Genomic DNA, 468,082 nt, shown 5'->3' with positions numbered 1-468,082 from the left:
ATGAAGAAGGTCTCTTGAATGAAATCTCCCCCAACCCATTCCTTCAAGATTCTCAGCCATCTACCTTGCTGGAAAATTGCATCTCATCCACCTCATTCTGAATGTCCTTCTCCTGTTTAGTTCCTTGTAACTCTGAATTTGAGTGAGTGCAATTAAGTGCATCAGAAACTTTTTTTCTCTTCCAACAGCTGATAAAGGTTTTTAGGATTTATCTGGTGTCTCCTGTAGGCTACAGGTATTCCAGGAACAGCAAGCTGAGTGATGCCATGATATGTCACTTCAAGAGTCGCTGGTAAGTGAGCTAAGTATAGACTGCTCGAGCATTATCATTTCCTTGATTGGATGCAGTCTCTATTCTTTGGTGATATGCAATTGGTTTAGGTCTGTCCACAAGCACAAATGGGCAGAAATACATTCTTCTTTGGAACAGAGAGGATCAGCAGCAGATACAGAAATTCCAGATGAAGGAGGACAATTTCTTGAAGCTGTGGGAGGAGGTATATTGGTCTTCCAGTGCTAGACAACAATGCTGAGAACTCCAGTACCCACCTGGAAGTAGTTTATGATTAGGCTTGGAAGCTGATATATTTTAGCTCTTATTGATCTGTTGCAAAGCAGTTTTGAGATTAGTGGGTAAACTCAGCTGGTGGTGATTTATCCAACAATGAATGCTCTGGTGCAAATATGCCATATTTACTCAAATATAAGACAACCATGATTACAAGATGACCCCCCAATAATTAGATTCTATATATGAAAAATGTATAATGTTGATATAACTTTCCAGATACAGAATCTAATTATTGGAGGTTTATCTTTAGGATTTATCATCTAGTTCATTGAGCTGGGCTCCAGCAGAGTGAACAGCATTTCAAATCATGGTAACTCCACAACTCTGCATCTCAAGTATGTATGTGTACTTGAGATGCACCTCCTTCTCCTCCCCAAAGGATCCGTGTGGTAATTAGCCTCCCACTCATGACTAGAACCAAGTGTTCTAGGATCCTCCAAAAATTTATATGCAGATAAGGCATATGGCAACCTAGTTCAGCTTCACCTTGGGCAGGGCAGGGCCACATTAATCATATGTGACAAGCTGAGAGAGGAGTTAACAGAGGGATTGTGGGTAAGCTGTTTGAGGCCCCGTTTGGTGATGTTTTTCAGACATTTAAGGCTAGTGAAGAACAGAAATCATTGGAAATGGGAAAGAAAGGTGTAGCTAGCTGTGGAAATGAAGAGGAAGTAAAAAAGTACACCATATAGTGGCTCACCTTGACTTTGAAAAAAACTCAGTGCTGAGGAGGACTGCACTTAATGGGCATATGTCTTATTCAGATGGGCTGCATTAACCTATCCTTATGGTAGGTTCCCATCAGCATGTTTGCTCAATAAGGGTCATGTACTTTATAGTCATGCTTAGTGTTGGCTCATTTCATCAACTTCATAATTGTTTTTCATTACTAAGAACATGCAGCTTTTAGCAGCAGTTCAAAGACAGACAATGTATTTAATGTGGTTTCCTTGTATGCAAATGTGAAACAAGGGCCTTTTTCCTCGTGATGATTGTGGGGGGCGGGGAACTTGTTCTGTATTTGAGTAAATATGGTATGCTGTGATGTGGCAACTGTTCCAACAATTAGACTCTGTTAGAGCCATATATAGACCTATGATTGACCTTCATGGGGCACAAAAGAGAAAAATCGTGTCCAGGTCTTAATGGGCCAGAACGGAAGTTTTATGGATATACATATTAGAAATACTGTTCAAGTATGATACTAGGTGTTTAGGAATTCTGAATTATTTGACAGAGGGTTAATGGAATTCTTTTTCCAGATAATAGAGGGGTCTGCATTCCCATTGTTATTCATGGGAGCCCCACTTACAGGTTGTTGCTTTAAGTCTTGAATACTCTGTCTAAAAGCAGAAACCTGGTGTTAGAGTTGGGAATGTTAATATCTAATGATACTGTATGACTCTTTTCCTCTCTTCCTCTCGAGCTGTCACTTTTGCCCCCATGAACTAGGGCATGCAGAAAGCAGTTTAATTACCAGTGTAGATGAAACCTGAACCATTGGAGATACTAATAATTCTTTCTGAAATGGATCTGAAAATGGACCTGTCCTGTTGAGGCTCTATATTACACTATTTTAGTACCAGTGCAAAGAAAAGTATTGCTAATAATTTGTCAAACCGTGTCAAATTCCCAGTGTAGAAAGTACATTAGGACCTGACTCTTACACCATCACTCCCAAGACAGCAAAAGAGTTTCTCTGATTTTCCTCTGAGATTCAGATAATGATATTGGTGGAGATGTCTTTAAAAAAAAATCTGATGTAAATAAAGAGTAATTAAATATTTATGGAAATGACCTGTTGCAAATATTCTTAAGGGGGTTAGGTAAGGTGATATTGTCACCTTTCCTCTGACTTAGAGACAATATGCAGTTAGTCTTTCACACTAGATGTACTATACTAAGGGCTGCTCTTGAAAGATACCCAAAGGTTTCAGCTGATGCAGAATGCAGCTGCCCCTCTTCTACATTGAGTAGGTTGCTATGAGCACATAAAAATCAGTGCACAGATCTCTGCTCTGGCTTCCTATATACTTAAGGATGTAATTCAATATGTTGATTATCTTCTGAGCCATGAATGGCCTTTTGTTTAGTGTTTTGCCAATCATTTAAACTTTGTTGTAAGTTTATTTTGTTACATTTGAGATTTTGTTCTGGTTCTGGTTGTTAATTTAGGTGGACTTAAATGTTTATTAAAAGTGTAGTAGTTAGTTTAGTTTAGTTTGGTAGTTTATTAAAAGTAGGCAGGTAGCACTTACTGTGGTAGTTCAGCTAAAAAAAAGAAAAGAAACTGAATTAAATCCCTAGCATGATGACATGCACTAGAGCATAAATACAATTTATGGATGTATGCCATAAAATATATTATTCCACAAATTAATGACTGTATTATGAAATATTATATACATGTGTATTTCTATCAATATGCATTTCAAGTACCTGGCCCTTTTAAGTAGCTGTCAGTTTGAGAATTAAGCCTTTTGTTTCTCCAGCAAAGATGTTACAAAAATATTAAAATAAAAATGCAGTTACTAATACAAAAAAATTGAAAAAATGTATATTGTTTACATGGTAGATTCTACCATAAGACCCATGTGGTTCATGTGTGCTTGTGAGAATGACTGCAGAACGCTCTGCTTGTGTGGGTGCATATGCATATCTGCCTATGCTTACAGTAGGCTGCAGTAGTTTTCACAGAGTCATCTATCAGGTATAACATGAATTAGAGAGAGTCCCCCAAATTCATATAATTCAACGGTGACTATTGCTATAGCAATGAGGTACTTTAATCATATTTTTAAGATATACAATCAAATCATTCATACTGTATTGTAGTAGTTCAGAACTACCCCTTTTTTTAAATAGAGGTTGAACCTGTTCTACCCAGTTCTACACTGGTTCTCCTTCATACTTGCCTGCCACGCCTTTGATGTTAAGAAGAAAATAATGAAAAGAGAAAATGAACATTGGGAGGTGTGGTCTTCTGTCCCTCTCCAAACCAGGTAGTGGCTTTTAGCCTCTTTACAGGACTCCTCTTCCCCTAGACCCTGTGCATACCACTCCACAGATGGTTATTGATGAAATACTTATCCATCTTTCTCCCTGGTGCATCTACACACTCCAGAGGTATCTCTAGTTACTCTTAACTGATCACACAGATATTAATCCCAGATCTAGCTTGGGTCAAACTTCACAATCTCCCAGGCTCATACCCCAGTGTCCGGTGAGTCAATGTTTAGCCTTCAAGCTCAACAGTCCTATTCCTGTGCAGGATCTTTACCATGCCTCCTTTCTGTACCCTCCACCAGTCAAGAGTCTTTGTTTCTTAACTCTCTTTTAACAAAGTCTATTCTGATCCACTGCTGCGGGGAACTTTGCCCAATCTACAAAAATCCCTTGACCCTGTTCCCTGTCCACCCAACATTGACAGGAGCCGCCTAAGCAGGATTGCCCATGCTAATGCTTACACACTTCTCCCTTCTCTGCAGATAATTGGCCATCAGCTGCCACACTCACTAGGATGCCATGTTCCCTCCATGTTCAGAGCTCCCACCCAGTCTACTCAAGGTAACTTTCTGTTTCTTCCTTCCTCTATTAGATCCAGCTAACTTCCCCTACCTGGGAACCGGGTAAGTTGCCGTACCTCTGTGCGACTTGCATGAACCTAAGCTCCTTTGTGCATCCTCTCTCCCAGGCAATGACCCTTTGGACCCATGTGGGTTTTGACCTCTGGTTCACAGGCTTGCAGGTCGGGGGTGGATGGGACAACTACATATGTTACACTAGGAAAAGGACTCTTTTGGTAATATAAACTGCATCTTCACTAGCTGTGCTGGCAAACCCTTTGTAGAGTAGACAAAGCCTTAGTAAAAAGGCACAAACATGTTTCTCGCTCTCTTTTTTTTTTTTTAATTTAATAAATAATGGATGACATTTATTCTATTATAAAAGTATAAACAACTGTGAAGACGTTTGACAGGAATAAAATGGTCCTTTAGGCCTACAAGGCCTAAAGCAGCCTTGACATAAGTAAGCTAAGAGTGCATTCATGGAGTTATGCTATTATATGACCTGCTCCCTACAGAGAAAAGAGCCGGATGCAGCTTGTTTTTCTGCAAGAGTCTGATGATAAAAACATTTGGTATGAATAAAGGGTTTGTTATGGCGCATTCCACCCATATCTGAAGCAAAAAAATAGGTATAAAACTGGTTTGGAAAGCCTGAAAGAAGATCTCTCTTTTAGGATAGGGTAAAAAGCTTTGAATGATGGCAAGGAAAGGGATACATTTTAGAGTTCATGTTGTATTGAGAGGCTTTCCAGGATGATTACATGTGGAGTTATAGAAAATAGATGCTGAGGTACTTATTTTAAAGTATGTAGGTCAGCTTAGGTTCCTCACAGCTCATTCAAACATTTACCATTTACCTGGTACCAAGAAAAAGAGAAAAACAATGATAAAGTGAAGACAAACTCCAAGTTGTTGATAAAACCCTGAAAACTGGCCTAATTGATAGCTATGTGACTAGAGGACTATAAATATTACGCCCCACTTTTCTCTTCCTTTCTCTCTCTTTCTGCCCTTTTACTTCCCATCCCTTCCACTCCTTCCCCTCAGTTTTATACCTATTTTTTCAGAAGTGAAAAATCAGTGCTAAAGTTTGCTGCTACTCCTGTTTTTAGAAGGTTTTAAACATTGCTGTTTAAAATCACGTTGGGATGAAACAGAAAATACAGATTATTTGTGATGATGCCAAAAACTACCTGTATTAATTGTATGCATTCATTAGTTTTAAAACACCCCAAAATGTGTCCTAGTTTCAAAGAATAGAGTTTCATAAGTGCAAATGGCAGTATGCACTGGGGGTGTTTCCTGGTGAAGCTATCCATTGTAACTAGTCCTGGTTACAAACAGAGCAAACCTCCAGTACAGTGGTGGATTAAGATTTATTGGGGCCCTGGACAACGAAAAAATTGGAGGCTCCCACAGCCCAGTGGGGACTCCAGAAGGGAGTGGGACCCCTTCCCCTCCTGGTGCTATCACTGCCAAGGGTGGGGTGGGCCTCCGTGCTCTGTAGAGGAGGCTGGGTGGACCCAGCTGGGCTGGGGGAGGGGTGGCACATGACTGCCTCACCTCCCTGCTCCTCCCCACCTCCCCCCCGCATGGCTGGAATGGTGTGGAGCCGAGCAGGGTGAGGGTGGATGTGGCCTGTCTGCTGCCAGCTCTGGGTCTCCACCTTGCTGCCTTTTCCCTAGAGGCCCTGTGCTGGCCATGCACCCCCTGCCCCCTCAGCAGCAGGAGGCACAACTCACCAGCCCCACTGCTGCTGGATGGGCAGGGGAGTACAGCTGGCACGGAGCGCCCCCAAGGCAAAGGCAGCAGAGCAGAGAGTTGTGAGTCCACAGCGAGCAGCCCACATCCACCCTCTGCATAAATTTGGGAGGGACATGCCACCCATGCCTCCCCTGGGGTGTGCACACTGCAGCCAAGAGATGCCCCCCCCCTCTACCCCCTGGACAAGCTACCTGTGGTTCCATCCTGCTCCCAGCCTTGGCCCCAGGTCCCACACACCACCCTGGCTGGGCAGCATCCTCAACCCCAGCCCCACTCCTTCCCTCACCATGGGGCCTAGGGGCCTCAATCTGCCCCTCCCCATGCCCGTTCTTTCCCCTGCCCCCCCACCCCTCCATAACCTTACCTGCAGGGAGCTGTTCTCCTTGCTGCCTGGCTACATTTCTGGGTGCACATATGCATGTGATGCCCCCTGCGTCCCACTTCCAGCAGCCCCAAGCAAGACCCCTTGCAGCTGGGAATGCTGCCTACCTGCAAGGAGAAACCTGCTGTTATCTGAGGGAACCCAGACGTCTGGGAACCCTAACTGGCAGGGGTCCCTAGGCATGGGCCCCACGAGCCCATGCATTGATCTGCCCATGCTCCAGTAGGGAAAAGGCTTTCATTCCTATTGCAACCACTTCATATGTGTGATTTTGAGAAACTACAGTAAAACATCCTTTAACGTTGTTGAGCATAATACCATTTTTTCATCAAAGGCATTAAGACATCTAAAGCAGTCTCATTCAATCTTTTGAACCCATAGCCCAGATGAGAGGCACGTGGCCTGTCCATGGGTCAGATTGGACCCTGCATGCCAGGGTCAGGCCCTTGCATCTGGGTTGGGCCCTGCACACTGGGATTGAGCATTGTGCAGCCTCTCTCTGGCCTTGTGTGCTGGGATCAGGGCCTTGTGTAGCTTCCATCTGGTCCCCTGCACTGGAATTGGGCTCTGTGCTACATGATCTAGAAGAGTACAGGGCTATGGCCCATGGAGCTCCACGACATGGCACTAGGGGTTGATCTGGCCTGCAGGCTAGGATAGAGCACTTGGGATCTACAGCAATACACATACACAAGATCAGTCACATACCATGAAAAATCCCATATATGCTCTGGAAATCTACTTTGTGGAGGGACCATCATGTGTACCTGATGGTTTTATCCTAGTAGGATAGAAGTGACTAAGAACAAAACCATGTTTAAAACACTGCATTACTGAGTTTGATAGGTTGTAAACAGTATCTTAGTGCCAAATGGGGTAGTTTAAAGTAAATCAATATCTAACGTTCTTAAACTCTTTGAAAAGTGTTCATGTAATAGTGTAACACCACTGAAACTAAATCAAGTCGCACATTAATTCAGTTGTCTGTGTAATTTCCATGTAAAAACCAAATCTTAAATTTTGTAGAAGATTCTTTTTGCAAATTTTCCACATCCTTAGCTAAATATAAGCGTTTCCATTACTGTGTGGTATATATGACATCACTTACAAACATACTTTAAAATAAATCCCTCAAAGTTGGGGAAAACCTTTTCAGATTCAGGAGAAATGGAATGAAATATTCTGAAAAACTAACTTTCCTCCCTTTGCTTATGGCATACTTATTCATAGAAACATAGAATCATAGAAGTAGGGTTGGAAGGGACCTTGTAGATCTTCAGATCCGACCCCCTGCCTGGGCAGGAAGAAAACTGGGCTCAAATGACCCCAGTCAGGTAGGCATCAAGCCGCTTCTTAAAGACCCCCAGGGTAGGAGCCAGCACCACTTCCCTTGGAAGTCGGTTCCAGATCCTAGCCGCCCTGACTGTGAAGTAGTTCCTACGGATGTCTAATCTAAACCTACTCTCCAACAACTTGTGGCCGTTATTCCTTGTTATCCCGGGGGGTGCTTGGGGAAACAAGGTCTCCCCCAAACCCTTCTGGTCCCCCCTAGTGAGTTTATAGACAGACACCAGGTCCCCCCCCAGCCTTCTCTTGTGAAGGCTAAACAGGTTCAGGTCCCGTAGCCTCTCATTGTAGGGTCTGCCCTGTTGTCCCCAGATCATGCGAGTGGCCCTTCTCTGGACCCTCTCAATGTTGTCCACATCCCTCTTGAAGTGGGGTGCCCAGAACTGGACACTACTCCAGCTGTGGCCTGACCAGTGTCGCGTAGAGGGGGAGGATCACCTCCTTGGACCTACTTGAGATGCACCTGTGGATACACGATAAGATCCGGTTAGCCCTGCCAACTGTGACCTCGCATTGTCGGCCCACGTTCATCTTGGAGTCAATGATGACTCCAAGATCCCTTTCTGCCTCCGTGCTCTCAAGAAGGGAGTTTCCCATCTTAAAAGTGTGCTGCTGGTTACTACTGCCCAAGTGCAGCACCCTGCACTTGTCAGTATTGAAACGCATCCTGTTTTTGTTAGCCCACCCCTGCAACCTATCCAGGTCTTTCTGCAGTCTTTCGCTCCCTGCCAACGTGCCCACCTCACCCCAAATTTTGGTATCATCAGCAAATTTGAACAGGTTGCTTTTTACCCCATCATCCAAATCGCTGATAAAGAAATTGAACAGCGCAGGTCCAAGGACTGAGCCCTGGGGGACTCTGCTGTCCACTTCCCCCCAGGTCGAATATGACCCATCCACCACCACCCTCTGAGTATGACCCTTCAGCCAATTCGCAATCCATCTGACCATGTAGGCATCAATGCCACAGTCACCTAGTTTTTTAATGAGGATGGGGTGGTCGACAGTGTCAAAGGCCTTGCTGACATTATTTGAATTACCATGATGCCAAGAGACTCCCAGGTCAGATCAGGGTTTAATTCTGCTTAGTGCTGTACACCAAAGAGAAAATAGGCTGAGGGGTGGGTAAAAATATTTTATCCATGTTTTAAAGATGGGAAATAGAGGCAGAAAAAGTTTAAATGCTTTGCCCCCAGTACCATAAAAAATTGTGGCAGTTGAGAAATTAACTTAGATCTCCTGAGAGCCAGTCCACAATGCCGTACTTAGAAGACCCTAAGGAGTGACTGACTTTTGGTTTTTATTCTTTATCATTTATTTTATTATCCAGTTGCCTGGTAGAAAATGTGGTTCGGTTTAGCTAATTTTTTTATCGTACTATGCGTTGAGTGATTAGATCTACTTTAGGCAGTGGGTAAGATGAGGGTGTATGTCAATTATATAATTTATATACAGACTTTTGCTAGCAAGTCCCTTCAAGAAGGGTATCAGTTGCAGTAGGAGAAACATGTAATTCTGTACTGTGCCATTGTACCTACATAACATGCACAGGGTCTACAGAATTCACGGAGTTCAGTCTCAGTCCTACCTGATTACAAAATTCAGTGAAGCCAAGAATGAAATGCCTCTTGCCTTAAATGATGTCTAGATCAATGGTAGGCAGGGGCAGGTACAGTGGCATGGATGCATCCTTTTCCCCTCTTCCCCTTTCCTCTTCCCCCCAGCCCTCCCCCCTGCCCCCCAACTTTCTGATCACACTGTGGAAGCAGCAGCCAGGTATGTTTTTTTCTATTCATATATTTAATAGATTTCATAGACATTAGGGGCTGGAAGGGACCTCATGAGATCGAGTCCAACCCCCTCCCCCCCCCCCCCCAGGCAGGAAGACAGCTGGGATCAAGTGATCCCAGCAAGAAAAAATATCTAGACATTTTTTGAAAGAGTTCAGAGTAGGTGCTTGCACCACCTCTGGGGGGAGTCTGTTCCAGACTCTGGACACATGCACCATAAAGAACTTTTCCCTTATGTCTAGTCTAAATCAGCCTTCCTGGAGTTTGTGGCCATTAGACCTTGTTATCCCTTGGGGAGCTCTGGTGAACAGGCGTTCTCCCAGGTCCTGATGTACCCCTCTTATATAATTGTAGGCTGCTATCAAGTCACCCCTGAACCTTTTCTTTTCCAAACTGAAGTGTCTCAAATCCCTCAGCCTCTCCTCCTATGGCCTGCCCTCCAGGCATTGGATCATACGAGTGGCTCTCCTCTGGACTCTCTCATGCTTTTCCACATCCCTCCTGAAGTGGGGGGCCCAAAACTGGATGCAGTACTCCAGCTGTGGCCTCACTAAGGCTGAGTAAAGTGGGAGGATGACATCTCTGGTTTTGCTTGAGATGGATCGGTAGATGCACACCAGAGTTTGGCTTGCTTTGCCAGCCACAGCATCGCATTGGTAATTAATATTCATACTGTGGTCAATCAGGACACCCAAGTCTCTTTTGGTTGTGGTGCTATCAAGTGTAGCACTGCCAAGCTTGTGTGTTGATGGTTCTTCCTACTGAGGTGGAGCACCTTACACTTCTCTACATTGAAGACCATCATGTTTTGGTCAGCCCACCTTGACAGCAGGTCCAAGTTGGCCTGTATCCCCAGCCTGTCCTGCGGTGTGACTGCCCGCCCCCATAATTTGGTGTAATTTGCAAATTTGGCCAGCTCACATCCGACTCCCAAATCCAGATCGTTAATGAAGATGTTAAAGAGTACTGGCCCAAGTACCGAGCCCTGAGGGACTCCACTGCTCACCCTGTGCCACATTGATTTGGTTCCATCAACTAGTACTCTTTGGGTCTGATCTTGTAGCCAGTTACCTAGCCATCAGACTGTAAGATGATCAAGGCCACAGTTCCTCAGCTTAGCCATGAGGACACTGTGGGAAACTAGGCTTTCTTGAAATCCAGATATACGACATCTACGTCATCCCCCTTGTCCAGGCTTTGTGTCACCTGGTCACAGAAGGAGATGAGGTTGGTCAGGAAAGACCTGCCAGTCACAAAGCCATGTTGGCTGGCCTTCAGAAGCTTGCCTTCTGTTAGTTTGGTGTTGATGGATCTCTTGACAATTTTATCTAGGATTTTTCCTGGGGTGGATGTCAGACTGATTGGTCTATAATTCCCCGGGTCATCCCTCCTCCCGTTCTTGAAGATAGGAACCACATTGGCCCTTTTCCAGTCTTCTGGGACCTCGCCCGAGCACCATGACTTTTCAAATATCTTTGAGAAGGTGGGGTGTAATGATGTCTTCTGGCTCCTTCGAGGCTCTTGGGTGCATTCTGTCAGGGCCCACGGCCTTGTGAATGTCCAGATTCTCAAAGTGTTCCTTCACCTGATCCACATCAGTTTTGGGCCCGCCACCCGCTCCCAGGCTGGTTAGTGTCCTTTCTGACAATATGATCCCCTTGAGAGGGTGAAAAACCAGTGCAAAAAAATTGTTTAGGAGATTGGCCTTTTCTTGGGCATCGAATGTCAGCTGCCCCGTTTGATCCCACAGGGGCCCAATGCTACTTTTAGTCTTTTTTCAACTTCCCACATATCTGAAGAAGGACTTTTTGTGGTCCTTGATCCCTGAAGCTAGCCTGAGTTCAGTTTGTGCCTTGGCTTTTCTGGACCACTCCCTACAGGTATGGGCGAGTGCTGAGTAGTCCTCTTTGGTGATGCTTCCCATTTTCCAACTGGAGTAGGCTTCCCTTTTGAGTCTAATGAGATCCAGACCCTCCCTTCCCTTCCATCCTAGTGTGTCCCCTCTTCTTCCACCCCCCCCCCCCACACACACACACTGCTGCTGCCACTGTCCCCACTGATGCTGCTGTCCCTTGCTCACTTCAGCCAGGAAGAGGAGTGACAATAGGTAGATTCCTCCGCTCTGCTCCTCTCTGTCTGGTTCCCTCTGCTCCTGCTGTCCCTTGCTCAGCCTGGTTCCAGTGGCTCTGAAGTCCCACTCAACCTGCAACCCTCCCAATTCATTTCACAAGGGAGAGAACTGGACACTCTCACCACCACCACCCAAGATAAGCCAGAGACAGTATCAGCAGTGGGCAGGGGAGGGGGAAAATAAATTGGATCAGACATGCTGCTGAGGATGGAGGGGGACGGGAGAAAGTGCTGAGAGCAGGGTCGGGGACAGGCTTTTTACTAGTTTTGGGGACTTAAAAAAGTCCCTACTCTGCTTGCCTCAGTGCAAGGAGGGAGCTGGGAACAAAAGTGCTGTCATCCCTCCAGTGCCAGTTGCTGTTCCTACACCCCTGTTCACAAAATCCTGGATCCCCCCCACGAGGGTAGACAAGCACTAAGGTTTGCCCATGACCACCACTTGTTCTCTTGGCAGCATGGGGAGAGCATCCACAGCCAGTTTGTTCTATAGTCATGGGCTAAATTCAAGCTGCAGGCCACAGGATGCCAATCTTTAGTCTACATCAGTTATCAAGTGTGTCCATACCTCAGTTGGAAATCTGGTCCGACACCTCTCAAATAAGATGTAAACAAAAGGTCCTGACCATCGCTGGTCATTAAAGAACAAAATAGCATGTCAGAGAGGTGGCAAGGCATTTCACATAAGATTTTATAGATCAAAATCAATACCTTGACCATGGAGTAAATAATTATCTGGAACATTAGAAGTATTCAAGGCTTGTACACCTTGAGTTATTTAGGCATAGCTTTATTTTAATAACTTTGTGAGATACCCTTACTCCTTACATCCTACCCTTACTCTGTGGAGTAAGGATTCCTGTTCCTATGTAGGTTAGCCCAAAGAGCATTTAGAATTAAGCTAAACAGAAGCAAATTATCATTATCCCAGAAAAAGTGTCAGCAACAAATTTAAAAAAATGCATGTGCATGAATAACTTACAAGCCGTGGGAAGCAGTACAAAATAAACAGGTACCTGCCTTCTGCTTTCCCTGAAGCTTCTGGATGCTCTTCACAGCCAAATACCTACATGTAGAGAGCTAAGGGAAAAAGATATGCCTGGGTAACTACAAGATTGTCTTCACTACAGTGTTAATATGAGAGCGAATTCAACATTTAGCCTTGCCTGACTCTCCTATGCACATACATACATCTTGAGTTTGAGTTAAATAGTGCTTTAAACTGCAGCTGGCTTGCATGTCAGGACAAGCTGTTGATGCTGAGGCTGGAGCTAATAATACAGTGGGGACTAGGCTACTCTGGTGCTAATCCACTCACTCTGTACTGCTCCCCTGTTAGTACTCTCACTCCATCTAGGCTAATGAGAGAAGTTAACTCAAGCACACATTAAAGCTGCAGTGACAATGAGCTTTTGTGGTGGTGCTACGAACTTCCATTTTTTTGATCCCAAGATACAGGTACCGCGAAAGCTAGGTACTGTAGCCTCACTATGAAGGAACTTCTTCCTGACAGGAATATGTAGGGTTGATCTCATCAATTTTTACTGTGTGGTAAAGAAAAAATGTTTAGACTTTACTACAGTCTTACCTTGGGATCACTCATGCTTGTGGTTACCTCCAGGTACAAAATCACACCTTTTTAGCAGGGAAGTCAAGCGTTAAGTCTCTCAGGGCTCTGTCACCTGTGGGTGCAATCCAGGCCTCAGTGAAGGGAAAAATCACTCCAAAATTTCAGTGGGGACATGTGGACACTATCCTTCACTGTGGGCTAGGTGCACGTTTTTTTAAGCTATTAGCTAATGTATACCACAAAAAGGGGGGTTACATCAGTAGCACTTCTCACTGTTGTAACCCTTTTGCTCTCCTACTCTACTCCCCTCCCCACCCCCCCTTTTTTTTGCTGCTGGTTCTTCCTGTATTAGGTTAGAAACAACCTCTGGGTGCCCCTGAGGACAAGCCCCTTACAGCTACACGCACCAGCTCTGTAAACTCAAAGTCACTTCATCAGAGGCCATGAAGAGACAGGGTCAAGCCATGTCCACTTCATATCGCGTGCTCTGTTGTCCTTTCATGGCCTCTGAACTGAGGTGTAGTTCACCAGAGCTACTCTCTCTCTCTCTCTCTCTCTCTAATCTGCTTCAGTCAGTCAGTAAGTTGTGCATCCCCACTGCCTTCTGCCTCAGGTGGCAAACTCTGTTCCTGCCTGTGAGGAGCAGTTGGGCTGAGCAGCTCCTCTGAGATGTGTGCCCATGGCCAGGACTCCGACTGTAGTGGTCTCTGGCACAGGACTTACCCGCTATCTGCAGCACCCACATGCACCAGGGATCGTCTACCCCAGGACTGTTCAGTGGAGTCTACATATGATGTATGTGTGTGTTCATGCACGCACAGCTGTGCACACCTGTGTGGGTGCACGTTGCGCAAGCTGCATGTGTGCTTACACACATGTACATGTGCATGTGTGCAGTTGTACACACGTTTGCCTCCAACTTGCACATGTGCACACCTGCATATGCACAGCTTTGCACTTGTGTATGTGTACATGTATACATTGTGTGCATCTATATATTTGCGTGTAGCTGTGCACACCTGTGCATGTGTGTACATGTGCACAAACACTGTGCAAAGCCACGTGGGTGCATTCACAAAAAGAAATACTGCAACCAGCCCATAGTTGGTAAGTTTTATTAATAAAAGAGTTGTCATCTCAATACCAGAGAGAGAGAACGGTAAGCTATTTTCAAAACACTGCTAAATATGAATTGGGAAGATGGTATTAGTCAAGGTGTGCACGTCTGTGTGCATAGTTATGAGTGAGTGGGTGGTGTGCACACGTGCTGTGCACATCTGTGTATGTGCGCAACCTGTGTGTGTGTGCGCCACTGTGTGCCTGTGCATGCTGTGCACCCCTGGGTGTGTATGCGTGCTTGCCCGCGCTGTGCACACCTGTGTGCCTGCGCAGGGGCAAGGACAACTCCAGAGTGCGGGCCCAGGGCTGCCTCCCGCACGCTCTATCCCCGGCCGGCTGCGCGCGCAGCGCTCTTCCCCCCCCCCCCCCCCAACTCCCCCCCCCTCCCGCCCGCGCCGCTCCCCCTCCCCCCGCGCTCTCGCGGTGGCTGCCGGGATCGCTGGCCGCTTTGGTTAATGTCCGCCATGTTGGCCATGGCGCAGGGAGCGGAGCGGGCGAGCCCGGCGCGGATCTAGGGCTGCGGGGCGCGCGCTGGGAGCGGCGGGCGGCTCTGCGGGAGCTGGTCCGGGGCGGCGGGGCCCCCCATGGTGCGGCGGGCCGGGCGCGGGAGCCGGCAGGCGGCGGCGCGGCCGCACTGAGCCCCCCGCCCGCCGCCGCGGGCTGTTATTGTGAGGGGGAGACAATGAGCAAACTCTCCTTCCGCGCCCGGGCGCTAGACGCCGCCAAACCGCTGCCCATCTACCGCGGCAAGGACATGCCCGACCTCAACGACTGCGTCTCCATCAACCGGGCGGTGCCGCAGATGCCCACGGGCATGGAGAAGGAGGAGGAATCGGTAAGGGAGCCGCGCAGGGGGGGCACCATTGTTTATCAGCCGCCCCCCCTCCCCTCACGGGAAATAGGCCATTGGCATTCACCAAGCGCACTACGCACGCTCCCCGCCGCAGCGCCCCGCGCTCCTGACGGGGCCCTGCGCAAACAGCGCAGCGTCAAGCCCGCTCCGGCGCCGTAAGCGGGCCCTGCTCCGCCATCTTCTTTGCGTCCGGACTCGCGAGTGTTTTGATGAGCGGCAGGGGGAGGCCCTTACGCTAGCGTAGAGCGGGAGAGAGGCGCAAGACGCGTCTCTGAATGGCGAGGTGTGCGCGTCGGCCGCAGTTGGCGTAGCGGCCTGGGGCTGCTGCTGCTGGTTTCCCCGCGCTTGCGGCGTCCGGGCCGACGGCGGCGGCAGGTCTCGGGCGGGCACGGCGGGGTTGCAGCTGTCACGGGCTGGGGTCCCACTCGGGCAGACGAGAGGAGGCATGGCCTGTTCCGCAGCTGAAGAGACCTCACCTGGCCTATCATGCCAGGTCCGTCACCTCGGCCTCCGCAGCTTGGGGTGCGGGATGCAGCAGCTCCTGCCATCCCAGCCCGCAGGAATCTCCTTCACTTGTCATAGCAAGCACCGCTTTGCGCACTTCGCCCTAGGGGTACCTGGATCCCAGCTGCTGTCTTGCAAGCGGTCGCATTGAAGTGCCCGGTTGCTCCTGTGAGAAGTGGCTACTTGCTCTTTGAGGAATGGCAGTAGGTGTTGTGGGCCACATGGCGCATGTTGAATGAGGGCCGGCTGTGGCTGCAGAGCTGCAGCTGGGTCCTGACTGCCCTGTGCGTTATAGTGTTTAGTGTGGCCAGTCATGAACTTGTGCTGCATGTGAAATGTTTGCTGTGCCTTGCTGTAGCGCTGCAGGTGGAGGTGGTGTCTGTGTCTTTGCACGAGGGTAAGGTCTTGTGGGAGTTAGGACAGTACTGCCACAAAGCTGATTGCTGTCCATAATTGCAGTGCTGCTTCGGTGAGCTTGCTGTTGCTGTCCGTAAAGGCTGACTTCGGCATTCATTTGGTTGGTGTCTTGCTCACACCAGCGGTCCCTTATATGGTTGTACTTGCACTCAGAATTGATAGTAAATGAACCCTCAAGAATTTCTTCAATGAATCTCTGCTGCCGCCTGGTAGTCAACCCGCTGTGGATGTGGATTGGCTTTTCAGAGGTGGTAGCTGTCAAAAGGAAGGTTCTGCGTTTCTGATTGGCTTCCCTATTTGACTGCTAATATTGAAAAAGATCTTTTGTATCTTCCATTGGTTACTTATAGTTATGACCTCATTGTATTTTTCATGGTATTACAATGTTTATAATGTATCGGTTTCACTGCTTCTTGATCCTCTAAGTGTGTTTTGATCTTGTTAGAGAATGAAATTGTCCTACCATCCATGAGTGTATTTAGAACAGAGAGAACATTCCTAGTACCAGCTTGGGGAAGGATACGCCTCTTTCACTTTCAGGAAGATCTAACTATCTTTTTACTTTTAAAGAAGATACATTAATAGCCATTTAATTTCTGTGTTGATAGTTTATTATATTTTTGTGAAGCATGGGAGGTATGTTTATAAATACAGGTATATATTAAAAAACCAGGAGTTTCTAAATTTTAAAATCAAACGTCTCAGATATTTAGGCTTAAGAATAACTTCACTGAAGGGTGAATGATGCATGCATATGCACATGTGTACACAGCAGTGTACACACTTGTTAAAAAAAATCTCTTGTAATAACAGAATCCATACACATTAAAAAATAAATAAAATCTGCTTGTCTTAGAATGGAGGTTTGCCGTTGTACCATTCAGTTAATCTAATTGCAGCAATGTTATACAAATATTCTAATGCCAGACTGCAATACTGTCACATTGACTGCTTCACAATGTACAAGTATTTCCATTGAATTCTTTGGGACTGCTGGTGGTGTCAGGTAATTTTCAGTGTAGGGTACTGCAACCTGACCCTGAATATTACAGTCTTCCCAATTCAGATTCACAGGTTATTTTCAAAATACCTACCTTCTCTATATCTTATCTTTGGGGCAAAAGTTTTATTAATAAAACTTACAGACTATGTTCGCATTGCTATATTTCTTTTTGTTTATGACCCCCATCAGAGTTCTGGAGTCGGGATGTCTAGTACATTTCGGTGCGCTAGCACCCATAACTTTAAGATTAAGAGTTGAGTCAAATTCTGTCACTTATTTGCATAAATCTAAACTAATTAGCATTTGAATTTAATCTGGATTTATATCATAACTGACAATAGAATTTGGCTCTATTTTGTTTAGTTTTAGAATTTGGGAGAGAGTCAGTGGTTCAAATTCTTCAGCTACTGTGCTGGAAATGTACTTTATCATATTAGCAAACATTGCTGTCATAAAGGGAATTTATTTTAGTACTGCAACACTTAATGTAGGTCTTAGTTTATAACTACCCAGTCTGATCTGAATGCATATTTTTGAAGTCTGTTGTGTTTCTACATTTTTAGGTAAAAACTCATGTTTAATAATAAGGCAAGACGACTTCACTAGTGAGTGAAGGTATTAAGAAGTGGATTTGACTTTCTTTATGTAGTTTCAAGCACAAAAGTATCACAGTAATAATTGATAGCTTTGGGCACTTTAGGTGCTATTGTAGAAGTAACTCAGAATTTTAGGTTTCAGCATTCATTCATTTGTAACTAGGTTAGGCACTTAAGTATGAACTTAGAGATTAAGCAGAGCAGAAACCCAAGTTAAGGATATATTTAAAAATGCAGAAAGGAGTAAGAATGCAAAAAAAAAAAATCTTATTTACTTGGTTTAAGGTATTTTATCATTATTCATAATTACATGATTGCTTACATGAGAGTTTTGAAAGGAAGGGAGAGGGTTAAATTAAACTTAAATTTTGTCCCCTAGTTTGCCTTTGTGTCCATTTTTAAATTTCATTACAGTGTTTTGAACACTTGGCTTCTGATAGGTTTTTTTACTATATTACCTGCTTGGAACTAGTAGTATTTCCAAAGCAGCGTACTTGTTCTTTTAATTGAGGCTCTTATGTCGGAGTGCTTTCATCTTTAAAAAATCATACTTGTAATGACAACAAAAACATTTAGAAAAAGTAACACTGAAAGTTACTATAACAGAAAGAAACGAAGGAAATCTGTATGATCATTTCTTTATCTTTTGCATTTGGCAGCATTCTATTTTTAGTTTTAATGCTTTCTTGCTTTATTCATATAGTTAGGTACCAGTCCTATGATTAAATTATTTCAGGTAGATCCTTATATCTGAAGAGATTTTAAGTGAAATCATGGGGCCCTCCATAAATCTGGTTGCAAGATCAGACCCAGTACTCATTCCTCCCTCCTGCTCTTAGTGTGTGTGTTGTGGGGAGGGAAGTTACAATGTCTCTATGACCATTAACTTACTAACACTGGCAGAGGAGGCTCAGAAGTAGCCTTAAACAGCTTGCCAAATCGGCTGTTGTATTGACCGGGTTGCTAGTTGACCAAGGTACTTTTGTAAATGTCATTGACAGTCGCCGATTCCTCTTGAACATTTTCCTCAAACTTTTGTTAGTTTAGTCCCTCTTCAGGAAAATTGAAATCGGTCATCCCTTGCTTTGACCTCTCTCATCTATTGATAAAATCCTTGTTAATGTGATAATCTCTAAATCACACACGTTCTTCAGAGTTCTTCTCCCATCTTTGGGAAATGATAACATAGATCTTCATAATCTGATACTTCTTTCTTGCATATTGTGAGCAGTGAAATAGTTAATAGTGTTGATGCATGTAAAATTATCTAGCTCTTCCAGACTTTATCAGGTGGATAACTATGCTGTCATCTCCAATCAAAAAATACTGGACTAATTGGTAATTACCACTGATTTTCAGCAGGGGTGTTCCTTCTCCCCCTTGTTTTATGTTGCTCTGCAGCAGACCTCTGCTACAGAAACTTGAATTCTGTGGATAGATCATATGTTTGAAGATCTTGAGTTTGCTGCTGATATTTTTCTTTGAAAACATCAATAAATAAAAGGTAGCCATAGGCTGATAACCTAGCCAAGATTGCTAAATAAACAAAAACAAGAGTTATGGAAGTCTTTTTGACCTTGGATGATTCCATCATTCCCAGAGGAGTGGCTTTGAACTGTTGATAAGTTCACTCACCTAGACACAGTGCTTTTTCAGAACTGTGGTGATTGAATCCATGATATAAGAGCTTCATTGTAGGTAACGCCACCACTGCTTTTCAGAAGATCACTCATATATGGAGGTCTGACAGCACTAGCACAAAGCTGCAAATCTTCAGTAATAATGGACTAAGCAAGCTTCTATACGGGTCAGCTCATAAAGGGACATGTCTGTCTCTCTTTCTCTGTGGTCTTGCAGGCTTCCAGGGCCTAGAATGGCCTTAACTACAGCCTTCCATCTCCTCCTGTCTTATGCTGTCTCCTTCCACCTTGTCACATCTTTACCAGATCATTTTCTCATTGCCTTGGTCTTTCTTGAGATCTGATATCCTCCTCAGCTTCCAAAATCTGCCTCGTGTACTGTCAGTTCTTGTGATATGCCCTGCCCATTTGATTATCTGTGCTCTTATCTTGCTTGAGCCATCAGGTCCCCTGTAAAAGTTCACAAGCTCTTTATTATGTTCAGTGAAAATTGGACAGCTTTCAGAGTGGAGGCCTGCTCTGCGTATTCTACCTAACCACTTTCCTCTGAACAGAAATGTCAAAAACCTGTTTTTTGACTGGTGGGGGGGGAATAATACAGCAATTCTCCTGTTCTAGAGAATATAGAAAGACTGCAACTGGTCCAAGAGTTTGGAACAGTAGGGATTCCTATTTGAAATCTTTGGGTTTACCTTGTGAATCATGTTTGTACTCTTAACTATGTTATGTTGTATAGTACCTCACAGCACCCTTGGAAGGATCTCAAGGCACCCTAGTTGGGAATTACTGATCTACAGGCTTTCTGCTTACTTCATTGGTCAGTGTTTTTAGAGTATCTACCAGTTACTTTAAGAATGCATAGATTTCAAATCATAGAAACTTTGTATTTTGATTTAAAAGTTTTGGTAGCTGACACTAGGATACTACTCAGCCACTGACTTCTGTGATTGAAAGCAAGTCATTTGCTGTGTCTTTGTCTATTACACATACTTAACAGGTTTTCCTTAAGGATAAAATGATGTTTGGGAACACTGGTTCAACATTACTAAATGTATAAAAATATTAAATATATTTATTAAACAAAATGATAACTCAGGATTGTTTCTTGTATACCACAGTTCTTTAATCATACTCTAAGATCGTGTGAGCCTGTCTTTTCTCATTAGACTATGATCTATCTATATATAAAATCTGTGTTTCTCACCCCGTAGTACTGAGTGGACAGAAGCCTTCAAAGGTTTTTGGTTTTATATTGGCTCTTGTTTACAGTTTGTTTATACTTCTGATTTTCAAAATTTGATGTTGAACCTTTTCTCAAGGTGACAAGCAAGTGTTTTAGTCATTCCTCACTGAATGATCTGTGCTGTGGTGCAGCACTACAAGGTTGTTGTTTTTTTTTAATGTTTTGTTATTGTAAGCCTGTATCCCTCTTAGCAAAAGCTGTGTGTATGTAGTAAACAGACCTATTTTATCTGTTTGTGGATAGTCATTATTAAACAAAAGTATTTTTTTAAAAGATACATTATTAGTTTAAGGTAGGTATTGATGATCCCCAATTGCTGGTGTCCAAAGTTCAAATTAACATTAAACAAATGATTCCACTTTTATTTTTGATCAGGTTCATGGATATATGGTAACTGTTTGAAAAGATAATGCACTAATAAGTTGGAAAATTTGAGTTTACTTGAAATTTCCTAGCTTTTATAACTGTAGTTTCAAAAGCTAGGAATTGGAATAAATATATTCTATTCTAATACCACTTGTAAGATATTAATTGTTGAAAGCATTTATGAGGGAATATCTAGTCTGTTCTTCCATGCAAAACTGTTATACATATTAATTTTGGAGTATTGTTGGTAGAGTAATTAAATTATACTCTGTCTTCAAAACAGTAAGAGCACTCCCTTTCATTTCCTGTACAGACCTAATGTTCCAGGACCTATTCTAAATTTTGGGGATACATTAATGACATGATGTTTACCTTCTCCCTCTTGACATGTCCCCTGCCCACCCTTTATGAAAGAAGCAGAGGACGCAAATGGTTAACGCGGGTATTATGAAGTCTCTGGGATAATGGGTTCAAGCTACAGAAAAGTTTTATAGGCTAAAAATAAAACCTAGGAATGAGTGATTATGGTAATATCTAGGTATAGAATCTCTAGAGATTTTGCTTCTGTGCAAAGTTTCCTAAGTGTAATCAAGACTAGAAGTTTCCTTTACAGGAGAAATAGGCCAGATTTGATTAGAGTAAGTTCTCCTAGCAATTGATAACATATCTACACACAAGTTTCTTTTCATTAGCCTACTTTACAGCTATTGTTTTATTTACTTGCACATGAGATTTTTGGAGATATGCCTTGCAAATCCAGCAAACACTACTTTGTAAATCTCTATAAATCTTTTTGCTAATGAGACATTATTTTTAGAATTTGTAACTCCCTATAAGAACTTTTCTCCCTCTTTACTCATACCCCACTCATTCATATAAGGAGGAAGGTTTCATTTCATTGTCTTTTTTCCCCCTTCCTCACCAGCATTCTTTACTTATGTCCTTTTTCTACCTATTGGTCAGTGCTGTTAGTAGCAGTTGTTCTCTACCCTTCCTGTGGCTTAAGTCTTCCACTACCAGATCAGCCTTAAAAGTGGAGGAATATGACCTTTCAGTCTACTCATGCATTGTTACTTTCTGTTGATGTTGATGCTGCACTGTTAAAACTTAATAGGATCACACAAACATAGCTACTGTTGTTGACAGGGAGGTGCTTCACTGGTTCCATGTGGTAAGTGTAAATCGCTGTCTCAGCACTGGAACCTTACAGATTTTTGTAGTACATCTAATTTTCCTTTTATTGAAAGAAACCTTAGAAGGAGATTTCTTAAGCATGTCGACTCATTTGTATTTAGAACGCTCGTGTGTCAGATCTTGCATCTCTTCAATTTTACAAAAATTTACAACTGCATCCACTGGATGCAGTTTCAAAGTAGATTTTTTTTAAGGTGATTTACTTTACTTATTTTAATAAAAACTTAGACAACTGGAAACCTTATTTTAATAAATCAATTTAAATTTTGTTTTGTGTTTGTACTTTATGGTTATTTTTTAAAAAGTTCATTTTCACAGTTCCCTAGCCCCTGAAATGTCTTGCCTTGCAACTACTTTTGTCTTAACCAAGAGGTAGTGTAGTACATCTGTATACATTTATATAAGCCATTATACACTTGTTCAGATTTTTAATTTAAAAAATGGAGAGTGACAGATTTCCTTTTTGTTAGATGGTTAAATATTTTATTCATTTGTATATCTCAAGCTTTATTTGAATGGAAATTGGAATTTAATGCATATAGCATTTTCAGTCTTTTTTTATTTAACTAAAATTAAGATTATGAATATATAAAGAATGAAATGTAATGTTGCTAAACTGATATTAAAAAGGTGTATTAAACACAGTTAGTAAATTGATCTATGTGTTTGTCACCATATCCTTTGAGATTTTTAGAACTAGTATAACTCGTATCCAATTTCTATTCATAGAAGAGAACAAGCTTTTTCCGTTTTCAACTCCTAATTGGTTTAGTCGGTTTGAATTAGCTGATGTAGCTGAATTAAACAAAAAACATTTTCTCTGCCCCTGTAAAAGTTAAGAGTTGCCTAGAGTTGGCTTAGCATTTTAAGAGGGTCTGATTCCAGGTGCTAGCCAATAATATCCACAAATGCCATTGGCTTGTCTTTAAAACTTCAGCAGCAAATATGTACTGGTTCAGTATTGGTATTTACCTTAAATTATTTTAATAGCATGAATTCATATCTTAATCTAAGCATTCAGTTTTATATCTAAAATATATCTATTGATAATTTATATGAGAGAGAGAGAGTTGTTTGAACATTGCTTTTTACCACCAGGAAAATTTTAGCTATTTGACATGTAATAACAATAATAATTTGTTGCTGAGAAATGCAGTAAAAAATAGCATACATATCTTCACAAGCATTAGTACAAAATCAGCAATGCTTCAAAGTCAGCAATTCCATGAAAAAAATCCCTGAGTTAAGTTTATCCCTCACTTATGCAGCTACAAGTACTGTTAAGTATACTGTTGCTTATGTAATTTATGTATTTGCACTGACCAAATGCCCAAATGCTTGACCATTCAAATAAAATGTAACATAAATTATATCTAGCTAAAGGAGATCTAGCAAAAAGAGAAAGAGATAAACAGATGATGATTGCTAGTAGTGAAAGAGTTTTAGTCATCATAATTCCCTGTTTAAAAAAAAGGGGGGGGAGGGGAGGAACCCCAGAACACTTTAAAAGTCAGCTGGTGTCAGAATGACGTGCTCAGAAAGGAGTCTAAGAGCTGAAGGAATAGACAACTATCTTTCCTAATTGATACAAGTTATAGCTCTCTAATGACAGAACTGGGTTACCCTGTGTCTTAAGGGATTTTTCTTTTAGCTTGAATAAGTACACTGAAACTGTTATCTAATCCATCTCTCTCTTACTGTAGGATTTTCCTTAATAGTGTATTTGCTAGTGTTTTATCTTGTTGCTATAAAATTGCAAGCATTCAGACTTATAACTTCCTTGTGATATGTTATTCTCTATTGTGCTTGGTGCAGTTGTTGAAAGGTTTTTGTGCCTCCCTCCATGCTGATTAGTACATTGTTGTATCCCTTGTACCCCTTATTCTCAAGGTGAGTACTGTGGCAATCCTGGGGTGCTGTGAGATCCTTTTAAGGGTGCCACACATTATTGGCATGGTTAGGGATAAACCCAGAGATTTTAATTAGTGTCAGAAACATTTTGACCTTGTATGGTCTCTCTCAGTTCTTTGCACTGGAAGATATTACACTTATTTTTCTGTAATCAGAAAAAAACATGTGAAAGCTAAGAGCTGGCACATTCCAGGGGGTGCCTTGAGTCTAAAAAAGTTGAGAACTACTGCTTTGTACTATCCCAAAGAACTGTTTCATACGGTCTGGTATTACTGTGTTACTCCCCTGATCTGGTATTGCTGTGTTACTTACTTCTGCCCCTGGCAGTTTTTGACAATGTTGTACATACTACTTTTACGATTTTCTTTTCCCTTTAATTTACTTTCTCCAGTTTCATAGAAGTTTTGCCGTTAGAGCAGCTGGAGGGAATTCTTTCTGATCGTATGGGTCCTAGAATTCAACAGGCTATTCCAGGTGTGGCTGTACCAATGCCAGAAGGGAAAGGAATCTTAGTTTCTGATTTGCAGTGACTCTAGATGATGAATTGACTATCAAATCATATTGTAGGTTCATAACAGATTTGGCATCTGCATTTTTTGTTGTTCTCAGAATTTTTACTAAAGATACTTTTTCTCTTCGATTTGGTATGTGTATTGTGCATAGTTATTTCCCAAGGACAGATCCTGAGATGCTCTTACTCTGTCATAGCTCCATCAGGGTCCAGAGGAGGGCCACTCATATGGTTAAGGGCCTGCACGTAAGATCCTACGAGGAGAGATTGAGGGACCTGAATCTCTTCAGTGTCAGCAAAAGAAGGCTGAGAGGGGGTTATGTAGCCATCTGTAAAGTTCATTGGGGAGGGGGCAGCAAGGAATAGGGGACACTCTGTTTACCAGGACATCTCTTGGAGTTACTAGGAACAATGGCCATAACCTGACAGAGAGCAGATTTAGATTAGACATTAGGAAAAAATTATTTAAGGTGAGGGTTGCCAAAATCTGGAATGTGCTTCCAAGGGAGGTGGTGCTCTCCCCTACCTTGGAGGTCTTGAAGAGGATACTAGACAAGCACCTGGCTGGGGTCATCTTACCCCAGGACTCTTTCCTACCCGGGGCAGGGGGTCAGACTTGATTGACTAAGGTCCCTTCTGACTCTTAATTTTTTTTTTTTTTTTAAATCAAGTCGGTAATATGATGTAACTTTTTAACAGCTGAATATCTAACAATTTATTTTGATTTTAATTTTATAGAATTTGAGTTGATCCTTTCTTTTCTTTAAGTAAATAAAGGCTGCCTTGAGGTTTTTTCTGATTAATTTTTAATTGTGAATGTTTAGCTATATTTATTTCCAGATTAGTATAGTTGTTTGTTTATATACTACCATCCCCAAAAGAAGTATAAAATAGTTATACAGAGGCATAAATATTAGACACATATATACATATATGTATTATACAAATAATACAAAGTTATAGAATCATAAATAATAAAATTAACCAGGAGTACAAATATGAATATTTTAGTGCACAAATACAGTATCAGCCATCTTCAGTGGTAACTCAGCCAGATCACTTTTGCCCAGAACACAAATGCCTTCCAAGTTTTTGTCTTTATATAGGTGAAATTCTGTTACCTCTTGTATGGATAAAAGGCAATTTTCCTGCTGCATACGTGGCCTTTTTGGCACTTATGCACAAGTTGTAACTTCTATTAAAATCTATTACTGATGCAGAATAGATCTCCTGGCTTGGCAGATATATACATACACTGCATGTGCATAAGTAGAGGCATAAGTCACAAAATTGTAGCCTAACAGAATGATTAACTGTGGGCCTTAGGGGAATGTGGAGGAAGAGGAGGACCCTCCTATCTTTTAGCTGCAATAGCTCAGTGGTAAGGGTGCTAACCAAAGAAGTGGGAGACCTGGGTTCCAAGTCCCTCTTGCCCAACTCTTTTGAACTTCCCAGTACAGTGTTGGAACCACTGTTCCACAGGGTAGGTATTACCTGGATCCTTCCCCTACCCCACTCCCTTTTTTTGCAACTGGCCCCATGTGCAGCCAAGAGAGGGAGATATGTGGAGCCAGAAAAGAGAGAGCAAGCTGCTCTACACATGTTATGTGTGATGGCTGCTGCTCTGGAAGTGAGAAGCCTTTGGATTCTAGCCTGGACCCTTGTTCCCAGTAGACTGTAACTTCCCAGCTGCTCTCCTTCTATTTTATCCAGTGACTATTAAATGCAAGGGGCAGTGGCCCAGCTTCAGGAGGGGGGGGAATGGATTGAATAGTGCTGAACCTTTAGCTTGGTGGTTAACAGATCACTGTGCTGGAAAGCTGGAAACCCCAACTCAAACCTCTGTGTAAGGAGGGCTGAGAATCTGGGTTGCGCGCTTCCTGGGTAAATGCCCTAATCACTCATGATGCCCCTTATTTCCTTGTGTTTTTTATTTGTTTTGGTTAGAGATAGGGTTATTATGTATGTAGCCATATACTTGCTCAGCTAATATGTAGCTAGCCAAACATACACAGTAGCTGCCTGGACATTTGTGTGTCCACATAGGTAATAGAATTGTGAACCTGTGCCCAAATACCCATGGCTGGGTTTGTGCCATTTAGATGTATACAGAGGGAATTGTTAATCTTTTAAAATTGGCTTTTTAATTTTTGTTTAAAATTAGGCTCCTAAGTTGCATTTACTTCAGTTGGATTTGCTGGGTGCTTTACATTTTGGAAAATAGGGTTGCTTATTTAGATGCCTAACTGTTAAACATAAAGGCTTGACTTCTGTGCTAAGTACAGAGAGTCAAAAAGCCCAGGACTGAATAGATTCAATCTTTGCTGCACAGATCAAACTGATAAGCAAGTGAACAGACCTTCACTTTTGATTCTGGAAATGCACCCACCTGCCTGCAGTGGCCCAGGCAAGAAGCCAGGGGGTGCTAGAGCCTGCCTTCTTGCTTAGCTTGAGCAGACAGCTTGGGCCAAGGCTAGCCCACCCACTCTGCAAGTAGGAGAGGTTTTCAGAGAAGGTGCAAAGCATCATGGGATGCTGAGGGACTGTGAGTTAACTTAAATCTGGAGGTGACCTGGAACAGAAGTTCAAGACTGATATTACATCCATCCAGGTTTATCTAAAACAGTTTTGCCCTATTGAAAGTGGTTTATGTGCACTGAACTTTTGCTGTGTTTATAGATCTGTACTATTTTCTGATTGCTTATACCACTTTATGTGCGATTTCTGTCCTTAGCCCTGGTGCAAAACAAAGTTGATCAAGGTGGATATTTTCTACCAGTTTGAGAAGGCTCTTGTGTTTCTATGAGTACATAAACTATATTCCATTTCAATTCAAATTGTATTATTAGATATCTCTTATTTAACTTTGAGAAATAACTATATGCATAGTATTCAGCAGTTAATTTTAGCTTAGTTATTGAGAGGGCATGTGGCATATGTGACGTTTTCTCAACTGTAGCACTTTTTAGTTGTCCTGTAGAATATGAGAATTGACATTTCAGATTTGATTGGTATTTCATGTAGTAATATTTGTTATAGTATATAGAATTTAAAAGCATCTTGGTCTCAATTTTGTTTGGATTGAATTTTTCTCTTTAGAAACACATTTTCTTAATGCTTGTGTATTGGCATTTTCCATTTTCCAGATGTTGTACACAAATAGAGTTGAATCATTTAATTGGGCTTCAGGAAAACCTTAGCTTGTATATTCTTTTTCTCCATATAAGTAAAGCCAATGGGGATTTTTAGATGAAGACACATTCTTTAGCCCTCCTCTCTTGTGACAACTTGCTATATATTCACATGATTATCTGTTTTGAAGTCAGTGGAACTACTTACCTGATTGAGGGCTTGTAAAATAAAGACCTTGTTTTGCTACCTACAAAAATAATTGCTGTTTACATAGCATTTCTTTGCAGTGCTTTGCTTTGCTTTGCTTGTGTTTAAACCAGGGTATAAGCAAATATTAGATGTTTTAACAATTAACCTCTGCCCCTTCCCCCCCCCCCCACCAATCTCAAGTAACCAAAGATATGTCGGTGAGGAGAAATGCATAGTTATTACATAAACAAGGGAACATGATAAAATATCTTCTTCCCTGTGTTAATTATATCAACTTGTATTACTTATAAATTAGGGGGGGAGTTTAATCTCTCCCCACTTATTTGAGTTTAACCTTTCATTTTTGAAGCTGACTGAATTAAAAAAAAAAAGCAGCTTGTTTTCTTGTTTGCATGATGACTTCCTGGTTTTGAGTAGTAAGAAGGTTCAGTACTTGGGTGTTTACTACATGAGACATTAATTTTGTTAATATTAGTATTTGTGCCTAGGTTTGTTCATTGTTACTGTCACATGCCACAGTCACAATCATCTGGACGCAACCTTGAAGTGTTTGTTAAAGGAAGGATGAAAGTACTTTAGAAGTCTGTCCTTCTATGGTATTGTTACTCAGAACCACCCCTCACACAGCTGCTTTCTCTTGAGTTTCCTTCTGACTAGGTACACTGGCTGTAGTCATTGAAGAAAATTTTCAGGAAAATAAAAATAAATTGCTCAGGTGTATTATCTTGTAAGGATCTTTTATTTATTGGTGGGAGGAAATCCTGGTTGCAGAGTAGCATTGAGGCTATTTCAGTGGGAGTACTTGTTTTCAGCGTGGTAGGTGAAGTAAATCTATTGAATGGGTCTAGGCAAACATTTTGTGCTCTCTGACTATCTGTTGATTTGTTTTAATGAAGGTATAACAATTTAATTTGAGTCTCCTAGATTTATTTATCTTTATTGCTTCATATTGTACTTAAAGATGCTGAAAATTGTACATTTAAGTTTGAATAATTTTAGTTTATTTTGTAATGATAGTTTTTGCTGGCAATGAGTTACACACATACAGTTGTTGTCTGTGCTCCATTTTAAACCATCTCTGAACAGGGGATCATAACTTTCAGACAAAAGAACATTTTTTAGAATCTTTTCATGTTTTCAGGTTTTGCCTGAGAATGGAATTCCTAATAACTATATTTTAATTTTGAGATGAAGTTCATTTCAGTGCATTTTTAATCTGGCAGGATAGAAACTTAAGACATTCCACATAAATAGTTTGTTTGTTTTTTAAAGTAGTCTTTCATAACTAAGTTTAAATCTCAGGTAAAATGGATGGAACTTTTTAAAGCAGTGGATAATAATTTGTGTAGATATTGGAGATGGCTAATGTGATAAAATGATATGTCTTGTTCTGTCAAATAGGACTTCAGGAATCAAAGTTCTTTACCATCTGTCTTTAAATTACGAAGGCAAAGAAAATTTCACTGTGGGCGGGGGGGGCGGGTTTAATGCCAATTTTATAATTTGGCCTGTAGACAAAATTTGGTTCTTTTTAAAATTTTGAACTTTGATTTCTAGAAAGAAAGCTTGTTAACCTTTGTATATTGTAAAAATACGTCATTCAAAACAGAAGTCTAATCTTTCTAGCCAAGATAATGAAGCTATGGGGTCACAATTTGGAGTTTCCACTATCAAAAGTACTAGGTAGTGTGTCAAGTGATCATTATGAAGCTAAATCATTTTCTCTTGTAGTTGAAATCATCTCATAACCCTTTATTATGAGCTTTTGGATTATGCTAAACAATTATTCCTCTTCATTATCTAAACCACTATCACAAGTGAACAGTTACTTACTAGTTGCATTCAGTTTGATATGAATTACCATAGTATTTTATCTGTCAGTCCTCTTTTTGCAGTGTTTTACAATGAAAGTTAATCATTGTATCCAGGAAAATATACATCTTTTCTTCAGTCCCTGGTCTAAATTCTAGGCATGATATGGCTGATATTTCTTGTCCAGCAATCTTGTAGTTTGGAATATAGTATGGTACATGAACTAGACTACTGTAGCACCAAAAGTTTTCCGAAGTCCTTACATCATTATTGTGCTCTTTGCCAGCTCCTGTGGTGAATAGCTTAATTGTTGCATGCTTTGCTACTGCAGTGACTGGAGACACCTGATGGGATTCAACATCTGATAATGACCTGGCTCTCCTCTCACTCTCCATTCTGCCTTTATAAATCTTTGTCTTTTGCCATCTGGCCCAACACTTTAGTGAAGTGCAGGGGAGGAAAAATTATTTGGCATGTACCCAGCGCAGATGAAACCTTTACTGTGTTTTAGTTTAGTTTTAGTTTAGTAGACAGACCTTAATCCTAGAGGTTCCAGAGAGGGTCTTTACCGTTTCCTTGTGCACAACCCCCCGCACCTTCCCCCTCTCCCCCTTTACCCATCCTGGATCAGGTGTGCTTATGATTGGATGCCCCCTGTGCTGGACTGATCGCTTTGGGGTAAACTCATTTAAATAAAAGCAATTAAAATTGCCAAGTGGAAAGTTTCAGTTTACATTTAATAAACTTTTCCATTTTGTACATCAGTTACTTTCCAAGGAAAAGTGGATTCTTATTGGTTGATATAACCCAGTAGTTCTCAACCTTTTTACATCACGGCACTCCGTGGAAAATGTCAGCTGTTAGCTTTCACTCTATTTTTTTTACTACAGAATAATAATGGAGCAGTTCTGCTGCTGTAGAGAGGTCTGAAGGACCACACTGGGTCAGAATGTTTCTGACACTTGGATTCCTATGGGAAATCTCAGGATTCTTTTATGAATCACGTTTGTGCACCTAACAATGCTAACTTTGGGTGATAACTCTGTGTTACCCATGAAAGGATCTCAGGTTACCCCAGGGTACTGTGGTACCCTGGTTGAGAATCACTGCTGAGTTACAGCTAAGTACAACCTTAACACTAGATCTTTTTTCTGTCTATGAATGTTCATTATATTAAGTAGTTATATAGTTTAATATTTTCAGATTTGATGCCTTCGAGATAATTATGCTCCTGTAGAGCAGTCATTAGTAGGCCTTTTCTGAAGGCCTTCTGAAATGGAATAATCTCAATAGTAGGGGGGTTGTCAAAAGTGAAGTTTATTCTTTGTGTCTTGTCTGGTACTTTCAGCCACCTAGATAAGCTGTAGTTATGATGGCACTCCAGAAAAATATTGGTCATGTTTCACACGCTCTTTCATTGTATTAATCCCTCTAAATAAATGTGTAGCTTTAATATAAGAAGAAGCTCTAAAATGAGAGCAGTTGGATTTTTTTTTTTTTTTGAGCTAGTTCTGTTTTTGAGGCAGATAGTTTCTAAATTCTCTAGTCCAAGAGAGATTCCTAGAACTGTTTCCTTTTGTGTGTCTTTATTTCTCTACTCAAAAGCTTTTTGAGTATATGGGCATCTGGTTTATCTTGTCTCTTAAGTGGTATTAAAGCCTTCTTTATGTTCTCTGTCAGAGTTCCAAGGGAGGCCAAGACTTTTGGGGTGGAGAATTGTTTGAGTCTGTGCCACAGCTTACTAGGATTCTGATTAAAATTCTATATATCTCTGGGTAGGGAGAGTAACCACATCTAATCTATGAAAGAAGAGAAGAGATTTCTAGGCCAGGGATGAAGAGGTGAGAATGATGCAACTGTAAAAGGAAGTATGTTCCTTTTAGAAATGATAAAGTTTCTGCATGGGTGACTGGTGCCTCCTGAGTCTGGCGGGGGGCACCCAGAGAAGCCGGTAGTGGCATTGGCGGTGGGAACGGGGCTGGTGAGCACCCACAGGCACCACCAGTGGCATTGGCGGTGGGGACGGGGCTGGCGAGCATCTTCAGACACCGCTGGCCATGTCAACAGCGGGGATGGCCCTGTCGGGGGCCCTTCTACCAGTCACCTGCGGGTTTCTGTATGACTCATTGTGGCAGCACAAAACATGTTTGCTAAAAGAAACTGTTTCCTTTAGGGCAGGGGTAGGCAAAGTACGGCTGCCAGCCGGATCTGGCCTGCCAGGCCATTCTATCCGGCCCACGGGGACCCTAAAAAATTTAGAAAATTATATTTATCTACCCCTGGTTCCTAAGACCCAGGGGAAGCCCTGGCAGGCTCCTGCAACAGAGGCAGGGGAGGAACGTGGAGATTGTCCCAGTCCTTGGGGCCAGGCAAGCTCCTGCTGAGCCCCATGGTCCAGCCATGCAGTCAGGAGCCAGTGGGTGGGCGGGAAGGCAGGGGTAGGGTGGAGTGGAAGCAAGTGGGAGTATGGGGCCTATGCCGGTGTCCCGGGCCCAGAGCAGGGCAGTAGGAGCGTGGGGCACAGGCTGGCAGGGCTCTGTGGATCTAGGCTGGGCTGCACCACCAGGGAGAGGTGGGAGCTGGCCCTGCTCCACAGAGCTGCTGCTGGCATTAGTGGTGTTTCTGTTTAATCACAGAAAAATGTGGATTTTGGGTTATTTTTTTAAAACCAAAAATTGGGAATTTTGTTTAAATTGGAGAAAACCAGGATCCCTGCTATTCAGGGCATTTATAGGATGGACGGATTAACCAAAGGAGAAAAATTAGAGGTGGCATTGTTTTTATTTGAAAATCAGAATTATGGTTGTATAGCTGTCTATTCCGTGATTACAAGATGGACTCATGTCTTTGAAATTTATGAGTAAACAGGTTGGTTTATCTCAATTATTTATGTATTTATTAGGTTTATAGCCTTTCTTATCTGAAAGGCTCATAGCAGTTTACAACAAATAAACAAACCATCAGCCCATGGACAAAATGCCATGCTCAGTGCTATAGTAATGAGTTCATTTCTTTTAAACATAAAAATCCTAATGATTCTTTCTAAATTGCTGCAATATGCAATATTGGTGAATGCTGTTTTAAATGTATTTGACTCTTAAGGTGTATGTTTGTAGGGTAACAGGAGTAACACAAGCCATTTACTGTGTTAAACCTCAAAACTTTTTTAATTTTCCAGTAACCAGAAGTGATTTTGATTTTTGTCAAAACACTGAGTTGATAGTTCTTAGCCTCAACTAAATGCATCTAAGATAAATCTTCCATTTACATTTTAACAGGGTTTTAAGCAAAGAATGTTTCCTTTCCTGAATCCTACCCTTGCCTGAATTTTCCATTTTCTTTTTTGTTTTTCTTTTTCAGCAAAGATCAAATTAAACTTTTTTGTGTGTTGCACCCTAGCAATCAGTGCCATCTAACTTTGTTTAAATCAGTGGTTTTCAACCATTTTGAACTCAAGGCACCCCTGGCTGGACTCCAGGTCCATAACTCTTGTGAGCTGAGTGGCACCCAACTTCAAAAACAAATTTAGATAGTATGGTACTTACCTCTTTGCAGAGGAGCTGGGAAATGAGGGTGGGGACTTTAGCTTGCTTTATCTGTTGAATTCCTCCTACCTCACTTATCTTCTCACACCTCTTTGCACCCTTCAAAGGATCTAGCAGCACATCAGGTATCTCTGGGCCCTGGTTGAGAATCACTGGTTTAAATTGTAGTTTGTTTTGTATATGTTGTGTTGTCTTAATGTGTATCAGGTATATTTTGTATATTATGCATGCATGATAGTAAGTGTCGGCAGTGACTATTACAATGTTTCAGGAGTCAGGGACACCACAGCCAGCTGCAGTTGTCAAGTGGAAAATAATTATTTATGGAAGAAAGAAAGATAAATGCTAGCATTGGACAGGGTAGCCAACAAACTTTATTCCCAGTTAGGAAGACTGGGAAGAGAGAGCCAAATCAAAGCCCCTTTTTCCAGGACTAACTTTGGGTTTTATGACAAAAAGCATCACACCAGTCTTGTGTAGAAGTGTTCCCTGGAACTTTCTCTGCGTTGGCTGTGGTTGAGATTTTCAGGGGTGACAGGGAAATTTGCTATAGAGCTCACTAACATTGCATGTCTGTTGTTTGTCATCCCTTCCAGTTGGGGTTGAAAATCTTTTCAATAGCTACAGTATTAGACATTGGGCACTCAGTGTTAATGGGTTTTCTCCTTCCCTTTCCTTTCATTTTGTTTTGGATTGCAGGTGGGGCAGAGAGAGATTTAGCTTTTGGGAGCATGTGGAAGGGTTTTCATTTGATTTGGATGAATTTGTTCAGGAATTCCCTTTTTTTATTTACTCTCAGACTTCCTTAAAATGTGGAGAAGTACTGTGTACATGTAACTGTCTGTCTTGATGACAACTAAGTTACAGATAAGATTTTGTTACCTGCTGACTATTTTCTGTGACTTAGCAATAATAATGAAAATATCACCCCTTAGTTAAAATTTTGCAGAAACGATTTGTTACTAATCCAAATTCTATTGTTGGGAGCTCACTTGCAAAAATACTAATTTTGAAATTCTGTCTTTCAGAAGTATCAAAATAATTTGTTAAGTGTTTACAGATAAGTTCTACCTCATAGAGCTGATCTGAAAATTAGAAAAATTTTGTATGGTGTGTTTAGAAGCACTTTGAAGCTTGTAGTAATAAAAATGTATTTTTACAACAGAAAAAGGTGAAGTGTGTGATGGACCAACTTTTGTTTAAAATATTTTTTTCCAGTGTTGAACTATTCCATCTTCGACCAAACTGACTCTCAGAAGTTTAACTAACAAATAAATAATTTGGCTTGACCTGCAATTCCCAGGCCAGCTGTATCCCATTATGGTACCACTAATTGCAGTTTCATAGTTAGCATGGACATCAGTCTTGAACTAGAAGGGAGAGTGAACTGTTGTCTTATGTAGGAAAAATAATACGTGACCTCTCTCAAAATTAATCTGTAAGAATGTTGAGAGAAACCATGTGGGGGAGAGATGGGCCAGAGCATCTGGGTACAGGAAGAAATCAACTGATCTCTGGCTGATCTAAAACAGATGGAATATAATGGTGAATCTGACCCGGAATGTTAATTACTATATATTTTCATATTGTCAGAAATCATCAGGTAACATTCTCTTGGGTTTCTTCTTTACTGTTAACATTTTTATGAATAAAAAACTTCCCCAAGAAAAACCTTAGATGTAAGTTATGTAAGATAGAACCTAAGTTATATACTACCTTTTTAAAAAAAAAAAAAAAAAGACATAATTTGCCAGGGAATAAGATGCACATAGGGCAGAACGTTTAAAAAAAAAAAAAAAAAAAAAAAAGTTCAAAGCTTATGGCCAACCGTGATGCAAAATAAAGTTCTCCTGGAAACCTAAAATGTCCAGGAAATGCAGCATCCCAGGAGAGAGTCTGGGTGAGGCAGCAGGAACTTCCTGGTGTGCCAGTACAGCACCAAGACTAGGCCTCACATAAGGGGTAGGCAGTTATTTTGGCTGCAGGGCCACTTTAGGAATTTTAGTGAGCTGCTGTAGGCTGGAGGCCTCATTTTGCCCATACCTGCCCTAGACCCTTGCAAAGGCAGTAGCAAGATTGTTAATTCTTTAATGTAAATAGTTCTTTATATAAGGTCCCGTAACTAATCAAGTCTTTCCACGCTACAACCTTCTCAAGAAATTGTAAACTGCATACAGTAGCTAATTCCCTTGCACAGCTCAGTTGTTGCTTCAGGTATAAGCTACAATGCTCAGCCAGTTGCTACTGCAAATTTCTCAGAGGCTGTAAGATGATTAGCAGTGGACTCTGCCACTGCTGCTTGGTGGCTAGAAAGAAGTGGCAGCCATTAAAGCAGTGTCTCCATGCTTCTATTCCAATGAATTAAAAATAGTTTCCCTGCTTAAGATATGTATTCTAGTTTCAGAAGGCTGATTTTTATTTGTTTGTTTTTGTTTTTGTATTTTTGGTTTTTTGGGTGGGAGGGGAGTGCATATGGTATGCAAGTGAATATACTATCAGTGATTCAGTGGTTTAAAAAAAGGGGGGGGCATTATGTCCTTACCTAAAAGCAGAGTTTTTATACACTTAGAAAATGTGAAGTTCAGGTTAAAAGAAATACAAACAAGTTCAATCAGATTAAACGTGTTCGTATTTCTTCTGAATTTATATGGAACTGTAATTTTTTTGACATCTAAAGTTTTTATTTTGGCGAAATAATGTGTATACACACACACACCCTTAAATCACTGGTATTTATTCAGTCTTAATTCCAGTTTAATCTATTTATTATCTGGAAACTACTTATGGAAAACCATATGCATATTTAACCTGTATTTACTTTTTGATATAAAGTAGATCTTAATCATCTTTTGTCTGTCAAGATTTATATTAAATTAGACCACCTGTCTAATTCCATGGTCATTTAAAAATGGTATTTATATTTTATTCTTAGGACAAGAAAGTATATGAAGAAGAAAAATCTGTCTTAAGTTGCACATGCAGTTCTCTTAAGGCAGTAGTGCTCACTCCAACCTTTTGGCCCCTGTGTGCCAGATGACTGGGGTGGAGCCAGTCTGTAGGCCAGATCACGCCCTAAGTGCAAGGTTTGGGCCCTGGGGCCCAGAATCGCCCCCTCCCTGCCCTGAGCACTGGGAGCAGACCCTTGGGCCTGGCACTGCCCCCTCCTCCTGGGATTGGTTCCTGGGGGGTTCCTGCCCCCCTTTTTGCCACCACACAGAGATTGGTCCCTGGGGGCTGTGCATTGCCTGCTCCCACCCCAGCAATTTGGGATTGAGTCTTGAGGGTCTGGTGCTGCCCCTCCCCATGGGATTGGGCCCTGGGGGCATGGCACCATCCCCTCCTATCCCAGCTTGCCAGGATTAAGTCCTGGGGGCCTGGCACTGCCCCCATCCAGCCCTGTACACTGGGGTTAGGTGCCCGATTCAGTATGCAGGGCCTTGATGCTCCACTACTGTCAAATTTCTAGGCTATGGGGAAACCTGTGGGCTAGCTGACAAGGCTTTGGGCCAGATCAGGCCCGCGAACCAGGGGTTTGAGCACATCTCTAAGGAGTTCTGCTCTGAAGGGAGAAGGCAGCACTTACTGCTAGAAGATATATCTGTAAGTAGAAACAAGGACAAGGACCTTTGATTCTGTGGATGCCCACAGGCAATCTGTGAGTAAATGTCAGAAACAGTCCCAGATGGTCATGCAAACTGGGGATAAAGTTCTAATCATCCATTAAGATATCTACCCTGTTCTTTCTCTGGGGCTAGAAACTTTCATCCCATCAAATGGTGCTAACGTCAAGCTTTGTGGGAATATGGGGTTGTATTTTTGAAGGTAATAGTATGTGGACTAGTCGGTAGGCTGACTGTATATTGCTTGTCTTGGGGTGCTTGTCTTTATCAGTTGAATGCAGATACTTGCTCTAATTGACTGGCTTGTCTAGAAGAGCTTGGTGCCTGTGTGCGCGTGCATGGTCTCTCTCCCCTTTCTCTACAAATTGTATCCTACTATCATGATAGATTTTCTTGCAGGAGACTGCTGTTGTATTGGTGGTAGGCAAACTTCTTGCTGCAGTGGGCTGGAATAACCTGGCTAAGGTCGGAGGAAAGCCAGCACTAGGACTGGGTAGCAGTATTCACTCCCTGGGTGTTGACACTTCAACTGCAACAGCTGTGGCAGATAGGGGTTGAGTGGCTGCAACATTAACATCTTAGCTGCTGGCCCTGACATAACAGGTGTGATGAGAACCCTCATGGGATGGGTCATCCAGCCTGCTAGAAACCCACAGTTCAGATCCACTGTTCAGTGCAGCATAAGCAAAACTCCTTCCACTGAAGCCCCCCTGTGGTACAGTGTTAGCAAAACCTACCAGCTCCATAGCCTGGATCCTGTGGTTCTGTGGCTGAATCTGGACTATGACTGTGGTTGTCAACTCCTGATTTTATATTGTCAGTAGCAGCAGACAAGGAGAGCTTCCCCTTGCAATCTAAGAGAGGTACATGAAAAGATAAAAAAAGAAAAATGCTGTAACTATTAAGTAAATGATTTTTGGAGGCACCCTTCATTTCTCCAGTTGAAGTTGTGCTAGTTAATAGTAAGCCTGTCGAATATCTGGCCCATGGAGGTGGGAGATCCAGCTTGCGGGGGGGTTCATCGTGACTGCCAGCAATATTAACCTGCTACTGCTATACCCTGACCCCGGAACTGCCTGAAGCAAGTGTCAGCATGGCCAGCACCCAGGGGGTGAACAGCACCACCATGAAATGTAGTGTTTTCTCAATTGCTGCCAGTGGCGAAAAGCAGCAGCAGTGTTCACCCCCTGGGTGCTGGCCATGCTGACACTTGCTTCAGCATCTGTGGCAGATAAGGGCTGAGTGGCAGCAACGTTAACATCTTGGCTGCTGGTATACTGACACAGCAGCATTGGCAGCTGTGGTGAGAAGCCCTATAGGCAGGATTCAGGGGTGGATCATTTAGCTTGCTTGGAGCCCACAATCTGGATCCAGCCCACCAAATTATTTGGAAGTGTGTGTGCATGTTTGTTTGTATAATCAAATGCTCAAGTAGCAGTTAGTATTTGTCACTTGCTAGTTGTCATTTGGACATTCAGTTTTTATTAGCATTTAAATGGGGCTGTCCAACTGGTATCCTCCAAGGGGTTAACATGTGGTCCCAGGTGCTCCTCTTCCCATCCTGGGATCTCCAGGCTCCCACTCCTTCCTCCAGCTTCTGCTTCCTGCTGCTGTCCTGCCCTTGGGGGCAGGGCAAGGTATCCAAGCCTACAGCACAGGGGCACTCATGCAGTGGATGCATGAGGGAGAAGTTGGACAGCTTTGGCATTAAGGGAATATGTCAGCTTGCATTCCCATTTTGTTTTATGTTTTTGTATAGCACCACTAAAAAGTGGAGGGAATTTTAGACATTGGAGTGGAGAATGTCTGCTCACTTCTTTTAGTTAATTTGACAGCACTATTTTCAGTTTTACTCTTTCCTCTTCATACAGATTCAGATGTTTGGGCATTTTGTTGAGCAAGAGGGGAGATGAATACTTTAAAAAAATAAGATACCCATATTGTGTAACCAAAAAAATGGCAGAGATGTAGGTAATATACATCACTGAATAGTCTTAAAACTATTTTAAATGCATTTTAAAGAGCTGATTATGTTTGAAGTTTACTGTCTTTTTAATTAGATTTTTACGCTCTTGCAGGAACTGAAATTTAACATACACTTTTTTTTGTTTTCTGTATTAAAGCTCTTTAAAGTGCTTCAAATTGAAAAATATTGATACAGTTTTTCTTGTATAAAATTGTTGGCTAATCTGTCAAGAATTTTTCAGAAATTCATAATACCCTCTGATTCTAAAGGTTTTTTTTTAAACTTGATATATCTTAATTTTCATTATGGGATATGCCATAAAGTTCTAAGAACAGGGAAATAATCGCATCCATTTTGTAGTATTGCATATACTTTTTGAGAGAATTTGAATTTTTCATTGCATTATTTAATAACATGTAGAACATTGTGTAGGGTGAAAGAGGCATCTGAAATTTCAATTACTGTATCTCCCCTTTCAAACAGTTTACATTTCTGTATCCCTTCTTCATTCAGTGCAGTTATTCTTTAGATCTATATGAATCGAGTTTCCTTATCTTATTAGAAAATATCTCTAAAAGTGGTTCAGTTTATGACATGTCACTTTCAAGGTGTCTTCAGGATTTGCCTTCAGTAATTTTCATAGCCCTTTTTCTGTTCTATCATTCTTCTAAAAGACGAATGGTTGAATGTCTTACATCTTCATCTTGCACAGATTAAGCAAATATTCGTTTCCTTGGAATATAAGTACTAGAGGAAAAAGGTGAAAGGGAATATATGTAAATATATTGGAATACAGTCTCTCAAATAAACTTGCTAATTATAGTTATTAGTATGGCCTCAAAGTATCAAATGTAAGTTTAGTAAGTTAAATGAAAGACAGGAAAACTGGGGGCTTGGGAATGCAACTAGAAATCCTGTTACTGTTTTTACTCATCCCCCCCTCCTCTCTTCCCTTCCCCCCCCCCCCCCCAAAAAAAACCAAAAACCTGGGAAAAATTGCATACTAGTGCTGCTTCACCACTGCTGAAGGAATAACACCCCTTTCCCCTCCCCCTCCACTGGGCTGCATCCAGTGGCTTTGTAGGCCACATTAACTGACCCCTGCTTTGAAAGATATGATGTACATTCAAAGGGATCTGGATAAATTGTGGAACTTAACTATAAACGAAAAATTGAAATTTAACAAAGATCAATACAAAGTGTTACACATAAGGAAGAAAACTTCTAAAGCAGCAGTTAGAAAGGGATGTTGTTATAGTGCAACTAGCTAATAACGTGATATGAAAGAATTGACTTTCAGGTAGGTTCTATAAGTAGTCTAGTAACAGCTTTTGTCAGCAGCTGCAAAAATTGGGTATGTGGAATAAGCTGCGCTCCTCCTCAGGCAGTGTCTTCAGGCCCTTGCTTTTGGGGTTTATTGCTTGCCTATTTTGTATTGCTAGAAGGTCAGATCTGGTTAATAGGTGTCATAGGAGTTCATGTCTTGTTAACATGATTGCACAAGCAACAGCTGTGAATCCAAGTAAGCTGCAAATACATTTGTTTTCTAGCAGCTTTCTTTATTGCACGGATGGTAATACAAACATTTTATAAAACCCAGCTCTGATTTACAATCCCAATTCTCCTATGCTACTTCACATGTTTAGCCAGATTTGCACCAAATTTACTAACAACATGCAGAATTTAAAAGATTTTGAAAGTATATGCAACATCCAACAAATTGACCATATAGTTTTGTGGTTTGGATATGACTGATCCTGCCTCCAGCAGAGGATTGGACTAGATGACCTCTGAAGGTCCCTTCTAGCCCTTCTCTATGATTTTATAATTTTGTCTCTAGTATGGTAAGATTCCAAAGTAAAACAGAGCACAATTATGTTGCATATTTAAGGAATCAAAGTTTTGTAAATGTTTTCTCTTCTATGAAGGAAAGTATGTCTCTTGCTCTCAACTAACCTAGGTTACCGAAGAAATGGATGTAGGTAACTAACATCTTTCTAAAGGCTTAAAAAAATTCATTAAATGAAAACTTAAAATCAGGAGTTCTATAATTAACCTAAATTAATTAGGTTAATTATAGATCTTGAACCAAACAGTACGGAATGAATATGTATTTGTTTGTGTTTCTGATCTTTATGAAGGTAATGCCTTTCTTTTAAGATTTTGTTGCATGGTGCTTTTAAGTATCTGTTGAGCTTAGAACCTGTTTAGCTTAGAACATTTAACCCTTTTATTAAAAATGGAAGCTCTTTGCTATGTTTATATAATATTTTAGGATATGGTTTTTTTTTCTCAGTCTACAGTTTCTCCCCTCTTATCCCTTTAAAAGAGGCTTAAGATTTTGTTTACACCCACTTCTTGCCCCCCCAAAAAACTTACCCAGCATTTCATTTTACCCAATGATAGCAGTGGGAAAATAGACTGATCTTATATTCTTATTTATGATGCATATATTTCAAATGTTATTTTTTTCTCTTCTAGGAACACCATTTGCAACGAGCTATATCAGCACAGCAAGTTTTTAGGGAAAAGAAAGAGAGCATGGTTATTCCAGTTCCTGAAGCAGAGAGCAATGTTAATTATTATAATCGTCTGTACAAAGGAGAGTTTAAACAACCAAAGCAGTTCATTCACATTCAGCGTAAGTTCATGGACATGTTCTTCTATTTCCCTTAAGTTAATTTGAGGAAGCTTTTAACAACTGCAGAGGCCAAGTTACTATAATATTAAAGGGCGATGGGGGGAGAACCCAGAAAATGTGAGGGTTAATGTATATAAATTTCAGTTTCTCATTTGAAATACTAAGCAGAAATTGAGGAATGGGATACAGGGAGGAATATCCCAAAGGGCTAGTTTTGTGGAGTCCATGGATATGTTAAGAATCATGTTATAACAACTAGTAGGTTTTCCCTTTTAGCTACTTATTATTTGTTATGTTGATCAAACCATTGGAGAATTAATTGCATTTCTTAACTTAAACCCCAAACCCTGTAGCTAATAATTGTCTAGGTCAGTATTTTTTTTTTTTTTATTTTTTTTTTGTGATTCATTATTGACCCTATAGTCTCCGAATACCCTTTTCCTCTGTGTACAGCCCAACTGGTTATTAAAAAAACCCCAAAAAACCCCCAAAAACCCAGTATAACAGAAGAATACCTATAATAGTCTCAGGTGAACTGATTTTGAAAACTTTTTATGTTGAGACTACTAGAAGTAAAGAGTAGGTCCTTCATTGTAGGGTGTATGGAAGTCCTAGTCAGTAGAAGTACTCTGGGTTACAGGCAGTTTAATGAATCTTTTGTAGGTTTTGCTAAAATACAGAGGGGTTCATTTCATGCTGCACAGAATTTTCAACTTTGTGAGTAAAATAGCTCCGATTTGGATGGGATTGGCTACCTGTGTAGTAATAGGTCTGTGTTGGGAGAAAACAAGTATAAAGTTTTATTTTTGTTTCATTTTTTAATAGCTTTGTTTACGGAGGTGTTTAGGCATGCATCCTGTAGCTTAGGCCCCGATCTGATTATTATGGGCTGTTTAGGCATAAACCATCTTTATTCTGTATTTATATAATATTTATAGCTGTAAGGATCCTAGTCTATAACTCGGGTTCTTTTTAGCTGTTACCACAGTAAACTTGTGGTAAGGCCTTGGGTTTCCTTATTGCTGGAATATTTGTCAGTGCCTGCATGGGATGGTTAAGCACCAGCACTTACATGGGCTTGGGCCACTGCTTGATCTGACACATGTAGTTGGGCTAGTGCGTGGGATCACTCTGCAGCCAGATCCAGTACACAGGTCTAAGCTAGCACATGGGGTCATTTATCTAGGGCTAAAAAGTTGAAAGAGAAATCTTCTTATCACTGACCTCCATTTATCACCACAACATGCACATTTTTCATAATCTTTGGGAAAGATTGTTGATAAAGTTATTTTGAAGCAATTTGAGCAGCACTGAAGTCCTCTGATCCTGACTTCTTTGTTAGGCTTGGTTACACTACACTGAAACTTCCTCTTGTCCCAGAAACAGATAATCTATTGATTCTCCGTGTTCTTTCCTTGTAGGTGTTTCAACAGCCTTGATATGTTTACAAGGTACTTCTAAGCAATCTGTAGACTTGGGCAGAGATAGAAGTGTTTTGTCTCTGTGTTGTTTTCACAGGGAGAATTCAGATAATTTTTTTTGAGTTGTAATCCATGTGGGTGATAGCTATTTCTATGTTTTTCCATTGCATTCTGAATAATATAGACTTTTTAAAGTTAGTGGTTGTATGAAAGTAAGTTGGTCTGGGTTCTCTAAGAATAAAACAGAAATGATGCTGGTGCAAAGAAGTGACCAGAGGAAATAGTGGATTTGAATATTTCTCATTTTAATAGAAGGGCTATTATACCTGTTACTTTGTGCAGGGAAGGAAGGCAGTGGTTTCTGACTGTGTCTGAACAAGGAAAGTATTGACGAGACAAACTACTAAGTAGTAAATATTGCTATGTGGATATACTAGCATATTCTAAAAAGATGGTCTTTATCTCTGAGAGACTGTTACTGTTGTATAAAAGCATTTTTGCAAGAACAGATTAAAAGGCAAGGATTTTTTTATACAGAAGGGTATCAGTAATTAGTCGATAAGGTTTATAGGTAGATGTCATCCACCATCTATTAGCATATTTCACAAATAAAAGTAACTTCCATTTTTTTTCAGATTCTCTAAGAAAAAATTCAATATAATGATATGGTAATATTTTTTGCTCCAGCAGCCCCAATTTATTTTTTATGTTAAGTTTTTGTTTTTTGTTTTGTTTTTTACAACTGAAGTAAATTCTCCCTTAACCTACAAAATATTTAATTAATAACAAGTATTCTTAAAGTATTCCACCTACCCATGCCCCCCTTGGAAAATCTAGGCCATGTAATTTGCAGCAAAAGATGAGCAGGAAGATGCTCTGGCTACTTCTGTTCCAGAAAATAAGCACTCTGAGGCTGTGCGCTTAACATAATTGGGCCACTTTGAGCAAAGAGTATGGCATTCTAGCTCAGAGCATTTATATGATTACTATCCTGTTAGGACGTAGTATTAACTGGATTATTCAAAGCTGTGAATCCAGGAGATCCTAGAAGCACACCATCTGACGTGCTATCATGAGGGTGAAGGCATACTATTTAGGGTTGTTAAGATGGGGTAGAGAGGTGGTGATAAAAGAAGAGTAGTAAATGGGGAAAGGAGAAGCTCAGTAGGCACCAGATGTGGAAGTAAAAGGTTTGCTTGCACACAAAAGCTGTGTTAGTGTAACTTAAATCATCCATTTAAGTTTACTTAGTATAAGATTGGGTGTGGCCACAATTTTTTTTTTTTTTTAAACAAGTCAGTTTATAATGACAAAACCCAAACTAAGTTCAATTGAAATAATACGCTTAGAGTCCAGACCAGAGACTCTCAACCAGGGTTCTGGGGCAAATCTTATTTGAACATTTGAAATACTGAGTTACTTTTGGTACTGTTAGGGTCCTTCTGGGTCATGTCATCAGGACAGTATGGAGAAAGACTATACTGCTTCTCTACAGATTTTAATATGCTGTTCTTATTCCAGGGACTAATAGTGGTTTGAGTCTGCTGATCTTAACCTAGAACTTTTACAAATGAGATGCAGAAAAAAAATCTTCTATGTATTTTAAGTATCCAATTTATCTGAAATAAAGTGATTGATTTTTAAGATTATATTGGAAATCCCATTTTCATCTGCCTCGTCTGAGAATTTGTAACTTCAGTTTTAATATTTTAGAATCTTACCATATAGGAGTGTAAGGACTGTTTCAGCTGTCATTTTATGCCTTTTCCTTTGTGAGAAATGTTAAAAGTTGGCATGATCCCATGGATACATTTTTTTTTTTTTTTTTTTTTAAAACCCTTATTACTGTTCACTGACCTGATAAGTTATTCATCATCATAGTTGAGCATCTCATTTACTGTAACTTGACTCTGATGCTTTCTTCTTTATAAAGTGCTACTTAAGAAAAATACCTTTTATATAAAATCTTAAAAATTATGAAAATTATATATTTTTTTTGTTAACATAGATAATGATAAACTTAAACTAAAAAAAAAGGTAGAGTAAAGAACAGGTAGTTTGAAGTCTGCTAATTTGCTGTAACAAATTATTTTTTGTTTCCTGATACATTTTTAGCAGCTATTTATTTTGGAGTTATTAGTGTGTGATTTAGTAACTCCATAGCTTGGTTCTGATCTAAATAATGCTTTTGTATTTACTTATGTTTTAGCCTTTAATCTGGACAATGAACAACCAGATTATGATATGGATTCTGAAGATGAGACCTTATTAAATAGACTTAACCGGAAGATGGAAATTAAACCGTTGCAGTTTGAAATTATGATCGATAGGCTTGAAAAAGCCAGTTCTAATCAGGTATGGTACTCCAAAGAAATAAACCTCTCTTGTTTTATCAATAATTAATTTTAAGAGGTTTCAGTTCTGTTTAATTTTTTTTTTCATAAGCCCTTGAAAATCTTTGTTTTGCATCCTGCTGTTTATACCTGGTAAAATGCAAGTTTGGAGTCTATAGACATAAAACCATGGAATTGCCTATCTTATTGGACAGCCAGAAAGTTGATGTTGAAAGTTAATTTGTATTGTAAGAAAAAAAGAAAAAAACAAACAACCCAGGGTTAGACTTATCTTAAGAAGCTTTAATTTGCTTTCTCATTTATTATTGATCTCCCAAATTGCTGACCTTTTTTGAACACCTGTTATGGATACAATGGGACAGTTGGAGCTGAATGCTTGCCTGCTTGGAAGAAGACTTGCCTCTGACAGAAGCAGCCTGGTTTGGGTTCTAGACTGAGTTATGCCTTTCACAGATTCCTCTGACTTATAATTTTTACAGAATTTTAAGAAGTCCTATCTTGCATATTGTAGAAAATAGCTTCTCAGTTTGTGTTGGTATTGTCTGGTGTACAGAAATATTAGCTGAGAGAGGAAAAGTCCCACAAGCAGACACTTTGACTCTTTCCTCAGGGCTTGTTTTATATAATGAAAATTAAATAAATAAAACTGGGAATTAGTTCAGTCATCTCTTTAAATGCTGGGTGTTAAATAACTGTGAATTTGTGTGACCTTTATTGCTTTGGCCAACTGGGAGGAGAGAGGATATACCATTTCCCCATAACTGCTTCCTTTTGCACCAGCTTCCGTTCTTTTTAATCCTGCATAGATGAGCTATATGATAGGTAGGGCCCAGTAAACACTTTCATATCAGAATCCATTATATCTTGTAACGTGGAACTCATGCATCCTGGAAACTGGGTTTTGCCTTGCCTCCCCTCTATTTTTGTCCATAATCACATAGTTCCATAAAGCACTTTAAGAAGATTTTAGCTCCTTTTTCTCTTCATTTGGCGTTTTGCCTTCATTAATCAGTCTCTTTTCTACGTTTGACAGGGATAAGATGCTTCAATCAAGTTCTTAGATGGTTAAGGATGGAGTTTCAGAAGAGATGACTTAGGAGTTGCTCCCTGTGTGGAGTTGACCCTTGGTACCTTTTCTGTGGCCTGGACCCCCTTCCATCCTGGAAGCTGGGTGGTCTGCAGAGGTTGCATTCCCTTCCCCCGAGGGCAGGCACTGCATAGGAACCCTAGCTGCTAGATATTGCTGGGAAACTAAGGCCAACTGCAGCAAGAAACTTGGTGAGGGAAAGAACTGATGATCCAAATGTGGACCTGAATGTTATGCAGTTCATTAGAACTCTTATTCATACAGTGGCTCTCTTTAACGCTGCTTTAAAGCCATCTTCCATTCTGAGAAGAGAGAGAAAATGAGGAAGCCCCAGAAGAAAGTTTCCATAAGTCAAACAAATCTTGATAATAATTATTTTAATTATAGAACTGGAGTGCTTTCTGGAGGACAGAAAACACTCCAGTTCTCCAAACTGCCTTCCTTGTTCAGTGGGTTTAATTAGGAGAATGTCTTTGCTTCCATTCTTGTCAAGATGGTTAGAAAACCCCTCCCTCTTTTTGGGTACTTCTAGAGAATATTACTGAAAATCTTTTTGCTGCAGGAGTTCCAGTATACAGTTATCAACAGCAGTGCCAGTCTCTTGAATTAGGAATATAACCAAGAAATATACAAACAACGAAGTCACACATCAATACCTGAGTTCAGCATAATGACTTTAGCCTTAGTAATGTTTTAGAAGGTAGTCTGCAAGCTAGTTGTACTTCATTTCAGTAAATGGGGATCTCTCTTTTTACGTTCTGTACCATAGACCCCTATCTACAAATCATGTTTACGTTGCAATTAGTATGTTAATCACAGCATAAATGGGCATGGTGCTACACATGAACCCAATTTAAAGCACTATAAAATGGGAAGCAAGCCATAAAAATTTTCCACAAATAATGTAGAACATATTAATGGCTGATTCCTGTGACACCTTAGAAATGACACCCACGGGTAGGTAGTAGCAACAGTCAGCTGAGTGTCAGTTTTGGGGCTAGGACCAAAAAGTAATCTGTAACCAGTTGACTGCTGATCCCAGCTGGAGGAAGGGGGAAGCTGAAGGGATTACCTGCTAGAAACTTTTAAACTCAGAGATTTAAAGTCCCCAGCAGGGAAGCCTTTTGGGTCTCCCTGCCAGAAACCTCTAATTCCCTGCACCCATCAGCCTGACCGGAGCTGCTGGGTGCTCCGTTTTAACAGTGAGCTTGTCATCAGTCCTATCCCAGATGATCACAGGCCTTGAAAGTGAGGCCGTCCAGCCTGCAATCAGCAATCAGTTGATTGTCTGGCAGACAGCCCCAGTGAATCAGACTTAGGGCATTTTCTAATATCAGAGAAAAAATGGCAGTTGGGGCTCTTTAACTAAACCTTGTTGAACCAACTTTAGTTAAAGCGCCCCTGCCGCTGTTTTTCAGCGGGGGAACATTGATGCACATAATGCTGGAGTTTGCTGGAGTGTGGTAATTATCATGCTCCCAACAGACTGCAATTAAAATGCGTCAGAGCAGCCTCTCTGCATGTGTATAGACACCCCTGAATTTTGTACCTTTGTTTTGGAACTCGGTTAACATAACTGTTCTAATAATAGTTTTCAAGATGGGCTTGCAGCTCTTGTGCTGGTTCCTTTTTCTGATTTTTTGTTTCACAGAATTAAAGTGATGCTTCTTTTGGTGCTGAACATTCATCCTGAGATGAATTCTCAGTTTCTTCAAAACATGGACATATTCTCCTTCCATTTAGGCTTTAACTGTCCACTGATAAAAAGTTTGATGCTTCCTAGATATTATGGGACTGAAGAGTTGAAGAATTTGCCATTTCATACTCTCATTTTCTTTCATTCTGGTTCAAGATAGTATAACTCCATTTTTTGTTTTGGTCCTTGCTTAATAGGTTTAAGCATGTAGTATAGGAAGCATACATGACAGGACTTTGTGTGTCCCATGGGGACATTAGGAATTGCTTCTTATAGTGTGGCTGCTTCTTGCACAGTGGTAGAGAAAATCTGCCAAGCAATTCTTTGACACTTTCTACACAACCGTGTATGGATGTTTGAACTTCTTCTGATACCTTTTTAAGTAGATTTCGGGAATCATCCAACTGACTTAGATCAAATTTCACCTGATTTTGATATCAGAAAATGCTAGACGAAAAACTTCTAATTGTTGGAGCCCTAAAAGAGAGAAATTTGGTCCCACCATTAAATTTGACTCTTCCTGTACTTTGGAATCCTTCTTTGGTATCCTATCCTGTATACAGGGTATTGGAAGCTTAGGCTTTTTAGTGAGAGTCGCGTGGTAGCTGTGAAGAAGAAAACACCAAAGGAAGCTCAGTTTCTAGATTGCTAGAGAGATCCTTTTGTTAAAGTAATTAGCAGGTAGGGTCAGAATTATAACCCAATTCTCAGTGCAGAGCAGCTATTATAAAACTGTTGATGGCTAAGGAAGAAAAAAACCAAATGAACTACCTGATCATTTCTAAAATTATATTTGCAATAATGGGGAGAGTAGATATGGGTTTTTTGAAGTTAACTATATTTAATATATATGGATAAAATGCATTTGTGGTTGTAGATGTGGTATAGGTATAAACATCCCCATGTACCTACTCAGGCTAGCATTCATTCAAGGCAGTGTGGCACAGTATTGCTATATTGGGGTTATGTAATCTGAAAAACATGACAAGCATTTCTGGCTTCCCTTTTTGCTATTGTTATCCTCACAGTACTATAGTTTCCATAATGAATATACAGTAGCTTTGTGTCTTCTTTCTAGAATGAGTCCTAACCTAGTCTAGTGGTAATGGCAGGAACTTTAATATAGATGTATTTAAAATGTACTGAAACCCCCCCAAAGGCTTACTTTTTTTTAGCTTTTTTGTATTTTTTTTATTTGTATTTGTATTTTATTTCTGTTTATTCATATTGGAATGTCATAGACAATGTTTCTCAGTTTAAAAAATATTTTCCTCTGTTAATGTTTGCTATGTCTGCGTTACTTTTAGAAGATTTTAAAATAGGCCTCTTAAAATTATGACCAATTTCATTAAGATGTAAATCGACTAATATGTTAAAATCCTTTCAATCAAAATAATATTCAAGCACTGTTTGCTGCTAAAGATGCAAAGAATATTGAACTGAGGTAAGTCGGTTATTAATCATCTGGACTCAAGTTTGCTGAAGTATTAAGATTTTAATATCTGTAGCCTCATCTGTAAATACAGAGAAGATACTTTCTTTTTTGTCAGCTAGCTTAGCTTTTAGCAGCTAGTTCATTCAAAGGTAATTAAACCAACTGGGATCTGAGAAAATGAAGGAGTGTTTTTCCCTCCCCCCTTCCAATCTATACACAAAAACTTGCTGTAGTAGACTGAGAAGTATCGCATCTAAAATCTTGAAGGACATATGGGTCAGAAACAAGCAGTTATTTCATTAAGTATAAATAATACATTTAGCATTTTAAGTTGATGTGTTAAACAAAACAAATCAGCTTTCTACTTACAGATCCAGCACATTTAATTTGCTTTTTTAACTTGCAGTAAACTAAATTTCTACTAGGCTTCTGCATTTAGCTTAATTATAATTTCCATGTAAAGACAGTCTGACACAAAATGAGAGTAAAGCTAATAATGATGTGGTCTGAGATTATTAAAAGTATTTAATACCTATTTAAGCAATCAACTCCTGCTGAAATAAAAAAGTTAGGCACTTAAATACCTTTGTGGATCTGTACTTTAGTAAATGGGAAGAATCATTCATTATTTTCTAATATAATGTTAGAATTAAGAATATGAATAAACTATATTATCATTTATTTAGTGTGTAGATAGTGCATTTTCCTGGGTACCAAATTTAGAATCAAAGTTATATCAGTTATAAATCAACATGACCTAATGCATACTAACCAGCAAGAATCAACCTTTCTTGAAGATGTACTTTAAAATTGCAATACAAAACAAGATTAAAATAGTTGATCGGAATCAATTGTTCTTGTTTGTTTTTGTTTTGTTTTTTTTTAAATGATGATTCCAATTGGTAGTTTAAATAACTTTACTTTAAATCAATCTACCCTTTTCCCTATTCTGGGAAATTGCTAGGTTTATATAGAAGCTTTAAAAGATGTGAATAAAAATGTTGGCTTGTTAATGGGTTTCTTATTCCTATTCTTACTGAACTACATTTTTGTATTTTCTTTCAGCTTGTAACACTTCAGGAAGCTAAATTGCTGCTAAATGAGGATGATTACCTTATTAAAGCTGTCTATGACTACTGGGTGAGAAAACGTAAGAACTGTAGGGGACCGTCACTCATCCCTCAGATCAAACAAGAAAAAAGAGATGGCTCCACCAACAATGATCCCTATGTTGCCTTTCGGAGGAGAACAGAGAAAATGCAGACCAGAAAGGTAATTTGTGAATATTAGACTGTAGCATGCAAACCACTTGGATTTTAATTAGAGATGCTCCAGTCCATACCATATCAGCACTGATAAAAGGAAAATCGACATTATTGGCAATTGGCTTTTTTTGGCTGATATGTCCAGTAATGTCACCGATAAATCCTGCATGCACGCGCACAGCTGCAGTATGTACGTGGCCAGGAATGTAGCCCAGCAGCTTGGAGAGCAGCATCTGGCTAGTAAGTCTGTGCTGGGGAAGGTGTGGGGAAGCCTGATTGAGTGAGGGTGGGGCAAGGGCAGGCACTGCCCAGCCACAACGTGGGATAGAGCCGCGGGTGGTTCATCTGGGGGGCGTAAGGAGGGGGTTGACTCCTGCTGCTGCATGCACCTGGGGGAGGCATGTTCCCCACCCCCAGATGTGTGCACGGGGTGAGGGTGGGGCTGCCTGCTGTAGGCTGGGGGCTGCACTGGACTCTTCCTGGCGGAGGGGGCGCTGGGGCTGCGCTCAGAGTGGGTGGGGCACTAGGAGGGAGTCTACAGTGAATTTTGGGGTCTCTACAGCCCACCCCATAGTTGCCCCCCCGCCCCTCCCCGTCCCAGCACTGCTGCCACCTGCCCCTGCCCTGACCTGGCCCAGCCCAGCCCCGCCTCCCCCTCCCCCCCCAGGAAGAGGCTAACGCAGCCCCGGAGCCCACAGTGGGCAGCCTGCCCTCGCTCTGTGCACAAATCCGGGGGGGCACATGCCTCTCATGCCTCCTCTGGGTTGTGTGCAGTGGTGGGAGCCGCCCCCCCATGCCCCCTCAGATAAGCTGCCCATGGCTCCATCCCCTACCCTTCCTGGGCAGTGCCTGCCCCAGCCCCATTCCCTCCGTCATCATGGGGGACTTGGTTCCCACCCCCCGGTTGCTTCACTCCAACAGACTTACCAGCAGGTTGTTGCTTTCCAAGCTGCTGGGTTGCATATGGGCAGTCGGATTGGTATTGGCCAATACGGCTGGTTAATAATCGGACACCAGTCTCGGACAAAAAAATCTTCATCTGTGTACCCCTGATTTTTAATACACCAGGGCACAGTACTCCACAACCTCCAGCCTCAGCCCCATAACATGTCAAAGATGTTATCTGTTGACTAGTCTTTTGTACTCCACTCATAGCTGTTGTATCTAACTAATTATCTGAATAAAACTCTTGTGTTTTAGTGGATACAATCAGTTAGTAATCTAATCCAGTGATACTCATACTTTTGGCCCTGCAGGTCACATAAATGGTCTGGATTTCACATAAATGCACATGTCTATAAGCTGGATTGGGCCCCACACCACCTCTGCATGACCAGACCCCAGTCCTGCCTAGGCAGGGGCTACACGGGATCCTGGAGTCCTATTTCCAGTGCATGCGGGCTGGGTGGAGGCAGCCCTGTGCCACTTCTGCCCATCTGGGATTGGGCTCTGGGGGCCAGCCTGCACAGCTGATCTAGTCCACAGGGCCACAGCCTATGGGATTCCCTACAAGATCCATGAAGAGCCCCGCAGACCAGATGACATGGCTTCAAGGGCCAGATTTAGCCTGTGGACTGGGCGTTGAGCCACCCTCATCTGGTCTCTTCTCTAAAAGTAAAAGTAGTTCTTTTACCCTTGAGTTTACCAGCCATGTTAGGCAGTTTTAGAGTGAACTTCTGATTTAGAAACTTGCATCTAACATGTATATACATTGGTACTGATTGTAGTAGCTAGTCTTGTTAACAAGGTTGTGATTGGCTGCATAAACATTCACATAATATGGGAGAATTCTCCTGGGTTTGTTCTCTTTGTAGAAAAACTTACCCAGAGGGTCCTGAGCAGGTATTCAAATGCCTAGCCCCTGAGGAGCAGAAAGCTTGCAGTAGTGATGCTGCACAGCTAGGGTGCCCTTATGCACAAATCTCAGCATGTTCTGCATGCTTTCTGTCTGCCTGGAGATGGAATGGCAACAATGCACAGGGCAGCTCTGATTGGCTGACCAAGACTCCTCAGGGTTAGCTTGCATCTTCCTGCAGCAGAATATGCAGATTGTGCATACTTCTGTTAGGCCAGATTAAACTAATTAACTGCTGTAGGATAGTACTGCTGAACACAAGTACTATCCTACTGTTGAGTTATTTATTCTGTCACAATGTATGTTTAGACAGTGACCAGGGCTGTCTGGGGCACAGTGGTGCTAAGGGTGAGGGGGCTGGTTGCCAGCCAATGCCTCTGCAGCATGTTGAGCTGGGTTGGAGAAGCTCTGGGTTGGTAGGTTGACTCCCTGGGCCCCCTGCCAGCCAGGCTGCACCACCCTAGATCAGTGCGCTGTGGTCCTGGGTGCATGTGTAAACACTGCACCTGTGAGTGATGAACACTGGCGCAAAGTGCCCTGGAGTTTTTTGCATTGTATTAATATCACATATAGAAATGCCCTCTGTCTCCATGAGAGGGTTGGGAGCACAGCGCCCTGGTCTTTGAAGACTGTGTTGTCGCTTTTCTCAGTCATTCATTGACCGAGGAGAAACTCTCCCAGGAGCGATTTAACTCTGGTTGTTTCTAGTTTATTTTTCCTCCCAGAGCCATTTTTGCTCTGGAAAAAAATCTTGAACTTCTGTGCTTTCATGGTTTCTCCTGGGAGAAGAGCAACTCTCCAAGGAGAAACTAAGTATCTGGCCTCAGTTGGTAAGTATGATAGAGAGCTGGTGACTGAATCGCCTTGCCATAACCACAAATGGGGGAAGAGTTCCTGTTAACTTTTTTGGTTTCATATCCTAAATAGTACCCCCATTAGTGCTTGGATACCAAAGCTTCTGTATATCTGTCTCAAATTTCCATTGTCTTGCCAATAATCTAGTTATTTCAGCAATATAGTTACCTGCTTTTGATGGAAAATATTGTGACACTGAAGATTGAGGCAGAATAAAATGAATATTAAAAAATTTACTCAAAGCAATGATCAACTTAAATTGGTATACCTCAGACACCCAAGTACCTTGACATTAGATTTTATATTGTAGTTGCTCTTGAGAATGTGCAACATTGGCAAAAAATTCATAATGATCTGTGTATCCACCAATCTGAATATTTAAGATATTTTTCTAATTTTTGCCCCTCAGATATGGAAGACTAGATATTGTATGTGTAGTGAATTGAAACTGGTCAGGGACACACACTGCCCCAATATAATTATTTCTGAGTAGGTAATGAAAGCATGTATTCTTTGAGATAAGCCATATGCTTTCTTAGCTTGGAAGTGTCAAATACTCCTTAATCATTAACATTTTTAAGAAAAAAGATTTCTGGTTAACTTTCAGGGATTCTAAAAAAACACTACTGATGTGCAAGGTTTTGACCTCCATTATCCCCATGGAGAAGTGAGGTGCATTGTGAATTTGATCCATGTTTTCCTTTTTTTATATTAACCTTGAGCAAATGTAAGTAATGAATGCCACTGAATTACAAGTGAACAAAATATTTTTGGTCAAGTGCTGAGCTTTTATTCAGGCAGACTTGGAGTGCCTTGATAAGGGAGCTTGACTGAGTGGAGAGTAAGAGAAACGTTCAGGTTTACTCTACAGAAATATTGCTGGGAGGTTTTTTTGTAATTATATATTTGGTTTGTTGTGTTGGGTATCTTTAGGGGTAAAATCCTTCACAATTATAAATAGGACTCTGAGAAAATTGCAAATTTTTTGTCAAATTTGTGGCATGTGCGCTAGTAAAGTGTAATTTTTCACGGAGCAATCATTGATACTGGAAAATGGGTCCTGATAGTTCTGTGAATATTCCATGAAAAATAATACTTTACCCACGCATGTACAGCAGAGCAGGCAGGCACACAGCCATAGGCAGTGGAAAGCTGGGGCTAATGGGGCTTAAGCCCCCTCAAACACGGGGCATTGCAGAGGGCTGCAGGGCAGCCCAGACGTGGGCTCTGGGCAGCTGCAGCAGGGCGGTGGGGCGTGCACAGACAGACATGGAGCCTGCAGGTGGCTGGGATTGCAGGCAGACGGCACTGCCCACCAGTGGGCAGGTAAGTCAGGGAAACGGAAAGGCTGTGGCGGGGGGCAGATTTGAGCCCCCCACAGTGAGAATGGGAGTGGACAGGGGCTGAGGGGTGGGTCATGGGATGCTTAGAGCCCAAGTGACTCATCCAGAGGTGCGGGGGGGGCTCTGGCCACTGCACACACCTTAAGAGAGGCCTAGGGGGCATGCGCCCCCCAGATGCCATGTGCCAGCTGCCACTGGCTCCTGGGGCAGTGGCAGCAGCACGCAGAGCCCAGCAGGCAGCCTGTCTCTGCCCTGTACACAAATCTGAGGGGCATGTGCCCGCTAGGCCTCTTGCGGTGCACACAGCGGCAGGAACCCCCCCATACCTTTGGATGAGTCACCCGGGCTCTGATTGTCCCACGACCCACCATGGGGTTCTGTTCATCCTAGCCCCTGCCCCACTCCCTTCCTCACTGTTGGAGGCTCAATCTGTCTCCCCACAGCCCTTTCCCTCCCCTTCGCTGACCTACCTGCTGTGGTGGGCAGTGCTCCTTACGTTGTCTGGCTACAATCCTGGCTCCGTGTCTGTCTGTGCATGTCCCTCCCCTCCCAACTGCAGCCGCCTGGAGCCTGCTCCCTGACTGTCCTGCAACCCTCTGCACTGCTCTGTGTTTGTGGGGGCTAAGCCCTGATAGTCCCAGCCTTCTGCCACCTATGCTCACGACCCTTAAAAATCGCGGTATGAGGCGAATTTCGCCGTTTCCACGCAGTCCACAAAATCCCAATTTTCTAAGGGCCCTAATTATAAATATTCAAATGGTCAAGTTTTACATTTAGTATTAGCTTATCAAAATATTGTACACTGCTAACAAGCTTGTGTTCCAGAATATGGTTTTGATCTATGTTAATATTGTATTCAATTTCAACAGAATCGAAAGAATGATGAAGCCTCTTATGAGAAGATGTTGAAACTGAGAAGAGAGTTTAGCAGAGCCATAACAATTTTGGAGATGATTAAGAGAAGAGAGAAAACAAAACGCGAGTTGTTGCATTTAACGTTAGAAGTTGTGGAAAAAAGGTAAAATTGCTACACAACTTTATTTATGAGTGTTTCTCTTTAAATATGTATAAAATATTTAATTAAACAAAGGGTTTCATTCTTATCTGTGATGCTTAGTGAGTTACCTCACAACATTTACCTAGTTGAAGGCTTAAATCCCATTTTTAGCCTCATAGAAGATGAAAATGGTATTTGTTGGACAGCTTTATTTTTGAAAATGCATTCCTAATATAATATAATAATATTGCACTTCTACAATTTTTCAAGGTACCATTTGGGTGACTACGGGGGTGAAATACTTAATGAAGTCAAGCTTAATAGACCTGACAAGGAGATGAGCACAACTCCAGCAACACTTCATAATGGAAACCACCACAAAGTTCAAGAATGTAAAGTTAAGGTAAACTTAACTTCTGCAGTGTTGCCTTTTCTTTTGATAAGCTCATCTAGTGAAGTTGCCAACACAACAAATATTCTCAGTAGGTACTTTTATTGGGGAAACAGAGCAAGAGTCAATCTCTAATGAGAGGAGCTTACAGTTTAAAGCAGGGGCCAGCAACCTTTTCAAGCTGTGGGTTGGAACAATCAAGCTCCAGTTCCATATGGGCTGCCTGGCTTGGTTGGTACATCACCAGCAGCCAGGGGCCAGACCAGTGGGTGCTACATCTACACTGCTGCTGCTTCTCCCCAGTCCCCTGTTCCCTGGCTGCAGCACACGTGCAGCTTCCAGCCTGCACTGCTACCTTCCTCCCCACCCTTTCCCTCGCCAGCTGTAGTGCATGTGCAGCCGGAAGCTGTGGGTATAGCTGCCAGGTGCCAAGCCTGAACACAGCTCCTTTGCAGAGACAAGGCCTTCTGGCTCCACAGGCCAGATTCAATGGTTCTACAGGCCACATGTTGTTGGCCCCAGGCTTTAAAATATGTTATGTCTAGATTTTGAAAATACTGAATGACTTCATCCTTTTTTAACAAATAATAAGGCTATATTCTTCATATCCTGAAAACCGTAGGGGAGTGTAGTGAAAAATGTTTACACACAAGAACCTCTAAAAATAGAGAACAGTGGCTTACACTATACAGTGCAATGTTTCTGTTGTCTTCATTTGTAGAATAGAACCTTGAATTTTTTTCTGTAGTACAGTCACAGGATGCTGATGGCTGTTGGCAGAATTGACTCTCAGCACAGATTATGTTCCTTTAGAAATTAAGGGTATCAATCACAGCTAATGAAGAAGGTACAGATGTTGGAAATGCAGCCAACTGTTTATGCATCAGAAATCCTAGAGTATTTAAACCAGGGATGGCCAGGTTGTGGCATGTGGCAGACCAGAGAGTGGGTGGACTGGGACCACAGCAGCAGATAATGCAGGGAGCAGAAAACAGCAGCAAGTCAGGCATGGAGTAGAAAGTAGTGAAACAGACAGGAGATGGGGCACAGGGCATGGGACAGAAAACAAAGCAGCTGATTGAGCAGGGGAAGGATGGGAGTGCTACTGAGGATGTATGGCTAATTTGTGGCACACTTGCTAAAAAAGATTAGCTGTCATTGATTTAAACTAATGATATTTTCAGGTAGAATACCAGTATTGCTCTGCATTTTGCATCATGTTAGGTGTTGGGAAAAACTGGAAAAAGCTGTGACCTATTGTTGGAGGATATTTTGGACTTTATGGGCGTGTCCAGACAAGCACGGTTATGCAGTATGTGGTGCTGCAAACATGTTTGCAGTGCCACAAACCACACAGTCCAGAGGTCTCCGCGCTGCAGGGCATGCTGCCCAAGTATGCCCTGCTCTGTTGGTTTCCACTTATTTTGGACCCCTGGATATCCAGGGGTCAAATAAAAGGTAGGAAAAAACCCTGAAGCAGCGCATACTTGGGCAGCATGCACTGCTAAAAAGTGGAGCCAGGCCTTTTGCAGCTGCACTTTTGCAGCGGTTGCCAGCTAGGTTCTGCCTGGCAGGATTGCTGTGGTTGCAGCTCCGGGAGGCCCCCAGGACTCCAGGTAAGGTTGCTGGGGCCAGCACAGTGCTGGCCCCAGCCTCCCCTACACTACCCGGGACAACTTGCCACAAGCCAAAGCGTGTGTGACACGGGCGTTTGCCAGGGACAAGATATGGCGGTGCAAGGTGCGCCACTCACTGCTCCTTGTTCCTGGGGAACCAAATGTCCTTACACGTCTGGATGTACCCTATGTGGGTAGCCTTGATATTACTGAGGGCTGTGCAGTATCAAAGCAGCTGTCAAGTGTGTTGGGGGCTTTTTTTTAAATTTCTTTCCTATGACCACTTGAGAGAATCATACTGTAGACTGCACATAGAAATAAAGCAGGCAACACAAGCACTTTTTATTTTTTTTTATATAGAGTCATCACGGTACGGAGACAGGGCCTAAGAAGACATGTATGCACCGATGTTTGTTAGTTACTTTGACAGCTTGGACTAGTTAAACTCCACACAAAATAGAAATAAAATGATAAGGAGAGAAGGACCTAACGCAAACAATCCTTGTTGAATCCTGTTTGATTGTTGCTGGACACTTGTCACCCAGATGCATTTTCCAGAAAATGAATGATTTTTGTTTCCCCACTGGCTACAGTTCATTCTCCTAAGAGTATGTAGGTTGCCTGCAGTAGGTTTTGAAGACCTGTGCAGTCTAGTTTTAAGCTGTTGGGAGTTTCTTCCACAACATAATAGATCTTATTTAGTAATTGTTTTACATTCTTGATAATTTTTATTCCTCCTTGGTGCCTATGCCCCTCAACTACCTATGTATTGCATTTCCACCTCTTCATTCTGAGTCTTGGTTATTGCTCAGCCAAACCATAATATGTCAGGCTTCTTCTAAGTGTGCTTCATATGAAGGCTGCCTGTCCTTAAGTAGTTTAACAGATCATATTATTAGGACCTTCAGTTCCCAAATACTTCCTAAGGACTATTGTTTAATTGACACTGAATTGAATCCAGTATAAAGATCAACTTAAAGAAGGAGAAGAGTGAATCCTTTTCTGCATACCCAATATGAAATGGTCTGGGAGAGGTCAGTGGGTCTTCTTATCTCCATGTTTCTGAAACTGAAATTGGCCCCCTTTAATGAGGCTCAGTCTGTTGGGAAAGATGGAAAAAGATGGAAGCAGACAGGACAAAGTACTTCCATTTAGGACAAAGTAAAAGCAGAATTGTATGTTAAGTTCCTTATCTAGTTCTCCATTTACTGAACTCTAGGAGGAAATGGCCCAGCACAAAAGAGGAAAATTAAATATCAGTACAGCATCACCACATATTTAACATATAATAGATTGCAGCATATTACATATTGTTTTATATAAACAAGGGTACACATTTAATTTTAAGGAAGATAATCTTTTTTCCTTCCCTTTCTTTACATGAGGAAGAAATACGGCAGTTTGAAAGCCCTGCTTCTATAAAAGTTGTGGATACTTACTGATACAATAATGAAACGACATTTTAAAAATAAAATTGACAAAAAGTAGGATTTTGTCAATTCTGGTTTTTTTTTTAAATTACATTCTTCATAGTTTTGTGTTATTGCTTCTTGGTATCAAGTGACTTTTTTTCCTTTTGTTTCCAGTATTTTTGAGAATACTGGAAGTTTCTTTTCTTGACCTGCTGTTTCTGGGTGACTTAATTTTAATATTGTAGTAGTTTTAGTTAAATACATTGAACATCAGATTCCATTTTTAGTAATCATTTTAAATATAGGTTTTCTCAAGTATTTTATAGCATTTAAGATTAACCATGCAAGTCCTTGCAGGTTTTATTTAACGTTTCTGACACCTAGTGGTCAGTTAGTTAGTTACAGGCAGTTATGTTTATACTGTTATAGGCACACATGCTTTGTATCGTGTGTTTTGGTTTCTGAACTGACTTCTGTTGCTTGCATTAGCTTCATTCCAGCAGTGTTCACAAGTACATTTTTGGAAAAACTCTGGTTCCTTAGTATACAAACTTTGTTTTTCTTGCAATTGAGCATAAGTTATAAAGGGTCTGAAAGTTCAAAATGTTTAACTTAATACAAATAACATTGACCTTGAGTGAAAAAAAACCAAAAACCAAGGCAGTAATTGTAGATTATTTCAACAGCTTTAATCTGCTAAAATGAGATCATGAAATTAGTATAACAGAAATCTAAATTAAATGTAACTGATAACATAAGAAATAGAGTAAGTCAAATGAGATTGTTTCTGCATTATACAGCCCAGGAAATTTTACAGTAGTTAGACCTGTAGGTCTCTTGCTCTTGAAAGCTAAATTTTGGGGAAAAAAAACCACAGTGGAATTTCAAAGTCCAGTATACTGAATTGACTGACAGACAGCACCATAAAACACATAACTACATAGCTATATAATCTAAAAAAATATTTGTTTGGTATAAATCATATTCCAGTGGTCTTTTATTTATTTATAAAGTTCTAGATCAACTTTATTTCTCAGTATTCTGTTCAAGAATAGAATTAATGTTGCTCTAGGCTGAGATTGGTAATGATTTATTTAAATGTATATTTCATGAAAACAGAAGAACAGTTTTAATTTAACAAATATTTTGTTTTCTTTCTCTTATCCAAAAACTCTTGTACAAACAGCATTCTCACCATTCATCTCTGAAGGAAGACATGTCAGATGTTGTTCGACAAAAGAAAAAGTATCCAAAGAAGCCTAAAACGGAGTGTGTGATAACTCCACAGCAACCCATGACTGAGCCTCTGCCTGTTATCAATAAGAGTGATATTAAACAGTATGACTTCCACAGTTCAGATGAAGATGAATTCCCGCAGGTAATACTTTGTTACTAAAGTGAAATTCAAGTGTATTCTAAGACTTGGAAAAAATTGAAGTCATCTTTGGTTTGGGTAATCTGATTTCAAAAGAGGATGCTTGGTTTTGGACAAGCACAGAGCATGCTCACATGATATTTGAGATTTTTTTTATCATATTGGAGGATAAGTGACTTAGCTGGTAGAAAAGGGGATCGGGAAGTAGACAGACATTAGTTGTACTCCTGATGTTTGTCCTGGATATAAAATCTTTCTTCTTCTATATTTTCCAAGCACCTCTTGTATTGTTTTCTTTACAGTAGATGGGTAAGGATGGTAATTTGGGCAGTTGTCCTAGGGAACTTGGCACAGAACTAGAAATTGCGTGCTCAGGTTTCTGTTTCGGATACTGTCACTGATTTATGATGTGACCTTGCAGATGTGTGTTTAATCTTTCAGTGCTTTGTCCTGCTTATTTTAAAAAGTGATAGTTTTACCCACATTATTTGATTCGGGTTCATGCATAAAGAAGTTAGATAAATGCACAGTATCATTACTACATGTGTAATCAAAAGTTAATTGCTCATAACCTGTGTTTTAATTAAAACTGGTCTGTGAAATATCTTTCTAATAAGTAGATAGTGCAATTTTAGTGAGAGAATTTACTTGTGCCGTAGGTACCCTCACCAGTGTCAGAACCAGAAGAAGAGAATGATCCTGATGGACCTTGTGCTTTCAGAAGAAGAGCAGGATGCCAGTATTACGCTGTAAGCATTTTTTTTTTTTGTATGTTACATTGGTAACAGGCTAACGGATGACTCTCTCCTCTCTCCAAGCAAAAAAATAGGTTATCTGGTCAGTCCAAAAAAAATCAGTTTTGATTTTTCATAACAGCTTTTCATTTTGTGCTTACCTTTATTCTGGTTTTAAATTAAAGCTTCCCTATTTTCTTAGCTACAGCTCTAAGAGTTGCTTCAAGATAATCTAAGGCACTTATAGCTAATCAGTTCAACCATTGTTTCTAGAAAACAGGAAGAATTGCATTTCCAGTTTTCCCAGTTCCTCCCACAGGTCCTCTTAGGCATTGGAGTGGAGATTCCACAGGCTTCATCTCTGCGTGTTTTTTTTTTTTTTGTAGGCAAATCTGCACCTCCTTTTGTCCCTTGGGTGCCTTGACCATACTAGCATATATTGTATAGCATGTCCTTTGGGTCCCTCATATATAGCACACCTTTCATGCATTCAGTGTATTGCAGTCTCTCACCTCTTACAGGTTCTGCTTTGAAATGTATATGTAGTCCTCTGCTTTCTTTGGTCACCCCAGCCCAAGTAGTCCCCTGCTCCCTTAGCTCTGTCTCCAACATACACGTTTGATGATTGTGCCAGGTCTTTGCCAACAAGGTAACTTACTTTGGGGATGGTAAGGGGGAAAATAAAATGCCCACCTAAGAAAGATACCTTTTCACTTTTTAAGTGCTCTTTTAAAATGCATTTTATTTTGTATTTGCTTCTGTTGCATCAAAATATTAGCTGTTTTAGCCAGTGTAGGAGTAAATTCTTTGAAGATACAGCATAACTTTCTGTACATATGTTGTGCTTCAGCCTTCCAACTTCCAAGTAATTTAAGATATTAGAGGGATTGTCGTATAATTGCAGTGGTTGTCTAGGATCGTGAGGAAGAAATCAAGTACAATTAAAACTGAAAATATTGTCAACACAAACTACACTCTACTGCTAAATAATTTTTATTTCTCAGCTCATGTATTGCTCTTTTCAGAGGGCTCTGATAATTCAGTTGTTTGTAGTATACTTCGTTACTGTTGTTTAAAGATTGCCTGATTATGGTGTCGGGATTTTTATAGGGACATACAGGCAAAATATTAGTATTTTGTTTCCCCTTCACTTCTCTGCTATAACAAGAGGAAGGTGGGGGAGGGTGGAGTGGTGCCCTAACATATGAAAATATTTCTTTTAGATACAGGTAAGTTCTTTTCAGCTCTAGATGCTTTTGTCTAAGTTTATGAAAGAAGCCTTTGTTTCTCAGATGCTTTGCTCTTACTTGCTGCTTCCTGTACAGATTTTCTGCATCACAGAAAAGAAAATGTGAGGATTCTTTGATTTGTATACTGACTAAAATCAATCATCAACTTTGGAGATATTTCCTGCAGAATTGTCAGTTGATGGCTATATGGAGAATGTAGGTGCCAGGGAATTATTTAGTTCTGTTAATATGGCTTTATTTTCAAATCCTGTTTGAAATCTTTGGGAGCCATGCACTAAAAATCAGACCATGATTACATGGATGGGCAGAAGATTGAGATTAGCAGAGGAACCCTATAAATCTTTCTAATCTACTGCTGTTTAGGTAACTTGTATTGGGTGACTACTATTAACAGATCCATACAAAGAAACCCTGAAACAAGCTGACACCGTATCACATCAGAATCAATTCACATTGCTTGTCTCACTGAGAGATCATGAGGCTGAGAAGCAACATTCTTTTTTATTTAAACAATATTAAACTAAGAAGTGTCTTTAAGGCAGCAGTTCCCAACCTAGGGTCATGACCCAAATCAGGGCTGTGGGGGGGCCTCAGGAGGGTTGCAAGTGTTCAAGAAGAACACTTCTTTCTGGGTTCGCTGCCGGCACTTCCATGCACAACGTTTCTGGATTTGCTGCTGAATGTGGTGCAGGCGTGTGGGGGACCCCCTCCTCCAAAAAGGTTGGGAACTACTGCTTTGAGGTTTGTTGCATTAAATGCAAAATTATAACCATACTGTAATGAATTAAGTGGATTGGTTTGGAGATAATTGCCAGAATATCCAATGTGAACCCTTTAGAAGTTCCACTGGAGGCTTAGTGTGGAGTAGTGTGGATGTACAGTCTCTTCCACATGTACTGTATGTCTGGGCTATTCCCAAGCAATTTGTTTGCATCTTTGTCAGAGCTGCTGGTCTTCAGGCTGTCTGAAATTATTGTCATTCTTGTACTCTTCTGCTAGCCAACTGCTTACTATGACTCGTTCTGTATGTTAGAGAAGTGTGTATGTGAAACCACCTCTAGTTTCATACAGTTCAGTTGTCTCTCTTGTTCTCCAATTTTGCTGAGTTGTCTGATACTAGCTCCAAAGGCTCCTTCTTATTGACTGCTAACATAGTCATTATGTATTCAGCATCAGAGATGTAGCTGGAACTTTCTCCTTAACTTTTTAAATAACTACCTGAACTAGTTTTGACATTGATTGTTTCTCAAACAGTCAAGGAACTATTGCATACATTTTGGAATATGATTCCTCTCTTCCACTTATCGTTTGCATATTCTTTTCGGAAAATGCTGTATATTTTACTCGTAATTTAATTTATTGGTTTAGGGGAGTTTCATGCCCCTTTACTGCTATATATAACAGTGTACTATAGCATCATGGCTAACAAGTAGCTTTATATAGCCATAGTTTAATAGATTGTAAGTGTAACTTTACATTTATGCAAAATTTAATTGTCTACTCCTGCAGCCTCATTTGGACCAAACTAATTATTCATGTGAGAATTCAGAATTGGCAGAATTGGACAAGCTGAGGTACAGGCATTGCCTTACAACCCTTACAGTTCCAAGAAGATGTATAGGATTTGCAAGAAGGCGACTTGGCAGGGGTGGAAGGTACAGTGTCATTGCTTTGATTCTTTTGACCCTTTTTAAAAGAAGTGTGGGTCAAATGGAGATACTGCTTAACTAATGGTACTTTCATTTTTTGCTTCCTTTTAAATCAGGATCATAATGGACCGATTATCTACAGAACATGATCCTGTCCTGAAACAGATCGACCCTGAAATGCTGAATAGTTTTTCAAGCTCTTCCCAAACTGTAAACTTTTCTTCTAATTTCTCACGGACAAATGCTTCCAATAAACATTGTGAAAACAGACTGTCTCTTTCTGAAATACTAAGCAATATCAGATCATGTCGACTACAGTGTTTCCAGCCAAGGCTACTAAATTTACCGGACAGTGATAGTGAAGAATGTACCTCAAGGAAATCAGGGCAGACTGTGAATAATAAAAGAGTTTCTGCAGCATCTGTAGCTTTATTGAACACCAGCAAGAATGGCATATCAGGTAGGTAAGGATTTAAATTGTTGTGAAATTTGAAACATAGCCCTTGGGAATGGATGGATGACTTCATTGGTGGGAATATGTTGCCAAACAAGTCCAGGTAAAATCAAAATGTTTGAAGAGCTTAGAATATGCGGAGCTTTTCCATCTCAGTAGAAATGTGCATGTGGGGCTGGAAACTGTTGAGTAACAGCACATTTAGGAATCAGAAGGTCAGGGTATACCTGTACTTCAGTATTGCTCTGCCACCCCCCAAAAGAGGCTGAGATTCAGCATCTCAAAACATATATATGAGTCTCAATCTATTGCCTCAATCCATTTAAGGAGAGAAAAGTACTATTTATAAATAGAAAAAAATGGAAAAACATTTATATTAAAAGTTATTCATTCTGTGTTCTTATCCAGCAGATATACAGATATACTTGCTTTTTTTAAAAAACATCTGTTTAAATAGTATCGCCATAACTCTGTGCGCGCACGTGTGTGTGTGGACATCTGACAATGTAGGGTATTATCTACAAAAGCTTATGGTTTTCTGAACCATTTAGGCAGATATAAGGACAGGATGGTACCTGAGTGATTACACCAGTTCTGTTTGCATGTATTGCTCTACATCAGTGGTTCCCAATGTTTTTTTTTCCATGCCCCACTTCTGGGAGCAGTGTGGTGCCAACGGCCCAGGGGTGGGGAAGCTTCTGGCACACAGTACGGCTCATCTTTTCTGTGCGGTGCCACTGGCATTGCCCCCCGGGGCCCCCCATTTGGGTCACAACGCGCAGTTGGGATCTGCTGCTCTACATATACATGTTGCTCATAAGCTACTGAAGAGTTGTAAGTCTAGTTTCCAGGTAGTTGCAGGTCACAGTCACGAGTAGCAGGTACCATTTTGTTTTTGCCCAAAAAGGTAAATATTGATGGCTTTTTGAGAAGGTCATTGGTTTTGTATATTTTAACTTATTCTGGGCTGAAGTTTTCACTTTTATGAAGCAGTCTGAGACCACAGTGTTTGGTGTTTGATTATGTTTGAAAACTATTTGATTTAGAGTTTTACTTCTGTGCTGTTTTTCTACCTGCTTTGTATTTGTATAAATGTGATTCAGAAGTTAGCTGTTCCTTTTTTATCCATTGTGGAGTATCTGTCAGTTTAGATCTTACTGTAGATGAGCATGTGCCATTCATGGAAGAGCAGTCTTTTGAATATCAGTGCCTCTTAAGGCTATACAGATTGACTGTGCCTCCTTGTGCATAGATGCCACTCACAGTTACCCTTCTCTCCCTGTCTCCCCCCATCTCCCCTGCCCTTTTGTTGTATCAGCCTGTGGACAAAAATGGTATACAGCTGGTTCTTATCTGTTGATTAATTCTTTTCATAATTTTGACCCTCTGCTTCCCATAAAGCAGGAACACGAATATATGAAAAAAAAACAAACAACAAAAATTTTTTTCAGTGATCTACAAGCACTTTGAATGAGACCCACCTATCTGGACTAAATATTGATGAGATGGGACTTTACCTGTACAGGCATCCTTGTAGTAAAGAGGTATTTATTGTGACTACCTCTCAGTGGAGCTGAGTCCATATACTGAATTAAGATTTGATCTGCCTTATTCTATGTAGGAATACATAGATTTTAAGCAGTCTTTAGATGCTGAGGAGATGAGAACAATGATCTAGAACTGTTCAGATGCTTGATTTTTGAGCTTTAGCTTTCAAAATTAAAAGCAACTTTTGTTTAGGTTGACCAGAAATCAGGGGGTTTTATTTTTCTAAGTGAGAGGGAGTACATTTTTCAGTTGCTTATATCAAATGAAAAATAACCTACAACATTTTAACGTGCAACATTTAAAATTTGAGAACTTTTAATAGCCATGAAAATTTTAGCCTACTGGTTTGGTAACCTGGCCAAGATGCAGGTTTACTTTCTTCCTCCTTTAAAGCACTGAACCTTTTTGTGTAAACAGTGTGTTATTGCAGCATAGGCTATAACCCAGGTAGATGTCCCTCTCCCAAAATGTGTTCAACTGTCATTTTTCCCCTTTTTCATTCAGTAAGCATTTAAAAACAATGCAAAATGAACAGAATCATCAAAAATATTGAGTATGCCCTAACTCAGAATGATACAAGGCTGGGAAGGGTTTTAGGATATCCTCCTAGCAGATGAGGAGATCTGGATTCAGTCTACTAATGAAGAAGTGGGAATCTGGCCCAGGTCTCTTGCACCCTGAATAAGTTCTTGAAGCATTTACTTAGTGTGGTAACAGGTTGCTTCCACCATCCTTTTCCCTGGCCATTGTTTTCTACCTGGAACAGTTTGGCAAATTCAACTGAAATTCTGAAGAGTTATGGGGGCAAATTTACTATTTAGAATTTAAAAATATCCTGGCCCTATCAGATTCTTAGCAGGGGAAAAATAAAAAAATAAAAACACCAGCTGCAAGACAAATGAGGTGGTCTGTTTAGCCAAAAAGACCTGACATGAAACTGTCAGCACCTTCTGCATCCAAGTAGCATACATGATGCGACAGACATAGTTGGTATCAAAGCCTGTGCCAAGACTTGTTACTGAATCCCAAGACTACATAGGAGAGAGAATTCCAGCCACTGAGACAAAGGCTTCAGGTATATCTCAGTGTGAGACCTGGTGATAAGTAGACTTGCCTACAACCTTGAAGGTTCCCAAACAGCAACCCTGCCTCTTGTAATGATTCAGACCATCACCTGTGATCATCAGTACAGATCTTACTGGTGCAGTAAGAGTACGCCCCAGTCAGTACAGCTGGAACTATTTTAATAACTGCCATGCTGAAGATGTTGGCTCCATCTGTAAAGGAAGCCTGTCCCTCTCCATCACCATGGTATATGTTTTTACTACCTCAAGAAGAGTCTTTTCTCCTTGGAGATCTGTGATTGGCACTGCTGATAAGTCTGCCACTAAAATCCCAATAAGAAAAGTACTTGACAAGTTTCCATAATCTCCACAAAGACCTTCATTCATCAGCATTGGCAATATGATTTTTTTCAGCCCACACCATCCAGACCAGCTCCAAAATGGAAGTTTCAGACAGCTGATTGGCAGAAATACCAAAGGCTGATCAACCAGAGTGCAAACCAGTAGACGATCCATCAGAAACTAACCCTTACCAAAGCTACAATACATTTACAAACTGCCTAATTGAAATAGCCAAACTCTATGTACCTAGAGGCTTTAAACCATTATGTGCCATGCTGGGGCGAGCAGTGCAAGCAGCTCGTTAACCTCATCAAGCAATGCAATGACCCTGCTTTGTAAAAAGAACTACAGAACTACATCTATTTGGGTCTTCAGTTAGCAGTTGATTGTTGTCATCTCTTGCCTCTATTGCAAGAGATGACAACAATCAGCTGCTAACTGAAAACCCAAATAGATGGAGGCTTAAGAGGCTTAAAAATTGTAAACCATTTGTACATGAAACCCACAAGCTCCTGGTAGAGATTGGGGTTGCTGAACCAAACCTAAGGGCAGCAACGGAATGGGCTGACCCATTCCTACAGTGTTTTTATACTGGCACCAAATGAGTCCCCCATTGGGCATGACCTTCACAGAAAAGTGTGGGTCAAGCTAAACAGACTGAGATCTGGCTATAGATGTTTCAAAACAACACTTTTACGAGATGAACATCTTGGACAGTCCTCCATGAGAATGTGGCGTTCAGCAAACAGCACAGCACTTAACTGAAAGCTGCAATCTTTACAAATGTCCAGACAATGCAGATGGAATCCACACATTGAACAGTAATACCAGACAGTGGCTCATAGATTTGAAAGTTGGTATCTGACGCCATACGAAAGAGAGGAAGTTCTAACAGGAGACCCAAGTGGCCCCTGAAACGTTATCTCCTTGTTCTCCCAGCTGTGGCCCCTTGTGATCTGCAAGGGATTGTATATGCCACTGCAGGGGATGGATTTCATGGAGCCTTGACCAACTTTTAGGCAACAAAAGCTTTCTTACAGAGAACAGAGTCTGGTCTCTTCTCCAAAAGTGCAATACAGCATAATTTGGACCTAGTTGAAGCTTCAGAATCAAAGATGCTCAACTATATACTATACTTGAGATGGGCTGGATTGCCTCCCATCCATATTGGCATGTCGTGTTATAGTAAAGTCACACTTGGTCGTCTTTTATCTGACAGTATCCAGACTCCTTGAAGGCCTCCTACAAAGTTACCTACTTGTTTTTCTGCGAAGAATCTTGACAAGACTTTCTTGAAATCCGTAGATCCTCTATTCAAGCTGTTATAAGGGAATACATCAAACAAGATGGCCTTTCTTGTATCTGTCACCTTCGCTTGTAGTCAGTCAGCTCCAAACATGTGGCTGAACCTTGTTGTATGTAATTTCAGAGGCAAGCCAGGGTTTTGAAACAACAGCTGATGCTTCTTATTCACAGCATTCAGAGAAGATGCTGCTTGTTGGTTACCTACAATGCATACTTGAACAAAGTGTCTGGTTTCCCTACAGGAACCAGTTCTTCAGTACGTTGTGTATTCCAAACCTGTTCTCATCCCCATTGTTAAAATCCTCAGTAATACAAGCTTTGAATTGTGAGGAAAATGATGTGGAGGCATAACTATCCCACCTTTTGTATGGAAGCAGTCACAGGATGGATGCCTTAACCCCAATGTACAGTGCTGTTTAGATTACTGTTTTGCATGTATGAGGCACATGCACATCCTATAGTGGGGCTCCTACTGACTGGAACATTTTGAATTGCAGCCTCTGTAGAGTGAGTAACTGCTTATTAATATTAAAGTTTTTGGTGTAATGTTTATACACAAGACCTCTGCATATGTAACAGTAGCTAAGTAAGATAAGGCTACTACCCAATGGAATTACTTACGATAGAAGTCTTGGCAGTATTAAGGGTCTTTGTTTCAAATTTTGCCGACTACAAATATAGGGTTTTTGCAGATGTGGGTAATTAGTTATAGGTAAAATAGATAACTGTGGATTAGGAGTGAGGCCAGTTTCTTTAAATTATTGTTTTGAAAGTGTTCTGCAAATTTTTGCTGCAAATAAACAGCCTATGAAGGTTCAGCATCATGTACAGACTATCTCCAATTAAGATATTTCAGACCTATTTTGTGTAAAACTCATCACTTTACATTTTGAGTTTAAAATAGTTGGGCTGAAATGTCCTTTATGCATAGATATAAAGAGCTTTTATCACGTTCAGGTTGGTAATTATTTCTAAATCTTTATGGACCATTTTAGACTATTTTTGGCTATTTTGAAATGCCAAAGTTGCTTTTTACTACTAAAGCCAAGAAATTACAGTAAAGCTTCCTTCAGCTGTCCTGCTGCTGCTTGCTTGGACATTACATTCATTAGAAAATAAGAAACCTTAATGTGTATACGTGCGTGCGTGCGTGCGTGTGCGCACACATTTAGATGCACAATTCTTCAAATACTAAGTAATTATAGGATAGTGAAGAGCTTTATTACCAAGCACAGAAAAGAATGTAAATGTTTTCCTACTTTTTTTTTGCATTTCTATAACTTATTGTAGAACAGATATAATTAGATAATATAACTACTTAGACCTCTATCCTACAATTAACTCTGCATGGGTTTGCAAGGTTCTGCCTATTTAAAATCAAAGACAAGACTAGGGGTTTCATCTAAAAAGTTCTCTTTACAACAACTATAACTGAAAGTTTTCTTTATTTTACTAGGTGTCTTATGAAACAAATTATTTTTTTCATTGGAAAAAATCGTTTTTGCCAGCTTGCAGTTTTTAAAAGATTTATCATTTATTAAATATTCTGAATTTAATGTTTAACATTTAATGGACACAAACTGTGAAACTTTGCTTTTGCTTCCTTTTGCTGCATGAAGAGAAGATCCTAATGTGCAATGCAACCTAAAGTTGCTGTAGCAACCTTAATTTTTGTATTTTTTTAACTCTGAAAAATATAACATTGCAGCTTTCACATTGTACTAATGGATGTTTGCATACAATGTGAGTGAGTAAAAGACAGAATGGAAAAAAGGAGGATAGAAATTTGCAACCTCACTAGAAAGAGGCTGTGATTGGAGATCCCTTATTTAGAAGAATTGACAGACCTATCACCAGAACAGATCCACAAAGTTAGAACAGATCATTTGCAGTGACTAAAAGGGATATGGAAGTTAAAAGGGATCCATTTTGAAATGGAAATGAATCTACTGACTTTCTTAGTCCTTCACGTTGGGAAAAAATTACACACCAGGATTCTACTTGGAACTATTAAAATAACTGCCATGCTGAAGCTGTTGAAAAAGTAGAAAGAAGCTCAAGTAATGTTTAACAATTCTTCCAGTCTTTAGAAAAGGGGAAAAAGATAATATGATGAAGATTAATAGATGGCTCAGGGATTGATTTTTAGACATTGAACTATTGTGAGGCTTTTATGGAGGTGTAGTACTTTTCTTGATGGGGCCCCACCTAGGTACCTGAGGAAATAGTATTCTGGGATCAAGGCTGTCCTGCCTGATAAGAGCTATAAATAAGAAATGAGGGGAGACGTTTTGTAGAGATTTAAAGTATTTCCATGTCAGGTTTTAATATAAAGGAAAATGAGATAAATGAGCATATGGCAATGGGTAAAGAAGTATTAATGCATAAAAGTATATATGGACAGCAAGGAGCAACAAAATACTGATACTGATGAGAAGAGCACTTAGATGATTCAGTTAGTAGAAAAACTGCAACTGCTACTAAACTTGAGCGTGGTTGATAAGAAACTACTGAAATGTTTTCATGGACATTAGACACAGACGTTAGGGCTGGAAGGAACCTCGGAAGATCTTCGAGTCCAGCCCTGTCTTCTGCTAATACCAAGAATCTGGTCAACAAAATGGAAGAACTTGAATTACTGATCATGGTTACAGGGATAAGAGAAACATGCTGAAATATCAGTCATGACTAAAACACGTATTAAAGGGATATGCACTGTTCAGGAAAGATAGAAGTAAAGGTGAAGGTGCTAGGACAATATTCTACATTAATAGATGTGATAGATTGTTTAAAGGCGAGGAGATATAGAATTGCATTGATAAAACAGAATGTTTGGGTTTAAAACACTTTAGGGGACATTAGTAAAAGAAGGTTTACTAGGATAGTGCCAAGGGTCTGCTGTTAACCTGTAGAGAGTATGACTTGGGTGAGGGTAAACATCTCTATAATGCTGTTGGAGAGAGAACTACAGTAAAACCCCTGTTGTCCGGCATTCTGCAAGCTGGAATACTCTTATTAACTCGACGCAGGGGGAGGAAGCTCGCATGCGGTGGCTATCACCACTGTTGTGCGCACAGGGCGTACAGTGTCAATTAAAAATGAGCAGGAATCTTATCAGAGGATAAGGCACAACACTGCATTAATCGGAACATAAAACATAAGAATAAAAAATAGTAAGGCTATTGGCTTCACTCATTCCCATGCATATTCATTCATTCATACAAAAGAAACAAGCACACACACATACAGCCTTGCAACGGTTAAGGTGTTACCAAGTTGTAAAGTTGCTCAGCCGGACTGACCACGAGGGATGGAATCGGGTCTTGTTGGATGCGCCTGAAATTCCTTGCAGGTGGAAAAGACCCAAAGGCTTGTCTTTGTGTTCTTTATAGTCATAACTGTCCATACAAGACTATGGATTCATAGTTTCATAGTAGCTAGGGTCAGGAGGGACCTGAACAGATCATCTAGCCTGACCCCCCTGCCACAGGCAGGAATGAATGCTGGGTTCACAAGACACCAGACAGGTGATCATCCAACCTCCTCTTGAATATGCCCAAGGTAGGGGCAAGGACTACTTCCCTGAGAAGTTGGTTCCAGATTTTGGCCACCCTAACTGTAAAATATTGCCTTCTCATCTCCAACCTAAACCTGTTCTCCATCCACTTATGACCATTGTTCCTCGTCACCCCAGGTGGTGTTGGGGAGAAAAGAGTTCTGCCCATTTGCTGTTGATCCCCCTTGATGAGCTTGTAGGCAGCCACCAGGTCCCCCCTCAGCCTCCTCTTACGGAGGCTGAACAGGTTCAGGTCCTTCAGTCTCTCCTCGTAGGGCCTGTCCTGCTGCCCTCTCACCAAGCAGGTGGCCCTCCCCTGAACCCTCTCCAGGCTGGCCACATCCCTTTTGAAGTGTGGTGCCCAGTACTGGACGCAGTACTCCAACTGCGGCCTGACCAAAGTCGCATAGACGGGGAGTATCACCTCTCTGGACCGGCTTGAGATGCACCTTTGGATGCATAACAAGGTATGGCTGGCCTTGCTGGGTGTGGTCTGGCATTGGCGGCTCATGTTCATCTTGGAGTCAATAATGACTCCGAGATCCCTTTCCGCCTCTGTGCTTTCAAGAGGGGAACTCCCCAGCCTGTATGTATGCTGTGGATTCCTTCTCCCAAGGTGCAGCACCTTGCATTTGTCTACGTTGAACCCCATCCTATTCTCGTCTGCCTACTTTTGTAGTCTGTCTAAATCTAGTTGCAGCCTCTCTCCCTTCAAGTGTGTCCACCTCGCCCCACATCTTAGTGTCATCAGCAAACTTGGACAGCGTGCTTTCCGCCCCCTCGTCCAAGTCGCTGATGAAGATGTTAAACAATGCGGGCCTGAGGACCGAGCCCTGGGGTACCCCACTGCTCACATCTCGCTAGGTTGAGTACAACCTGTCCACCACTACTCTCTGGGTGCGCCCCATCAGCCAATTTTTTACCCATCCAACTGTGCAGGCATCAATGCTGCATCCACTTAATTTATTGATGAGGATGGGGTGAGAGACAGATTCCACTGAGTCAGATGTGAAGGTCCTCCTCCTTGTCCTGTTGGCAGGCTGGGATTGGTAGGACATGATCTTCTGGCTTTGTGGCCTGTGATCTTCAGGGGGGTCGTTGCTTGCAGTCTTCAGCTATTGGGGTGAAGCATGATCTAGTATTTGGTAATCCTTAACTGCTGACTCAACGTCACTGCAACCTTTAACAGTTAAACTACAGAAGGCTGTTTTCACTATGCCACCACCTACCACCCTGTGCTGCTGCTGCTCCGCGTGCGACTGTTGCCACCCCCTCTTCCAGCTTCCCATTATCTGCCTCAGATAACCGGAATTTTTATATAACCAGAACCTAGCATTCCCCACTCATGCTGGATAACAGGGACTTTACTGTACCATCAGAGCTTTAACTTCCTAGGTATTGATTAAGGGAGAAAAGGGTACTAATGTTAGTAGGGCCCAGATATTCTGGACCATCTGAGCTTTCTTTGTCAAATAATCACTGAGCCAACAGAAGGCAATGCCATTTTAGATTTGGTTTTAAAATACTGAGGATGTTTTGGATCATGTTTGAGGTGATTTAAATTAAATGTAAGGATAAATAAAAGTATACCCGTGGGAAATCTTAAGGTTAGAAGGAGGAAATTAGTGGGTCAATTTCCTAGTCTTCTTGGATGCTCATTTCTAATTAAAGAAATGTGGGGAATAAGCTGGAAGCAGTAGTATGCGCACAAAATTATGATCTAATTGAGATAACTGAGACATGTTCAGATAATTTAGATGACTGGGATATTGATATCAATGCTTTTTTACTTACCTTTTCACAAAAGGTTATTTGTCAGATAATGAATGTAATTAGTATTAAGGATAATGGGGAAGGAGAGGGTAGGCACTGTGCCAAGAGCAAGGGAAAAAAACAAGTTGAAGATATCTTAGATAAGATGCATGTTTTTAAAGCAGCTGCCTGGTGAGATTCATTCTCAGATACTCAAGGAATTAGTTGACGTAATTGTAGAGCCATTAGTTATTATCTTTGGTAACTCCTGAAGTTCAGGTAAGGTCACAGAAGGCTGGAAAAGGACAAATGTAGTATACATCCTAAAAAAGGGTGGGAGGGGGGCAGAGAGTTAGACACTATTCAGTACAACTTTGGCACATTGAAAGATCCTGGAGCATATTGTAAAACAATTCCTTTATAAGTACCTAGAGGATAACAAGTTGATAAGCAACATAGATTTGTCAAGGCACATAATTTCTAACCAGCCTAATTTACTTTCCGTGACAGGGTAACAGGCCTTGTGGATAGGGGGAGCAGTGGATGTGCTATACCTCAACTTTACTAAGGCTTTTGATATTATCTGCCACGATCTTCTAATATGTAAGCTAAGGAAATATGCTCTAGATGAAACTACTATAAGGTGGGTGCATAAATGGTTGAATTAAGCGTGTTCCAAAGAGTAGAATTCTATCAGCAGCTCAGTATCAAAGCAAGAGGTGGCATCAAGTGGGTACTTGCAAGAACCTGTTTTTAGGTCCATTACTATTTTTTTTTTATCTTCATTCAGTTGTTTGAAATAAGTACTGCTCCTAAGGAACAATTAAATGCACAAATATAAAATGGAAAATGACTGTGGCATTATAAAAATAGATTTGGGGTTATAATGGATCTCAAGCTGCATGTGACTCAACAATGTAAAATTGTTGCTAAAATATTATTTATGAGGATGTATAGGAAAGGTAAGAAGAGTTTGGATTCTTTAACCTAGAAAAGAAAAGCTGAGGGCTGGGATCAGAAAGCATACGTAAAACATCAAAAGCGTTGTTCAAATTGCTCGTCAATTTATTCTTTGTGTTCACAGAGGACAGGACAAGAAATAATGGGCTTATTTTGCAACAAGAAAGATTTGGGGTAGATATTACAAAAAAAAATTCTATTCTGAAGGCAGTTGAGCATTGGAACGGATCATCAAGAAGCTATGGAATTACATTGTATACAATTACAGGTTAGACAAACTTTTGTCTAGGGTGGTTTAGACAGATGTTCCTTTCCTGGGCAACAGATTTGGACTACATAACTTCTCAGTATCTGTTTTTGATAAAAGAATCCTGATATCAAAAAGGTAAACTCCTGATAAACTGGAAATTAGTTATTGAAATTAGCTGCAGTGAGGAGCTTAGAGATATATAAATGTGGAGACTGGACTTCCTTCAGTTTAAAATAAAGATGCTTACATTGTGGAATCTAGTCAAAGCAAGAGGGTAAAAACTTCAGTGAAATAAGTGGGGAGGGGGACACAGCCAAACTGCATGAATAAGTGCCTGGAGCAAGTTATTAAGAATAGTCAGAGAGCCTAAAACAGGGGCAGGCAAAATACAGCCCACTGGCCAAATCTGGCCCACCAAGCACTGTCATCCAGGCTGCGGCACCCACCAACTAATTGTAACCCTCCCCAGCCCTTCTGCCCACAAGGGTGGGAGTGAAGCACCCACATATATACACCCCCTGCCAACATACCCTGTTGTGTTTCACTCCCACCCTTGGAGGTGGAAGAGCCCGCCTCGGCCAACAGCAGCTTCTGGGCGGGGCTGCAGCCACCAGGGGACCTGCTCGGCTTCCTCGGTGTCCTGCTTGCTAAGGGCAGCGGGTGAGGGGGGAGGAGTTGGGGCTGGCGGCAATGCAGAGCCTACACCCAGGGGAGCAGTGGCAGCACAGAGCTTGGGTGGGCAAGTTATAAATGTGAAGGATGGTGTGGGAACCCTCCAAATACTCGCCCCTCCCTGCCATGGCGCACAGCCCTGCCAGTGGCAGTGCAGCAGCAGCAGGCTATGATGCTTGGGGCACTCATGCCTGGTGGAGGCTCTGCCACCCAGCAGCACATGGCTCTGGCCAGTGCTGCACATTGTGATGATGAGCACAGCCCCGCTGGGCCACCTCTATTGCCAGGGCTCCATACCACGCATGCACAGCTTCCTCACTTACACACCACTGGGGGGAAGGTCCATGCAGTAGGGCTCTCCTCCACTTCTGGTGGAGTCCCGGGACCTGTGCAACAGGGAGCAGTGCAGGCAGCCAGCTCCAACACGTGGAACTTCTCCCCGGTTGCACGCGAATGTGGAAGCCACATGCATAGCGTGGAGCCCTGGGGATAGGTCGCCCGGGAGGCTGTGCTCCTTGCCACGAAGTGCAATGCTGGGCAGCTCCAGGTGCCTCTACCTGTTGCTGCTGCCACCACCACCTGTAGGGCCATGTGCCATGGGGAAAGAGTGCGGGGGGTCCCCCACATCCCCGCACCCTCCTTCACTGCCCACAAACAGCACACCCTACCCCCACATATATGCCCCCGAACACATAGCCACATAACCCCACACCCCACCATACACACACAAACCCCCCACACCTCACCATACACACCTCCTTCACATTCCACCACACACACACACACCCACCCACCCACCCACACACACCCCCAACCACACCCTCCCCACACAATATACAAGACTAAGAATTTATTTTTGAGTTATTATGCAATCATCTTTATATACACTATGCAAACACAAATCATGACAAAATTATTTTTTGTAATAAGATTAAAATTTGTTATAGTAGATGTTTGACTTTTAGTGTGTGATTTGTTTTTTTCTGGTTCTAAGATGGCAACCCCCCCCCCTGCGCGGAGTATTTCCAGAAGGCAAGGAGCAGGGACTTTCGATGGCAAAGGTCAGGGGTTAGGGGCAGGATTTTTGGTCCTAAGATGGCGACCAGGGGCAGGGTTACCCATGCTGCCATCAAAAGCTCACCAGATCACATTAAGTGGCCACGTAGCTGAAATAATTGCCTGCCCTGGCCTAAAAAGAACGAAAAAAAGATTAGTCAGCAAAAAAATATGTATGCCTTTGGATATCAAAGAGGGAATAATAGGCTGAACATGTTCATAGATTGTAAGGGACTGGAACAGACATTGCAAGATCATCAGGTCCAGCCCCCCTGCACTAGGCAGGAAAGACATCGGGTCAGGTGACCCCAGCAAGGTGACTGTCCAGTCTCCTTCTTGAAGATTCCCAGGGTAGGTGATTGCACCACCTCTGGAGGGAGTCTGTTCCTCAGTCTGGACACCCTAACTGTGAAGTAGTTCTTTTTTTCTAGGGTTAAGCCTGAAACAGTCTTCCAGGAGCTTGTGGCCATTACTCCAGGTTTTCCCCAACGGTGCCCTGGTTTGCCAAGCCCTTGATGTACTCCGCTAGTGTAGCAGTAAGCTGCTACCAGGTCCTGTCTCCGTTTTCTCTTTTTTAGGCTGAAGAAGCCCAAGTCCCTCAGCCTTTCCTCGTATGGCTTGACCTGCAAGTTTCTGGTCATATGGGTGGCCCTTCTCTGGACTCAAGCTTTTCCATGTCCTTGTTGAAGTGCGGCGCCCAGAACTGGACGCAGTACTCCAGCTGCGGTCTTGCTAATGCTGAGAAAACCAAGGAAGTGATTCTTCTGTTTTAGCTTGAGATGCATCGGTTGATGCTTGCCAGGGTATTGTTTGCCCTGCTGGCTACAGCATCACACTGACGGCTAATGTTCATACTATGGTCTATTACCTGTAGGTCCCTTTCAGTCGTAGTGCTAGTCAGGTTGGTGCCACCAAGCCTGTATGTTGGTGGTTGTTCATCCCCAGATGGAGCACTTTACACTTCTCAATGTTGAACTTCATCTGGTTCCAATCTGCCCAACTTGCCAGTCTGTCTAGGTCCGCCTGTATCTGCAGCCTATCTTCAAGTGTGACCACACTTCCTCATAACTTGGTGTCATCCATGGATTGGCCAGTGAGCTTCCCCTACTGTTGCCCTGAGCCTGTTGAAATTTGCATTTTTGAAGTCCAGAGTTTCAGCCCTGCTAGCTGACTTTCCTGCCTTGCAACGGATAGTGAACACTATGGTTTCATGCTCACTGTTGGCCAGGCTGACCTCTAATCAAGTCGCTCACCAGATCTTCTCCTTTGGCCAAGTCTAGGAGAGCGTTACCTCTGGTTGGCATGTGCACTTCCTGAGTTGGGTAGAGCTCTTCAATACAGGTCAGGAAGCAATGTGACCGATCCGACTTAGATGAGTGTTCCTCCCAAGAGATGTCTGGGTAATTGAAGTCACCCATGATGACCATGTCCCGTGTGCATGCAGCCTCTGCCAGTTCTTCAGAGTACTCTAGATCAAGCTCCTCCCCCTGGTTTGGTGGTCTGTAGTATACACCTACAGTTACAATGTTGCATTGAGACTTTTCTGAGTAAATTAAAAAAAATGATTTAAATGTCTACAGAAAAACAAGTGACGAAGTGGTGAGGCTGCTGTGTAGTTAGAGTGGCGTAGAAACTAAAGGGTATAGGTGTGGACCAAAAATCAAATGAATATTTTTTTTACATCAGTTTTCAGTAAGGATTCTGATGTTGGTTGTGGGGGGACAGGCAGGGCAGATGCAGTGTTTAGGGTACTGGAATGGAGATTACTACAGCTGAAGTGGAGGCAAAACTTAGTGTGTAATGCACACAAATTGGGGAATGAACTGCTGCCTGATATCACAGCCTCAGTAGCAAGTGTTTTTAATAAGTTGGATGTGGTACAATGTGCTTGGAGAATAGATCATTTTTTAAGAGGGGGAAAATGATTTAGGTAGATACATGACAATTACTTTGACTTCAGTAGTTTGCAATTTAGAAGAGATTTTTGAAGGAAAGAATAATTGGACGTAAAGGTAAACCAAAAATAAATTAAATTGCACCATGGATTTACCAAGCACTGATTGTACCAGAGTGACTTGATGGCTTTCTTTAGTATGATCTTTATTTTTTCCTTTCCTAAGCAGTAGAAAAGCTATAGTTCTAATCACCTGGACCTTGGGTAAGGGATGTGATATAAAGTCACAAAGGGAAATCATTAGTGATGATGAGTAGCAGTAGAGGAATTGTAAGATGGCTAAAAAACTGGGGGCCTAAAGAACAATGTCAGTCTGTAGTGTTGAATAGAGAAGTATCAAGCTAGAGGAAGTTTAATAGGTAGAGTTTCTCAGTGATCAGTTTTGGGACCAGTTGTGATTAATGACCTTGGCACAAAAAGCAGGCGTGTGCTGATGTAATTTGCTGCTGACACGAAGTTAGGCATCATAATATAAGGGAGGACTGGGATATCGAAGAGAAAAAATTAGATGACCTTGAGGATTGGAGTAATAGAAAAGGGATAAAATCTAATAGTACAAAGTGCAGGGTCATGCATTTGGGAGCTAATAACAAAAATCTCTGCTATATGCTGGGAGTTTCTCAGTTGGAAACAGTTGATGAGAAGGACCCAAATTGAGTAGCAATCTTAGGATGTATCAGTTGAGATTTTCTATAGCAAGATAGAAATTTTGATGCCATTGTACAAGGTGCTCTGATAGTACCTAATTTGCTTTAACTGCTTGCAGTTTTGGCCTGCCATATTCAAGAAAGATGTATTCAAACTGGATTTGAGAGAGGTTGCTAGGATGCTCAGGAAAAGGGAGAAATCTACCATAAGACAGGATACTAAAGGAACTTGGCTTGTTTAGCTTGATAAAGGCCAAAAGAGGATATGGTTATCTATAAATACAAAGGTGATAAACATGAGGGATGAAGCAGAGCTTGTTAAACTAAAAGGTAGTGTTGACACAAAAAACAGTGTATGGAAAAAGGCTATGAACGTTTTTGACTGAAAATTCGACGAGTATTCCTGACTATTTGAGCAGTGAGGTTTTGAATACCTTCAAGACTGGTAATGGCAGCACCTCCCAATTTCTGAGCTAAACTGAGTTTTATGAAAGAAAATGGATACCATATTTATTCACATACCTAACATGCCTTTCCCTCCAAAAATTAGTCATCCAAAACTGGGGTGCACATATTAAACAAGAAAACTGACTGCCATACAGCATAGGCTGCGCTCAGAGCTAACGCAGGTTTAACCCTCTCAGCCACTGCTGAACTGGTGTTAGCAGCAGGAGGAGAGGAAGTGATGCTGACTCCACCCCTGCTCTATGCAGTCCCAGTTAATTTTTAATATGTAGAAATGTTTTATGTAGCACTGGTTTCATTTGTGTAGGGATGGTTGCTGAATTTAAAATGAGAATGAGCTGTTGTCTCTAGTCTTTAAAAAGAAAATTGTTTTTCATTGGGTAGCATGTAAAGTATAGAAACCAGTGTTTGTTTGTTTGTTTGTTTGTTTGTTTGTTTGTTTGTTTGTTTCTTTCTTTTATAAATCTAAAAACAAACATCAACATGGCATTTAAGAAATAAATCAGCATAATTATTAATACTGCGTACAAGGGATGTGTATTTGCTGGAGTGACTCTACTTGAGAATTAATTGTCAGCCAAGTCATTTGAGTTTGATGTGAGTTTGATTTGCAAACAAGTCACCAGAAAGCTGCCTCTAAAAAGCATAGTAGAACAATCTGTGAAGTTCCTGCAGAGAGCCATTTTTGGAAGAAAGATTCCATTAACTGAAAATTAACTTTTAAGGTTGCATGCTACAGTCTTCAGTGCACAAGAAACATTTTAAATGACCCCTGCTTCATTTTCTCACCAACATAATAATAATAATGCATATAAAGCAACAGTTACTTCATGGTAGTGCTTCAGATATTTTGGGTACACTACACACAGGAGGGAGTATCTGTCACAAGAAATTTGATTATAAATGAATAAATGTCCGAGTCTAGTGCTCGTGGAAGAGTATATCAGATCAATATGTGAATAAAGAGGAGCTGGTTCAAATTGCATTGCTTTCTTGACCATATTATACTAACTGAAAATGGGAGTCATTTTGAAGAATCAGAAAAGACATTTTTAATGAACCCATCTGCCATTTTGATCTAAGGGCCAACTTTCATGGTCTTTTTTGGCTTCTCTCTACGCCCAGCTAATCAAGCTGATTTGCTGGCAAAAAAATCTCTGGTTTGCTGAGAAACTTTGCTATTCTCTGCCATTTCTATCATCATTGTTATTACATTAGCATCAGGCTTAAGGTTTTATTCTGCAAGGTGCTGTACCGGCCCATTTTGAAAGACTTTTTTTGACCTAAAGAGGTGTCGGTCCAATTCAAGACCTCCATCCTTGGAGGTTTTTAAGACCTGGCTAGACAAAGCCTTGACTGGGATGATGTAGTTGGGGATGGTCCTGCTTTAAGCAGGGAATTGGTCTAGATCAGTGTTTCTCAAATTTTTAAGTAGCAAGTACCCCCTAACTTCTGAAAAATTAAATAAGTACCCCAACACTCAATTTTCCAGGGGATTTTATATTTTTGAGGCTACTGTTTGCCATATATTGGAATAAGGGCTGTGTATATAAAGACATGATATGACAGATGTCTGATCTGGTGTGGGTAGGGTTGCCACCTTTTACACCAGGGGTGCACAACTCAAGTATGTACCTGGGCTAGAGGTGATGTTGGCTGAAGTTAGGAGGGCTGAACCCAGTGCTATGCAAAGCGTGGCATTACCGGGGAATTTAAAGCATGGTGCAATGCGCAGCGCACCAAATTTTTTGCCATAATTTTGAGAAGTGGAAGGGGCAAGAGAGAAGAAGAGGGTGAGAGTGTTGGGGTACCCATGTACCCCCTGCCTGTGTCTTGCATACCCCCAAGGGTACACATACCACAGGTTGAGAAACTATGGTCTAGATGACCTCTTGAGGTCTCTTCCAACCCTAATTTCCTGTGATTCTATACACCATGTAACAGACAATTGCAGTAAATGATTGAAATAGGAAGACAGCAACAAGGTTAGGTCTGTGTGTTTTGATGGACTAATGCACACTGCAACAGCTAGTCAATACCTTAATTTCTAGGCTGGGCTACTGCAAGTCTCTTACCATGGGACTGAAGATACAAGCAATGTAAGGTTTTATACTTACTACAGAATCCCACCTGATCAACAGGTCAGGCCACAGTAAGCAAAGTGCCTGTGGTTTCCTCTCCACTTCTGTTGGCAGATCGGGATATGGGCCTACTTTTTAAGATCCTCAGTGGATTAGGGTTCTGCTCTCAACAGTTTCCCATACTTTGTGATTGTGATAATCTTGCTCTCCATGGCCCACCAAGATAGATGTTTTCCTTTCAGGATAGTGCTTCTAATTAAATGTATGGGAGTCAGGGTCCCTCTAGACATTCAGGTAAACGCATGATAGGATCTGATGCACAATTCACACAGTTGCACCTCCTGCCATGCCACAAGTGCATGGCGGGAGGTGTGATTGTGAGATCTAATATCAGATCCTATCCTTAATGCAAGTGGAGCCCTTGACCGCAATCCCAGACTCCCTCTGCTCTGGCACATGACTCCTGCATGTGATGAGACTCCCAGCCATAGCAGTGCCCCACAAGGGGCCCCCATGGGGCGCTGCCATTGCTGGGAGTTGTCAGCTGATGGGACTCCCTGCTACAGCAGCACATGGTGCACCCCTGTAGCTGGCAGTCCTGTCAGTTCAAATTAAAGCTGGATAGAAACCAGCTATAGAGTTATTACACATTTTCCAGCTCTTAACTTTATAGCTGGTTGGACCTTTTTATGGCATGATAATTTAATTTCTAAATTAATTGCACAGATAACCAGGTAACTGTAATGCATGTAATGTGTAGAAGGGGTCTTAGAGAGGAGCATTCTTAGATAAGGGATAACCCTGTAGAGACATTTAAACTAATGAAAATCCTGCTGACTTTCAAGGCACTTTTAAGAGTAATTATAATAAAGAGGATGGTGATAAACTACTCCCTGTGGTCACAGGGGACAGGACAAGGTACAATGGTCTTTAATTGCAACAAGGGACACTTAGGTTGATTATTAGGAAAAACATTCTTGTTAAGAGGGTGGGTAGGTTTTGGAACTAGTTACCAAGTGGAAATTTTTAAGAGCAGGATAAATAAACATATTTTTGACTGATTAGGCATGGATAAACCCATCTTGAGGAAGAATTAGACTAAATGAACTTTTGAGGTCCCTTTCAGCCCTGTTTTTCTGTGATTATAAGGTTACTGTTGAAAAAAGAAAAAGGGCAAAAAATGCCATTGATTTCACTATGAACCCTGCTATAATCATGTTATTTATATTTGCACTTAAATACTGCAGTAGTAGGAGATGTAGCAAATCCTGAAATAGAGAAGCACTAAAGAATAAAATCCCCAATTAATAAAACCTTTACAGCATAAAGTATAAACTGAAAAAGTTGCATTTTCTTTTTATAAAATTTCAATCCTGATCTGCAAAGACTAGTTCTACCTTATGATAAGAATTTTAATGTCTTCCAAGGTTGTTCAATTTGAGCTACACTGAGGCTAACAAAGGCACATACTCTTGTGATGACTTGTGAGATAAGTGTGTCTGTTTTACAGATCAGACTGAGAATATGAAATAACTTCAGATTTAAACACTGGCCATGTCCCCATGAGTGGGAACATGTAGTTTGTGGCGCCTCAGAGCCTTTTGAGGTGCTGCAAAATACACGTGACAATATTTGCAGCATGGTGGCAAAATTAGATACTGGGAAATCCTGGTATCTTAAAACCCACCCAAAAAACTCAGCAGAAAAAAGGGAGACGGCACACATGGATGCAGTGTGCACTGCCAGAAACCAGAGCCTGGCCAGTCAGAGCCACACCGGCCAGGCCCTGCATGTCTGGATTGCCACTGCTGCTGCCTCGGAAGGCCCCCAGGACCTCGGGCAAGGCAGCCTCAGCCTCCCCTACTGCACCTGGGGCGCACAATTATTTCATGTTTCTAATAATGTGCAATAGAAAAGAGTTCTTTCCAGAATTAATATTTAGGCCAGCACTTTGAACCAGACTGTGACCTGTGGCTCTGGAATTGTTCTTAATAGCATAGCTGTATAGTGCCTAGCACAATTGCTGCTCTTATTCTACGTTGTTTTCCCCCCTGGTATTTATTCCATTCTAAATGGAAATAAAGTTATGGTTAAATAGGTATTACCAATTTCTGTGTGCTAGTTAAGTTTGTTTAAAAATGTATTGAACATACCAAAAAAAGAAGCATAAAACAATAGTTTTCTCTTCCAAGTTGCTTTAATTCTGTGCTTTGTTGTTCTTCATATTGGTGTTAATTCCAGAAGATTGTTGTCAGATGACTTATTAATATTTAGGCTTTTTTGACTGAAACTCTTTTGATTTTTTTTTCAATAGTAATTGAGTAAGCTTAAGCATTTCAAGAGGAATAAACTGTGTACAAATAAAAATGTGATGTTCCAAGTAAAACACCAAAAAGCTAATTGCAGTGGTGTACAACCACAAATATATTATTTGACTGCATTTATTTGAGTCTTACATATATGTATGTTGGTAAAAACTAATAGGGGGATTTTGGAGATCAAAAAATAAATAGTATATTTGAATTGGCTATGGCAGTCTTGAAGAAAATGGCTCTAAAAATGCATGCTTAGATCAACAATTGAATTTGTTTTAGGTGCACACTTAAATGTAGAAGATACAGCACACACTTTGAAAAGTGTTTTGCCATTAAATGGAGAAAATATTTTTTTTCAGCAAATTTAATACAGTTTTAATTATTTAACATAAATTGTGTCATTCTGGTTTTACTACTATGACATATGCATGTAAAAAATGGTGAAAAATCTGCTGGTCTTATGATCCAAAATTGTTTTTTTGAGATTAGGGTAATGAGAAGAACCAGTCAGACTTGAATGATTCCACTCCTGTTTCAGCTGTTTCCTGAAGTACCCCCACTAAATTATGGTGGAGAAATAAAGGATCGCTCTTGTCACTAGTATCTAAGTGGAAAAGTCACCTGGCATGTTGGAAGCCTGCTTAATAACACAGCAGTATGAGAAGATATTTGGAAACTGGTTTCTGCATATGCTTTCACTTGACTAATTACTAGAGTCCTCCTTCCAGTGCTTGCTCAAAATGGAATTTCTTTACAACGGGGAGTATAGTAAGTAGCAGATGAGCGAGTACAAATACTGAGAACACAGAATGGTCAATATTTTATTGTTAGTATGGTGTTTCCTCATGCAGAAGATGTTATTCCTACAGATTCTAGGTATTTTGGACGACAATACCATTTGACAAAATCAAATTCTGCAAGGTAGTGAAATCTTTGTGAAAATAATCCTTTCTTCATCAGCTCCTAGAAGAACTTATTTTACTGCCTACTGACTGAATAAAATTTAGATTTAGCTTTAAACTGCTGACAGTACTTTAATCCATTGAAGGAATAAAGCTTCTAGCTAGGTTACTTAATGATGGATTGTGGATAACATGCACTGGAGGCAGTTTATTTGTGATGGTTATGAATTGACCAAGCATTAGCATAATCTTGCATCAATGTGGTTTCTTGTTAAGGTATGGGTGCCTACTGTCCACATGGCCTCATGCACAACTCCACGTTATCAGTTGCAGTCTTAATTCTGACCTCTTGCTGCTGCTTGTGTTTGATTTGTAAATGTGTGTGGCATGGGAAGGAAAAAGTCAGGGAACAGTTCATTCTGCTTTAATATTTCTCCTTTTCCTGCCCACATTTATACTTTTTTCATTTTTACCTTAAGCATCAGATGATGAGTCCCACATACTGTTAGCTTTGATAGGCTTTTTTTTTCCAGGTTAGTAAACCCAGTGCATTTCTATTTGAAGAAAAGTGTCTTGACTTGGTCAGATGTTTAACATTACTTTTCAATTCAGAACAGATTATATTGCAGTTGCCTCCTTTAGAGAATAAAGTAGAAAATATTTGTTGGTATAGGTTCATATATAACACAGGTGGCCAGCCTGCACGCGTGTGGCATGCATCAGATCTGGTAGGCAACAGTAAGACCAGCAGCAGATAGGGTAAGGAGGAAAGAGCTGAGCAATGGAATGGGCAGATGGGAGAGAGCAGAGCAACAGATAAGGTAGGGAGAACAGTGACAGATAGCCCAAGGAGGAGAGAGCAGAGCAATGGATCTGGTAGGGGGAGAGGGAAAAAAGGATTGGAGTGGCACTCGGAGAGGGAGCAGGCCTTACTTTGGTACACCTGCCAAAAGGTTGACCTCCACTGATATATGGTCATTGACTATGAAAGAGACTTAGTTCATGCCTCTACAGGTACTAGGTGGGCCTTTTTAGTGAAAAGTGTGTATAATGTTAAGACTTGGTCTTTGTTATGGTATGTTCTGGTTTATTATCCTTATGGTAGGCTACAAGAAATCTGGTTTCTCTCAAGTGCATTAATAATTTTTCATTGCATCTTGTTTTGAGTCATTATAATACAGTAGAACTTTTTCAGTCTGTTCCTCCCTAAATGCATCTTGTGCTATAATTTGACTTTCAGGATTGGAATTGATTAAAATGGAAGTTAGGAATTTTTTAATGTGCTAAGCCTTGGCCAGTGAAAGTGTTGTCTGTGTCTACCTCCTCTTTGAAGACTTGTGAGAGAGCGTTTCTTCCCACCGTGGGAACGGTATAGGGAAACACCATCTTTATTTGCTTCTGTGGCTGAAGAGTTCACAGGTAACAGCTCTCAGAACAGCCACGGGGCACAAGCAAGTCTGAAGGTAGAGTCCTTTAGAACAGCTGTTGTCTCCCTATATGAAACTGCATTAATCTTAATTGGTATCCTGCCTCAGGAGCGGTCATTGTTTGCCCTGTGTCATTTCTCAACTCCATGTGGGGAGTTTTATATTGTTGGGAATAAAAAACATGCTGGATGTAAGACAAAAATAATAATTGCTCCTTTTTCTTTTCTTTTTTTCTTTTCTTTTTAGCATTGATAGATCTGCAACTATTTCTACAAAGGAAAATAAACCTCAGTATCCATGTTTTTATATGGATGCCTCGCATATCTGTGTGTAATATATATTGCTTTCCTCCTCGTCCAGTCTTGTGGGAATCCGATAAGCCTTTACACTTGCCTATGCCTGGTTCTCATGAGTCAGCAAACTCATTAAACCACCTTGACAGTCTCCCACTCCATTCAAAATGCTGTACCGTAATATGATCTAGCTGAAGAAAATGCTGTGCGGAGCAAACTTCAATGTTATCTTTAAATAAATAATAGGCATGAATGAAAAAAACAGGCAAGATTGGAAAGCTACAGGACTGAAGTTGTTAAATAAGCATAAGCAATGACAGCGAGCCTTCATTTTAAAAAGCGTAAACATATGCTAGGTTTTAGACCTATAAACCCAGCTTTTTGTCATCCTTCTCTAGTTCCCTGGTCTTCAAACTTAGTATGCGGTTTGCTGCTTGAGTACATTATGTGATGCTCCTTTTACTTCTTAAAAATCTATCTGTAGAGTGGAGCACTGATCACGTAACAGAAGTACTAGTAGTATTGTAACTACCTGATACACTTCAATTCTTCATAATGTGAATCCCAGTATCATAAAAAGAAGGAAGGTAGAAATGTAGCCCATATATAAGGAAGTGAATTGGGTGTACCTATCTCTCACCATGATCTGGAAACTCTTCTGATTTCCTGCAAGCCAGGAATAGGGATTCTTTATCCTTCATCAGTGTAGAAGACAAAATTTATCTTCTGTCTCCTGTTAGACAGAAGTTTGACTTCAGCCTACCAAGAGTGACAGCCATAGCTGCTGAGAAGAAAGACATTGACAGCAGCTTTCAATGCTAGTTAGAAGCTGTTCTCGTTGATATTGTGTTGAAAAAGGAATTGGACTCCAGTATCTATTTCAGCTGAATTTCACTTTCACAAGGCTTAAAAATCTCTTAAGGTCTATGCAGATATCCAGAGCCTTTATTTTATGCATCTTGTTTTCATATTTTTTTTTATTATTCCCCATCACACTGCTATGTATTTCAAGTTTGTTTAAGAAACATTTGCTTTCTTCAGTTACCTTTAACACTGGCATAATTTTTCTCTTCCACAGTTACAGGGGGTATCACAGAGGAACAGTTTCAGACACATCAACAGCAATTAGTTCAAATGCAAAGGCAGCAACTTGCTCAGCTTCAGCAGAAACAGCAATCTCAGCATTCCTCACAACAAACGCATCCAAAAGCACAGGTATTCCTCCTTTAAAATTGGTTTTACGTGCTGATAACTCTCTTCCATAGTTTGTCCCTTCTTGTGCTTGCTTATTTGTTAGCTTTTTGTCATAAGATAAAGATAACAGTTGATGTGTTTATTTTGTGAAATGTAGTTAAATAGTTTAGATGAAGTTCTCTTTAAATTTCTCAGCATGGCTTTGACAAATCTCTGGTTGCTATCTAATTTTATTTATTTATTAGATTTATATGCCACTTTGGGGTGGTGGGGAGCTGGGCTTCTATTTTTCCTGCAAATGTATAAGCTTCAAAAGGGTATTGATGCTGTAGTCGCATTTATAATATGCTTCATAAATTCACACCCTCAACATACTGTGCACTAACTCCCCTTGCAGATAATTTTTTTCATTGAAATCAGGAAGGCAGCTTTTGGAGTCAGTATTGCTTAGTATAAATAAGTATGCAGAATTTAGAATCATAGAACAGAAGGACCGGAAGGGACCTGTAAGATCTTCAAGTCCAGTCGCCTGCCATGGGGAGAAAGAAAATAAGTTCAAACAAGCTCAGCGAGGTGCTTGTCCAGCCTCCTCTTGAATACCCCATGGGATGGCGATTGCACTACCTCTGCTGGGAGTGTGTTCCAGATTCTAGATACCCTTATAGAGAATACTTTTTTCCTTATGTCTAGCCTAAATTTTTCCTCAACTAGCTTGTGCCCATTGGTCCTTGTCCTCTCAAGGAGTGTCTTTCTGAAGAGTTGCTCTCCTAGATCTTGGTGTTTGCCCTGACATACTTGTAGTCAGCTATCGAGTCACCTCCCAGTCTTCTCTTTACTCAGACTGAACAAACTCAGTTCCTGGAGACTCTAATCATAGGGCCTATCCTCCAGGCCCCTAATCATATGAGTGGCCCTTCTGTACCCTTTCGAGCTTACCCACATCCTTCTTGAAGTGCAGTGCCCAGAACTGGACGCAGTACTCAAGCTGTGGCCTCACCAATGCCAGAGAGGTGTTCCTCCCCCTCTATTTGGATCTATTGGCAGCACATTGGCTGATGCATGCCAGAGTTCTGTTTGCCCCGCTAGTGACTTCATTGACTCATATTCATCCTCTGGTTGATTGTCACCCCCACGTCCCTTTCAGATGTGGTGTCAGACGGTGGCCCACCACCCATCATAAAGTTATGGTGAAGGTTCTTCCTAACCAGATGAAGGACCTGGCACTTGTCCCTGTTGAATCTCATCTGATTGCATTCAGCCCATAGGACCAATCTGTCAAGGTCATCCAGGATCCTTACCCTGTCCTCAGATGTGCCCAAATTTCTCCACAGCTTGGTGTCATCTGCAGACTTAATCATTGCACTTTCCACTCCTTCATCCAAGTCATTGTTAAAGAGGATGGGTCCAAGCACTGATCCTTGGGGACACCACTGGAAACAGCCCTCCAGGTTGAGGCCATCCCATTGAATACAGCACTCTGGGATCGGCCTCTAAGCCAGTTGCCAACGTACCTCACTGTAGACTCATCTAGACCAGTACCCTCCAACTTAATTGAGAGAATCTCATGGGAAACGGTATCAAAGGCCTTGGTAGTCTAGGTAGATGATGTCAACCTCACATCCCATGTCTAGCTGATAAGTTACCTGGTCATAAAAGGACACCAAGTTTGTTAGACAGGACCTCCCCTTGACAAAGCTGGGCTGGTTGTTTCTTAATACCCTGCCAGGTACAAGCTTGTGATTGATGGCCTTCTTGACAGTTTTTTTTAAAGATTTTTCCGAGGACTGAAGTCAGACTGCCTGGTCTAGTTTGCAGGGTCATCCCTCTTCCCTTTCTTAAGGATGGGTACCACGTTAGCTTTCTTCCAGTCATTCGGGACCACTCCTGAGTTCCATGACTCTTCGAACAACCTTACCAGAGACACCGCTGTGAGTTCAGCCAGTTCTTTCAGGACTCTTGGATGCTGGTAATCTGAACCAGCAGACTTGAAAACATCCAAATATTCTAAGAGTACCCACACCTGTTCAGGACTGATTTCATGTGGACTACTGTCTTCCCTGTATTCTCTGGGCCTCTGGACACGTGATGAGTTCCCGTCTCATTTCAAGAATACTGTTATGGAATAAATACTTTAAAGCTGCATCTTTTCGAGGGGATCAACTGTGGGCTTCTCCCTCCTCCCCCTCCATATTCAGTAGGGACCCACTGCATGGGGATGGCCTCTTTTCAAAATTCAGACTTTCAAATGCCTCTTGAATCTCCTGTTTTACCTCCTTAAGGGAGGAGAATTGCCTTCTTAAGGAAGCACCACCATTCCTGAACTCCCAAATCATCTAGTTGCTGGTTGCAAAGGGCCTTTGTAACTAGATTCCTGAGTTTAGTAAAGCCTGCCCTTCTGAAGTCTAGGATTTCTGTTCTGCTGACAGAATCCCCAGCCTTTTGATGGATGGTGAATCTAATCAGATCATGATCACTGTCGCCCAGAGTCTTCGAGAGCTGTTGAGGGGGGAAATACCTTGTAAATGTGTTCAGCTTTCTTTTTGCAAGGAATCATATTTTCCCATTGTAATATCCATTGAGGGCAGAGCATGTGCTTACTGTCAAGCTTACTTTATTTGGTGATTTTGTCACTCAAGAAAAGACATGCAAGCAAATCAGAAGCGCTGTTAAACGTTACTAGGCAAACTTCTACTTACTATGTCCAGTATCACTGTGAGCAGTTTTACCTGAGTCAGTTGTCTCTACCCTCCCCTGGAACAATTTCTGTTTTAATTAGGCCTTGGACCTGCATTACAGTTGTGGTGTCATATGCATCCTTATGCCACAAAAACAGAATATGCAGACATTCATATCATCTCTGGCACCACAAAATAGTAGATCTACAAAAATGTTCTGGTTTCAAACAAGAACTTCTTTGTAGTGTTACATTTTGTAGTACCAAATGTACTAAGTGGACAGTTACTTAGTCATAAGCCTGCTATAGAAATTTCAGATTGAAAACTTAATTTGATATGCTTTAGGTAAAAACATGATTGTAAAACAGGAGATTCAAGTGGCATATGAAAGTCTAAATTTTGAAAAGCTAGCAGGCAAGTCATTTTTCCAGCTATTGAGTACTGAATATGTACCCATACACAAATGAAATAGCAATGAATTTTTGAAAGATGGATGACGGATGCTAAAAATTGCATGTTACTATTTACTGTGGTTTAAAGTGGTTTAGTAGAAGAATTATCCTTCCAGACCTCAGTAGGCAAACTGAAAGGTAAACTGATATGTGCACATTCCAGAAGCAAAGGTGTTTGATAAATAAAATGCAAAAGACCCTTTAGCATCTCAGCAAGGATCCTGACAAGGTAGATATAGAAGTGAGTGGGTAAAAGTTATGTCCAAGATGCTATGAAATGAAAAAAAACCTTATTAAATGCACAACTGAACTTGATGTACTATTCTAAGAGGAACCACTACAGTTAAAGGTGAAGAAGGCTCAGTTTTGCAGCATGTCAGTCTTCTGCCTGTCTAGCTAGGGCCAGTGTTGGGAGGAATGCAGAGAACTGCAATCATGACCTTTTAAATGTTTAATGTTACCAATATACTGTTTCAGATGATGCATCCCCCTATTTCACTGATACTTGTGCATTGTCATTGTCATCAAAGTCTTCCTTCAGCTAGTATTTGGAAGATAATGAAAATAATTTTGGTGTTCTCATAGGGCTCAAGCACCTCTGACTGTATGTCCAAAACACTTGACTCCGCCAGCGCCCACTTTGCTGCATCTGCAGTGGTCAGTGCACCTGCTCCCAGTCGCAGTGAGGTAACAAAAGAACAGAACACCAGCCACAACAATATCAATGGTGTTGTCCAGCCTTCAGGTAATTAATTCTTAATAGTAGCGGTCTAACACAGAACTCAAAATTGGACAGATAATTTCTGCTTTCTAAAAAATACATTGTGGTTAGTAATAAATGGCAACAGCGGTGATAAATTTAAATACTACTCCTTGAGTTAGACAGATTTTTGTTCAGTGACATGATCTTGTCTAATTTTCACACAGTAATAAGATAACAGAGTTATATTTGGATTGTGCTGTGGCTCTAACAGAGTTATCAGGAAAGACTTTTGTAAAGGTGCACCAATACATGGGTCCAATGTTGGATTGGCACCGATATAAAGAAAATTGACTATATCGGAAGTTAGCCTGATGTGGTTGATAATTTAGCTGATAAATACCCGTATGTGCTCGCTGCTGCAGCACAGCATGCAGGCAGCGAGGAGCACAGCCCGGCAGCATGGAGAGCTGCATGCAACTGGTAAGTCTGTTGTGGTTAAAGGGGTGGGGAAGGTAAGAGGGGTGGGGGGCCAAATCAATGCCCCCTGTGTTAAGGAAGGGTGTGGGGCTGGGGTAGGTGCTGCCCAGCCCCAGGGTAGGCATGGGGCAGAGCTGTGGCTTGTTTGGGGGCGCTAGGGGTGCAGGGCTTCTGCCACTGCACACTGCTCATCTGGGAAAGCACGGGGGGGGCATGTGCCCCCAGATCTGCATGGGGCAAGTTACAGCTGCAGGCTGGGGCCGGGGGCCGCATTGCATTGTGCTAGGGGCAGGTGGCCGCAGTGCTAGGAGGCGGCTGTGGGTGGGGGCTACAGTGAAACTTGGGGTGGCTGCAAACCCCCCCCCCCCACAAAGCCTTCTCCCAGCACTGTCGCCATCCACCCCAAGCACAGCCCTGCAGCCTGCGCTGCCCACCCAGTGCAGATATGGGGGTGCACGCCCCCACCCACCCTCCTGGACAAGCAGCAGGAGCTGTGTTGTCTCCGCCGCACCTGCCGCGTGTGCCAGCCCCCCCACCTCCCCTGTGCAGATGAGCCATGGCTCCGTCCCGTGCCTGCCCCCTCCCTCACTTTGTGGAGGGGGGTGTTGATATGCTCCCCTTTCTCCACAACAGACTTACCAGTTGTACACAGCTGTATTGGAAATCGGATCGGTATTGGCCGATCACAAATAAAAATAGGCTATCGGTATCAGCCCCCAAAATCTCTATCAGTACACCCCTAGACTTTTGATATTTAAGTATTGGTTCATAATTTGTTGTATAGGAACTGTGGTCCAGCCCCTTGTGATAAAAGTATCCACAAGATCCAGAGATACTAAACAGCGTTTTTAAAAGTCTTGTCAATACCTACTTACAAACGTAATGAATCCATACTTTTCAAAGATTCTTCTATTCAAGAAATTTGAAAAAAAAGTGGAGAAGATACTATTTATTGTTTATGATCTAAAACTTGGAAATTGCCCAAGACCCTATACATGTAGGTTTTAAGCATATCCAACATTTTTGCAGGATAACAAAATCCTTTTCTGTCCAGGTGCCTTGCTACAGATAACTATAACTTGGCACTTATGTTTTGAGGCTAAATAATTGGTTGAATTGCCTAATGTTTATTGATATACTTCTGTTTCTCACAGGAACTTCTAGAACTCTGTACTCCACCAACATGGCTTTATCTTCCAGCCCAGGGATTTCAACTGTACAGCTAGTAAGGACAGTTGGCCACACCACCACAAACCACTTAATTCCAGCATTGTGTACAAGCAGCCCTCAAACGCTTCCCATAAACAATTCTTGCCTGACTAATGCAGTGCACCTCAACAATGTCAGTGTTGTTTCTCCAGTCAATGTGCATATCAATACAAGGACTTCAGCACCATCGCCAACAGCCTTAAAACTTGCCACAGTTGCTGCCAGTATGGACAGGGTGCCAAAGGTGACTCCTAGCAGTGCCATCAGCAGCATAGCAAGGTGTGTGTGTATGTGTAGTTAAATTGGAACAAAATATCTTGAATTGCATTATTCCTGTTAGAATCGTTCTATAAATTTACCTGGCTCATCAGAGCATTAAGTCAGACAGAAATATTTTTTCCAAGATCTCTGTGTAGCCTTACCATACAAAGAGAGAGGCCTGTAGAGAGTCTTACTGTCTTGTAGGACCCAGAAGAGTTGTTGGAGTTCTTTTGAGGAGATTCCAGGATTGGGGTCTAAATAATATAGTTATGTTCTATATTGAACATATTGGATATGTCTTTATTATAGTATTATTTTTACTATAAATGTTAAATGTTTAAAATAAGTTCAGGTAACCATTTTGATTTGACTCATTCTCCCAGTTTCTGCTGGCTTTCATCAAAGAACTGTACAGATTCTGTCTCCCACACTCCATTTGCATCTGGCACTGATCCACGATGAAACTCCCTTCAAATATGATTTGGTTTCCTATGTCTCTGTGTAGAATTGCTGTTTTAGCATACAGATTACATAGCCATGGAAAAAGGTGTTGAGCAGATTATCTAAAAATAATACTCTGATCCTGTTTTAGAAGTCATCTTAAGTTTTTGGGGTTTTTTTATATGAGACAGTTATGCTAAGTGTCATGTATTTTGAATAATAAAATACATTATTTTATATAGAATAGAAATACTGCCTGGGTTCTGAGGGGTGAAATTCGCTGTGATTTCTTTGTAGTTATAGGGGGCCAGGGACAAATGAGGAGGAAGTAAGAATGCTCATGGAAAATGTTTTTTTACATGGTATGCCTAAATTAGAAAAAGTCTCTTAGCATAATTATCTAACATGATTTGAAACATTCTGGGTGTATCTATGAGTGCAGTATACTGCGCAGTTGTTACCTGGCAGTCATTTAGTACTTGCTTAAGCAGACGTTACTGCGCAGTCCTGATACCACACTGCCATTTTCAGCAACTACTGCGCAGTAGCTCATTGCACAGTAGTATCGGCATTACGTTTTGTGCCCAGTGATACTACATTGTCATTGCAATAAGCTACAGCGACTTAGTGTCTTACGTAGATCCCGCCCTCCTTTTGCCATTAGGTGTTCAGGTGTGTGCGCTCTGGATGCAAAGAGTATTTAAAACTCAGTTTGTAAAAATACCTTTTTTTTACCTAGCCGAACAGAGTAAGTTTCTGATCGGTAAAAAAGATAGACGTACACAACTCAAACTCCTCATATTAGTGCTTCAAAACACCTAACTAAACTGAGCTTTAAAAAAAAAAAAAAGTAATGTTATTAAAAGTGGTAATTTGTCCATTAACATAGAGAATGATTGTTGTTTGATTAATGAGCAGTTGTGGCAAATCGTGTATCACTTGATACATGTTATTTCAAAGGACTTTTGTATTTTACTCTGTATTTTACTACCAATAGGCTATCAACTTAGAATGCAGAAGATTTGGTTACTAGTATTTTCTTCATGAAAGAATACATAAAGAGGCTGAAAGTCGATTGTAGATTAAGAGCAGTTTAAACATCAATATACAGTTTTCTAGTACAAGTATGTGCTATCCAGGTTCCTCTTTCTTTATTGCAAGCAGGGTATTTGACTACACCGGGGTGGGCAAAATGCGGCCCGTGGGTCATATGCAGCCTGCCAGCCCATTGTATCCAGCCCGTGGGGCCCATGAAAAATTTAGAAAATTAATAATGATCTGCCCCTGGCTACTTGTCATGTGGCCCTTGATGGCTTGCCAAAAATCAGTATGCGTATGCCCTCTGCCTGAAATAATTGCCCGCCCCTGGACTACACCCTAAATAGAATATTGATTTTCATTTTTTTTAATTAAGTTTATTAAAATACTGTGCAATTGTATCTGGAAGTATTACCATTCCTCTTTGTAAATATTACACTTTTCTTTTATTGCAGAGAGAACCACGAACCAGAACGACTGGGTTTAAATGGCATAGCAGAGACGACAGTAGCAATGGAAGTGACATAACCTCCCACCAGTTGATCAACTTGTACTGATGGCGTAGTCATTTATATTCCAACTGAATGCAAAATACAATGCTCTGTGGATCACAGAGAACTAAAATGGACCTAAATGGACTATCACTATATCGTATATTAAGTCGATATATAATGTACATTTTGTAAAATTGGGAAAATCACTACCTTGTAATATAGTTTATTTGTATCATCAATATTATTTCTGTTACTTGAATAGTAGATATTCATCATCATGCTTTTGCACTTGAATTTGCAACTGAATGGATTTAAAAAAATAATTCTTTAATGGGATCATGAGCATGAAATGGGATCCTGCATCACTTGTTTTAACTATTTATTTTGCCATGTTTACATTTTGTATCTTGTACAAATAAATCCAACTTTGTGTCTAAAAAAGTTAAAGATTCATAGCTAGGAAACAAAATTCTTGTAATTTTTTTCTAAAGGAAATGTAAAGTTTTCACTTGGTTCATTTTGTTTCACAATTTGACTAGATGGACTTTTTTGGTAAATACTTTAGTGGCATTTCACTGTCAAATATGAAGTTCAAGGCAAAATAGTATTTTCTATTACTGTGCAGGGGAAAGGGATGGATCGATACATGCAAATTTAATGTAGTAACTCACTTTTTCATATATTTTGAATGTATATTTCTATTTATAATACCAGTTTATAAAAAATAATTACACAGAAAAAACAGACTAGGAAAAAATTATGCATCTAGCACACATTAAACTGTGCAGATATGAAAAATTTTCAACTGATTACATTTTACCTAAAGACTGCATATTTTAACTGGCTTTAAAACTGTAACACACCACATAAAGGATATTTTACCAGGTATGTATTGCATTATATATCATTGCAATAATTATTGGATGTCTAGATATCGAGCCATCCCAAGTGGGGGCGGGGGGAGGGTTGTGGCAAGATTGTCTTTTCAATTTTGGAGAGTTTTCCTGTGGCTACAAGGCAAGTAACGGGTTGGAAAAAGTCTGACTGTAAGCGTTGGACACCTTCGTAGTGTAGTGTTTTAGTGACTTTTTTTATACGGTTCTTGTAAATTAGATACGTGTAGTGGTGTTTCAGAATGTTTGTTTATGCACTAGTTCAGACAACTTTCCCTGTTACTTGTTCTTGATAAGTGAAAACTGCAGGGAAATAAAAATACATATCAAAATATAGACATGTTGCATAAGTGTTTATTTCACAATGTGCAAACAATTTTGAATGTAAATTTAAAATGGCATTAGTCTTTGAGGGTTTTTAATTCAAGTGTGTACTGCAATTTTAATGAGTGTGATCATTTTCTGCCTTTAATGTCTTTGTGATATAAAAAAGAAAGGAACACTAGTCAGGTGGCTAGGACCAGAGGCTTAGTAGATCCATGTTCAGTTTCCTTCTTCACTGTGAACTTGCAGTGCTACCCTGGACAAGTTGCATTATTTTTCTGTACTTCATTTCTACACCTTCTCCCCTGCCAGGGTGGTTATGTAGAGAGAGAGAGCCACTATCACACAGAGGTACAGTAGAACCCAGGTCATTTGTATATGGGTATTTTGCAATCTGCTTAATTTCCAGTTGGTGGCCAAATAAAGGATCAGCCTCAGAGCTGCTTGCTTTTTGTTATTGCTTGAAACGATGTTGCTTCTCCTATCAGATAGAGCTCATCAGTAGTCCTATGCAGCTGATGAGAGATAAGCCACCAGCCTTTGAAATTATAAACTGCAGCAAGCAGCTGGAGCACCTGAGCACACCTGTGCAGCTGTTTGCTATGGATGTATATACTCCTGGTAAGTTGGTAAATCCTCATCTTCACAGAGGGGTAAGGAATCTAAATCTGTGAAATATCTGGATTCTAATGTATCATGATAATCTATGGATTCTAATGTATCATGATAATCTAAGGATCAAGGTGTTCAAATACTCAGCAATGGTAACCATGTGTAAGTATGAAGGAAGGTCTACACCTTCAGATCTTCCACTACAGTACTCACATTGGTGCATGCCATGTGCCAGAAGGATGTCATGAAGCCACCTGTGGTGGTGCACCAGTAAGACCCCAAGACAGAGAATGTATTGGTTTTATGCCCAATACTGTACTAAGGGTGGCTATATTTGCATATTATTTTTGGGATGCAGGCATATAGAAAAGGTATTCCAGGCTTCACTGTGGCACTTCCCAGGCAGCCCTTTGACAGGTATACATGTATAGATATCCTTAGATTTCTGGACAGGTGAGCACCTTGGGAATTTTTTTTGTGTAATTCCTATGTAATTGGTTGCCAGATAGGTTGCATATGAAGTATATCTGTGTAGAACTTGTAATAGAAACTTTACTCAATCAGGTGAGTGAGTGGAAAGTGTGCACCCATTAAGCTTTACTAACAGTCTGGTTCATTCTAAGTTGATGTCAGCTTTTTTTGTAAGTTGAAGTGAGTTCAAGTGCTAGTGCACAGAGCAGCAGGAGAGATGCGAATGTGGTCATCTGCCTTGTTCTGAGAGTTGGTTGTGGTTTTTTTTTTCAGTTGGCTATTTATATTGCAGGTTTTGCATTGGAGCACATAACAAAGAGTAAACTACATTTGTCTTCCACAAGGTCTAGGTGTTTCTCTTTTTTTTTTTTTCTGTGCCACATCATCTATTTGTGCCTTATTTGGCTGTTTACATAAAGGTATCTTAATTACATGCAACAACTCTTATGCTTTTACTAGGAAATCTTTCATGGGTAGTTCTGGATATAGCATTCTAAAGTATTTTCTAGCTCTTGCAATACTGGAGAGCTCTTCAAGTTTAAGAGATCCTGAAGGAAGACTATGCTAGAAGCTCTTCCTAGTATGTCTTGATAACTAATGGCACTTTTTCTCTTTAGAAAAGGAAGAGGGGTGAGGGATTTTAGAAGTCTTTCCTGCACAGATACTGGGTACCCTAGGACACATTGAACTAGGCAGGGGATGATGGATTTGCATAGGTCATGCCGTATGTATGCCCCTTCAGCGTGGAGTTCAGATCTGTTGCTGTTTCTTACATGACTTTGTTTTCATTTTGGGTTTTATGCAGAACCAGAATTACTCCTTTATTTGGGCATACGATTTGTGTGATCTAAGGAATGCTAAGTTTGTCAGTTGTGAGTTACATAAGAGAGTAAATAATAGACATTTGCTGTCCTCTTTCTACATGCTAAGGGTTCTTTGTACTTAATCTTTGTGCTTAATCTAGACAGCCTGAGAGGCCCTTTGTAGTTAAAATAAATTAAATTAGGACATTAAGCACCATATAGTATTTACTGAAGATTTGAAAGTTTTGTATTATACCAAATTATAGCTAATCTCTTCAATTTAAAGTATTTTCACTATTACTTTAGGTTATTTTCATGGAAAATTGGGCCAAGAAGGTCTTGGTTATATAGCAGAAGTCTCCCTCCTCTTTTCCCACCTCTTGTATTCAAATCGCTCACTACCCTTTATACACCACTCTATGATGTCCTTTCACAGCCTAATGAAGAGAACTTGAGTTCATGAAAACGTGCTCCAATCTCAGTTAGTCTGTAAAGTGCACATCTACCTTGCCTTCTGCCTGACTTTAACATGGCTATCCCTGGTTATGTAGCAGTCAGTCACTCTTTTTGAAGCTTTCTAAGTGAGGGCTAGTAGCTATTTGAGAAACTTCTTTAACTCAAATATATCATGGCAAAAGATGATATGAAGAAGAGGATTTTTGTTTATAAGTAAGCTTCAAAAGCTGTCTGGTAAGCATGTCTAGAAAATGTGTGTTTGAGGATTATCAGTGATGTAATATAATACTTTTAACAGAGAGATGAGCGGAGCCTTATTACTATTCTCAGAAGTTTGCAGTGATTTTTATTGATTCTGCTGCCAAAAAGTGACAATAATGAAGTCCAACCTAAATTGAACAAAAATCAGAATTCTAATCCAAAGCTATTACTTGCTCCTAATGGCTAAATGTAGCAAAGGTTACTCGCTAGTGGGTTCCTTTGTGTGTATAAAGGACGCAGTGTCTGCATTATCTGTGTATCTCCATGGTAAATATAAGATGCATTTTGTCATAATTGGAGTGCTGTTCCATGTTGTGATAGTGGTCATTAAGGAACTTTCAATTTGGAACTAAAAATAGTCTAATGTACTTGTAACCGACATTGTCTTTGGGTTTTGAGCGTATTGTAGCCATCCGTACACTAAAGAGTCAAGTGCTGCAGGTTTTGCATGATTTCTTATTAAACAGGTTTGAGAAACTTAATATTATCATAGCCTACAAACGACATTCAGCTTTATCTCTTCTAGACAAAATTGCATTCTGAAGAATTGCACTAGGTAATGAGTTTTGGAAACTGTTTTAGGCTGATCAGAGAGTGACCCTGCAAACAGAGCTGAAAGATTGCTCCAGCTGAATCTAACAATAGGGCAAGTAATTTTTATTTTAAATAACTTGTACTGAATCCATTTTTTCTCATTTATTATTCTGACATGTAGAGGTAAAGGGGAGGAACAGTCGGAGAGCATACAAGCAGAAACCATGTGAGAACAGTTCAGATATCAGCTTACCATAATGATCTAAACCAGTGGTTCTCAACTTGTTTTTTTTCTTAACTAGGACCCATTTATAAACGTTGATGGCCAGTCCCAATCTAGTAAATAGTTTAAGTAGAAAACAGTCTGCTGGCCGCACCAGTGCTCCTCACTCCCGTCCCATTGCCCGCAAACCCCAGCTCCCCCTTATGTGGGGGGATTGGTGTGTGGGGTAGGGTGGGGTGTGTGTGAGAATCCATTTTTTAAGTTTATTTGTGACCCTTTCCTATATTCTTGCAACCCACTTCTGGGTCGTGACCCACAGATTGAGAAATGCTGGTCTAAGTTCCTCAGTTTCATTAGAACTGTATTGGTGATTCTGAAAGGAAGCATTTGGCCTATTGTGAAGCTTTGGAGGTTTTATTTCACCCCTCCAGCTTATTTCTTGAGAATGTATCAAAATCTTGAAGGTAGTTTGCCACAGAAGGTAACAATCAAAATGTGCAAAGGATCCTATACTACTTCTGTCTGAAGTTCATATAAGGCAGAGGTGAATAAAGAACCTCTCTGAAACATGATATGAGATAATTTGGTCACTGGGATTTCCTCCTGATCTTCAAACTCACATTACAGAAATATCCCTACAGAGAAATGCATCTTAGAATAGATTTTTCATACTGTTTTGAGAACAAAGTTCATTTTTTCCAACTATTCAACAGTAAAAGATTAACCTAGAAATTTATTTGCTGGCTAGATGTTGCATTTTCTTTTATATACCACACCCCCAAATATCACATACAGATGCACTATTTTTGCAAGGCCTCAAGAAATATGGGTAGAATATGGGTAAGTAGCAGAGGTCCGAGGTCTTTGGGGTGAGGGGGGCTGCACAGCAGGGCCCAATCTGGCACACCAGCTCTGGGGTCACATGGCCTGGTAAAATGCAGTCTAGCCCACTGACTCCAACTGCATGCCAAGTCTGACCCCTTCACTAGCTCTGAAGCCACATGCTAGATTCAGGACCTCAGGGCCATGTGCAAGGCTGAACCCAGCATTCTTGTTGTCAGCCAACCTTGCATGCTGTCCCAAGGTTAGGGAGGGGAGGGGCTCCCCATGGGTCAAGAAATTTGCAGCAGGAGATGGAGAAAGGGAAGGGAAGAGGCAGTGGCAGTGCTAATTGCTGTGGCTCCCATAACAGCAGCAGTACTGCCACTGCTCCACTCCAATCCCCAAGGTTCAAGACCTGCAGAGGGCCTTTTTCTTCACATATAAGCTAAATGCAGTCATTCAAAAACCCAAGGAAGAATCAATCCAATCTATGCAGGTTTCCTTGAGCTGCATAGATTGGATTGAGAGCCAGCAGAACATACTGTCACCCTTTGGTGTGGGGGTGGGCGCACAGATGTCTACACTAACTAAGGACAGAAGGCAGGGGGCACTCCTGCACGCCTTCCAGCATGCTGGAAGTTGCTGAGAGCAGCTGAGCGAGGGCCATCCCTGATTAGTTGTCAGGCACAAACCCCTCATCAGGGTAGAACATGGAGGCAGCATGGGGGGAGGAGCGCTTCACAGACAGGAGGATCAGGCCCCTCGGAGTAATGGTTGAGGGAGCAGTAACGTAGATTCCCTTCTGCCCAGCAGCAGTTCCGGGTTCAGGCAGCCCAAGGGCGGGGGGGATCAAACGGATGTATGGCTCAGCTGGGGGAAGCTCTCATCATGTACTCCCCCTCTCCAGCTGTGCAGACCCCAGCTCAGGGTGGGGGCCAGGCCTGGGGGCTCCATCCTTCCCTTCCTGTTGCTGAGCGGCAGCAGGTCCCAGGGGGGGTGAAGCTGTGGAGAACAGCCTTGCTGGCTGGGCAGCTGGTAGGGGCAGCAGGGATAGGGGGAAGCCCCTGCTGTGTAGGCCCTCCCAAACTATGCAGACCCCTCTTGCCTCCCCCCTCCCCCCCCTAATCCTTGAGGCAGCAAATCACAGGAGAGCAGGGCTGTGGGGACTGGCCCTGCTGGCCAGCCAAGCCAGGCAGGAGCAGCGGGAGGGAAAGCGCCTGCCACCTGGACCCTCCTCAGCTGCAAATACCTCAGCTTGTAGGGGATGGGACAGTGGGGGGGGTGTCTATGTTCCCCTGCTTTCCCTCCCCCTTACTACCCCATGTGGCTGCCAGGCACATGCAAGGATGCAGGATTGGGGAGCAGAAGCTTTGCTGCTTCAGCTCTGCAACAGCCCTGGGGGCAGGACTCAGCTGGCACCTGGCCAGAGCGCATGAGCATGGGCCAAGGTTAGACTGGCCGCCCTGCAAGGGGAGCGGGGTTTAGTGGGGCCTGGAAAGGCTAGAATGCCAGAGACAGCGACCTAAGCAGAGTCCGGAGGCGATCTGGTGGAAAAGTTCAATAGATTCATCTAACCTAAACCAATTACATCTGATACTACATCAATCCAGGTCTATTTTAGACCAGGTTCTGCCATTTTTAAATCAGTCTATGTGCACTGAACTTCTGTTCTGTTACAGGTTTAGAGCAGTTTCTGATCACTTATATCTGTTTGTGTGTAACGTCTGTCCCTAGCTTTAATGCACACCCCAATTTTCTCCAGCTGGTTTTAGGGGGAAAGGCACTGGTATATACCAGAAAATACAGTATTTATTTTCAGCTGTTGCAGGATGTTGCAAAACCAGCAAAAGCACTGCATGTTCTTCTGTTTTCTCCTGAGGAGCCATTGTGGATCAAGTAAATTGTAGTAACCAGTCTTTCTAACTTATCCCTGGCTTTGCCAGCCTGATTTTCCTGCCTCCCCTGAGGCCCATTTTCTCAGCCTGATTATTAACTTCTTATGGAGCAGTTAAGTGAGACCACTGGAAGAGGCTCCATGTGTCCTGCCCCAGTTTGGTTCAGCTGTGCATTGGGCAGCCAGGTTGCACAGTGTATTCTTGCAGTTGCCAGTGGGAGTGCAACCAGATTGGAAAGATGAATGCACCATACTCCCAAGCCCAGCTGTTTAGAAAGGCCAGGACTTCAGTCAAGGACAGTGTCCTTGTTGGATACACTAATTTCTAGATTAAATAATTAAAAGCTATCCTACCTCTGTCTTACATGCACATTCACTTTAGTTCCATTGGCAGACAAGAAGATCCCTTTTTTCTTCCTTTTGCAAGGACTGTTTGAACTATTGCTACTTTGGCTGTAAGGGCCAGACTGTGTCTGTTATTAGAATGGGTAGGTTTGTTTTGACCCATTTAATTTCAAACCTGTACAAACTTTGCGGGTTAAAAAATAATACTGTGTGTGTGTGTGTGTGTGTGTATATATATATATATATATATGCATAAAATATACTATTACAATTTGAATAAAAATAGTTAAAATTGGAGGAGAGGAATGGAGCAGAGAGAAGTTGGTTACAGATTAATAGAATCTAGAAGATAGTAAAATAAATGCTGGCCTAAATCCAGTTCTCGGATAAGAGCAGCTATTCATTGAAATAGTAAGCAATGGCAGAATTTGACGCTATCATTAGACTGTGGAATAGGCTACCTCAGGAACTTGTGATGGCTCTTGAAAATTTAAGAGCAGGTTAGACAAACACTTAAATGGTTTTAGCAGGGATGATCCTGCCCTGAGTGGGGGGTTGGATTAGATGACCTCTTGAAGTCCCTTCTAGCTCTATTTTGCTATGATTTTATATGCCAGAATCCAGCATAGTTATCTATGGAAAGGTATGATTCTAATATCTTGTTAACTGTTTAGACTCTTGCACCAACTGACAGCAAGAATAAATGGCCATCAGTGGACAAAAGCCAAACAAACATTAACAAAATTGGAATTTACTGAGAACTACCCTTAAGAAATGTCAAAAAAAGAACCCTGAAGAACTGTCCCATTATTATTTTAATTGAAACAAATAAATAGTAACTCCTCAAATGGAGGTAGGCAGCCCTGCTTTGGTAAATCATAACCTAATCCCAGATCCTGACATCGTTGCCCTGACAGCCTTGTAGTAGCTCATCTGTAAACGTCTGGCAAGATAGTGCTTGATTTGCACCATTGCTTTCAATGCTTCAATGACTATTTCCTAATTAATGTCATTTTCACTGAATCTTGCCCTCAGTGAAGCGTGCCTTCTGAGTTATCATCATCCCCATCTGGATGACAAGGACATGTTTAGGCCAGGCAGTTCCTAAATCAACAGCTTTGTAAATGACACCAGAAGGTGGCATCATCTGCCTTCAGTGACATTTAACTCTTTCTAGGTATTGTTCCAGAAAGGTTTTATTTGCGTGTCCCAAAACAGTTAAGGTATTATTTATTCTATTCAGTAAACCCCAGGAATTTTGGATAACTGCTCATAATTTGACTCCATTTTCTTTCTAATCTTCTTATGCACTGACCAGTAGTTGCAAACATTTCCATCCGTGCTGCTTATGAAAGCATATTTTAGTATTAATTAAATTTGTATTTTATCCAAAATAATAGTAGTAAAATTAGCTAAAGCCTTTAATATGCACAGTCACATTTGCAGATGTAATGTAACCAAGACCCTGCTTCAGCAAAATGCATAGAACCATGCTTAATTGTTAAACACATGACTCATCCTATTAAAGGTAATGGCATTTATAAACAAACTATGTGCTTTGTTGAATGGACATGGATTATTCACATGCTTAACCTGCAGCACTTTTTCAAGTGTTTTATCAAATTAGGATAAAGTGGTTCCTAAATGGCTTCCTGATAGCAAGGGACAATCACATTCTAATAGAAAACAGTCTATTTTTAAGGGTATTATTGGGAAATTTATTCTGTCAAGATCTAAAATTTCTTTGGAAATTACATTTTAGGAAAAAAAAAGGTCTTTTTACTCATCCAGAATCTGACTTTATTTGGAACAGATCATTATGAGGCATTTTTAAATGCTTTTAAGTTTCTAAATGTATTAACAAATAATTTTGCAAAATGTGTTTCATAAGGAACATTAAAATCTGGGGGTTTCATTCCAGAGCAGATTTTGGAATCCCAGAATTTTCCAAGAAATTCTGGCTGCCACACAGCTCTACTCCTTGCACAGAAACACCCTTTCAGCTGCAACTAAGATATTCCCTATTGGCAAAATATATATACTCTTTGATTCAACCCTAACCTAGCACCCTAGTTTCTGTGAACAAGATACTGAACAAAATGGGCAGGAATTGGGGTTTAGCAAGACATTTGCCTTATAGGCAGGTTATTCCATAATTACTTACTGCAGTGTCAATCACAGTTTCGTGATCTAAGACAAGACTCATCACACTACATAAATATTGTAGATCATATTCTATGGCAACTGTTAGAGATGGCCTCTGCTAGCAGGCAATCAATGATGGTAGCCAAGCACAATGGAGAAAGTTCAGGATAGATTTTCTGCTTTGTGGGGCTGGGTGTCTTCCAAATATCCATTCGTTATTTATGTGATGAACATTTAGGTGCAGAAAATATGCTAATGAATAATTTAAAAAAATACAACACTGTTGAACCAGCAAACCTTGCCCTAATAATTTGAATTAGTGACTATTCCGCCATCTTGGGAAATGCTGAGCATATTCGAGGCTCACTGAAATAAATAAGTTACAAAGGGAGTTGCTAGCATTTATCAGCCCATCAAACAAAATAACAGCCTCTCTCCTTAGTTCAAGCTCTTCTTAAACAACTTTTTCCAAGGAAGAAATGAAAGGACATTGTCAGCTACCTGATGATTAGCTTCAGAAAGTCCTAAGCCAACACTGTCCTATCTGCCTTTGTCCCATCTTCTACAGCACAGACCATTGCCAGCATGTGGTATGCTAGCTAATGCTGAGAGATGTCTGTGTAAGGCAGAGGGGAGGGGGGAATTCCTGCTTGAGCAGGAAGTGGTGAGGGGGATGGAAGGAGCAGGAGGAAGCCAGGCAGATGCTGCTGTACCTGCAGCCTTTGCTGGAGCTGCAGCCAGGGAGCAGAAGGGAGGGGTCTGCCCTGTTGGGCTGGAGCAGAGCCCTGCCCAGAGTTGCAAGTATCTGGGATGATGGAGAAATCTGATTTAACTTAAACCAGGAAGGGGTCTGGGACAGACATTGCATAAACCGGTTTGACCAAAATCAGTTAAGATTGATACTACATTCAACCAGGTTTATCTCAAACCAGCTTCAGCTATTTTCAAACTGGTTTATGTGTACAGAACATCTGTTCTGTTACAGGTTTTAACCAGTTTCTGATGACTTAAACTGGTTTATGTATAATGTCTGTACCTAGCCTAAGTGTTTGTAAGTTCAAGACCTATATTAGCTTGTCAGGCTTGTAGATGCTACAGGGCAATTATAAAAATACATGGTTCTTAAGCAAGCAACCTATACTATAAGTTTAAAAGATTTAGCAATGTAAAATTTATGTAAGTTAAGGCATATGAAAGAGATTTTTTTTAAATTTAGGCCTATGAAATATGTATTTGTTATTGCATCTTTTGATTACATTTGCATGTGAAAGTGTTTTAAAATATTAATAAAAATAGCTTTTCATATTCATGCACACAGCAGAAACTCCCTTGCAGACTCATCCTCTGGTCTCTCAGCCACTGCAAGGTGTCTTCTCCTACCTTTACAAATGCAATCTTGTCCTACTTGTACTCACCCTCCAAGGACCATTGCCTTGTCCTGTTGCTTTGACCTTCCTTTCCCTTTCCCTTCCTTCCATGTGGAAGGCTCTTTATAGTCTATCTTTCATCATAGTATACCTATTCTATGCCATTCACTATTGAAGGGTACCTCTAATGGGTTCATGTTGTCCGGCTTCATTACCCGTTACCCAGTTATCTAAGTTTAAGTATGCTCTTATCTTTGGCCATGCTGCGTCTCACATTGGGAGGAGCTCTGTAAACAGGCATGCAGTTACCTGAGGGTATAGATGCACATACATTTTGGACTGTTTTAAAAGGGCAGCAGCTGTCACATTCTAATTGTTGTGTGTGAACAAGCTGTTAATGTTACAAATGTAGTAAAATCAGTCATAATTTAACACTGAATGAAGCATGCATACATGTGTCCATACCCTCATTATCTCACTCCAACCTGTCCTTACAACTCTTGTTTTTTTTTTAACTTGACAACAGATTGGCCTCTGCACTGTTACCTGAAAGGAGAATATCAGGAGGATGGAAATGGCCTTTTCTCTATGGCTGTAGGAGACAGGACTAGAAGCAATGGTCTCAAACTACAGCAGAGGAAATTTAGGTTGGAAATTAGGAAGAAGTTTCTGACTATGACGATGGTTGACCATTGGAACAGTCTACCTAGAGAAGCTGTGGAATTTCAATCCCTGGAAACTGTCAAGAGCAAGTTAGACACTTGTCTACGATGGTTTATTTGGGGATAATCATAGCTTAAGTGCAGGCCTCGACTAGATGACCTTGTGCGATCCCTTCCAGCCCTACTAAGGACTTTAAGGTTCAGAGCACTGTCCTGTGTTTTGTGACTTGGACACACATGTGACCAAGCCAGGGTTCTGAGACCATTATTTTTCATAACTGAAATTATTTTTATTGGGTCTCTACATGAGACGCTGTCACCATAGCAATGAGCTATTATAGCTCATCGCTACAATAACGTAGTGTCTAAAAATAACCATGCACCTCCCAGACTGCACAGTACTGGTGAGTACTGTGCAGTCAAATGACCGCGGAGTACCAAATGCACAGTTCTGGGCACATGTAGAGACTCCCACTGTATTCCCTGGATTACAGGGCCCAAGGTTCCATTAAGGGCTTTTCTCTAAAACATTTTGGTTATATTAAAATCTGCCAGTGCTGCCTTTGAACATCTCTGAAATCAATGTTGTTGATTATCATGACATCAGGACCCAAATAAAACTTCTTATTTACCAGGCTGTTTTCATTCCTACCCTGCTATATGGGTGTGAGACTTGGGAAACATATTGGAAACCCCTGAAAACATTGTAGTATTACCATCGGCAAAGTCTTTGGAAAAACTTCCATATCAGTTGGAAAGACAGAAGAATGAATGCCTACATTTTGGCTCGAGCATACTCTATTAGCATTGAAGCCGTGTTTATACAACACTGTTAGACCCTGACTCCATGCAGTGCCCAATGACTAGGGAGATGATAATCCAATTGCTCATGGGTCCTGTTAATCATTAGCCAGAGCAAGCAGGGAGCAAACAGCAGCACACACTGCTCGCAACAGCTTTATTCAGAATGGAGACAGCTTTGGGTCAAGTCCCAAAAAAACTAACAAACCAGGGACCTGCACTGAACATTAGTTTTTTTTCACATTTTATACACCTTGGTTTATACTCATTAACATTTATTCCACCCTCTCTCCTCCTCTGTTTTGCCCATATCTCCTCCTATCTCAAGCTCCACCTCCGTTTACTGTTTACTTCATTAGCATGGAATTGCCTATGCATTTTATTTGTTTACATGAGCGCATTCATTTATTTCATTTGTTTTTGCTATGAGCACATGTTTAAGACCTTCACTCCACTTCTTCAGTCACTGGACAGACTTTGACCAAAACCTGGAAGCTTCTTCACCAATCACTTTTTTGCTTATGGTCATCTCGGATTCTGTTACCAGTTACATGTTGTCTTTCACATTCCGGTCTGTTTTTCAGTCCCGTGTTGTACCATCTTCCACATTCTTAAGACTTCACCTCATTCACAGCACGCAGACCCACACAGACTCACTTGAGCATGGTTGACACAGTTAAGATGGTTACTTAGCATAAGCAAATGGATGGCTTAGCATAAGCATTCATAAGTAAAATCTTATATATAAGCTATATATTTTACAACACTACTATCTTGTTAAGAGAATGCTTGCTTAAGCGTTCTGCAATACACTTTTACCATATCATTCTGCCCTGTGGTTAGCAGCTCCGCTAGGCCAAGGGTCACGGCCCTTTATTCAGCTGCAAATCCAGTGCTCCCCAAGATCCAAATATAGTTACCCTAACAAACACCAGCTCTGTTGGACAGGACACATCATAAAGATACTTGACAACCAGTTTCCAAAACTGATCCTGTATTTCCAACTCACTGATGGTAACTGCTCTAGAGGTGGGCAGAAGAAGAGATTCAAGATCACCTTGAAGGCCAATCTGAAAAATTAACATCAATACTTGGGAGACTCGAGCACTAAATCATCCTCAACAACTCTGTGATGTACGACAAGGTATCAGTCACTTCGAGCAAATTTGTCTCATGATGGGTGCAGGTAGATGAGAGAGACAAAGGGAAAGAGCTGTGACCCAGTGTTACCAAGACCACCACCTTTCCTTCCTTCTGGAACTATTTGCCATGTCTACAGTCAAACTCAGATTGGGCTCATCACTCGCTGATGAGTCCCGGTACTTACTGAAAGACTGCCTCAGGGGACTGCTGCTGATAACGACGTAGGAAAATGAGGCATTACTTGCTCCCCTCCATATCCAATGTGCGAGAAAAAAATGATCAACACCTTTCTGTGAAAATGAAACCAGACAAGTATATTATTAATTTTCATATGCCCACCTAAGGGACCAAGGGTTTGTATTAAGATTTTAACTTTAAGTTTAGTCACTGTAATATGCTAGGACTAGTAAGGTGGAGGAGAGGAGTGAATATAAAAACAAACAGAAATGATTGATGCTCAGGTTTTGTACCTTTTTGGATCCTTGTTCCAGCTTGAGACCATTCACAGATGGAGGGCTCAGTTCATGTGGACAATTTTTTAGCATGAGGGAAATGAGTATGGTTTTTACAGAAAAGACATTGGAAGTGGTATCCTTATTTAAATATGTTGGAATTTGTTTTAATAGAAATATGAGCTGAAAAAAATGCATTGAAAATGTAAGCATTAAAGCAAAATAGTCCTTTTCCATTAAGACTGATTGGAGGATGGTACTGGCAGCAATAAAGGTCTATAGATCTAAGACAAAGTCTGTTTATTGTACCAGGTGAAACTCTGGGGTTCTGACCTTATGGTTCATTCAAGAATAGAAAATATTTTGAATAATCTTCCAAGGTGACCTTTATCTCTACCAAATTCTATGGTGAGGGGACTTACACAATCTGACACTGCGCTGCTTAATGTGAGCATTTGAGCTCAATTAAGAACTCTAAATTCCTGGATAAAAAGTAGAACTTTTACCCCTATCAGATATTTTAAGAAGTGTATTTTAGAAGCCTCTGCTCTTCCAGGTAAACCCTTATTTGGATGGTTAAATAACAATCATTCTTCTCCAGACAAATGGCCCAAGAAATGTGCTGGCCATCATGGATTCAGTATTCCCCCTTATATTTAAAAGAAGACATACACTTAAGAATAAAAGGGTGCTTATACATTTGGTCCAGGGTAGGGAGGGGGGCATTTTAATTACAGTGGCTCCTGAGAGTGTATTCAGCAATTTAATTACAGTGTCTTGTGTATTCAGCACCCCACATTTTAAAATGGTGGCTAGGGTGCTTTAACTGAAGCTGGTTTGATGAACTTTAGTTTAATTACCCCGCCGCCATTTTGGAATAGGGGACACTGAATACACGAGATGCTGCGGCACACTGGATCATTCTGATTAAAACACTTCGTGAGACTCGATTAATCAAAACCTACCTATCTGAATTACAAAACCACAAACAACAAGATGCTATAACTAGACTGCGATTCACTCAAAGGAGATGTGTGGTCATTATAGGCAGGTGGTATTGAACCCCATATACAGACAGGATTTGTTCTTAAGGGAAAAATTAAGTATATCAGGTATGTTCAACCCCCTGCCTATGGGCCAAGTGTGGCCCATGGAGTCATTGCATCTAGCCCATGGGACTGTCCATGGGCTGGAAAATTTGGTGTTGGGGAGCATTGACAGTTAATAAAGCCACCCTTCCCTGTTCCAAATTCCCAAACCATAATCCTTGCATAGCAGGTTGGAGCCAGGCTGTGTCCTCTTCTCCCTGTGGGGCTAAGCTGTGCTCCCTCCCTGCCTGTAGCTGAATTGTGGCTGGGCCTTGCCCCTTCTCCCCACAGCTGGACTGGTGTTGGGCTATGCCACCTCTCTCCCTGTGGGGCCAGATTGGTGCTGGGTTGCCTCCTTGCCCCCATCTGCACAACTGAATGGGGCCTAACATGCCTGCCCTGAGCAAGGATTGGGACTGCCAGCTAAAAAGGTTGAACACTGATGACATAGATGATTTAAGCCTCTATTTGTGGTCTTTCTCATTCTTTGAAGAAATAAGAGGAATATGGAACCCTTCATTAGTTGAAAAATTTAAATGCTGGGCTAATGTAATGAAAGAAGGCTAATGTGGTACCCATCTTCAAGAAAGGGAGAAAAATAGATCTGGGGAACTACAGGTCAATCAGATTGACCTCAATCCCTGGAAAGATTTTGGAAAAAATTATCAAAGAGCTCTTTCTTGACAAACTGGTTGATGGCAACATCCTGAGAGAGAGCCAGCATGGGTTTGTTGTGGGTAGGTCTTTCCTGACCAGTCTCATTTATGATTTCTATGACCAGGTGACATACCACCTGGACAGGGGAGAAGAGATTGATGTCATATATCTGGACTTTAAAAAAGCCTTTGATCTGGTGTCCCATGATCTCCTCATGCTAAAATGGGCCACCTGTGGCCTCGGCTACATCACAGTCTGATGGCTGGGGAATTGGCTCTGAGGTTGGACCCAGAGCATAATAGTTGATGGAACTGAATCAGCATGGCATTCTGTGACCAGTGGTGTCCCCCAAGGCTCCTTCTTTGGACCTATATTCTTTAACACTTTTATTAACAATGTGGACATTGGTGTCAGAAGTGGACTGGCCAAGTTCACCGATGACACCAAACTTTGGAGTAGAGTGTCCGCACCCAAGACTAGGCTAGTGATCCAGGCTGACATTGATAGGCTTGGAAAGTGGGCGGGTAAAATCCTAATGACATTCAATACAGATAAATGCAAGGTACTCCACCTCGGGGTGGGAGGTGGGGACGGGACCCGCATCACGCTTATAGGCTTGCTATGCTCGCTAGCACCACGGCCAAAAGGGACTTGGGGGTCATGATTGACCGTAAGATGAACATGAGCCACCAACGCAATGTCACAGCTGGTAAAGTGAACAAAACTCTGTCTTGCATCCGTAGATGTTTCTCAAGCAAATCTTAGGATGTCATCCTCCCTCTGTACTCGGCCTTGGTGAGGCCACAGCTGGAGTACTGCATCCAGTTCTGGGCTCCACAATTCAACAAGGATGTGGAGAAGCTTGAGAGGGTCCAGAAGAGAGCCACACACATGAGAACAGGCTTATGAAGAGAGGCTGAGAGCCATGGGACTCTTCAGCCTGGAAAAGTGCAGGCTCGGGGGTGACCTGGTAGCAGCCTATAAGTATATAAGGGATGTACATCAGGATCTGGGGGAACACCTGTTCACTAGAGTGCCCCAAGGGATGACAAGGTCCAATGGTGACAAACTCCTCCAAGACCATTTCAGGCTGGACATATTGAAAAACCTTTATGGTCTGAGCCCCCAAGGCCTGGAATAGACCAGCACCTATTCTGGACTCTTAAGAAATGTTTGGACGCTTATCTTGCTGGGATCCTTTGACCATTGCTGACTTCCTGGCCCTGGGGCAGGGGGCTGGACTTGATGATCCTCTGGGGTCCCTTCCAGTCCGAATGTCTATGAAATCTATGAAATCTAATAAGGAAAAAATATTTTGGCTCCTTTCTAATAACTAAGAGCCTGTCTTATACTCCTGGAATGTATATGTACTACTTACACAAAGAATAAAGGCCACACTTAAATAAAATTTCCATGTTTTTATTCTTTTACTATAGCATATTGTTTCAATTTATCTATTTTTGTATCATCATATATGTTTTAAATTGTGTTTACATTGGTAAAATGTATAATCTTATTGTATGCTTTTACCAATAACTATACATTATATAATGTTATATATAGTTCTGTTGTCAATTTTACATTATAGTGTTAGTGAAAGCCCTAACTGGTACTATTAGTAGTAGTCCTTTGGTAATTAAGAACATGGGGATTCAGAAATTAGTCAGGACATGATGACTCAGAATCCAAGTCATGATTTATAAATGAAAATCATGTGTGAGGAAGAGAGTGTTAATTACTTGATAATCTGTAGAAATAAATCACAGTGGACAGGACATTTTTATCACACAGTGCACATTATGGCTAGCTACCTTTGATGCAGTTGCTTTTTAGAAGAGCATGAGATCCCATAATAACTAGCTTGCTCTGTTGCCATCAGCATTGTATAATGATGGCTAGCACAGTGGGAAGACAGCAAATAGAAAGAGTCTCTTTGGAAATGCCACAGAACTGGCTATTCTGTATCCCTGTTTGTATGAGTCATACTAATTTAATGTGATGGGAAATCTGTTCTTTCATGAAAACTGATTGCACAGGTTGATTGGAGATGCCTAAGCTTAGGGAACGTCTCCTACTTGCCAGCTGCCGAAAATGATTATTGCTCACATCTTTCAGCCCTTGAGACCAGCTCCTTTTCAGGGTCTGCGAATAATAATACATTTGCTTAGCTTAGTTCCGCCTTGTAATTTTTGTAATGCTTGTTTGCTTTTCAACGATTGAAAGTGGCAGAAACTGCAGTGCCACCGACCATTACCGTACAGAGGTTCTGTTGAGTGGAGATTTTCTTTCTAGCTTTTGAGTACCTTCTTGTCAAATTTGTTTAAGCATCTAATGATCAGGTTTATTGATCTCCTTTCTCTCAAGCACAGGCACAAAACATGTTAGCATGGCTACCCGCTGCATACATCTTCTTTAGCCAAATATTGGTCTTTTAAAGTAAATGCAGCTTCTACACATGTACACTTGTATCTGACAGAATTGACTCCAGGATTTTAGATCTTTTTTTAGTCAGTTCTTCCATTTTTATTTAGTGACAAATTACACATCCTGATGATGTTTACCAGGCCAGGGTTAGATGCATGTTAATCACCACCAATTCATGAAGAGAATAATATGGTGTTTTGTCTACATTTTACACCACTACACACACAGGACTCCTTTATGAAATTAACAGCATGGTAAAGTTTACTTTGTATTAAATCTCTCCAAAGCTTATTTTGGAATACATGCTTGTACGTTTTGACTTTTGTGTTAGCACCATTTTATGTAATTGTATTGACAGATTGAATAGTTCTAATACCCTTATATTGATTGTAGGCAATCACAGCTATATACTGCGGGCCAGATCCTAATTTACCAATAGGCACTTACATGAATTTAGGTGCCCAAATATGATCCTATTCCATATTGCTTGAGTATCTGAAAAAACATGAACACATCTACTTTTGTAACACACCATTTTTAGCCCTAAGACCAAATCAGAAAAATCACTGAACACAAAGAAGGCTCATCCAATGTTTGTGTTAACTGTTTTGTAGGGATTAGGACTACATAGAATAGAATTACATCTAGGTACCTAATTCATGGAATATTATCTGGCCATATAGTTAATACTCTATTAAATATACAGTGACTGGCCATGAGAGTGATGGCCCACCCTCTGAAAGCATTTGTGTTCATTTCTCAATTCTCTCCATGCTGGTCTTAAATGTGTAATACTGCTGCAAAATCTTCATATAGATATAGATAGTGTGGCAGGGCACTGTTGGTGCCTGCCACTTTAAGGGCTGAGCCACACAGCCAGCAGGTGCTTGATTATGGCAGCCACTTTAGAACTCTGGCCGCCTATATAAACAGAGCAGTTCACAGCTGGCAGACAGGCAGGCACGTTGCTTGACTGAAAGGCTGTACAAAACATCTTAGAGGTAAGGGCAGGATCTTAGGGGGATGATTTGGAGGCTCCTGGTCCTGGGCATTACCTAAAACTGCACTCTGCTGGGAGTGGGTATCCTGGTGGGGCTTCCAGTGGCACAGGAGCCTCCAGGAAAATACCAGACCAGTTACCACCCCAGTGGAAGGTGGGTCAGGGTGCCTCAATAACTCCTAGCCCCCACATCACTATGGGTACCAGTTGGGGCTGGGCATGGCTATGGCCACCTGAGCCCCCACCAGGGAGGGAAGCCCCATAGCCCCAGTGATGGGGTAGAAGGTGTGGAGCCCCAGTAAGGGTAGGCCCCAGTGAGGGGGCAGAGATGTAGAGCCCCATTGAGGGGGAAACCAGAGGGCTGGGAGCCCGGTGTGAGTTTGTATAGAGTATGTGTGTGAGTTTGTATAGAGTTGCCCCAGGAGGGGCCAAGGCAAGCTTGGCTTCAGTTGAGTAATTGGCTGGCCACTACCCCAGTGAGGATTGTGGGAGAGGCCCAAAAGATGGTATGTCTGCCACCCAAGGTATGCACTAGATAAAGCCTATGGCCAAAGGGGCCTGCTCCAAGAGGGAGCAAGGCGGTATAAGTTGCTGCATGAAAGGGACCCTGTGAGAGGGGGTGGAATGTGAGAGGCCCTAGTAAGAGGAGGGTGGTATGAACGTGTGTGTATGAGGCCTGACAATGAGGGCTAAGCTTGGTCCGGCTGTAGGCCGGGAGCATTATATCACCTGAATGCCATCCGCAAGGCTTAGGTTGTGGTGTAGGGGTGGAACGGGGCCGCAGATACCGCCACCTGGCATTGGGGCAAGAATGGGCAGCCTTCCTCCTTATTCAAACCAATTAAGAGACAACAAAGCAAGGCATGGCAGGAAAGGAGGTAGGCAGTTGGCCCAGAAACAGGTGGGCAGGCCAATGGCAAACTGGCCTGAGAAAGCCCCCTGTTACAGATAACTATTGATAGATAGATATCGATCATAGTATCATAGTGCTTAGGGTTGGAAGGAACCTAAACAGATCATCAGGTCCAACCCCCTGCCCCGGGCAGGAACAGGTGTCAGGGTCATATCACCCCAGCCAAATATCTCTCCAGCCTCCTCTTGAAGACCCCCAAGGTAGGAGAAGGCACCACCTTACTTGAGAGCCCATTCCAGAGCCTGGCAGCCCTAACTGTAAAGTAATGTCTTCTGATGTCCAGCCTGAACCTTCCCTCTAACAATTTGCGGCTGTTATTCCCAGTAATCCCGGGTGGTGCCCGGGGAAACAGAACCTCCCCCAATTCCTGCTGGTCCTCCCGGGTGAGTTTGTAAATGGCCACCAGATCCCCTCTCAGCCTTCTCTTGTGCAGGCTGAATCAATTCAGGCCCTTTAGCCTCTCTTCATTGGGCCTGCCCCGTTGCCCCTTGACCATGTGAGTGGCCCTCCTCTGGACCCTCTCAATGCTAGCCACATCTCTCTTGAAGTGCAGTGCTCAGAACTGGACACAGTACTCCAAATATGGCCTGACCAACGCCGCATATAGGGGAAGGATCACCTCCCTGGACCTGCTTGTGATGCACCTGTAGATGCATGACAAGGTGCAGTTAGCCTTACTGACCACTTCCTCACATTGGCAGCTCATGTTCATCTTGGAGTCAGCAATAACTCCAAGATCCCTTTCTGCTACCATGTTGACAAGAAGGGTATTCCCCAGCCTGTAGGTGTGTTGCCTGTAGGTTCCTTTTCCCTAGATGCAGCACCTTGCACTTGTCTGTGTTGAATTCCATCCTATTCTCATCTGCCCACCTCTGTAATTTGTCTAGATCTAGCTGGATTTTGTCCCTCCCCTCCAGCATGCCCACCTCGCCGCACAACTTGGTGTCATCAGCCAATTTGGACAGCATGCATTCCACACCCACGTCCAGATCGCTGATAAAGATGTTGAACAGTACAAGCCCCAGGCCTGAGCCCTGGGGGACTCCACTGCTCACATCCCTCCAGGTTGAAAATGACTCGTCCACCACCACTCTCTGGGTGTGAACATTTAGCCAATTCGCCACCCATCTGACTGTGTAGGCATCAATGCTGCAGTCACCTGTTTTGTTTTTAAGATAATGTGGTGGGAAACCGTGTCAAAGGCCTTCTTAAAGTCCAGGAAGACAACAACCACCCTGGCACCCTCGTCCAGGGACTTTGTGACCTGACAATAAAAAAGAAACCAGGTTAGTCAGGCAGGACCTGCCCTCAATGAACCCATGTTGGTTGCTCCTGAGCATTACCTCCCCTTCTGGGCCCTTGCAGATGTGCTCCTTGATAATTTTCTCAAAGGTCTTCCCAAGGACCAAGGTAAGAATGGCTGGCCTATAATTGCCAGGGTCCTCCTTTCTCCCCTTCTTGTAAATAGGGACCACATTGACCCTTTTCCAATCCTCTGGTACCTGGCCAGTGCCCCACAAGCGCTCATAAAGTTATGCCAGGGGCCCTGCTATGACCCTCACCAATTCCCTCAGCACCCTCAGGTGAAGAGCACCTGGACCCACCGATTTAAACACGTCCAGCCCCTCCAAGAGTTCCCTAACTAGGTTGTTCCTGACCCTAGGCATGGTGGTGCCTCCCCTGGGTCTGTCTGCAATTCTACTGGGGGAAATGTTCCAGTCCCTGTTCAGGTATATGGAGGCAAAGAATTCGTTAAAGTGGTCAGCTTTTTCATTTGCCGCAATCACCAGATTGCCAAGCCTATCCTGTAAGGGCCCCACGTTACCCGGTGCCGCCTTCTTACTTCCTATGTACTTGAAAAAGGACTTTTTATTATTCTTAATTCTGGTTGCTAGTCCTAGCTCTATCTCTGCCTTGGCCATTCCATAGATAAATATATGCAAGCTAATACTGGATTGGACTCAACCTGCGTGCATTTTGTATTTGAAGACTCTTATCTTTGTCTGACTAGCTTGCAAGTTCCTTAACCTAGAGATGAAGCCTTGTATGTTTGAACAGTAGTACATATGTGCTTGTGGCACTTAACAAACAATTGCTGGGATTAGTAAACCTGCACACTTATCCACCTGACAGGGATGGCAAGAAGCTTTATTAATGTTGATGCAGTACTTTAAAGGAAGAACAAGGGCTGCAAAAATTGCTGCATCATACTGGCTGGTATGTACTTGGCTTTGGATGGCTTGGATAGTAGGAAAGTTATGTCATCCTGCAGAGAACAAACAGCAGGTAAAATAGCAAGATGATGCTAATGTAAGGATTTTTATGGTTGATATTTTTGGCCTGATGAACAATACTTTGCCTAACTTTATCCCAACCATGCAATTGGTTCAATAAAAGATATCACCTGCAAAAATCTTTGCCTCTGATATCACTCCTATGCTACCAAAAGATGAAGCTTTTGACCTGGCGATGACTGGCCAAGAAAATATGAATGGAAGTAAAGGAAAACAATGGACAATCATCTTTCCATATTGCTAAGAAAGAGGTTCCCAACTCTTTTCCTACTGTGACATAGGGTATGGAAAACCATTTGTGCCCACTGATGAGAAGCTAAAAGAATCAACCAACTCCAAGAAAAAAACTCCATACCCAATCTATTGTCCCATGGACAAATTCTGGGCTGAAAGACTGCTAGTCTTCTGTAGTCATTGACAAGTTTCCCAATGACTTCAACAGTGCCAAGACTTCAAGGGCAACTAGAAACACATTTGCTTTATTTCATATTTTTACAAAATGAGAGATGGTGGCAACTGAGTAAAAATGTTACAACTGGAGGCAAACCCATCTTTTAACAGGTTCTTGCAGTACTGGGTAGTCAAATGTGTTCTATTTTCCATGTGCAAAGAAGGCATTCCCAGCATGGGCTCTACCTTTATTCCTTCTCACCTTGTTTTCTTTCAGCATAAAACAATGTCTGCAGGAGACAGCACAGAGTGCACACCTCTTCCAGCACAGGACCAACTGCAGTTAAAGTTAGGGTTCACAAACCATCTCTAACAGAAACAAGCTGCTTATTCTTTAGGATCCGTTCCCAATTCTTTACCCATTTCGTGTCAAGTGTAACTAGGGTTAAAATGATCGCATCCTTGACTGTTTCCTGGACTGATTTTCTTGAGCAAATCAGTCAAGAAATTAGAACCTAAGAACCATGGTTGGAGGTTGTGTGACAAATGAAGCTACAATGGTTTGGACACATCAGGAGAAGGCTGGACACCCTTGCCAACACCATAACACAGGGTGCTGTTGAGAGAAAGAAAGAAAGAGGCAGACCCAAGAAGTGCTGGGGAACCAATATCAAGGAATGGATGGGGTTTCAACTGATAAAGTGCACAAAGCTAGCCAAACGGGGTGGCATGGAGGAGATGGTTGTAGCATCTAAGGTGTCTCAATAGTTACAGCAGCCTTGGAGCTGACCTGGCTTGACTTCGTCAAATCCTGACTGGAAAAAGAGAACTTTTCAAACACCAATTCTCATTCTGCATGGAGGGTGTGGATATTTTTGATGGGATGTAGGGAGAAGAGGGTGTAAGGTCTGGAGGGCTCATCACCCCCCTGGGACTCTGGCAGAGGAGGCTGCACTGTTTGTGTCATGCACTGAAAAAGATGGTGATATTTCAGCTGCTTCTGCACCAGAGTCCAAGGCCTAATGAAGAGTGGGGCTGGACCTAGGGTGACCATCATGGAGGACATTCTGGTTTTCTGCTACTCTGTTCTCTATTGATACGAAACTGGAGGCCTTTTATGCATGGGTGACTGGTGCCACCTTGGCCACAGGGGGCACATCCCCCCCTCCCAGACTAATCTTGCAGACTTCATCCAGTGCTCCCACTCACCGGCTTGTGCTTGCAAAGGGAGCACTGCTGCTCTCTCTGCCCCCGGCCATCGCCTAAGGGGGGAGTGCAGCCTGTCAGGGGGCGCACCAGCACTCACAGGGGGCATGCGTACCCCTCTGCGTTGCCACTGCCTCCATGTCCTCTTCAAGAAAAAAACAGAAGATGTACAGGTGTCCGGCTTCGTCTCAATAAAGGCTGGAGGCCAAGCGGACTGTCCCTTAGGATGGCCACCCTACCTGTGCCCCCAGTCCCTGGGCCTGGCACTGTGGCACAGAGCCGCACACTACTTGAGGCTGCCTGTCCAGTGCAAGGTGGTCAAGGTCCAATAAACAACAGGGCAAGTGCGGCACGGAGACCCCAGACGACTCGAAGAGACGGGGCAGGACCGGACCCGGACCCGGACCCGGACCCGCTCAAAACCCGTTGGCTGCCCTTCCCTCCCGCCCCCGCCGTGCTGGGGAGCGCGGGCCAGCCCCCGGCCCCCGCGCCGGGACTACAGCTCCCGCCATGCTTTGCCGGCGCTCCCCTCGGCCGGGCTGCGGGAGGTTGATGTAATGCGGTGAAGTCACAAAGCCCCGCGGCTGCGGGAGGCGGCGGCTGCGGCGCTCGGCATGGCAGGGCGGGCGGCGGCGGCGGCGTGAGGAGCCGAGCCGAGCCGAGCGGAGCGCAGCGCAGCGCAGCGGAGCCCCAGCCCGAGCCCCTGCCCCAGGGATGCTGCGCTGACGGCTCGGCCCGCGCCCGCCGGCCCGTGCGCTGCGGAGGGCGGCCGGGGCCGGTCCCGGCGGCGGCAGCCCCACGCCCCCGCCCGCCATGGCGGACCCGGCCGAGTGCAGCATCAAGGTGATGTGCCGCTTCCGGCCCCTCAACGAGGCGGAGATCCTGCGCGGGGACAAATTCATCCCCAAGTTCAAGGGCGACGAGACCGTGGTGGTCGGGGTGAGTCCGAGCCGCGCCCCCGGGCACCGTCGCTGCGGCGCGGACCCCGCGCTCACCTGGGGCCGGGGCCGGGGCCGGGGCCGGGGCTGGCGGTGGGCAGGTGCCAGCCCCGCTGCCCCCGCGGGGCTCGGCTCTGCAGCGCTGCGGCTGTGCGGGGGAGGCTGCCCCGCGTGCGCCCCGTCGGGCCGGGCCGGGCCGGGCCGCCCGCAGCGCAGCGCCGCGCCGCGCGGCTCCGTCCCGCCGCTGGCCCCGCTCCTCGCGCCGGCCCGGGGCTGCCCGCGGGGCCGAGCCGGGCCACCGCCGCGGGCTGGGTGGCACCCGGGCCCGGCCGCCTTGCCGGGACGCGCAGCTCGGCTGCTGGAGCGGTGTCCCCCGGAGCCGCCGGGCTCGCTGGACGTGGAGGACGGGCTTTGTTTTAGGTGCGGGCTCCAGCCCTCGGCAGCCATATTTGTGCTACCCATGAAGCGGCTGCATCTGTCCTCCTCCTTGCACGAGTGCTGGCAGGAGTAGCCCCCCGCTCCTCGGGCAGCCCAGTGATGTATCATCCCACCACGGGGCAAGCCAACGAAATAGAGAGTTTTATGTCAGAGGTTTGGTGCCCTGGTTCATTGGGAGAGCAAGTACTTCCCTTGTAAAGGGCAGCTAGTTGGCTGGGGAGAGACTGAATAAAACTTTGAGGTGATTTTACACCTAGATGATGGAGGCTTCTTCACGTCTCTTCCCTTATTTGAGGCGCTACGTGAAAAACCAAACAAACCCAACAACAACGAAATGAGATTTGTTTTGTGAGCAGGTAAAATTCGTATTCCTCACTTGAAAGAGTCATCCTAATTGCCACGGCTGGTTAATCTCCTTTCAGAAACAAAGGAGGATGACTTCAGGCTGCGAACGTTTGGAACGAAGAAATAAAACTAACAGTGAAACAGTTACTTTCATTGAAACGTTAGAAGGTTAAAAAGGCAGCAGCACGTGTATTAAATGATTGGTGGAATCGTTTTGCACGTGAGCCGGTTCTGCTGATAAACGCATCCTTTGATAGAAAAATTCAGTTTCCCGTCTGTGCGTTACTTTGCTAAGACTTGCGTATAGCAATTCTAGTCATAGTGCATCTCCGCAATGTAGCCTTTCTTTGAAAAACACTGAATCCGGTATAAGATGACATCTTTGAAGAAAATGCTCAGGCTTGACTGTGAAACATTATCTACTGACTTGAAAGATGAGAAGAAAAAGCAGATACTTTTAAGTACCTGCTGGAGGTAGTATCCCATCATTCAGGGCTCTCAAACAAGTAGCCTGTGGGCTCCTGCCTGGGCTCCGCTCCCCCCCTCCACTGTCTCGGTTGCTGCCACTACTGGGGTGACTGGGCACTCCTCCCTCTTTCTGCTCCTTCCATTGGGGATGGGGTGGGGCAGGCCAGGTTGCTTCATAAGCCTTTGACATGCAGACATGGCCTGGAGCCTCTCTGCAGTGGGTGGGGATGCTTATGCAGTATGGTTCACCAGGGAGGGATGCTGGTGGCATGGTACATGTAGTTTGTGGCCCGTGGTTTGGGGGACACGTGGCCCCTGACCGCTGTGAAATTAGACAGCCATGCCCAAATTCATTTATGACTTGCTATTGTATTTTGGAGAGAAATGGAAATAACAGATAAGAGGGTATGTTTACCCTTCTGTATATTTTCACTTTAGCAGGATAACTAGTTGGCATCTTTAGCTGAATGTCTTAATCATTTGGTTTTTTTTTTTTTTTACTCTTCTTGGCTTCTCATTATGTGGCCAGTTGAGGTCTGGGAAGAAGGAGGACTGACGATGTCTAACAAGACCTTATCTCCATGACAGAGTTCTGCTGACATAACTGCATCAATTAGGGATGGTGAAAAGATCATGTAGCCAGTGCCGTTATGCTGGCAAAACAACTCTATTGGCAGAAGTAGGCTGGCAACGTTTCTGCTTTTTGTCGGGTGGAGGTGGGAAGCGAATGAAACTGGTGACAGATTCTTTCTGTTGGCAGAGCTGCTTCTACACCAGGGGGCTCTGCTGCTGTAGCTCTTCTTCCACAGTTAAAGTAACTGTAGTCCTGTAGTATAGTGGATTAAGCTTCACAGGCTTCCATGCAAGTCTTTGTTATACTAAACAGTGAAAATTCTCTCTTGTGTTGGGTTTGCTGGTTGTAATGACACCCATGAGAAATTGGACCATTACTGGTGTAGCCATAGTTGGTTGCAAGTTCTTAGCCCAAAGGGACTTTACCATAACTTGATCTACAATAGGTAGTATTGCAATGTACTAATCATAGAACATGGTATTGATTGTTCTTATTCAGTGGGTCAGATTTAATGCTCAGATCTGACCACTAGTAATATTTAACTTGGCGGAAAGAGGGAAGAATCATCTTTCTGATGAAAAATATTCCCAGGGTAAACTTTCTAGAAGAGCACTACTTTCTTTTAAGAGTCATGAAGTCCTTAAAAAATTGAACTGTAAAGTAAAATAAACAGAACTTACTTTTGTTTGCTTCAGAATACAGATCACAAAGTGTATTTTTGTTCTATTTTTAAAAAAAAATGCACTGTTTTGACTAAATCATAAATATCAGGAGTTCTTTTTCTTCTCTGAGACAAAAACTAATGGAATTTTGTTATTGCAAATGCATAGACATGAAGGGCAAGGTTATACTTAATTCAATCTTCTGAACCGCCTTCTGGAAAAATAGTCTATTTTATTCAAGATCTTTACAAACATGTGGAGAAAATGCTTTGTGCACCCTCCATCATTATCTGCTACTAACATTTTCTAGGCTTGCAGTATGTCTGACAGAAAGCAGGACTTGGCATGATTGTTATTTTTGAAAAACAAGCAACATGATTTTTCCAGTTTCTTTAGACATAAATAAAGGTGTGTATTTACAGTGTCCATGTCTGTGAGTTTCAGGATTTGTTCATGCAAATTGTAGATTGAAATTCTAGTTCCACTGTAGGCAAAGGAAAAGCTCCAGTGGCCTCACTAGGAATGGGATTTCATCCATTGCCTTTCTCCCCTCAGCTGGGCACTGGTAGGAACCTCTAGAGATCTGTCTCTATATACAGACAATGCAGTGGTATAGGGCAAGCTATGAGATCTGGTTTAAATGAATAAGTTATGATTGCTTTTAATTATTTGACTTTTGATCATGCTTTTACATGGCCAAACATATTCAGACACAATGTTCTATGACTCTTTTTCTCCTTTATGTGATTCTTGTGTGTTTGCCATGTTCTAACCCATCCTTAGCTATAATAGTAAAAGACAAATGTTGTAAATAAATAGATCTGTTGCCTCTCTTTGCTCGAATGCAACCTGATGGTGATCATCTGTTGACTATCTATTTGACTGATGTATTTCCAAATGTTTTTTTCTAAGTAGCTTATTTCTTGTATTTGGTGAGTGTGCTAACTTGCCAGCTATGAATTTTATCTTATAAGCACTTTTGAGTGAAGTTCATCAGTGACTGGAAGGAATGTATAAGGTCTGTTCATTGGATGGTTAACTGCCTGTGATAGGAAATGGTATTTCCCAGTTAGATTTTCCAGTGTGCCCATGATACTTTTCCCCTCTAAATAAATTAAAAACAAAACAAAAAAACCTGAAGTATGCTGAGGAACACATTTTTCTTTTGTTTGTCTGGTAGATCTATACCGGGCACTCCCCGGGTAATTTAGCAAAAGAAGTTTGAAAACTGATGTAATTGTGATGTTTAATACTGGGGATTTCTAGAACTGACATTTTGGTCTGCCCAAGAGATGGATGTCAGTGTTTGCTGTTGGCAGGAAGGAGACAAAAATCTCTTGGTTTTTCATTGCTCACCCCCTTTTGAACTGAAATGTAAGGGCAAAAAGTTAAAAAAAAAAAAAAAAAAAAAAAAAAAAAAAAAAAAAGCTTTTTAGCCATCTCTGGAAACAGAATATGCTGGGATTTGCCCTTCTGCCCTGCAACGAGTGTGGTGGCAGGGGGGAGAAAGGAGAATACTGTTCAACAGGATGCTGTCCACCAAGTGTTGACCTGGTGGGTTGTTAAGGAAGTCCTTGCAGATGATGGCTATGATGCAGGACCTAATGTGTGTCTTCTGAACAAGTGAGGAAAAATGGAGTGAGCTTTTTCTGCTAAGATATATCTTACAGGCTGTTAGTTGCAGTCATAAATGCTTTAAGAGTTTGGGTTTCTAACAAAACATCCTGAAAACAAGTGAACATTAGAGCAGTGAATACAAGGCAATATAATAGTCTCAACAGTTCTTGCCAATCATCCCAATGTTTCTTGTAATGTTGCATGGTACATTGCTCTTCTAATGAAAGCAGACAAATATTTCCACCTTTTAAATGCATTCAAGTGTAAACCATTTTATTTTGAAGTGGGAGGGATCTGCATGCCTTTATAGAAATGTCTAACGTAGAGTTAAATTCTTATAGGTTGATTTGCTCTAGGATATGAGATTGGGGATGCCAGTACTGGTGGTGAAGCTGACAGTTTTATAGTTAGGTAAAATCAGCTTGTCAGCTTGTTCAAATGATCTTTCTTTAAAAGAGAATTGGGTATAGTTTTCCATCATTTTGTGGGATTGTTCTGTTTTCTGGTATGAAAGGATATGCAGGATATTTTGCTATGAATTTCTTTTTAGTTGAAAACATAACCTGGAATCTTTTTGCATCATTAGTCTGTTTCCTTTTTCTCCCCTAACTCCTCTGTTCCTATGAAGACTTAGCATTTTTCTATAAAAGAACTGGTCTGAGAAACTTGTAATGTGGTACCAATAGCTCACACAGATAAGCATGTAATCTGTTTGAAGACTATGACCTCCAAAGGCAGGCACCAAGAGATGACAGGAATCTGGGATGGATTCTTTTCTATTAGTAAATGTTATTAATTCTCTTTATGTCATCAAATTTTTCTTTACTATGGCATGAATTGCAAAGCAAATTTTTGACCTGATGCCTTCTACTTTCCGCTTTAAGACAAGTTTTGCTATGCTCTGCTAATCTTCCTAAAATGCTGGAGTGCACTGTTTCCATGCCTGACTGTTCTGCAGCATATAGGGAGGTCACTGTATACTCGAACAAAATGTAGTAAATGTGCCACATGTCTCCCATTCACCTTGAACTAATTCATGGATTAGGTTAACGGGGGAATCGGCAGAAAAAGCCAACAGTGGACTTGTCAACACTGTGCTGCCATTTCTCTAGAAACAAATGTTTCATTAACTTAATGACTGTAATAGTAGCCATTGAAGGAACCATTAATGCCCTTGGCTTCTAAAAAGAACAATAATTTGTATTAGGCTTAGCCTTCCCAAACAAGCTCCCAGCAATGATTTTCCAGTGAGTCATCAATATGGCCAGAATTGGTTGGACAGTATATGGTTCTGTTATTACAGTGTTAGTAGATTTCAGAGGCCTTGATCTCTTTTACTAAGACATTTCTGCACATTCATCTTTTAAAAACAGATGTCCTGAGTTAATTTAAACAGTAATATGCAGCCTGCTCTTTTGTAATCTAGGGCAGCATAAGTCTATGGGGAAATAGCTGTAATGACAAGGACTTCTTGCCAACTTTTCTGTATTTGTCCGAATCTAGACTTGCCTGCTCTGCCACCACATCAGCTCAGACAGTCATATTTCACAAGCTAGGATGGGTTAGTGCATAGCCGGGGAGCACATAGCCTTTGTCTATCCCATACCTTCAGGAATATTCCACCTGTGCTGTGCCTTTGGAAACTCCTGTATAGAGTGGCTGCTAGGAGTGTTTTGAGCCATGTACAGATTCACAGAAATTAAGGATTGGAAGGGACCTCATGAGATCATTGGGTCTAGTCCCCCCCTGCTCTGGGTAGAAAATACTGCTGGGGTCAAATAACCCCAGCCAGGTGTGCGTCCAGTCTCTTTTTGAAGATCTCCAGGGTAGGTGCCTGCACCACCACCGCTAAGAGCCTATTCCAGAGTGGTCACACAAACTGTAACAAAGTTTTTCCTTATATCCAGTCTAAAACTATGAACATGGGCAGGTGAGGTGATGGTACAAAAGCTGGGGACTAGTCTGTACCAGGGCTGCCACTGTTGTTAAGCACTGGTTGTGCTTTATTGTTGGTAGTGCAGTGGTGGGTGCTTTCTCAAAGATATACACTTCATTGTTTCAGGATGTGCTGTAGGTGATTCAAATACTGATACCCTGTGAGTGCATCTACACATGCAAATTCTGTGGGATGGGTCTACTCCAGAGTAAATTACTCTGGAGTAAACCTACCCTGGGCAGGTGTCTTCACATGCATGATTTGCTCCCCCCTCACAGCTCTGCCCCCTTGCAGGAGTCAGGGGGAGCTCTAGGCTCCCCCTGGTGGCTAGTCCAGGGACTGGCAGAGAGCGTGGGTTCAGGAGACGGCTGTCTTCTGGTATGGGCTGAGAGATTGTTCTCTGCCCTCGGGAGCTGCCTGCTGCCAGGGCGGGCTTCGGTGGTGGAGCTCAGGTGGGGACAATGTCCCCCTGTCCTGGCAGCAAGCAGCTCTTGGGGACTGGGAGTAATCTCCGACCCCCCCTGCTGCCCGGCTGACTTGAGAATAAATTTGCCTTGCTGTTCAGTAATTACTCAGCAGTTAATTTGCTACTTGCACTTGCAAGTATTTGCAGTTCAGTAATGGATGGAATGATCCCTGGTTTCTGTATCTTGCTTATACTGTAGACTCTATAGTGCAGTCATTAAACTGAAGGAGAAATGAACAATGACTACCATTATTTTTGGTTACAGGAAGCACAATTATGTATTCAAAACACAAACAAATCCCCCTTTAGCTTTCCTTATATCCTTTAGCTGGAAACAAAAAGTACTTGAAATAAATATTGGTGCCTGGTGAGCTTCCTTACTTTTTTCTAGAACAAGCCAAAAATCTTGGACCAGAAAATAGCAATTTGAGTGTTCCTAAAGCTTTCACCTTGTCAAAGGAACGAATGCTGAACAAGGGCAGATGTGATGCTAATGTACCTAAGAAAGTCCATGAAGAGAGTTAAACTATTTCCTGTAGCCTCTTGGAAATGGGAGCTGTGCAAGGTGCTGAAAACTTAGCCCGTAGTAAACTTCGGTTCTTTATTATCTTTGACATATAATGACCTGAAGTATCCAGCAATTAACCTTATTCCAATTAAGATAAGTCAGATATTCTCTTCTAAACCAAAGCAAAACTATCTGCAGCTTCAATACAGTCCTGCTGGGCCAGTGATTCTTTCTAGGGATTTTAAGAATTTAGATATTATCTGTGGGGAGGAGCTAATTCTTCTTGTTTGACTGCAAAGAGAGAGCTACTATTTGTGCAGATAGAGTAATTGAGAATATGGGATAGTAGTATATGCTGTGGAGACAATAGCTTCTCTCCCTGTACAGTAAAATGTTGTTGATTCTATTGTTTGACCATTTCTGTCTAGGTATATTGGCTGTAGGTTCCAAATTGGTTCCAATTTTTTATTCCATTTGAAAGCACTACACACTTTAATTCTTGAGCCAAATAGATAACACAGACTTTACCAGTCTTCTCACTGTATTACATTTAAGTACAGCTATATTTTTAGACAAGGCCATACGCACATTTTGGGGAGCTGCCCCAAAAATTTACAGCAAACTTTACAATATGGCAGGTGGGATATTCTACTATTTCATATAAACTGACCACAGTTTTTATTGAATTAAACTAAATATTATTCAGCATATTTTACTGTTTTCAATTTTCAGTTTGCTGTATGGTTAAACTTTTTGGGAGATATTTAAGGGGAAGCTGCTGGGTTTGGCATCCAACAAGCTGTGGGGAGAGTTTTGGGATAAATAGATTAGATGATGTTTCTTTTGAAAGAATCAGCACTGACATAATTTAAAAATACTGACATTTTAGGCCCTGATCCAGAAAGCTTATTTGTATGAATGGAAAATACTAGCTCTGCCCTAGCAAAACTTTGTTGAAATCAGTAGGGCTCTGCGTGGGCATAAGGGTCTTCCTGCGTTGGATTAGCTTGTCTTTAGGTTTCCTTGCAACTTTCCCAATGAATAAGGCTCCTTCATATTTCCCCTTACAGAATTGTTCCCAGCTCTCTGAAGAGCAGGGAAGGTTGTGTTGGTTTATTCTCATTTCAGATTTGAAATGAGATCTTCACAGCCATAGGGGTTAGAAATGTGTAATTTTAAAAAATAGATTCTTGAGGGAAGGTCTTTGGAGTGAATTCTGTATTAAATTCTTTGGCTATAGGATCTTGGTTTTAGCAGAGGAAGTTTTCCAAGACAATAAATGATTCAGGGTCTTGTCATGGGTGGCTTTCTTGCTCCTGGTATATTTTTCTCCTCTTGATAAGGCAGAGGAGTGCAATCTAGTACCTTTGTCTTGAGTTTCAGTCTCTTTTCTGTCAAAGACACTATCATACTCTCTTTAACTCTCCCTATAAATGGAAAATTGATTCACTTTCTTTTTTAAAGGAACTTTGAGGCATTCTGAAGGGAGACCTAATAAAATGAAAATATCACTAACAATTGATTTTTTTTTTTTAAGTGAATTGACTTGATAACACAGGTGTCTTGTAAAGTGTATCAAGTAGTTCAACTAATTACATTGTATCTGGCTAATGCATTAGCTAAGAATACATGCTTAATTCAAAATAGACCTGTTTTTTGTTTTGTTTCTTTGTGAAACACTTCAGGTGTTTTCCATATTTAATAACATATTCATGCTATCCTGTAGTCACAAAACACTACTATTTTCAGCTTCTCTTAGTGAAGGGATGAAGGTCATTCATTGTTTAATGATTTTACTGATGTTGAAATTTCACAAATATGACGTCCAACTGGATTTTCCAAGAATGTTTCCCCACTAAGTATTGTGCTGTGTGGCAAGAGCAATGGTAGATGTAAACACCGAGCTTTGGCGCACAGATGGAATTAGTAATGGGTGCAGTGTGGTCAGGAGCTATACTTGCTTGTGTCTTTCTAGCTGGGCCGCAGACTGCATTGTCTTCCCCTGAGATGTAGCAGTGTCACAGTCAGTGGAAGAGCTGGCATTGATTTCTGAGTGTCCTTGTTGAGTTTGGCACAGCTAGATACTCCAGTATTCTCTGAAATCTGTGCACATATCTTTTTGTATAGTCAGAGGAGAGCTGGTATGAAGTTCCCTACTCCCAACTGAAAAGCAAGTTGGGCAGAAATAGCTGTTTGGTAAGAAAATGGTTTGATATTCGTATATAAGAAAAATGCAGAGATGGTTTATACTGTGCTTAACAGTGCACTAGCAGGTTATCAGTGACTCACAACTGCAAAAGATAAAAAGGAAATAGAAAGGCCAGCTGGAACTTTCAACATAAATGTGTTCATTTTATACCTTGTAGGTTTTGCAGGAATATCTCCTTCCACTTTCCTAAGTTAAATTTTAATTTATGAGGAATAATAATTTCCTGTAATAGTTTTTAATTCCCTAGTGCCCCCTTCTTTCCTGTCTACCACCAACAGCCATCAAAATGAGCCTGTTAAAGATTTCCTGTTTCCTCCATTATAGCTCATTGTACCCAACATACTCACAGACCTTCCCAGGCTTACAATCAGACAGCCTGCAAAAGAGTGTTCAGAATTGTGCAGCTGGGAAAGGGAGCCACTTCACCATGGAATGATTTTCTTTTTTTCTCCAAGTGTGAAAATATCTTCCATTTACATTTGTAACTGTTTTCACTTGTAAGTAGATGGCTGATGTCTGTCTGTTTTTCTTGTTAGAAAACAGATGTGTATAAATTGAGCCATGTGTATTTGGCTGCAACACTGTATTACATGAACAAAAATGTGAATCACAGATGAGTGCAGAAGAGGAAACAGCTTTTCTGAAGAAAGATGGATTGGATGGTCTGTTTTGCTTTGTGCAGAGAGATGTGTTCATAATTTGAAGTGGCTTTTTTGTCTAGGAACATTTTGGTTAAGGTTATTATCTTCCTTTAGTTTGCGAATTGTTGTTGCTTTAAATAAACACAGAAATTCAACAGTGATTATTATTATTATTTTTTGCATTGAACAAGAATTTTAAGTGAAAGGATCTGTGTTGGTGGGGGTTAGTTTCTTTAAATAAAGAGAACAGAGTGTGTGCAAATGCAGTGTGTGTTAATTTTGTTAAATTTCTCCTCTAAACCTGTAGCTCTGTAATCTTAATGCAATCAAACATGGATTTACCTCAGGCAACTTCTTATAGACCCTTAGTTTTCTCCTCATTCATTTCTGCCCTGCTACAGCTTTTCAGACCTCAATGGTTTCAGCTAGATGATAGATATTCTCCCAAAATTGAGGTCTCAAGTCCATTCCTACTTTTTGAAGAAATTTTTGAATGTGGAGTTAAATTTAGGTATAGAATACATACTCTGCTTAGACTACTGTAGTCTGAAGCAGGAAAGCAGAAGCTCTGCAGAATACTGTAAGGACCCTAAGTGCAAGTTATCTGAGACAGTAGCTTGTGTGAGCAATGGATGGTTGACCCTGCTTGTGCTGACGCTGCATGCATGGAAGCAAAAAATGATATAGAAGATACTCAGTAATTGCCAAGCTATTTTTCTGACTGATTTCTGTGCACCTAGTGCTTTCCTTAACATCATCCCTCCTGCCCCCACCTCCCTCCCCCTGCTTCTGCAAGTTGGAATAATTGTGGCTTTCCCACGGGAATGCTTTTAAATATAGAAAGCTGGAGGGAACACTTTTCAAATGATTGGATTAGAATATGAGAGAGCTGTGTATTTCAAATGCATTTAAAAATACAAGCCCACCCAAACCACATCAAGCTCATAGTTTTCTTTAAATATTGTTGAAGAGCTGTAGCTCAGAGATGTTCTGACTTTACCATTGGGACTCTCTCTTTCCTATTTTTTGGAGAAATCCAAATGTCTCTCAAATAATTGTGGGCATCCATTTTCCATCCATTAAGACAGGCTTCCTGAAATGTAAACCCATTGGCTTTGTCTAGAACCATATAGCAGTAGAGGCAGCTGCAAATCCTGTCTCTCCATGTGGCATTATGAGGAAGAGCCTTCAGGCAGTTACTGCTACATTCCTGCTGTTTGGTTGACTTTTGATTCTTTTTTAATTCCATGAGAACCTCTAAAACTTCATCTTTTCAGATTCTGGGGTTAAGGATAATTGAAAACCCAGCCATTTTTTAAATATATATTGTGACTGGATAAATTATTCGCGAGATAAAGACTTAAAGGCCTTGATATGCTTGCAAATTGTCTATTTTTTTCTGTGGCCATCTGTTTTCTGAACGTGATTACATTTCCTTAAACATTGAAACGCAAGTCGATTTTGATACTGGGTTATATAAAAGACCATCTTCAAAGCTATGAAGAGTAAGATTTTTAAGAAATTGCATTCCCCTCCCCCCCCCCCCCAAACTAGGTATAGTTATGTCAGTGAAGCTGGTAGAGCTAGAAAAAATATGTCAACAGAAGATAACTTTCATGATCACAAATCTTTGAACTAACCAAGGCAGTTTCAGAAGTCAACAGATGTTTCTGAATTTGGCACAATAACTTCTGCTGCTACATTCCTCACCAAAATGCATCTTCTTTTATTGATTTTTAGATGTGGTTTTCTTTTACATAGTACCTTAGAATCTTCTTTATTGTAGCCGTTCTTCCAACAGCCTGTGTGGTGGCTTCAGGAAGAGAGTGACTTGCTGGATGCCAGGAGATGGATTTGAAGCTGCGGTCACCTGCATCCCAGACTAACCTGTAACCCCTCTAACCACTGTGTTATCTTTTCTCCGGGTGCCTGTATATGTAGGCACAGGCCAAGTATCTTAACCGAGCATGTGTTTTTCTCAGTGCTGCCAAGTAAACACTTTTTTATTTTTCCCCCTGAAGTTGTAATCTGGTAATTTGATGACATGCCTGGATTTAGACCAGCTGTAAGGTGTGGATAATAATGTTTATCCAACTTTGTAAAGTGCTTTGAAGTTTTACATTGTCCCTTTTCACTGGTAGAATAAATCTTTATTAGCTACATTTTTCAACTGGGTTGCCTACAGTGAAGAGAAGCTGAGTGACTGCGCTGGGAGGCACCATATTCCACTGAGCTGTGTGTTATTACTTAATATATAATACACTTTCTCTTATTTTGCTGGTGTTAAAGGTGAACTGGACTCAATGTGTTTGGGCCTAATTTAGCTTCCATTTGTAGTGAATGTGTAGACCTTTTCAAATGCACATTGAATGAGGAAGGGCTTTGCAGGGTTGATTGTTAGGCCTGGTGCTTTGTGCTCTTATGAGAGAGGTGACTTCTGTTCACAGCCAGGTGGCATCCAGATCTTTATCCCGGTGTTTCCACAGCATTTCTAAGATCTGATCTTAATGTCTGTTCCAATATCTCCAAAGCTGAGATCATCCCTTTCAAGCCATACAAAATGCAGTGACTAAGTTTGTTTTCTGGCCTCTTAATTTGAAAATGTTACCATTTTCTTTGTATCTGTCCATTAGCTTCTCTTTTTTTTTTAATGTGCTTACCCCTGTTCGCTTCATAACAAAGCATATCTACTTCCCTGGTTACTTATCTGGTGTAGTCTTGCCAGTTTTATAAATACTTTGTCAAACAATATTTATCAATGTATTTTAAAGTGACATTCTCCACTTACAGCTATCCCCTTAAATGAAAATATTTTAATGCTAAATTAAGGTGACAAAATTGAATACATAAAGCAATAATCAATGGCCAGACTTAAGGTGGTTGTGGTGAAATATTCATTTCTTTATATATGAAAATGTTTGTGCTTATGTGGATGATGTAGAATTGATACTGGTTTTCATCTTGCTGTTACGTGCTACTTGAATTTTGTAAACGTTGTCACATAGCAACCTCAACTGCTTCTTATAAACAGACTTGTTAGAATAAAAATGTCATACTACTATCCCATAGAGCATTCCAGCAGCAAAGGATTTCAAAGCAAATGCAAACATTAATTAAGCCTCTCTTCCCAGTTGTGAGGTAGGTATTATACATAGTTAAGAGATGAAGTGAGAATGAGGAGGTAAGAAGAACTTGCCTCAGGACAAGCCGCAAGGCAGTGCGAGAGCTAGAACTGGGCTTGGAAGCAGAGCTCTCTGCCTGTCACTTCCTGGCTCAGAGCATTAGACTAGGATCTTTCTCTGCCTTTCATTACTTGTGTTGCTATGCTATAGCCTTGTAAAGGATGTATTGTTCTGTGTATGGCCTGGAAGCAGTAACGCGGACTGATGTCCTGTTTATCTAAAATCACATTTATCACCATCTCACTGATGCGTTCAGAGCATCCACCAGGCTGCATGCAGTGACTTTCTAAATTTGTCACACTAGGACAACACTCATTTGAGTCATAGCTGCCCTCTTCCTTTAATCAAAACATGTTTAAAGAGCTGCTTAGTCAGTTTGGTTTAAAAAACTGGAAGTGCTGCAAGCTCCAAGTTGGCTGGCTCATTCACTGCTGTGTTCAGTAGACCTCGGGGCTGTTAATCATTGTGACAGAGTGCTATGCGCTGCCTGATGGGAAAGTCTCCCCCACATGCTGTGCGCGGTGGTTTTGCAGGCATGCTGTGTGCAGGGCTTCTGGAAAGGTTTATTGCTCTGCATGTTTTCCAATTCTAGCCAGAGCTGGTTATTTGTCCTGTTGATTTCTTTCCATTGGAATGGGTGAAAGTTACACCATACAGTAGTGGACTTGTTTAATTTTTAATGTATCACTCTGTTAATATGATAGCTGCATGTGGCATTTCCATAAACTTGATGTATGAATACAGAATTTTTACCTGAATTGCTGCATTTGCTATTCTGGCTCATCATCTGCCCCTCATAATCTGTTTATGTTAACTTGACTCCTACAGCGGGATAGTCTGATGTTGGACTGAATTTATCCTATCTGGGTTTAGTCCCTTTATGACTGGGGGGGGGGGGGGCACTTAATCTGCCTGTACCTTAGTTTTTAATATTATCCTCTCCTCTTTTCAGATTGCAGATTCTTCTGAACAGGGATTATTAGCTGCTGGTTTTTGTTTTGTTTTGTTTTTAAATATAAACTTGCATGGTCTTCCTTGGGCACAATGAACAGAAGACCAGCCATTCTAGAAAGAGAGGCAACTTCAGTATCTGGGACCAGCCTAAAGTGCTGAATGGATGGTTTCCTGTAGCTAACTGTGCTGTTTAGGCTAAGAATGCAAACGTAGGCTTGTCTTGGTGCTCCACCATGCTGTAGTACCATGGCTCATCAAGCAGTAGAGGTACTTCCGTTCCTTGGCTCTGGTACCACGTGGTTGCCATTCTACTCTGCCAACATACTCTTTGCAAGACCTCAGACCACCTACTCCTACAACCTACCCTCCTAGGACATGTACTCAGCACTCTGCAGATAAGGTGATAGGAAGGCAAAGCAGATTGTATTTTGCCCCTCGTGGTAAGAATACACATCCTTTGTCTTTAAAGATTGGGAATTTCCCTCTCCTAAAAGCGTACCTGTTTCATGATTTTTTTTTACCTTTTTACCTCTCTGTAAAGCTCCTTCACTCACTAGCTGATCACATTTTGCATGGTCTGGTGGATATATAACATGCATACTTGGCTTGTAAGCTTTTCCCATGGCCAGAACTTGCTAAAAAATGAAAAACCCATGAAATTGTTTCCATTTTAAAGACTTTCAGACTGACCTGTTTTTGTTTTGTATGCTGTCACCTTCTCATCCCATTTTAAGAACAATAATACAAACGTAAACATGGCTATAAGGTTGGGGAAACACTACATCATAGGACACTGGATATCTAAATGAGAGTCACTAATGAGAAAAAAAATCAAAGGAGGATCCTAGGGAGTAGGAGTTTAAGTACAGTTTATTTCTTGGAGACTGTGATGAAGAGCTTAAGAGTAAATGAGATGTTGTGTACTGGTGATATGGAAAGAAACTACTGAATCAAAATGCTGTAAACAGCCTATGAAAATGGCTTGTAACAGTAAAATGTGTAGCTCTTATGATCCTGCAGTGAAAAGAGCTGAGTGACTGCTTTTTTTTTTCCTCAGGAAACTACTGCCAGCCAGAATGATTTACGGAGGGATTTATGTTGAATGCCTTGATGGAATGAACAGGATTGATAAATTCACTGGTACCAATTGCGCACAGATACTGAAACATCAGCTGTACAAATTATTGGTCCTTCCTGTTCTGGGAAGAATTACCATGGTGGCGTTGAATACCTGATGTACTGGCTATCTGCATTTTGAGTGGTCTGGATGTTCTAACTGAGTAACCATGTTGTGAAGCCCAGCTTTTCTGTGTGTGCTGTGCTCTTGCTTTGGCTGTTTTTCCACTTTCCCAGAAAGTCAGTGTTAAGTGTTGGAGATCCATCCTCACTATGGTTTATTAAAGAAGCAAATATGGGTTTTCTGCTCTAGAATTTGAATTGTCAGCTTTCTCCACTTGAGAATCTGATGTTCTTGGCAAGAAAAGTTGATTGACCAGCTGCTGCTTGTATTGTTTATCCATCTTCATTGTTAATGGTTTTGTAGTCCTTTTCCTCTCTTGTCATCTTGCAAATTGCTTCTCTTTGGTGAATGCACGCAAAGAGAATTGCTTTGGGGTGACAGCTGTGGTGACAATACTTGATCTTCCTCATCACTCCTATCACTAAAACGTCTTGGCTGCCTATTGGGAGCTTGTTCCTTTTTCCTCATCTGTTTCTTTGAGTCATAGTGAGAAATAATACTCTTTCACTTGATTCTGAAACAAATGTTCTAGGGGCTGTGTTCATGACATCTACCTGAACCTCAGAGCCTTGTGCCCCCAAGGCTCTCACTTCTGGGAACTGATTTAATAAAAAAAACCCTGCAGTAGGTGAGGAGGCAGTGGCAGTCTATGTCCTGTTTTGAAGGTTTGGGATCATAAGAGTAATGTACTAATTATAATGTCATATAATTATATCCAATGTGCTCAGTTTCTTAATAATTTAACAGGAAAAAGGAGCTGAGATAATGGCCAGTATGCATCATGTCAGCCTTATTGCTACACATTAACAGAGGAGTCAAAAAAGAAACCTATTATGTGCAAGCCTAACTGTATTTTTCAGTTTTAACAGTTGCAGGAAAAGATTGTAAGCCAAAAGATCCATTTCGATACTTTTGTTAACAAAGACGTGAAAAGGAGTGTCTAAAAAAGAAAAGAAAGTGAAGTCCCAATGAGAAAAAAAATCTTTCTTTGAAAATATTAGGTTGTGGAACTATCTAAAATATATGAAGTGAATGTCTATGAGTGTGGCAGTAAAATTGTTATTGGGTTGTATTGAAACAGGGCATAATGATTTCTGCTGAGGCCAAGGCCCAATTCTATAAGATCCAGGAGAACATTGCCCTTCCTACATAGAAAAATATATGACAGGTTGACACAGACATCCACTTTATACCTTGCTACAATGGCCATTCAGTATCAATGCAATCAGATTTGTTGAGTTCTTGGTTTTTTGGCTTTTCTTGTTGCATTAATACTTTTCTTTTGGAAGGGGTTTCTACAGTAAATAATATACATTATTATTATGTTTAACTGGTTTGAGGAACATTTAAAAGTTTAATATTTCAGCCCTGCAAGCTTTCTTTCAGAAATTAGGAGTGGGGGGTGTGTATCTAATTTTTAAGGGACTTTAGTATTCTTGATAGTTTCATAGTAGGTAGGGTCGGAAGGGACCTGAGCAGATCATCAAGTCCGACCCCCTGCCATGGCAGGAAAAAGTACTGGGGTCAAACGACCCCAGCGAGGTGTTCGTCTAACCTCCTCTTCAAGACCCCCAGGGTAGGAGCCAGCACCACTTCTCTTGGAAGTTGGTTCCAGATCCTAGCCGCCCTGACTGTGAAGTAGCACCTCCTGATGTCTAGTCTGAATCTACCCTCTGCCAGCTTGTGACCGTTATTTCTAGTCACTCCTGGTAGTGCTCGGGGGAACAGGAACTCCCCCAGTGCCTGCTGGTCCCCTCTGACTAGTTTGTAAACGGCCACTAAATCCCCCCTCAGCCTTCTCTTGTGGAGGCTGAACAAGTTCAGGTCCCTCAGCCTCTCCTTAACCATTTTCCCCTGTTCACTTTAGTGTGCTTGTGAGGAGTAGGCTGATATTCACAGAAAAGCCAACCCCCAAGCATTAAAAAATCAGGAGCTAGGTCCCACAAAAGCATGACATTTACAAATAAAGTTGGGCTCTTATTTGCCTTCTAGTTTTTGAACCTTTAGGGTTCATATTCTCAAGCTTTGTTTCTCTATTACTGAAAAAATGGTATTTCAAAGAAAATGCTAAGGATTGTGGGACTTGTAATAAAATCAAGAACTAGAAATTGTAATTACTTATTCATAAAGCTAGAGCAATCTGTTTTCTTTCTCCAAATAATCAAATAAATATTTTCTTGGTGACTTCAAGTTGAACAGTGGAAGCTCATGGATCTTGGTCATGAGTAGGGCTTGATATTCTTTTCTCTACGGGACAGGAGCCTTAATAATTGTCACTCTCTTGTTTATAACTGAAGTTTTCAGTGACCAGGTTCTCTTACTTATCAGGTGCTTACTGTGCTTTGCCATTTGGCTGAAAGGCTGCTCCCTTCATTAAATTAGATTGACTGCTTCCCCCCTCCTCCCTACCTAAGAGACCACTGGCCCTCAGTGAAGAAAGAAATAGCAGGAGGGGAGAGCGGAGGCAAGCAGGCTAAATGAGAACAGAATGAAGGGGATGACAAAAGAAATCAATATGGCGTTGCAAAGTGACAAGAGATTAGACAGGCTGAAGTGGGAACAGATGTCAAACAGCATGTGGAATGCTACATCAGGAAAGATGGAAAACACATATTAGATCCTGTGCATTTCTCACTGCAAGTTATTTGTCTTTCTCTTGTATAATTTTCTAGGTGCAAGATTCATTTATCCATCAGGTACGAAGCAGCAACCAACTACCCCAGTAAAGCTAGTGGAGATAATTTAAACCTGGAGTGTTAAAGATAGAGTCCATGAGCTGGATCTAGCCTGCAGAGCCCTACCACCTGGCCCAGAGTCCTCCCTGTGGGTCTTGGACTCAGCCCTGGCATGTTGTATGTGATGCACAGAGCCCTTCTGGTGTGGGCTACACACAGCGCAGGGGCTGGAGCCTGCACACGCTCAACATAGCCTGCAGGGCCAGTATGGGATGCTTGCTCCATGTGGCACCTGTGCTGGGCTGGCCCTGAATGCTAGAGCTGTGGCATTGGGCCAGCAGATCCACCCCATATGGTAGAGCCAGCATGCAGGACTGGTCTGGTGTGGGTGTCATATGCAGTATGCCTGCTGGACTGGTCATATGCTGCAATGGGCTGGGGCTGGTGTGTGTTGTGGAGCAGGTATTGTCCAAGGCACGTGCTGCCTGTGGTTCCCTTACCAGCCAGCTCTGTGTGCTAGATCTGGGGTCATTCTAGCATGGGTGCCACATGCAGTGTGTGTTCCATAATGGCCCAGCACACCTTTTGTAGCGCACATCCTGGACTGGTCCCATGTGCTATGTGCTGCATGGGGGTAAGTGCATGTTGCATCTAGTGTGTGGGGCTGGAGCTGGTGCACACGTTGCAAGCAACACAGAGGGCCAGCATGGGGTACATGCTGCATGTGGGGCTTGCACCAGACTCGCCTTTTATACTGGATTTGGCATATGGGGCTGGCCTGTGGACCTACTCCGGCCCCCAGACTGGTCCCATGTCTCTTATTTGGCCCATGGGGCTGGATCAGTTTGACACCCCGATCTAAACTACTGCCACAACAAAGAGAGAGCCTGCATGCCATAGAATCTAAGTGGCTACACATGCAGAGTTGTAATGGAATATTTTTCCTTTTTGCTCCATTGAGGAACAACCTGTCTGCGTCATATATAGGAATCTACCTAAATTGTGCTGGAAATATGCTGCACAGTGGCTCCTTTAATCTTGTTCTCCCCCCCCCCCGCCACCGATTGGTTGAGGGATCCCATCACTTGCTCCTGATCAGCCGGGAGACCAAAAACTGCAGTTTTAAATAGGCTGGGGCTTTAAATAGGCTTTAAATCACTGTGGCTGTGATTTTTGCCTCCTGTTGCTGATTGGCCAAAGGGGCCCATCAGCTCCACTGCTCGCTACTAATTGGGTGAAAGGGAAAATCCATGGCATATTTAAAACTGTGATTTTTGCTTCCTAGCTGATAAGAAGCAAGCACTGAGCAGCAGAGACACTGGGGTCCATCGGCAAATCAGCAGCTGTGGGGGCACGTGGTGAAGAGAGCAAGATTAGAGGAGCCTCTGTGCAGCACACTTCCAGAGCGGTTTAGGTAGATCCCTAGTCATATGTGGAGACAGGGTGACAGATATGCCTGCCTTCATGATGAAGTGTAGGATTTAAGAAGGGTTTTATAATGAGGCTTTAGCCATTGGTGTAGCAGTGGGTGTTTACACATGCCAATTGAAAATTGATTGTACAGCTGCACCTAAAATCCTAAAACAGGCAAGACTAGGCCAGTTCTGCACTGCTTACTGACTTTTATGTACATGTTTTCTGCTTATAATTTATATTAGTGATGCACATTCTAGAGAAAAAGGAAAGGAATTATATGACTGGTTGTGCCATAATATACCTACAGTAATAGAACTAATGGGTGTACATTGTTTTAATCAAAGCATGCCTTTTTAATTATGTCGTGTGCAAAAAAGCTGGAACAAGCTCCTGTTAATAACATTCAGCATTTATATGACACTCTAAAGCTGGGGTGTCAAAGATAAGGCCCCCAGTGCTGGCTCTGCTGTGGATCCAGTGCCTGCTTGGACTGGTCTAGGATTTCACTGCGGACAATACCCGCTTCAGCCAGTCTGGGACCTACGCTACATAGCATCTGCCCCAGCCTGGCTGGAGTGAGTGCTGTGTTTGTTTGCCCCCCAGTCTGATTTGGAGGAGGGAGAGGGAGGCGGGTGTCCATGGGCCTGATCTAGCCTGTAGGGCAACCCCATACTTTTCATCTGGCCCGGGGAGCAGAACTTACTACAAACTTCCCTAGTTACATATTTTTCCCATTAGTCTTATACACTGTGGTATCTCTCCTGTGACCTGGTTTTTGCTTTCAGAAAGTTCAGCTTTTCTCATGTTGGATGGGAGAAAATATATATCAGCTGTAGTTTTTTCCTGGTTACACAACTTATAATTTGACTTTGCAAACTAAGAATGATGTGCTTAACCTCCACACAACTACTGTACAACATTCAGAACTTAGTTTCCAGTATCCATACATAATCCATTTATTTGGAGTTTACAGTATAGGTGTAGGTTCCAACACCATGGAACCTAAACCAGGTGGCTATGTATAAGACCAGCAACCATGAATGAATATGTGGACTTTTATTTTAATGTAATTACATTTTTTAATATGGCATTTGGTGTGCTTGTGAGATGCAGTGGCTCAAGTGTGCTACCCACAGAACAAGCAGTGTTCAGCACAGACTATGAAGGTGCAAACTGCCTCATGTTTTCTTGCTATGTAGACCCCACCAATAAGCCCATTTCCACCAGGAAGCAAGTAGTTTATCCTCTGCATTCCCTTTCAGTCTGAGGTCCCAGGTAGGATCCAGTACAATATGTGGACCAAGATTACCATTTCACTTTGCACTGAGCCACACTAACATGGGCTGCATTTGAATACAGAGGCCCTAGAATGATCTATATTCCATAACTAAGCCCTTCCCACTAGTTTCCAATAAAGTCATGTCTTGGTCCAGGAGAAGTGCTGAGGTGGGGTTACAGTGAAGTGGAGGCTCAAACTAATTCTCTGTGAATGTTGCACATATATCTCTTCTATATGTAGAACTGAGTTAGTAGCTCACCTAGGATTTCTGCTTTTCCACCTCAATATCTTCATGTTTTGAAAAATCTGCCTAGTTTTTTGGCTTTTGTGAATAGTGTTCTGAAACACTGCTGTTAAATGGCTATTTTGCTCTTTTTTTTGTTTATCCAAACACGTTGGTTCCCTGCGATTTTGAGATGTGTTGTCTGATGCTTGTCACTACTATTTTGATCTGACTGAAAATATCTTTTAAAAATAAATCCTATTTTGGTGAATATAATTATGAAAAGGTTTTCTTTAATTGCTTGTAATTTAAAATAGGGCCTAGAGAAAGAATACTTTGTTTTTTTTAATGCTTCTTCAGTACAGGGTTTTTTTTCCTGTGTTGTAAAAATGGGAGTATCATTTTAAAACGTAGTTTCGGTGCCATTTAGGAATGCAAAGAAGAACAAAGATTTCCTCTTTCCTCATATAGTTAAAGGGTTTCACTGGTATGCAAATGTTAATTCCTGACTCCTAATAGGGCATTTAAAATAGTAACCCTTATCCTTCTGTAAGCCTAAGTTTTGGCTGTCTCAAATTATTAATTTTACAAAGATGTGGTTGTGTGTGTAAAAAAGCCCAGACTTGAACCCTGGTTTCTAATTTTCACAACCTGTTGGTACAAGAAAGCAGTCTTTCCATCCTTACTTTTTGCCTTTGAACCTGAAAAAAACAAGAAGCGTACTGGGAAAGCATGAGCCTGTCCATTTAAAAATGTGTTTTGCCTAATGCTGACAAGCAGCTTCTCTTTCAGCAGGTCTTGGAATGCCTCCATTTGAAGGAGGAAAGGATTGAATGTGTGCTTGGGGGAAAAAAGAAGCCTAGACATTTAGGCTGCTTACAGATATGCTCCCCGCCCCCCCCGCTTTACTTTAACCTCCATGCACCAGGCCCGGCACATATCTAGAAGAGGCATTGCATTAGTTGGACCCAGCTCTGTATAGATCGGATGCTTTAGTAGGGCATTTATGGCGCTTGTATCTAATAGCTGATTGAATCGACTACATATTAGATAAAAATGCCAAAAAGCCCCTCTGAAGCACCCAACCTATATAAATGTTGCAGAGCTGGGTCAAACTAACATGCTGGTGCTCCCAGTAAAGTGCGTTATTTTATTTGATTTTATTTTTTTCTTTCATGTCTGTCAGCAGCCTTAATTGTGGCCTGCAATAATATATGCCCAGCGTTCTTGCATGGTTTCCATTTCCCTCAGGATTCCTGAACGTGACTGAAAGCCTTGATCTGAAGGACAGCTGGACAATAGAATTTTAAAATGGGTGGGTTAGATTGGCTCATGCTGTGCTTGGTTGAAGTAAAATGAGTTGGATTGTGAATGTGTGCTGAATGGAACTGAAAAGATATACTATATCAATAAGAGCATTTAAAACTAAAATAATATTGACAGTTTCCACATAATGCAGTAACACCAAGCTAGTGGAAAACAGGCATATCAGAATGACCCCTATAGAACTATTACAGCAGCATAAATCAATGCCTTTGATCCTCCATTATCTACATATGGAGAGTTAATGCAGCAGTCTTTGATTTAAGAATAAATGTACAATTTATTTTTCATATCTAATAGAGTATTTCTTATTCTGCTTAAAATAATTTAGTGGGAAAGGGTGGAGGAAGCCCTTAGTCCTATGAAAGAAATCAAGTTGAAAATACATAATCTATTCCATAGCATGCTGCAAATGACCCAAAGAGTAAAGGCATGGATGTGCATTTTAAACCAATGATATACAGGAGTCTACATTAAATTCTTTTCCCAATTCATCATTAACATGGTTTATTTTCTGCCAAGATAAAAGATGAAGCTTAAATTAAACTGTAGAAAGATAATGCTGCTGTTCAAATATCTTTTGCTGTTTCTGTATTTATCCAGATTCAAGGTGACTGAATTTAAGACAACCCCCAGTAACTTGATTTTGTATGTGGAAAACTATACACTGCTGCCTGTCTTCTTTCTGCTAGTCCCTGGTGCCTGCCCTCTCCCCTCCCTGCCTGCCTCCAAGCTGCCTTCCCCCTGTGCGCCTGGCCCCCCAACCCTCTTAGATCTACCTTGCCATAGTTAGATCAATCCAAATGTAATGTTTGTATGTACCCTTAGATTGTAGTCTTAAGGTAAACCTTCTACATTTATCCCTAGGCTTTAGATCGGCTTCATAAACAGAAAGTAACAGTGGCCACGTCTACTTGAGACATTGACTATGCAGTCGTTACTGCACAGTTATTTAGTGCCAGTATAAGTACTAAATGACTGTGCAGTAACCAGAGTAATCAGAGGTCTAGTTACTGCGCAGTAGTGCTGACAATAGTCTTCTTTGGCTCAGTAGCCTAATTCAACTGCACAATAGCATTACGTCACAGTTCTTGCGATGCAATGCTATTGAGCGGTAGTATCAGGCTACTGTACAGTCAGCATCTCTTGTAGATGCTGCCAGTGTGATTTAAAACCATTTGTACGCATTTAGTGTTTAATATCAGGGGTCTCTGGTGCATCAGGTACATCTGCTTAAACATATACCCTGTGGTAAATCCTTTTTCTTTCTTCAAACAGAATTTAGGAAACCCAGCAGGTACCTAGACAGGCTGTGGAATTTCCATCCTTGGAAATGGTTAAGAGTAGGTTAAACAAAAATGTAAATGGGATGGTTTAGTTAGAACTTATCCCGCTATGAGCAGGGAGTTGTACCCACTATATGACCTCCTGAGGTCCCTTCCAGCCCTACTTTTTTGTGATTTATTAAACTGATCTTAATCTACAACTAGGCCTAGATCCAGATGCTCCTTGACTTTGGGGTGTTCAAAATTGACAACTTTTATGGGTTGGGCTTATTTGTAATTTAAATATGCGTAATTGTAACAAGTAATAAAATAGTAAGATCTGAACAGTGATTAGAATGTAGACAGTATAGGAGACACTTAAATGCATGAAGCTGTAAGCCCAAAAGGTAGCTATACGGGGAATCCTAAAAAATGTCACTCATTCTTTTCCTCAGGGAAGCCCTGAGATTTCTCTCTTTCCTTTCAGACCATTTCTGTTTGCCACTACTGCAAGCAGTCTCAGAGGTCTAGCACTGTAGTGACAATTCCCCCTGGCTAATTAGAACTGTATGTTTCTCCTTCTAGAGCCTACCAGTGGCATTATGTCTGCAAGAAGAAATTGCTAAGAAAAATGTGAAGCTTCTTTCAGCTTTTTTATCTTTCAGTGGTTCCTGTTTTTTTGCTATCACCCATTAGTGAAATAGCTGAACACCTTCCCTGTAAAATCAGTACATAGTGACATCCTAAATAGATTTCCTATCCCTTCCTTCTATGGGTAAAAATCTCTGCTTGGACTTTGGCAATGTTTTTTGTTGTCTTTTGTTTTGTTTTTATGTTTCTTAACATATTTTACTTGTTTCCAGGGTTTTTCCTTTTATGTTGCTGAGAGTATTTCGATAGATGCAAACTTTCTGTAGTACAAGTTTGAAATGCTGAGACTGAAAAGCAATTTTTTGCCCTAATTGCAGGGGATATGATGGTCTCCAAACATAAAACACAAAGGGTAAAGAATGTAACTTGGAATGTAGCATAACCAGGTAAAAAGTATTTTTTATTTGAATACATAAAAAAACAACCCTGTATGAACCCGTATAGCCCCCTCCCCTCCCTTTTGGGGGAAAGGTATATATCCAATAGATAAATAAGATCTATATAAAATGTGCAAATGTTATTTTGTGTCAAAGTCCAAATTCTGGGTGGCCAATACTCTGCTATAAGAGATGAGCTCTCTCACAAGGAATCGGGTGCAGACACTCTGACATTTCTTTACACCTTATCACAGCTGAATCATGCATCTGGGGCAGCCTTCAGCATAAGCCCAGAGCATGGCTTGAACTTGTTCTAATGCATGTGTAGTGGGAGACACCTTATCCACTCTGCCATCAATCACCCCCGTATGAATCTATGAATTAGGAGTAAGTGGATGAAATTAAACAAGGAGAACATTTAGGTTGAACAGGTTCCCAGTGTAGAGATCTTGTGCTGTGGCAGAAGCGCTCCAAGGAAGGTTTGGAAAACTAATTGTTTGGAACAGTTTAAATTGGGCAAAACACTAGAGCTTGAACTATAAAGGAACAATCCTGCTAAGGGAGGGGATTAGAGGGCTGAATACATGTTATCCCTCTTTACCCCCCAACATTGGACACTGGGTTACACCACTGAAATTGGTGAATAATAGGCGTCTGTGTATTTAAGGGTTGCTGTGTCCAATAGGCTTATGGAAGGGGCTGATACTTGAAAAAATACATTCTTCATCAGTTAGCTATTTAAAATGGCTTTATTTTATTATGAAGATCTTTTCTTATTTTTACCATAATATTCTGAATGGTTTTCAAAGAGACTAGTTTCCAGGTTTCTTAAGCCCTTTCTACACATTACAGGTGTTGCACAATTAACTGGTTAATTCATAATTACCTTAAGCCCAGCCATGTGCTCAAAGTAGCTATCACACAATAAAAAACTTCAACTAGCTATAAAGTTAGACCTCAGAAACATATATTAACTTTCTAGCTGGTTGCCATTGAGTTTTAATTTGCACATGTTGCAAGGCCTCCCCTGCGGCTGGGAACCTTGTCAGTTGATGGGGCTACCAGCTACAGGAGTGCACCATGCCCAGTATGAAACCCTTGAGCCCAGGGGATTGTGGCAGCCATGATCCCCAAGGTGCGGGGGGAGGGGTGCGTGAAAGCCCGGGGAACACACATGCCGCTGGGACTGAGACTCCCACCCCTGCCACTACACTGCGTTCAGCTTGGGCAGCCTTAGCAAAGGGGGAATCAGCTTCTTGCTGATGCAGGACTTGGCTCCCCTACCCTGGCAGTAAGGTTCTGTTGGATCTAATGCATGATCCCGCAATTGCACCTCCTGCCATGCGCACGTGGCTCAATCATTAAGTCTACTCTGCTAAGGTAATGTGCTATTCTGTCAGAGGGCTATCTCATGGCTCGCAATGTTTGTTCATACATGAGTGCTTGGTTTAATGTATTTTTCAACTGAGGATCAGGAATATTATCAGAATTTAATAGCTTCTATTGGAAATGCTTTTGACCTACATTGAATTTGTTGTGGTATTCTAGCAAGATTGTCTGAGTAATTAATTTAGTCACCCTTTAAATCTTTTTTCTATATGACTTTAAATCTATTTCACTATTCCACAGTTAACATATTCCACGCTGAATATGTTCTGTTCATTTTTAAAAGAGATCTTATGGTCAGAAAATGGACATGATTAAAAAAAAAAAAAAAAGCCAAAAAAACTTTCATGCAATACACCTGCTACCTTTTTCTTTGCTTACAAATGCAATTTTATCTTTGCCTAAATCATTCTGGCACTAGAGCCAAAACAGCTATAACAGAATGAGATGGATGTTGATTCTTGTGCATTATCTTAAATATCTTATCATAAATAAGTTCAGTTACAGAATTTGTATTATTTTTCAAGGAAGAAATCAGTTGGACTTTTAGAGTCCAGGCTGAATTTGCAGGGTTAGCTATTGTCTCTTTATTATATGTGTGAATGGAACAAATGTGATGCAGCAGTCATGATGCAGTGACCCTGGTACCTGCACTTGGTTTTCAGATGGCATAAATAATTAATATTTTGACACTCCTACATGCTACAAAGGTGACAGAACAATATTTTTTCTCGTCTAAGGCATGATGTCAGTTCTACATGAGGTGACTGTGTGAAAGATGAAGTGCCTCTGGAAATGCGTTGCTCTCTGTACTTTGAAAGAAACCTCTGCCTGTTAGGCTCGTGACTAATAATTTTATTTATAAAACACCCCTCATCAAAGCATTCATGGTGTCAAACAACAATCATAAAACTATTTTTCATTAATTAATTCAGCTAGGATGCAAATAATGAATTCATGTGATCAATTGTTTGTACTTTATGTACTGGCAAATGTAACTTGCATGATATATTAAACCTAATTATAAATAATTCATTTTAGCAGCATCAGTGGAAGTCTCTGCCCTGAATTAGCAATGATGCAGAATAATGATGACAAAGTTTCAGCCCAGTCATAGCTTGCTGAATGATTCATCTGATAAAGACCAAGCCATGTGATCTGAAATAGTGTTGTATTGTTATACCCTGAAGGGATCAAAAGCATTTGGCGCTACTATATCGTTGGGTGAGAGCTACACCATTAAAGTCCAATTTAGAATGCAACTCCCATAATCTGAGAGTGAAGCTACATGTTACGCTTAGACCAGGGGTGGGCAAAACACAGCTTGTGGGCCAGATCTGGCCCGCCAAGCACTTTCGTCTGGCCTCTGGTGCCGGCGAACAAATTGTGCCCCACCTAGCCCTTCTGCCCATGAGGGTGCGAGTGAGGCACCCACATGTATCCCTCCCCAACATACCCTATTGCGCCTCGCTCCCACCCTCGTGGGCGGAAGGGTGCGGCCCAGCCAGCACACAGCTTCTGGGCAGGGTGGCTGCTGCCGCTGCTACAGCCTCTGGGGACCTGCTCTGCTTGCCCAGTCTCCTGCTGGCTCTGGGCAGCAGGTAGGGAAGCGGGGGGCAGGGTGGAGCTACAGCTGGGCGGAAGCACAGGGCATGGGCCTGGGGCTGGCAGCAGTACAGAGTCCATGCTCAGAGGGGCAGCAGCAACACAGAGCTCAGGTGAGGAGCTTGTGGGTGTGAGGGAGGGTTGGGGCATGTGGGGGCCCTCCATGGGCTCCCTCCATGGTGTGCAGCCCCGGTAGATCGTGGCAGTGGTAGCAGCAGCAGATGGGGATGTTCAGGGCACTCATGCCCGGTGCAGGTGCCTGGCAGGGCATGGCTCTGTTCAGCACTGCACATCTCAGTGAAGGGCGCAGCCTCTGCCCAGCTGTCTGTATTGCCAGTACTCTGTGCTGTGCATGCGCATCCCCTGCGCTCATGTGGCACGGGAGGGAAGGCCCAGGCACTGGAGTCGGCTGCATTCCCCACTGGGGCTGCCCCTGGTGCTTTCCCCTGGAGGGTAGGGAAGGCAGGCTTCAGCACCTGGGGCTTCTCTCCTGTGCTCGGCAAGTGCAGGGGATGTGTGTGCACAAGCGCCCTGAGCGTGCCCACCTGCCTCTGCTGTACCATGAAGGGAGTGCAAGCGGGGGTCCCCATACCCCCCACACCCTCTCACACCTTGCCTCCACAACCCTCTACATATACATGGCCCCCCACAACCCCCCACACCCCCTTAATATTCCCCCACACTCCACCACACACACACACACTATACAAGACTAAGAATTTTTTTGTTATGTAATCACCTCTATATACACTACGTAAACACAAATCATGACAAAAATATTTTTGTAATAAAATATGTTATAATAGGTGTTTGACTTCTAATGTATGATTTTGTTTTTTTCTGGTTTTAAGATTTCAACCCCCATCTCAAAAGGAGTATTTTTGCTGGGCAAGAGGGGGGACTTCTGGTGGCAAAGGTCAGGGGTTAGGGAGCGGGACTTCCAGTCTCAAGATGGTGACCAGGAGGGCGTGGCAACTGTCAAGGGGCAGGGCTAGCCATGTGGTCCTCAACAGCTCACTAAAACTTGTCAAGTGGCCCTCCACCCAAAATAATTGCCCACCCCTGTCTTAGATCATACTAAATCTGTGGAAAGTTAAGCAGTGTTAAAACCTGCTGTGAGCCACATTAAGGATTTATACTGTTTCTTGCCTGCACAGCTCTGACTCGCCACTAGAGGGCTGGTGCACATTGGTGTGACTAAAAGCCAGGACACCAGGGCTCTCCCTATTCTCTATCCCTTAGTTGGGGGAAAGGGCTGTGAATGGTGCTTCCTTCATCTCCGTGAAGCAGACTGAAGTTACCCTCACACAAGCTAGTCCAGAGTTAGCCCTCACCTGAAGTGATGTAACTTGAGGTGCTTGGAGGGTACTGAACACAAGTTAACAAGCTTTAACGTGTGGATGCTCATGTTTTAAGTTCTGTTAGTATGGTCTAAGTGTAATGTGTAACTTCACTATTAAAGACAGAGAGTGCCTTTGTATGAACTGGTAGGAGCTAGGGAAGGAGCAGTGGCTATTTTAAGGGTTTTACCTTAGGAGATGGAAGGAATTAGGTCACCAGGAAGGCATCACCTCTGTGAGTGAGCTGTTGGCCCCCATGTATTTGTGGTGGGTTCATGTAAGCCCTCTTCCTCCATCCCGAGTCTCTTCTTTGCACAGATTCATGTCTCAACCCTATAGGAGCTCTTTTCTCTTTTAATAGTCGTGGTGGGAACTGCTGGTTCTTTAAGTCAATCAAGTGTCGGTTCAGTGTTATTTGAGAACTGGTGTGGAGAGTCAGTGAGGAGCCAATGTTCCAGACCGCTAGCTGTGCTCATAGTTTGTCTTAGTAAAAAGCAAATCAGACCCTTTATTGACAGTCAGGCACATACTGATGCTATGGAAGAACTTATTCAACTCTATTTGAGAAAATAGATGGACTCTTCATCTTCATCCCTCTTTCATCTGCATCTCATTGTTGTAGGGGGGGCAGTTTAGGACTTATTCAGGGCTGATAAAGGGATTGAATTTATCATCTGGACAAAAAGATTTAGAGCAGATTCAGGACCTGAAATGCTTGTTTGAATAAACTAGAGTGAATAGTGGACTGGGGGAAGAAGCTGGGGTTTTTATATACAGGGGGCACAGCTCCCTTTCCCCAGCTCCCTAGACTTCATATGAACAGAAGGGATCTCATCAGTGGGCTGAGGACCAGGTGGGGTCTTAACCGCAAATCTCTGCTAGGTGGAAATGGCTGAGGCAGGAATTTTGAGCTGGGTTATTTGTGTCAAAATTGCTGCATATTTCCCAGCTGAGTCAATAAAGTTGCAGCTTAATTAAATGACATCCTGTCTTTTCACCTGTCCAGAACAAAGCATTTCTCTGCTGTCCTCATTTTTATTTATCATACTCTTAGGTGATATGCTGCTCTGTAGTCAGTCCCTAGCCTGGTACATTTTAGGGACAAAGATATCTTAGTGAAAGATATTCTTTAGAACACTGTTTCCCTTTATTGCACGTTGTATACTTGGCTCCAGTTAGATACATGAGTGTTTCACAACTTCTACTTCTCTTTATAACACTCCTGTGAGGCTTGGAGGTTCGGGCGCTCTCCTAGGGTGGAACCTGTCTTCTGATCTTCATTACAAGATTGCTTATGTATTTTACTAATAACTATTTAATGTAAAAATGCAGGGACAGTTTTGGGGTCAGCGGCTGGAATTCAGGTCTCCTTAGCCTAATGGTTAGGGTACTCATCTTGGATATGTAGTCTTGCTCTCTTTGGGTCAATGAATTTGTCTTCTTTTTTGTACAGCTTCAGGTGTCAGTATAAGAGTGTTTCTTCCTTGGAATAGCTTGAAGTCTGGTGGTTAGGGCACTCTCATAGGAGGTAGGAGGAGGTGGGTTGAATTCCCTTAGGCAGAGAAGGGAATTTTCCTTTAGGCTATTGTACACAAGGAAGGAATTTAGTTATCTTCTGGCTAATGCTTAAAATAAATGAGCAGCTGTTTTTTTACGGAAGTGGTTAAATGCTGAACTCCAGGAGAGGCTTCTGCCATAGGTGGCTCTCTGCAGCCCAGACTTAGGCACCTCTCAGAACTGGAGAGGGGCAGGATTCAGGCATGCTTCTCTTGCTTCTTTTTGTTTCCAGGCTTGTCATTTGAAGGCTTGTGAATTTCCCCTGAAAATGTGGTATATTTCATCCAGTGCACCGAATCGAAAAAATGTAGGTGAACCCAGGCAAAAACCACATACCAGAATGAATGATCACATGAAAAAGATTAAGGACAGAGATACATAACTGGGTGCAAGAGAATGCTTTTCACAAAACAACCAATCACTTTCTTATTTCACTACCCTTTTCCTCAAGGGAGATTTACAAGAAACCTTTAAAAGGCAAGTCTGGGGACAAAAATTCATAAACTGGCTGGACACTAAGAACAGATGTGTACTTCATGGTTCACTATAAGTTACCTGATTGTTGCTAATCTGTCTTCACACCACAGGCGATAATGATCCTCTTTCCTTTTGAAATGTTTTGACCTTAATCTTGCTATCCTTTCTTCTGTGATTTTTCTGGTCTGTTAGTCATTCCTGAGAATTTCTCTCTTCTCTAATTTCACAGCCCTGCAGACTGTTTTTTGTCCTTGCCGTGTCTGCTTTTTCTTCAGATCTGAAGAATGCTCTGCATTTGAAAGCTTCCCTATGTCTATCCCAACCATGCAGTATGTCTAATAAAAATCCTTGCTGCAGTGCTTTGAATACTATCTGAGGCACTTAACTCTACCCTTTTACTATACACCTCACTCAGGGTGGAGGGTTCCACTCTGGGGGCCCAGTGCCTAAATGTTAGACATTGCAGTGCATCGCAAAGCACAACCTCTTTGTTGATCTAGCTGCGAGTGCCTTAACCCAGGTCATATAGGAAGTCTGGCTCGGGAGGAGCTAGAACCTAGGTCTCTCAAGCCTTAGGCTAGAGCCCTAACCACTGGATCAACTTGCCTCTCCTGCCTATTTATATAATGTTGAGTGGATGGCTTGAGAACAAGAGGTGAATTTTTTTTAAAGGGGATTGTTTTTGACTCCCCTTTAGCTTACATGTCAACTTGTAGTAATATTTATGTCTATGTTTACTATCTGTATATCTGTCAGAGGTGGCAAGTACATTTTATAAATATCCTGATCTTGTGACCTCCTCCATAGCATAACACCTGATGCTGCTTGCATTTATGCCTAAAACGCTGTTCATGCTTGTAAAATTTTCTTCAACTCCAAGATGTCTTTTTTTCTTTCTTTTTTTGAATGCCAGTGCTTTAAATTCAAGGGGAAGCTTCAAAAGTCAAACTAGTGAAATAATATTCTGCAACTTGAATTTAGTTAACAACACTGTTGACTCCTGACCAAGAAAAACATCCATTTCATTCTCAATATGACTTCTGCAGGAATTGTGTGAGAATAGCTGAGGACATATTTTGACCATTATGAAGTAGAACTATAATGTAGTGGAACAGTTTTTAAACCAGTTCATAGGAAATAACACGAATGGGAAAAGGTGATTTATATGTGATCAGTGGTATATATCTGTATAAAGAGCACCTTCTAGATAAGGCTGATAGTACTTACCTAGTACTACCATTCAGTTAACTAGGGCACGTCTCAGCCAAACTGGGTAAATCAGCCTGTACAAGCTGATCCCCTTCTGTGTTTCAAACTCAGCACGTCCCAAGGACACAATCCTCCATGCCCAAAGGGAGGTAATCCCAACAAGGATCAAAGGGGACAAGAGGGCGCAAAAACCCCCATGGTTCACCAAAAGCATATGGGAAGTCTCCTAGTTAAAAGGGAGGTGTACACCCAATGGAAGGGAGGGGTCGTCACCAGGGAGGAGTATACCTCGGTTGCTTGGGGCTGCAGGGGGGCGGTCAGGAAGGCCAAGGCGGAGATGGAACTGGGACTAGCTACCCAGATCAAGGACAACACGAAGTCCTTTTTTAATTACATAGGGGGCAAAAAGAAGGTACTGGGTAACGTGGGGCCTCTGCGAGACACGCAAGACATGCTAGGAAATCTGGTTGTCGCACCAGACGACAAGGCTAACCTATTTAATGATTTCTTTGCCTTCATTTTCCTGAACAGGGACTAGATCAGCCCGTCTGCCGGGAGCCCCTCAGGCCTCGGGGGAGGCGCACCCAGGCCTAGGGTCAGTGAGGAACTAGTCAGGGAACTTCTGGTGGGATTGGATGTATTTAAATCAGCTGGTTCTGACAATCTCCACCCCAGAGTGCTGAGGGAATTAGCAGAGGTCATTGCAGGACCCCTGGCATGGCTTTATGAGCGCTTGTGGTGCTCTGGTGTGGTGCCAGAGGACTGGAAAAGGGCCAGTGTGGTTCCCATTTTCATAAAAAGGGAGGAAGGAGGACCCAGGAAACTATAGGCCAGTTAGTCTTACCTCGATCCTGGGTAAGCTTTTTGAGAGAATTATCCTGGCCCATGACCATGAGGGGCCAGCAGGGGAGGTTATGCTTCGGGGCAACCAGCATGGGTTCATTAGAGGCAGGTCCTGTCAGACCAACCTGGTGGCCTTATATGTCCAGGTCACAAAATCCTTAGACGCAGGGGTAGTAGTGGGCGTAGTCTTTCTGGACTTCAGGAAGACCTTCGACATTGTCTCTCACCCCCCCCTTGCCACCGATAGCTCTGGTGGCATCTGCAGTTGGTCACCGACCGATGGTCTGTGCTTGCCACCCCCCTCTCCTGCTGCCGATAACACCGTGGCCACCTGTGGAAACCCCTTGCTTGCCACCACCATACTCCTGCTGCCAACAATGTCGCCGCCACCTGCAGGAGCTCACTGTGCCCCTCCAGCCTCCGGGGGCATGTGGCGTTCATGCAACTTGGTAAAAAGCTTAATCATTCAGGTCTAAATCTTCCATGCTGTGTGTCTAGATCAGACTGTATTATTTTGAAAATTAACAGCCAAAATGATTCAGCCATTTCCAAGAACAACATAGGCAAAACACTTTTTTGCCCATGTTAAAAAGGATGTTGATTTTCTTTTTGAATAGCTTTTGTATCCCCATATTATAGAGCAGGGACTTTGAATTTCTAAGGGGCATCTTTTGCATTGGAGATGTGCTTTTAGATGTCTCTGAGAAAATCTGCCCAAATTTGAGGAAGTCTTAAGCATTTGAAAAACCAGTTTGTTTATACATGGAAGATACTTTTTTATTTTAACAACTAAAGATTCCTGGGCATGTCCCAGGCCAGGGCTGAGCAGAACTTTCCCTCTAATTGCCATTCTTGGTTGCTTTGGACTATACTAGGTCCATGAAACAGAAGGGAGAACAAGGATCCTACCTCTCCTGACTATCAATGCACCCTTGCTGGCCCAAGCTACATAGATGATAATGTTGTCTGAATCAAATGCAAAATGGACAAACTGGCTTTCTGGAGCATGGAATAAAAACTATCCATTGTGATAAGAATTGAGGTTTGGCAACTAGAAGTGAAGGATTTGCTGTTGGGGAAAGGTTTGGATTGACTTGGTAAAGAGCCTGGGAACTGGAGTTGGAGACTAGGACTAGGGCCAGAGGAGCAGAAGCCAAACTGGCCAGAAAAGCCCACTAGGACATAGTCATCTTCAGGAAATGAAACCTAAGAGTTGGATGTTGCCATCTCTCTGCTATCAACAATTAGATATGAAACCTACTGACAGAATGCATCTCATCTCTCAGTTGTGCTGGTCCACAGCAATAATAAACTGTAATCCTTTATCCATTCATCTGTGATCACTTGCAGGAGTAGTAAATCATTGAAATGCTGTGATATTGAAATTAGTACTTTACATAATCATCCCCTGACCTCGCAATGCCACAATAGTACTCAACACATGCTAAACTATTCAAACATGCATTTGCTCACATTTTAACTGCACTTAGTTTTAAGTTGAACTTGTGACATGACCCTATTGGAACATTATGAGCTTGCTGATGGCACCACAGGCCAGAATGTCTGTTTTTTTACTTTGCTTTTTTAAGAAATCTAGAAAGGGATGCACAAGCACGCTCTCGCACATGCTCGCTCTCTCTCTCTCTCTCTCTCTCTCTCTCTCTCTCTCTCTCTGTTATACCTATGTGCCCCATTATAAGAGATTATTAAAATTGCCACATCATAAATTCCAAAGTGGAGAAATGTCTAAATTTATTTGAACCCTTTGAGTGTATGTGGGATGATACTGTCTAATTACATGATTACATTCTGCATTTTTTTTTTTTTTTTTTGGCCATTTCCTCACTCTTGTCTCCTCCATTGTGCAGGAGGGACAGTGTTGGCTTAAGAAGCAGCTGTTTAATTTTTTTTTCTTTTCATTGTTCACAAATAACTGCTGACAGTTCAAAACCTACTCCGAAGACAGAATAATTTCTTTCTTCATTGTTTTTTCTGCAGTGATCTTCACCACAGGATGTGTGCGCTCCAGCAATGTTAATGAATTAATTTTTCAAACACTCTTGAGCAGAACAGATGGAATTATTATACTTATTTTACATATGGAAACAAGGACATAGAGACATTGTGTTGAAAAAGAGCCCCTAGTGTGAGTGCCCAAGTTGAGATACCAATACTTGGCTTTTCAGGGTACTCAATCTTATACAGTATTGTATACGTTCAAAACATAGCTCCTCTTATTTCAGTAGCAGATGTGGGTGCACATCCTGCAAAGCAGGCCCAAGATTTTTTGGGTGCTCCTGTTGAGTACCCAGAAAAGGAAGAACACAGAGTGAGCATCCAAGCGTGACTTGCGTAACATCACACATCTTAGGCAAAGACGGAGTAGAATCCAGTTCCCCATGACAGTTCACAACTTATCTTAACTACTAGGGTCTCTCTCCCAGCCACCCCTATCTAATTTCATTATTTTTCTTCCAGCTTCTGTGACAAATGAGGCAGAGATTTTGCACCCATCAGCTTCCTTCAGTAGGCAACTCTGAGTCATCCCCAGAGCAGATCCATCAGGGGCACAGAACAAAGGGAGAGAAATAGCATGTGGTGATGCAGGTGAACTGTGCTGCTGTGCATACACAAATGGGGGTTTCATTAGCCCCTTATAACTCTGTCATTTCACAGCTTTGAGAACTTGAAGTTGCAACTTTTAATGAATAGGGGTACACTGATAAAGTTTTTCTTGACTGATACTGATAGCTGATTATTAACCATCCATATTGGCTGATACTGATCTAATAGCTGATTTACAGGAATGCAGCCCTGCAGCTTGGAGAGCAGCGTCCTGCTGGTAACTTAGTGGCGGGGGGAAGGGACTTGGGGGGTGCAGATTGAGGCCTCCACGGTGAGGGGGGGAGGGGCTGGGGCAGGTGCTGCCCAGCCAGGGCAGTGAATGCAATCCCAGGGCCAGGGCCAGGAGTGGGACGGAGCCAAGGGTGGCTTGTCCAGGCAGTGTGAGGGGTGTGTGAGAAGGAGGGATGGCTCCCCATTGCTGTGCCACCCCCAGGGGAGGCATGGGGAAGCATGTGCCCCCCTGGATTTGTGCGCAGGGTGAGGGCAGACTGCCTGATGTGGACTTGGGGCCGGGGCTGCCCCAGCCTAGGGGGACCTGGACCAGGGCTGAGCTCAGAGCAGACAGAGGCAAGGCAGGTGGTGGCACTGGGAGAGGTGGCTATGGGGGCGGGCCATAGCCCCCCAAACTGCCCCCCAGTGCTGCCCCTGCTTGGGCCACTCTGCTCTGCTATCTTTCCTTTGGGAGCCCCCTTGTGGAATGGGTAGCTCAGGGCTCCTGAGGGAAAAGTCCCCACCATGCCCCTTCTTCCCCCCCCCCCCCCCCCCAGACTTACCAGCAGGACACTGCTCTCCAAGCTACTGGGCTGCATTCCTGGCTGTGTGCATACTGCAGCTGCGCACATGCATGTGGCATTTATTGGTTACACTGGCCAAAAATGCTCATGGCTGATAATGTTAATTTCCTTTTATTGGTGCCAATCCTATATGTGACTGATATATTGGTGCACCTCTATTAATAACCTCTTAATGTATGAGGATGTTTCAGGAAGTAATGGCAGTTTTGAAATAAAACCATTTTGTGCTTTATTGGACAAGCTACACAGCAGCAGGGAACACTGATGGTAACATTGTCAAACGTACCCATCGTTTATGACTATGTAGCGCAGCAATGTGGTCATTGCACACGTGATTTTATTTTGAAATTGCCATTACTTTCTGAAACACTCTTGTAGTTTCTTAACATAAATTTTGAAGCATTTGTGATGCAAATGACTCATGACTCCATGTATATGACTCATATTGTAATTATGAGTTGTTATGAGCGCTCTGTGGTCCATTTGATGAAGCTTATGGTATTTACATATCCTAAGGTAGTATTTATGTCAGGGCCATCCAATTTCTTAATGGCTGGGAGCTGCATTAGTAGTGACTGTGCTATGGAGTGTTGCACCAGTGGAGCCATAGTACCCACACCTCTGCATGTGCAAACCTGCTTGGCACCATGTAAGTGGGTGCTTCTTCCCCCCATGCTGCTGTACTGTTTGGGTGGGTGGGCAGGTCACCCCTCCACCCTCACCTCCTCAGCTGCAGAGCCTTCTCCTGCATCATAGCACAGGCTCCCTCAGAACTGCAGGTTGTGCTGAGCCCCGTTGCCCTGTCCTTCCGTACCTCCTTTAGGCAGAGGGGGCAGGAAGTGAAAGCCAGAAAAGGGACGGGGACTCAGGAGATCTTAGCTTCAGCAGCAGCCAGAGCAATGAGCAGTGATGGGCCAACAAGGGCAGCAGACTGCAGTCCCAGCAGCCAGGGGGAGCCTTGGGGTTGCAGATTAACTCCTTATGGGTCACAATGGGCCCACAGACCACCAGTTGGACAGTCCTGATAGCTTTGTTGCATACATGACAGAAATAAAGGAAAAGTATGGAAAGTGTCAATATACAATACTTTACATGTTCCAAAAGGTAGTGCACGCAACACTGTTCAAAATATGCCTAAAAAACTAAGAGGAGTGGGAGGAATCTCATAATGAAGGATGGATGGTAGTCTAAAGAAGGTGTTAGGGGAGAATTGTGTTGGAGAATCCCACTCACCTTAAGGGTTGGGTCACTTAATTCTTATCCAATCCAGCAAGTTGTAAAAGAGGGAGCATTGTGCACTAGGGTGGGGAGACATTTTAAAATAAATACAGATTTTAATTGTGGTAGTTCTAGATGACCCTAGACCAGGAGAAGGCAAAATGTGGCTTGTGGGCTGTATCTGGCTCGTGGAACGACTTTTTCTGGCCTGCGGTGGATTTCTCAGTCCCGCCTGACCCAGGCACCCTCTGGGCTGTGGTACATCGCACCACCCTCGGGCACGCAGTGGGGCGGGGGCAGCTCAGCAGCTGGACTGTATTTCAGGCAACCCAGGTGGCAGTTCCTTCCAGCTGCCACCACTGCTGGCCCCAGCCCCACGGTACTGGTGGGGATCTGCGCACACAGTTGTTCCTGCGACCCACCCCATGCCTGCTCTGGACTCACCCTGGCCAGAGTGGATCAGCTCTGGACCAGCCAGAATGCATGTGCATAGTCCGATCCTGGCCTACCCTGTGCCTGTTCCAGACTGCCCACCTATGCTGAGCAACTGTTATTGTAGCTTGTCACATTTATCTTTAATTGTACCTGCTTGAGTGGGGAATTACAGTATTGTTTGAACTTTTCTTTTATATGCAGCCTTATTGAAGCTTAAGTTTTTGTATAGCCTTATTATTATTTGAACTTTTCATTTTGCTTGTGTCTGCATTATCAGTTAGCCTTGAGCTCGCTTTCACAGGCAGCTTATGTTCCAGTATTATCAACATGTTCGTGTCAACTGTAGGGCTTTGTTACCAGCTCAAATTAACAGAACTTGGCACTAACCAACTGAACTGGAGGGATGAAATGATTGGATATGTTAATGAAAGGTGATAAAAGGGTGCCAGTGGGGCAATGCCCAGAGTAAGACACCAGTAAAAGACCAAATTAGGAGGTGTGCATGTGATGGGCTGTTGGAACAAAGGAATATGCTGACAGAATGAAATATGAACAGTATGATGCTCGTAGGGAAACCAATCAACAGTATGCAGAAACAAAGTGTCATCGGAGGAGTAAAGTTAAAGAAAAGCATAAAAGGGGGCAACAAGAAAGTGTGTTGTCATCTCTCCAGCAAACAACATCTGTCTGGATTGTGCCAGCCATAAAGATTACTCATGGATGACCACCCTCTACTTTCAGAATTACTGACTGGCCACCAGACCCTTTGGTAGAGTAACGTCTGGGATTGGGTGGGATCATTGGACTAAGTGTTTTTAGGTGCTACTAAGATAACTTTTGATGTATTAATAAAGTCAGATTTTAGTTAAGTGTGTGTGATGTATTTCATGTTCACACTGGGTTAATGATGCTTTAGCAATCCCTTAGTGCCATCTGGTGGACAGTGGCAATAACATAATGGCAGCAGCAGCGGCAACTGGGCAAAAGCTGCTACTGCTGGGTTCAGGGGAAAATTGGTTGCTGCCCCCTCACTGTTTCTAGGCCTTTCTTGCTGCAGCCACCCAGAGTGCATGCCCAAGCTACCCTGCAGCTCTTCTCAGCCACCATCACTGATACCTCTGGGCTGCCCAGCAGGGCAGCAGTAGCAGTGGAGAGGAGCCGCAAGGCAGCCCAGGTGCGGGCTCCAGGCGGCTGCAGCAAGAAAGGCCCAGCAGTGGGAAGGGGCAGGTGGCCACATTTCCCCTGCACCCAGCAGCAGCTTCTGCCTAGCTGCTGTTGCTCAGCATGGGTGGGTGGTCTGGAGCAGGCATTGGATGGGCCAGAGTTGGGGCTTTGCGCATGGGTTCTGACTGCTCCATTCTGGCCAGAGTGGGCATGGGGTGGGCCAGGGTTGAGGATGGGGCTGTGTGCTCAGCTGTTGCCGGTGGCAGTGGTGGGGAGCAGTCACAAGGCATTCAGGCTCTGAGCTGTTATGGGGTGGGAGGGGGGTAGAGTGATGACTGGTCTGCAACAGCTCCCCAGAACTGTCTGTGTGGCTCATGGGCCCAAATAATTGCCTGCCCCTGTCCTAGACCAAAACCCAAGAGCTAATTACCTCCTCATTCTGGTGCCAGGTACAGACACTACACTTTTTATCTGTACAAGTGATGGTAAACCGGTCTATACCCATAACTGAACAGAAGTTTGGCGCACACAGTTAAAAAATGGTAGAACCTGGTCTAAGATTTGTTTCCCCACCAAAGGGTCAATGTGTGTTCTGTTTGCTACCAATCTAAGCTACAGTGCTTACAGAAAACTTTGTAACTTAGGTCAATTCTGCCTCAGGCTTTTTGAATGTCTGTACCTAGCCTGGGAGTTAAAATGTTTGTCCAGACTTAGCTTAGAGTTTTTGTCTAATTCCAATGCACATAGTAGCAGTGATGGCTCACAAGAACAGAAGTTTGTATCTGGGCTGTAGAGAGCTGTGATAAATGTTGCAGTCTAACCTGCCTTATTTACTTGTTGTGGTTAGTGTATCTTTCCATGAAGCTCTGTTTTCAAAAGTGCAGGTGGTCATCAGCATTGAAAATGAATGTGCTGAGATGACTAGCAGTAATATAAAAGAGTGAACTAGCACTTTTAAAAAAAGAACAGGAAGGAGAAACTTGACCTACATGGCACACTTTTAACTATTTCCTCAGACCCTTAACTTTTCAGTTCAGGAAATATATAACACTTGCAGCTAGTGCCCATGATAACATTTACCCTTTCAGGTGTGTATGGCATAAATAGGATGGATTGTTCACTGAAATCTCAAAGGGCAGCTGACAGTTCTCTTGTGGAGAGCTGAATTTGAGTGCACTCTTTACATAGTTACAGTATGGCAGGGGTTGGGGCAGGCTCTCCCATGTTGATTGGCCACCACATTTCAATCCAGACTTGGGGGGCAGGTCTTTCCTGGGTGAGAGGTGGTTCAGGCTCTGTTGTCACTTAGTTCTTTGAGGCTTTCTGATTAGGGCTTATCTATGTAGAGAGACCTCACTGAAAGTTGTTGCATGCATTAAGCCAACCTGGAAAAAGCAGTTCCAGACAAAAAACAACTGCATGGGAGTTATTCCAGAATTACTATAACATTTCAAATTCACACCCTGCCTTATTCTGGAAATACTCCCCCATGTGTAAAAATCTTTAAAGCTGTCAAAAATATATTGACAGTGCTTGTAGTATGTTACAGAAACCTACCAACAAGGACTTGGGTGAAGAAAACTCATTTTATATAGGCCACTAGAGATCCATGCTTTTAAGTATATAGTGTCTATACTTTATTGTAAAAGGTCAGCAAATAATTGTGCCTGCTCCCAGATTTTTCAAAATGGTTTGAAAGGCATGTTTTTCATAGATTCTAGGGTCGGAAGGGACCTCAGTGGGCCATCTAGTCTGACCCCCTGTCCCTGGCAGGCAAGAAAAGGGTCACCAAACCTGGGATCATGTGAACCCAGCCAGGTGCCTGTCCAGTCTCTTCTTGAAGACCCCCAAGGATGGGGTGAGCACCATCTCCCTTGGAAGCCCATTCCAGATCCTGGCAACCTTGACCATGAAGAACTTTTTTCTAACATCCAGTCTAAACCTGCTCTCCAGTAGCTTATGGCCATTGTTCCTTGTTGTTCCAGGGGGTGCCCTTGTAAACAGATGGTCATCTACTTCATGTTGCTCTCTTCTTATGAATTTGTATGCTGCCACAAGGTTCCCTCTCAGCCTTCTCTTGGAGAGACTGAAGAGGTTAAGGTCCCTTAGCCTTTCCTCGTAGAGCCTTCCCTGCAGGTCTCTAATCAGATGAGTGGCCCTTCTTTGGACCCTCTCCAGGTTGTCCGCATCCCGCTTGAACTGCGGCATCCAGAACTGGACACAAGTACTCCAGCTGCAGCCTGACCAGTGCTGCGTAAGGAGGGAGGGGGGAGCAGGCAGCCTTGGACTGGCTGCTGCCCTGTCTCTGCATGCCTCCAGTGTGGGAGCTCTACTATGGAGCCCCTATGCTGAGGCACACTATGTCCTAGCCAGCCTCAGAGTAGCTGGCTGGAGTGCAGTGTGCCTCAAGACGGGGGAGCAGGCTGCTGCTCCACGCCTGGCTGGGGTACAGTGTGTTTCAGCACAGGGGCTCTGCAGTGGAGCCTCTGCACTGAGGCACATGGAGACTGGGGAACAGCCAGCCTAGCGCTGCTTGCTCCCCTGTCTTGATACATGCTGCACCCCAGCATCAGGGGTTTGCAGCTCGTGGAGATGGGCAATCAGGCAGCCCTGGGCTGCCTGCTCCCTTCTCAACATGTTGGTCCTCGGTTGGCCGTAACACAGGGTGCCTCAGCACAGGGGATGGCTAGCCCCTGCTAAGGCACCCTGTGGCCTGGCCAGCGCCCCCAGCATGTGGAGCAGTAGGACAGTAAATCTCACTGCAGAGCACACAGGCAGGGGCATACACTGCAGCAGAAAATAGCAGCACAAATTTTGCTGCTACTGTTTCTGCTGATGCAAAGGCACTCCCCTACTGGTTTGGGCCCAGCCAGAAAGATGAAATAGGAATATGTAGTGTTAAAAACATTCTGACCTTTTGAGGCCTTTTTTAGGTCTTTACAACAGAAAAATTGCTCTATTATTTTACCATACTAAAAACCCCCCAAAAAGTGAAAGCTAGGGCTGATACTGATAGCTGATTTTTAAGAAGGCATATTGGCCAATACCGATCCAATTTTTGATACCAGCCCAGCAGCTTGGAGAGCTGCGTGCATCTGGTAAGTGTATTGTGGTGGAAAGGGAGGGGGGAGGGAAGGGGCGTGGAGGGCAGATCAAGGCCCCCATGGTGAGGGAGCAGTGGGACTGGGGTAAGCTTTTCTCAGCTGGGGTGGCATGGGGGGAGGGCGCAGGATGAAGCCGCGGCTAGTCTGGGGGCCATGGGGAGGTGGGGGGGGTGGCTTTTGCCACTGCGTGCTGCTTGTCCGGTGCTTCTCTGGTGGCTGCTGCTGCTTGTCGAGGAGGGCATGTGGGGGTGGGGGTGTATGCATTTTAAGTTGATCCTGAGCTGGTAAAACAGCTATTCAAGCATTCAAAATTTACAAAATTCTGAATTCCAGTGATCTGTCTTCTGATCCCTACCACTACAAGTTTCTGAAGCACCAAATTGATAAAATTACTTTCCAAATGTTGATTAGTTTAGATTTATGAATCTTATCTGAAATTCTGCAAGAGTAGGGTGGGGAAAGAAACTCAATTTCAAGCAGTCATATTTCAACATATGCTTTCTTACCGCTTTCTTCCACTTCAGCATGTTGAAATTCGATAAGTACATAGGAAATATGGCGTTTTATATTTGCTAACTGCCACGAAAACAGTTTCAGAGATTGTGAGATGTATCCCTTATCTTTTTTCTATGGAACTGTCAATTTCATTTACTGTAATACATAATTATTTCTGTTGCAATGAACATTATCATTCAGAACAACCTTAAAGTGAGTCTTAGGGTAACCTATTAAGTCGCTTCTTCTTTACTGCTTTTATTATTACTGTATATCATCTTAAAGTGTATTGTTTGTTTATTTCAGCAGGGAAAGCCTTATGTCTTCGATAGAGTGTTACCTCCAAACACAAGCCAGGAACAAGTTTATAATGCCTGTGCCAAGCAGATTGTTAAAGGTAAGTGAGGTTCTCATTCATCTCTAAACAGCAAATGTAAATATTTGATTTTAAGGCTGCCTGAAGCTAGGTAAACATATATTGCCCTTTCTGTGCTTGAGTTTAGGCCCTAGTAGACCTCATCTTTTGAATAAGAAGTTTGTGGTGGGGTATATAAAGTACCCCTTCCCCCACTCAGGGTTTATCCTGGACGCCAGTCAGTTTGTTACACTACTGCCCCACACTGATCAAAAAGAAGGTAATAGCTTCTGGTGCCTACTCAGCTGTGCCCTGCTATTCCTGCCATATGTAGTTTGCTTGGGGAAGTATAATAGAACCGAGCTTAGTTGGTGGCTATCTTGGAGGAAGAACAGACTTTCAGTTTTCACTCTGTTGTAACTAGGAATGGATTAGAGACTGCTAGTGCTCTAGGAAGGTAGGCCTGTTTTAGACTTGCCTCTGGATGTCAAGTTAGACAGTTGTACGTGATACCTCACCAGAGACTCCAGTGGTTTGTGATGAGCTCAGGAGTGACATAGGCAGAGCTGTGAAAATAATTTTGGTAACAGGCTAAGCATGATTTGGCTTGCTGTGGGACCATTTTAAAACTGCAATAACAAATAATCCCTTTGCTGATGGTAAAACAGTGCCTAGAACAGGAAACAATATACAAAGTAGACTAGTATAATTGTTTTAACATGGCTTTTGCCTGCTCTGTCCTGACTAGAGGTATTCTGTTTTAAATCTCTGCTAATTGCAACTGATTTTTAGATAGTCAGTAGAGATCTATTTTTAAAAATGTCTTCTAACTGCAGGGGTAGAATTGCATGAGGAGGCCTGAGATCACCCAGCTAGCTGAAAACAGTGCTGAACTTCAAGGAAGAAAGGAACCTTCAGTTTCACTACCAGAATTCAGATTGGCTGGTGGTGATGCAGTGATATGAGCACTAGAATAATTTCTAGTAGCAAAGGCACTTCTCATTAAAGGCTTATCTGCATGGGAAAGGCATTTAAAAGTAAGCTGAATTTTAAGAGGCAATAGCTATTTCTGCTGGCTCCCTGTATTAGCATTCCTTACACCATTCTTATTGTGGCTCAGCTCTGCCCACAAAACACTAAAAAGGTACTCACAGTGTGGAATAAATGTGTCAATGGGCAGCTATTTCCTTGTGTAGATGAGCCCTAAGAAGAGCATAGTTATTTCATGTACAGAAAGCTCCTTTTTAAATGAGAGGTAAGCACACTGTGGCTGCTGGATTGCACTCTGAATGCTACAAAAATATCATAAATCATTTCAGTGTTATGACTGAACTCATTAACCTTGAAATGCTTAGTTACATTTTAACGTCCACCATTGATTTTTCACAAAAGACATTTAGGAAAGGCCTGACCCTGAGCACTAGTTAGTGTCCTGTTAATTGTTCAGCACCTCACACAATCAACCCTGAGTTTCCCAGATCAGTTTCTTCATAATGACGTGGGCTGATTACCTCACTTTTTGAATGTGGAAGTCCCTTGATGACCTTGTTTTTATTTTTTTAACATTACTTTTGGGGTGTGACCAATACCAGGTCATTGTTGAATGCGGGGGTGCTCAAACTCCCAGCCTGTAGATCCGATCCAGTCCCTGGTACTATGTGGTCTGGCCGCAGGGCTCCCTATGGATTTGTGGGCAGCCCCACTGGGCATGGCCCTCCATGCTAGATCGGGTGTGCAGGGAGGCATGGGGCCTGATCCTGGTGCGCGAGGGCCAGGTTGGGGCAATGTGGGGCTGTTGGAGCCTGCTCCCAAGTGGGTGAGGGCAGTGCAGGGCACTGCCACTTTCATCTGGCTGGTATCATGCCTTGGGGCCCTGAACCACCTCCACCCAGCTCCTGCATGCTGAGATTGGGCCCTGGAGATCTATGCCACCCCCACCCAGCTGACTTTCGGCTCCAGTAGGGTGGAGGTGGTGCAGGGCCCCATGGTGCAATCCTGGTTTGCATGGTGATGCAGCACCCTATCCCACAGACCAGCCTCGTGCCATTCCTCTCGCCTGTAGGGCCAGAAGTGTGGGCACTGCGAGTTTAGTGCAGTGTTTTCCGAAGTCTGGGGAAGCTCCTCTGGGCGCGTGAAGGAGGAGACAAATTTCCCAGTTTTCCAAGTTCTCGATTTGCCCCTCTGCCCCAAATTGAAGGGAAAATTTTCATTGGAAATATTGGAAAGGAAATCTTCAAAATGTGATGGAGTATAATAGATGTATTATCACTTCCCAGTGTTTCCTGAGAACCTAAACAGCAGCTGTGAAGTACAAGCTGCCTTTTCTGTTTCAGCTTAGGTGTCAGTGATGATAGTTTAAATGTCGTTGTTGTTAAAAAAAATTTGCATTTCAGAATGTGTGCATTGGGGAAAGCAATATCAGCTCATCTGTGCAGCTTGTTTTCCAAGGGGACACTTTCAGGAGAGATGCTAGAAATTAAGATGCTACCCATCTTAATTTAACAAAACCCACAGGGATTTGAGTTGGAGGTGGAAACAGTGATTAGTTTTAGTTTTAGTTTTTGAAAGTGCAATTCTGCTTTCAGATGTTTGGAAAATGCTGTTTAATGCATCCCATAGAGGGTAAATGATAAGGTTGTCTCTTTGGCATCATGAGTGCCAGAATACACATTTCACTGTGTAAGTGGGTCACTTATCCTGCTGCCTTAAGACAGGTGAGTCAGCTGTGTTCTGAGTTTCTCAGGCCAGTTTTATAATTCACAAAATAACCTTGAATCCATGACAAACCAAAACAAATCAAACCCTTTGTCTTTTCTGAATGTTAGGAGATGGTTGATTTTAATCTAGGCTTATCACCAGTACTGCAGCCTTTCCTCCTTTCCAGAATTTGCCTTCTGGAATTTTTCATCTTTTTTGTGGCTCCCTGCTTATTAGCTGGTCCCTGCTTCCAGCTTGCCCCAAGCCTCCCAGCCCAGCAGATTAATATCCACTGACCACCTGCAACTGAGTTCCAAGCCCTTGAGGAGTCCAGGACCTACTTAATCACTGTCGCTGCCATTCTGTCATTCCTACCTTTCACAACACTCTTACAGAATATGTTCTTGGTTGCATGATGCTGGTTATTAAGTGCAAAACTGCACTCACTCTGTATGGACCAGTTGTAAATGGTTGCTGGGGGATGGAAGAAATAATACATTACATTGTTGTACTCTCAAAGTCTTATTTGAAGAAACTGTTGAAATCTTCTGTCACCAGACATTTTAGTGCATGTATAGACTTGTAGATTCTTTTGAAAAGAAATTTAATCTTTTGGTTAAAGCATTGACATGGGGTTCTGGAAATTTGGGTTCTCAGAAATACTCATAGACTGCCTGTGTGACCTTGGATCAATTAATCTCTTAGTTTCCTTAGTTCCTCATCTGGAAAATGTAGATTAAAATACTTCTCGTCTGTTGGGTCAGTTATTTTGATTGTAAGGTGCTCTTTCTCAAATGACATTTATGTAGAGTAGTTAGCTTAATTGGACTCCAGTCTTGGTTAGCACTACTAGAAATCTACTGTCATACAAATATCAACATGGCTTTCTAGATATTATAATTTATCATTTCTCATTATTAAGCCCCCAAATAAAAATCTTAATGCAATGATGATTACACCTGTAAACTGTGTAAATATATATAATGAAATGTTTTTGTAATAGTTTAGAATATTACTGATAGACCATCAAGGATACTTGTATAACTTAATTTATTACATTAAAATATCCATTGAATATTAGATCATTATTTTCAAAGGTTTATTGGTATTTTTAAATAGTCTCATGATAGTTACCTTTAGCCATCTTTATTCATAATACACCCACACTGTTCCATATTGTTTCATTATGATTAATGTCATTACAGAAAATGCCAGTTGGCATAATGAATGACCACTGAATACTAAAACGATGGTTACAAAAACTACATTGACAACAGAATTTTCTAATTTAAGATTTTTAACAAAAGCTGAACATAGCTGTCTATTTAAATAAACAGCTCAGTATCTGAACCACACTATTTTTATATCCCATGTATAAGAAACGTGCAAACCATGTCCTTTGGTCTATATAATTAAATAGTCTAGGATTTAGAGACATTTGTTTAATAACTTGAGCTCTTTTCAAATATCTTTCTGAAGGATTATCATTTACAGCGGTGAATCTGTCAGTCATTCTCCTTTTTGTTGCACTGCATCCTACTCTGATCTGGCCTTTTGTCATCAGAAAATGCTTTTGCTTTTTAGTCTAAATAAAAAGATTATTATATTTTGGGGGTCTTTGTCTTTTCTATACTGTCATAGGAAGAATGGTTGGAAGGAATTAAACACTGCTGGTTGGAAGGAATTAAACACCATGGTTACTAGACATTGTTGTTGAAATACATGTTAAATATGTCATGGCCAGTGCAAGCTGTTTTCTGGGCTTTTGTTTTTCAGCTGTGTAGCAATTTGTGTGTGCTTTTCAGCCCAATGCTTGGAAGAAAAGAAAATGAATTGTTTTAATGATTTTTTGTGGTAGTTCTTTATAAAAATTCTGGATAGTCATCACTGAATAGCTTATTAGCTGTCTATTCTGATTATTTATAAACTTGACTCAACTGAATATTTAATGACAGAATTGTAGAAGTTAGAAGTGGAAAAGACGTATTGGATTATTCTGCTCACCTATAGAATAATTGATTCTGGAATGTTTTAAAACAGTCCTTTTTTTCGATAGAAAACCTCTTGGGATCTTGTTGTAGAGGATCTGAATACTGGCTGTTTGTTCAACATAATGAAACTTTTACTTTAAAGTTTGCCCTGTTCACAAATTCCAGAGGGAAAGCCTAGAAATTTTTTATTCCTCTCAGAAAACAGGAGTATTGAAGGGTTGAAATTCTGCACCTCCCCCCCCCCCCCCCCCCCCCCCTTAAAACACACCTGCAAGAGAACTTCTCTTATGCTGTGTCTGCAAACAGATGCTAGTACAGGAGGAGTCTGTTCTCAAGTTACAGTGTATCTTAATATTATTAAAGAGTGGCCTGTAAAATAAGAAAGGAGAGAGGCTTTAGGAAAGAGTTTCCTGTATAAGCAGATGAGAGTTTAGCAGCAAGCATAGGGGAATGGTAAAAGAGGAAGAAGAGAGAGAGAAAAGTTGTATCAGAAAAGTTGGGTTCCATATACTGTAACCACCAGTGGTCATCAGTCAGAAAGTCAGCTTATGCATAATGTAAGTTGGATGGTGGAGCTTACCATGCTGAGAGAGAGAAGAATGGGAATTGCAAGGCAGATCAGGAATAGTTTAGTTTGGCTTTTGGTGGGTTTGAAGAAGAGAAATACAACATGACATTTAAAAATGTTAAGAGAAGATTGAGGTAGGAATGAAGAAGGGTGTATGTGTGTGTGCGTGCACATGTGCAAAAAGGTATGTCCTTTTACTTGCATGTATTTTTCTTTCAACTTTTCGTTTTCTTCTCTTTTAGCTTGTGAGCCGTTGTGATAGAGACCATTTTCCTTTGTATTTGGACAGACCCTAGAACACTTTGGGGTTACTGTTATATATAAACAAATGGGGTATTCAACAGTGGAAAGTCTACAGAAAATAACCCTTATTCCTCTGAGACTTCAATGCTGGCCTTTGTCAGTTGTATTATCTTTGTTCACTCAAGGTGTTGTAAAGGGCAATGAAGTGAAAGGTGACTTTTGAGAGAGAATAGACATAGTGGTTTTTAAGGCTTTTGAGCTGAGAACTGACAGCTTGAAGAACATGCAGTACTGGGTCCAGTGAGGGTTGCATAGTAATTAATTTGAAATGTTATATTTTTGTAATGGTCATACGATATTTGTGTATTGTAACTGATATTTACAGCTTTTACTTAAGCTTAGTAATGGGTTGTATGTAATAATATCCATATATCTTTCTAAAATGGGAACAAGAATAAATGATTCCAGTGGAGAAGTGGGTAAAATGAGGCAGGTGTCCAGAGTAGGTTGGTTTAATTTATTCATTTTAATCTTGATTTGCATTACCATTTATTTTCGAAGAGATACTCATTCTTATTGGTGGGTATAACCATTAAAGCATGTTGAATTTCAGCAAAATGTAGCCTTAACACTAGTTACTTTTTAATAATTAGCAAGACACACTATCCATACATATTTATTAGGCAGTTACATATTTTAATAAATATTGAGTCAGATTGCTAACTCCTGCTTGTTTGCATTAGGAAATATGAACAATACATTTTTTTATTTCTTAGATTTTCTTTTGTACATGAGGTTTGTGTCAGTCATTGTGGGACTCAGTTAAAAATGGACAAAAAGAGTCTTTCAAAATTTATTCTGTTACTTAAAGTTATCTGCTAGATTAAAGAAGAGATCATTGGGCTCATTGTTGCAACATATTTTAATTTATTTAGTTTAGACCTTAGTAAGTTGTGAATTTCAAATTTATCTCTAAGCAGGTTTGCTTTTAAAAAGGAACCAACATTAATTTTGATCTGCACTAAAGCTACTTTAGGTTCCACTTCCAGTTTCTACTGCCTCAACTATCATCCAGATCTGCTACTCTCAGCAGTCTTCCCTACCCACTCACAGCTGCCTGTTTAGGCTTCTCTGGGCATCTCACCAACAGGCATAGACTCAGATGCTGAGCTTCATAAGCTATTTTAAAGTTCTCTCTCTTTCTTTCTTTCTCTTCTTCCCCCCCATCACTTTCCTTTTCCCTCCTTTTTTAAAAACTTGTACATCTTACAAACACTTTCTGATTAGCATTAAGCTTTCAAGAAAATTAGTATTAAAATCACAGCCATGAAACTTCAATTGGTTTATTTTTACCAAATGTAGGTATAAGGGTGATCAAAATCAGGGCTTATAAATAATGGAAGGCAAGCTTCAATCATACCTCTGGGGAAGCCGCTATCTGTTTAATATTCAAGCTATTACTGCTGTAAGCAGGTCTTCCAGCTCAAGCTCATACTTCATTGAACTGCAAATCGATAAGATGCTGCTTTTAAACAGGAAATGTGAATGAATGTTTTGAAATCCTAAGGAAGTGAAACTCAGACCTGTTTAGAAGCCCCTTGATAAACATAACTGGGTGAGCTGAAGGTATGGACTAGTTTATTTATGCCACATCAGAGACTAAACTGCTCTTAAATTGTGCTGTCAATGTGTGAATTTTTAACAGGCCTTCTCTCACTAGAGAATGAATAAGCCATGTTTTATTTCTGTAGATGAGGTGACCATGTATTTTAATCACCTTGGTGTAGACTCTCTGGTGCCCTGTAACATTTGATTACTTGATTTCAGGGTTTGGAAAATGTACCCAAAACTATTAGTCTCACATTCATAGTTTCATAGTGCTTAGGGTCAGAAGGGACCTAAATAGATCATCAGGTCTGACCCCCTTCCCCGGGCAGGAACAGGTGCCGCAGTCATATCACCCCAGCCAAATCATATCACCCCAGCCAAATATCTGTCCAGCCTCCTCTTAAAGACTCCCAAGGTAGGAGAGAGTACTATCTCACTTGGGAGCCCATTCCAGAGCCTGGCAGCCCTAACTGTACAGTAATGTCTCCTGATGTCCAGCTTGAACCTTCTCTCTAACAATTTGTGGCTTTTATTCCTAGTAACCCCTGGGTGGTGCCTGGGGGAACAGAGCCTCCCCTAATTCTCACTGGTGCCCCCTAATGAGTTTGTAAATGGCCACCAGATCCCCTCTCAGCCTGTTCTTGTGGAGGCTGAATAGGTTCAGGCTCCTTAGCCTCTCTTCGTAGGGCCTGCCCTGCTGCCCCCTGATCATGTGAGTGGCCCTCCTCTGGACCCTCTCAGTGCTAGCCACATCCCTCTTGAAGTGCAGCACCCAGAACTGGACACAGTACTCCAACTGCGGCCTGACCAACACCGCATATAGGGGAAGGATCACCTCCCTGGACCTGCTTGTGATGCATCTGTAGATACACGACAAGGTATGGTTAGCCTTACTGACCGCTTCCTCGCATTGGAGGCTCATGTTCATCCTGGAGTCAACAATGACTCCAAGATCCCTTTCTGCTACCATGTTGACAAGAAGGGTGTTCCCCAGCCTATAGGTGTGTTGCTGCTTCCTTCTCCCTAGATGCAGTTACTTGTACAGGCAGTCCTCAACTTACGAAGTTTTGAGTTACAACGTTTCACAGTTACAACATTTATAAATTGACACCCTGTTTCAACTTTATGACGTCAGTTTTGACTTACAATGCTTGATCCAATGCGATGCCACACCAGCGAACAAGTTCGCTGCGGCACCCATCTCCCTGGAGAACATCTGTCCAAACTTCCTTGGACACTTTCTTTAAGAAAGCAGACAAGACTCCAGAAAAAACTGCAACCAAGGCTCCTGAAAAGACTCCAGCCAAGAACCCTTAGAAAGTCCAACCAAGAGCTTTTCAAAAAGTCCAGCAAAGTCACCTCAAAGAAGTCCTTCTAAATCAATATGATTGCTATTAACAATATAAATGCATTAATGTAGCTATATTACTCATCTATAATTGATCAAGTACAAAATTCTGGGGTATTTTTGATGAAAATAGGGTATCAGGCTTTGGTTCAGGAACCGATCCCACATTTATAACATTGTTTCTTATGAGAAAATTGGTTCCGAGTTGCAACATTTCGACTTAAGACACAGTTTTCAGGAGCCAATTGTGTCATAAGTCCAAGGACTGCCTGTACTTGTCTCTTGTTGAATTCCACCCTATTCTCATGCACCCACCTCTGCAATCTGTCAAGATCAAGCTGGATTCTGTCCTTCCCCTCCAGTGTGCCCACCTTGCCCCACAGCTTGGTGTTATCAGCAAATTTGGACAGCATGCTTTCCACACCCACATCCAGATCGCTGATAAGATGTTGAACAGTACAGGCCCCAGGACCAAGCCCTGGGAGACTCCACTGTCCACATTCCTCCAGGTCAAAAATGACCCGTCCACCACCACTCTCCGGGTGCGACCATCTAGCCAATTTGTTACCCATCTGATTTGTGTAGGCATCAGTGCTGCAATCACCTAGTTTTTTTTTCCCGCCCATGCGGGATGATGATGAAGATGGCATCCTTGAGACGGGGAGGGTGGAGAGGCAGGGCAGGGACCCACGGGGGGCTCCCCCAGCTGGGCCTGCCAACTCTCACCGGTGTCTCTCAGCATGGTCAGACCTCTGGGAGGGCTCCCAGGGCAGCTTGGTCTTGCTTGGCACGGGTTCAGCCAAACCTCCTCCTCTGGGGGGAGGGGGAAGAGCCTCGTCTCCAACGGAGGAGGTCACGTGGGTAGGGGAGGTAGCCATTTTGTCTGAACACTGGTGGGGGGGACTGCCAGCCCTCTAAGGGCCCTCCCCAATGTGACTGCAGTTGCCACATTGATTGGTAGAGAAGAAAAGAGAAGAAGGGTGGGGGAGGTAACCACCTTGCCTGAACACTGGCAGGGGGACTGCTGGCCTGCAAAGAGCTCTCCCCCAAAGAGGGTTTGCCACATCAATCGAAGAAAGGAGTGCAGGAGTGGCGTCCTGAGCACGGCTCGGGCCCGCAGGAGCCATAGCCCAGGGGGTTTGGGCCAGGCGTGACAACCAGACTCGGACCGGGAGCTCACACGCCGAAGTGTCTGCCATCCCTCTCTTGGCAGTGGGGCACAAAACTTGGGTTTGGCCCTTGGGTGCAGCACGGTTCTGCCCTGGAAGTTTCTCTGACTGCCCTTCTGGAACCAAAGATAGGCATTTAGGGTCCTGAAAAACGTGTTCCTGAAAATCTCCGCGAACGTTTCCTTAGAGTTTTGAGAATGTAGCACCTGGCCCTTCCACCGGGGTGAGACACCAAAAGTGTCCGCCCGCCTGGATCAAATGGTCAGGCAATGTGCTCACAGCGACCCCTAACAGACTTCTGGGCCATGCCAGGGGGCCCATGCCAACTGTTTGCAACACGGGAGAGCGGGCTGGGCGAAATTTTTTTAAGTCCCATGGTGGACACCAGGTCAACCTGGTTCTCCCGCAGGAGAACCCCGCCACTCCGAAGGTAACACCCTGCTGATTTAAATATGTTCAGCCCCTCCAAGAGTTCCCTAACTAGGTCATCCCTGACTCTAGGCATGGCAGTGCTGCCCCTGTGTCCATCCACAATTCTGGTGGGGGAAATTTTTCGGTCTCTGTTCAGGAATATGGAGGCAAAGAGTTCATTAAAGAGGTCAGCTTTTTTGTTTGCTGCAATCACCAGATTGCCAAGCCTATCCTGTAGGGGCCTCATGTTACTTGGTGCCTTCTTCTTATCCCCTGTGTATTTGAAAAAGGACTTCTTGTTATCCTTAATTCTGGTTGCCAGCCCTAGCTCCATCTCAGCCTTGGCCTTCCTAACCACCTCCCTGCAGTCCTGAGCAACAGAGGTGTAATCCTCCTTGGTGATATCTTCTTGCTTCCACTGTTTGTACACCTCCTTTTTTGCCCTTAGGCATTCCTGGATGCCTTTGCCAAGTCATGGGGGCTTCTTAGCACTTCTGCCCACCTTGGTGCACATTGGGACTGATTCCCTTTGAGCTCAGAGGATCGTCTCCTTGAGGAACAGCCACCCTTCTTGGACCCCCATCTCATTGAGGCTCTGAGACCCCAATGCCTCTCCTACCAACCTTCTTAGCTTACCGAAGTCGGCCCTCCTGAAGTTGAGGACCTCTGCCTTGCTGCTTGGTTTCACCACCCTGTGCTGGATTGTAAATTCAAGCAGGCGATGATCACTGTCACCCAGGTGGTCGAATACCTGCAGACCCCTCACCAGGTCAACACCTGTGGCAAGGGCCAACTCTAGCAAGGCATTTCCCCTGGTGGGACTGTGCACCTCCTGGGTTAGGTGGAGGTCCTGTATCTCGGCTAGGAACCTATGTGATTGGTTGGATCTGGCTGACTGCTCCTCCCAGCAGATGTCTGGGTAGTTTAGGTCACCCATGACAACCACATCCCTTGACATCACAGTCTCTGTGAGCTGACCTGAAAATTCCAGGTCCAGGTCATCCCCGTGGTGAGGCGGTCTGTAGTAGCCGCCCACTAACAAGTCCCTTTCCCCATGACCCCCTTGCATTCTTACCCAGAGTGCCTCATTTTGCCCCTCCCCCAACCTCAACCTGATCATTGAGGACATGTATTGCTCTTTGACATACAGTGCTACCCCCCTGCCTCTTTTCCCTGCTCTGTCCCTCCTGTACAGCTTGTAGCCCTTGATGTCCACTGCCCAGTCGTGGGTAGAATCCCACCAGGTCACCTCCAGAGCCCGGGCTAATCATGCTGTCTCAGTGGCACGGTTCAGAAGCATCTGTCAGTACATTACCTCTGCCACTTCAAAGCCACTCCCCAGTAATATAAATTGGCAAAGAGTATCTAGTTATGATATTGTACTAGTCAACTTTCTTTTTAACATTTGAAAAATAGACTCTACTTTTTTCTTTTTCAGTCCCACTGTTTGAGAAGTCATTGTATACTTTTGCCTAATTGGTCTTCAGTCTCTGCCTCCTCTGTTTCCTTTCTCACTCTTTCCATCTGGTTATATTTTCAACCACATCTCTGTATGGTTCATCTCTCCTTTCTTTTCCTAGTAGCCCCTTCCTTATCTCTTTCCTTTTTTTGATGTAACTCCTCTTTCCTTTTCTTTTTGCCATCTGTGCAAAACCTCCTTATACCCATCCCCCTACATAAATGTACATAACTTGTCTAAACAAAGATTTGCACCTTATAGACTAACCGAATCAGAACGTATAAGATTTCATGAGCAGGAGCTCACAACACAGCTAGCTATTTCCCACTAAACAAAGATTTGTTAGACAAGATAGATAGCTTGTGTTTAAAGGACAATGAGGAGGTGAGGATTCGTTTCCCCACAAACTGGAAATAGCAAGGGAAGGGTGGGCTGCTGAGAATCCTAACAGGTTATTGTATTGTTTTTGGATTCTGTTTGAGGATTCACTTAATGTTTAAATTAGCCTTGAAGCCTCAACTCGGCTCCTGCATGCTAGAAGGCAGGAGAACATTTTTTTTCTCTATACCACCAATTTTTTTCTTCCTACAGCTTCCTGGCTGCTATAGTAGCAGATAGCACAATTCTGGGACTTCACAGTTCCCCTTAAGCTCCTAGCAGGAAGTGTGAGTGATAGAACCACCCTGTAGCCTTTCCACTGTTGAATATACCCCATATGGTATTCCTGCAACTGTCTTCTTGCTCTGGTACATGCCTCCACTAGAGTAAGGTTCCTGTGGTAAAAAAGCACTGGATTGGTTACACTTTGTTCATATTCGAAGGATATTTGTTGACTTGTTTATTAGCAACTAGAGGGGTAGAAATTTAAGCAGCATACCTTATTTTTAAAGACATAAGTCTGTGGGGCTTGCCCAAGAAAATGTCCTATTCTCTTCTGGGCAAGTAAATCTTCAAGCAAATGACCTACCTGATCATTTGTCTTTATCCTTGAAAGGTGAGTATGCTGGGCAGTGTAGTATTTTTGCTCTTTTGTGTTCTTCACAAAAGACTAGATTCAATTTGGTTTTGGAATCACCTGGATGTAGGGGTCCTGCAATGTAAACTCTGCACCTTGGCTCAGGAGTGTGATCCAGTTTGACCATATTTAGGCCCCAAGGATCTCTGTACAGTCAATCAGGAGACCTAGCCACTCCTCAAGAGTGATTCAGTTAGACCAAGTGCAGGCACCTGTGTGCTCTTTGTGTGCTCTTTGCAGAGTAGAGCGAGAAGCATGCATCTCTAAAGCAACGGTTCTCAACCTTTTTTGTACCAGGACCCATTTGTAAACATTGATGGCCAGTCCTGACCTGCTGCCCTGGCCCCCAGGCCCTGACCCCCCAGCGTGTGGGGCAGGGGATGGGTGTGTGGGGCAAGGGGGGTATATGTTGGGTAGGGGCAGGGAACTCTGCCATCCTGCAAGGGAAAAGCCATGTGTTCCCCATGTTTTTCTCCTTTAAAAGAGAATCCATTTTTAAAGTTTGTTCATGACCCTTTCATATATTCTTGCGACACATGGGGCAAGAAATGCTGCTCTAAAGGACAATTTGGAGAATCCAAAGGCAGCCAGTAGGAAATGCTGAGCAGAGGGTAAGCATGAACTTCCATCCCTCTCCAGAGCTTAGGTGTCTAACTTAAGCCACACTCTAGACACCTCTGTTCATCTGTGATGCAGTATTCCCTGTCCCATTTCTGAGGTAGGAGCTTAATGTGGTGGGGCTGAGAGTGTTAACTTTTTGGCCTAGTAGGCTTATTAGAGCACTTGGTCAGAAAGTGGGAAACCTGGACTGTAGCCCCTACTCACCCTACATCTCCTGCTTTCCCCAGAGAGTATCTTAAACATAAATTAGGTGGGTGATGGCACTTTTGGCCCTCTTCTTGGGCCACGAGTTCAAGAGTCATGTTCCAAGAGAGAAGACAAGCAGGAAAGAGCATGCCTTTACAGTCTAGTCACTAGTGGCTAGAGCACTGCCTTGGGAGAGGGAGTCTATGTGGCCAGGCTTATTTCTGTTTTTTGGTTTATTTGTTTTTTTTAAATCAGTGACTATTACAGTGGTTCTCAACCTTTTTAGCCTCAAGGGCCCCCCCCCCCCCCCCCCCAATAACTTTCTGAATTGCTGAGAATCACTGAACTGGAATCTACATTCAGAAAAGATGGGGAGGTGTCTTGAAGTAAGAAGAGTTAAGAGCCTCTGATCTAGCTCATGCCAGGTAAGGGCTGCAGGGGCAGGACTCTGAGCATGCCATGCCTGTTCTTTCCCCTGTCTGTCCCTTCCCCACCCCCAGTCTGTATCTGGGGGGACAAGGATGACCCCCCGCTGCCAGGGGTGCTCCTGTATGGTCTCACACAGCAGAGCTGCCCTTGTGGCTCCTCTCACTGGCCCCAGGAGCACTGAAGGATCAGAGGGGATGAGTCAGGCTGCAAAGCATGCCCCCACACCATAGTAGTGTGTGCTGCTGGGAGTGTGGGGCAGCTAGCACACGGGTTGGATGGAGAGCGATGGCAATGCCAGTTCTTAGAGGAGCAGCTGTAGGCACCGCTAAGGTCTCTGGTTTGGATGCAGGGCACTGGATGATGGGAGGAGAGCACTTACCTCCTCATGTAGAGGATGGGAACAGCAGCTTACAGAGATCTTGTGGTTGAGAATCACCGGTCTAAGATAAAATGCAGAGTCTGGGCAGCAAATGAGAAGGAGCACATCTCTGTAGTCTGATTATTATTGCATTGCCTTGGGAGACGCAAGTTCTGGGGTCCAGTCCCTCCTTTTGAGTGTACCTGGGAAACTTAGTTATCCAGAAGAGAGGCACATCCCAAGCTAAGGTTCTTACTGAGTTTTTATGGCTTATGTAACATGAGGCAGGGGAGTTATGCACCTTTATAGATTAACTAAATAAGATATGTGTAGCACAAGCTTTTGTGAACCCAAGTTCACTTCATCAGATGCTGTGATGAAATGAACTTGGGTTTACAAAAGCTTTTGCTCTATATACGTCTCCTATTCAGTTAGTCTGTAAAAGTGCATATCTGCCCTGCCCTTATGTCTGACTTCAGACTAACATAGTTAATAACCTCTTTCTGCTTATGTAGCATGGCCAAAATGGAATTTAGTAGCTTAAATTCTACTTACCAAACTGGATCCATCAAATTGTTCTCATCTTTTAAACAATAATAACTCAATTTTTACAACTCTTCATGGTACTGTACTATATTTTATTTCTTCCTAGATTTCTGTAAGCCTTGGTAGGCAGCCACCCACTTCTGTAAGCACCTCTTCCAAACTAAATTGCATAATCTTAATACAACATGCTTCACAGGATTGCTTATCCCACCCTGTCAGATACATACTTGCCTGCGAGTATGATCAGAATAAAATGAGCCATAAGACTCCAACTCCAAGGCCAGGCACAGAAATTACACTTTTACTGGTATAAATGATCAGAAACTGGTCTATACCTGTAACAGAGCAGAAGTTTGGCACAAACAGACCAGTTTAAAAATGACAGAACTCAGTCTAAGATTTGCCACCCCACCAAAGGGCAAATGTGTTTTGTTTGCTACCAATCTAAACTATGCTGCTTACAGAAATCTGTGCAACTTAGATTGTTTTTGCCTGGGGCTTTTTTAAATGTCTGTACCTAGCCCAGAGGTTCCCCACACTGAAGGAAAGCCCTCTATGCCCAGATTGGGACAAAGGAAATAGGAATGCAGAAACATACTCGCACCTGGACGGATGGGTGTAGACTGGATCCCAGGAACTCTGAGGTCTTGTTTTGTTCTTCTAGCAGCTTGGGTCCATGATTCCCCACTTCCCCCCAGGTTTACAATCATCCATATGCAATCGTTAATGATGTGCATCTCTTTACAACCTGACTAGGTATATATTAATGAAAGGGGTTGATAATGAAGACCCCCTTCTCAGCAAAGTGAAGAATTTATGACAAATACTTAACAACTGCTTATCTAGGATGGCCTCAGAAGTTATCGGTTAGGTTTCCATTCTTAACAACAAGTGCTGTTCCTGATGGTAATGGGTTTTAGTTGCTTTGTTTATGTGATTTTAGGTAGGGATCTCTGTAAATTGTGCTGGAATTACCCCCTGTAGTGGCTTCTTTAATGTTTTTCATTTCACCAGTTGCCCTCCTCCCTCCTGATTGGTAGAGGGGACCCCCTGGTTGGGCCATTGCCACTGATCGACAAGGAAATGAAAACCACAGCATATTTAAAACTGCGGTTTTCACGTCCCGGTGATCTGCAGCAAATGGGCCAGCTGGTGGGTTCCCTCCACCGATCAGGGGGGCGGGGGGCAAGCAGCGAAATGAAAAACATTAAAGGAGCCATTGCGGGTGGTAATTCTGGAGTAATTTTTGGAGAATCCCCAACTACAGGCAATCATCTAAATCAGTGTTTTCCTGTTTACATTAGGAAAAACATGAAATCTGGTCTTTCAAGCCTGTTTCTCTATAAGGTTATCCAAAGTTCATTCCAACATTTATATAATTGAGGATGTATCTGAGATGGAGGTATTTATGCCAAGGCCTCTGTGTTCCTTACACCCACCAGAGGTAATCTGGGAAATCAGTTAAATTTGAAATATTGTCAATTCAGTTGTTGTGAGAAATAGTAGATATTGGACATAAATATAAATTAAACTTTCTTCTGTGCTTTAAAATTCAGATAAACTTAATTTTCTCCATTCCATTTCCAGTAAATATATTGTATGGGACCTAACATCTAGGATTTTTCCTCAGGAAAGTAATAAAGGCACAAATTATTTTCTAATTATCTAAATTACATCTTATTGAAAGAAATTCTATTTTTACATGAACAAAGAAACTCAGTGCAGCCATCTGCTCTTTCTTCATTCCCCAAACCCTTTATTTTCTCATTGAACTTTAAATGGTTTAAATGGTGAGTTGTTCAATACTATTTTCGTGATCTTTCAGTTGTTAAGACAATGATGTGCATTTTTGAAATTTTTCCTCTTTTCTGCAGATGTCCTTGAAGGCTACAATGGGACAATCTTTGCTTATGGACAAACATCTTCTGGAAAAACGCATACAATGGAGGTAAGGAACAACATGTTTTAATATAGTAGCATCTTAAGGATCAGACAGGACCAGCTGCTTCCAAGTCAGACATATACCAGAAGTACAGTTCAGCTTTCTAGACAAGTGGTAAATACATCAGTGACAGTGATGTGTTTTGTTCAGAATACCTCTTAGACTGCGGACATTCCTCAGGAATGCTTTCAAATGTTTTATTGACAAGTTGCTAAAATAAAAAGCAGTGAATTAACAAGTCAACAATAGCTTTTCCAGACTTAATGTATCGAGTTAGGCATGTGTGTATTTTTAAAGTATCTGAGTGGGATTTGTTAATCCCAAAACAAGAGCAATGCTGAGGGTCTGTGTTGCCTTGAATGCGCCATTCTGAAAATTCATGCTTCTATTTCTGTTTCTCATTTGCAATCCTCTCCTGGGAGCCCCACTCACTCATGTTGCAGCATTAATAGCTGAGCTCCTGAGACGTTGCTCTCAAAGAACGCAATGCAGGGCTAACTGCTGAACTCCTAAGTGTATCCTTGTCCCCAGCACATGGAGAAAAGTATAATGTGATCTGGAGCCCAAGGGCATTTTGCCCTAACCCGTGTCAGCCTATAAGTAGATCCAATGAGATGATATCTTAATCTCTTGCTAAAAATCAGCAGATTAAATCAAACATTTAATTATGTGATGGCTTTTATTTACATAGCCTGCTGTCTGAGTACTGGGCTGAGACTGTTTTACAGCAAGAACCGTCTGAAATCAGTTTATGTTGAAAATATGCTGGATAATTTTTTCCAGCATATTTTCAAATTAAGTTGCCAACTATAAATGGAAGGCCTACAACATGTAGTACTAAAGGACATGGAAAAAAAGGAACCATAAAAGGAGAAAGAGGCTTGCTTTAATTAGCTTAGCAGATTTGCTTCATGAATAGCAGAGGTGACCTACCTAACCTAACGGTGAAGGGAGAAAGAGCATGATGTTCTCTTAACCTGACTGGCCATTGTGGAATTGCTGTCCAATTGCCACAGTAACTCCTAAACTGAGGGAGGGATGTTATAACTGATGCCTTGTGTCTAATTAAATCTGCCCTTGCCTTCTTGGAGAGTGAGGGCGGGGGAGTCACTAGCTCAATCTACACAGATGGTGCAATGACTGAGTAATCTACCAGCTCAGAACATAATTAAATCAAAATGCCTGCAGGGCATGAGCTAGTGCTTCCACAGTGTGGGGAAGGATTTCTTAAAGCCAATTCATATTTAGAATTATAGGCTCTGATAAAGAGAAGTACTGTAGAAAAGGAAGGGTTTCTGTAATTTTTTTTTAGAGAGAAATCTGTCACATTAAAATCCTTTTTCGGTTTTAATCCTCCTTTTAGCCCAGCATCCTCTTGTAATGCCATTACAGTACTTTGGGAAAAAATAAGCCATTCTAAAATTGAAGAAATTTTTAAAATCCTTAAGGTAAAGCTGTTATGCAGGCGTTTCTACAAAATGTGAAATGCTGAAAAATATTAGTGTTAAGCCTTCATGGGAAAAGATAGTATAATGGAACTCTGGGAAACCCATGTCTTGCACATGTAACTTTTGCACAGGGAGAGAGATGGGTGTTGTTTGTATGTGGGTAGCTACATTTTTAGTTATGTTCACAAGCTTACACTTCATTGATTCCTTAATTGGCTTTGACTTCACTCTAGACTTTTCAATAGCAGATTCCTCTGTTAGGTTGACATTATTATTTCATCATCCTGAAATAGAAAAAAAACTTTGTTTCAAATGTTACACATCACTAGCCACTGCTTGTCTGCTGTGTTAAAATGTAGGGATTGATGATCTTAGTAAAATAAAAGTTTTTAATGAGTTTTGCATTTGCCATCTTGGGGCTTTGATGAATTGACTAACTGCACTGTCAGCATGGTGATAGAACAATCCTCCAAAGCATTTTTGAGGTTACAGCTGTAATAGAAGAAGTTCAGTAACTGTAACTTTTGTATGAATAGGCCGTGTTGGTTTTTCTTGCTTTCCAACACTGACATGAAACTTTATTGTGGAAATGTAATGGGTCCTGCTTCAATGAACTCAGATTTGAGTGAAATTCCATTTATAGTGAAGTAAAACAATTTCCTCTTGGTTCAGTGCATCTCAGTGTAGCAGTGTAACTGCAGGTTATGCTGCACCTTTTGATTTTCCTTTTTTCCGTAGGCCAGTGAACGTGATCTTGCTTCCACTCACTCCAGCGGTAACAGGGTCTGTCCCTGGAAGATAATTATAAGTGGTATACAATGCCTTTGAATTGTATTTTTTTATTTCTTTTTTTTCTTATTTCCTTTATTTTCTGCATAAGGAGATGATAATAGTGTAAGAGCAGAGCTTATCAAGGAGAAGGGAACATGTATTTTATGTTTTTCTGTTATCATTTATTTGAGAAAAAATAGCAGTTATTGTCAGTGGCATTCTGGTTCTCTGAATAAATATGAAGTGAATGCCCACATTCTAGTTTTGTAATGAACTCCATTACATTGTTAGAGAATGTAGTCTCCAGGCAGTACTAGCAGATAGGCAGTTATGCTAGCAAAGCTGGTTGCAGGCTGATCTAAGGGGCAGGAACAAATGGTATTAAAATTATACTGCAGCTTCAATTCAGTAATAGCATGTCATAATGGTGCAGATGTAGGCAAGGTAATGCAAGGGTATTTTTTTTTTTCATTAGGGATTCTGAAACAGTTAATTTATCACCTCCGTTTTCCTTTTCACTGATGGCTGTAAACCACTCTGCTGTGTAATGTAGGCTTTTCTGAACAGGTGGGTGGGATGTCAGATGTATAGTTAATGGTGATTTTGTATGAACATCAAACATATACACACTTTATAAGTAGAATATTCATGCTGAAATATATTTAAACTCTGTTTTATAGGAGAAGGAATTAACAGTGTAACTGACAGTTTTCCAGTTTTCCCCCAAGATCTGTAATTCAAGGGCAGAAAGCTAGTGACTGCTTTAAATTTAGATGGACAGCTATATATAGAATGTGCTAGTTTTTCATGCTTAATTTTCTTCATCCTGGCTTAATGCTTATAAGCTGGCTACCACTCAGCCAGCCCCAGTACATTTAAATGCAGCCAATGATGTCCACAGGCACTTTATCTGAGAACAGTAATAAAAGCTGACTAATTGCTAGGGCAGTTGTACATAGCACACCAGTAAGAGTCAGAAATACATGCAGTATACACAGAGCTATTAAGTAGACTTTTCTTTCTAACTTGAATTGAGTTATTTTTTCTTTTTAGTATTGCTTTTACAAATTACATGTTTTTACTCCTGACCTTTATTTAGAAAGGTACCCTATGGTCTAAAGTGATATGGACATTACTCAATTTTCACTCCTCTTTATACCCTAACAGGGCAAAATACAGAAACATACTGTTTTCTGGTGTTGCCATGGGATTTTGGGAATTCATAAAATCATCTCAAGTCTATTCAGTTCAATTTATATATACATCTAATAAATAAATAACTACTCCCTAAAATCTTTATATTGCATCATCAGGCCATTTTTTACTAGGGCTGAGAATGACTACAAAAGATATGAAACACCTTTTTCTGTTCTTTTTAAATTCAAATATTTTTTCCAAGCTGTTACCATTCTGCTATATTCATGGAAGGATTCCACCTCAGGTTTTTAAGATAATTTAATTTTTTTTACTATGCAGTTCAGTTTCTTATTTATAAAGCTGACTTCTTTGTAGAGGAGAAAAATGAAGGATGCTGTGCAATCAGGAAAATTGTTTTTTATTTAATATTCAGTGCAGCTGCTTAGCGCGCAGAAAGCTGGCAGCAGGCATTAATACAGAGAATGGTAATGTCTGCAACACAGCATTTCCTGCCACTAGGGTCCAGGAAAATGAAACAGCATCATATTATTGAAATGCAGATCTCCATCCCAAGCATTTCTTTTCTAGCTGTCAACACTATTGAAATGATAAAAGAGTCTGATGAATGGTTTAGGAGTTTTCCTCTCCTACAGGTTTTCAAATGTCTGAATTTAAACAGGAAGAGCATTTTAAGTGCTTTTGTCTTTACTTTGGTATGTTAAATCACAGAGTGATAGTGTGTGTGTCAGCAGGACAACATGATGCACAAAATGCAAGGAGCTGCCAAAACATGTAGGTACTCTGTAGGGGGAAGAATGCTAACATGTTGAGTCATTCTGCCACTTTTTGTGTGCATCTATACAAGGCAAATCTTTGGAGATCAGGGGACAGGTTCATAGGGGTCCACTAAGCAAAGATCTGTTTGTGAGAAGCTTTTTCTACACTTGTGCATGAAATACCATTTCGATGTTACACTTTGTCTTTGTGTCTTTAGGGGAAGCTACATGACTCTCAGCTAATGGGCATCATTCCAAGAATTGCACATGACATCTTTGATCACATCTATTCCATGGATGAAAACCTGGAGTTTCACATAAAGGTAAATGCAGGATAACACCTTATGTAATGATTAAGAAGGAAGAAAACTAAGCTGGATGGTGAACTTCGGTCATGTTATAAAATGGGATGTTTCACCACAGTATTTTTCAGAATCATAGATGATTCAAAGAACTATTAATTTTAATAAGGAGATATATAATGCTGGAATCAGATGCAACAATGCCTGTTTTCATTAGTCTAAGCTGAATATCCCTTTATTTTCTTTGTATATTTGCAGGTATCTTTAATCTTGTAATTCTCCATTTCTTTAATGCTTTCTTAATTCAAAGGGTAGGTCTTAACAAAAAGAAAGAGTACATTTTTAATTTGGGTTGGCCAATGTGAGTCAGGTTAAAATAACAGCACAGACCAGTGCAGCTTGGACTGTGCATTAACTTCCAGTATAGAGTTCCTACTCTGAAGTATACATTGGCTGTTACGATGTAACCATTACCTCTGCATGTTCTTGTAGTTGTGCAAGTGTAGCAAAACTATTGCAACCTTAACACTATTTCAATCCAGGTTAAAGTTACAATGGTTTTGCTACACTTGTACCACAATGAGAGCTCACAGATGCAATGGTAACATCATAATAACTTATTCCCGTATTATTCACTGCCAATAAAACTATTACATCTGTGTACATGCTTTTGTTTAGCTTCAAGCTCAGCTCTAAGTGAAGCTGGTAACCCAATTGAAAACCCAAGTTTCCTTTTCTTCACTACTTTTTAAAGCTGAAGTAGCCAACCTTATTTAAAGCACACTTATTTTCCCTATGATATATGTAGCAACTGCAGCTCAGCCCTTGTTATTGACTTGTATAGGGCATCACTGGTATGGATGGTGCTTTGAGAGAATTTTAGTCTCTGCCTTGAGGAGGTGGTCCATGACCTCCTCTGCATGTTAAATGTGTCACATAATTGCTGGGTTAATCTCACAGTTAATTTAGACTGGCTACACAGTGCAGATTAATTGTTGTGCCTTAAAAAGGTCCAACCAGCTATAAAGTTATTGCTGGAAAATGTGTAACTACTCTGCTGCTGGTTTCTATCCAGCTCTAATTTGCATGTGCAGCACGAACATACCCTGCACAGCCAGGACTGGGAGTCCCACAACTGAGGGGACTCTCCCTCCCAGCAGTGCCCTGCAGCTGTGAGATCCTGGGTCCTGGCACCATGACTCATGGGAGTCTTGGTCCTGGCAGTCAGGGGGTACTGCCACAGCTGTGAATCCTGTTAACTATGGGACTCAGCTGCAGGAGCTTGTTACTTGCAATCCTGTATTCTCCCTCTACTGGCAATGAGGCGTGATAGGACCTGATGCTGGATCCCATAGTCATGCTTCCTGCCATGCATGTGTGACATGGCTGGAGGCACAACTGTGTGGATGATGCATCAGATCCTGTCATGCCTTTGCCTGAATGTCAAAAGAGGCCCCATGTTACATAAGATGTGGTTTGTTGGGAAAAGAAGACTACCTCAGGTGATTGGAGAGGTGGCAGGAGAGAAGGCTTCCAAAAGCTATGTAGTTAGTGGGAACATCTAGGTTGATATTAGTTCAATAAACTTTAGTACAAAAACACTTTTACTTCAGCTTCTGTGACCAGATGGTGCTCTCTATAGAATGTGATTCATCTCTTTTCTAGACTCTCTGTTGCTGGAGGAAATGGTAACTTGTTACTTTGCTTGATTTGATCGAGATTTAAGAGCTTAGTGCATCACATTGGTTGGATTAAATAGAGCACTGTTCTGTATTCATTTGATAATCCACAAACAGGCCTCTGAACCCGTTACTATTGTGTAATTACCTTGGTTATGTAACAGAATAACTTTATTAACCATACACAGTCTTGAGTTACATGTTAGGAGCAAAATGCTGACAGAAGAAATAGCTTTATGGATGTAAAAGGATCAACTAACTATTGAAAAGCCTTTTATTAGAGTAGAGGTGTTTGAGGTTTTAAAAACCTTTGGATATATAATTTTCACCTAACCAGATTTTGCAGGAGATTTCCATTTTGATCATCCACATCAACCATGTGATGTTTATGTGGTTACTGCTAATTTATTGTGCTAGCCAGGCTAGTACCTCATTGTGCTAGGCACTATATAAACTTATTAATGGCCTGCCTTTGCCCTGGCAGAAGCCTTGGATGTGTTACTTAATAATTCACATACTGACATGCCTTAATTCTTTTTTGTAATCTCTCAGTAGTTGACATTTGTTACAGTGTAATGGAAGCAGACCTGATTAAATGGCATTGAATAAATGAATCTGTTAATTATACAAGAGAGCTGTCATTTAGAGAGACAAATTCTGGTATTGGGACAAAGAATCCATCAAACTCTTCTGCATTTTTTGCATAAAATCATTACTTTTCAAGTTTGATCAGTCTGACAGTGGTCTTCTCAGCTGTGATCTCATCACTGGAAACTTTTATGTTTGAATTGTTGTGAAAACATTTCTACTAGGTGTTTTGAAACATGTATTGGCTTTTTTATTATACAAAGCCTCACTTAATAATACCTAGTAGTGCCAGTGACTAAATCTGTAATGGTTTTGTCAAAATGTACTAAAGTGATGGAGTGTCATCTCACTTGCCAGTCTCAAAAGAATGATTAAGGTAGGTAGGTCAATTTCCAAAGTTTGCTCCCGTTTCTGTCACTGATTTGCCATGTTACAGGAGCAAGTTAGTTAAGCTTTTTCACCTCATATTCCCCAGTTCTAATATTCACCTCATGGCAGTGCTGCTGTGAGGATTCATTTATTAGCTTTAATGTCTGTAAAATGCTTTGAGATCCTTTCATTATAGAAATTATACAACTGCAAATAATAGGGATTATTAACATATATATTGAATGTGTGAATTCTTTGGGTCATGAGGCTTCCTTGCCTCTGAAAAGCATGGAGCTGGATTTATCTCTTATACTCAGGCAGAACTCCCATTGATTGCAGACTGGATAATCGGACCCAGACCCAGAGGGACGTAGGTAGCTGTGTTTGTCTGAAGTCAAATGGAAGACAGGGTAGTTTTGCACCTTATAGACTAATTTAATTAGAGATATGTATATTGCATGAGCTTTCGTGAGATGTAAACAGCATTTTACAGCTATGTAAACAGTATTTTTAGCTTGCTTGTAAACCTATTTAAGTAACAGCCTCTTCCTGAACTATGTGTAGATATATGAGAAGCAAGTTTTGTATGTTAATATATTTTATTGGACCAGCTACGTAGTCAGGATTCATGCTAGATTGGCTTTTTTGGCACAAAATGCTCTTCTTCAGGTATGGGAAAGAAACAAATAGAGTTTAAGCTAGATACCAGGTGGGACAGTTGTTTTGCTTAACTCTATTATGTAAATGAAAATAGTCACTTAAAAAGGGAGATGAGAGCAGTATACCTTTGGAGCAAAGTATAGTTAGCAGAAGTAGCTACAGATCAAGAGGCTGAAGCAGATAAAACCTAATTATGTAAAAGAAGAAGATCATTCAGAAGGGGAGATGCTCATTATTACCTGTTGAGTACAAAGAGATTAGCAGAGGGACCAGGTGAATTGTAATGAACCATAAAACCATTATCTGCATTTAGTCTTCAGTATTTAGTGCCCTGTAAAGTTGCATGAGAGGCAAGGATTTTTGTGGTGATATCTTTTATAGGACCAACTGTATTGTTGGGAGAGATGTTAGATAAGTTTTTGTGTGCAAAGTACCCTCAGGTCTGGGAAAGAAGCTGACACAGCTTGTGTTAAATAACAGAACAATGATTTGTGCATAATTCCATATGTAAAGGAAAAACGATCACTGAAAGAAGTAGGAGAAGGCTGTAAAAAGCAAAGTTAGCTGGAGTGGCTTCAGAGCAAGAGAAGTGCGGTAAAATCAATAACCTAATTGTGGGAGGGCAAAACCATTCAGAAGGGAAAAGGGTTGGTATTGCTTGTGCAGTGCAGAGATTAGCAGAAGTAGATAGCAGGTAGATTGTAATGAGCCACAGCACAATTGTCTGCGTTTAGTCCATAATTTTTAGTGTCCAGTAAGGTTATGAATATTTGATCCCAAATAGCTTTTGAAGGTGTTTTATAGATTTCCCTTGAGCATAAGGAATGTGAGGTCAGAAAGTGAATGATTATTCTATGAAAAGTATTCTCCTGCTGCTCTGTCTCTCTCTGTCCTTTACCTTGTTCTAGTCAGAATATTCATTTTGGCTCATAGCCTTGTTTAGTTTTACTCGCATAATTTCTCCCATTATTTGGTGCATTGGAGGAGATTATACTGTATTCTATGATAGATGTGCATAGGAACTGTAGATTCTGATGATTTTATTGTTGGGGATGTTGATTATGGTAGCAGTGGAGGTGTGCTGAGATAAAAACACTAGTAGGAGAACTCTCTTCTTTCCTGGACTTGAAGAAGGGCACTTTATACCTAAAAGCTTGTCTACCATCTCAAAGCTATAGAATTATTCCAATAAAAGATATCTTCAAAAAAATCCTAGCCTCGTATATTTCCTAGACCACAACTACAACACTCTGATGCTATTATAGTAAGTTTATGAATTTTTGCTCCCTGAATAGTCTTTTAAAGATATTGTGTAGGTTTCTCTTGAGTACAAAGACTACGAGGTCAGAGATGGAGTTATTTGTCATTTGGTGATGACACGGTAGTATTTGGATGCAGCGTCGTTAATAAAATGTAGACTTGGAATTTGTCACAGGTATGTTGATAAAGTTCCTAAGAGTGAGTAAGGTGATGAAACTGCACCAGCTAGGAGTGATGGGTCTGAATATTGGTAGTGAAGAGAGTGCACAAATTTCAAAAAGGCATTAGAAAAAGAGAGGTTGGGCAACTTTTTGATGGCCTAGAATGACACTTTCTAATTTCTGTTAATATCAGAGATTTGTTTAATAATGCATGCAGTAGACTCTAAGATATAGGTTGGTTTCATTACATTGTGAGAGTCCTTCAATTAAAATAATCATTTACCCAATAACTAACCTACTGTGATGCCTGAATAGTTGATATTCCAAAAGAGATTTGAATTTAAAAATTAAAGAGATCTACAGTCTCTTTGGTGTGTAGGAAGAGAATACCATGAAGACCAAAGAGCTACAAACTTATTGTCTTTTTGGTTTTTAAAATGAATGGATGGCATAGCGCTTATTCACATAAAAAATGTAATGGAGAAGATATGTACGGTCAGCCTATTTTAGCATATGATTGTAAAGTGAGGCCTTGATGTAAATACTAGAGAAATTTGTCACTCATAAACATGAATCATCAGTAGGGACCACTGCAAATCACCCTGGAAGTTCACTGCACAGCAGCTCCTTTAATCTTGCAGTTTCCCCTGCATACCTCCCCACCACTGGTTGGCAGAGGGGGATTGACACTTGCCCCTGACTGGTGGGAAGGTGAAAACTGCGGCATGTTTAAAACTGTGGTCTTTGCCTCCCGGCCATCAGGAGTAAGTGGTGGATCTGAACGGACCCCTTTGCCAATCAATGGCAGGGCAGTGCATGGGGGGAAACTGCAAGATTAAAGGAGTCACCACACAGTGCACCTCTGGTGCAAATTCCAGTGGTCCCTAATCATCAGCAATGTAATATACATAGCACAGTTCTTCCTTAAAATAAAATGGCTTTTTACCCATACAGTACTAAATACTTACTAGACAAAACAGTCCTGCTGCAAGTACAGGCGATCCTTGCCATTAGTGGGGGATATGTTCCCGTGTACTATTGACACAGTTCCCTTAACTTAAATGGGTTTCTGTTTGTTTTTATTGGGCTGAATAACCCCTTTATATTGATATTTGTTCAATCTCTCCCATCTCTGCCCCCTTTTTTGTTACACAACACAATTTCTGTTCAGTATACTCTTCCTCTTGTGCTTGACTCAGGAAAACACTTAGGTGAGTGCTTAACGTTAAGTTTTGACTTATCTTACATTGACTCATTAAATTCAATATACAAATAACACTAAGCTTGCTAAAGTATAACCAGCACTTAGTGATGGACATAGTGTACCTTTTATAAATATCCAAAAAGTACGTTATTAATAGATCTGTGCGTAATTTCGGCAGCCGTTTCATTTTGGAGATGTTTTGGCACCCGAAACACCGAATCCAAAATTAAATGGAAGGCACTGAAACATCACCAAAATTAAACGAAACCATCCAAAATGTTTTGGAAATGTTATGGATGTTTTGGTGACGCCCTCTGGGAATAGTCCAGCAGAGCCCCACAGTCCTCCTTTTAAAGTGCTGGGGCTGGGTGGGGGATGAGGCTGGGCAGGGCAGCCATGGGGCTTCTCTCACAGCTCCCCCTGCCCAGGCAAAGGCAAGCACAGCTGGAGGACCCATGGGAGAAGCCCTTATGGCTGCCCTGCCTGGCCCCATCCCCCGCCTGGCCCAGTCTCCCGGCACTTAGAAAAAAAATAAATAAAAAGACTGCTGCACTCACTGGGTGCAGCAGCAGCGATCAGGACCTCTGGGGGCTTATGGCAGAGCCTCCCCACGCAGCATGGAGGAGTAGGGGGCAGCAGGGGTCACCCCCCCACCTGGCACCCATGGAGCAGCTGTCGCATCACACGGTCGCAGCATCGCTTGGCAGGGTGCCACACGCTGTCTGGGAGTTGGGGCAGCTCAGTCTGTCAGCTGGAGCCCAACACCGCTCAGTCCCAGCGGCCCCAGCTCCCAGACAGTATGTGGCGCCCTGCCGAGCCACACTGCACCCATGCCATGAGAAAGCTGCGGCGCAGGTGCCAGGTGGGGGGGGGGAAGGGTGATTCCCATTGCCCTGTGATGCATGGGGGGGCTCTGCCACAAGTGCTGAGAGGCCCTGATCACCATTGCTACAGCCGGTGAGCACGGGGCATTTAAAAAAACATTTTTTTTTTAAAGGTTAAAGGAGTTATGGGAGAACCTGCAGCTGCCTGGCGGTGCCTGCCTCTCCCCGGCTGATCCAAATCAGCACCAAAACAGCATCAAAACTCTGAAACAGGTTCTGCCAAATTGAAACGGAACCATGATCTGAAACACCAAAACGAGTCACTGTCCTCCAAAATGGCTGAATCCGAAATGAAACAGCTGTTTTACACAGCCCTACTTATTAGATGTTCCATGGCGTCATTAGAGCTTACTAAGATTCCACAGTTTGCTTTTTTTCACTCTAAATGTCTTGGAAAATTTGCAATAAACAAGAGCAAAGGTAGATTTATTCACTTTGCTGGATTACTGAGAAGTTATCTTTCAGTGAACAGTGGAAAAATCCATGTAATCTGATATGTAAATAAGTTAAAATACAGATAGGTTCGTCTGACCAGCAGTAAGATAAAAAATGGATACGGGAAACTGTTGGCTCTGGATTTAGAATCCAGATACTTTGTTCATGGCAGGGGACCTACCCTCAGACTGACCACAACCTTCCCATTTCATAATAGGCAAATTTACTGATACAATGATAACAGAAACAAAACAATACAAACAATCAAACTGTTCAGACATGTTCAAACAGACCAGACATGTTCTTCGCAACTTTACCCCTCCTGTATACTGGGCAGTTGTCTCAATTGTGCCATTGTAGCATTACTAGTGCTCCTTCATCCTGCAAAAGGCTGGAGAAATGCCAAGGGTTAGGCCTTTCCCAACCCACCTTGGAAACCAGACCTGTTGTCCGCACAGGAAGGACCTGGTCTTCCTCGGGGATCCTATCGTTTTACTCTGTGTTCCTGATCTCTGCAAAAATTCTGTGAATTAATACAACTACATTACTTTACTATTACTACTATACAAGGTAAAATACGTATTTAATACACACAAAGCAAAAAACAAAGAAAGAAAAAAAAAAACAACCCAAAAGGATAACAACAAAACAAACAATCCAGCTGTCTCGATCTTTGGTATGGTTGAGCTCTGTGAGGCCTTGGAGATGCTCTGCATGATGCACCATTTCTTGTAGCTACTCTGCAGGTATTTTATAGCCTATCAAGAAGCTTTGCTTTACATTTCATAGTCTAGCACAGTTGACATGACAGTCACTTATAGCAGTAGCATTTTATGAACACAGCAAAACTCAATCATTACACATAACACAGTCAAGCTCAATTCCTCTCTGTACCCAGCAAACGTCACGATATTCCAGCGTTGATTCCTTCCTGCAAAACACGAAGACAAAAAGGGAGGGGCTCACCCCTCTCAGTTGGTTTACACTTAGCTGGCACACTGTGGCTGGCTTTGCTTGGCCTGCAGCCATGCTAGCGCTCATCCAATTTTTGTGTTGCATTTAGAAAAGCTATAAAATCATTTAAAAATTGTATGTGGGAGCCTGGAATTAATTGGACATCTTGGGTGGTTATAGACATGCTCCAGAACTGGGGGGAGGCGGGGGGGGGGGTGAATTAAAACAACTCCCAGATCCACTCTAATTAATTAAAGCACCCGGAGCATCTCGTCTATCAGCATCCCCTTGCTGAAAAATGGCAGCAGAGCACTTTAACTAAAGCTTGTCAAATGCCCCTGCTGCCATTTTTCAGCACAGGGATGCTGATACAAGAGATGCTGGAGTAATTAGCATGCTTCAGCAGACTCAGTTAATCGAGTGTGCTCTAACACACTGTAATTACAGTGCATCAGAGCAGCCTTGATGCTTGTGTATAGGCGCCCCTTATTTGGGTGCTTTGTCTCCTTCCATTTTCAAAGATTTGAAACTTCAGGTGAAAATGTTTTTGAATTACGAGACTGTAAATCTGAAACGATTCATATTTGTTTTGATCCAGGTTTCCTACTTTGAAATTTACTTGGACAAAATAAGGGACTTGCTTGATGGTAAGTGGCACTCATTTCTTTACCTACTGGCTTGGGGTGATACTGAGGTTGGTGAGATTGTGAGGCTTTAGTTTGCTTGCAGTTGATTCATTGCTGTCATGTTTAAGAGGTTGAATTAAATTTAAGATACATGACTGAATTTTCTGGTTTAGATTTTCTATGCTTTAAAGTTATATGAATGTATGGAATTTTCTTATGGGATTAGGGGAGACATTTAAAGTTATATCAGCCATTAAATTCAGTTAACTGAAGAATGGGAAAGACCCCACTTACTGTTAAATTTTGTAATTGAGTTAGAGTCTGTTCAAATTATTCCAGGGGCATTTGCACAACTGATACGAGCATTTTACTGATAACAATTCTAATGCATGCAATTTCTCTTCTAGTGTCAAAGACAAATCTGGCTGTACATGAAGATAAAAACAGAGTTCCATATGTAAAGGTATAAGGAAAAATGTTGAGAGATTTTGGTTCAGGTCTTCCCCTTACATTCTTAAACCAGCTTCTGCTTTTACAAATATGTATTTCCTTAACTTATATTCAGTGTGTGTGAGGGATTGGATTAGACAAAGTCATGAAGAACAGTCCACTGGGACCTATTAAATAAATATAAACCACTGATGGTTGATGTCAGGGAAGATGTGACTGGTGGTGGACTACTGTAGACATTAGCTCTGTGTGAATAGGGAAGTATTCAATTTGGATTTGGCTGATTCAGAGGACAGTGATTCAAATCAGAGATTTGGATCACTGTCCTGAATAGATTCATTTGAATCAACTTCGAAAGATTTGGCACTGGTTCAGAGAGATTCGGATCGGCTGGAGAGAGGCAGGCACAGCTGGGTGGCTCCTCTGGCTGTGCCTGCCTCTCTCTGGATGGGAGGAGCCATGGGAGAAGCCACCATGGCTCCCCTGCCCGGCCCCATCCCGTGCCCGGCCCCAGCCTAGTCCCAGCACTCACTGGCTGCAGCGGGGGCTGTGGGACCTCCTGGCAGAGCCCCCCCATGTAGGCCCTGCTCCCTGATTGCCCCCCGCCTGGCCCTGCCCTTGATGACCTCCCACTCAGCACCAGCAGTCCAGGAATTAACCTCCCGCCAAAAAACCCTGCACTCACTGGCAATAGCAGCAGCTGTGGGGACTCTGGGGTCATGTGGCAGAGCCCCCCTGCACATCCTCCTCTGCCTGATCTGCCCCCCTGCTCAGCTCCACCCCTGATGGCTGCCCTGTCCAGCCCCAGCCTCCTGGTAATTTAAAAACAATAAAAATAAAAGCCCCGCACTCTCTGGTTCTGGCAACAGGGATCGGGGCCTCTGGGGGCTCATGGCAGAGCCCCCCCCATGCAACGTAGTGCAGTAGGGGGCAGCGAGGATCACCCTGCCTGCCTGGCACCCACGCTGCAGCTGCTTCATGGCATGGGAGCAGTGTGGCTCTGCAGGGCAGTGCACACTGTCTGGTAGCTGGGGCTGCTGGGGCTGAGGAGTGCTGGGCTCTGGCTGATAAGTGGAGCTGCCTCAGCTCCTAGACAGCACTCGGCACCCTGTCGACTCGTGCTGCACCCATGCCATGTGGCAGCTGCCACACGGGTGCCAGGCAGAGGGGGGCAATCCCCACTGCCCACCACTGCTTTGTGCTGTGCAGGGGGGCTCTGCCATGAGTGTCCAGGGGCCCCAATCGCTGCTGCCAGAGCCGGTGAGTGTGGGGCTTTTTTTTTAAAGTGCTGGGAGCCTTGGGCCAGGCTGGGGATGGGGCTGGGCAGGGCATCCGTGGAGCTTCTCCCGTGGCTCCTCCAGCTGTGCCTGCCTCTGCCTCAGCCAAGGGAGCCACAGGGGCTATGCCCTGCTGCTGTTTGCCCAGTCAGTATGGGGGGGAGAGGAGGTGTGCTATGCAGGCACAGCTCGCTCCAGGCAGCAGCAGGGCATAGCCCCTACTGCTGTGCATGCGTGAGCACTGCTGCCGCTTGCCAGCTGACGTGTAGGGGTGTGGGATGCAGGTGCGGCAGTGCTGGGAGTGGGGGCTAGGCCCTGCTTCTGCTTGCTTCCTTCTGCCCAGAGCAAGTTGTGCCGGCATCCTGCGCCCCACCTGCTCCCCTCCAGCCCCGGCCCCAGCCCCAATCCCTCTCTCCCCCACACCTCTTCCCTCCTTCCTCCCCCAACCCCAACAGACTTACCAGCTGGAGGCAACTGTGTCAGCTGCCTGTTTAGCCTATGGCTGAATCTCCGAATTGGCTGAATCTTTCTCTGAAGCTTTTCTGAAATGATTCGGATGCTTCAAATCGATTTGGTGCTTTTACTTGGTCTCCTGATTCAATTTGGATTCGGAGATTTGGGCCCTGAATTGGGCCAAATTTCCTCTGAATTGAATTGGCTACCGAAGCTTTGCACAGCCCTAGTAGACATGCCATGTCCATATACTCCCTTTCTAAGGTGGGGTAGAAAGGACCCTTAGTTTTATCTAGTATGGCATATCTTATGATGTTACGTTCTTATAGAAAGAGAGTTTTACATATTTAGAATATACTTAGAATTTTGTAGATAAGTAGTGCTCAGAGTTTTGGCCCAGTGGGCCAAATGAGTGGTGCAGGGCTGGTCTGTGGGTTGATTTGGACAGTGCACCCCAGGATCAGGCCCATGCTTCTGGATCTATACTACACTGTCCTCATCAGCCCCGTGTTATGGGTTTGGGAACCTGTGCTGCTTCCACCCAGTCCTGCTTGCTGGGATCAGGCTCTGGAGTCTAGTACTGCCTCCACCTGACCCTGCATGCCCAATCTAGCACAGAGGGCTATGCGGGGAGCCCCATGAGCTGGATGACAAGGCACTGGAGGCCAGATTTGGCCAATTAATCAGGGGTTGAGCACTCCTGTTGTAGGCAGCTTTGAGAGAAGAAATATGTGAAGGAATTAGATGAGGCCGTTCTTATGTATTTTGGTAGCCAAGGCAGATTAGGGTTTTGGTTAAGTGGATACAGTTTTTTTTTCATGATAATCCTTGTATTTAAACAGTTCCCTGAAACATTCATGAGCTTGAATCTTTTATTCTCTTTGCTTCACTTTTCCTGCTTTTTAAAAGCTTATAGTTGCAATGAAAGTTAAACACTTATATTAATATTTAATAATGAACACAAAAAAAAATATAATTCCTTATCATTACTATTCAGTGGCATAGATGCTATAATTTATTTGACTTGATAGTTTTTCAACCAAGCTAATGTTGTCATGGGGAATTTGCGTAAATTGTTGCTTTACAGCTTTTTTCTCCTCTATTTAGACTTCATATAAATAAATAGAAATTTCTGATGAAAAGGGGAAAATATTGTATGATTCTTTTCCTCCTCCTCTTTTGAGGTGGGGAGGAGCAGGCAAAATATTTTCATAGACATTACTGTATTAATGTAGAAGGAAGAACAATTTCCTCCTACCTTTTAAGTTGAGAATGAGAAAATAATTATGGCCCTGGGGACTAATACGAGTTAGTGGCTCATATGGATATTGTTTGATTCTGCAGTGTCCTGATTATATGAAATTTCCTTATTATAAGTATTCTGATTATATTGGCCCGTTACTCCTATGGGAGAATAATTTTCTCTAAAGTTATGCCACAAAAATCTCACTGAAGTCAACAGGTATGGAATTCTGCTTCCCTTTGTGCAACTTAATGGCAGTTTTCTAGCAGTCTCGAATGGTTTTTTCCCCTACCTTTATGCTGAGGGTGTGTAAAAATGCACTTATAAACTGATTATGTGTAGAAGAGCTATACATTGTTGGGATATATGGGCACGTCCTGGAAGGGGTGTGGAGAGAAGGGCACTCAAGTTTTAGCCCCCAAATGGTTAATGGTTATGGCACTCACCTAGGAAGCTGGAAACATTGGTTCTAAATCCCCCTTGCCCAGAGTGGGTTTGAACCTTCATTTTTCTGATTTTTCCATTATAGTGCTCAACCACCATGCCACAAGTCAGGTGGTTACATTTAAAAGTCATTGGATAAAATGGATGGAAAACAGTACAGTGAGGAGGTTTCTGCTCCCCTTTGATCTCAAGAGCTAGAGCCCAAGCAAGAACCAAAGGTCATCTCCCTTTAAGGTAGTGGTCACTGCATTGAGCAGCATGCATCCATCAGGTTGTTCATCCACCTGCCCTACAAATCTCCTTCTCATGGCTGTCAAAGGGGACAGCTTGAAAAGAGCTTAAACTGTGGCAGGCATGGTAGGTAGAGCACTGCTGGGAAGCCAAAGGGATGCTCTGGGAGAAGGCAGGACTTAGAACCAAAGTCTCCAGCTTCCTTGGCAAGAGCCCTAGCCGCTCAGCTTTTGGGGCTAGAACACGGTAAGGTTGCCCTCCTCCTCCATTATCTAACACCTGGTCAGACCGCAGTTGGAGTACTGCGTGCAATTCTGGGCGCCACACTTCAAGAAGGATGCGGATAACCTGGAGAGGGTCCAGAGAAGGGCAACTCGTATGGTCAAGGGCCTGCAGACCAAGCCCTACGAGGAGAGACTAGAGAAACTGGACCTTTTCAGCCTCCGCAAGAGAAGGTTGAGAGGCGACCTTGTGGCTGCCTTTAAGTTCATCACGGGGACACAGAAGGGAATTGGTGAGTATTTATTCACCAAGGCGCCCCCGGGGGTTACAAGAAACAATGGCCACAAGCTAGCAGAGAGCAGATTTAGATTGGACATTAGGAAGAACTTCTTCACAGTTTGAGTGGCCAAGGTCTGGAACGGGCTCCCAAGGGAGGTGGTGCTCTCCCCTACCCTGGGGGTCTTCAAGGGGAGGTTAGATGAGTATCTAGCTGGGGTCATCTAGACCCAGCACTCTTTCCTGCTTATGCAGGGGGTCGGACTCGATGATCTATCGAGGTCCCTTCCGACCCTAACATCTATGGATCTATGAACCTGCTTGTTAGGGGTTTCTGGTTGGCTACATTTCTGTGGCATGCAGGCAGTTACATGTCCAGATTTGGGCACACACACATAGCCTGTAGCTGTCCAGCCAGCCCACTGAACATGTTTGATCCATGTGCACAGGCTTATGCATTCACACTGCAGGGGAATTAGAATTGCTACCTGCATGTAAGTGCCAAAACCACCATTTATGTACCTAGAAAGCTGCCATAGACACACAAAAAGAAATAGAATTCTACCCTAGGAGTGCAGAATTTGGCTCATTATCTTTTGGATGATCATATTAGATATTAGTGGGGGAGTTTCTTTTCATCTGTTCTGATGGATATTTTTCTTTGCATCTTTTCAGTGTGTTTTCTCAGCTTCTAAATACTGAATTTGTATGTTTCTAGGGTTGTACAGAGAGGTTTGTCTCTAGTCCTGAAGAAGTCTTGGATGTTATTGATGAAGGAAAAGCCAACCGCCATGTAGCTGTTACAAGTAAGTGATGTCCATCCAGTGGGTTTAAAACAAATTAACAACAACCTAAAAAAGCTAACCCCACCAAAACCAAAAACAACAAAACCCTCAAACTCAATTATTAACTAACACCATCAACAGACAAAAAAAACACCCCCCCCCCCCAAAAAAACCCCCAAAAAACCCCACCCCAAAACCCTGACCCCATATTTGGTTTCTGAAAAGTCAGAAATAAGGTCAGAATTTACCAAACACCAAGCACAGGCTCAAATCTGAGCATGTGGTATAGGTCCATTGACTTAGATATCACACTTGATAAACATTGATTTTCTGATGGTGATCACTGAGGCCTGAGAGATCTTTTTATATTGGCCTAATAAATTATATCTGTAGATAGTTAAAAAGGAGATATAAAAACAAATGCACATGAAAGTACAATTTAGTGCCAAATTTGAATGCTAGAAAACTGCCATTGACTTTGGGGAAACAGATTTGGGCATTATTTCAGTGTACTTACACCAGGAATAGTAGAGTACATACAGACATTTGCTGCACCTCGTCAGTGTCAGGGTGTAGGAAGAATGCAGCCCCAGGACTGGGGCAAGTTGCAGGGCTTTGGGGCTGCTCTCTGAATGTGTTCATATATTTGATAGATTGAGCTAACCAATTTTGGATCTGTGTTTGTTCAACTGCCTAGGTAAACTAAGGTAGATTAGGCCCACTATTTTTGGCCCAATTTAAACTTCTTGAATGTTTTCACAAGATTAGCATTTAGATCAATCTATCCATAGTTAGATCAATCTAAATGTAATGTGTGCACATACCCCTCTACTGCAAATAAACTTGGTCAGATTATGACCATTATTAGCAGTAAGGTGAACTTTGACTTGAAAGATATAAAAAAAAAAAAAAAAAAAAAGAAGTAGTAAAAATGGCTTTTGATATAGTTTTTACAACAATGTGGAGAATATTTTTAAATAATTGATTTAGAACATGCTTAACCTGGAATCCTTGCAATATTTCTTTAAGAAGACAATAGTTAGAGTGAAGTTTTGGGGGGAAAAAAGTCAAGCTAGTGTTTTGTTTTGTTTTTTTTTAAAGCCTCTTGTTAATTGCCTCCTGTATGTGATGCTGCCTATTGCTGTGAAAACAGTTGCTGACCACATCGGTGGTGGTTTCATTTATGATATATATTTGTTTAAGAAAATGAACTGTGTCTGGATTCTGTAAAGTTAAATAGAATAAATATAGCAAGCTTTTGGTCAAATAATAGGACATTACTTAATAAAATGTAACACATTTTTCATGTAAGCCACTCCAAAGATTTATTTAAAAATCCTAGACACTCAGCAGCACAGCTCTGTGCCTGGGGCATCTGTGGGTCCTGCCATGATGATTGTGGAAGAAATGTAAAATTGTTTGTGCCTGGCTACAGTTTTCTGATTTTCACTAAATCTCTGATACCTTGAAAATACCAGTTCATGTATCTGTTGTCCAGTGATTAGAGTACAGAATGCAATTTGGGAAATTCTATTATATGCCACATTCTCTCTTTCTGCTGCACGGCTCTCTGGTTTTGGTTTAGGTAGTATGACCTCTCATGCCTTATCTTGCTAATTTGTAACATGAAGAGAATACTTCCCTGCCTACCTCATGTTATGATTCTTAATGTTTACAAAGTGCTTGAAAATATATAGGGGTGTTAATTGTAGCCTTGGTCTAAGGGCGTAGGCAGACAAGGTTCTTTGGGTAAATCTGATAACTTGGTCTAATAAAAGATATCAGATTTACCCAAAGAACCTTGTCTGCCTTGAGATATGTAGGTGACTAGTGTTATATAACTGTAGATTGTATTGTCGTTATGCTGTTACAGACTGGAATCCTTTTGACAGAATGTGACTGGGTTTTGACTTCATAGCATGCATGGACCTTTACTGGCTATGTTTTATTTTTTAGACCTTTAACGTAACACATGCTTATTTAAAAACGTACATGTTACTTATCCCTGTCTGTTACAATCAAAACTGTAGATGAACTAGATAGTGAAAATAACGTGCCATGACAGCAGGGCATTGCCTTCAAAACTTGCTCTTCTTTTCATCATTCTGTGCCTGCTTATCTCTTGCTTTGTTCTGCTTGCCTCTTGGCCAGGACTAAGTTCTAGTGATTGCAAGACAAACACATCTTTAAAAAAATGATTACCACAGCAAATGCCAAATCTATACCAATTGTTGTCATGGCTTAAAGCATGCTGCACACAGCCCACTAACACCATGGAAGGTGATGGAAGGGCAGGTATCGTTGGCCCAGTTGCCAGCTTATGTTATATGCTGTGTTTGATGTCACCAGAGTTGGACAAAGACAAAGAACTCATCATTTGTGTTTATTTGAAAACTGGTCTCATTGGAATTGCTAATGACAGGCTCCTGGCCAACTCTAGCAGTCCCTTCTTAATCACTGTTCTTTAATTTGCTATGACACATTGGGCAACTTAATTCTCCTCCCAGCTCATTCCTTTTATCATTTTGAAGGCAGTGAGCTGCTTCTGGTTTCCCTTTGCCTCTTTGTCTATAGCATGTATTCTTAATCTACTGCATTCAAATGGGACTTCAAATGAACTTGAATGAAATGAATGAGACTGCAAATGAACTTCTGCCTTTGGTAGACGGTATGGGCAACATGGGGCAGATTTTGGAAATGCTGTAGAGGGCAAGAGTGGAGAAAAACACAAGAACTAAAGCAAACATAGGGTATTTATACACATGCATGCACTGCGACCCATGCAATTGTGCAAGTGGCAAAATGTGCATCAGCACGCAGAAAATGGTGACAGTTCACTTTTGAACTAAAACACATTAAAGGTGTGCATTTTGCCACTTGTACAACTGCAAGCGACACAGCGCAGTGTGCGTCGGCTTGTATGCAGAGCAGACTTGATTAATCGAGTCTGATCTGACACGCCAGATCTCTGGTGCATTGCAGCACAAAAAAGTATGTGTATCAATGCCCCTTAATACTTGAAGCCTAGGGGAGAGGAAAGATAGTACTGAGATCAATGGTGATGGAGAAAGTGTGAGGAAAGGAAATGTCCATACATTTTTCATGCTGTATCTTTTCTTGGATGTTTGAGGATGCAATAGACATGATACATGCAGAAGTTTTGCCTGCAGCTGCCCAGGGCTGTTCAACTTGCAGGCTGCATGCAGCCTGTGAGGGGTTAGTTTGTAGCCCCCTCAGTTCCCACCTGGATGCCAGTTCCCCCATTGCTCTGGCTGCAGCAGGATCTGGTGTCTCCAGCTCCTACCCTCCCCCACCCCGGCTTCCTCTTTCTGCCCCCAGCAAGAGGGTGGGACAGGGTAGCCCAGCCCACAGTGCTGGGACAGACCACAGCTCAGGGTGGCTGCACGATGTCGTGCAGCGGGGGAGCCCAAGGCCAGAGAGCTGCAGGTGAGGCCAGGGCACCCCAATGCACGTTGCAGCAGGGAGTGGTAAGGGGAGGAAGAGGAGGGGCTCAGTGGCTTGCACTGGTGTGGTCTGTGGAGCGTGTAGTCTGCCTTGGTGCAACCCACCAAGCGTGCACCCCCCAAGCCGCTTAGAAGTTAGACAATGCTGGTATAGACATTTGAGCACTTTTATTCCTGGTTTTCTCATTCTGGCATATAAGCAGTAATAATAACTTAAACATTCTTGCACATATCCTCAAGTGCGTGTTTTCAGGATTACGTTTACTGTAAATCAAGTTAAACAACAGCATCCAGAAACACCTCAACTCAGATGTCTTGTCACTCAACCACTCTCAAGACTCAACAGCTCAACAAATTCCTTATTCCAGTATGCTGCTGTTATTTCTTGTTGCATTTTTACTTTTTAGAAATGTATATTCTACCTTTTATGTGTGCAGGTGTACTGTTTGGTTGTTACCCAACAAAGTAGGAGAATGTGTTTTTCAGCTAAAGCTCTTGGGTTTTCATTAACTTTTTTCATGAAGTTATGTTAATTTTTTATTTTATTTTAGCGCCCCAGTTTTTTTATTTTCATAAAATATTTAATGGTGTTAATTATTTAATAGAAAAATTAGGTACTTATTTTTTTCAAGGTCATGTCATTTGTCATGAAGCTGGTTAAATTTCAGGCCAGGTTGGGAGAAAATAAACGGTCACACTATACTTCATAAATGTTGAAACCTACTCTTGTGGAGAGACTATGCTGAGTGCTTCAAGATGGTGTCCGAAATGTATATGGATTATTTTGTGAAGTTTACCTGTTGATCCTAAACTATGACAACATGAGATATGTTGGCACATTTTAAAACTTTCTGAAAAGGATAATATTAAGCAAAATCCTTTAAAAAATATTGTTTCTCCATAGATATGAATGAGCACAGCTCTAGAAGCCACAGCATCTTCCTCATTAATATTAAACAAGAAAACGTAGAAACTGAAAAAAAACTCAGTGGAAAGCTTTATCTGGTGGATTTGGCTGGAAGTGAGAAGGTAATGAACATATTTTTTATCAGTAATTTTTGCCATGCTTAGAAGCATTCTTGGAACTCCTAAATTGAGTGGGTATTGGTGCAACTTAAATTTGTAGACTTGGGAGATAAAACTTCTGTAACTAAATGCAGCCTACCTTTAGCACTATCAAAAACTGTATGCAGATTAAGCATAGGTGATATTTGGATGCTAGGGGGTGGAGAAAAGGAGCAGACCAGAGCTACTAGAATGAAATGCAAAACAAAGCATCCATAAAGGATATTTTAAGTTTGTAGTGGAATGAAATGAGTCATTATCTATTCGTATAACTTCATGCCTTCCGGATCTATATATGGATGTTCATGCTTGTTTTAATGGTGATTACAGAAGGCTGTGTTCATTCTCTGACACATAGGCTCCTGGCAGATGTTCAAACAATGGCATGATTGGGACTGGAGGAATTGCTACATCCCAAGCATAATGTCTCCTGCCATGCCAGATGTTCGTGTCAGGACGTGTGATGTTGGGGTTGTAGCATAAAATCCCAATCAGGCCACCACAGAGCTGCCGCAGTCTTGATCCTGGAGATCCAGACACGAGGATGCCTCCAGTCCCAGACTTGTGTAGGTTCCAGACTTGTGGCTATTACAGTCAGTCTGACCATCAGCTGACTGTTGGTTCACAAACCCAGGCTGTTGGAGTGTGTCTGTCAATCAGATGATTGTCAGACTCAACCTAAGAGTTTGAAACTTGGGGCTGTTGGGGATGAGTTTGACAATTAGCTCATTGTTGGACTCTGCCCTGACAGTCCCTGGTCAGTTAGAGATCCTGGGCTACTGGTGCTGGGTTTGACAAGCAGTTGATTGTCAGCCCAATCCAGGGAAAGTCCAGCTGTACTTGTAGGTTTTAGAATGTCTTGGGGCACTGGGATCCTGGGATTGGGGAGTCTCTCCCCTATCCTTATTTCCTCTGCCCTGGGGTATCCAAAAAGCATTGGTTCAGGCTGGTTTCCGGCAACCCAGCATTTTAAGTACCTTGGCTTGCAGCCCCCCATGGGGACTGCAGAATGAGGCACTAAAGGCTGCTGGCCTCGGGTTGCCAGGCTCCTAGGAGCCAGAGCCCCTCAGCTCCCCACTACCAGGGGACCCACTCTCCTGGCAGTTGATTGTTGGCATTGGGACCAGAGCTGTCCCGGTCCCAATGCTAACCCCTGTCCACATGCCAGTGCTGACAATCAGCTGTTTGTTGGTTGTCAACATCAGCATGAAGATGCTATACAGGTTATGGCACCATACAAACTAGCTAAAAATGTTGCACATTTTTGTGGCATAACTTTGTGGCTGGTTTGCAACTTTATGCCACCATAAATTGACTGCAGTGCTGCAAAATGTGTAGCATTGTTACTGTATATGGTGTGCTTAACACATTAATCCACTGTAACTGTAACGTGTGCCAGTGGCTGTAGAGAAGGCTATTATGGGTGTGAAGACAGGCATTCACCAGTGTTGTTTGTTTGGAAGTTTTATGAGCTTTCTGTAAAGTGTCCACTTAGGCCATTACTGTAATATCTTTTCAGATGTATCCCATTTCTGGTACTTTAGATAATTTAACTTATTAGGTGATGAAACATTAGCAATTAGTTCATTTAGGATCACTGAAGGCTATTAGTATGTTTTCAGGTTCCCTGTATAATTCCTTTCATAACACTGTATAAGCTATTTTTGCTTTTAAGGTACAAAAAAATTAAGTAAAATAAAATATTTATCTTGCTAATCGAAAGAATAATGGGTCAGAACAGAACTGCAATCGAACAAAAACTCTGTTTCTCGCTACGGAATTAACATCAAAGAGAGGATTTTGTTAGCAGATTGCAGAACATTCAAAATGTCTCCTTGTAACTAAAACCATGATTTTATAGAAGTATAGAACACTTCTGATATAGTTTTAGAAGTCTCCTTTACATTTGTCCCTGCTTTTTAAACATATACATTCAATACTAATAAGTATTTGAGAAATAACTGAGTTTAAATAGCATAGGTAGCTCTTCCATGTTAATGGTAGATTTTCATTTTTCCAATTTAGAAAACAACTGAGGAAAGAATTGGGTTACAAATGTATTGTTGTGGCTTGCAGAATAACCTTGATTTCACATTAGTTGATGACCTCAGATTGCTTTTCCGTTATTTCAACCAAAAAAGCTCTTTCATTTACATTAGTTTATGTGTTTATTTAATTTATATTATTAGATTAAAAATGTGTTGATAAGAGTTTGGAAACTGAGCAGCCAATCAGAATTCCATTCTTCTGCCTTAAATTCATAGATTTGCAACTTGTGAATAGGTTTGGGGGAATTCAGTAGAAAACCTGGAATCACACAGTCTTTCAGATGATTGCCCTGTTCATTGCCACAGAGTTATTCTTCCTTTCGTGTGAGATGGCATCCATTTTCCATAGTTCTATAAGGAAACAGGGCTGAAAACATGCTGTATCTTAAAAACCACAATGAAACAACAAATATATAACCTTTTTATACACATCTTGGGCAGAACTCCCATGGTTCCTTTAACCAAGTAAGGGTGCATAAGCTAGCTTGTTTTTGCATTGCGCCAAAATGAAAGAAAAAACAAAGAGAAAAAGATGAAAATGCTATTAAATGTTTTTAATAGATGTTTCTTAACAAACACTTTACTTCGAAGGAAAGACTTATTTTCTTATGAGATTCTATTATTTTTCCCCTGTCCCTTCCTGTATTATAACTTTATTTGCACAAGCTCTTGCTGACAGTTCAGTCTGACTGGTTTCTATCTCTGGTAGGTCAGCAAAACTGGAGCAGAGGGCTCTGTTCTTGATGAAGCTAAAAATATCAATAAGTCTTTGTCTGCTCTGGGCAATGTGATATCAGCCCTGGCAGAGGGAACTGTAAGTAATCCCCCCACACTTTTTTTTTCATTTGACAAATATGATTTTTATTTACCATGCACATAAAGAGTAATAGAAATAAGATGATACTTCCATTTAAAAAGGAGAAAGTATTAGTTTTGGATTGTAAACTGATAACTGTGTTTTTATTTCTGCTAGAACCATAATTTAAAGAATTCACAGTCACTTCCAGTTGAACAGTTAGAATGCACAGTACATGTTGTACACTTAACCAAATACCTATTGCACCAAAATTATCAGGTCTTAAACTTTCTTGTGCATATTAAAAACAAAGGTGTTTGAAAACAATTTTCGATCTTTTTATTTAGAAAACACACGTTCCATACCGAGACAGCAAAATGACTCGAATTCTTCAAGACTCTCTTGGTGGGAACTGCAGAACTACTATTGTTATCTGCTGTTCTCCTTCCATCTTCAATGAAGCTGAAACAAAGTCTACCCTAATGTTTGGACAAAGGTGAGTCTACCCAAGATTGGACTGAAAAGTGACTGACTTGGAATCAAGTGAATATGGTTTTCTAAAAACAGTGGTAAGAGAAATTAGCTTGTACGGAAATTTGATACATAAGGATAAATTCTATCATTGGTCCTTATGGTATTTGAAAAAAAATAATTTAATGTTGGCAGGCAGCTGAACTGGTCCAGAGTTCAGGCATTATTTTTGCAGCTGAAGGTACTTGCATCACAATGTTGTGGGAATGTAACAGTGCTGAATAATATTTTTCCCAGCTGGCTTAGTAGCTGGGTTTTGATTTGGCTTCATCTGAGGTAGCACTGGAGCCTGCTTTTGAAACTTTTACCACTGAGTTGTCCTTTCAGAGGCATTTTGATTGGTATGACCTATATAGGAGTCCACTTAGAAAGGAATACAATATGGATTTGTGTGTAAAGCTGATCATTGTTGTTGCTTACTGGAAATTTTATACATGTACATCTTAACTTGGAAAAGAACTCACAAGAAAAGGCAAGGATGAAGTAAACTTGCTCAGAATGAAAATCTTTGACTGATCCAAAAGAAATGCTCCTGTGGAATTAGTGCAGGCAGTCTGTCGATAGGTGATTCTTAAATTACTTCTTTTATTATAATCAGTGTAAGCTTGGATACTTTTTTGGAAATTGTTTACTTTTATTTAATATATGACTTGATAAAAAAACACATTGTGCTAATAATTTGTGATTGCTCTTTGAAATATAAGTCACCATAACCATTTGTATAGCACTGCAGAATTTTTTCTCTGTCTGAAATTGAGTTGTGCTTCCTGATATGCACAGTTTGTATTGAAACCCATCCTTTGCAAAGAGCAGTTTACATAGAAATGTATAAGATTGCGGCAAGTTTTTACCCAGCAATCCTTTACTCATTAAGGCCCCATTCTAGCCTTAATTAAAGTTTTGCTCTTGGCTTTAGCGAGAGAAGATAGACCATATAATTCTTAATTAGTGTTCTGTCTATAAACAGAAGGGGACATAAAAAAGTGCAATATGGATCTTGTTATAAAAGGAACAAGAAAGGCTCAGAAGGACACAGGCCTCTGTTGGGTTTCAGCTTTTGAGGAATTAATAGCTGGAGCCAAGGTAGGCATAGCTGTTCTGGAGTATTGTCTCCTTGTGGCCCAATTGATGCTTCTAACTTACCTTTCATGTCTGCTAGGATCTGGAGATCTGAACTAAATGCGGCCAAATAGGCAGCAATGGGGAAAGCTCTCTCCTTTGAGTACTGCTGGTTTAGCGCTGCTTCTTCAGTCCCACAAATTGGTCACCCAGAAAAATCTGCCCTAGGAAAGCTTATGTGGGCTCCTCCTATGGTTTTTTGCTGCAAGAAGGGAATACTTGGCCCAAGATTAAAGTTATTACAGGGGGGAGCTGTCATTGACATGATCAGACTAAGTTATGATGGCTTGTGTTTCAATGCAAACACAAATAAACAAGCAAGAAAACCTTCTCTTTCAAAAATGCATTTCTTGGAGGGATGTGCTTAAGAGTCCTTAATGATATAATGATTACCAGGAATCCTGGTTTTCTCTGGTTAAAAAACTGGCAAATTCCTTGATACTCCCTCAAATCTGCAATTAAAATGAAACACCACTAATAAAATAAAAGCTGTACTCTGTCTGTCTGTCTGTCTGTAACACTTTATTTTTGCTCTGATTGGCTGACTGAAACAGCCAATCAGAGTGCGAATACAGTGTTGGGACAGGAGGTGGCGGCATGGCAAAGCACTGCCATTATGGCGGGGACACGGAATGGAGCAGGGGTGGACGCGGCTAGTGGTGCTGGCCTTGCCCCACCCTGCCCTGCTCCCTGCAGGTGGCAATGATGGAGTATGGCGGGGGGGCGAGGCCACCAGAGCTGGCCTCCCTCCTCTGCTTCTTGGAGGTGGCAACAGTGGTGCGAGGGGGGTGGGTGGGAGCAGGGTTGGGACATTGCAGGGGGGGCGAGGCCACAGGCCCTGACTTCGACTTGCCCCTCCCCCTTCCATCATCACCACCCGCAGGGCTGATGTGGGCTGACACAGCAGTGGTGGGGGGAGGAGTGAGCGCAACCTGGGAGGTGGGAGGAGTGGGCATGCCGTGGTGGCAGGGGGGAAAGTCGACCTGGGCTGATGTGGCGGTGGGGGACGGGAGGAGTGGGCCCGGGCCCAACATGGCCCAAGTGGGGGGAGGAGTGGCCCGAGGGGGGGAGGAGTTGGCCTGTCGCAGGGTTGGGGGGGAAGGGAGAAGAGCAGCCGGCCCAGCTTGATGTGATGGCAGCGGAGGGAGGGGAGGAGTGGGCCTTCTTCCCCCTTTGGGCCCAGACCCACTTCTCCCCCCACCTCCTCCCGTGTGTCAGCCCTGAGCATACTCCTCCCATTGTGTTGCCTTGGGCTCAGTGCTTCCCCTCCCCCCTCCTCCCCAACACCACCATGGCGGGCTGGCTTCTCCTCACCCTCAGGCCTGGTTCTCCCCCACACCCCCCACATTGGGCCCAGGCCCACTCCTCCCCTTCCCCCGCTGCTGTGGCCCTGGCCCCCTGGCCCTGTCGGTGCCCCTCACCCCCCCCAGCCCCTTGGGCCCTGTGGGTGGGGTGGGTGCAGGCTGCCTGCTGTAGGCTCTGGCAGGGGGTGGGGCCAGCACCCCACCACTGCATGCATTCCTGGCAGGGCAGGGGCCCGTGCCTCCTAGATCTGTGGGTGGTGGGCTTCCCCTCCCTCCTACCCTCATGCTGGGGCCTCCGCAGCCCAGTGGCCGGGACCCAGCAGGGCAGAGCAGGGCTGGGAAGCCCTTTACCACTACAAGCTCTATGCTGCCCTGGCGATGTGCTCCCTGCCTGCCCTGCAGCAGCGAGGGGCACAATCCTGTGCTGCTGCCCCTGCCTCGCCAGGGTGACGTGGGGCTTGGAGTGGAAAGGAGCTTCCCTGCCAGGTCCCACCCACTGGGCTGCAGAGGCCTGGGGGCGGGGAGGGCAGCACAGGGAGAGCCTGACCCCACAGCGAACAGCCTGCACCCGCCCTGCCCCCACCCCATGCACAGGTCTGGGGGGCATGGTTCCTCCCTGCCTTTCCTTCCCTGCCCCCCCCAGGTGAGTGCACGCAGCAGTGGGGAGCCTGCCTCCCCCCTCGCCCCCAGCTCTCTGGACAAGCCACCCACAACCCCAACACACTCTCCGCCAGGGCCCTGTGGCCACACATTCTGACCCCAGGCTCCAAGCCCCACGCACTGCCTGGCTGGGCAGCAGCCCCAACCCTGCCCAACTCCCTCTCTCTCTATGGGGGCCTCAATCCCCACTCCCCCCTGCCAGACTTACTTGCAGGAGCTGCTCTCCGGGCTGTCTGGTGGCCAGCACATGGCACTCCTTGCCTGACTGCCTTCCTCCTGTGCCCTCCACCCCTTGCAGGCTGGAACTCTGCCAGTCTGCAGAGAGCTCTTTCAGAAGTGCAAAATCTTCATGTTTCTCTGTTAAAATGATAAATCCACATTTTCTCTGTTTTTCTGTGGGAAACGGATAACCAGGTCCCTGATGATTACTCAGTAGTGATGTTAACTGGGGATGTTAGGTTGCAATAATTATAAATAGTTTGTTATGTAATACGTCTGTGTTGGCTTAGACTGGCTTGTACAGTGTTTTTGCTAGAGGGACAAAAAGTTGCTGATAGACATTACGATGGCTTCACAATGCTTCATAATTGTTATTTGAGTTTTTATTTGATAATTTTGTTTAATGTTTGTTTACATTGTCTTATAACAAAATGAATGAATAAAGCAGGAATTGCACATCCCTAGCTTTTTTCCTGGATAAGGTCCCAATTCAGTAAAGCAACTAAATATACAAGCTTAATTTTAATCATGTGAAGTGTGCTTTGCAGATTTTGGCCTGCACGAGGTTACACAGAGCTATTTTTCTAACATCCTATGATCCTATGAACATGCATTGCATCTTTCTAACAATATTGGATGCTTGCACATACATTGAAAGGATATATGTATGCAGGCTGTGCAGAATTCATAATATTCAAGTTTTCATTTCTTGGCTTCATATCTTGTTTTGTAGTAATTAACAAGAATGGACCTTATGTGCGGAAGGCAGATCTGTTTAGAAACTGTTAGACTCAGCTCAACTTGACTAACAAGAGCCATGATTGATGCTGAATAAAGAAAGTAGTGCGGTGAATTAATTTCATTCTATGTCGCCCATAAAACTATAAATAATAAATTATGTTGTAAAAAAATGTAAAATACTTTTCGAAGAAGCAGAGAGCAGTTTTATTTCAGTGCTTTTCTAAAATCATACAACACATTTCTTACTGAGGACAAGGATACCAGCTGAGGGAATTGGGAGTAGAGCTAGACACTCTTTGGCAACTTAAAATAGATCATTCGGGATTATGCCAAACAGGAACGGTGCAGAGCAGTGAACTGTAAAGAATAAAATACAAATGAGAGGTTAGCTGTGGTGCTGAGTTATATTAGATCCATGAAAGAGAGCAACACATACTCTGCATGTGGTACTAGTCTCTAAGGCTTTGTAGAAAAGAATGAATATTGATATCTACAGAAAAAAATTCTCCTTCTGGCCCCCTGCTTGACTAAAGAATACAGATTTGACAGTTGACTTAAAGAAGACACTTTTGGGTGCAAGTCTTTTTACTTCCAACATAGCTATGTGCCACAGGGGCAAGGGAAAGCATTTTAAATATTAAAGGAAAGGTATGGAACATTTGTGGCTTGTGGATCATTATCGTTTTCAGTAGTTCTTCTGCTTCCCCACATTTAAAGCACTTATTTTAAATGACAGCATTTTCCAGGACTGAAAATTATCTCCTGAGAGCCGTTTTACAGCGCTGGGGAGTGTGCAAGTGCTTCACTGGCTTTGACATTACTCTGTATCCCCTACCCTGTTCATGTTGCATTTTTACTAATGTAAAACAGTTTCCACCATGTGCTTCACCAAATATTAGTAACTATTTTAGTGGTTCTTTTTTCTTCCTTCCCTCCCCCTCCCCCCAGTGCAATCAGAGGAATGGACATTTTGAACCAGGCTTTAAAGACTAACAAGAGATGGTGCTCAAAGATGCTAGCATTTGAGTGTTCACATACCCTCTTAAGAAGGGAGTGGGGCTTATATTCTTTGGCAAAAATGCAAAATATAAAACTACTGCATTGCACAGGTAGTAAAACCTGCTGTGAGAACAGTTGGGGCATTTTCTGGGATGTGGAGGAGGAGCAATGCTGTTCCTGATATAATGTGAAATGGCACTTCAGGCCTTTTTGTTATTAGCTGTTTTTGGAAAGTTCTAAAATGACTTAATGGAACCGTGAAGTGTTTTTACAATAATTAAGATAAAGGTTTTTCCAGATGATAATTAGCCTGCATCTCCAGGGCAAGTCATTGAAAATAAGTTATTTCAGGGAAGGTATTTTTGTATTGGCGATTCTGAATATGTTCTCTAGAAACGGTCTTGTAGATATTAGTTTACTGGTGCTGCATATATTTAGTATTCTTTGATTTTAAAGCTCTCAATCTAGTAATATGTCTGTCCTTCCTTCCTTCATTCATGTCAGTGTTTGAGCATTTAAAGGACAGAGACTGTTTACGTTTTCTTAACTCTATTTTTAAAATGTAGATATGGAAAAGCAGATGCCTTGCTAATTGCCTTGCATGTATGTGGTCTGTTGGGTTAAACCAAATTGTCAAAATAAATCAGTTTCATTCAGTTTGTTCATATGTCTAAAAGGGTTTTACTGGTTTCCTTTTCTGTCAGCAGTCGGGTATGTGGTCTTGTGTTTATAAGTGTGTACACGTTGTAAAGCCACAGAGGGCCTTTGAATGTTGTGTATCAATAGTTTAAACATTATTGCTAGCAATGGCCTGCGTCTCTTCTGAGTCACATCAGCCAATGAGCGTGTCAGATTTTATAAGCTCAGCAGTCGTGGACCTGGTCAGTTATGGGATAGGAGATGTCAAAGGAAAAAACAATGTGCTCCATGCAGTTGCACTGGCGTTCTTAGGATGTAGAAGTCTGTCACTTCTGAGACAATACCACATCCTGGGTTTCGAGGCTGGTATGCTGCTGAAGGAACTGTAAAGTTGCTGTTCTCTTTGGAGTAGCTTTGGTCACTTCAGATTCGTTCTCTGGAAAGAACAGGTGCTTCCTTTGGTATCTCAACCACATTGTAATTTGCTTAATTTACATTTTGACCACTTTAAATTCCCTCTGCAAATTCAGATGGAAACAGTGTTGTTATACAATGCAGGATTGCTTTTTACTGTCAAAATGAACTATGAGCTCAGAATAAGATTCTCCTCTTCTAAATGGCCTAGGCAGAATCAGGGCTTGCTTTTTTCCCCCCTTAATTTTATATTATGTTAGTTAAAATTAATGTTTAAGGCAAAATTTTTGTGTTGAATGACCCCCACAGCCTGATCAGAGGTTAAGGTTGGCATATAAATTGATTTAAGTCCAAATTTCAGCTGTTCCAGTCAATGTATTTTAACTAAAACAGTAAGTACAAAGACAGTCTTTCTTCATGATTCGGTATTATTATTATACAACTTCTTTTCATTGACAGAATTTAATTAAAAAAGGTTACAAACCTGGCCAGGACACTGTCTTACATGTTCCAGGCCAGGAGAGCCTGGAAACTGAGGAATGTAGCTGAGGCGCGCTGAATGGCTGCTTAGCTGAGCAGTTCTGTTACTATAGTTTTTGTTTTTAATCAAAAAATGGCACTTTCATGAGCTTCCATCCTAATTATGGCTGTATTTTGTCGTAACGGGTCCCTTTGGGGATTAGTTTTTAGTTTTTCCATATAAAAATTACCTTTCAACTTTCAGGGAGCAATGCTGTATAGTTTTTGAAAGAGGAGTATACATTGTGATTTTGTAATTTATGTTCTAATGTGCAGTGTAGTGTTTTAGGGTTTGCTTTTTAAAAAAATCTGAATCCTTATTGTATTGCATTCAGAGCAATGTTGTAATGAAGTGATTTATGCCTTCCTTTAATTGCACAGAGCCAAGACTATTAAGAACACAGTGTCTGTGAATCTGGAGCTGACTGCTGAGGAGTGGAAGAAAAAATATGAGAAGGAAAAAGACAAAAACAAGGCCCTGAAAAATGTTATCCAGCATCTGGAAATGGAACTGAACAGGTGGAGAAATGGTAAGAAACAAGGAAGTAGAGTGAATTTAGATGTTTCATAACTTAATCACAGAACAAACATTCCTACATGTTTTAATGGCACAAATACAACAATTTCAGCTATAATTTTGAATGGCAAAAAGAAGACTTTTGACTTGATAATACATTTTCTTCATTTCATATCCCTAGATAAGACAAAATCAGATTATTATGGAATATAAGGTGCACTAATACCATTTTGGTATGTACCCTGTGGAAGCCTGGGTTTGAGTCATGGTAACTGAAAATTAGTTGTAGTACTCTAGATCACAGAGTACTGAAGGTTAAATAGCTTGCCATGAAGAGAGTTTTGTTCCAGCGTACCGGTATTGGAAAAGGAAGCAATAAATCCGGTTAAAAAGTGACAGTTGTTTAAGGATGTTAGCGTGGCATCTGTACAGATTGTACTAGTCTCTAAACTGTACTAAAGACTTGCGTAATTTCATGAGCATAGAATTTGCTCTGCTTATCTGTGGAAATGCGTGAAAACTCATGTTTGTGAGTTGGGGGACATAGATGTGAGTAAAAGAGAACAAGGGCTTTAGGTTGTAGCCGTGTTGGTCTAAGGACATAGGCAGACAAGATTCCTTGGGTGAATTTGGTATCTTTTATTAGACTAACCCAAATAGTTGGAGAAAAGTTATTAAGCAGGCTTTCGGGTTCAAAAACCCTTTGTCAGGCTAAGGAAGTTTCAGCAGTTGGTGTGTGCTCTTCCTGGATGGAAAGAGAACAATGCTTTTGTGTTTCTCAGTGTTCTGGTTTATTTTGATCGGTGTTCCCACTCTCTGAACCACTATGCTACAATGGAATAATAATTCCTTTTCAAAAAGCAATTTTAGTTCACAGAATAGATTATTCTAATGGCCTTTTTTGTTTTAAGATCACTCAGTTCTCTTGTACATGCTTGCTGCATGCAGGTGCCTTTTGAACAGCAGCAACAATAGCTTACTCTTATGCCTAGGCCAGTTTTGAAGGTTGCTGTGCTTTGTAAGAGACCAGTCTCCTGATGTGGGAAATGGCATTTTTGGCACAGTGTAGCAGGCAGGGTTATATGAACCACTTAACTGAATTAACTCGCTGAAAATGAAAACAATTTCCGGTAACTTTGCCATGGTGTAAGTGATCAATCATAACTACAATTATGTGGTCTCTTCTCTGTTACTCCATAATGAACAGGAAATTATGTTGTCATTGTTTGCCACTATCAGCCAGATACAGACTTTTACTGGTATAAGTAATCGAAAACCAGTCTACACCCATAACAGAACAGAAGTTAGGTATTACATAGGTTGATTTAAAAATAGTAAAACCCAGTCTAAGATTTGCCCTGCCCACCAAAGGGTGAATGTGTGGTCTGTTCACTACCAATCTAAACTACACTACTTACAGAAAACCACGCAACTTAGATGGAGTCCATCTCAGGCTTTTTGAATGTCTGTACCTAACCTTTGTGTTCAACTGGAATATTACATTCATGCAATTGTGTGTCAGTTATATGGTAAACTGGTATATGGTACAACGTGTGAAATTTGTAGATAAAAAACTAATTATAAGACCATTTTTTCCTTTAAGACTCCTAGTGGAGTTTTCACTGCTGCTTATTACAGTAGTTAAAGGAGCATAGTAACAATTCTTAAAACTATTCTATTACCTTTTTTCCCAGTTAAATTGATATAAATGTAGAAGAATTACATTGAAGTCAGCAAGTTCTCTGGCTTTACATTTGTGTAGCTGAAGGCAGAATTTGATCTCTAAAATTCCCATAAAAGTTGTATTTTTTGACTACATCAGAAACATCTAGAATTAAAAAAATGTGCACAACAAAATTTGGAACTAAATCAGTTTATTGTAGCTAGTTGCATTGAAAGCAGTGTATATTACCTTTCATGAGTACTAAAATCACATGAGGTCTGGGAAAAGGAAAGCAGACAGAATACCCATAAAGTGATTTTTTTTTTATTAACTTATCAGTTTCTGTCATTTAAAAGATCACTCTCTTTCAGCCATGGGTTTTTGCTCTTTAGTGCCTCCAGAATTGCTGCATATTTTCTACGTGTGAGTTTAGCAGGAAAAGAGGCAGTCCATTAGTACTGCCATTAGAAACTGTCGCCTGATCTGAAGATTCACCACCTGCCTGCCCTCCTGTGGCTTTTAGATGGAATTTCTGTGGAGAGCTCCAAATAACCCTGTTCAGAGTACCATAAAGAACAAAATTGCGGCTGTGGCTGTATGGTTTAATTCATGAAACTGGGTAGACAGAGGGGGGTAGGGAAAGAAGGTAACTTGGTAGGTGGCTTTTGTGATGGAAATGTTAATGAGTAGGTGCCAATTTAAAGGCTTTCATCTACTCACAATTTTGACATTGTAATGGATGGTGCTTGTTTTTCATTAAAGAGAAAAAAGTTGAATCAAGTATGTAAAAGAAAGGGAAGTACTAAAGGATTATAGACAAGGGTCATTTAAAAAAAGAAGTGTGTATCATTTGAGTCTAGTGCTAGCATCTAAATGTTAATTATATGCTACATGAGCAAACACTGAACATAGAAGGTAAATAAATGCAAGCCAGTGATTTGGCGTGAGGGATGCGAGTCAAAAGATAGATGTCTTACCCACTTAATAACTCTGGTTTTAAATACACATACAATTTTCAGTGGGCTCATTAAGAGGCAACCCTTTTTGTCTTTAATGAAAGCAGAAAAAATAAAATCTTTATCATTTTCAAATGTTCCTCTTCCCTCCTTCTCTTTAGAGCCGTCTTCCTTATTAGTTACCTAGCGATAGCTTTCTGTGGCCTTCTCTGGAGACTCAGGCCACTTCAGTGCAGGGAATATTTCTCCATTAGTGCTTTGGAATTGCCATGGAGACGGTTTGCCTGATGTTGGTCTTCTGTAGTGCTGGGAATTTATAATCCCCTCATGTGCCTGTATGCTTGATTCTGTGTTTACTAAATGTCACTTTCTAAACGCCTTTTCCATCCTAGAAAGATGGGAGTGTTTTTAGAATAAGGGACATGGATACATTGCTGTTGGCTGAGTAAACACTGTTTGTAACATACTATCCTATTTTTTTCATCTACCAATATGCCCCTTTTTCTGTTTCATTTGTCTTTCCCAGTTACAGTTTATTTGCATTCAAAATATATTATTGATTATTTGATGATTTGAATAGCATTGATTGGTGGAAGGCAGAAACAAAGATGTGATCCCAGTTCCCACTGAAATCATTGGATTAGGCACATACATATCCTGTGTATTAGGATTGAAAGGATATTGTTATAAAACTTCGGACAAAAATTTAGCCTTTTCTTCATATAGCAACCTGAAAGGAAACATTTCTGATATTTTAAAAAAATTGAAACTTCTTTTTGCAAATATATTTCTTGTTGTAGCAAGACACACTGCCTGAGAGGCAACTTCCAGGGCATGCAGGGGCTGATTGCAGGCTTACCTGATAGGAGAGGGCCAGGCTGGAGCTAGATCAGCCCAATGCCTGAGTCCGTGAGCCTGGACAGAGAATTTCTCTGCAGGAGGACTCCTGATTGGCCTAAGGAGGTCGGGGATGTAGAAAGACTCTGCAAACCCAGGAACTAGAGAATATTTCCTGGTACAGAAAAGAAAGGGTTTATGCAGGCAAGGGGCCTTTGTTTTACGTTGATAATGTTTTTTGAGTTGCAAGGCTTGAGCCCCACTGAAGAGAGGGCTCAAAGCCTACCGAGAATTCCCCTAGCTCAGAGAAGAGGCTGAGTGGGGACAGAGAGCAAGGGGATCGTGCCAACCAGCCCAGAGAAGGAAACTGAGCAGGGCACAGAGGGTTCCCCAGCCCAAAGGACAGTCAGAAAAGGGAGCAGAGCTAGAGGAGGGCCAAGTAGGCCCAAAGGGTTCCCCAAACCAGAGAGTGACTGTGGGAGGGACTAGGGGCCTGAGGACCCAGAGATAGAGGGCAGAGAGGGACTCAGAGGGTCTGAGAGTCCTTAAAGGGCTAAGGAAAGCAAACAGCGGACATGAATAATACCTGCAAGGCTTGTGTTGTGGTGTAGGGGAGGGATGGAGCCACACAATTTGCCCTTTACTGCCAGGCTGAGAGGGCCTGTTTCACCAACTGAGACTAGTGAGGTCCATGAGGAACCTGCTGAGGAGTTGATTGGACTCAGGTTCTCTGTGTAAGGCCCATGGGCAGCCTCCCTTAACTTCAATAACGATAAGGTGTGGCAGATGAACAGCCACCAGGTAGGAGTCATACAGCCACCAGGGGCTTCATGGCCTCCTTTGTGGCTCAAATCTGCTATACTTCTGTAGGATTCTCATACATAGTGCGTCAGTTTTGGAAACAAAGGGTACATCTACACATCGCCTTATGTCACTATAGCAATGCAGTACATTGCTATACGACATGCTATGGTGACATAGCGATCGTGAGTCTACATGTGAACAGCAGCTACTTTACCGTAGCAGCATGCTCCCCTGTTTTAGTGTGCCACTGTGGCGAAGTAGCAGCTAAAACTAAACCATGCACCACATGCATGGCACAGTATGGGCAGTTACTGTGCAAAAGGAAGAACTAAAGTACAGTGCAGTAACAATGTCACTGTAGGGTGACGTGTAGACATGCCCAAACATACTGTTCTAGTGCCCAAAAGCTAGGCAGATTCTAATGTTCCTTATTGTTCTGAATGAAATACAAAAGCTAAGCTAGTGACAGAAATGGTGAAAAATGTGTTAGATTTAGTAATATTTTGGGATTAATCATCTCATGGGTCTCAATAAGTTAGACAAAGACTATTTTTAAGATGTTTTATGCCAATAATTTTGAATAGCGAATGTTTCTGTACACAATTGCCAGGAGCAGTTGCTAGTTAACATTTATTTTCTGGAACCAAATATTTTTGTGTTCATATAAATGTGGTTGTTCCCTAGATGGAATTTTAGTTACACCCCAAGCAATATGTATGGCATTTAGCAATGACAGGAGTTTTCCCATCAGGTTTTAATGAATTTAGATTCAGCTTTTAGTGTAAAATACTTCCCTTTCTTTCTTCTCTTGTTTTAAAAAATATTTTGAAGGAAAAAGTATAAGAAGAACATCCTGTCTCCCAAGTACTGGGAGTATACAGCTGATCTCAGTTACTTAATGTTGGTACTCAGAGGTACAATTGAATATTGTTGGTTTTTCTTTATATGCGTCTTTATATCTTCTGAATCAGGAGTGTCAAACTCACCTTGTGGGCCAGATGAGTGGTGTGAGGCCAGTCTGCATGTCCTATCCAACCCATGGACCTCCTCCCGCCTCCCTCTCCCCTAGCATACCTGATCAGGCAGCTGCTCCAGCCCTTCTGGGACCTGTGCTGTGTGTGGTGCAGATCCTGGAGTAGCTGGAGCAAGTGGTGCATGTGGCGCAGTCTGGCTGGAGTGGAAGCCACATTGCATGTGGTGGTCACCCTGACAGCTCCAGGATGGTGTTGCATGTGATGCTCACTCCAAGTAGTTTGGGATCTGTGCTGCCCATGGCACCTGCAGTGGGGGTCCAAGATTGGCTGTAGTGGGCTTTGTGTGCAGTGCATGTCCCAGAGTGGGTGCTGCCTATGGTGTAGTCTGGCTGGTGTGGCCACGTCTGCAGCACTGTTGCTGCTCTGGCTGGACTGTGCTGCATGTGACGCCTCTTATGGCCATTCCAGGATCCACACCACACACAGCAGGGGTCCCAACATGACCGGAGCAACCTGTGGATCAGGTATGCTGGGGGAGTGGGAGGGGAAGGGGCCTGTGGACTGAGTGTGGCCCATGGAATGCCCTGGGCATATGCCATGTCCTGTGTGGGTCTAATCAGACCCAGGTGCAGCACTGGGGACTGGATGGTGGGGCTTCATGAGCTGGATCTAGCCCATTGGCCATGTGTTTGACACCCCTATTCTAAGTCCTATATATCTTGTGTATCTTCCTAATGATGGTGGGAGGGAGAGGACAGTATTTGTCTGTGTGTTACATATATAATGCTTTATGGACTCTAAACTGAGGGTCTGTTTTTCATATTTACCCCGCTGTAAGCCCATGGAGCAATTCTAGTATAAAATGGATATGGGAGAAAGAAAAAAACCAGCAGACCCTTGTAAGTGTAATTTGTGAGATATCGAGGCTGTTCTGTGCTGTTCTGGCGGTATAAAGTAGCACTGAAACCACTTCATTTGGTTGACATGAGAGGGGAATCCATAGAGGATGTGTGTCTGCATGTGAGAGAGAGAGAGAGTGAGAGATTCCATTTTGTGGCATCAGCCACCCTCCCTATTTCTGTTGGCTTAGCAGTATGCTATTCTTATCCCTGAATATAGGAGGTCTAAAAGCCTGAACCTGTTACCTTTAGTCTGCTTTGAGTTGTGCCATTTTCTGGGCCATCCTAGATCAAAACACTGCAAAAGGCACCTATTCCTCTGCACACTAGGTGTTGCTCAGCCACAGCTGATGACCTGGCCTATAGTCCAGCCCTTGTTTTTAAACTGATACTACTTCCTGGGTTCTAATAGTGATGACACTAACCATTTCTTCTGTGGGTTCAAAGGAGAAGCTGTGCCAGAGGATGAACAGATCAGTGCTAAAGACCAGAAGAATCTGGAGCCATGCGATAACACACCTATCATTGATAACATTGCACCTGTTGTTGCTGGCATCTCCACTGAGGAAAAGAGGAAATATGATGAGGAGATTGCCAGTCTCTACAGACAGCTGGATGATAAGGTCAGAAAATTGCTTCTTTGAGTCTGCTCTTTATATGTAAATCCTGAGTGCAGAGTAGAGGCATTTGTTATCAGCGTTTCAGCTGTGGTGTGACTAACTGCATGGCACGGTAATAGTCTTGGACTTTGAGTTTTCTGTTCCTGGTGAGTCATCTTGAAAGCACTGGGCTCATCTGACATTTAAAGTTTCATATTTAATACGCACTAGCAGTCACAAATATTAGCTGGTCAGTTTTTATGTTGGGAGAAGTTTTGCATGAGAATCATGTAGCTGGAATTATTTAAAATGCCTGCTTTGGGTAGTAAGTAGAGTGCTTCTGGTACAGGGTTTATATGCTGGTCACAGATTCTGTGATTTCTGTATTTTTGTCTTTAGTGCCATCACTTTTTCTGTGTGGATGAGGAACCTTTCAGGATTCAAAGTAACACCTCCTCTTACAGATTGGTCTGGTTCCCCTGGCTGCAGCCATTTAACAACTTGCACCTTCTGCTCATAGGTTCATAGATTGTAGAGTTGGAAGGGACCACAATGGATCATCGTGTCCGACCCCCTGCCTCTGGCAGGAAAGAGGACCAAGGTCAGATGACCCCAGCCAGGTGACTATCTAGTCGCCTCTTGAAGACCTCCAAGCTAGGTGATAGCACCATCTCTCTTGGAAGCCCATTCCAGATCCTGTCCATCCTTACTGTGAAAAATTTCTTCTTAATATCTAACCTAAATCCCCTCTCAACTAGTTTACACCCATTATTCCTAGTCACTCCCTGGGGCGCCTTAGTAAACAGTGCTTCTCCTATTCCTCGTTGACCTCCCCTAATAAATTTATAGGCGGCCACAAGATCTCCCCTCAGCCGTCTCTTGTGAAGGCTGAAGAGATTCAGCTCTCTCAACCTCCCCCCGTAGGGTCTATCATGAAGGCCACTAATCATGCGAGTGGCCCTCCTCTGGACCCTCTTGAGATTCCCCGCGTCCCTCTTGAAGTGTGGCGCCCAAAACTGGACACAGTACTCCAACTGCAGCCTGACCAGTGCCGTATAGAGGGGGAGCATCACCTCCTTTGATCTATTAGTCATGCACCTGCTAATGCACACCAAAGTGCAACTGGCTTTGTTGATGGCCTCATTACACTGCCGGCTCATGTTCATCTTGGAGTCAGTTATGACTCCAAGATCCCTCTCTGCCTCTGAGCTGCTGAGAAGGACACTCTCCAACCTATAGGTGTGCTGGGGGTTCCTCCTTCCCAGGTGGAGTACCTTACATTTATCTTTATTAAATTGCATCCTATTTCTCTCTGCCCATTAATCTAACCTGTCCAGGTCAGCCGGAATCTGCTCCCTGCCCTCCGGTGTACTAACTTTGCCCCATAACTTGGTATCATCAGCAGACTTGGAGAGGGTGCTCTCCACACCCTCGTCCAAATCGCTGATCAGGATATTAAATAACATTGGTCCGAGGACCCCACTGCCCACCTTCCTCCATGCCGAGAAGGAACCATCCACCACCACTCTCTGGGTGTGGTCCCTAAGCCAGTTGGCCACCCACCTGACCACGTAGGCATCCACTCCACAATCTGCTAGCTTCCCAACCTCATTTTAAGGTTCAATGCAATTCTCATTGTATGCATCTACATGAGATGCTTACTGCGCAGTCATTTAGTACGTGTGTATAGGGATGCACCAATAAAGATTATTTGGGCCGATACTGATGGCTGATTATTAATGAGCCATGTTAGCCAGTACCAATTCAATTGCCAATATGCAACCTGGCAGCTTGAAGAACAGTGTCAGACTGGTAAGTTTGGTGGGGGGCGGTGCAGACTGAGGCCCCCTCAGTGAGAGAGGGAATGGGATAGGGGCAGGTGCTGCATAGCTGGGGTGGGAGGTAGGATAGAGCCATAAGCGGCTTGTTGGGGGGCTCAGGATGTATCAAGGCATCTCTGTGTGTATAAGCAAGTACTAAATGACTGCGCAGTAACCTGAGTTACTGTGCAGTAGGACTGATGAATGCCTTTTTTGTGACACTACTTAGTGTTGTGTCATGGTTTTTGCCATGTGACGCTACTGTGAAGTAGTATCGGGCTACTGTGCAGTCAGCATCTCATGTAGACGTGACCACTGTAATGGAAAGATTGCCATTAATTTTAGGGGCCTGCTCTAGTCCTTTTATGACTTGGTGAAGAGGTGAGAAATTTAAATCAGTCATCTGCCTTGCCATCTTAATGCAGTAAGGAAGGTTGCTACATGACAGGGTAAGAAACTGAGATGTGATGAATGTTACATTAAAGTTTAATAAATCCAAGATTATCGTTCAAGTTTTCTGGAGCCCTTGTCTTATCTGTGTCACTCTTCTAGAATGCATGCATCTTGGAGGACAGGAGTGTTTTTTATTGAAATTGCCATCACCACCATTATTGTCATTGGTACTTTATTGAGAGATGATAATAAAGTTCACTGAGCACTTTTCAGAATAAACAAATGTATTGGGCTTGGATAACAATAGAAAATGCAGAAGGTATTCAGAAGGATTTGGTGACTATAGTCAGTTTTGTTAGTGATGCCAAAAGATGAGAGGGTGTTTTGATAATTGCTTAAAAATGTTCCTAACCTAAAGATGTACTTTACTGGGGGCTTCTGAGATGCAAGGGAAATCATGTAAAAAATTTGCATTGCCTTGCTATCTGCTGATGGCTAAAAGTTCTTGGGCTCAGAAAAGTATGAATGGTTCTATTGGTCTTGTAGTGAGAGTGAATATTAAAGCTTAAACCTATGCCTTCCACTATGCTCTTGGACAAGGTACGGCCAGATACACAACAGTGTTTTCATCTCAATCTTTTGGTGTATTCACAAAACATCCATTGAACACCTTGATAAATTGCAGCTTTGGATAACTGCATAGTGTTTACATCCTGATAACAAAAGGGTTCAACTATCTTTTCACCTCTTCCCCACATAAGGCTACACAGAACTAATATTAATTATTTAAAGAACTAATTATAGATAGTCTTAGTCAGTTGTACAGTCTGAGACTTATTGCAGGAAGTATGAGAGAACACAATTCAATCAGCTATTCCAATTGTGTAGAATTAGAAGGTCAGCAGTTCTCCTAATATATACAATTTACTTTCATAGTTATGACTCCTGAGAATCTAGACTTTGCATGTACAGTAAATATGAAAGACTATTTTAATGTTGGCGATGAGTTCTGTGTACTGCTCTCTATCCAGCCTAGCCATCAGAATAGAGATGCACCAATATATTGGCAATTGGCTTTTTTGCCCGATGTAGCTGATAATGTCACCAATAAATGCTGCATGCATGTGTGCAGCCGCAGCATGCACACAGCCAGGAATGGAGCCCAGCAGCTTGGAGAGCAGCATCTGGCCAGTAAGTCTGTGGAGGGGAAGGGGTGTGTGGTGGGGAGAGCAGATTGAGGCCTCAACAGTGAGGGATGGGGTGGGGCAGGGGCAGACACTGCCCAGCCAGGGCAGGGCATGGGATGGAGCCACAAGTGGCTCATCTAGGAGGTGGGGGGGGGCATAAGTGGAGGGCAGCTCCTTGCCACAGCGCGCACCCCCGGAGGAGGTATGGGGGGGATGCATAGCCTCCAGATTTGTGTGCCAGGTGAGGGTGGGCTGCCCGCTGTAGGCTTGGGGCCAGGGGCTGCGCAGGCCTTTTCCCAGCAGGGGGCTGGGTTGGGGCTGCGCTTGGGGTGGATGGGAGTGCGGGGGGTGGATGGTGGCAGTGGTGGGGAGGGCTATAGACACCCCAAAATTATCCATAGCCACCCCTTCTGGTGCTGCTGCTGCCCACCCCAAGCACAGCCCTTGCCCAGCCACACTGCCTGGAAGAGGGTAGTGCAGCCCCTGGCCCCGAGCCTGCAGTGGGCAGCCTGCCCTCACCCCACACACAAATCCAGGGGGCACATGCCCCCATGCCTCCCCTGGAGGTGTGCACAGTGGCGGGGAACCCCCCCCTGGACAAGCTGCCTGTGGCTCCATCCTCTGCCCCAGCTGGGCTGCCCCTGTCCCTGTCCGTGCCCCCTTCGTCCCTCAACATGGAAGCCTTGATCTGCACCCCCCACGCCCCTTCTCCCCTACGGACTTATCGGCTGGATGCTGCTTTCCATACTGCTGTGCTGCATATTGGCTATTGGATTGGTATCGACCGATATGGCTGGTTAATAATCTGCCATTGGTATCAGTCAAGAAAATCTTTATTGGTGCACCCCAACATCAGAAGTCAATCAATTGTTTAGGATGCTTGTCAGTAAAACTCAAAGAATTCCAGTTGGCTTTAATGAGACACAAAAACAGCCACTTTGATCTTGAGAGTTGTTTTAGAAATAGATGTATCCTTTCTCCACAAGAATGGAGGAGACTGGCTTCATCAGTTGCCAGGATTGTCATTAATGTTGAATCCATGTGCCCAAAGAATATATACAATGGAATTAGACATCTCTCTTTCTGCTTCTGTGTTCAGCAACAGTTTCTAACCCCAAGGGTGTTGTCTTAACTAAGAACCTGAAATGCCAATAAAATTGGTTGCCTGGAGATGCAGTAGCCAGACATTTGTTTCCTTCAAGGTCTTTGACCGAGAAGGAAAGATGAAAATTTAACAGACAAAATGCCTCCGTTTCCTGTTTTCTTATGACATATTTTTTGTTTGTGGTGTTCACAGCTAGTCCTAATTTTTTTTTTATTTAATAAGTCTATCTTCACTTAGAATAGAGCCTACATTTCTATTTTATATTTCTATAGAATGTGACATCCAATATGTTTACAGCTAATGAAACATTAGAAAATAAAGTTGTTATAATAGGACTGTTGACAGATCCTTCCCTGTAAAATACTTCAAATTTAGGGATCTTTTCTGGTCTCTTTCAATGTGTGAAGAGAAGAGTTGGATATAGATATATATTTAGAAAAACTTTAAAATGGAATCATCAGCTTTAGCACTGAAAGTATTGTGTTCTCCAGTTGTTATAAACTGACAAAAGTTGCAGGTGCAGCTACTTACCATTTCAGTATCATAGTCATGATCTCAGGCAAGCCTGGTTAACTGCATGCTATGATTTTTATTAAAAGACTACTAAACACTTTTGTATTGGTATTACCACATATCTCTGTCTTCTACTTCTTTTCCCCCCTTTCCTACTATTTAAACTTTGACTTGCTTTATTTTCTTTGTTATGGTATTACTGTTATATGGATTCCAAAAAAGAAAGACTAAAGATTTCTAAGCAAAACTACATATAGAAATATTTTCAATTCCATTGCAGGATGATGAAATCAACCAGCAGAGCCAGTTGGCTGAGAAACTAAAACAACAAATGTTGGATCAAGAGGAGGTAAAAAAAAATTATAGTATTAGTTGTACAGCTGCGTGTGTCATATTTACTGGCTAAAATTCATTTGGATGAGAATTGCCTGTGTGACAGATGGAAAGGTTTAAACTTTAAGTTTGTCTGCTAGAGTTGAAGCCCAGGTAGCTCCATAACAGGTATGCCATAGTGCTGTCTGTTAGGTAGAAGACATCAGTGTAGGAGGTTTACCAGCATTTTTCACTGTTTAAAAACGTTTTTCAAAATGTTCGTATCTTGCAAGGTGCCACACCCAGGCAGATATTAGCCTATTGCCTAGTTTCCTTAGGACTATGGACCTTTATAAAATTATGAACACTGGTGAACCTGTATTCAAGCATTACTAAATGAGGCACAATTATTTAGTGCAGTGATTCTCAACCAGGGGTACTGCAGCACCCTGGAGTGCCTTGAGATCCTTTCAAGGGTGTCCCATGGTGCTGCTCAATGTTAGCTCTATTAGGTGAGCTAACATGATTCACAGGATAAACCCAGAGATTTCAAATAGGAATCCACAGTGTTAACAACATTCTGCCCCATTGTTTTCTTTCTGAGTTCTTTGCAACAGAAGAACTACTCTGTTAATTTTCCATAACCAAAAAATGAGTGAAAACTATGAGTTAGCATTTTTCAGGGGGTGTCTCCAGGGCTTCAAATCTAAAAACGTTGAGATCCATTGGCCTAGGGAAAAGTGTGAGATTGAGAATTGGATATTCTTGCGTTTTCATTTTGGAGTTGCCTCTGATTTTGCTCTGAGGCTTTGGAAGGATCAGTTAATCTCTCTTTATATCAATGTTTCTTTTGTAAAGGAATCCTTGCCGTATATAAATGAGAGTGAGGATCCTTACTTCAGTCACAGATATTATATAAATTAATACTGATTTACTAGGGGCAGACAAGTTTCCTTGGGTGAATTTGATATCTTTTATTAGACCAACCCAAATGGTTGGAGAACAGTTATTAAGCAAGCTTTCGGGTTCAAAAACCCTTTGTCAGGCTAAGGAAGTTTCAGCAGTTGGTGTGCGCTCTTCCTGGATGGAATGAAAAGTAAAGAAGCCAGGGGCTGGGCTGGGCGGGGGAGTCAGTTGCCAGGCAGATTGTAATGTATCAAAAATCCAGTGTCTGTGTTTAGTCCCTGATCTCTAGTATCCAGCAGGTTGATGAAATGGAGCTCATAGGCTCGTCTCTGGGAAGTGTTGTGTAAGTTTCCCTTGAGGATCAGGACTGAGAGATTAGAGAGAGAGTGGCCCTCCTGTGAGAAATGTGCCCCCACCAGTAATTGAGTGTTTCTGTCTTTGTTGGATTACCGGTGTGCATTCATTCTGGTGCGCAGTTGTTGTCTGGTCTCTCCTACATATTTCCCATCAGGGCATTTGGTGCATTGGATGAGGTATATCACATTTCTGGAGGTGCAGCTGTAAGATCCTGGGATGCTGATGGCTCTGTTGTGGGGTGTAGTAATAGCGGGGGTGGTGGAGATGTGTTGGCAGGTTTTGCATTTCTTGTCCTGGCACGGTCTGGATCCGTTTGGTGTGTTCTGGGCTTGAGGAAGTTTGCTTCTGGTGATGAGGTTGGCGAGGTTCGGTGCTTGTCTGTAGGCTAGGATGGGTGGCTCTGGGAAGATCTTTTTAAGAATAGGATCTCTTTCTAATATGGGTTGCAATTTTTTGAGGATTTTCCATACAGGTTCAAGGGATGGGTGATAGGTCATAACCAGCGGAGTGCAATTTGTGGGTGTTTTTCTTCTGTACTGCAGCAGTTCTTCACGTGGTATCCAGGTGGCTCTTTCAAACGTGCGCTCTACCTCTCTGGAGGAGTGTCCTTACTGGGTGAAAGCCTTTTTAAGATTGGTGAGGTGGCAATCCCGGGTGTTCTCTTCAGTACAAATACGGTGGTATCTGAGGGCTTGGCTGTATATCACAGCTTTTTTGGTGTGTTTCGGGTGATTGCTGGTTCTGTGCAGATATGTATGTTGGTCTGTGGGTTTCTTGTATACTGTGGTCTGTATTTTACCCTTCTGGATACTGATTATTGTGTCTAAAAAGGGGATGTTGGTGCTGGAGTATTCTAAAGAAAGTCGGATGGAGGGATGGTGACTATTGAATTTCTGATGGAACTCAATCAGAGATTGCAGGTTCTCAGTCCAAATGATGAAGATGTCATCGATGTATCTTAGGTATAGTAAGGGTTTGATGGTGCAGTTCTTGAGGAAGTCTTCTTCCAGGTGGCTCATAAAAAGGTTGGCATACTGTGGGGCCATTTTAGTGCCCATAGCTGTTCCCATCATCTGGAGGAAGTGTTGATTATTAAAAGTGAAATTGTTGTGTGTGAGAATGAAGTGTATAAGCTCAGTAATATCTTTGGGTCTGTATTCTGGGTTGTAATCTTGTTCCTGTAGATATGTAAGGCAGGCTTGGATGCCATCCTGGTGTGGGATGTTGGTATATAGGCTGGTAATGTCCATGGTGGCTAGGAGTGTGTTGCTGGGAAGGTGGTCTATGTTTTTAAGTTTTCTGTAGCAAGTCTGTAGTGTCTTGGACAAAACTTGCTCTGTGGGTGACAAGCGGTTTTAGGATGGATTCAACAAAACCTGATATTTCCTCAGTTAGGGTCCCATGGTTGGATATGATAGGTCTGCCAGGGTTCCCTTGTTTGTGGATTTTAGGGAGCATGTAAAAAGTCCCTGGGTTAGGTAGTGGGGGGGATCAAGGTCTGTAGTTTTTCTTGTAATCTTGATGGAAATGATTTGATGGTATTGTTGAGTTTTTTTGGTGAAAAGGGGAGTAGGATCTTCTTGTAGTTCTTTGTAGTAGGTGGTGTCAGAGAGCCGTCTCTTGGCTTCCTTTATGTAATCCTCATGGTTTAGGATGACTATGGCTCCTCCTTTATCTGCTGGTTTTATTACTATTTGGTGGTTAGATCTTAGAGATTCTATGGCCTTTTTCTCTCGTAGAGAGAGGCTGTGGTGGCAGCGTGCGTTGCTGATTATTTCATTGTTCATTCTTTCCCTGAAGTAGTCAATGTAGTGGTCAAGGTTAGGGTTTCGTCCACTGCGAGGTGTCCAATCTGATGGTTTTTTTGGGCTTTTTGGCATTGATCCTTTCCTGAATGTTGTCAGAGGATGAGTTGTTGTTGGGAGTGGGTTCAGTTTGGTTGTGGAAATATTCTTTGAGGCACAGACGTCGGAAGAATTCTTCTAGTTCTCCACATAGAAGTATTTTATTAGGGTATTTTTCTGGACAGAAATTTAGGCAGGACAGATTTTTCAGTTTTGGTAAGTGTGTGTGTGGAGAGACTGATAATATTTGTGGGTTGGTTGCTGCTTGCAGTTTCATCAAGTCTGAGGTTGGAAGGTCATAAGGTGTTGGTGTTGTTCCTCTGATGGTTGTTTTGTGGCTGGGGAGCTTGTTCTTGGAGTAATTTGTTCCATTTCTTCTTTTTATGTAGGATGAATGGTGTAGAAAGTTTTTCGTAGTCTCTTTGTATCCACTGTATATTGTCAGGGAACATGCATGGATTTCTATCTTTTAAGTTGTTGTAGTGTATGACGATTTCCTTCCTGAGTTGGTCTCTTTTGGAGTAGAGTAGGTGAAGTAGATGATTTCTAATTTTCTCTGAAGTTCTTCTGCATAGCTGGGAAGCATATTTGGAGTTGTGTGCAGTAGTCAGGGGATTGTAGATGTTTAGTCCTCGGGGAATGAAGTTGTGTTTCTTGCAAAGGCTTAGAAAATATATGTCGCTGTTGAGTCTGGCTTCTTTCTTTTTCATGTTGTACAGTTGTACTGATTTACTAGGTGCTTTGAAGATGTTCAATACTTCAATAATAAATGCTGAATTATTTTTATTGAGTTCCCTGAATGTACCTCTCCTACTTAGAGAATTTGGATAAACTGGAAGAGAAATTAAAATGTCTTGTAATCAATTAGTCTTGCCATTTTTGCTGTACTTGCTTTTGCAGTTTACCCAACTTTGCAGGTTTCTCATGGATCAAATTCTTTTACTGTATCGTAACCACAGACTAAATGTAATACCACTGTAGTCTAAGCAGTGCATACTGACAATTTGCACCAGTACAACAAAGCAGATATAGCCTCTGCGTTATCTTTTTCCTTATTTTTGAGAGTATCCTCTAGTTATATCTGTACACAGTTTCTAGCTTTCTTGCTTCACGTATAGAAAACATACCTTGTTTAACTCTGCCCGTAGAAGTATTTTGTGAATGGCTCTTCTTTGGTTTAATCTGTTATTCAGAGTAGTTGATATAGTTTTAGACAGGGTCACATACAATTTGGTGGGTGCGTGAGGTTGGTCAGATCATCATAGGTGATGGGTTCCATGCGTTTGAAGGTTCTCCAGTTTGTTTACACTATTCTTGTCCCTTTTTAAGGCTTGATTGTTAATCACAGTGAGCTTTTTCTCTACAAATTACTCTAAGCATCTTCACTCATCATAAGTTAGTTCAGATGGTGCTGATTACCTTCACTGAGATAGCTCCATTGTGAGCAATTACTAGTGGCCATTTCATAGCAGAATGACCATATTGAATTTTACCTTTCCAGCTGTAGGAAACAATACTCAACAGATGTTTGTCTTCAAATTCTTTACAAAATTTTCTGTAAGTTGGGGAATTTTTTCATGACGGGGAGGGGGCAAGAACAGGAATGAAGGAGGAAAGATCAGAAAAGGCACAGAGTTCTGTAACTGGAATTTGGTTTTCACTTTGTCTTGAGTGCTAATCCCTACACTTTTTGCTAGACTATATGTCTCCAAAAATAAACTTCTTTCCTCTTCCTTTTGTGTAATAGCTGCTAATACAGTTGTAACTATATTCAGAAAATTATCCTCTCCTGGTTGCTAAATAAGGATGTCCAAGCATTTTCCCTAGGTACAGAACTGGCTTGTAGTAGAGGCAGATATTTTCTGTTTTCAAAACCAGTTTTTGCTCTTTGTAGTGATTTTTACCTTTTATTCAGTGGTAATCTATTGGTATTTTATGACTCCAAATGAGATGTTCATTAGAAAAAGTTGATACTGTCTCTTAACTAGAACAGAAAAGGAGTGCAATGATGTTCCATCCATTAGCATTATTTTCTGTTACCCTCCAACCCCCTCGTCCACTCCCCATAAGGATAAGTCATCCTTCCCTTTTGGTCACTTCTTATTGGGTATTTGAATTTTCTTGTCTGAAGCTTAAAAGTAAATACATCACTTCACAATAATCTTCTCCCACTGTTTCAAAACAGGATCCTAGTGCTCTTTGGGTTTGTCGTGGAAACACACAGAGTACTTTTGGGTCAGGTCAGCAGAAGCTTTTATTTAAAAGAAACTACAGCTGTAGGGGGAGTTCCAAAGTGACATGGATTTCCCAAGCACTTGGAAGGGGTCCCCCCCCCCAAGAGCAAAATCAGGAGGCTTATATACTTTTTAACAGTCGCTTACAACTCACGTGATCATATAGTGAAATTAGCATGAAAAGCGGCTATAATATTACTTCATTATTTCTTTCCTGTAATCAGGATGGGAATTTATGGGGGAGGTGAGGTTAGTTCACAAACCTCCTTCTTGCACCTGGAAATCTACTTTGTACATACTTTTTTTCTACCTTCAAGGCCGCGGTGAGCGAAGCAGTTGCAGAAGAGTTACAAAGAACAAACACTTGCCCTTATCTGTTCTACTGTACAGAGCCAGCAATTCTACACAAAGCGGTTATGTCATCTTATAACTAAAATAATCAAAGTTTAAGGCATATATTTTTTCTGATTCCACAGCCCCCCCCTTTGAGACTATTTAGTCTCACTTTAGCCTTAAATTTCCATTCTCATGAGCCCCTCTATTTCATCATGCAGCCTTTCATGTTTTCTTTCAATCTGCTCACACTTTTGTAACACCATTATTCTAGACTCTGCTGTGGGTTTTCTTGCCTTACTAAAGCTTCTCCTGCTGGCTTTCACGCAGCAGAAGATCAGTTGCACTAAGACATAGAACATTATCAGAACTATCAAAACAAACAATATTCCATACAGGATTTTCTTGCCAAGGGCCCCGAAATCTGGGAGCCAGGAGGTTAGCCAAGACCACATTTCTTCTAGACCCCAGTCAGTATTTTCTGAGACCACTTGATGTAAGACCCTTAACTGATTTCGGATTTTGCGAATGTCAGTTTCGATTTGCATGTCCTGATTGACATAGACACAACAGGTGGAGTTTACTAAGGCACATACTCCTCCCTGGGATACCAATAGGTAATCTAGGGCTATGCGGTGTTGTATAGTTACTTGTGAGATCTGGGAGATCTCTTTTTGCAGAGCCTGAATTGCATCCGCAGTGGCATTTCCCATAGCTTCCATTGTGGCTGAAATGTTAATTATGGCTAGTTCCAATTCTCTTACTCCAAGCCACGGTATGAAGGTTCTCACAAATCGATGGAACCCTGTGTTTCTGGTAGCTAAGGGGTTAACCGCCCTTTTCATGTGATGGTTGAAATTTTTTACTTGTTCCAGATATATTGCACTATGCATTTCGAAACCAGGGATAACACGTCCAAGAGTGCATGCCCCCACCCAATTCCAGGGCAAGATTTTATGAGCCCTGTTTCCGCAGAGCCAGTAAAGGCCTGGGGCAGAAAGGGTACTCAAATCTCGGCAGTTGTGCCATATCCGGCACTTTCGATTGATATGCATCATATAGGACGGACCACGTTCAGCTGCTATCCTGCTGGACCGAGATATATTACAAGAAGTAAAACTGGAGTCAATGTAAAATTCCGATCTGTTTGCAATGAGAGCAACATGAGGTTCCTTAGAAAAGTTGTAGACCATGAATCCTGTACAATTGAGAGAGGGTACGTTACCCAACAGGATTCCACTGGTGCTACTAGGGCTATAATCTAGAGTAGTTAGGCAATGAGGGTAGTGTCCTACAGGTGTGGCTTTATTATAAGCTCCGGTGTTGTTGGATCTGTAACAGAAAGGCGCCTCTACTCTTGGGGAGATTATCCAGTTAGCAGGGGCGGCCCTCCATTCTTTAGGAGCGGACCGATGGGTAGCTAACGAGTAGAGTCTAACGAAGCCACCGTTTATTGTTCCCCATTGCTGGAGGGATATTGGTACTCCGATCATTGGGATTCCTTGGTGTAGGTGTGCTGGGCTGTGAGAGCATATCCAGCAGTCACTTTTATTTCCAGCTTGAGCCACCATATGGGAGATCTGCAAATACAAATTTTTCTCCCACCCCCCTTGGGTGATACTGAGATACCCAAGTGTGATATATAAGGATATCAGTGCCATTTTTAGATACAGGAGGGACAAAGAATCTTAACAACAAACATAACCAGCACCAGTAAGAAAAAGAACACTACCAGCCAAACCCACGATGGCAGCCAAAGTCTTTCTTCGTCCTCTGGGCTCAAGTTACCTAAAGGACTGATAATGTCGGCTCTTGGTCTTGATCGAGGTGGTGATCTTCCGAATGGGAGCATTCACTTTCTTCGAGGCCGAAGATGATATCTTCGTTCTTCAACTGATGAATCCAGCTGGGCTGAGGTGTTGGGTGCAGGGGAGAGGTTATTAGCACTTGCACCCTGATGCTCCTCACTTGCCTGAGTGAGGTCCTGAGGGTCTTTGTCCTTGGCCTCAGGGAAAGATCCCAACCTTGGTTGGAATACAGCTGCTTCGGGGTCCAATGGAGGTGATACCTTCTTGCAGTGCAAGGCGTGAGTCCACGTTTGGTGACCTTGGCAACGAACAGCAGAATTAGTGGTCAGAAGTACCTGGAAAGGTCCTTTCCATCTGGGTTGAAGTGCGTTTTTCCGTTGATAGACCTTTACGTAGATCCAATCCCCTGGTTCGAGGTTGTGACAGGGAACATCCGGTGGTTGAGGTAAGGCTTCTTGGACCTGTGAATGAACAGACCTGGCATACTTCATTAATGCCTTGCAATAATTTAGTACAGTTTCATCAGTTAATTGTAGGTCTGTTTGGTGAGGGGCAACAGGTGGTGTAGCTGGCATCCTCATGGGTCGTGCCATGAGTATTTCATAAGGGGTTAGGCCATGTTTTCTGTTAACAGTGTTCCTAATGTGCATAAGAGCAATGGGCAGTGCATCAGGCCATTTGAGGCCTGTTTCAGCACAAATCTTCGACATGCGCGTTTTTAAATCAGAGTTTTTACGTTCTACAGCACCACTTGATTGTGGATGATAACTACAGTGTAGGTGTTGCTGTATGTTGAGTGCTTGGCAGATGTTTTTTACTATCTGTCCTGTGAAATGGGTGCCACGGTCACTATCTATTGTGAGGGGCAATCCAAATCTAGGGATGAATTCTTTGAGCAATTTCTTTGCTACAGTGATGGAATCAGCATGTACGCATGGGTAGGCTTCCACCCATCCAGAGAACACATCAATAATAACAAGAATGTACTCATAAGAACAGCACTTAGGTAGCTGCACAAAATCAATTTGCAGATTTACAAACGGTCCCCATGGAGGGGGATGGGCTGCAGGTGTCGTTTTTACCTGTTGCCCAATGTTGTGAGCTAAGCAGATGGGACAGGAGCTACAGTACTATTGTGCCATGGAAGGAAAATTTGGGGCAAACCAATTTCTTTGTACTGTAGCAATCATTCCTCCTTTGCTCGTATGGGCCACAGAGTGGGTTAAACGAGCAAGATGTGGCAAAAGCTCTCTAGGCGCCACCAGGCGGCCGTCCGGGGAGCGCCAGAGAGAGTCGGGGTGCAGTGAACATCCTGCACGCAGCCAGTCATTTATTTCCTTTTTTGGGGCCTGATTTTGAAGAAGGGCCAGACTTGAAAGGCTAGCCAAAGGAGACTGGTCTGCTGAAAAACAAACAAAAACAGAGATAGGAGCCTGGGGGCCAGAAAGGGCCGCATTTCTGGCAGAACGGTCTGCCAGATCATTTCCTCGTGTGACATCATCAAAGGGTTTCTCATGAGCTTTACATTTAACAATAGCAATAGCAAGAGGCAATTGAACAGCTTCTAAGAGCGCTTTTACATAACAACCATGACTGATTTGGGTCCCTGATGAAGTGAGGAACCCTCTTTGTTTCCAGATTTGTCCAAAATCATGAACAACACCAAAAGCATACTTAGAGTCAGTATAAATGGTTGTGGTTTGATTTTTTGCAAGAATGCAAGCACGTGTTAAAGCAATGAGTTCAGCAACTTGAGCAGAACGAGCTTGGGGTAAAGAATAGGCTTCCAAAACAGCATACTGAGTGCATACTGCATATCCCGCAACTAATTTGCCTGCATCATTTCTAAGACAGGAACCATCAACAAACAAAACAAGGTCAGAGTTCGAGATAGGAATGTCCTTTTAGGTCAGTTCAAGGGGTTAACAATTGAGTTGTGATAGACAGGCAATCATGAGGCTCACCATCAGAGGCAATAGGCAGAAGTGACACAGGATTCAGAATTGAACAGCAATTTAAGGTTACATTTGCAGCTGACAGTAGAAGCTTCTCATATTTAGTAAGACGGGAATTGGAAATGTGCTGAGTTTTGCCCTTGAGCAGAAGGGCCATCACAGCATGTGGAACTGCAACGGTTAAAGAGTGTCCCAAAACTAGAGAATCTGCCTTTTCAACCAACAAGGCAGCAGCTGCAACTGAACAGAGGCAAGGAGGAAGTCCCGCAGCTACGGGATCAAGGGCAGAGCTGTAATATGCAATTGGGCGATACTTTTCACCATGCAGCTGAGTGAGTACTCCTAAAGCGATTCCTTCCCGTTCATGACAAAACAAGGTAAAGGGTTTCTTATAATTAGGAAGTCCAAGAGTGAGGGCTTGCTTAAGGGCCACAAATGCTTGTTCGGCTTCAGGAGTCCAAGGGAGGGGTTCCGGGGTGGTATCATGAGTGAATGCTTGCAAGGGTTTTGCAAAAGCAGCATAACCCAGGATCCACTGTCTACAATAACCCGTTGCACCTAAGAATCCCCTCATCTGTTTTCTAGTCATAGGTTTGGGAATGTTGAGGATAGCTTCAACTCTACTAGGGGAAAGGTGTCGTTCTCCTGCTGAGCTATCATGCCCTAAATAATGTACCTTAGACTTGCAGAGCTGCAATTTAGATTTTGAGGCCTTGTGGCCTTTCTGAGCTAAAGCTGTGAGGAGTGTCAAAGTATCTTGCTCACAGGCCTCTAAAGTGGGTGAGGCTAACAATAGATCATCCACGTACTGAACAAGGGTGGACCCCCCTTTGAACGTGATAGGATCCAAATCTTTTTTTAGGATCTGGGAAAACAGGGTTGGGGACTCTGTATATCCCTGAGGGAGTCTTGTCCAGGTATATTGAAATCCCTGATAAGTAAATGCAAACAGATACTGGCTATCCTTATGAACGGGGATAGAGAAAAAAGCAGAACAGAGATCCACTACTGTGAAATATGTAGCATCTGAAGGGATACAGGAAAGAATAGTGGCAGGGTTAGGGACCACGGGGAAAGAGGGTAAAACAGCGGCATTTACAGCTTGAAGATCTTGCACAAAGCGATACGTATCTTTACCAGGTTTTTTGACAGGTAGGATAGGTGTGTTGCAAGGGGAGCGTATTGGGACAACAATCCCTTGCTCAAGGGGTGAGGAAACGACAGGCTTGATCCCTTCCTCAGCTTCCTTTGAGATGGGGTACTGTGGGACACGAGGAAGTGGCTTGGCAGGGTTCAGGATGATATGCACTGGTTCAGCACTCAGCATGTGCCCCACTTCATTCGCATGGGTGGACCACAGCTGTGGAGGTACTCGTGCCAACAGTTCCTCTTGCAAGTAGGAAGTGTCAGGATCAGAGTACTCCTGGGTTAGCAAAGCCACAAGCTCGGTTTCCCTCTGTTCCGGTACCTCAAGGTAAACACCATCTGGGCTACAATAAATCACGCATCCCAGTTTACACAGCAAATCCTTACCAAGAAGGTTGACAGGTGCGCAGGGGCTAAGAAAGGCATGATTTTCAGACAAAGGGCCAATAGAGATGGAGACAGGTTCAGAGACGGGATGTGGGATAGGTTGTCCACCTATACCGACAGCATTTACAGTTTCAGGAGAATAAGGTAGAAAAGGAAACTCAGCAGCCTTTAGTGTGGAGTGGGATGCTCCGGTGTCGACAAGACAGGAGACAGGTTTACCAGAAATAAGGCATTCAACAAACGGACCAGATTGGTCAGTAGCAAGCAAAGGAGCAATGATGTCACTGTCCCTCAGGCTGTCCTATTCAACACTGGGAAAATTGACAGGAAGTGGAGGTGGGGGCTGGGGTCTGGGATCTTGGCCGGGGCGGTTGGGGCATTCTGATTTCCAATGTGCTTCTTGCTTGCAATAATGACATTGGTTCCCATAGCCTGGGTTTTGTGGGCTCAAGGATCTATCTCTTCCCCTGAATCTACCCGGGCCTCCCCTTCCCCGTCCTCATCCCCTTCCTCTACCTAGACCCTGCAACTGAGAAATCTGTAAGGCCATTAACTTAAACTCGGCACTGTCTTTAGACCGTTCCAATTTGTTATGAAAATGGTTAGCCGCAGCAAGGACTTCGGTCAAATCTTTAGTTTCCCAGCCAATAATTACTGTTTGAATTTTCTCAGCAATTTTAGGGTTAAGTCCCTGGACGAATGCTGCCACTATTGCTTGTTTAGCATTTCCGACTCGGTTATCCATTCCTGAGTATCGTTCAAATGCCTGTTTGAGGCGTTCTAAATAGTCACTGGGGTGTTCATTTTTGTTTTGTTTACAGGTATTTATTTTGGTCCAGTCTGCCTTTTTTGGGCAAATTGTGAGAACTGCCTGAACCAAAGCATTTCTCTTGTCAATAAAGTCTTGGCCAATCCCTGGGTTTTGATCTGGCCAAGTACAGGCAGCGTACAGACGTAGCATAGTTTCCTTGGGCAAAATGGATCGCATGAGCTGATTAATGTCAGCCCATGTTGGATTATAACAATTTATAACAGTCTGCAATTCTTCCTGAAATTTTTCTGGGTCTTCCCTGATTTTTGGGAACTTTTGAGTTAAATTGTAGAGATCACCTGGAGTCCAGGGTGCATGCACAGTTACTATATTTTGTCCATCGGTGCCAATGCCTGGCATTTGTCTTAGGGGGTATACTTGTGCAGTTCGGGATCTCAGATTGATGGGAGATCTTTCCATGCCTATTCCCATTCTTCTAAATACACCTGTGGTGGGTTGTGACCCAGGAGTAAATTGCCACACTGGTGATGATTGAGTGGCAGATATGGTGGATGAGTCCGGACTGTTAAGCTCCGTGGATGGATTTACTGAAGGAGCTTCAGCTAATGGGTCACTAGCCTGGGCTGCAGCCTGATGTTGAACCGGTTGTTGCTGATGTGGGAGTCCCAGGAGAGCAGGGTTCGAACAAAGGTCAAGGATATCCTCTGCTGGCTCCAGTGGTGGGGGCGCCCGGGCAATGCTGGATACATCGGAGCAGTGGCCAGCGTGTAATTTGGGGGAGCAGCCAATTTCTCCCGAACAGCTTTTAACTGCTGTTTTAATTTTTCTTGAGAGTCTTTTAGGCTCCTAGTTTGAGATTCTGTCCGCCTTTTGGACATTTCATCATACCAATAAAAGAACGCGTCCCACTGGTTTTGTGGTGTTTTGGATCCACGGGACTCTAACGCCCCTCTCAAGTGCACTATTTTATCCTGATCAAATGTTCCTTCCTGTGGAAAATGTTTCACAGGATCATCCCTAGTATACCAGTTCCACTTATCCAGGTACTTGCAAGTCTCGGGAGAATAGTGTGTGTACATAAAGTACGCCGGAGTCCCCTTAGGGGGGACAGGAACCTGTTTAGACTGACTTGTTCCCATTTTCAGTCACACAGGGAGACCTAGGAGAGGCTTATTTAGGATGTCCGGGCTGCTCAGTGCCTTACCCCGCAGTTTTTCACTGCCCAGACAAAAGGCTTCTGACCCGACACCGGCTCATAAAATGGAAATGGGGAGGGAAACACTAGAGGGATCCTTTCACTCCTGCTTTCGGCAGAAGCTACTGGGACAAGGGGTTTGGAAAAGACAAAATCACTCAGACGCCCTTTCCACTGGGTCATGAGGTTCCAGTTGGGTCCCCTTGCTTTCAAAACTGCCCTGTCAGGCAGAATTGGGGCGGCTGAACCCAACCGTAGTCTCAGTCCTGGTCAGTGGCTCATATTTCTAAATACACACACACATTCATTCAATAAGCCCTGTCCACTGGGTCACGAGGTTCCAGTTGGGCCCCCTTGCTTTCAAAACTGCCCTGTCAGGCAGAATTGGGGCGGCTGAGCCCAACCGTAGTCTCAGTCCTGGTCAGTGGCTCATATTTCTAAATACACACACATGCACATTTATTCAGTCAGCCAGACCTCCTACCCCACACCGCCTTAATTAATTAACTACAAGCCCGATGTGCTGTTGGATGAAGGTGCCTCAAACAGTTTCTCCCTAAAATGTACGTTACCAGACACAAAATGGGATCCTTTACCAGACAGAAAATTTTAGCCGGCAGTAAGGTTCAGACTGACCTGTTTTAACAAGGTTCAGATCCAGTTACCACAGCCAAGTTGGGAGCCTACAGGCAGTCCTCCTCTGAAACCCCAATAGAGATTTTGAATTAGGTCTCTTACCTCTCAAGTTTGGCGCTTCAGGGTTCGAGGGGGGGTAGCCTGCGGTCCTCCTTCCTCAGCCTGTGTTCTGGATCCGAGTCACGGCACCAGGAATTGTCATGGAAACACACACAGAGTACTTTTGGGTCAGGTCAGCAGAAACTTTTATTTAAAAGAAACTACAGCTGTAGGGGGAGTTCCAAAGTGACATGGATTTCCCAAGCACTTGGAAGGGGTCCCCCCCCCAAGAGCAAAATCAGGAGGCTTATATACTTTTTAACAGTCGCTTACAACTCACGTGATCATATAGTGAAATTAGCATGAAAAGCGGCTATAATATTACTTCATTATTTCTTTGCTGTAATCAGGATGGGAATTTATGGGGGAGGCGAGGTTAGTTCACAAACCTCCTTCTTGCACCTGGAAATCTACTTTGTACATACTTTTTTTCTACCTTCAAGGCCGCGGTGAGCGAAGCAGTTGCAGAAGAGTTACAAAGAACAAACACTTGCCCTTATCTGTTCTACTGTACAGAGCCAGCAATTCTACACAAAGTGGTTATGTCATCTTATAACTAAAATAATCAAAGTTTAAGGCATATATTTTTTCTGATTCCACAGGTTTAATATCTGCAAATTTTAATTTGCATTCCAAACCTGGCTTTTTTCTACTCATTCCCTATTTCTATAGTTTGTATGTTCCTTACTTCTGCTCTCTTTTCTAATCTTTATTTCTTGAGCTATTTGAAACCACCTACTTCTAGAGCTTGCATTATTTGGGAGTTTCCTGTGCTATCATTACTCCTTGTCTCCCTGTGAATCCTTATTTGCTCAAATTTTGTGGGATATTAGCCTATTTTCAGTGGCCTCTGACAATTTTTGGAGTAATCCCAGCCTTGCTGTCTTTATTACTGAAATTCCTGAAGCTAGTGTTGTATCACTTTTAAGCTTTACTAAGTTATCTGATAGGGATGGCCATCTGGAGTCCAATGTATTAATCTTGTAATTTCCTCTTTGAAAGAATCAACCCAAAATGTTTAAGGTTTTGTTTTAGTGCATGTAAACTTCACCTGCTTTTTGCTACAGAAGTGAGCCAGCTGCTCTCTGCTCCTGCTTGTGATTAGCTCATTGAAATATGTGCTGCAGGGTGGCTGTCTAACTGCTGTTCTCCATAATTAGCCAGGGCACTTATTTCTGGCTGATTAAACTAGCAGATTCATTGCTAATATAAACCATGTTACAGATAGGATACCTGCTGTTATAATACCCTTTGTACTCCTTTGCCACTGTTTAACTATTTCTTTCTTGGCGGTTCTGAATCTTGTTAGGGAAACTCTGGTTCTTCTTTATTAGCACATGAGGATAGGACTCTGTGTACTAAGCTAAGCCTGAAGGCTTCATAAATTGTTCTGGTCTGCTTTAATTTTTGAATAAGGAGGTGTTAGTGATTTAACTTTTCACATTGTTCCAAGCATCCTGAGATTGCACCAACTCCTCATTTTTGTATGACTGTATTCACCTCAGATAAATTATGATTTGGACACTGGATTTTGTAAGAAATATGTGATTTCTAATAGACCTTCACCTTCTTTTAAGTACTCTTTCAGTGTCCAGGGATGTCTGTCTGTGGTTTGGATTTGATGTCAGCCTGAACTTTCTCCAGGCTTGAGAATGAGTGGGTAGGTGACAGGGGAAGCCCAGTCAGCACTAGCTACATACTACATCATAGGAAAGAAGAGCTGGAAGGGACCTCATGAGGTCATCTAGTCCAGTCTTCTACTCAAGGGTAGGATCATCCCTGACTAAACCATCCCAGCCAAGTGTCTGCCCAACCTGCGCTTGAAAATTCACAGGGATGGAGAATCCATAACTTCTCTAGGGAACCTGCTCCAGCACTGGACCACCGTCATAGTCAGGGTGACCTTTTTTCTTTTCACTCCAAAGAGTGGCAGTAGAAGGAAGAACCATTTGCACCTATCAGAATCTCCGATTCTTGTTGCTTTGATCCTCTGCTCCTGTAATCAGGTTACCTGTTAAACAAGAATCTATTTCTTGTCCCTAGGCTTTATACAGTGCTGCTTTTTGCCTTATGTTTAAAAAATAAATAAAAATGCACGTTCTGGTTTAAGTGTGTCACTTTCTAAAAGTGTAACTGTCACGGCGCGGGGTCCTGCAGGAGGGCCGTGATCTCCTCAAGGCCCCCTTCCCGTGCCAAGTTGGCCTAAGGGCACCCTCCAATTCTCGCCCGCCACGTCTTTGGTGTTCCAGTATATTAGGGAGGCTGCCTTCACGTATTCTTAGACACGGTTTAGATGGGCTCTGAGCCCCGTGGGCTCCTTGACCCCTTTGTGGGCCCTGTTCTATAGTGGGTGTTTCAGGACACCCTAGCCTTATGGGCTATGCAGGGCTCCAGCCACCCTTGTACCACACCCCAAGCCTCGCAGATGGAATAGACGTTGTTCTGTCCGGGCCCTGTCTAGCTCTGTGCCCTCTCTGGTGCCCAGGCTCTCCGTGGCCATGGTCTCACTCAGCACCCTCTCTGGCGCTTTTCTATGCTGCCCCCTTCTCCTGGGGCTTCTCCACAACCACGCTGGGGCTTCTCAGCAATGCCCCCTTTCTGGGGCTTCTCAACTGCTCCTCTCTGGGGCTGGGGTTAGTGCACCCCGAATGCTGTGCCCTCGCTGGTGCTGGGGTTCCCACACTGCTGTGGGTCCCCTATGAGGCCTCTTCCAACCCCTAATAGCCTCATCCAAACCACCGGTGACAAACAGCAACACAAACGCAAGCCCCTTGGCTATAACATAAACTGAAGCCGCCCGGCTATAACCATGTTCAAGCCTACCGGGGATACTTCATCCTGCTGCAGTGTCAGACACTGCTCCTGCATTCAGGCTTCTCCTTCCTCCTTGGTTGCTGGCAGGGAACTGCTCTGGCTTCAGCCCCTAGGGTTTATAAGGGAGCCAGGCCCTGCCCCTTTCAGTCAGCTGACTGCTGGCAGGTGTGGGTTGCTTGCTAGCTCCAGTTGCCTCTGGTAACCAACAGCTGGGCTCCTTATTCACGGCTAGGGCTCTTTCCCTAGCAGTTTCCCCTCTTTAGGAGCAGGGCACCCAGGTACTCTGCGACAGTAACATTAGAAACAAGTGTTGGGAGATACATTTCAGTTTTTGTTTCTGTTTTATTTTGACACAGTTCTCTTATGGATAATGTAACTTGGAGGTCTTCCTGTGAAGAGTGTATGAAATCTGACTTTTGAAGAATTCTTAATTTTCCTTTATTTTATTGAGATGGGGTACAATGGTGTAGGAGTAAAAGGAAGTCTATAAAATGGACCATGTTGTAAACCTGACTATGTCTCTTAATGGAGAATAAAGTGAATTAAATGCATTTTTGTAGGGAATTTGGGAACTGTCATAAGTCTGTGTCAAATCTGTACTCATTTAGTTAATCAAGTTGTTCTTGTTGTTTTAAATTTATTTCTGCAACAAATATTTTAATAAGATACCTGCCTAAGGTTTCATCTTTCAAATGTCAGATTAAAAGGATCATCACAAGTTTGCTTATTGAAATATTCCCCGTAATAAAATGCCACAAGATGTCCCAAGCTATTTTAGACAGCTTTTTTACACATTTCATTTCAAAGTTTTGACTCTGACATGTCAGTTCTTTGCCCAAGTTGGAGAATTAGATTGAGGGCAGAAAAAAGGCATTTGGAGCTATAAAATTTCTCCAACTAAGCTTCTCTGCTTCAATCTTGGACATAATAGGATTTGATTAAGCTTTCTTTTCTATAAGGTTGGGAGCTTTTTTGCTTGGTTGCTTCAGAGATGCATGTACATTGATATTGATATTATTTCTGGTAGAATGGCAAGATTTATTCTCTCTCCTGCAGTCACCTGCTGCTCTTTGCATTGTTGTAAATCTTTTAAAACTAGTTCTTGGAGAACACCCGTGATCTCTGCCATCTGTTTTCAGCTTTTGGCATCCACTAGGAGAGATTACGAGAAGATCCAAGAGGAACTCACTCGTCTTCAGATTGAGAATGAGGCAGCGAAAGATGAGGTGAAAGAGGTCCTTCAGGCCCTGGAGGAACTAGCTGTCAATTATGATCAGAAATCACAGGAAGTAGAGGACAAGACCCGAGCCAATGAGCAGCTGGCTGATGAACTGACACAAAAAACAGTAGGCATATATATTCCCAATTATTCCTCTTCTTTCACACAGTTTTTTTTATTTGATCAAAAAATAATTCAAGTGGGTAGATGTAAAGGTTTTGGAGGTGTCCCAGATACTTGCTAGCAGCACCGATCTGTAAACTTGTTTTTGAAGGCTGTGGTGAAATGTTTTCCTAGTTTTTGTTAAAAAATTGACTAGAGAAATGAAGATCTGTCTTAATTACAGTTCCCATACTCTGTCACAATTACAACCAATAATAGCTTTTGTTATGGTGACCACACTCCTTGCATAGAACATGTAAAAAAGGAACGGTAAGTTGTAGGATCAAAGCCTGAGTATAATGATATTTTAAGTGACTGAACTTCTCACTCAGTAAGTGTGTGCAGTTTTTTGGAGGGAGAAAATTCTATGCTGCTTGCCACTTCCTCTCTTTGCTGTGTTCGTGTGCTCTGGACTGCAGAGCTACTGTTACTACAGGTTGGTGAAACTCTTCCTTCTCTCCTCCCTCACAGAGTTTGGAATAATCAGAAGTTTGACATTTACCATCTGAATATAACACAAATCTGTCTTTCCCCAAGCTCTCTGTGGGAGTAGAGATAACGTTGGCATTGGGGAATGATTCAAGAGTGCAAATATTATCACAGCCTCACTGTAATCATTCACCTCTAAATTTCTTTCTCTGCAATGCATAGTTAGACTCCTTGGATGTGATCAGAATGAATCACCTCTAGCTTGGCCAGTTTACAACAACTCCAAGTTTAGATTTGTTTTTAGCTGGATAGGTGCTGGAGCAGCTGTAACTCAAGTCAACTTGGGTCATAGTCTCACTCCAATTTTCCTTAATTTATAATCGATAGTATTATATTGATTTTGTGGTACTAACATGTTTAATGTTGGATTAATATTACATTTAATAGATTTACTATTAGATATTCATTGTTTGTTTTTCCATGCTATTTACCGTAAGGTGTATTAACAGTCTGCTGAGTACACAGGGGATACAGAGGGGCAGTTAGATAGAAGGTACTGCTGCACAAATGCAGTGTAAAAATGCAACGAGGGAAGTGTCATCTTAAATATAAAGAGAAACATTTAATAACAGGAAGTCTGTATTTGCTAGTCAGTATTGCTGTGAGTTGTTTGGTAATAGATAAAAGAACAGCTCCTAAAAATCCTTAAAAAAATTAAATACTAAAGATAATTTTCCCATAGTGTAATCTGGATGCATGACAGGCCACACTATATAAATCACACCCATGTAGTTTTCTCTGGATTATGTACTGAAGACCTGAAGGGAGGTGGGGTGGAATGAGACAGTTGAAATAAAGAAATATTTTTGGCTGTTACCAAGACCTTTCTGCCTAAGTAACAGTCCTGAAGAAAAGAATCCTATCTGAAAGGGAGATGAGTAGGCTTATTAGCTCTAGGTATATCCTTATTTGTGAATCCTGTCGGCATAGGGACGTTATTGTTCTCATGTCTGCCTTCATGGTACTTAGCGCAAGGATGAGATTTTTCTCTATCCAATTCAGTACTGCAAAAATATTGTAAGAAAACATTATGGAAAGAACAACCCTGATAATTATATATACGTAATACATAATACTGCCTGTCATGCATATAAATAGATGCACACCTGTCACCCTGATTAATATTCTTGAATATGTATTACACTAACAAGGCTCATTTTAATTAGATTAATGTACTTAAGAAACTTAAAGCAGCCTTGTTAGCAAAGAAGTAAGATCTGTCTTTTAAAAACGGATTATATAAAGGAATTGTATGCTTCAAGACTAAAGGTACGAATCTGTGTAATAATATGAAGTGTGGCTGTCGCACTCTGCATGAGTTCTGGTAAGGTTAAAAGAAATTATCTTGTAATCTGAAAGTCATAATTGAACAGCCTGCACCCAAGGAATGACACTCGAACACTGCTGAAGCAGGGGAAAATGACATGACAGTTATGTTACTGCTTAAGGGGAGACATAAATGTAACAACATAAATGTAACAGTCAAAACCTGTTTTGGCTGTTGAAGTAAGAAAGGTGGCATGGGTAGATGCATTCGACTTTGAGAATCAGTTATCAGTTTTTGGAAATGGTATCTGTTGTTTGGTTTGAAAGGATTTGGAGGACAGGAGGGTAACTTTGTCTCTCAATCTTTTCCAGGCGGCTTTGACAGCCACCCAGAAAGAGCTGGGTCAGTTGCAGGAACTGAGCAATCATCAGAAAAAAAGAGCTACGGAAATCTTGAACTTGCTGCTTAAAGATCTGGGAGAGATTGGGGGAATCATTGGTACTAATGATGTGAAAACAGTAAGCCATCTCTTTTGTAGTACTTTTGGTTTGCAAAAATATAAAGGGTTGTTGTAGAGCATCAAATTCTAAGCCCTTTACCTCTGAAATGGAAACGTTATGCCTGTTTGGAACACCAAATTTTAAAATCTTTTATTTTTTTCTTAGTATACATTTGTCTAAACCATAAAACAACATGTAGCTTGGCACAATCTATTATGAGGAACATTTATATTCATGAAACTTTTGTTTTAACAACTCTCCAGCAGATCAGGACAGAGGCAGGTGAGGGAAAATGCTTGTCTGTACAATGGCTTTTCACAGAAATAATGAAGACCAAATTGATCACTAGCTAATAGGTAATAAGTGACACAGGCTTAAGGCTGTCACCTTCCAGTACTGTTGAATTGTGCCAGTTGCCACATAAATGTCTGCATGACCATTTCATGATCCAGTAGTCAGGGATAGAGACAGATCTGCAGATGATTCCCTCTCCTTTGGAGTACAAACATGAGAATTAACAATTGCCACTGCCCTGGAGAAACCTGGATATAATGTTTCTGGTGATACCTGAAAACTTCAACTAATCAGTGCTTTGGTATTTGCCTGCTGGCTTGCTCTGCTGAATGCAGATAGGGGCCCAGCTTTCCACTTACGCTTTCTTTCCCTGCAGCTGAAGTAAATTCCAACTAGTGGGAAATGCATTTTAATGCTGTTGGCTAAACTGTGCATCAATTAAGTAAACTGTTCATTTTAGTTGATTGCATGGCCTTGCAGCTTCCCCAACAGCATTGATTGCAAAAGTTTTCTGTTTGCCTGTTTGAAATTAAATGTTGGTAGAACATCTTGGTGAGTTTGCTTAAGACTCACTATATCCAAGGAGTTTTGAATATTGTATTTACCCTGTAACGTGCCCTTGCCAATGAATTTTCTCCTTTTTGGCTTCACTTTTGAATATTGGATTTGTCTTACTTTTCTAAACTCTTTCCATGCTTCAAAGATTAAAAAGCACATCCAGCTGAATACCCTGTCTATGATTTGCTCCTGGGACTGGTTCGGGGAGTAGTTGAGCACCATTATCTCCTGCTAAACTCTGTGGAATTTGCAAGCACCCCGCTCCTTTCCATTTGGCAATGTTTTTCTTAGGACACATAATGTCTCTGTATTTCCATGCCTATGAACAGTCTGATGTTCTAAAATGTGAAAGGGAACGAAAGTCCATGCAGGATAAGGGATGCCTTGGTTAACACACAGTGAGAAAACAGGGTTTTTGGAATCCTGCTGTGTATTAGATTCCCCAGGTTCTGAATGTACGTTAGCAATTGCTGTTAACTTCTGTGATAATCCCAGCAACCCACGGGTGCTTTCAGATATGTGCCAGTGTTTTAAAAGGGCAGTATTTTAAATCAACAAACTGCACTCCAGTTGGTGGCTGATACAAGCCACCAATAAGCCTCATATTCAGAGGGTTTATACCAAGACAGAGGGAACTCTGCCCAAGTTAGTGTGATTTCATTTGAATGCTTTTTAATGTGGTATTAGCACAAGAGTGAATCTTTCATTTAGATGTTACAGCAACCCCTGGTGGCCACATTATAGAGGAAGTTTTCCGAGAGAAGTATTTGGAAACAGAAGCCTATTGTTTTGTTCAAGGTTTTATATCAAGTAAGATACTACAGCTTTACACAACAGCTTTCAGGTCAAATAAGGCACAATTGAAGGGATCTTTAAAATGATACAGACTGTAAAGTTCAGCCAGGAGGTAATTAGCAGCTTCTCCAGAATGTGTCTTAATTTCAGAATGAGTTGGATTTTGGAGGCAGGTGACCTCTTTATGCTCTTGTGAGAAGGTATTGGAAGGGCTTAGCCTCTCAGTGGCCATGCTGAGAGGAATGTGAAGCCCTTTGAGGTGCTGTGACCCACATATTTGCCCTTGCATACTCTATATTGCTTGTCAGTGGGTACCTGAAGGGAAATCAGAAAGAGAATCAAGGAAGACATAGAAAAGAATACAACACAGTCTAGAAGTATAGATCCTTGAAGAAAAGGGGTTTATATACTTCTTTTCAAGTGAGACTTATAGGCCAAAGCTGTCACTTGTCAGTGGTCTCAGATGGAGAACGGTTCATAAAGGTGGGTTTTTTCCCCTCCTTAAATGCTATGGATAAGCTCCCTTGCCTTTGGCTTCATTAAAGAGGGGAAGGTTCACTGTTGTTCTAATATCATAATATCATAGGAAAGCTCCTCTAAAACAGGTCATTGCAATTAAATCTGGTGTTCTTAATTATTCCCAGCATTAATGTTGAGCTGGGATCCTGGTTTTCTCTGTTTAAAGTCCCAAATTCCCTTATTAAAACCCCCCAAAATCCACATTTTTCTGCAATTAAAATGAAATGCCACTATATATACAGGGATAAGTTGAACACAATATGTTATTGATATATTTACAATTTTAATCATTTTGGAAGCCTACCAGTGCCTCAGTCATTATAATAAAAGAAATCCTAAATACCTATATATTTTGGCATTTGATTTTGGTTTTTTAATCATGAAAAATCAAAGCTTCCCATGCCTCCTTCATTCACCAGGACACAGGTCCAGCTGTGCCTGTCCTTTCTGCTGCTTTGTGGCACTGAGCAGCCCTGATATGCTGATGCTTCTCACTCCCAAACCACGGCCTCCCCAGCCCTGCTGATGCTCCTCACTCCTGACCCACAGTCCCCTGGCCCTTCTGGTGCCCCTCATTCCTAACCCTCAGCCCCCAGCCCTGCTGAAGGGGGCCCTCAGCTGCCCCCCGCCCCTCTTGGCCTCATGTGGACTCAAAGGACTCCAGTAGGGGATGGAGGCGGGGGGTCCTTCAGGGGTGATGGGGAGCTGCATGGCCAGGCCACTGGGGACCAGTGCCCATGTGCTTAGTGGCAGAGGCAGCCACATGAAGCCAGGAGATGCTCAGGTAAGGGGGGGCCCATGGCCAGGCTGCATAGCACAGCACAGGAGCCACAGCCCAGGGCCATAGGCATCCCCTCCTCCTCCCTCCAGCCTGCGCTGGGGCTGGACTTGCTCTGCCGCCACCTGGGCAAGTAGGAGCTGCCGCAGCTCCGACGGGCTGGACAGAGACCGCCTGGAGCTCTTCCTCCTCGGCCAGCTGTCCACAGCATGTCCCGGGCCAGGGCTTTACACTGCTATGCTTGTCCTCCCCACCATGCCCCAGCTGCAGCTGGTGGCATAGGGCAGTGTGTGGTGTCCCAGCCACTGCCTGTGCCACGAAGCTTCCTGCTGCCCCTGAAAGACCCCCACCCTCCTGCCCCCTTCCTCCGCTGTGGAGCTGGGCTTGCTGGTGGTACTGAGCACTGCCTCAGCCCCCTGCCTGGACTTGTTGCGTGCATGCACCCCCCGCCCCCCTCCAGCCCTAGCCCAACCCTCTTTAAAGGAGATATTCCACGTTTTTCTCCAGCGAATGAAAACCTGGATCCCTGATGTTGAGCCTGAAAATTAATGAGTTGTAACCAGAGTATGAGGCTTAACTGTTGGACACTCCTTTTTGTCAGTCAAGATTCTGAGAACTTGAGTGATTCAGCATCTTAGGATGTGGATATGAAAAACTCCAAACTTAAATCTATCACTTGAGTTCCGGTATGTGTCACTTAACTCTAGACAACTGATTCATCACTCTGGGCCCTTTGCATTGTTTTTTTATTTTATAACCATTTAATAAGCAGTGCTTCCCTTGGTGTTGTTTAGTTAGCAGATGTGAATGGGGTAATTGAGGAGGAGTTCACCATGGCACGGCTCTATATCAGCAAAATGAAGTCTGAGGTTAAATCGCTGGTGAACCGGAGCAAGCAACTGGAGAGTGCCCAAATAGACTCCAACAGGAAGATGAATGCCAGTGAGAGGGAACTTGCAGCCTGCCAGCTCCTCATCTCACAGGTATGTGTCTTTCCTCCTTGTCTCTTAGTTATTGATTTTACATTTTTATTGCTCTCTCTTCTTCTTTGAAATTATTTTTGTTCTCCCCCTAATTCTTCTTTGGCATGCTCCTGCCTGGCTGTAGGCATTGATATAAGTCGTGTTGTACATTAGAGCTGATACTCTTCAAAGCTGTTTCATCAACATGTATTTCTACAATTCTGCATCTTCAGCACTTTCATCAATAGTAACCAGGCTGGGAACATTTAGCACATTAGTATTATGCCAAATAGTAAATACAATAATACATTAAAAACTATGGAAAATAATACCTATACCTTTGAAAGCCAGATGGGAACAGGATTTTCTGGTAGCTGCTTGATCAACAGAAATGGATGCAGGCTACAGCACCCCAGAACAGATAGAATTGTCTGGATGCTCTGGGTCAGATATTTGTGTCCTTAAAGGACATAGTAAGTGCTGAATACCAGATCTCTCCAAGAGCCTTGTTATATGTTAGTTTTAGACAGCCCCTAGAGTTCTTAACCCATGGATTGTCCTCACATTAACACCTAAAATGAGTTTTAAGCATGCTTCAGGTGGCTTAAAGTTATGCCACTTCAGGACAGGGTTATCTCTAATCCAGGTTACCCAGTGCTTGTTCCATTGATGTGTGGCCATTTCCTAAATTACAGTCCTCCAGCATCCCAGGATGCAGTGTCCCCCCCCCAGCCTGTTCTTTATGGACAGACACTGCATGCCCTGAACTCTACGGCCCAGGGAAAAGTTCTGGCATCAAGCCAACTCCCCTTTTCTTCCCTGGGGCTGTGACCTTCCCACCTGGAAGGGTGCACTCCTGTGCGAACAGCCTGCAGAGCACATGCCAATTAGCCAGGTCGCAAGACACTGATGGGTCCAGAAATAAGGGCTAGAGAGGATGTGGGGAAGGAGGTAGGGGGCCAGATCAGGACTCCAAGAGCTGGGGCTTTCTTCCTGGGGCGGGAGCAGTAGCTCTTCCCAGAATACCTTCTCCCACCACTGCCACCTTCCAGCCACTCCAGGAAGCATGATCAGCATCTTCCACACCCCATCCCAAATCCCAGTTTATTAAAACATATCTTCTTTAATTTACTCCCTCTTTATTTTTTTTCAATTTTTTTTAACTTTTATTTTATCCTTCAGTGGCTGACTTCCTTCATTTCATCACCCTTTCTCTACCCTCATTTCCTTCCCACTTCCAATTTCATTACCCACCCCCATTCCATTAACCCTCTCCCCCTAGCTTTATGTTTCTGCCCCCCCTCCCCACAACCTATCTCTTATATTGCCCCCCACCCCACCTAGAGCAGGGATGTCCTAGAGCAGGCCTGTCTGGGCTTACCAGCCCTGTAGTGACAGCTCACAGCTGTAGCTCTTAGTTAGGCCCCTGCTTGCCAGCGCTCCAGTGGCAAGTCACAGCTGTGCAGGTGGGGGACAGACAGAGAGAGTTTTTAGCCTTTAGGTGTGACTACTCCACACCTAAGCTAGCAGTAGCACTGATCAGTATTTGAGCAGTTTCAAGTGCAATGTCTAACAAGGCTTCAAATTCACTTTTGTGTGAAAGGCATCTGTGTTCCCTGGTAATCTTACCTGTATGAGGATGGGGACAGGAATTGTGAGTCAGAAAAAAATGGGTTTTTATCATTAAAATATAAATAGGAATGGGTCCTGTGCTGCAGCTACTGTAACTCTTTATGTCTGGAAAAGCAAAAGCTATGACGTTAGCATCCCAGAGAAGCAGGAGACCAATCTGTGACTGGATATCCTGTGTTCAGGAATGTTAAATGAAGCATGAAATGAATGATTATGGCTGGTTATATCTTCTGTCACTGAAACCATACACTTGACAATTATACTTAAGTCACATGACACTTTACATGCTAAAAGTATTTTGTAAAAATTACCCAGTGTATTCCCTTCAACACTGATGGAAAAAACTGACACAGGCTTTTTTTGCCCAAAGTGGTAAGAGGGAGTGAGAGGTAGCAGAAAAACTTGGGTTGTGCTGAGACTAGTAGGCTACATCTCTCTCTCTCTGTCTCACTTCTACATTATTGTTAGTGTTGTATAGAAACCAAGTAGAATGCATGTATCAAACATGTGATTGCATTTATCTTAGCATTTGGGGAGCCTTGTAAATAGGTTTATGCTGAGGTGCCGCTTGTGCCTAAGCCCAGGGGGAAGCTTAGTAACAGAGGTAAGAAGCTTGTATTGAAAATACTATTAAATAGAGTCCTAGACATTGAATGTCTGCCATACGTGGCTAATTCCTGACTTTGGGGACTGAGCAGTAGCAATCGAGCGTAGAAAGACTGACATTCTTGTAGTTTAGAAATGTGAGAGTCCTACCATGATAGGTATGGAATTCAGACACATTATCCCATCACTCAGCTCTGAGAAACTGAATTCTGTCAGTTCTCACAAAGGTTATCACTAGGGATCCAGGTTTCTCATTTCCCACCCACCCTCTGCCCTACACACCTCCTACCCCCACACTGGGGAGTTGGGGCCTGGGGCCAGGGGGCAGTGGGTCAGGAGTGAGGGGCACTGGCAGCGCCAGGGGGCTGCAGGTCAGGAGTGTGGGGCACCAGCAGGGCTGGGGAGGCTGGGGGCTGTTGGGAGTGAGGGGCAATGGTATGGGCAGGGCATTGGCATATTGGGGCTGCTCAGTGCGATAAAGCAGCAGGGGGGACAGCTGCAGCTGAACCTGCATCCTGGTGAGCAAAGGGACTGGGGAAGCTCTGATTTTCCATGATAAAAAAAACCCCCAAAATAAAATGCCAAACTATATAGGTATTTAGGATTTATTTTATTATAATGATAGAGGCACTGGTAGGCTTCCAAATTGCTTTAAAATTGTATGTAAATCATTAAAACATTGTGTTCAACTGATCGCTATGTATAGTACTGTTTCATTTTAATCATGGAAAAACATGGATTTTGGTTTTTTAAATCAGAATTTCAGATTCCCCCCCTTCCCTCCCCTTTAATCAGAGAATTTGGGATTTTTTTAACAGAGGAAATCAGGATCCACGGTTATCACCTCTTATGATATTTAATAGGGAAATGTAATGTGAACTCTAGACTTCTTGTCTGTGCTGAGGACAGTGTTTTATAAAAATCTGAAGACCTCATCAATAGAAATGCAGTAGCTCCCACTCAGAAACTGGGAATTTGATTTTTAGATTCCAAATGAAATACAGTTTGCCTTTTAAAATGTGAACTACTATTTTTATGTATTAAAATGACCTTTTTGTTGCAGAGATGTTTACAAAAATATGGCCAAATAATTAGGATTGCTGTTGATCTATAAGTGAGATTTTTAGTATAGCTTGCAATGTCTGGGAAGTTACACCAGTGTGTTTTCTGTCCTGACCCAACACCGCCCATTTAGACTATTGCTGTGCCTTGATAACAAGCCAGTGATGTTCTCCATGTGGCATTTGAAAATTTCCCGTGCTGTGATTTCAGTGTAGATCTTGCTTATTAAATATGACCAGTAAGTATTAACATTGCTTTGTGTGTTACCTCTATCTCAGGTCCTCTACTTCATTATCTCTCAGTAGATAGCTCTAGATACATAAAGCTTTCTTGCTTTTCTTAACATGATGAGTCAAGCCCATTTGTTTCTAGATAACAGGCCTAACTAGTTATATCTTATTGCTGCTCACTGGTTTTCTTTTAAAGCATGAAGCAAAGATCAAGTCTCTGACAGACTACATGCAAAATATGGAACAGAAGAGAAGGCAACTGGAGGAGTCACAGGACTCGCTTAATGAAGAACTTGCCAAGTTGCGCGCTCAAGGTATTGTACTTAACACATGCTCATGGATATCGGTGTCTTCTAATCACTGGCTTCTGTCAGCTACACGCTAGAAAATTCAGTACTATACAAGTTAGGCAGTTGTTCTGGAGGTGTCACTTTTTTGTTGCTTTCCTTCTGTAAAAGGATTGCCCCCAGTAAAGCCCCCCTTCTTCCTCCCATTGCCAGAGGTATAACATGGCTAACCCAGATTGGACAAGTAAGATTTTAATTCACTTGTCCAATCATAATCATCACAGAGGGTCTTCATTTAACAAAAATGAACTCTGAAGATGCTGCAGGAATGTAACAGGGATGGGAGATCTGAATACGCACATTTGACAATGAATGGTTTCTCCGCTTATAAAATTTTCCTGATTTCTTAGCAGTCAAACAGTACAACTGTGACTTGGATTAAACGTACACCCTATTTTAGTGATTTGCAGGATGCGCCATGCTCACCTTACAAAACAAAGTTAATCCACAGCTGTCTAATCAATGCCCTGGATTCTGTGGGTTTCCGCATTGAAAGAATGGAAACTATACAGTGGGCCAGACTTTTGAACACTGAAATGTAAGCAGACACTCCCAGTGATTTTAGTCAAGAACCAAGCCTTTGCTTTCATAATCTTCTTCATTATGTTGTAAAGTTCTTGGATTTTTGTCTAATAACCATGGTTGCTATTCCTTAAAACCCTGTAGATCCTTTATTTGATCTCAAGCAGCATATCCCTCTTCCAGCAGCTGCCGAATGACCAGCTAACGCAGGCTTCATTTTACAAAAAGTAAATTAGGTTATTCTGGTAACATGTAGCAATGTATTTAAAAACATTGTTTCTGTTGCCCTTTGGCTGTGATAAGGCCATGTTTTCTACCATGTAATGGGGTGATGTTCAACCAGAATGTCACTCCATATTCCTTTTCAGGTCTTCCTGGACTCTGGGAGCAGCAGGTTGTGACAAAGAAATTGTTCTTTAATGGCTTTCTCAGCCAGCCCTGGGAAGGGTGTGGCACCCAAGAACTTGGATGTCTAGCAAATGGTGGAAGGGGAGGACAGGAATCATGATGGCCAAAGGAGAGTTAGGTAGAGTTACAAGAGGACAAAATTGGCTGGAAATATGTAGGTACACAGAAGTGGTGTGCACTTGTGGGTGGTAGAAAAAGAGATGACTTAGTGTATCCACATGTCACTACACATAGAGCATGGAAAGCCTGGGGCCAGCCCTCTATTATCATTTTCACTAAATCAGTGTTAGTGCATAGATAATATTCCTTTTCATTTTGTTACCATTGAAAGTCTACCCAAGACAGTCACTGTGTGTGCTGAATTCTTAAGAATACTATACTTCTGGAAAAAGAAACTGTTGGAGCGATTTTTCTTTTTTTGGTTTCACATTCAATGCATTGGGGCAGGCATTGGTTAATTCTTTACATTTTCTTTTTAACCATAAACAGAAAAAATGCATGAAGTCAGCTTCAAGGATAAGGAGAAGGAGCATCTGACTTTACTTCAGGATGCAGAAGAAATGAAGGTAATGTTGCCTGTTACAAAGCATATTTCTCACCAAGAAGATCTGTCACGCTTGTGGTTAGATTCTGCCTTCAGTCACATGGTGTGCCCATTCATTTTTGAATAAACATTAGCATCAGTGATAGCCATACATTTCTTATAAGAAAATCTGCCTGTCTTGTAGCCTGCTTACCTTCCCATCTTGATGGGGTAGACCTAGGTAGAGTAGAGCTATGTGAACAAAGGAAGAAGTAAATTACAGACAGAATATCAAAGGTGGCTGTTTTTGAGAATGTGTTGAAAGCAGAGCTAAACTCAAAAATGTGAAGAGGTCTAGTCAGATGAGTTAATTGCACAGATTTAATCAAATGGATTTACATCCATTCTTCTTTCTGAGCACGAATTCAAGGCTTAAATACCACCAGTAATTGGGAACAGTTTCCTTACATATGAATGGAAAACCAAATCCAGTTCACTGCTGCATTTCTCTAGTTTTATACCAGCTAAAACTCTATGATGTCTTATCAGGTAAGTGATGAATGGGATCATATGGGTTAATGTAATTTGCATATTGAAATATAATAAAGACAAGCCAGGTCGAGTTGTAAAGAACTTTGAATACCTCCGTCTAGAAACGAGTAAGTGAAATACAAAGCCAAAACACATTATTCCTTCTTTCTGTTTTACACATAGAATGTGAAGATGAAATATTAGATGATAATGCAGTGTACTGGTGTTTTTTGATGAAGATTACACAGTATGTATAAAGGCAAAAATGCTTTATAGGGATAGTTACTGTTGTACAGCTTAAAGAATTTTGACTTCCAATTGAACTACTTAATGCTTAGGTTACATAATCACGCAGACTTATTCCATGTGCTTGGAGAGAAAAAAATGTCTTGTGTAATATCAAGTCGAGAAGAGATTATAAGGTAGCTTTCTCTATTACTTGACAAAGCTTTAGCTCTAGGAGTTCAGTAATAGGGTTATGGGTAAGCCTTCCTCTGTATAAATAGGTCAAAGATTTTCCTGGTGAACAAATAGGTACCATGATACAGGAGAATGGCAGGAGCAATTGTAAATCATAGACTCTACTTCACTAATGCACTTTGCGGTCTGTATGTATCACTCCTTGCAAGGTGACAGAAATCGGACCTCTTCAATAATAGAAGCCACATGCATGTTTGTGAATTAAGCACTTAGTGATATACACAAAATGGTATTTATACACAAAATGGCATTCATTAGGCTGTCTTGAGCAAAGTTCCGATTTGACCTGTTTTTAAATTGGAAAAAAGCTCAGTTTAGATATAAGTTGCCAAAGGGGAGAAGAATTATAGAAGCATACTTGCTTTCTCTTTTGTTTGGTTTCGGTCTTTGCAAACTACAGAAGACACTGGAGCAGCAGATGGAAACTCATAGGGAAGCCCATCAGAAGCAGCTGTCCAGGCTGCGAGATGAGATTGAAGAGAAGCAGAAAATAATCGATGAAATCAGAGAGTAAGCTCACTTGCTTTCTTCCTTTCACTGTCTTTTCTCTTGTACTTTTCTGATAACACTAGCCATGTCTAGCCTGCAAACTTACTGTGCCAACAGCAGTGCCATATGGTTCTGCACTTATTATCCAGGCGAGTCCATGCATTGCTGAGGGCTGGTGAATTAACATGGATGATATTCAGTGCCAATTAGTCCAACCTTGGTGCTGCATGAAATCCATTAACCTGCTTCTGGTCCAGTCAGGAACACATATAGAGTAATGTGACATGTTTGAGGGCCCTGACGCAAGGCATAATAAATTTGCTGTCTAAACATGGCCTCAGAGATTGTGTATTTACATCAGTATTGATGTATGTCAGGGTTTTAAAATCCAGCAGCACATTTTCCCTGTACGGCTATTTGTATTTATTTGAAGATAAAACTAGGATAGTATATATAGTATCTCATGCATTAAATTGTTCTTTTGCTTTCTGTGTATCTGCTTTAATAAAAAGAATTGCAGAGTGGAGAAGAGAAGGACAGAATATATAACAGGTATCCGATAATAGAAATATACAAGCAAGAAAAATATTACTAGAAGCAAATGAATCGGAAAAATAAAGGCTTTCAGCACCAGTACCAACTGACTGGTCCTGTCACAACCTTTCTAGCACTCCAGTAGCTTTTTATTCCAGGACCTGTAGCATTCCTGCTTGGCACTACATTTTCATTTCATCTTGGTTAATGGAATCCCTCAAACTGTATTTGGGTGTGAATACACACACGCTTGGAGTCCTTTCAAAAGGGGAATGGTTCAGAAGGGCAGCAACTGGCACATTCATATTGTTATTTGTGAAAGAGCTGAAAGATTCAAATGCAGCAAACCTGCTCCAGCTTTAAACCTGGATAAGAGGGAATCACAGCATCATTCTCTGTGGTGAACTCTGCTTTAGTTATCAAAGTTTTGTTATTTATTTGCCCTAAAATGGTCAGTAGCAAGTTGACTGGATTTTTCTCCTTCTCATTTTAGCCTGAATCAGAAGCTGCAACTGGAACAAGAGAAACTGAGTGCAGATTATGATAAATTAAAAATTGAGGATCAGGAAAGAGAAATGAAGCTGGAAAAGCTCATGTAAGTTTGTAGTCTCCTCATTTCACCTCCCTCTTAGCTTAGTCCCTTTACATGATGCTGCAGGTACAAAGCTCTTTTTCCTTTTCTAGTAGAGACAGACTTATTGCCCTTACCCTTGTCAGTGTGGAACCACGTAGTTTCTCCACTCAGAGACTGGTATGCTGTGTGTACCAACTGCCAAGGGGGAAAGAATGATCTTCTTGTCCTACAATTGTGGAGACAAGTGTTCAAATCCCTAGCCACATGTTTTCTCTGTGACTTTGGGCAAGTCACTAGGGCCCAGATTCTCAAAGGTATTTACAAGGTATTTGAAACCAGTGGGAAATGGGTGCCTCAATATTGTTACGATCTGGCCTGTAGTATCTTTATACTGTACTTCATTTGTCTGTTTGTACTGTGGGGATAATAGCAATTTTTTCTCTTATGCAGGAGGTTGCAAGGATAAATAAATTAAAGACTGCAAAGAAGTTAGTTTCTATAGGAAAGGGGAGGGTTTCAAAAAAGAACTTAGGTTGGATAATTTCCCTGCAGGTCTGAATGGGAAGAGATACAGGTTCTCAAAACCATTCAGGAATCTGTGACTATTGATAGAGTGACCAACAGCCACCTTGAGAGTGTTTATATTTAGCTTTGGGAGCCCAGTGTTACATAAGTAATCTCTGGACCTGTCAGTCTTACTTCATTATTTATCAACCCACAGCTGGTTCTTAGGCAGGTTTAGGTCTAGTTTTTTCGCTGTGAGTTCTAGTCTGTCTGTCTTGCTTAATTTTTCCTTTATACTCTCAAGAAATAGTACTTTTAAAACCTGTTTTCCCAGGAAGCTTCTTCAAGTCTTGGCAGGCTTTGATGCGCCTTGATTGAATCAGTTCTATAGGTTGTCCAGGACCAAGTAAACATCATCAGAGCTGGTGGTTCTGGTGTTGTCCTTTAACAGCTCTTAAATGTAAACTGAGAGATGACCAGGTTTCTACCTTACTTACCCCAGGCAGGGCTTTTAGCAAGAGGTAGAGGCATAACTGGCAGGGACTGTGCCCAGGACAGCCTCCCGTTCCCTCTCCCTCTCCCTTTATATCAAGGGCGGGTAATTATTTTGGGTGGAGGGCCACTTACCAAGTTTTGGCAAGCTGTTGAGGGCTGCATGGGTAGCCCTACCCCTTGACAGGTGCCCCACCCCCTGGTCACTATCTTGGGACTGGGAGTCCCATGCCTAACCTTTGCCACCAGAAGTCCCTCCCCTTGCCCCTGGAAGTACTTCCTGGGGGAAGAGGGTTTGCTATCTTAGAATGGGAACCCCCCCCCCAACATATATACTAAAAATCAAACACCCATAATAATATATTTTAATTTAATTTTAAAAATATTTTTGTCCTGATTTGTGCATGTTTGTGTTATATATGTGGAAGTGATTGCATAATAGCTTAAAAATGCAGTCTTACTCTTGTATAGTATGTGGGATGAGCAAAGGGGGGGTATGGGTGGCTGGGTGTAGGGTTTGTGGGGAGCTGTGGGTAGGTGCATATGCAGAGTTTGTGGGGATGTGTGGATGTCTGTGTATGTGGGCATGGTGTTGGGGGGGTGATTGTATGCGGAGGAGGGTGTGGCTGTGGGGTTTGAGGGAAGAGTTTGAGGGTGTGTGGGGTGTGCATGGGAGCCCCCTGAGCTGGTCAGCACCCACCCCTGCCCCACAACAGCCTGGAGCCAGAGTGCCCTGTGGCACACTTTCCCGCTACCACCAACAGCACACAGCCCCAGTGTGCCCGTGTTCGCTCTGCACCGCCCAGCTGTGGTGTCTCCTGCTGCTCCTGAGCATGCAGCAGTTGCAGCAGGCACAAGCGTACATAGTCATGACCCTGTGTACTCTGCACCGGCTCTGGCTTTGGCCATTCAGGCTCAGCAGTGGCAGCAGCAGCAGCTGGTCAGAAACTGCTGCTCGGCGTGGGGGAAAGCGTCCCCTCGCTGGGCAGTTTTTGGTGTGGCTGCCCGGAGCCTGCTTGCAGCTCCATCACCACCACCCATGAGCTGCCCTGTAGCTGCTCCACACTGTGACTGCTGCCATGCTGGGTAGCCCAGAGGCAGCAGTAACGGAGCTAGAGGGCAGCTCAGCATGGTGCGGGCTCTGGGTATCCTCACCAAATACTGCCCATTGGTGGCGAGGTTGAAGGGCCACTTTCCTCCATACCGAGCAGCAGTTTCTGCCCAGCCACTTCTGCTACTTCTGCTGCTGCTGCTCAGCCTGGATTGCCAAGCCTGGAGCTGGCCTTGGGACTCAGGCTCAGCAGTGGTAGTATGGGAGAGAAACTGCTGCTTAGTGTGGGGGGGATAGTGGCCCCTCCCACTGCCGGTGCTTCCTGGTACAGCTGTTTAGAGCCCGTGTGGGACTGCCCTGCGTCTGCTCTGCGCTGCCCTGTGAAGCAACTCAGAGGTGGCGGTGATGTGGTGGACATGCAGGGCAGCCTCACATGGGCTCTGGGCAGCTGTAGCAAGAAGCACTGGGAGGGGAGGAGCCACTTCCCGCCACACTGAGCAGCAGCTTGTCCTGCGCTGCCGCTGCTCAGCCCAGATGGGCGAGCATGGGGCGCATGGGGTTGGGGGTGCATGTGCTCATCCCTACCTGTACTGCAGGGCTGGGCTGGGGGGAGTGGGAGTGAGCAGGTATGTGGGAGCACATAGAAAGCTGGGTGCGAGCGCAGGGCCCACACCAGTGTCATCAGGAGTGAGGGATCCTGGCTGGCAGGGGCTCTATGGAGCCGGGCCAGCTTCCTTCTCTCCTTGCCTCTTCCCTGTGCTCCATCCATCTCGTACTGGCCCCGGGACACTGGTGCAGGCCCTGCACTCCCGCATGCCCGCTCGCTTCCACTCCCTTGCTGCAGCTCTCCTCAGTTTCCTGCCCGCTGACCGGCCACTTCTGCAAGACATGGCTCCCAGTTGCAAAGCCACGATGGCAGGACTCAACAGGAGCCGAGCCAGCCTGGCCCCAAGGACTGGAGTGATTGCCTGCAGTCCTCCCCTGCCTCCCACTGTTCTTATCTCAATTCCCTGCTCTGGTACAGGCAGGCATGAACAGCCCCATGGTCCCAGGCCAGATGCCTCTGCTAGGCAGGGGCTTCTGGTTGCAGGGGGGAGGGGGTGGGACCAGGCAGGCCTTATTGCTGCAGGGTCCTGCTGTGGCTTCCCCTGGGCCCTACTGCCCCTGTCTCCTGTCATCTTTGACAGGCAGCCAGGGACAGATAAAAATTAATTTTCTAATTTTTTTAGGGGCCCTGTGGGCCAAATAGAATGGCCTGGTGGGCTAAATGTGGCCTGCAGGCCATATTTTGCCCACCCCTACTTTATACCTTCTTTGCTGGGTTCTGGTTCAAAAGGCTTTGGCAGCAGGCAGCACACAGGAACAGCAGCTGAAGTTTGTTACTGTTGAGGGAAGATGTCATCTCATTATTTTGCTGCAGACATTCATGTCAAGCTGGCAATAAAACTTGTTTTTGATGGCAAAAAATGGAGTGAGATCTCCCCCAAGGAGCACTGAACTCCAGTTGTTGCTGCTCAACAGAATGATGTTTCTCAGAATGCCCTTTGCTGACTGACACACTCCTCTGCACCACTGTTGCTTGCTGCTGGGGCTGGAGTTGGAAAGTGCAGGAGGAGGGGCAGCATGGGGTGGGTGGCTGAGGCACCCCTTACTCCATTCTGGCATCCCATCCCCACTTCTCCTTAGTCAGCATCCATGCCTCATGCCTCTATGTTACTGGTAAGAAGCAGCACACCTACCAAAATATTCAGACAGAAAACATCATCCCAATAACTGTATCAACTAACAGTATTAGCAAATCCTTGCACAGTACTTCATATAGTTATATCCTGTGCTTTTAATGGCTGTTTTAGAAGTTGCATAAAAGATTTTTATAGCTCCAGTTTTATGACACCTTATGGCAGGTGATAAATCTGGTAAGACATCTTTTTTTACATTAACTTATTGCACTGTAAAATCAAACCATCTACCACAAACAAAAATGCTTACTTGCTTATTTGGGCTTTTCTTGCTTTCCTGAAATCATGGAAGAACAAATTTTCAATGACAGGTACAAGAAATGTCTGCAAATATGGCCAAGACATTACTGCTGAAAAAAGCTACAGATGAAGCAGTCAAAGGCTTTTTAGTATGCAAACAGATGTTCCACTCAGTTTGGAAAGCATTGCTTTGTGCTGTTGTGTTTCATATGATTCTTTTATTTTTATTATTTGTGTGTGCTGTTTGGCTCATATAATTATCTATCTTTCTAGAATGCTCAATGATAAAAGGGAGCAAGCGAGAGAAGATCTTAAAGGGCTGGAAGAAACTGTGGTATGTTTTAATTAAATATCTTCAGGTTTTTCTTTTTTGCAGGGGCTTGGGCAATGATGCATTGCTAGAAACTGTGTGTGTGTCTGTGTGTCTACATTTTCCCCAAAATTTAAATTAAGTAGGATAAAGTAGTACCTCAAAACTATTTTGACCTTTAATTCAGGTGCCAGTAGGGTCCAAACCAACACACTGTTATGTACTTATCAGAGTGGTGGTACAGTTGAAGGGCAGTATTTAGTATTAGGACACGATTATTTTTCAAATATATATTTGATGATATTTTTGTTTGATTGCAGTGAATGGTCTGTGTGTTTATATGCTTATTTTCACCCTTGCAACTCTGAGCTTAGTACAACAATTATTTTACTTTGAATTGTCAGTCATGAGCAAGATTTCAGTTGGTAATAATTATTGACACAAGAAGCAGCATCTTGTAAAGCAGTTTACATGCAGCACGTAATGATCATGGCTTACCCCATCAAACTGAATAAAGAGGTGTAAATCCCAGCAAAGATCATGTACCATCAGGGTTAGTGTGTCAGGTGAGCAGAAGATCAGATCTGTGGGCTTCCATCTGCCTGTCTTGCACAGGAAGACAAGCAGGACTGAGCACTAGTTGTAGTCCTGACTTGTTCTTCTCTCCCCCACCCACAAGTGTGTGTCAATTAGCACAGCTGTGAGAAGGAATCAATAGTAGATTGCTTTTGTCCCTAAGCCAAGCAGGGGATGGGAATTGTAACTCTGACTCCTACTGTGGTAGTTTAGCTACATGCTGCCTTGCTGTCAGGAAAGAGTCAATTCTCAATCTAGCAGCAAATTAAGTTCCTCCTTCTGGGAATAGTGTGTTCCATCTGTGCTTTTGTTTTGAATCACTCTATGGGTCGCGAGTACAAACATATACTGGGATACATGTATAATGTACAATTTCAAATAATTTTGGCCTCTGTGGATAATCTGCAGTGAGCAGTTCTAGCAGCCCTGTTGCAGTAGCATCTCTTTTGCTCTTAATCGTTTTATACTGTTCCCCAGTGAAAAGTAAAGTTAGGAAGTGGCAGATCAAAAAGGTTATAGTGTTATCACCATGGATTTACTAAGTGGTCAATTTAAATTCCAGTGTATGAGGTGATAACGTGGAAGGGCAAAAGTTTCCTTTATTATTCCTTTGGGACATGTCTTTCTTACTAATTCAGCCTGTACAAACTAGAGTATAGGACAGAATACACTATTTAGCCAAATACCTTTTCCTTCCTGCAGCTGGCTTTCTTCCCCCCTTACTCCGCCCCAACCAAAATGGGCAAAGGATTATTTTCTGTGCCATGCCTCACTTTATATGAAGTAGCTTTTTTTGATGATAGGCAAAATGAAGCTGTGTTGAAATCTTGGAAATTTGTCTAAATTGAGCAATTTATAAGGCACCTATCACCTTGATATTTAAATAATTATATATGATGTCACCAGCTTTCGCTTTGGGGGTTGTGTGTTGGGTCCTTGAAAATTTTTCAGTACATAGGTTTGTCCAGCAAAATTTGTGTATAGTGGGTGTGTCTACACCTGTGCTTTACTGTGGAGTCAGTAAAGTATCATCATCTACATGTATGCTGGTATTAGGGCTCAGTAGATTAACTAACTGAGCCCTAAGATAGCATTGTTAGGGACAGTACACTGCTGGTGGAGGGGCTGCCAGCCCCTCCACCATCCAGTGCTGACCCCTGGAGCCCAGGGTTGACCTCCTGAGCCTCCTGCCAGCCCAGGGATGCTCTGCTGTAGCTCAAGCTGCGATGGTCCTGGGCGCAGCATCTGCAGGCGCGCCCTGGACTGCAGCTGTCTGAGCATCTACACATACCATTAAGGTGCTGTAATAAACTCCAGTTCAAACTGTGCTGGAGTTTATCATGTTGTCTTAGTGGCACATGTAGATGCACCCAGTAAAATGAAGCTCAGTTATTTGGGTGCTTATTTAACAGTTGGGTACATAAACCCCACCCAGTGTTCAAGGCTTTATCTTTCTACCTGTTGTTTCCTCCCCCTCCCCCTACAGGTTTGATATGGTTTCAGACACAGCTTTTTTACTGACCAATAGCCACGGTAATGAACTAATGAGGGCAAGAGACTGAGAGGGAGAAAAAGAAAGTGTGTATAAAAATAAGGTTTTGAGTTTTTTGCTGAAGGATGCTGTCATACTTATAGTTGGATAAAGGAGATCTTAATATACTGTGGTGGCTTTATTTTTTGTCTTTTACAGTTAGGTTAATCTCTGGTGATGTGAATAATTATGGACAATAATGGTTGGTGGGTACCATTCTACTTTGCATAATTTTCTCGAAGCCACCAGAGACCAACATGCCAGTTATGTCCTAGTATATAAACCTGGTCAGGAGATCAGCTTTGGTCAGCTCTTCTATAAACTGATACAATTAATTTATTTTCAGGTTATTTAAGCATTAGGTGACATTTGTGTGCATTTAGGCACCTCTGTATATAGACCTTGGAATACACCCTACATGTGAAGAGACATTGAGCAGTACAGAGTTTGTCATATTTTTACTGTGCATTTTAAATTCAATTTCTAGGCAAGAGAACTCCAGACCCTGCACAACCTGCGCAAACTCTTTGTTCAAGACCTTACCACTCGGGTCAAAAAAGTAAGTTCAAATCTTACTTGGTTTCAAAACAAAGTGCTTTTTTTGATCCAATAGTTTGTCCTTTTCCCACCACTGAAAATGTCACTGGGCAAGTAAAAATCTCACCAACCAATAGTATTCAGAGTGCATAATTCCTTAAAAAACTCAACAAACTGTTAACTAAGGCTGCTGACAGATGTGGGGAGGGGGAACCCACTTTGTTTTACTGTAAGAAGCAGCATGTTAGTTCAACCCAGCTCCCCAGCGTTTGTATAGATAGTGTGCTTGAGCAGGGCTTTTTGCATATTTTATCTAATAACTAATTAAATCAGCTATTAGATAAAAGCACCAAAAAGCCCCGCTCAAGCACCCAATCTAAACAGATGTTGGTCGAGCTGGGTCCAAGTGATGCCTCTTTTGGGCATGTGCTGGCCTCAGAATGGAGGTGCACCAAGTTTAAAGTAAAGCGCTGGGATTTTTTTGTTTTTTGTGTTTTTTACATCTGGAAGCAGCTTTCTTATCTGAGTTCTTAAATCAGTGTTCTAAAGTTATGGGCCGATGTAAAATTGTAGCAGCTTCTAAAGGGGAAAGGGAACAGCACCTGAGGACTGCAGAGCAGTGGTTGAACTGTAACTTACCTGTACACGAGTTTGTAACAATACTAGTATAGTAAAACTGCTTCATGTTTTACCCAGTTTGATCCCAAGTCAAACATAGGGTGATTTAGCTCATTTGTATTTTTACAGGATCAGCGGTAACAGGTGCTGTATTGCTACCACTGCTGTGTGGCCCTGAGCTGCTACAGTTGTATCTTTGTCCATGCCCTAAGAGCCCATGCTGCTCCCATACTAGTTTGTGCAAGTGGGCAGTAAGATCTGAAGTGCTCTCAGTTCTGTTCTTTCCCTGGGGTAGTCTGTTTCTGTTTCAGCTCCTGTTACTTGTTCTTCCGTTTCTTTACCTCATTAAGTGAAATGGACTGATATGTTTTATCAGATCAGTTACTGAATTGAGAGAGTTTGTCTTAGGGCTGATGAACCAGAACTGACTCAAACACACACTGAACACTTGTGCTGATCTAAACCATTCCAGTGTGGATTCTTTTTGAAGAACATAGCTCTCAAACATTCAGTGAACAGGAAAATAAGTTTCTTTTTGACCTAAGCTTGTTGAGAAGTTTTTACCCTTTGAGCTGTGTAAAAGACTCCAGCAAAATGCATATTTCCTCCCGGGGATTAATCATTTGACTCTAATTCCTTAATTTGCTCCTGTGCAGAGTGTTGAATTGGACAGCGATGATGGAGGGGGAAGTGCTGCTCAGAAACAGAAAATTTCCTTTCTTGAGAACAACCTGGAGCAGCTTACAAAGGTTCACAAACAGGTGAGACTAATGCCACCAGGAAAATCTCTTTGAGCAGCCTCCCCTTAAATAGGGAATTCTTTGTTTCTTCCATTAGTTCTTCCATTAATGAATGCTGACCATCCCTGGAAGTCTAGCTGTGGGCAACTCCTTTTAATCTCCTACTATTTTATACTACTGCAAATGAACTCTCTATTGCTGTGTATTTGTGTAAATCAGGGAGCATAATGGTAGTTATATTTACCCAGGCACATTTTTGAAGGCAAGCTTTCCAGATATTACATTTAGGTCTCATTTAAATTGCTTATTTGGTCTCCTATTTATGCTTGTCCCTGTATACATGATGCTAGACAAAATGTATCTTTTTCTTGGGCGGATATACTACAGTAGCTTTTTGGACAAGACTCTCAATATATTTTAAGGAAAAGCATCATTGATCTTTATGGGAGTTTAGTAAAAACCACTTCTTCAGCCCCTTTTATTAGGGGTGCACATAATTAAGATTTTTTGGGCTGATACTGATGGCCAATTTATTAACAAGCCATATCAGCTAATACTGGTCCAATTGCCAATGCGCAAACCTGGCAGCTTGGAGAGCAACGTCCGGCTGGTATGTCGGTTGGGGGGAAGGGGCAGGAGGAGGGAAGGAGTTGGGGGGGGCAGATTGAGGCCCCCCCCGACGGTGAGGGAGGGAGTGGGGATAAGGCAAGGGCACGGGACGGAGCCACAAGCAGTTTGTCTAGGGGCTTTGGGGAGGGGGTGGCTCCTACCACTGTGTGCACCCTCAGGGGATGCATGGGGATCTGTGTGTGGGGTGAGGGCAGGCTGCCACTGCAGGCTGGGGCCAGGGATGGCACTGGGCTCTTTCTGGCATGGAAATCACTATAGCTCCACCCACCCCAGCACTGCCACTGCCCTCCCTGGATGCAGCCCTGACCCAAGCCCCCTACCAGGAAGAGCCTGGCACCACCCTCAACCCTAGCCCACAGCGTTAGCCTGCCCTTGCCTCATGCACAGTTCCGGGGGGCCCGTGCCTCCTCTGGGGGTGTGCGCAGCGGCAGGAGCCATCCCCCACTCCCTGTGGCCCCTGGATGAACTGCTCATGGCTCCATCCCATGCTCCTCCCCACCCTGCCTGGGCAGTGCATGCCCCTGCCCCAGCCCCACTCCTTCCCTCACCACGGGGCTTGATCTGCCCCCCCACAACACTCCTTTCTTCCCTCTGCCCCTTCCCCTCAACAGAATTACTAGCCAGATGCTGCTCTGGGCTGGGCTGGGCTGCACTCTTGGCTGTGTGGATGTTGCAGTTGTGTGCATGCCTGCAGGATTATCAGTGACGTTATTGGCCACATCAGCCAAAAAAAGCCAGTTGCTGATGATATCAATTTTCCTTTTATCAGTGCCGATATGATATGGACCGATGTATTGGTGTACTTCTACCTTTTATGTGTGCATACACTTACCCTTCAGTGCACATACCCATCAGTTTCCTTCCTGCTCTTCTTTGTGGCTGATTTTGTGTCTATTCTTTTTGGTTCTTCACTGGTTTCCAAATATGGCCTACCTTCCCAAAATTGATTCTTGACCTCTGGCAGCCTTGAAAGAAAGCTAGGAGCTAACATCAGGGGGTTAGGAAGGAGAAGAGGTAAAGTTTTCAGTGTACATAAGGACTGGTTCTTCCAAAGAGTCTTGACATTGACCCTGTCCCTTGCTATAAATCTATCCCTCCTTGTTGATGTAACTTGCTCTAAGCAGCGTGATTGGACCACGCAAAGCTGGTTGATTCCTAGGGTGTTAAATACCTTTGGATTGTCAGTGTTACAAGGGCTAACAATATAAATAATTACTGCTTGATTGTTTAATTTTTTTTGCTGGGAGTTTTCAGCAGCAACTACAAACCAACGAATTACAAACATATAAATAAATCTTTACTGAATTCTGAAAGAAACAGATAACAGGAAATTGGAAGTGAAGCTCTGACATGTTTTCAACTAGTAATGCTGGCAGAGTTCAAGAGGTTATTGCTGAAGGCAGGTTAATAAGTAAAACAGCATGAAGATGAAGCATATGAGACAAAAGTAGCACATTTCCATCTTGTTGTTTCTTGTAAGAATCTGGACAAGCTGTTGTGGATTTTGTTAAAACTTTGAAGTTAATTTTTGGCAGATTTGTTTCCTAAAGGTAATATTGCAAGTGGATTCTATACACGACTCTCATTGAAATTAAGGGGGGCTGACTTTTGCTTTCCTTGTATACCTGAAATGTCCATGGTTTTCAGAGGGTTAACAAAGGAATACCAGGCTTTATAGCCATTATCTTTGATGAGGTTTTTGTTTGGGTAAAAACAATGAGAGAACAAGAGGATAAAGCACTTTAAATCCTGCCTTTCTCTGTGAAGGCTGTGCTTTGAAAAACTCATTCTTTCTGGTTCTCATATTTAGCACTTTGTGATTATATGTTCCAGGCTCTTGCATTCGGTTTGCAGAATGGAAAATGGTGCTTCTAATTTGATTTGTGCCAGCTGCTGTAACATTATCCACATAGTTTTCTCAAATTTGTATCTCTCAGCCTTGCTGTGCATTTTAGGGCTTGAAAAAACAGTTGTTTCTGAGGCTTGCTATTTTCATTCGTGGAATATTATCAAAAAATAAGCATAAATAGACTGAATGATTAAAAATAGTTAAAGTCCAATATGCAACATTCTCAGTTTGCCAATGGTATAATGCGCTCATTTCTAACTGAAATATCATGAACTATTAAACCTTAACATATCCCACTTACATTTTGCTTCTTTTGCTCTTCAGTTCAGATGTTTTAGCTGCTGTTTCTCATCCAGGTACTTAGATGACCTTTATCATTATGCAGTTACTAGGAACCAGTGCTGCTTTAGAAACCTGGGCAAAAATAGCATCGAGATGGAAGGTGTCAACCAGAATAATGTGATTAACTTACTAATAGTTTGAGTCCTAACACATTTAGAAATACTTGATAGACCAATTGCCCAGTACTTTCAGAACCAGCAAATTTTTCTAGGCACTTAGCATAGACTGATAAACTGAAATAAACCATTTTGATCCCTAGATGATGATTACATGATTAATTTGTTTTTCTTATTGAATTATCAGTAAATTAATAAGGAAAGAAACCCTGGAAAACTCGCCACTACTTGAGGTAGAAATCACACTATTTTCTTCAGGTTCAAGTTTTGCGCTGCCTTTTTATGGTGGATGCCTGCTTACTTATGGTGTGAGACTGGGCAGCTCTGGGCTGCCCATGTTCTCCAGCCACCTTGGGCAGGTGCTCTCAAGACTTCAGAGGCTGGATTTTGTGCAACAACAGGCCCCTTGCCAGGCTCATGGGCTTCCTCACTCCCCACGTGGGAGTAGCAAAGGCCTGATCCTGCAGGACAGCAGCCCTGGGTGATGTGCATCTCTGCCCATCTGTCAGACCTGCCGTGCTGGGATGTGTCCTGACACCACTGATCCCACCACAAAGACAACATCTTTTTATACCCTTGCTGTTTGTGTGTGTTTCTAAGTAATGAATTGCTCAGATATTTGGAAGTCCCTGAGCTTAAGCTTCTGGTGTAGTTCCAATTAGATCTGTGAGAGTGGTCATCTCAACAGAATATTTTTTAGCTTCAGTATTTGTACTGAAGACCTTGCTGTTTTTGGATGAGTCTTATGTAATTTAATATGATGGAATAGGTAGTTCTCTCTTCAGAGCACCTAAACCAACCTAGTAAATTAATTTGCAAATGAAAAGTAGTGATTTTTCTGCTCTATTCAGCAGTTGTGAGGTATTACTTAAAGTGCTGTGTCCAGTTTTGGGCCCCATACTTCAAGAAAGATGTGGACAGTTAGGAAGGAGCCCAGCAGAGCAACAAAAAAAATTAGAGGCCTGGGAAGTAAGATTTATGAGGAAAGGTGGAAAGAGCTAAGGTTATTTAGCTTGGAGAAGAGCAGACTGGGGATGGGGGTAGTATTTGGTAACAGTCTTCAAATACCTGAAGAGCAATTAAAGAAAGATAGAGATAAGCTTTTCTCTGTCATTGTAGGGGACAGGACTAGGAGCAGCAGAGGAAATTTTAGTTGGAGATTAAGAGAAACTTTCTAACTGTGAGGGTGATCAAGCATAGGAATAGGCTACCTAGAGGTAGTGGTAGCTATGAACTCTCTCTGGAAATTTTCAAGAGCACGTTGGATAGACACTTGGCTGGGATGATTTAGTTTTGGATGATCCTGCCTTGAGCAGGGGGTTGGACTAGATGACCTTGTGAGGTCCCTTCTAACCATATTTTCCAATGATCCTATAATCCTCACTGAAAATTATCTCTATTACAAAAATGCCTAGGGTAGTTAAAAAGAGATCTCCTATATATGTTTAGGATTATTTCTATAGAAACCTATGGATTTAGGACTTTCCATAAGCAGGCTTCTCTAATAGACCATGTGTTTTGTGCAGAGGGATTCCTTGGAGTTAATATTATTTTTCCTTTATTCGTACCCATAGCTGGTACGTGATAATGCAGATCTTCGTTGTGAGCTTCCTAAGCTGGAAAAACGACTTCGAGCTACGGCAGAAAGAGTTAAGGCCTTGGAGAGTGCACTGAAGGAAGCCAAGGAGAACGCCATGCGAGACCGCAAACGATACCAGCAGGAAGTAGATCGTATAAAGGAGGCTGTAAGAGCCAAAAATATGGCAAGAAGAGCGCACACTGCTCAAATTGGTAAGGACAGGGAGCAGAAGGGTGCTTGTGTTGCTAACTTAATGAATTTTTCTTCTCACACAAAGGTCTGTGATAGCAGACAGTATGGAAAACTATTGACTGTCTGTTTTACAAGCAGTCTTTTATGGAACCATGATATTGTCTCTGAAAGATAAAGCTCCTCTGTTGTTAATAGGAAGCCCAATACATCTCATGTGCTCTAATGACCAACCTTAAGCTACCCTTTCTTTTTCTGTCCCTCTTTGGTCCTTCTGACCTTGGACTCATTCTTCCCTTTCTCTTCATTTCATTATATGCTTTAGTTTAAGCTACAAAATGAAATGTTGCTGTATACTTCACATGGAGCTGGTGCATCCTGTTCATATGGCACAATTTTTAATTGTAAAAAGGCTGTGCATGCAGACATGAAGTGTCTAAAGTGTATTGTGTAGCTGACCTGGTGGAGCAATGCTGGTGGAAGTGTCATATTTTTGGATCGTATAAGTTAAATACTCACATTTGAAAACTTAGGATGTGGGCATCAGGCAATACATACAGTTACCCGCCTCATATTGCCTCTTCTTGAAAGTCACTACCAGTTGCTTCTCATTTAACTCTGGACTGATATAAGGAGTATAGTCATTTGAGGAAACTGGACATAGCCCACATATGTAAGTAAATATATAGTTGGCCAAACTGGGAAGTGGTTACTATATAGTCCTACTCACCTCTGCCTTGAAGAGAAACCCCACCCTTTGGAGAAGTAAAATGTCTGAGATGGTTCTACATAAGGATGTTCACAGAAACAGGTGCTAGTGGTCACCTGAGCCATATGGAACAGTTGGCAGGATGAGGATGTTATACTCACAGCCAGAATTTGGACTGAACTGTTGGATAGATTTTGAGAAATACCTTAGAAATGCAAAAAATCTAGAACGCTTGGTTCAGAGATGATACCTTTTATTAGACCAACTGAAAAATTTCTCAGTTGCTGTAATAAAAGGTATCATCTCTGAACCAAGAATTCTAGATTTTTGCATTTCTTTTGGTCTCAGACCGACGCAGCTACCAAATACATCCCCGAGAAATACCCTAACAATTCCTTTTTTTAAAAGAATGTAATTATACGATTGAATTTCTGGTTGAACATTGAACTTTGTTTGATTTAATTTTCACCTTTCAGCCAAACCTATCCGCCCTGGCCATTACCCAGCATCTTCTCCGACAGCTGTTCATGCCATCCGAGGAGGAGGAGGAGGGTTGTCAAACTCCAGCTACTACCATAATGTGAAATAAACAATACGTGAGTTCAGGTTCATTTTTTCACTTGGCGTTGTCCTGTGATCATCCACTTGTCCTAAATGCACAGTGGGCAGGGGTCTAATTAGCTTAAATTTCAAAACGAATATTTATTTTAAGCCTGAAAGTGGATTTTTTGTTTAATGCGTGTTATGAAGTATTTTTAAATGTCTGTGAGATTTTTTTTTTTTTTAAAGGAAAGAAAAAAATATTCAAAAGGGACACCTTTAGCCTTTAAGGTGTCACCCTGCCCTGCTTTATGCCGGACTTCAGACTAACATAGCTAACTGTCTCTCTAGTCTTCAGAAAGAGCTTGATCTTCTCCCCCATGCAAGAGATTCTAGGTTGTCTTTGTCTGCTGTAGCCAAGAAGCTCAAGCATACAGGGTTATTTTTTGTATTCTGTGTTCACCCATATTCAGACTAGAAAAAGGCATTTTTTAATTATAAAGATAATAATTAAAGCAACTTACCTAGGTTTGTGGAGGATACTTCCTCATGAGGGCATTTTTAAATACCATATTTTGTTGTATGCAACACATAACCTCTTCCCAAAACCACCTGCTGGAAATTGGGGTGCACATTTTATGTACATTTCATGCAAGAAATACAGTTAAAGTAAGTTCTACCACACTCGCAGGTGAAACTGAAAGTAAAATCTCCAGCCCTCCAGAGAGCAGAACACAGCAGGTTTGGCTCCCTGGCTGCTGCTACTCAGTTATTTAATACAAGGAAGGATTGTTTTTCCTTTGTTTTGCCATTTGAAAACATGGCGTGTGTTATATCCTGGGGTGTGTTATATGTGAGAAAATACAGCATGTACTCTTTTTCAAATACAGTTATTGGACTTGAAGTAGGAACTAATTCAGGGAGGCTGTACAGTTCACATAGGCAGCCAGCAACCTTTAACAAGCCGCAGATTTACCAATCTGTAAGTCTGTCTCTGGTTCAACTCATGTCAGCAGTGGGGAACTTGCCTGTGTCCATACTGGGACCAAGCAATTGAGAGCTGCATTCTTGCCACAGCAACTTCCTGACTATAGTGCAGATGCAGCTTTCAGCCAGTGAGGAGCTGTGCCAGGCATCATGCCAGAGGATGTGTGGCGAGGTCTGGGGTCACCCAGTGTCAGGAGAAGCAGCCAAGATCCGAGGGGAGTGTGCAGAGTCTGTGTGTGGAGAAGCCAGTAGCCAAAGATCAGTCTGGGAAATCGAGTCAGAGATCCAGAGGGTTGGGTAGAGCATGAGATCAGGAAGCTGGCCAGGTCAGGTATCCAGGAAATCAAACCAGAGTTGGGTCAGGGAGCCAAAGGGTCAGGCCAAAATGGGGGTCCATGGCCAAACTGGGTTAGGTATCCAGAGAATCCATCAGTCAGGAGAGACACAAACTGAGAGTGTAGCAACCTAGGTACAAGGTTGAGCCTTGTTGCCCAGATGCTTCCTCTTCTGGGCCAGGGGTTTATATTGGAAGGGATGAAGGGTCAGCTGACCCTGGCTGGCCATGCTGGTGGCAGGGAGTGGGTGTGGGACTAAGCCCAGCTGGAGGATTCTGCCACCTGAGAGGTGCTGAGGAGGAGCAGACTGGGATGAGCAGCTGCACCAGGCAGTCCGAGGCCCCAGGTTCCAGGCCATGGCCTGATATTGGAGCCAGGCAGCTGGAAACCACATCCCTGCTGCTGCTGTTTCTCCCCACCCTGTTCTCCAGATGGAAGTGGTACGGGGCAATATGAGGGGGCCAGCCAAAGCTGCACAGGGCGGGATACTGACATGTGGGGTTTGATTCAGCCCATGGACCCAACCCCATATCACTCATCTGGCTCATGGGGCCAAAAGGTTGAGCACCATCCATCTACATCATGCAGGCGCTCCAGTGAGATGATCAGAATTGTCCCTTCTGGCTGCACTGTTTATGAAATGCAGTCTTTTAACCGGCTCTCTCACTCTCAATGTTCCCTTCTCAGTTTTCTATGCTTTGTCTAATCATTTACCTCTTGCACAGCTGTTACTAGATTTGCCCATCACTTTGGGGTGTGCTCATTTATTATGGTACATTTCTGGGGTCTGTAATTCTATCAATGTGCTGCTTGTGTTACTTGTGTTTCTATATGGAGGCATATCTCTCCCTTCTGCAAGTCTTCCCCCTCAATGGAGCTATCTTGCAGGACTCGGTTTCAATGGGGCTGGGTTCCTCCAACCACTGAATCAGTCAGCAGACATACAGACACAGATTAACAGGGCATACCTGAGCCAACCCGGGTTATTCAGCATTGATAAGCTAACACCCTCATATACCTTGAACTCAGTTCATCAGGGCAACAATAAAATGCAGTCAGACACAAGCACACGGGTTAACAGAGTGCATCTGAGTCAGGCCGGGTTATTCAGTATTGACAGGCTGACACCCTCATGTGCTTTGAACTCAGTTTATCCCTTATTTCAGCAAGACAATAATAAATGCAGTTAGACACACATACACTCACATGCTAACAGAGTACGTCTGAGCAGACTGGGTCCGATCAGCACTTTCAACTGATACCTTCATGTGCCTCAAAACTCAGCATGTCCCAATCTCTTGTCACAGTGGTCCTAGTAGTAACTCCCTTGATGAGCAGACCCCACCGTAGTTTTGGGCATTATAGGGATCTTTGGCTTAGGTAAAAGAAGCGTTGCTGCAGAGCAAATGGGGAGGTCAAGGGGAAGGAAGAGTAAGTGAGGTTCAGAGAGAGAGTATAGCAACCAGCTTGACCATAAAACTTATTTGTTGCCAGGTATATAAATTTATGGTACCAATAGTAATAGCCATACAAGAGAGACAAATAAAACAGTTACAGTATTACATAGTTTCAGTTGGGTATTTGGGGAAGTCTAGCTCAAGTTCAATCAGCAAAAGTCCGGTTTAGAAAGCTGTACCTGGAGTAAGAGAACAAACGTCAGGTTTAGAAAGCCGTGTCTGGTGTAAGAAAGCAGAAGTCAGGTTCCTGGAGTCAGAGAGAGAGAAAGAGTTGGGGTCTCACCATTCAGCAAAGCTTGAGCCAGTTGAGGTTCCCAGGTGTTCCTACTGCATCTTCATTGTCTTTTGTAAGTCTTTCCTCTAATCAGTTCTTGCTCAGGCAGAGGTGGGGAGGGGGTGAGTCCCTTGTGAGTCAGACAGGCTGCGTACTGTGCCAGGGTTCCCCAGAAGCACAGAGCTGAGAGGTAACACAGCTTTGATTAAGTTTAGGGCTTTTCCTCATCTAGGAATCTCTTTCTACATGGTTAGATTGTGGTTACCCAGTTATTGTTTGCTCTTAATACATTTTTATTGATTCTTTTTTTTTCATTATCTTGTCAAATGCATTTGGGAAGGGGCTAGTTACAAAAGGCATTTGTGCATATACATGTGCTGTGGTGCATGCTTTGTATAAATGGCGAAATGTGCGTCAGCGCTGAGAAGATGGTGGCGGCACGCTTTTGAATTAAAACGCATCAAAGGTGTTTTAGTTCAAAAGCGTGTCATTGCCATTTTCTGCGTGCTGATGCATATTTTGCCGTTTATACAAATGCATGCTATGCAGCACCAGGCATGTCTATTCACATGCTCTGCGGACTCGATTAATTGGGTCTGCTGTGACGCGCTGGATTTTTGGTGCATCGGAGCAGACAAAGGTTAGTGTATAAATGCCCAAAATGTTTACCTAGCAATTAGGAATGTCTTCTATTTTTGTCCACCAGAGGGCAATCAAGCGGTGTGCCTGAAAATGTTTTTTTTTTTAAAAACAATTGTTCATAACCAGAGGCAGGTATGGCAGCTTGGTGGGAGGTTTTTCCCAGGTCTCTCTTGTATGCAACTGTTTCACGCATAAGCTTCTGAGAGAGGCTAGACATGGCTGGCAATCTGAATCCTCCCCCTTTTTCCGCAGACTCATAACTGTGATGGGAAGGGCGTGTTGGGGCCAGCACTGTTGTGGGAATGGCACGCTAGTTCTACGTAGCTAACTCCAGTGTTGATGCTGATGTCGAAGTCAGTGTTCTTCAAACACTTTATCTGCAGCTTTTTTCTCTGTCTTGACATTTCAAGTGAAGAACTGTAATGTGACATCAATCGTGTGGGCTTCAAGTGAGAAATTTTCTAACTGAAAGGGCTCCTCCTGATTGGGTTGGCAATGTATTCTGAGATGTGAATTGCTTTCTTTGTAACTATTTCCCCAAAGTTCTGCATTCCTCTGATTCTTTTTTTTAATTAAAATATTATTGCAGGCAGTTTGCTGCTTTGTTACGTCACAGCAATTAAAATAAATGCTTACCCACTGTGGGGGGTAGGAAGCCCTGGATGGTTACTTTCTCAATGACAGTCTTGGCTTGTTTTACCTCCCTTCTTTTACTTTTTTATGTCTCTCTTCTTGTTTCTCTTTTGACAGCCTGCTGTTTCCTTTGGGCATCCAGCATTCTTGATGCTATGTGGCTTCTAAGAATGTTTCATGTCATATGTGCATGCAAAGCATCCACCACAGCACATGCCTTCTTTTATTATCCTGTGTGGGTTGTTTTTGCTGCTTGTGTTTGCCTTCAGCCCTGTGGCTACAGGTAGCATATTTCTGCTACAGATGAACTGGGCAAGGCTTTGCTGAGGTTTTTCATGTGTTAGTTCATTCTTAACTGAAGTTTTGCTTGTTCTGGTCTCACCTGCAACCATACCATAATTTGTTCTTTGTCCTAGTGTATTGTCATCTTTATGAAAGAAGAAAGGGAAAAGTATACAGAAAGAGATGTAGAAGATGTTTTAAAACACATAGCGACAACTGGTCTGGGAAAGTAAACTGTGCATGAACTGTGTGCACCTTTAAGAAACCATCCAACCAGTGCATGAAAAGAAAATAATAAATGGCACAATCAGCTAGCCTTCAAATTAGGGGCTGGAATTTCTCAAACAATTCAGATGTTCGAATCTGTGCCATTTTCAAAACTGTGTCTAAAGATGGAGTTGATTTTAGACCTAAGTGCCAGTGTAACATGGACTGCAGTTTGCACATAGTGATGCATTTCATTCCACTTAACTGTAAACAATTAAATTTAACTTTGGTTTTCTGTGTGATTCCATTGTACTTCTGATTAGGACTAAATACTTGTTAAGAGGAGATGGGGGCGGGGGAAGCCAATCAAAAAGATGTTGCTTTACTAGAGTATTTTTAAGTGAAGGCACACATTCTTTAGCCCTGAAAGTACAGGCCAGGCTGTCAAAGGTAGCCTCTGAAATTGCAGCTGTACTTCTGCAGTTCCTGTCTATGGCTGCCAAATACACATTTGAAATGTTGAAATGGGATAATGACCCATCCACCTAACTTATACAGATGTATAATGGCTTTTGCATACTGAGCTAGAGCTGGTAGTTGTGAGACTGGTTGAGATCTGTCTACTGTATATATATGCAGGCTGGCTTTTTGTTTGCAGCACCAGGACAAACATTTCTTGAAGAGACCACTGATCATTGGACACTGAAGATGATAACCATTGATTGCAGTTAGTCTGGTCAGTGGATGGGAATTTATTCAAAGAAGAGCATAGTGTTTGTTGGGAATAGTCAGTGCTACTTCTGCTGTTTCTGCTAGGTCCATGGGCGCCTGCCCAAATCTGTGCAGGAAAAGGCTTAAAGTTAGATCTGGACAAAGACATGAGGCTGTTCTGTCAAGACTTTGACCATCTTATAGGACTTCCTTTGTCCTATGTATGTATAATAAAAGATGGCTCCTCCTTCAAGGTGATTTGCATATGACAAGACAGCAGATGAAAAGAAAAATATCTTTGGGGAATGTAGACAATAAGGTAACAGAAAAAAGTGGTGAAGGAAGATACAGTCTCAGGAAACCAAGCTGTTGTCACATGTTTTATAAGAATCACTGCAAAATTAAATCTTAGGCCCTATCTGCCTGTAGGAAATCTGCAAAAGTGTAACTGCACTGAAGTTGTTGCATCATTACAGACTTCCATGGATTGATGTAAAGTGGGGATTGCCATTGCTATGGCTCACTTCAGAGAGAAGTATCAGTCTAAAGCCCACTTTACATTAAAGCAGGGTGTCTCCATTTTGAGCTGTCACCTGAGTGCCAGTGTTTAATGGAACCTCAGGTATTCTAAATGTTTTACATCAAGTTACATGGTTACCAAGCTAGTTTTGAACGAATTCACATAATTGCAAACTCAGAGCAGATTAACTAAAGCTGGTCAAAATTTTTGGAATCACGGTCGAGTTCTTAGGACGCCAACAGATGTAAAGGAAAGGTGCAGTGGGATCTGATGCAGGATCCCAACAATTGTGCTTCCTGCCATGGCGCACATGCATGACAGGAAGCCTAAATGTGGCATCCTGCATCATATCACATTGCACCATATTACTGGTGCAAGAGAGTCCAATCTGGGCCTCCCTTGCACCAGCAAGTAGCAAGCTTGGCTCCCTGTGCCCTCCTGGCTGGGAACCCCAATCAACTGAGATGTGCTTCCGGCCTCTGCAGCACACAGGAGGCTTGAAAAGCTCCCATGTGCTCTAGAGCAGGGGTTTTCAACCTTCTTTGATCAGCGTACTTCTGGCAGCTGGTCGAGGAGTGGGGGAAGGGGGTAGCAGCAGCCAGTTGAAGAGCAGGGGTGAGGGGTGGCCGCACGGAGCAGCGGCATGGGGTGGTGGATGGCAGCGGCTGCCACGTTGCAAGCTTCTCTCCCTGTGTCTGCCTGGTCAGCCGGCACCTGTTTGACCCTCAGAGGGGCACTGCTGCCCTCACCTTGCCCTGGCCCTGCTCCGGTGAGGCAGCAGCACGAGGTGGCAGCTCTCCATCTCTGCCTGCCCTTGTGTGCCCCTGGGACCTTTCAAAGTACCTCTGGGGGTACGCTACTCCTGGTTGACAACCCCTGCCCTAGAGACTGGGCACTGGCCACATGTTCTTTTAAAGCCATGATAGGAACCAAAAGTTATTACATGTGTTCTGTGTAATAACTTTGTGGCTTATTTCTCATTCAGTCATACCATTAATTGAACATGTGGCCAGGTCAGTGCTTAAGATGTAATTAACCATAATCAGGTCTTAAATATAACATATGTCAGAGGCCTTAGAATTTTAAAATTTTGAATTTTTGGGGAAAGTACATCATGGGAAGGATTTCAGTAGTTTTTTAATAATTGCTATTGGAGCTGCTGTTAAAAATGTTGAAACAGAGGGGAGTTTCATGGTTGCTAAGATTATAGGACTGGTAGTAATGCTTTTTACCTGCACAGCATTTTTAGTACTCTGGTGTTAGAAGCTCTGAAACTATCTCCCTTCATTGTCAAGGCTTCTGTTAAGAGCCTCCAGGTTGCTACTAGAAGCCTTGAAAATGAGGTGAGGAAGCAGCTGTGAACCTGAAGGGCTATTGTTACTATTGAGACTTCTAATAGGAGCCCTTTGACATCTGTTTCCCTTTCATTGTTTCTGGTTCAGTTAACGTTAATACAGCTGCTGTGCAATTAATCAAAGTACAATTAAGTTAAAAAAGAAACTGGAGATGAAGAAACCCTGTGCCTAAACCCAAGTTGTTTAGGCACTTAACTGATATACAGCTAGCATGTTTGGTACAATGAGGCAGAAGGCAGGGCAAAGTGGCACCTTGTACACTAATTCAGAGAGGTATAAGCTTTCATAAGCAACAGCTTATAAATGTTAGACAAGACAACAAATTTGGACAAGCATTCCGTTACGCAGAATTATACCGTTAACTGGTATGCATGTAAGTGTTATGTGTTAAGTTACAACCCATGATCAGAAACTAGAACAAGATCCAGAAACTTCCTAGCTCCTTTGTACCATGTGGGTGCTACAGTTGAGCCCATCTAGGGCCTTGTTACACATGCATTTTTAGACAGCTCCTGGAGCTCTTAACCCCTGGATTGTCCACACATTAACACCAGAAACTAGTTTTAAGCACACTTCAGGCAGTTTAAAGTTATACCACTGTAGGACAGGTATATTCTGATTGGCATTACCCATCTTGTGTTCCATTAATGTGTGGCCTCTCCCTACAGATGAGCTGCCCAAGTTGCAGTCTTCCAGAGCCCCAGGATGCAGTGTCCCCTCCCCCACCCTCCTGTTCTACCCTCTGAACTCTACTGCCCAAGGGATGGTGCTAGCACCAAGCCAACTCCCACCCCTGCCCCCAGGGGGTATGACCTTCCCACCCTCAGGGGAGCAACCCCATGCAAACAGCCTGCAAAACACATGGCAGCTAGGCAGATTGCAGTGCATGGACTTTTCCAGGAATGGCATCTAGCGGGGGTGCAGGAGGAGGAAGGTAGGGGGCTGGATCAGGTCCCCATGATCTGGGGTTCCTTCTTGGAGAAGAAGCAGTAGCTGCCCCCAAAATATCTTCTCTCGCCACTGCCACCTCCCAGCCACCCCAGGAAGCATGACCAGCATCTCCCACACCTAGATCCCAAATCCCAGTTTATTAAAACATAAGACCTTCTTTAATTTATTTCCTCTTCATTTTTTAAAATTTTTTACCAGTGTCTGATTTCCTTCATTTCACCACCCTTCCTCCACCCCCATTTCCTTTCCACCTCTCATTTCACTATCCATCCCTACCCATTAACTCTCTGCCTCCCAGCTTCATGTTCCTGCCCCCTGCCAACCTATCTCTTATACTCCCCCCTCAACACACACACACCTAGAGCAGGGTTAGAAGCCTATCTGGGCTCACCAGCCCTGTAGTGGCAAGTCGCAGCTGTAGCTCCTAGTTAGGCCCCTGTTTGCCAGCCTTCTAGTGGCAAGTCGCAGCTGTGCAGACAGAAGGTTTTTAGCCTTAAGCTGTGACTGCTTCAAACTCAAGCTAGCACTAACATGATCAACATTTGAGTAGCTCAAAGTGCAATGTGTAACAAAGCTCTTAGAAAGCTAAATTAAATGTCCATCTGGGATTTCACAAGTGTGGAGGAATACCAAGCAAATTCCTTTGTGTACACAGCATACCCTCTTGAGCTAGAGGAGGAGATGTGAGCATGGGGGGGCAGGCAGGAAGAAGGATGTGAGTGGGTATACCAGTTAGGGTTACCATATTTCCAGTTTCAAAAAAAGAGGGCGTGTAATATGATTGTGGGGGGCAGTTATATGCCTGTGCCCTGCTCCTGCCCTGTTGGGGAGGGGATGTAATATGATTGTGAGGGGGCAGTGATATGTTGGTACCCTGCTTCTGCCCCCCACTCCCAAGCCACAGCCCCCCCCTCCCCCGACCATGCTGGTGCCTCTCACTCCTAACCTGCAGCCCCCTGGCACTGCCTGTGCCCCGCACTCCTGACCCACAGTCCCCTGACCCCCCTGGGGCTTCTCACTCCCAAACCACAGCTGCCCCAGCCCTGCCAGTGCCCCTCACTCCTGACCCGCAGCCCCCTATTCCCCCCAGCCCTGCAGCATCTCCTTGCTGTCCTGCCCCTGAGAACTAAGGGGGCTGGGCCACAGAGCTCTCTGCTATCCTCCACCCCCTTCCCCTGCTGGAGGGGCTCTGCTGCAGCCCCAGCATCCGGACAGCTTCCCCTAGTGCCAGCAGGCACCACCCCCCCTCACACACTCATCCCTTCTACACACCCTGCCATACACCCACACACACACAGCCCCCTGGACAGTCCCCAAGCCTGGGCCCTCCAACTCACACCCCTCATAGACTTACCTACATGCAGCTGCTGGGGCTGCTCCAATCACCCTGCCTTGCTGCATGCCAGCCACATGTGTGCATGAGATGCACATGATGCCCCCTGCCTCCAATCGCCCTCCTCCAGCTCCCCCTGGCTCCAAGCAGCTCCTTGCTAGGGCAAACCCGGAAGTGCTGGGGAAAACTTCGATGCTTAGCAGAGCAAAATCCCAGACATTTGTTGATATTTTAAAAAACTGCCTGGACCAAGATGGGAGGACCCAAAAAGAGGATACGTCCAGGAAAACCCACATATATGGTAACCCTAGTGTACCTGGAATGATGCTACACTTTAGTTACCTGGTCTACGTTGTGGCTTTTTGAGATTTTAGACATACTTGAGAGCATTCTTGAGGCTGCTCCCATTATACTAGGGGTGCACCAACATTTTTTTTGAACGATACGGATGGCTGATTATTAACCAGCCATCTTGGCCAATACCTGTCTGATAGCCGATATGCAGCCCGGCAGTTTGTAGAGCAGCATCCAGCTGATAAGTCTGTGGGGGAGAGCAGATTGAGATCCCCATGGTGAGAGAGGGAGTGGGGCAGGGGAGGAGCAGGTGCTGCCCAGCCGAGGTGGGGCATGGGAAAGATCTGTGGGCAGCTTGTCTGGTGGGCAGTTCCCCATTGCTACTTATGCCCCCCTGGATTTGTGCACGGGGTGAGGGCAGGCTCAGAGCTGAGGAGCTGGGGTGGTCTCAGGGCTGTGCTCGGGGTGAGCAGTGGTGGGGCAGGTGATGGCAGCACTGGGAGGGAGGACTGTCCTGTGGCAATGGTAAATTTGCTGCCCACCTTCCCTGAGCGCAGCCCTGGCTCAGACCCCTGCTGGGAAGAAGCTAGCACAGCCCCTGGCTCTGAGCCCATAGCAGGCAGCCCGCCCTTACCCCACACACAAATCTGGGGGGCACATGCTCCCAATGCCTCCCCTAGGGGTGTGAGCAGTGGTAGAGAGCTGCCACCCTCCCCATGCCCCCTCACCCCCTGTGCTTGCAGCTCGGTCCTGCACCCTGCCCCTGCCCCAGCCCCACTCCCTCCCTCACCATAGGAGCCTCAATCTGTCCCCCCATGGCCCTTCCCTCCTCCATGTCCTTTCCCCCCACAGACTTACTGGCCAGATGCCAGTCTCCAAGCTGTCAGGCTGCATTCCAGGCTGTGTTCATGCTGCAGCTGTGCACATGCACGCAGCATTTATTGGTGACATTGGCTACACTGGCCCAAAAAGGCTGATTGCTGATGATGTCAGTTTTCCTTTTATAGGTGCCAATATGATATGGACTGATATACTGGTGCGCCTCTACGTTATATCTATGGCTTGATTTAGTCCTGCCACCCCAGAGATCAGGGAGGCACAAAGTGATGCTAAACAGAGCTCTGGTGCTGCTCAGGATTCTGGTGCCTGCAGGACAATGTGGGGAAGGTGATTTATAATCCTGTCTTGCAAAGGACCTTATTTAAGGGACATAAATGTATTAAACTTCTGGGTGTGCTGTTGAATACTCTTAATGATACTACTTGAGAATACTGAGCTGGTTAACTTTATCCAAATACTGATTTACCAATAAACAAGCTGGCATGATTGCTATGCCTACATGTTGTATAGAAATAGCAGCCACATAACTCAGCAGGCAAGAAAGGAAACCTATAAATTGAAAATTGTCAGCTTCTTGATACCTTCATGTTTCCAACTTCAGGGAAGCTGGTTCCCTGCCCCTCCCTATCTTTGCTGAGTATTTGCTGAAACTTGCTTGACATCTTATTTGGTAAGAGGTAGGATGAAATGAAATGGAAATATAAACACAGTAAAAGTAATGCTACTCCATGGTCTGCTGAAATTATTAAGGCAACTTGCATTTGGATCTGTATACATGAAAAATGCTGTGTAAACACACACTAATCATGTGCCTTTCTGCCCTGCCCCAGTGCTAAACCTTTGGTATGTTCCCAGCACCTCCCCATTCTTATGTAAGCTGGAAAACTATTGAATCCAACCAATAAAACACATGACATTAAAAACTACCCTGTATAGCTTGAAAGTATTAAGAAGCAAGATGACCAGAAGCTGAGCTGCTGTCTCTGCATTTATTTCAAAGTAACTTTGTTAAAAGGTTGACAGTGTTTTGGTATTGACAGCACAAATAAAAAGAGTGGTGGGCTCCAGTTTTTTTTTAATTTAATTAATTTTGACTGATTAGATGTATTTAATATATAAAATAATCTTAGAATAGAAGTGACTAAATGGATTTCTTGGCAACAAGACTTTCTCAAATTCAGTTATTTTAGCCAGGAGCAGTTTTCTCTGAACATTGAACATGGTAATGTTGTAGTTGAAAACTTGAATACAGTTATATGTTTCTTACTAGATATGATTTGGAGGAATGTCTTTGATAAATATTTTACAGCTAATTAAATAGCCCTTTAAATATATTGTGTTCTGAAATGTTCCATTGTTGAGAGTTATGATATTCTTGTACCTAGCAGTGGAGAAAACTCCCAGTAAAAGGTTGGAAGGGAAGAGGAAAAAAACAATTAAATATGTTGTGATTTTTTTAATATTGCAATAGAACGCACTTAAATAAGGGAACTATGCTGTATATCAGATAGTAAAGCATGTATTTCACTATGATTATTAAATTACATATATGTTTATATATATTTTACTGTGCCATGTGTTGCCATTTTTAACCTTTAAAAATGGGTAAGATTGAAATTTTCTGTCCCCAGCCCATACCACTAAGGCCCTGGTTCCGTGAATGCTTAGAAGAGCACTCCCTTTTCAGTATATGAAAAGTTCCACTGCTGTTACTGGAGCTACTTACATGTTTAACATTTATCAGGTGTACAGTGCAAAGTGTTTACAGGATTGGGGATTCAGAAATATTCACTTTCTGACCTAGATGTTCACTAACTTTGTTTCTTCTTATTCTCTTTTGGCAGGTCAGACTCCACTTAGCATGTTAAAGACTGTCATTAATTCACTGACTTTTTTTTCTTCAACCTGATCTGCATTCTATTCAACATGAGCTTTTCACAGTCATCGGCAGTGTACCAGGTTTCAAATATTTTGAGCTTTGTAGAATCTTCATGTGTACAGATGTGTTCCACTCCACTCTTCTTCAGAACTACGTACAATGTAGTTAACATATCCATCTGTGTAACTATAGAAGGTCTGCCATTCCAAATCTTTCACTGACTGCATTTGACCTCTTGGCGCTGGTTAGGCTGGGGCCTCTATGCTGGTATTGATGCTTTTTTGAAGTACTCAATTGCATCAGTAAATCCTGACTTCTGACAGCAAAGAATCAATCATTCAGCAACCAAGTGCCATCGAAGGCAGGTGATTGTGTTCCGTCATGCCTGATTTACTGTATAATATACATATTATTTTATATTTTTAGGGGAAGAAAACGTGCTGCTATATGGTTTGAAATAATTTTAACACTTAACATTTTCAGAAATAAATTTCCCCAAAGAAGCATTTGTAATATCCTGGTAAAATCTCTGGAACTGTATAATAACATTAGTACGGGACTTGTTAAAGATCAAACTATGGAATGAAGAGAAATCTGTTAGTTTAGATCTAGGTTTTGAAGTTCAGTGGTCACATGAATACGTGTTTGTGAACTATCTTAAAATGTAACATCTGATCTGCTTGTAATTCTACTTCTGATGAGGGGATTTCCCTTGGTTTGATGGCTAGCCCTGTGTTTGTAAGCATTGTTCATTATGGACTCCTGAAAGCTTTCAGAATGCTGCAAAAATCTTGTATTGGAAAAGGTGACAGGTATGCCACCTCTCCCCACCACTTTTGACAAGCCCTGATCTGTTCCTGTTGGAATTCAGAAATGGGACCTAGCAGCTGAGCACCTAAAGAGATCTATTGAGGGCTTAAAAGGGAGGAAAGGGTATGTACCTGAACTGTGCTGTGCAAAGAGAATTTAGGAAAATGACATGTCTTAAAAGAGCACATTGCAAGAAGCAAAGAATGTATGTATGTATTAGAACTTGACAATATGCAAGTCTGTTAATGGGCAATATATTTTTAGCTCATTCAAATGATGATGAGACTACTTGCCTTTCTTGGTTTCTCCTATAGTGCCAGATAAGAGGTTTCCATCTTCTCAGCAGAGGGCATTGAAAGAATTATGGAAAAGTTAGGCTGGCAGGCAAAAGTCAAACCACTTGTTTTGGATATCAACTGCTTTTGTTTCACATAGGCATTTTGAGCTATATTATGTCTTAAAAGCAGGATGGATTTCACAGAGACTAAAGCAGAGTGTACCCTTTAGTCTTGTTTTGCTGCTGTTTGCTTTTATTTAATTTTAGAGTTAGTTTTTGGATTCTGAATATGTTCTGCTGGTAGACATATTACAAACATTTAACTGCCATAGAATATATCTGAACGTTATGAATTGACTTCAGATTTTTTTTCTAAAGAAGTTATCTGGAATCTTTCAACTGTAGCAAAAGAAATGGGTTTTAATTTATTTTTTTTTAATGTTGCACTATTTTTGGGAGCATTTTTGTTAAAAATATTTAATAAAGATTGAAAAGTTGCATTTGTTTAATTTATTATGTATTTCCAAGTTTCATAATCCTTTAATTTTTCTTACTGTGCATATGCATTGCCAGGAAAATGAACTGTGAATTTGCCATATGCAGTCTCTAACAATGATACTAATTCAAAGCCACTCTGTCCCACCCTATCACTGTTCACAGCTTAAATGTGTATTCTGAATAAAGCACCTAGTTTCCTTTTGTTTTATTTCTAAAACAGTTGTCTTAGAGAGGAGTATCAACTATTAATTGCCGTTGTTTTATTAGACATCAAACATTTTTGTATTATTTCCTCATTCTGAACTATATATAGCTTGAATGCTATAGAATAAATTTGGTCCCATGTTCTTGATTTGAAATCTGTCACTGACCAATTTTTAAGTGTAGCTCTAGTTCAAAAAATTATGTGGTCTTCACGTACATCAGAACAAAAATAAAACCTTTCAATTATACATAACAGTTTAGACAGTTATCTTGAGAGTCATTGATAAATTAGCTTTGATGCCTCTTAATAATCTTGTTAGTGCTGATCAGCCAGTCAGTTCATCTAGCTTAGATCACTTAAGTGCCTCCAAGCTAATTTTTAAAATTATGACTATAGGATGACTTTCTATCACTGAAATGCTTAAGGGGTATGTTATACCATAATTCTAAAAGAAAGAGTTGTTGGGCGCGCCTACATATGCATTAATATGCCTTTTCTAATATGCATTAAACTTAGTACCTTCAACATGAGGTACTAAATTAATATGCATCAGGTAGTGTTAATGCAAAGTAGCGCATTTGCACACTTCAGTGATGCTTAATGCGCAGTAGACTCTTTTACTGTGCATTAAAGTGCAATAAATGTCACAGTTATTAGTGTAATGTCAGAGTTTATGTGATGCTTTAATGCGCAGTAGTCTATTGCACATTAAAATGCACATGTAGATGTACCCACTGTTTACATAATTTGATCTAATTACTGCATCAATATAACTTATTCTGCTTTAAAAACTTTGTTCAATGAAACTATTTTAGTTGAGGTTTAATTTCATACTCTTCAGTTTCTGTTTAGCTTTTTTTAACCACTTCCATAGTATCTTGCACATTTTATACAAAGAAGTGAAAATCACATCTCTGCTACGCAGAGCTCAAAGGCCTGTAATTTACTATTTTATCCTATTTAATAGTATTTCATTCTTCCTTTTCTCCCTGAATATTGCATTTTATATTTATTGTAGATAGTTTTTTTTTAGTTAACTGACAAAGATTGTTGTTTAAATAGTTTAGATTTAACTTCATAGCTAAAATTTCATGCACAAAAGGACACGTTTTAGTAAAACTGGAAATGCTGTTTATGGACAGAAAATGTTTACAATATGAAAGTAAAATATGCATTTTTTTGCTATTGATCAATATTGTGTTGCTGCTCAGTTGTGTTTCTGTAACTGATGAGTTCTTAAGTTGTATTTATCCTTGAATTCATTTTTTATTAGCTAAAATATTTTTTTTTTCCCTGAAAGTAAGGAACAGTTTAAAAGCTCAAAAAATTTCGACTGATATGTGATTCTAAGTGTTGTGTTTCACCAAACGGGTGAGATTGGATTATCCTGAATGCATTAGAAGGTTTTTAAAATGGATTTTAACTGTATCATAGTCTGCCCACTACAGTCTTCTGACTTTTTTTTTTTTTTTTACTGTTTTTGTTCTGTTACCCATTGGATGAATACATATGTCTACTGAAAAACATTATGTTAAACAATTTTATCTTTGACACTTCTCTTCAAATATTAACAAATCTCAGATTAAGTTAAATCTGTTTCAGAATTGCACTTGTGAAAGGATGGAGCATTGTGGCTTCAGGCTTGCACCTTTCAGGTGTATTAATGTACCTCTCCTCATTGGAGTGAAGAGAGGAAAACTCAAAAAATAATTTTTTGAAAGAAAGTAGAGACCCAATTTTGAGGACAGAGGGAACCATGGAATCAGACTAGCAGGATAATCTTAATTCACCCTTGCTTTGATATTTAGCTCTAATGACTAAGGACTGAAAATGCATTGGAAAACAAAGTGTGCTAAACAAATACAGAAAGGAACACCACTGCAAATTTCTGTCTTGCTCATAAACAGTTTTGTCAATTTGAAACACTTTTCATTGTGGGAGAATTATTGAGGGGATTGAGGTATTCTGTAGAATTAAACTGTCTAGTTTGTAAAGTGTGTAATGTGTACTGCAGATGTGTATTCTCTGGGCTCTATGTATCATTACAGTAGTGTTCATTTTAGGAAAAATTAAATTGTGGACACATTTTGGTGGTAAGGGGAAAAATTGTGATTGCATCAAATGATGCTGTAATGTATTAAACTCTTAATAGCAGATCTGAACCTCCTCCCCCACCTCCCCTTACACCCTTCCTTGGAGTTAAATCTTCTAACCTTAGTTCAAAAATACTCTCTATTAAAGATGTATGGATACACTGGCAGACTGCATGATGTATCATTTGAAACCTGTTCAAGTGGAAAATAAAATTGAATTAAACTTTCTTGTATGCTGTTTGTGTGACATGCATTACCGTTGTCTTGGTGTAAACTTGTCTGTGGCACAGGTGTTTTCCCACAATCATCTCTGTTTAGGTGCTAGTTATTTTGTGGTAAATTGTATAAATGCAATGGAGCACCTAGGAATGCCAGCGTTTTAGTGTTCTGCTAATGTGTGGCAGGTAGACAAGATGCTCCCAAATGCCTTCCGGGGAGGCATATAGTAGAAACCTATCACTGTAGAAGTTTGTTACTCTTTTACAAATACTCTTTTCTTCCCACATCCTCACCTCAAATCCTCCATCCACTCACTCCTTGCTGGATGGCCTAAATCAGGACAAAGACATTGCTTCTTCCTTCTTGTCAAGTGCTTAACAGGAGCATCACTGTCTGCTTTCTGTGCTCTGATATAGTGAGCCCTCACAGAGTGCTTTCAGTATGAAAACTGTTCTTACTAAGTGTGAAGAGTTTGGGTGTGACGTCTCTATTTTAAAAAGTGTTTCTAAAGGGCATGTGCCAATAATTGCATTTTATGACATATTCCAGAGAGGGTTTAGCTGGCACCAGCAGCTAGGCAGTTTTTAGTTGGAAGCTTATTGCCATTTAAAGTCCTTTTTGACAGTCAGCATTGCGAACTACAGCTACTAGTCTTCTGCTCACTGACTAACATGCCATTGACCAGCTAAATTCCTTAATATTAAATATAAATTAGAACTTAATTGTACCTATTTCGTAGATTTCATAGACATTCGGGCTGGAAGGGACCCCAGAGGATCATCAAGTCCAGCCCCCTGCCCAGGGGCAGGAAGTCAGCAGGGAACATAGGATCCCAGCAAGATAAACATCCAAAAGTGTCTTGAAGGCATTCAAAGTAGGTGCTTGAACCACCTCTGGTGGCAGTCTATTCCAAACCTTGGGGGCTTGGACAGTAAAGAAGTTCTTCCTTATGTCCAGTCTGAAACCATCGCAGAGGAGTTTGTGACCTAGTTCTGTTGTTGGAGTGCTGGAAAAGACGTCAGGAGGTCATCTAGTCCAACCCCCTGCTCAAAGCAGGACCATCCCCAAGTATATAATCCCAGCCAAGGCTTTGTCTACCTAGGTCTTAAAAAAAGCTCTATATAATTAGCTTGTTGTTAAACCTAGGAAGTAATCATTATTTCCTTACTTACAGCAAAAGGTATTTCTACCCATTCAAGAAGAACACTTCTCTGCTGAAGCATTTCAATCTTAAAGAGTTAAAGTCCATTAGAAAATGTAATACTTGGTACTTAGTGGGTATGTCTACACAAGACGCTTAATGCGCAGTAGACTAATTCTGCTGTGCATTAGCATGTCACAGCAAAAGCTGTGCTAACAGGCAGCAGAATTAGTCTACTGCACATTAAGCATCACGAAAACGCTGTGAGCTGGCATGTCTGGGCAGTAGCACCAGTTACTGTGCACTCATATTAGAGGTACTAAACTTTTAAGGCACAGTAACAATGGTGCATTAATGTATGTGTAGATGTGACCAGTAAGTACCTAGTCCTTACTAGGTATTTCACTCTGATCTTGCAAACAAAGGTAGATATTACATGTTGCTTTACTAGAGAAAGAATATATCTTCCATGAGTAAAAAGAAAGCCTAAAAACCTTTATGATCCGACAGATAAAGGAAGAGTTAAATTACAGAACAAAAAGCTTGCAGGAGTATGCTTGCCATTTCCTTCCCAGAAAGTTGATTGTATATGTTAACTTGCCTCTTTCTCAAAACATCACAAAGTGATCATATCTCTTAGCTTCCCTTCCAAAATTTAATTTGCCAAAACACAGTAGGAAGCAAAGGCCAAGATTTTATATTGTAAGAAGAGTTTAATCCAGCATTGCCAATTTAGATGAAGTACCTCCAGACAAAACCCTGCAAATGCTAACAAATTCTCTGTAATGATGCTGAACTTGATTAATCAAGCTGAAGGCAGGTCTTATTTTTCAATGGCAGAACAATTTGGTTTTGCCATGAGCATCTTCTTCCTATAGCAGAATGTCATTTTACTTGATCCTGGAATCCTTAATGTCCAGCACACGTTGTCTGTAAAGTCCAGCTGGTGAAGACGTGAACTGATCAGCACCTACGTTGGCAGGTGCAGCATGCAACCACCACTGCACCTACCTTAAGTCTTTGGGTTGTCAAGATGGCCTCTTTCCCAACTACTAATTTTGCATTAAAATATTAGCTTCTAACTCATAACTCTCATTCCATGCTGAAGTCAGCATAGAAAAAATACAACGTTCAGGGAGCTTGGTACAAAAAAATTCTTATAAGATAACCAAGCCTTTGTTTTGTGTCTGCTTTGGCCTGGTGGCTCTGATAGCTCATCAGGCTAGTCAAAGGTGACCCTGTTCCGCTATGTTTTCTGGGCTGCCCTGTGTTGAAAGGGGAATCTGGGTTAAGATCCTGAGTGGACCCTGCCAGACCCATAGTGACCTCAACACATAGTTAGGAAGCAGTAATTACTGTTTGGGACCAATTGGGGTGGGGGAGGGCACACAAGGGGGCTGGGGCACATGACTTTGGAGGAGAGGTTGAGGGAACTGGGCTTATTTGGTTTGCAAGGAAAGACTGAGAGGGGATTATATAGCAGCCTTTAACCAGGGGAAGGAAGGGTGCTTCCAAGGAGGATGGGGCTGGACTGTTCTCAGCAGTGGCAGATGACACAACAAGGAGCAGCCCTGTCGCAAGTTGCAGCAAGGGAAGTTTAGGTTGGATATTAGGAAAAACTGTATCACTAGGAAGGTGGTGAAGTGCTGGAACAGGTTACGCAGAGAGAGGGGGTGCAGACTCCATCCTTGGAGGTGTTTAAGGCCGCACTGAACAAAGCCCTGGCTGGGATGATCTCGGTGGGGCTGGTCCTGCTTTGAGCAGCTCCCGAGGTCCCCTCCACCTCATTTCTGCCATTCCTTTCCTCTTTCCCCGGTGCGGGGGTGTTGTGGGAAGACCCAGCAGGCAAAACACGCTGAAACGAAGTACCAGCCACACAGGAGGTGAAGCCAGAGGTTTCTCAAGGGCCCCGCTGCTCTGGGCAGCTCGTGGGGAGGGGGCTTTGCGCGGGGACGGGACGGCAAGGGCCCGAGCCCCGAGACGAGGGTGATGCCACAGCCCCGAGCGGCCTCGTCACCAGCCCGCGGCCCAGGCGCGCCCTCCCTGGCAGCCGCGGGTGTTGACCCTGAAGCGGAACGACGGCCCGGGGCTGCAGCGGGGCGAGCCGCGCTCGACCCGCCTCCCGTGCGCCGAGCCGGCGTTTGGGACTCCCTCCTTCCCCACCTGCACGGCCCGGGGCAGCGGGCGGGCGGGCGCGCAGCAGCTGCGCGGCGCCTGGAGGGGGCGGCCCCGGCCCGGCCCCGGCCCTGGTTCCGCCGCCTCGCGCAGCTGGAGCTGCCGCCGCCGCCGCCCAGGTAAGAGCCGGCTGCCCCTCGTCCCGCGCCCCTCCCGCCTCCTTCCCGCTGGGGGGCAGTGCTGGGGCTGCCCCCCGCGCCCCTCCCGGCCCGGGCGGGACACGCTGGCGCGACAGCGGCGCGGGTGGGCAGGGCGCTGCGGTCCCTTCTGCGGCGGTCGGACGAGGCAGGTGAAGGCGCCTTTTGCAAGGGGAGTCTCAGCACGGTGGGAAGGAGCAGCCCCGAGCAGGGCACCCCGGCCAGGCGCCTTTGAAACCTCCAGGGACGGAGGTGCCACAACCCGAGTGGAGGAGGGGGAAGCCCTGGCGTGGGGATGCCGAGACGCTGCTAAAGGAGCTGGCTTGAGAGATGGTAACGTCTTGCCGGGCGGCGCAGACCTGGGGATGGGCTCGCTGCCCTCATGGGCGCACGTCTGTGCGGCTGGACCGCTTCCAGCGCCAGGTGCGCTTGGGTGTTTCCCTGTCAGTTGCCATCACATGCCCACATGAGCGACTCCTCACCATAAGGAGCCCACCGCCTTTTGCAGCCGTTTGGAGGAGGAGAGCTGACGCACAGTGAGATTGAACGATTTGCCTGGGGTCCAAATCCCCTGCGTCGCAGGAGCTCCCATCCAAACCGGTGTCCCCCCTCTGACTGTTGCATCCAATTATCAAATTGGGCTGCAAACTCTTTGGGGCAAGGACTCCTTTACTTTGTCTTTAGGAAGCCCCTAGCACAGTGGGGACCTGATCCTGTTCTGGGGCCTCTGGTTACTATAGTAATTCAGGTAATAAAACCAGTCCTAGGACTTGCTGAGTGCATACAGCTCACAGAGACAGGACTGTTCACCTGGTCAGTCCCTAGGGGCAAGGTAGGGGCCTAGTACAGGGGGATGGAGGGGAATCGTGCACAGGTGGTGGCATGTCTCCAGCCGCTTAAAGGGGCTGCACTGCACGCTCAAGCTGCCTGCTTCTGCCACCCCAGTCCTCCGCAGTCCCTTATGCCCTCCTGTAGCTCTGCTCACCCTTGCTGCTGAATTAGCTGTTGTTTATTGGTGCTGGCTGTGCTTTTCAGTGGCACTTGGTAAACTGAATCTGCATTAGGGGAGCACAGGAAACCAGCCCTCCACATAGAGCAGGGAGGGCTGGGATGCTATGGAGGGGATTGGCAGCCTGTGACAGTGGCTAAGTCTAAAAGACTGCTGCCCGTGGCTTAGTAAGGGTGCACTCCTGTATCATAGCGGGACAGCGCAAGTAGAATCCACAGCGTTCAGGTGGAGAGATCGAGGGCCTTGCCGAGGAGGCTTTGGATTATTGTGTGCTAGAGTTATCAACCTGTGGCGTGCGTGCCATAAGTGGCATGAGCAGCTGCACACTCTCTCTCTCTCTCTCTCTCTCTCTTTCCTATGTCATCAGATATCAACTTTCAAATCTATGAGCCACTGTCTGGTATTATTGCTCAATGTACAGATCTGTTATTGCTCAGTGTGTCATCTGGGCATTGGTAAAGATTGCCGCTTTCTATTAAATGCTGCACTGTTTGCTGGACACTGCATCCACATGTTCATCTTGTGAAGTGTTGGTTTGAAGTGTCCATATCTAAAGCACAGTTTGTTCAGCTTGACCCACACGTCTCTGTCAAGGTCGTGCACAATGAGGGACTCATTTGGTGTTGGTATAAAATGCAGTAGGAATAGGTCTGACCTTTCCCAGCAGTTGGCCTCCTCCATTGCTGCTCATAGGTTTGATTCAGCACCTACAATCTCTTCCAGGAGCTTGTGGGTTCATGTATAAATAGTTTATGACTTTTAAACCTCTTAAGCCTCCATCTATTTCGGTCTTCAGTTAACAGTTGATGGAGCAGGTGATTTTCATCACCTCTTGCCTCTATTGCCAGTCATGATGTTAGGGACTGTCATCTTGTATCACTTGGTCTAATGTCAAAGGGCATTTTTACACATGCAAACGCCACAGCACCGGGCACTTTGAAAAGCACCCGGCCCTGCATGGCTTGCAGTTGTATAAGTGGCGAAATATGCATCAGCACTGAGAAAATGGTGGCAGCACACTTTTGAGCTAAAACACATCAGAGGTATTTTAGTTCAAAAGCACACCGCTGCCACTTCCTGTGCACTAACACGCATTTCGCCGCTTATACAACTGCATGTGGTGCAGCACAGTTCACATCCGCTCACACACGGAGCAGACTTGAACAATTGAGTCTGCTCTAAAGCGGCGGATTTCCGGCACATTGCAGGACAAAAAGGTATGTGTATAAATGCACCAAGAGTATAGGGAGTACATCTGTGTGTGTGTGCAGGCTGTGCAGCTTGTTATGAGTCTCAACACACTGTTAAGTACTGTCTTGAGCATTTTAGTGTGACAACTTCTGGACCATACAGGGGCACAATATTCTGGTGGGGCATATACTACTACAAGTGCGGTGGTTCTGAGCACTTTGATGTTGGCAACGCATGTCGCGCCAGCTATCTGCAGAGATTTTACTGCTGACCTTCTGAATGTGATGTTTATAGGTGACGGAGCAGTCTAACGGGACTCCTAGGTAGTTGGGATATGCTCATGGGGAAGAATGTGGTTGCCTTTTCTGATTATTCAGTGTGCAACTTGGCTTGATAATTGTCCAGGTTGAAGAGTGATGAAACTTACTTATTCATGTTCAGCTTTAAGTGCCACTTGTGGAGATGTAACTCCTCACTGATTCTGCCAGTACTCAATGCCATTTCCACTTCTGTCATGTCTATTCCGTGGGTTACTATAGCAACATGGTCAGCATACACGTATCACTTAGATGTTGTATGTAGGAAGTCTGAGGTATATACATTGAAAAGTATTGGTGCTAGCACTTCATTCTTCAGAGTTCATACTCTGCTTTTTTCTCCTTGGCTGGTAGTGAGTTTGAATGATCTGCTGGCAATCACGTTCATGATGAAAATGCATAGCTTGCGGTCAGGTATCATAGAGTGCAGTTTATATTTGAGGCCCTGATGCCGTGCAGTGTCATAGGTGGCTGTTAGGTTGTTAAAAACCACACCTGTTTTCCATCTCATTTCAAATGTGCTTTCTATGTCAGATGTAAGTAATGCAACTTGGTCAGTTGTACACTGCTTTTTCTGAAAGCCAGCTTGTTCTTTTGGGAGCTGGGGATCAATGATGTTCTCCAGTGGTGACGCATAGGAGGTGCACGGGGGTTCATGTGCACCCCCTGGGAGCGCTGGTGCACCCCCTCACAGCCAGTGTTCTCGGGCTGGGAGATGGGCGAGAGCACTTGTGCCCACCCTGAGAGTGCCGGCCGGGGAGTGGGGGTGCTCGGAGAAGCTGGTTTCTTCCCCTCCGCCAGCCTATTGCGCTCATTTGGAAGTGCCAGCGGTGCACCTGGAAGTGCCAGTGGCATGCCACTGCCACTTGTGGGTCGGTGGGATTGGCTATGGGGGGACCACCCCGTCTGCACAATTGGCCCCAGGGGGCGGGGGGGCCCTCCCCCCCGGTTGCTGACTGGATGTGGCGGGGGGGCAGCAAGTGCCCCCCCTGACTCAGGAGGCACCGGTTGCCCATGATGTTCTCCGTTGTATTTAGGATTATGTGCTTCATGAGTTTGGATGTAATGCAAAGTAGTGAGGTGGGTTGGTAGCTCTTTGGATCCTTTGGTGGTTTATTGTGTTTCAGGATAGCAATGATGTCAGTTTTTCTCCAGATTTTTGGAAGTCTTTTACTTTCTAGATATTTACACATGAATTTCTGAAGCCATCTTTTCATTGTGGTTCTGAGGTTGGTAACAAATTCTGGGAATATCTTATCTCTTACCTGGTCCAGCAGTCTTGCCAGTCTTGATCACTATAATAGCTGTGTTAAACTCATTTTCAGAGATGGGAGCAATTAAATTAAGGTTGACGCTGGGTGATTTAACTTGTTCCCGAGTCAGGTGTCTAATCGTGTGTGTGTTGCTTCCTTGGGTCACTGTACTTGCTGTTGTTACACAGTATTTTCATGATGGAGTTTGCTGACACAGGGCAATGCTATTCTTTGATGCCTCTGCCTGTAAGGCAGTTAGTTAATGATGCACCATGCTTGTCTGCTTGAGTGGGTCGTATCTAATCCTTCTATGGTAGTGAACCAGCTCTCCTTTTGGATATTGTTCAGTGCGGTAACTAGATGTTCTGTAGTTCTTTTTATGGCTGCAGGGTGATTGCATTGCCTGACGATGTTAAAAAGATGTTCGCGCTGCTCATCCCAGCATGGCGCATAATAGCTTCTATGGCCTCTAGGTACACTGAGTTTGGTTATTTCAATTAGGGAGTTTGTAAATGTATTGTATCCTTAATCTTTGTTGGTTTTCTGATGGATCGTCTAATTGGTTTGCTCTCTGGTTGGTTAGCCTTTGGTATTTCTGCCAGTCCACCTTCTGAAAGTGCCATCTCAGAGCTGGTTTGGATGGCGTGGACTGAAAAATCATGTTGTCAATGCTGATGAGTGAGGGCCTGCGCGGAGATGATGGAAACTTGTCAAGTACTTTTCTTATTGGCATTTTATTTGACTTGCCCTTCACCAGGCAAGATCTGGGTTTGTTTAAATGTTCCAGTATCCGTAGTGGAGGGTATGTGGCTCCTTTGGGTCATGCTTGAGGGTTGTATCATTCAGGCTTGCCCAGAGATGATGATTGTGTCCGTTGCTACTGTTAACAGCAGCCTCTCTATGTAGCACGCAGCAGATCAGGGCAGGGGCAGGCAGCACAGCAGCAGATCAGGCGGGGAAGGGGATTGGAATGGACCTTGAGGATGGCATGGGGCTTAATTTGTGGCACACCTGCTGGAAAGGTTGCCCTCCACTGCAATAGTCCATATCAGAATTACATGGCTGCCAGTCAAAAGTGTTCAAATCACAGAAGTCAGTCCCCTGTGTGTCCCGCCCTCCCAACATGGTTTTGGTTAAGGCATCATAGTATTTTAAACACTAGCAAGTGTTGGGCTCTTTTAACTTGTCTTCTGCTTTTTTGAACTTTTAGGATTCACCTTGTTTTAACCTTTTCCTTACAACCATGAAGGCTGAAGGCTCGGTTTTGCTTCTAAATGAAAGCTGAATTTCATGTGTAATCAAATGACTTCAGGTACAGAGGTTGTGAAAACAAAATGCCCCAAATGGTGGGGTTTGCAAAACTGTGGAAGTGGGTAAAGAAGACCTTCAAGTGCATCTGCAAACACTTGCAGACCAAAAAACAGAGAATTGAAAGCTGAAGGGGGGATGTCTTACCTCTGACTTGTTATCCTAGTAGGTAATCTGTACAGGCTTGTGCAACAGCTGAGCAGTTTCAGGCCATGCACTTATAGTATAATTTAAGTCATTTCTTCCATGTATAAGTGTAAGTATTAGTTTTATAGTAGGGATGAAGGGACTTTCCCCATTTGTCCATGTAGAAGAGCCTAGTGATTCATGAATCCCTGATTCATGATACATGATTGCCTTGAATCCCTGGTGATTCATGGTACGTTTGCCTTTTCAGTTCATCAGCAGTTTGACACAACTTTAGCCCACAGGAACCGTTGCCTCTCCTCATCAAGCTGTGATTGCTTTAAGTGAGTTGGGATTTTCCCAGTCCCATAATTGCTGTATTCGGTTTGCAGCCAGTTCCATCCTCTCAATGACATCCTTCCCAGAGAGCATAATGATACAGCGCTGATAAAGCCAGGTTGATGCAGAGTGTCCTGTTGTCAAAGCTTGACATCTGGCATCCTATCCATGCAAAGTTAACTGTTGAGTCTGATAATTCCATAATCAGCTTATATGAGATGGAGCCAGTGTGTTGATCCTTGGAGCACTTCTGAGGATTTCCACCCCATGTTGGCACCAGATGCTGCATGCGTTGTTCTCTGCCAGCTTGGAGGTGAGGGAGAGAGAGCATCTGTGTGCTGGGAATGGTGGGAGCCACAGAACAGGCAAGTGATGCAGCTGTTGAGGGGAGGAGCAGAAATTGCAGAAGAGGCATTTTTTCTTGCAGCGCTGGGGACTTTGCAAAAAGGACAGAGCCACTTCTTGCTAATGCAGGCCAGGCTGTGAATTTGTCCCTTTAGGGTTTACCTTCATCCCCATTTGCAGATCTGTGGCAGGGGATGGGGAATGCTCTTTTTCACATAAGTAGAGGCTGGCATTGTGTCAGTCGTGGGTGTTATGGATAGGGACCTGCTCAAATTGCGATTTCCCAGAAATCACGATTTGCCTTGCCTGCAAAATGGGTGATATCTGTGAAATCTGCAAAAAACAAAACCAAACAAAACCTCTCTAAAAATAAAATGCTGGCTCCCCAGAGGGGGCCAATAATACTCATGGTTGGTGTGGCCCAGCTGTGCAGCCTGCTGGGGGGAATTGGGGAGCAGGGCTGCTAGCGCAAAGGGGAACCCAAGATGGCTGCTGCCCCCACCCCTCACTGCTGATTATCTGAGAGGGCTGCCAGTTGTGCGTCTCTGCCCCTTGCCACCAATCACCGGTGAGAGGTGGGGCTGTATGACAGAGAGCCCCCACAACCAATCAGTGATGAGTGGTGGGACCACCAAGGTCTCTCAGCCAATCAGTCAGAAGTGTGGGCGGGGCCATGCCATGATAAACTCACAAAAATGGCAGCTGGTCCCGCGATTTGCCCATGAGATTGGCCAGCTGCCTCCTCGAGTTGGGTAGACCCCTAGTTATGGAGGGTATATTGGCTAAGGGCTCTGTGTCAACTGGTCTGCTTTGAGAGGCTAAAAATGCTACTCAACTCTTCAGACTAGCGCTCTGACAGCTAAAGGGAACCAGCAGCGACAACTGAACTAGAATCAGAAGTAACAATAAACTCGCCAGCACTGGTATGTGTGAGGCAGCACTAGACTGATCCTCTACTGGAGGTGCCTGGCAGGGGTGGACAAATGCCAGAGGAGGATATAATAAGAAGGCTTAAGAATAAAAAAGGAAAGGGGAGTGATTAGTAAAAAGGGAAGGAGACATGACTAAGACCAGTGCAAGGATACGGAGGTCAAATGACATATTCACGCTGGAGTTCTATATGGCTGATCCGCACCGTCGTATCAAGCACCTTCCATACAAAGTCAGTAATATCAGCAGGTACCTAGTGGGCTTAGTGGCATCTCTGATGTTTCTCCCTTTCTGGTATAACAACTCTGCTTGGTAAGAGTTGGGTTTTTGAGGTGTCCATGGGTGTTTATTTTTGGTTTGCTTTTAGATATTAAGTTTGTCATTTTTTGTTGTCGGTAGTACCAAAAGATGGTGGTAGTGTTTTGTGTATCATTCCTAGGGTGGGCTAGTCTTTTGGATGAGAGCCCATAGTGTTCTTCAGTTAAATTATTTTTAAGGGACAGCCAATTCTGGTTCTGAATTGCTTCTTGTTCTGGATGAGTTTAAGGATACTAGGCACCTTCCTTAAAATGCGAAGTTGATGGTAGCTGTGAGAGAGGGGCTCTTTGAAGGGCAAAGAGTAGACTCTGCCATAATTTTCTCATTCCCTCATTGAAGAGGTTCTAGAAGCCCTGTAGGGACCCACCACATATGAATAAGACCACTTATGTAGGGTTTGGCTGAAAAACCCTTCTCTCAACATAGATTAAGCAAATTCATTTCTATCATATGGAACCTTAGAAATTAAAATAAGAACTTCCTCATAGTTTGCCTGAGCCTGGCTTATCACATGTTGTTTATGCTTATGCTTATGTATAGTACCTGGGATTCTGTGGGTTCAAAGAAAAAACATTTCCCATTATGTTCCCGCATGAATGGAAAATAGATCAAATGTAAATCTCCCAAGCTTAGCACATAGGTGTATGTTTGATGCTTTGAATTGGGTGGAAACCTCTGTATAAGACGCTGCAACACTGCTAAATTTTTAAGTAAGTAGAACCAAATTAATGTAAGCCCTTGGAGAACAAAATTCTTCACACTGAAAAGTGCAGTTTTGAAGATTTGCATTTTTGAGAATGGAATTTCAAATGATGATTTTCCTCAAGGACTGAGTCCTTTGCTGTGTTGTGCACAAACAGGTGTGGTTTTAAAGTTATTCTTCTATTACTTGTTAAATGAGCCATTCAGTCTAGATAAGAGATAAAATCTTTTGGGCATTCTATTTGCCTTCAGGAGATTGCTGGTCACTGTGTTCTCTATTCTGAGTCCAAAATGCTTAAATGAAACTCAAGTCAAGTTTAATTCTGACTATCTCTGTTCTTTTCTTGCTCAATCTTCAAAGCGCATGTCACAACTTTGGATTCTAGACATATGTTAAAATCCAAAGCATTTCTGTTCTATTTTTACAAATAAAATGTTAACAGAAGGGCTTCTTCAGTCCTCTGGTTACCCTTGATAACAATTTGTTGGCTTATTCAATAATGTTTGATTGCCAGAAGGCAGGCTCAGTTGGGGTTCAGCCTTTCAGTCCTTATAGTAAATGCAGGTGTGTTCCTACAGTCTGACAACTGAAATTCTTGCTAGAAGGGCTGCAAGACTTAGCTGTCAATGGGGTAGAATACATTTTTGAAGTGGAAGGCCTATATAAAAGCATTAACATTATGAGGTGAGGGGAAAATCTCTCATCTGCCTACTCAGAATGGGCTACTATAGTTATACGTTAGTTAGCTGTACATTAGTTAAGGAAGTCCATCTTAAAATTGCTCGTTAATACAGCAGAGCTAAGTAAATTCCAAATAGCTGGGATTACTTTTAATTTAAAACATTTAAAAATCAATTTAAACTTTTTCCCACCCTTCCTGGGTGTTTATGCATTTAACAGTATAATAGGTATCATTCTGTTTGAGCATGGAAATGTCACTAAAGCTATGCCAGGGACTTGGAACAAAGCTGGGCTTGTGTTTCACTCCCTGAAGTATATGGATTTACTGAGAAGCTGCGTTGTACAGCCTTGGGAAGGAACCACATAGAATAATTGTAGTGTTTGTTTTTTTAAATGTTTTTAGCTTAGAACTGGGTTGAATAGGTAGTTTTGCCTAAGGGTCACTTAATAGTTTAGGATTGTTTAAACCTAAAACTGAGTGTAGTGAAACCAAAAAAAGTATGAACAAGTGCCTGTGCACTGAATATGTTGTGCTTCACTCAGCTATAGCAAAAACTCAAGGAACAATTCAGTAACATAGGTCAGTAGTCAGACGTCCTGGCTACTGTAGCCTAACTCAATGAGGATGTGTCCACATCCCTTCTGCAGCATTCACAAGGAGGAATCACAACCTGCCTACCTGTTCCTGCTCACATATGTCCAACTTGGAAATATGGTAGCTGCTTTGTGGCGTCCCTACGTGGCTGCAGCAGGGGATGACTCCAGAGTGGTTTCACTCCTTTTTGCTGGGTTTGGTGTCTGAGGGCAGGAGTAGGTGGGCAGAGCTTGTTTGAGAGTGTCCCTTCTTGAGACCTCCATGGAAGCAGTGTGGACACACTCCGGATGACTTTAGCCAAGTCATTTACCTTCCCTGTGTTTTCCCATCTGTTAGATGAGGATCTAAATATTTCCCTTTTATTTTACAGGGTTGATGGGGAAAATGAGTCAATTGTTTGTCAGGCATTTTGAGATTATAAACAGTATAATGTAATATCTATCATTTTGCTGAATTACCTGAATTATGAACAGTATAATATCTAAACATTATAAACAGTACTTCATGCATGCTGATATTGGAAGGGGCCAAAGCCCTGAATTACTTCACAGCGTTTTGTTGAAGTGTTGATGCACGCACCCTAGGCATGTCTATCTCCAGAACTGCTTCCCATACAAGTGCTCCCCCCACCCATAAAAGATGACAGTGGTTTTGGGGGGGCGGGGGTGTCAGGGAAGCTTGTGAGCTGACTGTTGCAGGTTGGCATCTTCTGTGAACACCACACAACGCATATAATCTTTTATAATACAGGAAAAAACAATCTTTTCAGTGACCCACGGTCCAACTGAAACCTCTAAGATTTTGATCATTCATCCATAAAGGCTAGGCAACATATGAGGCAAACTTACTTACCAAAGTGTTACAGACCAAAGTGAGTTTTGTCCTGGAAGAAAAATGCTTTGAAAGATACTCTAATTCATGGCTGTCTGGCTGGTGTCCTGTGGGCTGCATGTCACCTGTGACTCATTCACATGTAGCTCCTGGGTCCCTGCTGTCTCCTCTCCCACTGCCATGCATTGGGGAAGGGCCTGGCAGGGCCATGTGCTGTCAGTGTTGCCAAGGGGGCTGTGTAATGCCAGAACTGCCTGGGGAGCCACCCAGGGTTGGCGCAGCCCATGCAGCAGGGAGGGGGCTTCCCTCATAGTGTGTGTGTCCAGGCAGTGTGTAGCCTGCAAGAGGTGGGTGGGGGAGCAGCTCTGCTTTAAATCTCATAGGATCATAGGAGATCTCAACCTCAATAAAGACTGGCAAAAGTGGGAGCAGGGGAGGAACCTGTGCAGCAGGATTAAATACATTTAACCCTCAGCCTGCCTGCTTTCTAAATGAGTTATCCTCAATTAATACCCACTGTAGCTTGGTAGCTCAGTGTGACTGTTTCTGTAAAAGGCTATACAGTTCTGACCTCTGCTGAACAGTTACTTGCTTAACAATGGAAAAAATAAAAAACAGGATTTAAAGCTGATATTGGTGGCGGGAGAGGGGATGATATAGTTTTGATTAATTATTTAACCTGCAATTGTTTGAGGCCGTTTTGCCATCAGCTGTATAGAGGTGGATGTTGACAAAAGCTGTGTATACATGTCAAGAACAGAATTTGACCCACAATGTATATTGAATCAGTTGCACTTCAAAACGTTTAGCTCAGTGGTACTCAATCTTTTGGCCACATGGGCTGGATAAGTGGTCTGGGTTCAGTATGGTCCCTGTGCTGTCTGGCTCAGCTCCCTGCCATTTTGTCATTGCGTGGCAATATTTTTACATGTTAATCGGTGATCAGATTCTCAAAGGGTCTTTGCATTCCAGTTTTAGGCTATATTTTGAAATGTACACGTTACATTGATCTTTTCTAGTTGTTTGCAAAGGAATAAGTTTGTCAGACTTCAGTTGTTAAAGCAGGGAGCAAATTCTGGGGATCAGGATGTTTAAAGACAGATGTGATAGACGTGTGAAAAATAGGAATAGAAATTAAATGAATGTTTGTATATAAAATATATGGAAAATATAATTGTTTTAACAAACATGTATTTGTTCTGCTTACAGCTATGTGTTTTACTGTCAAGCACATCTTGTTTGACCATGACAGCTGTCAGATAAACAGCATAGTGGATATCCCAGGAACATTTTTCTTACAATTTAATAAAATTGTATAAGTGATAGAGAAACTAAGATCAAAATGCTTAGTTCCACCCTGGATTAGGCATAATGAAAATTGACACTGATTGTAGGAGCAGTGTTTCACTTCATTTCATTTGTTATCCGTAGTTCAAATCTTTACAAGGGAGGAAAAGAATGCTCACTTTTTGGTAGCAGCTTATGAGTCATTTACAATTCCAGTATTGCCATTCAAAAACATTTCTCTGTGAAATTTTGTGGATTTCTGCAGTGCAGCTGCTTTGATGTGCTGGATTAAGTGCGTCTGCTGGAGCGTGGTAACTACCATTCTTCAGCAAACTCCAGTGTCATGTTTATCAGCATCCCCATTCTGTATAATGGTGGTGGGGTGCTTTAACTCATCAAATGAGCTTTAGCTAAATGAGCTTTAGTTAAAGAGGCCCCACCACCGTTTTTCAGTGTGGGGACACCAATACATGAGATGCTCCAGGAGCTTTAATTAGAGCGGCTCTTGGAGCTGTTCTAATTAAAGCACCCTCTTCCCCACACCTTCCTGAGCATGTGTATAAATACCCATTGAGTCCTTAAAAGAGTTAAAGGAGTAATTAATTTTGTTCTGAACTAAGACTTGATTTCCAGATGGGAGAATATAGAGCCCTCCTAAATATTTGAATATGCATGTTGCCTTGATAGACCAGTGTATAATCATCAGCTAGGAGCCTGCAGCAGTGGTGATTAACTAATGTTTCAGAGGGAGACAAAAATATATCTATCGTGCACCTATCCAGTTGGGTAATGTTAAAATTGCAACAATGGAAATAAGCGTGCCTCTCTGACCCTCACAAATTATGCCCTGAAGGATGGTGGTTACCCTTATCATAGTCTCAACATGCATAATTAGTTACAGACATTAATAGTTATACAGTCATCTAATCCTTTAAAAAATGCAGTCCCAGTCTTGTCTCGTTGACCTGAATGAGACTGTTGTGGCAAATAGTGTTAGCAGCTCAAAATGCAGTTGACTCTATAGTTAGGGTGGGCAAAATATGGCCCATGGGCTGTATCTAGCCCGCCAGGCACTTTCATACAGCCTGCAGTGCCCCACAATAAATTGTGCCCTGCCCAGTCCTTCTCCCCGTGAGGCTGGGAGTGACGCACCCACGTATCTATTCCCCCAACATACCCTATTGCGCTTCACTTCCATCCTCTTGGGCAGAAGGGCCCTGCCGAGCCAGCAGCAGCTTCCGGGTGGGGGTCCTGCTGCAGGCACCCCACGGGAACCTGCTTGGCTTCCTGGAAGTCCAACTCGCTTGGGGCAGCAGGTAGGGAAGCAGTGGGGCTGGTGGGGGGTGGAGGTGGAGTTGCAGCTGGGTGGAAGCGCAGAGCCTGCACCCAGTGGGGTGGCGGGATCATGGAGCTCGGCTGGGCCAGGATGTGGGTGTGAGGGTGAGGCATGTAGGGACCCCCCACACACTCGCCCCATAGTGCGCAGCCCCTGCTGCCAGCAGCAGCAGTAAGTGGGGAGGTCAGGGTGCCTGTGCCCAGTATAGGCACGCGGTGGGATGTGGCTCCAGCCAGTGCTGCACACAGGGGAGCATACAGCCTGCCCAGCTGCCTTTATCGCCAGGGCTCCACGCTGTGTGCCTTTAGGTCCTACACTTGCAGTGGGGGAAGCCCTGCACTCAAGCCAGCTGCCTTCCCTGCCCTGCTGCACAGGTCCCTGCACTCCACCAGGAGTGGGAGCAGCCCCTCCCTTGCTTCCCCATGGAGTCTAGCATGGGGCTTCCCTGCTGCAAGTGTGGGAGCAGCAGGCACACAGTGTGGAGCCCCTGTGATAGAGGTGGCTGGGCAGGCTGTGCTCTTCATCTCCAGTGCAGCGCTGGATGGCTCTATCGCAGGGACTCTGTGCCATGCACCTGCAGCTCCACATTCACAGCAAGGAAGCCTGGCACTGGACTCTGGGGAAGCATGAGGCTGGGTCCCTCCACTCCCAGCAGAGTGCAGGGACCTGGGCAGCAGGAGCAGGGGAGGCAGCTGGCTCCAGCGTGGGGCTTCCCCTGCTGCAAATGCAGGAGTTCGAGGCATGTGGTGCAGAGCCCCGGCTATAGATGCGGCTGGGCAGGCTGCACTACCCGCCTCCTGTGCGCAGCGTTGGCTGGAGCCATGCCCCACCAGGTGTCTGCACTGGGCACGAGCGCCCTTACCTCCCCACCAGCTTTTGCTGCTGGCAGTAGGGTCTGCATGCCATGGAGTGAGTATGTGGGTGGGGTCCCTACATTCCCCACCCTCACACCCACACCCTGCCCCCACAACCTCCACTGACGTATACCCCAAGGTGCCCTATTCCTCCCTACACAGTTACACCCTCTCACAACCCCCCCACACCTCCACACCCCACCATATGCACACACCCACCCCTAGCCACACTCCACCATACACACACAAAGGAGAAGAGTGAGACTTTATTTTTGAGTTCTTATGCAATCCCTTTTATATACAGTACACAAAATACAAGTCATGACAAATATTTTTTGTAATAAAATTAAGATGTCACGTGCTAGCTGGTAATGATTTAGCCCAGGGGTTTTGAAAGGGTAAAAGATGATTGGAGGACTTTGGGATTCCCTTTCCTCACCAATTTGGTAATGATTTGGCCCAGGGGTTTTGAAAGGGTAAAAGATGATTGAAGGGCTTGGGATTCCCTTTCCTCACCAATCAGGCCCAAGACTCACCCTCCATGTCCCCTGATTGGCCCCTTGGGTCACCTGGAGGGGGATAAAAGGGGCAGCATGGCTGACTCAGGAGAGAGACCAGAAAGGGACTACAAGGAAGGAGTTTCAAGGAGCTGGCAAAGAGCTGGGCCAGCGGGGCGGGAGCAGTTGCCCCAGAAGCACCTGAAGGAGTGGGACCTGCAGGCAGCAGTAGGACCCTCAGCAGCACGGCATGTGGCTGGCAGGAGAGGCTCCCCGCTGGGCTCCAGGATCCCCTATGAGAAGCTGTGGCCAGCAGGAGAGGTTCCCTAGCTCCAGTAAGGATCTGAGCAGTGACCTGAGAGGTTCCCAGCCCTGCTTCCAGCTCCTCTGGTAAGAGGCCAGGCAGCTTGACATGAGGTAGGGGCTCAAGACCCCTAATGGCTTGAAGTAGTACTAGTACTGGTGGCTGTGTGGTAGAGTATTTGCCTACCACATAGGAAATCTGAGTTCAAGTCCCACCTGGGATAAATTGGGGTGAGTGAAGTAACATGGAGAAGTTCTTGCTGCATTGGAAAGGGGTCATTGTGTTTTCCCTCTTTCCTCCCCCTCTAGGTACCTAGGCCCTATATTTCTTGTTATTTGACATCTTGTATTTTGTGCATTTTATATTTCCCCAACCAGTATTGTTTGCTCTGCTGTTTGTGTTTTATATTTTGTTAACCCTGTCTTTTGTCAACTGGATGAATATGTCTATGACTGTAAGTGCCTAACCTTTGTTGAATCCTGCCCCCCGGGGTGTTGTAGTGTCCCCTACACCCCCTCGTTTATACATGTTATGTTCCCAGTACTGTTCTCTCATTAAAAAGCATATGGTTAAGTCCCCATTGGTGATCTGGCTCTGCTCTATAGGGGGAGGAGGGTCTCTACACCTCCCACAGCGCTTGTGCACCTGCTCTGATCCCTTCAATTAGAGAGGGGGTACATCTTGGAGTACCACCTGGGTTACAAAAATATAGTAGGTGTTGGACTTTCTAGTGTATGATTTGGTTTTTTTTTCTGGTTCTAAGATAGCAACCCCCACTCCCAAAAGGAGTATTTGGGGCAGGGGCAGCAACGAGAGGGACTTCCAGTGGTGACAGGATTTCTGGTCTGAATGTGGAGACCAGGGGGCGGGGCAACTGCCAGGGGGTGGGGCTACCTATGTGACCCGCAACACCTTGGCAAAACTTGTTAAGCTGCCCTCCACCTGAAATAAATGTGTGCCCCTGCTCTATACAGAGCTCTAGTTAAAAGTTTCTGAAATAGAGGGAAAATGCAGCTAACTTTCAGATCTCAGCACTGTGCTCTGGGAGGTCCGCTGTCCCCATCTGCTGTATCAGGTAATGCAACATCTAGTTCATTCTTGTCATTGCCACTATGTGCATAGTGTTCCCAGCCTGTCATGGTTAGAGGGTTGCCTGGCATTGTCCTCTAACTGATGCTTTACCCAAAATGTGCACGGAAAGGGAAAGTATCAGAATCTGAATCTGAGCAACTCAGGTATGTTTGACTACTCCAGTATGGCTCCATCCAGAGGAGCAGGCTTGTGATCTGTTTTTCTATAAATCTAGAGCAAGCTGATTACAAAGAAATCAAATTACAAATGTAACTCAAAACAAAAACAAACAACACAGTGCTCAGTTCAGTAACTTTTTTTTTTTTCCCTGAGAGCAAATTAGCACATTGACCCAGATCCTCAAATCCATTAGCTGGATAAAAAAAGGTACCCTTTCCTTTCCCTTATTGTAAGACCATCTGAAAATCCATCGAATCTCTGCCATTGATGCACATGGATAACAGAGACTGAAGAGTTATATTTCACAACCCCATACCTAAAGATTATTTTTCCTTTGCAGCATTCCTTTCTTAGGCAATACAAATGCAATCTCATTATGAACCCCTACACTTGCAAAATGAATTGCTCTAATTAAGAGCATCTAGAAAAATAGTGTTTTGCATTAAAATCACCCTTAAAAAACCCAAACGGGAAAAATAAGTTAAATAGCAGGGCGTTGAGTAAACTAGAAGTGGAACAGGTTATGTGGCATGTGACTAGCTTGCTTTGACACTGGGGCTTTTCTTTTGTCTTCCACAACAAACACACCTTGAGGGTGTACCTTGTACTCCAACACAAATAGCTGTATGTTTCAGGGGCTCTAGCCTCCCTCTGCAAAAGCCTAGGGGCTGCCAGAATGCTAATTTTGGCTTTCAGGTGATGGCAAGAAAGCTCACAATTGGGAAAAGAAAAGCCATTTCAGGTTCAGGAAAGAGCCCTTATGTTCCCTTGCATGTCTTGTAACTGGCCCTTCTTCTTTAGGAACTTTCAACAAGGACTTTTTTCTTTTTTACCAACTGAGATACAAGCCTGTCATCTTATTGACAGCTCCATTTGATTGCCCTTTCTAACAGATGATAACCCCTAGTTAGGCATGTACATGTTAACAGCTGTTTGAATAGTGAACTTTAATTGCATATCCCTAAAGTTAACATAATGACTGCCTGTCAGTTGGCAGATGCATTCCGATAACCCCATTTTTCTTAGAAGAAGTTGATCACTTGGGTGTCAGATTTAATCTTTTATCATTCATTCCTCTCTGCTTCATAACCAGGTATTGCACCTTTGTTCCCATCCTAGTGAATGTTCTTGTCCCTTAATTTTCATGCTCCATATGCAGCAAAACTATAATGGTTTAAACACAAAGTAAGACAAGTCTCTACTTCTGTATGCATTTCAAACTCACATTAATCAGTTGTAGCTAAAACAACATATAATGTGTGCACAAAATTGTTAAATATTGTTGCTGGTTTTTTGTTTAAAGGTAAATTATATCATTTGCAGCTATGTGAACAAAGAAAAACAGAAGGTAAATGTCATGCTTCAGGGAGTAAACTGATCTTTGTAGGAAGGAATGTTTATCCCTTTGCATACTGCATTTTAGGCTGGCTATGAGGTTATTTTTTTTACCTTTTTCTAATGCAGCAGGTATTAAGTGCTCTTCCAGGAAGGATCTCTGATGAAGAGGTCATTAGTCAGACTTTGCAAAGTAAATCAAATGTATGTATCCTGAAAAAAAAATCTATGTGGTGTGACTATTTTAAATGAACAAAAAAAATATAATAAATGATGATTCTCCATAGTTCCTTTTATTGTAGGTAGATGGTAACATTCCTAGATGTTGTACATTAAAAGTGAAACAGTAACTGCCATCCACAATTTACACAAAGAAAATAAACACAAACTTAAATCACTGACTTCTGTTGACTTTAGAAATCGAGATCTTAAAGCTATAGCATGAAGAAGGAAAACAAGAGTACAGAAGTTAATATGCACCTGGATGAGGTTGGTAGTCAAGACAGAGGCCAACATTTTCAAGATTTTTGGGTGTCTGAGTTGAGAGATTTTAAAAAGCCCTGATTTCTCAGAAAGATCTGAGCACCCAGCTTTTGAAAACAGGGATGTTCATATATTTGGAATCTATATTCTTTCAGATCAGAACGAGGCAGGAGCGGGCAATTATTTCAGCTGGTGGGACACTTAAGTTTTGGTGAGCTGCCAAGGGCCGCACACACAAAGTCATTCAGAAGATATCATTCTGACAATTTATAGATAAAGGTGGGGAGTGCAGGTGTGTGTGTGTGTGTGTGTGTGTGTGTGTGTGTGTGTGTGTGTGTGTGTGTGTGAGAGAGGGGGTGTCCGCACACTAGGTCCTGGGATCCGGCCGGGGGTGGAGGGGGCAGGGAGTACGTGCAGCAGAGCTCACTCAGATGGTGCACTGCAGGCCCATGTGTGGTCTGCCTCCCCTCCATTCAGCCCCTGTGACACTCTGCATGTGGATGAGCTCTGCCCACTCCTGCCTGGGGCAGCCCGCACCGCAGTCCCGCCCACATTTGCCCCGCACCTGCCAATGGCATCACCCTGGCGGTGCTGCCTTTCACCCACTTGGCCATCCATACGTGGCTGGTCAGGGTGGAGTGGGTGGAAGGCAGCCTGGAGCTGGAGCCCTTTCTTACCCCAGCATGTGCTGCCCGGCTGCAGCTTTCTCCCTCCAGCCATCACTTCCCCACGCTACCTGCTGCCCAGAGCAGCACAGCAGAGGCAGGAGGAGGAGCCACTGGATGCGGGGGGGGGGGGGGACGGGGGGGAGTTGACCACTACCTAGGTGGCTGCAGCAGCAGCAGGAGCAGCCCTGCCAGGAAGCTGTGCATGTTGGCTGGGCTAGGGCAGTGCTCTTGGTGGGTACAGGCAGGAGTGAGGTATGGGCTGTCCTGGGGTAGCTGTGAGTTGATGCAATCAATTGGTGGGCTGGATCCATATTTTGCCCACCCCTGGAATAAGGGGAAATGGTGGGAGTGGTAATTTAGGGGTAAACTTGTTAATGTGTTCTGGCAGTTTTTTCTTTTCTTTTCATATGGATTAAAGTCAGGGGTATCCAACTTGTCTAGCCCTCTGGGCCAGATGAGTGGTACAGGATCTGTCCGTAGGCCAGCTGAATGGTGCTGGGCCTGCCCTGTGGGCTGGATCAGGCCCACAAACCCCTCCCCTTCCAATCTAGGACCTGGAGGGAAGAAGTCTGGCATTCAGGGCCCCTTGCTCCCGATATGAGAACATTGGGCTTCTTCGCACGATGTTGCTGGGGTCCAGTGCTGCAGGTCTCACCTAGGCACTTAGCTGCCTCCACAGGAGTAAGCCATGATACTGGGCTCTTTTCCACAGTGCTCCAGCACTGCAGCTCTCACCAGGGCACTTGTCTGCTGCTGCAGGAAAGTGTCCTACCCTCTGCCTCTCGCCATCAAGGCTGTGGGCTGGATGACACAGCTTTGTGGGGTGGGTCCCATGGGCAGTATGCTTGACACCCCTAAATTTTAAAGATGAAACATTTCTTTTGTACCAGCATCACTTAAATGAGCTGAAAGAGTGAAGCTTAGCACAGTTTTGACCTTATAGTATGAAATTTTTAACAAAGCATTTGTGAATGAGATGGATTTGGGGAAGAAAACACTTGGGATATTAACCCTAACATTTAAAGTAATAGTAATGTTAATTAAGTCCTCCTAACAACATGTGGCTGAGGCCGTATGCTCCCAGTCCATGGTTGTCATGGGAGATTTTAACTACCCAGACATCTCATGGGAAGAGCACTTGGCTAAATCTGAGGGGTCGCAAAGCTTCCTCTTGTGTGTGGACGACCTCTATCTGACTCAAGAAGTCTACGGGCCAGTGAAAGGTAAAGCACTGCTTGACCTGGTACTGGCAACTGGGGGTGACTTAATCGGCGACCTGACGATCAATGGGAAACTGAGCGACAGCAACCACGAGCTGATCACCTTCACCCTCTGCCATAAAGCTGGCAAGTTAGTCAGCAATACAGAAGTCCTTGACTTTAGGAAAGCTGGCTTTGACAAGCTCAGGATGCTTGTCAGTGAGGCCCTAAGGGACCATGACCCTAAGGGGAGGGGAGTTCAGGAAGAGTGGTTGCTCCTCAAGGGAGCGATCCTCGATGCACAAGTTCAGGCTATTCCGTCTCGGAGAAAAGACAGCAAAATTTCACAGCAGCCCCCTTGCCTCTCCAGGGAACTAGTGGACCTTCTGTGGCTACAAAGAAAGGCCTACAAAGGTTGGAGGATGAGATCCACTTCCAAGGAGGAATGCTCTGCTCTGGTCTGGTCCTGCAGGGAGTGAACCAGGAAAGCCAAGGCTGCGACGGAACTCCAATTAGCTACAAGTATCAAGGACAATAAAAAGTCCTTTTTCAGATATGTGGGGAGCTGGAGGAAAAGCAAGGGCAACACTGGACCCCCACTAAACCAGCTGGGACAACTGATGCCCAAGAAAAAGCCAACCTATTAAATGGGTACTTAGCGTCGGTCTTTCATCAGTCCCACAGGACACCCATGCCCATTACAGGACAGGGAGGCCTGGGCGAGGGAGATTCCCTGTCCTCCATCAATGCTGACCTTGTGAAGGAACACCTTGAGAGGCTGAACACCTTCAAATTAGCCGGCCTAACAATCTAGACCCCAGGGTACTCAGGGAGCTGGCTAGCATCATAACCCAGCCCCGGCACGGATCTTCAAGAACTTCTGGTGCCCTGGTGAAGTGTCCAAAGATTGGAAGAAGGCCAATGTGGTGCCTATCTTCAAGAAAGGGAGGAAAGTGGATCTGGCAAACTACAGGCCTGACCTCTATCCTGGGCAAGGTCTTGGAAAAGATTATCAAGGAGGCCATCCTTAACAGACTAGCTGACTGCAATATCCTGAGGGATAGCCAGCATGGGTTTGTTGTGGGTAGATTGTGCTTGACCAATCTCATTTCCTTCTACAACCAGGTGACCTATCACCTGGACAAGGGAGAGGAGATTGATGTCATATATCTTGACTTCAAAAAAGTCTTTAATCTGGTATTCCATGATCACCTCTTGGCAAAACTGGCCAACTGCGGCCTCGGGTCCACCATGATCCACTGACTGGGGAATTGGCTCCATGGTCAGACTCGGAGGGTGGTGGTTGATGGAAGTCAATTGTCATGGTGCCCTGTGACCAGTGGGGTCCCCCAAGGCTCTGTCCTTGGACCCATATTGTTCAACATCTTCATTAATGATGTGGACATTGGAGTCAGAAATGAACTGGCCAAGTTCACTGATGATACCAAACTCTGGGGTAAAGCATCCTCACCTGAGGACAAGAGGGCGATCCAGGCTGACCTTGACAGGCTCAGCAAATGGGTGGATGAGAACCTGATGGTGTTTAACACTGAAAAATGCAAGGTTCTCCACCTTGGGAGGAAAAACCTGCAGCATCCTTATAGGCTCGGCAGTGCTACACTGACTAGCACTATGGGTAAAAAGGATTTGAGGGTCATGATTGACCACAAGATGAATATAAGCCTTCAATGTGATGCTGCGGCTAGTAAGGTGAACAAAGCACTGGCTTGCATCCATAGATGCTTCTCAAGTAAATCCCAGGACGTCATTCTCCCATTGTACTCGGTCTTGGTGAGGCCACAGCTGGAGTACTGCATCCAGTTTTGGCCTCCACAATTCAAAAAGGATGTGGAGAAGCTTGAGAGAATCCAGAGAAGAGCCACGCGCATGATCAGAGGTCAGGGAAGCAGACCTTACGATGACAGGCTGAAAGCCATGGGGCTCTTTAGCCTGGAAAAATGCGACCTCAGGGACGAGCTGATGGCCACCTATAAGTTTATCAGGGGTGTTCACCAGGATCTGGGGGAACGATTGTTCAGCAGAGCGCCCCAACGGATGACAAGGTCGAATGGTTATAAACTCCAGCAAGACCGTTTCAGGCTGGCCATAAGGAAGAATTTCTTTACTGTCCAAGCCCCCAAGGTCTGGAATAGCCTGCCATTGGAGGTGGTTCAAGCACCCACATTGAACGCCTTCAAGAGAAATTTGGATGCTTATCTTGCTGGTATCCTATGACCCCAGCTGACTTCCTGCCCCTTGGGCAGGGGGCTGGACTCGATGATCTTCCAAGGTCCCTTCTAACCCTAATGTCTATGAAATCTTTGAAAAACTTATTTAGCAAACTTAATTATTATTGTCCAGAAAAGTAGACCTTCTCATGAGTGATAATTTGGTTTAATCAATATTTGTCTTCCTGGTAGTTGAGGGATTTAAAGACAGCTTTAACTGTTGAGGGCTTAATTCTTATACATTTAACTAGGTGAAAAAGAGGATTAGACACATTAATGCAGAGCAAATCCTTCAGTAGTTGTTGAACATGGTAGTAGGGGTATTATCTCCAGGTTAGGAATAGGTGTTGAAGGCTATACGGTAAGAGGGGCAGGGGAAGGATTAATCTGCATACTTACTTTCTGTCATTGTGAGATCTGGAATACTGGGCTAGATGGGCCCATGAGTTGACCCAATATTGTATTTTTAATGTTCTCCCTAAGTAGTTCTCATGGGCTGCATCTACACATGCATTTGATCTGGAACCAGTAAACTACTCGTGAGTAAACACTCCTGGGCAGGTATCTACACATATGGGGACATGGGAGCAGATTTGCTGCACCTAGCAGCAAACTGCTCCCACTTCCTGCAGCCCTGCAATGGGCCCCTGCCACCCCCAGGGGGAGCTTGAGGCTCTGGCCACAGCTGCCACTGACTGGCAGCCATCTTGAACTGGCCGCCCCACTCCCTAATCCCTGGCCAGCCACTTCGCTGGCTAGGAGCAGCATGCACAGCACAAGGGCAGTATGTGACAGCTGTCTCTTCACCGTCTCTGCCTCCCCACGCCATGGCTGCTCCAGCCCCTGTGCCCCGTGTTCCTGCTAGCCACCCTGCTTGCCCTCCACACTGATTGCTAACTGGCCCATGACCGTCTGGGCCCTATTGGCTCCCCCACATGCAGTGATTGTCTGCCGCGCCACACTGTGTCACCCTAGGGCCGCCACCACCATGCAGCTGCCGCTTGGACCCTGTCCTGCTAGACCCTGGCAGCAGAGATGCCACGATGGGCTGCTAGACTCCACCTCTGGGGCTGCCCTCACCCTCCTTGGCCTCCAGCGCCACCGCCTCTGGGCCCGCAGATCTGGGATGACAAGCAGTGGCTGGAGGCATTCAGGATGACTCGGGCCACCTTCCTGGAGTGGCAGGACACCACCATATGGCTGCCGCTTCCCATAAACAACTGGTTAGCCATCACCTTGCTGAAGCTGGCCATGCTTGCCAGCCCCCGCTATGTGGTCCATCTCTTCAGCACAAGCAAAGCCACTGCCAGGGAGGCTGTCCTAGAGGTGTGATGCGCCCTCCAGGGTGTGTTGGGGCACACATAGTTCTCCCGGTGCATGACCCCTGGTGGTGGTGGCAAGGCCTCCAGTGCACTGGGGCTCTGGATGGTACCCACATCCCCATCACCTCCCTGCCTCACAGCAACTTTCCCTACTACAGCCAGAGGGACTTTAACTCTGTTGTGCTCCAAGCTGTCATTGACCACTGCAGCACCTTGACATCAGTGCCCATGATGCCCATGTGTTTCAGAACTCCACCATGCCAGCCCTGGTGCAGAGCGGGCACTTTGTGCCAGGGGTATTGGACCTGCAGCTGGGTGGTATGGTGGTCCCGCCACTCCTCATCAGGGACCCTGCCTACCCGCTCTGGCCCTGGTTCATGCAGTCCTACACTGGCCACCTGGACTCGTACCAGGCTCACTTTAATCAGTGCCTGGGCTGAACCTGCACCTTGGTGGAGTGCGTCTTTGGCTGCCTGAAAGGACACTGGTGCACCCTCACTGCCTGTTTCAAGTTCACTGAGGACAACATCCCCCAGGTCGTTGTTGCAACCTGCATGCTGCGTGACATCTGTGCGGCCTAGGGGAAGCTGCTTCCTGGGCAGAGGAGCTATGGCAGGTGGAGGACGCCTGGGAGTGGGAGTACCAGCTGCAGGGGCAGTGACAATGGCAAGCTCCCCACACCAAGGCCCTGGGCAAGCCACATAGCCACCAGCAGGGGCCAGGGCACTGGGTATGAGAAGCACTGACCAACCACCTTCTCCTGCACTCCCCACTGTAGCCCAATTGGACAGCTGCCTATGCTCACTGCAGACATCTCAGAACAACACTTTTTATTCCCCACACATGAAACAGACCTGCCCCCTCCCTCCCCAAGAAACAGACCTCCCCCACCCCCACCAACAATAGAACCCCTCCACCGTCCACCTCACCCACCAACAATAAAACACCCTCTTCCCTGTGCAAATTATTTAGAACAATGTGTTGGTTTGTGTGGGTGCCTTCCGGGGATGGGTGGCTATGGGGTAGGGGCTGGGACAGGGGTTCCTGGCTGTTAGAAATGGCACTGGATCTCCGCCCAGGCCCACAAGGGGGCCTGCTGCTGGGTGGTGAGTGGGTGACAGGGGCAGGTGACGTTATGGTTGCGGGCAGGGCAGTGGGCTGCATGAAGTTGACCCCCAGGACCAGAACAGTGTCCAGCATCCAGCAGTCATTCTCTGTGGCCCCAGTGCCTGGCCATGAGTGCACCCTTCTCCTGAAGGGTCTCCATGTGCTCGTGCTCCGGGGCTAGGAGCTGTGCCTAGAATTCACAGTCTGGTTAGTCCCAAGTGTCCTCATGCCTGCTAAGGCCACTGCCTGCTAGGGCCACACATCCAGATGGTCCTCTGCAGCTGTCCCTAGCTGATCCAGGAGGAGAGTGTGGTCCTGGGTCCTCCTCCTGTGGAGCTGGTGCATTTGCAGGGCCCAGGGCATGGGCAGTGGTGACCCCAAGCCCGCATCCTGGCTGCCAAGGGCAGGGGATGGGGTGGGGAGGACCCTCCCCACAGTGCAGGGCTTACCATGGTGGGGGGCAGGGCTGGCATGCCTGGTGGCTCCTGTGGGTCCAAGCTTGGCAATGGCGTGCGGCTCCTGGCGGACTTGTGAGATGATGGGGTGTGGCATGTGGGCCCCCCATGCTGGCACTGCTGGTGGCTGGTGGTGACATGGCTGGGGCTGAGGCTGCGGAGCTACTGGGGCAGGTGCTTGCATGGGCTTCTTGAGCTGCTGGTAGAGGCTGGGGGCGGGGAGTTTGGCAGGACAAGCTGCTGGCGCCCCGAGGGGCCCTCCCTCAGTGACACATCACTGCAGATGCCAGATGGAACAGGGACTTGGGCAGGCTGTCCATGCTGCAGTATATAGCATGGCTGCAGCTTGGGTCCCAGGCGCTACGATGGTGTCCAGTTGCCGCATAAGGGACATGGACTTACAAGCACTCCCTGACCAATGACTGTGGTCAGTGATGGTGACCCACTGTGCCCGCAAGGCCTTGACCTCTTTGTGGCACTGCCATACTGAATGGTCCTGCCTACGCTCCTGCATCTGCCCTGAGAGCCCTTCCTAGATGTGGATGTTGGCCCACCCTGCATGAGCGCTCACCCTGCATGAACTGATGCTGCACCTTCGCCTCGCTCCACAGTATCATGAGATCACCAGTCTCCTCCTGTGACCATTTGGGGGCTCTGAGTGGTGGTGGGTGGCATAGGCAACAATGAGGCCAATGGGGTTCCCACACTGGCTCTCCAGGCCTCCGTGTAGCTGTCCCTGTGCTGCTGGCCCTGGGCAGCTGCCTGAAGTGCCCAGTGCAGAGGCACGGCATGGGACTGGGAGCTGTGCAGTGAGGTGATGCCCCACAGCACCTGCAGGCACTAGGTAGGCTGCTGGGGGGTTGGCTGTGGGCAGCTGGAGCTGGCCCCGGTGGCCAGGAGCTGCCTTTAGATGGGCCTGGGTGCTGGCAGGATGGGCAGGAGCCTGGAGCAGCCTGGAGGACTGGACAGTGTGGGTCTGGCAGCCTCATGGCACTGTGGTGCCAGGCAATGGCGCCGGCGTGCAGACGAGCTGGCACAGCTGGCCTGCTCAGGCAGACATAGTGGCCTGCTGTGGCCTCAGGCTACTTACATGTACCCCAGGGTTCACTGTGTCTGCAGGCTTTTAAAAGGTGTGGGGCTGGTGCAGGCATGGAGCCGGTCCAGCCCTGGGGCAGGAGAGGCTCCCTGAGGCTGGTCCCTTAGTGGCACGGCCAGCTGGGAGCAAATCTGCTCCCAGTTGGTGTCTACATGTGTGTTACTGTGCAGTAACTACTCATGAGTAAATTTGCTACTGGCATTTACAGGTAGCAAATTTACTTGCAAGTAGCAATTTTTACTGCCCACTAAGTATGTGCATGTGTAGATACTACTGCACAGTAAAGCATCTGGTGTAGATGCACCCACAGTGTAGAGGGAATTTGTAAGGTGTAAACAAAGCCCCTTTTAGTTACCAGGACAATATAAAGGAATGTAAGTGAAACAGAATAAATCTCAGTGTCACTAGGAAAACTGCCATGATGGTATGTTTCTTTCGGTTTCCAGTAATAGAGTAGCGTTTCTTGTAAAATTCTGTTACTGTCTTTTAATAGAGAGACAGGTAGGTTGCCTGTGCATTAGAGATCAATTTGGCGTTTGAACTTAAAACATAATTCAATTTGGATTGCTCTGAAAAAAAATGATCACCAAAATGAAACAAACCATTGCTTTTTGGGTTGGCACAAAGCAGAACATTTTATGTTCTTACACTTACCAGAAGAGCCATGGAAATGAAGGGTTGTATTCACATGACTTAGTGGAAGAGAAGTGTGCTGCCATGAACTAGTGCAGTTAGTTGGGGTGGGAACACTGAGGCTGTGTACAGAAGTTTAGGCAGCCTGTCTCTAACTATGGTGCTTTACACAGAGCGCCATGAGTTACAACACATTGAACCCAACAGGCGGTTGGGTGGTGGTGGGGAGGCTCATAGCCTGCCAGCACTGGCCCAAGCCAGCAGATTGAAGTGCCCCAGGCTGCCAGCCCGCCAGCACAGGCCCAAGCCAGACCGTTCCTCTCTCCATCTTCATCACCCATCTGCCACTAGTTGGCAACTGTCGGCAGTGGCTGGGGGAGAGGGACAGAGCCCCTCCACCTTGGTGCCCCCCCCCCCCCCCATTAGCTCTTCTGGAGTCTTGCGGGGAGGCAGGCCAGGTCCGTGAGGTGGGGGGCTCTCTTTTCTGCCACCACCTGCCCCAACTGTGGGTGCAGCAGCCACAAGGCTGCTGCTGTCAAGACACTCTCACAGTGGGTAGAGTGAGGAAGGGAGCCCTCCCTGCCATGCAGGCCTGGTCCAGCTCCCCCCAAAACCCCAGTCGGGACAGCTGGGTGGGACACTTGCAGCAGGAGGGGCTCAATTCCTTCCATCACCTGGCTGTGCAGGGAGGAGACAGAGGTTTTCTGTCTTCTCTCTATGACAGCCCCGTAAACCTGCATGGGATGCAGGCAGAATCACCCAAAATTAGCTCTTGCGGGGAACCTGTCCACAAATTCCCTAAGGCGCTGTGCCCTAGAGCGCCCCTGTTTGATACTACATCAGACAAGAGTTAAATTTCTGTGCAAACAGCCATTTTCAAAGTGCTCTGCAGCCCTGAACATTTGTTGTGTTATGGCTACAGAGCACTTTCAGGGGCCATGTCATGAAAAATGTAACTTCTCTACAGACTCTAAGGTTCAAATCCTTCCTTTGCCTGCAGGTATTTGAACAGACCTCTCCAGTCTCCCAGGATAGAGCCCCAGTACTGACTAGAATAAGAGAATGTCACTCAGTTCCCCCAGTCAACTTTGTTTGTTTTGGTAGGGACTGAAACTGGTCTTGTGAATCCATTTGATCTGATCATATGAATTCAGCAAAAGTGCTCATATGTGGAAGTTTAGCTGTCAGTTTTATGTACTTTTTAGTGATATGGGAGCATGTCAGCTTAGGAAGTATTTTCAGCTTGAGTTAAATGACTTTCTGTTCTTACAGAAGTGACAATTGAGCTCTTAGATGGTGTAAATGCAGGTAGGTTAACATGTTGGAACATGCTGTGTGATTTAGAGGTGGTTGTATGCATTGCTGTACTTTTGCAGAATTAGCTTTGTAGCTTTAGGAAAAATCATGTCCTTTATGAATAAATATGAACACGGCACATCAGAATTCCTCTTTTGGCTAGTTTTCTTCACGCACATCTTACTTCATACAAGCTGCCTATTTGGTTGCTTTGAGTACAAAAGAAACTTGTAAGTGAATGTTATCAGGTAGAACAATGGTGGTCAAAGTATAGCAGGTGGGCCAGATCTGGTCCATAGAGACGAAGCATCCAGCCTGTGGTTTCTGCACAGGTCTGGAAATTTGGCAGTGGGGGAGCAGCAGCAACATTAATTGCTGTGGCTCTGCATGCTTGTCTGTTAGGAAACAGGTGAATTGTAAGTTTGGACCCCTGGGGGAGCCCCAGGCATTTGATAACATGCCCCTGCATGCCAGGTAGGGTCGGAGTGCAGTACTGGTCCACGGCTGGACCCAGTTCATGGGGCTGTACCAACACAAGGCTCCAGACCATGAGGTCAGATCTAACATGCACCCTAGACTTGGCATGTGGGGTTGATCCATGAAATCCATCTATGGCGTGGGGCTGGCCTCGTGCGCTGACTCTGCACGCCGCATCCAGTGTGTGCTGCACCCACTGTGGATTGGCAGGACCCCACTCTGTCCAGCTTGGGTGCCCAGTTGAGCATCACTGATGTAGAATAAAAGGACTCGAATTTTGATTTGTATCTGCAACTGCAACTCCCAATTAACCTTCTGTGGAAATTGTCAATGCAAGTATAGCAGTTGCACTTCATGTTGTCTTCCATGGCCTTTAAAACTTAATCTGTGAATGACACTAATGTAGAAGATTAACAGCAGCATCAGCTAGAAAGTCTGCGGTTAAGAGGAATGAGCACAGGAATGAAAGCTAGGAAAATCCTGATTTTTAGTCCTGACTCTTTTACTGCCTTCCTGTGAATATGGACAAATGATTTAACTTCTTTGTGCCTGTTTCCCTATTACATGTAAATAAAAGTGCTGATTATGTGTGCCTACCTCCAGGTGTTGTAAGGATTAATTAGTGAACATTTGTACATCACTTTCAAACTGCAAAGTGCTACATAAGTGTTGTTGTTGTTTGATAAATTGGACCCATATTTTCTTTGGTAAATATATCTGACATCAGTGTTGGCACACAGGAAAATTCAAATCAATTACTTTGTAGAATTGGCACTGACATCTCTTGAGCTAACAGGAATCCCTCATTAACTGTGCAGACGTTTGACTGAAGATGAGATTAAAACTGTTGCCTCCAGAAAGATTGAGTCAATGTTTTTTTTCCCTCTGAGTAGTGAATTTGTTGGCTTTATAGTTCACACTGTTCATGCTATGGTGCCTATTGCAAAACCCTGTGTTTGAAGGATTTCTATAGAGCTCAGCCATTTAAAATTTGCTGAGGTCTGAAAATTAACATTCAAGATTTTGGCTTGGAAGGGGTAAGGTTGTATATCTTTTTCTTTACCTGTCAAACTCTTCTTCAGATCATAGTAGAGGTATATATGCCTGTGCAACCTTATTTTAACCCTTTTTGTGCACATGCATTATGATACACTATTTTACATGATAACACACTTTCCCACAGATCATGCTTCATTCCAGGCACACAATAGGCTATGTTCACTTGATGAGTAGTTTCAAAAATTGTTTTTCCTCATTTCTCAGTATGTGGCCTTAGGCCTCACCTATTGCAAGCTACTCAAATCATTTTCAGAATACAATTACTTAAGGTCCTTCTAGGCTTTTCTGTGCCACTCAGCTTTAAAATATCAGAGTGTTTCACAGACATTATCTTTACAACAGTCTTGTGCAGAGTGTAGTAACCACTGACATTATTGCCAAAAGTTCTCATTAAGTTTGGGTGGCTAATTTGAGATGTCTTAGGCCTGGTCCAGCAGAGTATTTTATGTTCTGTTCCACTCTGTGGGTGCGTCTACATGTGAAATTAATGTGACACAATAAACTCTGGAGTAGTTCATGCTGGAGTAAACTGCTCCCAGAAGCGCACCTGGAACAGAAGCAATTTGAGGCAGGGTGGAGCAGGCCCCTGGCTGGCTGGGCTGACCAGGCACAATTTATGCCCCCTGTTACTATCAACACATGCATTTCAGCATGGTAAAGTACTCCAGTGTAAGACAGTACTGTCCCTGACAGTACTGTCCTATGGCAGAATTAATTAGTTTATTCCATCTTAATACTGGTGCATGTATAGCCTGTGATGCTTTACTGCAGAGCTAATTAGTCTACTCCATAGTAAAGTGCATGTATAGATGGACCCAGAATTATCAAAGTACAGCTTCTATTGCCTTCACTTGCAACTGTGTGTGCTTAGAACTTCTGTTAATCAGATCAAGGTTTCACACCAGGAACCTAGCATGCCCACAATTAGTAATCACACATGAAAAACTGGTTTAATGTGACTTGCCTAGCATTGCAATGCCAAGGTGCTTTCTGGTAGATGTAGATACAGAACCAGATTCTCCAGAAGAACATTCACCTGCATTAACAAGGAAACTATGTGACTGTCCTGGCTAAGTTACACTTGTGGACTTGCCATTGTTCTGTTACCAAATCAAACCCTCAGATCCCATGTGCCTCTACACCAACTGAGTTTGGACAGGCTAAGTTAAAACCCTGTCTCTAACTCTGGTCCTTTGGGAGACACTTTCAGGTGTGGACTCCTTGTCTGAAACCTTTCCCTAGGATGTGTGACTCAAGTCAAATTGCTCTAGCCCCTAATACCAATGTTGAACCTTCCTTAGCCTCTCCAGGCACTTCTGCATGCTCCTCCACAGCTCTGCTAGCTGTGGTTCCTCTGATTTATAGTTTAACTCACTAGTACTTAACCTTCTGGCTCTGCAAGCCCAATCCCATGGGCAGAATCCTTTTGTATGCCAGATCTAGCACGGGTTGGTGCTCAGGATCAATTTGCAGACCAGTTCCAATGAAGGGACTGTGCCTGGGGTCAGTTTGTGGGTGCAATGTGGTGTACCAGTGCAAACCCACATACTAGATCTGGCCACAGCATGACTGCATGCCAGATCAGGCTGTGAAGTGACCCTGTATGATTTGGTGCACAGGGCCATGTCATCCAGCTCACAGGGCGCTCCATGGGTTGGAATTTTGGTGGCGGAGAAGCAGCAGCAGCATTACTTATAACAGGGCAGCCTGTTCCTTTAATGGGGACTGGACAGCCGGTTGAGAGATCTCAGCTGCTGTGGATTTGGCTAGAGAGGGAATGTCCTGCTAGGAGCTATAGAAGAAGAGTAAGCTGGGAGAAAAGGAGTGGTGGGTCCAACTGCTTGCTGCCAGAAGGAGACAGAGCTGAAGGTTTCACATCCAGAGCTTAGGATGAGGCAGAAGGGTGTGTGTGGCTCTATTTGTTTGCTTGTGTGTAACTTTAGGACCAGCTGAGGAGTTCCTCAGGGAGCAAAGCCTGCTCACAGAAGCCAAGAGGCTGGATAACCCACTTGCAGACCTGTGCAAGACTGTAGACACCTATCTCCCAAGAATATCCTTGGGGGACCAAACCTGTCTGGCACCACTTCCGTTTCTCTCTTAATGGAGCACATCATTTTTAAAAGCAGTTTGTCAGGGATGGCCAATCTGCAGGATGGGCGCCACAAGTGGCATGGACAGTCAGTCTCTGTGTGTGGCACACGGTAGATCAGGGTAGATAGGGTAAGAAGCAAAAAGCATAGCATCTATTTGGGCAGGGAACATAGGGAAAGAAGCAGAGAAATAGATCTGGTAGGGAGCAGAAAGAAGAACAGCAGGTCGGTCTGGTGAAGGGGATCAGAGTGGCACTTGGGGAGGATGTGGGGCTAATTTATGGCATGCCTGTCAAACAGGTTGGCCCCCACTGCAGTATGTAAATCATTCTGGTTTTTGTTCTGCGGGCAGTGTTAAGCTTCAACTCTGTATTGGCTGTTGGTAAGAAGGTAATTAAAAGTCAGTGACATTTGCCAGCAGTCGCTCTATTAACCCACCAGCCTAAGACTGCTGGTTGTTGACAGCTACTCAGTAGACTCCTGCTACCAAGTGTGACCACATGGGCATGTTTATGCTGCAGACTTACTGGGCCAGGCAGAAGTGCTCTCAAATACGACCTACTTCTCCCAAACTAGAAATAATGTAGCTGTGTTCATGTAGCAGGGTAGGACAGCTAATTAACATTGGCTCTTGACAGTGCTAATTAGTGTTCCCACAGCACACCTTCAGCATGGCTACTCCATGCCTGATGTAGGAGAGAGACTGCACAGAGCAGCATGGTGTGTTTGTGTACATCATCTTTGTGATGTAGACACTTCTACTGAAAGTTACCATCATAAATGATTTCTCAGAACAAAAAGGAATTTATAATTTGGGACAGACTTTCACAACTATCCTTTTTATTCCTGTCAGCCTCTGTCTTACTCATTATGCACCTTGTAATATCTGTAGTCCTACAAACAAGTCATTCCAGAGTAGGTCAGTCTTGTACCCTTAAGGAAGTGCCCTGTGGGAAAAATAGAATACAAACATGTAATTAAAAACTGTCTAATAAGGCATACATGTAATAAGGATAGTTACAGCTGCACAGACAACCTAAACTCAGCTTTTCTTAATATTGATTGAGGGCTTTTTCACATTGTCTTCCATCTGAGCGGCAGAGAACCAAAAGCCGGGAGAGCTGATTACTGTACCAGGTCTGTCAGTGGCTGCCTCTATGGCTTTGGTTAAATCATGTCTCCATGGCCCACTTTCTTCACATATGAGTATATAAAATAAAGCAGGGTCTATAATATTTACTCACCTATTTCACAGGAGCATTGGGAAGACTAAGCAATTTACTTTCAGGACTGTAGCATGAAATGTTATGATGTGGCAGCTAGGAAATTCTGGTTGCATAGGGAAGAACTCCCCATTAGAAGCAGTGTTTTTTATATTTTTATAAAAAGTATATATTTTTTATCAGATGCAGTTACTCTTAAAAGTATTAGTGAAGTATCTTTGTATGCGAGTCTTTGCCCAGCGTTACCAGCTGTAAAACACATTTCATATCAATCTGTACCGAAGAATGAGGGAAGACAGAAGGTCCTTTTTTACCAGAAAAGATTGTTTTGATACAGATGTGAAAAAATCAGGAGGGAAAGTCCCTAATAGAGATGACAAAACTATCAAGGGTGCTGGGACATATAAATATCTAGCTGCTACTTGGCAGCTGTGGAAAGGCTTCTGGTGGGAGAAGAAGGAAGACCTGCCAAAGCTGCATGTTCTGCTTCTGGTAGAGAATTCTTGCCAACAGAAAGGTGCCCACTCAGCCTTCTCACTGATGCCAAGAAAACTATTTAAAATGTGGTGAGGTGGTAAAACTGAAGTTATAATTAGAGTGCAACCTACCTGAAGGTGAATGCCATTCATGAGTCATCAGAAGCTTCCTGAGAGAACTTGTGCAGAATAAATCCCTATGTTCTGTTAAAGCACGAGGCTGACAGGTGGTTTTGCTGGTGCGAGTTCAGATTCCTTCCCATCTCCACTCAGCGGACTAATTTTGTATAACTAAGCCATCACCATTCTGTCTATATTTAAGTTTATTTTTGTGGTATACACAGTTAATTTAGAGCCATATTCTGCAAACTCTGAGTCCTATAACAAGATCAGAGATTCCTATATTTTCTGTGTGCTAGGCTTTGTCTTAAAATAGGCAGGTTAGCAAACTGCTGATTGGTGCTCTTTGACACTGAGTGGTATGGCAGTGTCACTGCTTTTATATTGTTTTCTTTAGAAAACATTGCGTAGCATCCACATTTGTGTTCTGGCTAAGCAGCAGCAATGTGTTCAGTACAGATAAAGGCAGTCTGCCTCAGTGGTCTTTCTACCTAAACTTTATAGTAGACAGAAAACTGGCTAATGCAGTGTCTGTGGTGTTTAAACTATCTTATGTAATGTATCCAATAAACAGGTTAAATGCTTTCCTTTGCTTTCATCATTAAACTGTTCCAATTGTGATGTTCTTTGAACGGGGAGTAACAGCCAAATATGAGTGCATGGTGCTGTGTCATACATGCTAGGATCCTATTGTGGGAGCTAGTGGCTTTATTAAGAGGAGCATAAAGCAGGTGGTGTTGTAAGACATCATTTTTTGTTTTGCTAGCTCCTCCAATGATGCAATTTAAGTGTTTAAGTTCCAGGGGTTCTGTTGTCTACACTTTCAGTGTGTGTTCGAGTAGAGGTAGCTGCTTTCTTCTTTCCAGTGACATTTGTTTAACACGTTCCATCTCTTGCATTCCAACCACACACAGTACAATTTCCAGGTGAATCCCACACTTCAGAGGGGTTGAAGATTTAAAAGGCCAAGACTAAAAACTGTTTAGAAAAAAATATAAACTTTTATCTGATAGCAAACACTAAAATAATAAGGTTTTCAAAACTTTGCCCAAAGAAAATGAGGAGGCAGAGATGTATAGATAATTTCCAGCAAAAATGCAGAAAGGTGAAAGTAGGTCTCGCTTTTCCTGTGAAAGAACCAGGTTAGCTGGTTAATAGTCAGTCATAGTATAATTAAACAAGAAGAAAGACGTGTCAAATGAACCAGGATTTCTACTTCATTAGTTATAGGAAATAAGAGATTCAACGTGTGGAACAGATGCCTAACTGTTCTGTACAGAAGTTAGACATGGGGCAGAGAGTGAGATTTGGTTAGTAACTGGTTAGTGACAAAGGTTTTACATAAACTTTTTGCATTCCTGGAGTTCTGAAATACAGGCCTGAGCCCTAGGCTCTGTTTGACCAACCTATTACTATAACCTCAACTTTAACCTTCTGAAGAGACCCTTACAGTTATTTTAAGATGAAGGGCAGTTGTTGTATGCTAGGTTTCAAGATCACAGAGTGAATTTGTACTCACAAATTGTACGGTCCATGAGAAACTAAGTTAGGATTTTGGCTTTTGTCATTTAGGTTTACAACAGCTTCTCTGCTCCTCCTTCCCCAATACTGTAAACAGCAATGGAGATATAAATCTAAAGATGGTGCCTTTACATATTTTACAGAATGGCACTGTAAGGCCAGTGATTAGCCTTACCACCCCTTACTGGCATGGGGACTGCTATTGATCCTTTAAGATGCTTCCAAACTCAGGCTGTTAGGGCAGCACCATTTGGAACTATTTCTCTTCCTCTTTCTGTTTGGTATTACAGTTGATATGTAAGCTCTCTAACCAGGGTTATAACAGACTTGTATCCTCTACAGACATGCTTACTGATCGATTACATTAGCAACAGGCAGCAAGACTGCTGTTGGTGGGGATAAAATGATTATGGGGTGATGCTGGGGTCTCCAGTCCCTGGAAGGTTACCCTTTTCTTTTTCATTGAGGGCTTGGCTATTGTGGTTTAGCTTCTATTTATCACAGGGTGTATCTACACCAGACACTTTACTGCGTAGTTAGAGCACTTTATTGCGCAGTAAGTGTGAGCATCTACAGGTGCACATGCTTACTGCATAGTAAACTACTCTACTTGTGAGTAAATTTGCTACCTACAAATGCAAGTAGCAAATTTATTCGTAATTACTGCACAGTACCACTCATGTAGACACCTGACTGGGAGCAAATGTGCTCCTGGGCAGCAGGGGGTGGGACATTGCTCCCTGCCCCCAGGAGCTGCTTGCCACTGGAGCCTGGGTAGGGACTATGTCCCCTTCCCCTAGCAGCAAGGAGCTCTTAGCCTTGAGCTCTGAGATGATTCGGGAGCACTGGGGAAAGATCCTTATCTCCCAGCCCCAGCTTCACCATTGCAATTGGGGAGTGGTGGGCTGGGAGATCCTTATCTCCCAGTGCCAGCTCTGTGGTTATAGGGCGGGCACTGGGAGATCCTTGTCTCCCAGCCTGAGCTCCGCAGTCATGGGGTTTGGGCAAGGAGATCCTTATTTTCCAGCCCCAGCTCTGCAGGATAAGGATCTCCCAGCCCCCCGCTCCCCACTTGAAATGGCAAAGCTAGGGCTGAGAGATAAGGATCTTCAAGCCCCCACTCCCCAGTCTCAATCCCTACTGCTAGCTGCCCCACCGGCAGTTCAGGGCAGGAGGCTGGGACCTGCCCCCACCCCCTCTGCAGTTCTTTCCAAGTCTCCTGCCCCCAGTCAGGGAGCCAGGACAGGGGGACATTGTCCTCACCTGGGCTCTGGTGGCATCAGGCAGGCCCCTTGGCGGCAGGGAGTAACGTTCCATCCCCCTGGGCGGGTGCTCCCTGCCAGCCCCGGGCTAGCACCCAGGCAGAGCCTAGGGCTCCTCCTGGCTGCTGCAGGGGGCCGTGCAGGGCCAGTGGATTCAGGAACAGATTGCTGCCATGAGCAGCAAATCTGCTCCTGAGTCCCTGCATGTGTAGACACCTGCCTGGGAGAATTTACCCTGGAGTAGTTTAAGAAAACTACTCCTGGATCAAATGCATGTGTAGAGAGACATGCCCACAGATTAGGAGTGTGTATTTGGGCATTTTTCACTCAACAGTCAGTATATCAGCCCCATTTTTGCCTTGTGACAAATTGTTCTTATATCGTACCCTGAGTTTAGGATTTACCTGTCCCAGTCAGATAAAACCCCACAGTGAAATCTTTAGTTATGTTACACAGATAGCAAATGTTCTGAGCTGTATTTTCAGACTAAAACTTGCGTATTGTAAGTTTGTATTTTGTGTATGCCAGTAGCATACTGTAGGATCGATCAATGTTTTAGGTGCATGTGCATTTTAATTCAAATACAGGATCTGTGAATTCTACCTGGTCACTAGGGTCCAAATTCTGACCTTGTGTCTCGGTTCCGTTGGAGTAATTCCTCAGTTTATGTATCTACCTTGAGAGTCTCACAGGTAAATACCAGAGTTGATTTCCCTCCCTTCCCTGACAAAGATTGACTCTAGTAACACCCAAGTGATTTGACAGATAGGTTATTATTTGACCAGAAAGAATTGTTTGCAGGAGTTCAAACAAAGGTAAATGTGAATGTAAAGATGAATTGCTTGGTCAGAATTCATTGAAGAGGAAGGAAAAGCCCTAGCAGGTAAGCTCTTGATACTGGCTTTATTTGCTCATGCAAAACTAGAAATCATTTAATTAATGGAGCACTTTGGAAGAGGTGAGCATTGAGGCTAGGTGGAGTTCTCTTATTTTTCATGAATGATAACCTAGCAAGCAAGAAAGCAGTAACATAAGTCCCTTTTAACATAATATTTTAATACTTTGCATAATACATTTGTTGTCATGATCTATACAAGTGTTTAATACACTAATAGATTGAAGTCTTCCCATCCAGATTTGTGTCACTTTTGGGCTGCAATGGAAAGAAGTAATTTCCATGTTATTTCTTTTACAACAGCTCCTGGGGAGAAGGAAGGCCAGAGGTCTCTAAAATCTCAATTTCATGTTGCCCAGGACAACTAATTACCTAGCAAGGAATGAAGCCAATGGCCAATCTAACCAGGGTAATACACATAATGATTCCTTGTGATAACACCTGCACCAGTTTAAACAGGTTTTTGGCTCTTTCCCATTGTTCATTTTACCTTGTATTGAGGTGCCTACCTGGGAAAAGAAAACCAAACAAAAATAACTCCTGTGGAATGACAGTCATAAAGGGGCCATAGGCTAGAAAACATGAATAAACCTTAAACACTTCATATCTTACCTTCAGAAGACATAAAGTTTTATCTTTGTTTTTCATTTGAGATAAGCCAGCTTTATAAAATACCTAACTTTAAAGTTAGCACTGTATTTACGTATAGTGCTAATGGGTAGATTGGCCCTTCTGCACTTTTATGTTGCTGTAGCTACTGCACTGGAATTCCAAGCTGCTTAAAAAAATCCTGCTTCACCTTGCAGAAAATAACTTCATTTTTAGGCCTGATGCATTTGATGAAGTAGTCTGTCATTTATGAAAGTGTATGCCTCTTTGGTCTTTAAAGTACCACCCACCCCTGCTTTCTGCCTGACTTCAGACTAACATGTATTAGCCTGAAGGCTAACTACCTCTTTCTGTTTTTAGGTCTCCAAGTATTGCAGGGGTATGGTGAAGTCCTGGCTCTGTGGAAGTCAGTGTCAAAACTCTTAGGCTAGGGACAGATATTCAGAAGGCCAGAGCCTGAATTGGTACAATCTTTGCAAGTTAGTCTAACTTACTTGGTTGAACAGATTTGTAACAGCACAGACATTCCCTCTGGACTGAGGAAATGTGGGCACATGCTGCAGTTGCTCAAGCTAGGCGCCAGGGGGTGCTAGAGCATGCCCTCAGCTGTAGGGAACCTGTGCTGCAGGGGGGAGCGGGGTGGTGGCCAGCCCTGGCAGTAGTCTTGGCTGAACTGGTATGGACTGGGGTTTAATTCCCCACTCCCTGTCCCATCAGCAAGGACCCGAGCCAGGTCTGCCAGGTGCTCCCTGCTTGCTGCTGCAGCAGCAGGCTGGCATGGCCCCTGAGGCAGAGGGGGCATGGAGGGGGGTTGTTCCCCCCTCTACCTCCACTACCTCCAGCTGGGTTTGCCCACCCTGACCACCGCTGCCACCACTCGCTCCCTGCTTGGGGCAAATGGCAGAATAAGAACCCTGCTGCCCCTCCGCCAGAGGTTGGAGGGAGGGGGACAAACACCCAACCCTGCTCCCCCTCCTAAGGGCCCCTGCTGGTTGGTGTCTGGCCATGCCCTCACCTTGTCACTGCTGCAGTGAGGGGGCAGGGCCCTTGATGGGGGCAGCAGCCCCTGTCATACTGTTGGGGAGCATGATCCCCTTCTCAGTGGGGGTGGGGGGGGCCCTGCTGTGGGTGGGGCAGAGACGTGGTGGACTGTGCACAGCAGCACCGGGGCTTGGAGGGGGCCGGAGCACTCCCCCCGCACTGCCGCCGCTACGGTCTGCAGCAGCTTTCCACTCCCCACAGCAGTTTTCACCCCTGGGAAGGGGCTTGTCCTCTGGGAAACTGTGACAGGGGCTGCTGCCCCCATCATGGTTGCTTTCTCTTCACCACTCCAGTAGCTGGATGGGGGCAGGGCCAGATGCTGGCTGGCTGAGCCCCTTAGGCAGGCAGTGGGGTTATTCTCCACTCTGCCCCTGGGGCATCACAGTGGGGTCTGCCCACCCCAGTCACCGCTGCTGCCACTTGCTCTGTGCCCAGGTTAAGCAGCAGAATTAGCCCCTCTGCTGGATGCCGGAGGGAGGGGGCAGGAGGGGGTTTATTTCTCCGCTTGTCCTGGGCACAGAGCAAGCGGTGGCAGCAGTGGCCAGGGTAGGCAGACTCCACTGCAGTGCCCCAGGCACAGAGTGGAGAATAATCCTGCTCCCTGCCCCCTGCCTAAGAGGCCCTGCTGACTGGTGTCTGGCCCTGCCCCCGCCCAGCTGTTGGAGTGGCTAGGGGGGAGTGACCATGACCGGGGCAGCAGCCTCTGTCACGGTTTCCCAGAGTGCAAGCCTCTTCCTGGTGGGGAAAGTTGCTGTGGACTGTGGCGACAGTGATGCTGGGTGGGGGCGGAAGGGGCTTGGAGGGCCCTGGCCCCTCTGAGCTCCAGTGCTGCTGCACGCAGTCCACCATAGCTCTGCCTGCCCCGCAGCAGGGCCCCCCCACTGGGAAGGAGCTCATGCTCTCCAGCACTATGACAGGGAATACTGCCCCCAAAAGCACCCTGCCCCCTTTGTGCTTCAGTGGCCGGGCGGAGTTGTGGCCAGATGCTGGCCGGCAGAGCCCCTTAGGTGGGGGAACAGGGATGGGGGTTAGTCCCCCTCCCTCTGGTGTCCAGCAGGGGCGACTTATTTCACCACATGCCCCAAGCAGGGAATGAGTGGCAGTGGCAGCTGTCAGGGTGGGCAAACCTGGCTGTGGTTCCTCAGGGGCAGTGAGTGTAGAGAGGGAATAACCACCCACCCTGCCCTCTCTGCAGCAGCAAGGGGGGAGCACCTGGCAGACCCAGCACCTTGCTGGTGGGACAAGGAGGGGGGAATTAAATCTCTTTCTGGCCAGACCCTCGCCCCTGCCTGTCCCTGCTCTGACTGGGGAACAGAGGGGTGGGGCTAGCCCAGCTGGGCTGGAGCAGAGAGCCTAGCCTAGAGAGCATGACCGGATGCTGGGGCACTCTGGTTTAAGTTAAACCAGGAAGGGGTCTGGGACAGATATTGCATCAACTGGTTTGAGCTCAATTAGTTAAGTCTGATACTACATTCAACCAGGTTTATTTCAAACTGGTTTTGGCCATTTTGAAACTGGTTTATGTGCGCTAAATGTCTTTTCTGTTACAGGTTTAAACCAGTTTCTGATCACTGAAAGCGATTTATGTGTAATATCTGTCGCTAGCCTCATTGGCTTGAAAGGTGCCAGTATTTTGCTTGTGGTTTCAAAGTTATAACAAAACAAAAGAGCTGCTCTGCAAAATGCTAACCTCAGGAGAAATGCATTCCCATAGTATAGGCTGGTACTAGAAGCTGATATTGGTGTTGTTTTAAAAAATCTTATAATGTTTTTGGGTATTTAGGAGCTGAGCTTTCTGGAAATATCTGGTCTCAATTCTTTATGCTGAACATCAGGAAATCTAGTTGCACAATTTTATATATTGTGCATTTTATTATATTGTATATTATATGTACCTTTCAGACCACTTATTTTGGAAAAGGCAGAAGTATACTAGAAATATAGTTTGTGACTTCTAGCTAAGACTAAAATGACCAGATTTTCAAGACAAAATAGTGGTATAGAATCTGACAAATTTGAGGGATGTATGGTGGAGGATCCAAGCAGTGTACCTTGGGAAAGGTTTTAACATCTACGAGAGAAGTCAAATTCTTTATTTGTTCTGTCTTTGTACAGCTCCCCATGCCATTGCTGGAGCTGAGGAAATGATATTTTAGAGCAAAAATAAGATCTAGTTTAACTGACAGAACATTTGTTTAGCTAGTTAAATCCATATTTACAACATTTAAAATTGTGTCTGTGGTTAACCACTTTTAGATAAGTTTATTAACCTTCTGTTACTGTTAAAATGCTTAAAAGTGATAAGAAAGTTCATAGTTAGATTTAGTGCCCACGTGTTTGTTTTACACAGGAACTTTTGGGCTGTTGTGAATTTAATCTTTGCATTAAATTATTATTTTAGGAAACAACCTGTTATGGCTGTACAATGGAAAGAGGTCCTTGATGATCAGCTTTCCAAAATCATACATTTGACTCCTGTTTGTCCTTTTTCAGAGGCGTATCCTGGTACTGGAGTGTTACTAATTTTTGTAATGTGGTAAATTTCATGTCTAGACGCATGCAAATGTGACACGAAACTAGGCAGCAATAATTTTAAACAAATATTGCTGACAACAGCCACTACCTGTTTGTTGCCTTGACTGTAGATGTGCATAACAAAGCTTGACATTTTGTTTCTTTACCTCTAAGGATGAAGTAAATGGAATGTACTTAAGTACAACAGTCACCTGGACCTTTGCCCACCTGTTAGTGGTCACAGCTGAAAATATTTACTATTGACTTACCAAATTAAATGGTAGTTGAGGGGGTGCTGTTGAAACTATGTCTTTTGGATCCTCTTGTTTTATTATTAGCCACCTTGTGGTAAAGAAATTGCAGGGCATACAGATTTTTAATTATATCCAGTACCCAGTATTTTCCAAAGTAGTATGGCCCGACATGAGGCAAATGTATGGCTTCTTCCCTGCAGGCTATTGCATGACTACAGAGCCGTTCTGCAGAGGTTACTTAAGTGTTAATGGTTGAAATGGGCTTGTGCCTTTTAATGCTGAGCTTTCCAGACAGAGTCTGGATAAGGTGTTGTGAAGTCCTTGTTATACATGGCCAGTTGGGACTGGGCGCAGGGTATAGAGATCTGTTCCTAATACCTTAAACACCATGAATAGTTCTACATGCAACAATGCAGTGCTGTGTAGAGATACCAAGGAGGGCTCATTCTGAATGGGCCTTATAGCTGTGTTAGCATAGTGTTTTGTGACTGTGTTGCCTCTGGTATCAGAGCTAGCACAGCTGTTGCCTTCATAGTCTGCATTGTTCTGTATAGTCACCTCTAAGTGATCGCTGAACACTACAGGTAGAATTGGAACATCAGTGCAGAAAAACTCCCTTCAGGAGGCACCTATAACATGGTTTCCACTAGGGCAAAGTCTGCATACATCTAGAATACATTTTACTTTGTGGCCTCTGTCTCTGAGTGTTGCTCATGCTGTATTTTGTTTTTCCATTCTTGGTGCTAAAACTGACGTGCCAAGGAAAATTTTCATTACAACAGGTGGGACTTGGCATACTACTCAGTAATGGGTGATGCCTGGGTGATGCCTGGCTAACTCCCTGTATGTGATATTTCCATTGGCAGCCTGGAAATGGGTGCGGTAGACAGCAACACTAGTAACAATAGAGGAGTGAAGCTAAGATTGCCATCTGGAATGGCAGCTTTTCAAAAGGCTAGGGAGAAACTATAAACAATAAAACGAACAATAAAATTACTTTGAAAGTTTTATGTTTACTTTACTCATGATAATATTACAGGAAAACCTGTGTAAAGTTCTCACAGTTTAAACTGAGCTGTCTTTCATGTAAGTATAGCTAGTGGCTTTTGAAGAGGTTGTTAAACGACTAGAATTCTGTCACAGTCTCATAATAGCTCTGATTTGGGACACCTGGTCATTCTGTTTTTGCAGAAACTTTTTAGGAAAGTGAAAGTAACACCCATGAATAAAGCTTGTACCAATGAAAGAGTTGTTAAACAACTTGTTTCCAAACCCGCTTTGAGAAAGAGTGTAACCATTAATCTTAATAAAGCATTCTTGGCTTTTAATAATATCTGAATTACACTGGGTGGAATTTAATACATGAAACTATTTACAGTGGCATAAGTGTTTTTTCTGGCGTCAATGAGTACACATTTATTATTAATTGCAACCTATTGTAATGCTTCTTTGGACATTTCGGATGAAGTCTACAAAAAGACATGTACTCCACAGCACTCGCATAACAAAACATAAATCTTAGGCCTTTCCCCACCATAGCAGAATCCATAGTTGTAATGTAGATGCATAGGCTTCCTATGAAACGTACAGGAAAGTTCCTAAGAGAAGCCAGCATGTTGAGCATGGAGCTGTCAGTGCTAGCTAAAAGGAAATGATACAGAAATAGATCTATCTTAATCTCAGAAAGGGATGGGGTTTTAGGTTTTTTACTCTGGGCTGCAGGGAGGCATCTTCTTATATTCTGGATTCATATGCTTTATGTTAAAGGATCATTAGATAAAAAACGTAATTGTAGGAACAGAGACAATAATTATTATTTGCACCTTCCAAGGTGAGTCTCTTAACCACAGGGTTATGGAGTCATATTGCTTCTCTCTGGCCCAGCGCATCTTTAATTATTTCATGGAAAGTGTAACAGTTACACTAAGGGAGGCTGAGGGCTTCTCATTACAGAGTAGCTCCTAGCCTGGTGATTAGGGCATTCCCCCTGGAGATGTGGATATGAAGCTTCTTAGGGTGAGGAGAGGATTGAATTGAGGTCTCCATATCCTAGGTGAGTACTCCAGACCTTGAGTTGTTCTTTTAAAAGGTGGTGGGTTACAGCACCACCTCCACCACTCCTGGAATCTCTCATTGTGTGAGAAGTCTCTACTGTGAGAAGATTTGTATTTAGCCATTAATCTGAGAAAGAAAGCACTTAAGTTAACACAGGTGGAATCTGGTCTGGACTCAAGGTACTCAGCAGTTTCTGCAATAGGGTTCGCTGGAGCAGAGGTGTAGGCAACTGGGAAACTTTTATGGTGAAAACATAGGTGTTTAGGGACTTTAGGCAATTGCTGAGTGGGGGATTTAAGACTGGTGTTTCATAGATTTCATAGAAATTAGAGGTGAAAGGGGCCTCACAAGATCATTGGGTCCAGCCCCCTGCCCAAGGGGCAGGAAGTCAGCTGGGGTCGGATCACCCTAGCAAGATAAGCATCCAAGCATTTCTTAAAGGCATCCAGAGTATGTGCTTGCTCCACTTCTGGGAGGAGTCCATTCCACACTCTGGGGACTTGGATGGTAAAGAAGTTTTTCCTGGCGTCTCATCTAAAACAGTCTTCCAGCAGTTTGGGACCGTTAGACCTTGTTTTCCCTTGGGGTGCCTTGGTGAACAGACATTCTCCCAGTTCCTGATGTACACCCCTTATATACTTATAGGCTGCCACCAAATCACCCCTGAGTCTTCGCTTCTCCAGGCTGAAGAGTCCCATGGCAATCAGCCTCTCCTCATAAGGCCTGTTCTCTTGACCTCTAAACATGCATGTGGCTCTCCTCCGGACTTTCTCAAGCTTCTCCACATCCTTTCTAAAGTGTGGACCCCAGAATTTAGCCAGTCCACTTCTGACACCTGAATCCAGATCATTTATGAATATATTAAGTACTGGTCCGAGTACTGAGTCCTGGGGGACACCACTGGTCACCATGCACCATGCTGACTCGGTTCCATCGACTATCACTGTCTGGGTCTGACCACGGAGCCACTTCCCCAGCCATTGTACCATAAGGTTGTCAAGACCACAGTTCCCCAATTTTACCATGTAGACATCATGGGAGACCAAGTGAAAGGCTTTTTTGAAATCTAAATATATGACATCAATTTCTCCTTTGTCCAGGTGATGCATCACCTGGTCATAGAAGGAAATGAGGTTGGTCAGGCAAGACCCACCTGCTATAAAGCCATGTTGGCTATCTCTCAGAATGTTGCCTTCCATTAGCCTGTTGTGAATGGTTTCTTTGATGATTTTTTCCAAGATCTTTCCAGGGATTGAAGTCAAACTGATTGGCCTATAGTTCTCTGGATCTTCCTTCCTTTTCTGAAGATAGGCATCACATTGGCCCTCTTCCAGTCTTCAGGAACCTCTCCTGAGCACCATGAGTTCTCAGATATCCTTGTCATGCTACAATGTCAGCCTACTCATTTAGCACTCTTGGGTGCATTCCATCTGGGCCTGCTGACTTGTGGATGTCCAGTCTCTCAAGCTGTTCCCTCACAAGATCTTCACCAATTATAGGCGTATGATCGCCCTTACCCTGGTAGTCCTGCCATGTCAGGCAGGGTAATCCCCTTGGGCTGGTGGAAAACCAACACAAAGTAATTGTTGAGGAGATTAGCTTTTTCCTGGGTGTCGGTTGTCAGCTGCCCCATTTGGTTCAACAAGGGTCCAGTGTTGCCCTTGTTGTTTTTCTGACTTCCCACGTATTTGAAGAAGGACTTTTTATTGTCCTTGATTCCTGTAGCCAGTTTGAGTTTGGTTTCAGTCTTGGTTTTTCTGATCTGTTCCCTACAGGTATGGGCCAGTGCTGCATAATCCTCCTTAGTGGTAGTTCCCAACTTCCATCCCTTATAAGCTTCTCGTTTCAGATTCAGGAGGTCTGTGAGTTCCCTATTGAGCCAAGGGGGTCTCCCAGCCCTTTTGCTACCTTTCCTATGGGCCGGAATGGACTTCCCTTGTGCTTTTAGGATCATGCCCGTAAGGAGCGACCACTCATTGTGAGCTCCCCTCCCTGTCAAATGATGGTCTTTCAGGACCTCAACAACTAACCTCCTGTTTTTGGAGTTAGACCCTTAATTAGGGTTACCATATTTCCAGTTCCAGTTCCAAAAAAGAGGACACCTTTCAGTGGAGTGGGAGGAGGGGGAGGTTATATGATTGTTGGGGGTAGTGATATCCTGGTGCCCTGCCCCTGCCCATTCCATTACCCCTCACTACCAAGCCACAGCCTCTCCCAGTGCTGCTGCTGCCCTTCACCCCTGACTTGCAGCCCCCTGGCACTGCTAGTGCCCCTCTCCCAACCCTAAGTCTCCTGTCCCAAGCTACAGCCCCACCAGAGCTACCGGTGCTCCTCACTCCTGACCCACAGCCCCCAGCTACTCCGAGCCCTGCAGTGTCTCCCAGTTGCCCCATTCCTGCGAGCAAGGGCACTGGCCCTGGTGCCACCAGCCTGGCCACGCTGCTCCCCACTGCGGCCAAAGGGCCCTCCCACCCCTTCCTTCACTGGAGGGGCAGGTGCCTCCCCCTCACCCCCTGCCCTGTGGCAGCCTCAGTGCCTGGACAATTTCCCCCAGTGCTGGCAGGCACCTGCCCCCCACCCATCCCCTCCACATGCCCCTGCTATAAACACACACACACACACACACACACGTGGCACGCCCTACCTCCAATCGCCCTCCCCCTGCTCCCCACCAGACCCAAGCATCTCCTTGCTAGGACAAGCCAGGAAGTGCCAGGAAAAACATTGGTGCTGAGCAGAGCAAAATCCCAGTCATTTGATGATATTTAAAAAAAAACACCTGGAGAGAGATCAGAGGATCCAAACAGAAAACAGGTCTGAGAGGACCTGGACATATGGTAACCCTACTTTGATGTGCTGGTTTTACCTAAGGTGGACTTAGACTTGAGTGCTCAGATAGGATTGCCCCATTTTGTCCTTTGGAAAAAAATATTTTGTGTATAACTCTCCCATCAGAATCAGATCTGCCCTATCATATTCAGGACTAGTAACCATTTTGTTGATGTGCTTTAACCCAGGAGTGCATAGAGATTTTGATGTTATGAGTATTTTAATAGGAATGGCTCACTGAAATATATTTTTTAACTTTTTCCAATCTGGATATGATTGCCATTGAAAGAGTTAATAATGTGTTTTTAGGAGGTTGTGCATGGATGCATTCTCACATCCTGAGTGTTGACAAATTACCCAAATCTCTCTGCTGGACATTTTGACCTGTCACTGCAATAACCAGTGGCTCAGAAAGCTTCCTGAATTTTTAACCCTGATTGTAACAGACATGGCTTTGGTTGTGTATGTGTGTTCTGCAGTGTAATAGTCTACGTTTCTGACATGCAAAGCCAGTTCCTTGAAGCTGTAGTTATAATGGTATGCTAAACACTTTTAAAAACACATAAATCTTTTTCTTCATCTCACAAATATGTGCCACACTGGCTGTTCATGTGGTTTTTCTACATTTTGATCACTCCAGCTTGCAACAACTCAAGAAAAAGTAAATCTTTAGATCACATTTTACTCGGTGACTTATGAGTCTTGCTAAATTGTTGCCATGTCAAAACTACAAATTATTGTTACTTTCATAATCTTAATAAAGTTACTTCTTCCTTTCTGCTTTATTTCTCCTCCCATATGTCTGAGCATAAACATGCATGTCTATATTATCTAAACCGCAACCGTGATGAACGCAGGTGCCTCAAAGAAAACCAAGTTCAGTATTGTAACATTCTTAAAGTTTTTTTCTGTGTCCCATGTTTTACCTTAAATCTGCATTGGGAAGGCTGTACGTGGAGAACAGGCAATATGTGGCTTCAGGAAACCCTGTCCCAACTTCACTGGCAAAAAGCCATGCCTCTGAAATTAATTCCTAGTCTTGGCCTGAAAACAGGCAAGATTCAGTGGGGTTTGGTTAAGATTCGTGTCATAGAAAGTGCTAAAAAAACCCATGTGAACTTCACAGTATTTGCAGTTTGAATATTGATGTAGAAACACTTCCTCTACAGTTCCAAAGATACAGATTGTCCAAAAAAGATGATGCTGTGCTATCAGAGCTTAATTCTGGAAATAATTTTAAGTTTTTGCCAAGACTAAATAATTTTGATTTTAGTTTAATAAAGTGCTAGTTTTTTGAAAATATGAGGATTACAGAGTCCATGTTTTCCACATGCATTGGTGAAGAGCTATTTAAAATCTTAGGTCTTGGAGGTAGTAGGTTGGGAGGTGGTGAGTATAGTTAGACCTCTCTGTGGCCTTTGATACACTGAACCACAAGGCACTACTAATGTACCTTGTGATGTAGCAAGAGTGGATAACCCAGTGATAGGATAACCTTCCTATTCCTCTCCCCTCAACTTAAAAACAAAACTGTATCCCAAGCATAGTTTTGAGCACATGATTGGTCAGAAATGCCAGAGATTTCATGAATTACATTAGGGAACTCACTATAGTTACTGATTTTACATGAAAGGTGCTGAGACAGCACAGTGATAGGTATCAGCTTTAACTTTTATCACTGAGTTAAGGATCTATCCAACTTGAGGAAGTGGCCAGGCGATCTTGCTGGCAGATCACAGGGCTGGTCACCCTTTTTATGGTGGGGCACCGTTGGCCCTGCCCCTCACTGCTGATCGGCTGAGAGGGCTGTCCTTGATGAGGCCCCACCTCTTGCCACTGATTGGCTGCAGGGCAGCCCTCAGCCAATCAGTGGTGAGGGGCAGGGGTGGCAGCTATCTTGCCTGCTTAGCTTTGTGCCGGCAGCTCCCCTTCTCCCTTCCACCTGGCAGGCTGCATGGCTGGGAAGATTTCTGGCTCTCACTGGGGAGCCAGCATTTTATTTTTAGTAAGTCTTTTCCTGTGAATTTCACAGAGATCGCCTGATTTTGCGATTCCCACGAAATCTGTGAAATCGTGATTTGAGTAGGCCCCTAGTTATAGTTAAGGGTGATTCATTGCTCCCAGGATTAAGTCTTTAAACCTATCCATTTTAGAAAACATTTAAGTTATTTTAAATTGTATTTTTTAATCATTATTTTCAGAAAGTGTGCTCCCCGATCATTCTTCCAAGTGTGGCTTTCAAAGGTGTTACAGGAAAAACATACAATTTAAAAGTAACTTATTTGAGCAGACCTGTAAACATATATTCCACACTGGTGTACAGTTGAGTGCAAAATTCCTGTTTATTTTTAAGTATGAACTTTCTGAACTTTTGTGGCTTATAGGTTCTCTGAATAACACCTTATGCCATTTCTGTATTGAGTGTTCGCTCTGGTCTTGGAGCTTTTCTTCATCTTGTAATCACGATTTTGCTACTACTAGGACACATCTACGTGTCGTCCTATGGCGATGTTGTTACTGTGCCATGTGGCACTTGGTTATTTTTAGCAGCTACTTCGCCATAGCAGCACACTAATGGGGGAGTGCACCACTATGGCAAAGTAGCTGCTGGTCATGTGTAGACACCCATGGATGCTACATCACGCTACTGTGTTGCTATGGCAACATAGTGTCATGTGTGGACGTGCCCCAAAGCTACTACTTTACTAGACAAATAGCATCTTCTATACTATTTAGGCTTATTCTAGAAAAAGTTACATTCATGTGCTAGCCTTGAAAAGATGAGGTCAAGAAAATGGAAGAGTACAAGTCCTTCGCTTAGAAGGGGCAGACATGGTGCTGTTACATTTCTGCTTGGAAGTGGGGGAGGGAAACCTGAACCAAACCAAGCCAAAGTGTCACTTAAAAGGCATTTGCCATAGACCACAGAATGGTGAGATATAGGAGTAAAAGTATAATACTTTTTCCTACATGGGGCATCCCTGAGTGGAGGAAATTGCTTTGTAAAGCTTAATGTAGGAGATCTAAAAACCTACCCATATTCTAACATGGGGCTTTCAGTAGGCTTCAAATGAGCCTTTGGGGAATGATGAAAACTTAAAAACTCCCCTTTAACACCACACAGAGATTCTTGTAAGGCTGCTCTGGAGGGTTAATCTGTAATGACAGACACAAGATAAGAAAATGGTTCTGTGCTATAGGCAGGAAATCCCAAAACTTTCTATGAAGCCTATATCTTATTTTTCCAGACATCAGTTTTGGCTTACTTTTCTCACAGATAGCTCATGAATATAAGAGCTGCTATGTTGGAATACATGATTAGTTTGCCTTATCTGCTCTGCTGTCTTCAACAATACTAGATGACTTCAGGATATTTTTCTTCCATTTCTTTTGGTTAAGATCTGTAATAGTGATGTTCAGAACAACAAGGAGACATTTCTACATTAGTTTTTCCAAAATCAATAAACTTTATAGCCCTTACAATTGTCACTAGGATATGTGCAAAATTCTTGAAATGTACAGAATGTTGTTCTGCACCAAGGGATGGATCCAGTTAGTCTTTCACAGCAGGAAGCTGATACAAGGTCTTGCAGATTAACTTCTGTGCTGCTAACCTGAATTTTACATGGTCTTTGAGAGGAAGGAAGACAGCTTTTATGGCCCTTATTCAGCAAAGTACTTAAGCATGTGTTTGTCTGAATCTATCCCATATAAGCATGTGCTTTAGTGCCCATGATTGGGATCTGCATGAATTTAAATACAAAGGGATATACTCTGATGTAAATCAAAATCTATCTGTGCTGACTTTTCTATTTACTCTAAATTTTCACTGGTGTAACTGAAAGCAGAATCTAATACAGTGACTTCCATCTTTTAGTTCCTATTAAATTGACCAGGTCTTAAAATGAAATGACTAGAACTGCTGAATACCATACACTGGACCAATTAATTGTTATGAAGTTTCTCTGTCAGGAGTATTTATGAATGCATGAAATTAATCTGATGAAAAATAGCCTCTGTGTACATGAGTTCTATGGTGCAATTCCAAAATGCAGTTTGACATTGGAACAATATTCCTCTGACACAACTTCCTTAAAGTCCTTTGAAGAAAGTGTTTCTCTTGGAATATTCTTTTAATTTTGCCATATGCTTTCTGTTTTTGAATTTAACACATTAACTGTGAACTTCAAGAAAGAGGAAGATATGTAGACTTTACTATCTGGCTTTGGCTCTCATCTCATAAAAACTAGAAGCAATGATCTTCATTTTATTAAAGGAGTTAGAAGAATTTTAAGAAAGTCATAAACATCAGTCTGTCATCGTGCTTTTCTCAGGAAGGTCTGCAAAGCCCCAAACCTAAAATTATATCTAACAGAATTCACTGAATGATGTGGATCTTTGGAGATTTTTTGAAAAAAGTGTTAAAGCTTTTTGTTTTGGTAGTGGAGTAAATAAAGCACCTCCTAGGAAAGCTCATTTGAAAAGGTTGAGTGCTACTGTATAGTGTTAAATCTTGATTTAACTGGTAATACCAGAAGCTGCTGGTGCTATACCAGTAGTGGTATTTTTTTTTCTACCTGGACAACTGACATTCAAGAGCTTGATTTTTCTTGTTTGCTTTTCTTCCCTTGGAAATCCAACACCTAATGTACCCCCAGGAAGATGTTAAGGATAAAGCTGCTTTTATCATTTTTTAACATGATGAAATCTACCTTTTAGTAGTTTTATTGAAGCTATTTTGAAAAAAAGCTTATATTTACATTGTTATAATTAGCTCAATGCATAGTATAGTTCAAAAAGCCCATAGGGCTAGAATGTATAAAGAATGGGATAGAAAATATTAATGAAGACTTGAGTTGGCCAGAAAATTTTGACAAAATAAAGTTAGATATAAAAATGCTCTGAGATAGGTGAGAAATATAATAGAGACTTTCACAAGACATGGACTGGACTGAGACCAGTTTAGTTGAGAAGAGCAAGGATTTAGCATAAAAAAGGAGTGGAAGGCAAGAGAGCTCAAGTACTCCACTCTGCCTAGTCCCATAAAGGAGGAACAAAGAAACTGAAAGAAATGAAACTGAGAAGTGAACATAATTCAAATGGATCCAAGGAACTATTTAATACCCTGCATAACTGGCTTGTGAAATTTGTTATCAGACATTATAATGGGACGTTATGCAAATAATAATATTCAGATTTGCACTAATTCAGTTATTACTTTATCATATAAAAATATTTAAAAAGCTGTAAGACCTCAGGTGCAATCAAATCAATAACTGCATGGGACTAGGAAGAAATGTCTTACGTACTGTTGATTTAATCTGAATCATTTGGTATGAGCCATTGCCAGAGACAGGATACCGAATTGCTGATTCAGAGTGGCAGTTCTTGTCTGTACAAGTTTTTTGTGTTATTAGTAGTGTTTTCCATGTATACAGTTTGAATGCTTATGTCCTCTGTAAACACGCTTCCATAGTATTCTTTAGAAAAGAATACAGCTCCCTCTGGCATTTTCTGTGTTTACTGCATATTCTTGCCCATCCATTTTCTTCCTGAAAGACATCTCAATACCTTTTTGTGCTGCCCTTTGTAGCTTGATTTCTGTAACTGAATACTCTTCTGCACAGTCCATATGCTACCTGCTGCTAAGCTGTTGCTGATGAGAGATGCCTCTTGTTACTAAGTTCTCCATGACCTTTACAGGTCTCATAAGGGCACTGAAAGTATTTTGTAGGGTTACTATGATGTTTTTGTGAATTATCTTTTTTCCAGTGCTAGAAGCCTAAACTGTCTATTCTGGAATTGGAGAGGGGAGGGGGAGAAGCAAAGGGAGAGCAAAGATATTTTAAGAAAGTAAAAGAAATATTTTTGAAAGGCTAGTGAATCAGTGAATCATCCCTGTCTAAGGATTTACTAATTTAATGTAATTACTAGAGGGAAGTATTTGGAGGTGTGCAGTCAAATATAATTATCATAATTCAAAAACTCTACTGAGTTTCACAGTAAGGCTTGCCAAGGATGAATGAGATGCAGCCAATTAATAATGTCTCGGTAAAAATTGTGACATGAAAAAGAAACTTTAAAAACATGCACTAAGAGCCTCTTTTTTTTAAAACCAGCACACGGTCCTTGTGAGATTAGAACTTTTCCGAAACTGAAGAGAGGCAAGGCAAGTATTCTTGTGGATGCTAGAGCATTCTGAATTCAGGTCATCTACCTTGAATCCCAGTTTCATCACCAGGGATCTGGGTTTTCTGTTTGCCATGGAAAAACCTGGATTTTCTGCTTCAAGGGAGAAAAACACGAGAAACACAGATTTCTGCTTGCAGGCTGGCAGCCTGGGGCTGGGGAGAGCAGGGGAGGGCTATTGGAGGCAGGGGGTTCACACACACATATGGCTGAAGTGGGACGGTGCGCTGGTGTAGACTTTTTCCTCTTGGCGGCCAGGGACTATAGACTGAGCCTCCCTGTACCATGGAGCCTGCCTGCTGCCTCTGCGCCCTCTGCCTCCTCCTGCGCCTGCTGGCAGGTACATGCAGAGAGGCGATGATGGGGAGGCATGGACAGAAGAAGGCAGAGAGGGAGGGGGACGTGGGACAAGAGCATGGGGCAGGAGGCAGAAGGACACGATAGGTGCTAGGTGTGGCTGGGGCCAGGCCCAGGGTCAGGGTGGGGCCCTTTGTAGCTCCACAGCAGGCAGGGAGAGCAACCGGCTTTCCTCTTCCAAGGTACTGCACCCACTCCCTCTGCTCCCAGCCCAGGGGCTTGGGCCCAACTTTGGTAGGCTCTCCCCCTACCACGCCTGTGCACACACATACGCCCAGCAAGTTTCCCCCAGCCCTGCTTCCCCCAGCTGCCAGGCTCACCCGATCCCCACTGTCCTGCCTTGCGCTGCCCTTCCCCCCACCCACTCCTTTTTTTTTTTTTTTGATTGCACTGCTAACTGATATGGGGGCGGGGGGGTGGGAATGGGACTTTACCAGAAGGAGCAACGTGTTGGTTGGACCCAGCTGCACAGTGGCTGTATAGATCATATGCTTCAGTGGGGCTTTTTGTCACTTTTACCTAAAGCTGATTCAAGCAGCTGATTGAATCAGCTTTAGGTAAAAGTGCCAAAAAGTCCTGCTGAAGCACACGGAGCTAACTCTGTGGAGCCAGGTCCAGCTAATGTGCTGCCTCTTCTGGCCATGTGTTGGATTCACTGTGGGGGCACACTGAAAGTAAAGTGCTGTTTTTTTTTCCCCCATGGCTATAAGCAGATGACTTCATTGGTGCGTTGGGGGGCAGAGGGGGGCAGTGATGAATAATGCTGCTGCCCACATGGTCCTCCAAGCTGGCCAGAGATGTGAACCCTACCCTCACTAAGGCATGGCTCCCACAGAGTTTTCCTCAGTTCCCAGTGTAGGCAGGGCTGGAGCAGGCAGAGAAATGAGATGGGCACCGGCAGGGCTGGGGTGGGCAGGGGGCTGTGGGTTGGAAGTGAAGGGCACCAGCAGGGCTTGGAGAGGGGAGGGGGAGCTGTGGGTTGGGAATGAGGGGCATGGGCAGGGCACTGGTATATCATGACTACTCAGTGCCACAAACAGCGGAAGGGACAGCTGCAGCTGGACCCGCATCCTGGTGAGTGAAGGGAGCAGATGGATCTCTGGTTTTCTATGATAAAAAAAGCCAAAATCAAATGCCAGAATATATAAATATTTACAATTTATTTTATGAATGATTGAGGCACTGGTAGGCTTCCAAATTGCTTTAAAATTATCAATATATCAATAAAATATTGTGCTTAGAGGTGCACCAATATATCGGTCTGATGTCAGATTGGTATCAATATAAAGAAAATTGTTTATATTGGATATTGGCCCAATAGGGCCAATAATTTGGCCACTAAATGCCTGTGCTGTGTGCAGCTGCAGCGTAGCACAGAGCAGAGCTGGCAGCATGGAGAGCTGCCTCCAGCTGGTAAATTGGAAGGGGAGAGGGAGGGAAGGGGTGTTGAGGGGCAGATCAATGCCCCCTGCGGTGAGGGAAGGAGGGAGGGGCAGGCGCTGCCCAGCTGGGGGGTGGGGCGCAGGATGGAGATGTGGCTCACAGGGTGGGGGCAGCTCCCACTGCTAGTTGCACTCTGGAAGGGCGGGACTGGTGAGCATGATAGCCCAAAACTGATAAGAGTCTTTATCACCTGATAAAGCAAAACAATAGCTTCTTTCCCATTACTTCAAACTCTTAAACAGCTTACTGTGGTGACCTGTTGATTAGCTCTAAAAGCCCTGTTCTGTCTGCCTGCCTGTTCCAATGAAATTGGAGAGACACACACACAGACACCTCTTAGCATTAGGTAGCACACCACATGCCTAGGGTCTGTGGGGCTGGAGTCTGTGCTGTGGGAGATGGGAGGAAGGGGGGATTTCCTGCTTAAGCAGCACGGGGGAGAGGGGTAGGGCAGGGGGAAGCCAGCAGACCCTGTCTCTGTTGGAGCCTTATACAGCACTAGCTAGCATACCACACGCTGGCTATGGTCTGTGCTGTGGGAGAGGGGAGGTAGGGATCCTTACTTAAGCAGCAAGTGGTGAGAGGGGAAAGGGAAGGGGGCATGGGGAAGCCAGCAGACCCTGCTGTGTCTGCAAGTCTGTGCCAGAGGAGCTGTGCCCAGGGATCAGAGAGGAGGGGCCAGCCTTTCTATGAAGCAGAGAGCCCTGCCCAGAGAACATGCTGGGATGCTGGGGGCTGTGGTTTATCTTAAACCAGCAAGGGGTCTGGGACAGACATTGCATAAACCGGTTTGAGCCAAATCAGTTAAGTCTGATACTACATTCAACCAGGTTTATCTCAAACTGGTTTCAGCCATTTTTTAAACTGGTTTATATGCACCAAACATCTGTTCTGTTACAGGTTTAAATCAGTTTCTGATCACTTAAACTGGTTTATGTGTAATGTCTGTCCCTAGCCACACAGTTTGCAAGATGTAAGCTGTTGCTAGTGCTGCAGAAGACATAGCATAGTCACTATTCCTTTAATCTGTAGCAAGAAGCTATACCATGAAGATGAGTGGGACAGAATAGGAGCACGGCTAATGCTGTTTCTGTTATCCTAGTAAAGTTCCAGTTTCAGTGTGACTCTTGCCATTGTCTCATGACAGGGTTTTAGCTTTCCTTCCTTTGATCTCAGAGAACTAATTGCTGATAGAGCAGAAGATCTTCCCATCTAATCAGGAGCATTGAGCCCTCTGTTTTCTTCCCCTCCCACCATATGTAGGCATCTAACATTTAATGTTGGTATAGAGGAGCCATACTAGGGAAAAAAAATCATGTTTGGTGTTAGATTGGTTGCTGAAGGTGGAGCTATAATGAAAACCAAGAAGAGAGCATGTTAGCTGGCTCAGGAAGAAAAGGGGTTGTCCAGTTCTAACAGGGTAATCGGAGGAGTATGAGAGGGGAGTTGCTGCTGGGGAAACTGCATGCAGCATTAGATGGGTACACCTAATTGCCTCAGTCATCAACAGATGTTGATGACTGGACTCGTTCAGAGATTAAATTTACCTTGAGAACTATGTTAGCTTTTCATTTCTGTATTTCATAATGGGCCTGTTGCTCTGTCTTAATCCCTGGCATGCTGTTCTTCATCCCAGAGTCGTGCAGCAAGGCTGCAGAGGAGCCACTGAGTGAAAACAGCTTCAGTGCAAGCCATTTCCAGCTCTTGCCCTTCCTCCCCCAGCCCCCCAACCAATCCCACTCCTACTTGTGTAAATGAGCTATCTGAGCTCGGGAGGTGCATCTTTTATTTAATGAATAATTCATCTTTTATTGAAATACACTTTTGAATCCTTAACAGATGTTCTGGGTCATGAATAGTGGGACTGTTTACTGAGTGAAAAGACAGACTTGTTCTGCAAAAGATTTAAAGTATCTAGTCCTTTTGCATTAGCTGAGTCACTGCATCTTCCGTTTGTCTGCTGGTTGCACTTCTTTGCTCTTGAAGTTGACTTTTAATTGGTGTAATCTCCAAATATTTTTTAGATCTTTGTGCTTTTTATTAGTTTTTAATGGCTTATTTCTTTTGCCAGATAGCAACCTGATCCAAGATTAACATAGCTTTCAATTGCATAGCATTGTATTACTCTCCTCTCTCAACACATGGCATTACTTGCATTGCAAAAGTGTTTGTAAATTCTGTAATGCAAAACATAGTAAAAAATCAAATGAAGCCTAGAAAGTCCATCAGGCAAGTGTGGTAAACATGCCAGACTAGAGCAAGTGGTATAAAAAGCATTGATGTGGCAAGGATCATATGTGGCTACTTTTGATTCCTCAAAGTACCAGGTATCTGTTTACAATTGGCTCAGTTGGAGTGGCCTTCAGTGTAAACCCACTGGGTGTATCCCCTTGAACAGGCATGTGCATTTCCCCAGGAATAAATAGAAGCAGCACGTATTTGTGCTGCTGCTAGTTGTCCCTAGGCACGCCCCTGCATGCGTGCTCTGGCACACAGCAAATTGCCCCGGGTGGGGTAGGGGAGGCTGGGGCCGGCACCTGGGCTGGCCCCAGCAGCCTTGCCTGGGGTCCTGGGGCTTCCTGGGGCTGAAGTGGTGGTGATCTGGGTGCACGGAGCCTGGCCGGCAGCTAGTGCGTGGCTCTGGCTGGCCAGGCTCTGGTTTTGGGTGGTGCACACTGCAGCCTGGTGCACTGCCCTGACTTTTTCTGCCATGGCTTTTTTGACACCAGGCTCTCCCTGTGTCAAAAATAAAGGCAGTGTTGCAAATTAGTGGAGTGAGTGTGTACACATATGGCGTGTGCAGTTTGCGGTGCTGCAAAATGCATGTGCACTCTCATGGGGATGCTCCCACCATGAGCATGTAGTAAGTAGCCAGTTCCCTTTGCAACAGTGGCAGAGTACTCTTATATCCCCTGGATTTTACTGCAGCATGTTACAGTATATTCTTGATGTTTCAGGTATTGTAGCTTCGAATTATGTGTGAGGTTTTGAAGTGGCAATCTTGGGTGTCCCTTGGCTTAATTAGTACCTGCAAACCAGGGGTAATAGCTAGGCATTTCTGTGCCTTTGGCAGCAGTAGCATGTGGGGTAGGAGCAGTGGGATTTTTGTGCTCTCCTAAGTCTCTGAACGTGGGGCTTCTTCCCCACTCACTCTCCACCTTCCCTCCCCCACTCATCCCTTTAGTTGCACCACTCCTATGAAACTGGATACAATGGTCCATGAGGCCCCTTCCAGTTCTGTGTTTCTGAATCTTGAACAGGGCTTGCTGAAATGTCAGGGATTTGTTGTTAATCATTTTGCTTTTGCTGCCTTTCCATCCTATTGTGTCAGTCCTTCATCTTACCAATCTAGAGAAACTGAGAACCTGTGTATTATAACATTCAGGCTTCTTGTTTCAGCCCCTGAAAAGTGAAGTTCTGTCTGCCGTATGCATATTCGAGATCTTGTTTCACTTGCCTTTGTGTCTTTGAGTAGAATTTTATCTTTGCCTATTAATTCTCATTATTTCCTGCTTATTCCCTAATATTATTGGAAATATACAAGAAGGCTGCCTTAAATCAAGTGTCAGTAACAGAATGTGCCTCAAATTAAAGGGATGTTCTGTAACTGGAAATAGAGAATGTGGAGGCAGGGAGGAGAGAACACTTGTTCCTGCTCAAATACAAGCTACATGACCTACAGGTGTAGAATATACACTGTTAATTTAGTTCCCCAGCTTTCTTTAGCTTGTTGAGAAAATTGCAAATGCACTGCTTCATTGCTCCTTGGCAGTTAGGAGTTTAGCAGGACACTGATTCCTAGTGGACTTCTAGACAGAGCCCCATTGTTTATAATTAAACTCTGCCAAGGACTTATCAGATGCTGTGTAATGAAGCTCTTTCTTTTAGGGTAAGTTCCAGTACTGTCAAAGAACTAATAGTAATTATTGATTTTCATTTAATAGTAAGCACGCTGAAAGATAAAAGCTTATTCTGTTTATAGTTTTCTTTCTGCAAGGTTTGGACAACCTTGCAGAAAAAAATTGGAACAAAATAACAATTGTTAACGTAGCTCAGGTATATTTGAGGGGAGACTTGTAAAATGAGTTGCTGCTATTGCAGCCTTAGTGCACTGACAGTGGAGTTTCTCAGTAACAGGTCTTTCAAGCTTTTGTTGTGTTTGTGGTGAGTTTTCACTTCTCAGGTGCTGGGATTTTATTTCTCAAGAACATGGCCTTTCCTTTGAAGAAAGAAATGTCCAGGTAGTAGATGAGGGCTTTGGATCATGACAGATGTTGCTCTGCAGAAGTATTCTGCAGTTCTTTAATACAGTCCACAAAGAGACTGAGTTATGGACTGTGGCACACAGTGTAGGTGTATGGACCTAATGCCTAGGTTCAGTAGATTCCAAGATGAAAAAGGAGTATTGTGATTATATAGTGTGACTTCCTGTGTCACACTTCCAGCTCATTGCAGAGTCTGTTGTTGTTTCATAACTTGCCATTTATTTTCAGCCACTGTGGACTTCTTAGGTAGAACAACAGATAAATCTAATAAATCGGTGGCGATGTGTTGGGGGTGCAAAGGGGAGCATATGCACCTCCTGAGAGTGCTGGTGCACTCCCTGACCAGCTGCGCTCCCTGCTTAGGCTATGGGGGGGGGCCATGTGAGCACCGATCGGGGAGTGGGAGTGCCGGATGTAGCACTGTAGCCACTTCCTGGTCCGTAAGTTTTGCCATGGGAACCCCACCTCCAGTCGCTGACTGGTCACTGAGGACACACACACATATACACTCACACACACATGCCCCCTCTAAGGTGGCACCAGTTGCCCCTGGAATAAATGAATGCATAAATTTAAAAAAATTAAAAGCCTAGCAACCCATAGGGCTAGATGGTTAGAGAACACCAGTTTCAATAGGTAGTTGCCCACAAATAAAATGACGTGGCTTTTATTTATGTTGTTGCTAGTTGTGTTATGGTAGCATATAAAACTCCCAATTATGGGCCAATATCCCATTGTGCTACATTAAAAAAACAAGCAAACAAAAAAGACTATACTTCATAGTGTCTAATTACCCACTGGTTCAAAGCATAGTGGCAGGAGTAAGTGGGTGTGGGTTCTAAACCTGGCTCTGATACTTCTTGGGCAGCTCTGGGTGAAAGTATTTTTGGAACATGTCACACAATACACTCTAGGACATGTTAACTGCACTTAAAATGTGAGTGTCTGCATGTTCAAGCAGTACATTGTATTCTAAGCACCAGCATATTATAGCAAAGTTGCAGCTTTCAGGGAGGAGTATCTTTAGATCATATTAAGCAACATGTTCAGCTAGCATCAAACTGCTTCATGGAGAAAATATGAGTTGTGAGCTGTGATGGCCATTGCTGGGGTCCTTGCTGGTGGGGTGGGGCCCAGCTGGCTCCAGCCTTGTTCAGAACAGGCTGGGATCAAAATAAGTATTACCATGAGACTGCTCAGATCATGTTCTAACTTTTAATGTGGCACAGTAATGCTTACAACAATCTAACCAGGGCATATGCTAAGTGTCCTGTCTGACAGTGCCCTTTGATCAGTCACAGGGGTGTACTTTCCTCTCTTTTTCCTATTTTAGGTCTCCTTTTAAGATCTGGTATTAGTGTTTGTACCCATGTTTTTTAACAATGGCAATTTTTTTCATTAAATTTTTGCTTTACATGAGGCAGTGTTAATTTGAAAATCATACTTCTCGGTGAAAGTGTGGTACTTACTATAGCATATGGTACTTACAAGAAACCTCTAAGATGGTAGAATGTGGAAGAAATTAGTGAAAAAGATCTGTTTTCTAGTTTGTTTCCTTTCTTTGTGTGATAGCTCCATGTGTATGTTTCCTTTCTTTGTGTGATAGCTCCAGGTTTCACTGTTTCTGATATGTAGATAATTGGATTTTTCCTCAATGAAAAAACCATTCACTTTTGCAAGAAGTGAAGAGAAAAATGCACCTTTTAAGGTGCCAGAATGTAAAGGAAGAGCTATCAAAAATGGATTGAGTGTTCTTTAAAAAAAGAATCTCAGAGTTTTCAGTAATTACAAGCTCCTTTAAGAGTCGTCAGGATGACTTCTGGAAATTTGCTGGTATGTCTTGCCGTAAGATATTGCAAAATGACTTTTCCACAAAGGGGAGGTGATAGAAGCCAAGGGGCATCTAAACAAACTTTTTCTCCATTTATCCAAGCATTTGTACTTCAGCTCCCGATCAGTGAAACCATAATTAACGTCTACTGAGAAAAAAAAATATCTACAGCAGTTTAAACAAAAGCTTTGTTGTAAGCTTGTTAGCATTTGGCATCTTTTGTCTGTGATCCCTTCTATTAAAGCAACGCTGTCACTAGACATTAGGATTGAGAAGGAAGATTGAAAAGACCAGGAGCTAAATGTACACTAGTGCTGTGGACTTGCATCCAAATGCTATATTTAACTGAAGGGAAACTAGCAACCATGTAGCTTGTCAGCAAAAGTTTTACTAATAGCTATAATTACTTTGTATCTGTCAGTAATTCTGAACCTCTTCCCTGCCATTTGGACTAATAGTTTAGATCACTAGCTGACCTTGTACACTTCTTGTAAATTTAAATTTTACTGTTGAGAAAGTGTCTTGGCACATTTAAATGTGCTTGACATGTTGTAGTCAGTCATCCCTTACACCAGTGAGACTGATGATTACAGTATGATCTAAGGAGCAGCAGTGAAAAGGTTAATTACAACAGGTAGCTGTGAGATCAGATTTAGAGAGGCAATGGCTAGTTTCACTCAGCAACGTATGGCTGTTGTGTTTTATCCCCAAAGAGTTGATTCCTCTTGCAGGCAGGTTATACCTGACTTGCTTCCTGAGGCTCTGCCCTCATAGTCTCTGCTCCTTTGGATTTCATTTTGCTATATGTTTTTCTCCTTTTCTTACAGACTAGCTGTTAAACCATAAACACTTTAAACAGCATAAATATTACTTCTTCCCTTGAAACTGAGATTATCAAACTTTATATACATATAAGATTACTCTTTTTATAGATATAAAAGTTTGATAATCTCAGTTTCAAGGGGAGAAGTAATATTTATGCTGTTTAAAGTGGCACCTGTATCTAATACCACTATGTTCTCTCTCTTTGGACTCCCAGTTTTAGGAGGAGATGCCTTGATATACTCCAAAGGAAATTTTGGACGTTCTGCTAAACTTAAGAGAATGGTCTGTAACATTTAGAGCCCTGGCAAACTGCTCTGTTCCTATTGGGTTTTTTTCCCGCTCCTATTTCCTTTTTCCTTGCAAGGCACTAGGCCTTTAATTAGGTCCTGGAGTTCTTGGGTTTTAAAGTTTTTACAGTTACCTCAGCAATGAATTTTGTTCATAATTTCAGCTATGCTCCTTGCTATCCCCCTAGACTCAGAGTCATCTTTCATATTGACTTGGCAGTCACCCTTCTCCCTTCACCTCCTTTTTATACACGTTCTCTAAGTTATGTGCAGCAGAAGAACCTACTAAATTATTTTTTTAAAATAGCACTGAGATTGAATACAGTGGGTTAGCCAGAATGACACTTGTAGTCTGGATGTCCACTTTTATAATTTTCCTATGAATGTAGCTCCTTTATGCATTATTTCAAATGAATGGAAAATGTTCAATGGAAGCCTTTCTTGAAAATGTAGCATTAAATCCTAGGGTTAAATCCTAGCCTTGTTTGAAGTCTGTGGTAAAGTGATCAGCTTTCATAGAGAAAAATCTGGGATAGGTGTTCCATAGATCGCTGTTTCTGTGCTCCATAGAGCTAAGTGCAGACAATCAAAAAGTTGAAGGCTGAATTGATTCAATCTTCGCAGGTTAGTCTAAGCTGTGTAGATTGAACCCATAAGCAAGTGAACAGACATTCACTTCTGATTCCAGAAATGCAGCCACATGCCTGCAGTGGCACAGGCCAGAAGCTAGGGGGTTTCATAGTTTTATAGTTTCTAGGGTCAGAAGGGACCTGAACAGATCATCAAGTCTGACCCCCTGTCCTGGGCAGGAATGAGTGCTGCAATCATGATACCCCAGCCAGATATCTATCCAACCTCCTCTTGAAGACTCCTAAGGTAGGGGAGAGCACCACCTTCCTTGGGAGCGCATTCCAGAGCCTGGTAGCCCTTACCGTAAAGTAATGCCTCCTGATATCAAGCCTGAACCTGCTTTCAATCAATTTGTGGCTGTTATTCCTTTTTATCTCAGGTGGTGCCCGGGGGAACAGAGCCTCAGCTGTTTTCCACTGGTCCCCCCTGGTGAGTTTATAGACGGCCTCTAGATTCCCACTCAGTCTTCTCTTGCAGAAGCTGAATAGATTTAGGCCCTTTAGTTTGTCTTCATAGGGCCTGGCCTGCTGCCCCCGACCATACGAGTGCCCCTCCTCTGGACCCTCTCAAGGTTAGCTGCATCTCTCTTGAAGGTGGCACACAGAACTGGACGCAGTACTCCAACTGTGGCCTGACCAGCGCTGTATAGAGAGGAAGGATCACCTCCCTGGACCTGCTTGTGATGCATCTGTAGATGCACAACAAGGTGTGGTTAGCCTTACTGACCGTTTCCTTGCATTGGCAGCTCATGCTCATTCTGGAGTCAACAAAGACTTCAAGATCCCTTTCCGCCACAAGGCATGGCATCCCTTTCTGTACACCTTTCTGTTGACAAGAAGGGTGTTCCCCAGCCTATAGGTGTGTTGCAGGTTCCTTCTCCCTAGATGCAGCACCTTGCACTTGTCTGCATTGATTACATCCTATTCTTATCCGCCCACCTCTGTAATCTGTCTAGATCTAGTTGGATTCTGTCCCTCCCCTCCAGTGTGCCCACTTCTCCCCACATCTTTGTGTCATTAGCAAATTTGGACAGCGTGCTTTCCACGCCTACCTTCAAGTCACTGGTAAAGATGTTGAATAGCACAGGCCCGAGCCCTGGGGAACTCCATTGCCCACATCCTTCCAGGTCATAGATTTCATAGACATTAGGGCTGGAAGGGACCTCGGAAGATCATCGAGTCTAGCCCCCTGCCCAAAGGGCAGGAAGTCAGCTGGGGTCATAGGATCCCAGCAAGATAAGCATCTAGTTTGCTCCTGAAGGTGTTCAATGTAGGCGCTTGAACCACCTCCGGTGGCAGGCTGTTCCAGACCTTGGGGGCTCGGACAGTAAAGAAATTCTTCCTTATGGCCAGCCTGAAATGGTCTTGTAGTAGTTTATGACTATTCGACCTAGTCGTCATCCCTTGGGGCGCTCTGGTGAACAAATGTTCCCCCAGATACTGGTGGTCACCCCTGATAAACTTATAGGTGGCCATCAGATCACCCCTGAGCCTGCGCTTTTCCAGGTTAAAGAGCCCCAGGGCTCTCAGCCTGTCATCGTAGGGTCTGCTTCCCTGACCTCTGATCATGCGCATGGCTCTTCTCTGGACTCTCTTAAGCTTCTCCGCATCCTTTTTGAATTGTGGAGCCCAAAACTGGATGCAGTACTCCAGCTGCGGCCTCACCAAGGCTGAGTACAAGGGGAGAATGATGTCCTGGGATTTGCTTGAGAAGCATCTATGGATGCAAGCCAGCGTTTTAGTCGCTTTACTAGCTGCAGCATCGCATTGCAGGCTCATGTTCATCTTGTGGTCAATGATGATCCCCAAGTCTCTTTCTTCCATAGTGCTGGCCAGTATAGCACTGCCGAGCCTATTGTGGGTTTTTCTTCCCAAGGTAGAGAACCTTGCATTTATCGGTGTTGAACACCATCAGATTCTCGTCCACCCACTTGCTGAGCCTGTCCAGGTCAGCCTGGATCACCCTCCTGTCTTCTGGTGTGGATGCTTTGCCCCAAAGTTTGGTGTCATCAGCGAACTTGGCCAGTCCGCTTCTGACACCAGTGTCCACGTCATTAATGAAGATTTTGAACAATATGGGCCCAAGGACAGAGCCTTGGGGGACCCCACTGGTCACAGGGCACCATGATGAGTGATTTCCATCAATTACTACCAGAGGTGAGCAGAGAAAGTGCTTCAGGGATGTCCTCACAGCCAACTTGAAAAATGCAACATTGATGTAAATTTGTGGGAGGCTATTGCCCAGGACTGCCCCAAATGGAGAAAGAGCCTGCTGCAGGGATTTCAGTACTTTAAAATCTCACAAAAACAACAAGAGACAGAAAAGTGGGAGCAGCAGAAACAGTATGTTACAAACCACATCAAGAATCCAGCACTACCCACCTCATGTGAAAATTCATGTTTGATCTGCAGTAGAGTCTGTTGGTCCTGGATGGGCCCCATCAGCCATCTTCAGACACACAAATAAGATGATCATAGAAGACAGTCATCCTCGACTATGTGGGATTGCCAAAGAAGAAGAACCTGGACTCTGCCTGGCATCAATCTAGGACCAGTTTTTCGTTTCATAGAATCATAGAGAAGTAGGGCTAGAAGGGACCTCCAGAGGTCATCTAGTTCAACCCTTGCCTGAGGCAGGATCATTCCTATCTGAACCATCACATGCACACCATTATCTAGACTACATAAGACTACCATCAACCCTGACACAACACAGACCTGACACCCTAGCCCGACACAGGTAAAGCAGGGGGCCCATGTTAGGCAATGTTCCGCTTCCTTAAAATGTTGTCCATATATGCTCAAGAGATCCTTGGTAGGGGGCCACACACCCCTACAGAGGAAGGAAAACCCCCACACAGTCCATACCAATTTGACAAAAGGGTAAATTCCTTCCTGATCCCAGATATGGCAATTGGTCTGACCCTGAGCAGAGGGGCAAGACCCTCTATCCAGGAACCTCTGGGCTTGCTCCCAGCAGAAGCATTGGCACAGCACATTCAAAGTCCCTATCCTTGGCTATAGCCAACACCCAGTGTCTGTGAGAGAGGTTTAAAAACATTGTGATACATATGACAGAAAGAGGGGTTGGGGATAAATCAGCAAAGCCCAGAAGCATGGGAAATACCCACAGTAGAATATAGGCATAGCTACACCGATATCATCCCTGACCAGTGGCTGTCTAACCTCTTCTTGATCAGCTCCAGTGATGGAGAGTCCACAACTTCCCTAAGCAGTCTATTCCACTGCCTTACTATTCTAACAGTAAAATTAAATACGACTTAATTTTTGGGAGCATCAGTTTTTTTTCTTTCCCACCCCTCTCTTTCTTCTTGTTCTCCATCTCTATCCAATTCTGAAAAATGTTTTTAGATTTCACTAAAAAAAATAAAATTTGAATAAATGAAAAAAATGTTACTTTTTGAAACTTGCAGAACACAAATGGCTTCTGATTTATTTATTTTAAATCTCCAATTGCTTATGTAGAGAATGGCAGAATAGTGGTAGTGCATTCTTCCTTTATCTGGATGGCTGCCACTATGAGTTAACCAAGCCCAGATTTTCTCCTGGAATGCAAGCACTGATATCTTTGCCATTTTTGGTCAGCCTATTAACACTAGAATGAAGGCATCTCATTTTCTGTCAGGTGTGCACAAAGACTGTTGTTGTTCAGAGACCAAAGTAAGGAATAGTGACTTTATTCTGCTTGGCTGTACTAATTTTCTGATGGAGACCAGGAGATATAATCTGCTGTCTCATTAAGATGACCCTATTTCTACTGCTTCTTGTAATATTGTTACAGAAGTACTTAGAGATTTTATGCAAACACTGCAAGTGTTTTGTCAAGAGAACTCCAGGTTAAGTGGTGACAGGTGTTACTGCACACATTATCTAGTAGCTATTTATCCACTTTAAAACAAATTATAGCAGTTTGTGATGGGGAAAATTATTTTGCTTGGAAGTAAACACTTTCCAGGGTATAGTGGTAGAGAATTACTTGTGTCAAGATATTATGGCAAGGGCATGTATTTTGGGCACACAGATCTTTTGGGTTTAATTGCATTGGTCTATTTATTCAGCATCGATGTTTAGTTTTTGTTTTTTTAACACTGCAAAGAGTTAAATAACCTGTTTACATTGCCAAACCTGCCCTGATATGGGGACATTACTGCAAGAGAACTAGAGGTATAGGTTCTACTAGAAATCATTGTCTGGCAGTCTTTCAGGTTTCATTTAGACCTTAGAACTTCTTTGGCTTCTCTTTGTAAGAATTTAAGGCCTAGCAGTAATTCTGCTATTCTTAATTATTCCAGTAGTCTTTATTTTGTCTGAAATCAGTGGCCTGGCTCCATCAGGCTATGGTTTGAAGGACTGGAATCTCACTCCAGTTAAAGGAAATTCAGTGCAGTGGGCCTGATCCAACTTCCCTTACACCTATGTTGTATGAGTGCACATACTTGCTGTAAGACAGTTGATCTGTCACCAGAGTATGCCAGAAATGGGAACCTGATATCTAAGAAGCCTTGGGTAAGAGCAAAGAGAACTGTAAAAACTTTGATGCTAATCTTTGAGTTTGGAATCTTCAGTCCTTATAGTCCTGTTGCTAGAGTATTCTAGGAAGACCACTTTCATTATTAGTAAATTGGAAGCCTAATCTATGATGATAGGGTGACTGTATTATTACTTATTGAATGCTGACATGTTTGGCATGAAGCAAAAGACAGTGACTTTGCCGTCTTTGGAACATAGCAGATGACACCTTCACATTGGTTTTGCATAACAATGTAAATTACACAAGGATACAGAATGAACAGAGAAGCAGCCATTTGAGGGTAACTTCTTTCAGCATATGGCAGGGTATCAGAAAATTGAGCAAATGGTTTGCATTGAGCAAATGGTTACCCCGTGGTGGAAGTAGACAGATGACACTATACTAATAAGCTAAGTACAGACAGTCAAAAAGCCCGAGGCTGTATTGATTCAGTCAGGTTAGTCTAAGCTGTAGAGATTGAACTGATAAGCAAATGAACACACATTCACTTTTGATTCGGGCAATGCAGCCACATGCTTGCAGTGACTCAAGCCAGAAGCTAGAGCACTCCTGTCAGCAACTGCCAAAGGGGGGGAAGAGAGAAAGCTCTGTTGGAGCAGAGAGGACATGGCCAAGCCCCAGACCATGTTCTGTCTGGGCAGGGGACAGGGAAGGTAGTGGCATTGAATTCATAAAAGCTTGAACAAGAATAGTTCTTTCTTTGAAAAAATTATAAACTGAAGAGCTATAAATGCAGCTTGGGCTGTGTGTTCACTTACTCTTCCAGCTGCCCATGAGGTCTCTGGGATTTTCAGACCACAATCAGAGCAGGACTATGCAGGGTTGTTCATCACTTCCGCTTCCTACTTCCAGGTGCCTCTGGGATTGTAGTCTACAGTTGCAACCAGCACTAAGTTCGAGCAGGGCAGGGTAGGGCAGGGCAGCTCTGTACTTGGAGGAAGGTGAGTGTAACCCCTTTCTCTGGCCCCAGCCCCCAGCTGGAGTTTGCCTGGGGATGGGGGGCAGGGGGGGCAGTGAGCCAGCCCTCACTGCCCCAGCTAGGGAGCAGAGGGGTGGGGCTAGCTGAGCTCTCTGGAGCAGATAGTGCAGCCCACCCCAGGGCTGACAGGCATGCTGGGATGCTGGGGGACTCTGATTTAACTTAAACCAGGAACAGGTCTGAGACAGAAGTTTTATAAACTGGTTTGACTTAAATTAGTTAAGTCTGATACTACATTCAACCAGGTTTATCTTAAACCAATTTCAGCCATTTTGAAACTGGTTTAATGTGCACTAAACTTATGTTCTGTTACAGGTTTAAACCAGTTTCTGATCACTTAAACTGATTTATGTATAACTTCTGTTCCTAGCTATAGAGTCTGCTTCTCAGGTTGGTACATAATTGCACCCATGCTTGTTCCAACTGTGGCCAATGTTGAGATTCCCAACAGATGTGATTATTGCTGTGGTTCTCAACCTTGTTCGGTAGAATGCACCCCTTGTTAGACTGGAGGAACCCCTTTGAAAATGCCAGTTCTTAGCTTTCACTTGTTTCTTGATTTAATGGGAAAATAATACAGAAATTCTTCTGTTATGAAAACTCAGAAAGACCACAGAAGCTTAGAATGTTTTTGACACCATGTGTCCTATTGGAAATCCCTGGGTTTATCTTGCAAGTCATGTATAGGTTTTTGCACACCTAACAGCACCAATTTTGTGCAACATCCTTAAAAGGATTTCATGGCATGCCATGCTGCAGCACCCTACTTAAGAATCACTGGACTATTGGAAACTGGAGCTGTGGCTTTTCAACCCATTCCATGTAGACGATACTGGGTTTTGTCTAATGGCTTAAACGTGAAAGCAGGATATCTGGGGAGGAATTCTTTTTATTTAATTTCAAAAACAAGTGAGCACAACAAGTTTATTTTCTGCAAACTTAGTCATAGATTTCTCCATAAATAAAATACGAAATGGTGAGATTTTTGTTTGCACTGTTGATGATTTGAATTCTGCATATGATCATAACTCTTCGGTGCTTGATAATGTCAGGGTGAGTACTGTGTATTTCTTGGCTCGTTCAGCCCCATATAGGCAGTAACAGTGACAACCCTTTTTTCTGGTTCTGATGATAACTGTGACTTTGGGTACATGTAAATGTTACATTTAGATTGACCTAACTAGGGTTAGGTCAATCGAAATGCCCATCTGCAGATGTTTGGGGGATTTAAATAGAGCCAGAAATGGTAGGCCTGTTCTAAGTTAGTTCACCTCAGTAGGTCTGTATATGCATAACTTAGATCAGGAATGGGTTACCCTGATGTATTAAACATCTGCACACATTTGGAGTGCAGCCCTGGGGTTAGGAAAGCCCAGCCACTCACTCCAGCTCTGAGGCTGCGCACTTGCTACCCCTGAGCACCCTAATTAGGTTATTTTTAGCCTAGCACCACGCCCCATAGTCCCGCCAGTTCCCACTGATCCTGTGGACCCAGTAGCCCCGTTTTCCCCGATTCCACCTGATCTCCTTCCACCCCAAGTTACTTCCATCAGGTTCCTCACATGGCTCCCAGCACGGGCAAATGTCTTTACATGCTGGCTGCTCCCAGTCTACAAATCATCACATGGCTTAAAGTAAGCCACGTGATTGTAGGCTGGGTATAATGAATGTCTGCACATACCGTTTGGCTTGGCGTTTGTTAAAGTCAGTTTTATTATTTTTATCTTACTGTCTAGATCTTAATGGTTCTATATAAGGATAGTGAAACCAGAGAGAAGAGCTTAAAGGAGAGTGGCAGTGCATGGTGCAAAGTAAATGGTTTCTATGGAAATCTGCATGCTTGTTCCATCTATCCTATTGACACTACTAGTACACAATCTCTGCTTGTTTGGGCTTTGTGTATGATCTATGTGATGAAGCCCACTGAGATGGCTACAGTGAACCTTTAAATTGGTTCTGTGAATGTTGTATGATGCACATTGGGCTAGTGCAGGGCGGACAATTATTTTGGGCGGAGAGCCGCTTACTGAGTTTTGGCAAGCCATCAAGGGCCGCGTGACAGGCAGCCTAGGGCAGATAAATATTAATTTTCTAAATTTTTTAGGGGCCCCACGGGCCGGATACAATGGTCTGGCAGGCCGTATCTGGCCCTCAGGCCGCATTTTGCCCACCCCTGGGCTAGTGGGAGCCCTTAGTTCTATGGCAATGTAATCTGGGATGCCTTACAGAAATCCTTTAGCGCACTATTTCTCAACTGATTGAGAACCACTGAGGCAAGCTGAGGAAGAACAACACTGGCCCTTAACCTGGGTGCTACCAAATTCAAAATGTGGGGGAGGGGTGGTCTGACTTTAAGAAGGTTGCGAACCACTGCCCGAGCAGCACAGGCTTTGGGTAGGGAAAGCTGACTGGCAGCCTCTCGTATATTCTCCTTTCCCTCTAGCAGTAAAGAATTCTGGCAATGGGAATTGTTGGTTTCTCCCTCTTCAGCTCTAGGCCCTATCCCAAGATGAGGAAAACTGGTGATGACCACCTTCAGTTGTTTTTGAGACCATCAAATGCACATACTTACTTGCATCAGACCCCATTGGGTATCTGTTCCTGTTTTCTGAAACTTCAGACTGTGTAAATTCAACTGGGAAATGTAAATTCAAATAGTGTCTGTCAGTCCTGGTTGGATAAATACCCTTTTCTCTGCTGACTAAAGATTCTGATTTGAAGAGGGCATTTGTCAAGATTTCACATTCCTCTGCAGTTTGCGCAAAGATATATAAGGAACCAGGTGACAGAAAAGACCCCTGTGTTTTAAGACCTTGGAGTGCCCCAAAGTGCTTTCCTTTAATAAGCGGGGCATGTTTTGCATGTATTCACAAGGGAATTCCTATTGGGAAGAAGCAAGGAAGCTGGTGTGATGGTGTCAACAAATCAAGGGTTGCACGTGATCTATTGCCTTTTAGTAAAGCAAAAGAACCAGAAAGCTTGAGAGATCTGAGCTCAGAACACAAGTGGGAGTGGAAATTAGCATCAGATCTTGGGGAGCCCTGGGAACAGAATACTTTAGGGCCCCTTTGATTTTCATCTTCTATGAAAACTGCTAGCAGGGGGAAGAAGTGAGTAGCAGAATAATCAGGGAAGCTATACACAATGGCAGCATGTGTAACAGCTCTATGCCAGCTTGCAGAAAAGTAATTCATGGTTCTGCTTGCTTGGTGAACAAGTACTTGTATTGGTCTGAGTTTTCTTTTAATGAGCCCTGGATCCCTGCGTAGAATAAAACCAGGAGAGTTTTCATGTGTATAGAAATCTGAAGCTATTTATAATTAACCAGGGATCACTTTTATCATTTTTTAAAAAGCATTTTAATAAAGCCTCCTAATGAGATGTCACCCCTATGGCACATGCATCGTGATTCTTTCATTCTGGGGTTATGCTATCATGTAATTGTGGAAAGGAATAGAAATTACTACCATAAGGAAACTGACCTCGAAAAGGGAAACCTTTTTCAAGCCATGGGCAGGAACCAATTTGGTGTGGGCTGGGTAGCTTTGGCAGCACCTCAGTGTGTGCGGGAGAGGAGGGCTTTCCCTGTGCCCCTGCTGGAGATATGCAGCACTGCAGCTGGGGAGCAGGCGTCTGGTCGGTGCTCCTAGCTATGGGAATTCAGCAGGGCCCTGCATTGCAGTATACTCCTGTGGCTGGGAGCACTGATGAACTGACTGGGGCTCTGAGCCATGGGTGCACTGGGCACCTGGCTCGCTACTTGCCTGTGCAGGAGGGGCCCAACAGTAGGATTCAAGTAGGATTTGATCCCTGATTCCACAGTCATGCATCCTGCCATGCACTTGTAGTTTGGCAGGAGGTATTATTGTTAGGATCATGGATCAGATCCCATTACACCTTAAACGAATGTCATTGGCTTTAGCTAATTGAAGGCAGCTGGTTCTGGAGGAAGCATGTGTAGAACAGCGCAGTGTGCTGAGCTGCTTCATATTGTGAGACTCTGGTATAAGCATTTCTGAAGGGACTTGCCTAAGTTCAGACAGGAAGTCTGTGGTGAAGCATTGATTTGAAGCTGGGTCTTTGAAGTCTCAGGCTAGTAATTACTCCACCATTCTTTCTAAATAGGCCAGTGATTTAACCAGGGGCTTACAGGGTCCTTGAGTTTTAATATACAGTTATTTGTGTGTGTAATACACAACATTTTTTTTTCTGTATGTTCTTTGTCTTCAGAGTGTGTTGTGGAAAGAGTACAGCAGTGGTACAACAGTGAATGTTCATGAGTAAGGTAAATTACTAGTCTTTCATTCCAGCACCTTTATCCCATTGATTTTTCCTAGCTCTAGTTATTAATTGTTAAGTCTGCTGTAAGTAAACTGTTCTCAGTTCAGATTAGCAAATCCTTGAATTTATCTTATCTGTTGTTATCTTTGATCAACTGACCAACCTTATCTGCAAGCAAATTATCTTTACTTTCCAGATGAGGACCATTACAGCTTCATTTTAAGGTAAGGGCTTAAGTTATAATAGAACAGCATCGTGTTCTTCAGCTGGGACACCATAATTTCAGTACATTAACTTCTGACCCCATTCTGGGACAGTGGTAGCAACAATCAGGGGACGAAAAATGCTTATCTGTCCATGGCTTTTAAAGTGTTTGCATTATATGTAGATAATGAGAAACAGAATTCCTTGGGCTCTTGTAACATACTTCTTTGCATTGTCAGAATGTATGAATACTGAGCTTGCACTATTTAAACATATTTCATAACTTGTGTACAGAAGTATACAAATTGCTGTGTAGGGCACCACATACATGTATAGACCACATATATATACATATATATATAGCTACTAAATTCCTTGTTTTCATTGAAGAAACTTAGTCCCCAGTGAAAATACTATGTGCTTTGCTTTTGTATCACTTAGCTGTTCAGTTTTGATGGGACCTTTAAAAATGAGCAGTAGTATTTCTGAGTTAGAGCTTTTAGGAATTTATTTCTCTTGCTGAGCTGTCAGAGCCAGAGTTTTAACCTTTAGGGGCTATGTCCTATTTTTTCTCCTGCTTTCATGTGGAAAGTAGAGAGGACATTTAATTGTGTGGGCAGATGTTTAATTTATTATGGGGAAGTACCTGTTTGTTTTCTGTTCTTCTTAAAACTTGGTCAGTACTAGGGAAAAGTATAAGAGTATTGCATGGGCATGCAGGGAGAAAATTAAGAAGGCCAAGGCACAGTTTGAGATGCAGCTGGCAAACAACATGAAAGGCAGTAAAAAGGGATTCTGTTATGTCAAAAGTAAGAGGAAGACCAGAGATTCCCCAGATCCCTTGTGGAACGCAGAAGGTGATCGAGTCACGATGATGCAGAAATCCTGAAGTACTTAATGCCTTTTTTATTTTGTTTTTTACAAAGAGGGGCATCTACCAGCTGATGAGTGCAGTTAACTGTAGAGAGAGAGGAGACAGACAGCCTATAGTAACGGCAGATCAGGTTAGGGATTACTTAGAGAAGCTAGAAACTTTCAAGTCAGCAGGGCTGGATTGGATGCACCCAAGAGTACTGGAGGAATTGGCTGAGGTGATTTTGGAGCCATTGCCTATCCTTTTTGAGAACTAATGGAGGTCAGGCAAGGTCCTAGATGACTGGAAAAGGGCAAATATAGGCCACTTAGACATGAGCGTAGAGGCTGCTCTGCGCTGGAATTCCAGCATGTTTCAGCACATTTGATTAATCGAGTCTGTTGGAGCGTGGCAGTTCCGGTGCTCCCACAACCTCCTGCGTCTCGTGTATCAGTGTCCCTGTGTTTAAAAATGGTGACAGAGGCATTTAAAATAAAGCTTGTTCAACAAACTTTATTTCAAGTGCCCCTGTCATCATTTTTAAGTGTGGGGATGCTGATACATGACACAGCAGCACTTTAATTAGAGTGGCTCTTGGAGCTGCTTTAATTAAAGCGCTACCCCCCCCTCCCTTCTCCCGGAGCATGTGTAAAAGTTCCCATAGTGCCCATCTTTAAGAATGGAAATAAGGAGAATCCAGAGAACTACAGACCAGTTAGCCTGACCTCTGTACTTGGAAAGATCACAGAGCAGGTCTTTAACAAGGCTTTTTATGCTGTCTGCCATGATATCCTCATTAACAAGCTGAGGAAATGCAGACTAGGGGAAAATACTGGCAGGTAGATACATAAGTGGTTGGATCATTGTATTCAGTGTAGTAGTCCTCAGTGGCTCAGTGTCCAGTTGGGAGGAGGTATTAAATGGAGTTTCCAGGGGTCTGTTCTGGGTTCAGTATTGTTCAGCATCTTCATTAATTATTTGGATGATGGGGTCGAGTGCACACTTAGAAAATTTTCAGATGACACCAAGTTGAATAGAATTGCAAACACTCTGGAGGGCAGGGCTAGGATCCAGAATGACCTGGAGAAACTGGATAAATGATGGTCTACAATTAACCACATGAAATTCAACAAGGATCAGCTGGAATAACCACACGTACAGATACAGACTGGGGAATAACTGTCTTGGTTGCTGTACTGCAGAGAAGGACCTGGGTGTTATGGTGGACCAGAAGCTGAATATGAGCCAACAGTGTGGTCTTGTTGCAAAAAAAGCCAACAACCTTTTGGATTGTATTAACAGGAGTGTCACTTGCAAATCTATTCAGCCCTCGTGAGGCCTCACCTCGAGTACTGTGTTAGTTTTGGGCTCCATACTTCAAAGAAGATGTGGGCTGTTTGGAAAAAGTCCAGTGCAGGTTAGCACAAATGATTAGAGGTCTGGGAGGCAAGATTTATAAGGAAAGGCTGAAAGGACTTGGGATATTTAGCCTGGAGAAGAGAAGACTGAGGGGGGATTTGATAATAGTCTTGAAATACCTGAAAGGATGGAGATGGCCTTTTCTTTGTGGCTGTAGTGGAGCAATGGCACTAAGTCACAGTAGGACTGGAGATTAGGAGAAACTTTTTGACTATGAGAGTGGTCAAGCATTTGAACAGGCTACCTAGGGAAGTTGTGGATTCTCTGTGCTTGGAAACTTGCAAAAGCAGCTCAGACAGACACATGGCTGAGATGGTTTAGTCAGGGATAATCCTGCCTTGAGCAGAGGGCTAGGCTAGATGAACTTGTAAGGTCCCTTCCAGCCCTACTTTCCTGTGATTCCTATGAAAAGCAGTTTATTTGTCTAATATACTTTTTGGTAGTTGGGTACAGTTTATACAGTATATCGCATAAATTAATTTAAAAGCACTAAGGAAATAGCTTACGGGGAGGCATAATGCAGTTGTGGCCATTAGATATTCTTATCGGAAAGGGTGTAGGTTTATGGATTAGGAACAACTATGATTGATTATTTGTCTGGTGCTTTTGTTTTATGGATCACCTGGTGCGTGCGTGCGTGCAGATGTGTAATAAATGTATAACATAAATAATAAACATATAACATTTATTACAATGAGTGTTTTGCTATCTGCATACTTGAGTACAAATTTAAAAATAAACCCAAGGGATTGCCTCCTTTCACTGATTTAGGGAAACAATGCAAAACAAAGACCAGGCAGTTTCACTGTATGGGCTGGACTTACAAGCCAAATTGACCCTGGTGGTCCTTTCCTAGACTTAAAACTGAAACATCAAAGAGGCAGTCCACATCAGTGTGTGAAGTGTAGGAAGTGGCACATGTAACAACCAAGAATTAGCCTAGGGCTCTTAAGCATTTAAGTGGTAGCTGATCTCCTGTAGCCTTTTGTGCAAGTCAGCAGCCTTTCAGTGTGGCTGTGACTTAGGGGACTGAATTGTTTAAGGGACTGTGGACAGATTTTTTTTTTTCTCCTTGAATTTGCTCTTGATGCTCTTTTTAACTTAGAATGCCTTGCACTGCATCACTTTGATGATACTGAAGTGAGAGAGCTGAGATGCTTCTCATCATCTCAATGAAACTTTTGCAGTGAGGAAAGCAGCCTGAGAAGATTGGTAGAGCTCATCATTGCTGCTTGGAGTACTGGGTAGCGAGTTCTTAGGTGGAGGAAAGGGGTTCTCTCTTCTCATTCCTCCACTTTGCTACCACTTTTATAATCCTGATTTCTGAGGACATGGGGAACAAGAGACCTAAGCTGGGTATTTGTGTGCTGGCATGTTTAGTAGTTTGCTGGCCAGCCTATATTGCTGATTTTTATATAAACCTCCAATTTTATGCTGGTACTGTGAAGTTATCATTGCAAAGTCTGTACTGTGAGCTCTTACTGTGGATTCAACTGTACCCTAGCTGCTGCCTTCAGTATGATATAACCATGGGTCATGTTGTATTGCAGTTAGAGTATCACATTGACAACTTTAAAGAAAAAAAATTAGTTATGAATCTGTGCATGTGTGTGTAAACAATAATAAGCTAATATTTTAGAAGAGGAATTCTCTTCTATCAGGTTACATGTATGGCAGCTGTGAGGTTTCCTCTTCCAGCAGGTAGCAGTCAGTGCTGGTGGCCAGGATGTGATCAACCTGTTTCATTCTTCTATGCACATCTTGTACTTCATAGAGTTTGTCACATCAATCCTTTAGTGTGTTAAGCTATTGTTTGAAAGCAGTGTCACAGCTGGTAATCTTTCCTTGATGTAAGAGCTCTTGTATTTTATGATACAAGCTGTTGAAACAAACCTGTGCAAAATGATATAAAGCCAATCGTTTTGAACAGTCTAGTGCTACTCTGCAGGCTATCCAGTACTCTGCTATGCAGGGTGAGTTTGGGCTCTAAGAGAAGTAAAAATATACAAGGTAAAGTAGCAGTACCAAGCACATTACTTGTCCTAAATGACTGCATAGGTTGGAGCTGGGCTGGTTGGTGCCACTGGGGCAGAACTTTGTCCAATGTTACTCTTTTGGAGAAAGATTAGCCAGCCAAGGATGATTATAGGTTAGGGTTTGAGAGTGCTGCAGCAGAGCAGAATGGGGGAGAGGATTCTTATTGTCCCTCTTTCTTGCATCAGCACTCAGTCCAGTTTCAGACAAAGGCCTTCTCCATTAGACACCACTTCCTTGGGTTTTGTGCCAAATCCATCCAACTCCCATATGTTTGGTCTGTTTTTTCTCTCCTAGCTTGCAGCTGTCTGCTTCATTTACAGCCAATGGGATACCGCTTTCAAACCTTCTTAGGCCATTTTACATATGCTTATTTTATGATGTGGCCATTGAACTGCCTCTTTCTTTTCTTTTATTGATTTATATCAGTTTTCAGCTATTTGGTTGCCTGTTCCCCAACCTAAATACAATTATTATAGCAATTGTAATATAAGAATGTAAAATGTATTTTGAGTTACTTTGCATGCTAATTTTGTATTAGCTTGGTTTATGGAAAGGCCTGAGAATATATCTTTGTATTCAGCAGACTGTGCTAAATGATAAGCATGTTCTTGCTCTTTGGGGTGGTGTTGATGTATTTTCAGCTGCATTTGAATCACTCAAGTCCATTCATGATAGATAAGTGGAGAAGAGAATTCCAGAAGGAACGGTCTCTTATTTCAAAAGGTTGTTGAACTTCTTTTTTCCCCCCTGTAATAAACTTAATTGCTTCCTATTCATTTGCATGGTAAGATGGAAGAGGGCTGCCTGCAACCTGATGTGTAAATGAGTGCCACAGAATTCTTTAGTTTATATTTAAAGGTAAAAGGTATGTTTATTAATTTAGCCCATTTTTCCCACTCTTGGCTACCTAAGCAGCTGTCCCTAATTCTTACCATCTAATAATTTTTATTGATTAGGTTCATTTAGATTTTCTGTTTAGTTTTCCAGTCCCCCCTCCCCCCCACTCTTTTGCTAATATATTTTTATGGACAGTAATAATTAAGAGCCTGTCAGAAAAAATGTATGTACCCCTCCCTTTTTTTAAGAATGAATACTGGAGCTTAACCATAAAAATGTGCCCCAGGCTGACACTTGGTATAGAAGATCTGAACTTGGGAATGTTTTGTTGAGTGGTTTCATCTTATGTTTACACACAGCTGCAAATTCATGCAGCAGATGGTGATGTTCACTCAGTGGTGTTAGTTTTTTCATGATCTACAGCAGTGCCATTTTGAAAACACCACTCTAGGATAAGACAGGAAACAGCAAGCTATCGAGCTATGTGTCTGATCCAGTAGCATAATTAGGTTGGGGCAAGCAAGGCACCTGTCCAGGTCACCAACTAGGAGGGGGCTCTGGGATCCCCCATACTGGGAGTCTTTACAACAATGGGGGAAGATGCCCTGTGCTGTTCCTGCCTGGCCACAGGAGCTGTGCAGCACAGCGTGGCACAAAGATGCATATCTTGGGGATGAGTTGGGCAGAAGGAGTAGTGCTCCCCTGGGATTCTGGGAGTAGTCTCCCTCCTTCTCCCACGAGAAGCCTGTGCAGCAGTGTCGGAGGCCCTGCACTGCCCTTGCCCTGCACCTCACCAAATGGTGCATTGTGGAAGGAGAGGAGCACCATTCTGCTTGCTGCACTCATGCCTGAGCCCACAGAGACACTGTTTGGTGTGGCACCGAGCAAGGGGCAGCACAGAGCTTCCTTCACGGGTGCAAAACTCCCAGCAGGGGGGATTCTGGCAGTGCTCCAGTTTTTAAGTGTATCTACCCTCCAACCATCTACAGTACAGGATTGTGCTCCATACGTTTTCCACAGGTATTATATCTAATCTACTCTCAGGCAGTGTTTCTATATAGGGCTGTACAACTTTTACTTTGCTCGTATAAGTAGGCCTGTTTGCTTTCACTCAGGTGTCCACTGATGTACCTTTTGCTGGTCCAAAGTTGGAGTCTAGATTATAAATGTAAGATATGTCCTATGATGTTTTAAAATGTGGTATGCAGAAGTTGGCTTTTGTTGTGACAGATCCACCTACCAGCAAGTATCTAATGTGTGGATTTGGATTTGCCAGCTAGAGGTAGAAAGATCCATGACTTACTTGCTCAGTTCTATTTCCTCAAGCCACATGATTACTTTTGGTTTTCATGCTTAAAATTATTTTAAATATCTGATAGGCAGTATAAATCTTTAAAAGTGGGGCCTCTAATTTCATTCTAAAGAAAATTGGCTTTAATTTTTTGGAATATTAATTTTTGAGAATTTTAAAAAACTTATTTCAGAGAGATCTATTTCTATGATAGCTTTACTTTTTAAAATATATCTGAATTTGAATGCAGTCTTTAGGGCTAGGAACAGAAGTTACACATAAACTGGTTTAAGTGATCAGAAACTTGTTTAAACCTGTAACAGAACAGAAGTTCAGTGCACATAAACCAGTTTCAAAATAGCTGAAACTGGTTTAAGATAAACCTGGTTCAATGTAGTATCAGACTTAACTGATTTGGGTCAAACTGGCTTATGAAACTTCTGTCTCAGACCCCTTCCTGGTTCAAGTTAAATCAGAGTCCCCCAGCATCCCAGCATGCTTTCCAGCCCTGGGCTGGATTGTACTCTCTGCTTCAGACTGTGCTGGACTGGACTCTGATGCCTGGTTGTGGAGGGGGACAGAGGCAGGGACTGCCCCCCCCCACCCCGGAAACTCCAGCTGGGGTCTGGGGCCAGGGAGGGCGTGTTGCCCCCCACCCCTTCTCCCAGTTTAAATCCCCCTTCCCCCAAGTACAGAGCTGCCTTGCCCTGCTAACCTTACTGAAAGCTACAGCTGGCTGCAACTGTGGACTACAAAACTCAGAGGCACTCGGAAGCAGAAAGAGTAAGTGATGAGCAGCCCTGCAGAGTCCTGCTTCTGTAATGCTGAACTGCAAATCCCAGAGACCTTGGGGGCAGCAGGAAGAGGAAGTGCTAGAGAGCTGTGCTCTAGTGCCCCCCCCCCCACCCTATCTTGTGGCCTAAGCCACTGCAGGCATGTGGCTGCATTTTCTGAATCAAAGGTAAATGAGTGTCCAGTTGTTTCTCAGTTTAATCTTTGCAGCTTTGACTAACTTGCAAAGGCTGAATCGATTCAGCCTTGGGCTTTTTGACTATCTGTACTTAGCCTAAGGCAGAGATTAAGGAATACAGACAGGAGCTCATGAGAAAATGTGAAAGCAGCCTGAGCTGCAATACTAGACTGGTAGCACCCTGCACCTCTTACTTCTCAGGACAGTCTGCTTAACTTAGCCTATCATAACACATATGGCCATAATACTCTTTAAACAGCAGCAATAAGCTACAAAAAAAACCCAAATAAACCTGGCTTTCCATTGTTCCACAACAAAAGACCATTCCTTTTTTCGTATAACTCCCACAAATCACCTAAAAATCTAATGGCTGAACTGTACTGCAGCAAGTAAATATCATATAAATATGTTGTTCTCTTCCAGCAGTTCTTCAAAGTAGAGTTTTCAAGTCTTGTTTAAATGAAATTCTGGATGTGCATAGTTCTTGATGTGCATAAGGAGTTCTGGGGTGGGGTGTGGGGGAGGGTGATATATATGCATGTGCTCTCTCTCTCTCCACCTCTTTCTCTCATTCAGAGGAATAGGGGAACTTCCAGTAGCTAGCATTATTCATGTCACTTTTTGGCCCCTTCCTGGGATTCTTCAAATCTCTTAGGAGATATTGCCTTATCTTGAGCCTAAAGTTTTGCTTAAGGAGCTCAATGTCTTTATTCTCATTTAAACCTTTTTTAGACTACTATTACTACCCCTTTGTCATTTATAACCCCCCTATATCTTTATCAGTCATATTTTCCTCCTTTGCTATTATATACATATACACACAACATACTATATACATAGTTATATTATACTACCTAGATATTTCTTTTAGCCTCTTTAATCTTAAAAAAAGGAAAACAGAGCTGAAAGGGACTTCAGGAAGTCATCTAGTCCTATCCCATGCTTAAGACAGTAACATGCCTATCTAAACCATGCCTGACTAAACCTTCTGGGCAGCAGCTCTGCAGAAAAGGACCTGGGGGTTACAATGGACAATAAGCTGAATATGAGCCAGCGGTGTGCCCTTGTTGCCAAGAAGGCTAACAACATACTGGGCTGCACTGGTAGGTGTGTTGCCAATAGGTCAAGGGAAGAAATTCTTCCCCTCTGTTCAGCACTGGTGAGGCCACATCTGGAGTACTGTGTTCAGTTTTTGGGTCCCCCCACTAGAGAAAGGATGTGGAAAAATTGGAGAGAGTCCAGTGGAGGGCAGAAAAAATGTTGGGGAGTAGAGGTGCACTGATACATTGGTCCAATATTGGATCGGCACCGATATAAAGAAAATTTACTGTATTGGAAATCGGCCTGATATGGCCAATTAATTTGGCTGATAAAGGCCTGAGCATGCACGTGGGTGAGGAGCACAGCCCAGCAGCTTGAAGAGTAGTATGCAGCAGGTAAGTCTGTTGTGATGGAAGGGAAGGGGGGAGGGAAAGGGCGTAGGGGTGTAGATCAAGGCCCCTGTGGTGAGGAAGGAGTGGGGCTGGGGCAGGTGCTGCCTAGCCAAGGCAGGGCAGGACACAAGACAGAGCCATGCCTTGTCTGGGAGCGCAGGGGGGAGGGGGTTGGCTCCTGCTGCTGTGCGCACTCCAAACAACAGGAACTAGACTTTTCTCAGCAGTAGCAGATGACAGAACAAGGAGCAAAGGTCTCAAGTTTCAGCAAGGGATGTTTAAGATGGTCCAGGATGAGGGACCAAAAGGAGCTGGCAGTCTGGAGAGGGGCCAAGAGAGACTGAGGGGCCTGGTAGCCCAGGGAGTGGTTGTGTGAGACTGAGAGGTCTGAGGGGCCGGAGGAGAGACCAAGGGGTCTGGTAACCTGAGTGGGGCCAAGAGGAAGACTGAGGGGTCTGACAGCCCAGGAAAAGGCTGTGCAAAGAGACTGAGAGGTCTGAAGGCCTGGAGTGGGGCTGAGAGGCCAAGGGGTCGGAAGGCCCAATGAGGTGTTGCATCAGCAATTGGTAGAACATCTGTAAGGATGCCATCTGCGAGGCATGGGGCATGGTGTAGGGAAGGTATGGAGCCATGCAATTGACCCATAAGGCCAGGACCACAATCTGGGTGGTCATTATAATAAGAGCAAGATATCCTCCTGCACTTTGTATAACAATCTCAAAAACAAAACAAAACAGGGGGGACCCTGTGACACCATGTCTTTGCCAGTAGTTTTAATTTTCATTTGAAGAACCAATATATGCTCTGTCGTAAGGGTTTGCCACTATAGGCAAGGTCTGTCTTTAACTCTGTCAAAAAAAATTTGATTACAAAGGAAAACCTTGCGGAGAACATTTACTGAAGCTAATAGGACTTCTGCTTCAAACAGGAATGAATGAAAACTCAGAACATTGTCTCAACATGTGTATCTTGAAGGCTTGAGAATCACAGATATAAACTGTGACGTGAAGGTTTGCATGCAGGCAGCTCAGATAAGAGTAAGAGCAGCAGGTCTTGGAAACTATTTATTCTGCCTCTTCACCTTCCTTTCAACACATGTAGCTATACAAGCATGCTAGTGATTTCAGCCAACACTTCAATATAATTTGATAATGGATGTCACAACAGAGTGTCACCCACAAAGAATCCAAGGGTTAACAAATGTTATGTGATTCATTATTCATAGCTAATTAAAATGTGTGAAAAGTGAAAATTTGCATAATTTTTGTTTGTGCATTTCTAAATATCTCTTTAGGCCTTGACAAAAAAAGTTATATATACACCAGCTATGCTGTGCGATCCTAGTTCAGAGTTGAAAGACTAAGGGGAAGTACATAAAGGCAAAAGTAACACACATGCACCAAAAATATTCTAACTCAATTGAGCTATGTGAGATTGCTATGGGTCTCTTCTACCCCTGAGATGGCTGGACTTTGTGGTGGACCTGCAATTCCCATAGGTTTAGGGAAGGATACCAATGCCATTGTCTGTGCTGAATTTGTGCTATGATAAACAGAATACTCTCATTACAATCAACAAAGCAGACTGCATACTTTCAAGCAAAACTTTCATGTTGCACTGAACTATTATACAGATTATAGTGATATTAATCTAATTTCACTTCACTAAGGGCCCTGCTACATGTTCATATTCAAGCTGGATAGAAACCAGCTATGGTTTTATTACATATTGGCATGCACCAATTTTATAGCCGGTTGGTTCTTTTTATAGCTGGACATTTTTATCGTGTGATAATTTGTGTGTGTGGCTGGTCTAAATTTACTGTGCAATTAACCAGTTAATTGTGTGATAATTACTTTGTACATGTGGCTGGTCTAAGTTTCTTGTGTGATTACCTTCTTCAGTGGCGTGAACACTGGGATGAGTGGCTAGAAGCCCACGGGTTGAGGCCATAGCAGAGGCGCTCATGGCACAGCCCTGTCAGATTTCAGCAAATCTGTGAATTTTGCTAGATTTGTCACAAGAACATGAGAAAGAAAGAAAGATTGCATTATTCACTGGTGAATTGCATAATATGCATCATGTGTAGCAGGGGCTTGAGATACTACACAGCAAACCTGACAGAAACATTGTCAACAGAAACTGACAGAAACACATCCTGTCTTTTATTTTGAATATAGCACTAAGATTATTGTGGACCTGTAGTGTAAGGCTGCTACCAGACATTAGTTTAGTTGTGTGATTAGAATCTGAGGAATGTTACCCCAGCTCCCAAAAATAGCACTCTTGTCATGGCAGACATGCATGGCAGGAGGCACAATTTTGGGGGGTTGGGCCAAAATCCTCAGATACCATCACACACACCAGGACCTGTAAGAAGTAATATGGTCTGGCAGTCCTAGTTTATTGACCTCTGACAGACTATACATAACCAACCGTGTCTGTGATTGCTTTATTCACAACGCATGACTGCTGGAAGGGCTACCCACTTAAAGTAGAGTACTTTGCTTCTGAAAACGCTGAACAGAAATTTCAAGGGTTTAGTTATCATGACAAATGTCATAGCTGCCAGGGAATGAATACATTGTGCTATAGATCTTGTACAATTAGAAAGTTCCCATTGGGTACAAACTGTTTGGGAAGGACAGGCAGGGGTGAAGAGGAGGAGGAGTTGCACTTTATGCAAGAGCCATGTAATTGCTCAGAGCTCCAGTATGGAACTGAAGATAGGCCTGTTGAGAGTTTCTGTGTTAAGGTTAGAGGGGAGAGCAATAACGGTGATGTTGTGGCAGGGGTCTGCTATCAACCACCAGACCAGTAGGAAGTGGTGGATGAGGCTTTCTTCAAACAGCTAGTGGAAGTTTCCCAATCACAGGCCCTGGTTCTCATGGGGGACTTCAATTACCCTGACATCCACTGGGGAGGGCAATACAGCAGTGCACAGGCAATCCAGGAAGGTTTTGGAGAGTACTGGGGACAACTTCCTGGTGCGAATGCTGGAGCAGCCAACTAGGGGCCATACTCTTCTTGACCTGCTACTCACAAATGGGGTAGAATTGGTGGGGAATGTAGGAGTGGATGGCAACTTGGGCAGAAGTGATCATGAGATGAATGAGTTCAGGATCCTGAGGAAAGGAAGGAAGGAGAGCAGCAGAGTAAGGACCCTGGGCTTCAGAAAAGCGGGCTTCAGAAAAGCAGACTTCAACTCACTCAGGAAACTCATGGGCAGGATCCCCAGGGAAGCTAGACTGAGAGGGAGAGGAGTCCAGGGGAGTTGGCTGTACTTTAAAGAAGCCTTACTGAGAGTACAGGAACAAACTATCCTGATGCACAGAAAAACTCGCAAGTATGGCAGAAAACCAGCGTGGCTTAGCAGGGAACTCTTCAGTAAACAAAATCACAAAAAGGCAGCTTATAAGAAATAGAAACTTGAAGAAATAACTAGGGATGAATATGAAAGCATTGCTTGGCCATGCAGGGGTGAAGTCAGGAAGGCCAAAGTGCAATTGGAGTTGCAGCTAGCAAGGGATGTGAAGGGTAACAAGAAGAGCTTCTACAAGTATCTCGGTAGCAAGAGGAGGATCAGGGAAAGTGTGGGTCCCTTATTGAATGTTGGAAACAACCTTCTGACAGAGGATACAGAAAAGGCTGTAGTGCTCAATGCCTTTTTAGCCTCCATCTTCACAGGCAAGGGCAGCTTCCAGACTACTGCACTGGGCAGCACAGTTTGGGGAGAAGGTGAGCAGCCAACAGTTGTGAAAGAACAGGTTAGGGACTACTTAGAAAAGCTGGATGTGTACAAGTCCATGGGACTGGATGGGATGCACCTGAGGGGGGTGAGGGAGTTGGCTGATGTGATTGCAGAGCCATCATCTTTGAAAACTCATAGCAATCCTGGATGATTGGAAAAGGGCAAATATAGTGCACATATTTAAGAAAGGGAAGAAGGAGGATTTGGGGTACTACAGACTAGTCAGCCTCAACTCAGTCCCTGGAAAAATCATGGAGCAGATCCTCAAGGAATCCATTTCTAAGCACTTGAAGGAGAAAAGGGTGATTAGGAACAGTCAGCATGGATTCACCAAGGGCAAGTCATGCCTGACCAACCTGATTGCCTTCTGTGATGAGGTGACTGGCTCAGTGGATGCAGGGAGATTGGTGGATGTGGTGTACCTTGATTTTTAGCAAGGTTTTTGATATAGTCTCCCACAACACTCTCACAGGCAAGCTAAGGAAGCATGGGCTGGATGAATGGACTATAAGGTGGATAGAAAACTGGCTGGAGCATCAGAGAGTAGCAATCAATGGTTCAATGTCTACCTGGCAGCTGTTATCAAAAGGAGTCCCCCAGGGGTCAGTCCTGGGTCTGGTTTTGTTCAATGTCTTCATCAGTGACCTAGAAGATGGAATAGAGTGCACCCTTAGCAAGTTTGCAGATGACACCAAGCTGGAGGGAGTAGTAGATAATGCTGGAGGGTAGGGCTAGGATTCTGAGATCTAGACAAATTGAAGGATTGGGCCAAAAGAAATCTCATGAGTATCAGCAAGGAAAAGTCCTGCACTTAGGACAGAACAATCCCATGCACCAGTACAGGCTAGAGGATGACTAGCTGGGCAGCAGCTCTGCAGAAAAGGACTGGGGGTTACAGTGGACAATAAGCTGAATATAAGCCAACAGTGTGCCCTTGTTGCCAAGAAGGCTAACAGCATACTGGGCTGCATTGGTAGGTGTGTTGCCAATAGGTCCAGGGAAAAGATTCTTCCCCTCTATTTGGCCCTGGAAGCCACATCTGGAGTACTGTGTTCAGTTTTGGGCCCGCCACTACAAAAAGGATGTGGACAAACTGGATAGAGTCCAGTGGAGGGCGACAAAAATGGTGGGGGGGGGGTGAGGGGGAGGGCTGGGGGACATGGCTTATAAGGAAAGACTGGGAGAACTGGACTTATTTAGTTTAGAGAAGTGGAGACTGAAAGGAGCTTAATAGCAGTCTTCAGCTACCTGAAGCGGGGTTTGAAAGAGGATGGAGCTAGGCTATTCTCAGGGGTGGCAGATGACAGAACAAGGAGCAATGGTCTCAAGTTTCAGCAAGGAAAGTGTAGGTTATATTTGGAAGAATGTTCTCACTAGGAGCGTATTAAAACACTGGAACCAGTTACTCAGAGAGGTGGTGGAAGCTCCATCCTTGAGGGTTTTCAACAGCTGGCTAGACAAAGCTTTGGCTGGAATGATCTAGTTGGGGCTGGTTCTGCTTTGACCAGGGGTTGGACTAGATGACCTCCTGAGGTCCCTTCCAACCCTACCTTTCTATGATTCTATGATCATGTCAGTGAAAGAAAGATCCACCTCTTTTCTGTACCAAACAGAACTAGCACAAATATTTTTTTCTGATCTTGTGGGGATATTTTAACTTAAGTTTTAACTATGTATCTTGTATCTCACAACTATTTTAAAACTTGTATATTAATAGGCATTCAATAGCAGATATTTTTGCAAGATCTAAAAACCACATTCAGAATCAAAGAGGAAAAGCACTGAACTAAGTTTTATTCCTGGCATACACTATTTTCTACTAGGTTGTCCTGTCTCAGTTTACATACATGTAAAACAGGGGAAATGCCTCTATCCATCCCACTCTGTTTCAGGCTCTCTCTCTCTCTCTCTCAGGCTCCCTCTGCATGTTACAGGTATTGTGGAATTAATTGGCTGGCTAATTACTCAATTACCTTAAGACAAGCTATACACATGAAGTAGCTATCACATCATAAAAAGTACTAACCAGTTATAAAGTTAGACCTTGAAAATGTGTACTAATTTTACAGCTGGTTGCTATTGAGCTTAAATGTGTACATGAAGCAGGGTCTCCCCTGAGGCTGGAAGTCCCATCAGCTGACAGGGCTCCTAGCTGCAAGGGTGCATCAAGGTCAGCAATAATGAACAATGGGATCTAATGCATGATCCCAAAATCACACCTCCTTTCATCCACATGTGGCATTACAGGAAGCAAAATTGTGTGAATCATACATTAGAGCCCATTGTTCCCTTATCTGCATGTGTAGAGGGGACCTCTCTCTCTCTCACACAGTTAAGATTATTGAATGTTTGCATAGTGGTTTAAAGATGAAAAGCATTACAAAAATGCAAGGTTTGGATAGACAGATTATTGTGGTGCAGTAGTCCATATGCTGGTGCATACAAGGAACAGACAGATTTGCAAATCCCTATACCAGTGTAAATGCATCAAACCAATACAGAATTACCTGGGGAAAGTCAGGGGTAAAACCTGTGATGAAATAATTTTACTCCCTAGTTTCCTGCAAGTCTTTCTTTTTGTATGCGCTACATAATTTTTGTGAACAATGAAGAGAATCTGTATAGTCTGTTGTTTAGAGATTAAGATCCTCTTTTATGTGGGACTATAACCGAAGAATCAAGTTAAAAGTGGCATGGTGCAAAAGGGAGAGCTCTTACATTCAGATATACCAGTGTATTGCTTACCAGTGGATTTTTTTTTGCCTATATGTTCCATTTTTTCTATCAGTAATTGATGGTATATCTCCAAAAGTCATGCAAAGAATTAATGTGGAGCTTTGGGTATCATTATGAAAAGCACATGGAAACTTTGATTGTGAATAGTTTGAATCTGAACTTCCACACACAAAAGGAATAGGATTTCATCTTTCCCCTTGTGAATTACCTTCTGTTTAGAGTGGAATAGCGGTGAGGTAAGTTTTCATCTGCATTCGCTGGGAGATGTAGCTTGTTGAAATGGCATCTGATAGTTTTTAGAGCCCATTTATATGCTGATTGTGCAAGAAAAAAAGTAAAGAGGAGCAATTAGAACAAAATATTTATTCACTCTTATTTTTATGCTGAATTGTGTGTGCCCATTTTGAAAGGCATCCCATACAACTCTCAAGTTGAATGGATTATGTATGGAGTTGTTTCTGAACTCACAGGTAAACTTTGCCTCTGGTTGGTGAAGATATGAACTTGTTTGAATGCATGTATGTTGCTGTGTGTGGCTAGGGACAAACATTACACACAAACCCATCTAAGTGATCACAAACTGGTTTAAACCTGTAACAAAACAAATATTCAGTGCACATAAACCAGTTTGAAAATGGCCGAAACTGGTTTGAGATAAACCTGGTTGAATGTAGTATCAGACTTGACTGATTTGGGTCAAACCATTTTATGCAATGTCTGTCCCAGACCCCTTGCTGTTTTAAGTTAAACCAGACACCCCCAGCATGCTCTCTGGGGTGGATGGGGATCTCTTCTCCACAGCAGAGCTGGCCCCAGCCCGCTGCTCCCTGGCTTCAGCTCTGGCAGAGACTGTGGGCTGCTTCCCCCTCCCCCTCACCAGTTCCTTCTAAGCAGGGGTTCCCCGCTCCTTTGTGCCTTGTGGAGAGGTACCTGTGTATTAGTTAGCAGACCACATGCTGGCTCTCGTCCATATTGTGACAAAGGCAGAATCAACAGGTAGCTGGTAATGTCCCTCTGTTGTTTTCTTAATGGGGTGATAAACACTCTAATCAATTCCTTGCTGGGCTAATCAGAGCATCCTGTTGGGGCCTGGCCATGCCCCCCCTTAGCTCAGCACTGTGAAGTGTAGGGAGGGCTGCTTTGTTGCCCCTTCAGCTTCTAGCCTGAGCCACTGCAGTCACGTGCCTGCATTTCTGGAATGAAAAGAGAATGTCTATCCATCTCCAAATAAGTTCAAGCTTTGCAGGTTAGACTAACCTGCAAAGATTGAATCAATGCAGGCTCGGGCTTTTTGAATGTCTGTTCCTAGCCTGTGTGTCCTAAAAATGCACCTATGCTATGTGAGAGAGGGAGGCTCTGAGTTAAGTAAAAGGGTAGGCTGTAGGTTGATTGCTCCCTGCCTTGATATTGTAATGAGTCATTGATTGCCCCATGTAAGTGGAAGGGAGGGGCCATCACCAGGAAGGACTATACCTCAGTTGCTCGGGGCTGCAGGGGGGCGGTCAGGAAGGCCAAGGCGGAGATGGAACTGGGACTAGCTACCTGAATCAAGGACAATAAGAAGTCCTTTTTTAAATACATAGGGGGCAAAAAGAAGGTACTGGGTAACGCGTGGCCTCTGCAAGACACGCTAGGAAATCTGGTTGTCACACCAGATGACAAGGCTAACCTATATATCGATTTAACGATTGCCTCCATTTTCCTGAGCAGGGACCAGATCAGCTCGTCCGCCGAGACCCCCTCAGGCCCCGGGGGTGGTGCACCCAGGCTTAGGGTCAGCGAGGATCTAGTCAGGAAACTTCTGGAGGGACTGGACGTATTTAAATCAGCTGGTCTGGATGACCTTCACCCTGGAGTGCTGAGGGAATTAGCAGAGGTCATTGCGGGACCCCTGCCACAGCTTTATGGGCACTCATGGTGCTCTGGTGTGGTGCCAGAGGACTGGAAAAGGGTCAATGTGGTTCCCATTTTCAAAAAAGGGAGGAAGGGGGACCCAGGAAACTATAGGCCAGTTAGTCTTACCTCGATCCTGGGTAAGCTTTTTGAGAGAATTATCCTGGCGCATGTCCACGAGGGGCCAGCAGGGGAGGTTATGCTTAGTGACAACCAACATGGGTTCAGTAGAGGCAGGTCCTGTCAGACCAACCTGGTGGCCTCCTATGACCAGGTCACAAAATCCTTAGACGCAGGGGTAGCAGTGGACGTAGTCTTTCTGGACTTCAGGAAGGCCTTCGACACTGTCTGTCACCCCATTCTCATTAAAAAACTAGGGGATTGTGGCGTCGACACCTACACAGTCAAATGGGTTGCTAACTGGCTAAAGGGCCATACCCAGAGAGTGGTGGTGGATGGGTCATTTTCGACCTGGAGGGATGTGGGCAGTGGGGTCCCCCAGGGCTTGGTCCTTGGACCCGCACTGTTCAGCATCTTCATCAGTGACTTGGATGAGGGGGTAAAAAACACCCTGTTCAAATTTGCTGATGACACTTAAGATGTGGGGGGATGTGGGCAAGCTAGAAGGGAGGAATAGGCTGCAATTGGACCTAGACAGGTTACAGGGGTGGGCAGATGAGAACAGGATGGGTTTCAACACTGGCAAGTGTAAGGTGCTGCACCTGGGGAGGAAGAACCAGCAGCAGACCTACAGGCTGGGGAACTCCCTTCTTGTCAGTGCAGAGGCAGAAAAGGATCTTGGAGTCATTATTGATGCCAAAATGAACATGGGCCGACAGTGTGGGGACGCAGTCAGGAAGGCCAACCACACCTTGTCATGCATCCACAGATGCGTTATGAGCAGGTCCAAGGAGGTGATCCTCCCCCTCTATGCGACACTGGTCAGGCCGCAGTTGGAGAACTGTGTCCACTTCTGGGTGCCGCGCTTCAGGAGGGATGTGGACAGCACTGAGAGGGTCCAGAGGAGGGCCACTCGCATGATCAGGGGTCAGCAGGGCAGGCCCTACGAGAAGAGGCTAAGGGACCTGAACCTGTTCAGCCTCCACAAGAGAAGGCTGAGGAGGGATCTAGTGGACCTTAACGAACTAGTCAGAGGGGACCAGCAGGCATTGAGGGAGTCCCTGTTCCCCCAAACGCTACCAGGAGTGACTAGAAATAACGGTCACAAGCTGGCAGAGGATAGATTCAAGCTAGATATCAGGAGGTGCTACTTCACAGTCAGGGCGGCTAGGATCTGGAACCAACTTCCAAGCAAAGTGGTGCTGGCTCCTACCCTGGGGGTCTTTAAGAGGAGGTTAGACGAACACCTTGCTGGGGTCGTTTGACCCCAGTACTTTTTCCTGCCATGGCAGGGGGTCGGACTTGATGATCTGCTCAGGTCCTTTCTGACCCTACCAACTATGAAGTAATTCATGAGTCTTTGCTTTTGCATTAGCTTTTTCATCATTGGTGGGATTTGAGAAGCAGGAACCAGTATGAAATTTTAAAATCAGCACAACTTTTATTTAGCTCATTCAAAATCACCAAGTTGTCCAGGATCTAATTTTTTATTTATCATTTGGAGAAGATCTGTTTGTTGAGCTGATTTTTCCCTTTACCTACTTTTCATTTGTAGGCTGGGGTGAGGTATGCAAGACATGAGCAAGGGGGAAATCTGCCAACTCTTTAATCCTGTGCTTCATAGCTAAATCTCACCACCCCCAGGTGTCATTACTTTATAATCTCTCATTTTCTGACATGAAATAAATCAGATGTTTTATCTCTTTGTGGGGAGATAGTATTCACTTTCTACCTATGTCTAAAAAATCCAATGAAAATTGCCTCTAAGCAAGTTTCTCTTGCTATGCCAAGCATTTGGCTCTCAGAAACATGAGTCTGTCTCTGCTTTGCCAGGAATATCAAATATTACATTTAATTTATGCACAGGGATGAGCCAGCAGGACTTTGGAAGTGGTAAAAATTGGAGCTTAGAATAAATATATTATGCTAGGAGAACATCAGGCAGTGCTGGGTAGTAAAGAATGAAATAAGAGGCTGTTCTGACATTCACTCATATGAAACAAAAGAACACAACCTGATATAACATAAAGCTTGAGAGATTTAACAGTTCATTTCCCCTCTTCTGTTTAACGTAATAATAACAAGTGGTAAAAAACTGGGAAACAAATGGCAGCTGCTGTAGCAGGCTTTGTCCCCTCCAAATGTTCCTATAGTGAACTGTATTCCTTTGATTTGAGGACTGAAAGTTACTGCTCCTTTCACCAATGCATGCTTGCGTTTCCTACAACTGACTGATTTGCCTCCTGCCTCCCTCCTCTTCTCCATGGTGGCTGGGTTTCATGTAACACTTGCCTGACCACAGCCCTTTATGACGCACCTTCTGGGAAAGGACACTTTTATCTGCCTCCTTTTGACCAAGATCTCTGATTTGGGGCTTAAACTACAGATGTTCTTTACCCCTCAATATCTCTTCTTAAAAAGTTTCAATGGTTATTTTGTCTCTAGAGAGTGAATTAGCCAATTAGTGCTTTGAGGGTAGATACATAGAATACATGTCCTTTTCTCCTCAGAAGTCAGGGTGATGGAGTGCTGAAGTTCATGCCATTGTTCTTGTCTTTAAGTGTTAAGAAGTGCATCTGGTCTTTTGCCAATTTTAAATGAAACCTAGCCTAGGAAGCACGTGTGGCCAGTATGGCAAAGTACTGACATTCAAAAAGCCCGAGCCTGAATTGATTCAGTCTTTGCAGGCTAGTCTAACCTGCATAGATTGAACAAATTTGCAGTTGAATAGACATTCACTTTTGATTCTGGAAATGCAGCCACATGCCTGCTCTTGTGTCCCAACAAACTGCTCCCAGCTTCTGTCCCAGGGAGCCAGCAAGCAACAGGTAATACAATGCAGTGTGTTTATAGTGCATTGTCGGCAGATGGGTAACTCTTGAACAACCCCCTGCAAGATGGGAGAGGGGATTAGGGAGTAGTAATGTGGGGCTGCCTGGGCTGGCTCTGTCCACACTCCTGCTGTGCAAGCAGCCAGCGGGGCAGAAAGCCAGGCAGACCCTGGCTGGGGTCCCCATGTTAGTGGGCAAGAGGGAAGATGGGGGATTTAATCCCTCTTCCTCCCCGCTTTGTCTGAGGCTGTTGGCTGGATGGTCTCTGGCCAAGCCCCCTGTTGCACGAGTGGGGAGCAGGGGGAAAAACCAGGCAGGCCCAGGCTAGAGTCCTCTGTGGGTAGAAGAGGGGAGGCAGGGGGGTTTAATTCCCCTTCCTCCTCCTAAGCCTGCTGGCCCATACCCCTTACTCCTTCAACTCAAGCAGGGAAAAGACTGACAGGGGCTGTTCCGCCCATGCCAGGCAGACCAGGCTGTGCCAGCTGGGTTTCCTGCCCCCACCACTTTGTGAGTAAACCATTACTGCCCAGGCTAGGGAGCAGATGAGTGTGGCCAACCCTGCTCTGCTTGAGTAGACAGCACAGCCCAGCCCAGGGCTGAAAAGCATGCCGGGATGCTGGGGCACTGTGACTTAACTTGAACCAGGAAGGGGTCTGGGACAGAAGTTCCATAGACTGGTTTGACCAAAATCAGTTAAGTCTGATGTGCACTGCACTTATGTTCTGTTACAGGCTTAAACATGGGTGACTGGTGCCTCCTAATACTGCTGGGACACCAGTGGCTGATCGCCAACTGGGGCTGGGGCTGGGGGGCAAAACTGGAAGTGCCACCGGCGCTTCTCTCAGGGAGGAGCACGGCCAATCTCAGGGGGTGCACATGCACCTGCGTGCACCCTCTACATGTCACCAATGGGTTTTAACCAGTTTCTGATCACCTAAACCAGTTTGTGTAACTTCTGTCCCTAGCCCTAAAGGTCACATCCTTGGAAATGTTGAAACAATATCTCCATTTTGCTAAAAGTAAAGAATCATGTGATAGAAGTTGAATAAAATTGAGATGCACCTTTCTTCCTCTCCCCCTAGCTCTCATAAAGTGTAGGGTCCCTGGACTTTTAAATTCAGTTATCAGTTAGTCTTTTGCACATTTGAATACTACATATTTTCCTTTCACTCTTGAAGACATCACATAAGTTAGAGAAAAGCTCCTAGAATCTAACAGTGATACATCCCACAGAGAATTTTTTTGCAACACACACAAAAGAATTGCAATGTGTATTATCTACCATACAGAATAATGATGTATTCAGTTGTTTGTAATGGCTGGTGCTTTTACTTGAATGTTTGAAAAGCATTCTTTTTTTCCTTGAATGGAGTCCTTGACACATTGGGATGTGATGAAAATATGTTGTTGTGCACTATGAAGGAGAGGTTTGAAATCCTGGAGCTTTATGTATTGCATATATTTCTTACCCGTTTAGCAAAAAGTACTGTCTAGAACGGCGTTGCTGGCAATACATAGTCCAAGTGTATGTAATGTGTCTTCACATTGCCATTTGCCCTGCTCTTTTCCTTCCAAAGGAAGATGCGATTTCCATTGTTTTTAAAGCTTTGTTAAATTGACATGATGCCCTTTTGCAGTCTAAAGTTCAGAATTTTACAGCCACAAATTAAAATGCAGCTCCAGGATGAGGTATATCTTCAGAAGAGTATGGCATAGACAGCAGACATTTTTTAGCATCATAATTCCCAACCACATCATGTCCATATAAAGTGGTCATTTTAAAACATAGTCAGCCATGGATTTTAAAAGCCTGATACATCTTTCTGTGGGGGCCGAGGGGGATCCGGGAAAGGGTCGGCTGGGTTGTGGCCCCAAACCCAGAACGTACAGATGGGTACTTTTGACTGCTGGAGTAGAATTAGGCACAAACGCGTACTGGTTCAAACAAAGATGGCTTTACTTACACTGTCGAGATGTACAGCGTAGGAAGAAAGTTAACTTCAAACTTCAGTTACAGTTTAACCGAGGAGCTCTGATAAGACGAGATATCTTTCTAATGGGTCTGAACACGAGCATGCAGGACATGGGGGTACGTCTGGATGGTCAGCAACGGGGAGTCGTCAGCGGTTGATCAGTCTGCCACATTCACTCCGAGATGGGCGCGGAGTTCTCCAACTTGGGCGGAAACTTCTCCAACCTTTTATACGGCTAGCAAGCCAATTGCTAGTCACCACGTAGGAATAATTTAGAACCGGCCAATAGTAATGTGTGAATTTGCATATGAGTGGCGGGAACCTTTCTACGCCGGGGTTCTCCACCGTGCCGAGAAATTCTCTTGTACAAAATCTCACCGTGCCTTGTGCTAGAAAGTTCTGCTGTGCCGAGGCACTCAACCACTAGGCCCTGACACTTTCTACTAAAGTAATTAAGGATTCATTGCGGGCAGGTCTTGCCTTACCAACCTCATCTCCTGCTATGACCAGATAACCCACCACCTGGACATGAGAGCAGGTTGACATTGTATACCTACACTTCCAAAAGGCCTTTGATTTAGTATCCCACAATGTCCTTATGAGAAAATGAGAGGATTGAGGGCTTAACTCCGAGACAGGTGGGTGTGTTGCCCTGTTGGGTCAGGCCAACTCTCAGGATCTCAAAATTGCCCTGTTAGATGGGAGGGTGTGACACAATTACACACACAGACACACACACACATACACACACACTACCAACTCAGGCACATGCATACCTATCACCTTTCAAGCACATACACTCTACACACTCCAAAGATTAGACAAAATCAGTTACCAACACCCACACACCCAATACACATACACAGATCACTCATTCATATTCATGATCACATATTCATGCACACAATGATCTATCTATCTATCTATCTATCTATCTATCTATCTATCTATCTATATGCTAGTTTACACATATACCACCCACCTACACATACCCACAGGTGAGTTCCTAACTTGGGTGTGTGGTGTGTATGTGTGTGCTTAGGGTTCTTGGGATACCTAGGGTGCTTGGTGACTATGGGAGGGGGAACCAAGAGTCAAAGATCTCCAGAAGGAGGGAAAGGAGGGAGATGGATGGGGGTTAAAATGAAAGAGTGAAAATGCCAGGGGTGAAAGTTGCTGGGGCAAAGATTAGAACAAGCAGACTGAGGGGAGCTGGGGTTACTTAAGGTCAAGTGGCCCCAGGGTTACTTGAGGCCACTGGTGCAAGGGAAAAAGCCTGGTGGCAAGGAGGAGACAGCCAGGAAACAGATAAAAACCCAACTTGGGGTTTCAAAATAACAGGTTTATTAAACAGACAACACACTACACAGCCCCATGAAGTTATTGGTGTACACTCACTCACTCACTCACTGGTAGCAGGAGAGAAAAAGGCTTGGTGGAGGTGTCTGTGAAGTCAAGGTGTGTAAGGACAGAGTCCAGGTCCTTTGCTTGGGGAAGGAAGGTGGGTGATAGCTACCTATCCTGGGCTGTGAGTTGATCCTTAATGCCCAGTCAGGGTCTTCTCCAGCAAGGTGTTGCCCAGAGGGGGGTCACTGGCAGGGCCTCTGGGTGGATACGTGGTGTGGTCCAGACGGAGAGGGCATCCCAAGGAGTCAGTCTTCACTACCCAGACTACCTATGATCTCCTATGGGGAGGGCATGTCCAGACAAAGTCAGCCCTGTTCCAGAGGGTTCCAGATGCTCATAATGAGCATGTGCAGCCTTGGCACAATGGTAGGCTGGCTGTTTTCTGCAGCAGTCTTTGTCTTCCAAATCTTGAGCTGGGGGCGGGGGAAGGGAAGGGGGTCAATGCAGGGTGATGGTTGGGTGGTTGAGTTCATGGTTTGGTCATTCAGAGGGAGCTGTTTTTAGATCTACTGCCATTGTCTCTCAAGCACCCTCATTCATCCCCATTCATTCAATTTATATAGGAGGGGTAGGTATGAGTCACACAGTTACAACAGAGTTACAATAGGGTATGCCCGGGCAGGGGACAAAAGATGGCAACTTGACATTACTTTACAGACACAGGCCTAAACCATACAGTATTAATATGAAACAATAAAAATCAATGCAAAATGATAGGAATACAATATAATACAATATAAAACAGTAAAAATCAATACAAACGTAACAGAAGACTATTTACAATGTAAAAGGGGGCTTATTACAGTAATAGCATTCAAGAATTTAGCTTACCTAGTATTACTTATAATCACTTAAGGGAAAGAGAGTGCAGAGAGATAGTCAGAAATGGCTAGGGAAAGGGGAGGGAATATATTTTTAAATAATAAAAAAAGAAAAACTGAGGGTTTTGCTATGTATTAGAAACTGAGTGCAGAATAGGACCCAGAGAGTCATAGTGTCATCCTGGCAAGAAGTGGGCAGCAGTGTCCCGCAGGGATCAGTGCTTGGTTCACTACTTTTCAACATCTTTATTAACGATTTTGATGTGGGGGGTGAAGAGCTAGCTCACTAGCTAAGTTTGTGGATGACACCAAATTACAGGGGTGTGTGGTCACGCTTGAAGATAGCTACAGATACAGGCAGACCTGAACAGGCTAGCAAGTTGGGCAGATGGGAACCTGATAAAGTTCATTGTTGAGAAATTTAAAATGCTCCACCTGGGGATGAGCAACCCCTAACACAACTACAGGCTTGGCGGCACCAAACTGACTAGCACCACAAATGAAAGGGACCCGGGGGTAATAATAAACCACAATATGAATATGAGCTGGCAGTGTGATGCTACAGCCAGTAGGGCAAATAATACTCTGGCATGCATCAATTGACGCATCTCCGGCAAAGCCAAGGACATGATTCTTCTGCTCTACTCAGCACTGGTGAGACCGCAGCTGGAGTACTGCATCCAGTTCTGGGCACCGCACTTTAACAAGGACATGGACAAGCTTGAGAGAATCCAAAGAAGAGCCACCTGTATGATCAGTCTTAAAAGGCAAGCCATACGAGGAAAAGCTGAGAGATCTTGAACTCTACAGCCTGAGGAAAAGGCGGCTGAGAGGTGACCTGGTAGCAGCTTACTGCTACACTAGGGGAGTACATCAAGGACTCAGTGGGCACCCAAGGGGAAAACCAGGAGTAATGGCCACAAAATCCTGGAAGAGTGATTCAGGCTCAACGTTAGGAAAAACTTCTTCACAGACAGGGTGTCCAGACTGTGGAATAAACTCCCTCCAGAGGTGGTGCAATCACCTACCTTGGAAATCTTCAAGAGGAGACTAGACAGAAGAGCTATATGAAGCTTTGGTCCCTGATTCAATTTGGTGGAGATTTGGCTTGATTCGGTGGCCGAATCTCCGAATCCTAATCAAATCAGGAGACCCTTTAATCTCTCCAAATTGAATTGGAACTCTCCGAATTGATTGGCGATTCAGGTATAGACACAGCTTTAAATGTTTTTTCTAAATACCTCAAAGTAGCAAGCGGCTCGGTGACTGGTGCCTCCTGGGTCCGGGAGGGCACCCAGGATCCCTCCATGGCTGATCGCTGAGCTGGGAGGGGTACGGAGGGGCGGGGCTGCGCACTCGGCAGTGGACCTGGAAGTGGACTGGAAGTAGTTCTGGTCCACTACCGGGTTTGTCGCCGAGCATATGAGGGGCCTCCCTGCGCTCCTGTGGGATGCCCCAGCATCACAGCGTTCACAAGCCATGCCTGGTACCTCAAGGTATGTAGAAAAAATATGTAAAGCTGTGTCTATGGCCAAATTGCTGATTGTCTGAATCAGCATTGAATCTTCAGATTCAGATTCGGCTGAATTGAATTGGGGACAGTGATCTGAATCAACGAATGAAATTGCTTTCCCCAATTCAGGCCGAATCCAAATCGAATACGACCTGTTTTGCACACCCGTACTAGACGGTCACCTTGCTGGGATCACCTGACCCCCAGTTATCTTTCCTGATTGGTGCAGGGGGCTGGACCCAATGATCTTCTGAGGTCCCTTCTGGCCTTACAATCTATGAATCTATTAAGATTCTGTTACTCTACTTCAGTGATTAACATGGCTTTCTGAAAGGGAAACTTTGTGGTTTAATTTAGAATGAGACATCAGCCTGGGCATTATTGTAACGTGGCACTCTATCACAGAGTAACTGCATGCTGTGTTTTTTATGTTCTTTGCCATGCATTCAGTGGCAAATTTGTTTGCATAGCTTGAGCAATTAAAGCCCAAATAGAGGATTGGTGTTCCATTGTGCTAGGAATAGTGCACATGAATAATAGAAAAAATGATCTCTGTCTCAAACAGCTCACATTAGAAAGCTGTCAGAATTTACCACCTGGGATTGGCAAATTAGCAGTATAGCGAGGTATTTCCTACATTAGCCAGCAAAGCCAAACACCATGCGTCTTGTGTTTTGATGTTACCCAATGTGGGTGCCTCATCCATGATTATTGGGTTGCTGCTATCTGCTGATGTGAAGAGTTTTTGTAGGGCAGAACAAGTAGTTCTGTTGATCCAAAATTTGCGATTTATGCTACATTTTTGTGCACCATGTACTGACACCTTGTTTATTAGCTGTTTACAAATGGTGAACACATTCTGAACTATTATCCTAAGTGATCAGCACTCAGCAGGAGTTCCTGCTGTACTAAAAATGTTACTCAAAAGATCAAAGGGAAAGAAGGTGGGGGAGGCTTCCTGTAATTTAACTTCTATGGAAAGGATTAGAAAAATACTTTAGAGATTTCAAAGGCAGTGGAGTATTTCTGCTTTTGTGAATGTGGATGTTTGAGTCTTAAAGTGTAAGTACTTGTTTCACTACTTGATTTCCTACTACTCTATGAGGAGCTGAAAAGCATTTGTCACCTAAAAAGGTATCATGCAGATCTGTAGAGAATCTTTCCATGTGCCAAAAAATAGATGAAGATACATTACCTAATGAAGATACGTTAGGTAAACTATAGCAAATAGAGGTGAAAATGCAGTTCAGAAGAATATAGAATTAAGACAAATAGCAGAACTTGCTGGTGGTATTGCAGTAAGTGAATTGAATTAATAGAAAGAGGAGCAGGTGGAATGGATTGATTAAACTGGTGTGATGTTGTGACATTTGGAGTTGTAACTAGCTCATAACCAGCAACTCTGCTGCTCTGAATCTGTCATCACTGCAGAGTCAGCCTGCGTTCTTAATGGGGTTTGAGCACAAATCCTTCTGCCATTGACACGTGGAGTCCTTAAATCTGGGTTTATGTGGGCTTTGAACTCAGGCATGCTTGTCTCACTTTGAGGTGGGGTCAAACCCACTTTTTGCTGCTTGGAGGCAGCTGTGAAGCCTAAGTTTTGAAGCTCAGGTTTTGAGAGTCTTTCAGTGTCATCTCATAATACCTTGTATTTTCTGGCCCTTTTATCTTGCTCATTTTCCACTGATCATCATCTAGGTACCAGAAGCCACCTGCTAATTTATATGCAGAAAGATGGCATTTAAACTCATGTTCTGTACAGCTTGCTCTATTTCTGCAGTTTACTCAAAGCATGAGAATCTGGAAGGCTTTTTTGCTAGGTGTGCTGTTAACTAACCAGAGAAAAGCACCAGTGACCTGCAAACACTCATGTTGACAGACTTTTCTTCACTCTACCCTATCCTGTTGCTAGTACAGCCACTAGCAGTGCAGAGTTTTGCATACCCCCTTTTACATAAGGCACAAGAAAAGTTCTCATAGAGGTGGCAATTCTGCCAATATTAAGCCCACTAGCTAATACTACAGGACTTCTTGACTTATTGTGTGCTCTCAGTATTAAGTGCAAGAATGATAGATCTTTGCTGTACTTTCCTAGTTTTTGCACTCTGATTCAGGAAGCCATATTGTAACAGATACTGTTACACACACCATGACACATATGATTAACAGTGGTAGGCAATAATGCAGTAGAAGGATTCAAAGTAATCACCATTCTGTTTCTGCAATTTAAACGGTTGATTCATTTTCTAAGAGACTTTTTGTATTGCTGGTGTAATAATAAACTGTTTTTTAATATTTAACACGGGGAAAAATGTATTATGAAAGAGAACTAAAACTTTCATCTTTGAAGAGTATATGCAGTTGGATTTATTTGCTCCCTAAAAGACTAGACCCAGGATAGTTGAAGGTGGCTAAAATCTGTACTTCCTTAGAATAAAGCTGGGTTGATTTATGGGGTACGGACAGAAGTTACACATAAACCGGTCTAAGTCAGGGGTTGTCAACCAGGGGGTACATGTACCCCCAGGGGCACCTGAGAAGGCCCTAGGGGTACGTGCGGGCGGGCGGGCGGGGACAGAGTGTCACCATGTACCATCCTGTGCTGCCACGCAGTTGCAGCCACCCGGCCTGGCACGGGGTGTTGGGGAAGCCCCCCTCCCCCCGCTCTGCGTCCAGTCGCATGCCATCCCCCTGCCCCTCCGCATTTGGCTGCTGGGGGTACACTGATCCAAAAAAGTTGAAAAACCCTGGTCTAAGTCATCAGAAACTGGTTTAAACCTGTAACAGAATGGAAGTTCAGTGCATATAAACCAGTTTCAGAATAGCTGAAACTGCTACCTGGAGGTTTAAGACAAACCTAGATGAATGTAGTATCAGACTTAACTGATTTAGGTCAAACTGGTTTATGAAACTTTTGTCCCAGACCCTTTCCTGGTTCAAGTTACATCACAGTCCCCCAGCATCCCAGCCTGCTTTCTAGCCCTGGCCTGGGCTGTGCTGTATGCTCCAGCAGAGGGGGGAGGGGCAGGAACTGCCCCCTCTCCCCCCCCCCCCAATGCCAGCAGCAGGACACTAGGGGGTTGCTCATCACTACTTCTTCCTGCTTCCGGGTGCCTCTGGGATTTGTAGTCTACAGTTGCAGTCAGCATTAAGTTTTTAGCAGGGCAGGGCAGCTCTGTACTTGGGGGAAGGGAAGGTTAACCCCCCTTCCTGGCCTCAGACTCCTGCCTTGACTTGGTGCATCAACTGTATCCTAAGCTTGGAGATCAAGTGCTAAGACGTGTTTTCAGAGGACTTGCATGAAATGGGAACTATATCTCCCAAGTAATGAAGGCTTCTCTTGTACATCTTCAAGGCTCCTGATTTAAATGCAGTTGAAGAACAGTAGGCAACTTATTCAAATTCTATTTCTCTATGAAGCCATTAGAGAAAGTTTCCTCTGATCCTCTGCTCTTCAAATTGGCTCTCAGCTTGTCATTCAGTCTGTATACATTTGGTGGCTGAAATCACATCACTTCCAAGCAGTTAAAGTGCTGTGTGAAAAACATTCATGTAGCTATGCAAAGCACAAATAGTATTCAAAAAGAGAGGGATCTTTGTCACTTTTCTGTTCATATGGGATTATTTCTTTGTCTAAGAGAACCAGTATGTTGGTGTTTTTTCCCCTGTGAAATGAAGCAGAATTTTACAACTCTCTAGCACTTCAAACATTACTTGATAGCTAGAAGAAATGTCAGCTAGCTCACTGGAGTATGCTGTAGAAGACTGCTGTTTTCTTTTCCCCACATGGAAAACATTCCTGGAGTTCTATCACTTTCTTTGCAGAATTCAATTTATTTATTTATTTTTTTTTTATAAATCTTGATTGTTAGACTCTACACACAGTACTTCATATGTAACTATGGTCTGCTTCATAGAGATTAATGAGAAATCTGTAGTCCTCCAGCATCCCAAGATCCACTGCTCCCAGCCGTCTGCTACTCCCAGCAGAGATAGAGCCCAGACCTCTTGGCTCCTAGTCACACCCCTGCTCACCAGCCCTCTAGTGGCAAGTCAGAGCTGTGCAGGCAAGAAACAGTATTAACCTCTATTGTGCGACTTGCACAAAATGTTCTAACTTTAACCACATTTAGTGTGTTCTAAGTCTACTGTGTCACTTCACTCTTAGGTTTTGATGTTTCCAAGTTCTAAACTACAGAATCCTCCCTCCCTCCGATTATTTTACTGATACATCTAGGAGAGCTGAGGTTGGAAAATGGGTGCTACTGACCCTTAGTTATGCACTGCCCTTGAATTCAAATATTCTAGAAATAGAAAAGAATCACTAGTGAAAATTATACTATGAAATAAATCCAGGAAAACAAATACCTTCTTGTCTTTTGACAATGAGTCCCTGAGAATACCTATATTATGTGATGAACAGTTTGACTTTTTCTGAACTGTGGAACATGTGTATAACTTATTATACTCTTGAATGATTCTTCTAAGTAAATGAGTTTAAAAACCAAAAGGTGATAGAAGCTGGTTTTCACTTTCAACTGGCCTTCGCAGTCATTTAGGTCTCACTCGACAGCACTGAGATAGGTTTGGTACAATCATTTCCTCTGCCATTTCCTCATGAAAAATATCGTAATGCAGTGTGTTGGTAGAAACTATGTACTCCTGCCTGTGGAGAAAATTTGACTCTTGGAGTCAAATTTTGTTATAGTTGCAGGCATGGTGCATTTATCAGCAGAATTTTTGGACACAAGTGGAGAAGAGGAGTTTATTTTTTGGCAGAATGGGCATTTTTAATTTTCTGTTAATGCAAAGCATTTCTGCGACGAAAGCCATAGATGAATGTCTGATCTTGACCACATCAGTGGCTCAGGCTTACATGAGAAAATATTATCTATGACCATACAATTAAAAATCCTTAAAATTAGAAATATGTTGGAGGAAGGCTTAGGACTATCACAGGGAATAGCATGCCAAGGAGAATAGAGACAGGGCTGTGTACTGAGCTTACACTGAATGTGAAAGTAGAAAGGTGATTCCATCAGTTTCTGTCATCTTAAAATGACTGCCTTAGATATATGGAAGATCAAGACTTGTGCAATCATGTTTTCATCATTTCCTTAGTGTTATGGATGGGCACTGTGAGTAATTTTCTGTGTGACATATTGTAGCCCAGCTAACTTCACACAAAAAAGATATGTAATGCTAAGAACCTGGAAAAATAACACATTTACATTGGTGCAAACTGCTTTTACACCAGTATAGAAAAAGGAATGAACATACAATGTGTAATTTGGATTATTCTGGGATGGGGTGATTTTGCAACAGGAGGCACCAATTTACATTGCATCTGGCCTCCGGAGCCAAAGGACATTTGGCAGCATTCCAGCGGTGGAGGGTTTCCCATGCACTGGGGCAGGGTGACAAGGTGCTGCCGTGGTGATAGTACTGGTCCACCTTGGAGCAGAGGTGGGCTATTCTGGCCCACAGCTCTGAGACCTTGCCAGCTGCTGCTTTCAGAGAAAAACAATGGCAAGTTACAGCAACATAGGTATCATGGGCCTTTCATTTTCCCAGCCTACTCTTTGTTCAGTGCAGGTTACTATATATTCTTCTGCTACCTAATGGCAAGATGCTTTGGTAATGCCAACTACAGCTGGTTTTGTCTGCTCCTGGTCCCTTGTCATTTACCTCAGCATACAAAAGCTGTATAAACCATACTGGTGTTTTGACACATTGTGTATCCAAGCTTCTTAGTCATTTTGCAGCCAAGCAGGGTCCATGCATTTAAATGAGAAGCTTTATATATGAATTAAGTGGTTGCTTGTATTACCAAGCATGTTTCTGTTTTCAGAAACACAGAATCAGAGGGATGGAAGGGACCTGAAGGGTAAAATCCTACTGCCATTGAATTTAATAAAGAGTTTCTGCAGTAAACTACACCATGATTTCATCCTTTGCCTCTAGCACAGTTATAATTAAAATGAATTGTATAAGAACTTGTGAACCATGGAAATGTCGCTTGCAAGTTAGCTTGGATTTGTTTAAATATAGATTATGGAAAAAAATGCCGAAATGAAAAATGTGCTGAGTAACCTGCACTTGCTGAGGTATAAGAGAGCTGGATTAAGAACGGAAAGAGGGGAGAAGCTGCGATGACTTTTGGGTGAGTGGTCTGAGTAGTGCCTTTTACATATGGTGAGATGTAATCTCAGTGTGAAACCTTGCTTTATACAGGCAGGTGATACAAACTGCGTTTTGGCTATTCTTTGCTGTGTGAACACAGTAGCACACAAGGACAGCATGTTCTTCACAGCACAACGTGCTGAAGGTTAGTTGATGACAAGTACTATAAACTTAAAACAAATTAGGTGGACTGTGAGCAGTGGTTTATGGCCACTGGCACACAATTGAAATTCACTGGAGATGGAAGCACAGAGCCAGAGCCTATAGGAACCCATAAAATGGTCAGACCCAGTGTATTATGGGAATTGTAAAATCAAAAATCACAAGACATAGTAATAATGAAATTCTTAAGACATGACGGAAGGAGGACCCCAAATAAGTGTTAATGGCATAAAATCCATTCCTGCTGATAGCATTCAGGGCTTGGTTGACTGGTTTTGTTTTAAAAGAAATATAAAGTCAGTTAGCTTCATAAGTCTGTCTTATTGCAATTTTTTAATGCTTGCTTTCTTCATTGTCAGGAAAATGGTAGAGAAATAGTCCCTCTAGTGTTCTATTGCTGTAGAAGTCTTTGGGATTTCTTGTTTTGATGAGCTGTGTTACTGAAAGAAATTGCATTTCACCAGCAGATGCCCTAACACAAAGTACAGCAAAGCCAGACTAGTTTTCATTTTGTTTTTCAGTGTTCTTGTAGGTTGTATGTTACGGTAAGTGAAACAATAAAATACTAAACAAAGAAAGAGGGTGTACAGTGCTTACTCCTAAGCCTAATTCTGTTGATTTCCACTGTGTGCATAAAGGTTTTGCAGGTTCTATCCTTCAATCTCTGATTTGAATGTGGACAAAATTAGTGTAATACTGTAGTGTAATTATATTTTTAAATGCCTTTTTCACCTCAGTCTTCACAGACAAGGCCAGGTCCTAGATTACTGTACCTGGAAGCACAGTGTGGGCAGGAGGTGAGCAGCCAACAGTGGCAAAAGAACTGGTTAGGGACTATTTAGAAAAGCTAGATGTGTACAAGTGCCCGGGGCTGGACAGAATGCACCCGAGGGTACTGAGAGCTGGCCGATGTTAGTGCAAAGCCACTGGCTGTAATCTTTGAAAACTTGTGGAGTTCTGGGGAGGTCCTGGACGATTGGAAACAGGCAAATACAGTGCCTATCTTTAAGAAAGGGGAGGAGGATCCAGGGAACTACAGACTATTCAGCCTCTCTTCAGTTCCTGGAAAAATCATGGAGCAGGTACTCAAGAAATCCATTTCTAAACACTCGAAGGAAAAGAAGGTGATTAGGAACAGTCAGCATGAGTACACCAAGGGCAAGTCATGCCTGACCAACCTGATTGAGGGGAGTTGGTTGTAACTGTGTTAGTCTAAGAACATAAGCAGACAAGATTATTTAGGTAAATGTGATATCTTTTATTAGACCAACTGAATTTTTCCAAGTATTCAGTTGGTCTAATAACAAATATCACATTTACCCAAATAACCTTGTCTGCCTATGACCAACCTGATTGTTTTCTATGATGAGATGACTGGCTCTGTGGATGAGGGGAGACCATTGGGTATGATTATACGTTGACTTTAGGAAGGCTTTTGATATAGTCTCCCACAAGCAATCTAAGGAAGTATAAGTTGGCTGAATGGATTGTAAGGTGGATAGAAAACTGGGCGGATCATTGGGCTCAGAGGGAATTAATCAATGGATCATTGGCTAGTTGGCAGCCTCTATCAAGTGGAGTGTGCCAGGGGTTGGCCCTGGGGCCAGTCTTATTCAATATCTTCATTAGCAACCTGGAAGATGGCACAGAGTGCACCCTCAGCAAGTTTGCAGATGATACCAAGTTGCAGGGGGGGGGGGAGTAGTAGGTATGCTGGATGGTAGGGCTAAGATTCAGAGGGTCCTCAGCAAATTGGAGGATTGGACCAAAAGAAATCTCATGAGGTTCCATAAGGACAAGTGTAAAGTCCAGCACTTAGGACAGAACAATCCCATGCACTGGTACAGGCTGGGGACTGACTGGCTAAGCAGTAGCTCTGCATAAAAAGACATGGGGAGGTGTGGGGGTACAGTGGACAATAAGCTGAATAGGAGCCAACACTGTGCCCTTGTTGCCAACAAGGCTAATGACATACTGGGCTGCATTAGAAGGAATTCTGCCAACTGATCAAAGAAAATTATTATTTCCCTCTGTACAGCACTGGAGTGGCCATATCTGGAGTACTGTATCCAGTTTTGGGCTCCCTACTACAGAAAGGATGTGGACAAATTGGAGAGAGTCCAGTAGAGGGCAACAGAAATGGTGAGGGGACTGAGGCACATGACTTCTGAGGAGAGGTTTAGGGAGCTGGGCTTATTTAGTCTGGAGAAGAGAAGACTGAGGCCTTCAACTACCTGATTGGACATTAGGAAGAACTTCTTCACAGTTAGAGTGGCCAAGGTCTGGAACGGGCTCCCAAGGGAGGTGGTGCTCTCCCCTACCGTGGGGGTCTTCAAGAGGAGGTTAGATGAGCATCTAGCTGGGGTCATCTAGACCCAGCACTCTTTCCTGCTTATGCAGGGGGTTGGACTCGATGATCTATTGAGGTCCCTTCCGACCGTAACATCTTTGAATCTATGAATCTGAAGGTGGGGTTGCATAGAGGATAGAGCTAAACTGTTCTCAGTGGTGGCAGATAACAAGACAAGGAGCAATGGTTTCAAGTTGTAGCAAGGGAAGTTTAGGTTAGATATCAGGAAAAAACTTTTCCACTTGAAAGGTAGTACAACACTGGAACTGGTTACCCGGAGAGGTGGTGGAGTCTCCATCCTTGGAGGTTTTTAAGACCTGGGTAGACAAATCCTTGGCTGGATGATCTAATTGGGGCCAGTCCTGCTTTGAGCAGGGGGTTGGACTAGATGTCCCTGCCAAACTTACCTTTCTGTGATTCTGTGATTGTTTCACTCTTAAGTCAATCAATCATCTCAATATGAAAATGAAGGTAGGGGAGGAGAGAGATAATGGTCAATGAAAAGCATACTGTGACTAACAGGTAACTGAGGTGGGAGGGATACTTGAGTAATGGGGGCCAGAAATACTTTAATAGTGGCATTTGTTACTGAGTCAGTATATAGAATAGTAAAATCTGTTACAGTAAGACTATTTTTTACTATGGTGTTGCCCTTTCTTCTGACAGTACTGCCCCCCTGCCATGCAGTGACAGAATCTAGGACCTTGTAGATTTACCTCCTACTGACATGGGCTAAGTACAGACATTCAAAAAGCCCAAGATGGAACTGATTCAGTGTATTCAGGTTTCTCTAAGCTGAATAATTTGAACTGGGAGTGAACAGAAAGCACATTTACTCTTGGGTAGGGGGAAGGGGGGCATGCAGATGCCTTCACTGGCCAGTCCAGAAGGCAGGGGGCACTCTCATATGCCTCCCAGGGGGGCCTCTTTCCACAGCCCCCCCCCTTCCAGTTGCTCTGTCAGCAGCTGGGGGACACACCCCCAGCTGTGCTTGCTTGGGTGGGGGGGCCAGGGTGGGGCCATAGGGTGGAGGGGCTTCTGCTCCCCCGCCCCTCTGATGCTGCCTAGCTTGAATGGCTCTCAGCCCTGCTCCTCCCTGCTGGTGTTAGCTGACCTGGGCAGGGCTGGAGGGAAGGGTGGGGGAGTGCAGTCTCCCCCCAACTCTGCTTCCTTGTGTCTGGGAGTGGGGGTTCTGCTTCTCCCCACCCCCCACTGCTGCCTAGCTCGACTGATAGGGGCAGGTAGGAGCCAGGACTGAGAGCTGCTCCAAGACTGTCAGCTCAGTTGCTCAGCACCAGGGACAGTGGGGAAGTGGAAGCCCACACCCCATGGGCCTGGCTTCAGTCCCCCTAGACTCAACCAAGCACAGATGGGGGGAAGCCTGTCCTTTCCCACCCTACCCATCTCAACTGACATGAGCAGGCAGGAGCAGGGCTGAGAGCAGAGGCCCCTGCCCTGTGTCCCAGCCTCAGTCCCCTTCGGACCTGGCCAAATGCAGTTGGGGGGCTCATGTGACAGGGGCTCCTCTCCCCCACCCCTCCCCCTGCACTGCCATTGGCAGGCACAAGCAAGAACTATTGCTGGGAAGCAGAGGCTTTGCTGCCTCAGCAATGTGACAGTTTGGGGGTGGGGCAGGCTGGTTCCACAGAGCAGACAGTGCAGGTATGCAAAGGATCATGGGATGCTGGAGGGCAGCAAGGTAATTTGAATTGGGAAGGGATGTTGGATGGAAGTTCAGTAGACCTGTTTAACCTATATCAGTTAAGTCTGATATTATATCCATCCAGATCTATCTTAAGCTGGTTTCAGCCATTTTGAAACCAGGTTGTGTGCTGAGCTTCTGTTCTGTTACAGGTTTAGATTGGTTTCCAATCACTTGAACAGGTTTATGTGTAATGTCTGTCCCTAGCCCAAGGAGTCTGGAGTCTGCTTTATTCACCAGTTGGAGAACATATGCAGTCTGAAGCAGCACATGGACAATTCCTTTTTCCAGATATTTTCTGTCTCCCAGGAAGTTACTCTGTCCCAAGAACTATCTTTAAACATTGAGAGAACAAACTCTGCTCTCTTCTGAAATTTCCCTGAAAGTCTATTGCAAAATAGACATGTAGCATTTTTTCAGAGACTAAAAGGGAACCAGTTCATTAAGCGAAACACCATGAAAGACCATGTGAAGTAGCTCCAAGGGGGGAATTTTGTTGCAACAAGTTGTACATACAGTGCCAAGAACAATGGGACATAGGAGCTATGTCACTTGGCCTATGTGGTGCTGCATTATAAAGATTAATAATGTCCATGACAATGTCTTGTCAGTGAATTCTGTCCTATGTGCTCATAGGAGAAAGAATGAGCATGGGAAATTGTAGAACCCCATATGGGAAATTCATCAGAGAGTCTGAGATACTTTCACAGAATTTCTCCATAATACTATGTACTATGACCTGCTGAGATGCTGACTGAGACTGCCTCAACCAGGTCATTTTGGTCCTTAACACAAACTTTCCCACCTCATGCAATTTAATACATGACAGCAAGTAATATTTAATGTATAGTGGACATTTTGCTTAAGCTAATACATGAGATATAGCAGAAGACATTCTATAGTCCACCCCTGTATTGTCTAAATTCCTGTGGTGAAGGCCTTGTTGACACACACATTTCTTGTGCTAGCATATCACTACTAGGGTCAGATCATGGCAGGGACTTTCTAAAAATTCAGTCTAATGATACTATCTAACATTTATTTGTGTATTTTAATTAATTAATTTTTTACCTAACAGGAAGAGATATGGAGAAAAATATGGGTAGACAGCAGGTGCCAGAACACAATGCAAGCATTTTTAAACACTGGATGTTAGTAACAAGAGGGCTCAAGATTGAGTACATAGATGTATTGGTAAATGTGCTTATGTTGGTTTGCCAGGTTTTCATAGATTTGTCCAAGAACAGGTTCCTGCTAAATAGTGCTAGCTGCTACAGTCATTTCACTTCTATAAAAAACTTTTTATAATGTCTTTAAAATGACTAAGCATCATTGTTATCACAAATAGTCTTTCTAAATATTTAATTTAACTTCATAATCCTTGCAGTGTACCAACGTTCAGGTATTGAACTGTAGATAATTCTTGCGATTATACTTCTGCCAAGGGAAGAACCTCATTTGCAGCATAAAGCAGAAACAGAATTTAAAGATTGGTGGCTCTGGATTTAATACCTTGTTCCGGGGTTGGGGGACCTACCCTCAGATCTCTCCATTTGATTAATAGGAAAATTTATTGATACACAGTGATAATAGAAAAGAAGCAATCCAAACAATTAAGCAATTCTGTATATCTACCAAATCCTAAGGCTGTCATCAGAGTCAAAGTACATCTGGCTAGGACACAGGCTTCACTCTGAGGCTGTCTCTTAGATGTCAGCAGTCTGGAGGTGGGATGCTGAGACCCCCCTCCCCCCCCTCCAGTGGGGTGGATGAGATGGGCTGGTGGTGTGCCATCTGTCCTTGGTAGCCTCAGGGACCTTTCCTAGGGGACACGGACCCCTCTTAGGAAGGAGGAGGGATGGGGAGGGACCTGGGCAGAGAAGGGATGGGAAGAATGATGGGAGGAGGCAGGGAGTTACTCTCTTTGTTACTCTTAAGCCTGCTTTTCTACTCTCCTTCCCGCCTGATGACTCTTCATCCGAGTCTATCTCTGGTTGGTTTTTCTCTCTGGTCACACTGTCCATGTCAACACATTTCAAGCCCATCACATGCACACCTACTAATTTGGTCTTTCTGGGCCTTCTCCTAACTTGGTCCTTTCCCCCAAAACCAGGACTCAGACCCGCTGCTCTGGGACCTTGTTAGCTGCTGCCAGTTTATCTTGTGTTACGGGCAGTATGGTGCATACTCCGTCTATTCCCAGACTGTTTTCCAGACTATGTGTCTTTGTTGGTCTTGTTGTGTTAGACAGCTTGTCTGCTTCCAAGGCTGCATGAGACTGTGACCCAGACACTTAGAAATCAGTTGACCCCTGCTGCCCATCCTGAACTATTCTAATGCACATATGGGGAATGGACTCTTGGGGCTGGACTTTATGATCCTCCAGGGTCCCTTCCAGCCCAAATGTCTATGAAATATATATATACGGCAATTCCCAAAAAACAAACCTTTAAATACCATTTCTAAGCCAACACAGATGGCCACTGAAATGACACACTCAATTAAAGGCCTTAGGGAGGGATGTTCTGTCTGTCTCACTAGCATTAGAACACCCTGGGGCGACACCAGCACGGGGGGGGAGCAGATTCTCACTTCCGTTGTAGCTACTTTGTCATTCCAGTTCTGCAATGTGGCTAGATTCTGGTTCTTACTGGGATAGGCAAATCCTGCAGAGGGAACATTTCTGGTAACAGAAAGCCAACAGAGCTAGATCCTGCACCAATTACCCACCGGGGGCTGTGTAAGGGTGTTTGTTCTATAGGGTGGGGGAAGTGGACTGTGGGTCATGGTAAAAGCAGGATGCCCCAGTTCAGGCAGTCTGGCATCCTTTAATGTGAAAGCAGGGGCTGTCAGTTGCCTCCCTCATGCTCCTCTCTGGAGTTGAATGAGTGGTGCTTATATACAGGTGGGAATTGAATCCTTGAACTCCACAGCTATCAGCATCATCTCTGGTGATCCACCAAGAAATGGAGATGGCTTAAAAGAGTAACAGTACAACAAACTCTCTTTAAAACACTGTGAATTAATATGTGCAGTGCACAAGAAAGTGTACAATGAGAAGAATTCAGTGACCCAGGATATTTTAATATGTATGTTTTTTCATTGAAAAGATTAGCACCCTTTGGAAGGCAAGGGTAAAGTATGAGGTGAGGGGTCAGGAGATCTGAGTTGTGTTCCAGCTCGGTCACAAACCTCCTTTGTGCTCATTGTTCCTCAATCTCTTATTTTCATGATGCCCATTTGTAACCCTGAGAGGGTACTTTGCTACCTTGCAAAGTTGTTGTAAGACTAAATTTACTAATGCTGTCAAACTGCTTTTACATTTTTCAGGCCCTAATATATATAAAATGTGTATATTGTTATTGCTCTGCTAACTTGGAGTGATTGATGCCACTATGCCAAATATATTCTTCTGTAATGTACTAGCCGTGTCTTGCCTACTACATGAAAAAGGAAGTTAACCCTTTCCTGTTAAGGTCTTTGTTTAAAGATTACAATATAAAGTTGGGTTGGGCATGATGTAGGAGAAACTTGACAGATGAGTTTGGATGTTTGTTTTGCATGGAAGCCAGGCACTGATTAATTCCTTCTGAAGCCTTATATCTCATGTTCTTGATTAGAAGTGACATAAGCAGTATGCTGCTAGTATTGACACTTGGAAAAAATCAGTACTGAGAAACCAAAGTCCTTGTTTATGAACTTAGGGCAGGAGAGAAAAAGCACTCGTAGGAATGCAAATATTCAGGCATGTAACACAAAATGTATTACACCCCCCCCCCCCCCCCCAAAAAGTACCCAACAAGAAATGTTTTAAAATATTGTAAAAGTGGAAGCATTATTGTGTGGCTTAGTTTTTTACTTCGGGAATCTCTAGTGTTTTTCACCGAAAGGGTCTAGCAATAAAAAAAAAAAAATTCTCCTCCGAAGTTTGAGATGACCACCTATTTAAAACAAAAGTTGCCATTCCTGACCAAATTGTACTTTATAGTAACATCCACATGGTTTTGACTTGGGAAAAAGTCAACAGCAAAGAGGTGGCAGGGAAAGATAGAAAAGGTCGGGTAGAGGCAAACAAATACTTGTGAGCGTGCGTGCGTAACAGGTATCTGCTCTGGGCTGACCTAAACGTGGCCCGCACACCTGTTCCTGGGGCAACCGCCCACCTACTCACCTGCTATGCCTTGTTGTTAATTGATTAATTGGTGTTAATTAGTGGGAGGCTGCCCTTGTACTGCCCCGCTGCCAGGGGGTGCTATCTACGGCTCCATTTCCTCCCCTACACCACAGTCCACACCTCACCGTTGGAATAGATGTTATGTCCCATCCTAATTACGATCTGGCCCCCCCTCTCCAGGGCTCACTATGCCCACACTGGGGCTTCTCAGTAACTGCCCCCTTCCTGGGGCTTCCGCCCCCTCTCAGGGCGCTCCTTAATACTGCCACCCCCTTCTCTGGGGCTCCTCAATAATGCTGCCCCTTCTCTGGGGCCTTCTCCGTAAAGCTGCCCCCTTCTCTTGGGCTGGGGTCCTCACACTCAGCTGTGAGGTCCCCTATGAGGCCTCCTCCAACCCCCAACAGCCTCACCCAAACCACCAGTGATAAACAGCAACACAAAATGCAAGCCTATCGGCTATAACTTAAACAGAAGCCACCCAGCCATAACAACGCTCAAGCCTACCAAGAAATATTCCATCCCTTCCATGAGAGAGCTCCTTCCTCCATGGTTGCTGGCAATGAACCACCTCTGGCCCCAGCCCCTAGGGTTTATAAGGGAGCCAGGCCCTGCCCCTTCTGGTCAGCTGACCTTCTCTGGTTGCCCTGGCAACCCACAGCTGGGCTCCTTATTCCCTGCTAGGGCTTCCTCCCTAGCAGTTTCCCCTCTTTGAGAGCAGGGCACCTCAGTGCTCTGTGACAGTGTGACTGTCACAGACTTTTAGCTGGTAGTGGGGGCAGGGGAGGGAAAAAAATCATGCAATGAGATCACTGGCTAGGGTACAGATAAAGTGGAGGCTTATATTATGAGGACATTTGCCTTGTGTGTCAATGTTGGATTAGAAGAGCATATGAGAGAGTTTTCAGCTCTCAAACCATTCTGGTAAGTTGTTGAAATTCTGGTTGAGAAAAAGATCTGTGAAGGCAGCTTGTGAGAAATGTCCCTTTTGGAACCATGACACCAGACAGTCAGGCCATATCTTTCTAACATGCTTAACCACAGTTACACTACAGCATAGTTTTATCAGAGTAAATGGGTATACAGAAAAGATTTTTTTCCCTTTTGAGGCTGAAGATCATTACCCCCGTTTTTCGAACTAAACATGAAACAGTGTATTTCCCTGATATATGCTATGTGCAAGTCCTCAGTTTTATTGCCTAGGATGATTTTCTTTCCAAGATATGTTGCAGTCACTCAGGCTTTCTATACGTTGCCAAATGAAGCGGATTAGCTATGCCGGGATGTGTCATTGGGCAAAACACACCTCGCCCACTATCCTGCCCATTGATTCTGGGACAATGGCCGTTGTGTTCCCTGCCTACAGAGACAGATCCCCAGGGTGTAGCTCTGTAAGCAGGGAAAGCTGACTGATTGGTAGGGACCTACCAAAACTGCAGTTTCCTTATTTTTGCAAAAACTGTAATTTTGGGTGGACTCTGTGGAAAAAGCACAGGCTTCGTTTTTTTGGTGGGCTCCCTGAAAAACAAAACAAAACAAAACAACTACCTGAAAATAAAATGCTGGCTACCTCTGGGAAGCCAGCACTCCTTGTGGCCACTGTGGCCTGGCCACACAGCCCACCAGAGGGGGCAAGGGCATGGGGGGCTGCTGGTACAGCAAGATGACTACTGCCCTCACCCCTTGCCACTGATAGGCAGCAAGAGCTGTCCATCATATGACCCCAACCCCACCCCTCCACCAATCAGCAGCAAGGGGTGGGGCTGCACGATGGACAACGCTTGTCTCCAATCACTGACAAGGGCTCCGGCCATTCAGGCCCTTTGGCCAATCAGGTGTGTGGAGGGGGGAGAGGCCGCCATGCTTTGCCTGTGAAAATGGATGCTGACCCCACGATCTGCACATGAAATCAGCCGGCAGCCTCCTTGAGTTCAGTAGATCCCTACTGATTGGCAGTCCCAGCCCTGGGACCACACCACAATGCTGAACTGTTTGTCAGTGCAGCTCCAGGGCTGAGACTGCCAATCAGCTGAACCAGCACGTCTCTGTTAAGCGGGGGAAAGCTGGGCCACTGCTCCTGACACTTGAGGGGCCCAATCCTGCATGAGAATTCCTGAGGAGTGCAGAATTGGGTCCTCAATGGGAGTGCCTGCCTGCTAGAGGGCATGGGCAACCCTGGGCTGCTTGTGCTCTCACACCATACAGCAAGCAGATGTCCACTGCTAAACAGCAGCACAAATTGATACTACCTACTTTCTGGCCACAATTTTTGGGCATTTGTAGCATAACAAAGGACATGGACATCTGTTTGATCTTTGTGCCACCATCAGAATTCTTATGGCAGCATAAAGGTGATGTCTCTTTCTACTCTTAACCTCTGCACGGTATTTAAATCTGTGCTATTGGAGCCCAGCTTGGATTAGAAACAGAATCTCCCCAAAAATGAAAAAGAAAGAATGTTCTGGCTTTTTAGTTTGTATTTAAATAACCAACAAGTTTGCACTTAAGTTTTCTATTAGATAGTATCCTACTGCACCCAGGTCCTCGGCTAAAAAGCAGCAGTAAATTGACTGATTTTTAGTGAAGCTAACATTTCACGTATTTTAAATCATGGGATGTTTCAACTTTCATACCCTTAAATATATATTCTGAAATAGAACAGTTTGGTTTGATATTTGTGGAACATGCAGTGTTAAACTACATTAAAAAATGAATTACACTGGCTATGAATGATGTATTCTTAGTCCATCATAATGAGGGAATTATTTATGGTGTCAATTGTGAGCGCTGTAAAAGTTCTCCTAGACCACACTTTTCTTTTTCTTAGTGTAGGGGCAGGCAATTATTTCGGGTGGAGGGCTGCTTACTGAGTTTTGGAAAGCTGTCAAAGGCTGCATTGTGCCCAGTCCCTGGTAGCCATCTTGGGACTGAAAGTCCCACCCCCTAACCCCTGACTTTTGCCACCAGAAGTCCCTCCCCTTATCGCCCGGAAGTACTCCTTTCAACAAGGGGGTTTGCCATCTTGGAACCAGAAAAATACCAACTTATTTTCTAAAATCAGACATCTACTACAATAATCATTAATTTGATTTAAAAAAATATTTTTTTTCCTGATGTACATGCGTTTGCATAGTATACATAGAGGTGATTGTATAATAGCTTAAAAATGAAGTCTTACTCTTGGATATTGTATGGGGGGGTATGGATGTTTGGATATAGGTTTGTGGGGGGCTGTGTAGCTTGTGGGAGGGTAGATAGGTGTGGGGGCTGTGGATGTGTGTGTATGTGGGGTGGGAGAGTACGTGGGTGTGGCTATGTGGAGTGTGGGTAGTTATGGGGTTTGTGTGGGGGGCTGTGAGTGGGTGGGGGAGGGTGGCTAGGAAGGGTTGTGGCATGTGTGGAGGGGGAGGGTTTGCCCACAGCCCCCCTGTGGAAGGCAGAGCCCCTATCAGTGCTCCTCCTAGCCCAGGCCCTGCACTCCTGCCGCCCTGTTCTGGGCCCTCACCATCTCTGGCCTCAGGGCACCTGCACAGGCCCTGCACTCCCGCCCAGCAGTTGCTGCACTCCTACGTACCTGCTTGCTGCCATTCCCCGCCACCTGCTGCCTCCATTTCTCCGCTTTCCTGCCCACCACCACAGTTCCTGTCTACCCCCTGCCCACTGCTCTGGCACCACATGGTTCCCAGATGCAGCACCAGGGCTGCAGAGCTGGCCTGGCCCAGCTGTGAGGAATGGGGTGATCATCCGTGGTCCTCCCTCGCCTCTCTCCACCTTCTTATCTAGATTTCCCTCTCCAGTGGAGGGAGGTGGGAACAGCCCCAGGGTCCCAGGCCAGAAGCCTGTGCTAGGCAAGGTGGGCCTTGTTGCTGTGGCTGCTGGGTCCTGCCACTGACTCCCCTTGGGTCCTACTGCCGCTGCCTCCTGTAATCTTTGACAAGTAGCCAGGGGCAAATCAGTATTAATTTTCTAAATTTTTAGGGACCCTACAGGCCAGATAGGATGGCCTGGTGGGCCAGATCTGGCCTGCAGGCCGTATTTTGCCTGCCCCTGACCTAGTGAGAGGAGCTGGCTCTGTAAGTGTTTGAGAAATACGAGAATAATAGGATAGCAAAGAAATAACTCTAATGTGTGTATAGAAATGTAAAACATCATGGTATAGAGTACATCCTCAGCAAGTTTGCAGATGACACCAAGCTGGGAGGAATAGTATGCTGGAGGTTAGAGTTAGGGTTCAGAGAGACCTACACAAATTGAAGCATTGGACCAAATGAAATCTCATGGGGTTCAATAAGGAGAAGTGGAAAGTCATTCACTTATGATGGAACAGTCCTGTGCACCAGTACAGGGTGAGGACTGGCTGGGCAGTAGCTCTGATGAAAAGGACCTGGGGGTTACAGTGGACAGTAAGCGGAATATGAGTCAACACTGTGCCTTGGTTGCCAAGAAGGCTAATGGCATACTGGGCTGCACTGGTAGGAGTATTGCCAGCATATCAAGGGAGGTGATTTCCTTCTATTCAGCACTGGTGAGGCCATATCTGGAGTACTGTATCCAGTCTTGGGCCTCCCACTACAGAAACCATGTAGACAAATTGGAGAGTCCAGTGGAGATGGTGAGGGGACTGGGGCACGTGACTTCTGAGGAGGAGCTGTGGGAACTGGGCTTATTTAGTCTGGAGAAGACTGAGAGGGGATTTAATAGCAGCCTTTACCTGCCTGAAGGGGGTTTGAAAGAGGATGGAGCTACACTGTTCTCAGTGATGGCAGATGACAGAGCAAGGAGCAGTGGTTTCAAGTTGTAGCAAAGGAAGTTTAGGTTAGATATTAGGAAAAACTCTCTCACTAGGAAGGTAGTAAAACACTGGAACCGGTTACCTAAAGAAGTTGTGGAAACTCTGTCCTTGGAGGTTTTTAAGATCCAGGTAGACAGATCCTTGGCTGAGATGATCTAGTTGGGGCTGGTCCTGCTTTGAGAAGAGAGTTGGATTAGATGACCTCCTGAGGTCCCTTCCAATCTTAATTTCCTAGGACTCTATGAATCTGTGATATAAAACCATGGAGTCTGGTTTGATAATTGGAGCAAGAGACTGAAAGTCTGGTGTTCTAAATTCTGGTTTTGGCTTGACTTATTGCCTGACCTCACCTAACCTGTCTCTGCCTCAGCATCTCCACCTAAGAATGGTGTGCATCAATATATATATAGCTCATCAGGGTGTTCTGCTCAATTAATAATAATCTAGGTCAGGGATATTCAACCTCCGGCCCATAGTGCCATGTCTTCTGGCCCATAGGGTTCCCCATGAATCCAGATATTGGGCAGTGAGGGAGCAGTGGCAGTACTCCCCTGTTGTCAAATCTCTGGACCCATGGGGAGCCCTGAGCCCAGTACTTAGGCCTGGGTCAGGGCAGCGCTAGGCCTCAGAGCCCAATTCTGGTGTGGAGGGCTGGGAGGGGGTGGTTCCAGGCCCCTGGGACCCAATCGTGATGGGAAGAGGGCATGACGAGGTGGCACCAGGCCCTCTGGGCCCAAACCAGGCATGCAGGGGGTGGGAGGGGGCAGTGGTGGACCCCTCAAAGTCCGGTCCTTGTGCATGGGACAGGAAGCAGAGCCGGGCTCCAGGATCTAATCTGGGCTGCACTTGGGCTGTGCACCACTCATTTGATCCACAGGGCCAAATGGTTGAGCACCCCTGATTTAGGGTGAAGTCCTGCCACACCAAAGACAACCAAAAATCCCCTTGACTTCAGTATGGCCAGAATTCACCCTAAAATGTTTAGTTACTTAAATGAAAGTATCTATAAAAATGTATAATGCTATTAAACTAAGAAGGTCTAATCTATTAATGCTTTCAGGACAATAATTAGCCATCAACAGTTTAAAGTGCTAAATCACCTTTAAGACTAGACAAGCACCTGGCTGGGGTCACATGACCCCAGCACTTTTTCCTGTCACTGGCAGGGGGTCAGACTTGATGATCCTTTGAAGTCGCTTCCGACCCTAGTATCTATGAATGGATAATCATAGTTTTAATTTATATAGTGGCATCCGTGTCAAAATAGGTAAATAAGCTCTATGCATGAGCTAATTTTCCTTTCAATGACAAATATGAAAAACCAAAAAAGTGTTAAAATGTTTTTATAGGTAACAGGATAAATCTATTTGTTAGGGGGGTGTGAAGCAGGCCCTATTCAATTTGGATTTAGCCCAAATCTGGGAAAGTAATTTGATTTGGCTCACTGATTTGATTTGGCTGAATCTGAAGATTCGATGCTGATTCAGCCATGGACACAGCTTTAGCAGTTTTTTCTACATACCTTGAGGTACCAGGCATGGCTTGTGAATGTTGTGATGGTGGGGCAGATGGAGCATCCCACAGGAATGTGGGGGGGAAGGGTGGGGGGGGCAGGCTCTGTGTGCTTGGTAGTGGACCGAGAGTACTTCTGGTCCACTTCTGGGTCTGCTGGGGAGCACACGGGGGGCCCCCACCAGGAGGCACCAGTTGCCAAGCGGAGGGAGGGGGGGAAGCGTGCTCTGCAGTGCTGCCCCTGAAGGGGACTGGAAGTAGGTTTTTTTGGTCCACTTCTGGGTCTGCTGCTGAGTGTGCTGGGGAGCCCCCTGCACTCCTGTGGGATACTCCATGTGCCCCAGCATCACAGCATTCACAAGCTGCACTGGTACCTCAGGGTATGTAGAAAAAATATTTAAAGCTGTGTCTATGTCCAAATCACCAAATCTTTCTGAATCTCTCCAAATTGATTCAGAGGTGTCACGGTGCGGGGTCCTGCCGGATGGCTGTGATCTCCCCAAGGCCCCCTTCTTGTGCCAAGTTGGCCCAAAGGGCACCCTCACTTCTCACCCGCCACGTCTTTGATGGAGAATAAATATATGGGAGGCTGCCTTATGTCCTCTTGGACACGGTTTTTTGTAATACTTGACCCCGTGGACTCCCGGACCCCTTGTGGGTCCTGCTCTGCAATGGGTGCTTCAGGGGCATCCTAGCCTTATGGGCTATGCATGGCTCCAACCACCCCTTTACCACGCCCCAAGCCTCGCAGCTGGAATTGACATTGTTCGGTCAGGGCCTTGTTATAATTTGGCCCCCTTGTTTTCTCTGGGCCCTGCGTGGCCCTGCCTTGCTCTGCGCCCTCTCTGGTGCTTGCCAATGCTGCCCCCTTCTCTCTAGGGCTTCTCACAATAATGCTGCTGTCTTCTCTAGGGCTCACCACACCTGCACTGGGGCTTCTCAACTGCCCCCTTTTCTAGGGCTGGGGTCAGTGCACCCCAAATGCTGCGCCCTCACTGGCGCTGGGGTCCCCACGCTGCTGTGGGTCCCCTATGAGGCCTCCTCCTTCCCCTAATAGCCTCACCCAAACCACCGGTCTTTAAGCAGCAACACAACACAAGCCCCTGGGCTGTAACATAAATTAAAGCCACCCGGCTAAAACATCATTCCAGCCTACTGGGGAATACTCCATCCCTCAGCAGTGTCAGACGCTGCTCCTGCAGTCAGGCTTCCCCTCTCTTCCCTGAGAGAGCTCCTTCCCCCTTGGCTGCTGGCAGGGAACTCTCTTCCTGGCTTCAGCCATGGGGTTTGGCCCTGCCCCCTTTAGTCAGCTGACCGCTGGCAGGTGTGGGTCATTAATTACTCTAGATACCCTGGTGACCACCAGCTGGGCTCCTTACTCACTCCTAGGGCTCTTTCCCTAGCAGTTTCCCCTCTTTAGGAGCAGGGCACAAAAGTGCTCTGCGACAGGAGGATTGCAATTCAATTCTGAGAGATTAAAGGGTCTCCTGATTCGATTCAGATTTGGAGATTTGGCCACTGAATCAGGCCGAATCTCTGCTGAATCGAATCAGGGGCCAAAGCTTTGCACAGCCCTGCTATTTGTCTCAATATGAATATATGTACACAACGTAAAAAATGGGATGGATAAATCCTTTCTTTTTGACTTTCCACAAGTAAGCCAAAGGATTTAGTTATTGCTAGTGACTCCTTCCTTTGTGATAAAAAAGCTTAAGTTTCCAGCCCTGGAGGAGTGGTAGAGAGAGATTTTAAACTCATGATGTTGCTTTAAATAAAGAGGGAAAAAAAAGATGTTAGATGCCCAAGACTGAAGCTCATGGCCATCTGTAGTCTTGGCCAAGTGCAATTTCATACCTTTTGGAGAGGATAGATTTAGAGGGGGTTGGAAGGAAGGGTGAATGAGACAGCTTTCTGAAGTGGTCAGGGGTTTGGAAAGTTACAGTAAGTTTTGGGGAGCTATATGAGTGGACATTAATAGGTTAGGACAGCGATTCTCATACAACTATGAGCACATTCTTTCACGGCAGCTGATAAAGTGAACATCAGCCCACAAAAGCTTATGATTTATATATACTTAGGTTAGTCTATAAGGTGCACATCTCCCTGACCTCCTCAGTGACTCTCAACCAGAATCACACCAGATTCTCAAAAACCACAATAGAACCCAGACCTTGCAATGTAACAAGTAGTAGAGGGACAGCACATTATCATTTTTCTTGCAGGCCTAAATTCTTGCATCACTCATTTGATGTTTAAAAATATTTTCTGTAGATATATAAACATAAAAGGAGAATCAGTGAGACAATTGTGTATGCATATTTAAGCTTTTCTAGGGGAGGAGTAGGTTGTCTCACTGATTCCCCTTTTATATTGTCTCCACGTTCTGAAATGGGGTTAATTGTAATTGATACACATACATATTAAAGATTATTTCCAGAGGAAAAAGAATGGGTGTGCCTTTTATTTTTCTTTAAGAAGGAGAAATAAGGCCCAAATGATGCTTTTCTTAGAACTATCAGGAATGTGGATTTTGTTTTTTCTGAACTGTGGAAGGGAGTGTATATGAGTGCCAGACACATACTATACATTTTCACAGCCATTATTTGAATCTTATTGGAGACCACTTTTCTCTCATGTGTTTCAAAGCATGTGAGTTAGAAGTGTTAACAAACGCCACAAAAGAATTCAGAGGCTCTAAACAGTATATGAAAGCATCTGAAAAAAATTCCCTCCTGTTTAGTTAAGTTATTTGCATTTGTCCTGATATTATGTTATACAGAGTAGAGAAGACCTGACTTGCTAATATAAAAATCATGTTGACTACACATGATGAAAACAGTTTAAAACAGGGGTGCTTAAACCCAGGCGTGCAAAGCCATGCCCTCCAGCCTGCAGAGCTCCCCCACAAATTGGGAAATTTGGCAGCAAGGGAGGGGTGGCAGCTAATACTGTCACACTCCCAGGCCCTGTGCTGCTGGGTCAGGGTCAGGCCATTTCCTGTCCCCAACATGCAACTGGATCCAGGCCAGTCCATGCCTCCTTTCATCCCCTCCAATGTGACTGGATTGGCCCTACTGGCTAGATCTGGCTTGCAGGTGGATTGGGTAATGTCCATCTGGCCCATAGGGCAAAAAGGTTAAGCACCATTGATTTAAAGTCTTGTAGGATCTCCCTGTGTGTCCTAAAGAAGCAATACATTGAAAATTAGGCAGGTTATATTGGACAAGAGTCTACAACTTTCTCTTGCAACAAAACAAAGCATTTTTTAAAACTAATGCTTCGTCCATTAACTTTCTGAGGCTTTTCTTGAAGTATGTGTCTTAGTTTATTGGTTGCAAACTGCCTGTATAACAAACATTCCTTCCCTCCTTCTTTTCTGTCTGCACAAATAATTGCATCATGTACTTCCATTTATATGTTGTAAAATAAATCATCGGTGTCAAAATAACTAAATGAAAGTTGTTTGTTTGGGGTTTTTTTTAAAAACATCAGGATATTCTCAGTTTTCCATAATTAAAGCTGAGTTATGGTTACTTTTACAGTAGCAGGACATTATGTAGGAAAGTGCACCATAGGGTAGAACCTATGAAGAGAACATGCCTGATGATGTTTCTGCCTGCATGTGCTGTTAAAGTCACTCTTTTGGCCATCTAAGATATTCCTGTTCAAGAGAGAGTTGCCCAAGACACAGCTATGCAAACAAGGTGATTCTGTCAAGAACCCAAAGTTTATTTTGTGTTCTGTTCCACATTGGCCTAAATTAACACTTTCCCTAGCAGATCTTCAGCTGGCATCAACTGTCAGGTTTATTGACTTCCTGTGTTTCTATTTCATAAGATGTCCTGTTTATCATAGTAACCTGGAGTGAAACGATAAGAACTGGAGGAAAGAAATCTTGAATTTGTAGAGAGCTGCATAGGTGTATTTGTGCTTTTTACTTGCTGTCCAGGTACATTAGATCAAGTTGCCTCGGAGACCATTCTTTCTATAAAAGCAAATGTTTCCCAACTTGCCAGTGCAAACTAAAGCCAATGAAGTAGAAAAATCTTACAACTGCTGGTTCAATATGTTGCTTTCACATAGAACAGGTATAAAACAATAGGCTGCTAGTCTAGCTGCCAGAAATATATTCAGGCATATGATTGTTTGATTTAAAACTGGCTTGACAGGTTAAAAGTAACTCACTTTTGTGACATTCGAGTCACAGAATGGTTTATTTCATGGGAAAATGGAGGGAGATTTTTGGTCTTTATTAAAGGCTGTGTTTATTGAAGTCCCACCAAAATGTTCAAATAGTTACACTGAGATAAAAGGACTCCACTGAGATAGTCACTGGAAGCTTTGGGATGGGCTTCAGTTGGTGCAGGATCAAGCCCATGTCTTGTGATTCCCATTAACATCAGTGGGAGATGTACATCTAAGACTATGTTGACATGGAAGAATACAGCCCAGGTTGAGATACCTGAGCTAGCTGTAGGACTTTAAGAAATATAGGTGCTTGATGCATCCCTTCAAATGTGCATTATACTACACTGTGGTGTGTTGGCCCAGCAGCTGGTTTGGAGCTGGCCTAGTTATTTCTGCATCAGACTGCATTGCACCTGGTAGATACACCCTCAATGTCTATTCCCTCTCCTTGTCTTTGAGACAGCGGCTTAACAATGAGGCTGGCCCCTGAGTAGCTGCCACACATGGGCAGTGGTGACTTTTGGCTCCAGCCTAAACAATTTTTTTTTGCTCCCCAACCCCCAAGTTGGTAACCAGGGTGTCTACCCCAGCTACCCATCATGGTTGTGCCACTGCTCTGGGGCCCATCATTAGAAACCTGAAGAACACTAGTGAAAACATCTTAAAAATAAGTAGCCCTGGAAAGAACTAGAAAAATCTCTTCTCCCAAGCTGGGTGTGAAGCTTTTCTGCATGACTGACATTAGCATCTGCAAAATCAGAGTTTCTTTTTTTAACCATTAACCTATACACATGCCCATGTATAGGTTTTAATTAGAGCACTCCAGCAGACTCAGCTTCATGCGTATTCCAGCGTCCCCACCTTTCAAAATGGCGGCAGGGGCGTTTTAACTAAAACTATTTGAATGTGCTTTAGTTAAAGCATCTCCACCACCATTTTGAAGCACGGGATGCTGAATACATGAGATGCTACAGGCATTTTAATTAGAGTGGCTCTGGCGAGTGCCCAGGTCCCTTAAGAGCCTGGCCTCCAGTTTTGAAGCAAACATTCAAAGAGTGCCTGACAGTAAAAATACATAGTGCTGCTTCACTTTCAAGAGTTGCAGTGATTGAAGTGGAGGCATTTAGACAAGGTTCTGTCCTCTTGTCTTACATTTCCATTGATTTTTGGAATTGAATTAGAATTTGGTATTGAATTTAAATTTACTCCCAAGATATGTAGTACACCTGTAGCTTTTCTACTGGGGCAGTGGGTTGGCTATGTTAGGCTAAGTACCAACATTTAGGGGGTTAAGGGGATGGTTAAATCAATTCAAAATGGCTGCTCGATATCAGGTAAGTCGTGAGCTGGGGCTAGCCAGGGGGCCGGGGGTCCAGCAGGCTGGAAGGGATCAGGAGTCTGCCAGGAGATGGGGGAGGCATGACCCATGGTTTGGATGGGGGGGCATGGCCCACAAGGGGTAGGGGGTGCAGGCACAACCCATAAGGGATAGGGAGAGCAGGCATGACCTGTGGGTGGGGTAGGGGGGACAGGCACAACCCGTGAAGGGTGGGGGGTAGATTTGATCCATGGGTAAGGTGAGGTCTCCCCTGCCAGCAAAACTACACACCCTTCCTCCCACCAGGACTTACTTGCTTGGTGGGGAATGCACCCAGTATCATTGTCATTTGATTTAGATCAAACAGGTAGGGGTGTACTAATAAAGATTTTCTTGGCTGATGCTGATCACTGATTATTCACCTGGCATATTGGCCAATACCAATCTGATAACTGATTTACAGGAATACAATGGGCAGTGTGGAGAGCAGCTCCCTGCAGAAAAGTAGTGGAGGGGTAAGGGATATGGGGGAGAGAAGAGGCATTGGGGCTTGTGGGACAGGGGTTGAGAGCACTGGTTGGACAGAAGTAAGGGGCTGGGGAGGCAAAAAATAGCCCAGTGTGGGAGAATGGGGGGAAGTGAAAAGAGCAGCCCTGGGGCTGGGGCCAGGGCCTGGGTTTTCCCTGGGAAAGTGGACAGCAGTTCCATGTACTGGTTTGCAGAGGTACACCGATATATCAGTACCATATCGAGTTGGTACCAAAGAAAGGAAAATTAAGATTATTGGCTATCAGCTTTTTTTGGTGTAGCTGATAATGTTAACCAATAAATATAATATGCTTTCTGGCTGGGGCCTTGGATGCCACCTGCATGCATGGCCAGGAATGCAGCTGGGCAGCATGGAGAGCAGCACTCTGCAGTTAAGTTTGTGGAGGGGAAGGGGCATGGAGGAGGGAAGAGGCATAGGGGGGTGGAGATTGGGACCTCCACGGTGAGGGAGGGAATGGGAAAGAACCAGGGCAGTGAATGGGACCTGGGCCTGTGGTGGGGAACAGGGAGCTGTGGGTGGCTTGTCCAGGGAGTCGGGGTGGGGGGCAGCTCCCCGCTGCTGTGTGCACCCCCCAGGTGAGGCATGGGGTGCACATGTGCCCTCTAGACTTGTGTGTGTGGTGGATGCGGGCTACACTGTGCCCTCGGGGCTCTCTGCTCTGCTGCCTTTCTCTTGGGAACGCTGCGCTGGCCGTGTATCCCTTGCTCGCCTGACAGCAGTCGGGGTGGTGAGTTGTGCTTGCTGCTGCTGGGTGGGGAGGGGATGTGGGGCCAGCACAGGGCTCCGAGGGCAAAGGCAGCAGGGCAGAGAGCCCTGAGCCTGCAGTGATCAACCTGCATCTGCCCTTGCCCCGCTCAACTCCAGTTAAAAGTGTCCCGTACTCAAAAATGGTGGCAGTGAGCTTTAGTTCAAATCCCTCTGCCACCATTTTAAAGTGCTGGGACTCTGATCCCCTGGACGAGCTGCCTGTGGCTCTGCCCTGCTTCCTGCCCCCACCGTGGGTCCCTTTCACCACCCTGGCTGGGCACAGCCCCCAACCCCTGCCGTTGCCTCTGCCCCTGCCCCACTCCCTCCCTCACCTCTTTCCTGCCCCATGCCCCCTCCCCTCCACATACTTGCTTGCAGGGAGCTGTTCTCCACACTGCCCTACTGCATTTCTATAAATCAGTTATTGGATCGGTATCAGCCATTATGCCAAGTGAATAATCAGCTATCAGTATTGGCCAAGAAAATCTTTATTGGTACACTCCTATCTCTTTGATCTAAATCAAATGAGCCTGACACTACATAGATCCAGGTTCATCTTAAACTGGGTTCTGCAATTTTTTAGACAGGTTTGTGTGCGTGGAACTTCTGTTCTGTTACAAGTTTGGACTGATGATGGCCACTGAAACTGGGTCTGTATGTAGAAGGTTGGCACCTGGGATGAGCTAAGTATAAATTGGGTTACCATTTTAAACCCGATATAACCTCCCAAATGTCTGTACTTAGACTTAATGAACAACTGTAATATTATGCAATGTCTCAATTTGAGCTGAAAACTGTAGTGTGGGTGGGTTTTTTGGGGGTGGGTTATTTGTCAATGAAGCAAAGAAGAAACTCATCTCTCCTCTTTCCTGTCTTGGAGGAGAGCAATTGAAAATATTCCATCTTGACACAGAGATAATCTGTTAATCCAGTAGCAAATACTGAGGCAAAGAATCAGAAAAGTGACTTGTAATCAACAAAACAAAAAGAGCACTGCAGGAAGTGGAGTATCTACTATAGGAATTTATTTGTATAGTAGCTTGAAAATAAGAAGGAAATTCTCGAGCATACAGATTTTATTGGGACTATTATCTCTCTTAGCAAGTGTTGATATAAACCAGGGATGTTCACCTTTGGCCTATGGGCCAAATGAGGTCCTTGGTGCCGTGGAATATAATCCATGGGGCTCCCCACAGGATGGGAAACTTGGCAGCAGGAGAGCAGTTGCATTCAATACTGTCACCTTTTCCCTGACCAAATATCAAAATTTCCAAACCCCAAGCCCTGCATAGCAGGTTGGAGCTGGGCCACATCCCTCCTGCCCCATTAGGCAGTCAACATTAGGGGCTATAGGCTATACAGGTGGGATAGAACAGGGAGGAAAGGTGGGGGTGTGGTGCTCTACATCAAAGATCAATACATATCCTCAGCCAGCAGGATGGGGTCAAAAGAGGGGGAGGCTGAAGTGCTCTGGGTCAGGATACAGGGGGGTTGTGGGGAAAAGGACTTAACAGTGGGGGTCTACTACAGACCTCCCAACCAAGGGAAAGAGCTGAACCACGAATTCTTGGGTCAGCTTGCAGAGGCACTTAAGGTAAGGGTGATCTAAATTACCTGGACATCTGCTGGGAGGAGCAGTCAGCCAGATCTGACCACTCACGGAGGTTCCTGGCTGAGATACAGGAACTCCGCTTAACCCAAGAGTTGCACAGTCCTACCAGGGGGAATGCCCTATAGGACCTGGTCCTGGCTACAGGCGATGACCTGGTGAGGGGACTCCAGGTCCTTGACCACCTGGGCAATATTGATCATCACTTGCTGGAATTCACCATCCAGCACAGGGTGTCAAGGGCCTGCAGCAAGGCAGTAGCCTTAGACTTTAAGAGGGCCAACTTCAATGAGCTGAGGAGATTCGTGGGAGAGGCACTAGGGTCCTGGGGAGTAGGGGAACTGGGTGCCCAAGATGAGTGGTCGTTCTTTAAGGAGATGATACTCAGAGCCCAAGGGGTGACAATCCCAACAAGAAGCAAAGGGGGCAAGAATGCCCAAAAGCCCCCCTGGCTCACCAAGGGCATTTGTGAATGCGTGATTGCCAAAAAGGAGGTGTACACCCAATGGAAGGGAGGGGCTATCACCAAAGAGGAATATACCTCCACTGCTCAGGGCTGTAGGGGGGCTGCTAGGAAAGCTAAGGGGAATATGGAACTAGGGCTAGCATCAAGGATCAAGGATAACAAAAAGTCCTTTTTTAAATACATAGGGAGAATGAAGAAGGCCCCGCGTAATGTGGGTTCCCTGCAGAATATGCTTGGTGATCTGGTGGTCGCACCAGGGGAGAAAGCAGACCTCTTTAACAATGTCTTCGCCTCTATTTTCTTGTGCAGGGACCAGGACTCCCCTACCAAGATTCGGGACAGACTCAGGAGAAACTCTGCCAAGCCTAGGGTCAGGGAGGACCGGGTTAGAGAACTTCTGGAGGGGTTGGATGTGTTCAGATCAGCAGGTCCAGATGTTCTCAATCCCAGGGTGTTGAGGGAGTTGGCAGGGGTTATCGCGGGGCCCCTGGCATGGCTTTACAAGCACTTGTGGTGCTCTGGCCAGGTGCCAGACGACTGGAAGAGGGCCAATGTGGTCCCCATCTTTAAAAAAGGGAGGAGGGAGGACCCAGGCAACTATAGGCCCGTTAGTCTTTCTTCAATCCTGGGGAAGCTCTTTGAGAAGATTATCAAGGAGCACATCTGTGATGGGTCAGCAGCAGGAATGATGCTCAAGGGTAACTAGCATGGTTTCATTAGGGACAGGTCCTGTCAGACCAACCTGATTGCCTTCTATGATCAGGTCACAAAATCATTGGACGCAGGTGTCGCGGTGGATGTAGTCTTTCTGGACTTCAGCAAGACCTTTGACACTGTCTCCCACCCCATTCTCATTAAAAAGCTAGGTGACTGTGGCATTGATGCTGACACAGTCAGATGGATAGCAAATTGGCTGAGGGGTCGTACTCAGAGAGTGGTGGTGGACGGGTCATTTTCGACCTGGAGGGAAGTGGGCAATGGGGTCCCCCAGGGCTTGGTCCTTGGGCCCGCACTGTTCAATTTCTTTATTAGCGACTTGGATGAGGGAGTGAAGAGCAGCCTGTTTACATTCTCAGACGACACCAAGATTTGGGGTGAGGTGGGCACTCTAGAAGGGAAAGACAGATTACAGCAGGACCTGGACAGGTTACAGGGGTGGGCAAAATGAAAATAGGATGGGATTCAATACTGACAAGTGCAGAGTGCTGCACTTGGGCAGTAGGAACCAGCAGCATACCTATAGGCTGGGGAACTCCCTTCTTGAAAGCACGATGGCAGAAAGAAATCTTGGAGTCATTATTGACTCCAAGATGAACATGGGCTGACAATGTGAGAACGCGGTCAATAGAACTAACCGTACTTTGTCCTGCATCCACAGATGCATCACAAGCAGGGCCAAGGAGGTGATCCTCCCCCACTGTGTGACACTGGTCAGGCCACAGCTGGAGTACTGCATCCAGTTCTGGGCGCTGCACTTCAGGAGGGATGTGGACAGCATTGAGAGGGTCCAAAGGAGGGCCACTCACATGATCCGGGGACAGCAGACCAGACCCTATGAGGAGACTACGGGACCTTAACATGTTCAGCCTTTGCAAGAGAGGGCTGAGGGGGGACCTGGTGGCCAATTATAAACTTACTAGGCAGGACCAGCAGGGTTTGGGAGAGACCTTGTTCCCCTGAGTGCCTCCCGGAATAACAAGGAATAACGGCCATAAGTTGCTAGAGAGTAAGTTTAGACTAGACATCCAAAGACACTACTTCACAGTTAGGGTGGCTAGGATCTGGAACCAACTTCCAAGAGAAGTGGTGATGGCTCCTACCCTGGGGGTCTTTAAGAGAAGGCTCGACATTTACCTGGCTGGGGTCATTTAAGCCCACTTTTCTCTCCTACCCAGGGCAGGGGGTCGGACTAGAAGATCTACAAGGTCCCTTCCGACCTTACATCCATGAATCTATGAATCTATTCCTTCCCCGTGGCTGGATCGGAGCTGGGCCATGCTACTCCACGTGGCCGGATGGGTCCTGCTGCAACTGCCCTAGGCACCGTATCAGGACCACCAGCCGGATCCAGTCTGCAAATAAACCAGGCACTGCCCATCTGGCCTACTGGTCAAAATGGTAGAGTACCACTGATATAAGCCATTAGTATTAGGAAGAAAAGAAAGGGTAGGATAAAGTAAGTTAGAGAAAGTATTGGGTCATTGGTGAGTTGTCGTAGGGTCACCAATTTATATGTTTGTTTTTGTCATGCTTATCCTGATTGCTATGGGATTATCCCATGTTGTGCAGATCTCTCTTTCAGAGTTTCACAAGGTCATGAAATTGCCTTCGGGGCCCCTTGAATATCACCATATCATAACACTGCCTCACAGCAATATTGTGCAATATGATCTGATTTGTGGCCTGGGGAGCAGGTTAGTCCAAATTTTATTGTTAACTTCTGTCTTGGAAGCTGACATTCCTTTTTTTCTCTAGAGAGATTATCTTGCTGCTGATTAACACCTCCATCTTAAATCACAGGATCACTGGAAAGTTTGATAAATAAGATTACAGATGAAGAGCCAGGTATTCATCTGACATAAGCAGCCCTTAAAATTTGATTTAGTTTCATTAGATGGAATCGGGGAAAGTTGTTGTGCAGGTCTTTTACTAGAAAGGAAATTTGTTCTGCTGGAATGACATTGTTGGTTCTGTGCTTCCTTTCAGAGAGTAAACCTTCCTGTGAGATTGGTGGCAGGTGGCTCTAGGGGTAGCAGGAGCTCTGCACATCTATATTAGCATGGCCCTCAACAGTTCATGGTAGGACTGGGTAGCTCAGATGATTTTAATAAATACATTATTGAGCCCAAGGTGCATTCCCCGCCCCCTCCCCCCGCTTTATTATCAATAGCAAAAAAACCATTCTGTCCTGAGGGGATAGTAGCTCAGACACAGAATGATAATGATTGCAGCCATTGTTTGCTTTCAGATTCTTTCCTTGACCCTATTGTGAGGCCCTGGGGCTGGAAGATGAGGGAGACCTACAGGGAACAGTCATGGAAGCACACTGGGAGTGATTTACAAAACCAGGTATCTTGGGTATCCTCTCAAACAGTGGTTTTCAACCTTTTCTCATTTGCAAACCCCTAAGCAATATTGAATGGAAATGCAGACCCCTTTGGAAATTTCAAATGGAGGTGCAGACCCCTTTAGATTGTAAGTGTGGGTATTAAGATACTTTTGATTTAGCGTGCTCATCTTTCATGAACCTCTTAGACATAGTCTGCAGACCCCCAGGGGTCCATGGACCACAGGTTGAAAACCACTGCTCTAAAATAAACATGATTCATAAGACCTAAGTGATGCACAGCTGGAAACTTCCAATGTACAAAAGTGTCCGTCTCCACTTGGTTGCTGGTCAAGAGTCTCCTTGAAGTACATGAAACACAGGAGCAAGAAAAAAAAAGCCCTAAATACGAAGGCTCATCTCCCATCCACAGGAATCTTCTGAGTGTCATCATGCAACTTCAGTGCTTGATGGCACTTAAGGTCCTGTACCCAGGGTAGTCAGGTTGACTCTTCTGGCTGATCTGGGCCTACCTTGACTTTGACGTTCTGCATATTCAAATGTTGTGTACCTGTTAAGGGTGGCCTTAGAATGTGACCGAGTCCCACTGAGTCTAGAGTCCTCCACATTTAATTCCTATTCATTAAGATGACAGATTTTACTAGGAGAGGATTAAAAAAATAACTGCAAGAATTGTTTATGGTTTTATTCCCCCGCCATGTGTCCCTTGTTTTTACAAAGAATGAAAATTGACATTATTTCAGTTAACACCAGGATTTACATATGCAAATCCAGGGGATGGATGGATTTTCAGACAAGTTCTGTAACTGATGCATGCAGTGTTCCGAAAAGTGTGAGCTGAAGGCTGAATGCGTGTCACAAAGTGGTTAGCAGAGTCCCTTCGAAAGCCAGGTCATCCTGACATAGGCAAAGTTTTGAGTGTGCCGTGGTGCAGGAAAATCAAAATCTTCTGGTTCTTGCTCCAATCTGTGGTATGCTGACAGCCTACTTTGGCTTTCACTTCAGATTGATACAGTTCTTTTATATAAATGATAAATATTTATGGTTTTAGATTCTGTGTCTCTCCAGCCACAAGTGTGTTTATGAAAAACAAGCTATGGCAAATCAGCCCAGTATCTGCACTGGTGCAGAGATTGGCATAGCTCCACTGCAGTCAACAGAGCTATGCAGATTTGGGGTCTGGCTCTTTGATTTCAGATTTTACATTGCTGATTGAAATGACCCTTGAAATTACACTTGAAATTCCTTTAGCCTGATCTAAAATATTTTAATCATGTCAACTCACATTACAAGCAGTGTGTAAAAATGTTTTTTTTTTCCATTAGCACTTATAACCAAATTTCTTAGACTGACATTACCTGGGAGAACGAATCCCAAAGTACTGAAGTGAACACAATCTAATTAATCTTTCTGTAGAAATCTAGCTATCTTGTACAAGATCCTGCCCAGTAGAAGGCAGTACCTGCTCAGCTTTGAATGGCTCATCATTGTTAATGGACTATGCTTACTTCCACTAAATCTTCCTGGATTTGAGACTAATATGAGCCTTGTATTTCCAAATAAAGTTTACAGGAGACACTTATTTCTCTGCCTTCTCAATTTTTATGGTTCCTCCCCAATAGCGTGTCTTTGTTTTCTAGGCAAAAGAGTTTTAGATTTCCTTGTACGATAACGAGTCACTATGCTGTTATTCTGTCACACGTTGGCTGTAGCTTTCCTTCAGATCTTTGTCCTCTCCGGGAATTGGATTCTAGCCAAGAACATCAACTTCTATAATGTGAGACCTCCACTAGACCGTAAGTAGCCAGTGGTGGTTTTCTTGTGTGTGTGAACAAAAGTTAGTATTTTAGCTATCAGCATTTTCAGTTCAATATGCTCTTTTCAGGGGCTTATAAAGTGGCTCCCTCAAGGCATAAGGGATTGCCTATAAATTTTAAAACAAAACATCTGGCTAGTTCATATGACTGCAGTATAAATGAAATGAATATGGAGACAGATTTAAGATATGGTAATCCAAACTACTCAGTTTTTTAGATTTTTGGATTCATTTATTGTACCATTACCAGTACATTTTACAAGGTAAATTATGCAGAATACTTCTAGTCAGTAATCTGGCCTAGAATTTCCTGTGTGTTACCTTGCTGTTTTTTCAGGCAGTGGAGGGAGCTGAAGTATGTTGTGTGCTTTTAAAGTTGGTACAAAATGAAAGCAATTAAATAGGAACCGTGAATGACAGTAATGATATCATGTCTGCTTTTTACCTTGCACTGTGTTACTCTTTCTGTTCATCCAATTGGATAAGATCCTTGTGATAAAAAGGAATAAAGCAGTCAAGATAGTTGTGTATCGCAGGTGAGAAGTTAGATACAGAGCTGCCAAAATTTATTTAACTATATTTCAGTAAGTATGTAAAACTGAATTTGAAAGCAGCTTTCCTTATCCCTTGTAAGGAATTGTTAAAATGGAGGACTGAGATTTGGAGCTTTTAAAGCATTTGTTGCCTCAGCTAATGAAGCAAAAGCTACTTATTTGTTTGAATAACTACATATGTACATGTGCATAGGCACCTCCAGATATCTGTTGCACATACTTAATATGCATGTATGTGCAGAGATATAGTCTCTCTCCCTCCCTTTTCCACCAGCCCCCCACTTTCCTCCACTTTAATTGTGTTTTAGTTGTTAGAGAGATAGAAAAGGCTAACAAATATTTGCAATTTAAGGTATATTGTAAAACCTTTTATGAAGTTTACAAACTAGTTTTTATTTGTTCAGTAGTCTGTTCTTCTCCCCCCCAACTCAATTTCTGTGTGTGTTTGTGTGTGTACACCTACATACATGTGTATACACATACACATATGTGTATACACGCACATACATACATACACCCCCCCATGTTTATATATGTATTTTGGTTAAAAAATGTAGCTAAATCAAAGCATTTGTTGGTTGATGTTTACATTTTTTATATTTAAAAACTTACCATATTTTAATATTTTTAAAGCTACTCCATTTCCAAACAGCTTTAAGTGCTTTACATGTGATGATGCAGTTGACAATTACAACTGTAACAGATGGGCTGAAGACAAATGGTGTCCTAAAAGTAAGTGTGCTTGTGTTGGGGAAATTCTTCGGGGTATTTAGTTTTGTTTTTCCCTCGCTCAACGATCTCACAGACATCTAGTTAAATAGGATTAACTTGCCAGCTCACTGATTCCCTACAGAAATTATTAGTAAGAGTCAGTCTTATGATTTTCTCTTGAGATGAGCAGTTGATTATGCTAAGAAATAATGCAAGTCATGCTGAAAACCTCTTATGCTTATATTTAATGTCTAAGTGAATGTATATTATTTTATTTATTTGAGATTTATATCCTGGCCCATCTACAAAGGCTCAGGGCAGCTTAAAATAAAAGACAAACAACCCAAAGGATACAAAATAATGATAGACTCCCCAAATGACACCCCCCAAACTTTGAAATTCCATCCTATCCCACCCTCTCCTGCTTCCCTGCCGATTGCCCAGGAAAGCAAACCCTTCTGTGGAAAAAATCTTACGTATCATGCGAATACCAAGCTGTTTGCTACAGTGGGTGTAACTGGAAGTTTGCTAACCTGAATTCTACATTTGTTGGCTTGAAGATTTTAGGGAAGTGTAAATAATATTTTAGCCTTAAAGCATAACCTGTTTTTGCGTATATGGAGGCCATGGTGATTTTATGGACTGAGTGGAAACTACAGGAGTTGCACTTATGCATCAAATTGAGCTTTTTGTACATTCCAAATAAACACTCAAAAGACAGTCCTATCCGATACTTCAATTAAATTTTATCTTCCTTTTCTGTAGTTTTAAATCAGATCAGTGTCATATGTCATGAATACATTTTCCATTTTCCAAACTTGTTTTTTGTTTCAATGAAGAAACATAAACATGTTTCACTAGGTTGCTTTTATAGCTTTAAACAAATCCCTGTGTCATGTTAATCTTGTTTGCACTTCTTTTCAATTTGGCCATTTAGTCTGGTACTTAACTTGAAAACAGTTTGCACTCCCCAAAGTGTTCCACTACTAGCTGCAAGAGTCAATTTCTTAATTCATTTTTATGTTTAAAGCTTAATGTCTTGCTAACTTTAAGCCTGGTGTCTTTCACAAAGTTAATGTAACAGCTACTTCCAAATATAGTTCAGATTTGTTTCACAGTTGCCATGTAAGGATGATGACTTTACTTAGCCATTTAAAAAGCCAAACATAATTATAAACTGGCAGTTTGCAAACTTGGCATGTCTTTCACATATATAAGCATTAAATATTGTATTTTATATGTGATCATTCAACTGGAAAACTTCAAATTGGAGCATCTTCTAGTAGGACAGAAATATTTGAGAGTAAGCAACACTGCCTGCAATGACCAAAGATCACACTTGTAAGAAAAAATTATGGGGATACAAAATAGAAAAGGGAAATCACTCTTCAGAGTGGAGGAAGGAGGAAACAACGTTGGATGGAAGGGCCACGAGCAGGGGACAAAGATAAGATGGAGGAGTCAAAGAAAGAGATTTGGATGAAGGACGTATTTAAACACGGAGCTGAGGAGGAAAAAAGAGGGGTTCAAAAGGGAAAGAGAGAAGAAAGAGAAACATGAAATAGTGCAAACTTGAGTGGACATTTAAATATTTGGCTCAGGAAGACAGGCCAAGTGGCCACTATATTTATGTTTTAGTTATAGATAAACTAAAATAAATTGAAAAATGTTTGCAGTACATTAAGCCACCTTACCTCCCTAAACTGGTGCATTGACTATTTTTTCTGTGTGGGCATATCTTGTCAAGTTTCTCAAATATGTAAGAAAATTTGCATTTCATGGAATAAACCTGACTCAGATGTATTTCATAGATACACAGTACTGTTTAACAGTTCATCTCTTCACAAGCTATGGAAAAAGCACATCGGTCACTAAGAAATGTGCTACCAGAGATGAATGCCACTTTGTTGGCTGTCGCCATCACAGAGAGACTGGCTATACGGTAAGAATCAGTTTTTCCAATGAAGGAAAATGTATGGTTTTCTAAATAAAGATCCTGTTCAAACCTCCTTCCTCATTCATTATCAGGTAAAACTCTGGATGAAGAGAACGAGGTGTGTCAAATGAGACTGTCTTAGGTTTAAATCATGAAAATCAAAACTGGAGAATATGCTAGAACTTTTTACTTTTCTGTGGGTTTGTCTGCACTACAGTCCAGAGGTGTGATTGCACCTTATCTAGATGTACCCTGTCCAGGTTATAAGCTGATAGCTTTGTATGTGGAGTGACACGGGCTTAAACTGCCAAGGCTTGCTCCAAGTTCCAAGCAAGCTTGTGCAGCCTGCACTGAACTTCATGCTGCTGCACCTCTCTTGCTAGACTTCACTTTGGCTACACCTCTGGAATGAAGTATGTATATAACTGCTGGAGAAGGTAAACTTTAGTTTTCAGGAATGGTACGTTCTTGGAGTGAGGAAAGTTCAGCACTCCCATTCCATGGTACCAGGTGGAACCATGGCTTCTTCAGATGGGGCCTAACTTTTGGGCATAATGCAAGGGTTTTTGTTTAATGAACAAGTGATAACTTAAATGTTCAAGTTTATTGAACAAGGGATGAACAAAACATAGCCTCTGTAGTGTAGCTGATCCTGTGACAATTGGAAGGACGGGTGGATAGTCACAAGTCTATTAAAATAAGCCATCCTCTGGGGGATATGATGATAGTGCACTAAGCTACCTTCTTGAGCAGGGGTGGGTGGGCAAAATATGGCCTGCAAGCTGGATCCAGCCCAACAAGTGAATTTTTTTTTCTGGCCTACGGCAGGTCCCTCATCCCCACTCAGCCCAGATGTGGGGGGCAGCCTGGGCCATGGATCATGTGGCTGGTCCTACCAACTCCAGGCATGGAGGTGCTGCCTGGCATAGAGTGCAGCCTGCCCTATCCCCATGTGCAGCTCTTAGGCACTCTGGGAGCTGTAGTCCACAGGGCCAGGCAGGGCAGGGGCAGTGTGGCAGCTGGACTTGGCTTTCTGGCAGTCCCCCGTGGTGGTGGCTCCTTCTTGCTGCCACTGCCAGTGTCTCTGCCACCACCACTGGACCTGGAGCTCCATCCAATGCCCCTACTGGTGATAATGGGGTGGACAGGCCCAGGGCCGGGTAGGTGCAGTTGGCATATCCCCAGCCCCTTCCCCTACCCCCTGGTCCTATATAGCTCACCAAAACTCCTTAAGTGGCCCTTCAGCTCAAATAATTGCCCACCCTTATTACAGAGGATCAGAATTCAGATTCCAACTTGGTCATTCTTTTTCTTGTAAGAAGCAGAGCCGTCCTTTATAAAAGAAGTCCTGTGGCTCTGATATGTGGTTAGCAGCCACATTTGACTATTTTCAGTCACCAGGTTTATTCCCCCATAAGTCCTAGACAGAAAGTGGATTGTGTATTGGAAATAACAGAGCAATTCTCTGCAGCCATGCCAAAAATGCACTGCCACACTGATAGGCGAGTATAAATGGAAAGAAACTATGCCTTAACAATGACAAGGGATGGAAACAAATGCTGGAGACCATTTTCAAGGTAACAGTTTCTAAATGCCTGCAAGGTTTGCATTCAGGTGTGATAGATGAGCAAATAATAAATCTTTTACTGTGTAAGATTTTAGACCTCTTAAGACAGCTGACAATCTGTATGTTGAATGTGAAAGGACACACATATGATACCTTTGATCTGAGAAGTTTCTCATTGATGTCAGTGAATGTTGATATACTCTGGGCAGTATGTGGTCTTCATGAGTGCCAGGCTCTCTACTGTTACATTTGATTTTGCAAAGTAGGCTATTGGATCTGATTACACTATGCAGATGCCATTGTGATAATAGGTAAGCTCTATGCACTTATATGTCTCACTGTCCTGAATGGTATGTTTGAATGCTCGGCATTTCCAGATATTCCAGTTAAAAGCACCCAGTTAGCTGCAAAGATTCCCCATATGTACTACTTGGACAGTGAACATTATCAGTTATTCTCTGGTAGAAATTTGGTGACCTTGTATTTACTAAATGTAAATACAAGGCACAAAATTTGAGACCAGATTGCATAAATCTTAAAAGACAAATGTGAACAGAGAATGCCTTATATTCATTTAAATGAACTTATAGTCATTTAAAAATGTGGAGCTAGCAAACATTCAAAAATATGTTTATACTTAATGATCAGGAGGGAAGATATGAGGGAAAGCTTTACCTACTTTCTGATAGGCTGGGAAATTTGTCTGACATGGCTAACATGGTTATTTCTCATCTGATCATGATGACAGATGTCCATTAATTACACTGTATAATAATTTGAGCTGCACGAACGCTGTAGTGCCTGAATTTGGAGCAGGTGCTGTAATTGATATACTCCATCTACCAACTCAGATCACAGGCTATCAGATAGAAGTGATTAGCTTGTTTAGTAATAGCCCTTGCAATCAGTTGAAAGCTTATATTCCTCTGGTATACCTCTGCTAAAACCACTTCCACCTAACAATCTCCTTTTCATTAACAGGAATGTGTCTCTTGCTGCGAAGGGATGATCTGCAATGTAGAAATACCAACCAATCACACAAATGCAGTGTTTGCAGTAATGCATGCATGGAGGATGTCACATGGCAGCAGGAGGACAGTTAACGTTCCATTGCTTGCATCAGTCCTAGCAGTTGTGTTGCTTTGATGCAGTTTTCCTTGTGATTCTAAGGGCTAAACTTTCTGTGCACTAATGTAAACCAGTAAGAAGAACATTTTGGTTTGAAACAAAAATCACTGGCACCCTTCATTTCATAACCGTGTAGGAAAACATGAGAAGATGCATGAACTTTGTGACATCTGCCAGTTCTTTAGTGAAAAGATGTGCAAACAGTTTGCAGTATTTAAAACAAAACCAAAACAGACACTATAGTGGACTTAACCAATTATCAGAATTCTTCATTTAGTGGTAAAAGTATGTGCATGCTGCACATTTCTTGAACAAAGAAAATAAATATCCGTTGGCAGTCACTCTACCAAATGAAACAAAGGAAACTTCTAGATGGCAAAGTTAAGCTGGAGTTGTGCCAAGCTAGTCTTCATAGGATTTTATGGTATTTTTCAGAACTGACTTGTAGCACTGGGTCTGGTAGCTGACTTTTCATCAACAAACATGTTCTTAAATTCATGTTTAATTGCAGTGCTCTTAGAAATAACAGTACATATTCCAAGAAAGTGTCTGAAAAAGCACATTTCCATTTTGGTCACAATTCCCATGCCAGCTGAAAATTATGCAGAATAAAACTTTAACTGTATTTGTCTCTCATGTCTATGCCATTGTTGCACATTCTCAAACTATAAAATGAAGTGACTCCATGTGCAAGTCAAAATTCTGATTAAAGATTATAAATTGCTTCAGTCCCTAATGTCATATTTAGGGATACACCGGAAAGTGGCCTCATTTTTGCAAGACTTGTCTACCATTGTCTTTGGCGTTTCTGAGTGCTGAGCACTTCCATTTATCTAGTCACCTGCGTATAGGACCATAACTTCAGGCACCCAGTTGAAAAGTTTGACCAAAAATTCTAAAGCTAATGTACCAGTCTTACTATTTTCTTTCATAGCTATAGTAGGAGTTTTAAATTTACGTCCATATTTTGAACATCTGCAAATATTAAAAGTGATAGAATTTAAGTTACTATTGGATCTCATAGAATTTGTGATGAATATTGTATTTATTACACATCTGAGTTTTCATCCTTCTGGTTCCAGTGATGGATGTATTCAGGTTTACCATCTCTCTGGCCTGAAGAAGTCAATCCTGAAAACAGAGATTGACTACATGTTAGATTCAATCATGTGTATGTTATGTGCCAGTGTAATCCATTGTGCACTAGCCCTGTTGTAAGTGTAGACTCAAGGGCTAGGTACAGACATTACACTTTTACCATTAGAATTGATTAGAAACCAGTCTATGCTTGTAACAGAGCAAAAGTTCAGCACACAAAACCAGTCTATACCAATAACAGAACAGAAATTTGGTACATGTAGACTGGTTCAAAAATGATAAAACCCAGTCTAAGGTTTGCCCACTCCCAACCGAAGGCCAAAATATGTTCCATTTGCTGTCGATCTATACTTTGCCACTTACAGAAAACCGCGTAACAGATCAATCCCACCTTGGACTTTTGAATGTCTGTAGCTAGCTGAGGCTTTTCTGCAGCCTTCCAGACCTGTCCTGATTGTGGATATGAAGTTAAAAGCATTCTTCCTTGCCTAGTTACATCATCTCTTCCTTCACTTACTGGATCTGTCATCCTCTCTGCATTGTAGCGTGACTTGAATCTGACCCATAACCTTTGGGCAGAGAAATTGTATCGCATTCAAGACTATTTGGGTATTTTATTTATTCATGTAACCTTTACAGATTTAGTTACTTTTGATTTTACATTGTCTTTGTTAGTCTTCATAAATCAGTAGGGTTGGTTGAATAACGAGAAGAAAACATTGAACATTTTGTTCCAATATTTAATGAGAGGTTTTAATTGATATTTCAAAATACATCAGAGATTGTCAATTGAATTGGAAACCATTAATTTAGTAGGTTAAGTGATACATAGATGTTGCTTGTAAATCCTTTTCTTATTCTTGTAAAGTGGCATGCTGTATTTAAAATGACAATTGGAAGACCTCTGTGTTAAGACTGTCAAAATTCATCATTTTTGGTTACTGCATTAACAGATATCTAAAGATGTTCATGGAATATGTACATTTGTGATGTGACATAGTATGATGAGGAGGCACTTTAAAAGTATAGGATTTCAAGGTTATAGATGCCAACCAGTCCCTCGCTTGTCAGTGTCCGTGTGCCCTGCCAGTGGGCCTTTGAGCACTTCTTTTTGGGGGCAGTCCAACAAGCTATTAAGAGGATTTTAAGGGAAATGTTCTTTTCCTCAAAGGTCATGCCTAGGTAACACAGCTGCAGCTTAATTATTATTTTATTGGTTTCACAAGTGGTGGCAGCTGTAGTTAAGATTGCTGAACACTTTGTTTTATTGGTCTCCTGTTTTCACATGCTGTTTTCTTTTGGGCTGACATCTTCCAGGCTTGGTTTCTGCCCAAAGGTGAATTCCTTAGGAAAGTTTAAGCAAATGTATTCAACTATTTTCTCAATTATTGGAGAGTGTGAAGAAATCCTTTCGTTACTTCTGACTCCTGCCCCCAGCCAGCCCTCCAGGCCCATGGTGCCCTCTCAAATTTTGTTTCTTAGAGTTATTTTTGCAGTTGAAAATTAACATTAGCTCTTAACATGGCTTACAGCTTTAGGTGAGTTTACTGTAAATAGTTTTAAAAGAGCTAAAGGCTCAGAGTTGTTTATAGAGCAAACAACACTCCAAAGCACACAGCCCTGGAGAACAGTAGAGGCTTGAAATGCTGGCTGCAATGGTAGGACTACAGTTCTGGCAATAATGGACCTTTTAAGAGTTTGGCAGTTCTAAAACAAACAAAAAAATACTGTGCTGAGGTTGAATCAAAACCATTTCTCCCCCCAAAATCATTGAGGAGTGGAGGGAGAAAAAAAATCAGTTCAACAGATGGCTTTGTTTAATTTTGAGCATTTTAAAGAGTAAATTTGAAGAAAATTTCACATAATTTTGAATTGAAAAACCAAAATACCCCATTTTGACAGTGCTGAAATGTTTCAGCTTTTGGGGAACTTTGGTTGATGTTTGGCATTTTGTTTGGTGTGTGGGCTTTTATTTATTTTTTATTTTTTAGTATAAAGAGCTCAATGAAGCCAACCTAGATTTATACATTTTAATGTTTCCAAATCCGTATCCCCCCTGCCCTCCCCCCCCCCCCCCCCCAAAAAAAAAAAAAAAGGATTTTGGCCAAAAATATGTTATCTAGAATTAGTTAGAACATTCTTTTTCTGTTCTAAGGCTTTTTTGAACTGGGTAAGATTATATGTTGTACAGACACAGAAGAGGAACGTGACTGCGGGAGTCACTTTTCTGTGGCTGACTAGCGCAGAATACTAAAGATGTTGATAGGCTACAGATGGTCTTGGTTTATTGGTGCATAGTATGTGTAGACCTGTGGGCGGTTTTGTTTTTTCTATTTATTTTTTTACCTTTTAAACACTCTAGACAAGTAAATGCAAAAAGCCTGTCAAGGCACCATGAAGGTCCCCTAAATCAGTCAGGAAAAGTGAAAGTTCAGTTTGACTGCACAGTCTTATGCAGCTGCTTTGCACACAGGTAGAAGTAAAACCTTTGTATTTGTGATCACATTTTATTTTGTGTACATAAGCTTCTAGATAAATATTCTATGCTAGGGTTAGAGAAATAGCGAGACTACATATATTATGCAAGGTCCATATTAAACCTTAAGTTTCCCATGTTTTGATTTCGGAGGGATTTCATATGCATTCATAATGATATAGTTCAGGGTGCACAACTCAAACTTTACTGAGGGCCACTTGCAAGGTATGCTCTCCAATGAAGCCACTAAAAGGAGCAGAGGCTACTTTGGTGGGCAGAGCTGGGGTTGTGGGGGCATAGGGTTATGCTGAGCTCAGGAGAATAGGGGTGGGTTAGTCTTACTGGTCCCCTTGTCACTCCCTAACAGTTACAGAATTAAACTACCAGAACCAGACTTTGAAAGCCATGATCTGATGATGACTGGCTAACCCAGCAGCAGCAGCATCTCCCATGAGGAAGGGGGAGTGACATTGAGGAGTGGTAGCCTGCCCCAGCTTCACGTATCCAGAGCCTCCTGCCACTCTTCCAGCACTCTGGGCCCCCTTGCTCAGTGCCCAGGACTAGTGCCCCCTTTGCCTACCCCTAGTGGAAATGTAAGCCCTCGACACCTTTGCAAATGGGAAATGGACTGCACATGAAGGTATAGGCACAGATTAATGAGTCACTGCACACTTAGGGCACAGCTTGCTGTGACAGAATGTCATTTGACTCTGTTTTGCTTTTCTAGTCCTATTTTGTTTTTTATGGTCAAGGAAGAGTGATGAATAAGTGGTTTAATAAAACACCATGGTAGGTCCTTGGGATTGTCCTTATGGGCACCATGTTTTGCACACTTGGGTATATTTATTTTTGCATTTAATGAATAGGTTAAAATATGGGCTAAGTACTACCCTTTATTCATGTGTAACTCCCATTGTCCTTTTTGGGAGCATGTGGGGAGATTATTTGTTTCTAGAACCATGATTTTCAGCAACTAGACATTTTGGGCATTTTAACTCTTATGAATATACTCCTACTGCACACATGTTTACAGCTTACAAATATCCATGACTATTTAAGTGCTTTTGTAGTCAGCCAGATGTGCAAATTTAGGGTTTTGCACACTCATGTTACGTGCAAAGCAGAAATGAAAATATCTCTACTTAACCTTTGGTACTCAACATTATTGCATTATCATTCAGTATAGAGCCAAGTGTTATCTTTGAATGCAACATGCACTCAAAACTAACAGGAGCTGTACTCAAGCACATCCAACGACAGAAGGATTCCTGGGATTTGTGCTTTGAATTAAAATTGAATATATCATGTGAAAATCAATCTTTGTGTAACTCCTTGGAGGGTTGAACTTGGCCCATGATGGCTACAGAAACAAACATATCACAATTGCAAATTGGCTATTCAAGCATAACAAAAAGGACCAGGATGTGATATGGCTCTTCTGTTTGAAGTAACTGCAACTCATCCAAATTGTGCAGTTGACAAACAATAAGCAGCTTTGTCTCAATGTTGCATATTTTGTATTGCATTGGGGACAGCCTGGAGCAGATTGATTGATTGTTTTTCAAAGTTTTAATGTACTTGTAAGGAAAAGCCTCCACTGTTTGGTGTTTGCCTGTCTGAATGTTCTTTGCCTCTCTAGTGCTGTTTGAAAGCACGGCACTTAATTAAAGGTATTAAAATATTTGGGATGGAAAATATGCATGTATTAAAATAGTCAAGAAGAGAGAAATGAACTTCATTATTTAGAAAGAAACACTGTAGGGCTGATTCCTAGCACTTTTATTCCACAAGAAGTCATTGCAATGTCTCCTTTTGCAAGGGAACCCGTGTGAATGTAAGCATAACTCTGGTGATTGGGGGATTCTCAGAAATGTCCAAACCATTTAGCTGAACCTTTCCAGGAAAGTGAAGTGTGACATAGGTTCCTGGCCCAGAAAAGTTCAAGTCCGTGTTGGTAACGTTGTAAGCAGCTGAAAATGCTGTGTTCGATGGCTAGTATTAGGCATTCTTAACTAAGCATTGCAACCAGGACCACCTACAATGAAAGAAAAAACATATGTTTTGACTGAAGCCCGTTCATTTGGGTAATGTGAGGCTAAGTACCTCCTTTAATAAAGTGAGCACCCATAGCCCACACAGATTGCAGTACCTGTTTTAGAACTTGACCCAGAAGAAGTTGTTCCAAAAGGGAAAAAGTTTTCTAAATGAAATAGAAATAAGGTCATGACCGTTTCTTTCCAGGAGGCAGAACAGATGCTTTATGAGGTGTGCCTGCCTCACTCCCTGAGTACCATTAGAACGGGTGGTGAAATCCTGGTCCTGATGAAGTCAATGACAGTATTGTTGTTGGGCTCAATGTAGCTAGGATTTCACCAGCTATGTTTTTTAAAGATAATGCCTCTTGACGTCTGCTGCCACTCATGCTACCTCTTCCTTTCCCAAAAACAGCTTAGTCTAAGGAGAGACATAATTTAGCCTTAAAGACAGAGAAACATAGACATATAATTGTATTACTGGAATTGTGCATGTGTTTGTATACCCTAAAGGCAGAACAATTATTGTGATTAATATAACGGCTCGGTAAAATAATTCTTCAGGACAAAGCCCAGTTTTGCTAAATGCAGTGTTTAAAAGTTGAAGAATGAGTCTAATTAAGTGGAAACATCTTGCAGGACTGAATGAAATAATGGCATATGTCAAGAACAAGAAATACATTTCCACTGATAAACAAGAAGAGTGTAATAAAGGAGTCTGAGCTAGATGGGAAAGCAGTTTCTTGAGCTAGCCTAAGGCTGTCCAACTTCTGCTCAGGGACTGCACCAGGATGAGCTACCCCTCCAAGGCTGGATGCAGTGCAGACAACCCCCCACCCCACTGCACCATGCAGCTGCAGGCCCTCCCCAAACTGCTGCATTATGTGGGCCCTCCTCTCCCACACATTGTACTGTGTCCTCTCTCACTGCACCACGAATCCCCCTGCTGCAGTGTGTGCATTCCCCTTGTACTGCACACCTGCACAGCTCCAGGCTCACCTCAGTACCCCCAGCCATGCTATGCTGCATAGCCACCACCCCCGTGCAGCTGGAGCAATGGGGGAGCAGCAGCCAGACAGGGGTCTGGGGTGGTGGGCCGCAACTTAACCCATTGTGAGGCACAAGTTGCCACCAATTGGACAGCCCTGTCCTAGCCTACTTTTGCCCAAAGGTAGAGAAGAAGCAACTACTACTATGGCAACAAAAGGCATGTTAGCTGGGGTGTTTGTCTAGTTCAAAGCTGTCCCAACTGGTGGCAATAAATTGAAGCCCATGGGGCTTGTCTGGGCAGCTGGGAACCACTTAATATTGATACAACTCCAGAACCCCAGGAGATGAATGTTGCTGCTGCTCACACCACACCATCTTGCCCGCTGCCAAATTTGGGGTCTTCAGCCACCGCTCAGTGGCAGGGGAAAAGGCGTGCACGTGGTGGCAGCATTCCCCCCAGCATTCTGGAGTTGTGTCAATGCAGCGACTGGCAGCCGCCCCAGGAAGCCGCCACCCTGCCACCAGACGCAAGACATCCCACTCATAAGAAGGTTGTGGTCCAGATCTGGCTTTCAGGGCCAAGTACTCTGGACAGCCTGGGTTTAGCTTATTTCTCCAAAGGCAGAAGGGCAGCATGGCAACTTACTGGTCAGTGCACACAACTGCTTCATTTCTACAGTGCCACCCCTGCCCTCTGCCTGATTTCACACTACTATGGCCTACTACCTTTCTTTACTTGGGGAAGACATGATGGGGAAAGAAGAACTCTCCTGTAGTTACCAGTTACTTCTCCTTGATGGAAGAAATGCCTCGCAACTAGATTTTTGCCTAAAATCTACCCTTTGAAACATCTTCAAGTACCTTGTGCAGGGAATTTTCACCATGTTTTGAAAGCTTTCTGCTAAGAACTTTTTTCATTTCTGTTGAATTCCATACAGATTCTCTGCCATTTTGGAAGCAGGAGGGAGAGCACCAACTTTGCATTCCTCTCCCTTCCCTATATGCACTCCCAGTGCATATGTACATGAACTTAATGTATTTGCCTGGCTATAACCCTTTTTTGGGATGCAGATTCCTTTTGGATAGAGATTTTTTTTCCTTTCCTTTGAATGCATCCTATCATTACATTGTGATGGGTAAAGCTTCTTGCCATCGAAGGAGAGGAGAGAGCAGAAGAAGGAAAAGGAGAGGAATCCCAGCTTACAGCCTACTTGTCCTTGCAGATAGACCTGCAACTTTTACAGACTGAACTGTGGCTCAAGGATTGGATTGTTAAGTCACCACAAGACCTATCAATGAACCATGGTAGAAATCATCCTCAAATCAAGGGATTACCATCACTGGCTATATCTACCCATGCATGGGTGTTTGGTTCCCCAGGGCCAACCAGTAGTGGCACACCTCGTGCCACTGCTAGTTGTCCCCAGAGAATGCCTGTGCCACGCGCCCTCTGGCTTGCGGCAGGTTATCTTTTGTAGGCCAGGGGAGGCTGGGACCAGTACTGGTCTGGGCCCAACAGCCTTACCTGGGGTCCTGGAGGCCTCCTGGGGCTGCAGCAGTGGCAATCCAGCCATGCAGGGCCTGGCCAGCAACCAGAGTGGCACACACTGCTCCTGTGTGCGCTCTGAGTGGCACATTTTGAGTGGCACACACTGCTCTGCTTTTTTTTTCTGCAGGTTTTTTTTGACCCCTAGATATCCGGGGGTCAATCCCTCCCCTCCCCTTGTGGTGCTCCCTTGCAGTGCAGAGAACAACTGAACGTGCAGTATGTGGCACTGCGGATGTGTCTGTGGCACCACATACTGTACAGCCATGCTTGTCTGGATGCGGCCACTGATGCTAGGCTGTCATGTTACCATAATGCATCTAGACTTGTGGGGAACTTCTATCTCTGTCTGCCTAAACTATTGGCTTTTTGTAAACTCCTGTTTGAATCTAAGGTGTCAAGATATAGCTCACTTATTTACTCTTAAAATCAATGCACACAGGACTGCTCTAAGTCATACTTAATAGGGAGTTGTTTGCATACATGTCTTCATACATTAGGTGAACTCAGATAACTCAAAGTAAAATTTAGGATTAAAGAGACATTGCTGTGCACTGAGGATTCACAGTTCACAAAACACCTATTTGGATTACCATATTTACCAGAATCAGAGACGTCTTTACATTGAAGATGAACCACCAGTAATTAGATTCTTCATATGGAAAGTTATAAATGTCTTATAATTTTCCTTGTAGAGAATCATGGTCATAGAGGTAATCTTAAACTCCTCCCCCCTCCCATGGTTACAGCAAGGAAAGCAGTGGCAGGGGGGCAGGTGGCCAGATCCCCACTTCTTGACCCCATCCTCCTCCCTGGCTCCTTGCTCGCCTGCTGCCTACTCTCCCTGGCCACCTGCCACCCTTCCACTTACCTTCTGCAGCAGCTTTGTATTTTGGGCAGTAAGTGGTGGTGGCCAGGACCCAATCTGATCCAACCCAGAAGCAGTGATGGCAGATCTGGGCCAGGCCAGGTTAAGGTCAGAACTGGAACTAGAGCAAAAGGTAAGTGGTGGTGGTATGTGTGTATGTTGCGGGGAGGTAGGGGGTTGGCTATGTGGTGTCCCCTGTTCTCTGTCCACACTGTTGCAGTCTCACCCAGGCATGGGAGAGGCACTTGTTATTCCACTTAATGTGTATACAGTATGGTCAAAAATAATTAATTGCTCATTTGTTGGGTTAACTCTTTGGAAGGAACATGTATGTGAGGGATCAGAAGAATTTGTATTGGCCTAAGGTTTCCAACTCAAACTGTGTACTCAGTCCTTGTGACTTCTTGTAGGTAGGTTTGAATCTGATTGGTTTATAGGGGGAAGGTTGTAAGGTGGTGATCATATCATTATTTAACGTATATGAATTGTGGTGGACTGCTAATTATTCATGACAATTTGGCCACTTCAAACATCAGTGCTAGCTGTGTAAGAAATCTCTGGTTACCAAAGAAAGGAAAACTCTTTGAAGACGTTCAGTCTTTTATATGGTTAAATATGTTTGTGTGAAGATAAAACCAGCAGTGCGACAGGAAGAGGTACAAAGGTCACATCACACAGTTCCTTTGTTTTCCTTTGCTCTGGACTTTTACTGCTTTCAAATCACCTCCCCTTGTAGCTTGCCACTATAAACAGAAGAAAAAGTTTAATGTGTTACCATTCAGACATGATGTTGCTGTGCTAGATTTGAACATATATATTTAGGAATTATGCACAAAGTAGGAAATGGGGAAAGTGAACCACTGGTCACTGGGGGAAACATGGATGCAGAATAGCAGTTGCACTGCAACTTTCATTGTTCATCTATCTGCCTGTAGATAAATGATACTTTTTTCTCTGTTTGGCTTTTATTAGTATGTTATCATAGAATTTATTTCTCTTCTATTAGTTTTAACTGTAGAGATCACATTGCCTGACCTTTCCCATAGAGTTCTATCTCCACAGAGTGAGGAATCGTTGCACATAAATGCATCATGCCAGTAGTTATGCTTAACTTGATTTTCCTTACTCATACTTCCTCAATCCTTACTAGACCTCTTAAGGATATACCATGATCCAGAGAATCAATGGTTGCTTACTACTTTCTGAATCCTAGTTGGACTTATGTCTTAGCATGGAGAGGCCCTCTTTGGGAAAGGAAAGTTCTGTTTATGTTCAGAAAAAAAGGGTGTCCCAAAATGCTTATAATCTTATTTATGATGAGAGACCAAAGAGGAAAGTAACATCAGAAAAAACAGATTGGAGGATGAAAGAAACAATAATAAGAACTAATGTTGACCCAAGCTAAATATTATCACAGCTCAGTGTTTTCAGGTCAGTTAGCCAGATTTGCAAAGCTGTTTCTGTTACAGTGTCCTGTGGCAGAAAGTTCTGTGTGTCAATAATATTCCCTTGTATCTGTTTTTAAATGCGTTGCCTTTTCATTCACTGTCTCTTATGTTTTGTACAGGAATGAGTGACTAGGATTAGCCTTTCATGCCATTTATTGCAGACCCTAGACAAAACAACTGACAGAGTAAGTGAGAGTGAGTGTGCATTACAAATAAACTTACAGAAACATCAACTACATTGCAGCTGATTACAAATATACTTAAGGAACATCAACTAAATGGCTATAACCTGTAAAGAAGAGACCATGCTGAAAAAAGGGGCGGGGGTGTAACTCTCTATGTGAAGGAAAGCTACTTGCCCCTACAAGCTGAGATTGGCACCCAAGGAGGATGACTGGAGACTGGGTTAGAATATGAGAAGAACGTGGTGAAGGGGATACAATGGTAGGAGTCTACTACAAACCTCCAAATCAGGAACAAGAGCTTGACTAAGAATTTGCCAGGGAACTGTCTGAGGCTGCATGCTCTCAGTGCATGATTGTCATGGGAGACTTCAACTATCCAGACATCTCATGGGATGAGCACTTGGCCAAATATGATCTGTCTCAAAGCTTCCTTACATTCGTGGATGCTCTTTACCTGTCTCAAGAAGTTTATGGGCCGACAAGAGGTAAAGCATTGCTGGACCTGGTACTGACGAAAGGGGGCTATCTAATCAGCAACCTAACAATCGAAGGGAAGCTAGGTGACAGTGACCATGAGTCAATCACTTTCACTATCCATCGCAAAGCTGGCAAGTCAGCCAGTAATGCAGTCGTCCTTGACTTTAGGAAAGTTGACTTTCATAAGCTCAGAAGGCTTGTTCTTGAGGCCTTGAGAGGCCATGATTTCACAGGGAGGGGAGTTCATAATGAGTGGTTGCTCCTTAAGGAAGTGATCCTAGAAGCACAAGGGGAGTCCATCCCAACTCATAGGAAAAGTGGGATGACCAGGGTGAGGGTGAATATATGCCCACCATTGGCATGGATCTTGTGAGGGAGCATCTTGAAAAGCTGGACCACCACAAATCAGCTGGTCCGGATAGACTGCACCCAAGTGTGCTAAAGGAACTGGCAGAAATCGTAGCGCGGCCACTGGCAAGGATATTCGAGAACTCGTGGCACTTGGACCAACTACCTGAAGACTGGAAGAGGGCCAATGTGGTGCCCATCTTCAAGAAATGGAGGAAAGAAGACCTGGGAAACTACAGGCTAAGCAGTTTGACCTCAATCTCTGGGAAGATTTTGGAAAAAAATTATCAAAGAAACCATTTTTGACAGGCTAACAGAAGGCAGCATTCTGAGGAACAGCCAGCATGGGTTTGTTGCAGGTAGGTCTTGCTTGACCAACCTCATTTCCTTCTGTGACCAGGTGATGTATCTAGGACCTAGTGTCCTAAGATGTCCTCATGGAAAAATTGGGCAACTGCAGCCTCGACTACACCACAGTCTGATGGCTGGGGAAATGGCTCTGAGGTCAGACCCAGAGGGTGGTAGTTGACAGAACTGAATCAACATGGCACTCGGTGACTAGTGGTGTCCCCCAAGGCTCCATTCTCAGACCCGTACTCTTTAATGTTTTCATAAATGATCTGGATACTGGTATCAGAAGCGGACTGACTAAGTTCACTGACGACATCAACTTTGGGGAAGTGTCCACACTTGAGGATAGGCTGGTGCATGAACGACTGGTGCCTCCCGAGACTGGGAGGCCACCATGGTGGTGAGCAGTGACTGGGGACTGCCTGTAGCTGCCAGCGTTAGTGTCATTGGTGGTGAGCGGGGACCAGCAAGTGGGGACTGCCCATAGATGCCACCAGCTGTGTTGGCGGTGGCAGGGCAGGTGGCAAATGGTGACCACCTGCAGAAGCTGGTGGTGGCCAATATCAAGGCAGGCACCTGCCCCCCCCCACCCCCGTAACTCCCCTACTCATCACCTATGGGCTGGTGATCCCAGCCATCCTCAATAGGCTTGCAAGGTGGGTGGATGAAAACGTGATGGCATCCAATATGAAGAATGCAAGGTGCTCCACCTTGGGGGCGGGGGGGGCGGGGGCAGGGTAAAAGCACATCACACTTAGGCTCACCAGTGCTACAGTCACTAGCATGTGACTGAAAGAGACTTGGGGGTCATGATTAACCACAAGATGAACATCAGCCATGAATGCGATACTGCAGCTGGCAAAGTGAACAAAACTCTGGCTTTCATCTACCAATGCATCTCAAGCAAGACCCAGGATGTCATCCTCCCACTGTACTCAGCCTTGATGAGGCCACAGCTGAAGTACTTCATCCAATTATGGGCTCCACTATTTAGGAAGGATGTGGAGAAGCTTGAAAGAGTCCAGAGGAGAGCCACGTGCATGATCAAAGGGCAAGGGAACTGGCCATATGAAGAGAGGCTATGAGATATGGGACTCTTCAGCCTGGAGAAGCACAGGCTCAGGGGTGACTTGGTAGCAGCCTGTAAGTACATAAGGGGTGTGCATCAAGATCTGGGGGAACGCCTGTTCACCAGAGCACCCCATAGGATGACAAGGTCCGACAGTTACAAACTCCCGGAAGACCGTTTTAAGTTGGACATAAGGAAAAACTTCTTTACTGTCTGAGCCCCCCAAAGCCTAGAACAAATTCCCCCCAGAGGTGGTGCAAGCACCTGCTCTGGACACTTTTAAGAAACATTTGGATGCTTATCTTACTGGGATCCTTTAACCCTTGCTAACTTCCTGCCCCTGGGTCAGGGGGCTGGACCTGATGATCTTATGAGGTCCCTTCCAGCCCTGATATATGAAATCTATGAAACTACATTGCAGGTTTAGATATGGGACTGCCTCCCATATAACATTGCCCATGTTATAGCCATCACAGAAAAACCTGTGCACCTCTCAACCTGAGCTCTTGAGGATGGCAGGGAAAGATTCCCCCCTGCCCCCCCCTCATTTTACAGTAGGGTCTGCAGACACAGAGGGGTTTGCTCAGGGCATGTGGAAGTCTGTGGTAGATAGACCCCTCATCTCTTGAGAAAGCATTCCGTATCTTAACCACAAGATCACTTGTTCTGCAGTTTTCTATTCATGATGAAGTTCCCAAGATTTAAAGTAGTATTTTACAAAGCTTTGGCTTCTCTCATTTTCTGTGTCCATATTAGCAATGCTGTTGATGTTTTCAGTTGTGCACGTATACCTGACTAATACTTATATTACAGCTATTTTATTTTCTTATGGAGGGAAGACAACTCTTAAATCTGTATGTAACAACCCTTACATGGTTTCCTCTCTCGGTGATTACAGAAAGAATTCAAAAGGCTGCTAAATCTATCATCAAATATATGTTTGGAATTTTCTCAGGGTTTGACAGACTAGTGTCCAACCAACACCACACAAGGTTTTTACGCTGTTCTTTCTTCTGCATTTGAGAACAGAAAATACTGCTGAAGGTCAGTATGACACAGAAAAGGAATCATAATACATTTTTGGAAAAACATTGCTTTTCATGGTCAGGGCAAGTTCGAAATACAGTCGGAAAAATCCTTGCTGTGTTGATGTGGATAAGCATTTTGCCATAGATTTCAGTGGGACAAGGTTCTCACTGAGTTGTGTGTGTCATTGCTCACAAGTGCAATTACTCAATTTAAAACAAAATGAGAGTAGAACAAACAGCAAGAAAAATCTATTGGCCAGAATCCATTAGAACCATTACTGTGATGATATAAATCAGTGTGATGAGGTCATTCAGAAAGGTTTTCTGGGAAGATGCACCAATTTTAAATAAAGCTGTTTATGATGACTTTTATGAGGAATGCATAAGGGTTTTCTCTTTGCACTTGAAAACATTACATATATTCAGAAGACAGTGTGTGTTTGTGTGTGTGTACATGCACACCCCCCCTGGACTTTGAATTGACAGTCAAAATGGCAAAGCAGAATATTCTGAGATGATAAAAATCTCAGGGCCTATCCACATGTTCTGCTCTGTTAGATGAATTGTGTAGTATGTAATTGATGGAAAGACTAAGGAGGGCTGTAAGAAATAATTAGAGGAAGTCAAATTTTACTGTAGCAGAGCCTGGAGCCCACAACTCTTCCTTCACAGGGAGGAGGGAATTGAACAGGGTCTCCAGTACTGGATGAATGCTCCAATCCCCATGTTACTATGCAAAGAATGGAGCAGCACCGCTTCCTTCTGTGGCAGTTACATTTTGCTCAGCTTTTTGAAAGACAGGGCAAAGTTTCTGGCCTTCAGCAGAGAGTTCTCCACTGTGATTCCTGGGATGGGCAGAAACACTTCTGCAGCCCTCCCTGGAATGCGTAGGAAAATGGGATGTAAGATTCATCTCTGCCTTCAGCATTTCCCTGTTGACTAGCTTTAGGTAGTCTAACACTGGCCATGCTGCTTTAGACAGTTCCCTGCCCAGGGTGCTCTCTGTTACTGATCCCATTCAGAGGTTTCGTATGCTTTCATGAAGAATATGTAAGGGGGGGCAGGAGGTACCTGATCACGGAGGGTTCTGGATTCCACTTCAAGGCAAAGTGCTTAAACGTGGTGCATTGCAGTACCTACTTTTTAGGTACCTGAGTATTTTACTAGATCTGGCCCAGCATTAAAGAAATAGCTATCAGCATTAGCTGTAAAGTACTTAGAAGGTTACAAAGATAAGCACCAGGATCTGGGTCACCTGAGAGCAAGAAAAAAGAAAAATCTATAGTGAGCAAACTGAAAAAAAGAGAATTACAAGAAATGTGGCTAGAGTCACTTCAACTTGTTCCTGGAGGTATCTATGGTAGTGCAGATGGTTATTCTCATCCTTGAAAAAGAGGCTAGTTGTCTTCCAAATTATATGCAATGGCATTAGTCATTGCTGTCCTTCTAATTACTGACTGCTTCTGTCACTAGTATGATACCAAGATCTTTCTACAACATACGTTCTCTGAATGTGTTGTCCATTCATAATTCTTCATGAGGTTGAACTTTAATAATGTAATGAACATTTTAACTCCATGGATTTTGGAATGTGAGGACCATGTTGTCACCTATGCCCCCAAATTTATTAGACCACTGTTGCTTTGGGAATTTCATTTATACATTATGTATAGTGCTGAAATCATCTCCCCCACACTTTTCTTTTCAGTGTAGTGTGCATGGAGGAAAACCATGAATCAAAAGTGGAGTTTATATCTTTTATAATATAAACTCCACTTTTGATTTATATATATAATCTCTGTGGAAAGGAATCATCTGTGAAAAGTGGTTTGTAAATTCAAACAAGCCCTGAACCTCACTAACCTCATCACCAGAAGCCAAGCTCCTACAGCCCAAAACAAACTGAATGGATCCAGGCCATGCCATGACAAGACATGCAAAACCTGCTAACAATATCTCCAGTATGGAGATATCTTCACAATACAATACATATCTCCATCAGGGCACTATGGAAAATATGTGGAAACACCAAGGAACAACTGTGAACCAGATGAGCGCACACCAAAAATCTATCAGAGATGACAACAGAACATCACCTATCTCCAGTCTCAGGCCTGATCCTCAAAGGGAATTTGCAAACCACTTGTCACAGATGAGCCTATGAACTGCACTTCATCAACCTCCTGGATACAGGAACTCGTGGACTCAATATAGACATTGGAATTTCCTGACACACTACAACCTGTCGGACATTTGACTCGCCGAGTACCTCTGTACTTTTATCTGCAATGCTACATGCCCCTTTCCCTCCACCCCAGTCTGTCCCTCACCCCCTGATGCCTCCATTTCCATTTTCACTGACTGGCTTTCTTGCCTGCATTGCATGCCAGCCTCTGGCTTCTTTACTATTCCTTCCATCCAGGCACAGCACACACACCAGCTTCAGGGGCTTCCTCAGCCTGACAAAGGGTTTTCAACCCAAAAGCCCACGCCTCACAGATGGCATCCCAGGCAGCTAAGCCTCACAACTCCACTGCAACCAGCAAGCCTCAGGCCTGTCAAAGATGTGATAGGTCTGGCTTTTCCTCGGCCATGACTGTGTGCATGCATGTGGTGGCTGGAGGTTATGGCACCTCCTACCCGCCTTTCACCAGGGAGATCCTTGGCCCTGGCATTTCCTGGGGCTGCCATGCTGCTGGCAGTTCCACCAGGCCTCCCGACCCTGGCAGAGTGCAGTTTTAGGGGTCATGCCCAGGACCTGGGGCCTCCTCCTTCCCCATAGCCCCAGCTCATACCTCCAAGTTCATCCTGGCATGGAAGCTCAGCAGGGGCATGTTCTTCCCTTGCTGACTGCTGATGCAGTGAGTGCCCCCTCCAGCTCTGAGAGCGGGGCATTAAATGGTTTTAAAAAAAGGAAAAAAGGAAATAGGTGAGGATGGAGTGAGGAGGGGTCATTAACTCCATCTGCACCTGGAGCTTGGGGAACACCAGCAGCAGGAGGGTCACCTTAAGGAACACCAGCTGCTCCACCAAACCAGGATCCAAGCAGGTACGGTGGGGTGTCACTACATCCCCAGCAATGCTGAACACCCTCTCACTTGGAACACTGGTCGGTGGGCAGGTCAGGTGTTCCTGGGCAACTGTGGCCAGATCCAACCACATCTGGCTGTGGCTTGCCCCATAGGCCAAGGGGTTGTACATCAGTGGCTCCACGTCCTCGGTGAGAGAGGCAGGCCCTCAGGCCTGAGTGCTACCTGCCTGATGGTAGGATCTGATGCCTCTGGACCCTGCCATGGAAGCCATGCCCTTGGCAAACATTGGCAGCACCTGTGGTGGAGGAGGAAACTGGCTGGTGGATGGCATGCTAGCATGGGACAGTGGATTCCCCCTCTTCCATGTCCCCCCACCTCCACCATTCTGCCTCCCTGACTCTCTTTGCCAGCACCTCCATCCACTGATTCAGGCTTTGGCTACTTCATACATTGCCCTTCACCCTTAGGTCACACATGGTGGCCAGCATGTGGACCATACTGGACCGCAAAGGATCAAGCCATTTCCTGATGCCCTCCTTCAGTTGCCTCACCAGTGCCTGCACATCTGGTGACAGCAGCTTTCCACAGCCAGGAACACTGATCCCCTGGAAGCTCTCCATTTGGCTCTGAAGTTCCCTTACTACCGACAATATTGACCCCATTGTCAGTGACTATGGACCCTGCCCAATGAGGCATCCCTGCACCAAGTGGTTCATGGCCCCATGATCTCACTTGCCATGTGGGACTCATCCATTACCTTGGTTTGAAGGAGAGCCTACTGACAGCTTGAAGGAGAGCCCACCAGTGCCCTGTGAGGGAATGTATGCATGATCTCCACCCCGGCTGCTCTAGATGTCCGAGGGGAAGTGTAAGGCCACCTGCGGACCTACATTGCACAGCTCCTCTCTCAAGTACTTGCATGCCTCATACAGGGAGGGCACCATCATCCTTCTGGTGATGTGTGCAGGGACTTGATATGATGGGGCCATGAGTGCCATGAGCTGCCTGAACCTTGGCTGCTCATGCATTTTGTTCCCTTGCTCCATCTGGTTTTGGCTTGGCAGTGCAGGCAGATAGCATATGTGGGACCATAGGCCAGCTCAAAATGATCCCAGCCACGCCAATCACTTGCTTCTGGGGTGTGGGGGTGTGTGTGTGGATACTGCAATTTCCCCCATCCTCAGCGGGCAGGGGCACATTAACAGGAGGAGCGGACTCGGCTGAGCCACTTGCCTCTCCAACTTCTACCTCAGCCTCCTCTGAAGTGCGTTCTGGGGAAGGAGACCTGGCTCTAGGGCAAAATTGAGGGATGTGGAGCACAAACTTAGGTGATTTGCCCTCCTTCCTCAGAATTTCCCTTGTTAGGGCACAGCTCCAGCTCCAGCTCTTCCTCTGGCACTGGAAGGCTCAGCATAGGAAATGAAATAGGGGTGGAGGAGACTGTCACGCCAGTGCTGGTGATGGTGCTGGTGCTTGTCGTCATGGTGGGGGTGGGGGTGTTGGTTATGACTGGTGCTCTTGGAGGGGATGCAGATTCAGGCACAGGCAGTGACACTGGCACTGCTCCCCTCTCCTTGATGCCTGTACCAGTGGAAGCCTCATGCCTGCTTGTTGTAGCAAAGAGGCTGTGTCTCAGTTTGAGGGGGGACTTACACCTCTCCCTCTACCCCCTCTTCCACCCCTCCCTGAAGGCTTGCCAGCTGCCTTTCTACCATGCTTCATGGTGTGTTTCATAGTGTCTTGTCTTTATAAAAATATACAAATGTATATGGGTGTTTTCCTATATAAATTCTATATTATAATATGCCTGCAATATAATAAATAAAATTAAAATATAAATGTATATGGGTGTTTTCCTATATAAATTCTATATTATAATATGCCTGCAATATATAAATAAAATTAAAATATAACTGTATATGTGTGCTTTCCTATATAAATTCTATATTATAATATGCAATATAATAATGAAATTGAAAATAATCAATCAATGAATATAATAATAAAATAAAAAGGTCTAGAAAGAAAGCAAAAGGTATTATGGAATCCCACTTGCTAGGCTAGCAAGTAGGAAATCAATGGTAGTAGTAGCCTTTGTTGTCTAACACTGCTGAGCTTCTGGAATTTATCTCAGTAACTGACCCCAAGGCAGAAAGCAGGCCAGTTCGACAGTGCTTCCTTTTATGCTTTTTTTAATCCCTCCCCCAGAGCACTGGGATTGGAAGGGACCTCAGGGAAGGACCACAGTCACTGGCTAGCTACACAATCAATATCAGAGCAGTCCTTTCTCCTCCTTCCCTGTCCCTTTCCTTAATTTCTGTTTCCCTGCAGGCAAACCCAGCTTGAGCTTCAAAACTCAAAACGTTTCAAAACTTTCAAAATGTTTCAACAGCCCTTGTTTTGTTTCAAGGCTGTTTTGAAGCCCTTCGTTTTGTTTCATTTTTGCTGTTTTGAGCTTGAAACGAGTTGAAAGAGTGTCAAAAGTGCCAGAGAAATTTCATACAGCCCTAATGTCCTATTATAGTTCAGGGCTTTTAAGTCATTGACATCAATCTTTTAGTGGTTATTTTTCTAATAAAATAAATTACTAAGAACAGTACTAAAACATGAGCTCAAAAGTTGTATGACTGTCTCAATTCCATAATGGGCTTGAACAAAATAACTGTTCAAATATCTTTTGACATCTGATTTGAGTTCTGCTCATTGTGTATGCCTCATGTCTTGTGTGTTGGGCAAGTGAAATAAGTAGCATTCTACCATGTCTCAATTATGTTTACTTACTATCATTCATAATACCACCAGATGAAAGAAGATCATCTCTATTGTGAGATCTTTCATTGCTAAGCTCAATACTGGCAATACTATGGAAACAAACTGTTGAAACTTTGCAGTTTTTATCTTCATGAATACCAGCAGACTTACAATAAATAGGAAACTTGCCTTATGATCCAGCAACTAGAAAGCAAATATGTTGTCCACTCAGCAGAACCACAGTTCAGTCTTAGGGACATAGAAGTAGAAGGTTTACCACGCAAACTAATTATGGACTGTGCTGAATACAAATGCTGTCATTTGGTTTGAGAGGTCAACTGTCGTGCTCATTTAATCTTCACATTGGCACTAACTCAAATTCATAAAAAAATTTCTCATGGAAAACACATTTTACTAATGAGCTTTGTTCATTGGGCCACCATTCTCTATTGTTTTTTAAAAATAGTCCATGAAAGTGGTAAATAAAAGGCAGTAACAGCACTTTAATTTTTCATTTTTCTCTTCCCTGGTCTTGTTGGAGAGCATGACTGATCTAGCCCATCCATGTAATTTTGGAAGCACAAGTTGTGTCTTCCTTCAATGGAAAATGCAAAACCTGATATTTCTAAATTGCAACAGATGAGATAAATTACTGCAACATCTAATCATCTTTTCATTCCCTTCTATATTGCTAAAATAAGTTGGGAGTTGTCTGAAGACAGTAATCAAGGGAGTCAATACAAACTGCCTTTTACAAAAGCAAATGTACATGCACAAACCAAATTAAAAAATATATTAATAATATACAGACCTGCAGAAGATAAGTCAAACCATCTTCTTCGTGGACAAAAATTTACTCACTTCTTACCGTACTGACAGATAGCAAAAGGCATATGAAATACTTAACTCTCAAGTCCTCTGATTAGGGCTTTTAGTGGGTCCTAACTGGTGCCTCTTGTTGCCTGAATTGTTGTGATAATATGCATGTGAAATCATAAAACCAATCTCTTAAGGATCATCATTTGGTTCAATAGGGCAATTGTCACGCTTAGTTGATCTGTTCGTACTGGCAGTAATTCAAATTCCTAAATATATTTCTCTTGAAAAACATTTTACTAATGAGCATTTTCTGTTGGGACATCATTCTCTATTGTTGATCAGCTTTCCTTTAATCTTAAAGAATAAATGATGTTTGGGAATATACCGGGGTTCTAACACAATCACCAGTCCCTGGAATTGTTCTTGCTTAATAGTTAGCTATTTTTTGAAGTTTTTCTCCCTCTAACTAAAGATCCAATAGAACAACGTAAGAACAAAGCAAAGATTGGATGAACCTGGATCGCCAGCTTGGATCAGAATCCTATGCTGTTGGATCAGTGTTCACACCTCAAACTTTCTCTACTACAGCGATGCAGCTGACTCATTATGGCCACTTGTACACATGACAACGCTTTAGTCCTCTAAACTGAGATGGTGGGTTATTGTGATGATTAAAAACCCACCATTTCAATTTATGGGCTTCCATCACTGTTACAGTGCGGGGCTTGGTCCCCCTCTTTTTTTTGCAGAGCCTTCCCATGTCTACCACGTCTAGGGGGCAAGCTGCTGGAGGACTGAGCAGCCCCTGAGCTGTGTGTGTGGGGGAGGCGGCGGTCCTTCCCTTCATGGTGGTGGTGCCCCTTGGGGATGCCTGGGTGGGTTGCTAGTGGGTGCTGCCACCATGGAGGGAAGGTCTGGGGTCCCTTGCAGCTCAAGGCCCACTGGCAGCTTACCTCTCTGGCTGCAGGAGAGGCAAGCAACTCTATGGGGAAAAAAAGGGGTCAGGCCCCTTGCCACTTTTTTTTTTCTCAGCAGAGACTGCTCCTGGGGCCATCTGGGTGGGGCACTAGCTGCATGGATGCTGCCTCAGTTAGCAGGCAGCACCCGCCAGATCCAAGTCTTCCCTGAGCCTGAGTGCTGAAAGTCCACCAGGTGCTTCTCCCTGCGTGGGGTTGGAGGAGAGTTGGATCTGGTGGGTGCTGCCTGCAAGCTGGGGCAGCACCTGCACAGCTAGCACCCCACCTGGGTGGCTCTGGGGGCCACTGCCACCATGGAGGGAAGGACCAGGCCCCCCTGCAGCTTAGGGGATGCACGGCCCAGCAGCATCTCATACAGGCAGGCTCCACTGAGGAAAAAAAACGAAAAAGTGGTGAGGGGTCTGATCCCTTTTTTTTTTTTCCACAGAGCCTTTCCACCTCTCCCGCAGCCGGGGGTGAGCTGCCAGTGGGACCTGAGCTGTGGGGGGCCACAGACCTTCTCCCAACAGTGAAAGTGCCCTCCTGGGTGGCACTTACCCACTAGCAGCTCACCCAGGTGGCTCTGGTGGGTGTCACCACCATGGAGGGAAGGACTGGGGACCCCCACAGCTCAGGGGCCACTTTGCCTGCTGACAGCTTGTCCCCCTAGCTGTGGGAGATGCAGGCTCTTATGACAAAAAAAAAAAAAGGATCGGGCCCCTTTCCACTTCTGCCTTTAGCCTGCCTCTCCTGAGTTGAGCGGGGTGGGGACTATCAAAGGCTGCACTAAATTACGTGCATATGTGGCTTAATTTGCAACATAGCAAACTCATTTAAATAGTAAAAAAAAAACCCTGCATGTGTACAATGTGACTCAATTAAACTGCAAAAATGGCCAATTTTCATCATGTGTACGAGCACCTTACAGTAATATAATCAGCTGAATGGCTGATAAAAAGTTGATCATCCTTACTTCATCAAGAGTATTGACCTGACCAAATTGTCACAGGAAGAGGTGCAAAAATTATTAGGATGTATAATAATGAGAGGCAAGAATTTAAGTCTAAACACTTGCCATGAAAAATGAAGACAATGCTGACATCAGCTTTGTTGAAAGGGTAAAGATAGTCTTACCCAAATCTGAAGATATGCTGGAGTTCATTGAGCACCAAATAGATCTGGGGAGCATGGTTACAAAAAACATCTCATATAAAGAAACTCGCATAGTGATTCAACATAATTGGACTCACACGGAAGTCCCCAAAAGGGCTACAATTGAAGAACCAAAAGTTTTAATATGCGGTGTAATATTATACTACTGCAGGACCTTCTCTTCAGCATATTGCTATATACTTGAAACATGGACATAAAGGAAACGTGACATTAAAAAACTTTCTGCTTTTGAATTTAAATGTTACAGGAATCTGCTATATATTAACTAAAATTTATATACAATTAATGATGGGATAATTGCCTCAATTTATAGCACAACTGGAGTGATACCAGATATCATCAATGTAGTCACATGAATGAAGTGCAATTTCATGGGTTGTAGGTCAGAAGAATGGAGCAAGAAGATAGCTGAAATAGGTCTTGCAGAGATTGGTGCCTGGTGCCCAGGAATAGGGGTGCCTAAAAGTTATATTGAATAGACAGGATAATGTATGGTGTGATAGTCAAGACTGTGTGAAAACTGCAAAATATGGGTCTGAACCTCTTTTATATGTTGTTTTTATGGCTTATTTCCATGTAATTTTGTGATGCTTTGTACTATAAGAGTATAGGCGGGGGTGGAACTTAGTGCCTATCTTGTGTTCCTGTTCTTGCCTTGCTGTTGATAAAAGGTGGTAGCTTGGGCTCATGAAGGCTTATCCACCATATCCATTTCTCTTCTACCACAGAGGATGAAACATTCATAATCTGACTGCACTTCATAGACATCTACATATGTTGCTACGTGGGATGCCCTGACTTGGAGGGGGGAAATTCCTGCTTGCAGATGCTTCCTCCATGTTGGGGAGTAGGGGAATGAATACCTTGCAGGGGATTTCTCTAGTGTGCAACAGCAAGTGCAGAGCGGTGAAACTGCCATGGCGATCCTCCTTCTGACTTTGCACCCCATGCCCCGCAGGTTTTTGGCAGTGGTGCTTGCAGACACATGCCCTGTATAGGGGTAAAGCCCCAAATTTCCAGATGGGTCCTGAAGACCCTAAAACACATCTGGATAAGCAGAAAGCTCCGTCTTTCTTGCTTGCTGAGGCACATCCCTGGAGATCCTTGGAACATGCCTGGGCAAGTGGGTAAAGTGAGGCAGGTGCTTCCAAACCTTGAGGGGTCTGATCCTGTCTGGGAATTCCCAGGGTGCACAGGATTGAGCTTCTCAAGCCTGTGGAGCCTCTGCTCAGGGTAGCTGGAGAGCGCAGGCAGCTTTGGGTTCCCCACACTCTCCCACCATAAACAGATGTTAGCTGCAATAAAGTAGCATCATTTATCACTGTCTTTTGTTGTGGCCACAAATTTGAGCATTTGTAGCACAAGAGAAGGTATAGGCATCTGGTTGCTTTCACTTTGTGCTACCATAAACAATTTTATGGCGGCATAAAGGTAGCATTTGTTTCCATTTAGAGTAAGAAAAGCCAGTTATCACAGAGCAGCTGATGCATAGTTAATCTTTCTCCCACATTTTGGCTTGTGGTAAATCGTTCATCTGCCCACACTCTGAGAACAGATAGATAAAACGAGCTGAATTTTCAGTCTCACATCAGGAGTTCAGGATTTGGAGATTCAAAAATTAGGTGAAGGGATCTAAGAATTACAGATTTTTTTAATGCTTATATGTAACACTTATGTTCATAAAAAGGCTTCTTAATCCCTGTCCTTTGGAGAAATTTCTCATAAGACTGTTTAGACACTTTTTCATTAACTATAAGTGAAGGCAATAATCATCCAGTGGAAAATTGATTGATTTTGTTTGAGGCAAGAGTTCTTGTGGGTGGTTATCTTTTATTGAACCAACTGCATGGTTGGTATAGGCATAGGCGATTACAGTTTGCTTCTCCAGGCCTTTGGGACAGAAGCAGATTTTATTTCTTTTATATCTCTCCTGGAAGGAGGGTTTGTTTAATACATTTGTTTGGCCTTGAAAAGGGAATTAAACTTGGGTTCATTATTCAAGTTTATTATCTTACCAGTTCACTGAATGTGTAGCTGCAATGTAGTTTCCTTGAAACTGTTGCACTTGGAAATATAAACAGATCTTTCTATGTTGTGCAGCCCTGATAACTCTCCCAAATAATGCTCAGCCATCTTTTCTTTTTCTCATTGCCTCAATGCAGCAATAAAATGTGTTTATTTTGGCTTCTGATTCCACATCAAGTCCTGCTACATGTTCGTGATTAGGTCTGGAATGTGAACAGGATATGACCTTACATCTTAACACTAGAGATGAAGGTTTTAATCTTCATGAAGTAAATCCATGACTTTATTTCCCAGAACTGATCGTGTCACCTTCTGATTTAGAGGATCTGGGTTAGGACATGGCTAAGAAGCTTTCATACAGTGCAGATTTAAATTATGTAATTACAGAAAGTTTTAAGGTATAAAATCTCTTTATAATATAAATAGAGATAACTACTGATTTTTGCATTTAGACCATGCTATGGTTCTTTCTCTTTGTTCTGAAATCTTCTTCATTCAGATTATCTGGGCTAATGCTCATCTAAACAGGGAAATGAGCTATATTTTGAGACATTTATGTGCTGGGGGATGGTCATACAGTGGGTATCTTAAATCTTCAGTTTGTCTCAATTGTTCTGTCCCACTGGTCTCTGTTCTTTTGATGTCAGGTGGAGCAATGTGAGCCAGCAGGTATACACTGTTTAGTCTGGTAGGCTTCACACATCCTGGGTATGTCTACACGTACAATTAATGTTCAGAAAGCATACTGTGCAGTAAAATATTGCACAGTAAGCTTTCTTTGAGTGCACATCTACACATGCGCCCCTCAGGAGCTAACTTGCTCCCAACGGAAGCTGTTCAGGCTACGGAAACTTCTGCCCTGTTCTGTCACTATACGGGAGCCAGAGGAAGTTCTAGGTTCCTCTGTGTGCCAGCCCTGGACTGGCAGGGGGCACCAGTGTTGGGCTTGGGCTCCGGTGGTGGGATGAGCTGTCCCACCTCCATGGCAGCTGCCTCCCACTCTGTACCGTTGCACTCGGAGGCTGCCTGCTGCCCGACCCCTGCTATGATCATGGATCTGGGCCAGGACAATGGCAGCTGCCCCTGGCAGCAGGCAGCCCCTGGCCCTGGCTCTATGATTGGAGTTGGGCCTGGGATATTGCTGCCTGCCCCCATCAGCTGCCTGATGCTGGGGTGGGCTCTGATCTTGGAGCTTTGGTGGGGGCAATGTCCCCCTGCCCCAGCAGCAGGCAGCTCCCAGCCCCAGGTCCACAATAGGAGCAGGAGCTGAGAGCTTCCTGTTGCTAGGGACTGAGAGGATTGTCCAGGTCCTGCTCCAATTGTGGAGCAGGAGCCAGGAGCTGCCTGCTGCTAAGGCAGGGGGACATTGTCCCTACCCAAGCTCCAATCTCGGGGCCCACCCCAGAAGCTCCCAGGGAAAGAGATTGTTTCCCCCCCCGCTGCCTCGGCTGAGCAATTTGCTTCCGGTCAGGTATGTAACACTGGGTGTGTCTACATGTGATGCTACATCACTGTGGTGATGTGCTATGGGGATGTAGTGTCCACGTGTATTTACATGTGACCAGCAGCTACTTTGCCATAGCGGCGAGCTCCCCAGTTACAGTGTGCCACTATGGCGAAATAGCTGCCAAAAATAACCATGTGCCGTGCATACAGTGCAGTACAGGCGGTTACTACTAAGAGGAAGTACTAAAGCATGGCACAATAACTACATCACTGTAGGGCAGTGTGTAGATGCGCCCACTGCATGGTAAATCTACCTGTATTTACAGATAGTAGAAAACCACACAGTAGAAAACCACATGGTAGCTCCTGTGCACAGTTACATAGTGATGCTTTACTATACAGTAGATTAGTCTACTGTGCAATAAAGCATCTTGTGTAGACACATCCCCTTTGATGCATTGGCAGCTATCATTCAGAATGGGATCAAGGCACTTAGCATGTATGGATCTCTTCCATACAGGGCATGTATAATCAGCAGAGAAACTGAGCCAGAGCAGTGGTTTGGACTCTTGAGGGGCTAGCTCCCCATTTCAAGTTGGTGAGCTTATATAGAATCTCGTTATAAGTGCTCACCTTTGCTTTTGTCTTCGTGATATGTTCTTTGTATGAGAGAATTCAACTGAGAGTGACTTTAAGGTAAATTGGAGTTGGAAAGTAGGATGGGGAGTCCCAGACCATGTAATAGCAGTTTCAGCAAATACAGCACTTCCAAATTGCTCATATGGTCTTTCAGTCACCATAGTCATTCCAGGTATTGAAGGATGGTTATTATGAGGCCCTTGGTGCATCTTTTGTGAGCACAAGATATCACACTGGACTTTGTTATATAGATTTACAATCAGTTCTTTTTTCGCTGTTGAAGACCCTTCAAGGTTTGTGGACAGTACTGACAATGCTGGCCTTAAGGAGGGCTCGTGTCTACTTTAATCACAAAGCATTATGATTGGTTAAAGTTGGTCAATTTGTAGCATCAACATTGTGGTTTGGAGTGTTACCTGAATTTTCAGGTATTACTAGGTATTATGTGATAGGGGTTGCAACATGAATGCGTCTGCTATGGTGGGAAGACACATGTCTTAATGACATTTACCACAATAATATTTTAACTTCAAAATGCTGCTGTAATAGGGGAAGGATAATAATTATAGGTTAAGCCATCCCCCATATGGATTATTTCCTTATCCCATAGGATCACTCCAGACACACAACACCTAAACGGTCATAATTTACATTGATGTAGTTCTACCCCTAATTTTGTCCAGGGTAATTCTACACTGGATTCAAGTAACTTACACCACTGTAGAGTTGTATGTTATATGTCCACTCCTTAAATACATTGGTATAAAGACAGTTTGTAATGGGAAATGTATTGGTTGCCCAAGTCCTGGTTTTTACTTCAAAGTCTGGTTCTTTATTTATTACCTAAATAGTCTGAGCCCTTATTTACTTGTATAGGGAACCTAGACCATTCCAGAGTAGCTTTTCCAGCCAATTAAGGAACAGCATGAATGCTTCTCCAGGGAGTTCTACCTATTTCTCTTTGAAAGCAGTTTTGGTAAGGAAAGCCGGCTGCAACTATTTCAACAGAACAGTTTTCCATCAGAATATTAATTTTCATTAATATTGCCACATTTAGTAGAAATGTACTGAACACAACCATTTTCTACAGAAATATTTCAGAACACTAATTTGACTTTCTCATTTCTTTGCAACCACATTAATATTAACAACATACACATCTTATTTTGTAATATGTTGATTTTATCTAAACCTGTTATTCAGTGTTTCAAATCAGTTTCTAAAAATGTCCATTTAGTAGAAAAGTTGAATACTTTCAGCTGTCCTTTGGTCATATCCAACCAGGAAAGCACAAAAAAGAGGGCTCTGTTTTCTGCCTTGTCTTCCTTTAGTTTGGCAAGGCAAAACATAGAAGATGGTAGAGTGCTTCTTGATTTGGTTTTAAGAAATCTGATGTTCTATACCAGCAATTAGTTTCTCATCATTATGGCCCTGCTTAATGTCCACGTTTCAGAGATCTCTTTATGAGGCATTCTGAATTTCAGAAACTTGAAGATAAAAATGGTATAAATTACATGTGTGCAATTTATTAGGTTAAACTCAGCTTGTATCTTTGCATTGGGTTTTAAGACAGCAGTTTCCTAAATGAATTAGGAACATTAGGTCTTGTTAAAACTCAATCAGACCTTTTATGAATGTTAATGAAACATATTATGTAATTCTTTATTTCAGCATACAAGATTCAATCAACATATTTATTTATAGATTGTTCTACACAAGACATTTACTAAGCAGTAGACTAATTAGCTGCACAGTAAATGTCACATGTCTATGGATGTGCCTGTATTAGGCTGGAGTAAATTAATCTACTCCAGAGTTAGAATAGTACTTGTAAATATAAGTACTATCCTGCTGGGGAGGTTTTTGCTCTGCAGCAGCACACATGTAGATGTTGCCCGGGCTGGCTGGAGCATGAGGGTTCTTCATTGTGGGGGCTAGCTGGCTAGCCCCATACTAAAGCACCTTTGTGCCCCAGTCAGCCTCTCCACAGCATGTTGAGCTGTGGGGAGCAGCCCCAGGCTGGTAGGCTGATCCCTGGATCCCCTGACAGCTGAGGCTGCTCTGACTCAGCTCAGCATGCTGCGCTCCCAGGCACATGTACAAATAAACTTTGGGGCAATAAGGTCCGGAGTTTATTGCTTTATATTAATATGCATGTGTAGATGTGCCCAGAGTGTATTAGACCCACAAATGCTTTTCTATAACATTACCTGTGGCCATGATAGGCATTAAGGCTACATACAGATGTTAAAAAACAAATAAATAGTGCTTTACTTTAAACTCAGTGCTCTCCTATGCCGTGTCTGGGAAGGAAGTGGATCAGGGTGGAAAAGCCACCTCCCCAGACTGGGGACCCAGGCCTGAGGAGTTGAAGGGGTCACTGCTTCACTGCTCCCTGTCTCTTCACCAAACCAGGCACTGCCATTTCTGTTGGGGAATGGGCTGGATGCTCTGTCTCACTGCTCCCAGAGACTGGAAGTGGAGTGAAGGAGGCTGCTTCTTACCTATTCCCTAGACCCTGTTCCCTGCTACTCCACTTTCCCCAGAGGACTTTTGACTTTTAACAACTTTATTTCACAAAAGATCAGGTACAGAAAGCAAAAAACCATCAAACCACACCAAAGAGAAACCATTCCAGGACATTCAGAACATCACACCGTGACAAACACCTTCGCAGTAATACACATCATGTCTAACATGCTATATATAAGCGCCAACTAACAGACGGCGACCGCCGCTCAGCCTCAGAACCAGACTGATTAAAGGGAGTTCACGGTACTGCTACCCGGTTTCACTCACCTAGGGCGTCTACACGGTCCGAACTTTTAAAGCCGTCTCTTCTCCCAACCTGAACATGCCATATATATAGCCCTCAAGAAACGAACAATTCCACCCTTCCCTGTCCCATAGTACACGTACAAAAACCTTCAACATCTCACCCCAAGAAAATAAACAAAAGCAGCCTGGTGAGGGCCCAGGGCACGGCACAAGCCGGAAGCCACAGTCCGCCACCGCGCCCGCCCGGTTGCCCAGACCGGTCAAGACATCAGAGCACGTATTTGAGATGGCCGTCCTCCACGTGGCACAGCGCTCCCTCAAGGGCCCAGGGTGCCTCGAAGGCGGGCACCCCCTGCCGGAGCACAGCATGCTCAAACTCCAGTGAGAGGCGCGCCCGCACTAGGAGGCCAAAGAGCCGCGGGGCATCGTCTGAGCCGGTGCCGGCAAGCCGGTTATGGTGGCTCTTGAGGACGGCCATCTTGGCCCGGCCCAGCAAGAAGTTGGCCCGGCCGATGGTACCCCCTCGGCAGCCCGGTATGGGTAGGAGCATATGTAGGTGGTCTCTGAGAGGCTCCTGCCCAGCGCCCGCAGTGGCGGCTCGAGGGTGGCAAAGAGCGGCTGCAGGCGGGGACAGCCCAGGAAGGCGTGAAAGAGATCCTCCTCCACGCCCCCAGGGCAGAAGGGGCAGGCCGTCGAAGCGGCTGGGTCAAAGTGGGACGCAAACGTGCCAGTGGCTAGGATGCCGTGCAGCAACCGCCACTGCAGGTCGCCAGTCTTCTTGGCGGTCGGTGGCTTATACAATGTGCGCCACGCCGGGTGGGCCGCACTTTCCCCAGAGGATGAAGCAGCCACTGCTCTACACCCGCCCCAGACCAGGGTCACCCTGGGTTGGTGATGGTGCAGAGAGCAGGGGAGAAGGGGTGGCTGTAGCCTGTATGCCCCCTCTCCCTAAAAGATTAAACACCCATTTGTGGCTAGTATTTGACATTATATGACAATACCAGTATTACCAGGTTCTTAATGGTGCAGTATTTTGAATTTCAAACTTTTCAGTGTGAATATTTCTTTCTTTCTTTATGAAATCTGTTTTCATTTATTTTTTTTTAAAGGTGGAAACATTTCTCTTGGTGTAGGGAACAACAGTTTATACAAGTAAATGTTGAGACCAAATCTAAATAGGCAGTGTTTCTTTAACTCTAGATTATTATGCTAATCTGTGAAGTGATTAAATATTAAGAAAGATGTTAGAGATCAATCACATTTTTACGTATCCTTTATATGAAATGTATTGCAGAGATTGTGTGTGAAATTTACTCATAGTAATTAGTGTAATTTTTTATCATTTCCTCTTAAATTAGTCCTGCTGATATTAAATATAGTTACTGTGTAAAATAATATCAGTTTTAAATGGGTTTGAGCATAAACCTTTTCCCTTCCTTTTTTATGACAGTTGTTAAATTATTCGAAGATCTGTGAGAGATTTTCCATTATGTTTTCATGGTGCATATAGAAAACAGCTTTCTTCTGGGTTCCCCTTCCCCTCCCCCCTGCAAGTCGAAAGGATGCAGAGATCTTTCAACACTGTCTGTCTGTACAAGGCCTGGAGTCAGGCCTTAGTAAGGTCATCAATTTTTGTCTTCCACAGAACAAATGATTTCACTATGTGTCAAAGAGGAGCCAGTTTTCTGTCACTCTTATCTGACATTATAGATATCTTCCACAAGTGACAAAAAAAATCAGAGCTCTAAATGCAAAACTGGAAAGATCCTGTCCTTCAGGTTGCTTTTCTAGATGACATTTTGTCATTAATTAGTTCACAACATTTCTCATAGTGGGAATTCTTGTTAGTTGTGGGAATTAGGAAAGAAATCCCAAATAGCCCACAGAAAATTAAGCTCAGCAAAATGATACCTGTCATGAATTTATGTGGTGAAAGGTGCTGTCTTGAGACCCCTGGACTGATGTCCTTGCTTTATCCGTACAAAAAGTACAACCCAAGTAGAAAGAGTTCAGACTTCCCAGGCTGCTCGACTGCCTAAAGGATAAGGTGGTTCCACATGTGTGCTTATTTATCCATTTTTCTCTTCGGAGACTTGTAACACTAATGAAGTTAAATCCAGGACCATGGTAGTTTCTTTACATTTCTGGTACTTGCCATGTTACTCTGTGGGCGTGTCTACACATTCACATTTACGGCACAGTAACTGAAATTACTGCGCATCTACACATGCATGCCTGTGTCATAACCCAGTGAGTTTGGTGCCTCGGCACTATGGAATTTTCTTGACACACGAGAGCCTCTTGCACAGCGAGGGTTTTTGCTGCATAAAGAACCCGTGTGCAGGAGAGAGTTCCCGCCACTTTGCAGCTGTCTTTGCAGGATGCATTCTCTTTGCAGCACAGAAATGCACGGTGCAAAGAGTTCCCGCCATTCGGATGCAAATTCGTGCCCCGCGATTGGCTAGTGCTAAATTATTCACACGTGGCGGCTGGTAATTGGCTTGCTGGCTGTTTAAAAATTAGCGCAACTTCCGCCCAAGTCGAAGAGCTTTGAGCACGCTGCAGAGTGCCTCTTAGAGATCCGACTTGCGGCTAGCTGATCGATAGACTGATCACCTATCGATCCTTCTTCCCGTCGCCGAACGCAGTCCCAGACGTACCCTTTTCCCGCCGGCTTGAATTACGGATGAGTTTACTGGCATTGGCCTCGCCAGCTGGAGCAACTCACATTGTTGTCCAGACGACCGAACCATTTCCGTTGCAGCCACCCGCAACGTAAGTAAAGTTTTTTGCAACCATTAAGCTTTGTCGGCCTCTCTATTCACCAGCCCGCCCTGACGAACGAGTAGTTTCTGAATCACCTCGAGTCGGTTCAGCCCGGCCGATTCAGCCTGTACTGCACAGTGAATATGGCTCAATCAAATGAGGACTCCTGTAAATCAAATAAGTGATCCACATCATTTAATTATTAATTTATGTTGTTATCCTTAATTATCTTAGTCATTTTAATGTCAAATAAATATTGCCTAGACTCTTCAGTATTGTAAACCTAGAATCAAACCACAGTGTGTTGCCACAAACAATATAATTGCTCTTGGGCAAAATTAATTTCCTTTGGGTTCTGTTTCAGTGTAATCAGTGTAAAAGATGCACCTGTTTTTATAACACTAGACAGGGATGCTTGACCATTTAATGGTTGATAGCGGTGGAAACAGAAGGAAAGAAAGCTGAATGAACCAATAAATACTGCCTCCTTTTCTCGTCTCCATCAACCAGATCTTGTTTTCAATACACATTCAACTCTGTCATACTGCTACTGCAAGGCTGGCTGAAGTGCCAAGCGCTAAGTTAGATTGTCTGAAAACCATGATCTTCCTAACAAGAGAATCTGGGCCAAATTAATTCCTGAAATAAATAGTACTACTAAAGTCTAAGGCAATGTGTCAGGGATAGACTTGATCTAAGACTTCCATTTATCATTGTATGGAAGCAAAAGAGGTAGGTGACCATTTAAAGCAGGTACTATTGCAGTTATTACTGCTTACACATACTGCAGAAGGACTTAAATCCTCAAGTGCTCTGAGGTACCCTTTAAGCATGGCACGCTTCAAACACAAGATATGATAGCACTTGCCTTAAGCTGCTCACAGTCTATTTACCACCTTAAAATGAGATGCCAGCTGTCAATGGTATCTTAAAATGAGATGCCAGGTGTCAAAAGGGGCAGTTGTGCTGCCAGACTGTGTGGAAAGCTTGAGCCTTCAGCTGCTTTTCCTGGGGCGCACAACCTCCTCCCTGTCCTCATTTGATGTGTTTCGTACTCTTCATGTTTACTGGATACTTGTATTATGTGAAGTTATTTTCCACTCCCTTTGTGCAGTGTCGCATCTCAGGGGTACTCATTAGTGAATACACTTTTTTAGATGATGCCTTTTCTAAGTTGTTTGAGGATATGCACACATTATAAACCAAACAGCTTCCAGGATGTGGAATTTATAAATCAACACATTTATTTTTTATGTTTGTGTCCAGTTTTCAACTGTGTAAGAATGGTAACGTGAAAGATTCTGATACTGTGATGGGTGATGTAACTGTGAAAAAACACAAGATGTCCCTCCTAGTGTTGTGATATGACTTTTCTTTACACTCTGGTATCTACTGGAATTTCTTGCTCCAGGTGATGGTGATTAAAAGGCACCAGTGAATGTGGAGGAAGCCCCAGGAGAAAGACTGGCTCCCTCCCCTAGAATAGAAATGGTTCTCAGAAACTGGAAAGCGGTCCAGAAGCTGCTGTCAGACCTTTCTCTGCTGGCTCTGGAGCAATAGCCACAAACCACCAGTGCCTTCTATTTCAGTCAGTGTACAGTTCCTAAAACTCATTTCCCAAAACATCCTGAATTGTCTGGAAAACTACAGTTTTCAATGGAAATAAAGACTACTTAATATTCATTATTAATCATAATTAATTATGATTAATTAACTGTAGTTCTGGTTACTATTTCATGTTTAGACTTAACCGCAGACAAAATTTTTCCAAAGATGAGAATGTACATTCAGTGTTCCTCTGTGGCTGCAAACTAATTGAACTTAGAAGTGGAAAAAGTTAAATGGATAAAATATATTCCTTAATCAACATGTTTGCAAAACACAAGTGGGTTACAAATGTACTCTTTTATGCAAGCTGTTTGGGAATCTTCCTCCAAGATTTGTTGGCCAGTGGTGTTGATTATTAATTAATGATGATTTTGCCTTGTTTAATAATGAGCTGTCAAAACATTTTCTATTCTCTGCTTTGAACTTGGACAAGATGGTTGTTCTGCCGTTTCTTGCAGTGATGGAAGCACACACAAGATCACAGATGGATTCAATTCCTGTTAAAACCATGGAAAGACTCCAGTTGACTTCATTGGGGATTGTATAGAGTTCTAAAAACAATGCAAGTGTTGGGTTTTTAAATTTTATTTTACATGTGTCATTATGTTGCTCACTTTTTTGTGCAGTAGCAAACAATACCAATATTAATGTGTTCATAATAGGATATGACAATTGATTTGTTCTGTTACATTTAAAATCTAGTCCTTCAAGTACTTTATTCCAGATTGTTTGTGTGTTGCAAAGACTGGGGTAAAGATTGTTTTTCAGGTAGGAGGATTTGCAAGATTACTTAAGTTAGAAACTGAAGCCCATTGACAGATGTGTGCAGCTCTGGTGAGAATATATTCTCTCAGAAAGTGTATTTCAGCATGTAGATGCCAGATTATCTCTCTTAAGTGCAAGTAATAATACTTTTCTGTCTTGATTTTTCCTTTCCCATTTCAGACATCAAGTTAAAGAAATATTATTGTTAAATGTATAGTAGGTAGTATGAATGGTCTGGAACAGCAGGAGGAGAAAGAGCTCCTAATCATACAGCTAAGCGCATTTGAGATTGATTGCCCTCAAGTAGCAGCATGCTGTTGAATATCTCTCCTCTCATTTTGCTCTTTTTTAACAGAGAAAGAACAAGGCCAATAAAATGCCGTACATACACAAGACCTTCTGCAGTGTTTATCATCAAGCTTGATCTGAACCATTAAGGTGCAGCATTCAGAAAACAGACACTGTTCATATTGTTGTAAGCTGAAGGTGGATCTGTTGAGTGATTTTGCCGCTAGCATGAAAAATGCCAAGATGGCTATAATGCTAAATGTGTGGCTAATATCTATCCAGAGAAGGGATTCCTGCTGTTTGACTTTTTTTTCTGACAGCCCTATGAGTGAGCTCCAATTCCTACCTACTGCAAAGTTTCTCCCCTCAGACATTTTCCTCTGTCACTGTCTGCCTAGAAAATCCTTTGATTATTTTGTCTTTACGACAAATTGTTTTTCAAATCAACAATGTAATAATCTACAGTAATGCAGTTTTTACCCCACTACCCTCAAAAAGCCAGCTTTGCAGGATTTAATGGTCCAGTATTTGATATGCTATATCTACGTTTCTTCTTATGGAATTTTTCTGGAGCTAGATTTTTCTCTTACTGCAGCCATAAATGAGCAGTTAATTCACATACAGAACACATGCCCAAAGATCCCAAAGTTCAGTCACCCATACTCTCTGGGTTAAATGTTCATTGCCTGTAATCTTGAGAGTTTATTAGAAAGTGAGGACTCTAAGGGCATCTTTACATGCACTCCTGGGTGGGGGGTGGGGTGGGTAATGCCTTAATTAGAGTGGCTCCAAGAGCTGCCCTAATTAAAGTGCCTGCAGCATCTTGTGTAGTCAGCATCCTGTGCTTCAAAATGGTGCCAGGGGCACTTTAACTAAAGCTGTTCAAGTCTACTCTGGTGTGCTGGAATTACAGTGCATTAGAGCAGCATCCCTGCACATCTACAGGCATCCTACATTGCACTGTTAGTCCTCTGATCCCTGGACTTCTTGCATCTGAAATCTGGAGAATCATAAAGCCAGCATGGCACTGTCCATGGCCAGGTATCTATGTACTTGTGTTTGGTATGTTCCTTACCCATATGTTTTAGGGTCAGGGCATACAACCATATTACTGCCAGGTAATCTTAGATGGCAGTTTACAGCATCACCGACTCTGTAGTAATTGGGCAGTAAAAGCATGTTAGATCACTCCACTTTTAGTGAGGAGCAAGCTACCTTATATTGAGTGTGGGGTAAAAATGTACACATGGGCATTTCCCAGAGTAGCTTTTAACCTGTAAATTCACACCTTAGCTTATTTAGATGTGTGCTTATTTGTTCATTTGACTTTATCCTTAGTTGTTATTTGGTAACGTTTTATGTAATGTACCAATGCTTCCTATTTTGCATGTGGTTAAACAGTGCCTATGCCCTTGGCATTGTCAAATGAATCTGTATTCCTAGTGCTTCCACTGACTCAGTGTCTCAGTTTCTCCTTTTGAAAATGTGGCTAATAAAACTTCACCTGCTTTGTTAAAAAGCCCAAGCTCTCTTAACAAAAAGTGCCATTTAAACGTGAAAGGATATTTATTATTATGAGATGTCTGAATCCATCTACATCATCATGATCAAATTTATCTATGATATTTTAAAAAAATGAATGGAAGATAGTGCCAAATAATCCATGATTTAGCTACAATCACATCTTAATATATTTTGATATGTAATTCAGTTTCACAATTTTAGCAGTTCTGAGACTGGACAGAAATTGAGAAGAGTTTCTAGAAACTTGAGGACTTGTGATTGATTAAGTTACATTGCTGGCAGTACTGAACTAATATTCCAGCATGTTGTGATATTGTGGGAAGACAGCATGGTGGTAGAGGAAGTCTTTTGGTTGAACAAACAAGGTCCTGACCACTGGGGTGCATTAAGAATTGCATGATACTCTGCATAGAAAAAAAGGGTTTTTTTCACCAGTGGTCTAGCTACATGCTAATTCAGGTAATTATAGGCTGTCTGTCTA

General features: G+C 43.4%; 3 protein-coding genes and 1 long non-coding RNA gene across 11 annotated transcripts; 3 read left to right on the top strand and 1 right to left on the bottom strand.

Annotated features, from left to right (window-relative positions):
- Positions 1 to 3,357: 3,357 nt before the first annotated feature.
- Positions 3,358 to 15,090, bottom strand: LOC109281417 (uncharacterized). 2 transcript variants are annotated; one of them, XR_002088065.2, is made up of 5 exons: positions 15,003 to 15,090; positions 13,139 to 13,232; positions 12,567 to 12,630; positions 6,269 to 6,393; positions 3,358 to 4,997 (listed from the first exon to the last, which is right to left on the bottom strand). It is a non-coding gene; the product is annotated as an uncharacterized LOC109281417 (long non-coding RNA). The 2 variants fall into 2 exon arrangements; XR_009462119.1 differs by having other exon boundaries at positions 6,269 to 6,389.
- EPC2 (enhancer of polycomb homolog 2) lies at positions 14,724 to 97,354 on the top strand. Its single transcript, XM_006278706.4, has 14 exons — positions 14,724 to 15,074; positions 41,244 to 41,403; positions 45,034 to 45,179; positions 50,462 to 50,668; positions 55,584 to 55,732; positions 55,982 to 56,114; positions 60,317 to 60,508; positions 61,165 to 61,254; positions 63,999 to 64,144; positions 64,255 to 64,598; positions 88,260 to 88,396; positions 92,088 to 92,247; positions 93,837 to 94,170; positions 96,087 to 97,354. Exons 1-14 carry the CDS (start codon positions 14,922 to 14,924, stop codon positions 96,157 to 96,159), a joined length of 2,424 nt encoding a protein of 807 aa, XP_006278768.1. The 5' UTR covers positions 14,724 to 14,921; the 3' UTR covers positions 96,160 to 97,354.
- A 23,556-nt stretch (positions 97,355 to 120,910) lies between these two features.
- Positions 120,911 to 289,691, top strand: KIF5C (kinesin family member 5C). 2 transcript variants are annotated; one of them, XM_059727397.1, is made up of 26 exons: positions 120,911 to 121,244; positions 164,254 to 164,341; positions 180,823 to 180,896; positions 185,241 to 185,345; positions 194,117 to 194,165; positions 194,552 to 194,607; positions 199,459 to 199,546; positions 203,894 to 204,018; positions 206,812 to 206,916; positions 207,246 to 207,394; positions 214,425 to 214,573; positions 221,141 to 221,316; positions 226,591 to 226,659; positions 244,248 to 244,454; positions 246,617 to 246,763; positions 250,484 to 250,672; positions 254,378 to 254,495; positions 255,948 to 256,024; positions 257,393 to 257,502; positions 258,509 to 258,610; positions 262,889 to 262,949; positions 265,520 to 265,591; positions 266,844 to 266,948; positions 271,439 to 271,655; positions 272,818 to 272,937; positions 285,547 to 289,691. In XM_059727397.1, the coding sequence occupies exons 1-25, from the start codon at positions 121,119 to 121,121 to the stop codon at positions 272,928 to 272,930; spliced, it is 2,877 nt and encodes a 958-aa protein (XP_059583380.1). In that variant the 5' UTR covers positions 120,911 to 121,118; the 3' UTR covers positions 272,931 to 272,937; positions 285,547 to 289,691. The 2 variants fall into 2 exon arrangements, with proteins under 2 accessions (XP_059583380.1, XP_059583379.1); XM_059727396.1 differs by having other exon boundaries at positions 164,251 to 164,341.
- Positions 289,692 to 293,033: 3,342 nt separating this feature from the next.
- On the top strand, positions 293,034 to 431,838 carry LYPD6B (LY6/PLAUR domain containing 6B). 6 transcript variants are annotated; one of them, XM_059727389.1, is made up of 7 exons: positions 350,607 to 350,736; positions 423,042 to 423,134; positions 423,304 to 423,404; positions 425,043 to 425,198; positions 426,406 to 426,504; positions 428,295 to 428,425; positions 430,968 to 431,838. In XM_059727389.1, exons 4-7 carry the CDS (start codon positions 425,084 to 425,086, stop codon positions 431,130 to 431,132), a joined length of 510 nt encoding a protein of 169 aa, XP_059583372.1. In that variant the 5' UTR covers positions 350,607 to 350,736; positions 423,042 to 423,134; positions 423,304 to 423,404; positions 425,043 to 425,083; the 3' UTR covers positions 431,133 to 431,838. The 6 variants fall into 6 exon arrangements, with proteins under 6 accessions (XP_059583370.1, XP_019335910.1, XP_059583372.1 ...); XM_059727390.1 differs by lacking the exons at positions 350,607 to 350,736; positions 423,042 to 423,134 and adding exons at positions 364,446 to 364,500; positions 364,693 to 364,720; XM_059727387.1 differs by lacking the exons at positions 350,607 to 350,736; positions 423,042 to 423,134 and adding an exon at positions 293,034 to 293,118.
- Positions 431,839 to 468,082: the final 36,244 nt, after the last annotated feature.

The sequence above is a fragment of the Alligator mississippiensis genome, chromosome 4 (assembly GCF_030867095.1).
Source record: "Alligator mississippiensis isolate rAllMis1 chromosome 4, rAllMis1, whole genome shotgun sequence".
Lineage (NCBI taxonomy): Eukaryota > Metazoa > Chordata > Crocodylia > Alligatoridae > Alligator > Alligator mississippiensis.
This window is presented reverse-complemented; position numbering and strand designations above follow the sequence as displayed.

Bases quoted from the DNA above. Each gene is read 5' to 3' on its own strand.
- EPC2 (XM_006278706.4), top strand. From the start codon at position 14,922: ATGAGCAAACTCTCCTTCCGCGCCCGGGCGCTAGACGCCGCCAAACCG. The intron at 64,599-88,259 runs GTAGGTAAGGAT...TCTCTTCCACAG, and splicing joins CAGCAAGAATGGCATATCAG to TTACAGGGGGTATCACAGAG. The intron at 92,248-93,836 runs GTAATTAATTCT...TGTTTCTCACAG, and splicing joins TGGTGTTGTCCAGCCTTCAG to GAACTTCTAGAACTCTGTAC.
- KIF5C (XM_059727396.1), top strand. From the start codon at position 121,119: ATGGCGGACCCGGCCGAGTGCAGCATCAAGGTGATGTGCCGCTTCCGG. The intron at 185,346-194,116 runs GTAAATGCAGGA...GTTTTGATCCAG, and splicing joins ACCTGGAGTTTCACATAAAG to GTTTCCTACTTTGAAATTTA. The intron at 265,592-266,843 runs GTAAGTTCAAAT...GCTCCTGTGCAG, and splicing joins TTACCACTCGGGTCAAAAAA to AGTGTTGAATTGGACAGCGA.
- LYPD6B (XM_059727387.1), top strand. From the start codon at position 425,084: ATGCTGTTATTCTGTCACACGTTGGCTGTAGCTTTCCTTCAGATCTTT. The intron at 426,505-428,294 runs GTAAGTGTGCTT...TGTATTTCATAG, and splicing joins AGACAAATGGTGTCCTAAAA to ATACACAGTACTGTTTAACA. The intron at 428,426-430,967 runs GTAAGAATCAGT...TTTCATTAACAG, and splicing joins ACAGAGAGACTGGCTATACG to GAATGTGTCTCTTGCTGCGA.